Below are 409261 nucleotides of genomic sequence, written 5' to 3'. Positions count from 1 at the left end.
TTCCCCTGCTCTTTCTCTGTCTCGTTCCCGTAACCTGAACCCCAGTCAATAGCAACCTCTATCTGACGTCCCGATTAGTGCCACTTGGTCGATATTACGTAAGTTGTGAAGATGCAAAAGTAAGGAGTAGGATGAGCAACGACAACCCACAACTAAGGTCCAGATACATGACTTCAGTGTCCAGGTGAAAGGTGTCCCACACAAACAGCCCAGGAAAGTCCTGTGGCGTAGCTATCTTCATCTTTTCGCCGACCAAACGCCCAAGCTAGTTCTCGTGTTGCTTCAGCCTCACACGACCGTCTTCCCCCGACCACTAACTCGCAGGTGCCGAGTGGTCCTGGGGAAGGCCGCAGCAGCTGCTCAGAAGGGCAGGGCGTCGGGAGGTAAAGGAGAGCATTGCTGGTTTGATAGCTTGCTTCGCCCTTCCCTACTGCCAGCTGCTGTGGCCTCATCGCTGGGGAGTCCCGGTTGCTGGAGCCGGTGGGATACAGGAGGACCTGGCAAGCTGGCGCAGGTAATCAGGTAGACAGTCACGGAGAGTGTTTGTCTCTCTCCGTCTTGAGTCAAACGGAAGGGTTGGTGGAGAGAAAGAGACGGTTTGCTGTTTGGAAACCAGATTTTTCTTGGACGTTGCCACCCCTTCCCCCCGCTACTACCAGTTGTCGGAGTCGACTTGAGGGGAAGGTAAATTGGCTAGCTCTTTTCTCGCCCTCACACCACGACCGGATGAAGTTAGCTCTTCTCCGGTTTTCCCAAGCCAGTGGTGGCAGTGAAGGGTCGAGGGGACGAGCCTACATGGCTGGTGGAGGTAAGGGGGGTGGGGGGGGGGGAGCCTGGTGAATTGAAGATAGTCTGGGAGGTAAGGCAATTAATTCTGCAAAGTACGTGAGTGAGGTATTTGAGGCAGGGGCAAGAGGGTGTTGTTGTTTTGGCCTTGTGCTGCAGGTTGCTGAACTTGGGTGGCGGATTCCAGTGGTTAGTGAGGCAGAGTTACTGGAGCCGTCCTGTGCTTGGAGTTCTCATGAACTCTATAGCCGGCGGTTTCCGGTCCAGTGTTGCTCCGACGCAGCTTTGGTTTGGGCGGTGTTGTTGGTCGGCGACCTGAAGGCGATCTGTCGGTGAACGTTCCATCTTGACTGTGGTCATTCTGGCATTTTGGTTCCGGATGGTGGGATGGAAAGTGTGAGTTCATATACGAGAGGTGAACGTGATGGGGGATGATTCTGGCGTCTCATCTACGGCGAAAGCATGCTCCAGTCCGTTCATGTGTTCGACAATGTGAAGGGTCTGGTTTGCTTCCGAGGCACAATAACACGGCTGCCCAGCGGGCGACCGTCTCAGAGCTCAGGCGATGATCATACCGTAAATGTTTGAATCTCTTGTAATGGTCGAACAGTGAAAAAGTTCAAGTCCAAGCTGACGGATGGTTACGATTCTGACATGCTGGATAAGGTACGTCAGGCATATCGCCCTCCTAACAGTCTACCTTGACCCTCAGCAGCAACAACTTGTGGTAAGGTCCCTCGGTAGAGATGCTATCTTCATCGAGAAGTAAAAGTTCCGCAAAATAGACAACGTATTTCTTCATCCCTACTACTGTCGAGTCTTTCTTAGCGGCACATTATGGAACAATATGGCACGCCTCAAAGATGCCGGAGTGAGTGGCAATGCACTGAGAATGATCTAGCTTCTCTGGAGGCTGGCCAACTTGCCAGTTTTTGATGCTTGAGAGGTACCTTTGCCACAGCTGGTAGCCAAAGCTGAGCCACAGACAGCAGCACATCCCATGTAGTTGACCCTTGGTGGCTGGGGATATGGACGTGGTGTTGGTTGCGTAGGTAGGCGGCCGTGAAAGTACGATGTTCAATTTCCAAGTCGGTGTAAGCGTCTTGTTTCTTGCTTTCAAGCTTGGGTAAGGTCAGAGACCACAAAAGCGGTAAGGTAGATAAACTCGAATTGATAGGGTGACTGAATATATACAAAACAACATAATGGCCATCGTGTGCGTGTGTCTGAAGATCTGAGCCAAGCAAAGAACAACAGAAGGGTCGAACTCTAAAAGACATTTGAGCCCTCGGTGGTTGTTTGGCAGGGATGTTGCCGGTCGACCCTCGAACTCGGAGAGCCCACGAATGAAATTGACGTGGGAAAAGGTGCAATGACTGGACGTTTTCTGCCTCGACAATTCCCTGTTCCCAGGGGGCAGGTAGGTGGGATCCACGGTGGTAGCAGAATAGCTGAAAGTAGGTAGGTATACGCCAAACACCGCAGATGGGCGCCGGAGACAGGCGGCATGGCATTGTTGCCGTAGAAGGACGGAAAGGCGAACTATGCCTGAGGGTAGCAACGCTTCTTGTAAACACCAGGTACTTGCTTTTCACCATTAAATCGGTTCTTTTTGCCCTTCCACAACTAGTTCCCAGCCCACAGATCGTTGGTGGTAGTCGCGACGGGACCGAATGGACATGGGATAAAAGGCGGCTCACGCTGCTAACCAGACTGCGGATCGGGGATGGAATCAGGCTGATGATCCTGACGGAGGGAGGTATGGCGAGGTTTGGAAACCGGGCAGGTAGGTGATAGTTCCGTTGTTGACTAAGTCAGGGAAAATAGATGGGGAGAGTCTCTCAACCAGGCGTTGGTGAGTCTAGAAAAGACTAAATCTGAAGGATTCTGCTATATATATGGACGTGGGTGAAGAGGCGACCCGAAAGACAGAGCACTGGGCTAATCGTGCAACAGTTGTTCTCAGAGACCCCTTGCTGAAGATTCTGAAAGATATCGCTCCGTTTTCAGGCAGAGGAGGAATACCATCGAGGCAGTCGGGGCTAGGACATCGGCCAGAGGGTTTGCGTGTGGAATGTTGGCTCTCAACTGAAGGTAGGAGAGCCGGTCCCGGGAGGTGATATGGGGGGTTCCAGTCAGAATGTTTTACCTCTTTCCATTTCCGGGTTTTCAACCTTCCGATGTTGCGTTGTCCTTCTGCGGTCTAACTGAGAACAAACACCGGCAGCACCGAAGGCTCATGGAAGGTGTAGGGATATTAGACATGAGCTCGGACAGGGCTCCGGCACGTCGAGCATCTATTCCATTGTGAACCAGTTAGCTGATATGTCCACAGGTAGAGCGCAAATCATTAGGTTCTGGGCGGCGTACCATGCATTCGACAACTGCAAGAACCTCTTTGCTGCCGCATCTGAATATGTGATCGGGTCTCTGAGTGGCCCAGATGTGTTTGCCGTCCTCGTTTGAGACTCGGCGATGATGAGGTGTCGTCTTTGCGAGGTTCCAGTTGCCGGCTTGGGTGGTGAGTAAAAGACACCAAAGTAAAGACGAAAGGGAAGTTGATAAAGTAGGCAAATTTATATATAGAAACTAAAGGTGAGAATGACAAGGCATCTCATGAATTAGATTAGTAGCAAAATTCCCTGCTTTGTGACAATAAAAGACCTAAAGTTGCTGTCAGAGTGCTGTTCAGTATGTCGTTGCCAAAAGAATGAAGCCTAAATAAGTCGCAGCTCCCATTTGTTGCAGAAATCCATAGGTGTCCCCGAATAATGCGTAATGATGTGGTATATTGACAAGAAAAAAAGATGTACGAATTGTATTGGGGGGTTTCTCGGGTTTTGTGGGACAGCAACGCAGTGATCTTCCAGGTTCTTTGGCGGAGGAGATCCGGCTTTGATCAATGATGGCATCAAAGATTCTTGACGCCGATCTTTGAAGATCCGAAATGTCAAGACGATGAAGACGACGAGGTGACCAGACGGAAGCCGTCGGGTTTGGCGGTCTTGAGTAGAAAGACTGTCAACAACAAGTAGGTTAGCTAATCTGGCCACTTGAACCTTCAAGTTTGATGGAAAACCGTCGAGATCATTGTGCAGGACACATACCAGTCTTCACGTTCCTTCTTCTTCAGGGTAGTAAGCTGCGGGTTGAGACAGCACCAAGATGGAGGGAACAGCACCACGGAGTCCTCTGCTTCGTTGCTTTCCAGGTCAACAGCATGAAGGCTCCCGGCTCTCCAACCAAAAGCCCTGCAGTGTTAGGTATCGGGATCGTTTGGTCAAAGCACTAGCCTAGGTAGGTGAGGTAGAGTGACGTGCAATCTTTTTTAGAAAACTCCAAAGAATGAACAGACCAGACGCCCTGTATCTCTGCCCAAACTTCGGTTTTCCGGACATAAAGCCGCCGATTCCTGCCTCCGTCTCGTCCATAATCATAAGCCCATGGATCTAGAGCTGGTAAGAAGAAAATTGGTAGGTAGGTGCCCTTCGTAGATAAAGTATCTTGAAGGGAGGACATGATGGTGAAATATATATAAAAGACTAACCACGCAACTGATAGAAAAGACTGGAAGATGTGCTAACTGATGGAGAATTGACCCGACCTTGTATTCGACGAGAGGAGTTGATCTGTCTTGATCTTGGTTGAAAAGATGGCTCTGTCGCACAGTCTGTTGCTCTCCTAGGAATGGACGAGTGCTCATCGCCCCCACTTGAGATTCCTTCTACATGAAGATATGGTTGGCACAACGCCATGCCCAAAATGTACAGGGGCTGACATCGGGATGGTGGAATATCCTGGAAGACGGCAACCCCAAGTGAGGTACACCAGGGAGTCATGGTGCATCCTCATGGGTAGGTACCGCTCAGTTGACGTGCTGCTGATTGGCGTGAAATCGAAGAGTAGGTGGAAGGACTCGAGGAGAGGCAAAAGGTCCTGCAACGGCGCTCTCAACTGTGGTTTGTCTTCTGTTGTAGCCGAGGAAGAAAGCGGTCGAACGGTGCAAAGACGTGCTCGTGACCACTTACTGTGAGGTGGTTGATGAAGGAACTGGTTCGTTGACATCTGTCTTTCTGAGACAGAATCGTGGTGAAATGGATAGGTATATATAGGATGAGTAGACGGATATTCCAATGAGACCAAACTTCGATATTGGAAAGCATGAAGAAAATGTTGACGAGCAAGGACCAGAGTCACCACTGCTTTATACCTGCTCTCAGCTGTCAGCGCAGAATCTGCATCAAGCATACCCGAACCATTGCCCAAAGCAAAACCAAACTGATTTCCCCACAAAATCCGGACTGTCAAACACTGCAGAAGCAGTAACACTTCAAACCCATAAAAAGAGGTCTAGCAAAGCCCACTCTTGGTCGGTTTGGGCCTGCCTGCATTACCTTTGCTCCTTTCTCCTGTCAGTTTCCCTTCTCAATGTTGCTGAGCCAACATCAGGCAAAAACCCTTGCATCCAAACACCGAAAACGCAAGCCGCTTGAAAGAATGATCCAGAAACCAAAACACCAAACACCCACAACTCAGAACATCGAGACACACGCCATAATCATCAACATCAGGTTCATTCCCCCACATTTAACAATACAAAGTACAAGTACACACTAGTGATGCGGGCAGTAATACAGAAAACCTCCTCCCGCAATGCCATTGTTTTCCCCAACCTTGACCTTGAGAACTCTCCTTTCCTAATTCATCCGGTGCCTCGGCCCAATCTTCTCTCTCCCATCCATCCAAGGTCGCAACACTTCAGGGATCAAAACACTCTTCTCCGACTCATTCCACCCGTTCTCCAAAATCGCCGCCAAAACTCTCGGAACAGCAAGAGCAGTCCCGTTGACAGTCCAAGGATACACCAGCTTCCCCTCCTTGGTCTTGAGTCTAGTCGCCAACCTCCTAGTCTGGTAGTCGGTGCAAATACTGGCGCTCGTAACCTCTCCCCAGCCATCATTCCGCTCCCTTCTGGACGGGAAGAACGCCTCAATATCACACTTTCTCGTAGCCGACGCCCCCAAATCAGCAGTGGGCATCTCCAAGACCCGGCAGTGTAGCCCTAGCCCGCCCAAGATTTCCGTCTGGAGATCAATCATCTCGTCAAAGATCTCCTCCGTCTCGACCTGATCCGGCAGCGTCCAAGAAAACATCTCCACCTTTGTAAACTCGTGCACCCTGTAAAGCCCCTTCGTCTCACTCCCTCTAGCCCCCGCTTCCGCCCTGTAGCATCGTGAAACCGCTACCCTCTTCAATGGCAAATCAGCCTCGTCCAGCACAGTATCAGCCTTCATCCCGGCCAATGGAATCTCCGCCGTCCCAGCCAGCACCAACTCCGGCTTCCCCCTCGCCGCATCCTCCCTCGACTGAGCAATAGCGTAAATCTGCGTCTCCCCATTCGCGTCCCTCGGCTGAAACCCACAAGCAGCAGCAATATGCCCATACACCACGCTCGGAGGGGAGACCTGCCTCCACCCTGCCCGTGTAGCCGTAGCCAAAGCATAGCTGATCAAGGCCTGTTCCAAATCCGCCGCCTCATCCAAAAGGTAATACCACCCCCACCCAGAAGAAGACGCCGCCCCGGCAAAGTCCAAAAGTCCCAATTCCGCACCAACATGCACATGACTTCTCCACACTCTATCCGACAACGCCGGCTCAGGCTCGGGGTGATTGTTGATATAACTCATGACTTCCGGCTCCGTCCCGCGGGGCGTCTCATCACTCGTCAAATTCGGGATCGCCAGCGCCAATCTTTCCATCTCAGCCTGCAGTTTCCCCTCCGTCTCCTCAATCCCCGCCAAGCCAGCCTTTACTTTCCGCGCCTCCTCCAAAATCTCCTCCCGACTCATGTCACCAAACTCGTCAATAATCTCGCGGGGATCGTCACGGGAGGTGCCGCCCGAACCAGCCAACCGGCGGCGGAGAATATTTCCCCTTTCCCTGAGGGCGCGGCCGGCTTTTTGCTGAGCTTGCCATTCCGCAAACAAGGCATTGATCTTGTGGGGGTATTCGGCGAGGGATTTATAGTTTCTGTCGATGCAGTTTTGGGAGTAGAGGTCGGGGTTGAGGCGGATGTGCTTAATATCGAGGAGGGGTTTAGGGGCTGTGGTTGGGCGGAGGGAGGCGGCTGTGTTGAAAGCGGCGGTTTGGTCGGGGGCTTCTTGGGCGTGGAGCTGTCGGGCGCTGTGGGAGAATTGCGCTGTTGATAACCTGGGGGTGGTTCTTTCTGTGTAGGTGAGGACGGGGCGCTGGAAGCTGTTTCTGGTTGAGGTTCGGAGGAGACATGGGAGGCAGGTGAACGGCTTGGATGCCGCGACACCTGACAAGGATGGCCTCATGAGTGCAACGGTTGGTGAAGTTGTCAATGGCAGGGCGGGGAGGTTGTCTGATGTTGGCTTTCTGAGAGAGATCCAACCACGGAAAGCTGTGGTGGGGAAGGGATTCGATGGAGCTTGTGGTGGGTCATGAAAGCGACCTAAGTAACGCCAAGACCTTCCGTTGAAGCTAGGAGCTATGACCACCTCTTCTTTTGATGTCTTTGGTTCCTCGCTATCACTTGGAGCGGTGTTGGAACTCGGCGGTTTACATTTCATATCAACCTGACCATATTCTCTTTCTACTCATCAAATTCGGTGTTTCGTGTGAAAAGTAATCTCGGGGCTACAGAGCTGTCAGGAGGCAATGCTATCTTATATCCAGGGCGTTATCCATTATGAGAGACTCGCAAGTTCTCTTCAACCTCAAAACCATTCCTGCGTTTTCACCCACTCGTACCCGCCAGAGTCGGCATGGCGACGCACATGAAGCCAGACTCGTTGAAACAAGGATTGTTGTCACTAGGGTTGTTTGCTGACTCTCTTTGTCGTTGCGAAGAATACGGTTGGTCTCACCTGTGCCATCAACATCATCGCTTCTGGTCTCTTCGCCATTCGCGAAAGCAGCCGTAATATGTCCAAAAAGTCCAAATTCCGCATTCACTATTCCCACCCCAACAGTTACCAAGCCAAAGAAATTCAGCTTGATAATCCACGCATCACCTTTGTCGTCCGGGCCAGAAAAACCGTCACTGGCTCTGCATCTTCTCCTGTAAGCTTGGTATAATATTCTCAATAAAATCGTAAGAGGTATCCAAGTAAAGTAAAGCTAGAACAGTATATACAAATGACTTGGACCCAGCGCCGAATAAAGACCCTATCGCTAATATCCAAAGCCTTCCCCCACATATATCACTGCTTCGTCATCTACCTGATAGTCATGCTCAACTGCCATCAGTTTATGGACGTAATCTTGGCACCCCCATCTCCTCCTGGCTGATGGCCAACGCCGCTCCTGTTGATGCCGGCACCGTCCCAACCGCCGGACTCCAATTCAGGGAGCACGGGGTGGTTGCCCCCCTCCAAGTCATCCCTCACGAAGAGACTACGCTCTGCATTCGAGATACCAGCAACAACAGCCACGACACCAACCAAAGTTGCATCATCGATCCAAGCACCAGCACCCTCATCCCCGTTCTGGAGCGCCCCAGATATAGGGTTGCGTTTCAGGAACTTCCAGAGAATGGGGCCTAGACTGCAGATGACGGATAGGAACCGGTTTCTTTTTGTCTCTATCAGAGAGACAGTAAAAGGAGCATCCAACCGCAAGAACTGAAAGAAATGTTGGGCCAGCCACGCGAAGGACCACCTTGACCAGTTGTGCTTTTTGGGGATCATGGAGCTGGTCGAGCTGAAGGGAGAGTACGGACGAGATGAATGCGACCATGGCAGAACTACCGAAGAAACCTTGCTGGCGTGTAGCAATTGCTTGTTCTTGCTGTGAAGGGGCTGAGGGTAAAAGGCTAAAGAGCACGAAGGTAGGAGAAGTTTGGGCATGGCGTTCAGGTGTAGTGTTGCGGTGCTCGTGATTCGTGCTACCCATGGGCACTCTCTAATGCTGCGAGATTTTGTGGTCGCCATATGGAGAGGTTGCCTTGAGTTGTGCTCCCAGGTATGGCTGTCTCATTGATTGGAGGTGAGCTCGCAGCAGAGGATTTGTGAACGAAACGTTTATGGTCATTCGTCTGCTCCCATATGCCGTTGCGAATGGTTGTGTCGTGCTGCCGCCGGTTTCCGAGAGAGTCGAAACCCGGCGGTTGAAGGCCGGATGGAGCAGTCCCTTTCACTATCAGACCCTGTGTCCCCGTGGAAGATAACCCATTCTCGGCTTTCCCACCCTGCACATGGAAATTTGATCTCCCCAACCCGTGGGAGTTGGGAATATTGTCGTATGGGACGATCGTCATGCCACGGTGAGAGGGGCCCGTTGCCGGGTAGGAGAGTGATGCACCTCCGGAAACCGCGAGACCACCTAACTTGTACAAGACGGATAGGCTTTTGGGGTCGAAAAGCTTGTTAAGTTGGCCTGGAGCAAACGTAAATTGATTGTCGCTGACCGGGAGGTCGGTGCTAACCGGGAAGTCGGGCATGTTGGCCTCGTCTGATTTCTCAACATCATCCGAGAGCTTAAGGTAACCCGCGATACTACACACATGTTAGGCCTGTTTATCGGGTGTAAATTTGGGTTTGAAATCTGGGGTTTACCTTTCAAAATTCAACTCGGAAGCTGACAGGTAGTCTCGTCGGCCATATTCCCTGGGGGCCTCCTTCGACTTATTCTGGGAGGTCATCGGTTGCCAGTATTTGGGCAAGATGGTGTACAACCCGAAGAAAGTGAAAGAGTATTCAGGTGGGGAGAGGGTAGATGTTGCTGAAGACTAGGGGAATTGAGGTACAGCAGAACAGATTGAACTCGAACAATTCCGCGAGCATTCACAGTAGAACAGAAGCGGTCAACTCTCAGAGACCCCTCTTTGCAATGCAGACGAGGCTGTCAGAAAATGGAATGCCGCATCAATGTGCGGGGATCATCTAGGAACCTGCTCTCAAACCTCTTTCTAACCTTCTCTATCTGTGTGTGGTGTTCAACATCAATCGGTTGCTTTAGTTTCGCTTCCCGCCGCTCTCCACGCAACAGGCATTGCGTTCAGAAAATAAAACACCAGCCAACATATTCTTGGACCAGCTGGCACGACTTCAACCATTTTGGGATCCATATTACCCTTTGCGCCAAACTTCACAGGGCAGCTATCATAGAACGAGCTAAATCAGAGGCCACAGTGCCTTTTGATTTGCATATCTATTGCTTCATTCGCTGGAAAGTGAGTTTTCTAATTCTGCCGTGTAGGATATCACTTGAAGACGATTTCCCAACACACACAACCTCCCGCCGCCCGTTCTTAAACGACAACAACCAACCTGCAAGCGAAGAACCCCGAGATATTATCGCGGATATGTCTAGCAACAATGCTGGGGAAGCGATGGACATGAATGTTGCGTTGCCGCATGGGATTTCTTCGCATCCATTCAACAACCGTCAGCACAAGGGCGCTACTCCTGTTGACTCTTGTTTCTGTGACTCTGCAGTTCCCAGCATGAAAGGAAAGCTTTCACCTTGGAGACATTGCCCAAGGGCGCCGTTCCATAGCGACATTCCCATTACTTTTTCTAGCTGTCGGGCAGAATGCATCAATCTCGATCCGAGATGCACCACCACAGCACAGGTATCGTCGAGGCATCGCATGAGTCTTATATCTCAGCGGGTCTTGGACGCCCTCGGACTCATCAGCAGCATGCCCCTGATGTTAGTCGGCCTGAAGTTCGCGTCCAAGTTGCAAAGGGGAGCAGACACAGCTCGGCTTCTTCTCGTCATGTCCATCATATTAGCAAATATGTGGCATCTCAGGTGGCGACATCAGCAAAGGCTTCGGAACGGAGCAACCCACCCACACCATGGGAGATGCGTAATTCGCACACGTGAAGGGACATTCCTCCCGGTTGATCGCCAGGAACAGAACCGCTCTTTGATCAAGCTTGAACCCAGTATCTCTGCCCTCATCACCGACTGGAGCACAATGTTCGCAGGAGAACTTTCGGCTTTCGTGATAGTCAACTTTCATCCATCAACAGGTTGGTATATTAAAGCCTTGCATGATTGCCTATCGACTAACAACCTGACAGGGCAAGCTCTGGGATCCAGTCCATATCACGAGTGGCTTACCCAGTCTGTAGTATCAGGCTATCTGCCTCCGAATCTCCAACATCCAAGCTCACAAGCCTGCATCTTCGCCGTCTTGGTCTACTCATTCACAAAAGTTTATCATCTCGTACAAAAGCCTCGGTGCTGGGCAGACTTCGGCCTGATAGCAATCATCTGCTCGGTATTGACGGGCGTCTGGCTCGGCAAGCACGCCATGGCTGATGCTCTTGTACTGGGAGCCTTCCTGAGCTTGCTGTGCGCCAAGCTGCTCGAGTTAGTCACTGTTCGCCGGCATTCTGAAACAACGGTTGATTATGATGAGGAGGAGAAAGTTTTGGATTAAACTGGAACAAAACAGACGAGACTAGAATCTATGATACAGTCTAGCCCACACGGCTCAGGAATCTGATGGCGTGGGGTGACAGATAGTAGGATAGGTACTTGTTGTTGAGGTCTGGATTCCTTGTTTATGACAGGAGAGCTGAGTATTGATACAATCAGGCCCAGGAGAAGTTGAAAGAAGGTAAAAAAAAAAAAAAAAAAAAAAAATCAAATATCATCTTTAATAAACAAATTCTTGCTGGGCTACATACATGACCGCGAATTCTGACAAGTAAATACCATTTTCACAAAGGCAGATCTGCACAAGCTTGTGATCATGATAAGCAAACCTCATTATTATTCTAAGCATCGCGAGGAGCACGAGGATGACATCCAACACACACACCCCACAAGAGGCTTTGGGATCAAGCAAGATATGGTAATATGCCTTTCGATATTTGTTTCACCAATATTCATACTTTTCTATTACTCTCTGTTTTACTCCACCAACCCCTTTAAACAATGACAAAATGTGTTCCGCTTCTACCACCACATTCCGATCAAACGAAGAAAAGGGAAAAAACCGCTATCCTTCGTCCAGAACCAGCCAAGTTTGGCATCTTCATCCGAGGAGTGGATCCCGTCCCAGCCTATGCTCAGTCAATCGTTTCCGGGTGTTGTAACTGGTACTCGTGTTTACTGGAACTGCATGTCTATTTTAAGCCTATGATCAGTGAAACGAAGCGCCAAGAGGGGAGCCAAACTCTCCGTACCGGCCACTGGCGACACATTTGGCAATATATCACATTACCTCTCGCGCTCGTGGGAATCCAAGTGCACTGGAAGCGAGATTTTTTGCACCAGGCCCGTTTTTGTCCATTGGCCTTGTCGATACATTCACATGTCCGGGCTCCCAGTCCAGGCTGGGCGTTCCACTCTTCTCTCTGCTCACTGCACGATGTGGGCGGGTGACAAGTATCATAGAATATTTCACCATCGTATTCCGACGCGCGGGCGGGCAGGGGGATAGTATTGCATTTGACGTCCTTTTTTGCGCAAAATAATTTTTCATGATCATCCAGGGAACATTCACATGTCTTGTGCCGATCTGCGGGATTCTGACCTTGCTGCGTATTGGTATCAGTGGCCGCCGAGTTATTTGTCTGGGTCGGCTGCCCCCATGGTGCAGGCTGAGTTGCAGAGACCAAGCGATTGCGAGACGCACCGTAACCGTAGGGGTCCCAAGGAGGCGGAAGTATGGGCCGCACAGGATTGATATAATAGTCGGCGAAATTTGGTGAAGAACTCGGATGCATCATGATGTCGTTCGGATCTACCGCCAGATTCGGGTAGCAAGTACTCCAATCGGAGTATTGATCCCCGCTGCCGTGATCCAGGCACCACGGGATACCCTTGGAATCGATCCCATCCACTTTGATTTTCTGATCCATGCGTCACTCAAAGACTGGCGCCGGAAAAGGATATGGGCACAGGAGAAGCTTACCTGGCAGTAGCGACAGTTGCTCCAACTATTTACCTCTGGGGGAGGAATGCAATCACACCATTGACTTTCTCCAGTCGAGCTTTGGATTAGCGATGCACGGGCACGCCAATTCATGTTTGCGGCGGTTGAATATCGACTATTGAAGTGCTGATGGATGGTGCTGTTGTTGGTGATTTGTTAGTGAACTGGTTACATATCCGGCCATCTTGCAAAAGACGACTCAACCAGCTGCCTTCCCGTCCAACTTTGCTTTGAGCATGCCACCTGTAACTTTCTGGCTCAGATGGAAGGAATCACCAGTGTAACCGGGCAGTCCCGCCAGTAGTTCCATCAGACCTTGCCGGAAGCTCACTTGAGCACAGTGTGTCCTCCTGTCAAGATCACCTTCCATACCCTTCCCCAAAGCAACAACCTCATCCCCGGGGACTTCAACCCCCCGAACCCCACAACAGCAGCGTCATATGGTTGTGGTAATCTTTGGCGTGGCTGAATGGAGGCGTAACTAAAACATGGTCGTCTGAGTGTGCTCAACTGGCTATGCAGAACACGAGCAGATGGCGTAAACGCCTATCCCGCAAGGCCATATAGCATATAACACCAACTCACCATAACCAGCCCAGCAAACAACCAGCCCAACAGAGCGAGCGGGTGGGTAGGCAGGTGGCACATGGAACCTTCCCATCCACCTCAAACACCACACATCGGCCAACCTACACCCCCATCGTTCCCCCCTCCCTAAGAAAAAAAGCATATCTCCCATCCCCAAGCCATCTCAACCAAGCACAAGCCGCACAGATGTAATCACTACTTCTGGCACCCGATTTGCAACACACAGAAAAGAGAACTTGAACCGTGATCAAAATGCAGTAATAATCAGATAAGGTACTCCGCTGTTAAATCTCAGCCGCCGCGAGCTACTAAGAAAACATGTCAAGAAAATAAGCAGAATATATCAGTCAACAGGTATCATAGAAACCGCCCCTTTCTAGTTTCCCCTCCTCAGGTCTTTTTGTTACCCTCATGATTCCATAAAATCACCGCTGCCGCCCACACACACACACACAACCCGCCATAAACCCCAACCCACTGTCTAAGATGACTTTCCCCAAGAAGAAAACACGCATGTTAAACACAACCACTGAATTCAACCCCAACCCAAAAGTCGAAACATCATCTAACTCCTAGGCGCCAACAACCCCCCCTGCCTCTCCCCCACAACCCTCCGATCCAACCTCTTCACCACCGCCCCCAGCACCGTCTTCAAAATCCCCTCGGCACTCAACACCCTCCCCCCCCCATCCGCCCAGCTGCCCCTCTGATCAAAGCTCACAGTATCAACCATATCCCTCACCCCCCTCAACCCATCATCCAACTCCCTCAGCGCCCTCCCCGCCTCCCCATCATCCCCAACCTGAAAAAACTGTATCCCGACCTGGTGACTCGGCGCCTCAACTTCGTCCAGCTTCCTCGCCAGGTTGACAATCACCCCCTCCGGGTCATCGCTCGCCGCCCCGTCCGTAATTACAATCACATTCACCGGCTTAATCCCCGTGTTATCCGGGTCCACACCCCTCTTCACCATCTCCACATATCTCTTGACATACGGACCGAGAATGTCCCTGATTCTTGAACCGGTGGGTGTCCATCCTGTGGGGTGCACGTCGCTAAACAGCTGGTTGATCGACTGCGCTGTTTTCCTCCCTATAAACCCCGTGGAGGGGTGCGCGGGGTTTTTGGAGTTGAGGAAGTAGACATCTACCCCGTCGCTGTCGTGGGCGGTGCAAATAGGTGCGATGGCTTGCAGGGCTGATTTGGTCTCTTTCCACCTGTTTTGGGAGGACATTGAGCCTGAGTCGTCAATCAGAAAAATGGTGTCGAACATGGAGAGGAAGGCATAAGGGTCTTCCGGGGTGGAGAGGATGGACGTTGCCGAGGGGGAGGGGGAGGGGGTCCGGTGTTGGGGGTTGGTGGTGGGTTTGTTGATGGAGATTGATGGGTTGGGCTGGGGGGGCTGGGCCGTGTAGGGGGGTGGTGCTTCTGACAACGGGGCTCCGGCTGCCATGTCGTTCGCCGTCACTGTCGCCGCGCTGGTGAAGAAGGGGTTGCACATCTTGTTTGGGTTTGGTGAGGGTGAGCGGGAGGATCTCTTGACTATGTCTTTGAGAGAGCCGAAGAAGCTTCTTTTGGTGTCACTGGTGTTGGACCTGATAGAAGAGGCTGCTGAGGATGCTCGAGAGCGGCCGCGGGGTTCTGGTTGTAAAGAGGCCATTTCTACTCCAAAGTTTGAACCTGAAAAGGATATTGCTGGCAGAAGACTGGCAAGTGGGGTGTTTTCTGCTCAATGATGAAAGCAGGTGGTGTTTATCTGTCTGTTGCTCTGCAGGCAGTTGCGGTCAGCTGTTAGTTTCAGGGTCTTTGTGAAGACTTCGGATGAAATTGCCAGATAACCCATCTTGTGATAGATACATGGAGTTCTAACCAACTATAAGTAAACCCCGCATCTGGATCACAAGTGGGTTCAGGTGTGAGCATTTGGAATTTCCCCTCGTTGGATGCCTTGCCTATTGATGCTTTGAACATTACCATTGGCCCGAGGCTGTACCCCAAGGGGTAGACAGGCGCAGCAGACCCCAGCCTCAATTTGTGGGGCCGGCAGGGGCTGTATATAAGTGTTAAGATTTGGGTTGTGACCTGCACCAAAACCTTAACAACTTCACAAGCGTGACCACAACTGCGGCGCAGTCAATTCGGCCTTATGCGGCAAATGTATTTCATGCTGAACTTAAGGGATGGCACCTATGCATGTCATTGATGGTTCCGGTGTGCCGGGTTAGCCACTAGTCCTGAGGCTCTTAGGTAGGTTATTATCATGTCTTGTCCATATCGGTGGCTAATGGAAGGCGATGCGCCCAATTCCAATTGGGGGCGCATTTTATCACTTTGCCATCGACATACACCAGGTTCAATGGTCCCGATACTGACACTCAGGCAGAATAAGCCGCCTCTGCGTTGAACTTGCAACACCTCAATACCACAACATCAACTGCCTGATACCTATCTTGAACCTGATGACAAGCTCGCCTCATCTGACTCACTCGACAACTCATAACAAAGAAGGCGGACATCACACTCACCCATCACAAGGAACCACAAGATACTACCAAGTACATACTAAACACTGCTATGAAAAGCCTCTACCGCCTGCCCATAAAAGCGCAGACCAACTCATCTATCCATCTCTATCCATCTCCCCCATTTATCCATCTGTCCCATCCATCCAATCACCCGAAAAGAAAGCCAGGAAACCAACCCCAACTCCCTCCCTTCACCCTCCCTTAAGTGGATCGATGTATGTGTGGATGAATAATGTGTAGTGATCCTTTCTCTCCATCTTGTGGAATCGAAATTGGTCGCCAGTGAAATCGCCTTCTCTTGCGAATTTGCAAGGTGCAAGGGAAAAAATGTTGCACAGGAGTTGCAGGTTCTGGTTGTTGAGTGAGGAATGCTGTGGCTGAGCCTCGAACCCTCTTCTTGAACAAGAACTTGCTGGTATGCATGCTGAGAAAAAGGAAAACTTGTGGATAAAAATGTTGCGAGTATGTTGTCGGCGGAAAAGCATCTTTTTCCACACTTGTTGGGCGGTGAGTTTTTTTTGGTGCCTCGTCCAAACGGACAGGGCGTTTTGGAGTTTGCCAATGCAAAGGACAATACCAAAGGGTATTGCCCAAGGGGAGCAAGGCAGACCTTGGGCTCTCGAAAAAAAGCCACCTGAGATGCTGAAGGGATGCCGAAAATAAAAGGGAAATCAGAGGTTGATGGTCTGTGATCAAGCGCTGCCAGTGCAAAGATTGAACGAAATGGCGCATGAACTGCTGGAACCAAAAGTGATAGATACACATGGTGGAAACAATAGTGATGAGATCAACCTAGGGCATGACCAAAACTTTGGCCTTCACAATCTGCGAGGCCCGGATGGTAAGATTCTCATCGCTGCGCATCGTGACGATGGGCGTGATCGAGAGCTTGACCCTGTAGTTTCGGAGAGCCATATCCCCCGGCTTCAGAAGAGTCTCAACCGCCATATGGACGTCGTCTGAATATTTGGCACCCGTGTCGTTGAAGACGTAGTGGAACGTGCGCTTCGCCTTGAGCAGCTTAGACGACAACTCCCAGGCGGCCTGCGTGACGGTAAATAAGTCGTGCAAGATGGCCTCTTGGTTGGCCTTGGCCAGCTTGATGAAAGGCGCGATCATCTTCCTCAGAATCTGGTTGTGCTCGATGACTTTGCGATTCTTGAAGTTTGGTCCTTGCTTGTTTGCCTCAATTTCGGCGACAAGCTCGGCCAAACGTTTGCTGGCCGCATCGCGCTCTGAGAGCTTCTTGCTGCACTCCAAGACTTGACCAAGGCTCTCCATCTCTTCATCAACAGCCTTGCTGAATCCAGTCCAGCCGTCGGTGGTGAAGATCAGGTTGACAATGTGCTGCAGCATGAGGCGAAGTAGGTAGTAGGGGCGCGTAGTGGTCTCGCACAAGAGAGACAAGGCATAGCCTTGGCCTTCCTCTGGCCTCCCGGGGTTGATGACCGTGCACATGTAGTTGTACAAGCTCGGTATCTTCGTCTGGATGCTGGCGTGAACAATCTGGGGATTGACCTGAAGACGCTTGAAGTGCGAGTTGCAGAATCCAAGCATCAGGCTATAGAAATCCTCAAATTCTCTGGCCCATGTCGTTTCATCAGTCTGCTTGAACGCGGCAGGACTCTCCAGGTCCGAGAAGGTAGCATACGGTGAAGCAGGATTGCGTTCAGACGGACTGCCAGATAAATCGGCCCTGATGACTGAAGCCCGCGGAGTGGAGCGACGCCAGTTATCGGCAGTAGTGGCCTTATTGTTCAGGATTCTGTTTGCAGAAGCTGTGCTGCCAGATGTAATCTGCTTGAGATGAGAGTTCTGCAAAGACTGGGGTCCGTTAGATATCGTGGAGGTCCCGCCATGCGGAGTCCGAATCAGCTGCGAGTCCTTGGGAGACAAGCCAGACGGCAGTTGGCTGTAGGACTGGAAAGATCGGAGGCCTTGATCATGATGCGGACCATGCCGGGGGCCCGGACGGAGGCTCACTTGGGAGACATGGTGTGACAATGGGCGAGACTGGCCCATTCCAAGCATCGACGACTGCTTGATGATGTTTCGGGCAGCATCGCGCTCCTTTTCGTCGGTGTGAACCTGCATCCAGAGATTGCGTTTGCCTTCAACCTGCTCACGCAGGTAACCGTTCTCCATGTCTAGCTTTTCGAGCTTCTCGCGGAGAAACTGGATCATCTCCGAGTCTCTGGCATTCTTACTCTTGTAGGTCGCAACAACCTGGTCAAGAGTAAGGCGCTCCTCCTCCAGCTCCTTGACCCTCTGCTGGGCCATCTGGACTTCCAACCTGTTGTCGGTCAAGACTTGCTTTAGCTCTTCCTTGGCGAACTTGTACTCCTCGACGATGCTCTCGTGCTCTTTCTTGAACCGCTGAAGGTCCTCTTGAGTCTTGCGGCCTTCATCTCCACACGACTCAGCAAGGGCAATAAGTCGAAGAAGCTCCAAGCCGACCTTGTCACCCTCATCCATCATCTGAGAAACGGAGTTGATGAGGCCCTGGATGTCGTAGTCTAATTGCTTCAAAAACTCGTCAGAGATACCCGCAGTATCTTGCAACATGTGCAGGCCTTCACGAAGTCCCCATATGCGGCGCAAGACCAAACGACACTGCTTTCGCATTTCCTAGCAGGAGGTTAGTGCCAAGCCACAGAACTGAAGGGGGAGCAAATAAACAAACCTTGTGATCATGATGGATCTCGTCATCCTCGAAATTCTTCGACACCTTGGCAGCAGCCCCGCGGAAGATCTGGCTCGTGGTCTTGACGACCTGTTGGGGCGGAGCCAAAGAAAGTCGATCGAACTGATCGACGATGGGAGCATCAGTGGTGGCGACGCTCTTCTTGGGTCTGCCATTGTAGACCAAGGATTCACGACTGGAGGAACCCCCGGCCAAGGTCGACGAAGGTGTCGTTAACACCTTGGTGGCGGGGGTTGGGTTGCCGTTCTTCTCGGCATGCTCAACCTTTTCGGCGAGCTTCTTCTCCGCTGCCTTCTTCTTGGCCATCTCTGAGCCGATGGGCGAGGGCTTGGTGGGTTGGGGGGAGGGGGAGGGGGGGTAGAGCGGCGCACCGCCGCCGTGGGAGTGGCTGAAGCCGGGGTGACCGCCGGCTTCCGACTCGGAGTCGGAGTTCATATAAGCCATATCCATGGCTTTGGTCTTTCTCTGGAGGCGGAAAAGCAGTCTGTGGTGGGAGCGCATCGATATTTCGAGAATTGTGGTGGGTGAAAAAAAAAAAAAAGGCAGAGGGAACAGGAAAGTTCGCAGGGCCCCAAGTAGTGTAGGAGAAAATTCCGCAAGATTCCAAAGTCGCAAAGCTCAGCCTAAATATAGGGTGTCTGCAGACGGGGATGGGTGGCAGAACAGCAGCTGCTAACCCGGCTTACTTTGGGTTTGTGTGCGAGAACTGGGCGAGGGTTAGCACTTGGTCTTTCACCCACAGTGGCGACCTGAGGTTTCGCTCCCCAAATTGAACGATTGCAAGCCCTTTGTGTGATGAGGGCTTGGTTGAGCTCACCCTCAGATGGGACTTCTCAGCGCGGTAGTGCGGTCCTGATACTGGCTATTGATGCTGATTAGTCGGCTGTTGATATTGCTTGGTCGTCGATGATAAGCTGATAGGGGGCTAGGCGTCAAGGTCCTGGTGTCTGTCCAGGGGTATGTCCCTCGGTGTACGTCTTTGGTGTCTGGTTCCAGGAGTCTGTCTCCAGATATTTCTCTTGCGTGGCTCTCTATCGATGTCTGTGTGTGCAGGTTCTGCTTTGATGTTGCAGTGTAAAGCGATTTAAGGTCAGCAAACAGCCGATTTGTTTGTTGTGGTGTAGAATGTATGTTGTATCCCTAACTTCAGAAGCCAAGCAGGAATCCAACGACCTAACGATGATGGTAGTAAGATGAGAGCCAAGGGAAGAGTCCAAGATCAAGTGTAGATAATTTTAGGGTGAAAATCTGTCAGAGGAGCCAAGTCTGGGGCAGGATATTGTGGGCACAGATCATAACACCGTGGACAGTGTCTTCACCCCCTCAAGCACGGTATCAGCACGGTTCTGACCAACCACCGTCTCGGAAACGGCAAGTCAAGTGAATTTCTGGCCCTTATCGGCGAGGCCTTTGAGCCGTTCTATCTTATGATCAGCCTAAACTTTGAAAGCCATCGGGCAAGATACGCAAGGTACCTTTAGATCGCAGGAATGAGACAACTCTATGTCCACTTCCAAGCAAAAGCCTATCGTAAGTCGGGCTAGGATAAACCAACACTATCGCCCACTCTTGCTTTTGGAATTGGAGTTGATAGATAATAAAGGTGAACCATAAAGAGCCTGTATGACAGATAGCCTGTTGTCTGTACATCTTTACGCAAAGCCAAGTGCAACGCATGCTTTGTCGTGGTATATCCCATCAATGGGCATTCCACGTTGCCTCGAACTGGGCTTAGTTGTCAGAACGAAACATGCCCACTGCCAGGATGTGCATGCATCAACGGAATGGTAACTGGGACACCTCTACAAGATCTGGTATTCCACCAAGACTTTCTATCATACAGGACAGGAGAAAGACACGGGCAAAGCCTGCGTATATGAATTTGACAATTCAATATCCTGTAAAGGACGCTAGAAAGAATCGGATCCAAAATGATGACAGACACGCTTTCAACTCAGAGCTCTAAGCTATATCAAGGAAGCACCAGCAGAGCAGTAGCAACACTGTAGCCAGCTTTTACGGTCGTGAAGTTTGGGACTGTTGATTAAGCATGGCAAGACCAGCAAGACCAATGGGATGCAGGGAACAAGGACTGAATCGAGGCATCGATAAGAATTGACACCCAGTTGTCTAAGCCCACATGAATGAGGGAGCGGCCGACGGCTTTGTGATATGTTGAGAATCTATGGTTCAACAAATAATTCAATGATTGGATTGCTTACCAGGTATCGCAAATAGACAAGATGTCTTGGTAGCCCATTGACGGATGCCTTTGTCTTTGCCGGCTCATGCAAGGTCGTCTGGAGTGGAGAGCTTCTGGCCAATGACAGCCAACCAGTTAAGGGAAGGTTATAATCATGTGACTTCGCGACCGGGTCTAATTAATGCAGACGCGTTTGTAACGCACGTCCCCCACTCCCCCGATTTTGGGGGCCTATTTTGGGGCCCTGGCAACAACGCCATTGTCAACAACAGCTTCAATTCCCAACACCCTAACCCGCCACGAATTGCACCCCGACCACATCCACCCCCCCACAGCGACATCGGCACGTATAATCTCAACCTAAACCTCACCCATGTTGCATCGCAAGATCATCATTACCCGGCGCCACCCAAAATGACCAATGGTTGGGTACAGGGCAACCAGGAGTGTAGGTTTCTCCAGCCCGACCACTTTGGCGATCAGGACATCTATTGCGAAGCCACCCATGAGCCCGAAGATGTCTTGTACATTGGCTCCGACGACGACGAGTACGAAAGCCCGGCCGACCGGCGACAACGAATAGAGGCACAAGGACGCCGCTATCTCCAAGGGAAGCGCCTTCACATGATCTCAGCCTCACTTTCTGGCCCCTTCACGAAGGCTTCTGGATGGATCAACCCCTGGCGCTCAAAATCAGTCGTGCGCAAATCTTCAAAGAGGAAGCGCCCAACCACTGCAAAGAAACCTGCGACTAAACCTCAACCGCCGCCTGTCCCTTACGAGTCCTCTGAATTGTCGAGCGCCCGAAGCAACATTGTACAGCTTGACGATGCGCCAACGCAAGATGCCGACGATGAAAGCCTTATTAAGGTGCAGGACTGGAGAGATCGGGTTCTTGCCGAGATACCTGTCAATGCGACACCTACCAATTATTATCCGTCTCAAACCGAGCCCGTCAGCACGCCCTCGAAAGTGCCCACGCCGGAGATCCTTAACGATGACGCATCCAGTGAGCTGTCGCCTCCGCCCGAGTCCCCCTTGATTGTCACACCTATACGCCAAAAGAAGACCGTTGGGTTGAAGGATTCGATTGTCCGAGAGGAGGAGTTGCCACCGCAACCAGAGCTTCACACACCAGGGGCAGGGCTGGCAATGCTTTTACCGGTCATTGATCTTTCGCCACACGCCATCAAACTATTCGAGGAGACTTACTTATCTCGGGAATCAAGCAAAGCTTCTCCGTTCAGGCAGCCGCTCCAAGGGAGCCCTCTCAAAAACTGTACGCCAGCTCCAACATTACTTGTCCAACCGCCCCTCGAGGAGCCTTCCACAACCAGGACACCCACCGATGTTGGTTCAGCGGTGACAACAACAACTGAAAGACTGCCTGGCAGCACTCAAACAGATGGCAGCTTTCGGTTTCGCAAGACGCGCCAGAAGCAACGAGATCTACCGCTTCGCAAGCGCAGTAGACTTTCCAGCGTCTTACCGAGTAATGATGACTCGAGTGAAAAGCGAAATCAACCAAACTACGCATCATCGGAGATTCGAACGGTGGAACCTGGAACAATTGACATTGCACGGGAGGACGAAAATCCATCGGGGCCTACATCACCAACTTCTTCTAACAATGCCGGAGTGGTTAACCTGCCAGAGCCTGAGCCTCGAATCGCCACTCAAGAAGTTCAACTTGAGACCCATGTCGAACGCTCAAAGCAATGCGCAGCGGACAGTCCTCCTAGTAGGGCTTCGCAAATCGACGGTGTTACCCTGGTCCCTCTATCTTTTGACGAGGAAGACCGCGAGGATGTCAGCATGGGCAATGTTACGTGTGAGAAGAAGAATGCGTCGGTGCCACAGGATATCGCGGCCAGTCTTGGTTTTCCCAAACGGCTGTTGTGGCCCAAACCTGGCACTAACGCCACGAACCAGAGTTCACAGTTAACTGTACCCCTTGACTCAGCACCCGCGCCAACGCTCCTTAGGGCGAAGGAGCCTAAGGTGCCTGAACCTGAGCAGGCTGCAGCGGCGGAACATGTTGCAGAGATGTCGGTGGCAGCCAATGCTGGTATGTTGGCAGACGATACAATTGATGATGATATTGTCAAGAGTGGTCCTGAAGAAAATGAAGAAGATGAAGAGACAGCGGAGGCTAGCGAGACTGAGGAGGTTACAGTTCTGAGCATGGCGTTGAAGCCTGAACCAGAAGAATATGCACCACAACCGCCTAGACAACCAATAATGTTGGTGTCGGCGTCACTTGATCCAGAAGTCTTTGAACCCAATATTCCAGATCCAGGAGTACCAGAACCCCAAGTCTCTGAACCGGCGGTGTTGGCACCGACACCAGCACCACAGCCGAAGCCAGCGCTAGAATCGGAAGTAGTCTCTGCACCAGCGCCAGATCCCATACCCGAACCAAGGACCATCACTTCCCCTGGCTCCTTGGTCCCCGCAGTCAACGGCCTGATGGCAGAAATTGCCCATCGGGCTTCACAGGGACTCAACGCCATCCGAAGGGTTTTGGACCCAGGTGCAGAATTGAGCGGAGCTACAGACAGCGCTGCTATAACGTTGGGCGCTGAGGCTGTCACCGTTCAGGAAGAGCCAATCCACACAGCGCCTTGTTCCAGCCTATCTGACGAAACTGCATCGTCACCTTCATCTGGCATTGCAACCCCAGAAATGGCACTGGATCACGCTAAGGAAAACTCGGGGAAAGCCAGAGACGAACCAAATTCACCAGCTACAGTTGCAAAAGAGGCGCCCGGGATTGATGCTGCGAGTGAGGTAGAAGAAATGGACATGGACACTGAAACGGTGGCCAAACCCGAGGTGGCACAGGAAGTGACGGAGACTGCTTATGAAAGGGAGCCTGCTTTCATCTCATCACATCGGTCTTCTTCTCCGGTATCGGTTGAGCAAAGCCCCTGGGCAACTGATACAGTATCACTACCACTGGCTATCAATATTGAGACGCCAGTTCCCGGCAGAATCGCTGCCCTCACAGTTCCGGATTCTTGTCAACTACCAGTATCTCAAAGTCCTTGGGCGAGAGGCGATTCTCAGCTCCAGGTAATAATTCCACCAGCTCCCGAAATCCGCTCTTTTGTTCCATTCTCTTCTCCTGCCAACAGCGCCGTCCTACAAAGACCCGAGACACCACCACCTCAAATTTTTCCTTCAGATACCAACATCTCCCAAGCGTCAATAGCACAGCTATCAACTCCCGAATCCAACAAACCCGCCCAGCGAACCCCTGAGAATACCAACAGTTTCGGCCTCTCTATCAAGTCCTTCAGGGATTTCATGACCCCCTCCCCTCAACCAGCCAAAAGAAGGAAGATATCCGGGATGTCCTCAGCGAGGAACAACACAGGTCCTATAAGCAGCACCCAACTCCTTTTTCAAGCCGCCACCGCCAACCCCTGGTCTGCAGGTCTGCTGTCTAGCAGCCGGAGACCGACACCTAATACAGTAAAACCCAAGTCCTTGCTCCGACAAACACTGTCAACCACCACCACCCCGTCGATGTCACGAAAAAGGAAACGCGTCACCTTTGCGCCTTTACCGGGCGAAACTCCCCCTGCATTAGACCTAGCATCATCCCCCTGCTTCTCAGCTGAATACCCCTCCACCACTCCCTCCGGCACACCCATCACCCCAATAGTCTCTTCCCCCCACCCCAAAACGCGACCCTCCTCCCCACCACCATCAACCTTGTCATCTGACCTCCCGACAGCGGAAACGGTGAAATTTTCCAAGCACTTTGCAAAGGTGGCTACCAAACGCCTCGGCCACACGACCTTTGCCAACCCGGTGGCTAAACTTCGAGACACGCAGAAGAGGTTGTTGCCGAGTGAGAGCCAGCAGGGGTGTGACAGTCCGAGGGTGGAGGCCATGGCGGAGAGGTTTGTTTTTTTTGCGGACTCACACAACAACTCGGGGAGAACTGCTGGGTTTGAAGGGGAGGAGGAGGAGGAGGAGGAGGAGGAGGAGGAGGAGGAGGAGGTGTTGCTGCAGTCACAGCTTGATTCCCAGCTTGGGATAGTCATTGAAGATGAGGAGGAAGTAGTGGAAGGGGAGTCACAGGATGTGGTGAATGATGTGCTGCAGAATCTGGATGATTTCCTTGGTGTGGGAGGGGGTTTGTGGGATGTTGATTCTGCGGTGAGGGATATGGCAAGGGAACAGAGGCACGAACAAGAAGGAAGAAGGATGCAGGAGGAGGAGGAGATGAGGAGGTTGGAGATGGGGTTGGGAGGGAGTGTTTGGGAATAAGACCCAATTTTGGATTTTGGACAGGAAGAGAGAGAGGTATTCATAAGCGTGGGAGGGGGAGTTGCTTTGCTGAGAGGAAATAGATACCTCCCGTAGGAAGTTTATGTTATTTGAAAGTATCTTAGTTACCATCTTGTGCAATTGGTTCAACGGCATGTGAAATTTGAGACCTTTGTCAATATCCCACGATGATTATACGGAGAGTTATTTTCATTTTTTTTTGGATCAAAGAGGAGTTATATAAAAAGCCCAGCCAAAAAAAGCAAAAAAAAAATCCCCGGTGTGTCTATCTACCCTTTTTTTGCTCGCTTGCTTTGCCTTTGCCATTTTTCCACTCCCCTTTTCCTCCGTGTGCATCAACGCCTGCCAAAAGATCCGCCATTGGTATCTTCCCATTCATATCATACACTCATATGTTTCCCCCCGCCCTCTTTCTATCTTTCTCTTTCCCATTATTCCATCCCCTTACTTCCTCTCAACCTCGACCTTCCTCCCCGCAAATGCCGCATCAAAAGCAGGGATCAACGTCTGCGCAAGCCAGAACGAAAACACCAGCTTGGGACCGGTCATGAGCAGCTTTGGCACGAGACCCTTAAAGAAGGCGCCGGCGCCCTCGTTCTTGGCCATGTTAGTCAGGATGCGGAAGCCAGACTCGGGGTTGTCAAAGTTGCGGTTCTGGATGCGGGTCTTGATGACATCGAGGGGGGCCGAAACGACAAGAGACGCAGAAGCGCCGGCGATGGAGGCGATGAAGTTCTGGAACCACGACGCCTTGTTGTAGTCGTTGAGGCCAAAGAGAAATTCCTTCGCAAAGGCGGAACCACCAAAGAGCTATGTGACACCTCGTTAGTCATGTTCCATCAGGAGGGGGAAAAGAGAACAGAATGCTTACAGCAAACGACCCAGGGGCGTTTCTCGCAGCAGTCCACCCCCACCCTCTGTAAAGCCCAAAACCCTCATCCTTCACAATCTTGAGCACACCCCTCCCCCTGAACGCCTCAGGGTTGGTCTGCCTCTTGATCTTGAGCACATCCAACGGCAGGAGCACAATCTCGCCAATACCAATCAAGCTACCAGCAGTCGAGTGCATAATCGCCTTGCCAGTCTTCTTGCCAAACGCGTTCTCAAAATCCTTGCCATAATGCGCACCAAGGTAATCCCTCGCCACGGGCTGACCACCGTACTTGTACACACGCTGAAGAACCTTGTACCCAGCAGCATACCCCAGCCCAGGGAAAAGGGAGACGAACTTGCGGCCGGCGGAGGCGTTGGCCTTGTCCTTGAAGATGACGGTGTTGAGCTTGGCGACGGACGAGACCTTTTCTTTTGGGTCAGCAATCATTCTCAACACGATGGGTAAGAAAGACGGAAAAAGTACCTTGCCCTCGTTGGACATCAATCTCTTCGCGATTGTGTCAACCTAATTCGTATAATGATCCCTCTTGTTAGCCCACCACCCTCAATAACCCCACCATCAATCCTCGAGAATCGCGAACTCATAATAAACGCACAGGATGGAAGATAGCCAACTCGGCAATACCGGCAGATCCTAATTCACAAATCAATTGATCAGTTTACTACTCCCATAACCTCTCTCTTGCAGTCAAACATACCGGAACCCAACAACCTCGCCAGGTTGGACTCCCTCTCTCTGCCACCAGCCGCAATGGGAGACATGTTGATTTAGGTGTGGGGTGGTGGATGGAGGGGTATAGAAATTATTGTATAACTGCTGTAGAAAGAAGCAAGCAGCGGCAGCAATGGCAGAAGAAAAAGCAGACAACCGGCCGGAGATCTATTGACAACGAACTACTAGAGGGAAAAAAAGAAGTAGCTCTCCGAAGTGTATCCGCGATGACGGCGCTCCGATAGGTTTTCGTCCCGTTTCTTGAAAAATTTCTGGCGGGTCCCGGCTCTGGTCCCCAGCGACTCGCGAGTCCCTGGCGCATCGACCCATGTGCCTTGCGTTAGCTCCGACAGCGGTGCCCGGATTCGTCTTGTCCCATCTTATCGTTATCTTATCGGCAATTCCCGCTTCACTTGTCCTCGAGTCAAGTATATATACAAATGTTTTATTATGTCTATTATAACAAGACTCGCAGCTCTATAATTGGCTGTGTGTAAACAGACATGTCCTGCCAATGCCAGTATCCTTTCCAGGAATTTTACCCCTTGCGCCGCCCATGTAAATGAGTTAGAACCTGGTATCGCACAAAGCTCCATCGAATGATATGTGTTGCTCTTCCATCCCTCGATTAGTAGTCCCGCAGCACGGCGACCAGGTCGTCCACACGCTGAATCTGACCAAGTAACATCCGCTCGAGCTTCAAAAACTGAGTGAGCTTCTCCTTATGGATCTTGCGCAATTTGTCGTCCTCTTGACCCTTGACGTCGCTTCGCTTGATCAGGGACAAGACGTGCTGGTCCTTCTCCCGAAGCGTATCGAGCACTTGGAGGGAGTGGATCATCGTCTTGTACGAAACGTCGAGAATTCGCTCAAGCGCCATGGTGCCGTCGAAATACCAGAGGAAGAATGACTTCTTCACGTCTGCCTTGGCCTCCCTGGGCACTTCTTGCGTCTGAACGAAACCGTACTTGTGCATCTCTGCCAGCTTTTTCGACATGTCGGCTTTTCGCATGAGAGCTACGCTCATAATCGCCTTCTCGTCCAGCTTGCCCTTGGCCCGCAGCATGCGCACTAGTCGAACACCCTCGCGGCCTACCGTATTCTCAATGGTCGCATCGATTTCGGCCTGTCGCAAGGCTGCCATCAACGGTACAAAGTCGACCGTCCATTCTTCCGCTCCACAATGCCGCAAAAAGCCCTGCGTGCTTTCTGATAGAAGCAACAAGTGTTGCCGGAGCTGAGTTCGGCGGTCCACCCGTTTGGCCGTCCCATTGACGCAGTTCGTCACATGGGTCCCATTCACGCCGTTAACACCATTTGTCGCAGGCTTGACATCCTCCCCTTCATCATCATCATCGGAGCTAGCATTGGCGTCAGCTTCGGCTTGGACGTCAATGAAGAACTTCTTCCTCGGCGGCAGTTCTGCAATCTTCTCGGCGGCTGTGACCGAGATCTTGTCGGCATCCACTTGGCCGAGCCCCACAGAAAGATCAAGGCTGGTTTTCAGAACGTCCAGAAGCTGTGATGTCGTGACCACAACAGGCGCAGGTTTCTCTTCATCCCTCTCATAATGATCGGTGATTGGGTCGTCGCGGCAGCGAGAGATGTCCTTGCTAAGAAGGTTCAAAAGCGAGGCATACACCCAAGAAGTCGTCTGTCCAAAGGCCTCCTCAGCATAGTGCATGAGGCGACGATTCCGTAGCTCCACAAGGCACTTTTCGTAGTTGATACACATCACTTGTTGTGGCTAAAACAAAGTCAGCAACACTCCTTGGTCACCAACCTAACCACGACAGTCACTCACATCGATACCAAGGTCCATCTCTCCATCAGGCGTACCATTGGCCGAAGCGGCACCGTCGAACAACTTGCGTCGCTTTGCAGACAAACCATTCTGCTCCAGTTTCCGCTTCAGGGATCTCGATTCGCTTCGGTTTTTGCGCAACGCCTCAGCCACCTTGTCCTTGTACTCGGCTTTGGCCTTGTTTCCTTTGACTTCGCCGCCAGGGTATGTCTTTTGGATGTCGGACTCGATGGTCGCCAACAGGTCTTCGGGACTCTCGAAGCTTGTCTTGTGAACCCCAATAAGTAGCTCGGCCTCAACCAGCTTGTAGATGATCTTGTTCAGGTCGGCGATGCTGCTGATCAAGGGGTCCGATTTGCTGGATTGGGGGGTTGGCTTGGGCTTGGGTTCGCCGTTCACTTCATGCGACTCTACGCCATTGCCGAATGGATCCTCCTCTGCCTTGAGCTTCTCCTTGATTCTGTTCATCCTGTCGATTCGATTCTGGTACGCATCCACAAGATCGCCGACTCGTGTTAAGCCTGTCAGAATGATGGTTTGCATCACATCCTTGGCAGCCGCTCCATGGGTCTCCTCGACCATCTGAAGGATTTTCCCCGTACGCGCGAGGTTGTAGGCATGTTCAACATTGGCCTCGTAGAAATAGTGGGGCGACCCGACATCGAGATGGTAGTGCAGCAAATTATGCTGCAAAAGCAGGGCGAGACCGTGACGGAGCTGGCGCGCGTTCATGCCGGTGTCACCAGCGAGCTGTTGGATCGTGCTTCTGCCTCGCATGAGAAGCGATGCGTAGATCCTCGAGGGCAGCTCGCCATAGATCTCGTCGATGGTCAGAGTGCAAAACTCTGCGAGAGGCGCGGTCTGACAATGACATTGTTAGTTCATGGAGGTCGACCCTTTGAGGTTTGAATGACATCGGGGGGCTGTACTCACCACCAACATGATGGCGGGATGGTGCGCGCGATGTATCGTATATATTAGGATGAAATGTTGGTGATTAGTTTGTAATGGCTTCTAGAGATCCTCTCACTATCTCTAGAGCTGGCCACAGATACTACCGGAAAGTCATTGAAGGCCCTCGACCTCGAACAAGGTGCAGCGTGGAAGGGAAAATGGCTTGGGTGGTGGGGGACTCGGGCTTGATGGAGAAAGTTCAATGACAATTTTTGAGCAGCTGCCAACCGCACGCAGAGTCACGACCGAACGGCAAATTTGGCGCGGCCTTCGCGGGGCAGCTCCAGTTTCTGAAACGGGCCAATCACAGCCTGCGCTTCCTTGCTTACAACGCTGAGCTCAGGTGCAGAGGCTGCTAAAGAGACTGGGTTCGAGAAATGGTGTAATGCATGCAAATGTTGGCTTGTGACGGCCAGAGGGGGTGGACAGATGAACAGAGCAGTAGAATAGAGACTGAATATCGAAAATTCCCAGTAATACCTTTTTCAAGCGTTTTCCACCCTCGGGGCAACGTTTAATTTCATATCATCCAAACCCCACGACGTCAACATCGCAGGCCCAAACGGACCCCTCAGGGAAGGCTGCACTGTGGGTTTATGCCCCAAAAGTACACAGCGACCGGGTGCCACGGTCTCGGCACAGCCAATTTTTCCGTCATACCGGGAGACGCCCAGGGAATTTTCGGAACTAGCTGTTGGTATCACAGCTCCCTTCACGAAGCTGCGGCGAACCTCTATCAGTGTCAATTGACGACAACCCCTCCCTCCCAACCATGATCTGCAGATCGGCTCTGTCGAGAGGCAGCAAGCTGGCCCTCGGGCGCCAGGGAGCCCGCGGTTTCGCTGCTGCTGCCTCACCCAAGGCCTCGTACGAGCCCACTACCATCGCCGGCGTCAAGGTTGCTTCCCGAGACGACAATGGCCCGACCACCCGCCTCGCCGTCGTCGCAAAGGCCGGCACCCGATACGAGCCCCTCCCCGGACTGACGGTTGGACTGGAGGAGTTTGCCTACAAGGCAGGTTGGCCCCTTTTTTTTGGTTTTTTTGGACGAGACAAGTGGTGTGGTGGTGGCCATGGGGCGCGATTCAGCAAGGCAGGGACATCGATGAGCTAATTTGTATTGGGCCTCCAGAACACCAACAAGCGCTCTGCTCTCCGCATCACCCGTGAGGCCGAGCTCCTCGGCGGTCAATTGACTGCTTACCACACCCGCGAGGCCCTTGTGCTGCAAGCCAGCTTCCTCCGCGAGGACCTCCCCTACTTCACCGAGCTCCTTGCCGAGGTCGTCTCGCAGACGCGGTACACCAGTGCGTTATAATATAGACTTTTTGGTTGGACTAGGGAACAACTTTGTTGACACGGTTGAACAGCTCACGAGTTCCACGAGGAGGTTAAGGATATCATTCACCAGAAGCAGGCCAAGGTGGACGCCTCCGCCCTTGCCCTCGATGCCGCCCACGCCGTCGCTTTCCACTCTGGCCTCGGTGCCCCTCTCTATCCCACCCCAAGCACACCCATCGACTCCTACCTGAACGAGCAGGCCGTTGCCGACTTCGCCGCCGCTGTCTACTCCAAGTCCAACATCGCCGTTGTCTCCGACGGTGCCAGCGAGCACGGCCTCCAGAAGTGGATCGAGCCCTTCTTCAAGACCGTCCCGGCCCAGGGCTCCGGCTCCCTCAACAACGTCGCCTCCAAGTACCACGGTGGTGAGCAGCGCATCTCCGCCGTCGGCCAGAACTCGGTTGTTATCGCTTTCCCCGGTGCCTCCCTCGGTGCCAGCAGCCCCGAGACTGCCGTCCTTGCCGGTCTCCTCGGCGGCGAGTCCACCATCAAGTGGTCTCCCGGCTTCTCCCTCCTGTCCCAGGCTGCCGCCCCCGGTGCCCAGGCCAAGGCCACCAACTACGCCTACTCTGATGCTGGTCTCCTCGCCATCCAGATCAACGGCCAGTCCGCGGCCGTCAAGAAGACTGCCGAGGCTGCCGTCAAGGCGCTCAAGGGCGTTGCTGAGAGCGGTGTCTCCCAGGAGGTTTTGGTCAAGGCTATTGCCAAGGCCAAGTTCACTCTCCTTTCCGGCAGCGAGGTTGGCGGTGTTGGCATCGTCCACGCCGGTGCCAACCTGATCCACGGCGGCTCTCCCCTCAAGGTTGCCGAGACTCTCAAGGCTTTCGAGTCTGTTACCGGTGACAAGCTCAAGGCTGTAGGTTTTCCTCTCATAAATCTGGTTTTGGATGTATTGCTAACTCTTTTCACAGGCTGCCAAAGCTCTCCTCGAGGGCAAGGCTTCGGTGGCGTCGGTTGGTGACCTCCACGTGCTCCCCTTCGCTGAGGACCTCGGCCTTCAGGTATAAACGGGAACGGCGGTGTTGCAGAAATTTGACATCCGGGGATCACGAAAACGGAACTGGAAAAGAGAATCTGTATAACAGTCCTTCGGTGTTTGCCGTTTGGTAGACTTGCGGCATTGGTACCCTTTTGTGCATATAGTGACCACTAGACTTAAAACCCGCTTTCCTACCTTGTTCTCTGACCTACGAATCAAGCTGGGGAGGCTGGGGAAGAGTATACATTGGAGTGAGGGTGGTGAGGTTAGAGAGATGTGTGATTGAGAAAGAGAAGCCCTGTACTGTTAACATACCCGCCTGAGAGATGGGAGAGAAAGAAAAGAAAGGAGGGGCACTTGAGAGGGGTGGTTGAAATTTGGTTTAAAACTGAAGCTTCCGTGAATATGTTTCTTTTGTATATGACTTGTGAACATGGTATATACGATGCCTCCCTTTTACGACAGACAACTCATACATTGTGCTGTGTGGTTGTAGTGATGAGATGATGTAAAAGGCCATCACGTGACCCGGAGCTCGGGTAGGGGAGGGGCGGGCGGCGGAGCTTCTCGGTTTGCACCCGACGAACCAGCTTGGTTGATTGCTTGTTGGAGCTTTTCAGGTCCATTAATCCGCTCGCCTGTACCTTCTCGACAACCCATTCCGCATCCACGCCGACCGACTGATTACTTTACTTTCTCGACGTCTCAACGTAACAAATCGCCAAAATGACCTTTGCGTGGAAAGCCGCTGGCCTTACGTGAGTCGTTTTTTTTTTTGTGATCAATTGGGGAGGGACGGTGGGGGAGGGAGCTGGAGGGGGGAATGTGGACGACAACGACCGAGATTGAGGGATTGGAGATGGAATTGGATTGGGAAAGGGAGATGGGGAACACATTTGTGCTGACTGGGGCAACAAATAGCTACAACCGCTACCTGGCCGTTGCCTCCCGGGTTGTGCGCCGCAGCTTGAAGGAGGAGAAGAGACTTGCTGCTGAGCGCAGAGGTGTTTCTGAGATTAGGTTTGCGAAGTGGTCGGTGAGTACACACACACATCTTGAGGAGTTGAAACGAGAGGGGTTGGATAGCTGATTGGTACTGGGGGGGGAGGACAGAACGGAAAGCAGGGCGAGCTTAAGAACCTTGAGCAGGCTAACGCTGCGGCTGCTGTTGAGAGTGCTGCTCAGGGTGGCCAGTAAATTCCCGACATTGATAATGGCTTGAAAGGAGTCGGTGTAGGGGGGTTGGAATCGCCGAATGGGATGGAGCGCAACACTCGACACACTACGGCAATGGTATAGACGGGGTTTGGGGAGGTGCTGTGTGCGGTTCTTTTGGGAGCGAGAGATGGGAAGCACTGCGCTGCCCGACCGGTTGGAGCCTTGTATCATAGTTGGGTGAAGGGGGGAATGCAAAAATACCTGGACCTATGAAGCTATCAAGGTGGTGGATGGAAGGTTTATGTCACTGTTGTTGTTTGGTGTGATGTTACAAGCACCAATCCCATAAAGCTCATTCTTCAGCAGACTACAAGAGAATTTCTTAGATTATATGTACTCTGCAATTCAGAGGGTATCGTTCCATTACCTATGTCAAACTTGTATGGAAGTCTGGGCATCCGCAGCAGATAGCAAACCCAGTTCCATGGGAGAGAGGGGTGGTCAAGCGCCCCAAGCATATCCACCCACTCACCCGCCTTTTAGCACACCACCACCACCACAGCTCACTCACTCACCTCATACTGCACCATTACTCCCAACAGTCAGGGTAGACGCAAACTGCAAGTTATACGCCATTAACGACGCAAGACCTAACTAACTAAAAATCCGTTGCCTTTTTATCATTTTTCAGGGCCTTGTCTTTTTTTTTTTTTCTCCATGTAAAGGAAGGCTACAATTTTCACTGGATCAACTTACAGCAAGCAGTCAGGCAGAGAGGCCCCAGTCATACTTCTCTGTGCCTTCTTTGCATTCCATCCATCCCATCCAGAGGATTTATTTCCCACCTTCACTTTAACGCTTGACAACAACCCACGCAATGAGCAACACATCAGACTCTGAACCGGAGAATCTTACCAGAAGTAGGTATATGTCTGTCCGTTTTTCTCCTTTAATCTGGTAAAGCGGATTTACTGATGGACAATGGGTAGAACTAGACGACTTATCCCTCAACCCCACCACCACCAGCACGACAACAACCCCACCAAACAACACCCCCCAGCAACAACCTTTTCACCATCACCACGCAGCAGCAGGAGGAGGGTTGTTTGGGTTTGGGGATTTTGGAGCGCAGCAGGGTCAGGGATATCAGCCTTACGAGGAGGAGCTACTACCACCGCCACCACCACCACCACCGGACTTTATCATGGGGGGTGGTGATCAGCAAGGGATCGTGGCGTTTGACGTGACGTCGAAGTTTAGAGCTGCTGCTGGGGGTGAGTTTTCCTTTTATGAATGAAATATCACGAGAAGGAGTGCTGACAGTGACAGCGTTGGAACTGGGCGAATTAGTCAAGGATGGGTTTTTCAGTTTGTTTGAGAGTGTGGGCGCTTTAGAGGTGCGTTCTTGAGCAGGGGAGACAAGTGTGGGGGGGAGGGCTAACAAAAAAATAAATAGATCATGGACCCAAAGATGGACAGCGGCTGTCTTGCTCCCGGGGAGAGCCTGGATGAGGATTATGATGTGACGAAGGTGTTGAGTCCGGGGGAGGTGATTGGGATTATTGACCAGATGTTTTGTCTTGAGATGGCTTGGTATCAGGGGTATCCTCTTTCGCAGACGTTGTTGACGAATGTGTATATTGATCGGATGCTGGAGCCGGAGCCGATGGTTTTGGGGGATGCGGATTTTATTAGGGGGAAAGCAGTGGGGGAGGGTGAGACGATGCATGTTGTGCTGAGGGCTTATTGTTTGGGGGTAGTGAAGTGTTGTTGGTATATTAATGATCGGATCAAGTTTGAGCATTATTATGAGGTGAGTTTTATTTTTTTTGGGGGGGTTGAGAATGTGGGAGATAGGGAATGGGCGGGTGGCTGACAATTGTGGACAGGAAGAGGATTTCGTCACCAATACTTACCATCGCTCACTCTTGGATTCGTTTGAATTGGACGAGATCAACGAGGAGCTCATGGCTGCGCGGAGGTTGGTGCATAGCGTTCGGCATACGATTGGCGATCAGCTTGCGCAAGCGTTGGGGTTCAGGCTGGAACTACGGACGGCCTTCTTGAGGGCGATAGAGCTGTCTGTGCTGAGGAGTAACCCTGATTCGTTGAGCCTGCCATGGACGCAGATGGAGGCTGTGTGGGAAATGATTTACAAGTCCAGACATCTGGGGACACCGGTACCGGAGGCGTTCAGCACAAAGATTCAGAGGAGATTGGCGAGTACGATGCCGCCGAGGCCGATAGTAAAGCTGAGCACGGAGGAGACGTACAAGCACTTCAAGAAGTTGTTTGCGGACGGGATTGATGTGTTGAATGTGCTGAATTATCACGATTCGCAAAGTTTATTGGTGAGTTTACCCCTTTTGACCCCTTCAACCTACTTGGATATTGACGCCAGCAGAACTTTGTCATGACGTTCCAATCCCAAAAACCCCAACCCCTCGTCTACATCCGCACTTTGCTCCAGTCCTTTTTGTTCAAAGATATGATCATTCTCGGCAAGCTCTCCATCCGCCACGTCATCGACGATGACTTGAGTCTGGTCGTCCTCCCGGCAAGCAAACTCCTCGACCCAGCCAACGACCTCGTCGAAGCCCCCCACCACTGGCGATACGCCCTCGCCCACCAAATGGAAACCTTCCGCCAGCGCGCCGCCCAATCCTACCTCGACATCTTCCGTGCCTTTTGCCAGAACCGCTGCCGAATCAGACGAACGCTCTGCCACTCGATCCAAGACTGGGAAACGGTCCAGCTGGACGCTGAGCAGATTGATCAGCTGCTGCAGCACCAAATCGAGGAGACGCCGCTGGTGTACCCGCCTACGGGAGATGAGGGCGGGGGGGTAGGACCGACGTATTCCCTCCCCTTGTCGAGCTGGGCGTATCTGTACAAGTTGCGACTGATGGAGTGGATTGTGCAGCTGGGGTTCGAGCTGGAGATTTATGCGCCCGACGAGCTGGGGGGAATGTACTGGTACCTATCCGAGCTGGCTAGATCCCGAGCGAGGTTGGTGGATCGGATCAGCTTTTTTACCAAGCACAGGGAGGCTGGGCAGCAGGCTGCTAGCCCGTCGGCGGGGCAGGAGGCGGCGTTTAATAAGTCGAGGCAGTATTTGTATCAGACTAGTTTGGATGCGGCTATCACCTGGGAGATGGCGGATGCGTTGTCGAACTTGTATGCTGCGTTGGGGAGGTTGGGGTTGGTGGTGGCGCCGCCGAGGCCGTACAGTACTGATGAGATGAGGTATGATGTGCGGATGAAGCCTTTTGCGGCGATTGGGATGCCGGAGCTGCCCAGTTGGGAGGTGTACAGGGCTGCGACGGATAGGCGGCAGGTGGAGACGGGGAGGTTACTGGATGATGCGAGTCTGAGCTTGGAGCAGGCGAGTAGGGGGCTGGAGGTTATGGAGAGGCTGAGCGAGAAGGATAGTTTTAGCGTGGGGTGTTTTGAGAGGTGGGTTGGGGGGGTGAAGGGGCAGACTGTGGCGGTTGATAGGGCTGCGGTGGTGGTGGAGGTTTTGAAGAGGAGACTGGAGGAGAGGGGGGAGGATAAAAAGGGGGACAAGGAGTTGGGACTCAAGGTTGAGATTGGCAAGGCGGTGGAGGGGGGGCATGAGTGGTGGGTTGTTCCTACGATAGAGGAAATTGATGAGGCTTGATGCAAGACAGACTTGGGCGGGAACGAAATGATCAAAAGGTTTCGAACGGCGTCTCTTTTCTTGCACTAATGGTAGCGTTACACGTAGTCTTCAAATATATGTACAAATCCCTCGCCTCTCAACAAGGCGCTGTCAACAGCCCCTCTTGCAGGTGTCATCCGCAGATGGTGATATCTGTTCCAAAATGGTTTTGCAACCAAGTATTCTGTCCATGTATGTCAATTCGTTATCGATTTCATATGCCAAAGGCTCTCTGTCCAGTCTCGAATTTAGGCAAGAGCCTTTCTCGCCATGGAGCCTCTGAGGCGAACGGAGTACTCGTAGAGCACATCCTTGAGCGCGAACAAGCAGGCAGCAGTGATGACGCTCTGGCTCACCTTGGGACCGATGCCTAATTTTCACGGTTAGCCGCCGTTATAACGTGTTCCATATGATCCTCATGGCATATAACTCACCCTTGTAAAGCCCAGCATACCCCTCCTCCCTCACCACCCTCTTCAACGCCTCAGTAACACCCTCCTTCTTGCCCCCCTCGACGTGCATCTGGCTCTTGACGGTGATGTAAGGGTACGTAACCGTAGTAGCAAACAACTTGCCCAACGCGCCCAGCACAAACGCAACCCCGGGAGTAATCCTCCTCTTCTTCTCCACCGCATTCTTCATCTGTTCAAACAGCGTGTACTGCAAAATGGGGTTGATAACCAACACCAAAGCGGGCACCACCCCGCTAAACAACGCCTGCGGCCCCTCCTTCTTCAACAACGCCAACAACGTCCCGATGGTGCTCGGCTTCTTGTTCCGCGCCTTTTGCGCCTCGAGGTCATCTTTCTTTTCCCCATCTTCGGTGGCGGCAGCCTTGCGGGTGGTCATGCGCGTGTTGACGACCCAGATGGGGTTCGTCAGAATAACGGTGGCGGAGCCGGCGATGGCGCCGGCGATCATGGACTCGACGGTGGTGAGCTTCTTGGAGGCGCGACCCGACTTTTCCGCGGCGGCTTCGAAGAAGGCGCGGGTCCATTCGTACCAGTAGTAGTAGACAAAGTTTGTGACGGAGATGCCGAAGAGGGCGGAGGAGAGGCCCGAGTAGAGGCCCGATACGCCTTCGCGGGCGACGATTTTTTGGACGGCGGCGAGGAAGGCGGTTTCAGAGCCGGGGCGCTTGGATTCGACTTGGGCGCGGGTGGAGAGAGTTATTAGGGGGTAACTATTTTTTTGGGAGAGGAGGGGGGAAGAGGTTAGTGATGGGATGGGGAGAGGTGGGACGGAGAACATACGTCAGGGCCATGGAGAGGATGCCACCTCCGGCGCCGGCGAGGGCGTGGGCGACATTGTCGTTTTGCGGGAGGACGGGCTTGGATTGGGCGGACATGGTGGTGGTGGTGAGGGTGGTGAGGGTGCGTGAGGGTATCAAAAGGGAAAAGAGAGAGAGGTCGCGATGCTATGCGCGATGGTGTAGCTTGGGTATGCAAAAGAGAACAAAGAGAAGCAATCACAGGCGGCGCGAAGGGTGGCAGATGGATGGGCAGGTTTGGTTTATAAGACAAACAGTCAGTTTTACTAGTGAAGGCATTCATTCCTGTTCCCTCGTGGTCAGGTATGAATAGTGTAGTGGCTGCCGAGGTCCGATCAAATGCGGGACGCTAACAAGTGTCGAGCTGGGGTAATGCGCGGCGGCTTAACCCGGACGATGGCGACGTCACTGCCGCTCCCATGCCGGCCCGGGGGAGAGGGAATCATGTGAAAGCTTGAGAGCCCGGGTTCTTTTTTCCTTTTTATACCCGATTCGGCATTTGGAAAAGAGAGGCGCCTGACGGGTTGTTTGATGACATTCTCATGCAGAATTCTGTCTTCAATGATCATGGACAAACATTGCACTCTTACCTATCTATCTTCACTCTCCAGCCTCACTGGCGCTTCATTCAACCCCTCTCGACCAGACGCAAACTACCGAGTCATCATTTGCGCGCTCTCAATCCACAGACCCAAAATTAATATCCCTCTCAAAGGCGCAAGCTTCCAGTCTCACTCTGCTCCCAAACCTGAGCTGCCACAGCTTACCACCACCCGTACTTCGTACCTTACCTGGTGTTGTTGATATGCATGCTTCATCTCACACAACTGCCGGGAGAAACGGCCCCCCCAATGGCAGCTGCATGTGACGACTGTGTGTGTGTGTGTGTGTTCAACAGAGAAAACCACAGTGCCCCTCACAGTGTTTCTTGCTCAATTCCCCAGCCTTGGCAATTCTATTTTCAGACCCGTTGCGCTCGACGCCAATCCCAATGGGGGGTTGTGGTGGGACGGGTGGGCTGAAGGTGCTTGCCCCTGTCCGTTTGAACCACGACGCCATCAATCTCCATCAAGAACACCTCTCACTCTCACTTTCCTCGACAGAGCCCTCGTGAGTGAGCAAGAGCTGTGACTTGTGGCGAGTAAGCTCATTAATTCCCATTTTTGATTTTTTTTTGTGCCATTTATTCTCTTGATCTGCCTCCATCTCAGATATCCATCTTGTCGTTTGGTTTCATCCCAAGGCGCAGATGAGGCTGTTGTTTTGATTTGATTAGCCCCTCCAACTCTGCAGCAGTCTGGAGGCTCAGTACAACAGCTGCTGCATTGGAGTACGTCGCATCGAGAATGCGCCGCGAAGAAGGCCTGTCAAGTTGATATTGTGGACGCATCCCTACAATCTCAGCCATGAACTGAGAGGTTTGGACACATACATCATGGATCATACAATGGCAACGACCGAAGACTCGACCGAGTCCCCCGCAGACATCCTGCCCCCTTCAGAAGAGGCATCACCATCGGCAACTTCAACTCTGTCTCCCTCAGCAACACGCCCTCCATTGCCAGGTAGACAGGTCAACGCAGCTAATATCGAGGATGCTTATGTCGATTTTATTCTTCACTGCAACCCCTGTGTGCCACCTGGGACAGACACGACCGCTCTCCGGGAAGCGTTTCGCGCCCTCCCCAAAAGCGGCGGCAAGAGCTTCAGCGCATCTCTTTTGTTTGATCTCATCAAACAGTTCGACACCAAACAGCTCAAGACATGGGCCGAGTTGGCTATCAAGCTGGGGGTTGACCCGCCGGGTGAGGGCGAGAGCGGCCAGAAGATTCAGCAGTACGCCGCCAGACTAAAACGATGGATGAAGTCGATGCATGTGGATGCCTTCTTTGAGTATCTCATGGAGAGAGGGTCGCCCTACTGGACCGAGATACCGGACGAGAATGTCCCGATTGCAGAGCTGGACAGGGAAGGGGTCTTGGCCGAGGATGACATGGCGTTACGGGCCTTGTTGCCACACATCAAGCCCAAGAGGGGCCGGAGGAGACCTGGGGAGGATGACCTGGGAAAGTCACCCTCACAGCGACCATCACCTCGGGTGGATGAAGGCGAGAATGGCGGTGCCTGGATGGCGGAGCCTCTTACCGGCGCGCGAAGAGAAAGCGTCTTTGTGTTTCCCCCTCCCCCAGACCCAACGAGGCTCAACCCATCCGGCGCCACGTTTGCCCACGATCTTGTCCAAACACCGTTGACAGCGACACCAATGACGGCGTACCCTCACTCTGCCATCACACCGTCGTCCAGAGCTTCGTTTTGGGCAGACGAGCCACAATCTGCCATCACACCTTCTTCGAGAAGAAATGCTCACAGACGCCATGGAGCCAAAGTTGTCTCATCAGCGTGGAGGAGGGGCGGGGCTAACGGCACCGGGAAAGTCAGGGGTCGTCCTCCAAACAGTCGTCCTGTGAATATGGAGGGGCCGTTTTCCGCCTTTCCAGCTACCCCGGGCGGCTTCAAGTCAGCCTCTCCCAATCCAGAAGAAGGCGGCAGCGCATCAAATGGAAATGGCGGTGTGCTGCTCCCGCGAACGTCAATCAAAAACTGGGGTGTGCCGACTGCGTCTCCTCTCACAACAACACTGCCAGTGGTGGCGATGCCGAGTCCGATTCAGGCATCACCAGTCCACCCGTCACCGGTAGAGTCGGTGCACTCGAGGCCGGCAAAAAGAAGCAGGCTGTCACTGCAGGTTCCAGAGAGGGTAGGGGGTGAGGTGCGGCTTGCCACACCACCACCAGCACCAGTAGTCATGATTAATGGGCAGACTACTACCGAGTCTTCATCACAAGCACAACTGCAGCAAATACAACAACAACAACAACAACAACAACAACAACAACAACAACCGCAGTTGCTACCACAAGCCGTTCATGTGGCGAGTTACCCGACAACTGCCAACAACCAACCGCCGATAGCAGCACCCAATCCCACCCAGTATGACCCCGCGGACAGAACAAACATGACTGAAGTCGAAGGCCTCTTCATGACGGACCTGATGAACGCGGAATGGTTCGACGCCAACGGCAACAAAATCCCCGCCTGCTCCGGGGATGAGGCCTGGGCTTTTACCCAGGCTGTCCTCGACCGGCTTCGGACCACGGCATCGAGTCATTTGGACTTTTTGATCAATCTCAGTGCGTTGGCTGGGGGGGGGTATTTGATGCCGAGGAAAAGCTTAAAGGTGGTAAAGTTGGCGGAACTGGAGGATCGCACGAGGTACAAGACTCATTGGCAGCTTAGGTATGGGAGCGTGGTGGGGGATTTCAGTATGGAGGAGGAGGTCATGCATGCGGCTTGGAAAAGGAAGAAGAAGGATGGGACAGGAGGGGGAGGGGGGGCGGTGGATTGGGAGCAAAAGTACAGGGATTTGATGGTGGCGTTTAGAAGGAAGGAGGAGGAGAGTGTGGGGTTCAGGAAGAGGATGTTGGATTTGGCTAGGGAGATGGAATGAATGATACCCATTGTATTTGTTAGGTTTGAACTGAATGGAAAGTTGATGTTGTTGTGAAGAAAGTAGTAAACCCTAACCCTGTGCTTCTTTAGGGGGCAATGCCAAGTTTGTGGATGTGTACACTGTGTGGGGTTTGCGTGGAAACCCCTGTTGGTTAATTAAATCAACGTCGCGCCCGCGTTTTCTTGGATTTTCTTATCGATACCTTGCCCAAGAACCTCCTGAATTGGTGACGACGACGACGACGACTACTACTGCAAACGAACTGTTGGCCAGGTTGGGCGGATACGGATTATCTCAGCGCAATGCACTGAATCTTTTCTGTCACCTTTGCTACTCACCTCTCTTGTGCCTTTCAATGTGTATCCTTCTTCTAGTTGGTTGACCAACCTTTCCTTCCGCTCGTTTGCGCCTCTGCCTGCCACCAACTGTACCCAGCCTACGACGGGCTTGGCTCGACAACAACACTTTTGCTTCCAAAACCTCGAATGAATTAAACACTTTCGGAATCATGCCTCGACAACTTGTCTTGTTTGGGCGGCCGGTGCCCAGGTTGGGATCGAGACGTGTATCGCTGATATTTGTCTGCCTGGGGCTGTTTGCGCTGCTCAGCCTGCTCTTCAGCTTCCCCAGGGACCAGGTGGCGGCAACCGTACCGACGGACTCGAAACCGAAGGCGGGGGGGCACAAATTCGGGATACCCAAATCGTTGAAAAGTCCGTGGTTGAAGAAGCTGAACCCGTTTAAGCCGCCGTCGCACAAGCCGGAGAGGCAAAAGAATGACACCGATGGGGAGTCGTCGTGGTATTCGGATTGGAGGTGGCTTACCATGCCGTTCAGCAGCTCGATTACCCTTGACGAGGACAGGACTGTGCTGCCAGTGCTGGGAAAGAGAACCCCGATTTATTGCTACTATGACACGAGCGTGGAGAAGGGGAAAGGGGATAGGGAGGTGGAGAGCCAGTTGCTTCTTGCGTGGAGGAGGGCTTGGTGGGCGAAGGGGTTTCAGCCTACTATTTTGAGCCCGGCGGAGGCGATGAATAACCCTCTGTATGAGGAGTTGCAGAAGGTGGAGGGGATGACGGAGGGGTTGAGGACGGATTTGATGAGGTGGTTGGCGTGGGATAATATGGGGGGGGGCCTGCTGGCGAGTTATCTGTTGTTTCCCATGGGGGGGCATGATGATGCTCTGCTTGGGTATTTGAGGAGGGGGGAGTTTCCGACGCTGACGAGGTGGGAGGGGTTGGATGATGGGTTGTTTGTTGGGCCGAAGGGGGAGGTGGAGAAGGCGATTAGGCTTGCGATGGGGAGTCCGCATGTTGGGGTGGTGAAGGGGCTGTTGGGGACGGTTCAGGAGAAGAGTGATGATCCGTTTAGTGTTGATACTAATCCGAAGGCGTTGGCGTTTTATTCGGCGAGGAATATCGAGACAAAGTACTCCAAGATTGGGGAGGAGATTACTGCTGCGAGGGTCGCCGGGATGAAGAAGCTCAACCGGCTTATCAACGCCCACCTTCACCTCGCGTGGCAGAATACGTATTTCAAAGGCATCTCGGTCGTCAAACCGCTACCTCACCACACGACCCATCTGATCAAACCGGCGTACAAACTCGCCCGGCGGCTCTCTCATTGTCCCGAGTCGCCGTTGCCGAGCACATGCCCCCCGAACATGAAGAAATGCACACCGTGCGACGACACCAAGCCCCTCGGCGTCACCACCCCGGCTCACTACGTCAATGACAGTGGCATCTTCACCATTGGCACCGTCCCCCACCCGCTGACGATGCTCACTCTCTCCTCGCTCAACTCGGACCTGACAATCCCTTTTATCAGGCGGCACACGGATCGCGACCCCTGGATTTACGACCTCACGAATGGCATCTCTCCCAAGGGCATCCCGGCCTCTGCGCGCGTGCTCAAATTCAAGGAGATTGTCGCCTCGGAACCGACGTCTGCTTCTTCGCTTTGGTTACAGGCGGAAAACATGGCCGCGTTGAGTGATAGTGACCTGGACTGGATTTTTGGGTTTGAGATTGCCAGTGAGGCTTCGTATCCTAATGAGGAAGGGGGGGATAACAATGGGCTGCCGCCGATGCATGACGCGAAATTCGGGGCGGTGCCGGAGGAGAGGGAGTTGGAGATGGAACGGACGCTGCTGGAGAAGGTGAAGAAGGTGGTGCTGGAGAAGAAGGAGAGGTTGAGCGGGGAGGGGAAGGTGATCAAGGAGGCGGTGGAGGCGTGGAATCTGGCGGACGGGGAGGCGTGGAGGTTTGTGAGGGCTTGGGTTGGACGGGGGCAGGTGGAGAGGAGGAGGTGGGAGGGGGAGGAGAGGAGGTTTGTTGGGGGGATGGGGAGTGAGAAGAGGAGGGATGGGTGATTGAGAATAAGGGGGGGAATGACGTTGAAAAGGGCTTTTTTTTTTGTTTTGGTGTTGGGGATGGATGTACATTGAAGATGACGGTTGGGGTAGATAGGCATAGGTTTAGAAGATGGATTACAGATTGCCTTTACCAATGTCTAGTGTGTTCTGGTGGATTGCTTGACCGGGTCGCTCCTTTTGTTCACATCGATATTTCCCATCTTCCTGTCTTGTATGATGGGTCTATTGACGTTGTTGCTCACAGCCTATCTGTTGAATAAGTGGTGTAAACATGGGAGTCGGTCGGTTTTGGGAGTCAGCACGGAAAAATGCGAGATGTGTAAAGTTGAACAGCATATCAACTGACGCATTGGTACTATTTTAAAGGCCTTGTTGGTTTGATTTTGTATGTCTTTGGCAAGAATACGAAGAATGTCTAACCTCGGTGGTTACGGATATGTGAACAGTTCAGATGGGGCTAGTGGGTCGAGGCGATCTCGGCGTGTTGGTCTGACTTTCCTTCTCGACATCTACAAAACAAGAACCCTTGATCATGTCGATCTCCCGCATACTCTGGAAGTGATAATCTATAGTAGCATTGGGTTGAGTTGGGCTGAGACTGGTCCGGAGTATTGCTCCATAAGGTGGAAAACAACCAGGAGCTGAGGATGACGGCAACAGGCTGACATGAATGGACATTGTCCATATCCCATACCTTAACGCTGCGAAGCACTCACACATGGCTCAGCAACGACGTCCCGTTGGTTTTCCTCAATGTCCCTGAATATACGAGACATCACCAAGGAAAACCTCAACCGGCGGTCAACCGCCCCCCCCCCTTGACACCAAAAAACATCCCCGTCCACCCACCCAGTCGATCCATCTCAAACATACAGCATCTAGCCATGCAAGCGCAAGCATGTCTCATCTTGCACAACATGGCACCCGATAAAACGCCACGATACGATTGACAGGCTGGTGGGCGTGTGGTGGTGGTGGTGGTGGTGTGGTGCGCACATGGGCCATCCGGCACATCTCGTTGGACAATTCCAATTCTGAGACCCAAGCCTCAGGGACGAAAGGGTCCGTTCGGTTATTGCTCCAATGAGACGAGATAAGACATTCTGAAAATGTCTTGCCTGTCGTGTTACTTGGGCTTTTTCGGTAGAAAGGACTTCCTGGAATTCCTGTTTTGTCTGCGGTGGAACGCGGTGTATCCTCGGGGGGTGTTTTTTTTCTTTCAAAGAAACGAAGCCTGTCCTGGAGGCAGGGCAAAGCCAAGATCATCAAGAGTTCCGGATGGCCGATGGGGTTTTGCTCTGCATATAGGAGTAAGAGGGGTGGAGTGTATGACTACTAAGAGCCTCAGTGACTACCTGCCGTTGGTGATTATCCCCCTCCCTCATTGACCAGATATCGACGGGGTTTGGTTCACTTGAAGTCCTTTGGATGATTTCCCGAGGCCTTACCATGGAAACATGGCACCACATACTGGCGTAAACATGAAGTGAAACATATATCTTGGCAAGATCTCGATGGCAGGATCAATCGGGTCCAAACAGGTTGATCGGAGGCTTTCGACGGAGGTTCGGACTGGGGCTTGGGCTGACGGCAAAAGCGGACACTGTGCCGCCGCGCATCAACGGTAGATTGTAGATGCAACAGAGAATACTGGGATCTATGGGCTTGTCTTGCGGCCGGTGGAGAGCACGTTTCCCACGTTGCTGCTTGATTGGCCGTTTCCGACATTTGGGCTGCGAGGCTTTTGTAGGGACGAGATGGCCGGGCAAAGTTGCAAGGCGCACGTCCATCCACAGAGCCGGAGCACGACGGGACGTGATAGGCACTGGGTATATCTAACGGATGATGGTCGTTCTGTCAGGCGATTAGCGATATGAGACTTATGTTATTATCTCCGTGTATCGGCTCGGCTGGGTGTAAGGTGCTGTGGGTTGCTGTGGGAGGGTAGCACAGGATGATAAGTGATATGCGAGGTCGGTGATTGTGAGGCCGCCCGGGCCGTGAGGTTCAGCATTATCTGAGGGGATCTGCGAGTTGCTGAAGTCTTGGTCCCAGATTCGATTGCGTAACAGCTGCCAATGAATTGCAATGTTTTGAACAGTGTTGCAAAGTCGTGACTAGGAAGCGGTGTAGTAGAGGGCAGAGTGTGTGTAAGTGATTGGATGGTGAAGAGGGGTTGCAAGGAAACAGCTGTCGGTATCTCTACACGTGTGTTTATTGTAGAAGAATGAGCCCCAGCCAGATGCACCGCTGCGATGGGTTCCGGACTGCCTTGTGAGCAACTGCTAGGTAGGCTAGATGCGGGCCAAGCAGGCACCGCGTGGGTTGCGGACCCGAAGAGCTGCATGAGGCCATTCTCGAAGGAGCAAGAAGCTTTGGACGTTTGGGGGGGGTGCTACAACGACGTCAGAGAAAGAGACCATTCTCAGGAAGTACCTACACCGACTCCGCAAAGTAACCCTGGAGGTGTTATAAATGATGGAGGAATGGAGGATAGGCATCCCAGGCGAATACAAATATCCTATAACAAAGAGCGTCCTGAAAACGTGCTGTGGTGGTGCTGGCTGCTGGCTGCTGGCTGGGTGCTGCCGAGTTCGGGCCTTCAGGGCGATGCCTGCTATGGAGATGGGCCCAGGGCGCTAGCGGTGGAATAGGATCCGCCACAGACAAATAGCCACTTTTCCCGCCTTTGCGTCAGAGGCCTGCACAGGATACATCATTTGAAAGTTCTCTCTTTTTTTATTCTGTCCAAAATACATGCCGCCAGGTACCTTCTGCACTCCCCAACAGCCGTTTGCGACTTTGCCTGGTTCCCAGCACACAGTGCCAGCGTTTTACTGTCCGCACTCCACTACCAATTGACCAGGCAGGGGATCAGCTCAGCCCAGCCCAGCCCAGCGGAGTAGCGTAAGGTCTCCCGAAAACCACCAAACCTTTCCCGTCCCTGACCACACAGAGAAATCAACCACGACCTGGACGGACAGACCATTCTTCCCTCCCACCTTTTTTTTCCCCTTCCCCCACCACCACCGCCAGATGTTCACCTCATGTCCAACTCGCCCTGTCCACCCGAAAATGCCGCACCCGCTGCTCTGGTGAGCCCCGAAAGGGCTACCGGTACCTGTTCTTCTTCCTCTTCTTCATCACCACCAGCTCCTCCTCCCCCTCCTCCCCCACCGCCCGCCATCCCTCCTGCTCCCCCTCTCCCTCCCGCCTTGTCGTCTGCGCCTCACCCCGGCCCCGACTCTATTAATACCGACGCACCCCCTCCTCCACCTGCACCCGGTCCGGCCCCCGGTCCTCCCGCAACACAAGAAGAAGCAACATCCTCGACGGTACCACCACCACCAGCGACACCAGCAGCGCAGCACGGCACCACCCATGCAGATCAGATTAAATATGCCCGGGGTCCTGCCGTTCTACAGAGACCACAGGGCCCCTCCCTGCTGACCCAAGCCCTCGCGACAGCCCGTGGCATCCCTCGACATTCCTCATCTTCCCATATAGATTCCTCCACCGCTGCCAGCCAGTCCGCTGTCGACTCCTCACACCATCCTCCCTCGAACCGTGACGTCAAACCTCGAGATCCCCGTCATGGCCCGTCGCATCACGGAGAAGGTGATGTTCTAGCGCAGCGAGTCTCTCCCCGAAAGCCGACCATGCCTTCATTGACCTCTGTGGCCACCACGGTGGCGCCACCTGCTTTTGGCAGGCTGGACATTGATCTTGGCGAGGTCAACTCAATGCTCAACGGCCACCGCGAGTTTCTGGCCAAGACCAAAGATCGAGAGGGGGACTTCAAGAATCGCCTTGGCAATCGAGCCAACACCTTTGCTGCCGATACACCTAGCGGCCATGCCCTCTTCACCGACTCACCTACCGCCATGTACGATGGACATGCCGACGAGAACACTGCAATCGAAGAGCGGCCCGTCCTCAGGACTTGGAAGACGGAGCACAGGGTGTCTTTGGGGCCCGAGAAGGCCTGGTCTATCGGAACGGGAGAGATTGACAGTGACGGGGACAGCGGTCAGGTTGAAAAGTCTATTACCCAGGCCTTGGCCGGACACGAGCCGAATGCGCGCAGTCGGAAAGCCAGTCACAGCCTGCGATTCTTTAAAGAAGGTCTCCCGGAAGAGAAAGTGAAACGGAAAGAGACCCGGCCTTCCACCCATCGAGAGAAGACAGGGGATATCGCCCATGAAGGTGAAGGACTACTCAAAGAAGGCGATGTCAATAAAACCAAGACTCGTGATCTTGATGACAAGACTCCCACGGCAAAAGGGCCACCGCGGGCCAAGACGACCCCGGCCGGACTGCGCACGCCTGACGCAGTTGACACAATCGAAGAAGCCCCGGAAGATTATTTTATTTCCAAGCACATGGAAACCTCACTTCACGCCAGCCCTATGAAGCCAGCAAAGTCGCCTTGCAAGCTTGCTGCCCATGACCAACAACATGTGGAGCCAACTGAGCCATGCTCTGGCGGGTTGGAACTGCGACGGGAGTCGGATGCCAGCACCGGAGGCGGGGATAGTGCGGTTGATGAGGGCGATGAGTCGGGAGAGGAAAAGATCTCGTCGGCAGTGTTCGTCCCGCATCAAGCGCCCCCTGAACAGCCAACAGAGCACGCCCCAGTGCCTGGTGCGCCCCCTAGGAGTGTGCCGGCACGAACCCAGTCTCGACATGACGATTTTCATCCGTGGCTTGTCAAAGCTGACGAGCCAGAGTTTGACGAACATGGGGAGCCAATAGACAGAAAACTCAAGTCTGAACCTACCCAAAGCTCTAGTGTAGCACCTGAACTAGACATCACTCAACCTGCCGGCCCGGCGGCTGCTATTGAAAGCAGAGATGTATCTGCCAAGCCGTCCCGTCCAGTCTCCCAGTATCATGAAGAAGCCGTCCATGACCATCAGCTGGAGCCCACGCAGCCACTAGAGGCCATTGAGCTGATTCCATACAAGCATCAAGTTGGCGGCCATACCACTCTGTGGAGGTTCTCCAAGCGAGCTGTCTGTAAGCAGCTGAACAACAGAGAAAATGAGTTTTACGAAAAGATTGAGCACTACCATCGCGATCTTCTTGCCTTCCTCCCGAGGTATGTCTATTCTGTCCAAGGCATCCAGGATTTTTGCTAACAAATGGGTTTAGATATATTGGGGTGTTGAATGTCACATTTCAGAAACAGTCTCGTCGCAAGTCAACCATGAAAAGAGATGATCATGCAGTGGACCGTCATCACCCAGATGACGACTCGAAGGCGAACGGGACAAGCCGGACTTCTCACGAAGCTGACCCCCCCACTGATCGCCCCAGAATGATCAGTCAATCACTGCAGAACAACCAAGGCCAGATTCCTACAGTTACGTTTGTTGACAATCAGCATATTCTGCCTCGAAGTCTCCTCCAGCCCTCGTTGCCGAGTCCGCCAAGCCTGGGCGGAAGATTTAGGAGTTCGTCGGCATCAACACTTCCGCACAGCGAGACAGCGCCGCAAGATGTACCCGTGACACCCACCAAGACTGCGCTGACGCGCCCCAGTCTTTCTGACCGGCATGCCAACAGCTGGGGCGCCACCACGGTGAACAAAAGACTCCGGAATGAGGTCTTCAATGATGCCTTCCTCAAGCAGCCGATTGCGATTCATCGGCACCGCAAGGGACACCAGCGTCCAATGCCGAGGCGTACCCTTCAGCAGTCACTTCGCCCGACCGGATCAGATCCGAGTCTGGCAGAGTCTCACGAGAAGAGGGCCCAGGCAGCCAGAGAGGCTGCTGAGCGTACACTGAGTGCAAGCTCCTTGGCGCAGACACAGAGTGATCTCGGTTACATTGACACATTCTGCGACGCAGAGGGCGAGGAGGACGAGGGTGCACCCAAGGATGTCACGGGAACTAGTGCTCCAGAGCCTGAAATCTTCGGAGGATCGTCGCCCGCAGCTCTTAAGAAGAAGCGCCGGTACTCTGGGACGGGCCTGCGTCGAAAGCCGGACGATGTCCGCGACGACCGTGGCAACCTGAAGTATTTCGAAGAGGCGGACGAGGTTGTCTACAAGGGTAGCCGTGACGAGATTGTGCCCCACCCCAAGACTCCCGTGAAAGCGAATGCTCCCACCCCCCCAGCAGAACAACCAGTTGAGGCGACCATCAATGGGGGTGGCGAAGTTCAGCATCCCAATGCCTTTGTCTCGGCCATCACCTCGGCTGCCACTTCAGCGCTCCCCAGTCCAACTTCCGAGTTCAAGAAGATTCCCCGGCCTATCAACCCCAAGGAGGCTCAAACGCAGAGCGACTCCCGCGTTGAGTACTTTTTGCTCCTGGAGGACTTGACGGCAGGCATGAAGAGGCCTTGCATCATGGATCTGAAGATGGGCACACGGCAGTATGGCGTGGATGCGAACCCCAAGAAGCAGCAATCGCAGAAAGGCAAGTGTGCCAAGACCACATCTCGCGAACTGGGCGTCAGGGTCTGCGGGCTTCAGGTGTGGGACGTTCAGACGCAGAGCTATGTTTTTAGGGACAAGTACTACGGCCGGACTCTGAAGAAGGGAGGAGAGTTCCAGGGTGCACTGACACGGTTTTTGTATGACGGTGTTGACCCGGCCAGTATTCTTCGACATATTCCCACTGTTCTCCGGAAGCTGGATGAGCTGGAGGTGATCGTGGGCAGGTTGAAGGGGTACCGGTTCTACGCGGCGAGTCTGCTCATGTTTTACGACGGTGACACTTCGGCGGACGCCAGCAACGGCTACGAAACCGCAGCCATCGACGACTCAACAACTGATTTCGCGACGGACACGGAGGAGGCCCCGAGGAGACAGAAGAAGAGCAAGCGGGATATCGACTTCAAGATTGCCGACTTTGCCAACTGCATCACGCCGTATGATCCGATGGAGGACAAGGCCTGCCCACCGAGGCACCCCGGAGAGCCAGACAGAGGGTTCATGCGGGGTTTGCACAGCTTGAGGATGTACTTCCTCAAGATTCAGCGAGACACGAGGGCCCAGATGGGGTTGGTGTCGTCAGGAAATGGGGAAGCGATGGGATATCCGGAGGATTACGATGATGAGGGGTCCGTTAGTGAGTGAGAGCGAAGTGACGTGGGGGAAGAATAACAAAGCCCGTACATGGCGGAGTATACCACAACCTGTTTTGAGTTGTACGTTTTAAGAGTGGCAAGGGAAGGCCTTTTCATTATGGCAAGGTAAATCAAGGCAGGGAAGAGGGGAGGGAGTATACGGCGTTGTATGTTACCATACCCTGCATTGTTTGGCGTTTTTATTTCTATTTTTGTCTCTCTGTAACTGAAATTCTCAACTTGGATTTTTTTTTTATAATAATGTTCACAGCGCAAGAATATTGTGATGGCGCTGGGTTTCTTTGAGGTGGTGGTCTTGAGAAATGTGTTTGATTGTGATGATATTTCTGTTTATTTACTGATCCGGCTGGGTTTGGTGTCTGTCTTTTGTTCTGTCTGGTTTGATGAATTATGCGACGGCCGGTTTTTGCTTTCGCAGGTAGAGAGATGTAGTAGTGTAGACCAAAAAAAAAAGAAAAAAAAAAGATACAACACCTATAGTAAATCATTCGCTGATGTCCTTTGTTAAAAACACTCCCTTCTCTCTCTCTCTCTCTCTCTCTCTCTCTCTCTCTCTCTCTCTCTCTCTCTCTCTCCCCATCCCTCACAACTTGGCCTTCTGCTTGATAGACCCCAACTTCCCCTCGGCCCCGTCCTTCCGCTTATCCTCCCCCTCAATCATCAACCTGTCCTTCTCCTCCTCTTTATCGTACCCCGCCTGCGTCAAAAACCCAACCGACTCCCTGTACATCTCGGCCTTTAGCAACCCATAAATCCCCGTCTTGGCCTTGTTGGTCAGCTTCCTCTCCTTTATCAACTCCAGCGCCTGATCCAACCCGCCCGTTCTATCCACCAACCCTGCCTTGACCCCCTCTTCCCCGGAGAAACGTTTCGCCTCAAGAACCAAATCCCTATAGGTCGCAGGAGGGAGCTTAAGTCTGAAGATAGAGGACATGGCAGCCTTGAGCGGAACCCCAAACTCCAACTCATTCACACACGCGAACCCTTTGGCGGGATTCATGACCCGATAGTCGTTGTGCATAGCCAGCATTAGCCCTCCAGCGAAGGCGTGGCCCGGGAGGAGGGCGATGGTGGGCATGGGGTAGGTGAGGTACCGGTTGAAAAGTCTGTACAGCACCCCGGGCAGGAACCCTTCTGTTCCAAGCGCGTGCTCGAGGTCGAGGCCGTTGGAGAAGAACTTGGGGAGGCCGGAAGTTGTGATGACGACGCCGGGGGTGTAACCACCGAATTCGATCAGGTCCAACGCGTCAAGGATGGCGGTGCAGGAAGCGGTGGTGAGGCGGTTGTCTGGGGGGGAGGTGATGGTTAACAGGTACACTGCCGGGGCGGGGAGGGTGACGGTGACGGTCCCGCCGGGGTGTTGGTTTAGAGGGGGGATGGGGATTGCGAAGAGGGTTTTGCCTGGGGTGGCCATTTTATCGGTTGGTTATGGTGGTGGTTGATGAGAATGAGGGTGAGAATGAGAATAGAAAGTCAAAAAGTGAAACTGAGAGACTGAGAAAACAAAAGTATTAGTGATAAAACGCATCAGGATACCATGTTCCGCCGGTGTCCTCTTGTTCAACCAAGTTGCTTACCTCGGCTTGATTTGCACACACCAGACACACCACCTACTATCGCACAAATATCACAAGTTTGAAAAGCTTCCACAATGCAACATTAAAAAAAAACGAAAGAACGAAACTCGAGTCGGTCCCCGCGAATCCCGGTCTTCCGTTTTCCATTCCCATCCCTCACTCCAAAAAACAAGCCGGATCCGATCACGCGGAACCGGCTGGCTGGGCTGGCTGGCTTGGTGGCGGCAACGCGGCCGAGACGCATGTGATCCGCACCCTGACTAAGACAACCATCAAGGTCCGCAACTACATCAATGGCAATCATTTATCCGCTATCGGAAAATGCATCATCAATACAAATCCTATCAATTAGCGATACCCTCTCTCATCCTGGCCATAACAATATTATCATTGAATAAAAAACGCGCCCCCATAACCCCCCCCCCGAATGATCCGTCCACCCAAAACACCACCAATGTTGTATAACTGGATTTGAAACCCACATGGATTAGGAGCACCGACAAAAAACAAAAGAAAGTCTAGTAGGTATCCCATCAAAACCGCTCCCAACTGCTACTACTTCGTCCCCATCCACCTCCTCCAGTGTATCCCTGCCGCCCATCATAACTCCCCCGCCCCTACACGGCTGAGTATCCCCCCCTGCTGCCACTGCTTTGTATCGTGTTAAGAACTCTCCGCATCCAGTCCTTGAGCAGGTACGGGACATCCCTGAGCGTGTCACCATGGGGAAGCAAATCCCACCCCCGAGCGCCATACCGGTTGTAGTTGAGCCACGAGCCAAAGATGAGGTACGTTGCGATGCCGAGAAAAACCCTGTTCAATCCCACGTTAGCAAACCCATTCATTACGACCCCCCAAATGGAGCAAAAGATACTCACAAAACCACAAACCAAGTAAAAAAACCCCAATGCGCACTCTCCCCCCCACCTTTCTCCGGCTCCTTCCCCTTCTCCGGCTCATCCCCCACAGCCTTGTCACAAACAAACTTGGTATACCACGTCAAAGCCAACGTATCAACCTCCCCATCACTCTTATACCCCTCCCAAACCAGCGCCGCCCCCTCCTTCCTGAGCTGATGCTCCGGCGTGCTGAACCCATCATCCCCCTCATCTTCCGCCCTCCTCCTCTTGTTCACCCTCTGATACTCAACCAACTTCTTACTATCCCACTCCTCCTCATCCCCTTTGAGACGCGAACACCTAAACTCCACCACCGTCTGCTGCTGTCTCCCAAGATACTTCCCCCCCTTGAGGGCAATCCTCAGCCCCTCCTTTTTCTCATCCTCATCACCATTCCCCTTTGCCTCCTCAGCAGGTAACCTCTTAGCCTCCCACTCAAACCCACCATCCTTCTTCTCCACCACAATAGGCACAAAGTGATCCACCGTCGCCTTGTCCGCTTTCGGGTCCCACTTGTGCTTGATCGCGCATACTAATTCTCAGTCAGCCCTCGTCCGTTTTAGCAGACGTCGTGTAAAACTCACCCCTCGTCCCCTCAGGACACCTCTCCCCTTCCCCCCCAGTCTTTGATTTCAACCCCCCACACAAATCAATCGTGTACGTCGTGTTGTGGTAACTCGGCGCAAGAAACTCGCTCGTGACGACCGTGTGCGGCCCCGAAAGCTCCTTGAAGTTGTAGGTGTGCCCGTCGACGGGAAGCTTCTCGCAGTTGAACTTTGCGGCGGCGGGGGCGGGGGATGCTGTTATCATCACTGCCATCGAGGACGACAGCAGCAGGAGCCATGATGTTGATCTCATCTTTTTGTGTGTGTGTGTTGATGCGATCGTTGTGTTCCGGCTCGGTTGGTTGGTTGGTCGCAACGGCAGCTAGAAGAAAGATACGAAAATAGCAAAAAGCCTTAGTGCTGATAAATAACTTGAAGAAAAAAAGGCCTGGTGAGTGAGAGGAGAAGTGGGCGTAAAATAGGGAAATGATGTTCGCAACAGCAAGAAGCTTTCTTGTTGAAGCTAAAATAAAAAAGCGAACAACAGTAGATCCACGCCTCTCTTTCTGCAGCTGCTGCTCACAACGACGGGAAGAGAGAGAGAGAGGCACCAGCACTATTCCGTCATAGCACACACCCCGAAACGCGACGCCTTATGGTCCGTGCGTCTTGAACCCAAACCAACCGCACATTAATCAGCCACTCACTCGTGACCTGTCACGTGTAACCTTTAACCTCACCCCAATTAAGTCACGACACTGGAAACTCACAAATCACATCTACCACAGGCATTAGATTCATCTTGTAAATACATACTATGCCCCAAATTGACACACAACCCCTTCCTTCCCTACCTTATCCCTTTCCCCACCCCCTTTCCCATTTCCAATCCAACAGTACAAAATACACAAGTAGTAGTAGTAGTGGTAGTAGTAGTAGTAGGAGTAGTGGGAGTAGTAGTACCAGCAGCAATGAACATTTCTGACAACCCCATTCCCATCGCCCTCATCACCATCCGCTGACAACCAAACCAAACCAACTAACCCCCTTCCTTCTTCGCTTTTTTCATTCATCGCTCTTTAGTTACTAAAAAAAAAGGGGGGGGTGAAGGGGTAAACAACAAACCAAAAATGCCCTAATTGATAAACCCAGGGTATATAGTCTTAGCCGTTTCCCCAAAATATGGGAAGCCTGGCTGTGAAAAAAAAAATAAGAAGCAACGGAATGATAAAAGAAACGATAAAAAAGCCAGAGAGCCAGATTCCTAGCTTTCTGGAACCAACCAACCACACCGTGTAAACACCGCTTGCCTTGTCCCCGCAAAACTCCAAATGAAAAACAACCACCCCCCCCCTCTTTTTGAGTATGATTTGATATAAGTATGTTCCCCATACCTGAGACCCCCTTAACAGCAACATCCCCCCATATTCACAGCCCGTTACATCCCCTGCTGCATCATTCCCTGCATTGCCGCCGCCTGAGCCCGCTGTGCCTGCATCTGCATGTTCCTCTGCGCATACGTTCTCGTCACAAGACCAACCGCCTGCTGTTGACACTGCGCCTTGAATTGTGCCAACTCTTCCTGTGGAATTGCTTGCGCATTTCCACCATAACGTTGAGCGAGCTCGGGCAGTCTCTTGGTAAATAGAGCGTTCGAGTGGTTGGTAATCTGGCTCTGAACCTGGGGTTGCTGAAGCAGAGCGTGCATTTGCATCTGCTGGGGCGTTGGCTGCTGCTGCTGCTGCTGCTGTTGCTGTTGCTGGGCCCTCTGCTGGGCCTGCAATTGTTGTTGCTGCTGGATCTGTTGCTGTAACTGAATTTGTTGCATTTGAGCCACCTGCTGTGGCGTCATGCCGTTCATCGCCATCATGTTAGGGTTCTGTTGTTGGGCTGCCGCCATTGACTGAGCCATGAGCATCTGGCGCTGTTGGGGTGTCATCTGCATTCCTGCTTGTTGCTGCATGTTGTTCAACTGCTGCGCATAGTTGGCTGCGAGAGCCTGGTTGCCCTGTGTCATCATTTGCCCACGCTGCTGCTGTTGCTGAAGCATAAGCTGCCGCTGTAGCATCGCCTGTTGTTGCTGGAACTGCATTTGATTCAAAGGCACGGCACCCCCGCTTTGCATCCCCATTTGCTGCCGCTGTTGCATCATTCGCTGCTGAGCCGCAATCTGCTGAGCTGTGGACTGGATGTTGACATTTGGCATACCCGCCATGCCTTGGGCGTTCATCAACATCGCTTGTCCCATGGCCTGAGGAGTCAAGACACCGGGTGGTGGGCTTGCTTGGGACATCCTTGGCGTCGGCACCGCCATGGGTCGCGTCATTGGTGTTGCTTGGGCCATATTGGGAGTTGCAGAATGCATCCTAGGGGTACCAGCAGCATGGCTCTGCTGGCTTCCACGTGCCGACATGCTGGGAGCCATGGGAGCAGCCATTGGGTGGTTTTGCACCACAGATGAAGGTCGGGGTGGGCTTGCAGCTTGGCCCATGCTGGAGTTGGAATGCTGCATGGGAACACCTTGAACCATGGGCGACGATGCCGCTTGGGGAGTATTCTGGCGGATGATAGGGGACGAGGCTTGTGGCTGTGAGACTTGGGCAAAACGCGCCTGGGCCTGGGGTGCCATGCTGACGGGCATGCCGTTGCCCATGCCGCCGGCCATCGGACTGTGCTGAGCATTGGGAGTGCCCATATTTTGCATTCCCTGGTTCTGCTGCGCCTGTTGTTGAGCCGCCTGCTGCGCCTGGGCTTGTTGAGCTTGCTGCTGAGCCAGAGCCTGGGCTTGCTGAGCCCTGGCTTGTTGTTGAGCCTGTTGTTGAGCCTGTTGTTGAGCCTGCTGCTGAGCCTGAGCCAGCTGCTGAGCTGCTTGAGCCGCTTGTTGAGCCTGGGCTTGGGCTTGGGCTTGTTGCATTCGCCTCTGTGCCTCTTGTTTTTGCAGCATTGCCGCCTGCTCTTTTCTTCTCCTCTCCTCGGCTTGTTGCGCCTGTTGGGCTTGCTGCGCTTGTTGAGCGTGCAAAACAGCAGCTTGTTGCTCCTGCTGCTGCTTAGCCAGCTGGAGCTTGCGTTCGTTTTCGGCCTGCTTGAGCTTTTCTGCCTCCTTCTTGGCCGCATGTTCCTTCTGGATGTTCTCAATGACCTTGAAGCGTTCAAATCTAGGCTCCCACGTGGAAGCTGCCGCTTGGCCATCCCCATCTGCACCGCTGCCCCCCGTTTGAGCACCACCCAGTTTGGAAGACGCACGCTCATCGAGAATGAGCATGTAGCGCTCTTGCTGAGCCGCTGCTGCTTCGTCGGCCGCCATCTCCGCCACGGTTCTTTTGCGAGTCTTGGGCTCTGGTGGTTTGTGCGAGTGGTCGGGGTGCGCGAGCTGCTCGAGCTTGGCTATTGTTTCCTCGGCATTCTTTGTAGGCTCGAGGTCCAAGGGCGCCGTTGTTGCCAAGAGAATCTGCGATTCGGCAACGTAGATGTTGCTCGAGTCCAGTTCCATTTTCTCTCGTTTCTGTTTCTTGGCCGGAGGGGGCATGCTACCAGCCATAGGGGTATGAGGCACAGCTCCGTGAGGTGTCGGAGGAACAGCTCCATCAGCGCGTGACTCTGAAGCTCCTCGGGGGGTGCTGGCCTTAATCATAAGATCTGTATGCAAACTATGCTGTGTTGGGTGCAGCACAACCGTGATGATCTTGGGCTTTACTGGTCCTTTACTCTTCTGATCTATGGGCGCGCTCGGGGCCGGCATGTTTTCCTTATCTTTTTCCTCGGCCGTTTTTCGTTTGCTGTCCGAGTCGCTGGCCGGCACAGCCGCCCCGCTCGCCTTGAGGTTCTCTTCTGGGTAAGGGACATACGAGGATGGCGTGAGACACTGGTTGTAGTTGTGAATCGAGAAGGGCGTCGGCATCGACTTGGAGTTCGAGGGAGCAGAGGTCGGCCGAGCAACGTCTTTGACCTGCTGGGTGGCTGTCTTGTGATCATGTACCTGCACAATTAAGCATCCTTCATAGAAAGGAACCCCCGCCTCGGTCAGGTAGCCCAGCAGCTCGTTGGGGACAGTGCGTTCCCGAACGTGGTCGAGGAAGATCTTCATGGGCGATTTGTATGGAAACATGCCCTCTTGTTGATCAAATCGCCAATGCGTTTGAAATAGATGCACGATGAGGGAGGGCGGGTTCCCGGCGTATTTTTTCAAAATGTACTCATCAGTTACCACTGCAGTTCGAGTTAGCATATACGGCAACATCAACGAGCGCATGCAGCGCGCTATGCATACCGTATGGTGGTGGTTCCGTCAGGGTAGGGGATATCGCAGAGTCCGGGACGAGGCTGGCCGATCTAAGGCCTGCACTCCTCTGGCCCCTACCCAGTATTTGTGCTGAGGCTTCTCGCCGTGCCCGGTTTGGGGGTCGGGCTGATGATGGGGTGGTGCCGTTAGCGGTTGGGGGAATCGAGGGTTGGCGGACGGCCGAGGGGGCTCGCTTGGCTGATATGGATGGTGACGGCGAGGAGCGTGACGTGATCACGGCGCCGCTTGTTTGTATGCCCGGAGGTATGGGGCGTTTCGCCTTGGTCGCGACCGACACTGCCGAAGCAGCGGCGACAGTGGGCGCCATTTGGATGGGTGAGCTGCTGCCCGCAGGCAGCGGCGTGAGGGAGGGAGGCCCGTCGCTTAGAGGTTACTCCCCTGCTCGAATCGCATCGGGAGGGCTGGCGAGAGAGAAAAAAATATGTTAGAGCGCCGAGGACGGTCGAGTGTCGATGGGAGCAATTGAGACTGATGCTTGAATCGATGGGGCGGGCGCGATAGCGATGGCCGATGGGGTTGGAAGTGGGCGGTGGTGGTGGACGATGATGATGCGCCCCGGTCCAGGGTCAGGTCGCGGCCAGCGGAGCGTGATTCGGCTCTGGAATGAGTTCCAGGTCAGGTCCAGTGTTTTTCGCTGTTGGGGCGGGCGTCAATGGCGGTCGTTTGACACGGTTTGCAGTAGAGTTTTCGACGTCGACAATGCGTCGTGATACCGGTTCTTCCAGCGACTCGGCGGCCGACTGCATGTACTGATATTCTTGCGATGCCGAAACTTGATGTTCGTCGTTCTGGCGGATGCGCCTGGGGTCGATCAGTGCACGATGGCCTGTCTCTTTGTGGGGTGTTTTCTTTGGCGAATCAATCCCTGTTTGGACGGGTGGTGGCTTCAACGCTGCTTGGCACTGAGCCGCATCACGTGACCCCAGCAAAATGCAGTATCCTTCCATCTTTTGTTTTATAGATACTAGCACTACTACTACTACTACTACTAGATAGGCTGTGACACCAGCATCTTATGTAAATCGTGCTTACAGAGGTATATATGACACGCTTGCTCACGCAACATGTCTACAAGAAATCAAAAAATCCAATCCATCATCATCAACTCAGAGCAGTCATGTCCATCACTCGGGCCTGTTTTTACTCCTTACCCAGCACTCTGCGAGCCCAGTCGTCTTGCACCTTTTGGGCATCGACCACGATGACACCGCGTCCTCTGCCCACCCGGTCTTCCCGATGCCACCAGATCTCTTCCGCTTTTTCGGGCTTCTCCGCCTCTGACTCGCTATCAGCAAGACCTCCGTGGCCGCTTTCCGCTCCCACTACCAGAATAATGTCATGACGGAGCCAGGTCTGAAGGTTGGTGACAATGCTGCCATTCTCGCCGCCGAGAGACTCCTGGAGGTAGATGATCTCGGGCTGAATGTGGCGCAAAATGTGCGAGTGGCCATTAAGGGTGGTAAAGGTCAGAATCATGCTGTCTTTTTCAACAAGCGCTTGAGCCTGGGCATAAATAGCGTTGTAGGCCGGATCAGATGTGGATGGGCCAATTCTATACGCAAGTTAGTTACAGAACCCGTGGAATTCTCCACCGGATAGTTGAAACGTACGCAGGGCTCTTGGCCTCATCGCCGGGAGTCTGGGCTTGAGCGGGGTCGATGTTGGAGAAAGACGAGCTCAAAGAAGGCGGGGGACGGTTGCTAGGCGATTCGCGTGTGGTCTCCTTGAGATTGGGGGCATAGATGAGAACATAGAGCTTGTGCTTGGAGGTGTCAATTGACCGAGGAATGTGAGACAAAATAGACTATTGCAGATTAGCATGGATATTCTCTCGGGAGCTTAAGGGTGCACCGAAAGGGGGGCACGCACAGCATGTTCGTGATACCCATCCGCATCCACATCGTCGATATGATTATCAGCCGAGATAACAATGGCAACCTTCTTACGGCGCTTGTGGGTATCCTTGGCCTGTGAGGTTGATGGGACAACCCTTTCCTTTTTGGCCTCGATCTCCTCGGACCAGGTCTCGTGGTCTGCATATGCGGTCTTGTCCTCTTCCCTGATGGCAGCCAAAGCACTTCCAACAGCTGCGCCAGCCGCACTCAGCCCTCCAGTAACAGTCCTCCTCGCGGTATCGAAGAATTGTGAAGGACTCGGCGTCCGGCGCAATGCAGCCCAGCCCAGGGTGGACGATTCCACCTGCGAGGCTGCAGCAGCGACACCAGGACCGCCCGAGCGAGTCTGGGTCCCGCCAGCAGCACCATCCCGGGACGCGCCGTAGGCGGGGTTGTCACCATATTCGCCTTCATCGTAGTCGAGATCCTGGTAGGCGGAACCGGTCTCTGTTTCCTCCTGATCTTCCTCCTTCCGCTGGCTCCAAACCCAGGCGACAACGCCCACTGTCGCAACCGTGACGGTCACGGCGAGCGGGACCCAATGGTTCCAGACGCCGCGGCGGCGGGACGACTCATAGGGCGGCGACATTGGTGATGTTACGATCGATCATCTCGTTCCGGGCGGGTTGCGGCTTGCTCTCGTCGGTTTACTCGGGGAGGTCGTCAAGAGATGTTGAAAACTATGTGGCTGGTGATGGGGAGGGACACTATAGTCTAAGCAGGTGGTAGCATGTGGACATGGACATGGACATGTGGAGATGGCGCGGTCAATGAGAAGGCTGGGGAGGGATGGCACGGTTTGTTGATGCCGGCGCCCCCAGCGCGGTTGCGGCCCCAGCTTCCTCTTGTTGCACACCAAAGCCGAGCTCCAATTTTCGGATAGACCAAACCGAGGCAGGTGGTTGGCCCGGAGAGAAATAACAAAGGAGAGCTGAAGCTGACGCCAAGAAACACGGTGTGGTCCGTGTTCTTGTCAGAATACGTCACTTTTCAACAGCCCAAGTTTGACAAAAGCATCAGTCTGGCCTCAGGAACTAGGACAATCACAACTGCTAACATTGTCGACTGCATTCTGCGATCTCAAAGAGGTTGTCTAGTACTCTAGCCTAGAGCCCAATATCATTCCTCAATCTACACGTATCCAATATGCAATGCCGAAGCCACAAACCCTAACCCTGTTATGTCAAGGAGGGGCATTCACACATGAATGGAGGGGTCTTTTGAGGGCAAACCTTCCTTTGCGGCTGGCTTCTGGTGACTCAGATTCTCACTTACAGTAACAAAAGCCAGAGGAAACGTCAGCTCCATCAACCCAGCCACTGATTCAGATTTCCAGTTGGACAGAGGTCTAGACTTACCATACAGGGCAGCCCGTCACAAAAAATCAAACCCACCTCAGATTTCCTTGAGCAATCACCTTCATCAAACAGTTACTCGTCTAAGAGACTTGCTGCCATGCCCCACGCAGTCACTATCGCGACCCCTGGGTTGCAGGCCCTCATCTTGTGCGGCCCAGGAAGCTCATTCCCAACGTTCACAGCAAACCCTGATGAGAACCCAAAGGCTCTGCTTCCCATTGCCAATCGGCCTATGGTCTGGTACCCGCTTGAATTTTGTTACCGAGCTGGCATCACAAGTGAGACCTCACAACCAATCTCAACACCTTATTGTTCTTTCATAACTAACATGTATTGCAGACATCACACTCATCTGCCCCCCATCAGCCAAGGAAGCCATTGACAGTGCGCTCAAGACAAATCCATTCTTGACTGGCTTGCCACTCCCACGCCCTGATCTCCTTGCACCAGAGGACTTGGATCAAAACACGGGCACTGCCGAGATTCTTAGACTTCCAGAGCTACAGTCACTCGTAACTTCCGACTTCTTGGTCCTCCCTTGCGATCTGGTATGCGAGTTGGGTCCAGAGAAGCTCTTGCAAGCATGGATGGTCAAGTCTGCCAACTTAGGAGATGTGCTGGGCGACTCTCGCACATCCCAGGGAAAGCACAGCGGCGGTCTGTCCGTCTACTACCAAACAAAATCAGAGACACCCATCAAGGGTGAGGAAACCGAGTTTATTGCGACAGTACCACTGCCCTCATCCTCAGTGCTACCCGCGAGCGGCTCTCTCTTCCCTCACCTGTCCAAGCTGGTATGCTCGATGCCCACAGATACTCTAAAGGATACCCTGGAGGACAAGAAGGGCTTCCCTTCCCGCCACGACCTCGTCGAACAGCACCCCAAGATCAAAATGCATACCACCCACCGCGACGCCCATATTTACATCTTCCCTCAATGGGTGATGAAGTTCGTTAAGGAAAATGACCGACTCGAAACCATTGGCGAAGATGTCATCGGCTGGTGGGCCAAAGCCAGCTGGCAAAAGGGCTTGTCTTCCAAGCTTGGATTTGACGAGTTTCTCGCCCTACCAGTGGAAGATTCGTCTTCCCAACACGGCGGCACCAACAGTCCCCGTGGTGAAACCACCACCACCAACACCACCAGTCTCGAGACTGCCACTCAAAAGCTCAGCCTGAACTCCACCCCAGCTGAGGAACCTAACCAGGTGGTCACCTTCAAGACCCCCAAGGTGGAAGAACCTAACCCCATGGAGTCTGCTTCCAAATCGGTAGAGGTACCACCATTGCTCGCCTACATCCACCCTACCTCTACCGGCACCCCAGCCAAACCAACACCCATCATCCGCCGTGTCGACACGGCCCAACTGCTACTGCAAATCTCCCTCCAACTGGCCAAGCTGCCTTCCCTAGAGGAGATCCACGACACCACTAACCCACCCAGTCCCTACTGCCACGCCCGCAAGGTCGCCTACCCAGAAGGTGTCAAGCCCAGAACCACCATCTCCAAGTCCGACTCTCTCGTCGCCGACAACGTGACCGTGTCAGAGAAGACTTCCATCAAGGAGTCCGTCATTGGTGCCAACTGCCAGATCGGCGAGGGCGCCAAGCTGCAGGGTTGCCTGCTGATGGATGGTGTGGTGGTTGGGAAGAACTGCAAGTTGACCAAGTGCATCATGGGGAGGAGGGCCGAGTTGGGCGAGGGGTGCTCGCTGACTGGTTGTGAGGTGCAGGAGAATCTGCTGGTGGAAGCCAAGACGGAGGCGAAGGAGGAGAAGTTTATGAGCTCGAGCGGGCTGGAGGCTACGAAGGAGGAGCTGGATGATGCTTATGATGAGGGGGATGATGATGAGGAGGGGAGTGTTGGTGGGGAGGGGAGCGGAAGTGATGAGGAGTAGGTTGTTGCTCAAGGGCAAAGGAAGAATGGGGGTCTCTGAAGGATATATTGACATGGTTTTAAAAGAATCCAATTGTCTCTCAGTTGCCTGATATGCTGTGAGAAGTGAATCGCAGGCTCGCTCGTCGGTATATAAAGGCTACCTATATATATATGGATGAGGTACCGACATGTGTTAGATTCGTGGGGTGTAAATACTATTCTTGTCAACAGTCCTGTCATGCTTTCCTACCTTGCTACTCTATTTAGGTAGACACGGAACCTTTTGAGGTCAACTGGTGGAGCAAAGCAATCTCACATGTTTTCCTTTTCACCCCAACTTTCGTTATTTTATCCTATCCTTTTCTCAAGCCAAATTTCGGTGTTACATCTTTCTCGGATAATAGGTGCCCTCGATTATTCCGCCACACTCACAAAGGCAACTTTTGTAGTCGTATTATGATGCTGTAACTATTTACATTACTATGCACGTAGATTGCTCTGTAAGCTGGTAATAACAGCTAAGGGTTGGCCATTTTTAAAATAGGAAACAGGCCTCTTCGCTACCTCAGGTATCTTTTAAAACCGATGAACTTATCCTCCAAGACCTATTACCTATCTTTCAAAGACACTATCAACCATCTTTCCATCTTTACAAGGGTTTCAATCATCTCTACCATATACAATACAACATGCTATCTCCGTCAAGTTCCTTTACATTCACCAGTTATTTCATCCTCAGCATATATCACCCCCTTACCTCCCGCTCGCAAACAAAAACGAGCACCAAATCCAATAGGGCTAATAAAAGACCAAGCTTGGCTGCCTGGCATGAGGTGAAATTAGAATCGATTCTTCTCGTAGAGTTTGCTCAGCTGTGATGAAACCACTGCCTACCTACCCCCAAGTTCGGCGAGTGAGTGGTTCTCGTATGATTTGATGTCACGGTTGAGAAGATGTTTGTCTATCTAGGTAGGAGTAACATGCTGTAGCTGCTGCTTTGGTGATAGTGGCGGGCGGGCGGTGGTGATGGCCCGTTTCATTGTTTTGGGAATTAATCATCAGTGTAGTGAGGTAGTCTACCATGTGCTGATACTTTGTAGGGAGGTCAGCTGGGAGATGTTTGTCGCTGATGTTGGATGGTGACGAGATCACGAGAGGGGGTTAGGTACATAAAAGTTGTCACCGTTAGGAATAGTCACAACATGGGCATCCGAGAGGGGGTTGTCTTGTGTAGAGTAACATGGGCTGAAGAAGTTGGCAACTACAACTACATGAAGTCATCCCCACCCATGCCCCCCCCCTGTCTTCCCCTCCTCATGTAGTAGGCAGGTTCGTTTCCTGTCAAACATGTGTCTTCTCCCTCCCTCTCACTCCTTGCTTCGAACAACCCTACAGCAGACCAACCCCTGATATGGGCCTCTGAAGGAAGAGATGCAAGAAGGGGTTTTCGATATCACGTACAAACATCACGAACCCCTCCTTCACCTGTCGGCAAGTTCCCCGAATCTGGTGATTGCTTCAAGAGCCGACTGACCCCAGGGCAGGTTGCGGTGGTCCATGTGGCAAGACGACCGGTGATGACGAGGGTAATGAGATGCGCAGAAACAAGGTAGACTGACATACCCTGTATCCTGACCTCTCTCCCCTGTGTGTGATAAACACCCTTGCCCCCTACTAGCTCACCATTTCATCTGACCTACATGATTCACCCTCCCAGAATAGTAGTCGGCGAACTCTTTCTTTTTGAGAGAGAGAGAAATGAGACTCTCTCGGCTGGTATTCCATCCGCCGAAAAGAACAAACCAAACAACAGGTCCCCTGCAGTAGTATGTTTGTTACCTTTTTCCCCCACAGCTGCCGTAGTACCCCATAGACCCCTGGGCTGATCTGATCCACCCTCCAAAGACAACAAGTGGTGTGGTGAATGTCCATCACCGTTCCTGAGGGTGTAGACCACCTGTCCAATCAAAGCCAGGGAACCACACCTTCTCATGTCTGATGGGGTAACAAAAACACAAGTGGAAGCCAGCCGGCTGGCTTAGCTAAGTATGCACCTCCCGCACGCCGTCCAGGAGAGGAGACGCAATGAGACACGGCAACTGTGCCGAGCAACAATATCTCGGGCATATACACCGGACTTGATAGCGCTACCAAGAGAATCGAAGCGGATCTTGTCTCGAACCACCAATGGCCCCTCTTGTTTGCCCAGAGACCGTTGTGATATGGCGGTCGTGGCAGAGGGTCGATGCAGTTCACTGGAGGAAGAAGCATGCGCGATCAAGGTGATATCAAGCGTTGTGCCTCTTGAATGAGGCCCCTTCAGCCTCTCGGATAGACAAGCCACCGACACTGTGGGCTGTGCAACTTGCTCTACAACGCCCCCCCAAGCAATCAATGCCATTGTGTTGACGATTTGGGGAAGGGAAAAGACATCCCCCTGACACCCTCCCTCCATCGACGATGTCCTGCAGGTACAAGAGCCCTCTTGCAGGGAGATCAATGTCCACTCTCATTAATCTGGCCCGAACACTTGCTGGCTGTGAAGAGAACCCGCAAGGTTGTTCGTAGCAGAGACGAGACGCCCTACAGCTCTGTGCCGTTGCGGAAACTCTTCGCAAGGGATGAAATATGTAAGCGTCCGGCCTCGACCGTCAGGGGTAAACAAGCCACGGAGACTGGGGGAGAGACATAGGCAGGTGGTAGAGAGAGACAAAAAGACAGAGGCCAGAGGACGAGGAAGAAAGCTGGGGTGGCTGAACCTCGATTGTTTGCTCGCTGTCACTTGCGGAGTTAACAATTGACTTGCCAGGTACTTCCCCGGCCACAACTACTGGTCAGTTTTCTTGTTAGTTGATCTGAGCAATCAAATCAGCAAATACAAAGCAAACGGTCGTCACAACCAAAAATTCCGGTACCCTACTGCAAGACAGGGCACACTAATCCATCCAAACTCAGCTAGGTAGGTGGGCTTGGTTAGCAATGCTGATCAGATCTCGAACATGAACGCCTCGAACCAATCCCAATACGGTTCGACCTCATCAGAAACTTCGGGAATCTTCGTATCAATCTGATGTGTGTGTGTTGGGGAGGTGTTGCAGCTGGGCGAGGACGACCAGGACGGATTGCTTCTTCTTCATCATATGTACACGCGTTACAGATACGATCAGAGGTCACAATGCAGAGAGATCGGTGGGCGTGCCTGTCATGCCTTAGTCAGGGTACAGCTGGGCCACAGGGAGAAGCAATGGGAGGATGGGCTGCGGTGAGAAGTCTCAGAAGAGTTGATGAGGGCGAGACAGGATCAGACAATGGAATCGTTCCGTTCGACGACGAGAAGACCGGTCGACCAGGTGGGTGGGTGAGTGGGTCAGGAGAGAGGCGGTTGTCGTTGACGCCGTGTGACGGCTGTTTGTGAGCATGAGGCTTGAAAAAGACCAAATGTTTGCTCGCATGGAGGTCATGGGCTAGATAGGACAGAAAGAGGCGCTTTACTTTCCATTCTGCTTATTCAGCCCGGTCGGAGAAGTGCCCTTTCGCCCTTGGCAAGCACGATCAAAGCGGATGGCAGCACATCATGGACAGTGTCAATATAGAGTTTATCTGAGGGATAAATTCAGGGTCTGAGATGCCCCACACAACCACCCACGCTATGCCACTTTGAAGCCTCACAAGGCCCTGGCACGCTGACCCTTGCCGTCCTTGTTGTGTGGCTTGCCCAAGCCCAGATCCGCCGTTGTCATTGGCTCGCGTCAGGGCTGCACTCTCAACTTCCCCAGCACCATCCCCGGCATCGTGGGAGCTCGAACTTGTTGGAGGGTATCCTTTTTTTTGGGGGGGGGCGCGGGGGGAGGGATGGGGGGAAGAAGGCTACCTTGGTTCCTAGATCGTTGGGTCCCGCCGAGACTTGCCAACCACTACGACTATGCTCTGTCACCTGTAGGGAATGCCGGCTCCTCATGTTACCCAATCCGATTGGGTTGTCCAGCCTACCTGACTTATTTTCTTCTTCGTCTCTTTCGACCCGGACCCAAGTTTGCTTCTTGCTTACCTAGTATTTACCTTACCTTGCCGATAAGTTGATGTTTGCATCTCAGCTAATCCGGGACAGGGGGTACTCAACCTCGCCCTACCGAACAAAGGTCTAGGAACAATTTACCTGTTCATCGACCCTTTCGATCTTCACTCTCCGCAGTGTCAAACCTCCGCAGACCACAGAAGGACGCACGTTGCCTCCCAATTCTCATGGAAGTGGAGGGCCCTGCGGCAACGACTGTTGATCGTCCACACACCTCGATACTCGATTGTCTCACCTGTGCTCGGCCTCTTGATGAGGGAAGCCCACCATTCCTGCCCGTGTGCTATCGCCATTCCAGCCCGGCGAAGGCCAGGAGCCTGGGACCCCGACCCTAATTGCCTGCCCACCTACCTATGCAAACCCTCGCCCAAGATCTCCCCTGATCTCCCTACCACATTGGTTTTTCCCGATGCTTGAGTTGCAGGCCAAGATGTTTTTGTAGCTTCACAGAGTTATCAGGTGTTCTAGGTAACCGGCCAGTAGCTGCAAAGCTGTATGTATGTACGCTAACCGCTCCCCCCAACTATTCCTCTTTGGTCGCCCTGGATTATACCACCCTGTTTGGCTTCAGAAATCTAGCTTATCTCTTGCAGCAAGGCCACTTGTCGGCCATCTTGTCTCGCTGTGCAGACGCTGTTGGCGATCACTCCATCCCTCATGGGCAGTGGGACATTTCTCCGCACGGACGGGCGAGTCCCTCAAGGTACATTTCTCAGGTACTCTGATGGCGAGCAGGAGATCTACGACATTTTCCTCTTGGCCATTTGGGAGTCGCACAGGAATGTACCACACGCGAGTCTCCTTTCCCTTGCCCCTTATATTGGTCAAGCTATTCCTACTTTGACAGATGGGTTGTCCATCGGTTGTCCAAGGGGTCCCACCCGTCTTTGCTGAACATCCTCGCTCTTGTTCCTGTATATCTATCCAGCAGCCCTCATTCCTCTGCTTCAGGGCGAGAGAGGTCTATTTGGTCTTCAACCCCTTTGGTCCTCTTCGCTTCTTCCCTTTACCCGTTGCTGCCAATCCCCTCTTCCTACGCGCCGGTGAAGGCAAATATGGAGTTCCACACAGGGCATCCGCTGTATGCTGTCCCTCTCGGGTTGGAGGACGACGACATGTTTAGCCCTAGCGGATCCAGCTTTTCCCTTTCGTCCTCCAGCTACGGCCCTCACACACCGACCTCTGGCCGGTCCACTCCTCCACGACACTCGTTTGACTATGCCTCCTCGTTCAGCTCGTCGATCGACGGCCACTCCATTGAGCTCACTCCTCCGTCTTCAGCATCCAACTCGTACTTTCCATTCGCCTTCAAGGGTGATGGCATATCCGACTTTAGCCAGCCAGGCTTCCCCCTTACTCCTTCGCGTGGCAGCCAGCTGAGCTTCGGAAGCTTTTCCCACAACGGATATGGCGGTGTTCAACTATCCCCTTCTCAACACGTCGAGTACTACTGCGGTGACAACCTCTTCCAGCCACCACACGCGATGGTGAGTCCCCAGCAGCAGCTGCCTTCGAGCAACGGGCTGGAGAACTGGCGCTGGCCACAGGACAGCCACAGTCCGATCAGCTTTGGGGAGCACACGCCAAAGAGGCCGAGCTTGATGGTTCGGCACCCGCCGCTCAAGTTTGAGGACGAGGGGGAGGATATCGACATGAGGAATAAGTATCTGAAGGACAGCCTGTCTGTTGAGCCCTCGGCTGTGGGGTTGTTGCCGTCGCCTATTCATAGGATCAAGGATAATCCCCCGCCGCCTCCTAGGCAGAGACACGGGAGGATCAGGGCGCAGAGGGGGGGCAAGAGTGTGGATGATGTCGAGCGAAAGGCTACGTTTCGGTGCATTGTGCCTGGGTGTTATTATGGGCCCTATAGGAGGAATGAGCATCTGAAGAGGCATCTCAAGAAGTAAGCCCGCCCAACCCCCCAAGTTACTATCTGATACAATTTCTAACACATCACAACAGCGAACACGGCATCGGGGGGGAGAAAGAAGGCTGGGTGTGCGAGTTTTGCCCGCCGGAGAAGAGCAAAGACGGGCAGCCCAAGAGGTTTAACAGGCGGGACAACTGGAAGCAGCACATCAGGCTGCACGCGAAGAGCAAGAGTAAGAACAGTCGGACCGAGTACAACCCGGAGGCGATTGAGGTTTTTAACCGGGAGCAGGCGAGGATTAATAGCTCGAAGAAGTTCAAGAGTAGGGTGATGGGGAAGGGGTTGGGTGGTAATAAGATGAGGGGGGAGAGTATGGACTCGGTGGATTCTGATCTTTGAAACAACAACAACAACAACAACAACAACAACAACAAGGGCAAAAAAAGCATTGGGTGGGAGGGCAGTGGTGGTGTATATGTATCACATTTTTGTGCGCGTTCCTTTTTTTCATTTTTTTTCCATTCTTGTTGTTTATTCTTGGGTATTTGGAGTTTTTGGATATGGCTGGGGGGGTTGGGGGCGTCGTCGTTGGCAACAAATGTGTAACGGAAAACCGACTTTGGGCGGTGATGGGGTGGGTGGAAGGAACCATATGAGGAGTATCTCTTTTCGTTTGGTCATGTAACAACTACCTGATATTCTACGGATGATGACGATGATGTGTGGATGGATGGGTGTGTGGAAACAGGGGAAGGCAAAAGAAAAAAAAGTATTGTGGTGGTTCAGCTTCACTCACAATGGGAGGGGGGAAGGGATAATGTATGATGCTATTAGCTAGCTAGTGAAGCTAAAAAAGAAATTAATATAATTCACATAGCATACACATCTCTCTCTCTCTCACTTCACTGCGATGAAACTGTTGTTTGAAAACTGACTTTGATGCACTCGGAAGCATTTTGATACCACTTTGGGTGTGGTCTGCTTCTCAATAAAGGCGAGACTACACACCGACTTGAACCCTGACAAGAAAGGCGTTGAACTCGTGTCTGTTTGTGACTGACCGACAGGAAGCAACCAGCAGCAAGAGGAGAAAATTTATTTGAGCCAACGACTTCTTGTGTTTCTTGTGTGTCTTGGATCTGGCATGGGGCGAGGCGTCTCGGTTTTTTTTTTCTTTTTTTTTTTTTTGTTTCTGAGACAAAGGACAGTATATTTTGACTTCAAACAATTGTGTTGCTACTGTGCTCCTGCCTCCGATTTAAAGTCCGAAGACTCACTTGGAGACTGACGAACAAGACTATGGAGAATGTTAAACTGACAGGTCACATATTCGTCTGTTAGTGATACTAGCTTTGAGAGAGTTGGCAGTCAGGGAATTTTTATATGGGAAATCCACTAGTTGAAAGCCTCCTACGCAACTGTGTTGTTGTTGTTGTTGTTGTTGTCAGATCATGGGTGCATACTAATAGATCATGACTTCTTTTGTGGTTGTAATATAAGATTAATTACATTGCTCGCCCAGACAACGATGAAACTTGCGCTAAAGCTGTGGTCAGTATCCAATAGGAAAAGGATTGAGTTGCTTGTGTCTATCATTGCAACGCCATGCTTTTTTCTTTTTCTTTTTTCTGGCACACCCTTTCCATCACCGACAGGAACTCTGGAAGCTAAGGAGGTGTTTTTCCTGCTGGGAAGGATAGGTGACATTGTAACGGTTTGTGTTGTGTGACTGACTGACTGAGTGTGACAATATATCTTCCGGGAAGAAGAACAGTGATAGAAAAAGGGTTGGTGTGTGTGCGTTTTGGAAAAAAGGTGGTGTGATGGCGATGATCTCGACGTTTTGGGAGAGTGTCAAAGAGGATCTACCATGCAGCTCAGGTTGAGGAGACGCTAGGTGAGGATTATAGAACCTCCTGTCGCCTTTCGGCGGTACCTTAGGTGAGGAGGTTACACAGGAGAATGAATATGGGAATTGGAAATTGGCATGTTTCGTTTCTTCTTGGATTGATGGGGTAGAATTGGTGCTGAGACACATATGCTGCTCTGCCTTGGCAGGTGCATACAGCCTCATGCACCTCGGCGCCGTTATCTGTCTTTCTTTTGGAGATTTTCTCGTTGTTTTGGGCGGGATAGATGAGGATCTTGACTTTTGGGAGTACTGTAGAGGAAATCACATACCTCGGTGAGCAGGTTCGGTAAGAGAGATAGATTGGGAAATATCATGATAATTCAGCGACATAGCGCCAGAAGGTGTTCATCAGCCGGGGGCTCACAGGGCTACCTGGATGCTGGCACCTCATGTGTGCCTCTAGTATTTAATCTGAACTCAGGAGGGGAGGTGGACTTACCTCCGTCAGCCACGCTCCTGGGCACTCGGAGTGTCATGTCACAGATCGTGTGCCTAAAACGGCCTCACACATAAGCTTTTCTTCTCACAGGCTCCTGTCCAATCAAGCCGAGGTTGCAAACTGTAGAGTTGATACACACATGAAAAGGCATTGAGATGGCACACACGGAGGGTTAAGTCCGGGAAAGTGGTTGAGAGGCAAAGATCAGACTTAAACCCTGGTTTGGTTTGAGATTGCTTTTTCTCGTCACAAACAGAAAATCGCAAGGGACGGGGTAATTGTCGATGGGAATTCAGGGTGGGATTCTGAATCGATATTGGAAGATGAAGATCGATGAATGTGCTTCCTACACGTGTGAATGTGCTGTAAGTCGTGAATCAGACCCTGATGGAGGCTATGGAGATCCTTGTGAAAATCCTTGGATGAACGGGGGCTCAGGGTTCTGGGGTTGTCGAAGCCCTGTAACCCCAGGGTTACAACGGGCCGCCATCTCAAGTTAGCGCTATCCCATTGCTTACGAAATCGCCTGGCTGCCCTGGACCTCTCGGGTTCCGTTCCCGGGCGTGCCCCTCACCACTTGCTCGGTGACCTCCAGCTTGGCTTGTCAACTGGAATGATCTCTCACATCAACTAACCTCATTCAAGCCTCTCAATGCATACCAACTCACACAGTACGATGGGCCACCAGACCCAACCCTCAGCCAGCCCACTTCTTGCGCGTGCCGCCGATCTCGCCTGTTGAGAGGAGGTTGACTTGCAAAAGAGACCGACCCGGTCCCGGTGTCCTCCAACACCCACTGCCATCCACGATCCCCTGCTTGAGAGCTAGTGATGGACAGCATCACCCGCATGGCAGCAAACACAGACCTGCCATCCTACCAGGAGGCTACCCGGCGTCTGGACTGGGTCGAGCTTATCGCACCCTACGTGCCTATCCGAGAATATGCGCGTCTCTGCCTCGTCAACAGGCGTTTCTATCGCCATCTAGCGCCGCGTCTTTGGAATGACCCTTTGGTAACAGCCTCCACCTCCGCCGGCAGGCCTGTCAACCGAGACATTGGTCCGTGAACTCCGCTCTGCTGCCGTTTTTGCCGTCTGTCTGCTGTTGACAACCGCCGTGGCAGATATCGAGTGGTTCTACCGCTTCATTGAGCATATGCGATGTGTCCGCCAGGCCACCCGTCTCCTCGTAACTTGTCTAGACCTCCGCCGGGTAGAAGCCGGAACCTCTGAGCTTTCGCTGTATTCGCTGAGCAGATCGCTATCGGCCTATCTACGGGCTATGCCGGTCACATTCCCTCAACTTCGTTGCATTCTGCTGAATAAGCACTGGGACGTGGAGGCAGATGACCTGGCGGTGGCGACTACTCCCGATACGGACCATGATGCCAGCAATGCAGAGGGGCCATTGATGCTCAGCATACCGCAATGCCAAGTCAAGATACCGACCGCCTTCTTTTCGTCGCCTTATCTGCACCATCTTGTGTACCTGGATGTGTCCAACATGGCCGGCTCTCTCAGGAAGCCGCTGGAGCAACAGAGATTCGGCCCGGAGAGGCATCCTCACCTCCGTGTCCTCAAGGTAGGTGCAAGGGAGATGGGCGACTCAACGGCCGCTCTGCTGGTGAGAACATTCAAACAGCAGCTTTGGAGCTTGGACCTCAGCCAAAATCAACTAACAGATGCTGTGCTCAATGACTTGCATATTTTCGCCTTTCCTGCCGAAAGCTTGCGGACCGACAGTCATTATGATGTTGAAGGTAGACTGGAGATCATCCCCGGCAAGGGCACGCCTCTCTTTGGTCAGTTTTGCCTGATTAGAGAGTCTCACCGGAGTGCCACCTTTAGCCATGACGACCGCTATCTGGTTGATGCCCCTAACTACACTCGCCTTGTTGAATACACTCCTCAGGAGGGTGTCCGTACACGTCTGAACGGCCGAACCAAAGTACAGGATGATTCGGAGGACGAGATTAGAAGATCATTTTCAGGCACTCCTGGAGATTCTTCACCAAGACGGGAAAGCCTCCACGACCTGGATGTCTGTCAAAGTCATAATGGCATTACTCACTTGTATCTCGGCGGTAACAGCATAGCCGCCAACGGCTTGGTTAGGCTGATTATGGCATCCCCTGGGCAACTACAGCATCTCGATTGCGATAGCATGGTCTACGAAATTCACGAGGCTGCGAGGCCGGACTGGCTGCCGTCCAGCATCCGTGTCTCAGGTCTGCTCGGAGCAGCGCACGCCTTCCGCCCCGTGCTTTCGTCAAACCTACAGGTCTTGCGCATCCACCACTCCCTCGTTACACAGCTCTTGTCTCTGAAAGGCCATGATGGAGGTGGGCTGTCAACCATGGAAAACCTGTGGCTAGCCGAAACGTTCCTGCTTCCACGGGCCGAGATGGCGTACCCGCAAGCGTTCCGGCCAGATATGAATCCCCGGCTACGGCTCCTGACCTTGACACATATCCCGAGGTGGTCGACCGGCCCCCTGATTGACAGGCTGATAGAGCTCCTGAAGCTCGCCTCGATGCAAGAGCGGGCAATTCAAGACATGACCAGGACTCTGGGCAAGAGCCGCCGTGGCCCTGTCACTGTGGTCGGTTTGAGGCATATCCGACTGGAGTTTGATCATGATGTTAAGGAGGAATTGCTTGAGGATGGTGAAGAAGATGGAGAAGAGAAGAATGAAAAGCAATACGTCGCTAAAGAAACAACGGCGGCCAAGGAATTTAGTTTCTTTGACGATTCTCGATTTTATGACTTTTCAATCGATTCTTCTTCTCCTGCTGAGGTTTCTTCGTCAAACATAGACACAACAAACACAGACACCACGCTTCTCACGTCAGTGGTGGTGGGTCCAGCAGCCGACGATCACAGGGCTGTTCCAAATCAAACCATGTCATATCAGAGTCAGACCCAGAGACATTCTCCCTCCACCCTCTCACATCTTCCCCGCACCGGCGACAGGTCCGAGCCCATTGTGAATGGGGGCAACGAGGGACAGTCGGGCCGACTGACGATTGGACCACAACAACGCAGCAGTAGCAGCAGCAGAGGCAACTGGAATGGAACGGAATATACCGTCCCCATCTGGACAGGTCCACCACCTCCTTTTTACGATTCAACTGAAGACACTCCACAACACGAGCATCAAGAAGTTTCCCCTGCAGTCGAGGCATACATGCGCAACATCCTCGACAGGCGTCTGTGTGCTGATGCGGTGCCTGCCAGCCCGTGTCATGTCCTGGCGGGTGTTCCAGAAGGTGAGTTCATCTGGGGCGCTGCATGGCAGGCGATTGTTACGAGGGGAGACACTACTGCGGCAGGAAAAAGAAGGCCGAAGAAAAGGGAGCTGATGAATGGGATGAAGGATGTGATAGGGGAGATCAAAGCGTATAGAAGGAAAACAAGGGAGAGGTATGAAGCGGAGTTGAAGAGGGCTAGGCTGAATGGGGATGGGGTGAGATTGGGGGAGCCACATTTTTATTATGGGGGGAGATTGGAGGTTGTGAGGGCTGGAAGGGAGGGGGGGATGTTGGGGTGGAGGTGATGGTTTGTTCGGTGCATGGAAGGAAAACGGGTTGAAGGCAGAATTGGTGTCAGATGATGTGCATTGAAAGGCTTCGGTAGCCAGGTGGTTTTCTATTGACCCTCCTTTTCGTGTGTGGCAGGTTTCATGTGATGGGCTTGGGATCACTATCACCTTAGACACCACACCACTTGAGCATGGAAGGAAACACGACATGGTTGAGATTTTTTGGGGAGGGGAGAAATAGGTCGCAGACCAGGACCGGAATACCTCACCAAATATCGATAGATCGTGGCGAATGGAACAAGATGGGGTAGGAACACCAATAGGGCTACGCATCACAGAAATTGCGGTGATAAGCTTTTTCGTAGGTATTGGTTTGTCTCTGAATGGTGAATTGTTCAAGAATTAAATACGAGAGATAGACAAACATGAAGCGATTTACTGACTGATTGGACACGATGTGAGCAGTAGAGAGATGCGGAAAGAAAATGAAGATGCACTGGTCCTGTAGTCTCCGTGCCAAATGTTACACAAGACAAGACCATAGTGAACATCATTTAGGACATAACTTAGTCTCCTTTGAATGACTATGTTCAACCAGTTCCATTGCGTATCACTCACTACCCCCCTTTTTACCCCTAAATACGACTCGCATGCTTTTGTAGAACTACACAACAACCCGTAAAGTCAACCGTCTATGCGCACTCAAGTTTGCCATTGTAGGTCATGACTTTTGACAGGCCCTGAAATAAGGTATCTATAAGATTGGTTGGTACATCCTCGGCACGCCCCCGATTTATATTCTCTGCCGGCAAGACAAGATTCCACCTGACCTGAGCCGGTCATCTCCAGAGTGCTCCCTCCCTCAAGTAAGCATACTGTAGTAACACACCTGCTAATGTTTCCAAAATCACACAAGTCAAAGATACCAGGTGGCTGAGTATATGTTCGGTTCTGACTAGTTCAGGGGGGCTCAGATTTCTCGGTCTGTCTATGTGTTGAGAAAATCATGAGCATCGCCAAGGGTATAGCTTCTATTATCAAGGCGTGTGGATGTGTGAGACAAAGTTCTTGTGGAACCCCTAGTCATTACTACCTGGTCTATTCTGAGAGGCTACACACCTCATGGAGGATAGATGTATTATCTGAGTAAGTTGAACCATCCCCTAACCATCTTTCTAGGTAGCAGTGCGTTTCACCTGGTCAAACAGAGTCAGCCAGAACCAAGATCAGAAAGGTTCTTCCCCCAAGACGTATAAGGATAAGTAGACGCAGCTGAACAATTGTCTCTCAAGTAGAGACGATAATAACACACAATACCTCGGTACTGTTCCCAGTCACCATCACTGCAAAAAAACCTGGCTACAGAACCAAATACATAATCTTCTTGTGCTACGGAAGATCTATTCCTTGATCTAATAGTAAGCTGCCCTTGGGATTAAATACTCCTCGGCCGATAAACATCATTAGACGGCGAGCATCTATCAACTAATTGGGCATATAGCCACTGAAACCATCAAGTATGGCATAAAACAGATACTCCATCCTTCTCCTCCTCTCGAATGCTGCTGTTGTTCCACACAATAGTACTACACTAATAACCCCTGAATAACACTTCCATCGTCTCCTCATCCATGCCTATCAATAACATTGTTGAATACTTGTTACGAACGAAAATCAATCCGACCGTCTTCCGGAGACTCATTCAAGGTCATCAACCTTTTGAACTGATCCTCCAAAGAGCTCGCGCTAGGGGGAAGGTTCTCAGCCCACTTCTGAAGACCAGGAGAGACGATACCGCTGTTGTCTGGAGAAACCTCGCGAAAGCCGGACCGGTCCTTAGTAATCGAAGGGCTTAGGGAAGCCGCTGCGTGACCCGAATAGTGAAGAGGCAGAACTGCCTGTGCCGTAGTCGATGAAACCGCGCTGATCGTCGGACCCTTCTTCAAAACGGTCTGCCAGAGTCTCGCGCTGCATCATTGTGTCAGTGTGTCCATAGACGCGATATTGGGGGCTGGAAAAGAAATGGGCATATGGGTCAGGCAGAGAGCCATATGAGGAGGAGGGGCCGGGGACGGGGCCATACCCAGATCTCTCCGAGCGCCGGTCAGTCGACCCAATAGAGCCTGCATCCGCGCTATTCTCACGGTTCCGCAAGATTGTCCCCGTCTCTGGAACATCAATAGAATCACCCACTGGCACGGCTTCAAGACCACTGCTGTCGACCTGAGTCTCAAAAGAGACGTTGCGCGTGAGCCTGCCCATGGCATATCCATCCTCGCTTGCCCCTACTGGCTTGGAAATCGAATCATGAACCGGAGTCATGGGGCGAAAGGGATCTTGGTCAGACTTGGTCTGCCGATAGGCGTGCTCGGCATCGGAACGGGCGGTGGGGTTGCGATGGGCCGTGACCGGGCTGCTGGGTTCCTGGACGGGAGAAGGGGGGTAGAAGTGCTTTCCGTCATACTTGGGAAGCCCTTTCATGGCAGACTTGGGTGCTTTTCCCCAATACAGGTAGCGGGCGCGAACCTCATCCTCGTTCAGAGGGCGAGTGTAAATGTAGTCGTGATCAGTAGCCTTGCGGGGATCTAAACCCTTGGGAAGAGTCCCAAGTAGATATGGCACTCCAAAGCTCGACCTGGAATAGCCACTGCTGCCACCGCCTCTGTCAACACCCTTGCCCTTGGCAGATCTGGAGGTACCAAAAGCCTCTGCCGAGCCGCCCTGTCCCGAAACGCTGGCAGAACTCGAGCTTCCCTCGGCGCGGTCAGACTGATGCGACAGCGACGGATTGAAAGGCCGGCTGACACCCCGGCTTGGTATGTTCTGAATACCAGGGCCATATTTCCAAACTCCTTCCGACTTGAGTCGCTCATTGGACTCGTTCGCGATCTCGTGCAATGTTCTGCCGCCGGGTTCAAAAGCGGGAGCCAGGACGGCTTCACTGGGTATTCCTGTCTGTCTGGAAGGTTCGCCATAGGACCGGTTCGCAGCAATGGGGCGCTGAAAGACTGCATTGCCACCATCGCCGATATTTATATTGATACCCTGACGGCCGCTTGCGGCCCTTCGTCGAACAGCATCTTCCGACTCATGCTGGCTTTGCTGGACTCCCGTGTCGCCAGAGACGCTTCCCTCGGCTTTCTGCTGAGCAAGATCGTTTCGGCCAACTTCTGGCTTCTTGTGGTCCAGGGTCTCAGCCTCAGCCTCAAGCTGCTGCTTGAGAACCGCCTCAAAGTGAGCAATGTGGTCTCGGTACTGCTGGGCCTTCATCTCCATCTCCCTCTCATCGATCTGATGACGATTATACTGCAATTGATCCTCGTGGTACTTGAGGGCGTGCTTGAAACCGGCGATCTGCTTTCTCGTAATCTCGCTGCGCCTAATCGACGATGGGGGAGGAGCCATATTTGGCGCCGCAAAGTTCAAGTTGGCTGGTATGATGGGATGAGCGCCTCCGTGGATCTGATGCGGGCCGTGGCTGGGCGGTGAAAACGAAGATCCGGCCATCATCTGGCTTCCCCCATGGGGCAAGGCAGGATGCATCATGGGGGCCTGCAACTGAGACGGAGCGCCTTGAGGAACGCTGACCATCTGCATAGGCATCATGGGACCACCCATGGGGTTGGCAAGCGATGTAGACATGTTCCCAACGGGGTAGATGATCTGACCGTTGTAGAAGTAGGGCTTCGTGTAGTCAAACCACTCTGGAGGCGATATCTTTGGCTTGTCCTGCTTGTCGCCCGGTAGGTGACTGGTGCTCTGGGAATCGAAGGCCTTGAGGTCGGCATTGTCCTTGGAAGTCGAGGCGCTTCCTGAGGCTGCAGGAGCCATAGCAGCCGGCGTGACCGGGGGTTGAGCAAATTGAAAGCCTTGGGGCATGTGCGAACTGAATGCCATCGGAACAAAGGACATGGGAGGTTGCATCGGCTGAAAGCCAGGAGGATAGCCAGGAAGAAACTGCGGCACGATAGGAATCGGCTGCCCCATGGGAAGCTGGTTAGTCGGCAATTTCCCTTGGGCGTTCTTGTCGCTCAAGCCCATGTTTTCGATGGTGGCGGCGTGATCAGTCGCTCGCTTGTTTGTCGGAGAGGGCGGCCCTCGAGTATTGGGGACGATACGGCCACCAGCTGTAACACGGACGTGGGTGGGAGACACGACAGCCTTGTAGAAGCGCTTGAAACCCTCGCTCCTCTGGGCAATGTCACCAGCAGGTGCCGGAATAGGCTCGGGGATGTTGGCATCCGAGTCACTTCGACCGTGGATTCTCCACTCAGTTGGGCGCTGCTGGTCGTGGGCTGTTTCCCGAGCAACTGTGGAGGCAGAATTGGGGGCAGTCATGGGAGCAACCATGGGCGGGGCCATGGGAGCTCCCAAGGGAGTGGCAGTTCGGGCGTTCTCACGAGCAGACTGTACAGGAAGTGCAGGCTGGGGCACTGTCTGGCGGAGAGGCTCTCTCATGGGAAAAAAGTTAGACTCATGGCCCGATCCTCGAGCTGAGCCACGAGTAGCATCGCGCAATGCTCGGCGACTGATGTTGCCTTTGAAAAGGAGCTCATCAGAGGCGGTGGATGAGTCGTCTCGATTCTTGCCAGTCGTAGGCTTGTAGCCTGACGATGACTCGCTTCCAGACTCGCGGACCACGTCGGCTGTACATACTTTAGCTAGGGGCTCAAGACATGTATATCCAAGGTCAACATACCAAGCTCGGGATTGTTGGCCAGAGCCGACATGCGAGCAGGCACCGGCACCGGGACGCCCCGGATGGCCATAAGCTCGTCGATCGTGTACCTGTGAGCCGGCATGTCGATGTTGAGGACTGCGAAAAGCGAGTACGAGCGACGGTTGTCTTCTGATGTCCAATGGAACAGAGTTGGGTGTCCGCTGACTGTATATCGTGTCTCAAGATGCAAACTGACAAAGGCGACCAGAGTCGTGACCAAAACAAAAGGGCTGTCTTCCTCGGTCAGTTTTTGGTTTTCCAACTGGGAAACCAAGAATACGGGCAACATGTCTCGAGCGACTCTCGAGACCCAGCAGGCCCCCTCGCCAACAATGTCAATAAACCGGCACTTGCGTCTCTCGGCATACAAATGGTGGTTAAGAGCATGGGACCACGGTTTAGGAACAGCAAAATCATGATACTGCAGCCGCGTCATCTGCCTGATGAAGTTGCCTGTCCTGCCCGTCATCACGGTCTGGTAGGGTTGTGTGTTGAACACCCGATTCATTGGAGCGTTCAAGAGGAACAGAGGTGGAGCAAAATGCCCATGAAGAGGAAGATGGCTCCAACAATGGATGCGATCAACCAGTTGAGGGAGGGGTGTTGGTGAAGGGAGATGTGAAGGAGGGCAACGGAGAAGAGAAAACGGGGTGAAAGAGCAGAGTACGGAGATGGAAGGGCACCTCTGCCGGAGGAAGGGCCGACTTCCATGTGACTGGGGCCGGGGCCGGGGCCGGTGATGATGTCGTCGTCGTTTCCGGGGACAACCAAAACATCGCAAGGATGGTGGAGTGAAAAGGACCTCTGATAGAAACAAACTTTTCCACTTACCAAGTTCTAGCACAAGATGCGAAAAGCACTAGAAGCGGTAGATTGTTGACCTCAGTGAGCCCCTATGTTCCAACAGTCGTTTCGCGAGAGAGTGTCGGTCGCTGTTTTCAACACAATTGTATCGAGTCTGGGTGTTTTATTCGGGCAAGCGCCGAAGAGGCCAGGAAAGGCAGACCGGGTGTCGTCCGGCGGGTTCCGGGTTGAGTTTCGTGATTGATTGTGGGAAATGGCTTCGAACGCCAACAGGTGGTTATGGGCGCCGAGAAGTAGTTGTTGATGCGGACCAAAAAGCAAAATCGGTCAATGAAGGAAACACAGCGTCTTGCTAAGGCTGCAAACAGCAACAGTAGCAGCAGACAGTAACGAAGATGAATGACTGCGGGTGGTAGAAGAGGGAGAAGCAGAAGCTGGATGATGATGGCAATGGGGAAAAAAGAGGGAGAACCTAAATGCCAGGTTGGGGTCATCGTCTCCAGACAATTCAGGTACCCTTTGGAGTGCCCTCTCGTGCTTTCCTTCTCCTGACAAAAGACCGGAGCACGGAGCATGGTCCCCTTCAGGGGCACATGGGGAAAGGACGACATTGCCTGGTCATCCAAGAATGCAGGAACGTGTGGTGAACGGCAACCGAACGGCCGATCTTGATGGAGGCTGCCATGCTCAGAAAGAACGACTTGGAGATGGGACGGGTATTATTGTGGGTAAGTTCCTTCTCTTGGATGCCACGCGGTCCCGACAGTCCGGTCAGGTTCCTCTGCAACCGCTGCCTGGAAGAATCTAGGTGGAAGGAGGGATAAAGACAACTGAGAAAGAGAAGAAAGAATTATGAATACTATTTGTTCTGCACTGCACCGCACTTGCGGGGTAATGTCTACCTAAAATAAGTACTGTGACAGCGGCTACCCCCCTGGGATAAACCAGAAATAAAGACACAAGAATGGCAATGGGTGTTTGAGGGTGTAAGGCGAGATGGTGATGGCCATCACCTAATTCACACCCCAAACCCCCAATGTCCAGGAGTTATTAGCAGCAGACCCCCTGATAAGGCCGCCTGGCCCAAAGCTCTGTCTGGCTGACTTCTGATCAACCTCGCTGGGCTTGCTCGCTCCTGCGGCACCATACTGCAACCAAGCCTCGCGTTCTATAGTAGAAATAGGCGCCGCCTTAAGGTGCGCTATCAGGCTTGCTCCGCTCCACGCCCCGACAGACTCAATGGCCCTCATCTTCCCCTGCACCCTTGGTCTCTTATCCTGTCCTCGCGCGAGTTGCTCTTCGACAGGACAGGCTTCGTGGGCAGTATTGGCTGCATCGTGCCAGACCCCATCCTGCTCTTGACCACCGACGGCTTCCGGCGGGCTGGTGACACCAGTAGGACCACTAACTGCTGGCCGACTGCCCCTCTTGCCCTGCAGCTTTGGATTAGCCCGCATCTGGTCTGCTCCCTTTCCTTGGACACCATCCCATCCTCTCTCCTCTATCAGCTTGGAAACTTCGCCAAAAATACGGCCACGTAGTCCCAAAACGCTAGCACAGCCACCCGTGAAAATGATGCGAGACATGCAAAGTGCCCGAACATCCAGGGGTAGCTGCAGAAGACTGCGGTAGACAAGCAGAGGCAAAGGTAGCTCATGATCGTCAAAGCTGCTCTCTGAGTACTGGGAGTCAAAGAAGGCATTCTCGCTGGGTTCTGCAAGGGCTGCCCAGGGAAGCTCTATCGTGGTCGGTGATCGACATGATTGCAGTGGAATTCTGGCCGTCTTTGAGGCCTCAGTTGGGGACTCGGCTTCCGTAGAGTCTGATTCATCTTGTTCGTGGAGGGTGGGCAGACCTTGCTTTGATTTGTGAGCTTTGGGAGAAGATAGATGCGGCTTGCACCAAACCATCCGAGTAGCAATGTCGTTGCATTCCTCAAAGCTCAGGTCGTAATCTTGGGTATCTTCGGAGGTTGTGCCCTCCTTCTTTTTCTGATTTTCGGGGAGGTGTCTGGCGAGAAGTTTGTGTGTCTGTTCCACAAGCAATCTCCCCCCACGAACACTACGCTTGGTGTTGACTTCGCGAAACTCGTAAACACTGGTAACAACTGTCTCCCTCCAACCGAGATCAACAATCAGAGCAGAACGAACCCCAGCACCGACTGTCAGTGCAACGGGGGACGAAAACAGCGATATGGTGGGCGGCTGAAACCGTGTAAAGAGGCTGTCTAGTACTGCCGATAACATGGGAAGAGGAAGGCTAGAGGGCAGCACGCACGCCATTCTCCGTGGCCGAGAATCGATCAGCATGTATCTGTTTCCAGGTTAGCTGTAGCACTATTGTAAGCAGAGTTATGGCCAAGTAACTTACTTTGTAAGAGCTTCTCTGAGCGCCCTCTCCACCTTGTCTCCAATGAGACCTAGATCGACCTCCCGCACATCATACTCCCAAAGCTCGTGATCCCTGGTCCACCACTTCTCGCCCGTCACTTTTTTCGTCTTCCAGTCCACATTGGTTTTGGACTCGGAGGACCAGTCCCGGAAGTCTCCCACCCGGCGGAGCTGTGATGGGGTGAACCAGACCGTGCCCCTCGGACAGGCATCCCCGGCGAACCCTATTTGCAGTTTGCGGGAGCCAAGCTCGAGAATGAGGATATCTTCATCTGCTCTCAAACTGGACGGGGAACCAAAGCTGGAGGTGGGAACAGGACGGCTGCTGGAAGAGGGGGTTGACGGATTGGTGTTGCCGCTGGTGTGTGGGGAGCGGATGTTGGCGACTGAGCGGTGGGGGAGAGGTGTTGTTCCCGCTCCAGAGCCGGAACCCAGGCCAGACATGATGACTTGTTTTTCTTGATGTTCTCGTGAAATTAAATAGAAAAAGTCGTCAATTCGTGTAGTTGGATGGCTCTCAAAGGCCAGCAAGTCAATTTCTGTTCATGACATTCCGAACATGATGATGCAAAAGCCAACGTCGCCGCTTTCTCGACCGTTTGACTGTTGAGTTCACCAGCAGTGACGTCTCGGTAGTTGCATAACAGCATCCAAGTCCCCCATGATGTGCATATATCCGAGCCACTTCCACCCCACCAAGCTCCAACTGTCAGCTTAACGGTTCACCCATGGCAACGCTTGGCAGCCTTGGCAATCTAATCCTGAAGAGGCAACCAGTCAACAAAGCGCATCATCCTTTTTTCGTCCGTTTCTTCCAGGCAGCAGAGCCTCATGGCGCACCTCCGTCCTGCCACCGCGACCGACTTCTTTTTTCGCCTGACGAATCAGGTTCGGCCTTGGGGAGCGCCAACGAGAATGGCTTTTGGCATATTCTTCTCTTGAGGACTGAGCTCATTTTTGGTGCCCTTCCCCCCGTAAAATCGCCACCACCCAGCAGTTGAAAGGTTGAAGAGTTGGCACAATGGGTATCAAAGGGTACATGCAAACAGATTCAAAACTTCCCGTCCAGATTTGTGTACTAATATTCGCTCCTGGCAGAATATACAAAGAAATCGGCCCCGGCGAGCGCATCTCCATGACCAAGCTCGCCTTGACGACTCTCGAGAAAGCCGAAAACCCACGTCCGTTCCGACTCGCAATCGATATTTCTATATGGCAGTTCCAGAACCAAGCTGCCCGCGGCGGCTCCAACCCCGCCATTCGAACGCTATTCTTTCGACTTGTTCGGCTCCTATCTCTAGCGATTCAACCACTCTTTGTGTTTGATGGTCCGAACAAACCAGCGTTCAAGCGCAACAAACGCGCCGGCGGCCCGCGAGGCGCGGGACACATGGTAGCCACCTCCATGGCGAAAAGGATGATCAAACTCTTTGGGTTTGCCATACACGATGCGCCAGGCGAAGCCGAGGCTGAATGTGCGTTCCTCCAGCGAGAGGGAGTGGTGGATGCCGTGCTGAGCGAAGATGTCGACACCATCATGTTTGGCTGCGGAAAGACACTTCGAAGTTGGACTGCGGAAGGGAAGGGGAACGTACCGACACACATCACACTTTACAACGCGGAGGAAATTGCCAAGGGTGAGAGTGGACTGGATCGGGAGGGTATGGTCCTGGTTGCGCTGATGAGTGGCGGGGACTATCTTCCTGAAGGTGTGCCAGGATGCGGCATAAAAGTCGCCTGTGAGGCAGCCAGAGCTGGATTTGGCAAACAGTTATGCGGCATCAAGAAGGCAGACTGGAAGGAGGGGGTTCAAGCGTGGCGAGAAAGGTTACGCCATGAATGGGACACCAACGAGAGCGGATATTTTCGCACAAAACATAAAGGACTGGCGATTCCCGAGGACTTTCCGGATTTGGAGATTCTTAGGTATTATACCCACCCGGTAGTCTCGACGCACGCCACGGTCGACAAACTGAAGACAAATTTCCCTAATAAGATGACGTCTCCAGTTGATGTTATTGGTCTCAGGGAGTTTGTGGGTGAGACGTTCGACTGGCAGTATCGAGGAGGGGCTGTGAATCTGGTTCGCAAACTCGCACATGGGCTGTTGGTCCAATCTCTTCTGCAGCGATCGTCAGAAGGCAAGGATTATGGCGATGATACTGATCTTATGGCGGAGGAGGAAGGCGCACTGATCACGGGCATCAAGTCCAGGCGTGCTCACCATAGCACGGATGAGACGCCAGAGGTGAGAGTCTGTTTTGTGCCAAATGATATCGTCAAGCTCGATCTTGCGAATGAGCCAATAGAAGAGGTTGAGGAGCACGGGCGAGGTGGGTTAGCGCTGAACAGCGATGACGAGTTCGGCGAGGAAGATGGGGAAGAGGAGGAAGGGCTTAAGAAGACGGCGAAAAAGCCATACGACCCCGAAGGCCCAGATTTGGCATGGATCCCCGAAACGCTATTGAAACTCGGCGTCCCTTTGACTGTCGAGGACTGGGAGACGAAGAAGCGAAAGAAGACCACGAAGCCGGCCACGAAGAAGCCGGCCACGAAGAAGCCGGCTAAAGCAAAGGGTGGCATGCAACCCGGGGCGCTCGAGAAGTTCTTCACCGTTAGCAAGCCAGTTACTGTTGCCGTTGAAAAGGCTGTGCCCGCTACTGATGACCCCGTTCCGTCGACCCAAGCGGCGCCGCCTCAGTCAACGATGCCACCAGCAGCAGCCCCAAAGCCCCTAGGCAGACAACGCAGAAAAGCACCCACCAAAAAACAATCAGCCAAGCCAGCAGCCGAGGTCAACCCCTGGACGTTGTCAGGTTCTCAAGCCAGCCCTACGATCACCAGAACTTCAAGCTCCTCACAATCAAGGCCCCAACCACCGTCGTCTTCCAATTACGAACCAATTCTCATTTCATCTTCACCTGTGGCGCTCTCGTCCCGTCGTACTTCACCAATCCAAACAACACCCATCCGGCCAAAGCGACAATCTCCAGACCTGTCCCGGTCCCCTATTCGACCTCAAATGTCAGACGTTGTCGCAACACCGCCAACTATCAGCGCAACAAGGCCATTTAAGAGAACAAAAAGCGGCACAGGGGCAGCTATACCGATTAAAGTCTCCTCGACACAGAACCAACCCAAGTCCAAACAGCAAGCGCCGCCAGCCCAAAAGTCCATCAAAAGCTTTGGGAGAACCACCAAAAACACCACCGCTGCTGCCACAAACAGCAAACCAGCCTATTCAATTCCTATTGAATTTTTATCATCGGATGAGGATAGCCACGATGACGACGACTCTGACGATGATGAGCTCCCGTCACTCTCCAAACTCAACGCACCCAAGTCATCGCTACCAGCACCACCGCAGTCGCCGTCGGGAGGGAAGGCTGGGTTGAGACAATCTACCGCTCCACCGAGGATACCGTCTCATACCAGGGATGCGTACGATGATGTTTTGATGTCTTCTCCGAAACCGCGCTCCAGGCCGCCGGCGCTGTCGAGGACGGCGTCGCTTCCTGCTCCGTCGCTTGTGGTGGCGAGTACTACTACTGTGAAGACGGGGAACTTTCTCGGGAGGGGTAGTTATAGTCGTGGTGGTAAGCGAGCGACTTGTAGCTTTGATGTTGATAACTTGTTTGGGGAGAGTGATGATGATGGGATTGGGGGGGTTGGGGTTGGGGGGAGGATAGTGGAGGAGGAGGAGGAGGAGGAGGTTGAGTGTGTTGATTTGACGGGGGATGATTAGGAAAGGGAATCGAAAAAACAGATGAATATGGCTAGGATTTTAGAAGTTTGTTTTGTTTTTTGTATTATATTTGTTGTGTATGGATACTTTGAGGAGCTGGGTACATTAGCGAGCGAGTATGCGCATTTCGTAGGAGTTTTTGGTGATTGGGGTTGGGACTGGGGCTGGTAGGAGGGCGGTTTATGATGGTTATGATGATCGGTAATGAAAAGCATCTTACTGATATGCACGGTATAAGCCTGATGAGCATGATATTGATGATGCATGATATGTGTGAAGTGTTAGGGAAGGTGACTTCGTTATTCTCAGACTTGTATTGTCTGATAGTCTCTTCATTATCTCTTGAGACTCTGATCATTAGTTATGGCCTCACAAACATATTCAACCACTTTCAGGTCGGCTGACATTGGATTGTTGATGGGTATAGCCGTGTCTTATCATCGCCATCATCGCTCCTTCTCTCGCCTTGCTCCTGCCTTCGTGTGCCTTTGCCCCCAGGTTCCTACCTCAACTGACGCCTTCCCTAGATGGATTCTTGCCTTGCTGGCTCCTTCCCTCTCCTGAATTCTTTCTTTTCTCATCGCTCATTCTCATCATGATTTCTTCTCGCTAGGTAGCAAGATAACGCATCACCACATTCTCTATTCAACACCTCATCCCACACAATTCCACTCGCCAGGAAGGTCCATTTTATATCTCCAATTGCCCACCAAATCGACCGGTAAAGTGACTGTTATTTCCCTTACAGAAATCACCTGGCATGGCAGTTCTCACCTGACCTACCCTGTTTATATGAGAATCCGACTTTGCTACACACTACCAGAATCCAATCCACCACCAATATTTATTCATCTGTATCATCTCCTATCTCCGATTCCAGCAGTACGGAATCACGCTCCCCGTCCCTTGATCCGTCAGGTAGCCATATAAAGGGTCCATTACACAACATATCCCTCCCCAATTCCACTCTCTTACCGTACAACCCCCCTATCCAGTGGCAAGAATGCAAATCTTTCACTTTCCCACTTTCCCCCCCTCATGTATGTCAGATGGGATATCTGATATATGTGTGCTTCACGGCGCGGACTCGGCCCCTTTGTTGAGAATCCGGCGGATAGGGCGGTTATTGCACGGCATATGACCCTTGCCTTTTTGATGTTGGTCGCAAGAGTGCGAGACCGTACCAGATAATCCCATATACTCTACCTACTGTATGTCAGATCTGCACCCTCCTCTCAACGGTGATGAACATAGGGAGATATGTCAGATAGACGAAGCGGCGCAGCTCAAACGATCGACAGTATCACGCAGCATAATCTCTGAAACATCAACAGCCAAACCCAAGAAAGGGAATGACCCATCTTGCAAGTCAAATGCAACGCTCTCCGGGGGGCACGGGGACAGGTCCGGTCCGGCTCCGGACAGCTTACCACCGATATGTCGTGCACCCGCCGGCCATCATCCATCTTCAGCAATCTATCACCCTTACTTGAGTGATGTCTGGTGGTCATGCGGCAAACCCCTATTATGCAAGTTTATGGGTCGTCTGTCAAGGTGCAGTAGTGCCCGCCCGCCCATCGCGACGTCTCTGAGAAAGGAAAACGGTGGCTGTGTCTATCCAATCTCCAACACTTGCACCAAACAAGTGCCGGTTCATCCGGGTGCAGCCATACCATCCAGATACCAACAGCCACCATTACGTACACATTCTTGCGCACACCACGCCTCCTTACTTTGGGTTGCGATAACTGCTGTGGCTGGCTACCTCCCTGCTTGATAAACGGGAGGGTGCGAGGCCAGCCAGCCCCTGAGGAGGTGTTAGTCAACCCCTACCTTACCTCTACACCCTCTTGTTTGGTGTGGTAACCTCCGAGAACTCGTTGTCTCAGACGCTCTCGTCCAATAACCTTGCTTATATTCCCCTCGGCATGTCGGTTTTATCCCTGGCCGACAAAAACTTTGAGGAATTGCCAAAATCGTCATCTTGACGAATATATCAGCTCATAAAACACCAGCACACACACAGCCAAGCCCCCTTTGACACGCACTGTGTTGAAGTTGACCACCACCACCCAATCTCGACTTTGCGAGTATCGAGACAAAACCTGTAGCTAGCAAGAGTGGCCGTGTTGTTTCCCCTCCTTTTGGAGATATTCGCACACTGGGCTGAAGATAGGTGTGGAAGGGCTTGGATACCACATATTTCTCCGCACTTCCGCCAAGAACACATCCTCTGACGCCTGCATACATATATCTCGTAACGAACCAACCACCACCACCATTCGTATTATTGATACTGAAATTGGAGAAGACACACGCGCACACACACACACACACACACACACACACACACACATCCTGTCAATATCCGCCAAGTCCAACAATTGAGGGTGTGAAAGATCTTTTCGATCTGCCCTATCATCGGCCGTGTCTTTAGTCAAAGCAAGCAGGAAACAATTGTTGGTAGCCTTGCATCGACTTTGTCGTTTTCCCGGAGAAGACTCGGAGATACAACAACCTGTCCATGCACGGGCTGGAACCGTCTCCAAGATTCTCATAAGACTTTGAAAGGGGGTTGTGTCGATCACCAGACCATTTACATGGACAAAGGAATGGATTTCCCCGCATTTCGGAGAACTTAATGTTTGTGATGAAGGATACCATGCTATTGGTAAAATAGCGTGGCTTGACGGGATGACGTTTTGATCGATGTTCATGGCTTTTGATGTGAAAGAGTTCGGAAGAGGGTACTCCTCTAGTCTGGGGCACGGTCCATGGTTCAGAGGAGAGCTACTAAAGGCTATGACTCTGGTATCGGACCATGATGGGTAGATAATAGCACCAGTGCTAAGGAAACAACCCACTGGGATGTTAGACTCTGAGACAGTAAGATCACGACAATATCCCTAGATATTGATTGTTTCTCTTAACCTGCGCCCTTGTAGAACGGTACGATACAGCACCCCAACACCACGTCCGGGATAGCGTCATGATATATCAGAGAAAGTCAATAGGTCAATCCAAGGAACCTCCGTCAATGGTAAAAACGGGAAATGAGAATCCCGACCAGACGACCACTCACCTGCATTCCACGCTAGAGATCATGCTGCTGTGACGAACCAAAGTCCCAAAGAACCATCGAAAACGTAAGGAATAGAACAGGACAGCCGGAATAGGAAAAGCTGTGGCTTCCTTCCCGCCTTCCCAGCTCCTCGGTGCTGGAAGGAGTGAGGGAATGAGAAGCGAAGGACCGTCCCCAAAAACCTGCCAGAAAGCGTTCTTTTGTCTGTGATATCTTTTGCTGTGATAGAACTGGGTTCCCTTCGTAGGTGATGCCGCAGAAAAATATCGCCGATGGTAACTGTCTCACCGAGACATCAGTGTGATAAGGTACGAAAAGAACCGGTGGTCAATGCGAGCCTCGCGGCGGCCCCTGAGTCCATCACATGCTTGTCTGAGTCAGTCGAAACCGTTGAGATGATGGTGTGAAGTTTATTTGGCCTCTCAAGCGTGAATACCATCACGGCGTCTTGCACATGAGATTCTGCCCATGCAAGCCCGTGGCGCAGTGGAGCAAGATATCGCAATTTGCGGATGACGTGCAGAAGGGAGGTATTTGCAACCCTCGTATCAGACACCACCTCAACTCATCACTTGGATGAGGATGATGCCATGCCATTCTTCGACGGTTGATATTGGACTTCAGACACAAACCAATCAAGGTCTGGAGATCAAACTGGCGATGGGTTATCGCCTTGGAATCTGTCTTGGTGCGCACAGGCGACTGCTCCGGGGGGTTACATCGCTATGGGGCAGACAACGCAAATCACCAATCACTTGATGGATGGACGTGACGGAGTTCTTGTTTGGGAAACGGCTCAAAGCCAAGATCCTCCCAGTGCCACCATCAAATCGGCGTTACTCCTGGTGGTGTGTTGCAAAGAAAGTCAGGCCATTTTGGCGGCTTTTTTTTAACTGATGGCCATCAACTTTGAAGGCCAAGTTGAGAGCCCAGCTGAAGGGCAGGAAAAATGGACGGCCAATATTTCTTGAACCGCTCGCCTGCCGGGCATTCCAGTGGCGGCTAAGCAGGTATCCGTCTTCGGACATTCAAGGCAAAACACGGCCCAAGATTGCTGAAGGACCTGGTATAACGAGGAAAAGGGCCCTTGGGGACCGGGAATATGGCGGGCTCCATGTTAGTGAAATGTTTGTACCCGTTTCACTCGAAGGCTTGCTAGAACGAGGCGGAACTCGTGGTCCCGGCGTTCGTCCGTCGTCAAGGAGAAAGTCGGAACACCAGAATCGACCTGTCACTTTTTTTTTGATGTCAACGCTTGGCCTGTGAGACCACACTCAGTATTTCTATGCATGTCAGCCAGTGCCATGATTGGCCAGCCTGGCTGGACTTCAAAGAGGCCAGAGATGTCCTGAACACCATCATTAGTATGATCTAATGCGAGAGCAAGGCGCCGAGCGCTGCTGAGGTGGCTCGCAACATCGATAAGAGATGCCTACCACAACTTCATGACCTGCCGTTGAGCTGATGTCTTTACTGAGCAGGTTGTTGGGAGACCAAGGATGTGAGGCCTGTGAAGCTTGTGCAACCTTGAACGGCCTCTGTCTAGCGTTGGTTCTTGGCGATGATAGGGCCAGAAGGGCAATTCCGGGGTAGAGCGGCGATCCACCTGGCCGCAAGGGATGGTGATGGCGTGCACGGTTGTGCGTTTCCCTGACGCCGCTCTCGTCACCCCCAGATAGGGCCGCTGATAGGCCCAGAGGGCATGATGTCTCGACGGATGGCTTTCACCCTGGACCACGCCGTCGGGTTTTCGCGGCATGCTGCCCTCGTTGACGAGGATTGCGTTGATGAATCTGTGCTCTGGATCACATGGTCAGCCTGGCTGGACTGGACTTTCTAGAGGGAAGCTTGACATATGCGGGGGTTGTGATAGAACAGAAAGAAGCTGGTGTGGTGTCCTTGGGCAGCAACAGAGCAACCGCCGGGGAGATTCCAGCCACTCAGCTCTGCAGCAGATGCCCAGAGACGCAGCCGGGTCTGGACCTGCACCAGGACTGCTTCACTTTTTTCATCCTTTCCTGAGTTGGCCATCCGAGAAGCGTCATGGTAGCACGTTCTTAGCCTGGAAGCAGCAGTCCTTTTCCCTGCCTAGGCGAGATGACGATAGTGAAGAGAATTTGGGTGGCATGGCATCGTCGCCAATTTCATTCAGAGAGAAGGGCCTGAAGCTGCAGACAGACTAGTAGAGATACAAGACAAAGACAAGACAAGGCCCGTCCGTCGGAATTTGGAGAAGCGGCAAGGGTGAGACAGGAGAGAAGCTGCAGTTCCGCTCCTCGCGCCGCTTTAGGCAATCCGAAGTTGGCTACACTTATAACATACCACAAGAAGGCCAGACGTTCAGAAGAGAAAAGAGACGGCGGGAGAGAGAAAGAGAGAGCGGGAGTGCAAAGTCGGAGGTCGGGAGGCACTCGCACTTACACATGAGTTCGTGAGCTATAATTTTACAATAATGTAGTCTAAACTCTAATCCACAATGGCCGGCACTCATCAACGCGAGTGTTCCTACTGTGCAGCACTCGGGTGGATTTACTCCTGAGTCAATGGTCCCTAGAAGCCAATGCTTCTGATAGGTAGATTAGAGCGGCATTGTGTTTTCGAGAGAATATTCGCGCTTCGGGATTATCAAGTGCCAGCGTCATTGAAAATATAAAGTTTTTCTACCATGTCAGACAAGAACTACCCCGCCCTCTTTGATGATGCCGCAGCATGAGCCACACGTCCAAAAAAATGAAGTGACGCCTGGACTGACAAGTGATGAATGTGCTCGAACTGACACTATCGCGCTGTCATAGTCGCCACTGGCGACGAGAGGTACTCACCCAACCTACCCCGAACGCTCCGTAGAGGGCCACGTATTGTGCAGTCAGCGATATCTACATCCAAGAGAATCAATCAGGGGCACATTTCCTGCTCAACCACCCATCCCCGTCCCTGCCCTGCCTTGTCGATGCCCCAGTCCCCAGTCCCAGTCCCAGAGCGGACAGAGCCGTCCGGCATCAGGAAAAGAAGAAAGCCGTGCAACGATGGCCTCAGAAAGCAACAACGTTTTGCTTTTCCCTGTCTTAGGAGCAGGTCCCACCAATCATCGGCCAGACAACTGCGATAAGAGGCCCCTCTTTTTGCTGCCACGATTGTCTTGAACGACTCCCCCATTGCAGGCTTGGCGATTTGGCTGCTACGTCAAGATCTTGCCCAATAGCAGCCCACCAGCCCCCTGCACGAGGCGTTGAGTCGGACCACAGATGCTTCTTCTCTTCTCACCAGTGTCACTCTCTCCAACTCACAGTCCCGTCAGTCAGTCAGTGTGTGAGTGTCTGTCTCACAAGGGGTCGGTGATCACTTTAGTCTGTTATCAGATCGCCGTAGTTACACTCAGGAGAACATACAAAATGCTGTGCTTTGGCCCGCGTGTTGCTCCGTGAAGTCTTTCCCCCTTCACACACACTTCATCCATCAGTGCTCCGCTTTGCGGCAACCTGGAACCACGCTTCTCGCTTCCCGGCTTCAGTCAGTCCTCTGTGCCGTCGATCGGCGAGATGTCGGTGCAGGAATCCGATAACCTGCCTCTCTTTGACTCCCCATCGGCGTCCTCCAACATTGGATGACGGTCGACCGACTCTGGGCGGAATCGCGTGTTGGAGAAGCAGACTTGAGCTTTTGTTGGGACGAGCCGCAAGTTCCTTTCTACTACCAAGGTACTACCTACATCATCCACCATCCGACCGAGGGGAACGAGGCCTGGAGACTTGGAGACTTCTTGTCCAAAGACTTCAACAAAGGCTGGCCGACGCCGCAGCGCTGCAGACGGTGTCCAAAAGTAGGCGGATGCACTGTGCAGCATAACCATCCCCTGCCACTCTCCCCTGCTCTGCCTGTGCCGACCCAGCGCCCGCCCGCCAAATTCTGTGTGGTGCAAGGTGCGCTCTGCGCTTTGCCTCTCCCCACCGTGCGACACCACCCAGCCCACCCTACCCACCTTTTCTTTCACCACCGCATCCATCTCTCCATCCTCGGTCCTCCTCCCGCCTCTTCGTTACTCGCTCCCCCAGTTCGCACCGGTCGACGACCTCAATTCTTGAACTCTTCTTCTTGTTTGTTGTTCTTGTCATTTTAGGCTTTGGCCACTGCCCGCTCCCTCCACCCATCCCCCTGTTCCCCCCGTCCGTCGCCCCGTTCCCTGCCACCCACCATGGCTGCTTAATTGCAAAAGCCAATTGCCCGTCCACCGCCATAGCGATCCACTCGTCCCGTCTGACACCGCTGTTCAGCATGAAGGTTCCCCCAAAGAATGACGTCCAGCCAGTTTTCCGCCATGGAACCTCAGCAGCCACACCGTCCCCATCACCGCCCGTCGTATCCCCAACTTCACAACTTATTCCATCCCCTGCCGCCGAACATCCCACACCGGACTGCCAGTAGCACTCCCGTATCGTCGCCGGGACTCTTCAGTCCAAATCAGCCCCGCCCCAACATGTCACTCCCGCAGTCTCAGGTCGGCTCCGAGAGCACAACACCGGGCGGTCTGAATAGCCCCTATCTGCACCCGCTGCAGTCCCATAAAGTTCGAGAGTGAGTTGTCATCCGATCCTCCTCCGTAATGCTTCGCTGGCCGGGCCGGAGTCACTCCAATGACTCCCTCCCCTTGTGCCGAACCACCCTCGGCAAGCTACTAACACCAATCCACTTCTAGAACCCACAAGGCGAATGTCGAACACGATGAAACAACGGGCCGAAAGTATGTCAACAACTACGAAATCATTGAGGAGCTTGGCCGTGGCATGCACGGCAAGGTCAAGCTGGCGAGGAACATCGAGACACAGGACTATGTCGCCATCAAGATCATCCCACGCTTTTCCAAGAAGAGGCGGCTAGGAAAGGTCACCGCCATGTCGACTCAGGACAAGAGCAAGAAGGAAATCGCCATCCTCAAAAAGATTCGGCACCCGAATGTCGTCGCCCTGCTCGAAATCATTGACGATCCCGTACTGAAGAAGATTTACATGGTCTTGGAGCACGTCGAACTCGGCGAGGTCGTATGGAGGAAGAAGGGTCTACCGCATATCTGCGCATTCGAGCGCCGGCGCGTCGAGCGAGAGCAGCGCGGCGAGAAACCCACGCCTGAGGAGGAGCATTACGAACACATCTTGGAACAACGTCAGGCGTTGAAGAATGCGAAGCGGGCGAGACAGCACTCTCGATCACAAGCCAACCCAGCCGATTACTGGAGCCTCGAGTATGGTGTTGACGAAGACGACATGGAATATTTCCCACAATCACTCGGCAAGGACATGCCAGAAGGCTATGCTGGCCACGTGCCATCAAGCCCGGACTCCTTTGGTGGATCAAAATTGACGTCTCGAGCTCCTTCGGGAACTAGACTCGCTAGTCTGAACGTAGCATCTCGCACCGGAACCCCCGAGCCCTTCGACTTGGAAACGGCGTCGATGATTTGCAACGAGGACGATCTCGAGACACCGGGGGCGATCCGCTCCAACCCCATGTCAGCAACGGTACTCGACGGGACCATGTATGGCGCCTATCCAGACGATCCAGCCTTCCGTGGGCGATCACCGAGCATGGCCGATTCCATCATTTCGCACATGTCTTCGATTGACTATAACAGAGTACATGATCCCTACGTGGACGATTATTCCTACGTACCGTGCTTCACCATTGAGCAAGCGAGAAACACCTTCCGCGACACCGTTCTAGGCTTGGAGTATCTTCACTACGAGGGTGTCGTGCACCGAGACATCAAGCCGGCGAATCTGCTGTGGACCAAGGACCACCGTGTCAAGATTTCCGACTTTGGCGTTTCATACTTTGGCCGACCTGTCCGCGATGGTGAACCAGACGATGCGGTATCCGAGTCCGAAGCCCACGATTTCGACGACGACCTCGAGCTTGCCAAGACGGTGGGCACACCCGCCTTCTTTGCGCCCGAGCTTTGCTACACAGATGCGTATGACGACAAGCCGGGAGCTCCGCAGCCCAAGGTGACGGAGCAGATTGATGTGTGGTCACTGGGTGTCACACTCTACTGCCTCATCTATGCTCGCATTCCATTCCTGGCCGAAGACGAATGGCAAATGTTCCGAAAGATTGCCACGGAAGAGGTCTACATTCCCGCTCGGCGACTCGCCCCAGTTGACCCAGCTACCAAGCCCGATGAGAGATCGCTATATACGAGAATCAACAGACCGCCATACCGTGATGACGATGTACTTCAATATGAGGAGGTGGATCGGGAGCTTGTCGACTTGCTTAGGAAGATGCTCACCAAGAATCCCGAGAAGAGAATTCGCCTTCGTGATGTGAAACGGCATCCATGGGTGCTTCACGGCATTCCCAATATCCTGGCGTGGCTCGATGATACCGATCCGTCTCGACGCACATCTGGACGCAAAATTCAGGTTGACGAGAAGGAAGTAGCTCGTGCCGTGGTCCCCCTGACTTTGCTCGAGCGCGCCAGATCGGCTGTCAAGAGGGCTGTCGGAAAGGTGATGCATCGTCAAGACCGAGCGGAGAGCGTCTCTTCACGCAGGCGGGCTACGAGCAGCGCCGCAAGCTCTGCGGGCGACAGCCCAATCACACCCCATCTGCGAGAAGGACGTCGCAAAAGCATTCGTCCAGATGATTATTTCACCAACTCGACACCACAGACTCAGCCCCAGAGCGAGCACCCCTTAACGCAAAGCGTGGTGGCCAGTCCGCTTAACAGCCCCCCCACGGAGCCGCATCGCGAACCTACGCCCCGCCAGGTACTCGAGCTCGTGACTAATAACCTCACTGCTCGCGATGAACGGTGGCTTGCGTCGGCCTCGGCCTCACCTTACAGATCACTACCTCGTCATGGTCCCTCTCGATCTGTCAACAACGCCTTCCTCAGCCTTACCCCCGGGCCCGGTGAGATACGGACAATGCCGCCAACCCCCTTGTTTGATCCTGCGACCGAGGATCCCAGCAGCGCCTTGCGCAAAGCCCGGGACATCCGTCCCATTACCGACGATCTGGGCCGGGCAAGATCTGTGGATCGGGGGCTTTTCGCTAGCACCGATAAGCGCGCCGAACCAAAGGTCTCGTTGAGCACGGCTATGGCCCCAGGAAACATGACTTGCACACAGAAGCCGCTCACCTCCCGCTCGGTTGAGGTTGCCAGAGACCTGGACCGTGAACGTGTTGCTCAGTCTCCCATTCTGAGCGCGCTGGGAGGCTATCACTATCCCCAGCCAAAGTCGGACCCAAACATTCAGAGACAGCGGTGCGCCGTAGAGCTTGACGAGAGGCCGCAGACGGCCCACCGCGTGGAAGACCTGCCCGAGGTAAAGACACCACAGCAACGCCAGCGACGGGTTTCCCTGTTGGAGCCGTCTCCAAGGACACAGTTCCCGTTGTGCCAGCCTACTCCTCCCATAGCCGAAGTCGACCCCGCCCTCATCCCTTGTCCTCCATCGCCCGAGGACGATGTGTTCCACCCCGAGCCCCTTTCACGAGGAGAGACCGTGGTGACGATGAAATCATCTAGTTCGGCTTCCATTGGCGCCTTGACGACACCTCTCACAAGCCCCAGCGAGGCGGCGAGCCCAGTCTATGGAATCAACTCGCAGCCTGCCAAGGATGCTACAGAGCACATGCTTGCCTTCCAGTCGGATCCTTCCTTGCCGGCTCTTCTTAGCAGCACCAGCTCTGTTTCGGCCGACCTGGAGGGCGAATTCCTCGGCAACCCCGGGGTTGTTGGTGGACACACGGTGATTGACACAACCGACACAATCACACCGCCAGCCTTTTCGAAAGAGCCAGCCTTGGGATTCCCTCTCGAGGACCAAACCCGGAAGGATATCGTTAACCTCAGACTAGACGAGAGAGCCCGGCCAGCCAGCGCCATGGAGACCAGCCGAGGCCGTCAAGTATCGCGGAATCACCACGCTGACCACCATCAAGATGATGACAGTGACAGTGATGAGGGACTGGTCATGGCCAAATCGAAGAAGCGCCACCCGCCTCGGGAGAATCAGTCGGTGGGCCGGTTAATCGTAACCACCCGCCGGAGAGACACCAACGCCAGTATTGGCAGCACCGAAACTGCCAAGAAGATCATTGTCGATGACGAGTGAGCCGGTCACTACAAGCGGGCGTGTTGCAAGATACATGGATTGTTTCAAGGGAAATTGCGGTCGAGTTTTTCTTTTTTCGAATCTGTTTTTTCTCTTGTCTACGCGTTGTTCAATCATGGCATTTACACGGGGCCCCGTGGGTGTTTTTACTAGACCTGTTGCAGACAGACTGCCAGCATTTTTTTGCAAAGAATTTCTTATTTTGGGAAGGAAATGGGGGGTGTGGGCGTTTTACAAGCAGTTTCTTTGATGAGAAAGTTTGCATTGATTGGGATGAACGAAGTGAATGAGAGGGATGGGTGATGATGATGGACGATGGGCCACACAGATGATTGGGGGATGAGTGAGAGGGGTGCTCTCCCTGGTTTTCAATCATAGCAGGGTTTTTTATTCTCTTGCATCGGGGACAAATGGACAAACACAAATGGGTGGTGGGACAAGCACACAACAACAATTGCACATTGGGCGTTTTTTTCTTTCTCTTCTTTCAAGGGCAGAAACAAAATGACAAGCACAACGATCAGAATCAATCAAGATATTGAGAGTGTTTTTATCCTTGATTACTGAAACCCGCTCAGTTTTGTTACAATACCTGGTTTTTTTCGGCTTTTTTTTTTCGATTCAAGTGTATATTTTTACAACCCTTGCCCTGTATGGTCTGTGAAGGGAAAGGGGGGCGAGATTATTTTTATATAGTGGTTGTTGTTGTTGTTGTTGTTGTTGTTGAAAGAAGAAGATAAATATTGATATTCACAGTTGTGGTTGTTTGGGTGCTTTGTTACTAGATTCTATCTTTTCTGGAGGTGGTGTTTTACTCATTCATGCATTGGATTTGGAAAGGGGACAGGGGTATGGATCATGGGTAGATGGATTGGGGGATGTTGAATTCACGCCTTTTGTGGTTTCATGCTCTTGATTGACTATTGGCTGTTGATGATGGGTATGGTGATATGCACGCCACGTATTCATGTGTTGCTTACTGTCTTTATCGCGATACACGCGGCAGGAATAACACATAGATAGTAACCGGTAGGAGAAACCCCGGACCGAAACGGAGGCATAGTAGAGGATTGACGATGACTGACTCCCCCTGACCCAATGTGCTGGCTGGCTCCATAGGAGGAGCCCCTGCGTGCATGGGGCTAGGGTTAGACGACTGCTATACATACTATTCCTCATGAGAAGGGTGTCACGCACAGTGTGCGACAAACTGAAGGGCGGGTTGGGCCCCAATCAGGCAAACCGGCTGGCTGGGCTAGGCTGGGCTGGGCTGCTGGGTGAGACGGGAGAGGAAGCCGGATGGGTTTACGGTGCCTGAGTGGCGATGTTGGCTTGTAGAAGAGGCGGTTTTTAGTTGCGTGACATTCGGAAGCCGGCTGCCCGGCCGGGAGAGAGAGAGGCTCTCGGTCGTCGGGAGTGGGGATTCGGGAATGGGGGTCGGGACATAGCTAGCGGGAACGGGAGGGAGCGGTGAGATCTGAGGCAGGTGTTCTGGATCCCTCTCTTTCCTTGCCCATATCCACTTTGGGGGTTGGAAAATGCGTACAGAGTGGTAGTCTCGTGATCGAACAGGTGTGAGAAATGGTGGCATGTGACAGTCACACTGACAACGACAAGGTAAAAGGTGAGGCTTGTGGAGGGGGGAGGTATTATCTATTGCATCTTATCAGAGATAATGATAAGATCCTTGCCAAGGAAGGAAAAGCTTAGGTAAACGTTGAACCCCCACCCCCGCTTGTTCTTTCAGGAAGTGCAATTTGCCTGCCGGGAGGACCTGGGTAAGTTGGCTGGCTGTGCGACGTCAGCGGGACTCGCTGGTTCATTAAGACAGCCTTGTCGCAACTTTTGTTGTCGCAAAAGAGAGTTGTCAACGGCAAGACTAGCAGGCGGCTATGGCGAAGGGAACGAAAGATGAAACAAGGGATGGGAAAGTGGGAGAGAAAAAGCAGAAAACGATTGTCTTTCTACATCCAGACCTCGGGATAGGCGGCGCCGAGAGGTTGGTTGTCGATGCGGCGGTTGGGCTGCAGAAGAGAGGGTGCAAGGTGGTGATTTTTACTAGCCATTGCGATCCAGGGCATTGTTTTGATGAGGCTAGGGATGGTTCGTTCCTCTTACGTCTATCTACCGGACTGAGATGATGCTAATAACGGTTATGTGTAAACAGGAACCCTCGACGTCCGCGTAAGAGGCAACACCGTCATCCCCCCTTCCATCCTCGGCCGCTTCTCCATCCTCTGCGCCATCCTCCGCCAGGTCCACCTCATCTTGTCTATTACTCTCTTCACCTCGGAACTCTCCAAGATAAACCCTTCGGGCTTCTTCATCGACCAGCTCTCCGCCTGCGTACCCCTCCTCTCCCTCTTGCGGCCACAGACACCGATATTCTTCTACTGCCACTTCCCCGATTTGCTCCTCGTCCAAAACCGAAACTCGTCGCTGTTCAAGAGACTGTATCGGATCCCGTTTGATGCGTTGGAGCAATGGTCCATGGGCTTTGCGACCTCGACGGCGGTCAACTCGAATTTCACAAAGTCGGTCGTTGCGAAGACTTGGCCGGGTTATCCAGCCGATCAGCTTAAAATAGTCTACCCCTGCATCAACACCTCCCTCCCCTCCTCCTCCTCCCCCGACGAAGAAACCCAACCGATTAAATGGGGGCAGTCGGAGAAGTCGATCATTTTGAGTATCAACCGCTTCGAACGCAAGAAAAACATCGCCCTTGCCATCCAAGCGTTCGCCCTCCTCCCCGCTCCCGCCCGACAGAAATCAAAGCTTGTCATTGCCGGGGGTTATGACGCGAGGGTACACGAGAACGTCTCTTACCATGCTGATCTAGTCAGCCTGTGCGAGACTCTGGGGTTGAAGTCTGCCACTGTCAAAACGGTGGTCAGCGCGCTGAACTCGAGCATAGAGGATGTGGATGTCTTGTTTCTGCTGTCGGTGCCGAATGCGCTGAAGGAGATTCTGTTAAAGAGTGCAAAGTTGCTGGTTTATACGCCGAGGGAGGAGCACTTTGGGATTGTGCCGCTGGAGGCTATGCTGAGGGGGGTGCCGGTTTTGGCGGCGGATAGCGGGGGGCCGTTGGAGACTGTTGTTGAGGGGAGGACAGGGTGGTTGAGGGCTGGGGAGCCCGAGTTGTGGAGGGAGGTTATGGGGCGCGTTGTTGAGCGGATGGGGGAGGGGGAGCTGAGGGAGATGGGGGAGGAGGGGAAGAAAAGGGTGAGGGAGAATTTTGCGGAGACGGAAATGGCGAGGCAGTTGGAGGGTGTGTTCGAGGAGATGGAGGGGGCGGATGCAAAAGGGGCGGGGGCTTTGGGATTGGTGTTGGTGGTGATGGCGGGAATTACGGGGGCGATAGGGGTGGGGGTTGGGTTGTGGTTGGTTAGGACACCAGCGGTGAAGTTGTGAATAATAAATGGAGGGATGTACGATAGGGGGAGATGTGTATCAACTTCAGGCCATATGCGGCAACAAAGAGTACCCGTCTATTTGACTCTAATTAAGGACCGTGTTCTACCTAAAGGCCCAGTTTGCTTTGTTATCCTAACCTCTTCCCTGTTTTGCTTCTCCCCAGTATCATCATCATCCCCCCCGTCTGCAAACCCTTACTTATAGTTGGGGTGGCTAACCAACTTCTTAAACTTGTTCACCACCCTCTCGATCCCATCACACCCCATCTTCAGCACGTCCATCTTGGGCCCGTACGAAAACCGCACAAAATGATGACACGGGCTGTCAAACAAATCCCTCCTCCTCGCCGGGTTCAAGTCAAAGAAGATCCCCGGAACAACAATCACCTTCTCCTCGAGACACGCCTGGAAAAAGTTCAGCCCGTCCGAGATCGGGCCGGGCAGCCCCTCGAGGTTCAGCCAGATGTAGAACGTGGAATCAGGCACGTGGCGGATAGTAAATCCCATCCCGCGGAGGCGCTCGACGACATAGTCACGCTTCTCCTTGAAGTGTTGCTGAAGAGCCTGCATCTCCTTCTTGACGAGAGACGGCTCGAGCATGGGGATGGCGGCCTCCTGGAAGGGGACGTTGGTGCCGCCGTCGAGGTAGGAACCGCAGGAGCCGATGGCTTTGATGAATTCCTTTGGGCCGAGGATCCAAGCGACACGCCAGCCTGGGAGGCGGAACCGCTTGGTCAGGCCGTCGATGATGAGCACGTCGTCTTCGTCGACGTCGATTACGTTCTCGGCGGCGGAGATGGAGGTTCCGTCGCAGTTGGAAGTGTAGTTGTACCCAGAGTAGAACTCGTCGCTGACGAGGGTGGCGCGTTCACGGCAAATGTCTTGGATTTCGGCGAGCTCCGGGTTGGCGACGACGAGGCCGGTTGGATTGCGGGGGTTGGAGGTGATGATGACGGAGGTGCCGCGGGCGATCTCCTCGGCGATCTTGTCGGGGTGGATGTGGTAGCCGTCTTCCTCGGACAAGGGAACGGGAATGGCGGCGAAGTTCTTGAAGAGGGAGAGCATTTCGTTGTAGGCGGTGTAGTCGGGGATGAAGAAGCCGACGTAGGCGTTGTTCAGAACGGCGGCAATCCGAATGAGACCAGCACGGCCGCCGGGGACGATGGCGACGTTCTCCCAGGTGTATTGGCTGGTTTTGCCCTGGCGGTGCATCGCGTTGTAGAGGTTGGCTACGGCTTCACGGAGAGGCTTGATTCCGGCAGTTGGGCCGTATTCACGGCTGCCTAGGCTGATGTCAATGGTCTTGGGCCGGGGGAAGCAGCCTTCAATGTCATCTTCCACTTCAGGGGCACCCTCTGTTGGGTTTATTAGTGACGCTTCAAGAAGAACATCAAGGGGGTTACATACGGCCTAGGTTTGCCCATTTGTCAGGCTCATCGAGGAAGCCATGCTCGGCTGCTCGCTCGGTACACCAAACAACACCGGTAGAAGCCCTGGTGGCATCCAGACCGGCATGAGGAAGATGGCCCTCATGAGCAGCACGAAACTGCCTGTGGACCTTGGAACTGGCCTCTACGGACTGCATCAGTAACTGTCGCCAAGACTTGGGGGCAAGACAAATGGTGTTTGCATACCGTTGATACCAGGCTCGGTATTGGAGAAACGGCGGGCAGGTCTAGGAACGCCCGTGTTCCTATTGATAGAGAACTTTCGGTTCCCAAAACCTAAAGGGTTAGACATGATGGTGTTGTCGTTCTTGTCTACGACCCAGGGGATAGTGGGTTTTGAGAAGTGTGGTGTAGCAAGTCCCCAGAAGGAAAAGAGCGGAAGTTTTTCTATTATATGGCGCCCCGCATGTGTCCAGCTGAGCTCAGCTGAACTACCCAACTGATTGCGTTGGTAACTAGGATAGATAGTTTACCCAGCGGTGAAATGAACAATCAGACGGAAACTTTTGCACAAACGACAATCGGCGTGGTAGCTCAAGCCTCGAAGAGGGAGCACCAACGGGGCGGCAAGTGTGGCAATGTCAAACGACTACAGCGAAGACATTGTTTCACCGCCAGATTTTGCCAGTTAAAACACACGACATATATCTCAAGGCCCCTCGTGGCACGAAACGAGGTTGAGGAACGTGCTTCACCGCAACATGCTTGGTCTACAAGCACAGCTCATGCAGCTTGTCGGAGAGCGTGTCGATTTGAGTGGCCAGGGCGATCCGAGCCGCTGCGCCCCTCGCACATCATATACATATTCCCCTTAACCTATTGTTCCTATCGTTGTATAAGCTGTCGATCATGCTGTGACACCGGAGAGCCAGTAAGAGAGGCATTTCACAAACGTCGATCAAGAGAGTTACGGGGTCCGAGTATGAGTTAATTATTATGGAATTCTAGAATGTTTCAGTGAGCACAACTTACAACGCTCAGTCATCGAAATGTCTGTAATTCTCCCGGGCTTGTAGAGAAACAGCTGACCAAGAGTTGACGTGGACGAACACAAAGTCAAAAGTGTGGATCATCAACATCGAAGCTCTCATCAACCCCACCATCAAGGCTGGGAGTGGGTCGATCAAGCGGGGTCCAAAACCAAGCATCAGCACGGGTCACATGGTTGCTGGTCCCTGCCAAGATTTTGACATGCTCTTCATTACCCAAGCCCAGCTTCTCTCCAACATACACAAACATCAAAGGACAAGGTTTACAAACTCTTTACGATTCTGCATTCGGAACTATTCTTCTCTCCCATCTATGCTCAAGACTCCACAACCTGCCAATCCCCCTGGATATCTCCGTTGTCATTTAACCAAGCCGTGCAACTCTCTTCCTCGTTCGTAGTGTTGCCATCACAATCTCTCAAGGTTCCGCTGGTGCAAATGTACACGGGCGTGAAGCCAGCCGTCCCGCTCACTCCAGCAGGAACCAACAGCGGGTAAGTGATCTCCTGCGTCTCAGTCGTGGCGAATTCGAACCCGACCGAAGCCGACACAATTCCAAGCGGGTCACCGACAGACACAGAGAAAGTCGTGCGGACTTCAACTGAGCGAGAATGCCTCACCTCAATGGTCCGGTCTTCGTTCGAGGGGGCGATGGTGCTACCAACAAGTTCCGTCTCAAAAGTCTTGTAGTAAGGCTGTCCACTCGGGGTATAGGAGTCTTGCTCATACCCTTCGCAGCGGCGGTTCATCTTCTTGGCCCGGGCAGCAAGGGATTCGGGGGGGTATCCGACCTCCTTGGGAGGGATGATGGTGCCGTTTTTGAACTGCAAGTACAGCCCACCGTTACCCGAGCTTCGAGCAGAGATCCCGAAGGGGAGTGAAGAATCGCGCCGGGTGTGGCCGCCAATCATGATGTTCCTCTTCTTGTCATAGGGGATTCCGAGAGGGTTGCACTCGTCGAAGCCGCAGCAGTACTGGACCATGAAGGTCTCCTCCATCTCAATGGGAGCGCGGTCACAGCCGGGATCATTGCGCCATTTCTTGAGATTGCCGCAGCCGACGCTGGCTAGGGAGGCAGGAGAGCGGATGAGAATTGCGCCGGGGCCGTCATCACCACAAGGAGCGTCGACATAGTTGCCAAAGACCTCGTAGAGAAGGTTGCCGCCTGAGCCTTCGTTGAAGCCTTGACCTCCAAAGACGACATCGGTGTCATAGATGACACATTCGGGGACTGCATTCAGGAGGTCAGCTTTCCGGTCTTCAGAGGGAAGGACATGAGAAGCACAACTTACCACGCGACTCTCCCGAAATGACTGAGGATGGGCAGTCGGAGCAATCCTCGTCTTTGCACCAGTTGATAACCTGTGCCGAGGCAACGCCCAAGGCGGCGGAGAGAAGGACGGCGTTCTTCATGATGGGATAGGGGCTCTGAATGTTCAGAAGGCTTGAGATGGATGGAAGTGTGATGGTCTGGAGATGGAAATGGTCCTGGTGAAAGTGAAGATCTCTTGATCTTTATACCAACTTTACGGCGAGCTGCTCTCTCCTTTTGTCCATCTCCTCTTCTTACACTTTGATGTTCTCCTCGACTATCATCTTCGGGTGACGCGGATTTCGATGCCGAAAACTCCAATCTTTTGATGCTGATGACATCACAAAGTTCCTGGCCAGTCATTGTTGTGACCGACAAGTATCTTCGAGTATCCTAACATGTCCGTCTCGGACGAAGACATTGGCGGTTCTTGAGACATCGTGGCTCAATGGAGGAGGACGCACAAGTGTATGGGTTCATTCTAGGGAATGAACTTGTTGATCCTCAACTTTTGAGGATCTACAGATCGGTGATGCAAGGTCAGTGGCCCTTGAATCGTCGAGGCTACAGTGTGTCCACGTCCTCTTTTGCCCATCCTGCAGGCAGATATGGTGTTGGCGGCTGAAGCTGCGGCGTATAAGGCTTGGTATACGAGAGCCAAGAGTTGTTCTCTTTACCAATAGAGCTTGTTGGGACTTAACAACAAGTCTGATGGCATGCTGAACCGGTTTTTTTCGACATATCAGCCCATATTCCCTATGCTAGGCATAACCAGATGCAGGAACGGTCAACTTAGAGTCAAAGGGAAGAAGTTTGTCCAAGGCTTCAACTTAGGCTGGCGGATTTACCAGCTGAAAAATCAACACTGTAGATCCCAACACTTACTCCTTACTATTGGTCCCAACAACCATCCTCCTCCTGCTCAGCAAATCCCCCAGATGTCAATCAATGACTTATCACCTCCCCATAACCTGCCACCCACAAGACTGGTTACGCCTAACTGACACTCGCCTAGCAAATTCTCCGATCGATCATCGGAAAGATTCACCGCTGCAGGTTTGCCAACTGAATCTTTCCAGGTTCGGGCACTCTGGTAGTCATTCAGCCCACGCATTAGTTTTCTGCAACAGTGAACCAACAGCCGTTGAGCCTCCATGCGCCGGTGCAACGGCGACGGTCAACCAACAGGCAAACGTGCCGTAGTGCCGTTCTTTCCGGGAAGCTGTTTTGCCTCAGTGGCGCAGTCCAGCTACAGCCTTACTTCTGTTGTAATCCCTTCTCGACACTCGTGGCGGATATGCAGGCGCTTTACTAGAACCAGCCAGCGGTGTAAAAGCTTTGAATACCACGACGATCAAAACTTGATTTTCCCAGCAATAAATAGAGGAATCGTCGGTAGGAGGATTCAACCCCGCACTCGAGGAGGCTCCTTTGGGTTCATTGTCAGGGGTACAGTGGGTTGTTTTTGGAGGACACAAGATCTTTGTTTGCGGGGAGGTGGGAGGGGGGTGAAGAAGGGGGTGAAGAAGGTGAGAGTGACGTGAGTTGTTGATGTAGAGGTTTGATTGACGAGGTAGAGGGAAGTATCACCGGGAAATTTGACTGTAGATGTTGTAAAGTTGCGGACGAGGCTTGTGACCGGGTTGGGAGTTGTGATTGAGAAGGGAGGGAAATCATGGCCGGAAAGCCTTGGTGTGATACCTAGACTCTGGGTCTCAACAATCAAAGAGAGATGGCCGAAACGGAACTATAAGACTATCGACCGCCTCTCTCCCTCATCAAAGATTCGGACCTTGTCATTATACTCCCTCCAGACCATCTATCCCCTTCACCTACAGTCATCATAACTTCAACAAACAACAAAAATGAAACCCATCACCCTCCTCCCCGTCCTCCTCCCCCTCACCCACGCCACCCCTTCCTTCCCCCCTCCAGCAAGCCCCAACCCCAGCTGGCACTCCCTCACGACCCGCCAAGCAACCGAAATCCCCCCCAACTCCCTCTACCTGATCGAGTGGTGGCCCGACGGCTGCGGCAACGGCAACGGGCAGTCACTCTCCGGAGGGGAAACCACCCTCGCCGCCTGCGTCAACGTCAACTCCCTCTGGGACGAGGCGCCCCCCGACAACGCCGCCGTCCGGTTTCTCTTCCCGGAAGACGACCCGCGCACGTTCAAGTGGAGACTTTTTGTAACGCAGGACTGCTCTGAGCAGATTGAGCTTGGGGAGGGGAACAGCGGGATCTGCATCAATGTTCCTAATGTGCAGAAGGTTGGGGCTGTGATTGTTTTTACGGAGGGGTAGAGGAGGGAATTGGGAGGAGATGTTTGGGTTGGTGTAGGGGGTTGGGATTGGAATGTCACTGTTTTGAATATTGGGGGGTTAAATTTAACGTGACGGGTCTGGAAGAAGTGTTGTGTAAATGAGATTGAACTATTGTCCTAAACATTTACCTATCGCGGGAGAGTTGAAAATAAGTTCAAGTGGAAAGAAAGTAAGGTATCTCTGAGCTGGCCTGAATAACTCCATAGCAAACACAGAAACATTCAACCCGACCCATCAGCACAAACTCCCCTATCCCTCCCATATTTTCACCAGCTTTCTCCCTCAGCCTTATGCACCCTTCCCGCCCGTCCCGTTCACGCATATAAAATCTCCGAGTAAAGCTAGCGAACAGGCACCTGAATTCAGAGAGGCTACCTCCCCTTTTGGCAGCTGATGAACCTCAATCGTCGATGCGATATGTTCGTTGCTCGTGGCTCACCGAGATACCAGCAACACTATACTCACGCCGCAAAAACATACGGCAACACACCGTCATAGACATCGCCTCTTGTCTTACATCCAGGGTTGGGTTCCCTAGCTGATTCGTCCACTCGGATCTCAAACCTTGGCTTCCCGGTTACACAGCTACAACGTCGCAACGGCCCAAACGGACATAACATTCACGTCTGTCTCAGTGATGCCCGCCAAGCTTGGGTGGTCGGCAGTGCTCGAGGTTGAGAATGTTTGGGTCTGCACTGTCTGTTGGTGCTTTGATTCCCAGCAATATACATAAAGGTCAAAGCCGTTGAAAATCTTGGCTTGGCTGACGTCGTTTCGAGCAGAAGGATTCCTAGGCCATCATCACTGCTCACTTTCAACCACACCAACATTCGCCGTGTTACTCGATCAGAAGAAGAACACAAACCGAATGATTCGACAGTAGGCAATGACCCTAAAGAGAAGGTTGCACTTTTCCCTCAACTGTGACCTCCACAGACGGTGAACCCTGCCACTCTGTTTGTAACAAGCTTGTCAAACCTTTGGTCGAATGATGCATTGCCGCTCGCACTGCCTGAATATCGACTTGGCTGACGACTGAGAGCCCTGTGTGCCTTTGTCGAAGTTTGACTGAGGCTCTGTTGAGGATAAAAGAGCCCTCCATCCAGCTGGGTCCATCCCAGGGTAGCTTATCAACATGCACCTCAAATCAGGAGACGCTGCAGTGAAGATGCATTCTTTCTCCAAAGCAACGGCACTAGCCGCCGCCAGTCTCGTGACGCTTGCATCTGCCCAAACCCGTCTTGAGATCGCAGAACAGGCTCTCCAAAACCCAAACGCGACTCGAAACATCACCTTCAACCCGTACCCCGATGTCATTCCGCTTGCTGATCTCGAATGGACATGGCGTAGGTTTACGACGTTGTCTCCATTAAAGTGGTATACTAACAAGCGTTGCTCGTAACAGGGGTCAACATAAGTGACAGCCTGACCGACCCATTCAACAACAGGTCCGATGACTTCACCGTCCGCACCTCGTACGACTTGACATGGGGAGGTGCTCCTCGAAACAGCACTCTTGCGGAAGCCCTTCCCGAACTGGGAAATAATTCATTCTGCACCGTTCAGTTCCTGCTGACAGACCGTGGCTGGCCAGCCAACATCACCAACCTCTGGACTGACAAAGATACGGATGACACTTCCTGTGTTCCGATTTTAGGCCCGGACTGTGTCAACTCCATCATCAGAAGCACAGGCTTGAACAACGGTGGACCTTGCCAGAACCCTGGTGGGACCTGGACAGATGCACCAGAGTGTGCTTCATCTCTCGGGTACATGGCCGATTCAAGACTGCTACCTGGTCGAATGTTTGTGGATCTCAGCAAGGCAAGATCCGGGTCAATGTTTTTCTCCCTGCAGAGCGAGGAGTACTCTGATCTCGACAACAAGACCATATACGGGAACTATCACAATGCCATCCACATGATGCTTGTCAACGCACCGGTGCAGTTGGTAAGATCTCTCAACGGCGGCTTTCCCACTGATGCCCCGAAGAGACTCCTGTGCATGAGAGTCAACACCTCGCAAAGGGAAGTTGTCGATGACGAGGACGGCAATGATGGCGGTAATGGTGGAGATGGTGGTGATGGCGGTGATGGAGGAAATGACAATGAAGAAGGAAACGAAGGTGGTAATGGAGGTGGTGGTGATGGAGGGAATTCTGCTGGCCGAGATGCCGCCAACTGGTGGATTATGACTGGGGCTTTGTTGATCACCGTTGTAATTGGGGCTGCTTTGTAAAAGCAAGAGAGATGATGTATGTTCTGTGTTTAGTCTCGAGCATTCGATGAAACTGAGTCTCTGTGCAATACACTTTACCACTCTCTGCTTCGCTGTTGGTGCTGCTGCTGGATCGTGAGACTTGTTGAAACCATGAGCGAACTCGCGCGCGGCATGATCCGATTGGCCGCAATGATCATATGCATAAAATGTGGTCTGAAAGCTTCGCGAGATGCCTGTGGAATACTTAGGTATTGCTGAATTGAAGACACAATTGTAAGTAAGAAGAGGGCTTGTTTTTTTGGGGAAGTAATGAGTTGAATCTCAAAAGCAAAGACCTTCTGGAGGGATATAAAAAAGATAAAATAGAAAAATCACAAAAGCAAACGCTGAAAGCCAAATGCGCTGTGTGGTGAGTGGTTAGGAATCGAACCTAAGTCCTTCGCTCGAAAAGCAGAATGTAATCCCGCTATACTACGCACGCCACGAATGTGGGCGCCCGGAATTCAAATCAAATAGTGTGGCCTGGTCTTGTGTTCGGTCTTGGTTCGTTTTGAGTGTGGTGATGAAAGTGGCGTTACTCAACCAGACTTGTGTGAACCTAAAACTGGTGGATGTCAACCCTTGAATATCAAGAACAGCTGCCGATACCATCGGGTAGAGTCACTGGATTATCCCTTTCTGAGCGCCTTGCCGTCGGATATTTCGAATGACGAAACTCATGCAGACTTGTCGACATCTGCTACTATATCATCGGAACGTTGCGACCGATGGGGCCGCGTGAAGGAGCCGTTACATTCCGTGTCGGTCCCCAACAGACAAGAACCAAGCAACGGGTCAGACTGAGGGGCATTCGGGCATATTGAACTCGCATCATGCCGAACGTATTCAATAGTGACTGTAAATTGTCTCGTGGGGGCTTCAGACCGGTCGAAGGATATGTATGTGTGGGCTGAACGTGGCCAATTGAATACAGAGGGTCGGCTCGGTGTGCTAGGATCGGTTCGCGTAGTCGCGTTGGTGGGAAGACGTTTGTTTGAGTTGAGCCTGAAACCTTGAGGGGAAGTATACCGTCTCTGTAGTTTCTTGAATAGGGTACTGTAAACGGCGATGGCTTTTCTTCGAGATTCTCGCCAACAAGATCAAAGACACAAGGTGAGTGACTGGCCAGAGGCCTAACGTTCCGTGGGTCAAAGTGAAGAGCCGAGGCTTGTTACTCCAGGTATCCAACACCACGAGTTAGACTATCACCCCCTGTGATGAGCACAGGTCAGCAAAGCGTGCGTGGGGGATGTCGTGAGCAGTTCCGCGGAGCAGATCACTGCACTCTGCAATGGCAATGTTCCCGTCTGACACGGGATACCTTCGAGACACTGGTACATCCAACTCGAAAGGCTGGACATGTGTAACAAGACGAAAGAAGGGTCGCTTACCCCCACGTTGATCCTTCGTCTGCAGGCAAGCTGAAGTGCTTCTGCAAACTTTTCCTAGCCACAGGACTCGCCGGTGGTCTGGCCAAGGGGAGAGTGAGGGAGGCCGGGTGCTTGTCCCGCTCTCTTCCTGTTTTCTTTTACCCCATAGCGAAGCTAGACCCTGATCTTGTTGCCCAACATGCTGCTGTGGTTGGTTCAGAGCTGTGGGGAAGTCATGTCGGGGTTGATTCGTGCTGCGAGGCTGCCACACCACGTTCTCGATCACGCGTCGCAAGCCGCCAGCGAAGTCTCGTCTCGGTCAATCAAGAAGATAAAAGAAAGAGGAAGGTTTCAGCGGTCACCTAACCGGTCAAGACTTTCAGGAAGGAGCCTGTCAGAGTGGGAAGTGCATTTCGGGAAGCGACGATGCCCACTGGATTTCCAGAGACACCTGGTTACCGTCGGAAGCGGGAAGGAGCAAAGAATCCAGGCCCATTAAAAGAAGACCTGGAGTCATCCAGCTAGCATATTGCGTGATCAAGTCCCTGTGCGAACCATGAGCACCACCGATGACAACCAGCAGCAGGGACAACCACGCATATCGCTCCAATTTAGCAGTGTAACCTGCCTTAGCTGCGGGTCACACACCTGTAAATACCGCCATCAGGATATATTGTGAGAGTTTTAAATGGGCTTTCTGAAAAAATCAACCAACACTGTTGATGTCGCCATTTTTGTTAGACTCACGGGTTCAAAGGGTCTTTCTTGGCAAACATTTAGAGATAGTGCACAGACCACATCCAAGGTGAACAGCTAGCCTCACCTCAGCTACACCGTAGGTAAAATTGGGGACTGTTCTAGACGTTTCCAGTCTCCATCAAGCATCATGATTCAGTGAAAACACCAGCACATACAAGAATATCTCCATCGACAAACCTCACCTGTACGGTAAATCATCCGAAGCCATTCCCAAACCTTAAAACGCCCCAAGCATCAAAAGAGAACCAAGCAACACATCTGCAACGGGACATCCTGTCAGATCGATCACAATCATCACATCATTCTTCCCTTCTCACAACCCTCCTCATTCTCACTCCCCTTCTCACCTATCCGAGAAGAGAGTGAGCTGCCCACTCACCCCAACCCACTGATGCGTCTCCGCCCCCAACTCTTCGCCCAACTACTACTACCCAGAAGAGCACATTCCCATCGGACACTCTTGCCATCTTCTTCATCAACGGCCTCAACTCAGCTACCCCACCATCACAACCACCTACTGCACCACCACCACCACCGCAGAACAATGTCCAGCACCACCACCACTAGCCCCGCCCCATCCGCAACAAGCACGCCACCCAACCCCGGGCGCTCACCATCATTCCATCAACCTTCAACAACACCAGCCGCATCTGCTGCCACACCCACAGCAGCAGCCGTTAGACCCGCCTATGTGCAAGAACAAGAAGAAACCCCATCAACAACAACAATAACAACAACAGCAACCACTACCCATCAGGACGAGGACCCCACCGCAAATGTCGCAAGCCCAAAACAACAACCACTTCCCGCCCTCCCCGCCCCCGGCACCGAGGAGACCGAAACCCCAGGCAAAACAACCACCGTCGTCGTAAACGGGGCCCCCATCTCCCTCGACGCCCTCGGACCAATGGTCGTCAACAGGGACGGCACCCTGGCCCGCATCGCCAACTGGCAGGAGATGTCCTCGTTCGAGAGGGAAAACACGCTTCGGGTCCTGGGAAAGAGGAACCAGTTGCGTTTGGCCACTCTACGTGGTGGTGATGAAAACAACACAGCAGAAAAGAAAGAGTAGTAGAATAGTGTTCAACAATCAATGTGATCATGATATTTTGTTATGACTTTTGTATATTTATATTCCTCTTGTCGCTATATATGCGCTACCCGACCATCCCATTCATCAACTTCGTAAAAGTATTCATATAACTCTTGTATCCATGTGAAATACAAGACATCATACGACCACCAGTGTTCTGTAACTGCCTTGTGGTACAAAGTGATGATGAGATCTGTAGCTTGCAAGCTTCGTAAAAACACCAAAAGCAAACAGTACTAAACAAAATCACCCCTCCGTTCTTTTCCCTCCAGCCTTTCAGCTGAAATCCCACCCACTCCCTACTCTTCCCCACCCCCCAAATAATTGCCTTATTCCCTTCCCGCTTTCCCTTAAAGCTCCAGAACACCGGAAACCCAAGGTAAATGGACCAGGTATAATGAAAAAAGCAAGTCGTAAAATCAGACAAGACCAAAACAAGAAACAAAAACAAAAAAAGACCGAATAAGTCGAGATGAAACGCCTTCGATGATTTGAATGATGATGATGATGATATGGTATATCCGCAGCAAAAAGGGCCTCTCCAATCCCCCACCGTTAAACCCCTCGCTGATGAAATGACTCGAAACCGGAAGAGCCCAGATAAGAAAACCAGATTATGATATTCTTGTCACCAAAGAATACCTCAATCCTTCCTCTTGGCGGGCGACTTGTCCGAGTCGTCAACGGCGGTGGCGGAGCTGGCAGCGCTGATGCTGTCCTTGATACCCGAAGACGACGATCCTTTCTTGGCTTCCCTGGCCGCAAACTCCTTGAAGAACTTCTCGAGAATGTCCTGCTTGTCGCCGTGTTTCTCCGTCACGAGCGACTTGAGCCACTTGTTCTCCGTCTCGAGGGCAGAGATGCGTCCCTCCAGCATGGTAACCTTCTCCGTCATCTCCTTGGCCGATTTTTCGAGGGCCTGCTCCCTCTGCTTCTTCTTGATGCGGAAGCGTGCGCTGGCGGCCGTGTTGCGTCTCCTCTTGTCCTCCTCAGCGGCCATGCGCGACGCGTCTTCGAAGCTCAGGATGCGGTTCGGGGGACTAAGCTGTTCAGTGGCCTTGCGCTTCTCGCCCCCGATAACGGGAGCTGCTACAGTGTGAACATACCCTGGCTGGTGCTGCTGGGGGACTGGCGGGGCATAGGAGGATTGGGGGGTGGGCTGGATGGGCTGCAGGTTGCCTAGGTTGTCTGGGAAGGCCGGGACCGTGGGCGAGGTGTAGTTGCTGCCAAAATCACCGAAGCTGTAGTCGCCTGGAGACATGGTGCCATGGTCAGCGAGTGAAAAACAATATCGATACAAGGCGTAGCCAATTGCACAAGTACAAGACAAAAGAACAGGCTAGAGTGACGGACAGCGCCGCCGACGGGAAGGGCGGAGATCCAGGGATATTGAGCCAAACGGCGGAGCGGTCCCAAACGGGCCACTGATGCCCCAGTGTCGATGGTGCAATCCCCCAAAAGTCACGAGAAATGGCATCATCGCGAGCATCGACGATCATTTGTCAGCCCCATATAGGCAGGCCCAAGCATCGCCCAGGGACTTCGTGCTTCCCAACCGCATGCACCTCGAAGCCGGTCCATGGTGCAGCCTTCCAATCACAAGCCGCCCGCAAACATGGGGGCACACTCGCCATGAGCGAGAGAGTGGGGTGCGAAGCACTTGCTCGATCTGCGGTAAGACGAACCGCTCTCTGTGGCCCTGTCACCGCCCCGAGACTGCAGCCTTTTCCATCTTCCCGTGCTTTCCGGTTGCGACATAGCCAGGTGATGTATTCAGCACTTGCTGAGCGGGTTGGCTGTTGAAGGGGTCTTGTAGAAGGCAGGAGGAAACTGAAACAACCAGGCAAAACAACTCAAAGTCCCCCACCACCAAATACCGTAGCACCATGACCAACCCCTGCTAATATCAAGGTTGAAACCAACAAAGAAGCATATAAAAGTGAAAGAAAAAAACCAAAATTGACGGAGTAAAGCCACACTAACCTGGGATGGAAAAATCAGAAAAGCCAAAGTCACCCATGATAGAGTCGGCCGACGTCAACTCCTCGGTTGGTGATGTTTGTAATGTGTCGGGCTTGACAGGTGGCGCTTGGTAGTCGGTGTTCTGGCCAGTCTCAAAGTCGAAGAACTGAGTGTTGGTAAAGAGCGCAAGGTCCTTGGCGAGGTCTTCATCCGTGATGAGCGTCTCCTCTACCACGCCGCCATCTTGGTTCAATTCACGGAGATATTGGGTCACATTGACACCTCTCCGCGCGCTGGAGTAGGCCATGGCGATGTTTAATTCCTCTCTCTTGTCAAACGTCGAATAAAAGCTCCAGCACGCGCGCTCGCGGGGGTGATTGCCTGAGGGGCGTTTAAGAGTCTTTGGTCGTCGAGTGGAATTGGTGATTGCGAAATCCGTTCCTTTGAGATTTAGACAATTGCGAATATGTCGGCAGGTGGGCGGTGGGCGGGAGACAAAGGGTCGGTCGAGGGGAGGTGAATGAGGCGGGGCGTCCTTTGGTGGCCGGAGAACAAATCGGCACTCGCTTCGGCTTCAGTTCCTAAAAGGAAGCGAGCGTTGTACGGGCGAGTAAGCGTCTTTGGCTGAAACAAAGAGCTAGACGGGTCGGTGGATGTAGGGCAGTGAGAGCTAGCTGGGAGACGGGGCCCTCTGCTGGAGATGATGGCCTCAAGTTGGCAGCCAGTGTGTTGCTGAAGTGGAAGAGTAATGGAGACTGGACATGAGAACAGTTCAAGAAATCGGCGCCCGGGCCAGTGGGAAGACAGTCGGAAGACAGCGCTCAACGTGGATTTGGTGGGATAACCCTGGTGCGCTTCCCGCTATACCCACGGTCCGATGGTCGCTATTAGTCAGAGGCACATTGACTCCCACGCTCTCGGTAGCCGAGACCCAAATTGCCCGAGTGCCCCTCTCTTCAGACGGACAGGACTCCAATCACTGCTAAGAACCACGCGCTTGCAGACAATTTTTTGCATTTCCATCACGAACCTGCGTTAGCAATTCCGCTCCTACGAAACCTTCAGTCTCTTCAGTCTCAGGGCCTTCTTTGTGCCATTGACCCTATCACGACAGGTACAGGAACGTGTTTTCCCGCCCTTTCTTTGTCTGTTGCCTGAGTCGACGGTTAATCATTCATCATCAATGACCGTGCCAAGAGCACAATGCCTGTTGATCTCCATCCATTTCCACTTGAAGAGAAGGGGCAGAATCGGAGCAGGCCGGGGCTCATCTTTAAACGGTTGTCCAGCCTGGTGGGGACAGTTTGCCACGCTCTCACTCGGCAATCGAGCCCTGGATCTCAGCAGATGCTGACAAAAGCTCACAACTGAATATTTCAGAGGGAAACGATCCGGAATTCCAGGAAGGGTAAAACGCACGTGAAGGAGGGTTCCCACTTACTTGGCTCCCACCTGTCTCCGCGCGCTCCGATACTCGGCACCCCGATACGTGGCTCGGCAACGTCAGCGGCTCGATATAGACGCTTGCCCCTTCCTATCGTCTAAAATCTTTTAATGGTAGCTGTTCTTTTGGTCGGATTTTTTTTTCAGAATACACTGTGTACTACCGTTCATCTAGAACCATCAAAAGAAGAGGAAACGCTGATGAGACATGTCAAAATCCAAGATATTGAGGCGTGCGGGGTGCGTGGGCGCTGTGCCGTTGTGATTTGCGGGGTGAAGCTCACCTAGGTAAGAGCACGGGCCACACACTGCGGTCCAGACCACCATGTGACGCGAGAACGCGCTCCAACTGCCAACACGTTCTGCAAAACGGCGTGGGGGCTCTGGACCAGCTCAGCTCTGTAAATCAATTCCGGGTTTCTCGGCCTGCACCCCCCCGAAGCTCGCCGGAAACACGGTGCGAGCGGATCCATTGTTGACGTTCGCCGGAACGGACCCTCTCCGGAACACCCCGGCTACGGCAACCCATTCTGTTTGCTTTCACGGAGCTCCATTTGTTTCTTAATCTCCAGCATCATCATTCATAAGCCCGAAGATGTCCCGAATATCAGTCCCTACCACAGCGCCTCTGCCCTCCTCTCTACGCGTCAACCCTTCCAGCACAACAGTCACCAAAATTCTTAGCCGGCTCTCACGCGCTTCTCTCATCTCTGTTGCCTTGGACTGGCTAGACGAGGACAACCTATCTCTAGCCACCCCCTACCTCCGTCCAGACCAGGACGACGATGAAGAAGAAGATGACGGCGACTTCTACCCCCCTGCCTCATCCCCGGAGGAGCTCCGGGAAGAGTACCTCTCCCTCCAGAATCGTAAAGGCTCCAAAAGAGATGTCCTAGACAGAATCACCACAGGCGACTGGCGCCACGGGGTATCGCTCTACCAGCTCGCCATCGCAGACCTGCAATACCTCTACGACCACCCAACCTCCCAGAAATGGTCAGCCTATAACATAGTCCCGCTGAAAGCACCAACAGAGGACGACGACGGCGAGGTGCAGCCGCTGGAAGCCGACAAAACATCACTAACCATACCAAGGTTTCACCCTTCGTTGTTTCTCAAATCGCTCCAGGCTCAAATCCTGCCTGATATCAAAGCACACTACAACCTCGACCGTCACAAGACGCTTCCCTTACTGATACTGAGGATCTTTGTCATTGACTCCCCCTACAACACCCCTTTGTCCCTATCCTCCAATGGCAACATGGACACTGGCTCCAAGACGATACTCATCGCTTTCCCGGATGGCTCACCAAACATTTTTATTTCTAAACCCACCTCTACCGGCCCGGCAGGGGCGTCAGAATCGAAATCCCTTAGGGCACTGCTGGTGGAGGGGATACCAAAGGCGCTGTCACTGCCGAGGCAGAGGGTCACGCTGCAGAGTACTTCTTTGACGACAAGAAATCTGGAGGGGTTGCTCGATCGAAGGGGCGCGACGAGAGGCAATGCGGCAGGTGGTGGGTGGAGTATCTATGCGGATGAGAAGGTCAAAGAGTCCCCGTTGAGTACTGTTTTGCCTAGCCCACCGTTGAGCCATGCAGCAGAGGAGGAAGAACAAGGGAATGGTGATAAGAAGAGGAGGGAGAGACCGACGGTGGAAGAGAGGGTGAATAAACGGGCCAAGCTGGTCGCGCAAGCTCGGTTTGGGGATACGGCACGGGTAGGAGATGGGAAGGGGGTGGAGAGGGTGGATTTGGTTATGGAGGATCCTTTCGAGATTGGGGGTGATGATGCTGATAGGATGGATATTGAAGGGGAGGATGACGGGGAGGAAGCATTCAGGCCGAATGTGAGGTTGACGTTTCATGGCAGCCATGTCTTTGCGGGAATACGACAGTTGGTTGAATGCGGGGTCATAGATGGGGAAAAGATGCCGGGGTGGATGACGGGTGAGGAGGGTGTCACCATAGGGGCTGTGAGAAATGGCAGGATAAGAGGGCATAAGGGCTCTGGACTGTAGTGTTTTGAATATTCTGTTGTATACTATGAGTGAGCATTTGTATGGAGTTTGGGTGTATGGTAGCCGGCGGGTGTCAGCACAGAAAATAATACCCCTGGAATTCTGGAGAAACAATGAAATCTTTCTACGCTTTCTATCGGCTTGTAGCTGTCATAATCAACTCAAAAAGGACCAAACACCTTGGCAGTGTTCTCCCATGCAGCTTCACACACCTCTTCCACACCCACCCCCTTGATCCCAGCCACAATCCTCGCAATCCGCTCAATGGTGCACGGCTCATTCCTCCCCTTGACCATCGCCCCCTCCTCCCACTTCTCCTTCTTGACAACCTTGAACCGATCAGGCACTTCGCTTTCCTTCTTCTGATTCTTCTTCCCCTGCGGCTGCTGTTGCTGCTTAGGCTTCTTGGGTTGTCGCTGTCTCTTCTTCTCCCCTTCCCCGCCAGCCTTGCCCCCCTCTACACCACTCTCCAACTCAGCAGCCTTCTTCTCCAGCTCCTCCTGCGCTTTTCTTTCTGCCTCGATCTTTTCCTGCTTTTGCCTCTCCTCCTCCTCTAGCCTCTTCTTCTCCTCCTGCTCCTTTCTTCTAGCTTCCTCAAACTGAACCAGATACTTCCACCCCTCATGCGTAGGCCTAACCTCACACCACGGACCATCCGTCTCAAGCATCATTTTGCTCAGGTCGATTTGCTTGACCACCTTGCAGTTCTCGACGGTCTTGAAACTGCACCCGTTGATGCCAACGTACAATCCCAGATCCATCAGCTCTTTTGCCTCTTCTATTGTTCCAGTAAATGAGTGGACTACACCACCCTTTTGCAGCTTTTCAAGCCTAGGGCCAAACGCATCTTTGAGCAGACGAACAAAGTCCCCGTGTGCGGCGCGGGAGTGGAGAAAGAGCGGTAACTGAGGGGAGAGCGACGCCGCGAGTCTGAGCTGGGCGGCGAAGGAGTGGAGTTGTACTTCCTTTGAGCAGTAGTGGAGTCTGTCGTAGTCGAGGCCGAACTCGCCAAAGGCTATGAGGCTGTTTTTCGGAGCGGTAGTGATCAGCTCTTTGAGGTCGGAGATGATGACTTCTGAGCGGGCGTGGTCGACGCCTTCGCCATCGAGGATGGGTTTTGTTGGGTCGGGTCCGCAGGCGGGGGTGTGCTGGTCGGCGGATTCGTCCTCGGATTGGGACTCGTCGTGGTGTTTGTGGTGGGAAGGGGAGAAGATGGAGGAGGAGCAGGGGTGGATTCCGGCTGTGGTGAAGACCACGTTCGGGAATTTGGAGGCTATTTTGAGGGCGTCACGGGAGGATTTGAAGGAGGAGCCGGTTACGAGGAGCTTGGTGCAGCCTACTTCTTTGGCTCTGTCGATGACACCCTGGAGGTCATCGGGGTGTCTTGATTTGCCATGGTAACGGCCGCGGAAGATGGGATCAGCGAGGTTGATGCCAATCTGATGAGGCGGAAATGGTTTATTAGTGGCTAGTCAATGAGATTAAATGATAAACTACCCACATCGATGTATCGCGGCTGGTATGTTGTGAGAGAGGCACCATTGGCCTCGGTTGAGTTGGACTCGGCCATTTTTGATCTGAGTGCAGGTGTTGCTGAGAAGTGATGTGCTGTTGCTCCGCTCGAGAGCAGAGCTCTTGTGAATATCCGTGTTGTTGATGAAAAACTCTTCAGTATCATACTCTCTCCAAGACTTATATCTCGAGAATCGATTTGACTCCGAGCTGGTCCTCAAGAGTCAGGCATGTCCTCATACGTCGTCCTCACTGTGAGAAGAGGTTGAGTGAGCCTTGGCGGCCGTTTGAATGTTGACAGGGGTCACGCTGGCTAGTCCTAAAACGAGATGGACCCTTGGAAACGTGGCTTACTTAAGCCAATCGATGAGACTGGGGTTTGAATGTTTTTGGGCTTCAATGCCATCAAGAAGAACAAGCAGGTTCAACGCAGGGAAACACACGGAAAATAATATACCGATACTGAGATTAATAATGAGGCTTGTCACCTGCCGAAATCTACATGCAGGGAGCCCTGAAATCCCGATCTCCCCAGGCAGCGAGACCTCGATGGTGGGGCAGATCGGATGGCCCCTGCGTCTGTTTAATGGGCAGCGGGGCACAGCGACGCGCCGGGCACCAAAATTCTGGTGTCCAACGCGTCCGACGCGATCCACATCCCGCCTCTCCTCTTAAAAGAAGATCGCGCAAAAGCAGCAAAGGCCCTTCCCTTCTCTCTTTTTGCATCCTCCACCCCCAACCGCCAAACCCACGAATAACTCCAAGGACTGTCTGGCACCAGCCTTGTTTTCTTTTTCGACAAAGCATCTTTGCCAGCAGCCGTGATTTATTGAGGGACTAGCTATACGGCACCCTCACTTTTGCCATTCTCTATACCCACCAAATTTGGCCGCCTTTGTTCTCTACACAACCGACGCCATGTACGTCAAGAAGCGTGGTATGTCAACCCTCGAACTCCTACTAAGCCATTGGTGATGCTGATTTCAAGCAGATGGGCGCCAGGAGCGCGTTCAGTTCGACAAGATCACAGCCCGTGTTTCAAGGCTTTGCTATGGGCTTGACATGGACCATGTTGATCCTGTTGCCATCACTCAGAAAGTCATTTCCGGGGTGTACGGAGGCGTTACAACAGCTCAGCTCGACGATTTGGTAAGCTAATCTCACCTTGACCTTATCTTAACACTCGACCCTAACAACTCTTTTCCCAGGCCGCCGAGACTGCCGCTTACATGACCGTCACCCACCCCGACTATGCCATTCTCGCCGCCCGTATCGCGGTTTCCAACCTTCACAAGCAGACCAAGAAGCAATGGTCGTCAGTCGTCAGCGATTTGTACCACTACGTCAACCCAAAGAATGGCCGCCCTTCGCCCATGATTGCCAAGGAGACATACGAGTGCGTCATGAGGCACAAGGACGACCTTGACTCAGCCATTGTCTACGACCGTGACTTCAACTACCAATACTTCGGCTTCAAGACACTGGAGCGCTCATACCTTCTCAAGCTCAACGGCAAGATTGTTGAGCGGCCACAGCACATGATCATGCGTGTGGCTGTCGGCATCTGGGGAGATGACATTGAGCGTGTCATTGAGACCTATACCTACATGTCCAGCAAGTTCTTCACGCACGCCTCGCCAACTCTCTTCAATGCCGGTACCCCCCAGGCTCAACTATCGTCATGCTTCTTGGTCGACATGAAGGATGACAGCATTGACGGCATTTACGATACCCTCAAGACTTGCGCTATGATCTCCAAGATGGCTGGTGGTATTGGTCTCAACATCCACCGCATTCGTGCCACTGGTTCGTACATTGCCGGCACCAACGGCACCTCCAACGGCATTGTCCCCATGCTTCGCGTCTTCAACAACACCGCTCGCTACGTCGATCAAGGTGGCAACAAGCGCCCCGGCGCCTTCGCTATCTACCTCGAGCCTTGGCACGCCGATGTGTTTGAGTTCCTCGACCTCCGCAAGAACCACGGTAAGGAGGAAATTCGCGCTCGCGATCTCTTCCTTGCCTTGTGGATCCCTGACCTGTTCATGAAGCGTGTTGAAAAGAACGGAGAGTGGACCCTCATGTGCCCCAACGAGTGCCCCGGCCTTGCCGACTGCTACGGCGAGGAGTTTGAGGCTCTGTATGAGAAGTACGAGAAGGAGGGCCGTGGCCGCAAGACGATCAAGGCCCAGAAGTTGTGGTATGCCATCCTCGAGGCCCAAACCGAGACTGGCAACCCCTTCATGCTGTACAAGGACGCTTGCAATCGCAAGAGCAACCAACAGAACCTTGGTGTGATTCGCAGCTCCAACCTGTGCACTGAGATTGTTGAGTACTCGGCCCCCGATGAGGTTGCCGTCTGCAATCTTGCCTCGCTCGCCCTTCCTCAGTTCGTTGACTATAACGAAGCCAAGTTCGACTTCAAGAAGCTCCACGAGGTCACCCAGATCGTCGTCCGCAACCTCAACAAGATCATCGATGTCAACCACTACCCCGTCAAGGAGGCTTACAACAGCAACATGCGCCACAGACCCATTGGTCTTGGCGTTCAGGGTCTTGCTGATGCTTTCCTCGCTCTACGCATGCCTTTCGAGTCAGCTGAGGCTCGCGAGTTGAACAAGCAGATCTTTGAGACCATCTACCACGCTGCTTTGACCATGTCGTGCCAGCTTGCCAAGGAGCAGGGCACCTACTCCACCTACGAGGGCTCTCCCGTCTCCAAGGGCATCCTTCAGTATGACATGTGGAATGTGAAGCCCAGCGACCTGTGGGACTGGGATGAGCTCAAGGCCGAGATCAAGAAGAGCGGCGTCCGCAACTCGCTGTTGGTTGCCCCCATGCCGACGGCCTCCACCTCCCAGATTCTGGGCAACAACGAGTGCTTCGAGCCCTATACTTCCAACATCTACCAGCGCCGTGTGCTTGCCGGCGAGTTCCAAGTCGTCAACCCCTGGCTTCTAAAGGACCTCGTCGATATGGGTCTCTGGTCTGACAACATGAAGAACCGCATCATTGCGGAGGGTGGCTCCATCCAAAACATTCCCAACATCCCGGCCGACATCAAGGCCTTGTACAAGACCGTCTGGGAAATCTCTCAGCGTACCATCGTCCAGATGGCTGCCGACCGTGGAGCCTTCATCGATCAGTCCCAGTCGCTCAACATCCACATGCGTGATCCCACCATGGGCAAGATCACCAGCATGCACTTCACTGGCTGGAAGTTGGGTCTCAAAACTGGCATGTACTACCTCCGTACCCAGGCTGCTGCGCAGCCCATCCAGTTCACCGTCGATCAGGAGGCCCTCCTGGTGCAGGATAGTGCCGTTGCCAAGACATCATCCGGGCTTAAGAAGCGCGCTCCTCCCGGCAGCTACATGTCGTCCCCTAGCGCGGTCCCCCGGCCCATGGCCTTTGTGAAGGATACCCCCAGTGGTCTCAGCAACGGCGCTCCCACCACTCCTCCTCCTATCAAGACCCCCACCGCTGGTGAGGTCAAGTCACGTCCTCTGGCATCGCCAGCGAAGCCTCCTCCGTTCAAGGCGGACGTTCCGGAAGGTGACAGCCCCAAGGCTCTCCCCACCGAGCCGGCTGAGAAGCCCAAGGAGGAGTCGCTCGACGCTCCGGCTGCCGAGATCAAAGAGGCGGAGGACAATGACGACGAAAGCAAGGAGCGTGAGGTGGACATTTATTCCGAGGCAGTGCTTGCTTGTAAGTTGAATTCTCTCCGTCATCTCCGAGCTTGACAACAGATGCTAACCGTGACGTTACAGGCAGCATTGAAAACCCCGAGGCCTGTGTGATGTGCAGCGGTTAATCTTTTTCTCCTTTTCTTTTCTTCTCAGCGAGGTTTAGATTATATGTGTATACATGAGCGAGAGTAAAGCAAGCATGGCGGGAATGCTGTGTGACGACGGACAGAGTAGATGAATTGCACAGAAACGGGAGGTTGGGGGGCATACATGGACCGGTCATATGAGGGATGAAGGATTGTAATATTTGGGAGCTTTTTTCCCTGGTTTTTTTTTTTTTTTTTGTATGATGTCTTTTTGTTGTACCTGGTTTACACAAAGGATAGTAAAGAGTGCGGGGCAAAATGTTGTTGTGTGTGTGTGTGTGTGTGTGTGTGTGTGTGTGTGTGTGTGTGCGGTTGGCTTCGCCCGTCCTGTTATTTGCTTTTTTCTTTATTTATTGCATGGGATAACGGAGCATTGCACACACCATCTATACCCAGGCACAACACAACAAATATTACACTACACTTACAGCGCTGAGGGAACAATCAAAAGGAGAGAGGGGTTTTGATAGCAGTACGGAGTATGCCTGGACAAATGTAATGGGTGCTGCATCATCACTTTTTCTTGCATTGCTTCATGATTGACGAATGCCCCTTTTTACGCGCCGTTGACATCCGCATCATCATATTTGGGTTTCCGAGTTCCGGGTTACACTTTGTTCACGGGTAGGTGATTAACAAAACTTGGGGGATTTCATCGAATCTGTCTTATTGGACGGGTTGAGCAGCCAGTCCAATTATATCTCTCTTTTTCTTCGTGTCATTATCGGCAGAGTCTTCCGCTTTGCCACTCATTTCAGGCTGGATGAATCAAAATCTGTGAACACAATGGGTGTGTGAGGGTTGTAGCCGCCCGGAGGACCGACACTCTTCTGTACTAGTGCTACGGTCTAAACACGAGGAGATTACTCTAGGAGTTGTGGTCGCTTGGGATGAAATTTGTGTCTCAACAGTGGTGGTGGTGGTGGTACAGAAGGGGCAAATTACGAATGAGGGAGCCAAAAGGTGGTGGTGGTGGTGGATGATGGTGGGTATGAATATATGCATTGCTGCTGCTGCACAGATTGATATGCTGTGGTTGTTGCAGCTCACCGGGTCGGTCAACAGTCGGTCAATGTCTAACCTGACCTGACCTGAGTTTGACCTTTTGGCTCACCTGATGAAGAAGCTGCGACACTGCAGCGCATGCATACATACATCGTGACAGAGGGAAAGATCATCACCGCAGCAACACCCCGCAAATGTTCATCGCGGGGGTTCTAATCGTCCTTTCAGTCGGATCCCATCACCAAAGACACAAATCAGGTGACAAGAACGTGATATCTCCCTTCTAACCTCACCGTTCTCTAGTATCAGCATAGCTTATTGACCGCCACACTCGGTCTCCATCCAGGAGAAGCACTTATATCAATCTGCCAGCACTCCATGCCAGCAGTAGTAGCGGCGCATCAAAACCAAATTCACCCCATGATCGTGCAAAATAATCGTGAAGCTAACTCCTTATCGGGGATACCCCCCCCCCCCAAAACCGAGCCCGGCCTAGGGATCACGACGTAGTCTCCTGTTGGTCACGGGCCTAGCCGCATCAAGTAAAAGATCCTACTAACATCGAAAAACGGTCAAAAAACACCAAAATCAACCGCATTTTCATGCAGAACCATCTGACGACTATTTCAAACCACCTCCCACCGCAGCAGTCAATCACCTACAACCACCCACAACCACCACTGCTCCACTCGACCCGGCCTGCGCAGTGGACAAAGGCTTCAAGACCAGTGGCCATTGAATTGGCTGTTGAATTGGCTGGTGGTTTGAACTGGGTGGTGTGGATGGTGGTGCCGTCTGAGTTGCAACCTCGCCCATGCAAAACCGCCTGCACATTTCAACACTTTCTTCAGCCGCAATGCATACGAAAGCATTGCTTACAGTAAATTACCAGGCTTTTTGCCTTCATTTTGCACCTATTTTGCTTCGATTTGACCAGGTTTTGGTCTTGCAATGTGTGTGGTTGTGTATGTGAGTTGCCAGCTGTGTTTTTTGATGTTTTTTTGACCAAAATGCTAAAATAGGTTAGGCCGGTGACCCACAGGAGACTACGCCGTGATCCCTAGCCGGGCTCCCTCCTACCACCTTTTAACACTATACTAGCGTACCTAGCTATCATGCAGGTGCAGAAAGAAAAAAAAAAAGACTGCAGGTCCAAAAGTAGGGTCATCACCTTATCCATACACTAGCTCCGTCTGTGCTACTAGTCTATCATCTCATCTCCTTCAGGCACAGATAGGCGTTGCGCATTCAGGTACAGCACACCACACCCGGGCGAGATCTGTGCAAGAAAGGGAAATTGCAACCTGCGGGTGGGTGTGATCCAAAATGCAAAAGAATTTGTCTAGAACAGATGGGAGCATGGAAGAGGACTGACTGGTTGGGCAAACCTCACTCCTTAATATAAAAATGGCTCTCGCGTTGTGGTTCAATGTGTCCCAGGTTGGAAATGAAAAGAGATGTTGGACAGTGTATACATGTCAAACCTACCACGTGTGTCTGTCTGTTCCTCAGCTTCTTGCTTGATTGTGAGATGAGACGTAACCCTTTTCTTCCCCAGCTTGTTTCTCTCTCTGCCGTGTGTGTGTCGCCCAACCAGGTCTGAGAGGAGTAGGCATGTCTCAGCTTCGGCACTGCGTTGACAACAATGGTGCCTGGGAGAGAGAGGGCGAGGGAGAGGCTTTCCTTTCCCAACCTTCACTCTCTCCTTCATCCTGTTGTCCTGATCATGACGCTGCGGAAAACCGGCAACTGGTGATAATCCTGATTACCTCATTCCCACCCCATCCAAGACCACGGAAAGGAGTGAAACAAGATGTCAAAGTGGTAAACGAATGGAACATGCACCAAGAATCGTTCCCTTGCCAAGATTTTTTTTGGGCGTCTTGGGTTGTTCACCTTCCAGCCAACCAATGACAGAATATGGCGGGGTTGGCGATAAAAGAGAGAAAAAAAGAAAACAACAGAACCTCCCCCAATTACAGAACAAAGCTTGTTTTTGTTTGGTGGTTGATCGGGGGCTACGAATCATCGGCGAGGAAGAAAAGATCGGGAGAGGGAGTGATGCAGGCTCTGCAAGCTGACGTCGAAAGCCAAGGCTGGGCAGGCCAGAGGAAAAGAAAAAGACAGGGGTGAAGGCATTCGCCTATCGGTGAGCCGCGGGCCAGCGACGAGTCGGGTGGAGGTGGAGAGGAGATCGGTGTGTCCACCGCCCAACCTCACTTTTCTTCAACATCATGACAGAGACTGCTGAGGGTTGGCCGTCGGTCGACCTTGCATTAAAATGGGGACAGAGTAGGCTTGTGACAGAGGCGAGAGAGGAGGGGAGGCATAAGGTAGTGGCAGGCACTATGGAAAATTCGATGCATAAATCCCGGAACAAGTGCATAAAAGACAAAATAGGAACAAAAAATAATAATAATAAACAAGGTCGATGACATCGTCTGTCTGTCTGCTGGCTGCCCTGTGCTTGGGAGCTTGGCTGCGACCCTCCACCTTGATTTCCAGCTTCCGCCCCGATCCCCTCCACGCTATCGCAGCTCTTTCCCAGCTGCTCTGGGGTCGGGATGCAGATGGACAGGGGGGTCATCCCTGCTCCCAGCTCGACTGCATCGCCTGATTGGCCAATAGGAAGCTGCCAGCGACCTTGCCTGCCCACACGTGCAGCCACGACCGCGATCTGGATGAACCTCGTCTTCAAGGTTTTCCTATCCCAAGGAAACAAAAGCGAGATAACCAAAATAAAACTCCTCAGCAACGGGGGACCCGTGGAGGGTCTCGACTCTGGGCTATCGTGGTTATGAAAAAAGAACTAATACCAGAGTATGGTGATTGTGCATAATTCGGCGGAGTCTTCCTAATAACTCACATCAGAGAGAGTGAGAGAAGGAAACACCAGCGGGCACCCGAGGCATCATGGGGGCAAACAGATTGGTTCGTGAGAGGGCAGGGTGGCCGCGGTGTGTGTAGCCATGTGGGATGCGTCCTTCTCTTGCATATCGGGCCGTGATGTGGCAGGCAAGAGCCCCAATCCCGTCATGACACAGATTGGCGATGGCTGGTGGTTCCATCCCAGAGACTAAGCAAGTGCCGTGGAGAAGACAAACCCTGGTAAATTTGAGGGCTGGTGAGGTGTGTGGGCTTGGGTACTTTCCCGAGTGACGGAGGACGACCGGCGGGACGGTTCCAGGTTGCTCTGCAAGGGCACCTGGCCTGGAGGGCTCCTGCCTTGCAACAATATAAGTTCTGCCGCTTGACGCACCACTCACCTTCCGTCTGCTTCCAACTTCCAAGCTCGTACAAGTCCCACCTGTCCTGGTCTGCCCTTCAAAACCACGACTCTTCGTCCTCTCTTCTCTCTCCTCGACCTTTTCCCTCAACAACAACAACAACAATCTTACAGAGCATCGACTTTTTTTGCGACTCTCCTAGCCAACCACCCCTTAAGCATCATTCTACATTGTCAGTACCTTCCCCCCCTTCTCTCACCTTCACTTGGAATCCCAATTCTGACTTGACTCTTCTTCGTCTGCAGTATTCCTAGGATCACATCCCCACCCACATCGCCAAAATGAAGTCCATCGCTACTTTCGTCCTTGCTTTCGGCGCTGCCTCCGTTGTGGCCCAGAACCAGTGGCCCGAGGGCTTCCCCGAATGCGGTGTAAGTGTTCTTTGTCCCAGCACTCGATGTCGTCACGTCACTAACCTCCATGTACAGAAAACCTGTATCAGCAACATGCAAGGCAAGGCTGGTAGCGAGTTCTCCAACTGCGCTGCCGGTGATGCTGCGTGCCTCTGCGGAGCCGCCAACTTCCGCTGGGGCATCAACGACTGCGCCGACCAGGCTTGCGGTAACTCGGCTGTTGCCCAAGTTGTCAAGGATTACGGCGTCGCCTATTGCAGCTCTGTCAATGCCCCTACCGCCATCCCCCCTACTGTCTCGAATGTCCCTACTACCTCGGCTGATGCCTCCGCCACCACCACCCAGGGCTCAGAGAGCGCCACTACCACCGAGTCCAGTGATGATGCCACTCCCACTCCCGTCTCGACCCAGACTTGGACTTCGACCCTGACCTCTGATGGCGTCGAGGCTACTGCCACTGGCACCACTACCATTCTGGGCATCTCTAATGTTCCCGGTGCTACCTCGGTTCCCGAGACCACCCTCACCACCGATCTTCTCACCACCGTCACCGAGGACTCCACTACCTTCACCTCCACCGTTGGCCAGACCACCCTCACCACCAGCCTCACTGGCTCTGCCCTCAGCAGCGCTCTTAGTAGCCAGGCTGACGAGGCCACTCAGTCTTCCGATGCTAGCACCAGCACCAGCAGCGCCTGGGGTGCTCAAGTCACTGCTCCTCCTGCCCTCGGCTTCCTTGCCGCCGCTGGTATCGCTGCCGCTCTTCTCTAAGTTGTTGCACCATCAACGACGTTTTTTCTTTGATGGACAACGACATGGCCCAAAAAGGAAGATACGAGACACGATATCCCAATCTTAATGACTGGTGGCCGGCTTGGTTGCGAATGGAACTCATGAGTAGTTAGACAAGAGCCCCAGTCCTCACTGGGTCTTGATGGCTGATTTTTTCTTTTCTCATTTGGTGTGGTGTTGACGGTGGTGGTTCGGCAGGTGCTGTTTTTTGCTTGCTGGACATTGATTCTCTTGTACATATTGTAGGATTTGGGACGTTTATTTGCGGATATGATACCCCCACGACGGGTCGACATTAGTGATTTTACGCATGGCATGCATCTGAAGGGTTTAATGAGGCTACCCATGTAATAGATAGATAGTGATATGGGTGGGAATTTACGAAATATTCTTAATTTGGTTCTGATTTCTCTGTGAATTGTGTCTCCTTCATGCTCGATCCAACAGCTCTCGAGTCTCCAGTCAAGATTGACGAAACTAATGACATCATCGCCACATTTTCTGTCTTGTGATGGTCTCCTCTTCAACAGCAACGGCAACCCATGACGAATGCGATAGTGTCGCTTCTTGATTGTTGTATCAGACCACGAGTAGCATGGAGAAGATGGTTGTGAAAATAAGGTTCGTCAACGTGCCATCGGGTGACTGGAATGGCAGCGAGGCTCTGCTGATGGCGTACTGACGGTAACGAGCCACAGGCACAGTTTTCTAGCCACACCCTCACCACCGCTTTACAACGGAGGGGGATGAGCATGTTTTATGGAAGCAGGTGAGCAGTTTAAGCAGGCCAGGACTCCTACCCTCGATGGGCCCTTTTATGGGGTTTAAAGTCCGTCGACGTGTGGTCTTTTGCAAGATTCCAAGCGGATCATGTTCGCCGTTGTGGCAATTAGGGAGCTCCACATAAGTGCCACGGGTTGACCGGCTCATTTCTATTCTCAACCCAATGGGAGGTAGCTAACTCGAAACCAGCAAGGCAGGAGGACAACTAACGGGTTCGACACGTAACAACTGGCGAATTCGGGAGGCAGAGGCACCTGCTGGTTCATCGCAACTTTCCTGTCCACCGGTCAGGGTCATGCTCGAGCCATTTTCCGTCAGCTGCCTGGCCATGGTGTAGTGATTTGGAGCCTTGCCGGTTGGGTCGTGCGTCGTTCGGAAATGTGACCGCTGTGCGGTCAGGTGTATATACCATGGGTATTTGCTGGTACTTTCAAGGCTTATTGTGTCCCTTCGACCATGTCAAGCACCAGTGCGAACCACACAAACTCGCACAAATTTTGACCGAAACGTACTCGACGGAGGCCAAGGCCCAAGTTTCGTTCACGAACGCTACATTTTCGGCAAACGAGAGGAGCCCAACGGTAGGAGAGAGCCCGCCAGTATGGGAAAGCGCGGGGAGCAGTACTACGGCAGAGAGAAGGAGTACGGTAGAGAGAAGCACCACGAGTAGGATAAGCACCGCGAGAGGGAGAAACACCACGGCAGGGAGATGTGGTACAACAAGGAGAAGCATCGCGAGAGTGAAAAGCCCAACGGCAAAGAGAAAGCTGGGCCTTCCAGCACCGAGGATCCGTATGCCCTCCTAGCATGTTTCAACACGGCCTTTCTCATCGACGACTCCGGTTCTATGATGGGCTCACGCTGGAAAGAAGTCCACAATGTCCTCAAAGAACTCGCACCGATCTGCACAGCTTATGATTCCAGTGGTGTAGACCTTTACTTTCTGAATGCAAGGCATTGGGATCGTAGAAAGCATTGGGATTATCGGCCCAAAGACTACCGTGGTATCAAGGATGGCCATCGAATCCTAGAGATTATCAATACCGAGATTCAGCCCCAGTCCGGCACTCCTTACCGGCGCTCGCATCAGTGACAGTCTCGAGCCTTATGTTCAACATCTAGAAGCCTTGTACAACTCCTCGCCATCTTCCGGCGACCCGGGGTCAAGCCACTCAACTTGATCGTTGTTACCCACGGCTGCCTAAATGAGGGCCCCAACCCTAAGGGAATCATCAGAAACCTTGCCAGCCGGTTAGACCGAATCGATGCCCCTCCTCACCAGCTGGGGATTCAGTTCTTTCAAGTGGGGTCAGACAGGCATGCCAGGAGAGCACTGAGAGACCTGGACGACGGACTAAATGGTGTTAGGGATATGGTCGATGCGGTTCTTTCGACAGGCGTAGCTGGCTTTTTGGGGCTAAGAAGTTGACCGCTGTGGGGATCCTAAAGACCCTCAGGGGCTCTGTCAACAGAAAGCTTGACCGAGCGAAGCCGTAGGGATTGTACGGATGGGGTTGACTTGACAAGAAAAGATGCCAATAAACGTAGAAATGGGGACAGATAATGGGAATGGTGCAATGCGGTCGCTGTTCATGGCGGATAGGAAGATTGAGGTAAGAGATTCTGTAAACGATGACGGCCCATTGTTAAATACCTTGATCGAGCGGGGAACATGTTGAGCATGAAGACGGAAAGAATCATGGAATGTCGGGACGAAAATGGCAAGTGTACTTCATGTTTGCCTGCTGTCCCCGTGGGCAGCTCCTGTTCCTCGAGGCATGAACAGGGGAGACATCTCCCCAGAGAGAGGACCTGGAGACAGGTGTCCGGAGGCAGAAATCACCACAACAGTTCCAGAAATGCGTAAAACCACAAAACCAGTCATAATCATTATGAAATCAACACCAACCAACACTAACCAACACCGACCCCCAATCCTCAGCCATACAACACCAAACAACCCCTTAACCCGCCCAAAAGCCAATGCTAACATACACCGTTGTAGTGTAAACAAACAGACCCCATTCATAAACATCATTAGTCCCCTCTTTGCTGTTGATCATTCATTCCCTTTTCCAAGTTACACAATCCCAAAAACACCGTCACAGCCTCATCATCTCCTTGTACAGTTACAGCCAGCCCGCCCTCGAAAGAGAAAAGAAAAACTCCAAAAAGATAAAATATTAAAACAACCACCACCACCTGCCCTTCTCACCTCGGAGTGGATCGAAAAGAAAAGAAAAAGAAAAAAACAGATTAAGCAAAACTATCTTCAGCCTCCCTCCCTCCCCCCCTTGACGTGCCATCCGGATTCCCCTTCTCCCTCTTCTTCTCCCCAGCACCACCCTGCTTCTCCCCCTCCTCAACCAACCCCCCTTCCAACAACTTCCTCCAAGCCCCATCCCCCTCCTCCTTCTCCCCACCCCCAACCTCCAACCCATCCAGCTTCCTCACACTCGGCACCCTCTCCGAAACCATAAACTCCCACAACCTCCTCCTCATAGCCGTATTCGAATCCAACCGCCCCCTGTACTCCCTATCCCTCTGCCGATCCTGCTCCGGCAGCACAAACCTCCCCCCCTCATCCTTCTCCCCTTCCTTTCCCCCCTTCACAGCAACCACTAAATGATTATTATCGCGCTGCTGCAACGGCGCATAAAACCCCAACGTCACCAAATTATCCCTCACATCACACTCCCTCAACCACCTAAACCCACCCAGCACCTCCACCAGCTTGGCCGCATCCCCCAGCCGATTCCCGCTCACAAACAACCTCTTCAGCCGGGGGATATACCTCAACGGCCTAATCTCGCTCAGCGCGTTCATGTTCAGGTTCAACACCCTCAAATTCGGCATCAACATCCCAAAATCCTTTGGCAACCACTCCAGCCCGCAATTCGCCACCTCCAACAGCTGCAGATTCAAAAAATCAACCTGCGGCTCAAACGTGTGGAGCGGGTTGCCCGAGAGGAATAACTTGCGGACTTCATACACGCGAGACAGCAAAAAGGGGAGGTCGAGCGGGGTGCTGGACCGCTGCTCGCGAAGAGACAGCGAGTCAATCCTTCTCGCGCGGGAGAACCCACTGATGCGAACGAGAAAGTTCTTGTCTGCGTGGAGGAGGCGGAGGTGAGGCATCCTGGCGACGGAGAGGGAGGTGAGCTGGTTGTTGTTGAGATACAGATAACGAAGGGAGTGCATCGGGGTGTCGGATCCAGCAGAAAACGACTCGAGCTGGTTGCCTTCCAGATCAAGAGACGACAGAGCCGGGAGAGCGTCGAGGTTGTTGACAGTCTTGATCCTGTTCCCCTTCAAATCAAGATCCGTCAGTTGCGACAGGGTAGCCCCTTCGAAATCAACCTCCTCAATCTGATTCCCCCTCGCGCGAAGACTCTGAAGTCCACGATGATACTTGATCCCATCCAAACTCGTCAACTGATTATTGTCAGCCTTGATGCTCCGCAGGTGAACAAGCGTCCTCAGCGGCGTCAAGCTCGTCAACGCATTGTTCGAAACGTCAACATATTGCAGATTCATCAAATGCCCCCATGCCGTCAACCCCGAGAGCTGATTGTTGGCCATCCTCAAATGCAGCACCGTAATCGGGATCCCGCTCAGGTTCCGGATGGCATTGTTGGAGACATCCAGGCTCTCAAGTTGCCCACAAAAGTCGTCCAGCGAGTGCAAACTGTCAAGCTGCTTGTCGCGCAGCTCGAGCTCGCGCATGTCTTCCCAGTAAGGCTCAAACGGTTCCACCTCGGCAATCTTGTCCACCAGCTGGCGGGTGCTCATCGAGACGTGGCGTTTGGAAGGGCTGCCAGTCACTAAACGGTGGTCATTAACCACATAGCTCGCCTCGAGTGGCAACGTCTCCTCCGGACGATGAATGGTAAACTCCGACATGGGGCTGAGCGAAAACGTCCCAACATACTGGCTGATAATCGGCGTATTGTTCATGTCGGGAATCGGACACGTCGACGGCCGAGCAGGAGTGACGACAATACTGACACTGTCGTGCCGTTCATTACCCTCATGAGCAACAACGCTGTTCTCCGGCACGATGCTGAGCTCCATCCCAGACGCACCGTTAGAACCGCTCTGGGCCTGGGCCTGGGCCTGCGCAGATTCCTCCTCGTGCTCATCAATCCTCGACACCGGCCTCGCCATAAGGGTCTGGCCCCGGAACGAAAGGTGCCTCGGCGGACCCCTCGAAGTGCTTCTCGACCTTGACGTCCGCCTCCTGGGAGTCGCCTGGATAGAAACGGTTTTCCTACCCCGTTTCAGCTGATCCAGAGCAACATCCTTGGCAATATCTTCAGCAACCTGCTCAATAACCCCGGATTCTTCCCACTCAAACTCATCCTCACCACCCGACAAATCCTGGATAACCTCTGCAATGGGCGAAGAGAAGCTAATCGTCAACCTCCTACGCTCCTTGAGAGCAGCCAAGTCCTCACTCAAATTAATCTTTGCCTCCCCTTTCGTCGGCGTCTTGAGATTCGCAAGATTTGTCTGGAGAGAGATAGTCGACCTCGGCCCGCGACTCGGTGTCTCCCCATTACCCATGCTCAGCCTCAAGGCCGCAGTGGCAGTCGCAATACTAGCACCACTCAGACCACTGACATCCGCCGAAGGGCCCCTCTTTGGGCTCTCTGGCGTCGTAGACCCTTGGTTGAACATTGTATCTGAACCGCTCTCCTTCCTGCCCGTCGCCAGCGCCAGGTTCTGCATCTCCATCGTGATATCAACCGACAAATCTGGTATCCCAGCAAAAGGATCATCCTCGCTCGCCTCCGAGGGCAAAAAGTTTGACCTCGCCGAATTAGCCCTTGACCTCCTTCCCTGAAGAATCACAGGCGGCGGTGCCGACGTTGGTGATGGTCTCTTTTTGATCCACACATTCCGTTGCCTATCTAACACCATATTCCCCACCCTGTCCGGAATTAAATGCAGGACACTCTCCGGCGCAATTGTCTTCCTCGCCTCCGATCCCCTTGAAGAACCTCTTGACGACTGAGTGGCATAGGTAGAATTCGTCCCAACAGACCCAGGATTGCTGGTCCCGTACGAAGCCGGCCCCTCATCCGTAAAAACATCACCCTCCTGCCACTCGGGATTCCTCGAGATTCTCAAATTCGGCGGGTCGCTAATAACCCCCCTGTCATCATTATCAAACAGCGACGTCCTCGTCATCCCAGCATTAGCACTCCCATACGAAGCCTTGATCTGACTCGCCCTCTCCTCCATCTCCTCCCTCTCCCTCGCCGCCCGTAACGCCTCCAAGCTCAAATCCCTCGACCTCACCGAGCTAGCAATAACATCCCCCATCTCGCTCCCCTCCTCATACTTCTTCAACCTCTCCGCCAGTTCCGGATCCTCCTGCTTCGTCGGCCTCCTCGACAACGGCGGCCTCCCCTCCCGGCTCGGCGGTCGCGAAAAAGGCTCCTTGCTCGAAGCATAAGAACTCTCCCCGTCCATAACCGCCTGCGCATTCTCCCCCTCCGACTCCTCCAAGCTCGCCAGCCCGCTCGCCAACCCGGCCTTGCTCCGAATCATGGCCATAATCTTGTTCGCCTCATTGATAAAATCCTCCGTCCTAATCGATGGCTTCCTGTTTGTCGGCGGCTGCGCCACTGAAGTAGGTGGAGGTCCCCCCGCAGTACCCGGACGCGTGTTCCTGCTCGACCTCATCGGTGATCTCGTCGTCGCAGGGTCAATCTCGAGCAGCGGCGCGCGCTGCTGTGTCGAAGACCGTTGGTTCGGCGTCGGTGTCCTAGGCCGTCCCAACTCCTCCCCCGCCTTGCTAATCATCTCCACCTCCTCCGCCATCCTTTCTCCTTCCTCCTGTTGCTCCTCCTCCTCCTCCTCCTCCTCCTCCTCCTCCTCCGATAACTGCAGCTGTTTCTGCTCCTGACTAGCCGCCCGCGCCTCCCTCCTCTGCTGATGCCTCAGTATCGCCTCCTGCATCTGTTGATGACTCATTTGCACCGCGTCAACTCCCGCGGTAGAATCTGCAGCAGAAGAATCGTCGTCATCATAGGTCCCATAAGAAACATCAGACTTGTGCAGCGTCCTCCTCCGCTTGGGCGTCGGATCCTTCGATGGCGACGTCCTAGGACGTTTAATTTCCGACAACAGTCCCCCCCCTGTCCCTGTAGTACTAACGTCTCTTCTCCGCCTGGGAGTGGAGATCCTGCTATCACCACCACCAAAAGGAAACGAAGTCCTCTTACTCCTCTTGTATCTCCTACTCCCGCCACTGTACAACTCCCCCGCGCCCGAAAAAACACTCCGTCGCGTAGTAGCAGTAGTAGTAGTAGTAGAATAAGCGGAATTCACCGTCGTCGTCGCCGACTTTTGCCTTCTTCTCCTCGAAATCCTCAACAAATCATCCTCAATCTCCCAAGGCGAGCTCTCATCATCGTGGATAGTAAAGTCGCCAAAAATGGGCGGACGCGACGACGCGCGGTGGTGGGTGGAGCCATTGTTGTCTTGATCATCCTCGTCAAGACCAGGGCTAGCAGGACCCCTGTTCTCCTTGTCCGCCTCTAGTCCGGATGCGTCCACCCCCCCAACGTGCGAAAACTCGTCTTGGAACTCGTACCCGTCCAGCTCCCCCTCGCCAAACCTGCTGACCCTGCTCTGGTCCTGCGCAATCGCAAAAGAATTGTCACTCGCCGATGGCTCCGCCTGAAACTGGCTCAGTCTCCTCAGCAGCGTCTGGTTGGTAAACGTGTCATACGGCTGAAACAGCTTCAACGGACTCGCAGTGCTAGGTGGCGGCACAGGAAGTAACCTCTGCGCCTTTTGCGGGCTTGGGTTAGGAGCAGAAGGATACTGAGGACTGTCAGCCGGGATTTCAGCCGATTCATCCCACGGCTCTACCCTCACGGTAGGGAATTGCTTCGGCGTGCTGGCCTGGAGCGACTCCTCCGGGCAGAATTCCGAAGCGTCATGCCCCGAACTCAGCCGATGATGCCGAAAAGACCCCTCCGCCGACCGGCCACCGCGCTGGAAGTTGATGTACCCGCCCTGTCTCTCAAACTCCCTCGTGCTAGTAGTACCATTCTTTGACTTCCAATTCCCGTCTGACTGGCCATCCGCCTCGTCCTCCTCATCCGTACCCCCCGTGAGAAAGCGTTGGTTCTGTCTCAACTTCTCCAACCGCTTCCGCAGCTCCTCAGGCGGTAATTCCGCAGGCCCAAACACCGTCTTCCCATTGCTAGCCTGGCGCCGCTCTATCAGGATCGGGCTAAAATCCTCATTCCTCACGTCGCTCCTGCCGCTGACCTTCCTCGAGTCCACCACCAACGAGTTCTGGTTCGAAACATCCGTCTGCGCAGTCGTCGTGGCCTGCTGCGTGCAGCTATCAGGTAACATGCTATTCTCCGAATCCCTACTCTGATCGAACGAGTCCTCCATTCGCCTCTGCCTCGCAGTAGTAGGTATTTGTGATCTACTCCCCGCTGCTCCAGGGTGTTCCGGCAACTCCTGGACAGACTCCTCCGCCTGTGTCTCAACAGTCGACGACAATAAATCCCGCTGATACACCGGCGGACTAGACGGCAGCGTAAACCGCGAAGACCTCGGCTCAAACGACTCCTCCCTGCTGGCATTCCCCGTCGTAGGCGGCTTGAAAATATTCTCCAGCCCCTTCCCCGCAGAAGTAAACAAATCCGCCTGCTCCCCATACGACAAATCCCCATACACCAGCCGTCTCTTCCACTCCGGAGTCGACCCCCGCCTGTTGTTGACCGACGCTACCGACTTGTGCTGAACCACCGACCCGACCGTCGAGAGGGAATTCGAACGACCAGAGGAGAAGGAGGAGCGGCTGTCGGCCGTGCTCCGCCCGTTACTAGACTTGAGCTCTTGCGACAGCTTCGACGAGGTGCGGCGGGGACTGTGGTTAACACTTCGCTCGCCGAGGATGTTGCTGCTGTTCGCGGCGTTGTCGAGGTTCTTCCTGCTCAGTCGGGGGATTCGGCTCGGCGTCGTCGTCGTCGACTCTTTGGCTTTCCGTTGCGCGTCGGGGGAAGGTGCGGAGGAATGGGGGTCGGCCACGGACGCGTCCGATCCCGGTTGCGACACCCAATCCTCCGAGAGGGAGTCCAACCAGGCGTGCCCCATGGCTGACGGGGATGGGGAAATGGGGATTGGGATGGGCGTGGGTTGGGATGAAGGTTGTTTTTGTTTGTGCGTATGGTTTTTGTCCTAGAATGATCATGAAGGCGTCGGGTCCCTGGAGATCAGATGGGAGAGAAAAAGTCGTGTGGGAATCTCCAAGAGCTCAGCGTGTAAATGGCGGGGTATTCTGAAATAGCATTCGGCCGTCTTGAAAAGTGTTGGTAATATTGCGCCGTTTGCGATTAATCATGCGGCGGTGACAATGTCGCGGAAAAAGATGGTGATTCTCGAATTGGGATTCTTTGCTGTAAAGGTATTTATGGGAATACCTGTGTAGTATCGAGTATGAATGCGCGACGTTGTGCCTTGGGAACATGCAAGACGTGACAGGCCAAAGTGATCTCATCCTGGCAATTCCCCTTCCTGCATCCGACATCTCTCAAACCCAAATGATCGCGTTTTTAGGTAAACACTGCTGCAGCTTCTGATTGGCTGCCCTTACGGCTTTTGCGCGTTGCTGTAGCAGCCGTGTGACATGGGGGGCGGGGAGTCCGCGGGGCAAGGACCAAGCTTTTGGGAGATCGAGCGCGCTTTTCCAGAACAGGTTTAACGTGGTCTGCATAACATTTTTGATGGAATTGTCTGGACTTTGGGAGATATGGAATCATCATGTATTCCGAATTTTACTACCTGAATTAGAATAACTCAAGAGACAAACAATATACTCAAGTGCATATTCTGCTTAGCTGAGTTCTGTATCTGCCTAGGTACTGTACAATATCAGCAACGCCGTTGCGCCATACACAAGACTTTTTTATGATGAAAACAAGACCCGAGCTCCTTGTCAGACAGGGAACCGAGGGGTGGTTACAGAAACAGATGTAGTAGGTAGTGTAGTCGAAAGAAGGGTCCGTTCTGTGACGAAATATCAGTGTGGTTATCGACAAGCTCTCTCTACCCGAACAAGGGGCAATGGCGGCGGTATTAAACTGGGGTTGTCGAAAAGGTGATATTGTCTGGAGAAAAGGTGAGATGATGGGACATGCAATCAATGCAGTAAGCCCGGGCAGTACGTGTGGTCTATTCTTGACTCGTTAGGGAAAGCTATAAAAGGACAAGAAGTGGGTAAACATACCGAGGAGGGTTCCTAAGCACGCAACAAATATGCCGTATTAGTGACTTAGATGGCCTTGACGCGAGAGAACAAACTGCTGTAGACCGCGTCTACAACAGGCGCAGCCGTGATCATTCTTCCGTCAAAGTACCGGCCGTTCAGACCCTTGATCGCATTCTCCCCGCCCTGGACCTTGTCAAATTTCAAGTAGATGTCGCCGGGAGAGTTGGGATCGAGGGAAATGTGGACAACGTGCCCATACTTCTCCTCAGCCTCCTGACGAACCTCTTCCTCCAGCTCCTTGGCCCAGTCCTCGCCTTCTTGCCTGCTGGGTGTTAGTAGGTAGTCTCTGACGGCTGGAAATGAAAGAATAACATACTCGGCAGGATCAAACATGTTACGGAGAACCACACAGCGGCTAGCCATGTTGACGTTGATGCCGAGATTGGGCTTGATCTCAGTCTTGGGCTTGGCGACCTGTCGATCACTGGGGGCGCTGATAGGCTCGTCAGTTCGGGCCAGCTTCCTCATGAGGGCATCGCGGCTGTAGTTGTTAAAGTTGACTCCGGCAACGTCGGTGTCGTCCAAGGCACTTGCGCCCGTGCCCTTCTCGTTGTCCCTAGCACCAGCACGGTCAAAATTCGATGTCGGGGGGCCTCGGCCACCGGCACCAGAAAACGAGGATCCCTGGAACTGTTGGTTCTGGCCCTGGAATCTCTGCAGCAGGTTGGCGGTTGATTCGGGGGTAAACTTATCGTTTCCAAGTCCCACGCGAATCGGACGACCAGCAAGGTCAAACCCGTTCATCTTCTCGAGCGCCTCGCGGGCCTGAGTAGCATCGCGGAATCTGCCCGAGGTTAGCTACCTGTACAGGCTTCAGACACCATCATATAAGACAGGTACGTACTGAACAAATCCATAGCCTCGACTCCTTCCAGTGTCGTCTTTCTGCAACTGGACGAATTCGAGTTCGCCAAAGGGCTCGAATACATTCTGCAAATCCTGCTCGGTGATGCTGAAGTGGATATTGCCAACATAGAGACGATGGAAAGGGATGGAGTTGGGGTGGTTGCCGGTGGCATCCGGGTTGCGGACTTGTCGGTTCTTCTCAGCTTCGGTGAGCTGCACGATGACGGGAATACCTAGGAGCTTTTGACCTGTAAGCTGCAACGCGGCCTGAACGGAATCTTCGTTCTTAAACTCGACATAACCAACTCTAATGACAACCAGCGTATTAGCAATTTGGTCAACCATGGGGGATATGTCAGGGTGAGCAAAACTTACCCCTTCGAGCGGTTGCTCACACGGTCCTTCACAATCTGTGCTTCAGCAACGGGGCCAACCTTCTCGAAAAACTCCTTCAATTCCTTGGTGCGGAGACGGGCAGCGAGCTGTTGAACAAAAACGGTGCGACGATCGCGCTCGTCCTCGGTGAGGGGAGGGGGCGAGTCGCGGGGAGTGCTGGTCCGGCCACCGCGCCTGTCATCATCACGATGGCGACGACGGTCATCGTCTCTGGGGCGATCGCGGTCGCGGCGGTCGTCTCCATGAGGTCGGTAGTAGCGGTTGGGGGAGCGGGAGCGGGAGCGGCCACCACGGCGGCTTCCGCGATAGTAGTCGCCATCTCTGTGACGACGTGAGTCTCGGCGGTTCGAATCACGGCTTCGGCTACGGCGCCTACTCTTATGGCTGCCAGCGTCGCTTCTGGGAGTGTCTCTGCCGCTGGACGAAGCGCGATGGCGGCCGGCACTACGGTCACGATCTCTGCGCTTCCTATCGCGGGGTTCCCTATCTTTGCCGCCATCGCGGTCCCGATCGTTTTCTCGGCGTTCGCTGTGGCTGCCGTCCTGCGGGGAGTCGCCATTGGCCGTGGATTTGGTGTTCTGCTGCTCCTTGATGGTGGAGGCAGTCGAGTCGAGCAGTGCCTCTACGTCAAGGCCCGACATGTTGGCTGAGGAGGGAAATGGTCAGGCAATCAAGCTGTGAAATATTTTTCTCGGTTCTGGATGTCAAACCACACAGGAGGTCTCTCGGATCTGGGTACAAAAACGCTTGCAAATGAGACACTCAACCAAGTGAATTGGTTGCTTGTGATGGAGGTCGGTTGGTTGGAACTGGCAAATTGTAACCGAGTTGGCTGACCAGAAGTGATTTGAGGGGCCAGAATTGGATAACCCGTCACGTGCAATTCACTGTGTCCACATGTTGTCTGTGGAGCGAGTCTATGCCATCTGATAAGGAGCGATAAGAGCCTGAAAATTCACTTGGTTGGAGCAGAGCGCATGTTGTACAAGCGGCAATTATTAGGGTATGCTACAATTAATGTGACACCAATTAAGTGACTTCTGTCTACCATGAGCAGCGAAGCCTAATCCCACCGCCGACCTCCAATCCCTAGTCGTGAACCCCCCGTCCCCCGATGAACCACCCAGACATGAATTATACCCAAAGCCTCCCTTCCCGGTGACTCCTTCCGCTATTAATGCATCACGGCCTGGCAGAGTTGTTATAGAACTGTATGCTCTGCCAGGCCTTGCTATTACAAAATATATGGTTGTTTACAAATGTATGTACAGCACAATCCAACTGGGTATGCCCATTTCCTTTGTGCGTGTCTGTCATGCCTCATCTTCCTCATCTGTCATTCAGCCATGTAAAAAAGCCCTTGCAAAGGGTCTCAGTTGCTCTTCTTGCCGGGCTTGGCGCCCCTGAGCTCGGTGCCAAAGACCTTGTCCCAGAAGGGGCTGGTGACGCCGAAGCCGTTCTCGTAGTCAAGGAAGTGGTGCTCCAAGTGCAACTTCTTCAGCTGCTTGTACCAGAGAGGAAGGTTCTGGTGGTGCAGGAAGTAGTGCGTCAAGTCGTAGCAGATGTACCCGAAGATGCCACCGCAATAGACCGCAGTAGCCACGTTCCAATCCCAGTAGAAGATGGTGTGTGCCAACTTCCAGAAGGGAGTAGCAAGCACGGCGAAAAGTGCCGGGGGCATGACCAGCCGGTACTTGTCCATGGGCAGGTAGTGGTGAATGCCATGGAGGGTAAAATGCAGGGTGATGCCGACACGATTGTCGGGCAGCCATCTGGACAATCATGTCAGTTGAATGTTTTCAAAGGCAGTGTGGAAGAAAACTTACTCATCAAGATGAAACAAGAATCTGTGCAGAGTGTACTCGGCGATGGACCAGAAACCCAGGCCTCCAATGAAACAGGCCACCTCTCCCACAGCAGTCAGCCCGCTGCTGGCAAGGTAGAGGCCATAAGTAACAGGCGGAAGCCAGAACACAGGAATCAACCACCAAGGCGTCTTGCTCAGAGGCTCAAGGAAGTTGCCAAAGAGTGGCGCAGAAGCACCGCCCTTGTAGTGGCGTGGTCTATGGACCTGGTCGAGGTAAAACTCCTTGCTGAAGCCACCGAACCACACTTGGGGAAAAAGTGGTCTGCTCAGGTCCAAGAACTTGTGTGTCTTGTAGTCACTGGTAATGTCGGTATCCTTGCTAAGATCCTCCTCACAGGACATACCCGTTCGGGGATGCACATAGGTGCCGTTGGCCTGTCCATTCGCCTTTGCCTTGCCGTTTGCGCTCGCGCCGTTGGAGGCATCCTCCAGAAACCCAACCAGAGAGTCGTCGAGAACCTCGTATGCCGCCTCGGAGTGCGCATGTGACGCCTCGTCTTTGAGGATATCGGTGATGTCCTTGCCAGCGTAGTCGAGGACCAGGTCACCGCCTCCCGGGTGGGCGTCGACAAAGTCAGTCACATCGTAGACATTCTTCCCGACCGTTACGTAGCACGACTTTTTGGTATTGTGCGACTCGACCTCGGCGAGGGTAAAGGTCGGTAGTGTTCGACCGGGCATGTTGGCGGTGAGGTTGTGGTGTTTTTTTTGTGTGGTTGTTGTTGTTATTCTCTAGTAACTGAAAAAAGAGACCGGGGTAACGACGAGGTTCGGGCTTCTCGGGGCCGCTAGAACACGACTCTATGGGGTCTTCGCTCGGCGACAACGGCGAGGCTAGAGTATCGAGCGACACCGGCTTTGGGAAAGAATGGGCAAAGCCAAAAACGATGAAGTGAAGCAAACAAAGATGTCGAGGTTTGGGAATTAGACAGAGGAAAGATCACAGGGGACAAAAAGGTCATGCAAAGGAACAGATAATGCAAGGGGCCCAGCGCTGTCGTTCGTCGCGGATTGGTGGATGACTTTTTTTTTTCAGTTCAGGGGTCACACTAATCAAAAGACACGAATGGCAGTCGAATGCACACGCGCTGCTGCCAACTCCCATCAGCCATCGGATGACAGTGGCGTTACAACCGGTACTGTAATGCCGCCAAGCAGCCCTGAAGGCTGGGGGAAACCGGCTGATCCGGGGTCTTCGGGTCCTTTCAAGTCCGCTGAGAGCACATGTTGAAGCATTAAAAAAGACCCAAACTCTAGTCCCGGGATCAGTCGACTGTCGAGTCACTGTCGAGAACTGATGGAAGGCTGGATGGGGGAACCACCCACGGTGCGAAACAGACCGCTGTAGGGGGACCGTTGCGTGTAACTGTATAAGGCTGTGCCCCGTTAGCAAAATATGCAGCTACCCAAGTCTTCCAACCAGTTCGTTCAGTTATCTGGATATGACGGCACGTTCAATCTCTTGGCACGAACTCGAACTCGGCTAAGATGGCGGGGCATATGTGTGGTAGGAACAAGCAGCTGAAGGGTGTTTTCTGACCGTGATTGTTTTGCAAGACAGATGGAAATATGGGATTCCTGGGTATGATGAGTATGGCAAGATGGGTTTAATTTAAGTAGTGTACCAAATAAAGAGCCAACGGTCTGCAACGGCGTTAGCCTATCTGACGGTTCTTCTGTGCGGCGGTTGGCGACAAGGTGAGGATGTGACCAACGCCGTTTGGTTTGTTCGTTCGCTCTCGCTCTGAATCCTCGAATCTGACGTAAAGAATCCATGGCGGAGCTCTTTACTTGCTGCTTGGCAATTTTCCTACCAAGTTCAGCTCAGTCTCCTAACCCCAAGAGGCCGCCAGGTGTGCTATACCAACCATCTCTTCCTCTGATACTCTGAGGGTAATATATACCGAGTGTTTGAAGGCTCCAACCAGGTCAGTGGGTTCTATTTCAAGCCCAATCACGCCGTTTGGTGTGTGACGCAAAGGCGCAAGACCGGCTGGTTTTTCACCAGCTGCGGGCGCATTCGCAAAGTGCAACAGAAAAACAAGCGCCAAAATCAGCTGAGCTCCAAACAACAGAAAACTGACAACCCACAGAATCTGGATACTATCTCGATTTGGTGAACAATGGCGGGACTCAGGATAGGCTGGGGCAGCGCTCTGCTGGTCCTTGCTGTCATTCTTATCGTTCTTCCCGGTCAGGCCGCCGCGTTTGGTGCTGGGAACATTCCCTCTATTGCCCAAGTTGAGGGGCATAACTGGAGACATGGAGGTACGTGAAGCTGTGTCTGTCGAAGCGTGATCATGACTGACCGTCACAACAGATATCGAGGACACACTCAAGGACATCGCTTTCTTGTATGGCAAAAAATGGACCACCATGATGGTTGGCCGTGTCTACTTTGGCAACTGGCTGAGAGACTATTCGCAAGCTGTTGATGTTGGCAGTTTGAAGGGCGTCAATGCCGCTACCATCAGAATTATTGTTTGGGTCCTCTCCTTCATGGCCAACGGCTATGCCACCGAGGAATTCGAGGTCACCGAAGAGCGCCTGGGATGCTATCGTCCTGAGGAGCATATTGACAACCCCAAGGACTACGCCGACAACCAGGATGCTCGCAAATATGACACCAGACTCCGAGGGCCTGTTGATCCCCGCGAGCTCGAAATCGATCCCCGTACTGGCATGAAGAACTACATCGCCAACGAGAGCGGCGGATGGGCCACCAGCGCTGGTTATCTGAGATGGAGCTTTGCCCGCGCCATCCACTTTGGCCGTCTCTACACAAGTGGTACCACCCACAAGGGAAGGGAGTCTGATCTCTGCGAGGCCCTCAGATGTCTGGGCCAGGCTCTCCACTGCATGGAAGACTTCAGCGCTCACAGCAACTACTGTGAGCTTGCCCTCATCGAGCTCGGTTATCACAATGTGTTTGCCCATTGCGGTTCTTCTACCCAGATCAACCTTAACGGCAAAAGAGTCTACCCTTTGGTAACCGGCACTTTTGGAGCCGTGGACTTTTTGCACTCTGTGCTTGGGTAAGCTTCCCGCCTCCCTCAACAAATGTAACTGGTTACTAACAACGTCTCACAGCGAGGCCACCGACCACTTCACCCAATCCGAAGTCGACGAGATCGACATCGCCCTCAAAGCCGCCGAGCAAAACAGCGACAGCCCCTCCGGCCAGCGCGGCTTCTTGGGCTCCAGCTCCTCCGGTCCCGACTTCATCTCCCTCGTCAGCCAGCTCCCCAGCGTGGGTGATGGCTTCGCCTCCCAGGCCAGAAGCCTCAGGGCCGCCTCGGCCGCCCAAGAGCAGCAAAACATGCAGCAGCTCACCCGCGACAACGTCAACCAAGTCCCCGGCATGAGCCCCAACTTTGACCCCGTTAAGGTCTCGGGACAGATCTACCCCATCCTCGAGTTCCGCGACAAGATCGTCCGCTCCATCAACAATATGATCTCCAAGATCCCCGGGCTGGAGTCTCTTTTGGAGAAAATCAGCGAGACGCTGACGGCGTTCATCCTGGGGCTCCTCGCTCCGTTCATCAGACCCATCATCCAGCAGGTCTCCAAGGTCTTGAAGGACGGGTCGACCGGTCTTATCGAGTCGAGCGCCAACGCCCAGCTAGAGCCGTGGAATAACCCCCGCTGCAACGACCCCACCCACTCGATGCTGTCAAAAGACCACTTTACCAACGTGCTCAACTCGTGCGCTGGGCGTGTTTCCGTCACAATAGTTCAATATGTCGTTCCGTAAGCCCCCCCGGTCCTCCCCCTTTTTTCTCTTACATTAACCTTTGTCCCATTAGCCGGATCCTCTACGCCTTTGAAAACCCCGGCGTCCCCGTCGACGAAGTTTTGAACGACATCCTCCGCGCCTTCCACCACCCAGCCGCCCGCGACGAACGGGTTGAGATTCATCGCAACATGTTTGAGACTGTGCGCAAGTGGACGCAGGAGACGAAGCACAGGCACGAGCTCAACTCCCTTTTGTCTTCTGAATCGGTCAAGAATCACCATAACCACATCCTCGCGAGCAATTCCAGCAGTGGTTCCCGTAGTGTCTCAGCCCCTAGCCACGGAGGTAACGGTTGTGATCATGGTCACGGCCGTCCGGCGGGGTCGTTGTGGGAGCAGGTTAAGAAGCAGCAGGCTGATGCACGGTATTCGCCTCGGCCGGGGTCATCTGGTGGTGGGTATGGGCAGAGGCCGGGGTCGAGTGGGTATGGGAGTGGTGGTGGGGGGTCTTATGGCAGGCCTAGTCCTCAGCCGGGGTATAGCGGTGGTGGTGGGCAGGGGGCATATCCGCCTCAGCAACAGCCGCAGTATGGTGGTGGTGGTTATGGTGGTTACCAGCAGCCGCCGCCGCCGCATCATCATGGGCAGTATGGAGGTGGTTATCCTGGACAGCATCCGCCGCCGCCGCCTCAAGGAGGGGGGTATCCGGGGCAGCAGCCGCCTCAGTGGGGGGGTTATCAACGGTATTAAAGGGGTTGATGATTGATGATGATATGGCTGTGTTAACGGTGGAAATGGGGGGGCAAAGATACCAGGGGAGGCAAATGTTTCAATGATGTTAGCAAATAATGATGGAGAATAGTTGCATCAATCCATCTGTTTTTTTGTGTTTCTTGTAAGAGGGGAGTTTCCTGTATGTGTTTTAAAGTAGAATGAAATGAACTGCCATGTCATGAACAACGCCCTCTGTTTTAGTTCTTTCTCTTACCCTTCTTCGTGACTTAGGTATATTGATGAGAATTTCGTTTGGGACCCCCCTCTAGCCACCTAACTCCCTAACCCTGAAAAGAAAATCTAAAAATTTAACAATTTGTTCCGACTTCCAAAGTGGTTTCGATGTTACTCGCATCGCTTTCCCGAAAGCCCAACATATATAGTCTAAATATTCCTTTTCATTTTAACAGAAAAGAAAAATGAAACAAAAATGTGATTTACACTTATTTTTAAGCTATTCTACATTAAATCTGGTTTTCTTATTTTATTTTACAAAAAAGTAGTAAATATTATATATCTTTGATGTAGCTTAACGTATGGCGTGATGTTGGAAGCATGGAAATGGGAAGGGGGGTCGTAAACAACATTCTCATATTCATCCATCTTGGTCGGCGACCGCGTTTGCTAGAGGTTTTGATCACCGTTTCGTCTCTCACATCTAGCCAGAGTCCGCCTTCGTTGTAATAGCCATGCGACATCACCCCTTCCATATATCCATATGTCATGTTGAACAATAGACCCTTAACACCTACAAACACACCAAAAAGTTCACCGAGTTCAACAAAATCACCCACAACATAAACAACACAACCCAAGTCACCTAATTCCGCTATAACAAGTGCTATCAACACACTGACCAAGAAAACATGAAAACGCCCGGGTATTCAATCACAAAAACATGTAAATACCTCATGACCCCCAACCAAACTCCTCCATAAAAAGCTCAAGCTCCTTCTCGACATCATCCTGCCCACCCTTTCCCTGGCCTGGCCTTGCTATCACGGTTGGATCCTTTTCCCAAAGTCCCCCTCCTGAGTTGTGGCAGCCATAGGCGTCTAGCGTTGCTGTGGCCTCGACGGCGGCCTAGAAAGCAGCACATTCACACTCTCCCTCGCATTAGCCGTATTCCACACGCTATCCCTGCCGCCCTTCCGCCACTCATCACCATGTATGCTCTCCCCGTTGCCCCTCGCCGATTCACCAAGGATAATGTCCAAGTCCCTCTTCTGTGACGACAGCCAAGTCCGGACAAATCCAACCGGGTCGTTGGCCATGGACGTGAAAAAGGTGTGTCGAGCTTTGGACTCATGAAGCGCCTGGCAAACGGTTGCCAGCTGGTCGTCGAGGCGCGCGATTTCCTTCAACATACCGGCGTGCTGTGGGTTGTGCAAGAAGGAAAGGTACCTGACGCGCATGGGGTCATCCACAGCAACCGTGACGTCGTAAATAGTAGGCGTGGGGTTCTTGTGGAATTCCTCGTCGACGCGGATGGTGTAAGGAAGTTTGATAGGGGGCAACGGGCGCAAATGGGGTGTGATGTAGTCGGGGAGATGACCAATCATGCCCATGTCGCGGCCAACAATCTTTTTGAGATACTCGTCACATCGGAAGTTGCGAGTCTCTTCGTCGTCCTGCAGGCCGAAAAGCTTAATGTATTCGTAGACGGCCAAGGTTGCTTCTTTGAGGGTGGCATCTGTTTCATCAATGATGTCGGCCAGTTCCGGGCTCACAGCAAACCGCTCAGGTTCTTCGTGTCTGAATAAGTTGATGGTGATATTGAGGTTCTCATCCCCAGGCCTCTTGAATGCGAATTCGTCAAAGTCGGCAATCGCGGGGAGATTCTGTGCTCCCGAGGGCGTCTTGTCTGGCTTCTTCCACTCGACAATAGTCTCATTTCCGTGGGCTCCAGGTTTCGGGCGGTCAGGCTCAACCGTCAGAGCTTTAAAGAAGTGCGCAAATCTCGTCCGCTGGCCGGGCTTAGCGGGAGCAGGCTTTTGCTGCGGCTTGTCGTCGGTGTCCATCTTCTCGCCATCGGCTTCCTTGCCGGCGTCGTCCTCGTCATTGCTCTTGTCCTTATCCAAATCGAGCGGGTCGTCGAGCAATCGGGCCTCGATAGTAACGCGATAGGTGGCTTCGGAAGTGGAAGAAAATTCAAAGTTGTCCATGCTGGATGCACTCGCCTGCCAGTACTGATCCTCGACCGTGTTGTTGATCCAGATGCGCAGTTTCCGCTGGTGCTATAATTTACAGCAAGTCAGATATGATGTCTTGTACTAAGTAAACCAGCCAAACCTACCTTGGTGTTGCGGGACAGTGAATCCATGATGTCCAACTTCTTGCGCGTCATGGTAGCATCAAGCCGGCGTTCAAAGTCACGCAACTGCCTATAGGCCACTGCCAGGTCAGGGCCACCCACGAGCAGCTCGTCGATGCCATCTGGGAGGTTCTTGTCGGTGGGCTTGCGGCTTCTGATCTTGGCGCGCTGGTTGGCCTGTTGAGCTTGGTAATGCTGCTGATTGATTTGCGCCGCCGTCATGGGCACCTGGGGATGAGGGCCGGCCGACATCATGGGGCCTGTATATGGAAGCGAGGGGTTAGATCTTGAAGCTAATGGTAGTTTGTGATGATGCTGGTCGCAGAATTGAGCGTGTGTGTGCGAATAACAGTGTGGAACGTGTATGGGAGGGCTGCGGCTGTTGGGCTGGAGAAGCGATGATGGACGTGAGGTAGAGGAAGAAACCTAAATGTCAAGCTCCACCATGCCAATGGCCGGGCACTATCGAGAGCCAGGGCCAACCCAAGCAGGCTCAAGGCAAAAAGCGGAGCGGGTTGGGGATGGAGGGGCCGGGGGTGGTCAGGAGTCATGTCCGACATGACCTGTGAGGTGGCTTCAGTGGTGATGGGAAAAGAATGGGATGGACCATCATGGAGGCGATCTCTGATGAAGGCCCTGCCCTATCCATAGCGATGGAAGTCACTACTTACCAATGCCGCCTCGGCGGTGCGATGCTCCTGACCTTGGAGGTGCATGAGGGCCGGGATGCCCACCGTGGCTGCCATGGCCGTGGTGTGGTGTTCCGTGAGGAGGGTGGCCGTGGGGCGTGGCGTAGGGACGGAATTGGGGTTGGGACTGCATTGTGGTCGATTGGCGCTTCCCCAGTCTGGAGTGTAATGGCGCTATCATCCGACAGCGATGGTCGATTGCACGTTGCGTTGAATGGCGGATGCAGGCGCGTCAATCGCGTCGTTGCTCTTTCTCCAAGTCTGGTGGAGTTTGTGGTGTGGAAAAGTCGCTGGCGTTCCTGCCGACTGCTGGCTTGGCTGGGCTAGGGGGTTCCACTATGTCTTGGCACAGATTACAGCAAAGCTGGTCTGAGCGCTACAAAATATGACAGCTCTCTGCTGCCCGTCCTTTTGAACATACCTCATTAGCTTGTACATACTCGATACGAATAAACATTCAGCCTCTCCTCTAAATTCCGAAACAATTTTCCTGTCAATCCCCTACAATTCCTTGCCAAAAAGTACACTGACAGGCGACAGGGTGATGCTCCAAGCTAACCCTGCGCCACGCTACCAAAAATGCCTATTAAAGGTGTGTAGTACGAGTAGTAGTAGTAATAATAATGTAATGCCCTCCTTGTGTCTTTTTCTCCGTCCCATTCCTTGGGAAGGCTGATCCCATGTCGAAACTCGTCCCCTTTAGTTCACATCCCGTTGCTGTGCCTTGTGCTTTGCTCGTGGTGTCCTGTTTTGTCGTGAAGGCAATTGAAACTAGAAAGCTGCCCCTAGTCCATTCTTTGACTGACGCTTGCTGAACCGGTTGCGCTTCACATGTGTCGGATCTTCCAAGCTGCCTTGGCTCTTGCTGAGCTGGTTGCGCCCGGATCTGTCGCTGATGCTGTATCCCTCGGGGAAGGTGGCTCTACCACCCATTGTGCTCGCTGGGCTCGACATGGAGGACGACATGTCACCAAATCCATTCTCGCCGCTTAGGTTCTGCGAGAGGGCAAGGTCCTTTGCCCGCTGAAGCGAGTCAATCCAATCGTCTACCGAAAATTTGGACCCGTCAGTCTGGGACGACTTTGGCTCCTCGAATTGATAATGGATACCGTTCTGATTCTGTTGTTAGCACACAAACATTTTTTTTCCAAAAAAAGGATAATATCATCAGCTTACCGTATCGACACACCAAACCATTTGCCCTTTGGCGTCCAACTGACTTCTCCACGCACAGTCTGGTGCCAGAAGCGAGATCTCCTGTTTCGACCGTTTCTCTTCACCACCAGCCGGGCAGAGCACGATGCGTCCGCTCGACGTGATCATGACAAGCCGTTGACGTTTCTTGGTGGTGCTGCCACCAAAGAAGCGAGACAGCTTCTTGTGACCATCCCCCTCGCCTCTCCCGTGAGGGCTGTTTGGAATTGGGGAGGATATCACCATCAGGTCGCCTAATTTCAATATCCGTTCGTTATTTCTAGTCAGAACTGGCGACCATTCGATATCAAGCTGCGTTGGCGGTGGCAACTCGGTAATAATCCTGGCTGGTCTCTGGCCATTCGATTGCCCTTGAGGACTTCGCGACTGAGCTGGTTGTGGCTTCTTGGGACTCCCGCCCATCCCGCCATTAAGTTGAATAATGTTGGGTTCGTGAGCAGGCGGTACATATGGCCTCAAACGCGGGGCTTTCATCCTCCACAGCTCCTTGCCAAACTGCTGTCCATCAAAGAACTCGTGGTTCTTGATGTGTTCCACCGTGAGACGTCGGTTGGGATCAAGGACCAAGCATCTCTCTACCAGATCGCGCGCGGCGGGTGGGAATCCGGGGGGAAACTCGTAGTCCAAGGCGACGATCCTTTGAAACGTCAAATACTCGGTAGCGCCCTTGAAGGGCGGTCGGCCCACAAGAAGCTGGTAGATGATGCACCCGAACGCCCACAAGTCACTGGGCTTCCCTGCAGACTTATCTGTCAAGAGCTCGGGACTCACATACTCTGCCGTGCCCACAAAAGAGGTGGCCTTTTGCCCATCAGATATGCCACCTTGGTTAGAGTCTTCTGGAGGCCTGGGTTCGCGGGGGTCTGGTAAGAGCTTGGCGGTGCCGAAGTCGGTAATTTTCACATGCATCTGGTCATCGAGTAGCACATTTTCGGGTTTGAGGTCGCGGTGGATGACGCCTCTCGAATGCATGTAAGCAATGGCATCCAGAATCTGCGCGCCGTAAAACCTCGTGCACTCCACGTCGAACGTCCCCGTCTTCTTGAGGACACCCAACAACTCTCCCCCATTGCACAAGTCCAAAACATAGTAGAGCGACGCCTCGTCCTGAAACGTATAGTAAAGCCGAACGATACCCGGATGATCCGTCAGTCGGTTGAGCGTGTTCTTTTCAATGTTGACGTATTTGATCTTCTTCTCCTTGATGATGTGTTTCTTCTCCAGCACCTTGATGGCGTACTCTCGCAGGGTTTGGCGATCGGTGGCGAAATAGACGGTGCTGTAGGACCCCTCACCAAGTATTCTGCCAAACGAGAAGTCTCTAACTCCTTTCTTGACAGACTTGATCACTGTCCTTCCCTCGGCGTCAACCTCCCGTCTGAGACTGACGGCGGCGCCTTTGTCTTTCCATTCTTCACTGCTGGCTATTGGCGGCATGTCCTGCACATAACTCCCGGGTGGCGCGTGGGGAATACCCGCGATGGGGGCGTATGTGGTGCCCATGCCCTGGGAGCTCCTCCTAGGGGGCATCATACCGTTCCCAGGCTGGCTGGGACTTGGAGCCGGGCGTTGGGAACGACTTGGCTCGCGTGATGGGATATAAGTTGGGTTGTGCTGGTCAGATCTGGGCTCGTTCCCCGGGTCGGCATAGGGTGTTGCTTGCTGGTCAGGTCCATGCCCAGGCCCAGCCTCAGGTGACACAGCTGGACCTCCGATAACACCTGGACCCGGCGAGCGTCCTCCATTGGAAGACTGATAGTTTGCATATCTTTCCGCCAGGAATGGGTCGCTCGAGGCAGCCGAGTTGCCTAGGCCTCTGGCCGCGTTCAAGTTATTCTGCGCGGTCTTGAGAATGGCGGCGGCAGACTCGTACGTGTGCGGCGGTCGGGAGGGCGAGTTCCTGGCTGTCGATTGATAGTCGAGGGTGTCGTGCGGAGTGCGAGGAGGTGTAGGCTCTGCGGTGTCCGGAGTTAGGGGGCTCGGCATCGGTAACTGTTGCTGTTGATGGTGTTGCTGTGGTTGTTGCTGCTGGTAGCTGTATTCTTGCTGTTGCTGGGGCTCGGGGGAATCATGGGGGTCGTTCGATGCGTCCCGTGAGGGGTTTGGGGAATCATCGGGATTGGCAATCCGTAGACCGCCCAGGGCCCGAGACAAACTCAGATCACCATTCATCTTCGTGTGTGGGATGGTGTCCCCGATGGACACAGAGGCGACGTCACCGGAACGGAAGAGAATAAGGAGCGGGCGGGCGGCGGTGGGGGTTGGTGGTGGTGGTGAGCGAGCGACGACGTAGGATTGCTGGCGGCGGCGGGCATGCGGTCGGGGTTCGAAGCAGCAATTGGTAACGCAAGTGTGCCGCAAGGCGGCGAATAAAAACTAGATTTTGTAATCTCGACAACGCGGCCCTGTTTGGCCGTGGATTATCTGCGTGTCTCGTTTGTATCGAGATGGAGCGACGGAGACGCCTCGCGCCTCTTTGCTGGGCTGGCTGGGCTGCTTGGCTGGGCGTGATCTGATGGACCTAACTTCCGCTGCCAAATCCAAGATCCCGGCCCGTCAAATTACCGATTCTTGGGCATTCAACGCGCTGGCCGTTGGCTCTTGCAGTTCCCGGAGAACGGGCACCGAGGCGGGGATTTGCTCCGATGAGGAAAACGGCGTTGATCTGGGAAGTCCGGCTGATTGTTGGTACCGGTGCGAGTTCTTGAAGCGCAATTCTCAGGGCCGAGGGCGGTGACGATGTCTGCTGAAAATGAGGCGCTCCTCGATGGCTGGCCCGGTGGACTCGGCCTCAGCAGCCGGGGCCACTTGTATGAATTGGCAAGGGCGTTCAGGTACCTAACGGTGCGTGGGTGCCCCTTTTATGGCTCTGACTAAGATGCGATACTTTGATGCCTATCTTGAGAGCACTAAGAAGATGCCTTGCAGGTTCCAGCCATATCGTAAACTTGATGCATTTCATTGAAAATCGGTGTTCTTTCATACCGTAGCCAGGAAATACGGCTTCAACGCGTCTGAGAGTCACATTAGTCAAGAGCAAAGTGGTAGCGCTTGTATCTCATGCTAGTGTGACCATATAGTTCGACATTTTTGGTGTCTGAAGCTTGGATGTTCGCTACACCAGACCAACGTGCATTCGTCACCAGTCGACGTGGCTAGCAAACTGTTGGCTCTAAGGCTAAAAGCTTCTTTTCAGAAATTTCAGAATAAATCATACAGGGTAAAGGTAGGCACAAGATCTCAAGGTTGTTATATCGGTACTATGTGGACACTTGCTCCAAGATTGAGACCAAAGGGTTCTTCAACTCAGCAGCTGTGTGTGTTGACCTCTTGCCATATGCAAGACTATACAGCCATACCTTAAGCGGTTTTTTCTTTTACCTCTCGAATGTAAACATCTATGTCTGTATCTGGGGTTGGACGCGTTTTCCTCCAATGTATGTACCCGTCAACTTCCAGCATTGCATGTCTGTAGGACTGCTCCTTCCTATCGCCTCTGATCTCAAAGCAGCTACCGTTGTGAAGTGCTTGTCAGCTCTGACTTCCTTGAACCAAAACTTGTCATGCTTTCCCTTCCACCAACCTTTTCCGCTGCTTTAACAGTACCCAGTCCAGTCTCAAATTCATAGGAATCCGGGATCTTATCTGTATGCTGTCCCCAAACCCGTCCGAGGAATCCAGTGTCTTCGAATCAGCCCTACAATGCTGCGTCTCCAGCCCACTATTCTTTCACTGACCATGGTCGAGGTCGAGGAGCTTGATCAACGTCTGAAAGAGAAGAGACACCACCGCCAGTTCCTCAACTATCTTACAAAGCCAGGGGATGCATCCGCGATACCAGAATTTGTTCCAAGCGTTCCCCCGGCCTCTTCTGCTAAAGCGCGCGGCAAACAACCACAGATTGACCAAAACATACGGTTCTTGCCCCCCGGTAACAGACCAGAATCTAGACGTTCCACAGACACGGAGCCATCCAGTTCAGTTCTTGCTCAGCAGAACCAAGGGGCCACCTTCACACTGCCGGACCGCACCAGAACAGTTGAAGGCCAACCTAGGCCTAATATAAAGGCTGATCACCCGCTAGAACTTGATGGGCAGCCGCCTTCTCCGTCCCAACAGCCAGTACTATCGACTCCTAGACATAATCAAGTGGCAGAGTACCACTCAGTCGACACTTACCCATCCCTTCCAACAGGTTCACCCGGCCAATCATCAGCTTCAACTCCGGGTATCCATACCGACCGTGTACCTCCAGTTGACAGAGAGCGGACGCTAGAACGAGGACCGGCATACCCGTCCCGTCCAGCAACATATAGACGGCTGGTAGAGCCAACAGTCTGGCCTTCGTCCCCCATCACCCATGATTTTGAGCGTCTAGCGATTGTTCAAAGGGCTGTCAGAGTATAGCATACTCTTGTCTCATCATACTTTTCGACCATGCTGATCACCTGTTCTAGACCCTAGCGCAGTTAGATGATGCGGACAGAAGACACAACAACCCCCGTGCTTCAATGAGTCCCTCTCGCCGATCAAGCACAACGGTTCCTCGCCATCGGATCCGACCTCGGGACAGCGTCCCTGGTGAACCCACGACGCCACGCCGTCAATTGTCTCCTCCGCCTTTTGAGATCTACGACGATTCTGTGCCGCCCTCGGCCCAACCTCAAACGCCCCAGAATTTGCCGGAAGCACAGCACCAGAGCCGATTGCGGGGCTCTTACACAGTCCCAACCCGCCGTGGCACGTCTCCAGGATTTGACTCGCTTTCAAGGCTCAGCCGACGAAGACGTGAGCGAGAAGAAAGAATTCCAAGCCCGCCTGGATTACAGACGCCGGGCATGATGGGGTTGTACGGTGGTCTTGAAAATGCTGATGACGTGAGTTTGTTTGAGCGGGCCATTCGGCGGAGCATGGAGCATATGGATGGCAGTCCAGGGCCAAGCAGGTAGCATGCTTCTCTTACCTGTGATAACCGGAAAGGAGGAGCGAGCGGAGAGGGCGGTTGGAAGGCAACTTGGGATTATTCGTACTCGCTGTCCTCGTACTTGTCTAGTTGAGCTTTATGTTTCTAGCCAAGACCAACCCAGCATGTTTGATATCGGTTGTATGATTATTACCATAGAAACACTCGCTTTGACCTCGCACTCTGATCTTTGACCTTGCTGCGCCAGCACTGAGCAGCAGCCTCTGCGTTTTTGCTTGCTTCACCACGGCTAATAGTTCAGAGACAGACCAATACTTCCCGTTCATAAAGTGCATAAATTGATGCTGCATCCAGACACAGCCAGTGGCTGGGCACTGCAGGGTAAGCAGACAGGATCGAGACGACGGCGGATGGTCACAACGATTGCGAGCTCATTGGTAGCACGTGACAAGAGGCGTGGGTGTAATGGGGAAGGGTTGGCACTAGCTATCAGGGTCTGTTACACGAGCAGTGATTGGTGTCTTGGCCCATTGGAGTGTGAACAGAGTCAGGACTTGGGGCGTGTATCTTAAGGCGAGGAGTTGGGGGTCCGGGCGGTGCTCGGGACTGACCAGAAAAGCGCCGAATCTGCCGGGCTCATCAGGCGAGAAGCAGCATGGATCACCGAGAGCGGGGACAGTCAGCGGGGGCGGAACGACCAAGGGGGCAACAGCCGATCTAACCACATTCGGGCCAGCTATCTTCCGCCGCCGCCCGCTTTCTGCAAACAATTTTGACCCAATCAGAAGAGCCTCAGTGGGCCAGACCCGCTCTTTGGGGGCTGGCCAATGGGATGTTACAAAGCCCTTTCTCTTGTGGCGCATCCACCCACCTGCAAGCTCCAATGCCTTTTTGTCTGCCTCGCAGGTCGAAGCATGTCTCACGCTGCCCTCTTCTGCTTCTTCTTCCCCCAGATCTTACCTTGCGCCCTGCTTCCTTTCCTCCTTCTCTTTTCTCTCTTCCACCCCAACCTTCCCATCACACATATATTTGTTACCTCCTCCCTTCTTTCTTCCCATCTTTGACTTGACCACTTCTCGACCCTTCCTGATCCACGCCAACCACGCCGTCGTCTCCCACTTACACACGGCTCCCACATTCTCGTCACCGTCGCGTGCCTGGCTTCCACCTTGCCGGCTCTTACCCGCGTACCCTTTCCACCACTTCACCTCCGTTTCCAACGTCCTCAGCGCCTCACCTGCGGTCAATTCCATTACTATTTTCTGGGTTGGGATATTCTGACCTCCACTCCTCCTGGCCAATTGTCTTGTACACCCCGGCCAATCTCATCGTCGCTACCTTGACCTACCTCCCTCAAACTTTTCACCACCTTTCCCCTGACAGCCACTCCTAACATCACAGCACCAGCACCTACACCTGAGGCGCGCTTGATCTGACCAGTGTCACTTCATTCGCATCTAACTCACATTTCTTACATTTCTCACACTCATCCTCTAGTGATCCAACAGATACCCAAGATGCCGTCTTTCGATCGCGTCTACGGTTCATCGCCGGTTCTCGCCATGTCACCACAGGCAGTTCACCAGGGCTCGCTCGGCAAGCCTTTTGTCCAACAACACCAAGCCGTGTCTCTCAACAATGCCTATTTCGCTCGCAGCCCTTCGTCAGTCGCCGGTCGCAAAAGATCCAGGGACGAGGCTGCTGTCAATCTTGACCCCCCCGAGAAGGTGGTTGACGCTCCTGTTATCAAAACCCCAGAAGAGGAGTACGTCTACGGCCCTGGCATGACTCTCATCAAGAAGAGTTCTGACTACGTCGCGGATGCCAGCAGTCAATCTGGCACTTGGGTAGAGGAACAGGTCGCCAAAGAAGAAGCGCGCAAGATGGAAGCTGCGGTCCTTGCTCAGCAGCAACTGTCTCAGTCCAGACCCTCTCTCAGAAGTCACAAATCTCAGCGCCTCGAAGTGAGCCGGGACGACAGTTCGCCTAGCAGACGGGCCAGCCCTACCCGTGCGGCCTCCAGCCCCTTGCTGGGTTCGTCCGACTCTCTTGGGCAGCCCATCGTCGATGACTTCACTCTTCATCTTGGCATTGGATGGAGTCGGATCAGCGATGACGAACATATTCAAGCTGCTGCTCGAGGGTGGGCTCGCTTCATTGACAATCATTACCCTGTCACCAACGCCAAGATTCTTCTCCAGAGCCGCGGCCTCCAATCATACTTGGTTGAAGCATCCGAAGGTTACTTTTTATTCGCCGAAAACCTTCGTCAGGGGCGTCTTGTCAGCACCACAGCTGATCGCGCCCTTCAAAACCTCAAGACCTCACCCCCTACCTTTGACGGGCCAGCCACCATGGAAGCCTCTGAATCACCCAGGCCTCTGCAGCCCACCGCCTTTTTTGCGACACACATCAGCCCCGTCACCTCGATTGAGATTGACATGAACTAAACACATATTTGCGACTCACCGTCTTCTGTTGGCTTTGGTGTTGGCGGGATGGGATTCTTTTGAGCGCAGCTTCTGCTGAAGTGTTGCGTGGGCGGCATGGCGTTGAATCTGGCAGGCGTCGATGCGATTTCTTCGACCATATTCGTCTCATATTTCCAAGGGGTTCTGGGGTTCAAAAGGTAACAGGGGATTTCAGGGCAATTTCACTTCAGCCATGTGTTTTTAACCAATCAGGTGTATTACTAGCAAGCAATTCGAATTGCCATCAAACTACTACTATGATTTGAAGTTTTGTGAACGTGAATTAGGCTGCAGGCTCATACCGGGCCCGCTCAAGTCATGTCTTGATGAGATCAGAGGGTTTGTGTGAAGTTATGTCAGTGAGCATGTCAGGTGGTGATTGAGTTTTAGGTGTGCGGTGCCATCCCTTCGTTTGCTAAAGCATGCGGGCATCTGGCCGACAGCTGATGGCAATTGATGGCCCTCCGCCCCGAACAGGACAGATTCTTGGGTAGAAAAGGCCAACACCAAAGACAAACTATCGAGATGACAGAGGTGGATTCTGGACACAACCTCGTCTCTGCTTATCTTTGTCCTACCGAACCACTTCAGCTCCGTCCCGAACACTCGAGGTGCCGGAATCGGGAGTCAGGTGAGTGAGCCCAGCAGGTTTGGTCTCACGCTACTGACCAACTTTACCATGCACCGCAACGGGAATATGGAAACGGTGGCATCTGGGGACACAAACTCGACTAAGCAGGGAGCAGGCATCCAATCGAGTCCAACCTCCCGAGAAAGGCCACAAACATACCAATGTGCTGCGAACGGCGGTGGACTTGGTAAATAATAGAACGCGGACAGGGCGCGTCCTGCATGATAGCTATGCGGACATTGCCTATCCGGTCCCTACCTACCTGGGTGTCGACGTGAGGTAAACAACAACAGAAGCCTGTCGTTGATTTTCCTTTGTTTCATCTACTCCTTCCTGTCTTTTATTTCTTCTATGGTTTTTCCCATATGATTATCCTGGACCAATCCCTTCTGCAACAACAGACCAAGGGCAGCCAACCTAGGTCAGGTCGACCGTCACCTCACCACCAATCGCTTGCTTGCCTTGGGGGTTGGCAGAAGACCTAGAGCTGGCTGTCCACTCACCCATTCCCCTGGTGGTGGCGAAACCCGGAGGTCTGCGAAAGAGCAGCTCTTGTTTTCCCTCTCAAGTTTTCGTTCGCCGTCGACAACCGGGACGGGACTGGTCTGCCCTGGTGGGCTGGGAAAGCAGAGCAAGAAACACCGCCTCGCAACCTTGCCGTTGCCTCACTCCGCTGCCTCGACCTGCCGAGTCCACAGAGTCACAAGCCCAGGGAGATACCACCTGGGCACATCCCCTGTCTCTTTTTTTTCCTCTCACGCAATCATCAGCAAGGGGTAGGATTGCCTGCTTTTTCACCTCCTTCTCCCCTCTTTCTATCGTTTGTTTTGTTTTTTTTGGCTTTGCCTTGCAGCGTTGACCTGGAGCGCGCGCGCACCAAACAACCTGGAAGACTGCCCGCTCTACCTTGCCTGCAGCTTCGACCCCTCTTAGTGCGACCTCTCTCCAAGTTTGCCGGCCAGGTGCCAGCTGTCAGAGGAGCTCACGCCAATAACAGTGACATCGTTAGACGGAGGCAGCCAGGGGAGCAAGATCAGAAGGATACTAATCGGGAGAGCATTTTGTTATCGTCGCACGAGGTATAACAGCAGACCGAGCAAAGCGGAAGAGGGGGGAAGCAACAGACACCCGGGATTTTGGCACACCACCGCCAGCATTCATGGTGTCGCCTCACGGCGACGGGCCCACGGTCCTGGCACTGCGGGGGACCTCATCCGCCGTGGAGGCAAGCGACCGAAGGAGAGAGACCGGCGCCCCCCGCGCGGCAGCTTCACATGTCTCGTCGCGCTCGAGACGCTACAATCGGTCTCATGCTGGTGGCACCTCGTTCGTTCCGCAGAATGAGTTCCCCGTCTTCAGTCACAGCGGCGATGTCGAAATCCTGGTGCGTGTCGCATCCGGCCACGAGAATCGATACCTCCTTCACCGACATACCCTGACCCGATGCTCTGGGTTTTTCGAGATCAGCACCAGTAATGAATGGTCGCGAGCGCAAACAGTCCCCGAAAATACTCCGCCGTCGCTACCAGCACCTCCCACTGCCGGCGCAATCGAGGGAGTCAAGCCGGCAGGAGCGTCGCAGCAGCTGACAAGGATAGAGGATCAAGGGATTTTGGGGAGCCATGATGGAGGTGCGGTTGGGAAACCATCGTCTGCATCGCTGACGCTGGTGAAGAAGAGATGGAGATATGAACTAGACTTTGGGTCAGGGGGTGACGATATTCCCATGCTGGTGCAAAAGGAGGAGCGAGGCCCGCCCCCGACGACCAATTCGCTTTTTGGCGGACCACCACCCTCACACTCCTCCAGCCGACATCACAGCAGTAAATCAACATCGCACTCTTTCTTTCGATCTGTCGCCAACCTCAGTCTGTCGTCATCCGGCAACCACGCGCCATCCCTCCCACCACCAACACCAGCCGAAGAAGACCTCCTGCGCGACTACGACAACCTGTTCAGGATCATGTACAACTACGCCCCCACCCTCGACCCGATCAACATAGCAGACGCCTACATCCAATGCAAATCATTGCTCAACCTTGCCGACCAATACGACGCCCTCGCCGTCGTCGGCCCGCGGGTCGACCACCACATGCTCCAGTTCCAATCCCGCCTCTGGAAGCAAATAGCAAAATACCCCATCTCCTACCTCCGGCTAGGCTACCTCGCCAGGTCAAAAGTCATCTTTCAAGAAGCGTTGGTCCACGTTGTCGGTCAATGGCCCGCAGGCGAGCGCTCCATTAGGGCTGCCTTCCCGGAGACGGTAATAGACATAATAGAAGACAAGGTCGACGAGCTAGAGGAGACGGTGTCCCGAATCGAGGCGAGGTTGTTCCGACTCACTCTGACGAATCGATCTTCGGGGGAGAGGGTTTCACCAGGGACGAATTATCTCGACTGGCTGGCGGTTAGTCTGTTTCGCACCTGGCTGGCGGATAACACCACCCCTCCGTCGCCTCCTCCCCCGCCACCACCAGAACGGACGGGAAGGTCCTCCCGCACGGCACTTACAAATGGAAATTCGGGGAGCAGCGGCCGCCATAGGAATAACTCTTCTTCTTCGTCGTCATCCTCGGCGGCGGGCGCTCTTGTTCCTGCGAGCTCGAACGGCAACAGCAATTCTGCCCAGAGGAACGTCCACTTTCACCCTCCCCCTCCGTCTGTACCCCCGTTGGCTACCTTGGGGAGGACGTATAGAATACTGGGATCGACCCAAAACGAAAAAGGGTACCTGACGCATGACGAGTGTAAGAGGTTTCTGAAGCTGACGCCGGACCTGTACTCGAGAGATAATTTGAGAAGGTTCGAGAAGCGGATTGATGAGCTGAAGGCTATGGCGAGGGAGGTGGTGAGGCCGCTGATGGGGAGCGGGCTTGAGCTCGAGTTGCAGGGGGTGGGCAGGTGGGTTATTTGACTTGTACGCGTGTTGGGGAGAGGGATCTGCCTTGGGTGGGAGGGGGGAATGGTGAGGTATGATTAGGGGGCGGGGGAGGGAGGGAGGGGAACAAGAGCCTGGTGCTTTTGGAGGGAGATTGGGGGGGGGGGCGGTTTATGTGGAATGACCTAGGATGAAGATTGGGATGGGAAATTTGGGATGTTTCTCTTTGTTTCTTTATTTGTTTGTTTAAATGTTGAGGATACCCTTTTTTTTGGTTTGTCTTTTTGTAAATGGAGTAATACCTGTTACTGGCTTGAAAGTATGATTGATGTTGTATGGAGGTTGGTTGTCTCTCTCTTTAATTTGAGATTATATCATTTGAGAAGTATAAACAAGCAAAGGCCGTTTTGACGTTAGAGATTGTTCATGGTTTTTTTTTTTTGCACTAAAGTGAGATACATACCATGTTTTCGGTGTTGATCATACCTCCAGACTACCCGGGCTTTATGTTACACGGCGTGTGCTTCAAGAGACGGACGGAAGAGCATCATTAAGGTGGCTCAAACAGAGAACATGATCCATCTCTACAAGCCTTTACGCGTAAAGTAGTCTGCCTGTTGGAGTGCCGTTCGTCGACTTCAGGTGATATCTAGCGACATCACCACATGCTACTACACCGCCTTGCCTCCAGAAAAGAACACAACCACCCACCCAGCCAACCACCCACCCAGCCAACCACCCACCCAGCCAACCACCCAATGAGCTCACGAAACAAGGTCGACATCAACCATCAAGGCCATCACAAGATCAACCAGCAAAACTTGCAACAACTCTTTCAATTCTTCTTCTACCTTGGCAATAAAATGTCCCTCACCATCAAACCCCCTCTCTCATCGATATAATCTCTCCGAGGAAGTCTGCAGGCGAGAGCACCATGGCCCTTTCGAGAGGGTCAAGTGCCGATTTGTTCTTCGCCAATTGTTTACCTCGAAAGCCGTGAGAAAATACCGTGCTAACGAGGAGATAATATGGCGGTCATCATCACATCTCATCATCTTTTTACTCTACACATACTCACCGTCATCGAGACATTCCGATCCAACATGATCATCAGTCTTGCTTACGACTCCTAAAAAGTTAGTACCAACGAAATCGAGGCAGTATACAACAAGCCTTTCCAGTCAAAAGGCAAAAAGAATATGCAAAGAGACAAGAGATGTGGCTTCGGGATAAACCTCCCATGGAACAATAATCACTTGAAAACAGTGAAAATTGGCCATTGAGAACAAAAAACTGTCTCGATTCGTTGATTCTGTCTCTCTCTCCCTCAAAACCCTGTTGAGGTGATGGTGTCTTCTAGATCCGTCCCTGTGATTTTCCCTGTCCCAAGATATCCGTAATTTCGCAAGCAACCGATTTGACGCCAGAGTACCGACCGAGATTGTTGAGAGAAAGGGGGGTATCGAATCTCGACCAGCCGAACCGAGAAAATTTTCGTCGTTTAATTTTTTGCATTCAAGGTCTCATGTTGTCACCACTTAAGCAGTGGCAGCGGCCTTGGGCTTGGAAGACTCACGGCCGGCCTTGATGCGCTCAAGGATGGCCTCACGGTCCTTGTCGAGCTTGAGCTTGGTGATGACCACGTTGGAGGGGTGGATGCCGAGGGGGACGGCGGCACCGGTGGCCTTCTCGCGGACGACGCGCTCGACGTGGATGACGTACTTGAGGCGGTAGACGGAGGTGACCTTGCCCTCCTTGTCCTTCTGGGAGCCACGAACGATGGTGACCTCGTCGTCCTTGCGGATGGGGATGGAGCGGACCTGTTGAGATTGTCAATTACCCGATCATTTTTGAGAAGCGAAAGTCACAGGAACATACGTTATACTTCTCACGGAGCTCCTTGGAGAGGGGAGCGCTCATGATGTCGCGACGAACGCTGGAAGGCGCGGAGAAGTGAGCCTTGCGAGACTTGCGTCTCGAGGACGAAACGTCTGCAATCAATTGTTAATATCGCATCGTTTGATGGGTAATTGATGAAGATGGCACTGACTGGTAGAGACCTTGGCCATTGTGACGGATCGTTGGGCGACTTGGACAAGGAGTTCGGTTGCTGAATTGATCACCGTGATCTTGACGGAGGAGAAAATAAAGAGGCGAGGTGTTATGGGTTTTGGTCAAAAATTTGGCGAGCCCTGTGTGCGGGCTTGCTGACCGCCTATCTGAATAGGATTGGTCGATGGCAGAATTGGGAGCTGGGGCCAGCTGCCAAGAGGAGTGGGGCATTTCGGGTTTAACCTCCAGCACTCAGCAGGCTGGCAGGTCAATGAGAAGGGCAACGAAAGGTGCTGGACACTCGAGGTCGAAACGATTGAAAGACCGCTAAACCAACAGTCATGGACCCTCCCCGAGTTTGGCCTTTCCAAGCCAGCCGCTACTATTCTCAGCTCGCAATTTCCCATACGCGGTGCACTTTGGTATGATCTTGAATTGTACTTTACACCACCCCCTCTCCCCCTTCAACCCGCCAGACAATATACCACCCAACTAGATATTCTACACCCTACACTTATACCCTTCCTACATATGTCAAAACCCCTCCTTCCATATCCAGATTCAACTCCATTGTATACCATAAAAAACCCTACGTTTAGACCAACCAACACCGCCCCTACCACCACCCTTCCCCAGCTTCAAACCCATAAACCTTACGCCTCGCTCGCCATGCCATTTGTTATAGTGTGAGTCTCCCGTTGTAGTCGACCAAAAAAAATGCCGCCAATCCATGCCATGCAAACCCAAAAATAAACACATATTTAAAAAGAAAAAAAGAAAAAAAAAAGACTTTCCACCGAAAGAGAAAGAAAAAAACCTTTGCTTTTTGAGAGCCCTGGGGTATATCCAAAACCAAACCACGCAGCCAGCTTTTCAAAGCAACAAAAACAAACTGTATAAACAAGACGCCAGAAACAGACACCCAGTCCCGTCTTGTATAACACACACAGCGACTCGTACATCGTATCTATACCAGAGAGGCGCCACAGAGGAATGACTACTGATCCTCAGCACTAGCCTCACTGATATCCGCAAACTCGACCCTCGTCCTCAACGTGCTCCCCCTGAACGGCGGCTGGCCCAGCCTCGACCTGATGATCCCTGGAGTACTTCCCAAGCTACCGTTCGCGCCGTACTCACTCCTCAATCCCCGCTCCAAGGGGCTGGGGAGGATAGCAGACGGGGTAGTCGTGGGTCGATAACCCAACGGCCGCAAAGTGCTAGTCCTTCTCGTGGGAGTGCTCATGAACCAAGGATCATTGGTCTCAGCATCAGGCAAGAAGCTAGTCTCGTCAAATTCGAGCATTGGGCCAAGACTTCTGGAGCGAGTGGAGAAGCGAGCAGAGGGTAGTGGGTTGCGGCCGAGTTGGGAGACGGTTGGAACACGGGGTGTTTCTGGGTAGGTAGGGCGGGAGAAGCGAGAACGGTCGGGGAGGGTGCTGGTGTTGACGGTGACCAGCTGGCTTGCTGTGAAGCCGCCTGGGCCGAGGGTATCATCTCCGGACCCGTGGGTCCGAATCCTGTTGCTGCGGCGGGACATGATGCTGGCTCTCGGATCAAGCTGTGTCATTTCCGGATTGGCCTCCTGCTGCCACTCGTCCAAGATCTGGCTGCACCAACGCTTGTCGTTTCTTTCCTTGACCGTGAGAGCCATGCGGTTCCGGCTTGTCTGCTGCAGAGCCTCAAACTCCCAAGCCTGCCAGTACTGACCAAGAGTCTTGTCCTCGTCATAGTTGATGGCATACTCAGCGTTTGCTTGGGCTTCGTGCAGCTCCTCTATCCAGTTGTTGCAATGGATTTCCAATTCGGCGTCCACGGCCACATCCTGCATATCTCCGGCTGTCCTTGCAACTTCGAGCCAGTGATTGAGTTGCCCGTTGATATCCTCACTCCCATAGTGAATATTGGTATCATAAGCATATCTGCCAGTGTCCACATGATCACCAGCAAAGTGAAACCACCACTCCAAGCAGGAACTCGCAAGTTTGACTTTGTAATCGCGCCGAAACTGCCGCAGCGAGCTCATCAACCTCTCCCTTCGCTTCTTCTCCGTAATGACCGGCCACTTGTCCAGTGTTCCAATAACACGGAAACGCTTGACCATGCTGTCCGCCTGTCTCGCAGCACGACGGTCCCTCTCCAGAATTGCCCAGTGGTAATCCAGCCACATATCCACAATCGGCCTGCAAGTGCGAAAGATATTCACCACATCTGCATTCCGTCGATGCTTCCAGGCTACCCCCACATCCAGCGCCATCAACCACTCATCCACCACATCACCCCACACATAATAGTTATCCATGCTGATGGCCTTTCGTTCGTCAACCGCTCGTTCGTTCTGCGACCTAAAAGCAGCAGCCTGCACCTGCTTGAGCGTTCCCTCCATCGCCAACTCGTCCGTGTAACGTCTCCAGAACCCGAGCCGTTCCTCGTTCGCCCAATGCGACAGCACGTCGAGTATCGTGTACTGGTCATCGCGCTCGGTAAACATCCTGAGCTTCGCCACGTTCTCCCACCGGGTGAGAAATTCTCTGAGCAGAATCGCGTCAGCATCTTCGGTATCCTGAAGAGCCCCTTGAAAAGCCGAATACCACGTATCCAAAACGTGATACCTTGTGTCTTCCTCGTCGGCATCTTGATACCATCTCAGAAGTTTATTGAGCCTTGCCTGCTCCTGCCAGTACGCCATGGTCCTGCAGCATTCCTGTCTCAGTCCCTCGACGGTGGCTTCCATGACCGTGTCCTGGAGGTAGAGGGTTTCTTCGTGCCAGATGCCGGTTGCCTCGTCGAGCACAAGTCTCTCGTCCACGTCAATGGCTAGCTCGTGCTGATCCATAGCATCATTCGCCCTGTCGAGCCAGATGGTCAGGCTGAACTTGAAGATCCGAACCGACCAGAGTGTGTCCGCAAGATGCATCTTTTGAGTTTCCTGCATGATGCCCAGACATTCCTTGATGAGGGCATGCTGGTCCGTCTTGATCGCCACTCTATGGCGAACCTCGGAAAGCAGGGTAGTCTGGCTCCATTTCTGCAGCGCATGCATCAGGATAAAGTTGGTAACCTTGGCCTCGTCCTCGATGAGCTGCTGGCGCCAGGCTTCAAAAGCTTTCTTGCGCACCAGATGTCTTCGGGCTACCGCGGTCCGGTCGCGTTCATCCAGCGCAAAGTCGTGCCAGAACGTGATCGTGGTACGAACAGTGTAGATCTCGTATACCCTTGTCGCGCGTTTTTCCATGCGCTCGGTGTACTCCCGGTGCTCGACAAACGCCTGGATATTGGCCTGTTCCTCCAGGAGGGCCCAGTATTCTTCCTTCCAAACCTCAATGACCTCATTCTTGAGGTCGCGGTCCTCGACATCCTCGGCAACGGCCAAGAGCTCACGATTCGTATCCTGGGCGATTTGGAAGTAGTATTCCCACGTCTTGAAGGCATCCTTGACGAGTGCCTCGTCCTCGGCCATCTTGAGCTGCGCCAATTTCGCCTCCAGGGCCTGGATATCCACGGCGGAACGATCTCCATGGGACAATGCGGAAGATTCCTGCTGTCGGGGCCGGTCGTCGTCCTGGGTCGGAGCGGTCGAGTCGCTCACACGTCGTGCTCCGTTGATGATGTCGTCGGAGCGAGGCGAGTCGTACACCGGCTCAGTATCCGCAATGGTGGAAAGGGATGCGGGCCTTCCTTTGTTGACACCGTTTCCGGCAGTGGTCGCATGTGGCCGGGCACTTCCCAAACCACGCGGGAGATTGACAACCTCCTTGATCGGGACATCCGCGCGAAAATGCGCTGGAATGTGCGGCCCGCTTTGTTTGGGTCGCTGATTCTCTACCGCATTTTCAGTCGCGTCCTCCAACTCGTCATTGCCCGCTTGTTCGTTTTCCCGGCGCCAATTCGTAATGCGCCGCAGGGCTTCCCTGTTCCTCGTGGCTTCCCTCGTGGCCGAGCTCCAGTTCTTGATGTTTTCCTTTGTCGTTGCTTTGAGTACCGGCCGTGGGTCGGCGTGGACCACTCTTCCGTCCCTTCCCAAGCGGCTGAACGGGCGCGTTGATTCGTCGTCCGAATGGTCACGCCCTGGTTCGTCCAAGAACGATACCGAGTGAGATCTCGGTCGCGATCGTGCGCGAATAGGTAGTTCATAAGTCCCTTCATCCGACACAACGGTTCTATCGCTTCGACGGGAGACAGAACTATGCCTTCGCCGCCTCTGCTGCGGCAACTGTTGCCGGCGAGGGGTGGTGCCAAGCTCGAGTTCGACCGTGGTTTCTTCCTCGGTGAGTGGAAAAGATCGAAGTGAGTCAGGTCTGGTGGGTGGACTGCTCGGAACAAACTCAAGTTTGATACCCATTCCTTCTAAGACGGTTCTAAACTTGTGGCTGAGCGTCTCCCCCGATCGCTGCCCCCCAATCTTAAAGATGAGGCGCGAGATGTGGGAGGGAGGGTCATCTGGATCGTAGCCATGGTTGGGGAGGATCTCCTCTGCCGCGCGGAAGAGGGCTTCTGTAGGTAGTTTGTCTCGTTCTGGTAGGGTAGGGAAGATGGACTCTCCCAATGCGACGATCTCGTGGATAAGCTCAATGTCTGGAGCGCGAGGTCAAGGTTAGCTTCAGTGAGCGCGGCGCAAAAGCTTCAAGAAGAACCAACCTTCATCTGAATACGGCTCGTGGAGCTGACTGCTATTGCTGTTGACAAACGTGTTGGAAGAAGAAGGAAGCGGAGGTCCAGCCCTGCCGTCTCGGAGGGGCAGAGAGGAGTGAGGCGGCATGGGAGAGGGCGCCACCTCCAAGGCATGATAGACTTTGACGTGGGCTGATACAATTCGAAAATGTGTTGTCTTGTTCGTAAATTACAAGCAAAAGCGTACAGCAATAGTTGGTGCTAAACAAGGCGTGTGTCTTGGCCGACAAAAAAAAAACAATGAATCGCAGCAAATGCACAAGCCGGGCTCGGCCTTGATTTGGAGTCGCGAAAGCACCGGCGGCACAGCAACGGCAGTGACAAAAAAGGCGCCCAATGGATGCGTGGAGAAGGAAAAAAAGGAGGTGCAATGGATGGTCGGCCGGCAGGGGACCGGGGGGGGCGCGTGTCGAAGTCGCGGATGGTGAAGCCTCAAAAGTCGTGTAAAGCGACGGGCGTGACATAAGGTAGGTAATCCAGATGGCTAGGCCTCGATGGCCAGCAATGATTGGACAGGAAGGGTCGGGAGCTTTGTTTGGCGCGCTAGGGCAGAATCCAGCAAACGGCGGGCCAGTGCGCGCCTTCGAGATGCCAAGACCTTCGACAAGAAGCAAGTCAAACGTCATGCAAGACGGGATAGGGGAACCCGAACCCTCGTGAACCACTCATTCTCTCAAGTCCTCGAGTCGACAGTTCAAGCAGTTTCAGACAGGCCCTCGACACCCATCTCGATTTAATAGCTGTTCCGGCTCAAGCTTTAAATTGGGCAGCAAACGCAAACATGACCCAAAAGACTCGTCCCATCCAACGGTTCGCTCAAGCTGTGTCAAAATGCACTGCTGAGGTGAGGCAACCACGGAGCAAACATCTTGAAACTCGGGACACAAACTAACAATGGAAGCAGGCTACCGTATATGGTCAATGTGTGGTTGCCGACTACAATTCCGTACACAAGAACCAATGTGCCAAAGAATTTATGGCGTTGAAGAATTGTTACCTGGTGTGTGCCCCTTGTTAACCCCTTTTTAGTTACCCAGCTGTTGCTCCAAAACAATACAAGCCAACGTTCTGACAATAACCATCATTTAGGCTGCCGCAAAACAGGGTAAATAGAAAATAAAAATAAAACCAAAATTTCGCAGCATTGATACACTATTCGTCTAACGTTGTTTCATTTTGCTACACGCCTAAGCTACTGGATATCATGAAACCTTTTCGTTTAGAGCTTGAGGAGACGCAGCAAGAAAGTAGCCTTTTGTACTTCTTGCTCTTCCTCAGCAATGATGCCCTCCTCCTTCTTCTCGGGGATCTGGCCCTCAATGTGGGTGACCTCATGCTTGTCAATCGGCCTCCGCAGAGCCTTGGTAATAGTCTCATTGTGGGACTCAAACACCTTCTCCAAGCCAGTGTTCTCAGGATCGCTGAGCACTCTGTACTCCATCTTGATGTCATCGGTGACCTGAAGACCAGCCTTCTTGCGCAGCCTCTGGACTCTGTTGATGATCTCACGAGCAAGACCCTCCTCGGCAAGGCCGGGGTAGATCTCGACATCGAGAATGGTAAGGACATCGTTGTCGGTGTTGGTCTCCAAGTTCTTGGAAGACTCATCCTCCTTCAACCCACGCTTGACAACCAGGTCACCAGCCTCGAGGGTGATGCCGTCCACCACCAACTTACCAGTCTGAGTGTAGGCATACGCCTCCTCGCTGGTGACACTTGGCAGCGCCTTCTTGACCTTGCCCATGTCCTTCTTGAGCTTCTTGCCAAGTACGGGCCAGTCAGCCGTGACGCTGTACTGCACACCATACTGTGCCTCATCCGAGGTTAGCACAATGTCGCGGATGTTGAGCTCCTCAGTGATGTAATCCTGGAGCGACCGCACGTCTTCCAGATACTGTGGGTCGTGATGGATGACAATGAGCGTCTTAAGGGGCTGCTTGAGACCGATAGTACGTCTCTCGCGGGAGTATCTGCCCAGCTCGATAACTTTCTGCATGCGCTGCACTCTGCGCTCAACATCAGGGTTGAAAAGTTCTTGCCTGACTTCGGGGAAGGGAAGGAAATGAACACTGCGGGGGTCCTGGCCCTGGAGCTTCTCAGGGATGGAAGGAAGGAGCTTCAGGTAGATGGTATCAGTGAGGAAGGGAGTGAAGGGTGCCAAGCCACGGCACAGCGTGAAAAGAACCTCAAAGAGGGTGTTGAGAGCGTGGAGGGTGTCCTCAAGACCGTTCTCACCCTTCAACCGCTTCCGGTTGAAACGGATGTACCAGTTGGTGGTGTTGTCAATCAACTCAAGAAGCTTGGGCACGACAGTATACAGACGGTAGGCTATAAAACAGGTTAACACGGGCCTCAGATTCCAGGTGACACAATTTTACCTACCAGCCATCTCCTCGTTGACAAACTTGAGCAGACTCTGGCAACTTGCCAAAATCCACTTGTCCATAACATTGGTGTTGGACGACTCCATGCTGGGGTCGAACTTGTAGTCAATATTATCAACCTTCTTGAGGAGCGCAACTTGGCCCTCGAAGAACTTGTAACTGTTCCAGAAGGGAAGAAGCACCTTGGCCACGACCTCCTTGACACCAGACTCCTTGAAGCGAAGAGGCTCGGCTCTCACTACAGGCGAGTTGATGAGGTACAGACGGAGGGCATCAGAACCATACTTGGACATGACGACGGTGGGATCTGGGTAGTTCTTCAGGCGCTTGGACATCTTCTTGCCATCCTCAGCGAGCACAATGCCGTTGACAACACAGTTCTTGAAAGGGGAGATGCCAAAGAGGTGGGTGCCAAGAACGAGAAGAGTGTAGAACCAGCCTCTGGTCTGATCAAGACCCTCGGCAATGAAGTCACCAGGAAAGCTCTTCTCAAACTCCTCCTTGTTCTCAAAGGGATAGTGCTTGCTGGCATAAGGCATGCTGCCAGACTCAAACCAACAGTCAAAGACCTCCTCAACGCGCTTGAGGGTGCCCTTGCCCTGCTTGCTGGGAATGGTGATGTGGTCAATCTTGTGACGGTGGAGATCTGCGATCTCACCCTCATAGCCACTCAGCTCCTTCAGCTCCTCAATGCTGCCAATGCAGACACGCTCCTCTCCGTCATCGCTGATCCACAAGGGGATGGGAGTACCCCAATATCTGTTGCGGGACACGTTCCAGTCCCGTGCATTTGCGATCCAGCTCGCGAAACGCTTCTCTTTGACAAACGAGGGAACCCAGTGCGAGCCCTCGATGTTCTCGAGCATCTGAGGAATGATCTTGGGGATGCGGATGAACCAAGAAGGCACAGCCTTGTAGATCAGAGGGGTATCGGAACGATAACACATGGGGTACGAATGCTTATACTGAGACTCAACAATGAGCCTGCCAGTGCCCTTCAAGTACTTGATAATCTCCTTGTCGGCCTTCTTCACGTGGAGGCCGGCAAAATCGGAAACCTTGCTGGTGAAAACACCCGAGTCATCAACGGGGTCGGGAGGAGGGCGCTTCTCAGTCACAATGCCAGCCTCAACGGCTACGTTGTAATCGTCCTCACCGAAAGCCGGGGCCTGGTGAACGATACCGGTACCACTTTCAGCCGTAACGTAAGTGGCGTTGAGGAGCTTGAAGGCGACATCCTTGTATTCCTCATAGAAGTAGTCGAATGGGGGCAGGTACTTCCAGCCGAGCATGTCCTTGCCCTTGTACTTGGCGAGGACCTTGAACTTGGCCTTCTTGGGGTCCTTGTAGAGCGTCGAGAGCAGCTTCTCGAGGATGATGAAGTTCTTGCCCGTCTTTTCGTCGGCAATCTTGACGTATTCGAAGTCGGGATGCGCCGCCAGACCAGTGTGAGATGGCAGGGTCCAGGGGGTGGTTGTCCAGGCGAGGAAGTTGGTCTCGGGCTCGTCGACGAGGGGGAAGGCGACGACAACGGCGGGATCGGTGACATCCTGGTAGTTCTGGTTTGCCTCAAAGTTGCTCAGAGCAGTGGTGAGTGCGGTCGAGTAGGGCATCACACGGTAGCCCTGGTATACCTCTCCCTTATCGAACAGCTGCTTGAACACCCACCACTCGGACTCCATGAAAGTAGGATCCATGGTCTTGTAGTCGTTGTCAAAGTCGATCCAGCGACCTAACCTCTCAATGGTGTGCCTCCACTCTTCGGAATATCTCATGACAATTCCTCTGCACTCCTCGTTGTACTTCTCCAGACCCATCTCCATCACAGCGGCCTTGCCGGAAATACCGAGCTTCTTGTCGATCTCATGTTCGATGGGAAGACCGTGAGTATCCCAACCAAAGCGGCGCTCGACATAGAAACCCTTCATGGACCAATACCTTGGGATAATGTCCTTGATGGTGGAGGCCAGGAGATGGCCATAGTGAGGCAGACCCGTCGCGAATGGGGGGCCATCGTAGAAAGTGTAGTTGGGGTTGCCAGCAGAGAGCTCGACCTAGGCTATGTATAAGCACACGCACCACCACAGCAGCAGCAGCGAGGTGTAGAGGTTGGCGCCCTGGTCGCGCCAGGCGGTGTGCGCACCTGTCTCTCAAAGGCCTTGATCTCGCGCCATCTTTGGATAGTGGCCTCCTCCTCCTTCGGGAAATCGATGGACATCTTGAAACCAATGCGCTCGCAGAAATCGCCCTAGTAACGAGGGAGGTGTTAAAGGTCAGTCCTGTGATCCTGCTGGCAATACGAAAAACAGAGAAGGAAGAGGGAAAAGGCTATAGGCATAAGTGAAAAGCGGGTCTGACTCACTTGGGATACAGGCGGTGCAGACGTACCGGTAACTGCTTGGAGGGCAATAAATTTCGAAGTTAAAGTGTGACTCGAAATTCAAAGACGATTGCACTGGCCTTTGCCCCAGAACAACTTTTGGAGGGGTTGACTGCGGGGTCTGGCAGCAGCCTTGCAGCGCCCCGCAAAAATCAACCCAATCGACTGTTAGAGCATAACTCTACGACACACCAAGATCACAGCGCATCTCAGCCTCACACCCACCATCCAGTAAGTAGCCCCCTAACACCGACCAGGGTTATGATAGGCCTGTGATCCATCCATCTTAGCGCCCGTGCTGACCCTGTCACTGCTCTCCCCTCCCTGTCGGTGCCCGTGGCAGCGGCAGGAACAACAACATCCTGGGCCTGTGACGGATTGAGTTGCCATCACAACAATTGCCCCTTTTCCAGCTGGCCTTTTGTGTTTGAGGCCAGATTGGGCTTTGCCAGACTTCATTCTGAAGAGCAAAAATGCACTCTGCGTGAGCGGGCATTTGTACAACTCTTCTGTGGCTAAACCGGGGATCCAATACCGCTTGTCGATAAGATCAACCACCTGGGCCCCCAAGGTGCCCGCCAAGGCTTGCTTCCCGTCTCCGAGACTGTACATACATACATCATTCTCGACTTGTCTCTGACTCCTACGACGACCCTGTACCCGATTCTGACTGTCGAACTTGCGCTTCGCTGCGCCGGCGGATTCCAGCAACATGTCTTTTCTGTTTGGGCGGACGCGCACAAGGACCAATGCGACCGACCTGCCCAAGCAGGCGAGGGAGCATATCTCCAAGTTGGAGGGACCGCAAGGAGGGCCAAAGGTAAACATTGATGATTCTACAATGCGCCCAACAGATCTAACCAGCCCAACACAGGCAGATGAGCTAGCAAAGGTTCTATCGCAAATCAAAATGGTTCTCCAAGGCACTCCCGGTATGTTTTGCTCTTCTCAACGCTTCCCCGCACACATAAACTAACATCTAATGTCCCCAGAAGCCGAACCCTCCCCCGAACATATCTACCAATTGATCACCGGTATGATCGAAGAAGATGTCCTCTACCTCCTCGCCGCCAACCTCCACCGTCTCCCCTTCGAATCTCGAAAAGACACCCAAGTCATCTTCTCCTACATCTTCCGGTTCCGCACCCCCGCCGGCGTTCAGAAACCCGAACCCTTGGCCCTGGCCTGGGTGGTAGAAAAGAGACCGCAAGTACTGGTCGAGCTATGCAAGTCGTACGATCACAAGGAGAGCGCTACGCCGGCTGGGACAATACTGCGCGAGGTTCTCAAAAATGAGGCCGCCGCTGCGGTGATACTGTACGACGACGGCGACGAGATGGGGTCCAGCTCGAGGGGCTTGGGCGCTATCAACCCCGAAAGGCCACAAACTGGCAACGGGGTTTTCTGGAAGTTTTTTGAGTGGATAGATAAGAGCTCTTTTGAGGTGGCGGCGGATGCTTTTACCACGTTTAGAGTGTGTCCCCTTTTACCCCTTTATTTTCTGTATCCCTTTACTAATCCCCCCTACCAAAAAGGAACTCCTCACGAAACACAAAGAACTCGTCCCAAAATACCTCGCCGTCAACTTTGACCTCTTTTTCTCTCGGTACAACTCGGTCCTGGTTCAATCCAACAGCTACGTCACTAAGCGGCAATCGATCAAACTGCTCGGCGAGATATTGCTCGACCGATCAAACTACAACGTCATGACCGCCTACGTCGACAGGGGGGAGCACCTGAAGATCTGCATGAACTTGCTCAGAGACGACCGGAAAATGGTGCAGTATGAGGGGTTCCACGTTTTCAAAGTCTTTGTGGCGAACCCGCACAAGAGCGTGCCGGTGCAGAAGATATTGCTGATGAACAGGGAGAAGTTGCTGCACTTTTTGAGTCATTTTCTAGAGGACAGGACGGATGATGAGCAGTTTATTGACGAGAGGGAGTTTTTGATCAAGCAGATTAGGAACATGCCGAGTCAGCCTGTTCAGCCGCAACATCGGTAGGGCCGAGGTGGTGGTGGTGAGGAGGGGCGGCAGCACTATCAGCAGCAGTATCGGGAGTATCAGGAGCAGCGGGGGAGGTGTCTGCAGCAGCAGTGTGAGCAGCAGGAGAGGCGCCAGCAGCAGCAGCAGCAGCAGCAGCAGAGGCGGGTTTAAAGGTGTCTAGGTTGGTTGGGATTGTTTGGGATGGATGGATTGACATTGGTGGAAATCAAATTGGGTTGTTGTTGTTTGGTTGGTTTTGTTTGTGTAGTGATGGATCGATGGGCCCCGGTTAGGGTGGGCTGGTTGTTCGGTTGGGTTGGGTTTTTAGGTGTTGGGTTTTTGCATCATGTGAGAAGATGGGAGGAGTTTTTTTAGGGAGTGTGTGAAAAAGAAATAAACGGTAATATAATTACCTCGAGAGTAAGGGAGAGAAAGAGATAAAGTACTACTGGGACAGACAGATACAACAATCATTGTGGTCTTACTGTAGGGGGGAGGTTTGGAGAAAAGGGTAACTTGTGTAGTTTGCATTGTCAGATAAGAGGAGACGATGGGGCCTGGTACCTGGTAGAGATACTGTAGATAGTTTTCAACTATAACGTTCCCAATATGACCACTGAATGGACGTGGGTGCCACACTCTCCATATTATCAGAGACCTACCAGCCATGTCACTGCTCAGTAGAAGAAAACGAAAGTTTTATGAACAATAATGCTCTTCTCAGCAATATAAGTACACTAACAATTGGAAGTCAATACTTTAGACTAGTCTCGCTCTTCTCCGAACCCCCAGTGTCATCCTCAGTTATGACCCTGCATCTCAAACACATGTCCTTGTCCCAAACCTAATATTAGAAAGCAAAGCTTTGCCTTGAAGACCATTTCCCAAACGCAAGGTCGATGTCCGCTAGTAATTTGCCTCAGTACCGCCTCTTCAGCAAAACTCCCGGTCCGAAGCAAATAGGTCCCTCTTCTCGATGAGAAACCGGAGAACCAATCGAACCAAACCCAACGCCGAACAAGATGCCATGATACCTCACCCATCTTCATTGCCGAATTATACCCCCCCCCCAAGGCAAAAAGATAAAAAAAACATCGCGATATCCTCGTAGACCACTCCTCCAGCCCTGCCACTCACTCCGAGTGCGGCTCAGCAAAATCCCCCACAACCAATCCAGAGAAGGCCACTCGGGCCCCTTATCCTTCCTCGTCTCTCCACTAAGCTCACACGGCTCACCACCAGGGACACAAATCATCGCATCCTCAAACGCCATCACCCCAGCCTTCGTCGTATAAAACTGAACAGCTCCCACCTGGGCCTTGTGTTCCACCACATTGGAGAAAGTATTTTTGATCCGACAGGCAAATAAAGAGTGTGAACCTCAGCAGAAGAACTCGACTGCGATGAAACCTTGCGATGCTTGGAAGCGGCATCCACAGAGGACGCCTTGCGCTTATGAGTGAGTGCAGCCTCGTCGTCATCGTCGTCGTCATCATCACCAGTACTGGCAACCTCCTTGTCCCTGGAAAGAGAAAACTCATTCTCGTCATCTTCGCCATCTTCCAGGTGCATGATATCAGAGAGAACAAGACCCTCTCGCTCAATCCGCTCCTGCTTAAGGACGTACTGCCGGATCTTCTTCTCCGTCAGGGCAAATCTCATCACACCGCTCTACCGGTTCAGCTCAAGAGAGCCAGCCAGCATGTCTTCCCCGTCGTCGGTGGCAAGCTTGATGGTCAGGCTGCCTGGGTGAATCTTAACCCCCACGACAACGTAGTTGACACTGTACTCGCTTATCAGAGAAGAGAGGAGTGGATTACTGGTGGTTGTCGTAAAGGGGAACTAGGCACTAGCCCTTTGGGTGATGAAGCCGGGGACCGCTCGTTAGCTGACGAAGCCGGGGACCGCGTGTTGGGTCTTTCAGGCAACGGTAAAGTGCGCAAGCCGCTTTTGGGGGGTTTTCTCGACGGTCCCGTTGCCTTGGGTGATACCTCTTTTCCTGAAAACGGTATGCATTGAAGGTAGCTGGGGCGGAGCGTGGGATGGAGAGGGCGATGAAGAGTAGTACGGAGAAGGGGAAGGTTCTTAATCCTCGTCTTAGTCCGAATCATTCTCATCTTGCAAAATGAATTTAGCCAAAGGAATTTTGGCATCCTCTTTAGCATTCTTTTGGCTGTCGATGGCATCATCACCGGCTTCACTTCCCTTAGCCTGAGTGTTCGTGGCCACCTCAACAGCCCCCAGAAACCCAGAACTATTCTTCTTGGGGCGCCCACGGCCCCTTTTCTTGACATCTTCAGTAGCAATAGCCGTAAGGGTAGAGCTAGTGTCAGTCTCAGAGTGTTTGAAAGGTTGCAAACGGCTGACTGTGCCCTGGGCACTCTTGACGGGGGTGTCGGATTTTCTGGGACGCCCTCGGCCACGCTTGATAGGCATATGCTCGACTTCGTCAAACAACTGCTCGTTCGAGTCAACCTCTTCTGTCTCCACGGTCTGGGTCTTCTTGGGACGGCCGCGACCGCGACTAGTGATGCTATATGGCTTTCCATCAGGGAATCCAGTGGAGAGACCAAGAAGCTCGGCGCGCAATTCATCTTTGGCCGTAGTTATCGTGGCTGCCGTGACTGGGACCTTCTGGGACTTGCCACTCGCAACTTCCTCAGGAGAAGCCTCTGGCACTGGCTTCTTGGGGCGACCACGTGGCCGGGGAGCTGTTGCGGGTTGCTTGAACGGCGTGATTTCCTCGGGCTCATCGTCGTTGTCAAGTTGAGCCTCTTGCTGCAATTTGGCAGCTTCTCGGGCTTGCTTGGACCAATGGTGTACCTTCTTCTTCGGGCGGCCACGGGAACGAGGTGTGGGAACAGGTTCCTGGGGTTCGGCAAGTTCTCGTTCAGACTCAGGAGCTTCTTCCTCAAGATCAACAGGGTCGGCTTTCTTTTTGGGCCTGCCACGGCCGCGAGGTGTTACACTGGGTGTAAAGGTAGCTGCAGCGTGGTTTTCACCGAAAGCTATGACCTTTTTGGGACGGCCACGAGGTCGCGGAGTAGGTTGTCCCACGTCCTCATTGCTGGTGGTCGCGGTACTAGAGCGACCAGGGGTGCGTGCCTGTGAAAGGTATGAATTATTGTGTTACTCAGGAGTGTGAGGATACTTACCATTGTCGATACCCAGCTTAGAGTCGCAATTGTCGATATTGGTCCTGAAATCCTTGGTTGTCGGCCTTCTGCAGAGAATTGTAGACTGGCCAGTGTTACGTTGTGGGAGTGAGTGAGTGAGTGAGTGTGGGAGTGTGGGAGTGTGGGAGTGTGGAAGTCGTGTGAGAGTGTTGGGGGATGGTGAAAGGGAGAGAGAGTGGGGGTGAGCCAAAGAAATCGAGTACAAAGACTGGGTCTTGCATGGATGCGTGAAAGCAGAGAATTTGATCCAAGTAGGTCGACATTGCCGTCGCGAGTTTATTAACTTGGCCAAGGCAAGAGCTCCAAATTCATAAGGCAAGTACAATGGGCTCCCAACGCAGGTAGGTGAATCCACAAACAACCTTGAGCATGCTCCCATTTTTTGACAACCAAATTCGCTGAACTGAGTATCTGAATTCAACAAATCTAAGTTTATTGTGAAAAAGTGACCAGTAAACCACCGGCCGTCAACATTCCTCCTCACGACGAGCCGGACCTGCGCCCTAAGCTCCAACATCGCAAAATCGACATCACCAACATACCATCCATGCACTATGCCTGATAAATATCAGTATGGCACTCTGTCAATTATCGGTAAGAGTCACCGGCAAGAGTCATGGCCGCCCAGTCCCATACGATAAGGTTGAAAATGAGCAATAGATCATGGTAAAGGTTACAGGGCTGGCGTCCGGCGGTCTCGTTGTGTAAAGTATGTTATATCCTACCAGGCATCTCCGATGTTTCACGTGCTGTAAGCATCACCCTCAAGTAAAGACACCCTCCCGGTGTCAGTCACAGAACAAAGCCATACTCATCATAGGAGACACCTTGCTCACCTGTTGAATGCACGTTCGATTTGCGTGGGAGGATAAGGTGTGTTCGGGATATGACGGTGGAGAAGATGGATTTTTAGAGGGATTTCCGCAGGGAAGGGGAAGTGTTTCAACAAGTGGAAGTGGAAAGAAGGTGGGAGAGACGGAGAGAACTATTTTCATGATGCAGATGAACACGTTCTGGACAAAAGATCTGGTGGCGCAAGTCAGCAAATATAACTCTCAACTTACATCTTTTAAATAGAACATGGGCCTTTCAGTTGTCCCTTGCAACGATTCTATTACTTTTACACACTATTGATCATCTTTTAACATATCTTAACTATTTTTTGAGCATGGCTCAGTATAATGTATGCTTATAGACCATCTTGAGATGTGTTGTTGAGAGCGGGTCTTCTGTTGGTGGAGATTCTCCACAGTTTTAGCCTATCGCATTCTTAACAAGATAAAGTTCAAATCAGCGAGAAAAAGCATGGCTCTGTTAGAACAAGATAAAGCAAGTCATCTATGGAACTCCAGCGAAATGCCCCTCACCTAACCCATCCCATGAATGACATCTGAAAGGCGTTCACTTCACCCAAGATCTCACAAACCAATCCCATATTCGATTATTTGTATTACCAACCAAAATACCAATCGCATAATGAGCGAGACTGCCGAAATGAAAGTAGACCCAGCCAGAGCCAGCGCCCTCATCTCGCAATTACAGGGCGTCAAAGATAAAATCGCCGCCGTTGCCAAGGGGCGTCCTGTGAGTCTTTGTCTTTTCACCTTCAAATCTCAGATTACAAATATCTAACACCAACCCCCAGGTACGACTCGTAGCAGTCTCCAAACTCAAACCCGCAAACGACATCCTCGCCCTCCATGAAGCCCCTGAGACAAAACACCTCCACTTTGGGGAGAACTACTCGCAAGAACTGACCCAAAAAGCCGAGCTCCTCCCCAGGACGATTCAATGGCACTTCATCGGCGGTCTTCAATCAAAACACACCAAAAACCTCGCCAAAACCCCCAACCTCTTTTGCGTCTCCAGCATCGACACCCTCAAAAAGGCTGAGCTCCTTGACAAGTACCGCGGTGATCAAATTGCTGCAGCGACCAACCCGGATATGTTCGGCAAGATCAAAGTTCATGTGCAGGTCAACACTTCGGGGGAAGAGTCCAAGTCGGGATGTGCACCAGGGCAGGAGACAGTGGAGCTGTGCAAGAAGATCGAGAATGAGTGCCCTAATTTGGAGTTATTGGGGTTGATGACTATTGGGGCAATTGCACGGAGTAGGGAGACGACACCGGAGAATGAGAATGAGGATTTTCAGGTGTTGAGGGAGCAGAGGGATTTGGTGAGGAAGGAGCTTGGGTTGGGGGAAGAGAGACTGCTGGAGTTGAGTATGGGGATGAGTGAGGACTTTGAGGGGGCGATTGCGATGGGGAGTGATGAGGTGAGGGTGGGGAGTACGATTTTTGGGGTGAGGGGGCCGAAGAGTGAGGCTGTTGTTGTTGTTGCTTAGGGGGGAGGTGTATGAGATGGCATGATATAGCGAGTACATACTTACACCAACATGGGATGAGTGTTGCGGCCCTTATTGGATGGTGAAGTTCACACGTTAGGACTCAGGGGTACAGCTTGGATGGGATGATTCTTCTGTATTGGGGCAACGGAAGACCGGCGACGTCGAAAAGAGCAGGAGGCCGGCCATGTTGCAAAAAGGGGAAGCTTTCCCGAGCTCAGTGAGCATATTCATCAGAGGAACATGATAATGTGGGAAGCTGCGAGGCTGCATGGCGTTCAGGGGTTGCACCCAGCAAGACATCCCTCTCGTCCTCGAAGACGCCTGCGCATGACAGATGGTGATGATAGTGTAGATACCAAGCACCCAAGCAGGTATGTTTTGACCCTCGCCACCAGAATACCTACCTGCCTAGTAGCGGTGCCTGCATCTCGTGGTATCATAATCCGACTGATGCCGCGGCGCGAAGTCATGTTGGAGATGACTTCTACCGGGTAAAATAATTTGATGAACCTTGAGCGCATGGCTTGGCATCCTGGTACCAGATTTTAAAGTCGCACTCGTAGCATTTTAGGCGAAGATGTAGCCCCGTTGGACTCAACAGTCTCTTCTCAGTCCTTTTTTCGACTGAAGCCCACATGCTGTGGTTGTAGTCCACGCTTCTTAGGTTGTAGTTCCCGATATCATCGACGAGCGGCTGTTACGACGTAAAGGATGCTATTTTTGTCTTGAGTTTTATGCGAACCTATGATACTATCATGCTTCTCATCGTTTTGGAAGATGTATAAAGCAGACGGATTGTCGTTTTGGATTGATTAATTCTTGGTCTCAGCAGCAGTATCATCTTCTCAGTCTTGCAATCACCTACCCTCTACCAGTCATCATGAAGGTCACCACCGGTCTTGCTCTTCTGAGCGCTCTTGCCACCTCCACGGCTCAAATCCTCGTCCCTCCAGGACCCGTCAAGGGCCCCAATACTCTTGTCTTCAAGCAGATTGGCGGCATCCCCAACAATGAGTGCTTGACCTTCACTAACAGCGTATGCTCTTCCCATGAACCTACTTTGAAAACCAGCACACTGACAAGTTTATGCAACAGGGCGAGATCGTCCAAGCCGCCTGCGCCTGGACACACGCCGACAGACAAGTCACTCCCGGCAAGATCTTGGGGACCGACGTCCTCATTGTCCAGCGGGGCTTTGCTGCCCCCTTTCGTGGTGACCTTGTCGGCAAGACAGCCTGCGTTGCCTTCAACGAGACCACCTTCCGCGCCGAGGACTGCTCGAGGAACGACCTGCTGTTTGTCAGATTCGATGTTGGCAACGGCCGGATTCAGGCCAATGGCGCGCCCGTTTGCTTGAGCGGGTATGATAGCAAGGCTTTCGTCAAAATTGATATCGGCCTCCAGAGGTGCTCGCAGTTCACCGTCACTGCTGTTGCGCCTACCAGGCCATAAAAGGGGCACACGCACTGGGGAGGAGGAGGAGGAGAGTCTTTATGATGTTGTAATTAGCGTAATCTTGGTTGGGGGAGGATTTGAGATAGATTCATTTTGAGATGGAGCCTTGATACAACGGCCAGGGGTAGCGCTTGTATGAACATCAACAGATTAATTATCGCGTGAAATATTTATAAGAACCAAGTTGGCAGAGACCCAATGTTGCCTTGCGGAGGGGTTGCTCGAGTGATTGAGTCGCACACACACCGTATTTTCGACCCCACTCTCATGCTTGGGATGCAACGGGAACACACGCATATTATATGTATGCTGAAGTGTAGCTGCAGTAGTTTGTTGAACTGATGCCAGGTACTCGAGATCATTCGAACTCTGCACTAAAAGATGGAGACGGTCTCCCGGAAATTCATTCAAGACAGTGCTGCTGCACCATGACGGCACATCACCGACGATGGGAAACAAAACAACAGGGTTCAAGCTTTGGTCACAGGCTCTGGCGGTTATCGATAACGGCTAGAAGGCAGCTGGCCAGTGCTTCCTGCAGCTGGAAGCAAGGATGGCCCCCGGTCGCGGTTAACACGTTGCCGGGGGAACCCACTCAAATCAACAACAGGAAAGGGCTATTGGTCGTAATTGGTGGGCACGGCGCCAGCTCAGGCGCCCATGTCGCTCCATGCCCGCTCCATGTTGACGGCCCCTCCTCTTGGACTACACAATTGACAGGCCTTATCAAGACCTTGTTATACCCACTCGGAAGAGGAGCACCATTTCCAGCCTTCTGCTTGCTTCACCACCTTTACTTTTTTCACGATACCCATTTTTGTTGTCGTGCTTTGGCCGGCGTCTGGTATCCCCTCGTCGACGAAGTTTTATACAAAGCGACTTCTGTTTGCCATTTGCCGTTCGTTGCTCGACTGTTTGCTTGTATCGAGTCACGTCGCATTCCACCCTCACCAGAGCATTCCAGTAGCGCTCGCCCTTAACTTACCCACGATACCCACGATATTTACATATAATCAACACAATCAACGCAATGGCGCCCGTCGAGAGGGACACCCCTCGCGACCTAAGACACCAACATTCCGCCTCTCTTTCGGATCACGGCCGAGCCTTGGTTCCCATGTATGTTACTTACTCACCACACTCACACATCATCCATCTTCTTTTGCCTCACATCCCACTTCTGGCAATCCACAATGACCATGCTATGATATCCTCTCCCACAATGCCATGTCGCATCTTCGGCAATCGCTAATGAAGAACAGGTGGGACAGCTCTGACCCCGAGAGGGCTCCTCCCCCACTTCCTCTCAACCCCCAGTCCCCCATCGTGTCGAGGACAGGAACTAGTAGTGCCATCCAGTCCGCCCATGCTGCCCTGGCTGAGAAGGCCCGGGAGAATGCCGCACTGGTGCCCCACGTACCCAAGCATCAGCGCCTCGAAGTCTCACCAGAACGCCCATTGCCCATCCCAGGCATGGCTCCCGCCCCCCTAGGCGCCAACACCCACCGCCGAATGAACTCTCTCCAGCCCACCTCGGTCAAGGATATGAGCATGATGATCGAGGCCGGCAGTTCCCCGGCGAGAGAACTTCCCGTACAAAGGTCCCCCGAGAAGAACACCCGGCCCGTTACCCCTTCGAGAAACGCAAGGAACTCCTGGATAGAACCCAAGGACGAGAAGGACTACTTCGGCCACAGCGGCGATGACAGGTCAACATTGAAACCGGGTCCTAGTTTGACACCCATCATCCGTCCGACTGCCCGCCGGGCTACTCACCAGAGTATTCTGGGAGAAAACACCCCCCCTCCGTCAGCTACCATGCTCGCGCTGCAGAATATGAGCACCCAGTCTAACACTCACCTTCCTAGCACCAACACCAATCTCTACAGCTCCCCGATGGGTCCCAACCCCCCCCCTCCCAGCATGGAGCCCGAGAAACCGCAACCGCCTCCGCCCCAACCGCAGGCGCACGCACAACCCTTAGGAGATATCACCAACAATTCGCATGCCATGGTCCAGGTAGCCAAGGTACCCGAGTCCCTGGATCTTCTTTCTAACCAGATTCTTACCCTCACCGATATTGCGACAACGCTCCAAAAGGAAATGTCTCTTCTTAGTCGACGTTCCCGTGACAATGCCACCGATCTTCTCAGCCTCAAGGAAGCGACCAATGCCCGCGACGAGGATATCCGCAAGAGTCTCCGAGACCTCATTACCGAGAGCAAAGCCAGAGCGGCCAACCGCGACCTCTATGGTGGTCCCCTGTTACTGGAAGGTCGTCATCACACCACCTCTCCCACTCAACTCAGTAAATCCGTCCGGCCATTTTCTCTTCCGCGTATTCCGTCCCCTAACAGCTTTGCAGCTTCCTTTGATCGCGAATCCATGTTGAGCACCCCATCCCTGGTCGGTTCGGAAACCGGAACAAACTCGACGACTGTCACCCTGGTAGAGAAGATCATACGGGATATGGCTACCAAGGAGGGACAGGAGAACCTGGGCCACAAACTCTCGGACCTTTCCGGTAAACTCTCTGGAATGGCCACTGCTGACAAAATCGAGGAACTTGCCAGGTTTATCAAGGAGAATCAACAACAGGCTGTCATTGCTGCCGCTGCGGGCGGTGCTGGTGGCGGCGGCGGCGGCGGGAACAAGAATCGCAGCTGGGATGTTGGGGAAGATGACGACGATGATAGCCCTAGTAACTCGAGCCGACTTTTGCAGGGCGGTGGAGACGTGAATGAGGAGGTTTACAAGGCTATCAAAACTGTCAAAGATAGCTTGGCCAACGCTGGCGGGCTTACTGCCGAGGTCAAGGCATTGGTTGTCAAGCTCCGGGGCGAGGTGCTACATATGGGACGCGACCTCGGGCAAAAGTTTGAAGAATTGCTCGCTGAGGGCGTGCCTAGCAACGGTGGGGGAGACGGCAACAAGGCGGACATGCAGCGCATTATCGAGCAAGGCCTGGCCCAAATGTCGGAGCAGATGAATAAGATCCTCAGGGATTACCGCTATACCGGCGGTAGTGGAGGTGATGTTTCGACAGAGGCCCATGCGCTGACCGGTCCGCGCGAGGCTCATCAGTTTGACTCGCAGGAGCTCTACAACGCTATGCGCGCCGCCCTCAAGGATACCCACCCAAGGACTCCCGACTTGAGGAGAGAGGACGTCATGCAGGCTGTAAAGGATGCTTGGGAGAAGTACAAACCCGAGATCGAGATTCAGCAAATTGGGCTGGAGAGGGAGGAGGTTCTCGAGTGTCTGGCGCAGGGCTTGGCTGACTTCAAGCGACCGATGGGCGCGACAAGGGACGAGGTCTTCTCTGCTGTGGCGGAGGGATTGAGAAACTATCAGCCACCCAAGGTCGAGATGTTGCGGAAGCAGGACATTCTCGAGGTAGTTACGGAGTGCCTTGGAGAATGGGAGGTTCCACAGCCACCCAAGACTGGTGACGAGGTCACGCGGGAGGATGTGCTTGATGCCGTTAGAGAAGGACTTCTTGCTATGCCGCCACCGCCTGAACCAAAGGGGGCTAGCAGGGACGATGTTATCGATGCTGTCGCCGATGCCTTGGACGCCTTTGATTTCAGCAAAACAGTTTCTAAGGCGCTTGTCACACAGCCGTTCACAAAGGGAGATGTAGCTGAGGCCGTGAGCCAGGCTTTGAAGGGACTGGATTTGTCTGATGACATGTTGGATGCTGTACAGGAAGGTCTGAGGGGACAGGAGGAAAAGGTACGACAGGCGGTTGAGCAAGGATTCAAGGGCTTTGATATTGAGGCTCTGGCGGCCATGATTCCCCGACCGGACTTGTCGCGCGTTGATGTTGCGGACGCAGTCAAGGAAGGACTTGAATTCCTCGACCTAAGCAGAGACGATGTTGCCGATGCAGTCAAGGATGGTTTGGAAAAGATGGACTTGACCAACACGCTCTCCAAGTCTGTAGCAGAGACCGTCAAGAAAGTGCTGGAGGACCACAACTTTGGCAGCTCTTCTCATTCGGCCAACAATGAGAGGGCGCTGGTGCCCAGAAGCGCTAGTATGGGCTCTCATATTCCTATGCCATCGCCCCCATCTTTTTCTGGTTCCGAGATCCCGATGAATGCCTCTCCTGGCTCATCAGTTTCGAAATCTGACATTGAAGAGGCCGTCAAGTCCGCCCTCGACTCACTCGACTTTTCGCTTGATTTGTCAGATGCTGTCAAGACTACACTCGATGGCTTTGACTTTGCGGCCGCTGCTGGTTCCAGCTCAGGTGCAACCAAGTCTGAGTTGTCCAAGGCTGATGTTGTCGACGCTGTCAAGGAAGGTATTCGGGCTTTGGATCTTTCCACTGAGATCGCGGCCGATGTGATTGATATCGTCAAAAAGGAGCTTGAGCAAGGAGATTCAGCCAAGAGCCAAGACCCCGAGGCTATGGTCGCGGCTGTTAAGCGTGGCCTTCAAGAGGTTGATCTGACGACTGAGATTGCTGCCGACTTGATGGAGTCTGTTCGTAAGGAGTTTCAGACTCTGTCATCTGGATCCGCAGTTATTTCTGCCAATGCCACTAGCCCAGCTGCTAGTAATGAAGAGGTTCTCGCCAAATTGCAGGAGATTAGGGACGCCATGGTTGCCGAGTTCAAGGCTGCTACTGAAGAGTCCAAGAAGAGCACCGTTGACAGTGACGGTCTTGAGAAGCTCAGGTCCGAGATTGAATCTTACGTTGAGCGCGTCAAGGGCGAATCATCATCTTCCGAGGACAAGGAAGAGTTCATGCAGGACTTGCTCAAAACTCTTGATGGCTTCCGCGACGAGGTTGGTGAGCTGGTGCTCAAGTCGACTGACAGTTCCAAGACCATGCTCAAGGAGGAGCTCGAGTCTCTCCGGGAGGTTGTCAACTCTAGCATGGTGCCTGTCACCCCACAGGCTGGCATGTACACCCAGGAAGTTCTCATGGCTATTCAGGAGGGGCTTTCAAGCCTGAGGGCTGAGGTTTCTTCACGGCCGATTGCCGGGCTGACTGAGATTCTCGACGCGCTTCAGGAAGGCCTGGGCGATATCCGAGTCAGCATTAACAACCTCCGCGACAAGCCTGCCGACCTCACCGCCAATGACGAAATTCTGGAAGCTCTGAAAGCTGGCCTCGATAGCGTTAGAGCCGATATCGATGACATGAGGAAGAGCACCAGCAACGAGCTAGCTTTGGTGAAGAAGGCCCAGGACAACGACGAGGAAGAGATCAAGGTCAGAGCTATCATCCCTGTTGAGAAAACCGTCCAGAAGGATGATATCAAAAATCTTGAGACCTTGCTTACCCAGCTGGGCAAAAAGGTTGAGGTGATGCAGGCTACCTCTGTTCCTGATCCCGATGCCATGTCCAAGGAAGACGCCCGCCGCATGCAGGATACGATCCGCCAGGTACAGGAGTCAGTTGCCAAGTTGCCGAGTCAAGTCCCACTTGCTTCGATGGAGGATGCACTCAAGAAGATCCAGGCGACGGTGATTGAGATGTCAACCCGCGATCCGCCCCCCCGCAAGCCAAAGGAACCAAGAGTACCGAGCGAGAATGATGAGCCCGCCCTTAGGGAGGATGTTGAGGCCATCGAGACCATTCTTCGCAATACCAAGGCTCGTCTGGACGATCTCATTGACGGCGAGCAGGGCGTGCGCAAGGATCATATTGATGCTTTGGAGGCACTCATTCTGGAGACCAGAGAATCCCTTGCCGGCCTGGTCAGTCATGTTGACACCCTATCCAAGAAGGATAACATCGACGCGTTGGAGACGCTCATCCTCGAGACTAGAGAGAGCGTGGGTGGCGTGGCTAGCCAGTTGGAGATTGTTTCTCAGAAGGAAGACATTCTCAAGGTCGAGTCACTGGTCAACCAGGTCGTTGCTGCTTTCGACGAGATGAAAGAGCGCCATGAGAAGGCTTTGGACGACCCCGAGCGAATCACCAAGACCGACGTCGAGGCTGTCGAGGCGGTTTGTCTTGATACCAAGGTGCTCATTGAGAATATCATGAAGGTTGATTTGGCTTCGCTGCCGACAAAGGAGAACATGGACAACCTCGAGCTTCAGCTTGGGGAGCTGAAGGAGTGCATAGATTTCCATGCTCTGGATGCCCAGAAAGCAACGGAGGATAGGCAGGCGGAGATTGTCGGTGTCGGTGAGCGGGTTGGGGAGGTCAAGGCTATTTTGGAGGACTTCCATGGCGTGTTGAGGGGCAAGCTGGAGGAGGGGGCAAAGGGGGTGGACTCGATTCATCTTTTGCTTGATGGCTTCAGCACTACTATCAAGGAGGCTATTACCAAGAACGACACTGTTGGCGACGACTTGAAGGTTATGCTTGATGCTCTCAAGACTGATGTCGAGGAGTCCAAGGCTAGTTTTTCGACTGCCAACTTGGAGACCAACGAGAAGGTTCAAGCGGCCAGCAACACTGTCATTGCCAAATTGGATGAGCGGATTGCTGATCTGATGGGCAAGTATGACGAGTTCCAGCTTCTTCATGAGGAACGGGCTGCCAAGGGTGAGAAGCGAGATGCCGACATGGAGGCGGCAGTTGTTGGCAACAAGGCTATTGCTGAAGAGCTTAAACAGTTGGTTGATACTCTTGGGTCTGCTGTCACCGACTCGATGGAGAGGATGGAGGAGGCTTCCAAGACTGTGTTTGAGCGGGTTGAGGCGCTTGTTACCAAGTCTGATGAAGGCCAGCTTGAGGCCAAAACTGAACATTCCCTCACTCGTGAGATAGTTCAAGAGGCCATCACCAAGGTCGGCAGTGTCAATGACCAGGTTGCCGAGTACCAGCCCAAGATTCTTCAGACCCTTGAAGACTTCGTCTCGACGGTTGGTCAGCATTATGAGCAGCTCCACACCAAGGCCCAGGCTATCCAGGAGCGCGTTGAGATTCCTGTCGAAAAGTACGATGACACTGTTGTCAATGAGAAGCTTGATGTTCTTGTCGGCCATACTGAGGTTGCCGACAAGGCGTTCGGGCGGCTGGACACTCTTGATGAGGTTCACTCTCAGGTCAAGGCCACTGCTGCTGAGCTCGCCATCTTCATTGCTGCTCAGACTCAACGCATCGCCGATGAGCATGAGGACAAGGAGAAGACACTTCAGGAGACCATCGTTGCCTTGGAGCGCAAGCTTGAGGAGAAGCAGCAGGTTGAGGCTCAGATTTCCAATCTTCGCGAGGAACAGGAGCGCCTCAAGCAGTATATCTCTGTCACTCTTCCTCAAGAGCAGGAGCAGATTACCATTGCCTTCATGTCCAACCTTCAGAGCGAAGAGGCCCGACTCAAGGAGACGATCACGTCCCTCAAAGAGGAGCAAGAGCTCCTGAAGGAGACTTTCTTGTCTAATTTGAAGGAGGAGCAAACCCGGATCAAGGAAGCCAACGTCGCCCTAAAGGCTGAACAAGACCAGCTCAAGGAGTCTTTTATCGCCAACCTCAAGGAAGAGCAAGCACGCATCATGGAGACCAATGTTGCCTTGAAGGAGGAGCAGGATAAGCTCAAGGAGACTTTCTTGGCCAACCTTCGTGAAGAGGAGGGCAGGCTTAAGGAGTTGAACGATGCCCTCCGGGAAGAGCAGCAGACCATCCGTGACACCTATCTCGCCAATCTCAGAGAGGAAGAGTCGCTTCTCAAAGAGATCAATGCCGGCCTTCGCGCTGACCAGGAGGCTCTCCGTGGGAGCTTCATCAAGAGCTTCCAGGAGGAAGAGCTCAGACTTCGCGAGGTCAATGAGCAGCTCCGCGCCGATAACGACAAGCTCCAGGTCACCTTTAAGGAGGAGAATGATTTGCTCAAGGCTGCTCTGAAGGAAGAGTATGAGCAGGCCAAGGCCCAACTCAAGGAGGAGCATGAACAACTCAAGGCCCAGCTGAAGGCTGAGCAAGAGGCTCTCAAGGCCACCTTTAAGGCTGAGCAAGAAGAGCTTCGTGCTTCCATGAAGGAGGACAATGATCGTCTCAAGATTGAGTTGCTCTCCAACCTCATGGAAGAAGAGACCAGAGTCAAGGAATCCAATGCCGCCCTCCGCGTTGAGCACGACAATCTCAAGACTGCCTTCTTGGCCGAGCTCAAGGAGGAAGAGGAGCGTATCAAGACCAGCCTGGCTGATTTGCGCCTTGACCAAGAGGATCTCAACTCGCGCAAGAACAACCTCTGCTCTGAGCTGTCTACTCTCGAGGCTGCCTGCAAGTTCCGCCGTGAGGAGGTTGAAGATCTCACCACCCAGTCCGAGCACATGGAGCGCAAGGTGCTGGAGGGTGTCATGGATCTTTCCAAGGTGTTGCTCATGAAGAAGACTGCCAGCGGCCTGCCCGAGAAGAAGGGACCCGGTGGCGGCAACAGGGAGTTTTCGTCTACATTGAGCAGAAAGAGGGTTGTTAGTGGACAGCAACCGCTTGATACTGCCGGTCCGAACAAGGCTAGGGGCACCTCGGCTGCGATCAGTATCGCGCTTGCTCAGTCTGGTCTCAGTCCTGAGGCTAAGAGGAACTTTAGCTTGACGCAGATCAGCAATAACATCCCTGCCGGCGGCATCAAGAGAAGCCAGAGCGTTAGGAACCCTGCTGGCGGTGCTGCGAACAGGGGCCTTAGGAAAGAGAGCTGGACTCCGATGGCGGCTACGCCTAAGAGCAGGGCTGCGAGTGGGAACAAGGCTGGGAAGGGGTATGGGGATTTGATGGGGGATCGAGAGGTGGAGGGGGAGGATAAGGAGAATGTCCCGGTTGTCAAGGAGGATGAGGAGGAGCAGGTTGAGATTCCTCAAGAGACTGAGGAGATCAAGGTTGATGAGATTCGGGTTGATGAATCGGAGGATGAGGCTGAGTCGGTGGCTGGTGATGAGGCTACTCCTGTTGAGGGGGCTGCTGCTCCTGCTGTTGAGGAGGAGGAGAGCAGTGAGTCTGAGGATGATAACGACGAGGAAGAGGTTGAGCAAAAGGATGGGACTGCTCTTGCCGCTGCCAAGGCCGCTGCTTCTTCCCGTGCTTCTTCGCCCGAGCTGGAGGAGGCGTCTTCTTCGTCGGACTCTGAATCCGAGGATGAGGAGGAGGTCATCGACCAGCCAAAGACTGAAGCCGCCACAACTGAAACCAAGACTGCTGACGACGCGGCCTCGGAGTTTACTGACGATGATATTGAGCATGTCGAAGCTGAGTCGGAGTCTGAGTCGGAGTCTGAGAATGAAAAGGAAGCTGAAGAGCCGACGTTGACTGGAGACAAGTTGAGAAAGGTCAGCAGTGGCACGACGGTTGTTACTCCTTGTGGTGGTGATGATGATTTCAGTAGTAGTGAGGAGTCGGATTTTGATGATGGGGCTAGTGACTGGACTAATCCGCCTGCTGCTTTGGGGACAGAGACGAATATTACTGCGCTGGAGAGCGAGGTTGGGACGCCGGTTGAGGAGAAGAGGAAGGGGGCTTGAGTGGTATGGAAGAAAGAGGGGCGGGGGAGGGGGGTTGTTTGAATGATATCAATTTTCTGAATGTTGGTTTAGCAGGCGGGCAAGGTGTGGGGTTCATTTTTTTTTTTCCTTGAGGGCTGTTTTTTATATTTTTTATTGGGAAACAAATATGGGAGTTAATGGAGGGGGGGCGGGGCTTGTTATGTATATTTTGTTTTATGTTACTTTTGTTTGTATTAATGATGGAAGAGTAGTAGCAATGAGAGATCGGAATAATGGGTTGTACATCATGTTTATGTTGTTTTTGGGGTGGCCTGTTGAGTAAATCTTGAAAAGGGGAAATTGAATCAGTATACGAATAAGGGTGAAGACTGTGTATGTGCGATGTGATAGTAGGCCACCTTCGGGCATGCACATATTGATTTATTGTTCAATATCGTGATCTTATCCTTTGCAGAATGAACAAGACCCAATATAATCAATCACCTTTTGCGCACTTTTTTCTTTCCCTCTGTGTTCATGATGCCTAAGGTCAACAACATATATGTTTGTCTGTATATGTTTGCGGTAAAATGCTTGGTTTCTTACTCGACAGAAGCGATGGGGAAAAAAAAGGGGCAAAAGGGGTTTGTGTGACCTAACAGTGTCACGTAAGAGGATGAGAAAAGGATAGGGGCAAATACAAAAGTAAAGTCAACTTCGTTGATAGTTAGGATGTTTGAACTGCCCACAGCCAGAATCGAACTGACGACCTCATCATTACTAGTGATGCGCTCTACCACTGAGCCATGCGGGCTTATATAATTGGTTGACGATAAACTAGGTGGAGTGTGGGAACATCACGGTGGATAGCGATGGACTCTTCGTAGGAGATAGGGGTGGTGAGGGTGTCAAGACAGGGTTTGAATCGAGAGTATTGTACGGGCTGTTGTGAGACACGAGGATAAATATGTAAACTATATCTTTGAAAACTACAAAAAGTTGAACCAAAATCTCCGGCGATACCATAATCACTTTTTGACCCACACCTAGCCATCCATACGCCATACCTAACAGTTGACGATGTTCATAGATCAACCCATAGAACCCTCATCTTACACACCAGTCAACACCCGATACACGCAACCTACATCGGCCCAAACTGGTTCAGCAAACTCCAAACGCTATCATTCCCAAAATCACCCTCAAACTGCTGCCAGTTCACCCCCCCTTGCTGTCCCTGACCTTGAACCCCCTGCTGCTGCTGGACTTGCTCCCTCCCCCCAACAACAGTAGTCAGCCCCCCCAGCCCAGGGACAGTAGTTCTCGTGTCCCAACTTAGGCCGTTCCCATTTGTGTCCCCTACGCCGACTAAATCATTAAAGATCAAATCATGTGTGGGGTATATAGGTTGAAGGGAAGCCCAGTTAAAGTCACTTGGCAGCGTCCAGTCTACTTGCCCACCGGGGTAAAAGTTGCGGTCTGTTGTTGGTGTGACAGAGGTGCTGCTTCCCGGTTGGGAGAAATCCAAGGGCCCGAGGGGGACCTGAAGAGGGTTGGGGGAGATGGCGCTACCGGCGCCAGTGGAAGATGAGGAACGGGAGGCGCGGCGCGGGGTGTGGGTTTCCCAGTGGTGGCCGCCGCCACTGGAAGCAGCGGCGTTGGTGCCGGTGGAGGAAGAGGACTGGGACAAAGGGTTGGCTTTGGAGGTGACTGTTGTGGTGGTTGAAGGGCTGGTGCCGGATGAGGCCGATTGTGACTTGTTGGCGACGGAATCGAGAGAGCGTCGGAGGCGAAGACGGACAGCGTGGAGGACACCCAGGGCTGCTTTGGCGAGAGCGTTGCGCTCAGACATTGCCTCGAAGCGCTCGACTGCCCACTGGAAGTGTTGAAGGGCGGACTGGACGAGCTCTGGGTGTTCACGGGGGAAGAGGATGTAAATTGCTGCCATGAGGACGATGGCGTCAAAGGTGCCAAAGAAGAGGGCGAATCTGGGTTGGGTTAGAAATGGCAACAGGAGTCGGGGTAATAAGGGGTGACCTACGTCTTGTACAAAGCCGGCCTCAGCGCCATGAAGTGCAACCTCTGCGCATTCAACATCCCCAAACTCGCCTTGAGCGCCTCCGTCCGACTCTTTGGCCTGGTAAAAATATACGGCCTGTGCAACGCCATTAGCTCAAAAGACGACAGCTGCGGCAAAATAACCCTCGCCAACGGCAACCAGTAACAATCCTCCCTATCATCAAACCTCGTGTCCGGATTCTCCAACCTGAAAAAAGGCGGCGTCTTCTTCTCAATCGAAACAACCTCCTCATGAAGCTTATCCACCCTCCCAAAATCCCTCGGGCACGGCCCTTCCTTCTCCAGCTCCAGAATCTCCCTCATCGGCACCATAAGATGATACGCCCACACCGCCCTCGTCAACGGCGTAGGCGGCTCATTCTCCCCCCGCTCCACAATCGGCATCAACTCCCCCGATGGGCTGGCACCCGGCGAGTCCCCCTTCACATCAACCGGCAAGCTCGGCGGCACGGCCGTCAGGTTGATCGTCGTCGGCCGACCCAGCACGCCAGCCATGTGCACATCCCAAACCACAAGCGTCATCCATATCTTTCTCCGTCTTTGCACCTCCCACTGCACCTCCAACACCTCCTGCAACGTCGCCCCAGAAGGAGGCCTCGGATCCAAACTATCCCTGTGCAGCCCAATCTCCTGCGCATCTCTAATCGCACTCCCAATCGCATGCCAGCTTTCCGTCACCAAGCCGACATATTTGAGGAAACTCGCCCTGGCAAACCCAGCCAAGACTGTCGTGAGCGTCATTGATCTCTTGCCCAGCACTTGCAAAACTTGCAGCCCAGAGTCAGAATAATCATTCGCCAAATCCTCAAAAGTCATATTCAACCCTGCATACAACAGCCCCTCGAACTCCCTGTCATCTGACGAAAGGGTCAAGAGAGCAATAGCAATAATATTGAACAGCAACCCCGGAAAAGGCCTCAGTGATAGCGGGATTTGGGACGGCCCGCCTTGACTGAGGATGGAAAAGGGGAGGGTGTACCATTGCGCGAGCAAGCTGTCGAACAAAGTCCTGTCGAGGGCGTAATACTGCCAGTTGAACTCCCGAAAGTAAATATCAACTAGCTTCTCGATGTGGACCCTCGCAGGGAGTTGCCGGATCAAGGATTTGTACTTCTCTCTTGTCAACCCGTCTGAGATGGAGGGTGTAGTTTGGTCAATCGAGGTAGGTTGCCCGGGGGGGGGAGGCAGGTTCTCGTTGCCAGTGGTGGACTCTTCGATTTTACGGAGGAAACCGAGCGTGCCGGCGCCAGAGTAGCCAAAGGTTTCAGACGCGACTTTGGTGACGGGTTTACCCCCGTTGGTGGCGATGTGCTCGGAGAGATCGCTGCCGGTGTGGTGAGTTGTCGTTGATGAAGAGGACGTGATGGGGGATTTGCCCATGTCAGGGGAGGTGGCTGTGGTTGTTGAGCCGGAGCCTGAACCCGAGTTGGAGGCCCCTCCACCACCGTCTGCGCCATCGGCGGCGCCATTCGTAGGGGCAACTAGCTGTTGGCGTCTCTGCTGTTGTCTTGCTGTCGGCGCACCGGTTTCGTAGTGGCATGCGCTATGTTTGTTTCGTGAGATGCAGTTCGTGCAAGGGAGCTGTCGGTCACACTGTCCATTCACTCATTAGCCTTTGTCCAACAGCGACATCAGAACTGAGACACACCTTTTGCTTGCGCCTATGACATTCGGTACAAGAGATCACGATCCTCCTCCGTTTCCTCGGCGGTGGCCGGGCCGGCGCATTGTCTTCGGCGGCGGCGGTGTCATTGTTCAGTCCGGCATCAGGGTACTCGGACGAGGCACCGTTGGCGGTAGCAGGCCATGCTCCCGCATTGCCGGGACTCGAAGTGGACATCAGATCGACTCGGGGAGTGCGCTGCTGAAAGAGATCCACCGGAAACGGGGCGGGAAACGGGGAACGGCAGCGGTGCGCAACGAGGTCCCAAGCACTGGAGCGCGCGGACTCAGGTCCGGGGAAGTGGAGTATCGACTCGGACTAGTTCGCCGGGCCCCAAGACGGACTCGCTCGTCGCAACGCAAAGAGAGATGAGCTCAGATTGTGGTAAAACGTCAATTAAAATTCCAGGGGTTCAGCACGCGGGCTAGGCGCATAACGTGGTCGATAACTCGATGACCGTCGATCGCTATGGTTGTTGGCGGTTGGATTGGATGGGATGCAGGTAGGTAACCGTCAAAGGAATGACATGACGCCGGTCCCCCTCCATCAATCAATGGACAAGAAGGTCCCAAAAGTGGGGGGGACAATCAGATCCGTCCGATGTCATTCGCCAAGGCTCACCTAAGACTTGCTCGCCCGCCTTGCCGGTAGGACCGCTAACTCCGGGCCCTGGTTCAGCGTCTGTCTTCAGGCAAGGGCCGTCGGTGGCCTGTCAGACAAACCAGATACACGAATCCCTCCGATTGGCGCGTTGATGGACAAAAGTATGCTGTGTGAATCAGCGGGCGACTGGCGGACGAATCCGCATGCAAGTCATCCGGTATGTATTGTTCCGGGGACCCGACTAATACATACATGAATCCAGACCGTCCTTGTAGTTTGCGCACACTTCATTAGATCATGCTTTAACACGCTCACTCATGCCAAATCTAAATGTCGCCAAACGCCCCTCCATCAATCGCCTTCCTATGTATCCATCCATTCCATCCCGACCCTAACCCGCCCTCTCTCCTACTCGCAGAAACCTGCTGTACCCTGTCCCAGGCAGCAAATCAAAATCCGGATGTTCCCATCACCACATATATGCCGCTTTTCAAGCCATGTATAGCCTTTCCCATCCATTTCCCCAGCGCCAAGTTCATATTCAGCTCATTTAACTCAGACGAGCCAGGTACGCCTTCCACGCTTTCCTTCTGTAGCGCTCAGCCTCTGTCGGGGGGTCCGCGGCCTGGATGATGCCGCGTCCCACAATGACGATGTCAGTGCCGAGGAGGGTGATGAGCTTGGCCGGGGTGTTGTACTGCTGGCCCAAGCCGTCGCCCTCGACATGTCCGTTCTCCTCCTCGCCCGGTGGTGGTAGCTTGCAGCCAGGAGTCATGTGGATAAAGTTGTCATCTGGAGCAGAGTTGAGGGCTTCTTGCGCTACATAACCCATGACGAAGTCCTTGTGCTCGCGAGCGGCCTCGACACAGGCCTGGGTGTAGTCCTTGGTCATCAGGCAGCCCTTGGACGACATTTGCGCCAGTAAGAGCAGTCCGCGGTCCATTGGCGGTTCCTCGATGCCGGGGAAGACGAGCTCATCGCCATGCTCGTTGGTCTTGGCCAATCTCGGTGAGTCAGCAGGCTCAAAGGACTGGGTGACTGTGGTGATGGAGACGATACTTCCTTTTCGCCCGTCAGAGTCCCTGTCGCTCCCGCCATTGTTTTGCTCTTCCCCATCATCAAACTGGCCAGCAACTGGTGTGCCAACAGAGACGGACGTCTTGACCTCGTAGTGAATGCGTGCCTTCCAGTTGGCCGCCGCTTCCGCCATGGCGCGGACCATGTCCTTGCCAGCGTCGATGTTGGCGTTGGTAATGTGTGCCCATTCTATTATGCGGGCAGTGCCGGCTGTGTACTGCATCTGGACTGTCTTTCCAATGTCGACAAATTTTCTGTCCTCAAAGATGAGGAAGCCGTGTTTTCTGGCGAGGGCGGCGAGCTTGACGCCAGTGCCGGTCTGCGGGTTGTAGTCCCATCCCGAGATCAAATCGTAGTGAGTCTTGAGAACGACGATGGACGGGCCGACCCTATCGGCAAGCGCGAGGAGTTCCCGAGCCGTTGTGACATCGGCGCTGAGACAGAGGTTGGAGGCCTTGAGGTCCATCAACCGAAAGAGGTACCGGGAGAGTGGGTGAGTGGCCGTCTTGGCCCGCTCAGAGTAAGGCTGGAGCAGAGTGGGATGACGGTCTAACATGGTTGCGATGTGCGAGGGTCGTCTTTGGGGGTGAGTTTGTGTTGTGGGCGTGTCTAAGGAAAGTGGTATTTCGGCAGGCGGGATTTGATAGAATAAAAACCTGTCCTACCCCACACGAAGATCTAGGCGGCGTGCGGTTTTGGGCGGTACTGCGGTAGTGGTGCTATCGGCGACTAAGGGACGGCGCCACGACAAGGAGAAGCGGTCGTGTGTTGTTGGGTATTGTGGCGTTGATAGTTCAGTTGGTGAAGAAAAGCCGTTGGTCGGTTCGTGGCGACTGACAGAGGGGGGAGCTGCGTGTCTATAAGACCAGTCTCCCGGGGGTCGAGAAGGGGATAGGTCAAGGATGACCAGGTACAGTCAACACGAAGCTGGGGGGCGTTGGGTTTTATCGAACGATGCAGAGAACAGGCACGAGCTCGTCAGGCGAGGAGGGGGCTTCGAGACTGGCAAGTCCCCTAGAGACTAGCGGTTTGCGGGCCCAGGACGGTGGATGCGAAGTTTGACAACCCCGCAGGGGCAAGGTCAAGGTCGGCAAGGCGAGGTAGCACTCTCAAGTGGCCGGAGAAACCAGGAAGTACGGGAGGCGGGGAAGTGTTGGATGAGTCCCGGCCAGCTGAGCTGAGATGGAATAGGGGATCGGCTCTTGGGGTCCAAATTCGAGATTTTCGAGGAGTGGGAAAAAACAAGGTGTGGTGGGTGCTTCTTATAATAGGTGGTACATACAAACAACAGTACCTACACAGCTGCTGACTGTCATCTCAGGTCTGGGTGCACTGCTTGCCGCTTGGCACTAAGGCGGAAGCGAATAGGTTGGGGGGGTATCCGGCACCCGGCGGATGCAATGTAAAAGACGTCCTGTCCTCCTGAGAGTACCATTTGCCTACGGTAATGTGATGAATCTGGTGATGCATGTGGTGTGAAATTGTGCCCCCTCCCCCCAGTGCCTCCGCAAAAGGTCAACCGTCCATTTTGGGGCTGGGAAGACCCTGGCCCGGCGCAAGGACCCCTTGCTGGCCCTTGTTGGCTCGACTCTCGTCTCGATGTGCCGTGGGTCAGGAACGCACAGACTTTCTCCCAATCAAGCCTCGAAAGCCGCCGTCAAAGAATTCAACTCCCGCAAGTGCGTCTCCACGCCAGACCAGACCACTCGTAGGCTGTCTTGATACCTCGTATTAGCTACGAGGTATGAATGTTCAGCTCCCTCCCTCCCTCCAGCGCTGTCAGCCCTGCTGATCACCATTGAGACATGATATGGGGGAATCAGATAGGCATGTAGATATATGTCGGTCGGGATGATTTGCTGCACCTGAATGTCTATCCTGTCTCTTTTCGCCGTGTCTCACGACCAACGACAGGTCACACACGCGTTCGAAGCTTTCTTTTTGGGCACCGTATTGAGACATTGTGCAACAACTGATTGGCGAGATTCCCGACTGTCCGGACCCCTTGTCCGTCCGCCGTCGGGCCGTGCCTATTCGTAGTGAGCTTTGGTATATCAGTTCGCCCCAGCTCTGAACGAGAGGACGACATCGCTGACGGGCAGCAGATTGCAGCACGGGAACCACGAAGCCATAAGCCAGAGCTGGCCTTGACCGGCGGTTATGCTGCCGACGTCGGCGTGTAGCTGTGTCCTGTATGTAGGTTGGTACTTGGTTGCTGTGTTGGCAGTTCCAACAGGAGCCCGGACAGCCAAGTCAGCTCGTAGCAACCTGGAAAGTCGCAATGAAGCTGCAATGTGATGGGGCGGAAGCACAGAGGAAGATCCGCAACAGTTTCAACTCGCCAGCCTAGCTGTCGACCTACCTAGCTGGGATTGCTTCCCGTCTCGCTGCAGAACGCAAGATAGATAGACAGGAAGCTGGAAACTCCCGTCAACCCCCTCCGGGCTGCGTGTCCGGCCGCAGTTCTGATTTGTCTGGAAGTGCCCGGAGTAACATCCGGCTGCCCCTCGTCGACGGCGCTATCCTTCTTCGCCTTTCCCCTTCCACCGCTTCCCACTTCTGCAACCTTGTCGACCATCCATCCCTATTCAGCCAGAGATGCGGCGCTCGACAAGGGCATTCGACAATGCAAGCACAGACCCTATCAGCCGAATGAGACGTCCACAGCCCACACTCCCATCAGCTTGATCGCCGCGTGATAAATTCGCTTCGGAAAGATTTTGAAAAAGCCTCAGTAAAGTTCATGATTTCTTACGGATATGATCGCTTTTACACGGAGTAGTCTCTCCACGCGGACGTTGCTGGTTCCATGCTTTCCACCGTCCCCATCTCGGACTCGGAGGATGACGGGATGTACATAAGAACGGTGCCGGGCAATCCGGTCGTTTAGAAGCGGCAGATCTACCTTTGACGTTGGCGAACGGCTGCGAGGGACAAGTGACCGGGCTGGCGGATGCTAAGAGATGTCGGTCTCAGATTCAGTCGGCTCAGACCCGAACCCTGGGGACCGGTGTGTCTTTGAATTGTCATGGCTTTGATGGTCAGGATGGCTTAACAATTACGACAGTCGGCTTGGCGTTGGACATGTGGGGTAGATGGAAGCTCTTATCGACCTTCTTATCGCATCTTGGCAGTCTGGGTCCCAAAATTTGGGCCAAGCGATTTCATGGCAGAAGCAATCGAATGAATCCACTCCCTGGCTGCATCTGGTGTTATCTGCCAAAACTCCGTCATCAACTGCCCGAAACCCCGGCGACTTCAATCTCGGTCTTTGCTCGAAGCCGGTCTCCTTTCCAAGAGAAAACACCACGGGTTTTCTTACGTTCATTCATACCCTATATTTTTGTAATCAACCCTCTGGAGAAGCCAATCCCCCCAGAGCCGCATTGGCAACCCGCGATAACAAATCGACCGCGCCCTTGCTTCAGACCCAACTGGAACCCTCATATCGAGAGCCCCACGATTACCCCTTTTCGCGCAATTCGGAAGAGCCGGCATCGCCCTCAAGTCGCCGCATGATATTCGCACAACTCTTCTCTCATCGACGATAGACTATCAGACAAGAAAGATGGCAGGTGTTACAACGAGGAGACAGGCCGCGACCGCGCAACAAGAAAAGAATGCCACCACCGTCAACGGCAATGCTGCCCCTGTCATGGAACAGGAGAACGCTCCACGAGATATCCTCGATGACCTCGACGATGACGAGCCCGCCGAGAACATTTTCCTTTTCTATCCCAACCTGATCGGATACGCCAGAATCATCCTCGCTGTTGCGTCGCTCTACTACATGCCCATTCATCCAAGAACCTGCACACTGCTATACTCCATCAGTTGTCTGCTCGACGCATTAGATGGAATTGCCGCCAGAGCGTACAATCAAAGTACGCGCTTCGGCGCCGTGCTTGATATGGGTAAGCACTTACTCTCTATAGTTACAAAACGTGCGACAAGATGCTAACATGCTCATGCAGTTACGGATCGGTGCACCACTTCCTGCCTTCTGACTTTCCTCGCTTCTGCCTTTCCCCGGTGGGCCATCCTCTTCCAGCTCCTGATCTCTCTTGATCTTGCCAGCCACTGTGAGCCATGCTTCTCCCCGGTGCTAGATTAGGAGCGCAATGCTAACTTTCGACTTCAGACATGCACATGTACGCCACCCTTGCCCTTGGCGGCAGCAACACCTCCCACAAGAACGTCGACAAGTCCCGTTCCTTCCTCCTGAACCTCTACTACACCAACAAGGTACTTGCCTTTCCAGCTTACTTTTACGAGGAACTGCGTCACTAACATTTTATCCTCCTTAACCAGAACGTCCTCTTCATCGCCTGCTTCCTGAACGAGGCTTTCTTCGTCGGCTTGTACCTCCTCTCCTTCAGCTCCCCGCTCCTCTCGCCCTCTCTTCTTGAAACCGTTCCTCCCTCGACCGCCGCCGCCATTCACCAGGGCGCCCAGGTCAACTCTAGCATTCTCAGCATGATCTTCGCCAATCCCTACAGCGCCGGTGCGCTCGAGATGGCGAGGGCGAACAAGATGGACAGTTTCTGGCCTTGGGTTATCACTGGTGTGAGCTTCCCCGTCATGGCCTTCAAGCAGGTCGTGAACGTGATCCAGCTGGTCAAGGCGAGCAGGTGGCTCGCTGAGGGTGACATTGAGGCCAGGAGGGAGGCTAGAAGGATTGCCAAGAGGAGGCAGGAGTAAGGCATATTCTCGGCTTCTACGAGAATTTGTGGGAGTGGTGCTGTAAGATATGGCTGTTGGGGTTGGATGAACCGTCTGCCCACGACAAGCCAGAAAGATGCTGTTGTACGTTAATGGTTGGTTGGAACATGGCCGGAGGGGAGCATGGCATGGTTGGTGTGAGAGCGGACTGTTCGGATCAGTTTAGTTGTCGGTTTGCATTGTTTGCATATTGGGATTGGAAGTTTTCCCTTCAGGGCGGCGTTTGGGCTGGTGTGATTGGCTGGTTGATTGGTGGGTTGGTTGGTGGGTTGGTTGGTTGGGCGTGATATGTGGTCATGGTACAACAGGGAGTGTGTGCAAAAGGGACCATCACTAGAAGGGAGGGTTGTCAGCATGTTCTCTTGGTATCCCGTTAAATACGGTATACGTGCACGTTGTATCTCACTTTGTTGGGGGGGAAGAGGGGGGAGCTTTCGGTTTTTTTCTTCCTTTTCTTGGTTTTTTTTTCTTTTTGCCGAAAGTTCTTGACACGGTTTCTTTTTTGTTTGGGTTGTACATAACTTTTTATTTTATTTTCATAAGGTTAATATCTCTTTTGACATTATTTTGTTTGGATTTGGTTGTGAAATCGGGATGCTGAGTTGGTGTGGGGATGGTTTATGCGGTGCTTATGCTCAGGGGTTCAGGGGTATTTGGGGGTGACCAAGTCAATACCACCACATATGTTACGGAATACTACTGTATTAATCAATCCCCAACAGTGAAAAATGTGTACACTCTGCCGGTTCGTCGACTTTGTTCTCCCAGAACCACCCTTCGCTGCTTCCGCCCAGGCGCCCGGCGTACCATTCTGCCCATGCCCAGCCCTGGCCACTCTCGGAAGTAGTGGTTGGGTTGTGTCCGTGAGAACCGGTCATGAGTTGCTGCCTCTCATCGTCATATTGTGGGATCCAGGAGTGACATTTGGCGCCTAGTTTGACGAGGTCGTCCGCCGTGAGGAGCCAGGTTTGGGTAAAGGCTGAGAAGTCAGGGTTGTTGGTGTCGGGTTGTTTGAAGAAGGAGCTTTCTTCGTCTAGGCGGGCTTTGATCTGGGATGTGTCTTTTGTTTTGGATGAGAGAAGGAGGTAGAGGGGTGTTCGGTAGGCTAGTGTGTTGGCTGATGATGCAGCGAGGAGGATGGAGAGGAGGATGGAGAGAGGTGTGTTAGTTGTGAGGAGGGGGGTGGTGAGTTTGAGGAGGAGGCTGGGTGAGAGGGTTAGCTGTTTTTGATGTTGTAGGATTGGGGATTAGGAGAGATTCTGGTGGGGAGAGGAGAAAGGATAGGGTGAATACCTGGAAACTAGGTAAAAGTTTGATCGTAGGAGTTGGATCCAGGCTTCGTGGAGGGTTTGGTGGAGGATGTTGCGCAGGGGGACGAGCTGCATTTGGAGTTGGTCGTGGGTGGCGGTGAGGGTGATGAACTTGTTTGGGGTGGGTAGTGCTTTGGCTGTGGGAGTTGGAAGGGTCAGTTAGTTTGGCCCGTTGGATGAGAGAGGTAACTCGGTGTCGTGTACTTATGTCTGTACTGCCGTTGCTGCCGTTCATATGACCTCCTGGCGCATGATTGTGAGCAATTGCCTCTCTTGTGGCAAGATAACTGGCGAGGAAGTCGATGGTGTTGCGACGGAAGGCATTGATCTCAATCTCGAGATCCTCATCGCTCGGCCGTCCTGAGAGGTATTCATGGTCATGGCTGTGTGCGAGATTCGCACTTTGAATGAGTGAATTGTTTGCCATTTGATCGCTGGGTGCAGTCCGCCTATGCCAGAAAGCGATCGGTAAACATGTTGGGTATGTGAAGGTCATTTAAGTTCGAAATGTGGTTGGTAACTGAGCAGCAAACAGAGGGGAACCTTAGAAAGCTGGTTGTTTCAGCTTGTTGAGCTCAACCAGCTTGTTCAACGACTGGGCAGTCATATCCCGCACGTCACACGAGAAAAGAAGCATTCTTGACAGGGGTGACGTCCAATCTTCATCAAAAGACATGGCATGAGACTTGTTGAATGCATAAATATTGATCCTTATCAGACATACAGGCATATCCCAATGTATAGAACCGGTCATGAACGGGTTGCAGCAGAGGTGGCCCGCCCCCTTCTGCACAATGCCCTCCAAGTTCGTTTGCAAACCTTCTTCAGGCTACTACTACTCAAACTCCGGTGTCCTTCGGCCTTTTCCATTCCTGCTTTTCCTCGATACAAATAATGGCAACGTATCATCAGTGGTTGTTATTGACGGCACTTTCCATCACACTTGGTTCTCGGGGGCAGCAGGACTCCGATCCCCAAGATGTCAGAGACGACAAAGCTGTACCTTCTGGTTCTGCATTCGAATGTCGATGCCACCAAGGATAAAGTCAACCGAGGATTAGCATCTGTATTCCGCGCAGCCTCAGCAGCTGACCATGATTTGTGGAAAGCAGATCTGAACTATCTGCAATCCAATGATAGTCACTGCTCTACACAAGTGAGCGGCCATTCGTATTCCGCCACAGCATGAGACTTCACGTTTGAGGACTGACATGCTCCTAGATTGTCTTGGAACGTATGAGCCCCCTGGGCCCCGACCAAAGTGTCGAAGATGATATCCAACGACTATGCGACAGTCTCTTCAGCTCAGGCGATGCTTTGTCTTTACTAAGACTGCTGGAGAAGCACAATGTCCAGTTCTTACCCGACCTTCCTCCGGGAAAATCAATAGAGGGCGTTAAGGGAAACAATTTTCAGATCTTTCTCCGTCAGTTCTTAACTCACAAGGCAGAGAACTCGGCAAAGGTGTTGCCGACAGACCTTTAATGCCAGAACCTGCAGACAGAGAATCGCCATGAGTGGGCTTATGGATTGTAAGATTCACCCTTTGTATTCCACTTTTTCTTTTTGGAATCAAGACAAACTTAGCACGTGTATTCGCGTATTAGCAAAAAGGTCGTCATGAGCATAGATGTTTCGTCTTTAGACCCTAGCATCGTATTGAAATGGGCCAGTGAAATGCAAAATTTTCAGAGCATAATAGCATCGATAGGAACGGCCAGCAACTTTCTTCAAGCAGCTGCATTTTACAGCCCTCTCAGTGGTCTGGGTGCTGCAGCAATGTGTATGTAATCCCCTAAGATCCAATGGATCTTCTGGTTTTCCCGTGAATAGTTTCTTTCTGGTGCTTTTATACTGAAAGTTTTAAACAGATCGAGCCTAAACAGCTCAGTTGCACCGAACTGCATAAAAGGATCAATGAATCAGCCCAGAAGCTGAAGAAAATGCAATATGAGGTGAATCAAGTCTTTCGACAAGTGCGATGCAGGGAAGACCAAGGTAATTACCTACCTACCTGATATGGCCGTCGCCTGTTTTTTTTTCTTTTGCCAGAATCTTTGCAGGAACGGACCTGACTGTCTAATAGGAACAAAGAAAGAGGCAGCGAGCCAGATAGTAAAACTTCAAACCGCAATCGATACCCTCGGAAACTCACTGAAAGAGGTGGAAAACTTGTACACACTTGCAAGAGTGGAGAGAAACTCGAAGAGATGGTCCAAGTGGTCGTGGATTCCCACAGCTGTGGTTGTGGGAGCCGTCACAGGGGCTGGTGGCTGGTACCTTGTTGGTCACACTGTGTGGTGGGCAACCGCAACAACCACAGTCAAAGTGACTACCAGTGTTGCTAGGGTGTCGTAGGTAGTACAGGTGTGGGAGTCTCTTCGTGTAAGGCGTGGCATCGAAATGACGACGGAAACAAGGAAAAACAAGGCAAGCCAGAAATGCCCTGAGCTTCCCATTCCTGTCTGCTACCACTCATATTGCCTCGTACTTTGTGTGCGATACGTACTAACCTTAATTTCTTCCCACTGTCTACAGCCCAACAGCAACTTGCAAAGATCAAGAAGATCCTCCATCAGACCAGCCTCTGGCTCCACCTCGCCATGTATGAACAGCAAATCAAGAACAACGGGGGCGAGGCAGCACTCACGGGGGAAGACCGAAAAAAACGGACTCAGTTCCGTGAACGGATGAAAAACGTCTTCAACATTGAAAACCCTTTGAAGAATGCAGACAATCCAGACTACCTTGGGCAGATTCTAGGGAATGAAAAAATCGTGACGAAAGATCTGCAGGAGCTTGTCAACATAATCGAGAAGCGAATACTTCCAGGTTGGTTTACCTGATAGTGTTCACGTTAACGGGGACTTGCCTGGTGCGGTAGGTTGTTCAAGTTGGCATGAGATTGGGCGGAAGAAATATGCAATTACCTGAAGCAACAGACCGTTGGATGGAATTGGCGGCATACACGAAGGCTCTCTTGTTTACGGGATGATGATGATTTATGATCAAGTTTTCTTCCTGCTTGCTTATACTATCAACCTTGACAATAGTGATCGGCAAGCTTCCAAGATATCCACAAACAGGCCTGTGTGATTCTTGCGCCGAGATTTGTACCAAAAGCTTCTTGTCCGGTAGATATAGGTAAAGATGGGTTTGAACAGGATATTCAGTAACCTCGAGACATAATTTTCAATGTGGTTATTGCTGTTATCATTTACCTATTGGTACTGCGTCCAGAGTTGCCACCAGTGTTACCATTTCTGCCGTCTTTCAATCGACGACTCCCTTGGTCTTCAAGCTTATCGTGACAAGCCCTGTCACCAGAGGCATTCTAAACTGACTATTATGTTCATGTGAAGATGTAAAATGTGGGTTGATGAGGGGCAATAACAGTACTGGTGTGGGAGTGGAAGCAGCTGAGTCTCGTTAAAATATAGCTCGCCTAGAAAAGAGGGTGATTGAGTATCTTGTGAAAGCAAGTACAATCATAGTGAACTCTCAGCCTATTCATGAACCACTAAAGTTTCACAAAAAAGATTCGGCGAACATGCCTTCTTGGTATAATCCCTCCGATTGATAGCTACTCAGAACTGCCGAATAACCTCAGGAAAAGTCCAATTTTCTGGCATCCCCAAACCAAATGGAAGCAAGCTATCGGACTATGAGGCAACATGGCATAAAAAACAGCCCTTATGATACAAATCAAGTCCCGAATCCACTCGTGTGCCATCAAGTATCATATGGATGGCCCCATCAAACTCGTAATCCGTCTCCCCTGAGCTTGGCACGAGTCTCGTTTCTACGCAGCTTATGCACACGCCGATCATTCACCAATGTCGAACCGGACGGCATGTCCCTCAGCTTGACATCCCCAGCTCCGTCTTGTTGACCGTCAATGCGGACCTTCTTGTCCTCTCCGTCATTAACCCCCTCGGCAAAGCCATACCACGCGATCGTCATCACGCCCAGTATACCTGTCAGGCAGCTAAAGACCAGGGCGGCGATGCCTGTACCGGTAAACCTATTTTGTAGCCAAGAAATGTTATCATCATGGTCATCCCAGAAAGCGCAGTTATCCTCCCTCCCACATCAGATCATCACCATCATCATCGGTGTCTGTCTCTTACTATTCCAACATGAAATAGCCATTCGACTCGTCCTCAGACTTTGTATCAGATGAAGGTCACTCTGCTGAAGTAACGTACCCGTCAGGCAACCGATTGGGCGGTGCATTCTCCCCATCTAGGTTCAAAAAATCCTCAGAGTTTCCGGCAGCATTTCCTCCTGTGGGCACTCCCATCTTCTTGCAGACATCAAGATGATCGGGAGGAATGGTGAGGGACTGTTGAATTTCGAGAGGCGCTTCAACAAAGGTTGCCATGAGTCCAGATTGCACATGCCACTCTATGTGGCAATGGAAAAGCCATACACCTATTCTCAATTGTTAGAAACCATACAATGAACGAGGGCAAAGAGGGAAAAAAAAACCTGGGTTGTCGGCTTTGAAGCGTAGAACCAAGTTCCCATTAGGGTGTACGAAAACAGTATCCCTTCTCATGGGCACACGCGCGAAGTCTGATAATGTGATGCCTGAATCTTGAAATGTTCCTGCATCGTCTTCAGAGCGCCAGACCACCTGAAAATCGTGGCCGTGGAGGTGGAATGGGTGGATTCCTGGATCGAGGTTGTTCAGCACGATCTCCACAATGTCATCCTTTTGGAGAACAGTGCTATGAGTGTAGGTGCCGTAAACCACCGGGTTGGTTGCTAAATCTTGAGAACTCATGACGGTGTAAAGGGTGGGAACCTTGGGAGGAACATATGTTATGTTGTTGAAGAATGCACTGGACAATGGTCAGAATATGAAACTGGAAGTGTTAGAAATGCATAGCACCTACTAGTTGGCTCCGTCACCAAGATTGTCCATCATCACATCCAACTGCACAACTTGATTTGGTTCACCAAAGAGAGGCTGATCATCTAATGGTGTTAAATCAAAGTCATCAACAGGATTGAAAGAACCGTCCAGCTTGGCCGCATCTGGCCAGTTGTTGTCTTCGTCGTAGATCAGCCACCCGGTTATATTGGGGTTGAAAGACTTTGGTGGACTGTCAAATAGATTCTGACTGGTCAGCTAAGAAAGGACATGAATGGAAACGGGAAACTTACCAGATCCATGTTGCCAACGAATGGAAAGTTTGCCGAGCCGTCTGCCTTGGTGGTGATGAGGAAGCTGTAACGTTGACCAGGAGTTACGTATATCATGTTTGCTTCCACCGGGTGGGTATAAATACCATCAATCATGATGATGGTCATGTTGTGCCCCTCGAACCAGAGGTAGACACTGGCAAAAGCGCCCATGTTGATCACATCAAAACGATATGTCGTCTTAGGACTGACCATGATGCTTGCATCGATTTCGTCGTTGAATAAACCCAAATCCGGTACGGGCTCTGCTCCTGTTGGGTTGGCCTTGCTCATGAACCGGGCGATAAGGTCTGGCATCTTGTCTAGGTACCAGTCTGAGACGGTAAGAAGCCGAGTCTCGCTGTACTTGTCTGCAAAAGGGTCATCCGGGTCGTGAATGATAAGGGGCCCTCGCAAGCCATCTGGATACTGCCCATGGACATGTGAGTGATACCAGTAGATGCCGGGCTCGTTAACAGTGAAGTTGTATGTGAAGCTTGAGCCAGGTGGGATCGTGCACTGAGACACATGAACCGGACCGTCCATGTGTGTCTCATTCCGTAGATAGAGACCGTGAAAGTGAAGAGACGTAGGCTCAGTCTCCAGCAGGTTGAGAAGATGGACAATGACGCGGTCCCCAACTGTGGCTTCCATCACAGGCAAAGGCCATTTACCATTGATGCCAATGACTGGCTTGGTCGAATTCTCATCGGCATCAGGATCGTCAGGGCTGGCCACCACCCAAGAGACATTGAACTTGTAGATGTGGGTCTTGTCGCTGTACGTGTGCCAAAGAGCAGAGTCGTCGACACCGCTGTCGATATCGTGAGCGGCATCAGGTTGCTGCGCATGGCCAGAAAGACAAAAACCGAACAAAAGCAGGAATATCCAAAGCAAAGAGTTTGGAGATCCAGAGATGCCGCGATTCATATTGAATTCTTGTTTTCAACAGTGGAGAGTTCTTTGAGGTCAGAGAAAGGATTAGGGAGATATCGAAGAAGGCCACACATGGAAGCCGGGAATGCGCGGGAGGTTGTTGATGGATCAGAAAAGACGTAGCCCAGTATCCGATACCCGATAGCTATCCGATAGAAGCTGGACAGTCGGAGTAAAGCACTTGATACCCGACCCCGCCATCAAAGAGTCGGGCACCCATGTTTATGACGGTGTTGAGGCAGGAACGAGTGGTCGGTTCGCAACCTGCGACTGCTGTCCAAGTCACCACATGGGTAGGGTGGGACAAGCATCATAATCGGTGTCTCAGAATGCGAGGGATTTAAATCACCACCAGGAAGATTTCCAATGCTTTAGCTGTCTGCATAAGTGTCTTTGTATATTGACCTTTCAGAATGAGGCTACATAAGTAGCCCCTTGTCAATCACCCCTTTGAGATCGACAGTCCACAAAGCTTAACTGTGCTTGGCTTCCTTGGCCCCTTGGCAAAGCCCCTCCTTTTTGTCTCGTGTCTATGTACACCGGTGGTTGGACCGTGATCAACTGGCTCATGATATATCATGTCTGTACTTTTTCACACGAGTACCCCAGGTCAGGCAGCCGTGTGTTGATGTGCTCAAAAGTCGACTTGAGAACCTTGATGGCCTCGGAGGAGTCTCACGTGGCAGTTTTTCCCCGAGTACACCGAGTCCCCTGAGATCAAACGCAGGAAAGAACAACTTATCAACGCGTCTTCATACCCCGCGTTTGTGCCACCGCCTTCGATAATGTGACTGCCTTCTAGTCCAGATGGTCTGATATTATGGCCCAACTCACCACATCCACTTTCTCGTCTTTGTCTGTTCCTCCCATTCCTTTCCATTATTGTGTGATCAGAAAATCTCGATCTGATAGCCCACCGAGACCGACCTTCTCTCCAACTATCTTGGCATACTTGTTGGCCCTCAGTGTACCTCAGACACTTCGGCTTTGAAGCAAAGAGTCGCAAAGATGGTCGCTCTCTTCTCGATACCCATCTTCCTCGTCACTTTCCGGGAGGCCCTCGAGACAGCCATCATCGTCTCGATTCTCCTGGCCTTCATCAAGAAAACCCTCTACCGATCCCATCGCGCAATCTACAGGCAGCTCGTCCGTCAAGTCTGGCTCGGCACCACGGCCGGCCTGGTCATCACTCTCATCATCTCTGGTGCCCTCATCGGAGTGTTTTACTCCCTCGGTGTCGACCAATGGGGTGCCCGTGAGCTTACTTATGAAGGCGCCTTCTCTCTCATCGCCTCTCTCATCATCACTGCCGTCGGTTTCGCCTTATTGAGAATCGGCAAGATGCAAGACAAGTGGAAAGCCAAGATCGAGCAGTCGCTAGGCGAGCAGGCAAGGCAAAGACGAACCAAGAGAGGCACTGTCATGATGTGGTTGGAAAAGTATAGCATGTTCATGCTGCCCTTTGTTACCGTGCTCAGGGAGGGGATTGAGGCGGTGGTTTTCATTGCGGGAGTTAGCTTCTCTGCACCTGTTACGTCGGTGCCGATTGCTGTGATTGTTGGACTGATGGTTGGTGCAGGAGTTGGCTTGGCCATGTACAAGTAAGTCTTTGACAGGATCGGATGAAAGAAGGCGCAGGTTTCTCACATGGCGAACAATAGGGGTGGTTCACATACCAAAATGAAGCTGTTCCTCGTCATCTCGACTTGTTTTCTTTACCTGGTCGCAGCCGGTCTCTTCTCAAGGGCTGTCTGGGCCTTTGAACAGCAAATTTGGCAAGACATGGTGGGCGGTGGTGATATTGCCGAGCTGGGCTCAGGTCCGGGAACTTATGATATTGACAAGTCCGTTTGGCACGTCGATGTAGGTTCTCTCCTCCGATCTCAAGTTGCAAGGCGCTAATAATCATCGCAGTGTTGCAGCCCCTTTGTGAACGGTGGATCAGGTTGGGGATTCCTCAACGCTGTTCTAGGATGGAATAACTCGGCGACGTACGGCTCGGTCATATCATACAATGTCTACTGGATTGTAGTCATTACCATCTTCATGATCCTGAGGTACAAGGAGGTAAAGGGACACTGGCCTTTCTCCAAGAAGCCACCACCGACAGAGGAGCACATTGGACGCAGGGAGGAGAGCATCAAGATAGCCATTGGGCCTGGCAGTGACATTCTCTGCGTGGAGGGAAATGCGGCTCCGTATGTGAAGATTGAAGACAATATTTCAAGGATGGTTTGAGGCTTCGCTGGAGATTTCTGAAGGCTTTGATGATTGTCTGGGCCTCACTGAGAGAGTTGATGGAGGCTAGGGTAATGGCCGACATTTGTATCATAGGTATTGCCGCTGTATGGTAGTTTAGTCAATTTGAAACACATTCAAATGGATGATATCAATAAGGCGTGTTCTTTGTTTATAAATGGCATTTTCGACTCTCGTATAAGCCACAGCAGCGCGTGTGAACCGAGCCACAAGGCGTGAGCAAGCCAGGAATTTATCATGAGCAAGCCAAAACCATCACAACCAAGCCAAAAGTATACCACAAGCAAGCCAGAAATATATCACAAGCCAGAAATAACGCGAATAAGTGTAAAGTAATACCGTGAGTAAACCAGGGAGTTTGCCCGCAGCTCTCAAGACATCATTTGGGAAAAGACTTCTCCCCAAGCTTCCATTTTCCAAAGCTGATTCCTTCTGTCTCCCCTTCATTTTCTCCGGCTGTCCAATCCCACTCATCGGCTGTGAATACTTCTCTTGCTAACTTCTCTGCCGCAAATGCACCCCCGTATCTTAGCCTCTGATCAGAGCTCATCGAGCTGGTATATTTCAAGACCCTTTCCTCCCCATCTTCCGCCCCGTGCCTCCTTTCCCAGGAAGCTTCCACTCTATCCTTCGCCCACTCTACCCGATTGATACCCACCCCGCCACCTCCCAGCCTGGCCTCGACAAATTCCAATATCCTGCCCATCCTACCCCTCAGATCGCAATGCCTGTGGTTGTCATCGATTCGATACGCCGGGCATTGCTTAAGAGTCTTGATTATGTGCAAGACGTCAGACATGATGTAGTCATTCGGCGGGCCAGAAGCATGGAATTTGTCGTACGACTTTGGGGCAAAATCGACAAAGGAGAGGAGGTTGCGGTTGGTGAGAAATTTGATAGCTACCCCTAATTGGAAAGAGTCGCAGCTGGGAGAGGAGGTGTAGCCTAGCTTGCACTGGGGGCGAGACTGCGAGGGGGAGATGTAGAGGGAGAGGAAGTGTGATGGGACGGAGGAGACGGTGTTGAGGATGCAGTCCCGGCGGAGCTGGAGTTCTTGTTCGAGACCGGAGGGGAGATCCCACCATGCTGCTGTGTAGGCGTGTTCGGACTTTTCGTCTTCTTCGTCGAAGAGGGTGCACCATCGTCTTGAGCCGTACATGACTAGCTCGCGGGTGGAGGGTTGGAGGACTAATGGGCGGTCAAGAAGCCAGGAGACGAGGATCTTTTGGCGGAGGAGCTCTTCGGAGGACTTGGAGAGGGCTGGGCCGGTTCGGTTTTGGTTTTGGGTGGTGATGGGGGGGAATTTGAACTTGATTGCGGCTAGCCATTTGGATACTAAGGGGGTGCAGTCGAAGCGATCTGCTAGGACGGCAATGATGGCCAGGTAGCGGACGGCGAGGGGCTTGGTGGTGATGGGGACTCGATGAAGGATCCTCATCAGGTCACCGAAGGCCAAGCTGAGGTTGGCGGTACGGGAGGCTTCGTCATCTTCATTGATTTCGACGATTGGCAGCTCGGAAAGGTCTGCTTCGGAGGGTTTTACGTTTGATAGGGACAGCTTTTGGAGGGCATTTGCAACTGCCTTGGCTTCCACAAACCGTGTGTCCCCTAGCAAACGGTTGAAGTACCCTGAATTGGCTTTTAGAACAGATATTTGCACCCTGTAGCCTTGCTTCACTGTGGGCTTGAGAGCCGTTGGTGACTCCTTTGACTTTTTGGCTGCCGTGAGTGTTTCTTTCGACGTGTTGAAGGTGACACGAAGGACAAGGTCACCCTCAGGAGCTATGTCGACCACAGCCAGATCGCCAAGATATTTTCCCGGAGGCGGACCGGCCGGGTTGACTTGTTCCGGAGCGGAGCCGTCCATGACCGGGACCGGGGCTGAGAAAAGATCAGACTCAGGGCCGGGACGGGATTAGGCTTCCGTGGTGAATGTTTGAGGAGGCTTTTCCAGGTTTGCCCCTGGCCGGCTCTGAAAAAAAAATCTTATAGGGCGGTTGGCCGGTGGATGGCGTTAGGGGCGATCTGATGTGATAGCCAACCACGTCGTGGATCAAATAACTAGCACTGGAAAACACTGAACCAGGCCTCAAAAATATTTAATAGGCTTCAAAACATAGCTAAGGGGCCTTAATAGATAACTGGCAGGCCTTAGAAGATCGTTAATAGGCCTCTTGATTATTTTTTAGGCCTTTTAGCTATCACCTGAGGCGTGACAATTATCTTTTGACGCCTGTTTTTATTTTTAAAAGGCGAAGCTCGATGATGATTATACGTTTTACCGACTTGCAGTACCACTTATTTTGTCCACGATGTGCTTGCTAACCACGATGTTGCGTTTTCAGAATCCGCTATTTGTAACGGCAGTCCACAAGGGCCGAATATCGCGATCCATATCCGTAGCTCGAAAATCTTCAGCCTGACAAGTGGCTCCAGATGAGGGTTAGGCCGAAGCGGTCCGTCATGGGATACGGGTTGTTTGAGAATTACCTATAAAAGTAATGCTGGTTGAGACCAACAAATGCCAGTGTGTATCGCTTTAGGTCGAGTGTAAGAATACCATATCGAGAAAAAGAACATCACGGTTCATCTGTCATTGAGAGCGAGGGTTGAGGGTGAGTTCAAAGGTGCCAAGAGCACCCGCTAAAATGACGTTGACAAAGCCCCCACCAGAGGACCCCCGGGGCCCCAGAGAGCATGCCGCTCCCCTGCGTTTCTGTCAAAAGTGCATGTTCATTCCCTGCAAACAGCAATATCCAAGCATCTTTCCGTCCCTTTTTATCTATCACCAGACATCTATCACAGACTCTCCGTTATCCGATCTCGATTCCCGGTGGAAAACATCAGCCGAGCCAGCCCCAGACTGTGGAAGGCAAACCCTGAACGCCAAGTCCCTACAAGTCAACCAAAGACAGCCAATTGCCGCAGCGCACGAAGAGCACGCCTCTTGGCCCCAACATATTCCCCGAACTCGTCAAGTGCCTGCTCGGCCTGCACCTCGCCCTCGCACTACGTCAGCCACCTCTTTCCGGTTCCATGGCCACATTTTGCACGATATCGAGTCTCTACCTATTTGCTGGCCGTGAACTTACATTAGCTGGTCTTTTATAAGACTGCAATTGGCTCTGTCTGCTTGGCGATGCTCCCATTGCCTTGTCGTCGGGCTCTGGGACAGCTTACGGTGAGGAGTGTCCGGACAGCTTCGTCCCGACTCCCACCACCCACTCCTACCCTCCTCGACGCCTTCATGAGCTACATCGCAACCTTTTTTCATCACCACGGACGAGCTCAAATGCGGAACCTTACCGTCTCGCACACTCGCGCCTTGCGACTCGCAGGCGCCAACCGTCACCTCCGAACACCAACTCGAGCTACCATCCTGGCACACCGCGATGCGACACAGCCTTGCGGCAGCTGGCGAGCCCAGAGCACTGTCGCCGCCAACCCAGTTCTACGACGGGGCTTTCACAACTACTTCATAACTCACCTTCCCTCGTCCTCGCTTCATCCAGACTCGCGATCCTCTGTCGGCCCCGGCCACAAGCTTCCTCGATCTGCCTCGACACCACACACGCCAGAACCTGGGTCATCACCAGCCTTGAACCCACCAAATATGCCCGGTCGCGACTTGACGGTAGTCCGTATCCCTCTCCGAAGCGCCAAGCATCACTTTGGTACATCTGTCTCGCGCGGACAGCGGCCATACAACGAAGATACCAACCAAGCTGGGACAATAACGTTGCCAGCTTTCTCAAGGCGTGTACCAACCAGTGTGGTGCGCCAGCCAAGACACACAGGCGAAAGCATCAATGCTTACAGCGCCCTGGGGGATCCTCAAATATTCTACTTCGGCGTATTTGACGGGCACGGAGGGTCCGAGTGTAGCGAGTTTCTGCGAGACGAATTGCATGGGTATATAGAGGAGGCGGCGGCGGAATTTGAGCTGGAAAGCAGCTTGAAGGGTGATAAGGATCGCAGGTACTCCCTGTCAGACCCAGGGTATTCCTTATCAGAACCAGATGTCTCGCGCAACCAGGAAGAACCGAGGGAACACAATGCTGAGGATGGTTCTGAGCTTCCAGCAGGTCTCAGCAAGACCGTGAAGTTGGAGCAAGAGCTTCTCAATGAGTACCGGCGCACCATTGGAGGCTACTTTCGCCGATTTCATCCGAGCCACTTCACGGCTTCCACCGTCTCGTCCACCTCCTCCTTTGCCGAAGAACCTATGTCATCAACAACTCCTAGCAATGTGCCCGCAACCCTCGAATCCGTTCTGACCTATGCCTTTCTCAGGGCTGACCTCGATTTCGTCACGGCGCAAGCGCGCAAGCCAGATCCAGAAGACGTGATTGTAGAAGACCTGCCTCTTAACAAGGACGAGATCCTGGGCGTCCCGCACCTTCCCCCATCGGGCCATAGCATCGGCGGGCGGGAGCGCTTCAAGGGAGGCTCTACCGCTTCGGTAGCTCTCATCTCCACTCCTACTCCGGCTCCTTTCTGGCATCCCAATGCGCACTCAACGCTGGTTGTAGCCCATGTGGGAGACACGCGTGTCTTGCTGTGCGAGACCAAGACCGGCAAACCTCTGGCTTTGACCACCGATCATCGGCCATCGTCGCCAGTTGAGACGAGACGGATGAGTCGATATGCCAGCAGTATGATTACCGATTCTTTTGGAGAGGAGAGAATCGGCGGGCTGGCCAATAGCAGATCATTTGGGGACATGCAGAGCAAAAGGATCGGTGTTTCTGCTGAGCCAGATATCACCAGGGTGGAGATGGGCCCGGCAGAGTACTCGTTTTTGGTGCTCATGTCTGACGGTGTGAGCGGAAGCTTGTCGGATCAGGAAATTGTGGATGTGATTAAAGAGGCCAAGACTCCGGAAGATGGTGCTAGGCATGTGATTGAGTATGCGACGGAGGTGTCGAGTGACGGCGACAACGCGACTTGTCAAGTTATCAGATTGGGAGGCTGGGAGAGGAGAAGCGAGGGCGGCCTGGGGAGCCTGGGTACGAAGGAGATGAGGGACATGAGAAGGGATGAGGCGTTGGACCCAAGAAGACGGAGGAGTTGAGACTTGAGAGGAGTACACTGCGTTTTTAGGCATATTCTTTTTGTTTTATATTTTTGCGAGGCTAAGGCGGAATGCGCGGCGTTAAGGATGATAGAGGAGATATCGTCATGTTAGAATACGAATAATTTTGGTTATATTTATATCGAGCTCAATTTGGACCATGCTCCTTGATCGCGTTGACATGGTTCGGGGTTGGGGTTGGGTATAATATGTACTTCGATTTGGGATGAGAACCTGCTGTCAGTATCTAGTTGCTCTGCCACTTCTGATAAGGACATCTATACTGCCTTCCTTAGGACCTATCATCTTCATGTCTCTTTCCTCATTGCCCCTAAACACTACATTTGCAAAATCAAAAAGAAGGAGCCGTGTAAGTTGACGTCACACTCCAGGGGTGCATCCAGGAAGGCTTGGCGGTGGCTGTTACAGGAGCGGCGCTGCCTGCCGAAGCTTTGCCGACACGCGGCGGCTGGGCCAGCTCCAACGTCTCTGGTTGTTGGTTGCAGCAGCAACATCATCAGCTCCTCCAACCTGCAACTCCAATTCCCAGCACCTCGCTGTACAAGCACATCCCCATCCATCTTGTCGCCAGCCATCGCCAATCGGCTCACACGTCGCGATGGCGCCGACAAAGGACACCCCCTTCCGCTCAGCGGACATGAGCATGGTCCAACTCTACATTTCCAACGAAATAGGCCGTGAAGTTGTCAACGCCCTGGGCGAACTTGGCCTCGTCCAGTTCCGCGACGTAAGCTCCACCACCATCATCCGGCCAGCCGCCTTTTCGGGAGCTTTCAACTAACACCAGATTGCCAACCAGCTCAACGGCGACCTAAGTGCTTTCCAGAGAGCTTATACCAAAGATATCAGACGCCTCGACAATGTTGAACGTCAGCTTCGTATGTTTTCCCCCTGCACCACCCCAAACATCCGACACCTCGCTGACCGCAGTTAAACAGGCTACTTCCATTCTCAGATGGACAAGGCCGGCATCCCTCTCCGCAAACTTGACCTGGATGTTGAGACCCTCGCCCCTCCGACCACCACCGAGATTGATGAGCTGGCCGAACGATGCCAGGGCCTCGAGCAGCGTGTTTCGGCCCTGAACGAAAGTTACGAGACATTGAAGAAGCGCGAGGTCGAGCTCACCGAGTGGCGCTGGGTCCTGCGTGAGGCTGGCGGCTTCTTTGACCGTGCCCACGGCAGCGTAGAAGAGATTCGCGCCTCGATCGACAACGACGACGCCCCGCTCCTGCAGGATATCGAACACAACGGCGCTGCCGATGTGGAGCGGTCCTTCTCCGGCATGAACATTGGCTTTGTAGCTGGTGTCATTGCCAGAGACCGTGTTGCCGCCTTTGAGCGTATTCTCTGGAGAACTCTCCGTGGTAACCTTTACATGAACCAGGCCGAGATCCCCGAGCCTCTCATCGACCCTTCCACCAACGAGCCCGTCGCCAAGAATGTTTTTGTCATCTTTGCTCACGGCAAGGAGATCCTCGCCAAGATTCGCAAGATCTCAGAGTCAATGGGCGCTGAGATATACAATGTTGATGAGAACAGTGACTTGCGTCGGGACCAGGTGCATGAGGTCAATGCTAGACTTAACGATGTCCAGAACGTTCTCCGCAACACCCAGCAGACTCTCGAGGCAGAGCTCACTCAGATTTCTCGCGCCCTTTCTGCTTGGGTGGTACTGATCGGCAAAGAAAAGGCTGTCTACAACACGCTCAACCTCTTCTCCTACGATGGTGCTCGCCGCACTCTCATCGCCGAGGGCTGGTGCCCCAAGCACGATCTACCCTTGATCAGGTCGACCCTCCAGGATGTGACAAATCGCGCTGGTCTGTCAGTCCCAACCATCATCAACGAGATTCGCACCAACAAGAAGCCTCCTACTTATCTCAAGACCAACAAGTTTACCGAAGCATTCCAAACCATCGTCAACGCCTATGGTACCGCCACTTATCAAGAAGTCAACCCTGCCATTCCCGTTATTGTCACCTTCCCCTTCCTGTTCGCCGTCATGTTTGGTGATTTCGGTCACGCCATCATCATGCTCTGCGCTTCGCTGGCCATGATCTACTGGGAGAAGCCGCTCAAGAAGGTCACCTTCGAGCTCTTCGCCATGGTCTATTACGGACGCTACATCGCTCTTGTCATGGCTGTCTTTTCGGTCTACACCGGCCTCATCTACAATGATGTCTTCTCCAAGTCCATGACACTGTTTAGCAGTCAGTGGGAGTGGGATGTTCCTGAAGGCTGGACTGAGGGTGATACACTTGTCGGCAAGCTGAAGGACCCCAACTACCGCTACCCCTTTGGTCTTGACTGGAGATGGCATGGCACTGAGAACGACCTCCTCTTCAGCAACAGTTACAAGATGAAGATGAGTATCATTCTTGGCTGGGCTCACATGACGTACTCTCTTTGCTTTTCGTACATCAACGCCAGGCACTTCAAGAAACCTATTGATATTTGGGGCAACTTTGTACCTGGCATGATCTTCTTCCAGGCCATTTTTGGGTATTTGGTGGTTTGCATCATCTACAAGTGGAGCGTGGACTGGTTCGCCATTGGACAGCAGCCCCCTGGATTGCTCAACATGCTCATCTACATGTTCCTCCAGCCCGGTTTCATCGACATTCCTCTGTACAGCGGTCAGGCGGCTATCCAAAAGTTCTTGCTGTTCTTCGCCGTCCTTCAGGTGCCGATTCTCTTGTTCCTCAAGCCCTTTTATCTGCGCTGGGAGCACAACCGCGCCCGGGCCAAGGGTTATCGCGGGATCGGCGAACGATCAAGAGTTAGTGCTCTGGACGAGGATGATGAGGGCCATGGAGCAAACGGTCGTCCCAGTGGAGAAAGTGACGAGGGCGTTGGTATGATCGCGCAGGGTGTCGACCACGAAGATGACGAGCACGAGGAGTTTGAGTTTGGCGAGGTGATGATTCACCAGGTCATCCACACTATTGGTATGTTTCCTTGCCATATGTGATCCTTGTTCGCTATGCTAACAGGCCCGTTTTACAGAATTCTGCCTCAACTGCGTTTCCCACACGGCTTCCTACCTTCGTCTCTGGGCCTTGTCTCTTGCTCATCAACAGCTGTCGGCTGTGTTGTGGAGCATGACCATGGGGCCCGCACTGAAGAACGGCAAGGGCATTGGCGGCGCCATCTTCCTTGTGGTGATCTTTGCAGCCTTCTTCTGCCTCAGCTGTATCATCTTGATTATCATGGAGGGTGTGTCGGCCATGTTGCACTCGTTGCGTCTTGCGTGGGTCGAGTCTTTCAGCAAGTTTGCCGAGTTTGGTGGTTGGCCGTTTGCCCCCTTCAGTTTTGGGACGTTGCTAGAAGAGAATGAGGAGTTGAAGGAATATCTGGGTTAGAGTGTTTTTTTCCTTTTGTTTTGGGACTCTTTCTCTCTGTATAGTTAGGGTTGATGATGGATGAGATGGACGGACGGATTGTAACTGTATTAGGCAGGCGGGCGCTGATGTGCATACTACAACGAGTTTTTTTGTTAGCCTGTTTGAGTTGTGCATTGCTTTTCTTGTGTTTGACAAGAAATTGAAGTCTTGGACCGCCGAGGGCGGATTCATCTCTCTTCTCTTGGGCGTTGGGCGTGGTCACGAGCAATATGCTGATGAGTTAGTTGGTTGCCCGGCCCGCCTCACTTCGCGATCATCACCGAGATTCAGGTGGTCATGACAACACCGATGGGTGTTGTGGGCGTAAGACGTCTAAGGTACATTGGCCTTGAAGATATGAGAGATATTCCCTCCTCGCGGGGATTGGCCAATGAGATCCTCGAGCCTAGCCACCCTCGCCAGACAGAAGAAGTGACCAAGGCGACGATCGAGGATGAACTATTTCAAATCACGATGTTCGGGGCGTTTTTGGTGGTGTGTAGGATCCCGTTCCTCCCGTGTCCGGCGCACCACCATTTATTACATTTTATGATGCTGTAATGATCGGCTCCCCCACGAATTCTTCGATACCGACAGCCCCGATGCCGATGATCGGTTGTGTGACGGGACCTGCATCCAAACCTACTTCTCCCACACACACACCGGGCTGCGGACTGTGTGAAAGCCACCTCCGCGTTTGTTGGTTGAGGGGGATATAGAAACCGGGCGTAGGTATCGATCCAAATCAGGAGTCATGATCCAAAGGGAGAAGGCGGAAAGGCAGGAACAGGCAATGAGCGTTTTTGGGTGTTGGGGAACTGTTAGGGCCACCCCTCCCTGAGGGAAAGCTGAAAACGAGGCTGTTGATGGGGGGAAACCTCTGATCATTGAATGATTGTAAATATCTCACATTGAACGCAGGATATCACCCGCATGTTGGTCGATGCCCGATCAATATGCGGTTTTTTTCAAGGTATCCCAATTGGTAAGATCCAGGGGTTGGTTGGTTTCGGTACCCTTCCAGAAACCTTCTCCCACAGACAGCTCGTCTCCTAATTCCCCAACCCACCATCCATCCGATAGTATCTGCAGTTTCGCATGAATCAAACGACAAATAATTTTGTTTTTTATGAAAACCTACACATCTCATCTGAAAGTGCACATTGTACTTCATACCCGCACTGACACCACCACCCAAAACCCACAGACCCGGCCACCACCACCACCACCGAGCACCGACGACTTGTTACCTCACCACCCCCTTTGTTTCACAATCTTCACTCCCCCATACACCTAACCCAACCCACTTGACCACCATCCCAAAACATGGCGGAGTGAGTTTCCGCCACCCCATTCTCGAAACAAAAAAGTCTCCACGCGCATCATTACAATCTTTTCCTTCCCCCCCCCCCGGTTTCTAGAAGCCTTCCATTCTTCTTCTCCTCACTGACGCCTCACCGCCCCTTCTGACAGTGACATTCGTCTGTGTTTCGCCCCCCAGGTTTACCAAGCAACCAAACTGTCATATCCGGGGGATTGTCTCTTCTAAAAGGAGTGGTGTGGTCTTGAACTCATATGCAAAGATGGTGAAAAGTTGTTCGGCGGTCCAGATTGGGGAAAAAGACTGCTTGCTGCTAGCTGTCTTACCTCTGTGCTTGCTTGCTTGCTCACCATTTGGGTTGGGGTTGCTGCTAACCTTGGTGGTTGCGATGTAATCAACTGTGTCTGTGTCTGTGTGATCGGTCTGTGAAAGTCAAACCCGTTAATCTCAGTGTCATGTCAAAGATCTGTGTCTCGCTGGCACCCAAGTGTACAAAAATCCCAGTGAGTGGTAAACAACGTCTAATTTCTCTTTCTTTATTTTTCCTTCTTTCTCTTTATCCCCTTGGGCTATGCTCTCTGCTATGCGAAATGACCTGCAATCGGCGATATGCTACCCCCCCAAACACCTCCCTTTTTTCTTCTTTCCTTCCTCCCAACTCCAGAGTAACACACACACCCACACGTGCAACACACGCAACGCAACACAAACAAGTAGAACAACAACAACAACGGTATCTTTGCTTCCCATTCCCTTGCCCTTCCCACCTCCCCCCCAAAAAACACAAAACATATCCTCCCAACCCACTACCACACACACCAACAACAGTCTCGAAAGAGTGATGGGGATCAACAAAAAAGAACTCTTTGCTTTTGTCACCAACCACCAACCACATTCCCCTCGACTTGTAGCAGACTGCCAAATCCAAGACAACAAAGCAAAAAAAACAGAAAAGTCAAAACAAACAACAACAAAAAACTCCAATGCTGTGTATGTGAAAAAAAATAAAAAAAAATATATATAGAGAAAACGCCGGTATCTTTAACTCTCGGTCTCCACGACAATGTCAAGCAGACATGCGCAGAAAAAAATTAAAACCTTGAGAAAAGAAATGCAAATTAAACTTCGATAAGATAGAGGGGGTATACCGATTTTTTTCCACAAGAGAAACAACAGAAGAAAAAACAACAGAGCGAGGGAGAGAGTGATGAGATGTAAATGGAAAACCCAAAAGTAAAAAAAAAAAGGTGTCGAAAACGATGGAGCAGGATTTGTTGTGGGCAATCCATTAAAAAATGTAATAGTAGAGTTTGTCGAACAAGCACCACTCGGGAAATCTTTAGGCGGCTTCTCACGCTGCCTCAAAAACTGGGACAGCAGCGGCATCAATCATCTCTTCCTCAATCGAGTCTTCGTACGCCAGCAGGGCCCAAACCCTCCAATGAAGAACACCAAGATGCGCCAGGCGGACGGCCATGTCGTCGATGCCAGCTTCCTCGCGGGGATCGCGGGGGGCCCTCTCGCCAAACAAGCCATTGTTGCGATCGCGCAATGATTCGCTGGGACGGTTGGCTCCCATGATGCGACCGCCAGTGGCGACAGAGAAGAGCGAGACAGCAGACATGTGCTTGAACTCGTTGACCCGCTTGGCCAGTTCGGCGAGCAATCGTTGCTGGAACTGCGCTGCAACCTCCTGGAAGAGTTCCTCCTCGATATTTGTCACGGCATTCCGGATCTGGTCCTCGAATCCGGGAAGGGATGGTGGCGCATTGACGTAGCGCAAGATCTGGAGGGCAACCGAGTCGGCAAGACCTCTCCACTTCTCTCTGGAGGTGTTGGCGGGGGGTGCCGTATGAAGAAGCGCAAGAAGCGAGTTGTACAGGTCAAGAGCCTTGGTCCGGGACTCGGCAAAGTCCATGCTTGGGTGAGCGCACAACTCGCCCGAGTTGCGAGGCGACGAGAAGGTAGATCCCCGGTCGCTAAAGACAAAACTCGAAGGCCGAGAAGACACAAAGACGAACTCGCCCGATGACCGATTGCTCAGAGCCCCTTCCTCGCGGACATATGATGGTACCCTGGTGGACAGATGAGTGATCTTGGAAAGACGGTCCAAATCCTCGAACTTGCGCATGCAAATCTCCAAACAGATGCTGTCGTACATGTCGGAGCGTAGCTTGAGAAGGCGGTCTTCATCAAAGACAAATGTGCACGGCGTGGTCTCTGACCGGGTGGTAGGAAGGACGAGTCGGGAAAGAGCATCGAAAAAGACGGACATGTTGCCAAAGGCTTGCGCATGAGGCATGGGCGAGTGCTGATATATCCGTTCGGCGTTGCTCTGAGCAGCCTTGTACCATTCCCTGGCCGGTAATACGCTGAGCTTTCTGGACTGGATCTTCTTCATAAAGAAGCGCTGCTCAAAGTGCACAGTGTCCTCGATCAACACCGGACGCAGGCATCGTATCTGGTGGTTGGCAACATCCAACTTCATGGCCTCCAAGACACTCAGCAAACTCCTCATACCCTTTACAAGCTCGGCTGGATCGTTGTTGCGGTTCCCGTTGCTGAGCTCCTGGTACATCTCATCCACCCATTCGTCGCGCATCGGAGCACAGTGCAGCTTCAAAACAGCCGATAGCCACGATGCTAGGGCCTCGAGATCCGCAACGCCACGGTTGAACTGCTGCATCAGGAGATCCACATTCAGCCCTTCGTTCAGGAGTTCCCGATCCCGCTGCGGTACCAATGTCTCGATGATGTCCCGAACCGCAGTGAGGAGTGCCGGGAGGCACCATTTCCCATCAGCATACCTGCTCATGAAGGTTTCCCGATCCATCACAAACAGAATCAGCTGGTCCAGCAGCGCATTCCAAAACTGATTGGCCTTCTCCTGTTTTCTCCTCCCTTTTTCACCGTCCAAGTTGGGGCGGAAATGGAGCTCGGGATCATAGTTGATATCATGCCTGAGCTTGGGATTGTGTATTATCTTGGTGACATCGAGTTCGCTTAACGTGCTCTTGGTTACTGGTGGCTCGAGCGGGCGTGCGGGTTGTGGTGAGGAGCGACGGGTGGGTGGCGGTCTCCGGTTGGGGCCTTCGGTTAGATATTCGGCATTGACCTTCTCGTTGGAGTTGGTTGAGCAAGAGGACGGGTTTCTAGACAGTCCAGGCGAAGGACGACCGACTACTGGTGTGGCAAGTGACCCATTGGCGTTGATATCTTGTGTCCCACGGGGCAGATCCTGAGCAGGAGGGACTTCCCTCAGTGATGGCTGGACTTCAGGCTCGGCTGGCGGCGCACGGGTTTCCGAGGGGGCGTCTGGCATGGACTCCTCGCCCGTGGCCGAATCGTTTCTCCTATGGGTAGGCATGTGGCTTTCGAGTCCTCCTCCGGCACGTTGTTCGCCCATTTTCCAACTGTTGACAGCCACGACCTTATGTATCTGTGGGCTGGGTGAATTTGTCGTAAAATTCCGATCAGATCAAGCCCCTTTTCAAGGAGCAATGACAACGTGGGGCAGAGGCTGCAGCTTTTATATATCTATTAACTTGGGAGCGGGTCAGCATGAATCCAACGGTGTCGACGCAATGAAGTGGGAAAAGAAATGGGGAAAAGGTGCAGGGAGCGTGGAGAGCAGGCAAACAAAGCAGTGGGCAACACAGTCTCCATGGAAGACGAGGTCTCGTGAGATCGGGAGCGTGCATGAAGCAATGTAGCCACGGCCGCGCTGTTGGTCGGAACAGGAGAGGACCCTCGACAGAGCACTGTAGCAGCGGGATACGGTTGTGTACAGGTCCAAGTCCTTGATTGTACGAAGGTGAAGCGGAACCAAAAGGGGGGAGGGAAAAGTGTCGGCTAACCTGCAAGTTTCCTAGTTTCTCAAGTGGTCTTCCTGGACAGCGATGGGAGAAGCCGATTCGACCTCGTCGTGATCCAGGGGTTGTTCCCTCTTCCTTTCTCTATATTCCTTGCACTCGGTTCTAATTCCACACGCAAGCTTGCGCTCTATGAATCTACTATGTCGAGGTGTCGCAGCACAGCACAGCACAGCCAGTGGGCCACACAGAAGGAGGTGATTGTGAGGCGGTGGGCGGTTGTTGGTGTTGGGTCAGACTGCTTTGCTGGGCGGTGTCGGAGTTGTATCAGTTTCGGGGATTCTCAGTGCTGCAACAGCATGCACCACGACAATGAAATGTCTGTCTATATGTGCCTGTGGTGTAGCTGGTGGGGTGAATGGCGAGCGGCCGGAAGAGGCAGACAAGTGGAGGGGGGAAGACGACGGAAGAAGTAATAAATATAATGAGAAGAAGGAGCGAGAGAGGAAACAAACGGGTGAGTGAGATGGGGCCGTGGGAGCAGCGGCCGTGATATTAATGAGATTAGTACACGAGAGAGGGAAAAGCGAGAGAAAGCGAGCCAAAGTGAGCGTGACAGCGCGTCCTTTTTGTTGGAGGGATGGCAAAAAAAAAAAGATCACAAAAAAATAAGGGAGAGGGAGAAACAGTGAGTGAAAGAGTGACACGAAGATGGAGCATGGAGCATGGAGCGAGCGAGTGGATGGATGGATTGCGGAAAGACGAGAAATGGAGGAACTTGAACCCACACACCATACCGCCCACTCCCACTGTCCCAAAACAGAGGGTGCCGCAACGGAGTATCCAGGCGTGCTAGCTGCATCCTGGCATTCAAAGCACATTTTGGTGTGATAATCACACGCCCCCCTGGTTCCTTGGCGTGGACTCTCTGGTCTGTGCCTTCCCGGCCGAGGAGGAGGCGGATGGTATTTCCCATGGGCAGCAGCGGGCAGCAGTGGGCATCGGCAGCAGGCACCGCCCTCGATGGCTTGCGACCTGCGATGCTTCATCATGAAGAGTCAGTCACAGTCGGAACATGTGTCGTCAGGCCCAGCAATGAGCGACATGCCAGCCTCAAGGTTACCACCAGCCTCCAACCTCGGGAGCCGGATCTGAATTTTTTTTTAAGGTGTGGTCGTCGAGATCTGCAACGATGGGGCCGGCGATAACGAGGCAAGCAAAAACGGAACCTACTGAACCCATTTCACAACCTCCCGCTCGTTGAAGTCGGTCTTCTGGAACATCTCCAAGGTTTGGTTCTGCTTCTTTCCAACGGTCACTGGGCCGAGCCTCACGATTCATTCCTTTCATCTTCTTGGGTTCTGCCCTACGTCCATTATCCTTCAACCCTGCCGTTGGCCCGTGTTTTCTTGTAAGTGATTATCATTATCGCCGGTGGATTACGAACCAAGGATGGACATTCTGCCGTACCCTCTGTGCTGACCAGAGGTTGAAGTCACGGGCACCGAAATCGCCTGTTCCGGTGTTATCAACCTGTCACCTTGGACGGTATGGTAGGTATGTAAGGTCAGTGCCCCATCCTCCAAGCATTTTTGGAACAAAAGGGGCCGTCGGCCATCATCAATCCTGCCATCCGCTGCCCATCACCCGTCACACATCACACAGGGCAGCACACACTCTCTCTCACACACAGCCCTTGGGCGGGCCGCAATTGGCGCCGGTCTCGAATTAATCCTGCCCAGAATCAATGCAGCTTCATAAACATGGCGTCAGCCCTTTGGGGGCTCTATCTATCATCATAGCTCCCGCCACGACCCTGCTCGCCCATCTCATACTACAAGGAGCCAAGCTATGGGATTAGCATCGTCCACGGCACTCGGAGGCTTTTTCGGAGCGAAGCGGCCCACTAGATGGCCAACTTGCAGCTCTTGTGGGTGGTGGTAACATAAGCCTGGCGCCAACTGTGGACGGCCCAGCACAGACGAACATGACACCAGCCTCGCTGCCGGGTGAGGTTGGTACGCCGGGCCTGGCGCTGATATCTTTACTTTTTTTCTTATACCGTGCGGAAATAACCATGGAACGCTGCAGTCATACTTTTAACCATTGAATAATAAGACCGGAACATGGAATGATCTGGATTTTCCATTACGAAGCATTCCATCCCCGAAGCCAAGGGGGTTGTGGCTCGATCAAAGAGAGATCGACAGTCTTTTTTTTTTTTTTGTCTTTCGAGCGATTCAACCCACGATGGCCATCCCTTGGCTTGGACGATGCCCGTTCTTTTTGGTCAATCTCGTATTGCATGTGCCGTTCGGTATGCCCGTGGACAACGACATAATAAAAGGGCAAGACATGCTGTGGTTCTGGAAAGACGAGCCATCAGATCTCGCAGAAGCTTGGAAGCCTTTTGGGGGCGTCAACATGGACAGGCAAGAAAATTTCTGCCATCTGCATCCTCCTGCGTCTTGCTTGCTTTCGTTCTGCAGGAGGCGGGCGGCGAAAGCATCTCGATATGCAGCCAGACAACCAGACTGACTCATCTTTGGATACCCAAGAGAAAAAGAAAGGAAGAGACGAGAAATGGGACCGGACCGTACCACACGCGGTTTCCGAGGATCACACGTGATGCTTTCCCTCCATATCCATTTACAAAAGCAGGGCAGTTCCACGATGAATTCCAAAAGCAGATGTTGATGTGCTGACTCCCTGCTGATGGGTCAGCACACACAGGCCAGGGCATCTGAGACACCGCCTTCTCCATCGAGCATGGCGCCGCATCCCCAATAACCACCACCAAGCGACCCGCACGACTGGATCATCCCGCGCTGCTTTCCAGCCACACTTCAACTCAAAGGGCCCCAGCATCTTCGACATCAGATCAAACCTGGCAGTGCTTTCTTTTCTTGGTGCGATGTGTGTATTTCCGCGAATGGGACGGACAATGCCCGCTTGGAATTCCCCTTTGCTGCATTAGTTTGGCTGCCTCTTGCATTAGCAGATGTCAGCTCAAATGAGTCTTTTCCACTGCTTAGAGCACTCGATATTATCCAGCAATCGATATCAGCCGCAGAGCTGAAATCTCGAACCGCTTTGGGGCACACCTTCGGGGACCTCTGAGGGTGAAGAAGAAACGACATCCACCAAGAAGACCCCTTTCACCATCCTCCTTACACCTCCTGGCTGCCATTCAATGGACATGATGATCTGTTCTCTCTTTCTTGTACGCGATGGGCCCCGATAAGTAGGTTGTTTCTGTTGCCTCGCTTGTGGCCTCTTCCAGAGACTGGAGGGCTGGTCTTCTGGTGGTCGGTCGGTCGTGGTCTGGTAATGAAGGTCAAATTCTCACATTGTACACGCCCCTCCCCCCCCACCCCCCGGTCTCGATACCACAGCGCCGGGATAGCCCAGCTTCGGGCTTCGAGATTGCCAGATGTGGGCGGATCCCCCTAAATATCCCAGAACCACGGCCACATGGCGAACCCGCAGTTTGGCAAATCTTCCCAAGCCTTGACGAGGCCGGTTCTGCCGATTTCATCATCTGCGGACCGGTCTTGGGTTACGGATGGAGAGATTGGGAGTCCGGGGGTGTTCACCAGGGGGGGCCTACCTGCATGTTCAAATTGCCCATTTGGCCATGCAGAACCTCACCAGAACGGCGCCAGCTGCGATCGTCAGTAGCCAGATGACCAAGGCCCACCACCGCCATCGTCGTCCACGCGCGGACACGGGTCACGGGATTGTCTAGTGATAAGAAGAGAATGCAACCTTTTTTGGCCACCACCGGCAACGATCCACGATCTGCTTTCTCACCAAGAAAGCACGCTGCGCAACAACTCAGCTCGCGATGCAACTCCAGCGCAGCTCGGCATGAAACTAAACAGACGGCCTCTGACGCGATAAGCTGAGGCCCAGGCTCGACAGTGGTGAGTGGCGGCAACGCTCGGTCGTTCATCGCCGGCCAGCGACATTGTCAATACACACACACTAAAAAGCAACAACAAGAACAAATCACTATACTTGATGCTTGCTGCGCCTAGCTATCTGGTGCCACCACACTTTGATGCGGGCTGCCTTTTTGGAGCCAGACCTTTTTGCCCTAATGTGTAAAGTTGCGTCTTTCCTGACCGTCGGTGGACATTCTTGTTACCAGAGTCACACCCCAAGGGCTTTCCTGCGGATGCAACGATGCGAAGTGTGTTGTCAGAAAGATGGAGCCTGAAGCAAGGCAAAACAGGAATCTGATCAAACAAGACGTTGTTGTCTCGGTGTCAACTCTCTTCTGGCCAACGTTGTTGGAGATCGGCCACGAGTCATAGCCATCCGAATAGCAATGATAGCTAACGCTTTTTTTATTTTTTTTCGAGGCGGCTGAAAGATTTGATAGGACCGGATGGCTTTTTACTACAAGTGACAATAAGCCCAACAATGCGGCCCGAGGTAGATCTGCTTCCGGATTTGTTCGATCAATTACACCCCTCGCCATCGAATATATGCCTTCTGTCTACCTAAGACACCACCGTGGGTGTGTTTGATCACAGAAATGATCGAGCGGGGTTGGGGCCAAACGTCTAGACAAGTCCAATCACCTACCCATCCGGTGGAACTTGGATGTTCTAGACACAAGAATTGGGGAGAAAGAAAAGTACATACCAATTCTGATACCAAAGGAAACCAGACCTCGAATCCAACACAAGACATTGCAATACAACTTCACACAAAGCCAAGCCGGCAACTGTTATGCCATTCATTCAGCTTTTACTGGAAACACTTGTTTTCTGCTTACGCACAGATTTTTGCTTCAGGCTTTTACCATGTTTTTTTTGGTCAAGTTTGAGGCGAGCTTGTTGGGTTCAACCTGTCCATGTGAGGTGAAGTGTTTGGCGAGGGTCAAAACTCACCCCCCCCTTCTCCCCACCCCCGGGCCGATCCACCACCACTCACCCCCCACCCATCCACACACACACACCTCGGACCCTTTTGGCCCTAATCTTTGCATCTGGGGTTCTCTTTCTCAAACCGCCTTATTGGGATCAGTGCACGGCTGCGGAACAGTTCAACCATGCACAAATACATGATAACCATGGAGAGGCACAAATATTCATGATCTTACCATTCTCATTCCTTATTCTGCCCTCGAATTTACGGACCCCGCATGACTATCCCCGGCCCCGCAATCCGGACATGCCGCCGGGGGCGGAGTCGGGGGGATCGGTGGACACCGCAACGGCAGCGACACTTTTTTTCTTTCTTTTCGTTGTTCTCATGTCAGACCAAGGTCAGACGCGCCGGGAGGTCATCCGCGCAGAACTACAAGGTTTCATGTTAGGGAAGGTTGTTATGCAACTGAACTGTGAACCGTATGGGGAAAGGGATTACCTAGTGTAATACATGGGGTGTGGAAGTTGAAACGAGACAACACCACTACCTACGTCTCTTCACCTTTGGTAGACCTGAATGCTGGGGCGACAACTACAGGTATTCTCGTTTAGAGAACCAGACAAATTCTTGACGCGGGATAGGTAGGTAACCTGCTTTGGTATTGCCTGCGGCGTTTCTGGGTGGGGCGTGTTGCTTTTCCTTGTTCCTGCGATGCATATAGCCGCTGCGTCTGCTCAGAGTTGAGCTTGCAGCCAAGGTAGTTGGTTGTATCTATCTTTCGGGAGACGGCAGTTTAGCAGTCGATATCTCTGAATAGTCCCGGGGGGTTATCAAGGCTGACTAGGTACCTTACCAGAGCGGGGAAGGAGGGGGTGATCAAGATGGGTGCTCGCATGAGGAAGTTGATATCGAGCTCAAAGTTCCCTTACTCTGGTAAAAGTGATCGATATGGGTACTTGCAGGGTGGCTACGACATGGCTCTGGGGGTGGGGGCGGGTTTCCTATGTTCACGGGCTACCGCTGTGTTGGTAGCGACTGTTGGTGCGCGGACTACATGATCGAGGGTTGCGGGTTGAATGATGGCATCTGCTCGGTGAAAGGGTGGTGACTTACCGGTGAGGAGCAAACTACTACGCAAGCTGCATTGCGTTGCTGCTGGTAGGCAGGACGGAACGGAGAGAAGGGTGAAGACGCTGCGAGGATCTTTCGGTGAAGAGAAAGGTCATATCAAAATGATGGTGTAGAGGCCTGGATGTGATGAGATCTTCCAAGGCTGAGGCCAAATGTCGAGGCCACCCAAGCCAGATAGATGGTGGTAGGAGATGCTAACCACCAGCACCACGAGCTCAATCACATGCAGAAATGAGTCCCGAATTTTGCAGTTCAGAAACAATTCTATACAGTTTGCTCAATTCCCAGTCTTCAGCCCCCAATGTTTGCCATGATACTTCGAACCGAGCACACCTCCCAACCTGATGCCGAGTTCTCGCAAGACTGTTCACTATTTAACCCGTGGACCTACCATCCCGACCACCCGTCACATCACCACGGCCCAAGTCACAACCTCGGACTCGTCCCTCGACCCAATCATCAGGCCGATTCCAAGTTTTCATCTGAAAAAAAATCCCCAAAGCCTATGGCCGCAAACTTGGTCTCCTACCGTGTTTCCTTCGAGAATCTCAACGGGCCATATTCCTGGCCGCCACTTTTTGGGAGAATTCTCCGGATGGATCCCGAGAAGGTGGCCAAGCGGCCGACGGGCATTGGCCGCTCTGTCTAACAAGATAATTTTTGTCCCTGCACAGGAAACAAACAACATATGTGGCTTTTTGCTTTGAGAAGCTCGGAAAGGCCAGCAAAACGGATTGGCGATCATTGGTCTGGGGAAGATGATGGAGAGGCCTCGCTTATGTACACTCCCCTCCATTTCTATCATATGAGTTTAGATGGCCGGTGTTGGTGAGGCCCATCTCATTTTCCTATCTGACATTGTCGTTATGTCCTATCCAGTTCCAGAAGGCCACCTAAGACGCATACCGTTGAAGGAAGCCAACCCACAACTATCGTGAAGAAACAAGAAACAAATATCCTAGAGCCGGCATAAACGTGAAAGAGTCTGGGAATTGGTTGTTGAGAAATGTTAAATTAGTTTTCACTTTTGATGATCTTGTCCTCATCATCATGCCTGCGCAAGGCAAACAACCGGTCTCCCCACCGCATATCCACCACTGTTTCATTACTGCTTGGTTTAAGTGTTGTGTAAGAAGAAACCAAAACCCAACGCCGTGACATCGCCAAACAAAAGGCAATTAATATACCTAAACAACCAATCTGTTTTCCTCCCATCAAAGCTAGTTTAAGAGCTGAGGAAGATGGAGCCCTGTTCCTCATTAGCACACGCCATAACTGTAAAAGAGCACGATTTTGACTCACAGCCATGAAGAGACACCACAAACTCATGTACGGGCTCAGTCTCTCACCGATCCTGGCTGACTTCCAAAAGACACCCATAAGGCCGGTCTTGTTTCTGTCGAGGATGGCGGGGAAGATTTGGTGGACGTGGGCGCATGTGCTTTGTCGTGAGTTAGTATGAGAATCCTGTAGGACGGTGAAAGTGAGGGGTGAAAGTACCAGATCAGGAGGAGGATTACAAGGAGGAGTGACTGGAGGTTGAAAAGGGCGGACTGTTCACCATCATTAGCTTTTACTCCTATGTCGCAACAAGACATGGAATGAAATATACCATTTTGTCGGTTGTGATCTTATCGATTATCTTCAGATTTTTATGGTTTGATACAGTATTGGGGCGATTTGATATTGCGAGATGGTATGTGTGAAGTACGCTGTGAGTTGCCTGCCAGAAATAAAAGATGTCATCACCTCTGAATTGAAGCCAAAGTGGCCCCGGTGTGGTGTCCTGACAAGCTCGGGGCACCTGTCTGGACCCACTTTTAAACAGGGCGAAGGTGGAGCCCCCTGGCAGGGATGTGCGGCTGGAAGTTCTGGAATCGTTCGTTTGGGAGCTCCACACGACGACTTTTTGCGGGGACTTTGATGGACGATGCTTCCTTCTTCCATCATCATCAACAGCTGTAACTTTTGACGAAGCTGTTCAGATTACCCCATCGCTGATATCGACCGCCCGAAGAGGATAAACTTGTCAATGATTGCCGACAAAGATTCTGAACCAAAAGACAATCGCGCGTTCGAAATCCATCCATCAACAACGCCACAAGCTCACAACACAAACGCGAACTACAACCCATTCCAACCTTCCCAATAATCACCACCCACCCACCCATCCTCGCAAGCCGCGAGCAACTCCCCCCAACAACCCCAAAATGGAACCCCGCGCCCGCGCCGGCAAAAATGTCGGCAAGATGAACTTTGGCCACAACGAGCTCGCCCAGCTCCTCTACTCCCACGGCGACGCCCGCCTCCCCCTCAACGAGACGGTCCGCCTCCTCGACGAGGTCCTCACCGACTTCATCCAGGGCGTCTCTTTCGAGGCCACCCGCGCCGCCCACCACGCCGGCCGCCAAAAGGTCAAGTTTGAAGACTTTGAGTTCGCCATGCGCCGCAACCCGAGGTTCATGGGCAAGATCCAGGAGGTGTTTGAGAAGAAGAAGGAGATTGAGGCCGCGAGGAAGAATTTTAATATCGAGGATCAGTGGATGAAGGATGCCGAGAGGGAGGAGAAGGAGAAGGCCGATCGGGAGAAGGAGAAGGCTGGTGGGGAAGGGGGAGAGAAGGCCAAGGGGAAGAGGGGACGGCCGCGGAAGGATAGGGGGGCAAGTGCGGGGAGTGGGAGCCAGAGTCAGAGTCAGAGTGTCCAGCCGGATGGGTCGGGGTCGCAGTCGCAGAGTCAGCAGGTGGATAGGATGGATATTGGGGAGGAGGACTTGGAGGATGGGTTGGATGATGATTTGGAGGGGGATGCTGATGTTGTTAGCGCCATCAGGCGGAGATAGGTTTTGAAGATGTGGGATTTGCTGTTCTTTTTTCTTTCTTTTTTTCACGGGAAGGAAGATATATCATAGCGATGGAGTTTTGGGTATTGTTTTACGGCATGATCAACAGAATAATACAGGACAATGGCGTTTTAGCTGCGTATGTACACGAGCCGTCAGGGGACCTTGATATGAATGGGATTATAAGAGGGCATATGATTCAAGTGTGTTCAAATGTCATTAGATGTCTATTAAGCTGCGTTCAAAGCCTGCGAACATACCACCCCCATTGTATCTATTGGATTATCCAGGCTTATCTGTACGCCTATTCCCTCCATTCCTCCCCCTTGGACATTTTTTTCTTCTTCTCCCCGTTCTCCTCGTTCACCACACCATCGCCGTCCTTGGAAGCCACCACAATCTTAAAATCCCCCCTCCCCCACGTCTGGAACCTGCTCAGCGGCATCCCATCCAGCAACCCACTCGTCCGCTCCCACGGAACGCCAAAAAGCCCCGAGTTGATCTTGCACATCCTGACTTGGGGAATAAAAGGACAGTCCTCCTGGTTGAACTTGACGTCGTTGAGCTTGGACAAGAAATTGAGCATGGCTGACTCGGTGTGCTTGAGGATCTCATCCGGGGGGTCCCGCTTGACGCCGACGTTCTTGCTGGTGAAGAGACAGGCGACGTAGTGGATGTCTTTTTCGTGGGGGGACCGGCGCTGGGGGTTGGATTCACTTTTGGAACCATCGTCGTCGTTCTGCCTGGCCCAGTTGAATCTCTGTTCTTGGGGGTGTATGGAGCGTTTTGGGACTTGGATCCAGTTGGTGGTTTCTTCTTCTGGGGGTTCTTTGCTGGCGTTGCTTGTTTTGCCATCGGTGTCTTGTACCCCGGCGTTGCCCACCTCATTCTCGTCAACTTCAGCTCTATCTTCGTCTTTGACCTCAGGGGCATCTTTGGCTTCGTCGTCACCCTCCACACTACCAGCTTCGACCTCATCATCCCGAACATGCCAATATTTGTCGGACTGAGGGGCAATGAGAAGAGCCGTCCCGACGAGCTCATCCGGGGCAAACTCTTGACAATGCTTCCTGTAAATCTCAAAGGCAGCTGGGTAAGACTTCTTGAAAGCGAGAGCAATACCGCCTCCCCACTTGCCAATCGTATTACAGGCGTGAATGAGGACACTGTTGGGCGGGGCATCAAACAAATCACCCTGCTCGTAGGTGAGGACAAGTTTTCTAGTCTTTGGTTCAGAGCGAGTTTTTCCAGGAAGTGAGTGAACTGTCGAGGTACTTGATGCCCTGGTTCGGGTGTAGTGCTGTTTCTTCTTGTTAGACTGATGAAAACCTCCTCCTGTGTTGACCTTTTGACGTTGAGGTTGGGGTGGTGGTTTGGTGTTTCTCACTTCCCAGTTTTGTTCCTCTTGGGAGAATAAGTTGAGGTCTGCCAATGACGGCTTGTCCTCCCAGGATGATTCGGCCAGGGATGGTGCCGTTGTGGTCGACTGGGGCTCAGTGGCAGAGTCCAGGATAGAACCTTGGATCTTTTGCCGCTTCAATCGGGCTGGTGGACCATAGAAATCGGTGATGCGATGGTTCACTGATTTAGCGGAGGTACCAACGATGGCACCAATGCGTCTCTTGGAGGCCATGATTGTGCGTGTGGAGGTCGGTCTTATATGAAGATAGATGAGTCGTGAGGAGGTACTTGGAGTTTGCCTTGGCGTTGCCTTCCAAGAATGATACAACAGCAGTTTTGCAAAACAAAAATGACAGGTGATGCAGACAATCGACGCGTCTATAAATGAGAGTTCTTGCTGATTTGTAACCATTGTCTATCTGGGATCTGGGATCTGGGAAAGCACGAGCCAAGCCTGTCTATGAATTCCTTTGCCGATCACTCCTTTCATTTCTTCATTTCTTCAACACCGACACTGCAACTCTCAGCCAGCCAATACAATAACTCTCCGACGAGAGACATTCCTAGCGAAGAGGCTTCCAAAGATAATCTGATGCTCTTCAGAGACGGTCAAAGTGGCTGTGGATACTTCGTACTGTCGATGGACCTTGAAGCCAAAATTCGAGTGGATAAGCACTCATATGACGCCGACCCCCACATACCTACCCCTCCTAACCAAACACCTTCTATCCTTGGGTTTAGCACCGTTCGAATGACGCAGAGATGAAGCACGCAAAAACCGACGTTCAATGTCACCCGCCGCGATATCGGGCGGGTAGAGCCATAGTATGGTCGACCCCTGGCATCCGACGAACGGTTCCCGTATCCGATGGCTGTCACTGCCTGCCAGCCTGGATCACAGCATGGCGTCTGTTTGTGTTGACCATTCACAGTCGCGGTTCCGTCGCCCAAGCAGTCAGTCAGGCTTAAGGTGTGCCTAGCACTCCGCCCGGTCCGGGGATAACAGCCCCCGGGCATGCTATTCTCTCCGCTTTTGAGGTGCTTAGGTAGGTTTGGCTTTTTCTCGTTGAACCATAAACTTCTTTTCCTCTTTCTACATCTTGTTAACGGGCAAGATGAGTAATCCTCTTGTGGTTTTTGTCCAAATACACTTATATTTTCCGCAATTATGTCCCGTTATCTAAACGTACCTAGCAAGCAGTCTGAGCAGAGCGATGATGACGATGTCATTGACAACCTTCCTATGGAGGTGGTGGCCACTGGCAAGGTTAGGACTTCATCGCCGTACTTGACAACAAACATACAAGGTCTTCGATCACGGTCTGTCAGTCCAAACCCGCAACGAGGAGCCTTATCGTCCTCACCTTCACGCCGTGCTCCAGCTGCAGCCTCGCCAAGGTCCCCTACTCTTTCTCGAGAGAAGCAAAAACAAAGTGCGTTCTCGAGGTCATGTCTTGCATTCTGGGAGAAGAATAAGGGACCGATATTGGTGGTCTTTGCACAGTTGTTTGGTGCTCTCATGAACGTTTCGGCAAGGCTACTCGAGTTGGAAGGAGATGGAATGCACCCTCTCCAGATTCTCTTTGTGCGGATGAGTGTCACCTCGATACTCTCTTGCATATACATGTACTGGAAGAACATCCCCGATTTCCCCATGGGTCCCAGGAATATCAGACCTCTGTTGCTTCTTAGAGGGTTCAGCGGATTCGTATGTGGAGATTATCCCCTTTAACTACGAGCTCTGATACTAACAAGCCCGCAGTTTGGTATCTATGGCATGTGGTATTCCATGATGTACCTTCCCCTGGCCGAGGCAACAGTCATCACCTTCCTCGCCCCCTGTGTAGCAGGCTACATATGCCACCTGCTGCTCACGGACCCGTTCACTCGCAAAGAACAGATCGCCTCGTTCATAGCCCTCGGAGGAGTTGTCCTCATCGCCAGACCCACTTCGCTCTTCTCATCTTCCACTGATTCACCTCCGCCATTGTCAGGGGAAGGTTCTCACCATCCACCTGGAGACAATGCAACACCTACCCAACGTCTTTTCGCCATCTTGGTTGCCTTAGTCGGCGTCCTTGGAGCAGCGGGGGCATACAGTACCATTCGCTGGATAGGCAAACGGACTCACCCGCTAATCACGGTCAACTATTTCTCTGTTTTTAGCACCATCGTCAGCACCACTGCTTTACTTGTCTGCCCACTGCTGGATATCGGACAGCCAGCCATCAGATTTGGGTTTCCGTCGTCAGGTTATCAGTGGTTTCTGTTGGGAAGCTTAGGTATATGCGGCTTCGGTTTGCAGTTTCTGTTGACGGCAGGGCTCGCAGGAGAAAAGAGCAACAGGGCGACGGCAATGGTGTACACTCACATGCTGTTTGCTGCTGGGTTTGACAGGTCGGTGTTTGGACACACAATGGGGCTGTGGAGTGTGATGGGGTGTGCCTTGATCTTGGGAGGGGCAATGTGGGCGGCTCTGGGCAAGAAGAAGGTGGAAGGGGCGGGGTCCAAGGAGCAGGATATGGAAGGGGGCGGTGACAATAGTAGAGAAGAAGGGGTGCCGATGTTGAATGGAGAGGACACAAGCTCTGGGGACGAGGAGGGATCTATTGAAATGGATAGGCTGAGAAGTATATGAGAGATGAATATGAAAGTGGCGGCATAGGTCAGGACTAAAGGGGGTAGTGGTACTGATGCGGGAACCCTAACCCTAAAACACTCACTGGTAAGTGTCACGAGAGATACGGCAAATAGACAAGTCAACACTTGGAATCATGGTGTGGAATATGTTGAATAACTACAAAATAACCACTATATGCACTCATCTAATAGCAATTCCACCAAAGAGTCACCGACTCTGCTGATGCTTTGCTCAACTCTCAGTCATTTATTTATACGCCAGTGCACAGACCACCTGGTTTGGCTTTTGGCTGGCAGTGATCAGTCGCGTTTCCTGGAAATTTGAGAGCTTCCAGAGCTCGCGTCCGCCTTTCTCTCCCAAGTTCGCAGCCTTTCCACCGTCATCAAACAGACGCCTTTTGAAACGAACAACTTCGAATTGGCGACATCTGATACAAATCATCTCTTCGAAAGACAAAGACACAAACACCAGCATCGAATATGGTTCAAATCAGCGAAGTCCGCGGCAACAGCCGTGACCATCGCACAGCGGCGCACACCCACATCAAGGGCCTAGGTCTCAACTCGGCGGGTATCGCTGAGAAGCAGGCTGCTGGCTTTGTTGGACAAAACTCGGCGCGCGAGGTACTTATCTCTGTTTCTGACTTGATGTTTCAAGCAACGGGCATTAATCATGACATACATACAGGCATGCGGCGTTGTCGTCGACCTCATCCGAGCGCACAAGATGGCCGGCCGTGGCGTCCTCCTCGCCGGCGGTCCAGGCACAGGCAAGACAGCCCTCGCCCTCGCCATCAGCCAAGAGCTCGGCACCAAGATTCCCTTTTGCCCCATCACCGGCAGCGAAATCTACTCGACCGAAGTGAAGAAGACCGAAGTCTTGATGGAGAACTTTCGGCGGGCAATCGGGCTCAAGGTCCGCGAGACCAAGGATGTGTACGAGGGCGAGGTCACAGAACTCACACCAGAAGAGGCGGAAAACCCCTTGGGCGGATACGGCAAAACTATTAGTACTCTGCTCATCGGGCTCAAGAGCGCGCGAGGACAAAAAAAGTTGAGACTGGACCCCAGCATCTACGAGGCTATTCAGAAGGAGAGAGTTACTGTGGGTGATGTGATTTACATCGAGACGAATACCGGTGCGTGCAAGAGGGTGGGGAGGTCGGATGCGTATGCGACTGAATTCGATCTGGAGGCGGAGGAGTATGTGCCCATCCCCAAGGGTGAGGTACACAAGAAGAAGGAGATCGTGCAGGACGTGAGCCTGCACGATTTGGATGTGGCCAACGCTAGACCGCAGGGGGGCCAGGACATTATGAGCATGATGGGCCAGCTTATGAAGCCAAAGATGACGGAGATTACGGATAAGCTGAGGGGCGAGATCAACAAGGTGGTGAGCAAGTATATCAACCAGGGTGTGGCGGAGCTGGTGCCGGGTGTGCTGTTCATAGATGAGGTAGGGTTTCTCTCAGGAAAAGGAACTACTGGTAAGATTTGGCTGACCTTTCTCACAGGCGCACATGCTCGATGTTGAGTGCTTTACCTACCTCAACAAAGCGTTGGAGTCCCCTATTTCCCCAATTGTGGTCCTGGCTTCGAACCGGGGTGTCACCACCATTCGTGGGGCTGACGACCTGGTAGCTGCCCATGGTATCCCCCCTGACTTTTTGTCTCGCCTCCTCATCATTCCAACCCATCCGTATGAGCCCGAGGAGATCAAGAGAATCGTACGGATTCGGTCAACCACCGAGGGCGTGCAGCTCACAGATGCCGCTGTCGACAAGATTGCGGAGCATGGTGTGCGTATCAGTCTTCGTTACTGCCTCCAACTATTGGCTCCAGCCAGGTACGTTGTCTCGGGTGTTTGCTGTTGGTCCAGAAAACTAACAAAGGTGGTGTGACAGTATTCTTGCTCGGGTCAATGGCCGCTCTCAAATTGATGTTCAGGATGTTGCAGAGTGCGAGGACTTGTTCCTTGATGCCAGACGTAGCGCCCAGGTGCTGGCCAGCGAGTCGGGCCGGGGTTTCATTTCATAAACTCGGTTCTCAGCACACATCGAAGTTCTATATCGTCGGTTTCGGAGCGGTGGGGTGATTCAGGGGTAGCGGCCAAGCAAGCTTAGAGCACGGCGGATAGGTACTGGTCACATCTCTGATTTTAGCACGTATGATAGATGAGGATACCGGTTTGGTTGGGAAAACTGCGTTGCAGGTCGGAGTTGGCGCGTAATCACTTTTTTTCTGCTTTTGTTATGATATCTCTTTGGGAGGAAGGGAACATTTGCGACGGGAGCTGGCTGGCGGACTGCGCTTGAGAAAGACAGGATGATATAAACAGCAACCCAACGACAACAACTACTATCATATTTTTTCTTTCTTTCTTTGTGACCGTCTTCCCCACACTCTGGCCAACAATCGGGACCCCTCTTGGGCTGGAATTTGAAGCGAACAAGAGGATGTCAGAAGAGGGGCCAGACCTGTTTCGGTTCCCCATGGTCTTTGTCCAGCGTGCTCATTCCTCAACGGCATGCTCCCACATTCCTTGTGCCTTTGGCATTGTCATGGCAGAGAGAGGCTGGATCAAGACGATTTCTGGCCTGAAATGGGCCACTGCGAACGGAATGTCTGCAAACGCGGGGACAAAGAAAAAGTCTGGTGCAGCCAACGTTGGAGCTGCGGCGCATACTGGCTCCCGAGACATCGACAACCACAACCACAACCACAGCTACGCGCCTCTGGACTGCCCACTCTTTTCCATCTGTTGTCACTAGGCCGATCACGCTGTCGTTCGTAATAATGTCATTTTAGACTAGCACCCACCGTCAGCCACGGAGCAATAATCTCTGGGGCACCCAATGATACGGTCATCCATTATCTGTCTCTTTCTCCCGTTGTTGGCCATTTGGAGAGAGGTCTCTGGCATTGTCTGGGGATGGTGAAATTAACGGGGAAGACAGATCACAAAGGATACAATCCCGGCATATACTCCTATTGATTGGTCGTTTGTTTTTCCCATTCTCTCCTGGCGGGAAGTCACTCAGACAGATAACACTTGCAGAGACGGAGAGAGGCCTTTGCCTCCTCTTGACACCGCTCATACGCAGACGCACGGCAACTGGCCAACCACAACGGAACCTCTTGGGTGTAGATGGAGTTTCCCTGTTTGGCAGTGTCTTTCTGGTCCGGATTCTTTTACGACGCCATCTCCTGTCCTCATTCCAAGACATACATACAGAAAGACAGGCAGGCCAGTCATACACCTCGTCAGACCCGGCCCTGCCCTGTCCTGTCCAGCCCAGCCCAGCTCACCTCAGGCTTCGTCTCCCAGCTGGAGGTGGAGAGACAGGTCAAACGCCATATCCAGGAGTAGGGGTGCCCGGTGAGGAGAGAGAGGAGAGGTGGGAGATTGTGCGTCCCGATAGACTGGATCAATCTGCGGACTAGTCTTTCTGGCTGTAGGCACCTCCACTCCCTACCAGTCTTCCCCTCTAATCCGTTTGTTGTCTTACTCAACACAAAGCTTTTTCTGGTCTTTTCCTTCTTTGCCTCTTTTCTTCTCAGAGAGCTCGAGACGCTAATCAGCCCGATGGGAAAAGGGGGAGGAAAAATGACAGAAGTAATACCTTCGTCCTCACAGCAGCAGCAGCAGCAGCAACCACATCAGCAGCAGCAGACTGGCCCTTTAACCCGCTCAGCCATGTCTGCTGCGAGGTTGGCAGGAGGGGGAAGCACACCGTCCACATCTTCGTCCATAAGAACGGCCGTCGGAGGCGGAGAGTCAGCATCAATACCGGCTGCAAGGGCCACATCGACAAGACAAGACACTCACATTGTGACCTCAGCTCCTCTTTTACCCTCTGGTCCTGCCCATTCTACTCGTGGCTCTTCTTCTTTTTCTTCCTCTTCGCACGGGCATATCTTTCAGCTCGGCAACGGGCCAATAACTAGAAAGCGAGCGGCGTCCATTAACACGGAGGAAGCCAACAACCGTTCACGGATCGAGAGCTTGACCCTTCAGACACCTGCAAGCAATCCTAGTTCTTTTCAGGGTGACCGTGTTCCAGAGGACAACGGTTCTGGGCAGGATCTTGTCTGTCTTTGCGCACCTCCACCGAAGATTCCAAGACCAAGAAACGGTATGTTTTTATTTTTTTGTGCCTTTGCTGTAAGTTGATCGCTGATTTCGGGCTGTGGTCAGCTTTTATACTCTATCGCCAAGCCCATCAAGCGACGATTGTTCAACAAAATCCTGGTCTCGCCAACCCGGATATTTCCAAGATCATTGGCGAGAACTGGAAGGCTGAGCCAGAAGAGTCCAAAAACAGGTGGAAAGAGTTGGCAGAGGCGGAAAAGCTGCGGCATCAGACACAATTTCCAGGCTATCGATACCAGCCGAGAAGAGGAAACAAGAGTGGTGCTCCATCAGGTAGAACAACTGCGCCAGGACAAGATCCACACAAGTGTCCAAACTGTGGAGGAAGATACATTGCCACTCCTAGAACACCATCTACGCCATTCATGACTCCCACGGCGGCGAAACAGCCCCCTTTTCCAGGCGGAGGAGGCCATCCCCCACCTCCGGGCTACCCTCGCCACCAGCAACCTCCACCAACGCCTGCTTCGGCAAGAGGAGCCGCTCGACCTCAATGGGGACCACAAGGAAGTGGTGCCAACCTGTACGATATTCGTGAACACTACGAAGATGCTTATTCTCCGTCGGAAGCCAAGCGTAGGAGGTACAATGCAGCAGGAAGCTACCAAAACTACCATTCCCTACCATCACCCCCTCCTCCACTACCTCATTCATACCCCGGGCCTCCCAGGGGGTCTGTGTCTCGAGCTTCGATGAGCATGAGCAGTTCGCCCACACCGGGTTACGGGCCTCCGCAACTGCCGGGTCCATCTTCCATGCTTGCTCGTGTCAGCCCAGGACCGAGCTCCCTGTCAGGAGGTAGCATCACGGGGAGTATGGCTCCTCCACCCGTTCCCAGAGCCCCAAGTTTGTCGTTGTCCATGTCATCTCCGTACGGCCCTCCTTCACAACAATACCCGCCACCGCCACCACAACATCAAACATACCTACACCAATCCCAACAACAACGCACGGGCTCGTTGTCGTCTGTTCTCTCCGGCGGTGCTTCCCAACCTCCGACTGGTGGTGAGTTTGACGAGTCCCTCCGCCTGCCTCCCCTCCATCTGTCGACTTCAACGAGTAATCCTTCTACTTCTCGAATTCCAACCTCCCCAGACAATGAGTCCGAAATTGGAAGTGCCTACCCTTCCAGCACCAAAACCGCATTCTCTTCTTCCCACCCACCTTCTGCCTTTTCTGGTACCCAAAGCAACCCCCGTCAAGACTCCAAGGAGGAGGAAGCCGCCCGACGCAGCGTGGAAGCGATGGTAATGTCCATTTCCTACATCAACAAGCTCCGAGTTCTGGAACGAATTTCTCCTCCTTTGGGTTCAGATCCCCAGGGAACTCGGAAGAAGAGGCGAGGCCCTATAATTGCTGTGGAAGGGGTTGATCTGTCTTTGATGAAGCTTGTAGGCGGTGTCATCGAGCGTGCCCTGCGCCAGGAAAGAGGCGAGAACTGGGATATCATGACATGGAACGCCGCCGATGACGAATCGTCCGACGACGGGACAACAAAAGAGCGAACCGGTAGCTTCTCCAGCAGGGAAAGCAACGCCAGCAGCTCCAAGGTCGTCCTCGGCTCCAGAGCCGGCAGCACGACGCCGGTTCCGTTCCGCCAACCACCCGACTCTAGCCCGTTCGAGACGTACCTCCGCACCATCACAAAGTGGCACGCCAAATCGAACGAGATTGTCTCGTTTGTCACTTCCCCGAAGGGCTCCTCCCCGTCGGTGAGCCACCCCTCGTCGGATACCGAGTCGATGACGCCCACCCCTCGACACCGGCATCCTCTGCCTGGTCATGCGTCATCCTCAAAGGTGCCCATCGCGCTTCTTCCTAGCGGGTTTAGCTTGACGCTGTCGGATAAGTTTGCTTGTCAGACACCCATTAGTGATTCATATGCGCCGGTGGATCACTGGCAGTGGATGGCTACGCTTTGGAGGGGCGTTGCTGGGGCGGATTTGGTGGTTTATGTTAAGGGGATTTATCAGCAGCAGCAGCAGCAGCAGTCGTCGAATTTGTCGCCGAAGGAGCAGCAGCAACAGGGGGGAGGTGTGGAGATCAAGGCTGGGGGGTTGATTGCGGTCAAGATTCCTGTTTTGATGTCTCAGGAGGGGGGGAGCAGTAGTCAGGGGGAGCAGCAGCAGGTTGTGGTTGATGAGAAGATTGAGAGGAGGCTTGGGTTTGAGGTTGTGGAGTGGGTTAGGGGAGGGAGTTGGCTGGGACAAGGAGGGCAGCAGCAGCAGGGGGAGGCGATGGAGTTTTAGGATCGGTTCATTTTAGATAGATTGGATTGAATGTTAGAAAAGTTAGAGGTGACGGTTGAGGCTGACAGACCTGTCCTGGGGTGAGAGTAGGGAATAAACCTATCATAATAGTGTCTATTGTCTATATGTTGTGCCTGAGGCCTGGCCTTTGATACTCAGTCACAAGGGAGCTTGGGCCAGCGAAGTGAGCTAAGCAGTAGATTGTTTTTGTTCCAAAGCTGCGACTCTCTACAATTCCTTTCTCTCTCTCCTTTCGCTCTAAAGGTTGCTCGAAAGGTCGCTTAAAAAATTACTTTATCTTGCTTGAACCTTCAAACCAATCAAGCAAATACGAACAATACAATTGACGGCTTCTGGCTCCCCGGCTTCAAGCTCACCCTCCGGTGGGCAAGATCCCCCCCCTCAGACCCGTCTCGGGTCCCCAATATTAAAAACAACAAAGGCAAGACCAACAAAAAGAAGAGCGAACAGAAAGAAGAGAAGTCTCGCAAATTCAGCGCCGGCCGGGCCCCTACCCCAAACCCGCTGGCCGCATTCATCTCTACCGGGGATCGAGACATCCAGGATATGCTCAATCAAGCCTCCTGTGTTACTGCGGACCCGCCTACCTTTCTATAGACGGGTTGCTACGTTTCCACACGCTTCTTTTTCGCTCGTAGGCGATGCTGATTTGTTTGCAGACGGTGCTGGTTTCGTTTTCAAGCAGTATCAGTCTTCTTTCCAGGCGGTGCTGATTTGGAAAACGGCCCAAGCTGGGACGACCGCTGGCTTGAACATGGGAAGCACCTACTTCCTATAACAACTTGATACAGATGATGGTTAACGGGCATATTCAAAACAGAAATGAGTCAGAACAGAGACCCATCACACCCAGTTCTTCAGCCCAAGCTGCTGCGGCCACTGCTGTAGCGGCAGGGCCCGGTGCTGACCCGGCCCATAGCCGCCAGCTGTGTTGACTGAGACGGTCAGAGATTGGTAACACCCGGGTGGTTGAGGAAGGGTATGCCCTTGTGAAGGGTACTGAACTGCAGGGAGAAGGAAGACAGCTTTACCAAGACATCTGTAGGTCTTTGGCTCCATGAGTATCACTATCATCACTTTTCAGTGGTTAACCAAGGCTTTCGGCTCGATTCACCGATAACCAAAACTAAAACGAAGACCAGACTTCGGACAGCTCCGGCGCCGAGCCGGATAGCAGTGGTGCCCCTACTCCGGCTCTTCTAGAGATGGGCATTGTAGAGTTGGCAGGAGAGTTCCTGACCAACATGACAAGAACGTCTGAGATGCAAACTGCCGCGAATCATATATCGATCAGACAACACGAAGAATTGACGGCTTTGGTGGTACAGACTGGAAATAAGACCCACGTGCGGTTCGATAGAGCGGAAGAGGCCAACAAGGGCAGACTCCAACAGGTAACTTCACTTCACTGTCATGGCAGCATGAGTACGGGAATTGACAATTGGAAAATTGTAGCCTATCAACTTTTTATAACGCTCATCTGTTGGAGGAGAGAGCAAAGCGAATGAGGCGAACACATAGGCCGTGTGAAATTTCTGAAGTTGTCTAGTGTGAGATCCTACGGTGGAAGTCTTAGGAATATTGTAATAGGTAGAATGACAGTAGGCGAGGAGGGGGGGTTACAGCATGATTACCATGGCAGCCTGCTTCCAGATTCTTTAAAATTCCGGGCATGATCTTCCAAAGACTACTAGCTGGCATTTCAGCTGTCCCACAACAGACATCTATGTGGACATGGACTTGTGAACTAAACATGTTTATAACAGCTCAACAGTCCCAGGAACCCAAATCAGCAGCCTGGTAAGAATGAATATACCAGTCAGACAGTCACCAGTCTTTTTTTCAAGTCCCGGCCCTAGGAAAACGCAAGAGTAAGGGTGCCCCTTCCGACGAGTCTGTAGGGAATTGACTTGGTAGAAACATGATGAGGAAAGGGATACTGGGCTCTGGTCTAAATGTGAAACTTGCATGATCACCTAACTCGACAAAGAAACACACGAGGACCCAACAACATCAATCTAGGAGTTTAGGTAACACCGAAAGGCCTTATAGCATGAGGCTAAGGCTGAATAAGATGGTCTATATACCTTTATATATAATCCAAAAGCTTGGAAAGAAATCTGAAGGCCTCGAGAGTATCTAAACACGTTCAAGCAGAATCCAAAGGCCTGAAACCATCATCCAAAGGCCTTAAAGGATAGTTTATATGCCTTTAAAGATAGTCAAGATGCCTTGAATTATTAGACAAAGGTCTTAAAAGAAAATCCGGATACCTGAAAAGATAGTCAACATACCTTGAAATATGTCTTATATACCTTTTAAAATATCTGATGGTCTTTAATGTTATTCTACATGTCTCTGCGAATACATTAGAGGCCTGCTCACTATCTTTTATTGTCGAAAAATATATATCGTATGCCATTTGAGGTTGTATAAAGGCGCATTTAGACAGTAAGATAAGCCTCCTAACCATGGTGGCAGGCCTTTGCATTAAAATAAAAGGCTTCTCAACTATCTCAACAGACCTGTTTACTTTGGTTTTACACCTCAAAAAAACATCTCGAGGCATATGAAGGATGTTCGAAGCCCTCATATCACCGGTAAATGCTCGTTGGGCTTGCTTTGATGGCACTGAATTGCAAGACATATCACAAAGCATTCACAAAGGGGAACTAAGACATAACAACGAAATATTCCTTTGTTCATTACAAGGAAATGTGGGAATCATTAAAATACAAGCCATGCAGCCTCCTAAAACTTTTCCCCCGTTTATCATGATCATGACGGAAAAGCAAACCAGATCTAGGTGTTAACCCGAACCAGACCACATCCCAATGACGCGGCTCCAATCTAGCGCATGAGAAAAAAGCAGAAACTCCGAAATCCTTCCATGAAGTGATCAACTGATTTAGTCAACCTCCTCGACGGTGGGGCCGTCATCGTGGGTGGCACCAGGGCCACCGGCACCACCGGGGAAACCGCCAGGAGCACCGCCGGGCATGCCACCAGGGGGAGCACCGCCAGCACCGTAGAACTTCATCATGATGGGGTTGGCAACACCCTCCAACTCCTTCTGGCGATCCTCGTACTCCTCCTTGGTAGCCTGCTGAGACTCATCGAGCCAAGCGACGATCTTGTCAATCTCGGTCTTGAGAGTCTCCTTGTCGGAGGCGTCAAGCTTCTCATCGACCTTGGGGTCGGAGAGAGTGTTGCGCAGGGAATAGGCATACGACTCAAGGCCGTTCTTGGCAGCGACACGGGCACCCTCAGCCTCATCCTCCTCTTTGAACTTCTCGGCCTCAGCAAGCATACGCTCAATGTCCTCCTTGGAGAGACGACCCTTGTCGTTGGTGATGACAATCTGGTTGGTCTTGCCAGTGCCCTTCTCAAGGGCAGAGACGTTCATGATTCCGTTGGCATCAAGATCGAAGGTAACCTCAATCTGGGGAATACCACGGGGAGCGGGGGGAATGCCAGTAAGCTCAAACTTGCCGAGCAAGTTGTTGTCCTTGGTGCGCTGGCGCTCACCCTCGTAGACCTGGATAAGCACACCAGGCTGGTTGTCGGAGAAGGTAGAGAAGACCTCAGACTTCTTGGTGGGAATGGTGGTGTTGCGGGGAATGAGCTTGGTCATCATACCACCAGCGGTCTCGATACCGAGGGACAGAGGGGCAACATCGAGAAGCAAGATCTCGTTGGTGGACTTGGAGGAAGTGTCACCGGAGAGAATGGCGGCCTGGACGGCGGCACCATAGGCAACAGCCTCATCGGGGTTGATGGACTTGTTGGGCTCCTTGCCATTGAAGTAGTCGGTGATAAGCTTCTGGATGCGGGGAATACGGGTGGAGCCACCGACGAGGACGATCTCGTGAACCTGGGACTTGTCGATCTTGGCATCGGTAAGGACGCGGTCGACGGGCTGGAGAGTAGAGCGGAAAAGATCCTGGCACAATTCCTCGAAGCGGGCACGGGTGATGGAGGTGTAGAAATCGATACCCTCGTAGAGAGAGTCGATCTCAATGGAAGTCTGTGCGCTGGAGGAGAGGGTACGCTTGGCACGCTCGCAGGCCGTGCGGAGACGGCGCAGGGCACGGGGGTTGCCGGAAAGATCCCTTAAAAAGAAAAAGTCAGCAAGATGAAAACATCACCAAATCAAAAACGGGCTTCACGTACTTCTTGTGCTTGCGCTTGAACTCAGAGCAGAAATGATTTACAAGTCTGTTGTCGAAGTCCTCACCTAATTCTTAGTTAGTATATGCATGTTATTGACTCAAGACGATGTGACTTACCTCCCAAATGGGTGTCACCAGCAGTGGACTTGACCTCAAAGATACCCTCCTCAATGGTGAGGAGAGAGACATCGAAGGTACCACCGCCCAAGTCGAAGATGAGGACGTTGCGCTCGCCCTCAATCTTCTTGTCAAGACCATAGGCAATGGCAGCGGCAGTGGGCTCGTTGATGATACGAAGGACGTTGAGGCCAGCAATGAGACCAGCGTCCTTGGTAGCCTGACGCTGAGAGTCGTTGAAGTAGGCGGGGACGGTGACGACGGCATTGTTGACGGTGCCACCGAGGTAGGCCTCAGCGGTCTCACGCATCTTGGTGAGGACCATGGAAGAGATCTCCTCAGGGGTGAAGACCTTGGTCTCGCCCTTGAACTCGACCTGGATGACGGGCTTGCCGCCACGCTCAACGATCTTGAAGGGGAAGTGCTTCATGTCGGCCTGGACCTCAGGGTCGGTGAACTTGCGACCAATGAGACGCTTGGCGTCGAAGACTGTGTTGATGGGGTTCATGGCGACCTGGTTCTTGGCGGCATCTCCAATAAGACGCTCGGTATCGGTAAAGGCAACGAAAGAGGGTGTAGTTCTGTTACCCTGGTCGTTGGCAATGATTTCGCACCTGTGAGGGGTGGTTAGCAGGCTGTCGGGACTAACAAGGCTGATGCCGTGCAACCGTCCAATCGATCGATGGCGAGGCTGGCAGGGAAGTCGAAGAACACCCCTCTCAGCCTGGCCACGACCGAACAGAGCGACTGCAAACAGCGACTCGACGATGTCGATGAAGGGAGGGCAAGAACCTACCGATCCTCACGGAAGACACCGACGCAAGAGTACGTCGTACCCAAGTCGATACCGACAGCGGGAGCCATCTTGACTGCTGTGTGATTTGCTTTCTACAACGGGTTTTGGTATGGGTGTGGGGTATTGAAGAGTAGTAGATTCGTCGTAGTATTCCCGAAATCTGGTGGGAAGAAAAAGCAGCGTAGAAGAGAAGTAAAGTTTTTTTGAGTTTGTGTGATGAAGAATGGGAAAGAGCAAGAGGACGAGGGGCACAAAAGGCAGGTTTAAAAGCCCCGCGTCACTTTGCAGACGAAGCTCACGGAACTCTGTGGAAATCGCCAGAAGGCCTAAGTGGGGTTCCAGGAGCTGCACGAAAGGAGCTCAATCGATTGGACTAGAAACGCCCACACGCTTCATGGAACAACCCAGCGCCTCCTTTGAGAGCCCGTTGAGTGCCAAACCCAGCCTCGCCGTGCTCGATACTCAGTTCCATCGGCTGCCTGCCCGACGGGAGGTTTGGCTATTCCCAGATCTCTTTCTTCGCTGCTTTTCCATGCCACATGCCGACCCCTGGCTGTTTACCCCATAGACACACCTGGAAATGTCTTCTCCAGGAAAGAAACTGCGGAGTAGCTCCATGGATGAACAAAACAGTGGGCTTTGACCGTCTGTACACCCTCAAGCTGAGGTTTTGCGTAATGGGGAACTGACGCATCCAACACACCAATGCCACAGCTACATGCCAAGCACTAGATTTCGCCTCATGTCAAACTCTGCTGTGTGATCAACATTCTCTGAGAGGTTCCAGAAAACTGCTTGAATTGTCCCGAGGTCGATGGAAGCTGTTTTTCCTAATAGACTGCTCATACCATTAATGCATCACCACAGGCCATAGAACCGCAGTCACCTTTACACCTGCCGCATGGTTGGACCGAGAGATGCCCAACATACATAGCAACAGTCTCAGTGCGATCACGATGCTTTGCATCATTCCATTCGGGCATGTTGCTGACCGCCAGTCATAACCAACAGATGCACAATACTACTCTCAAGGTGTTCCCGATCTTGGGCACTGCCAAGCTCTCAAGCGAGGTACAGTACATAAGGTACACACATCTCGAACCTCTAAGTGGGATGTCCAAGCTGACGGGGCAAAACATGCAACCACCAAAAAAAATCAGCAACGAAACTCCATCAGAATATCACGAAGGCAACGGCAGAGACCACCTGTTTTCTTGTGGCCTCGACAACACAAATCTTTTCCTTTTTGTTATCACCATCTGTACCGACATTGGGGCTTTATAAGGCCAGCGGGACAGTGGCATCGGAATATCAGACCACTGACTGTCCAATGAAGCTCGGTTCTCTCTTCCGTCATCTGTCCGTCCCAGTGGACTCACAATGACGAGATGGAGCTATCTCCCTTTGCATTCCAGCTTCAAGTCAGCTTGATACACGACTCGATAGAAATGATAGCAGCTATTCTGAAGGGGAAATTCCGTCGTTCGTCAGTTGGGCAGAATGGATGGCGGTCAGATAGTAATAAGACCCATGAGCCAGACACATCAGATTTGGAATGACTGTTAGTACGATACCTCACTGGAGACCACTACTCTTCTTTGCCCATTGAAAATATAGGAGGGATTCGTCTCCCAGAGAAGAGGGGCGTTGAAGGTCAGAAAAGACTTGCTTGTCACTGAGCATTCAACAAGCGAGACCAAGGTCTTCACCTTGAGGAGATCTCCATGGTCCTCACCAAGATGCGTGAGACCGCTGAGGCCTACCTCGGTGGCACCGTCAACAATGCCGTCGTCACCGTCCCCGCCTACTTTGAGGTTTCCTGCCAACAGTCATGCAATCCACCCCATTAACTTGCCACCCCTTTTTCTCCCTCTTCTCCATTCCGCCCTGGCGCCTAATGCGGCGTTGAATACACAATTGTCAACAGGCCGGGTATCTGCCTCATCTAACAATTGTCATATGACTAACTGTCTACCTTTTCAATCTGACAGTTGGCTGATGTCGATACCTCTTTTCTCATTTTCGAGATGATTATGTCATGGTCCGATAAGCTGATAAGGAGCTACCCCTCTGTCCCTCACTACAGCAGTAATCAAACTGGCGGGGGAGCTTTGAGGTTTAGACTGAGCGTGAGGGAGTTTTGACGGTTTCAAACCACCACCTTGTCAACAAAAAGAAGATCTCTTCTAAAATCGAACTTGCTACTGTGCAGAACGTAGAGCTGCTTCTGAATCCTAAGTCACCGACCCTTCAACAACGTCAACATGTTGATCAAAGAGAGCCATGCCGACGTGCAAACGACTGCCAACGGCAAGACAACATCGATGAGTTGGTGAGCTCTTACAGCCAATATTATAGCAGGTAGCTAATTGAGGTGGAAGGAATATTTCTATTTCATCCTACCATTCCTGGATACCCAAATGCGTGAGCCCGAACCCACCTTTACCTCACCCTTGCAATAAGGGGTCTCTTGTATCACGGTCTTACCAAGTAATCAACGTGTAGTCGCTTCCCAGGAGTTGTTCTCTTCAGTGAGATCTATCAGGGTCAGTGACACCATCCCTCATGCTCTCCATAAAGAAGCCCAACGAAGTTGACGTCGTCACAGTCACCGGCCCTGTTGCTCGCTTCGCCAGACAAATCGCTGGCCAGGGCTACATCATCGCTGCTCCCAGCAGCTACCACGACTTTACTGGCCCTGAGCCTCTTGCCTATGACGTCTCCGGAACGGATCAAGGGAACGAGTGGAAGATCACAAAGGTCGGTGATTTGCTCTTCTGCATGGATACTCCCTGTCATAGCTTCGACTAAAGCTCAAGCCTCTGCTGGGAGGCCAAAGCTCCCAGCTGAAGCTCTGATGGTGTCATTCATTGGAGTAGCTTCAGGGTGCGCGGGTTGACAGGGTGTCCATGTCGTATTGGAGCCCAACTGGCTGGGGCTTTGGGTGTAGCCAGCACCACCATCAAAGTCTTGAAATAATGACGCTCACCAGTAATGTATCAAACAGACCCTTGAATCCTACGATGAAGACGTCACCCAGACTGTCTCCTACCTCTTGTCACTCCCAACATGCACTGGCCGTCTAGGCGCAACAGGCATGTGCTTGGGAGGGCATCTGGCTCTCCGGGCAGCTGTACGATACCCCCCCTCACCACCCCCTCTACCACTGTCTTCTAACACAACCTTCTTCCGCCTCCAGCTTCACCCCAAGATCTCTTCCACAGTATGCTACTTCGCCACCGATGTCCACGCCCGTACCTTAGGCCCCAACTCCGGCGCCAATACCTCCTCCACTGCCCCTCCGGACTCCAACCACACACTCGACCTCCTCTCCCGTATTACCGGTGAGGTCTCCATGATATTTGGCATCAAAGACACCCACGTTCCCGACGCCGGTCGTGATCTCATTCGCCAAAAGCTTCGCGAGGCCGGGGTAGTCTTTAGCTTCCATGAGTTCGCCTGGGCGCAGCACGCGTTTATCCGGGACGAGCTCAGCAAGGGAAGATATGACCCTGCCATCACCAAGGTCTGCTTCGAGGTGTTGTTGGAGCAGTTTGGGCGGGTGCTGAAGACGGAGCTGGGGGATGGTGATGGGAAGAAGCAGGAGGTGGAGCATGTCTGTTGAAGAAGTGCATACTCAGCTGTTAGCTATAGACTGACAGATTCGTGCCTTGAATGATGCTCATCCCGGACAGGTAGCCAGTTGTCAGAAATGGCCGGTGTACCATTCCAACATCTCTCTCATGTTGGTGGGGGCCCTCTCCGGTCTTCCCAGAGGGCTCTGCTAATCTTTGAAAGACGGTATGCACGGCACGTTGTTACCAATGATAAACACTCTAAATTAGAGTCGGCGCATGTTGACTATGTAAGCGACTCCTCTTGAAATGCTGAGTAGGCCATGAAGGATATCGAGTAGGCCTTCAAAGACGATCCATGGGCATGAAATGACAACTAGTAATGCTTGAAAAACTATTGATACACCTCAAACAAGTTTTTAAAAAGCAAAGAGGCTTAAAAAGATAGTCAAGATTTCGTTAACGGGCCCAAAAGGTATCAGAAGACCTGAAAAATATTTAACAGGGACTGAACCCAGGTCTTAGTTTACTTGTCAAGTGTTCTCATCTGTCGGGAGAAGAGTTGGTGGCAACTGTAAAACTGTTATACCCCTCCCATCTCCTATTTCCAAGGCGTCACGAGAGAGCTAGGCATAGTGCACAACAGATATCACATCAAATCATGCTGCCAGAGACGTGACAGGCCCTGACGACTAACTCTAACCCCACTTCTTCAACATTGTTCAACTTCACACTTCAAACACCTCACACGCTCTTCAAAATATCTATTCACTTTAACCATACATAGTAAGCAATCTCTGCTACCAAAGTACTACAAACCAGCAAAACGACTTGTCCTCTAACCTCTACACACTCCAATCCTTGCGGTCCGGCCAGAATGCAATGTACATCTATGTATGCGAGTGATGACAAAAAAGGGAAAATGCAAACCCAATGCCGTGCATGCATGCATATATTGGCGGGGTATTGCCGCTCTGGCTCACCCTTTTTTATTTCCCCCAACCTTCCCCAGAGAGAAAAAAGAATTGTTGCTGAACAACCGAAAAACTATTTTTTTTTTGGCTGAAGCGAGTAATATGTTCGGCGTGTCCCGTCTCATACTCATCCATCATTACAACCACCCAAAGAAAAAACGCCGTCACCGTTGCTTTACTGAACCCCGACCCTGCCGAGTGTCCCAAGACTTGTTTTTTATCAACCAATCCCTACTTTCCGATATTTACTGTGTGGTGGTCCCGTTGTCATTATTGCTAGTGTCCGCCTTGCTGGTGCTTTGGTCGTTCTCCTTTTGACTACTTGTTTCCTCGTGAATCGTGGTGGTAGTCGTGCCTACAGGATACAGCACAGGTGTCCCCGGCAGCCCCACCTAGTATCTAGCTGACGACGGACCAGGCGCACTTGGAGGGGGAGGAGGTCCACCACTGGATTGTCCTCCGCTAAGGGGCCTTCCATCACCTGTCGGAGCCTGGGGGCGGTTGCTGACGCTGGCACCTCTTGGCCTAGCACCAGCTGGACTTTGCCCAGGGCGTTGTGGTGCTTGAACGGTCAGATTCGCGGATTGTTGCGAAGGGGAATATGGCTGAGAAACGCCTTGCTGTTGTCCAGTCTGAGAGTTGTAGGCGGTCCAGGTGGTGTATGAAGAGCCGGAAGGAGCATCTACGCCCGCTTGTCTCTCCACATCAAAGGACGGGCCACCACGGGTACTTGCTGTGGGGGCCCTGGTGAGCTGGACCCCAGGCGTGCTGGCGTCGCCGAGAGTCATGGGCACTGTCTCGCCCGCCCTGCGACGCCCACGCTGAGATTCGCGGGTACCAAGAAGGAGCTCGGATCGTGAACTAGGTCCGTTAGAGGTGCTAGGGCGGACGGTAGAAGCGTCCCGGCCACTAAGGGTCTCTTCGTAGCCCCAGTCATCAAGAGCGTCCACAGCGGGATTAGTCATGTTGAAATGGTCGGCTGCCTTTTGCTCACTAGCATTCTCAGCTTGCTTCTCTGGATCCGCGTAATTCATTCTCTTCGCTTCCTTCTCCTTATCGGCCTGGGCACGAGCAGAGATGGCATACTCGTCCGTCACAGCGACGCTGTATGCTGGGTTCTTGGGACCACCCAGAGCCTCACCACCGCCGCCAGGAGCATAGATTGGTACCTTCTTGAGCGCCAAAGTGAGGGCGCACATAAACTTGGAGCGACGGGTAGCGCGGACGGTGTCGTTGTGCCAGTTGGATTTGTGTTTGATCGCAACCTTAAGCGTCAACTTGTCAAGGTCACCAATTCCACCAACGCCGATGCCGATATCAGGCTGGAAATCGCGGCTGTTCTCGGGCGAGCGCACAAACTTCTCCATCTCGGCACGCAGCAGTTCAATGTCCTCGAATGATGTGTCAAATGAGACATTGACATCAATCACTTCCTTCATGGCCTTGCTTCTGGTGACGTTCTCAACCCACAGATTGTTGAGGGCGATGTTGGGCACCTGGACGACTTGCATCTTGTCGATACGGGTGAAGACGGTGTAGAGCAGCGAGATCTTCTCGACAATGAGCTGCTGCTTCTCAGGTCCCTGGATGTCGACACGGTCGCCGACGTCGTAAGGGTGCTTGACGAACAGGAAAATGCAGGAACCCAAGAATTCCTGTGTTGTGACAGCGAAGACAAACGACAGAGACAGCAGCGTGGTCCCAGCGGTGGTGAGAGTGGCAATGAAGCTGCTTTGGAAGACAGCCACTACATCTGCAGTTAGCACCAGCCACCAAGCGTACCGATTCCACCAAGCACTTACAAAAGATGATAATCACAATGATCAGAACAACGAAGAGCAGGACCTTATCGAACACCGTCAATGCTTGGCTGATATCCTTCATGCTGTTGGCGATTGCCTTTCTTTCCTTTCCGATCTCGACAACCTTCCGGACCATTTCGTCGAGGCTGATGTCACCATTCTCATCGGCGTCAATAGCGTGGAAGCATTCCTCGGCTTCCTCTCGATGAGCAGGTCCCATAACCTCGACAATGTCGTCCATGGACAACGAGTCCTTTCCTTCCACCACAAACGACATCCAGATGCGGCGAGCCATGGCCTCGGAGCTTCGGACCTTCTCGAGAGCCTCGACGACAATGGAGTGTGCTGAGTTGGGGTTGAAGACTTGCTTTCCGGTGATTTCGGAGGCAATATTTCCAAAGACAGACGTGATCTTGTCGCCAAATCGCCCGACTTCTCCAACGAGCTTCATGGGCGCAGCAGCAACGCCTTTCCCATTCGGCCTGCCACCGGTGAGGATAACATCGATACTATCATTAATGATATAGTCCTCGTCGGCAAACTCCTGACAGTACATGGGGAAGAGCGTGCGTGAAGCTTCATACATGAGGCCGAGGATGTAGATTTCGCGCTTGGAGTCCTTGATGCGGTTGGCGAACGACCTCTGGTGGTAAGAGATACTGATGAGCTGAACAATGGCCTTCTCTGCAAGAAGGACGGCCGAAGCAAGGAACAGTGACAGCAAGATCCTCTGAACGATGTCTGTCCACTTGACCCCGTTGTTTCTGTCCGAAAGCATGAACTTGAAGGTGAGCCACGAAGCCAGTCCCCATAAGAAGAGCGAGAGCGGGATTTCAAGAGCGCGCAAAACGGTAGCGTATTTCCTGGTGCCCGAGCTGATCACTCCACAGAAGAACATAAAGACGACTGGGATGACATGGGCAACCAGCTTTGCCACCCAGATGCTCAGCCATGCTATCTCAAGCCAGATGAAGAACCAGAGCAGGTTCTGACCCTCGAGTTCGGTAGAGGTATTGCCAGTGAACGGAATGATTAAGAGGGGAATGGCGAGGATTATAGCGACAGGAACGATGTAGACGAGGTAGCGCGTGACGACAGAGAAGCTGACGATCTTGTTATAGAACCGACCCATTGCATTGAGAGAGGCCTCTTCGCTGAGGTTGCTCGATCCCGTGCGCATGAGGTCCTTCTTGATTCGTCGTCTACCGGCCGGAGTGCCCACGGCCTCGTTGAAGAGCACATTCTTCTCGCTGATGGGCTCCATGTCGGCTCTGCGTGCGCCCGTCGTCGAGCTCGCGTTGCTGCGAATTTGGCGGAGTGGTATGTCCTGCATATCTGAAGCGCTGGGTTGGTTTGATAGAGGCGCAAAGCCATGCTGCCGTGGGGAGAGCGGTGACCTTAATGACATGTTGCAGTCAGAATTCCAAGCCGTGGCAGACTTGGACCTGTGTGATGGACAGCGAGGGTTGGGTCGCGAGGAATGTGGGGTTGTGTTGAGGTGTTAGTACGACACAACGAAGCCGATCTCGAACCCGCAATGGTTCCAGGGGACAAAGAGACGCGAATGGAAATGGGATTGTCAGGATTGCCGTGAGGGGATAGGAATGCGTAAAAGCAGTCCACCGATGACATCAACTGGTGGATATTCTTAAGACAACGAACAACATCAAACGAAGGTATTAGGAGAAGAGCGAGCGGCTGGAATTCCACACCCAGGTTGATATCTGCCTAGGGACGGGCGGGAGGAGGGCATGAGCGAGTAAATGAGTGACAAGCGAGCCTAACGTAGGAGGAGAGATGAGTGAGTGGAGGATAGGATGGGATCGAGGTTGTTGAAATCAAGTCCACTGCTGGGAGAAAATTGTTCCAAGAGAAAACACGCCAAGACCAGGGCACAAAAGAAGGGTCCTCTCCCCACTGCCAATTGGACCTTCCTTGGTGCATCAAATGTCAATGGAAGTGCTTGGTTCGCCTGCGTCTCAAGACGACATGGCGTTGGTGGGTTGTGGTGAACACGCGCAGTGATGGACCCGGAACTGACGAAACACAGCGGGAAGTGCAGAGCTAGCGCAGGGGGAAATGCAGGGCATCAGCCACTGAGGGAAGGCCAAGGATGCGACCCACGGTGCTGTAACGCCTTCCACCCCGTTTCATCTTGGCAGCATCCCTGTGCCTGCGGGCCGCCACTGGTCCCAGCCAATTGGCCATTGGATGGATTTTTGACCTAAATTTATTCTCACTGTGCCGACGAGAAAAATCGAGATGCAATTGTCAAAGAAAATCCATCTCTGCCTCACAAGAAAACCCTACACTCTCCATCCAAGGACCCACGGGATGCCATCATCCCCCGATCACCAACACCGAGATCGAGAAGCCAGATCGTCTCGTCACAGCGTGATTCCGTCATCCGCCAAGCTGTAACACTGCCGGACAGTAAAAAAGAGACTTCTCGACTTCTTGACTTCGGACGACCCCTCGGCCAATCAAGTCATCATATTCCTGCCGGATGCACATAGCTATAGATACCTTATGTATACCGCGGCACAGGCAGTGTGGGATGTGGAAGCTGACCCTTTGTCCAGATCGACGATCATGCTACACAGTGCCAGAGAACATCACAGTCCAAGAAACAAAACGCCTCGTACACACCGATGTGGAGTGAAGCGGATATATCCCTTTACGAAGGCTAGTGGAATTATGATCAGCATTGCTCCCAGTCGCAATGTGTCACTACCGTCATCAGTCATTCCTATCAATTGCCCTTCTCCTGACAAGTGCGTTAGTGGTCTTTCTATGTTGTAGGACAACAAATAGCTACGGCCGATATTAGGGGCCACGGCTCTCTGCCGCCACACAACCACCGCACACAGCCCGGTCTGCTCACAGGCCAACTTTCCCGTGCCTCTGACCCGAGACATATCATACATATACAAGAAGCTTCGTGGGATGGCAACGCCTGCTGGTGGAGGAATCGAAAGCTGGAAGCACCGCGAAACTGCATTGCCTGAAACGCCTCTACGTCGTAAAATGTGGAAGTAGCAACAACTGTCTAAAATTTCAACTAACAGAGCATGGGTGCTGCTCTTGCCGCCTGCCGCCTCGATTGCTCGTCGAGGCACCTCCACCCTGTACGGGACCAGGTCGACATAGGTAGATTGTCCAAATGCTATGATATATCTTGAGTCGAACTCCCTAGCTTCCAAGAGAGTTTTGGCTAACCACTGACGTGTTTTAGGGTAGCCATTTCCAGTTGTCATCATTGCCAACGTCTTCATTTTGCCGAGTTGCCTGCCACCGAGGTGGTAACGAGGCTTGATATTGCAAGCCACACAATGGTGATCCGCCCTCGCCAGCACATCGACAAGGCAAGGCTGGAAGAAAGCCAAAAAGAAACTGGTGACAGCGCAATGGTGAGTTGCTCACACAACAAGTGTGAGCACAAAAGAAAACGTTGGTTGCCCACAGCCAGAATCGAACTGACGACCTCATCATTACTAGTGATGCGCTCTACCACTGAGCCATGCGGGCTTGGTGCTTGGTTGATGGAGATATTACCTCCAAAAATGGGTATGTAAACGATTTAGAGAGTTCGGTTTCTCAAGAACACGACCTAGATACCTGCACAAAAACAACTCCTCAAACAATCCCATAAACAATTCTTGTACCGGTGCCAGTGCGCCCTTTCCCCCTGGCTAGATACTGCCAAGTTGTTTAACTTCAATCGCGACCAAACTATCCCGCCACGACCACACGTATCGAAGCTCTTGCCCAGAGAGTTGCGCCACCACTCTGGCTGGCGTGGATACTCACCATGAACAAACATCTTGTGACGGAAGCGGCTGTGTGGAGGACATATGTTCGAAGCTTCCAGCTGTGTCAAGCAACTCAAAATCGCTCTGAGAAGGTGCAATGTTGTCACCCAAGTAGTCAGTGTTCCCCTAAAAAAAAAAAAATCATTTGTCGATATTGCTATTTTGCAGTCATTCGTTCCTCCAGAATTGCACACGGCGCCAAGTCAATTTTCTTAGCAGCTATATTACATACACATCATCACCATGAGCGCAAACGAAGTGCACGGGATTCCCGCGTTTGCCACGCTGTCGGAATGGAGGCAGTTCTCAACCGGTATGACACGGGAAAAATGCTGGAACTTGGCCTGTCTTGAGCTTCAGGTAACGGAAATGTCCTTCCTGTGTTGAATCCTAGATCTACCCCCGAATAATCTCGTTACCGAAAGGCCCAAACGCCACTGACATTCACTCACCCGATTTGTTCGATAGTCTCTTCTACCGGTAACACCTGAGGTCGGTCGATTTGACTACCGAGACGCCCAGGTTTTGTTCTATATGCACCAAAACATGGTGGAGACCAACAACTATGTAATCCTTAAACACTGCGGTTGGATGGCGAGCCCGCAGACCGACAACCTCGAGTACTTTCTGGTCGTGCTTCTCAAGTTGGAAAAGGCCTACGAGTCATACCAGGACGAAGAGCTGTTCGCTCAAACGCTAACACTTGCAAGGGAAATGTGGAGGTTGCGGCAACTCGGCGACGACTCCTTGATAAACACTCGCAAAGTTTTGACAGTGGAACCTGGGAACTCGGTAGGTATGTACCGGCCGGATCTCAGCCCTTCTGGACCCAACGATTTCGAAATCAAGGTGCTCGAAAAGAAAATTGTTTTTTTGGGGGGTTCTCATCATGAAGACAAGCGCACACGTCTGGAGAGTGTTCGTTGGAGATGGCCCGCATAAGCCAGGCCGAGACCAGAGATGGAAAGACTTGCTCCGCGACTGCGGGCACCGTGTTCATAAACGTCACATTTACCTTGCGGCAATGGGTGTTCTGGAATATTTCAGCAGTGAGCTTCGGCCCATGATGCCCATTCCGAACGCCAAACCCCCCACTGCCCTGCCTAAGTCTGCCCAGCCTGTTGATGGGGCAGACCCGGCGGGAGTAGGAAATCCCAAAAAGAGGGCGGCGCCAAATCACGTGAGTGGGATATTTGAGACGGGATGTATGGGAGCATCATATGGGATTCCTGGCCAAGGGGGTAAGACACGATATGCGAACAATTGCCCGTCATTTTGGTGACAGCAGGCTAACCTGAGGGTGGATTGGTCCGAAGAAGGGAACTATGGGTATCAAGAAGGGAGCTATGGGTATCAAGAAGGGAACAGAGGGCATCAAGGGTATTAAGGAGGGTACCAAGGTTGCAAACAGGGGATAACAGGTTGCAAGCAGGGGATAACAGGTTTCAAGCAGGAAATAACGGTTTGCAAGTAGGGGACGACGGATTGCAAGTGGGGGACGACGGGTTGCAAGCAGGGGACGACGATGGGCTCAAATAAACTGAAGAGAGGTACGAAGAGGGGTGTTGTTAGACATGGATCAATGAAGGGTGAGGAACTAGGTGGTCTGTGGAAACAAACAGCGAAGGGGGCATTGACCCGGGTTTTGTTAAACGTTGCTCTGGGAGCTAGTTAAAGGTATGCATCCGGTACCATTGGTAAAAATAGCAGCGATATACTATCTGTTCTCTTGCAACAGCCAACGCTTTGTGGCCGTTAAGTGTCACCTTTGACAAAAAAGGGGGTTCAACAACGGCTCAATCACCCCAGCAACCACTCCCATCACCCCATCTTAGGGTTAGGGTTGCGTCGCCTCAACTGTCTCGCAATCAACCCCGCAGCCCGATTCGCGTCCGTCACGTCACACACACCCTCGCTGCTTTTATCCAAGCTATCTGTCACATTTCAGTGCTGTTTCGATTAAACGACCTTGCTGCCCCTCACTGTGAACCACCCACTGCGACCACCTCTCGAGCTTTAACAAGCACCTACAAGCCAAGCAAAAGCCCAGCCCAAAATGTCCCAACGGCAACGCTCCCACTCTGTCTCTGGACCAACAGCGGCAGCAGGAGAAGGGGGAACAAGGGAAAAGACATATTTTGAGTTTCAGAGGGAGGAGCTCATATCAGAGATTGCCATGGTTCGTTCTCTCTCTCTGGTTCTCTAATATGAATATTTTAGTGCAACTAACCTAACTGTTGTGATAACAGAGCTTCGAGCACATCCTAGCCAACATCAACAAGCTGAACCGCTCGCTCGAGGCCGTCATCGCCGTGGGAAATGAATTCAGCTCTGTGGAAGCGTTATGGAGCACGTTTGAGAATGTGATGGCCAAGGAGGAGGAGGAGGAGGGCGATGGGCAAGAAGGGCACGACGAAGGGCACGACGAAGCAGAGGAAGAGGGAGGTGATGAGATGGAGGGGGTGGAACATGAGGGGGATTCGAGATATGAGGAAGAGCAAAGTAGGGTATGAGTCGAATATGGGCAGGCAGTAGGGAAAAGGCCTTGGCGTTTTGACGGAGTTATTGGCATTCTAAATGATACCCCCTTTTTATTCGCAAAATACATACCAGCCATGGACGACGCACACCAGGGTCAGGGCAAAGGTGTGAACACATAAAAACATCGATTCTTCTCTCCTCTACTTCTGCCCCCCCTAATCCATGCCTGTGCTATACATTCCCAAATATCCATCTCTCGTTTCTCTCCTTCGGGGTATCTAAAAGAAAAGCTCACACTCCATCTTTGTAATCAACCTCTTCTAATCAAAAACTAAAAGAAGAGAAAGGGGGGACGCTTTGAGGAGGGTAGGTGAGGTTTCTCTCTTTCAAAATACTCCGATCAATCCAACAACACGCACACAACAGTCGACCGCAAAACTTGAATATACCATCAGATAATTTCCTTGCTTTATCCGTAGCCTCTGGCACCTGATCCTTGTTGCCTTCCTACCCTTCCTTATCCCAGCCGTCCGTCTCTCCCATGCACCGTCATCACCAAGTCGTCCCTTTGCCCTGCCCTCTGTCCCAACTCCCTCTTCACCTTCCACCACCCCCAACAAACCATCTCAAATAACAAAACAAGCAGCCACACAAGAAAAATAGACAGTTCACCTGCTCGTTATTTTGCCTGCCATGCCATGTCTGACAACCAGCCAGCGCTAGCCAGAGTCAGTTGTATGAGAGAAAAAAAAGAACAGAAAAGGATGAACACAACAGTAAAAGAAAAAGGTGGTGGTGGTGAAGTAATGAAAAATAGACAGAAAAAAAAAGAGAAAAAGAAAACCAACCCTCAACGCAAAAAGTCGTTGTTCGCATCAGATCATGCAGTTAGTCAGGTCATCATTAACCCTCTCCACGCCCCATCTCTTCTGTCTCCTGAAATTTTGTTCGATCACATAATCAAACATTTGCTCTTCCTCTTCTTCGCCAGCCCGACTCCCGGGATATTTTGACCGCTCACAGTCCCACTCCTCCCCCTCTTCTTTCCACTAGACGAGTCCCCGACGCTGCCTCCTCCGTTGACGGCCTCGGCTTCGAGCGTTTTCCTGTCGTTGGCCACCACGGTAAGGATCGCCCTCTCAAAGATCTCCTCCACGCCCGTCATTTCTTTTGAGCTGCATTCCATGTACTGGGCGCCCATCTTGGCGGCAACCGCCTCTCCTTGCTGGGTAGTGACGGGGATCAGGCCTTGGGTTTTCAGCATGTCGATGCATGTCTTTTTGTAGCGGAGATCCGACTTGAGACCAACAAGGATGAGTGGGGTGTAAGGGCAAAAGTGAAGGACCTCTGGATACCACTATTTCGTAAAGTGTCAATTGGGCACTAAAAAAGGCGAGACTGCAAACCAAAAAGAAAAGAAAAGACTGACCTTGTCCATGACATTTTCTAGCGAATTTGGGCAGTCGATGGCGAAGCAGACAAAAATGAGATCGGTTTCTGGATATGACAGGGGCCGAAGGCGGTCGTATTCTTCCTGCCCGGCCGTATCCCACAGAGCGAGCTCTACCGTCTTACCAGTCGGGGGATGGGTTGGGTAGGTGATGTAGTTCTCAAAGACGGTCGGGACATATTTCTTTTGTTTTGTTCTCGTGTTAGCATTCGGCGCGCGCCTGGTCTGCAGGACACCCGTGGGGCGAAATTACCTCTGGAAAATACCCCTGGCTGTAACTAATCAACAGACAAGTCTTGCCGCAACCACCATCGCCAACGACAACAATTTTCTTGGAGTAGGCGGGGCCTTCGTTTGTCATTGCGGTCGCTGCTGATTCTCTGCCCGATGATGTCGAGATGCTGTTGAAGGTGCTCACTGTCCCGTCACTCGATCTGGTGCCACGCGTGTCTCGTCTCTCGGATGTTGGTCGGCGCGAGGCGCTACTGTCATGTCGCTCGTGGGCGTAGTGTGAGTTGCGGTGTTGGTACGACGACGCCATTTGTTTGCGTCTGTTGCACTGTGTTTTGGGGGGGGTTGAGTTGGGATGGGAGACGACTAGCGGCGGAAACAGGCCAACAAGAGGTATCCGCTCAATTCAAGGAGTCGGTAAAATACCTAGGTATCAAGGTATTATAGGACGAAATTAATTTGTTCCCCACCCCGCCCGTAAGCTGTCTGTAGCTGTACCTAGCTGCTGCTGCTACTCCTGCTGCTCTGGAAATACCGCGCTCGTAAAAGAATTGGTTATTGGGGTCGTCTCTGGTGTAAAACTTCGTCTGACGATGCTCTTCGCGATGGTGATGGTGATGGTGAGGGGGAAAAACAGGGACAACTCGGAGAGGGATGGGATCAGTGAGTGCAGGGTGTCAGCAAGCAACAAGCAAGCTGGACAGTCGCTGCAGGAACTGGGAAACAAGCTGCAGGTGCAGCTTGGAGAGGTCGATGTAAACAGTCGGCGGGGCAACGGTTCCTTGCGGTCGGGTAATGACACAAACGCGGGGCCAAGATTGGTTGAAGGGGCCCACTGGAGATGCTGGTCAGCGCCTTGTCGGTGACGGACCACTAAAAACAGGCTTCTTCTTCAACCTGAAAGTTGGATGCTGATGATGACTTGCAGTTGTGGCGGCAGCGCTGTGGGTGAGGTGTGTAAGAGGGGAAAAAGAGGACGGGATGGGAAAAGATGAATCTGGAGAAAACTCCTCACTGTCTCATGATTTTCTCCCGCTTTTCTTGGGCTGTCTGGCACAGCACGGCATCCCATCACACCCCAGCCCTATGATTACAGCGCAGCACATCTACTGGACCACCACCAACAGTGGTGCCAGGTTGCAAGCTGCCGAGACCGTCCGACCAGTGGGGTTTTCAGCTGCCTTGGTTGTGAACGTGGCTGGTGGACAGTGCCTGTTCTCGGGTTATCGTCGGCTTGGCGCCAGCAAACCACATTGCAGTCATTTTCTTTCTGCACCTCCTCTTTGAAAATTCTCTCTTCACCACCGTCAGAAACCAGCCACCTCTATTTCTTTGTTTTCCCTATTTCCATATTTCCCGGGTCCGTGTCACCTGGCTACGACACATAATAATACACTACCCTTTATCAGCGCCGCCTCTTTCTTGTCGGGTCCGGTGCCACCGAGAAATCTCTTTCTTGAACCGTCGCTGCCGCTGCTGCGGCTCTCCAACCTCCTCCCTTCACGCAGCAGCCTACTGCTAACTGGCTTGGCATACACAATGTCCGACAGCAAGTACATCACGCTCATCTCATACGATGGCTTCGAGTTTGTTGTCCTGCGGGAGGCTGCTCTGGTTAGTGAAACCATAGGAGCCATGCTGAGAGGGCCTTTCAGAGAGGCGCAAACTGGTCGCTGTGAGTTTGGCGAGATTCGGTAAGCTTTCCTTCTCTCTTCCCTGTTTCCACAAGTCATGGCCATATCACATGATGATACTGCATGCTTTATTATATCAACGACGGACCAGGATACTTTCGCCGTTGCGGGAGCCATCCTGGACTGCATGAGGCTACTCTACACTTGATCTGATTGTTCACTACGCTACCACACACCGCACACACCGCCTGGACACACAAGTCTCCTTCTTTTCCCGAAAGAAGGGGATGTGCTAACTCTCAAACAAAGAGGTCCTGTTCTGGAAAAGGTTGTCGAGTACTTCCACTACCATTATGCGAACCGCAACCAGACCGATGTCCCAGATATGGACATTCCTGTGGACATCTGCCTCGAGCTCCTGATGGCTGCCGACTTCCTTGGATTGGATTCCAAGCCCCAGATGAGAGATATCTCTTGAGGGTGACCGGCTTTTCACGGATCTGCATTCAGGGACGGAACTGCATTGAGCACGGCGTTGAGGTTATGATTTTGGCGCATTTGCAACAAGGTGCCCTCCACCCCAGTAACTGGTACAACAGGACATACAACCATGAGAAGCACCAGTCAGAAAACAAGCAAGGCATCTTGCTTTTTATCATCTCCTTTCCAGCGTTCTATTGCGTCTTGTGGCCATTCAGAGGCTACACCCATCTTAGCATATCGTCTTACCCTTTTTCACTCATGGGTCATACGTCTAAATTCGATGGAAGAGCGACATATCCTCAACGATCTGCTTGGCTTTGGCTTTTCACCGGGCTGAGCTTTGTAAAGCGAGGAGACATTTCGTTCCAAATTACTTGATACACCTTAATACACAATACATTTGATGAGAATAACCCCGTGGTATCAGTCCAACGCCACCTGAACAAATAAGGAGAGGTGACCTTGCTCTTTATAAAAACCATGTGAACACCATTACAGCTGCTCACAAAAGGCCAGCAGCTTTTGAGCTCCAATCTCCCAAGTAACATCATTCTGGAGGTGATGCGCGGCCCCGGGTACATAGCAGCATCTTACCCCTTGACCAACAGTGTCCCTTCCCCCATCTCCAAGGAGCTTCTTGACGCCGTCTTTATCGTCTCCCTCGATCTTCTTCTGGGCAACGAGGCCGGTATAGCTCTCCCGGTAGGTGTTTGCAAGCTTCTCCATGACCGAAATCGTCATGATCTTATCAATCTCACCGCCCAGTACCATGATTCCCTGTCCTTTATTTGCCCCCCAGCTTGTGATTCGAGGCAGCAGATTCTCGGGTTTGACGAACCGACTCATCATACCCAAAGGCCACAGGAAGCTCTCATACCTGCTGGCTCGTTGTTGGAACTTCATCAGATAAGAACCCGGAAGCTGCTCGCCGAAGAAGACTCTGCGTGTCAGAACAGGGTGGGAGAGCGGCGAATTTGGGTGCCACCCATGGAAGATCATCCGGAAGCTGAACCAGGGATCAAGACGCCACCAGTTGATGTAGACTCCCAGGCTGGTACTGCTGTTAGTATATAACGGAAGACATGCATGATAACAAGGTGGAAATAACTTACGAACCAAACCCGGGTACAGCTCCCGCGAGTACTAGTCCTTTTACTTTGACATGGTCAAACTCTGGTGCTGAGAGGATGTACTGTCCCAGCCCGCCCCCGCTCGAGTGGCCTATATACACCACCTCCCTTCCGTCATGCCGCTTCTGCACCCACTTGATGGCTGCCACCACATCGTCGGCCAGCATGCGTTTTGTGGTGAAGTAGACCATTCGGAGGTAGGAAGGGTGCCAGCTGCTGCCATGGCCGCGCATAGAGACAGCATAGCAGGGAATGCCGCGCGAGGCAAAGAAGGAGAGGTACTCTAGCCAGACCCAGGCGCCGCCCATCCCACCGTGGACGAAGAATAGCGGGGTGTCTCCATGGCGAGCCTGTTTGGAAGGTTTACCGTGGAGGACTTCGATCTGTCCCCCCGGCGTGTCAACGAAGAAGCGCTCAATGCCCTGGGGTAGAGAAGGGAGGGAAGAGGGGATTAGGGTTGGGCGACGGAAGTGGAGGAAGCGATAGGTGAAGGTATCGAACATGTTTGGTCTTGACAATGCTGCTGTGTTGATGTAAACGATTAGCTATCAAAGCTTCAAATGATGAGATTGGGAGAGCGAGAAACAACTAGCTACCTTTGTTTTACCTAATATATAGCCATGATAACTCTACCTCTCGGGACCGCTTTCAGCTCCGGGTTAAGCCGGTGTCGACTGGCGGGTGATGTAGGGTGGCGCAAAGACAGGAACAGGAATTGAGTGCGAGTGACACGAAACCTCGTAAAGACATTTGGTCGGGATTTATCCTATTCGGGACATTTGGAAGATGCATTTTGGTGCAGGAGTTTACCAAAAATGAATCCCTTGAAGGTATTGGTGCTAGCGAGGTAGAGAGAGATATGGGTCTGTTCAGAGAGGCGCTCGACCGCCATTAGAGCAACGTAGACGCTCCACCAAAAATTCAGCAGGTACTGTGGTTGTTCATTCATTCATTCATTCCCCAACACCAATGAACCGTCAACTTGCTCTTCCCGCTGCACATTGGGCGCCAAGGCAGTCGTTATTTCCATTTGGTGTCACTCGATTGCAGATTCGTCTCAAGTCTTCAAAGTGTAAATCCAAACAGAAGAAAAGCAAGATGAGCGACAAGTCGCTTCGCGTGGCCATTGAAGGCTGTGTAAGTTCTCTGCTTTTTCGATGCCAAGAAACTCGAGAGCTCTCAGCTAACAAGCCTAGGGTCATGGCACCCTCAACGCAATCTACTCTACCATCGCGGCCTCATGTAAAGAGCGCAACTGGGATGGCGTCGATATCCTTATCATCGGCGGTGACTTTCAGGCCGTCCGCAACGCCGATGACCTGACGGTCATGTCCATCCCGGCCAAGTATCGCGAACTGGGCGACTTCCCTGACTATTACAGTGGGAAAAGAAAGGCCCCCTATCTAACCATCTTTGTTGCTGGCAACCACGAAGCAGCATCTCATCTGGCAGAGCTGCATTATGGCGGCTGGGTCGCCCCAAATATCTACTATATGGGCGCCGCCAACATTCTTCGACTGGGACCCATTCGAATCGCTGGCATGAGTGGCATCTGGAAGGGCCACGACTATCGCAAACCCCATCATGAGCGTCTCCCCTTCAACCAGAGCGATACCAAGTCTTTCTATCATGTTCGCGAGATCGACGTTCGAAAACTGCTGCAGGTGCGAACACAGGTGGATATTGGCATCAGCCACGACTGGCCGCGAGGGATCGAGAAGCATGGTGACACCAACCGGCTCTGGAAGATGAAGCCCGATTTTCAGAGGGAGTCACACAATGGGTCGTTGGGAAACCCGGCTGCGGATTATGTCCTGAACCGCCTCCGGCCACCGTACTGGTTCTCTGCTCACTTGCATTGCAAGTATTCTGCCATTAAAAAGTTCATTCCTCCTACCGCAGAGCCTCAACCATCTGCATCAGCAACACTTCCGGAATCAGCCACGGTCCCGCCAGCTGTCCCTGCGCATAACCCGGATGAGATCGACCTCGACCTCGAAGAGGAAGAAACTCCAGCCGCTCCCGCACAGAACCCCGATGAAATCGACCTTGACCTCGACGAGGAAGAAACCCCTGCTGGTCCATCCACCAGCTCAGCCCCTATTACCACCACCTCATCCAAGCCCCAATCTGAAGAGCAACAAACCGACGCCCTCCGCTCCCTGCTCCCATCCACCTTTTCCAAACCTACCACCCAAATCCAAACCACCCCCGGCCAACCCGTCCCCCAAACAATAACCAACACCACAACCCGCTTCCTGGCTCTAGACAAGTGCCTCCCCGGCCGAGCCTTCCTCCAACTAATGGAGATCCCCTCCCCCACCACCATCACCCGCCCAGTGAAGCTAGCCTACGACAAGGAATGGCTCTCCATCCTCCGGGCCTTCCACCCGCCGATCAAATCCACTTTTGGCATCCGCGGTGCCCCGGTCCCGGAGGACAAAGGGGAGGAGTACTACCTTGGTTTGATCAGGGAGAATGAGGAGTGGGTGGAGGAGAATTTGGTGAAGAAGGGGAAGATGGAGGTTCCGGAGGATTTTGAGGTGACGGCGCCGGTGATGGAGGGGGGTTGGGAACGGGGACGGGAGGTTCAGCCTAGGGAGTATACTAATCCGCAGATGGCAAGGTTTTGTGAGCTGTTGGGGGTGGAGAATTATTGGGATGCGAGTGAGGAGGAGAGGGAGGGGAGGAGGGTGAAGGGGCCTGATGAGGGTGAGTTTGGTGGGGGGTTTAGGGGTGGTGGTGGTGGTGGTGGTGGTGGTGGAGGGGGGTATAGAGGGCGGGGAGGAGGTGGTGGTGGGTATAGGGGAAGAGGAGGTGGAGGCGGTGGTGGGTATAGAGGAGGTGGAAGGGGTGGCGGTGGTGGTTATCGAGGCAGAGGGGGCGGTCAGTTTTAGGGTTGTCTGTGTATGATTCCGACCGCATGACGGTTCATGTGGACGAGTGGTGTAGGAGCTTCTGGCCGAAAATGGCTCTTCGATGACAAGTTACCAATTTGCTCTCTGGACAGCAGTGCTCATATCACTATCATATCATCGTCCGAATGGCCAGGCAAATCAGAATCAGATCAATACTCGTCAACGAAGCAAAAAGAACTTGGTTATTGACTGCACCCATGAGGAGGCGAGTATTGCTCCCAACCAAGGACTCTGCCATCTATAAAACAATTTTGAAGCATACCACAAAAATGATATCGAATCGTTGTCGACGGGAGTTGAGCCCGACGTGGGGGTCGAACCCACAACCTTGAGATCTCGGAGTAATCTGTACATAAGAGTCTCACGCTCTACCGATTGAGCTAGCCGGGCAAGGCTACACCCATTATTTGATGGTTGTGGTGACATTCCGTGGGTTTATGAGTAGGGTTTGTGGTAGTGTGGAGTGTGTGGAGGATGGTGTAAGTTGGGATGAGGCTGGTTGATATTGCCTCCTCAATGACTCGAAACTCAGCTTGTCCCTGTTATTCTAAGGTATCTCAAAATCTGAGTTCTAGGTTGGGTGAGAGGATGAACTGCCCATAGATAGGTATTTTGCTAGTTATGTGCTGTTCTCAAACATATGTATAGAACTCTCGGCAAGGTACCAATCCGAACTGAGATCTGTGGATTTGGACTTAAATATTCTGCTTAATAAGTCAGTTTCTGTTATCGTTCACACCCTCTAACGTCGAGGACAAGATAGTAGGCCGCTGCAGTGCTGCTTGAGACAGGGACCTTAAAATATGAACGATAGGCCTTGAAAGATTCCCCAAGAGGCTTGAAGATGGCCTAGAGGCGCCAACCAGTGGTACATAGGTAGGTTTGGTCTACTATAGTCAGAACCTTCATGTTCATCCCTAGTCTCTACAGGTCAGACATGACATGCCTGCTCATTTCTGACTTCTGTTTTCACTGTCAAACTGCTCAAGCCCCCGATAACTTGCCGAACGAAATGCACACTGTGATCTTGTACACAATACTTCTGCACAGACACAAGTTCTCGTGAAGAGAATGTTGAGCTGATGAGACCTCACTAAACTGAGCTCCGTTCGTATCGTATTGCCTCAGACAGCTGAACCTCCTTGTCATAAGACAATCTTGTCCCTGTCTATTCCCCGCCACTGCCGAAACTGATGCCCGATCCCACCCACACCTGATCCTTCTGTGGTGTGGTGTGCGTTGTTCTTCTATGTGTGCTACCTACACCCCTTAATGGCACTCACACCCTCCATGCCACACTTGTTGTCGCTCCTCGCCCTAATTCTAGCTGCCTCAAATGATTCCAGCTACCATCCACTCGGGACAGAGCTAGAACTTCTCGAAGGCCACTATCATCGTTAGGCCCCTTGACTCTCTCCTTGTCTATTCCCCATCCGGGTTTCACCGCACCGTTTTGACATCTCGAGCCCCCGGGAAAGAAGACAATCGAAGATCCCACCGAGAAAGTTGACCGGAGATCGTGATAGATCCCAACCTAGGTCCGATTCGTGTTTCTCCGTTGTTGAGAAACCCATCCTTTCCCTTTCAGAGTTTTCAGAGCTAGTTAATCTCGATGTCTCAACATACCCACCCCCATCCGGAGCTCTGATAAGGTGCTTACTACTTAAAACCAAGATAGGATCAAGGGACTCCGAGACACAACGCCAGCTTGAGACGGCTCCCAATCCAAGACCGACCAGAGCCGCCGCTTGCACTAAAAAACGTGGGCAAGTGGGAAAGTGGACGGGCGAGATCCGGTTGGTCTCTTCGTGCCCCCGGGAAACACCTCTCAGACTACCGGTGGCGTATGGCGGCGTCAAGCACGTGGGACTAGCGATGATTAACGCCGTTCAAGGGGACTGTCTTGGGGGAGGGTGATGTCTTCCAAAACGGCGGGTGGTTCCCGTAATTGTGCTGGGAATGGGCTCCGTTTCGAGGGAGAAAAGAGTGACTTTGAGGGCAAGTGCCTCATTTAACTCCCCTGCGTCACTATTTGCCTTTTGTTCATGGGTCAAGACCAAAAATCCAAAGCTGTTTTTTTGGTGGCGGGAGGCTTTAGTTGGAATTTGCTTTTTCAAACTTCCCGTGTCTTTGGTTGCCTCTGTGTCATTCGCTGCCGCCAAGTCTCGAAATAAGAAAACGTCAGCCTTTTTTGCATTTGCGTCAGGGGGCCAGGTGACATATCAAAGTTGGATGGCATGAGGTCTCCTGTTTTCCAAAAGCAGCATCCAGCTGCGAAAGAGTTTTCAAAACCGATGAGACATATCAGGTTGGTTGAGCTTGCTTGTCACCTTGTCAAAGCAATGACAGTGATGGGAAAAGTTCAGCTTCAAGCCACAAGGCTCGACCATCACACAGCAACAGAAGACCCAAGGGGTCGGGACCAAAGTGATGCTGCTGCAGACGAATGTAATGCCCAGACACCAAGCACCGGCAAATGGGAAGCGATGGCGCTGACTGGGAAGGCTTCTGTGTGTGTCCACAGTTTCCAGAAGGAATGGACCCCAATACCAATGTGCCACTTCAAGGGGAATCCCAGTTGGGGATTTGAGAATGGCTGACGCCTAATCAGGAACCAAGCCTCGAGAGGAAAGGCTCGTTGGACCGATCACCGTCAAGAAGCGACGCCGTCCTAGGATTGGCGATTGTCAAGTGGGGACCATCTCCTGTCTCAGAGCGCCGCCTGCGGGCTCGACGCCCCAAGCGAGAGCGACCCATCACGAGCCATCCTACCGGGAATCCCTCCGCGGTCTGGGCCGGGGGCGCGAATGGACGACCCGTCGGCCCATGGCAACCAGTCGGCGGCATCACCGTTCCTAGGCCCGGCGATGGACTGTCGCTCCGGATGCCCCATTGATGGGCATTAGTGCAAATGAAAACACGGGCCGAGAGTCTGTCTTGTCCAACGAAAGGGAATCGAAGAGAAGGACGAGGAAACAAAGAAGAAAGTGAGGTTACAGATCAAATGATACACAATCACAGCTCACCCCACCAACGTGCCATTAGCAACTTGGCTCAATGCGGTGAAACTTTCCAGCCAGATAGTCGTGTGTATCTCATATCAGTGAATGCGGTGTTTGGGCGTGGTGGAGCAGGCAACCGTCGAGACGAGTGAGCAGACAACCCCCACGCACTTCTCCTGTATGTCAGACGGAAACGACGGGATGTTGGCGGTTGGTGGTGATGACGATGATCATGATGATGATAGGAGATGGGATGAACCGCCGCAACGGACGGTAGCTTGTCGGTGAGCCAAAAGGCAAAACGCTAGAGTGAACGGTGGGCGGGATCTAAAAGGGAATACCCGGTGCGACCTGTTCATGATGGTGGTCATCATTCTCAGTTGGGTGACTTGCGTCTTACGAAAGGGACCATCGACTGCTGCGCACATGGCGGCGTAGTCGACCACCAGCGCATAGGCGATGTTGGAAGACGTAGTGTAACAATACGATCCGGCGCTAGCTCGGAGCCGTGTTGTGGCGGTGCCGCAGTGAAGGAAAAAGAACCGAGAGTTTTAAATATACAACCGACTCATCTGCGGACAGAGATTCCCAACTCATTGGATGACAGCATACACGTGCCTGTTCAAATTGAATATATGAAGGGTTGTCACGAGTGGGTCATTCCAGGAGATTGGTGGGAGAACTTGCCGGGAGCATGCCAGTGTCCACGGGCTGCCAGAAGTGGATCATCCCTCGAATTGCAAGCCACAAATTGGACAACCCCACCCAAATGTTTCCCTCAAGTGGCTCACTCAGCATCAAAAGCAACCCCCAGACGCCACAAATTCCAACAAACCAAAGTCTCAAGCCAAAGACGTCAACCACAAGCGAGCATTTTCCAGACGGCATGCTATCAGTGATTGGCTTTCATATCTTTGCATGAGCTGGCTGTGTCCATGAAAGAGAGAGGCAAGTGGGGGGCAGTTCTCTCTCTCTAAAACCCAGCATCTTGGAGCACCCCACCCCCGGCGGCCTTTCCCGGTGCATCGTGCAGCAAAGGAGACTGCACGAGGCCGTCCCAGGTCCGCAGTCCCGGGTCCGAAACTGGACGTTGTACGTTTTCACCCCTGCAATTCACAACCTTCTCTGATCCATCTCCAACAGCTGCGGATATGGACTCCACGCAAGACGCAGGGTCAGCCTGCAAGAGAGAACATGAGAAACTCGACAGACATATGCCGTCATCTTCATTTCTCACCTACCCCTTATTATTGTATGCTTGTGCCCATTGATATCATCCACTTTTGGAACACCAACTCTGCTTCTGCACTACAACCACCCATAGACAAAGTCCCCAACCGACACAGCAACATGGGAAACGTGGTTTGGGATTTTTATGGTCCCGTGGCCGAAGGGGGCAGCGGTAGAAGCCTGCCTGGTGTGTAACCCACCATCCACTAGAAAGCAACCCAATACCTGTCTTTCTGACTGTGCTGTGCCGTCAATACATATTCCCATAGTATGTTCCCACCAAGTGTAGCACAACCCACTCTTCTTTCTCCCCACCGGCAGTGGGCTTGCATTTCTCATCCTCCATAGAACATTCTACTGCCCACCATTACACTTAATCTGGGGGTTTGCTTTGCCGTACAATCACACACACTAGATGCTTTTTGTCATCATCTGTACGGTATGTGTGTGTATGTGTGTGTCCATCCATCACACAGTAAAGTTCCCTTTTAAGCTACGGTAAATGTACACACTACAGTTTGTTGGTCACCATGCATGAGAAACAAGCCAAATAAAAATGGGTGATGGGACATACATTACATGCAGATGTAACGTACCTTGCCTTGCCTTGCCTTGCCTTGCCTTGGCTACACTAAACCTTACGCATTCCTGATGCACCTACCGAGCCACCCTGCTGGGACGAAACTTACTTACCTACATACAGAGACTATGGTCCATTCGGAAGCTTCGGACTTTGTCACCGGTCAGCAGCAGCAAGCAGCACAGTAAGAAACCGTCCTTCACCCCCCCCGCGCCCCAAAAAACACCCAAAAGTTCGTTTCGGGCCATTTACGACCGATCCAATCCTGTTGCCCGGCCCGAAACATTTTTAGACTACTGGCTTTGTATTCATGCAGCAGCACAAACAAGAAGACCGTTGGTACCTGAGCGAGGGAACACATATTATGACGTCGGCAGTTGCGAGAGTGATGTTCAACGGTGAGTCCGAGCAGTCGGGTCGGGTGTGCGCGGTGGTTGGGCCGGGACCGCTCTCGGTTCTCGGAGAGGTGGGGAACGGACGGGTTAGTTTGTTCATTGGTTTACAGAGTTTGTGTAGTGGTTCTATTCATACCTACCTTACCTACCTGCTCGGTATGACTCCCCATGCGATGCACAAAGAACCTGCATTGCCTCATTTACACAGGACGGAGTGTGCCTGAGGATATAATCTCTCTCATCAGTCAGAATGTCGACGAGGTTCGATTCCGGATTTAATACTACATATACGCAGTACACCCGAGTAATCCCGCCAGCCCACATCACACCCCGCGGGCACCCCGCGGGACTCCCGGCGGCCCAGTGGGGGAGGGGGGGACGTTTCAGAATTCCGCGTCGTTCGGTGTGAGAAAAGCTGTGTAGGGCTGAGTAGCTGGCTTGAGGAGGAGTGGGGGTGCGATCTGGGTGATGGAGGTTGTTGTCATCGACGTGTTGATTGCCCGGTTGAGCAGGTAACACAGCCAAAGGGGGAATGAGTGGAAATGACTCTCCTGTTTCCTCGGAGGTGCTGTTGTGGTTGCTCAATCATGACGACTACCGCCACGCGATGCTTCTTCTCAGCTACCTCCCGCCTGCTTGTTTCACATTGCCATGATAGGAGCCAAAAAGTAAGAGGTTGAATCCGTATTATTTTCTCAGATCCTGGTGCCCAGTCGGACAGAGCTGGGCTGACTGTGAAGCCATCGTGTAATATACATGTCTAAAGTAAATAAAAAGGAAAAAAACCATGGGGGGTATCTTTGCGAACCGGACCCAGCCCAGAACCCTTCGTGGCCGAAGTTGAAAAAAAGTAAAACTCCTCCGCTTGTGTACAGGTAGTGATAACAGGGTAAAAGGAAATGTGTGTCGTCGAGTGTAGACGCTTGTCCCCGTGAGGAAGACAAAGACGTCGAAAGAAAAGAAAAAAATACAGATAAAAAAAAACAAATGCAAAGAGTCTATATGCGAATCAGTTTTTTTCCGGCCGTTCCTTATTCCCATCCCAAAAACCAGCCAAAAAATCCTTGACCCTTTTAAACTCTTGCCGCAAGCACCTCTTGTGCCTGCTTTATCCCGATTTCCCATACCGTGACTCCTCAGGAAAAGAAAAAAAGGGACAAAGGGAAAAAGGGAAAACAAACTCTCCAGAAATGCGACCGCAGAACCGTTGATGTGCCCGTGATGGCATATTAGGGCGGATCGGTGTCGATTATGAGTGGAGAGTAAGGAAACCGCCCGTAAAAATCAATAAGCCGATCCATCTATATATCTGAACGCCGCGCAGCCGACAAGAAACAAAAAGATCCGGAATGAAGCCTCCCGTTTTTCTCTTCCCTTACTTGCTGCTGGGAAGCAAGTGGCACCGAGCCGATAAATGTATCATGTGTAAGAAATGGTAATTAAAAAGTGACGTAGAGGAATGCGAGACCGCCGATTAGGTAAAGAGTAAGGGGTGGGAAAGGTGGTAAAAGTTGTGGTACAGACGCGATTAAAGTCGATATCGTGGGATAAAAATGTCGCTCCTCCTCAGGATGGATCGAAATGGAATGGATGTGGGTGGTGATTCGAGAGATGGGTGTCGCCTCTGCATCTGCATGGAAAATCGATTGGTTGCAGCTGATCTCCCGGTCGATATGAGAGGTCTTTACCGGGGCTTGGGAGGAGGCGGCTTTGGCACTCCGGTGGTGTCATAGGCACCGCGGCCGAAGTTGGCGTGGGGTTCTGACTCTCTGACAATCATTGCGAATGTGTGTGAAGCGAAAATGGACTTGAAGCTGACATGGCGCCATGTTAGCACATTTCCTTTCTTCTGTGCCGCACCGCAGGCGATATATATAGACCAAGGGAAATGGCGTTGCACGGCCAAGCGTCGCAACCCATGGGAAAATTTAATTTCCTGAAAAGAGGCAAGTGACTCACAGTGTAGAAGTCCTCGACGGGCGAAGGACTGGTGAAGCGGTTGAAGCGATGATGATGCAAGGGAGTGTTGTCCAGTCAGGTCAGGGGATGCTGATGGCGGTTTATGTATGGTGCTGTCGGCTGTCGCGGTTGGTTTTCCGAGCGAGGCGCAGTATGTGACAGTCCAGAGGCAAGCTCGTCGGGTTCTTTCTCTGTGGTTCCTCGAATTACTTGGTTCTCAAGTCGGCCAGTCGAAGGATGTGAAGTTGTATTATTAAGTCGAGGCTGTCGGTGATGAAATGGTAACAAAGAGACCGGAGCCAGGGGCAGGAACAACAAGGAGCCTGTGCCAGAAGGAAGAGGGTGAGGTGTGTGATGATGGGAATCCAAGAAAATGTTCGGAATGGGGAAGGGGGGCCCTTTGGTCTTATAATGAGGATGGGATCGCTGGGACACAAGGGAATGATGAGAGCAGCCTATTTTTCCCTGGGTGCCCTGCCCTTGCTCCCCCCAGGCCTGGCGTTGGCGTTGAATTGCACACCTCCCTCCCTGACACCCCAAAGGTACCGAGTGACCTTGTAGCCAATGTACCCATCCCTGCTACCCCTGCTACCCCTGCTACCCCTGCTACCCCTGGGCAGCTCCGTTTCGACCCAAAGCAACGTGCGTGGAGAGTCACCGTTCCAGAACTGACACCGTTGTCCCCCTTTTTGGGACCGGGATGTACCATCTCAGAATCCCAGCGGACAGGCTCGGCGGATTTCTTTGAGGCCAGGGGTATCGTGGTTTGGGCCCACAGCAGCTCGAGAGCGTGAGAGCTCAGCGTGAGGACACACGTACCATGTACCGCTGGCAGCTGGGAAAACGGCATCCTGTGAGTGTGCGACACTGTGGGCACCAAGGTGACCATCAGAACATAGCGTCGAGCCATCTCTCCCGACGCCGACCACAGCGACGATGACAAGACATCATCGTTTTGTTTGTAGTCGCAACTTGTCAGTTTTTGTAATATTCTCGGCCCGGATCTACCTAGGTAGGGTACAGATCCGCACAAGCAACGGGCAAACGACAAGCTGGGACAGCGCTGCAATCCAGGAACCAGACCAGCAGGAGGTGCAGCTGCATTTGCAGGCGGGTGCACATCCACACAGCTGCCCCCATCAGGATAGACATGCGATGAAAGGGGAAACGAGTGTCGATAGCCCGAGTGAGATTGGGGATACACAAGCCACATGCGTTCCCAATCCGTATTGTAGTCGGCCCCATAACCACGAGCTACACCCGTACTTCTGGACAAATGTGCAATACTTAGTCCCCTCCTTGGTTGTTGTCGCTCTAAATCCATGCAGAGAGTACCTTAGTGTAGCTACCTAGGCATGGAACGTCGTGTGGTCGGGTGCGCTGCGTACGAAACCCCGAGGCAGTGCCTGCAAAGCTGATTCCGACCGAGTTGTACCTGCCCTGGATGGACGGGATGGATGACATATGTTGGACGGGAGGATAGGAAGGAGCGTGGGAGCTTTAGTTGGTAGAGAGAAACAGTGGCTGGCAACAACGGGCTGCGACTTCCGTTCCAGGCGTTGCAAATGTCTCCGTGCAATTTCAAACGGAGAGAAAAAACTTTTTTTTGTGTAGTTGCTTTCTTTGCGCCCTTTGAGCAATCAGATTCACACCTGCCTTATTTTTCTCATATTTTTATTTTTTTAACTTTTTGTGTGTGTCTTGATTTCGCCGTCCGTTTGCTTTGACCATGGTCTGTCATGTCATCACAACACACTCTCACAGCCCAGACAACATCCTCCAAACAGGAACAACATGTCTCCAAAAAGGCCTCGATTCGTTTGCCCACATCTCCCCCCATCTCTCTCCAACGGCACTTCTACGGAGTAGACTGGACCCTCCAAATCTCCAACTCGCTGCTCCAAAAAGCCCGCATCGAGATAAGCGCCAGCAAAGCTTCATAGACCACACACCACACCATACCACACCACACTACACCACCTAAGAGGACGTCCACGGGTGGATCGCCGAAAAGCATGGCGCGCAAAACAAGTCGGGTGCGCTCCCATCTCGGAACCAGTGAGGTACCGTGATACTCGAGACACATTCCCCGGAAGATCCATCCATGCATCTGTGCACCGCATAATAGGCTCTTTTCCCACCTGCTGGTCGTCGTGGCACTGCATCAGATATATATTCCTATTATTAGGCCCACACCTGATAGCGAAGCTGCTCACAGCCCATCGTGTTGGCTAACTGGGGGTCCACGTCTGCCGTTGTACATGGCACTCTTGGCCTATCGACCAAGCAGATCGGTAGGCCCGGGTAGCTCGAGTCCTCGACCATCACCATTCGGCCGACAGACGCAAAGCAGCAGGAACTGAGTTCGATGTGGCTGTCCCCAGCTAAGAGCCCCAGATGGGAAAGACGCCCAACGTTGCGGGGTATGCTGTCATCATCGTGCATGGCACGAACAGCTCACCTTGTCTGCGAGTCGAGACCAGTCGCCTGCATGCCATGAGTCCGGGGCAGGCCCTCTGTCCAGTGCTATCGGGAACGTCTTGATGGAGAGCCTCGCGTGGATGATAGGCAAGCTGTCTAGGTGGCCTCGCATGCTGCTGCATCCGCTGCTGGTTGCTGCCCAGTCGGTTGAACTTTAGGTGCATCTCTCCACTCCGCTGCTTCTTCAACGCCGTCTGCCCCAGGGCCGGATCCGAGCCAAGGTCAAAATGATCGGAAGATGGCATGCAAGACCGATACCTGCCCCGGATATGATGCAGCACATACCTTACCTACCTACTACAAAGGCTGATGACTCAGCTCAGGGCTTAGAGCTCAAGGCAGCCATGCCATCTGGTCGTCCGCCACGGCCGTTGAGTGTTTCTAAGCACAAGCATTTTTCGGTGCGGTCCGCTGTAGTTTTACGGCGCTGGGTGCTGTATCTGTCAGGTATTGTTGGTATGTACAGATGGGGGCGGGGCTAGGTGGAGGGGCTATGGGAATGTAACACCGGAACAGCCTCCGTTTCCTTCCTCACGGTGTGCTACCCGGCCACGGGGTTGTCTTCCATCGTAGTCAAAACGACTCGCCATGCGGAAATACTTTTCACTGATGTCCCTCTCGCCTCGAGTTTGAATTTTTGCGTCAGACACCACCAACGGCTCGCGATGGGCGCGCAAGAGGGTTTCAACACATGAAGCACGCCAACTGCCGGTGATTGAGCGGTGAGCTAAAGAAGAAAGACAGCCGGCATGCGCTCACGATGCTGGCCCTATGCCCCAAGGTGAGGAGCCGGAAGAAACACCGGGGACAGATCAAGCGTCCAAAACGATGCGGTGATGCCCAATCCACCGCCCCATCGCATGCAAGACCACAAAAGAAGGAGCTGGGTCGCATATCCGGTGCTCTCTCGACAGCGCGCGCGCCGTTACAGCATGTCGGATGCTTCACTGCGTAGAATGGAGACTTGGTAAATATTTGCAAAATTGATGTATCTGATTTTTGTCTTAGACCATCAAAGTACCACCCACATCCTCTACGCACGCAGTTGCGGAGGTTACCTACCCTACTTACTTGCACAACAGCATCGCCCGGGAGGCGGGTGGCCTTTTCCCCCGTGCTCAGCGCGTGTTATTGTCCCCTATTTTTCTCTCCGCCGGAACACGGGAACTTGAGGCGTCCAAACAAGCAGCAAGGACGAGGGCAGCTGAATATCTTGTCCAACCTGTTCTCGGGCAGATATCAGCGGGCACGTAGCTTTCGTCTGCTGTGCAACGACGGACGGCGAGGAGCACAACCAAATTAGTCGGAACCATCAAGTATCACGACCTCGACCCACGAAACGCCCGTCCGCCTGTCCGTGTGCGGGATGGATAGACTCAACTGATATATATATTGGATTCACTCCGAGTCCTGGACACGGCTGGCCGAGACAGCAGATCAGGTGAGCACAAAAGCAATGAAGCGAGGCGTCATCATCATGGAGTCTGAGATGGGTGGGACAGAGTTGGACAAAGTTGGACACCACTAACAAAGTCTCGGGCCAGGTCTGTCGGCAGCATAGTGGCTTACTCGGGGACGCAAAAACTATGCTCCGATGCATGCAGGACGGTTTGGCATCCCATATATTCCAGCACAGTAGTTGTGCCCAGCATTCCAGGTTGCAGCGTGGGAGAAAACGGGCCATCCAATGGTGCCTGCTGGGAAAGGGAAAGCTGAGGATCGACCCAACTGATCGATCCGTCTTGGCCCAGCAGTGCCGGCCGCTTCCACCAGCCATCTCCTGCAGCAGAAACCTTCTGGAAGCCTTCCACCGCTGCCAATCTCACCTCCCGTTCTGGGAGCCCCAGCGCCAGCCGGCCCACGTTTCTGCCACGAGAGCGCCGAGGGCCGAGGTGGGGGCCTCCTCCGCAGGTTATGAAACAGAGGCCAGCCTCGTTGTTCACTTTGACCACGACGAGGTGGTGGTCTCGGCTCGCTGTCATCCAGCGTAATGGATATGAGATGTTGCAATCAAACACGAACGGGCACACACCGAGGTGAACCCTGCGGAGATACATCCTGTCCCTCACACTCGATGCAAGGGCAAGGGAGCACATTGTGTCGCCAGCCGTCGTATTTTCTGCAATTATTCACCACCCATCACTATTTCTGGGGACACGGTGCAGTCTGCTGGAAATAGTTGCTGCCGTGCGAGGCTCGAATTACGTACCGACCTCGCCTCCCCGCGTTCTTGAACCCGCAACTCGATTCACAGCCTGATGCCATGTCACGGTGTCCCGGGTAGGTATGAACGATACAAGACGATTTTTTTTTTCACTCGCTGTACAATCGACATGGGAAGTTGTAAGACCATCAGCCTTGGGGTTTCTACCTACACTACTACCATTTTCGCCGAATGATAGGTAACTGTCACCTACCTTACTGCAGGATGACGCGGCAGTTTGGCTGCCCGATGCCATGTCGACCGTTTTGCCCCATTCCAATCAGCAATGCGAACCAGGTGTTTGGGCAGCCTTGTCATCATGCACCCCCCTCAACAAAGGGGTACGCCTTTGTCGATACCGAACTTATCAGAGGCGACCCAGACAAAGGAAACATACCATGGCAAGGCGCAGGGCAAGCTCACACGTGTTGTGGACCCCATCGGCAGGCACTCCTGTGGCCAGGTCTTGTCGGAGAAGAAAGTGGTGAGCTGAGGCAGGTGGAGGGTTCTTGGCAAGGTACCCATGATGTGGTTTGAGGTTTTGGCCCCCGCTCGCCCCCTTTCTGGTGAGACGATGGGATCAAAGTATTGGATACTTTGCTCCCGCCTGAGTCTCGGGTGCCTCCGTTGCTGATACGGTACCTTGCAGGAAGCTGTTGCCACACGTGAGCGGCCGACAGGACGGAGTTTATCCAGGGGTCTGGTTCTGTGCCTGCATTAGCTCACCAGCAGACCCCAGAACACCACGCAGGGCAGAGAGGGAGCTGCAGCAACTCCTCCAACTCCCACTCGGTCGGTCCCGTCTTTAGCTTGCTGCTGCTGCATATGACAAGTCCTTTTTTTTTCTTTTTCTTTTTTTTTCTTTTTTTGGAATATTGGCCTTCTTCAGCAGCGACATACATATGTGCAACTCGTGAGTCGGGGCTGGCTCTGGCTATGTTGGACAGCTGGTGCGGCGCATCGGGACAAGCGGCCACACGGAAGGCTCAGATCGACCATGTACCGTCATGCAGGCGCGTGATGGGAAGATTGGCGGTTGAGGGAAGATTTCCATTCACGCACAGGCGTCCACTCACGGTGCTGGGCATTGCATTTGTGCCTCATCATGTGACGGCCGAACGTGTGTTCCGCCAGCCAAGGATCGTCAGGTTGACAGCTCGATGTTTCTCGTCTGCATCGAGCAGCCCAGGGTTGCTGCCTGCACCCATTTGCGGCCGGAACGTGTCAAGTGAAGCTCTGCCTCTACGGTTTTGAGACAGTTTTGATCCCACATTTCAGATGGCGCATATGAGCCCAACCTCGCTGCGATTTCAAGATTGGCGAAGAACAGCACTGGACGAGAACTGGTCCGTTTTTGTGGCCATCTGTCAGCATCCCTGGATTGACCTCCGTTACGAGGCAGCAATGGCCCCATCAGCACAAAACGGACCAGGTGGCCTGTCGAGCTGTCTGTTGCCCAGCACTCAGATCCAAATTTCCAGAAGACCCAACGGAACATCAACAGCGATGAGGCTAAGCCCATTTCTGCAAAGCCTGCCACAGGGCCCGGGTCACCCGGGTCGCCAAACTCCACTGCGCATATCGTTTTTCTGCACGTCGCAATGACGCAGAAGGAAGAGCGAGCAGACGATACGGTGCGGGCTATCCGTATTCTCGGGCGATGCTGTCATCTGCGTCTGCATGCCCTGGTGATATCAGTGCACGCTCTGGCCGCGAACCGGGCCGCTGCCCGGTGTTGGGCGTGTTGTTGTAGTGTACTCCGTATGCGATGCAGGAACGGGGAAGCAATCCGGACGGGCGGGTCCTCGTGGCGCATGCGCGGGCCGGACCAGGTCTCGAAGAAATGACACGGACGCTCAAATTTCTGCAAGCACTTGGAAAAAGCGCACGCGCCCCTATCATCACCAGTGAACTCTTCTGGAAGCATTTTGGGAGCCTTGCAGACATGGGTCCTGGGATCATCTGGATCACCTGGATCACCTGGATCACCTGGATCACCTGGATCACCTGGATCACCACCATCAACAAAGCCATTTCATTCAATCAACCATCGCCAATGATCGCGCACAGGCTTACAGGGCAACCATTCACCAATTCCAGCAAAATGGTTAGCAGCAAGAGTCGCTTCCCCCTGGTCGGCTCTTGTGTTGCATCGAGCGGCGGTCATCATCATGACTTTGACTTCCAACCATCCAAACGGGGATATCATTTGTTTGGGACCGGCCGGGGAAGCTTTCCGCCTGTGCCATTCTTGGTAATTTCGTTTTTTTTTTTTTGGTTTTTTTTGGGGCTTTCCCCCCCCCTTCTCTGGTTCTGTTCCCTTTTCGTTATCTTGCTCCGTTTGCTGTCATCGGTCGCTCCTGGGACGAACAGCCGGCTGGGCATGTGCTCGGCATGGAAGCTAACCACGTTTTGGGAGGCGCGTTTCAAGTTGCTCTGTGAACGCGATCTGCACTGCGAAATCGCGTCCCGCCCGTTGATACCACCATCTCTCAAAGGCCCGAATGCTCGGTATTTCCTGAGGCTTGGTGTGGGAGGGAGAGTTATCGTTCTGAAGCACGAGATAATGGAAAGAAGCAATGGTTGCCTCTGGATCATTACCCTGGGGGGTTACGATGCGAGAAGCAAGGCGGATGCGATGCGATGCGATGTGGGTGGTGCGTATCCAAATGCAACCACTCAAAAGAAATCTGGGGGATATGCGACGGGGAAAGACGGCTCGTGAAATTTGGGCTTGAATATTTGTCCTGTTCATCACCGGCCGGCCCTGACATGTTGGCGAGCTGGTAGCGAGAGCGATGTTTTTACGACACACACCCATCATCGCCCGTAACCACCACTGCCGCTCCTGCATTATTTCTTCACTCTATGGCCTCATCATCCTGTCCAAGGCACAGGTAGATTTACCGTCATGGCGGCCACCTTCCTCATGCCCCTTTGCCTTTGAAACCTCTTTTTCTCCCGCTCCTCCCACATTCATGGAACATGATATTTCGCTAATCTAGGCGGATGGACTGTCAAGCAGGTGACTTTTTTGGCTTGCCTGCCCTGGGAACACGTCTCCGATACCACACGCGTGGGAAGACGCTAACCAATAGAGTCCCATGCTGCCGATATTTCTTTCTCACCAAACCCCAGATCCCAAGAGAGAAAGATGGGGGGACGCCGGTGGTATGATACCTACCCAATTCCAAAGCTCAGGCCGTCTCTGTCCCCTGATTTCTTCAACAACAGCCTGCTTGATTCGGGATGTGAACCTGTTCTGTACACTCTTTCTCCGTATTAACCCCAGAACAGCCAAAAAAAAAAAAAAAAAAAAAAACTTCAACTCGGCGCTCACGGGTTTGTCTACCGAACAGGCAGTTGTTAAAAATGTTCCAGCCTGCTTTCTCCAAGTGAATTCCACACCTTCGTCTCACCACCAGCAGCCCACTGCGTGTCCACCACGGGCTTCCCGTGCAAAACTCCACAGAGACCTAAACAAGATCCCTGCCTGTCGGGACTTTGTTGTTTGACCGTTTTATTTTATTTTTTGGGGGCTACGTGGTTGATGGCGGGTGTCATTCATCCCAAAGAGGTGTCAACCCCGGAGCTATAATACCCTGCCTGATAGCACCCAGACGGGTCGACCACGCCCAGGGCTAGAAGGTGTGAACCAACAGGAAAGAATGAAAAATTTTCCAAACAACAGCCCTGTTTTGCCTGAGTAACCAGCCAGTCGGTTGACAAGGCTGGTTCGTGGTGGTGTACGGTCAGACCTCTCCTCTCACCTTCGGTGAGCAGGAGGTTATGCTCAACGATAACTTTTTTCTTGGATGAGTTATTACTCAGAGGATTGGTTCCCTCCGAATTTTGTGTTCACCTTGCTCCTTTCACTTTGTACCGGTCGTCATGGGGACCGTTCTCGGCTGCTCGTGCCGAAGGAGTTGAAACGGGATGGGCTGGTGAGGGGGTGAAAAACGAGTTTATCACTCAGGGAGGAAGTAACTTGCTGAATTAGAAGCGAAAGCGACCGTGACATTTGACTGGTAGGTTTGACACCTGTTAGTTTGTCACGGGACTTGGAAGGCTCACGATGTCGCTGCGAAGTGCCGGTGGGTTATATGGAGACACTGGTGATGGCATCGCGAGGCTAGAGGGTCTACACCATGAGTGATAAGGAGGAATGAATAGATGGTGATGTGTTTCGTTTGTGACGGGATCGTGACGGCTTGGTGAGCAACGGTGTATTCTCGTCACTGGGCAAAGGGTTGGGTGGGAGGTCGGTCGTTTATGATGCCCGGGTTCCTCGCATGATGTCTTTCCAGGGCTGAGAACTGGGCAATTCGGCACATCATACTCTGCCACATCGAACTTTTTGACGAGAAGGAACTTACCTAGACCCGGGTGACAGGAGAGTGTTGGCTGGCCGTTGAAATGACTTCTACTGCACCGAAGGTATTGAGATGCCTCATCCATAAGTAGACCTTTGGGCAAGACAGCCATGCTCCTCAGATGCCCTGATACCCAGAGCTTCACTCGTGGTTCAACGTATAGAAATCCAAATTCGACATATAACTGGAACTGCCTCAGGTCATGATAGGTTTGCGAGCCATATAAATCTAAGCAGTACATGCATATACTTCCTCGAGTAAAAGATAAATAGGCAAGCTTGAGAACAAAGACCCAAAGTAGGTGAGAAGACTTCGAAGCCTGGAGCTTAATGGAAGGAAAAGAGGTATGGCTTTGAGGATATATTGGTAGCTTGTGTCTTTCACGCATTCTGCCTATAGCACAATAGCTTGTACAGTTACAAACAGAGTTCAAACTGCAATCCCTTGGCAAGTCATTAAGACAAATACAAGATAGAATCATCCTCTCTGGTGTTAATAATCATTTTAATAGAGCCAGATCCAGGCCATAGTGGGCAGAGCCTGGGACTGACAAAGCTCACGTTTTAAGAATAAACTCATCTTTAACTTGGGTAAAATGTTGAGTGGGCAAGCTGTTAGGTTGACCCAGATCATCTTGGCTCAAACTGCATACATGGGGGAATATCCTCAGGCTCGCACATGTTCAAGCACATGGTCACAGTATATCCCAAAAGCTCATAGCTCAAGTTCAACTCCAAGCTCAAGCTTCCCACAGGACCAACCTTTCGAACCCAGGCTTCCTCACAAACCCAAGGGTTGCCAGCTTGTTTCCAATCCCAAGCTCGAGTCAGTGGTGCTACTCGCCCCCAGGGAACACCTCTTATCAACCTCCACAAGACACAAAACCCTACACTACACATAAACCCACTCTGGGACATGCCATACATAGAACAATGGGTATAACCTTGCCCGGCTAGCTCAATCAGTAGAGCGTTAGACTCTTATGTACAGAGCACTCCGATATCTCAAGGTTGTGGGTTCGACCCCCACTTCCGGCTCAATTCCCGTCGATGCGATTCGATCTCTTTTTCTCATTAGGCCAGTCATGATGTCTTTTTGTTGTTTAGGTTTTGTGGGCTTGGTGGCCACCTGGCTGGCGTTGTGTTCGGGTTTTCTCTATGACATATAGCAGGGTTGAGGTTGTCGGTCTTATCTTTTGTTAGATGTGCATTTTTCAGCTAGATAAAGGTAGCTAGTGGTTGGAACCTAAGAGGTGTAAAATGAGTGGTTAAGGTGTCTAAGAAGAAGAATACACTAGTATATAAGATTTATTATTGTAGCTGAACTTCAGGCATGTATGCATACAACCCTCTCGCTTGATGAGCTCTAGGTTGGGGGAATGATATCCGTGCCTTTTCTCATGATATCTGACTGGAAACACCATCGCGGGTGGGTACAAGCTGCAAATTGAGGTACAAGCTGCACCCCTAAACATGTAACAACCCTAAAAAGCATCAGTGGTTTAGTGGTAAAATCCGTCGTTGCCATCGATGGGCCCCGTGTTCGATTCAGGGCTGATTCCTAAGAAAAGACTTCTCTTTTGCCCAGATTCTCAGTCTATTTGACTGGCGATACATTTTTTGCCAAGTTCTTTTGTCGTTTAGATGTTTCCATGGCAATCTACGAGATGCTATAGAACAGCATTCTTTCCTTGCAGCATGTCTACCCGACTGATAATGAATACTTGTGGCAGGGAACGTTAAATAACATCCCGTGGGCGGATGTTCGCACGTGCTGTTCCCGAGCGACCAGGAACATTGTCCTAGATGCTCTGGTTCCTTCCGCAGAATGTTGAGGACCTAGACAGCAGGGGCTGGTTGCTCAAGGACGGGAAAGTGCGACAGTGCTTTCGACGATCGAGAGGAAGGAACCTACCTACACAGTACCTGACTTGTGTGGGTACATGAACGCTGGTTCTTTCCAAACCCGGCATCTCACTATTGCATATGGCGGGGAGGTCAACACGCACCCTCTTCAGCCTTTAGAACTGCGAGCTGTGGGCATCTTGCCTAGGCTTTGTGCCCATATATCTCCAAGAAACATGGCCACCACCTGTTCCGCGAAGCGTCAACCGCCCCCAAGTTCCCCTTTGCTTCTAAAACGAAAACGAACCAAGCTAGAGCCTGAGCCTCCGAGGTTGGGAGAGGAATCCAACATTTGGCCGGCACATAATGGCTTGGCCTCTTCATCTCCCCCGAGGTCAGCGCTCTTGACGGTACGCTGATAGTCAGGCTTGCTGATTGTATGGGGACGGGATCATAGGAAGCGGGAAAAGTCTGAAATATCTGACTCTGAGGGAGACCCTCTTGATTTGTCCGGAGAAGATGGCTCTCAGAACACAGCTAGGAAGCGTGATCCTCAAGAAATTCTCTCTGATATCCTCCCATCGACAGAGATCTCGCCCACGAGGTCAAGCCCTCTGGAAAAACATCACGCTTGGCAGCAAGGTACAAGTGAGATAGAGGATCTTATCGAGGACGACGTTGGTGAGGAGAGTTATTCTACCTGGGACGAGGATGCAATACATACCGAAGACCGGGCTAACGACGACGATGAGAAACGCGAGGACTGCAGAGATGAAGACAAGGAGGATTGCAGGAGCCGACTCAGTACACCAGATGTGGTTTCTTGAGAACCTGGGAAATATGGCCTATTCATTCTTGTCGTTGTAAGTCTAATGTGGTTTTCCAGGCCTACAATATCTAAGTAGTTTGGCTAATCGAGGTATAGACGAGGGTCTGTAACGGTCAAGCTATGTTCGTAAAGAAAGAAAGAATACCCCCTATGTTGCTCACGAACTAGACAGGTAATGTTTCTAGTAGTAGTCATATCAAAAGATAAGGCGGTGAAGTCTTGCTTTATGGTGAGTGGAATACACTACTCTCCTAATTCAGGTTGATATTAGGCATATTTCCATCCATTAACACCCTGCACTAATGGTGAGAGTGAGATGCCATCAACAGCAAGATGAAGAGCAACAAAAGTCAAAAGAAAAATACCAAAAATAACATGGTCATAAGTGTCGTTTCGACGGGAATTGAGCCCGACGTGGGGGTCGAACCCACAACCTTGAGATTTCGGAGTACTCCTTAAGAGTCTCACGCTCTACCGATTGAGCTAGCCGGGCAGCGGCTAACGATCAACCATGCTTCGTTGTTAGATTTAGTGGTGGGAGAAGGGTTAATGTGAGGGAAGAGATTTTTCTTGTTGTGTGTGGGTGGGTGCGGGTTTCTGGGAGGTGTGTGTAGGCACTTGCTGGGCAATACCTTGAAAAGTTGAACCAGGGATCCGGAGCCAAGGGAGCATTTTTCAGGGTTGGCGCTGTTTTTGAAAGCACGAAAACCAGTAAGGTTTGAGGGAAAGGATGCCGTGAGCTTCAAATGTCTCTTGTCTTAGGGCTTGGTATGCTCAAAAGTGATTTGAAAAAGCGAAGTAAAGGTTGTAAACTATTGATTAACATAAAGTCTGTTTAAGCCCCGAGTCCTCCCCGCAGAGCTCCGGCTTCCATTCAGAAACCGGCAGTGGGAGCCCCGGGGTGGGGCCGTAAGCTCACCGTCGGACCAGTGCGGGGCAGGGCGCAGCTTGCCTGAACCCGCCTCCCTGCCTCGTCAACGCAAGCTGCATGCGCAACGTCAAGCTGTCCAGCAATCCAGTTCCACACGGAGCTATCAACCAACACTATTTCTCAACATCACCACTTCCAACCGACAGTGCCACGATCTCAATTTCACCATATCCAAAACCGCACAAATCGTATAACCACAGAGAAATAGCCCAACAATGTCTATTATCCAACAACACACCGAGTCCTCGCTCACCGATGCCTGGCGCACCATCAACATCGATGCCCTCGACCCCGACTCCTCCCAGAACTTCCCTCTCTCCACCCTCCACCCTCCCCAGCCCGAATTCTCCGACCAAGACGTCCGCAACCTCCAGTCTCAGATCCGCCAGCTTCTCCAAGCGGGCGATGCCGAGGGCGCGCTGCGGTCGGCTCTGGAGAATCCAATCTACAATGCTCCCGATCTGGCCAAGGAAACGCATCTGCAGACCGTCATCGAGGTGCTGCAAAGGATCAAGGTGAACGAGATGACGCCTCTTTTGCAAAAGATCTACAATGATGATAGGGGTAGCGAGAGCTTGGACGTGTTGATGAAGTACTTGTCAGTTATTGTTGGCGCAAAAAAAGGGGGCGAGGCATACGCTGACATGATGTGAATAGGTACAAGGGTATGGCGGCCACGTCGAGCGGTATCTCCAGCCAGCACACCGGCAACAGCCCGAGAACACCAACCAAGTTGATGACGCCCCAGGCAACGGGGTTCAGTCAGATTGGCAACAGGTCCGGGATAACATCTGGAGACTCCACCGGCGCCGCCATGAGCGTCTTGCTTAGTTGGCATGAGAAGGTGGTGGATGTGGCCGGGCTGGGGTGCATTGGGAGAGTCATGACTGATTTCCGGAGGGTATAAGACATTTGCATTGTACATACGAATTCCAGGAAGCAGGCGGATAGAATAGTGTGGGGGAATATTTTTACAAGACGTTTTCATGAGCGACAGGCCAAAATACAATGACATTGACGACGATGTTGAGTCGTCATCTATTTTGTCCCCAACACATCCCTTAGATTGATCTCTCCACTGCCCCTCGGCAACGGCTTTGGTTGATCCCCTCCTTCTTTCCACCCAATCATGTGAATCACCCTGAATGTCGCCGGTAGCCTCACAGTCCCGTCCTCAACCTTGCTTCCATGAAGTTCCCTATATATCCCCTCCGCTGCAAGCAGAACATCCTTTCCAATCGCACCCACCTCCCTCCCCAACACCGCATTGCCCTCTCCCATGGCCTGGAGGTCCTCCATCAATGCAAAAGTATCAGGGTATTCCACCACAATGTCCTCCACATCCACCGTCAACATCTTGAACCCTGCCTTCCCCAGCAACCCCCCGACATCCTTGACATCCGCCAACGGCGACACATGAACGCCAATCCCGCCCCTCCTTTCCTGCTCCGCCAGCTGCAACGAAGTCCTCAGCTCAAAAAGCGTATCACCCCCCAGCATGGCCCCAATAAACGGGGCATCCGGCTTGAGAATCCGGTTGATCTGCCCCAGCACACCAGGGAGATCATTGATCCAGTGCATGGACAAGCTTGACAGCACCATGTCAAACGTGTTGTCCTCCCACGGCAAGGGGCCTTCCTCGTACGGCAAGACAACACGCTCCATGTTGATCTCCTTGTTGAACTCGAGCTCCGCGTCCCGGAAGAGAGCCTTTTGGCTCGAGTCGGCAGCGACGAGCTTGCCGATTTTGGTGGCCAGGGGTGGGATGTCCGCGTCGGGCTGGGAGGGGTCAGGGTTGGGGTTTGTGAGCGCGCGGGCGAGGGAGTTGGTGTAGGCTCCGAAATCGAGGGTCAAGGAAAAGGTTCGTTTTACGTCCTGGGGGTGGGTGGGTAGGTGGTTAGTAAATAAATGAAACATGAAGTGAGATTTAAGGTGTCGTGAGGGTAGGGAATACCAAGAGCCGTTCGGCCACGCGCATGGCGACTTCATCTTTCAGATAGTCGGCCTGTCGGCTGGCTTCAGCGTTGGAGGCGGCGCGCTCGCGCTGGAGCCATTTTGTGCGGTTGTTGAACACCTGGAAGGAGGTGGGGATGCCAGAGGTCTGGAAGGCGTAGGGTCTTTTTTGGTGTGGGATTTTTGGGACTAGGCGGGATGACAGTGGCCTGCGAAGGGCTGTTGGGGAAAAAGGGGTCAGCCGCATTCTTTCTGGGTGAATGCGCAATGGCTATGGCCTCGCATCTTGAGGAAGCAAAAAGTGAGGTTTGCAATCCGAGGACTGACATTGGAGGCGCCAAAACGTCATGGACGGCGGTTAATTGTGGGAAGCTACCTTCTTTAGGCTTGGCGTGTGACGGACAATAACCGGCATCCATTCTCTATGTATGTAGTTCCTTTAGACTATAGGTCAAATAGATATTCACAACTACGATCGTATAATATGTCCTCCATATAAGGGATCCAATGCTTTAAATATTTATACATGTGTCAAGATAAACCAAGAAATGAACCTCCAACTCCTCGCTCGCATGCCAGTTACTACCAACAATCATGATTTCAGTCAGGCACGGCCTGGACTAGCCTGTCTTTTCCCAGATACTAATCGACCAATCGCCACCACACACTTCTTTCCTCCCCCTATTGTTGCCTGGGCACTTGACGCTGCAATCCCACTCGTTTGCTTTGGCACTAGGAGTGCGCTCCTCTATTCTGTTGCCACAGTAGCAATCGATGCCAATCTCAGTGCCGAAGTATTTGAAGCCCGCGCAGATGCGAGAGCACATAAGGTTCGTCATGGAGCTGTTCCCCTTTGCCGGCTGGTCAATCAGCAGGCGCTGGGTATCGTCGTAATAGCAGCCAACATAGCGGTAGCCATCAACAACGACATTGGTCGAGAAAGATACCGGCGCACTGCTTGTTTGTGATGGCGGCGGTGTTTCGGTACCGGTGTTGGTATTGTCGTCGATGGGTGCAATCTGGTCGTTCCCGCCACTTGTGCTCCCTCCGGCTATCGCGGCGACATTACTGGCGAGTGCTGGGTACGATGTCTCGAGCGAGGAGATCTTGCTTCCAAGTAAACCTCCAACCAAAGCTAGCGCCACAATGACAAGGAACAGTAGTCCCGTGGTGACGAAGAAGAGAATGCTCAGTCGAACACCGCATATCCTCTTTTCCTTGGGCTCGACGGGGTCCTCAGCGCCGAGAATGGTGTGGGACTGCGGGTACTGATTTTGGTAGTATGGCTGCTGCTGTTCGTATGACTTGAAATATGCTTGGGTTTGGTGTTGGTGGACCTCAGGAGCATCCCCCCCTGGAAGAATAGCTACGGGATACTGCAAGGTGGTGTTAGGTAGGCACTGTCGAGTTGGTAATATATGGCAACGGTACTGACACTTCTAGGATCCTGCTCCATGATGGCGAGTGACTGGTGAAGCCCCAACTTGTAATCTACGGAGAGAAAGGAAGGAGGATCGGTGGAGAAGGGAAGGAAAGGATAAAAAGCCTGAAGGAACTTGTGCTATCTTCTATCCCGACGCGGCCGCTGTGGACCTTTAGCAAGATGATTTTTGGCATGATCAATCAAGAAAAGAACCGAACAGGCCAATCAGCATCGGGTCCTGAGATGTGGTTGGGTAGGTAGCATTACCGCCGCAACTGTGCCTCTCTCCTGCATTGTCGGTTGGACCATGCCAGATTAGAGACTCGCGTCTTCTAACTAACAAGCATAGTGTGCAGTAGTGGTTTCGATTAAGCGCCCTCAGCCGCGCCAGCGCGCATGATGAGGACCTGTCAGGTCAGCTTTATCATTTATGATGGCAATGCCGAACGGAACAGTAGGTAGACTGTGGACTTGTAGTAGAGAGTGCAAAAGATACTATTGATTCGTAATATGATCCCTTGGTGGCGGTCGTTTTACTCTCTCTCTCTAGACACTGAGCCAGGCTCGAGGGTACCAGGTATCAAGTTTGTGCCATTGCGGTCTTATTGAGCCTCGACCGAGCGGACCTATGCGCGGGGAAGATAAGTAATGTAGAAATGTAAGAATAAGGACCAGATGAAAGGAGTGTACAACGATGCCCAGTTCGTTGACAAATCTGTCCGTCTGGGACAGTTTCACCTCATCTGGGGAAGTGAATTGGTCTGTGTTGGTTTGCTCACGTGCTGTATCACCTGACTGTACACTTGGCCATCGACCCAGTCTTGAGCGCGCCGTCCACATCTCGCGTTCGAGCATGGACAGGGATCAGAGCAGCTACGCCAATGCGACAATGCTCCATCTTTTTCCAGACCCTCCAATTCCACAGCAACCCCCCTGAGCCGACCCGATTGCATCCCGACGACTACCTTGAGGCGACGCATTGTGAGCCAGCCACTGTCGCCAGCATCGTCGACCATCGGAATTTTAACGATATACACGATATCGTTGTCAACACCACACGTATCAGTTCTCGTACACCTAGCCTTGGGCATTTGGGGCTCTGAGATGCAGCCGGCCGATTCCCATTAGCTTTCGATCGATTCGAAGCGCGTTCGAACTCGACCAGCCAGAAACCACACTGTTGCTGCTTCCCTGCTCCGCTATCTTTGAAATCCAGCCTCCGAACCCTCGACTTTCTCTGTCGATTTCGCTTATACTTGAGCCCTTCGTCTAGACTAGTCGCGTGACGGGAATATTGAAAGCTGGGAGGATTACCAGGCCTTGACGGCATTACCACACTACACTGCATTTTGTTGCAGACATTACGCCCAGCTTAGCTTGCATCATACAAGAGCAGAACAGAGTTGAGGATATCACAAAATGGCGTCTTCAGGCCCCACGGGCTTTCTGGGCCGATCCAGCAGCAGCAATGCCAATATGCGAGGACTAGTGCAGTTCATTGCCGACTTGCGCAATGCGCGTGCTCGAGAATTGGAAGAGAAGAGAATCAACAAGGAACTGGCCAATATCAGGCAAAAGTTCAAAGGTTTGCGACCCCTCTTTCCGATCACATGTATTCTATAAGCCCACACTGACATGGCTGGCAGATGGTAATCTGAGCGGGTATCACAAAAAGAAATATGTTTGCAAGCTTCTGTACATCTACATTCTGGGCTGGAACGTCGATTTTGGACACCTCGAGGCAGTCAATCTCATCTCGGCAACAAAGTACTCGGAGAAGCAGATTGGGTATTTGGCAATGACCTTGTTCTTGCACGAGCAGCACGAGCTATTACACCTGGTGGTGAACAGTATTCGGAAAGATCTGATGGACCACAACGAACTGTTCAACTGCCTTGCACTGCACGCCATTGCAAACGTGGGTGGTCGGGAGATGGGCGAGGCCCTTAGCGGAGAGGTACACAGGTTACTGATCTCACCGTACGTATCAGGCAGGGGGTTGTACTCCTGCGCACATCTACGTCTCGTTATTATCTCGCTAACATGTACGTAGCACCTCGAAATCTTTTGTCAAAAAGAAGGCGGCGCTTACCCTGCTCCGCTTGTACCGAAAAAATCCTGGCATCGTCCAGCCTCAATGGGCAGAGAGGATAATACATCTTATGGATGACCCGGATTTTGGCGTGGCATTATCCGTTACCTCACTGGTCATGGCTTTGGCCCAGGACGACCTCGAGCAGTACAAGGGCGCATATGCCAAGGCCGCTGCCCGCCTGAAACGGATCCTTATCGACGGGGAGTACGCCTCAGACTATCTGTACTACAAGGTGCCTTGTCCCTGGCTCCAGATCAAGCTCTTGCGACTCCTGCAGTATTTCCCACCTTCCGAGGACAGTCACGTTCGGGAGATGATCCGGCAGTCCCTTCAAAGGATATTGGACCTCGCCTTGGAAACAAACAAAAATGTACAGCAAAACAATGCGCAAAATGCTGTTCTCTTCGAAGCCATCAACCTCATCATCCACCTCGATACTGAACACGCTCTCATGAAGCAGATATCTCAGAGACTGGGGCGATTTATCCAGTCGAGGGAGACAAATGTTCGGTATCTAGGTCTTGAGGCTATGACGCACTTGGCCGCTCGATCTGATACCACACTTGGTCCCATCAAGCAACACCAGGAGGTGATTTTGGGATCGCTCAAGGACAGAGACATCAGCGTTCGACGAAAGGGCCTTGATCTCCTGTATAGCATGTGCGATCACACAAATGCACGACCAATCGTGGGCGAGCTTCTTCACTACCTTCAAAACGCCGATTTTGCAATTCGAGAAGAGATGGTGCTAAAAATCGCCATTTTGACGGAAAAGTATGCCACCGATGTCCAGTGGTATGTAGACATCTCCCTGCGTCTTATCGCCATGGCAGGAGATCATGTCAGTGATGAGGTATGGCAGCGTGTCATCCAAATTATCACCAACAACGAGGAGCTGCAAGTATATGCTGCCCAAAACATTCTTCAATACTGCAAACAAGATCACTGTCACGAGACATTGGTCAAGATTGGGGCCTACATCCTCGGAGAGTTTGGTCATTTGATTGCTGAAGAGAAGGGCTGCAGTCCGATCGAGCAGTTTATTGCATTGCAGAGCAAGCTCCCCGCCTGCGCACCAGGGACTCGTGGCATGATTCTGTCGTGTTTTGTAAAATACGTGAATCTGTTCCCCGAGATCAAGCCACAGCTCGTCAACGTCTTCAACGTCTACAGCCACACGCTTGACCCTGAACTGCAGCAAAGAGCTTGCGAATATTTGACACTGGCAAGTATGGCGACCGACGATCTTCTCCGCACTGTTTGTGATGAGATGCCACCGTTCCCAGAGCGCGAGTCGGCCTTGCTTTCCAGGCTACACCGGAAGCATGCGAACACAAGCGATAAGAGGACGTGGATCGTGGGAGGAAAGGACGCCAACTCGGACGCTGCTGAGCTCACGCTGGCCAAGAATGGAAGTCTTAGAAGGACGTTCACCAATGCCGGTACCAAGCTAAACGGGGGTGCGGCCGGCGATCTCTTAGGTCTTGACATGAACAATATTGGCCCGGCAGAGGCAAAGTCAATACCCAATCTCGCCAGTGCCGCTCACTTGTCACCCAACTGGGAGAAGGGCTTCAACCGGCTTCTTCTCAAACCAGATGGCGTTCTTTACGAGGATGGCCAGCTCCAGGTTGGCGTGCGGTCCGAGTACCGCGGTCAGATGGCTTGCCTGATTTTGTACTTTACAAACAAGACTCCGGCTCTTGTTGGATCGTTCACCACGACGCTTGATTTGGACACGTCAGAAAAGACCAATCTGACATGGGACGTCAAGGGCCTTCCCGACACGACGATTGCACGGGGTGCTCAGGCCCAGCAGGTCATTATGTTTGAAGCTAAGAAGGTTTTCGAAAAGAGCCCAACAATCCGGATCAGCTACCTGGCCGGTGCGTTGCAGGCTCTTACCCTCAAGCTTCCTGTCACTCTCCACAAGTTCATGGATCCTGCCGAACTGACTGCTGAGGATTTCTTCAAGAGGTGGAAGCAAATCGGCGGGGCCCCTCGTGAGGCACAACAGGTGTTTGGGTTGACAACTGCTGCCAAGGACCAGCAAAGGGAACTTACCGACGGCTTCATTCGAGATGTCATCAAGGGTTTCAGGTGGGGGGTGCTGAACAATGTCGACCCTAATACCAAGAATTTTGTGGGTGCCAGCGTTGTGCACACGAGCGAGGGTGGGAAGATTGGCTGCCTGCTCAGACTGGAGCCCAACTACGGAACACAGGTATGTTTTCTCTTGTCTCGGCCTGATACATCCACCAAGGGCTGGAACACGGTGCTAACAGATACACGACAGATGATTCGCCTTACGATCAGGGCTACTGATGACAGCGTACCGCCTGTGATTCTGAAGCTTATGGAGGGCAGGCTTGCGCAGGGCCTGTCAACGGTGCAGGAGAGACACGGGCCACCGCAAACCGTGAGTGACATCTCAGATTCATTTAGGAATATAATGGTTCGTTGAACGAGGAGAGGGGGGTTTGGGTGGTGATGGGGAGTATTGGGTTGGGTGATTCGTGGGGCAGACCAGATCACGTATACTTCTCATGCATAGCAAGCAAGGCACATACCCATTTACACGCCTGCCGTTTTGGTTTTGGTTTTTATTGAGTGCAAGGAGGACAATTTGGGGTTCTAGTTAATGTATATATATCCGAGAAAGTTGGTAAATGCTGATGGTCATGATCGTATCTACTTGTGTGTTGGGGGCAGGAACCTTGATGGCTGGCTCGTTCTCTGCGGCTTCCCAAGGGACAGCTGATCACCTTCCCAAACCTGGGCGGGCAGACAGTGGCAGATGCCCAAAAAAGCAAGCACAGGGGGCTGAATGGAAGGCAAGCATGGCCCCACTGCCCCGCAATGACGATCGGCTGGCCCGAGCTCCTTCATCTTATCGCAGCCATGGGAAAGCCAAAGGCAGCAGCTCCCCTGCCACTCCCACATCGGACCAGGCCAGACGTTTGTCCAACAAGCTTCGAACCACGCCTTCTTTTCACCTCTGCTCTCAACATGCTTAGAACACACTGGCCATATTAACTGAGTCTCTTAGCTACGTAGCCATACGAGTACACTATCGGCATTCGCTAGCACACAACAGCTCCAACCAACGTCCACCGCAACCCCCTTTCTCGAGACCCCAAGTCCCCCGTTGAACACCGCTCGCCCATCATGTCGGGCGGCGCCCTGAACTTCGTCACGTTCAACCAGGACCACAGCTGTCTGGCTGTCGGTACCTCCAAGGGCTTCCGCATCTACCATACAGACCCCTTTTCCAAGATCTTCAACAGCGATGACGGGAATGTCTCCATAATCGAGATGCTCTTCTCGACCTCGCTCGTTGCTCTGGTTCTTTCACCCCGCCATTTGGTGATCCAGAACACTAAGCGGGCCTCGGTCATTTGCGAACTCACCTTCCCCAACGCCATCCTTGCCGTGCGGCTAAATCGAAAACGGCTGGCCGTGGTGTTGGAAGAGGAGATCTATCTTTACGACATTTCCAACATGACACTTTTGCAAACAATAAACACCTCGCCGAATCCAAACGCTATTTGCGCCCTGTCTCCCTCGTCTGAGAGATGCTACATAGCCTATCCGCTTCCCAAACAGCGAGACGACACAGGCGAGAGACGGCCATCGCATGCCCCCCCCCTGTCCAGTTATGTTCCGACTACCAGCGGCGAGGTACTCATATATGATACGGTGAAGCAGGTCTCTATCAATCTAATCGAGGCTCACCGGTCGCCACTGTGCTGCATCGCGCTGAATAACGACGGCACTCTCCTTGCGACGGCGTCAGAAAAGAGCACCATTATCCGCGTGTTTGCGATTCCCAGTGGTCAGAGGCTGTATCAGTTTCGGAGGGGTACCACTCCTTCGACCATATACAGCATGTCTTTCAACCTCAGCTCAACCATCCTCTGTGTTTCGTCCGTCTCCAACACTGTCCACATCTACAAATTGACCAACAATTCTCAAGAAGACGCCGAAGCAACATCACCTAGGCGTAACCGCTTTGCCCGGTCTGCCAGTATTAACAGTGCCGACTATGTTCCCAACAGCGACGACGACTCTCGGCGAAGCAGTGGGGCGGAAGAGTATGGCAGTACCGCGAGCCAGCCCAGCAGCGAAGGAAGCAAAGCTCTGCGGAACAGCGGCATGTTTGGCAATATGATCAGACGGTCATCTCAAATTGTCGGGCGTGGCGTGGTCGGAGCAGTGGGGGCTTATCTACCAGCCGCTGTGTCTGAGATGTTCGAACCCGAGCGTGATTTCGCAAGCATCAAGATTCCTAAACCAACCAGCACGGTACTGCAAGGAGCACCAGCTGGCGGGGGCGGACCCATCCGCAGTGTTGTGGCCATGAGTAGCAGTTCGCCTCAGGTCATGGTAGTGACAAGCGATGGTATCTTCTATGTGTACAACATTGACCTGGAAAAGGGAGGGGAGGGGTACTTGGTGAAGCAGTTCTCGTATGTTTTTCCTCTTCAATCACATCCCACTGACCTCTAACTTTCCAAATAGTGTTGTCGAGGCGGATGATAAGCTGGACGCCTCATATAACGCATAGGAAGTTACCGAGAACACCGAGGCCATTGCCGGCAAGCACGAGTCATTCGAAAAGGTGAGACGGAAGGCAAAGCTGAAGAAAACTCTGGAAAGAGTGGTCCCAGAGAGTATGACGGGCGCTGCACACAGTTTAGCCGACATGATGCCAGATGTTACGGTCAAGGGTGTAAAAGAGACGGTGGAAAGGGCAGTGAAGAAGGCGGCGGGCTTGCAGAGAAAAGGAGGGCCCAGCGATGATGTTATGGGATTTTTGTATCCCGATTACGATCCCCAACATGATTATGTAATAAACACCTCGGAGGACAAGGAACTCGTAGTTCCGGCGTTGAACAATTCTGGCAAGGATGTTACAGGTTATATGGTGAAGGATCACATTGCAAAGCTCATGCAGGCTTTGGAAACACCGTTGGCACCAGGTGATCCTTCACTTCCTGGGATGCCTCTTGGCTCGACGAATCCCCGCCCCGACGAAGACGAAGAGCCTCTTCAAGTTGAAGAGGACTTTTTTGGTGGTACTAGTGGTAGCAGTGGAGATGAAGGAGAGGGAAAAGGAAAAGGCCGTGCAAGAGAGGTCTTACCAAGAGCACGGCGCACGGGGGATAAAGGGAATAAAGATGACGATTGGTACATTGCCGAAGACGAAGTGAAGATAAAGCATTTAGCTCAGATGGCAAGTTGATCGAGGCGCCGGTCAAGACAAAGAAGGGGGAACTGGGTGGTGAGCGTGATTTTATTTCAGGTCGTGACTGGTAATTTTGCTGAGTGGTTTGAGTAACTTGACTGGGAACATGTGCATAGCGTTTGGAGTTTATGGATATCTGAATAGCGTAATCGAACCTCTTTAATGCTTGCCTCCATAAACTCCCTGAACTTCTTTTGAATACCCATGTCCGTCTCTATGAAGCCGTTCAGCGACGGCCAACAGGAGGGATAGAGAGAGGCCTAAGAGGCATCATTCAACCGGGCAAGATTTGCCCTCTTGACCAGTGGAGGGTGTTGCCACAGGATGAAGGCAAGATATTAAAGTCTGAGCTGAATAAACATTGATAAGCAGAATAAATATGTCATCTGGAAACAACACGTCTGCCCGAGGCCAGATTTCATGTCGGGTACCCTATTCAATCCTACATGGTCCAAAGCAAATCATTTCCAATTTGCAAACTCAAACGCTCTGCTTTCTTGCCTGTTGCCCAAACGAGATTGCAATATTCATAACAAAAGGCTGCAGAACTAGAAAAAAAAAGCCGTCATCGTGTGTTGCTGTTGCCGTTGTCGTGTTGCATCCAGTCGTCATGAGAGAACCCAAAAAGTAAAGATAACTTGCACAAGAATGGCAAAAAATAACCGACGTCGAGTCCACCCGTCCGTGAACTAACGTTGCCTGTGAGCAAAGCCTCTGAGAAAAGCCTCAGTCCATACCAGAAACGCTCCGAAATCAACCAAGGCACCGAAAGAAATATAGCACAATAGATCGTGTCCAGCCGAACCCAAAGACAGAACCCGAGACATAATCCAACAACGTACCCAGAAACACCTACACCCAAACTTAATCGACACATTTGCACAATTCAAGAGGTTGTCCCCAGCCTCGACTTCCAAACCAAAAAAAACCCAGGGTATCGTCTCCTCCTCCGGTGATCACCTTTTCCCCCATTTTTGGGGGGGTTTACTTTTCCCTCTCTCCAATTTTAAGTTCAAATATCCAAACCGTTCCCATCATATGGATTCACCACCACTCCCGCAAACCAGGCGGGAGAATTGTGCTCGGGTGTTCCTTCTTGTGTTTTTCTACCGAGCATAAGGTCGATTCATCAAGGCAATCTCTCTCGCAATCTCGGGCCACTCCAGCTCCCTCTTGAAGCCCTCCCCTTGGTTCTGCTCCTCCCACTTGAGCAGCTCGTAGCCGAACCGCAGGTGAGGCTGGATGATGACGTTGAGCCTCCTCGCCCTGACGAAGCAGTACGCCCGAGGGAAGCTCATCCGGAGGGATCTCATAACCTCCGCGATGCAGATTGTTGCCGAGCGGGAGACGCCCACGCGGCAGTGGACGAGCGTAGCGGTGCCGTTTCGGCGTCCTCGTTCTGTGGCGGGGTTGGTTAGTTTGATTTTTGGCGATGGAAAAAAACAACCAAATGGGAACTTACCAATAAACTCTAGACACCGTTCAAACTCGTCTGTTAGGGGGTCTATTCCGTTGTCTTGCACCCCTTGAACCACACACGTGTTCTCCTCCCCCCATTGCTCGAGCTCACCGTCACGCCACATGGCCAGCTCACCGACTGAGAGGATCTGACCGATGCCGAGGGACTTGAGCAAGTCCGGGTTGTTAGCGTGGCCGAGGTTTCCTAGGTACATGTAATCTAGGATCCTGGAGGGAAAGGAGCCGTCGAACCCAGCGAACCACTTTGGTTCGTTGCGAATGAGACTCGTGATATCACTCAAGGTACGGTTCTGGAGGGTAAACAGGGGGGATTCCTGCAACAGGCGGCGAGCGATGGCGGTGAGGAGGGCTACGTCAGAGGGGTAGGCGAAGAAGTTGCGCTGCTGGGTTGTGTGAAGGGCTAGCCAGGCTTCCGGGATCGGAAGGAAGGTGGCAAAGGAATAATACGCGAGCCCGAGCATGGTTGACTCGGTGTACCCGTCTGCGCAGTGAATCAGGATTCTCCTGGGCTTGTTGGGTGTGGATGGGGCAGAGGTGAGCATGTCGATATCACCATCGGAATCTTCATGATCGAACTTGGAACTGGCTGAGAAGGCAGAAGGGAGGGTGCCGTGGGCAAGATGCCAGATCCATTTGCACGTATCGAGGATGCCGTCTGCTTCGGCGTGCGACCAGGTGGGAGCTAGTATACTGCCCGAAGATGGAAACTCCAGGAAGGTCTGGGTGGCTTCCGAAAGATGTTGGTCCGGTTCATTGGTACCCTCGGCGATGGTTTGCAAGGCTCCGGGATTGAGACGACCCAGATCGTTGCACTCGATCAGAACGTCATAACAGAGCTCCTCGTCAGACCCCTGATCTGGGGTTGGGCCCAGCCAGACGTTGTGTGATATCTCAGACGCACGGGTCATCTCATACATCTCCCTCCGTTCTTGATGGAAGAAGTCGAGAACTTGACCCGTGAGCTGGCCGGACGAGTTGACGGCCACAATCTCGGGATATAGTTCCTCAAACTCGCCAAAGGGGCTGACACAGACAAATGTGTTGTAATGGGGAATAGGATTCCGATGGGCTTCTTGTTTCTCACGCCATCGTTGCTGTGCACCAGCTATATCGAATCCTAACTTGCGAACAGAGAGCTCATCATCGCCATAGACGATGATATCAGAGGTCATGGCTGCCTTGGCAGCTTGAATCTGAAAGTTGCGTACAGAGAAGCCCTCCCGGGGATCTGCCTCAAGAAACTCGGCCGTGGCATTTCCGAGCTGAAGAAACTCGTGAGGCGCGATAGCCCCCTTGAGACGGGAGACGTTGAGATCGCCATCGGCTTTGACGATGGTGATGCCACGCAGACAAACAGGCGTCTTCCTCAGAGAACGCTTGCGGGCGATGAAGAAAGCAAGCTGGATCTGATTGTTGGGATGAAGCCCGTGTAACCAAGGGAAGACCTGTGAGGGGTCGGGCAGCGGTTGACGAGCCAGATAATCCAGAGCCGCTGCCACTCCGGCAGCATCGATCTTGTAGAGGCATGAACGACCCGAGTCGAGCCGCACATAATCTGTGGGTGGGAATAAGAGGGACTGGTGGAGCGCATCGGCTTCCTTACCGGGGGACGGTGGTGGGGTTGTGGGCTCCTGTTGCGGGACGGGGCCGGGGGGACACACGGGGATGTGCTTGTTCGGCACGGGGGCCGGGCATTGTGATGTATCGAGCGTGATGGTCGATGTTAAAGAGCCTATGCTGGATGAGTTGCGGTGGGGTGCAATCGGCCGAGAAAGGGCAATTGTCGCCATCATAGCTCTGGCTCTTTTCTGTCCTTGAGGGACACGAGACCGTCTTGAAGCCGTCTTGAGCTTCTCAACAAACGAATCGGGGAATTTGGGTTGGCTGGCACAAACACCCACAGCAGCGATAGGCTAATCAGATGAATGCAAGACGTCCTGTTGAAGTTGACGCCCCAATGCTCGCGGTGGAAGCAGATTCAAATGAAGGATGGAGATGGCAAAGACGAGGGGGGGTGGAGGGGAAGAGCAGCCTTATCGGTGATCCCTGTTTTAAAAGGGCAATGGAATTGTGTCGTCTGCCAATGAATCACAGTCTCGCTGCAGGTGCTGAGCGGCAGATAAGACACCCGTGGGACGGCAATGGCGTCAGTTGGCAACCCAGGAATGGCGACTGGCTGCGGGTAATGATAAAGCGCAGTAGGTAGGTAGTAGATAGTAGGAACTAGGTCACTGGGGAAATTGGGGACGAAGAAAAGCTCTAGACCAGCTTTAAGATGATCGGCCGGCGAAGAAAAAGAAAGCAGGAGGAGAGGGGGAGCGACACGGGCGTCGATGTGGTTGAGGGGTTACAGACAGAATGACGGGGCGGGATGGGATGGAGGATGCTAGGACAGCGTTTGCTCTTCCGTGGGACAACTTTAACACTGGTTGCACAATGTACTCTATCCACCACTTGCTCGGCCTTTGCTACGGGGCTCAATTGACGTCTGTTTGATCGAGATGATCTTGAAGATCGGCCTCCCCAGGTCTCCCCGTTGCTAAATACACTAACCAGATAAGAGCCTGTCAAGAAAGAACAGGCCTCGCCCAAAGCCATGAGCTCGGCCGGGGCTAACAAGCTGAGGTCCCTTCCTGTCGGAACGGCTCACTGCCCATGAAAATGCTCTTGGCGACAGGCGGGAATCCAACGGTGGAACGACATTATCTCAAAAGGTTGACTGTCTCGAAACACCCAGCAGCACCCAGCACGAGGGGACGAGATCCACAGCATCTGTCGATTTTGCGGAGAAGCAACCCCCCATCCATGAGAGAGAGGCGGGGACATCTGCCAGAAGGCGGGGCAGATGTTAAGATAATCTAGAATTTGATTGGTTGCTGCATGACGGTATTCGGCCAGACAGACCCCACTCCCCGCCCTCGAGTGCAGCAAGGGTCTAACCAATTGCTGCCACGACGGCCCCACCCACTATGAGATGTCCACTATGCAACGCGCCTGTGGTGCGGCATCTACCGGCGATTTTTGTATTTCAAGTGACCACTTAAACATACAGGCAACCCTTCAGCGAATGCAGCCGACCATCACGACACACGTTAGCGTTAGAAATCAACCAATTTCAGCTACAGCTGCCAATCCTTCTGCATGCTCAAGCGCTAGGTGACAACCTACCTACCTAGACGAGGCCACCCACAGGCATCATACTCCGTAGCCTGAGCCTAAAAACCGGGAACTGTCCCTTACTGCGTAGGGGATTTATTATCGTCATGAACTGCACAGCCATCGAGGGCCTTTCAGTGCAGTCTGATGCTCAGTGTTGGAACCCAAATCATGTTCCAGGCCGGGGGTACTGACCAGCGGCCCCCCGGTCAGGGCGGTTGATCCGTCGACACATTTCCGGGTTATGACGCCGTTACAGCCAGTCAGCTGCCCGTTCTACCAGCCCGCAAGGCACTTCATACTCCCCCGGCCACGCCGCTAGAGCGTTCATTGCCAGTCACACAGGTGATTAGCTGAGTTGAGAGTTCGTCATGGATATCAGGTTTCAGCAGTCGTAGACCAGATGAGAATACATCGGATGGACCATCCCAACTCCCAGCTCGACACACTGCGAGTAAGGGATGGTTTTGAGGCGGTTTCTAAACTTATAAGAAACATTGGATACCTATGCAGCAAAATGCAGCCATTGACTTTTGACAGGTGCGCTTACCAGAGCTGGCGGGAGCCATGGATGCTGTCTGCGGAATCTGAAGCAATGCCCCGCATCACGCAGACCGCTGCGGGGCAAAATTTTGCTGGCGACTTTTTGCCCCTCTTTCCGATGCTCGGCGTTCGAGCCAAAGTGTCTCTATTGACTGCTGTGACTCGACCCTTTCTTTCCAACTGCTTGTTGTATACAGTTGACTTGTAGCTGTGTGTGTGTCCTGCCCACTACCCGGCAACCAACCGTCATCTTCGTCATTTCTAAAAGCGCCCCCCCTATCGCCGTCCCAGCATGTCCAACGGTGTCGTTGCCAATGGCGCTTCTGCCGACCAGACTCACACTGCGTCGCAGCGCTACCTGAGCACCCGTGGTGAAGACAGCGGCGTATGTCTCCCATTGCTCTTGTTTTTTTTGTTGTGGCAGAATCAAGAATTCACGTTAGCTCTCCCGTGTCAGACGCTGACCATGTCGTCCCCCTCAGTTCTCCTTTGAAGAGGTCGTCCTCAAGGGCCTTGCCTCCGACGGTGGTCTATACATTCCCGAAGCCATTCCCTCCGCCGAGAACTGGGAATCCTGGAAGGATCTTTCCTTTACCGACCTCGCCTTCAACATCATCTCCCTTTTCGTCTCCCCCTCCGAAATCCCCTCGGAGGACCTCAAGGATATTATCAACAGGAGTTACGCAACCTTTCGTGCCGACGAAGTCACACCACTGGTGAACCTCCAAGGTGATGTTCATCTTCTCGAGCTTTTCCACGGCCCAACCTTTGCTTTCAAGGATGTGGCCCTCCAGTTCCTCGGAAACCTCTTCGAGTATTTCTTGGTGCGCAGAAACGAGGGAAAGACCGGCCGTGACAGATACCACTTGACCGTGGTGGGTGCCACGAGCGGTGATACTGGCTCGGCTGCCATTTACGGTCTCAGGGGGAAGAAGGACGTCTCGGTTTTCATGCTCCACCCCAAGGGGCGCGTGAGCCCCGTCCAGGAGCAGCAGATGACCACGGTGCTGGACGCCAATGTTCATAATCTGGCTGTCACTGGCAACTTTGACAACTGCCAGGTGAGCTGTGATGTGTTCCCGTCTATAGTTCAAATACTTACAGACTGAAAACAGGACATCGTCAAGGCTCTTTTTGCCGACCCTGAGATCAACTCGACCCACAAGCTCGGCGCCGTCAACAGCATCAACTGGGCTCGTATTCTCGCCCAAACTGTCTACTACTTTCACGCCTATTTCTCCCTCCTCCGCCAGCAACCATCTACCTTCAAGCTCGGCGACAAGGTCCGCTTCGCTGTTCCTTCCGGAAACTTTGGCGACATTCTCGCTGGTTACTTCGCCCTTCGTATGGGTCTCCCCGTCGACAAGCTCGTTATTGCCACCAACGAGAACGATATTCTCGACCGCTTTTTCAAGACTGGTCGTTACGAGAAGAAGCCCACCTACGGCTCCAAGGCCGAAGGCGGTCTTGAGCAGGACGGTGTCAAGGCCCACGAGGATGGCGTGAAGGAAACTCTTTCTCCCGCCATGGATATCCTGGTGTCTTCCAACTTTGAGCGCCTGCTATGGTTCTTGGCGTATCAGTTTGCCTCCAGCGCTGGGATGGACGATGAGTGGAACAAGAAGCAGGCTGGTCAGGAAGTTTCTTCCTGGCTGTCTGACCTCAAGAACAAGGGTGGTTTCGGGCCGGTATACAAGGACGTTCTTGAAGCTGCGCGCAAGAACTTTGAGAGTGAAAGGGTCAGCGACCCGGAGACACTCGACACCATCAAGGCCCTCTACAAGGAAGTTGGCTATGTTCTTGACCCCCACACGGCAGTCGGCGTGGAGGCTGCGAGAAGGACACAAAAGCGCGCTCTTGCGGAAGAAGGTGCCGCAAAGCACATCATCTCTCTCTCAACAGCCCATCCGGCCAAGTTTGCCGGCGCGGTTGAGCTGGCGCTCAAGGAGGAGCCAGAGTTTAACTTCCAGGAGAATGTCCTCCCACCTGAATTCGTTGGGCTGGACAAGAAGGAGAAGAGAGTCAGTGATGTGGCGAACGATTGGAAGGCTGTACGAGATGTCGTCAGGCAACAAGTGGAGGAGGAGTTCAAGGCCCTGGGTTACTAAGATGTGGATTTTGTATGTGGTTTGAATGAGTGGAATTCAAGGGGAGCTTTTTGGTTTTTCTTCTTGTGTATATGACGAGGGCAGTCACAGATCAGGGGGTGATTGTCTGGCTTTATTCCCCGTGTCTGGTTCAGATGTTCAGGACGAACGTTGAGCATAGCAGATTTGAAAGCATGCATGGCGAGTGGGTAGAATTATGGGATCAAAATTACATATAGATTCTGATACGAGATCCTAATATGAAAGATCAAGGGGACTGCAAAGTGATGAAGAATGATTAATGACTGCGGAGACCAGACACTAAAAGATTCATCACGTCTGCAGCAAAGGGTAAAGACATCACTGAAAGTAGTACCCTTCCGTCCATCTTTATTCCCTAAATTGAAACTGATAACTTTGCTCGCCTTGACGAAATGGTATAATGTTAGCCCTTCCCCTTTGATTTCTACATACAGCTGCTTCCAAACATCAAGCATAATCCAAGAATAAAAAAGCAAGCATAGCCAATTGTACAGCCTGGTGCCCAGTGTCTGTCTCTTTCTCGCCCTTTCTTCATACCCAGAATCGATAATGCTCCTCAAATCCCGCCACCAACAAGAAGATTAATACAACTAGTTTTATACAAGAACCCCTGATTGTGTAATTTCCAACATCGATCCCCTCCATTTATATCATGTAGGCTGCCCACCCTGTCATCCAGTAGTAGCCTAGCCAAAATTGATTTCCCTTGTTTTTTTATTGTGTTTTCCCCCAAGATAGAAGGTTTTCCATTCCATCTATTTCTCAGTCAAGTCGGTCACAAACTCGCTCACGTCGTCCACCACATCCGTCACAAACTCGCCCACGGACTCGGCCGCGGACTTCATCACGCCTTTGCCAACCAACTCGACTGCTGGTTGTCACCTGGGACTGAGAAGCCCCCCGCGACTCCCGACGCTGGCGGTGGTGCCCCGTTTTAGTGCCCTGAGCTCGTCCTCGAGTTTGCGACGTCTAAATTGCTCCTCCTGTTTTTGTTGGTTAGTATTGGATTTCTCAACTGAAGTAAGGGAAAAGGGGATGAAAGCATACCCGTAACTCTTCCTGGAACTTCCTCCTCTCCTCCTTCATAGTAGCCCGGAACTGCTCACTCAACATGGTAGCCCCGGCTCTTCCAGCTCCGGCACCCGCTCCGGTACCTGGCACAGGCGAGTTGGGTGGCCTCAACCGCTCCTTATCCAACTCCTCCTTTACCTTGTCCAGCCTATCCCTCAACACCTTGACCTCTTGCTCCAACCTCGCCTTCACAGCCACAGCATCGTCCAACTGGCTCTCCAAATCCAGCTTCTCCTTTTCAGAATTGATGCTCTCTTTGGTGATGTCCTCCAGATCACGCAAGGCAGCTTCCAACTCAGACCGCAGCTTGACCACCTGGGCGTTGAGCTCAGCTGTCTCGGCAGTGTTGGAAAACTTGGCCGCCTCCGCCGCCCGCTGCTTACGCGAACCGTAGGCACCGTCGAGCTCGGCCTTGGCAATGGTCATCTCCGTCTTAAGTTCAATCACCATCATGTTCATCGCCTCGAGCTCCTCGTCCTTCTGCTTCAGGTCGGCCTGCAGCTTCTCAACCTCTTTGCCCGCGTTGGCAGAGGCTTCGCTTGCGGCAGCCAGTTCGGACTTGAGAGCAGCCACCTCACCCTCCGCAGCAACACGGGACTCGTTGGCTTGGATAAGCTGGTTCTGAACAGACGACATATTGGACTCCACGGTGGCGAGACGTGCCTGAATGGCACTGTACTCTGATTCGAGAGCAGACACCTGGGCGTTACGCTCCTTGAGCTGTTCCTGAACAACCTTGACCGAGGAGGCAGAGGCCGTTTCGTTGGCGGCGCTGGCTTTCTGCATGGAGTCGAGGTCGACAAGGACCTTTTGGAGCTTTTCTTGGGCTTCTTGGGCGGCACGCTCGCTATCATCGAGGAGCATGTGGGTCTTCTCCAACTCCTCCTTCTTGGCTTGAAGCTCCTGGTCTTTTTCAGATTCGCTGCGGTTGTTGAGCTCACGCTGTTGCTTGATCTGCCGTTGAAGGATGTACTTTTGCTCTCGGAGACCAGTCGCTTGCGCATAGAGCCATTGAACCTTGGCAGAGAATGCCGGCAGGGAGTACGGTTCGTTCGTGTCACCTTCAAACTCGTTGCTTGACAAATCCTCGTCATCGTCTGGGGTGCCTTGGCCCAGGGCACGGGCTTGTCTGCGTGCTGCCTTTTGCTGAGCAATCTCGGCATAACCAGTCTGGATGATCTCCCACAGACCCATGAGCACAGCATCGACTTGCTCGAGATTACGCTTGCTAGTCGAGCCGGCCATCGAGGCCTCAACAACTCTCCCAATCTCAGAACTGACCTTGTCGACCGAGTCCTCCAAGTAGTTGAGCTGGACATTGAGATCTCCCTCGGGCGGTGGTGCCTGGTCAACATTGGTCTGCTGGAGAATGAACAAGACTTGGCGGTTCAAATTCTGCAGACGGACCTCAGTTTGCCCAAACGAGGATTCGACCTTGGAAAGAGTTGTTGCCAACGCGGCGGCCTCGGAGGATGCTGCGGCCGCTTCAGCTGCCACCTTGTCGGTTTTGGTCAAGTTAGCAGCCTGTTGCTGCTGCTCAGTGATCGCCGTGTTGAGACCATTTTCCAGATAGTCGAGCTGCGCCTCGAGGTTATCAGCGTCCGGACGACCAAATTCTTCATTCTTGGCCGGGTTGAATGCGACGATCAGATCACGGAGCTTGTCGTTCAAGTCCTCGAGCCTAGATTCCGTCATCGAGATGGCTCTCTGTTGCTCCGAAGTTTGCGCCTGCAACGCGTCCATTTGGGCCCCCATCTGCTGCTCAATCGCTTTCATTCGTGAATCAGCCTCTTGCAGCCTCGACCCGCTCTCGTCCTTGGAGCGCATTGTTTCGTCCTTCATGCGAGAGTTCTCTTCCATGACCCTGGCATGTTCCTCCCTGAGTTGCTCCTCCATCTCCTCCAGTCTTGTCTTTTCCGCCTCGGCGCGGGCATAATCTTGGCTCAGCTGCTCCTCGGATCGTTTGAGCTGCGCATTCTCCTCTTTCATGCGCGCAATCTCCTCTTTGTAGCGCTCCACCTCCTCACGTAGTTCCCGCAGCTGGGCATTTTGCTCGCGGATAGGGGACTTGATAGGAATCTCCAGTATGTTCTTACGCGCACGGGTGGCTGGCGGCCCATCCGTTTCGAGCGACAGGTACAAGTCCTCATCTTTGTTGTTGAAATCGAGCTGCTCGTTGGGGATCTCCATGCTGTTTCTCGTGTTGGTGTAGGTATAGAGACTCTCGGGGCTTCCTGGCATGCCGTTCATCGGCTGACCAAGCAGCTGCGGCTGTCCGGACTTCTTCGAGGACGCCCTATGGGTTAGCTGCAGGACGCCGGCAGTGTGTTGGAGCAGACGCCGCTGAGGCTCCATCAAGCCTTTTTCTAGGTGAAACAGCTCTGAAGCCAGTTCCTCACAACGGCGTTCACTGGTGGCCTTTTCCATCTCTGCTTCTTTGGCCGAGTCACTCATACGGTTACCCAACAGACTCTTTCTTTTGCCGCCAGGCGAGTAGAGTTTGGCCATTGAAACTGCTGCATCGCGGTATTTGGACTGTATAGCCAGGTTCGCCCTCGCATGTTCGACGCGCATTCCCAGTGACTGAATCTGTTTCTTGAGGCCGTCAACTTCCTCTTGCGAGAGGATTTCATAGCTTTTACTGTCCGATAACGCCGTTTCGGTCAAGAGATGCACCTGAATCGAGTCATTAAGATCAACGAGAGGCGATGTTTGCGGTTGGTTTGTGTTTAGCTGTATGTAATCCATAATTAGCCAACAATGTTCACGCCTGAAAAGGGGAGGAGGTCATACTGGGCTAATTCTCGCCTTGTCACCCTCTACTCCCCCGAGAATCTCATTCCTGTAGCCGTCGACTAGTGCCTTTGCCGTCGGTGCGACGTCTGACAACGATGGTGGTTGTACGGCAGGTGCAGGCATGCGTCCGTAGCCATCTTCCCCTCTTCCTCCTACTCCTCCGCCACCAGACCCGCCTCTCCTAGTTTCGGCGCCGTTCATTATGTGCGTTTGTGTAAACTTGTATTAAGATCGTCGTGTTCGTAGTCGTGGGTAATTCAAAGGCTAATCGTTCCAAAAAGAGACATTATACAAAACAAATCCAAGTCCTCCGCTCGTTTACCACTGTGGCCCGGGGATCATGGAGTTTGCGACTGCGAACGAGGAGCAGGAGGTAGTGGCTGAGGATCGTCAGGGGAATCGCGTCGAGAGTGAAATGCGAGGAATCGTATTTTCAAAAGGAGAGCGAGGCAGTATCCAGAAAAGAAGGATTACCAATGCAACGAAATGACGCGAAGTGGAGCTTTTCGAGTGTCCTTAAGTTAACGTGGTAGGTAAGGAAATTCCAGATTGTCTGTGACTTTCTATGAGGACCGGGGAGGTGGTGATGGTGATGAGGATTCCAGGTTCCAAAAAAAAAAAAAAATCAAAAAAAAAACCGGCAAACACAGGCGGTAAGCCTGGCGGCGGTGGCTGAGATGTTTCCTTCACAAAAGAGCAGCTGTATCAGAGGAAAGTCGTGACGACGGGATGCAACTCAGGATGCGAAAGGGGAAGGGAGATGTTGGCCGGTGCTGCAGGCGCAACTCGTCAATCCAGAGGACTGGGAGGCCCAATATCTGGCCAATCAGCCGCCTTCGTGCCTGGCCCGCCGTTCTTGCCAGATGCTTGGCACCCCACGGCACCTCTTGCAGGGATTCCCGACATGTGTCGCTGTGGATGGAAATGCACATGTAAGTGGTTGCGCCAGGAAAGCAATGTTTAATTCTTCTCGTACACGACTAGATTTTAAAATGCACCGCGGACTTCGTCGATGAGCTGCTGGCCCATCGTCCTCCGTCTGTTGTTGCCTTCAGTTGGGCCAGCTTGTTGTTGCTGGATACCAGAAGCTGTGCCAGTTGAGGCCCCTTCACTTTCCAGCCGCCTTCTCATATTCTCAAACTCAGCATTGGTCTTCTGACCTCTCATACCAACAACCCAACCAGGAACCCGCCAGCGAGTCAAAACCCCAGGTAGGGCCTCATTGCGCCAGGCGTATCCAACGAGCCAGCCCACCACGGCACCAAGAAGGGAGCCCGGGAACTGGGACATGGCCAGCTGCCCTGCCATCATGTATCTGGTTGACTTGTCTGAGAAGGTCAGCGTTGCCGAGTCCTGGCCAGTTGGTGGCCCCGTAGCCAGTGCCACCTTGTACTTGTACATGTGTGGGATCATGGCATGGTATTGAGCCAGAATCGCAAATATGATCGGTGTTGGACCGGCAGGTAGGAAATCTAGCACGCCAAAACTCAGTGGCCTGAGGAATGCCGTCAGTATAAGCGGTGGCACCATCGAGGTGAAGAGTGCGGTGACGAGGATGAATGACTAGATACCAAGCATGTCAGCGCCATTTCTGCAGTGTCCCGGCCCAGAAAGAGCACTCACGGCATATTTTCTTGAGCCCCACCGCTGCTCAATAGTTCTCATATTGTATAGAGCCATTGCCCCAAACAGGACCTCGGATGAGTTGAGATAGCATAGCTGGTACGCCAGGACCCGCCATAACTGGTGATATCGTAGAATATGGGTGCCGATGGAGATATAGAAATAGTGTTTTATGTCGAAAAGGCTGGCTGCTATCGATGCGCCAACCAATCCCACCACCAATGTGCGCGTTACCGGCGCGTTTGTGAATGACATTGCGCGTTCGCTCTCTTAGAGGCGCCACCTGGACATTTTTTTGGAATGCGGACGGATTGGGACGTAGGTGGGGTGACAGTCAGGCCAAGCCAGACAGTCCGGCGGTCGCTGTTAAAGCCAACTGAGGTGTCGCGTATCCCAGGGTGATCTTAAAGCAGGCTGTGAATTCGTCGCCGGAATAGACCTCAAGGAGGATGGTGTCGTAGAAGGTGGTTTGGTGGTGGAAGTTGCGGGCAGTTGCACATTGAGGTCAGGCAGGTTATACTGAAAGCTGGCCCCTGTCGGCCGTTTTGCAGCGTGTTCATTCGAGGACCCACTTTCAGCTGTGAGAGGATGCCGCGCCTTGGGATTCGTAACTTCCAAGAATCTGGGTCCAACGTAACCATACTTTAACCCTTGGGTGGCCTGCCACTCTCACTCATTCTCACTCCCTTCCCCAATCTTGCAACAGGCACTGCGACCATGGCAGCTTACTGACCGACAACTCTTTTCAGAGAATCTACCATCTTTTCACCCCAAATACCGCATCGTTAAAACTCAGCAATCACAATACATATTTTGGACTGCAACGCACCTCGGCATCATGTCTGACCTCTACCTCTCCCGTATCCGTAACTGGTTCCTCAGTTCGCCGCCAGCAGAATGGGCCATCAACCGCCTTAGAGACACTTTGATAGGATCATTGAGCCAAGGACCTATCCCAGGCCATGTCGCTTTCGAAATGGACGGCAACCGAAGATATGCCAGAAGTCACAAGATCGAGACAGTAGAAGGCCATCACCTCGGCTTCGAGGCTCTGGCCCGGGTTCTGGAGATTTGCTACAAGTGTGGTGTCAAGGTGGTCACCGTCTATGCTTTTAGTCTGGAAAACTTCCACCGGCCCAAGTATGAGGTCGACGGCCTGATGCAACTGGCCAAGGTGAAGCTCGAGCAACTCATTCAGCATGGGGAGCTGTTGGACAGATACGGTGCTAGTGTCAAGGTATTGGGGCGTCTTGATCTGATCCCCCCAGATGTTCTCGAAGTGGTGGAAAGAGCGGTCGCTGTTACCAGTCACAACACAACGTAAGCAATGTCACCTCCTACACATGTAAATTGAAATATTAATACATGCCACAGATGTGTTCTCAACATTTGCTTCCCCTACACTTCGCGGGAAGAAATGACAACAGCCATCAGGACGACTGTAGAAGAATATTCAACCACCCCTCGGCCACACAGCACCCCATTTTCGCAGAGCAGAATTACGCAAAAGATCTTGTCCAAACAGGGTGACAAACCAGAGATTCTGGAGTCTATTGAAGAGACCCCCTCTCAGTCGGACGACCACGACCAGGATGATGCCGTGTCGACGGCTACCACCCTTCGTTCCGATCCATCTACGCAAAAGTCGGAGGGCTCGGAAAACGTAGCCATCTATCCAAACGCGGAGACAATCACGCCCGAGACCATCGATAAGCATCTCTACACTGCCGGGTGCCCCCCGCTTGACATATTCGTGCGAACCAGCGGCGTGGAGAGACTGAGTGACTTCATGCTCTGGCAGTGCCACCAGGACACGCATATTTTCTTCCTCAAGTGCTTCTGGCCTGAATTTGATCTCTGGCACTTCCTGCCTGTGCTGGTAGAATGGCAGCACAGACAAAAGCAAAAGCAACGTGACGAGAAGCCTAGGCGGGTGAAACAGGCTTGATTGTTTTCCTACTATGGCTTTTTGTTTTGCAGTTTTCGGCAGGTCATCCTAAGTTCAGGGAGGGAAAGGGTGAATAGGGCGTAGGGTTCGGTAGATAGAGATACCTCAGCGTATGCGCTTGGTTTAGAAAGTGGCATCGTGTTTTTTATCTTTTTATTTTGTTTTAATTAAGCACTGAAGACATACCCAAACATGCATTGGTTGTTGTTGGTGGTGATTGTGTTGACAAAGTGGTAGTGTGGTTGTAGTATAAGGGTTAGGGTGTCGGCCGGCCCGGTTTTTGGTGTTCTTATCTTATCGGTCGCATGCACCTCTCCAAAGGTGACCAAAATCCAGGGCTCCCGGCCAGGAAACCGTCCCTCCGCTAACCGCTCCCAGCTTCCCTCTGGACCTCTCTTTCAGCGGCCCTACCAATCTTTTTTTCCCAACACTCACTGCCACGATCCCGGAATCTGCAGCAACACCATCGACGGGCGCCATGAAGACGGCCAAACCTCCTGTGTCTGAGAACGGCGGCAGTAGTCGCAGAGCGCAGCCCCTCCGTCAGACGCGCATGGTCAATCGCGGCAACTCCTCGTCGTCGCTCATCGCAAATGCTCCAGCACAGCCCATCGACATTTTCCCCGGCCTCAACCACTTTACCGATGCCATCAGCGCCCTTCCCAAGGAGATAGTCCGTCACTTCACCCTTTTGAAAGAGGTCGACGCCAAAATCTTCAACAACGAGGACAAGCTCTTCGATAACATCCGCCGTGCTCTCGACACCCCGCCTCCGGTCGACCCATTCCCGTCCTCCAATGATGCGCACAATAATCACATTCCCACGTCGGCGCCCATGAGCGCTCAGAACAGCAGCAGCGGAGTGCCACCCTATGCGTCCGCCTCCACGATACCTTCTGCCACTAGCCCTCTCAATCCCGCGAGCGAGGCGCGCCGTCGGATATTCAAAGAAACAAACCTCAAGGTTCAAGAGATGATGGTGGCTTTGGAGGAGAAAAACCACGTTCTTTTGACTGCCAATGATGCCCTCGAAAAGCAAATGAAACGAATTGAATCCGTGTGGCCAAATCTCGAGAGCGAATTCAGCGAGGAGGCCAAATGGGGCAGCGCTAACCATTGGGCCTACGACGATGTTCGAAAAGCACAACAGCAGGCCAAGTCCAATGACAAGGCTGAGCGATCACGCCGGGAAGGGGCTGCTGCTCTGTCAGCTGCTGCCCAACATGTGAACGCTGAGGAGGCGGCGGCTCGGAGCAACGACCGAAAACAAGCAGTCGCCGCCAAGAAGAACGCGAAGGGACAAGCAGGTGAAGGCGATGCGGACAAGACGAGTGAGCCAGCCAAGAAGACACAGGGGCCCAAATCTCGCAAAGCGCCTGCGGAGGCGGCGACTCCTGTCGGCCTCGGTATCACCACGGGCGCGCCGGCTGGCTCTGCTCCGGCCAAAAGACGCAAAGTTGAGACTGCTAAGGCAAACGGGGGAGCTCCTATGGAGCGCGCCATGAGCTCGGTGTTTGGTAATAGCACCGTGAAGCCAAAGACGACCAGCCCCCGAGAGACTCCCGTGCCTGAAAGCGGTCCTAAGAAGCGCAAGGCGCTCCCAACATCGAGTGGGCAGGCAAAGAAAAGGTGCGCTCGCCCATTCGACCTCCGATCCGTGTCTCTTGTTTCCTAGCTGACCCTTGATTGTAGCAGAACGAATAATGCTGCCGCTATGTCCCCGTCCATGGCCTCGTCGCCTGTCATCGCAGCATTCCCTGATACAATGAAAGGCAGCCGAGCCTCACCGATCCCGACAGCCATTGTTCCTCCCAGGCCAGCGTCTTCTCGTGCCCGTCAGAACTCTACACAACTAAATCCCGAAGTTGTGAGGCAAAGAGCTGCTTCGGTAGCGTCCAAGCCAAATGGAAATGCTCGGGATACGCCAAATCTCAGCCAGTTTGGCGAAGGACCCAAAATAGACATGGAAACAAAAGTACAGAAGGAGACACCCATACCTGCTCCTACCCCCAAGTTGGAGCCGCTAAGGACAGAGACCGAGATTCCGCCACCAGTACTGGAACCCCTGCACAACGGCAATAACAGAAAAGAAGCCATCACAAAGGCACCGGTAATAGCAGCGGCCACAGTAGCACCCTCCGAAGAGAAGCCTGAACTAAAGAAAGAAAAGGAGAAGGAAGTGGTAGCTTCGCCCGCCATTCAGCCGACCCCTATAAGTACTGTCAAGACCAAGAGCGGGCGCGCAAGCAAGCCTTCCACCCCGTCTCTAGGCACCTTTGCCGAGGCAACCTCGATAGTCTCTGCAGCCCTAACAGAAAAGCAGACGGCGGCGTCCCGCTCCCGACCATCTAGAAATACCTCGGAAGCAGCGAGCGCAACAGATAAGGACAAGAACAACGGGAGCAGCATATCCGCGAGCACAACGACGACCTCCAAGCGGAGCCATAAGAAGGGTGCTTCCATCTCTGCTGCAGCGGCAGCTCTTGCCCAGGCATCATCCGGTCCCAATTCTGCCAAGGCTTCATCCAACGGCAGCAGTATCACAAGTGAAGACAACATCAAAGGCAGCAGGGGAACTGCTCAACATCAGCAACCTCCGCAGAGTACTCAAGAAGACGATGATGAGGACGAACCAGATGGGGACGAGCCAAGGTACTGCAAGTGCAACGGCGTTAGTTATGGCGAAATGGTGGGCTGTGACGGGGTGGGCTGCCCGAGAGAGTGGTTTCATCTAGAGTGCGTGGGGTTGAAAATTGCACCCAAAGCCAATGGTATGTTTGACTTGCAATTTCTGGACAGGGTTGAATCAAAGCTAACTTGGACGAACAGCAAAATGGTATTGCGACGAATGCAAGGAGCGGTTGAAGAAGAGATAATCTTTTAGCTGATACACCTGAAACTTAAGACGGCGGTAGATATAGTGCGGCGGCAAATGCATTGTATGATATGGTAATTTGGCATGGCGAAAAGAACAAGTGGGAATGTCCAAGTGGGACAGGGGTGGGTTGGTAGGATAACTTGTGGTTTCTTTTCTTTCTACGACGGATATATAAGCGAACCTAATCGCGAGCGGCGTTTGAGGAGTTGACTCACTTCCTATATTATTTTGGAAGATGGGGTTATAGAGCATGAGGATCGAATGCATCGAAGTTCCTGTGAACATAACCATCTTTCGTGTCTTTGTCTCGGGATTTATACAGGAAACTAATCTTTTGCTCAGCATGTGTCTACATACTTTGCTAAGATTCGCTACCTACAGTAAAGGACCAATGTTTAAAGTGAAGCCGTACACCAGAAACATGCTTGGTTACGAACCGGATATTAAACAAACCATGAATCAAGTTACATTGTGAGGAGGAACCAGGCCGTATACCTCCAACCACGCGAGTTTCCGACCTGGCTACTGATGATGTCCATGTCTCAATGCCCGAGCTGTGATAATTACGATCTCTTCAGTGCGACCTACCCCGTTGCCATCTCCAAGCTGGGATCACGATCTACTATCATGGCTCTCACAAGTTATTATTTGTCCGAGTTACCAGAACTTCATAATTCACACTATAATCAATATTATGGCAGAAACTGAAAGTACAAAGTCGTTTAGGGCAGGGCTAGGTGGGAATAGTCCGCTCCCACCAAGATGATCCGGATGTACCGGTAGGATGACAGGTTTGTTGCCTGATTGTTTATTCGGAATAAAGTAGGCTGCTGTTTCGTCTGGTGCGTTGACATTCTGGTCCCCGAGAGCGGTGATAGGGCTCGCTGTTGAGGACTCAGTGTTCAATGGGGTCTGTGGAATTGAGTCTCATCCTATGAAACATCACCCGGCATCGCATATTCAGTGTTAGAATACTCTTGTTTACCGATATCAGCCGAATCATGTTCACCAGGAGCGCCTCTGCCATCAGGCAGTAGCACACGGCTGATAGCGAATTAGTGAATCAATAGGGTTATCCTCCACCCATTGATAAGACATATCGTGCGCTCCAATAAACATGCATAAGACCAGAGCTATGCGAGTTAATATATCGGCTGCAGTTCTCTCAGCCGCGTGGAAGGCCAAGTCAAATGCCCCCTCTTCATGGTGATGCTGGTTGATTTGGTGAAGGTTACACAGATAAGATACTTATCTGGCGATGACGTCAGATGTATGGAAAAGAGGGCTTGAAAACGCGGCTCTAATTTGTCGGTAGTTTGAGGCCCATGTGGTTTGCACGGATATGCATGCTGTATGGACACATCAAGACATGTAGGTACCGTAGAGGGTGTATTGGTTGATCCTCGAAAACGAGAGGGATGCTTTCACCCAATGTTTCCAACTGTGATCCCACCGCGTATACGACCTGCCTCGGCGAGAACATTCCGATAGGTAATCTTGACGAGTAAAACACAGTCCACACACGAAGCCTGATGCTCTCCTTTTTTTCTGATCTCAGTGGTAGTGATGTGCAACACTCGGTAATCAAAAGCCTGGTCTCATTTGGAGCTGGCCTTTGGGAAGAGATGTCGTTTGGCCAAGTCGGATATTGCCGTGCTATATTTTCTTCAGTTGAGATTGGCGGTCTGGCCCTCGCATTCGCACTGCCGGAGAGGTTCTCACTACCAAAACAGGCGCAGACAATCCCTACAGTCGATATTATGTGTGGAATCTGGTGGATAATGACAGAGATCAGGTGAGGCCGTCTGATACGACGTCTCCCCCCATGAGGGCGCTAGTGGAGGTCAGGGCCCATTCAGGGGCCGAAAAAGCTGGGGAAGCGGGTGCGGCGGGCTGGAACGTGAACCGGGCGGGTCACTTTAATGGGCATAGAACTGGCGGCTCTCAGCATCACATCTCTATCGTCAGCCTCCGAGGAGATGCCCTTTCCGACGGTTGTTTAGTATGTGACACAGCATGCGTGATCTCGGGTTGAAACGCATGCCCTTCATGTCGCCAGCCGCGCTGGAATGACAACGTTTCGAGGCCGAGCCCTGTGCCACCCACGTTGTTGAAGTGTCACCTACCGCCCCGGGCAAGAGATCCGGATCCGATGCCCGAGAGGTACGTTCTATCTGCAGATAGGTCAAACAAATCTGTGGGGTAAAAGAGAAGCTAAGGTACATCGAGCAGCAAGATGTCCAGGGACAACAACAAGGGTTGATTGAACGGAAAGAAAAATTCTCTTACAACAACAACCTGGAATCAGCATCGCTAGCGCAGAAACGGCTGCACGCGGCTCCGGCCCCGGGGATCGTTGGGCAGACGACCTGCCGCGACAGGACAGCAGATCAAGCACCACGTGAACAAAACGAGCCTCCTTTCAGGCGAGTTGGACATAACTTGGCTCCTTGGCAGGTTGGGCTGGCCAGATGTGTCTTGGCCCTGCAAAGTGCTGTGCTGGCGATGGTGCTGACAGTCATGAGACGCTATGGGTTTTGGTTGATAGATTGGTTCCAACAAAGCACCCAGGAACCGGGACGGCAGGCTAGCTGGAGCTCGAGGGCGGCAAAGGGCAAAAAAAGCAGCAGAGCCATTGACCGATGCAGTCATAGGATCTGATGTGATCAGCAGGCGAAGGAAGCGTTTGACTTTTGAGCTGTCTCTCGGCGCTGATTCGGCGTCTGATCTGGCACGCCTGGCATGTCTGATTGTTAACCTTCGCCGGGCCCGGATATCTCGAGCACCTTGAGGTTGTGTGGTTGTGCTATGGTGTTTGTGGGTGAGGTGAGGGAGGGGCAATGCCCCACGTCACCGACCAATGATTAGGTAAGAAATTGCATTTTCAACCTATGGGAGGCCACGGTTTTGCACAAGGCAACGTCACGCCAGATCAGCCGACTGTACAAAGACCAACATGGAGATTGATGCCATAACAAGAGGAACTGCTCTAATAATCGGCCGAATAAAACACCACGGGAGCAGAGGGGAAGGTTGCAAAGCGAGGACCAGTGCAACCAGTGCTCTTTGGGCAAGCAGGAAAAATTCCTGCAGTGTTGGAAGGGTTTGGTGGAGAAGTTCAAACCATTACGTACCGGCAAGCTCTGTCAACCGCTGGCTGCGCCGGTTGGCCACCTCTCGACCACCACCTTCTCAAGGCTCGCCGATGATGTTATGCCATGTCAGAGAAACTCGGGCATTCGTGTGAGCAGAGAATCAGCGGTTCGGGCTGTTATGAGGCACGGCTTGGCGCAATTTTCGTCAACTGCTGGCCGTCTCGCGCCTTGCTTGGTGTTTCTTTGTTTTGGAGAGGGAGGGTTGCGGTTGGAATTTATATCATTTGTACCGTTTGTACAGCAGCTCTGGGGTGTTTGGTTGGCTCGCCAGGGGACAATATGCATAAATCTTGGTTACTGGTCACTAGCCGTTCGCAAACTGACGACAGACAAGAAAAGAAAGATGAACACCAGTGTAGGCTGCCCGATTCTAGCAGCAGCTTCCAGCTTCCACATGTCTGCTGCAGACAGCGGGGCGAAGTCTTGATTGACAGCAGGGTCCTGTCGCCGAGTTCGCGGTGCGAGGTGAAGTGTACATAAAAAATGCGGCAACCGCCCAGACGGAGCGCCGATGGCCGATGCGATGTCCAGGTGACAAAGGCTCTGGCCATTCTCGCTAGTTTCCATGAGTAATAAAGACTTTTCCAGAGTGTTGGAGCCGCGCTCCGAGCTTGTTTTCTCGGCCTGCATCGGTTCCCGCCTTAACGTCCCCTATTTAATTCAAATCCGCCATGTGCTTGTGCGCAACTGTCTTGCATCTGCCGTAACTGATACTACACCTCCTACTCATACCTTGCAACATTACACATTATATCCAATTGTTGACTTTGCCGTTGTGCAACTGCCCTCGAACTGCAGGCCCCATCCCTCCGCTGAGCTTTGCTGCTCCATCAAACTCTCCGTTTCATCAACCGTCGTCATCGAGTGATCTTGGTCGCAGACTCGACTCATCGAAAACAAGCTACACCGCTCGTGCCTGATCTGTTCAGTCAGAAATTGGGGCGAACCTGCTTTGCTTACCTGCAACAAAATAACACGAGGCTAAGGACAGAACCGCACTGTCGGAACCTCGACAGACGCACGTCTTTTCCATTCCGACCTTTCTCGCCCTCCCTGCATCATTCACTGAGTGCAGAGAGACAGACAGCATTTTATAGTCAGAAATAGCAGGGCTGACCACGAATTGCGGATCCCGAATCTGAAAAAAAAAACCACACCAAGCTCGCAACCTTCCCCGCATCACTGCATCCATCGCAGACTTCCTCTTACCTAAGAAGCCATTGCCTTGACTAATAGAAAGCCCCCTCGTTCCTTTTGGACAGTCTTGTGAGACCACGGCCCGCCCTCAACAGATCAAGCAGCTGTCAACGGTGCCTGAACACCCTGCCCTGTTGCTCTGACCATCCATCGGATCGAATCAATCTCTCTGGAACGGCCCTGTCGCCATCTCTTTCTTGCATCGCACACCTGACCTGCCGGCGCTGCAATTTCTCCCCGGACCCCAGCCAAGCCCGTCCCAACACATCCCTCACCCTGTCGCCGCTGTCTTTCCCCATGGCGGTCTCCAAGCCGAGACCAGCCCATTTGCACGTCTCCCCCCTGGGAACACCTTCGAGGGACTGCTCCCCGGACTACTTAACCATGACCCGGGATCGGCCTGCCACCCCGGACCGGGCATCCCGCTCTTCTTTCTCGTCCATCCGGGAAAACGAAAGCACCTTACCCCAGTGCTTTTCCAAAACAAAGATTTCATCCTATCTCGACCCTGAGGCCATCGACGACTTGCTCTCTCCTCCCAGCCCGACAGGATCGACTTCTAGCACCGAGTCTCAGGAACTGAAGATGATCCAAACTCAGACTCACACCCACACTCACACTCAACCTCACACTCAAACCCCCACCAAGTTCCTGCCGCCCGTCACGAACCCCAACAGCCGGCTCCTTGGATATTGGACTCCTGCCGATTCCTTCAGAGGCTGGAAGGAGATTCAGGTCAAGGGAAAACTTGCCAGTAAGAGCTTCGGAGACCTCCAAATCCTTCATCAGGTCTTCAAGGACACGCCCAAGCCCACCAAGCGTGGGGGTGCCAACAGACCCGGCGATGCTCCTCTCGAGAGACTCCCGACTGAGATTTTGAGTACGTTGTCCCCCCCCCCACTACTGCCTATCCAAAATAGCCATGCTGACATGATCCAGCCTCCATCATCAACCTTCTTGCCCTTGATGTCCCCCCCAATGGGGTCTCGAGGCGCAATGTCGATCTCATGTCGTTGTTGCTGACCTCGCGGACGCTTCACATCGCGACCTTAACCACTCTCTACAGCAAGATCACGATTCCCCACTCGCGAATTTTCCAAAAGTTCCTCGCCCACATTTCGGAGCACTCCACCCTGGGCACAATTGTGCGGCGGCTTGATTTTTGCCACTTCAACCCTGCGCAGCTCTTCTCCACAGCGGCCGAACGCTCACAAGCGCGCAACCTTACCTCAGAAACCCTCCTCCGATGCCTCGACCTCACCCCCAACCTGCAAGAGTTTCTTGCGCAGGAATACCTCGACGATGATTTGAACGCCGATGTATTGCGGAAGCTCTTCCTTGGCTTGCCAAGGCTGCAGGCGGTGGATTTCTGCGGTTGCACGTCGACCAAGTTCAAGGAGGCTTTCACATCGATAGTGTCGCCCGACTGGCCCCCTGTGCTTTCGATCCGTCGTCTCTCACTGCACAAGTGCCTCACCCTGCCCTCGGTCGTGCTCGAGACCATTCTCCCAAGGCTAAACCACCTTACGCACCTCGATGTTGCGGGTACGCGTATAACAGACGCTGCCCTTGCTGCGATCCCGGTGACTGCCCGCATTACACACCTCAATCTGGCCAAGTGCACGCTTTTGAGTGCCAGGGGCGTCATTGACTTCCTGACCAACCACCCTGCCGCCAAGGAGCTCGAGTTCTTGAGCTTGGCCACCGATGCCAGAAGCCACCAGCTTTTCGACGCCGAGAGCCTCAACGAATTGCTTCCTGTTCTTCCCAGGACCCTCAAGTCTCTCAGCTTAAAGGGCAGCAAGATGGAGCCCTCCCATGTTGAGCTTCTCCGGCCGCTGACCAAGCATCTCGAGGAGCTTGCCATAGGCCGCTCTCTCACTTTGGCGGACGTTAACCGCCTTTTCGTTCCTGACGAGAACACCGAGGATGATGTGCAGATGCAGCTGGACTGGGTCCCTCATACTCTCAAGTATTTGGACCTGTCTGACTTCTGGGGCCAGGAGCTCGATCTGGTCTATCTTTTTAGCAGCGGCTGCGCCATTCTCAAGAACTTTTCTGAGCCATTGGAAGTTATCGAGGTTGCCGAAGATGTGTTCAAGAGGGTGAAGAAGTCGGCCGCGGCGGTGGAGCGTGCTGGCTGGAAGATGTCAGAGTGTGGCAGCCGAGGATGGCTGGTGAGACAGCCGCTGAATGACGCGACGACTGGCAAGCCTATTGTCAGGGACGATGGGCGTCGGTCGTGGAAGATGGGAGCTGATTCCTGGGGCATGAGAAAGATCCCAGTTGCGAGGTCTGAGGTTGGCGGAATGTATGGGAGCTTTATGTTTGGGCGCAAGCTTTGAAAGCCTCTCCCTTCAATCGGGATTTTCAAATTCCTCTTTTTCTTTTCTGCGGAGTGGGCTCGGCTTTAGCATGGTTGTTTGGGTTTGTTGAATGAAAAAGGCAAATTCAGGGCAAGCGAGCGACTGGTGTTTCGGATATGATTTAGCTTTTCTTGGTGTTGGATATCGCTTCTCGTTTGTTTTGGGGGTACTGGTTTGTTGCTTTTTGCATCGCATGGGGAGTTAAATGGGGAAAATGACGGTGGGACTGTATCACGGCGTACGATTGAGAGGACAACAAAAAAAGTCAAAAAAGGGCGCATTGGTACGACCAATACAAAGAAGAGTTGGAGGAGAGAACAACTTCAAAAAGTATATATGTCCTTTTAATTGTATTAACTAACCCGACTGTGTATGAAGTATGAGAAAGAAGTATAAGAATCCCGATCAATCTCATGGGTTTGCTGCCGAGTGAAACAGTGCCAGTGCTCTCTTTCAGGAGTGAGAGAAAAGCCAGTGGCATTACTGCATGATATACATACGTACCACAATGGCTTGCCCCGTTCATCTGTAGAGATAAGAGAGGTCAGAGGGCGAGGGATATTACTGGATTCAAGCTGTAATCTGTTTTCCGATGCACGAGGTCAGAAGACAACCCCCACGTTTTTATGTTTTGAGGCTGCAGGATCGAGACCACCCGCTTACACACCCCCACCCTTTTCCATTCCCAGGACGGGAAAAATGCCTGCTGGCCATACACTCAGACTCGCACTCATCCATGCACCATCAAGGCAGCCGACAAGGTAGGTAGATACGTAGATACGTGTTCCAGAGGCTTGTTGACCCAACCCCTGGTAATATGTAGGAATTGGGGAGCCACAGGACGTGGAAAATAAGCTTTTCTTCGTATGTTTTCTGGGCCGCTTCAGGGGTCGTGTGGTGACATCTTCATTCCAGGTTGGGTTGCATATCTCACACCTGTAGCATATTCTCTTCTAAGGATGGTTATCATCATATTTTGTAGCGCAGAGGTCTGCCAACAACGCCAATAAACACTCTCCAATTAGTACACAACCTCAACCCATTCCAGGCAGTCATCGTTTTAACCATTGAGAAAACCGATAATCCTAAATAACGCCTTCTGTTGCACCAACCCGTCATATTTTGTGTGACGTTTACCCCCACAGAGGCGCAGTAACCTCAACGGCCCTCTCCACCACGGCCCTCACCCGATCTCCAAACACCTTGTTGCCACACTCAATCTCCAGCCCCTCCAGCCAAACCTTGGCCTCCATCTTGTCCACCCTGATGTTGATCCCTGGCACGGGAATGCCCAGTTTGTGCAGCCTCGCCAGCTCGGCCTCTTTTCTCTGGGCCAGCTGCGTAGCTCCATGCTCCTCGTCCTCGGAGACGTCCATGCTGGCGTCTGCTTCTTCGTCGTCACCCTCGGAAGATTTGATCTTTGCCTGGGGAGGGGGAACAGGGGACAGTTTGGGCTCGGCGATGGGGGAGACGTTGTCTGCCCCGAACTGGGCCTCGAGGAAGAGCATGAGGCGCTCGAGGCGTTCAGTAGCGGAGAGGTTAGAGTGCAGGTTCCGAACGGGGAGATTGAACGAGTGAGAGTGGAAATGTGGGTTTTTGGAGGCAGAGCCTGGTTTTCACGTTAGTATAGATAATCAAGAAAAGGGGCGCGAACTAAACACTTACGTTTTACTGCTGCTGGGGAGGATTCGATGGCTAGCAAGACGGCCATTACCGCATCTGCGATACCATCGTTGAGCATGTTTCCTTCCCACTCAATTTCGACCTCGCCGTTGGACCGGTGGCGAACCGTGATTACGCCCATGACGAGATAGGCAGCGAGTACTTCGTCCACGGACAGCTCCTCGTCGGCCACATCCTGTCCAGAGCCCTTCATTTCGTGGTCTTCTCCATTTGAAGACAACTTCTTGGAGATTGGGAGCTCTTCAATGGTACCAAATGTTCCTTCCAGGCCCCACTTGATCAGGTCGACGCCCGCGGCACTGAGCCTCATGCGCTGCTTGCAAGAGATGGTTGTGGTGGTAAGACCAGCGAATTCGCGGAGATCTTCAGGCGCCATCAATGACATCTTGAAGTCGTTCTGGACGAGAACACCGGTGATGAGCTGGGGCTCCTCGGGGGAGCTCAGAGGCTGTAGGATCGACGCAAGCTTGCCGACAACCTTGGCAGTCTTGTCGGTCTTGAATGGAATGCGGAGCTCCTCGCAGTTCTTGGGGCTGAAAACCTTGACCTTGCTTGTCTTGTTCGCGTTTAGAGAGAGCAGTTTGGATTTCAGACGCATCATATTGTGAACCTCGCCGTGGACAAGAATCTGATTGTCATGTTAGGAAAACTCGTCAAATGGAAAAATGCAAAAGGAACTGACCACTACAGGTGCCGCAACCTCCTCAATAAACTCTCTGTTCTCGGTGCCGTCGACATGGGCGGCAAAAGAGTACTCCTGGACGGTGCAACGCCTCGGAATCAAAACCTTCTCGGCGTCTCTTCCAGGGCCTCGCCTGCCTCCACCGGTATTCCGCGACATGACGGCTTGAATGTGTTCGGGCTCCTGCATGATCTGCTTGGCCATCGTGCCCTCCACGCTATAACCGGTGATGATAACACCGTTCTTCTCGCTGGGAGCCCACCGCTCAAGAAGCTCCCTGCTGACACCGTTCTGCAGCATACCGGGACTGGCAAGCATCACGCACCCGCCCACATCCTCAAACCTATCAATGCTCTTGAGCGAGCGGATGAACTTGAAATCCCACGGCCCACCCTTACCGGCACCATCACCAGACGCCTCAGCCTCAGCCATGCGCTCCCGGAACAGACGCTTGATGTTGTCGTTCATCGCACCAACATATGTTTGGTACACCAGCATACACTTCCTGGCGAGGTTGCTGGCGTAGTAGATTGGGTACTTTTGATACTCGGCATGCTTGCCCCAGTATTCATCTAGAATAAGAAGAAGCTCCTGGGCTCTGCCGAGGGCAAAAACGGGCATCAGAACACGGCCACCCCTGTTGAGAATGCCTGTGATGGACTTCATGAGGGCCTGTTCTCTCTCCAAACGTGGGACGTGGGAGGCAATGCCGTATGTTGACTCGGTGATCAAGACATCGATCTTCACGCCCTTTGGCACTTGGGCTGATACCAAGTGACGATCTTGCTCGCGGGAGTAATCGCCGGTGAAGAAGATGTTTAAACCTGCAATCTCAATAAGAAACATGGCTGCGCCGAGCACATGGCCGGCTGGGTATGGCGTCACCCGAATGCCCGAGATGGTGTGCGTTGTATGATAGTCGATGGCTTCGATCTGGGGAAATGTGTTCAAGTGGTCTTGTTCTGTGTAGACCAGCTGCGTTGTTGGGTTGGACGATGTGTTGCCGACTCTGACGCTGTCTTGGATCAACCACTTGTAGATAGCCTTAGTGGGATGTGTCATGAACACACGACCGCGGAAGTTTGTCTTTGCCAAGACATAGGGTAATGAGGCAGCATGATCGATATGGAAACTATTTCTGTCAGTCAGGGTGTGTGTTCTCATGATGATTTCGGAGAAGCTTCACAGGGGACGGTGGCATGAGACGATGAAGGCAGGGGGTGGTAATGGCGACAAGATCTTGTATTTGATATATGAATACATATGGAGATGATGATGTTGCTGATGGACGGTACATGATGCTGAAAAGAGTGACAGAGTGACAGTGACACGGCGACTCATTACAAGTCTACCTCCACCCATTGTTGTCCCAAGCCAACACCATACTACTCTTGCTTCGCCAAGGGGGCTATTAGACTCGGAGAGGGCAACTTACTGGCTGATGAGAAGCACATCTACAGTGCTCAGGTCAAAGTCGTCAAAGAACGGAAGGGCTGCAAGCCCATCATAGGCGGGATGTTGGCCGGCATCAAGCTAGATGACAAACAAAACATTAGCAGCTAAGACAGGGTAAGAAGAGCGCTGACCTCATCTCAGCACATACCATGACTGTCTTTCCCTTGTATTGAATGATATGACATGAACGGCCAACTTCATTGCCTCCTCCAAGACAGAGAAACATCAGCTCGTCACTGGGGTCAACAGGCTCCTCGGTTACAGGAGCCGAGGCCATGGCGGCAGCTTTGCGCTTGGAGGCCATTGCGGGAGGTGATAAGTGTACGTGATCGAATATCTTGTTAGTTGTTTCAGGAACCCACGTCTCTTGTAAAACTGCTTGCAAGAATTATATCGAGAGCAGGGAGGTGGATGTGTTGCAGCAACTTTGTGAAAAAATTGGCAGCAATACAAGAGGCAATATTCCCGCAAAGTCGAAGTGTATAGGTATTGCTGCGAAGATGGCCACTGGCCTATTCAAAGTTGCTGGTGATCAGGTGTTTGTTGTCGTTGAATAAGACCAAAGATAAAAGGTTGAATAGTGTAAGATCTGCCGGCGCGACGCGGCTCAGTGAGGCAGCTGCCAGCTGCTCTACCAAAAGGCGGTAGGGTGGCCCAAGCTTAAGGTGAAGCAGGTGCACGGCCTGGTGGGGCCACGGTCTGGCACTTTATCTGGGTAGTAACCACGTGACCTGGCTGGACGCGACAGGCTCGGAGGTGAGGCGTTAGCTCTGCTTTCAAATCTTGACATCCTCCCAGGCGATTCACGACGACAACAGCCCGCGCCGCTTGCCCATCGATTGCGCAACTCCCAAATCCAGCGGACCACGATCAGGAATCATCAGAGAACCGATTGATTGACTTTTGCACATTGCAGAGCGAGTGTCGGATGGGTACCGGGCAGGGTGCTTTGGCCGGCTACGCAGGTGCGCCTGCTCGGGTCTGAAGGAGCTTCTACTTTCTACCAAAGATCGAGGCACTCTCTCGACCCTCCGCTTTTCCCACCGCACCTAGAGAGCAGTCCCGCCTTTTTTCTGCCCTCTCTCTATACAGGCGACCAACCCTCATTTAGTTTCCCACAATCGCGATAGCTTCTGCTCCCGACCGTGAAGTTATCCGAATTGTTGGGTACATCGAACGCGACTTCGACTTTTTCTTGTCAGAACTTCCGACAGTCAACCGCTTCGACCACACTTCCAAGCTCACCAGGCAAAGTCGAATTATCGATTTCGCTCTTTCCAAAGATGGCGCAACCACAACCCCAGGCACCCCAGGTGTCTCACCCTCCTCAGGTCTCGCCTCACATGCAGCAAATGCAGCAAATGCAGATGCCGCAACAGCAGCAGCAAAGACCGCCGCAGCAACAACATTACTCTCCTCCCCAGCAGTCGGCTTCGCCTGCCAACACTCCACAGCCTCAGTACTCGATTCCGCCGAATAAGAGACCCCGAACATCGGTCGAGACCCCGTCGCAACCACAGTCACAATTCGGTACGCCGACGTATGCTATGAGTCCACAGGCAGCCGTTGCATCTCCGAACACTGTTACATCTCCGAACTACACCAATATGCCCACTCAGGTTCCCAATGCGCCGTCGTATGCCTCTCAGTATGGTGTGAATGGACATTCTGCCGCTTCCCCGGCTCAACAACCAGGCTTGACATTGCCTGAAGCCCGACCCTCGATGACTGCCACCCCAACACCGACAACCCCTCTTACCCCGAGTCTCCCCCACACTCCGCAGCCTCAACAACATCAGGCTCCGCAATATCAGCAACAGCAGCACCAAGTTCCGCAGGCCCAGCAGCTTGGGCAGGTGCAGCCAACCCAACAGCAGCATGGACAGGCGCACCCGCAACAACAGGTGCCGGCTCCGCAGTATCAGCAGGGCCAGCAGTACCAACAGCCGATGCAGCCTCAACATGCGCAGTCGGTTCAGCAACCAATACAGCCCCAACCCGTCCAGCAAGCTCCACAGCAACAGTATACCCATGCCACAATGACACCGATTGGTCCCCCTCTCTCCACTCCGGGTGCCATGTTGCCTCCATCGAAGCCGGTTACTACGAAGGAATACGAATATGACGTGAGCGATGCTCTCGCTGGAACAGGCGTGGATTTGAGGGCCGAGGAACAATACCTAGCGGAGCTGTATGGTGGTTCGTTTGCTCAGGAGGCAAGAACCGGCCTGCCAGCCAACGCGCCAGGCAACAAGGGCTCATTTTATGGTGCTGGTTCAGCGAATCAACCAGCTGAGGCCACCGGACTCAGTCAGGAGCAGTTTGAAGCCGAGGCTGCCAAGCGAGCCTGGGACGAGGCGGCCCAAAGATTGGCTGTTACCCGAAGCAATGAGCTCAGGAACCCTTTCTTGATCGTCCCTAACCTGCATTATCGCGCGGACAAAATTGCCAAGGAGCATGGGCTCACACTCAATCTGGAGCTCAAGAACCAGCAGCAAACCATGGGTAAAATGCGGACTCCCCAAGAGTTTCCTCAGCCTAAGGTGACAGTGACATCCAGACACGGCCCTGATGGCATGGTTGTCTCTACAAAGGGGTGTTTTATCCCTCATGATGCTTATTTGGTCGATCAACTTGCACTCTTGTCGATCGCCACAAAGCACCGTCTGAGAGAGCTCCTCGAGGAAGCCAATGGCATCGCCAATATTCGGCAGACAACTTCTCATGGCGAGATCCCCCAAGAGTGGGCTGATGTTGCCGTACCTTTACGAACCGGTCTTGATTCCCTTCCCGCCGACACGGCCAACGGCAACCCCCGCAAGCGTATGAAAAACATGATTTGGCGTGTGCAGTATACCCTGCTAACCTATCCCTGCAGGCTCCTTTGAAGCAATCAGTACCGCCCCAGTGCCATCCAAGGGTGCCAAGGTGCTCAAGGACCTCAACGCTGCTGTGAGACAGAATGCCACGTCTGAGCGAGATCTGGAAGAAGCTCGGCTTCGCAAGCGGCAAAAGCGGTTAAACCCAGATGCAGCCCAGACCGGATCTCGCGCAGGTTCCATCGTTCCTGGTACACCTGGTTCAGTCGCACCCGACGGCGAGGCCGCCAAAGCGCCTTCCAAGAAAGAACTAAAGAAGGGTGCGGCAGCCGCCAGACTATCCGAGGCATCCAGCACTGCCAATGCGAACCAGACCCTGAGCGCTTTGATGGGCAGTTTTGGGAAGAAAAAGAAGAAGGAATACAGCTGGATGACGTCTGGTAGTGGCCCAAGCACACCCCGAGCGACCAGTGGCCAAGAACCAGGCACCCCTGGTTCAGCAGCTGGCAGTAAAGCACAGCCGGAGAAGGCCACACTGACCCAAGATGGCAAGGCTCCCCGTCTGGGCACCTGGCGGGAGGACAAGGAGAAAGGCAAAAGTATCCAGCTTCGAGACTGGGTTACAGTCTTGGAGATGGATGGTCGCGACATCAAGGCTGTCCAGGAGGCCTATGTCAAACTGGATTCCTCGACGCCCCGATAGAGATACGAGACCACGACATATCGTACCCTCGACGGACTGTGTTCAAGCGATACTCAGGGATGAGTAGCGAGAAAGAAAGGGGAAAGATACTTTACCTTTGCGAATGCCATCCGTTATGAGTCGTTGATTTTATTTTCAATTCATGTATGGGAACTTGGAGTAGGGAGCGAGGAGCCGGGAAAACAAAAGCTTTATTTCGTTTCACTCATACAAGACGATAAAATGGTGGGATCCTTCCTCTTTCTTACACCCCCTCCACCCCGCTGGCGTTTACCTTTTCTTTTCACCCTACAATTTGTTTATCGTTTATTGTAATTTGTCCTTTTCGGCACTTATATCACACTAGCCAGGCGTTCTTCACACACGGACCAGGGAGGGTGGGTTTGTATATTTCTTGTTGTTGCGGTCAGGCAAGACAAGGGTAGAGATTCTCGGGCGGGCAGAGGATGGATGATAGGATGGGTTTGGTCGGGGAGAGAGCAAGGTATCATGCCCGCGGCCTATTCCCCACAGATGAAGCTCGGAAAGGGAGCTAGCACAGCAGAAGAATTCAAAAGCTGATGCAAATCGTTCATGTATGACTCCAGCTTGAAGTGGTGATGACGTTATTTTTCATATCAACATGACTATAATTTTCCTGTGCTTGTGCGGGAATTCAAGGGAAGTTTCTGTTCCATATTCGTTTTAGCACGCCTTAATATTTTTCCAAGTTTGAAAACCACGACCACTACTGTACAAAAGCAATTCTTTGGTTGAGATGCTGATGTGAAGGCTGAAGCAATAACCCTAACCCTGTTTCGATCAGCAACAACAACCCCAACCCAGCTTTCCAGGCACGACAGTATGCCAAGAGCTCCCCACATTAGGCTGTGGAGCTCAGGAGCGCTTGGCCCCATCGCGTCGACGGCATTGACGTGCATTCAACACGGTCCTGTTTGACCACACAAAACATTTGACAGCAAACGACAACGGCCACCATTTTACGCTCCCCACCAAAGGCATGACATGAAGATTACCGGTGATCCCAGGTCATCATGTCCGATTTAGCGGTTGGGCAGAAAATACAGCTGAGCGACGGCCGCACTGGAACTATTCGATATGTTGGCCAAACACACTTCGCCGTGGGCGAATGGGTTGGTGTCGAGCTCGACGATGGATCCGGAAAGAATGATGGCATGGTTCAGGGAGAGCGCTATTTCGAATGTGCCATGGGATATGGCATGTTCGTAAGGCCCGTCACAGTCACCGTCACGGCTCCTGCTCCTGTTCCATCACAGCCACCCAAGCCAGCTGGCGCCAAAAAAGGATCTCGCCCAAGCAGCCTGTTCTCCAACAGCTCCAACAAGGGGGCCTCGTCCTCTACCAGTGATCCGAGTCTGGGAAAACGAATGAGCTTGAATGCACCCAGCCCGAGTCCAGTACCTAGAAGGGGCAGTGTGAGGGTGGGTTCTGCTCTGTTTATCAAGCGTCAGGGGCCTGGAAAGCTAATTCGGTCCGTGTAGAGTCCCACGAAATCACCCACGAAGCAGCTTAATCGCTCCCCAACCAGCACGGCACCATCGCGAACCGTCACACCCTCCAATGCCAATGTCAAACCCGGCGCCTTGGCCGTCAGACCTCGACCTGCTTCTGCCACCAGCAGGCCCTCTATGGCCCCGCCGCCCGTGCCCAGACAAACCCGCCAGGTCTCGACAGCTTCTTCAACCCCAAGACAGAGTAGTGCTCCTCCGCGCACACTCAGCACCAGAGGTGGACTTGCCACCGGAGTCGGATCGAGACCGGCATCAACTCGTGTTCCTGGCGCGAGGCAGAGCTCCGCCTCGTCCGTTTCGAGCGTCAACAAGACTTCCCGCGCCGAATCCCGCAAAAGCAGTGATGACGAGATATTATCCCCTCAACCCACCAGCCCCGTCCAAGTCCGAACGGCAGCGCTGGAGAAGCTCGCCACGACGTCCCTACCACCGGCAGGTGGAGGGGCAGCAAAATCACCCATTGCCACTGCTTCTGTATCGCCACGAAATGCGCCCAGCACAGCCGCTGCGCAGAAGGAGATTGAAGATCTCAAGGCCAAACTGCGCGTGCTGGAGAAGAAACGGATCGAAGACAGAGAAAAGCTGAACAACTTGGAGAAAATCAAGGGGGAGAGGGATAAGTTTGAGAGAATTATTCAGACGTTACAGATCAAATACCAGCCTCAGCAGCAAGAGATTGCGGATTTGAGGAAACAGCTCAAGGAGGCAGAAACAAGGTTTTATGCAGTCGAGGAGATGCAGGAGAGCCATGAAAGCGCGCTTGAGCTGGCAACGCTGGATCGGGAGATGGCGGAGGAGACGGCCGAGGTGCTCAAGGTGGAACTGGAAGCACTGAAGCAGAAAAGCGAAGAGCTGGAGCTCGAGGTGGAGATTCTCCGGGAGGAAAACGCCGAATTCACAAAGGGGATGTCGACCGAGGAACGGGCGAGCACCGGGTGGTTGCAAATGGAGAGAAACAATGAACGGCTCAAGGAGGCACTGATCAGGCTGAGGGATCTTTCGCAGGAGCAAGAGGAGGAACTCAAGGATCAAATCAAGGGGCTGGAGGAGGATCTGAGGGAGTTTGAGACGATGAAGGAGCAATTCGCCGCGACGAAGGAAAAGTTGGCCCAGGCCGAGGTGGCGGTGGAGGATCTGAGGGAGCAGCTGAACAATGCGTTAGGAGCAGAGGACCTGATCGAGAAGATTACTGAGGAAAATATGAATCAAGCAGAGGAGATCAAGGAGTTGCGGGCCGTCATTGATGACCTGGAGAGTTTGAAGGAGATCAACGACGAGCTGGAGATCAATCATGTACAGAATGAAAAGGAGATGCAGGAGGAGCTGGACTTGAAGGATGTCATTATTTCTGAGCAAATGAGGCAGGCCAACGTACAGCGGGAGTCGATGGAGGATATGGAGTATACACTTTCGCGGTTCAGGGAACTGGTCACGAGCTTGCAAAGTGATTTGGAGGATATGAGGGCCTCCCATGCGGTGACGGAGAACGAGTCCGAGCAGCTTAACAATCGCTCTAGGGCTATGATGGACTTGAACATGAAGCTGCAAATTTCGGCGGCCAAGGCTCAGGTGAAGACAATTGACCTTGAGCTGAGGAGGATGGAGGCCCAAGAGGCGGAGCAGCACCTCGAGATTGTCAAGTTGTTTTTGCCCGACAGCTATCAGTTGGATAGGGATTCTGTTCTGGCCCTGTTGCGCTTCAAGAGACTGGCGTTCAAGGCCAACTTGCTGAATGGCTTCATCAAGGAGCGTGTGAATGGCCAGGCGCACCCCGGACACGAAGACGACGTATTTGAGGGTTGCGGTGCCATCGACAAGCTCACATGGGTGTCTGCCATGTGCGATCGTTTTGTCAATTCCATCAGCCACTGCTCTCTGGAGCAGTTCGCCAAGTACGAAGGTGCGTTGTACGAACTGGAGCCTGTCGAGAGAGCTCTTAATGGTTGGATCGACGGCTTGAGGCGTGACGACTTGAAGGAGAAGCAGTGCTCTGCCGAGCTCCAGCGGACAATTGCTCTCATGACGCATCTGGGCGAGGTGCACATCTCCAACGACCTGGAGAGCTTCGCCGATGATATTCACATGAAGGCGCTTCTCATGCAAAGCCATCTGGAATCTGCTGCGGCCACCTTCACGACCATGCGTGCCATGGTTCAGCGGGTCGTACCACCAAGCGACGAGGAGAACGAGCTGGAGCAATATTTCGCAAAGAAGGCCGAGGGCGTCATCACACAGACGCGCGGCGCCAAGGTCATTGCAGGCAAGACAGTTCGCTCTCTCGAGGAGCTCAAGACCAGGCATCTATCCCTTACGCCGGATACCATGGAAGCTTTTGAGCAGTGCGAGGCGGCCACCCAAGAGCTTTCCGAGATGGCCCGCAGAATTGGTTTGGACCTTCATCAGCTCGTGCTCGAGGAGGGCAGGACAGAACCGTACACCTACGTGGAGATCCAAAACTGCATCTCGCAGACTTCCATCAACTCATTCGGCACTAACGAAACCGATTTGTTCTCTACCTACCTCAACAAGCTCCGCCAGACCACCTCTCAAATCTCGGATCTGGCCGCTCTCTCCACCGACCTGGCCCAAACTCAAGAATTCGAGCGCAGCCAGCCTCCATGGCTCCTGCGCGCACAGGAAATCAAGGCCATCAAGAAGATCCCAGTGGATGCCGAGGAAGAACTTCGACGTCTCAAGGACGACATCAACGATGCGCGCCGTGCCATCGCCATTCGGGAAGAAAACTTATCGACAGCCCAGGTCAAGATTGAAACGCTTGAATCCCGCATGCGTGATGCGAACGCCAAAGCCAAGCGCGTCACCGAGCTCGAGTCCCACCTCGAGACTGCCAAATCCGAAGCCGCGGCTCTAGCGGACAACATCAAGAAGCAAGATCGCGAGCTCAAGGCTCTGGAATCGGAACGTGACAAGTGGAAGCAGATCGCATCCAACAGTCGCGTTATTTCTACGGCTGGCGGTGAAGAGGGGGCCAAGGCTAACCAAGAAAGAGCGGTGGCGACGGCAAGGGAGATGGACGCGCTCAGAAATGAGATTCTGGGCTTGCAGTCGGCAGTGAGGTACCTCCGGGAGGACAACAGGAGGGCAAGAGTCAAAGAGCAGGCTAACTACGACTGGCTGGCCGAGCCACTTCTCAAGAAGGCAGTTCCGGCGGAGAAGCAGAGGAGGAACATGGTCAAGGCAGAGAGCAAGGCCGTTCTCGGTGAACTGGTCAAGATGGTGACCGAGGCGAAGGTCTATGACTTGAGCATGCTGGACAAGAAGGTTGTTGCGCAGGGCGGGTGGAAGCCGGCGAAGAGCACACCGCAGTTTTGGGCTGCTAAACAAGAGGAAGATTGGGTTGTTTGGAAGGGTTGGGAAGGGGCCGTGATCAAGAATGCGAGGTTGCTGAACGCGGTGGAGCACAATCGAGAAGAGGTCAAGGAGAAGAAGGGGGTCGTCAGCGCGGCTGCGAAACTGCAGATTAGACTTCCTGGTGGGAAAAAACATCATTATGGAGGAGAGGTGCAAGTATTTGGCTCGAGAGAGTGGGAAGGGCTGCAGGGAAGGATGGTGACAGCTGGAGTGTAAAAGTAATCAACGGTGGAGTGCACGTATGCTTTTCGAGATATATACCCTGTAAACGTGAAGCGTTATTGTTGTTTGTTCACTTTTGCTTCAGGAGGATGAACCGGTCCATGTAAAAGGTAATTGGGCGGGGTGCTGGATCTTCTGATCGTAGTACAGGAAGTCCATACCCCAAGTTGGTATCATAATAATTCTAAACCTAGACACATTTCATCCCGGCATTCCTTCTGTATCGTCTTTCCCGACTCTCGGGTGTTCTCACATGATGAATTTAATCATTTCTTTCCCTTCTTTGCCTTCCCACCAGCGCTCGAACTCGGCCCGGGTGAAGAACCACCTCCAAGACCACCCAGACCACCCATTCCGCCCATGCCGCCCATACCCATCGACTGAGCAGCCTGCATCAGGCTAGCCATATCCATCCCACCGGGTCCTCCTCCTCCACCGCCCAACATACCCGGCAGTCCTCCCGCGCCACCAGTACCACCCATCTGGCTCATCATATCCTTCAAAAAATTCTCGCTGACTCCGCCACCAGTCATGGCGGGGCTGTAGTGAGGCAACAGTTCTGACATCTTCCAGCCTCTGGGCACAGCAGGTCTGGGCCATTGCTCCCCAGGCTTGAGTTCGGGAGGAGGCGGCGCGCCGCGGATGTGGACTCTCAGCGCAGGGGAGGCATCGGTGATGGGATGGCTCTTTAGGTGCTGAGCCACGAGCAGGAACAAGTGATGCTTGTTCTTGACGCGGGTCTGGTTCGCGAGGGAAACCTTGACCCTGCCCGGGTTGGCCCAATCCTTGGGGTGGAGCTTGCCTGCTTCGAAAACGGTGGGGATGTTGAGGTTCGCGCAGGCGGCCAGGATCTCGGTGGCTAGCGGGTTGGGGACGGCGACGGCGGCGGAGACGCGGCGGCCTTGGGCGCGGGTGTGCAGGCTGGAGAAGTAAATTGGGTACAGGCAGAGGTAGGATGCGTACGGGGTTGCGTCGGTTGTTGTTTGCATCTGGGGGTAGGCGGGGGGCTGTTGTGGCTGGCGGAATTGGGGTGGGGGTTGTTGCTGAGGAGGGGGGGTTGGTCTGGAAGGGGCTGCTTGACGGGTGCGGATGATGTCTGATTCGACAAAGTCGTCGATGTCGTCTTCGGAGGGGTCCGACATTTGAACGTCATCTTCCGAGTCGGATACCTCTTCTACGCGGGGGTGGGACATCTTAGTGGTTTTGTTGGTGGCAGCGATGACGGTGGTGAGGAAGGTGGTGATTTTGCGAGGGCGATGGGGAGGATGTGGAACAACTTGGAGCTTGTCGTTCATAGTGGGTTTTCGCTTGGAGGCTGTAATTAAGGTGTGGTCTGAGCTTCTCGTGGGGCGAGTGATGGGCGGGGTCCATCTGGTGGTGCTCAAGGCCTCTTGACTATCTTTTAAGAACTCTTGACTATCTTCTATTATCCATCTTTTGAAGTCTCTCAACTATATTTCGAGGCCTGGTTCAAGTGTTTTGCAGTCCCAGTTATTTTGTCCACGACGTGTCCACTACACACCAGCTGCAATGCAAACAGGTATTTTCGGTTTCAAAGAGTGTAGTAATTATTCTCATGGAAATGTTCACACAGAACCAAAGTACACGTCTAGAGGCCCCCTATCCACACACATCCTTGCAATTTGCTTTATAAAAAACTCAATCAAGCGCCCACGAGTGCACGTGAACCTAACCACGTAGGTCCCAGAAAGCAAGTGGCAAAAAACAGCTGTGGTCACACCACTTCAAACAGCCATACTACCACCAGACTTGATTTCTGTTGAATTCTATCTGGAACATAGACTCCTCACGGCCTTGGAGTATTGGACAGTTTTTTGTTGATTTTTCCGAGCAAGAGAAAGGCGGTTATCTTGCCGTTAAGTGAGTAGTGTTGGTGTTCGATTTGCCCCTTGTTTTTTGGGACCCATGTGCTAACCTAGCGATCGTGGCTCCCCTTGTGATGAGCCTTAATCTTCGTTCCAGGGGGGTGATCCTCCTTGTCGAACTTGCAATAAGGATGTGTGCAGGCGCCGTTGATAACGCTTGGGCAGTGATGGCCATATATGCAATCGTCCACGTCGCACTCTTGGCCCCCGGAGCACGGGTTCAGCCTTGTCAGGAACGCAATGGCCACCAACTCCTCTTTGGTGGGCTTGTAATTGTGTTCAAAGTTGCATGAATTGCCCTTGGAACAGGGGCCGCGGAGGTAATGATTATTGCACAGCTTGTTGCTGTCTTTCCTCTTCTTGAGGTTGTCCAGCACAGACTGCGAGACCTGAAGAGGGGGATCAAGACCACGAGGTCCTATCGGCATAGTCGTCAGTATACGTGTATAAGCCAGAAAGATATATCATACCTGGGTTCCAAGGAACTGGCTTTGGCTTGTTTGGGGTTTTGTGAGAGGCCCGGGAAGACGGCTGCTGCTGCAAAGCCGCCTTGGTATGGGCAGGCAATTTGATCACCGGTGGAGGCGGTGGAGGGGTGGCACTCTTGATGGCTTTAGCATAAGTTGTGGCTGCCGGAGTTGACGTTGAAGCCGCCGATGCCGAAGATGGTGTCTGTGGCTCGGAGCTGCCTATACTATCGATACTTGCGACACTGTTACTGGTCGTGGCTGTGGTTCTGACGACAGGAGGCGTCGGTACAGTAACGGGGAAGGCGGGGACAGCAGAGATGGCGGGGACAGCCGGCACGACCGGTTTCATCTCGATAGTTGGTGTGGCAGGCTTGTTGTGTTCAACAACCGGGGTGGCAGGAACAGGCGTGAAAGGTGAGCCGAACGACTCAGAGCTAGCCGACTCTGACACCCTATCAACAAGCTTTTCAGACCGAAACAGGATGTTGTTCAAATTCAGTATATTTGCGCCGATGGCCCTCAGCTCACGCACCACTATTGTAACTTGGTTAGTATAAGAGCACAGTTTACTCGCTGCTGCTCACTCAATGGCCAACATACCAGGTACGCCTTCCAAGATGGTGATCTGGTGCTGAACACTATCCTCTTGGAACAATTCGTCGAGAAACGGGGCATACCCTGCATCGTGTGATATGCCCAGTATAACTTGCTTGCAGTTGTGGTTCCTGAGATGCCATTTTGTCATTTCCTTGATCTTGTTATCGGCTCTTTCTTTGCCGTGGCCGACATCGACAAAGTCAAAAGTGGCCTTGGCCTGTGTGAAGCCGAGCGTGAAATCTTTGAGGTTGCTTTCATTCTCCAGACAGCCATCTCGGCGCATCGCCTTGCTAAGACCGGCGAGATTGAGGTAGACCTGTGCGAGAACTCCAATTTCATTGCCGTGAGGGCCACATTGGCCCAAAATTGCTGATCTCAAGGCGTAAGCAGCCTTTTTGCCCCCAGCAAGACCCTGTTGGATCAGCTCCGGTTTGAAAATGAGCCCGTCCCCGTCTATCAATACGACGACATAGGAGTTGGAATTTTTTATTTGTTCGTTGGTCAAGATCGACGTTTCAAGTTGCGTTTCGAGGGCGTGAATGCGTTGCTGTAGCTCACGCCTGGATCGAGTAGCATCTTCGTAGTCCAAGTTTCGTTCATGCACTCTCTGGGCCAGTTCCGTATTTTCAGCTCGGAGGGTTGACTCTATCGACTCGGCATAGACCAAGAGATCCTGTGAGGAGGGTATCAGCAGCCACGTTTAAGAGCCTAATGATTGCTCTGGTGTTGAATCACCCTCCCCACAATATAAGATGGGTTAATCTACTTTTGCTGTGCCCATTATTTGACGGGGAGGGTGTGTATACATATACATACCTTGATCAAATTGATATGTGAGTCTTGGTAAGTGGCGAGATCCTGATACCGGTGGAGGAAGGCGACGAGGCTCGGTCTTGGCTCCATGGCGCCTATCCTCTTTTCTGGGTATTGCTGTTTGCTTTAATGTTGCTCTTTATCGATGTAAATTCCCTCTTCCATTGGACGAGCGGAAGTGGTGATCTTTTGGATACCGCGCGGGCGATGGGGGGGCCGTGTGTCCGAAGTTTAATTGCGGCCTAGGTCCGGATATAATTTAGCAAGCTAGAGCCTCACCTAGCTGGACTTGACACGGATGTCGAGTCCTGGATTTTGATTGACGAGCCGAGTCAATAAGAAATGATGGCTCTCGCGAGATGTGAGAGATGCCAGATTGATATGTGGCGGGTGACGGGAGACTGGAAGCAAGAGGAGCAGGCAGAGCTTTGCCGCACGGGCGCTTCAATTCACTGGCTTCTGGGGGGACTGTTCACTGTCGCGCCTGCAATTGGGAGCCGCAGGAGCAGATGGCGGGATGAATACTGACACGGGCCGGCGACAGAAGGGACAATGAATCCCTTGGGTGATGGAGATGCGATGAAGTTGCGTCTGGGCTGTGTCTGTGTGTGGCTTCAGCGACGGGCGTCTTGTGATTCCTGAGGCTCCTGCTGCCATTCGTCGGATTTACCGTCGCCTGCGGCCTATAAACCGGGAGTGCTCCTTCTGGACCGCATGGCTCCGATGTCACCTGTGTCACTTCAGGGAAAGAGCCCAGCCCAGTCTCCATGCTTTATTCAAAATTGCAATGTGGATGGAGTTTTTAAACGTGTACTTTGGTTCTGTGTGAACATTTTCATGAGAATAATTACTACATTGCAGCTTGTGTGTGGTGGGGTATAAGACACGGAACCACCATTCAAGTTTTCTTCTCGTAAAACTCGCGAATCTTCCTCCGAGTCTCCTGATCCTCTCTTTCAAAGGCAGCATCGTCTTTGATGGGGGGGTCGAAGGATTTGTTGAACGTTGTTCCCGGCTCTACCATCTTATCTCTGCTTTCCCAGATGTCCTCGGAGCTTGGTTGGCCTCGACCATACTTGGCTGCCTCCTTCTTCCGGAAATGATCTTTGATGGCTTCAGCGCGAAGCTTTGGATCCCAAGACTTGGTGCGCATGCAAAACCAAAAGTCGTCCCAGAGCTCGGTGCACTGTCTTACACCACCGTACCGGTAAACAGAGTTGACCTGGGAGCCGGGGGTGTGGCAATGCCAGGCATAGTCAAAAGCATCCTGACACGACATGGTTGTTGGAAGAAGAGCCTCGGACATGGCGATAGAGGCTTCAGAGCGCTTGTCTTTGGGCGGTAGGGGAGGGGTCTCAGGCGCTGGCGCTGAAAGCCAACTGGGTACCCACGATGATTTGGCGGCGTCTGAATCTGTTGAAGACGGAGGGGAAGCGGCGTGAGAGGAAGAAGGGTTGGCTGCCGCTTGGATTTCGCGGAGAAACTTGGAGACCTCCTCATCTGTTGATGACTTCCTTTCGCTGGCTGGAGGTTGTGGTTGCTGAGTTGCAGAGTGGTGAGAGACTTCGAAAGCCTTTGGTGAGGGGGACGGCGAGGTCCAGAACCAACCCATGATGGTTCTTGTTGAAGGTCCTAAAGATGGATGCAGTGTAGTGCAGGAGATGAAGCCTGGTGCAACCTGAATCAGAGGTTAGTGAGGGCTCATTTGAAGAGGACGTCAAGTGAGGGGTACACGGAACATGAGGAGGGGACGGGAAGATGGTACCTGATATCAGTCTCGTGATTCGCAACCTTCCAGTCACTTCAGCGTCTCTCAAACGCCAAAGACGGGATGGCAAGCGGACAAGCCTTTTTGGAAAGCTGCCAATCAGAAGCCCAGCGCATCTTGCTGCGGGGCATTGCTTGGCGCCGAGGCTTGAGGGGACGATCAGCGACCCCATCAATGACCTCACTGACAGGGGCGGCGTTCCAAACCATCGCATGTGGAACCAAGCTGTCAGCCAGCCAGTCACCTTGGGCTTAAATTCGTCGCATCCCGAAAGCACTACTCTTGCATCACAACGGCTGCGGCCTTTTGCCTTATTGGTTCCAGTACGACGAGTATGTATTCTCTCGGCCAAATCACCTGCCAACGGGTTGCTGACGGTTTGGAGCAGTCAAATGATCGTGGAAACCTGCGACCTGAGCTGTATTGAACTATACAGAGAGGGCCTTCTCTATACCTAGCCTCGTCCATGGCCATGCGCGGCCGAAGGTTGCCTGCTTTTGCAGCAACCCACACCGCCAGGCAACGCCTTCTCCCCGCTCTAGGACAACATACAAAACTTGCCCGAAGATGGCAGAGCACGGTTGGCACAGGCAAGACCGGCCATATCGAAGCCAAAGCAGATGAGTCAATATTATTTGTCGACAGTTAGTACAATCCTCCGGTTTCCCTCGCCTCTCACCCGGCATTAGATACTGACAGCTCGCAGACCTATTTCCACTGAAACTAAGCTCATTGCTACTCTGGAGGCCATGGAAGGCTCAAAACGATGTCCCGGAGTTGCTCAAGAAATTTGACAAGACTTCCTTGGGCGTGTTCGACCCTGTCAGTCTGGTGAAGCGGGCAATTCCAGACTCCCTTTCTGTAAACATCACTGAAGTCATCCCCAGAACAAAAGAAGGGGGCGCCTATGTCAAGTTCACCCATCCCGGTGATACATCCGCCTCGGAAATTCAGGCAAAACTCTCACAAGCGCTGGAACAGAATCCCATCAAGCCATGGTTTAGTCCCCTTCGAGGTATCTCAACAGGTCTTGTTCTAGGCCGACCGTGGCTGGAGGATCTTTATAGACTTCCCAAAAGCCGTTTGCGTGTTGAGTTCGTACCGGCAAAAGACTCCGAACAGCCTGATGAGCTTTCCCAGGAGGCACTATACAGTGTCTTTCGTCGGTACGGATGGATTGCCGACATTACCTCGCAACCGCCCGATTCGAAAGTTCTACCCAAATTCGCCTACGTAGACTTTGTGCTTGTCAAGGATGCCATCATGGCGCGAAACTGTCTGCACGGCTTTGTTCTGCAGGAAGAGGGAAGCAAAGCTGCCACAAAGCTGAGGCTGTCATATGAACAGCGAGTCAAACCACATAACATCTGGAAATGGATCAGCAGTCATCCGCGCATCGTTATCCCCATCCTTGCCGCCTTTCTCGCTACCTTTACTGTCATCGTGTTTGATCCTATTCGCGAGTTCTTTGTCAAAGTATGTATTGCCAACAAACCCCTCCGCAAAATTGCCTCGTTACTAACATCATCACAGCACCATGTTCAGCGATCTCTTGAGTTTACCAATAGTAAGCTCTACAAGTGGCTTAAACGGCAGACATCGGACATCCTCTCCCTTGGTAAGAAGCACGGTAGCGATGCTGGCCTGAATGCTTTGTTCAACCACCGAAAAGACCTGATTGATTCAATCAAGAGCAGCCTCCTTGAATCGGTCGACACATTTGTTGTCATTCAGGGTCCCCGGGGATCAGGAGGCAAGGAGTTAGTTATGGATCAAGTGCTCGAAGGACGTAAGGACGTCTTGGTGTTGGATTGCAAGCCGGTGATGGAGGCCAGGGGCGAGGCTGGCACCATTAGAAAGCTCGCTTTTCAGGTTGGATACCGCCCGGTATTCTCGTGGGCGAACAATCTCAGCAGCCTGGTCGACCTTGCTATCCAAAGCACCACTGGAGTCAAGGCTGGGTTCTCTGAGAACCTCGAAGCCCAAGTAGTCAAAATTCTTCAAACAACCGCATCGGCCCTCAAAGAAGTCTCACTCGCTGGAAGAAAAAAGGACGACCAGGATGCCAACCTTTCGGACGACGCCTATCTTGAGGCCCATCCGGAGCGGCGTGCGGTTGTGGTCATTGACAACTTCCTCCACAAGAGCGAGGAGAAGGGCATCATATATGACAAGGTCTCTGACTGGGCGGCAGCCTTGGTCCAGTCCAATGTGGCTCACGTCATCTTCCTCACTACTGACACCTCCTACTCGAAACCTCTGTCCCGGGCTCTTCCTGATCGTGTCTTTCACCAAGTTACCCTGGGGGATCTCTCGCCCCAGGTAGCCAAACAGTTTGTCGTTTCTCAGCTCGAGGCAAATGCGCGCTCTGATGAGAAGGCGAAGGAGGACGAAAAGGGGGGAGACGGCTCACCGCTGAAAACCGATAGCCAAGGACGTCAGGATCTTCAGGAATTGGATGAGTGCATTGAAGCCCTCGGCGGCCGCCTCACAGACCTCCAGGTCCTTGCTCGCAGACTCAAAGTCGGTCAGAGCCCCAAGAAGGCTGTCTCTGACATCATTGAGCAGAGTGCTTCCGAGATTCTCCGCATGTTCCTGTTGACTGGCAACAAGACTGCTGGGGAAGGCGTCGACAAGGAGAGGAAATGGTCTGTTGAGCAAGCGTGGTACCTCATCAAGGAGATCGCCAAGAACGACTCTCTCCGCTACAACGAGGTCCTGCTCGCCAACACGTTTGCCTCTTCTACGACCTCCAGCGCTACCAACCCCGAAGCTGCTCTAGAGGCGCTGGCCAATGCGGAGTTGATCACTGTGAAATCCCACCACGGGCGGCCAGCCACCATCCGCGCGGGCAAACCCGTCTACCAAGCCGCTTTTGCAAAACTTCTCGAAGATAAGGTCGTGAAATCGAGGATGGATTTGGCGCTGCTGACTGAACTGTCCAAAATTGAGGCCAAGAACATTGACAAGGCAGAGCAAGAATTGACTGTGCTTGCAGGCCTTCCCAACGCACCAGCGCAGGCCTCGGATAGAGTGAATTACTTGCTAGGCAAGCTGCAGACTAGCCAGAGAAAGATCGAAGGGTTTGACAAGGAGATGGGAGCACTGAAGAAGGTCTTGGCCGAGGAGGCATAACTGTGACCTGAATGCTACAGGCGATGGGACAGGGACGAAATTCAGCTCAATACTTTTACAATGGGACGAAGATCATGCGTGTGTATAGCCTTGCTTTTGTATAATTAAAGACCTTGGACATGAAGCAGCATAACTCATTAACCCTTGAATTGCACGTGTTCAATATTTGTTCAGCTACTTGTCCAAGAAGGCATCAAAGTACGGTATATAACAGGCTCTGAGATTCGACTACTGTCCACACCCAGAGTGTATGCCCTGCTCAAGTAAAAGTCTGTCACGATTTGCTATTCTACTCATCTATGTCCACAACCCTTCAGCCCCTTTAGCTTTGGGCTTCGAGGCAATAGCAATCTGAAAGATGAACCTCACTACCCCTATCTCTCCATTTTCTGGCTGCCTTTCCAACCAGCCAACACATCTATCCTTCTATAACCGCCTGTCTAATGTTGAGTATGTTTGAAGTCGGCGCCCTGTTGCTGAACAGACGTAAAGAATGCGGCCAATCACGGGATCTTAGATGATAGCCAAGTACAATACAACCGAAGCTTATCAAGAAAAACCAAGATACATGTGTATTCTGTGAAGGTAAGTTGTTGAGCATGCAAAATATAGTTTGACATCCAGAAGATCATCACAGCATAGGAATTGTAATTAAATTTACCAAGACTTCATCTGCAACAAGTCCAGGCCTCGTGGCGCAACGGTAGCGCGTTCGACTCCAGATCGAAAGGTTATCCGTTCAAATCGGGTCGGGGTCATCTTTTTCATGCAGACAGTCATCTGTCTAGCTATGCTTTTTGCTTTTGCTTTTACAACAAAAGCTGGCTGGCCGTTGGGTCTGGTATTGGAGCGCAATCGTGTCAGGGTTAGTAGAGGCCTTGTTGGTCTGTTTTTGGTCGCAAGTCTGACAGCCTAGCTCCCAGGGGGCAACATGATAAAGTATTGTTGAGCAATTCTGAAAATGATCTATCTCGGTATCACTGGTGCAACAACTGGATGCTTGTTGCTACTGTTATCGCAAAGTACTGGAGAACCCAAAGCCGGAAAGGGATAGAAAATCCAAGAGAGAGAGGGCGCCGTAACAAGTAGCGCCTGATATTGGTATCTTATGAACATAACCACAACAATCAACCTTTCCAAGACATCGACCCTATGCAGTACCCGAAAACCAACAAAACCAACAAGAGTTCGTTTTACTCCTGCTCTTCTATTCTTCCCCACCACCCTCCTCTTCCTCTTCGTCTCCCTGATCCTCCCCATCGGTATGAACATTAGGCATTACACTCGCCTCCTGCTCTGATGATACCTCGGTGCCCTGAGAAAAGAACAGCCTCGTAGGCTTGTCATAGTCGTTTTCAATGGTATACTCGTTGTCTGAGTTGCACTGTTAGCCTCTCTCAATTGCCTGGAGCGACGGATAAGAGGAAAAGACCTACACCTTGGTACGATAAAGATACCTCCTTTGCTAATCCGGAAGTTGGTCTCCTGCACTGTAACCAAACATTTGCCCGCATGAACAAAGAATATCATAAACACCTTTCTGGAATTCTTGAGCCTCTTGATGGCACCGGGAGGGAGATCGACCACGCCGGCACCAATGAACCCTTCAGAAAAGACTTTTGCGTACCGGAACTCGCCCCCGACAACCTCGGTCGTTTTGATGGCGTGACCGCTGATGGCAAGCTGTTTATCCATGACGCTGACCAAGTCGTTGGGTGCTGGGGGCTGGAACTCGTACTGTGGCTGCCAAACGACCACCTCACCCGTAACAGTTCCCGGCTCCATCTCCCAGGGTTCAGCTGGCTCACTGTCCATGATCTGCTCGGTGAACGAGGATCTCCTCCTCCTTCCTGGTCTTGCGCCGCCCTTGGGCTTGGGTCCTCGCCGGCCCGGTTTCCTGAACTCTGGCTCTGGCTCATCCACGCGGACGACTTCCTTAATTTTGGGAAGGACAAATTTCGAAGGCTTGGACCGGCTGGCAAAGTTGTCATTGATGTCATCATTTTCGTAGTGGACTTGCTCGTTGCGCCAGAAGGCGAGGGGTTTAAACGAATTGCGGCCGGAGCGGGTGCGAAACATGGAGTCAGTCTCGCCTGGGATCTCGCGGCGATTGATGAGGAGACCGCGAGATTTGGGAAGTGGGGGACGACGAGAAACGGCCACGACAGACACATCCCCGGGGTCTGCAATGGAAGACTTCCGTTTTCGTCCAGCGGTCTTTTTGGGCTTATCGGCGGGTGCTGCCGTCGCTTTCTCATTTTTGGTTGCCTTCTTCCTGGATGGTCCGGCATCGGTCCGCTTCTTTTTGGACTGGGGTTCTTGGGAGGGCTCGGCCGTTGCTTCTTCCTCCTCCTCCTCCTCTTCGGGAACAGCTTGTCGCTTCCGTCCACCACCTGCAGCTGGCGCTGGTGCTAGCTCGGGTGCCTTGTTGCTTGCCTTGCTCGCTGGACGACCGCGTTTCCCTGGAGCTGCTGGCTTCGAGGGTGGTCTGGTTGGCTGTTGGATCTCTTCCTCCTCCTCCTCCTCCTCCTCCTCCTCCTCCCCGCCCCCAGACCCCTCCTCTGGCTCCTGTTCGACCGAGGCCTTTTCTGCCGACTTCTTCGTCTGCTTAACAGGCTTAGAAATGACCGGTGCTGCCTTGGCTCGCGCTGACTCCTGCGATTTTGCTGGTCGACCAGCCTTCTTATGTTGCGCAGCAGAAAGCCTCATGGTATCATCACCAACCATGGACCCCTCATCCGAGCTATCTTCCTCCTCTGGTTCCACCGACGCGGCATTGTTGTCGTCATCCCCGTTGAGTATAGCAATAGATTCTTCCACAAAGTTGTTGACGTCGTCCACCTCGCTTCCAGCCTCGGATTCCTCATCATGGGACAGCGACAGCGACCGCGCATTACCTTGAGTTCTGCCGGGAAAGGCGCCGCCCCTTGAACCCATTACAGGCTGCGACAATGAATGCGGTCCTCCTTTTACCACACTGTTGAAATCTAAGCGCCTCTTCGCCGCGCCTTGACTCAGCGTCGGCTGACTGCTGCTCTGATGTCTCGATTCTGCTGGCGATGAGCTCGACCGTGCGGCTTCGGTATTACGGGCAACCAGTTTGTTACGCTGCGCCGGTGAATTCAGAAATCCCTTGGCCGGCGATCGGTTCTGCGAGGACGCGGGAAACCTACTCGCCTGTCCGTTAAGCAGCGCCGCGGGCCCCAATCCCAGGTCTACCCTCAGTCAGTCACTATCATGGGCGCAGGTGCACCGAGGCGACAAGAAAAGGCGCAACAAACATACTTGTAGTCAGCTCCATCGGCGCTTCCCCGCTGTCGCCATCGTCCGATTCCTCCTCTTCGTCTTCATCGTCAGGCTTCTTTGGTGATGAGAACAGATTCTCGATGGGTTCCATGCCATGTTCGTCGCGCACCCCCGAGTCGGGGAGCATGACACCGGTTTTCCTGTCAGAACGCCATAGTTTAGCAACGTAGTTCCGAACAGCGGCAAACATTGCGCTTGGTCGCGTCATGAGCAATTCAGTCGCGTCAACCCCATCCCCATCTTCGCGTGGATTGTGTGCACTGCAGAGTGGGCTTACCTTCCCACCACACCCAGCTCATAGATATGCTCTGCTTGGTGGGTGGTTGTGCGGCGCGCCGCCATTGACGGCCGTGGCGGCATCCCGGCGACCTTATTCTTGTTCTCGTCCTCGTCCTCGGGGAAGCTTTAGAGTTTGCTGGCCTGCAAGCCTGAAGCGCGGTGGCGGCAACGGTGGGCGCAAGCAGGACAGTATGTATATATGGGAGGTAGAAACAGCGCGAGATGCCCCTAGAAAGAACAAAGCAACTGGGTTTGGCGGGGTTGGTGATGGTTCTGACAAAGAGCGACCGAAGGTGAGGGAGGTGTTGTTTACCTTGGCAGCATTTTTGTGCCAGGGGTTCCAGGTCGGTTCCACACTTAAAAGAGCGCGCGCTGTGTCCGGCGCTCTATGATTGTGCAGCGTTGTAATGCAGCAGTTGTTTTCTCCCTTTTGCCTGCCGACAGAGGGCAAAAGCTCTGGGATTTTGGGGAGGGGGCACCACTGTCCAGAAGCACTTTGAGGGCCTGTCTCCCATTGGCTGAGCAGCCCCACGACGCGGTCTGAGACGCGTCGAACTCAGGCTTTCTCGGCATGTGCAGGTTCAACTGGGGACAGCATTCCAACTGTCACTCCCACAACTCAGTTTAATCTTGCAACAATCTTCCAATCCCAACTCAGGCTCAAGCTTCATACTGCGAACCGAGCAAGTAACAACCAGGAACATCTCCCGCCAGAGCCCTCGCAATGGAAGAGCCAACGCCAGCCGAGATCGAAAACCAAACTCCCTCCAACATCTTCATCCCACCTTCCGTGATTCCTTCCTCCCTCCTCTCCGGCCGATCCTACACTCACTTTTCCCCTGTTCCCCCATCACTCCTCGCCTCAGCCGAACAATCCGTCCCCGTTTGCCTCGGCGTCGATGAAGCCGGCCGTGGTCCCGTCCTCGGGCCAATGGTCTACGGCATCTTCTACCTCCCTCTCCCACTCTCCGACCCCCTCCTCCGCCAAACCCACCACTTTGACGATTCCAAAGTCCTCACCCCGCAAGTCCGCTCCTCCCTCATGCAAACGCTCTCCACCGCTGGATCCGATCTTCACCAGTCCTGCGGTTGGGCAACCACACTTCTCTCAGCAGGCGATATTTCCGCCGGCATGATGCGCCCTTCCAATGCCGGCGGGTCCTACAACCTCAACGCGCAAGCCATGGACGCAACCGTACAACTGATCCAGGGGATCTACGACAGGGGGGTCAACATTCAGGAGATCTACGTCGACACAATCGGGCAGCCCGCTGCCTACCAGAAGAAGCTAGAGAGGATATTCCCAACGGCCAAGATCACAGTGGCCAAGAAGGCAGATAGCCTGTACCCTTGTGTCAGCGCCGCCAGTGTATGCGCCAAAGTAACGAGAGACGCCGCCTTAGAGGTTTTGTGGAAGACTAGGGGCAGACCGCCCGCCAGGGAGGAAGAGAAGGACAAGAACGAGGAGGACACGGATATGGAATGGGGTTCGGGTTACCCGTCAGACCAGAGATGCGTTACTTGGCTACGCGGCAACATGCACCCTGTGTTTGGCTGGGGTCCAGAGTGCCGATTTAGTTGGGGAACTGCGAAGGATATGCTCGAGGGTCCCAAGGGAGTCAAGGTAGACTGGCCGGCGGATGATGACGGTGGCACTCACCGCCTCGCGGATTTCTCTGTTAAGGACCAGGAAGAAGGCGACGAGCTGGGCACATGGTTTGGGACACCAGCTGGGCTGGAGGCGTTTTGAGATTATAAGGATCAAGGTTGGAAATACACTGGGAACAGGGCAAACCGGAGTTCAAAGGAGTTTTGAGTACTTTATACATAGAGATCTTGTCGCGGACCATAAGCATGAAATCATGACCAGCTGACCCTACCGCATCCGCTTCTACCCACAACGCTTCTTAGACGACAACAAGACTGCATATAACAAACAACCAGAACAACCAAGCTATGTAGGTAACCTTCATGGTCCCGATCCCCCAACCAATTGCTCCGTCCGCTGAACCATCTCTAAATGTCATCATCGTCTGAAATATCCTGTGCCTTCTTACCCCGGCTATCCAGCCGGTCCAGGCTAATATCGGCACCCATCTGCCGTGCGGGAACAGCAAGCGCCTGTCTAGCTGTCTCGTTGTTCACCAAGAAGTCGCGCAGCCTGTCCTTGCCAATGTCAACAGCCTGGTTGAAGGCAGCGTTGCTCATCTGCATCATGGGCCCAAGAAGGTTGAGCGAGTAGGCGATATAGGTACCGCCGCCCATGACAAGAATAAGCATGATGAGGAAAGGGTTTCGCAGAACTGTGAATTGTCAGACATCTGTTGAAATGACACTGGCGAGAGAAGAGTAACGCACCCATGAGAATCTCATTCCACCCAAGAATCAGCAAAATAACATAGAAGTACAAGGGCACCTGGGTGATCCCGCCAATGGCACTTCGCTTGGCTTCAACATAGACTCCATCGGCCATTTTCTTGAACCTCACCACCAGGTCTTGCCGCTTACTTTCACCGAGAACGGTCGTCTCCTCTTCGAGACTTTTGCCTTCCTCCTCGTCGATGCCGCCAATGGGCAAGAGGTCTTCTTCGTCTTCGGGCTCAACACCAGCAGGCTGGACCCCGATGAAAGCTGGAAGGTCTGGTGGCGCATACGTCTCCGACAGTCTAAACCGCGACAGCAGAGGAACGAGGCCCAAGGTTGACTCGCGTGCCTTGGTATAAATCCCTTCAATGTCATCTGTCGGGCGCCAAATTCTCGGGACGCCATCTTCGTCGTACCGGAACTTGTCCTCGAAATTTTCGCGGAGTTTCATGAGGATGTTACTTTCCATCACCTCTTCTTCGATCTTCTCCCTCAGGGCGACCCAACTCTTGCGCCGCAGTCGCCAAAGACCGACCTCGACCTCCTCCGAACTGGCCTCGAAGCTCTTGGCTCTCTCGGCAAATCTCGTCTCAGCCTCCTTGACAATACCAATGAAGGCATTCCAGACCCGGTCCCAAAGGTCCTTTTCTGTGGCTGGCTTCTCGCCACCCTCAGGAGAAACCGAACCCCCCCGTCCAGACCCTAGCTTGTTGAATTCCAAGCCAATGGCATCGCCCAAGCGAGATCTGACCCAGCGCTCGACCCTTATGGCCAAACGACGCATCTCCTCCTTGCGCAACCGCGCGCTGACCTCATCGAGCTCCTTCTCAAAGAGTTTATACTGGGGCTTGAAGTTCGACCAGGCCACTCCCGGAATCGACAGGCTCTTGGCCTCTGTCTTGAAGATTTGCAGCGTCTTGGCCTTTTGCTTCGCCACAATCTCAGCGAACTCATACGATCCGCCCGCCTTTTGCCCTGCCTTGACCGCGCCTGACACGGCTTCACTAAAGGCAGCCACGCCAGCCTTATGAGCAGCTGTCAGCTGAGCCTGGTACAGAGCTTTGAGCCTAGTATCTATCTTGCTCTCGAGCTCGCCCCGCTTCATCGTGTATACACCTTTGTGATAACGGCTGGCCTGTGTCTCGAAGGCCTTGATGCACTTCTCGCGGGCTCCGGCGCCTTGAGCTCCGAGATCCGCCAGTACCGCTGCAGGCTTGCCGAGACGGATTGCTTCCACTTGCTGCTCCTCCAGAGGCGTGATAACAGTATCGAAGCCGACCAGTACCTCGCGGGCGATCTCGTCACACCTAAACTGCGCAAGAAGCTCTTGCTGTGTTGGCAAATCGAGATCCTTGTTGTTAACAATCTGATCCCAGACGCCTCCAGCATAAACTGACAGGCCATCGGCGGGTATTCTCCTGTGATATTCTGGCAGGAAAACGCCTCCGACGAATTCTTGGTCCTTGGTCGAGCGATGGCCAGTGGTAAATCGAGCGCCGAGTCTGTCTACTTCGGCGAGGAACTTTTCAGGTTGGTAAATCTTGTGTGGTAGGGCGGAAAAGGCAAAGTCAAAATAGTCTTCAATCTTGGAATCTTCGAGGCCATGTGGTTTGGAGATGGAAGACCATATCTTTGACAAGTCCGTAATCAGGGTCGTGCGCAGATTCTCGAGGGGGGTGTTGCCGACGAAATCACGGATAACGAAGAATAGGAGGGACCGTGTTTGGGACCTGGTTGCCACGTGTTAGCCGATTCCTCGGGGATGCAGAGAGGGGGCCAGATAATAACGCACTGTTTATCCTTCAAAAACAGCTGCAAGTTGACCTCGAAAACGGTCTTGAGCAGGCCCATGTTTGCGCCTTGGTACAAGCCAACTTGATGCTCCCAGATGTTGACAATCAAAACCTCGCTGGTGGCCAGGGCGAACAGGGCGCTCTTGCGCTCAAAGTCTTGGTCCTCACCACGCTCGCGACCGTCAGTGCCCTCAACATCCATGACGAGGATGTTGTCGGCCATGGGCGAACCGTTTGCGCTATCCCTTTTGTTCTTGGACAGCCATATTCCCTTGGTCGTCTGGCGTCGCTCCGTCTCGGACATGACACTGAACTGGGTGCCAAATAGGTGGTTGAGCAGGGTCGACTTGCCCGTTGATTGCGATCCGAAGACGGAGATCAGGTGGTAGTTGAAGCCAGACTCGGCGACGTGGGTTTCGGTAAGGTAATCATTGAGGTTTGTGCTACATTAGCAATTGAAATGTCAGTGTATGCAATGAAAACTAGCTGCTGCATGCAATCGAGGGCCAGGGTGTCACCAACTTGAAAGACTTGTCTTCGTCGATAACCTGGATGCCATGGTCGTATTGCTTGGCCGTCGGCCCATTGCCGATGGCCGCAAAGTGGCCGTTCATGATGGACGTGTCGGTTGTGACGTAGCTCGAGAAGCAGAAAAGAATACAGGCAAAAAGAATCAAAAGCGCAGCAGGTGTCAGAGGAGATCAATGGTGATTCTCTAGCATACGGGGCGAGGGTGGCTTATTGTTTGGCCATGGTGCGTTTGACGGTGCGGTGTGAAGACAGAGCAAAAATGTTGAAGGGATGCGCAGCAAAAGGTGGCCAAGCGCTGGAGAGCTTGCTGTGACGCCAATCCGCCTTGAGTATGCGCTGGAAGTTTGGAATCCACTAACCCAACTGATTACCGGATTAACCAGGCGACCGAACAGCGTCGCCCGCCCCCTAAGTGGTGGGGGCTTGACGCACTGGCCAGCTGGCCGATATAGGGACGGGGAATTGTCGTCGGATGACGGACGTCTTGCAGTTACACGGCATTTCACATGCCTGCGGCAGCTGCCATAGATAGGTAAGCCATATTTTTTGTGTCACGCGTGTCATCGAGACGGTCCACGTGTAAACGAAACACCTCCAGGGCTGCCTTTGCCAACACATGGGTTCGTCGGCAACGGGACGGGAGTCACCTTCAAACTCAAAGAGAGGTATGCCAGAAAGCTTTGTGGTATATGATCTATGTTGTCCGCTCCAGGCCTCCCTATATACGTAGATGGCACTTATGTGAAGTAATTGCTTTCTTCTTTCATGTGGTCTGCCGTGGATCAGGTTGGCGTAATGCTGCCCAGGTGCTTCAGGACTGTGCTGGAGATTGGAGTTCGTCAAGAGCTAGGGCTAAATTTCTGTCAGTCAGAATCTTGTGTCTCTTACTTGGCGCTACCACTTGCCTGTCTGGCTGTTCGCTGCTCGCCTGCGAGCGAGTATCAACGCTCTCATTGCCGACAAGCAAGGCACCATCACTGTGACGCCAGCTTCGATGTTCGTCCAGATAATGACGTCAAGGTACTCCCAGCTGAAGTTTGCCGCTCCATCGACTCTGAGGACATACACCATACGAACAACTGAGCAGACAATCGTAAAGATGCCAAGACTAAACATGATGAGTGAGTTTGCCTTCTGTCGGCGGGTCTGAAATGCCAACCGCAAGATCGCAGGGATAGGCATCGCCAACAGGACCGATTCCTGCAGAAGGTTTATCACGCTGCCTACGACGACAAACACCTGTAAGTTGATGCAGTTCGGGTGGCGATTTCGTGGGGTATCAACTTCCCAGTTGGTGCTCAAAGGAACACATTGAACTATTGTGTTATGAGGAGAGCGAGGTTGACGACAAGGGTCAAACCCAACACCGCGTGTGTTGCTGTCTGGAACCACGGTTTTGAGAAGATACGGCGGAAGAAAAGAAGTATCGAAATCTTCGACAGCGATACCGTTACAATATTAAAGGACTCGACCACATATAGAAGCTACCTCGCTCGTGAGTATATGACCATATTCCGGCCCATGAAACCTCAAGCTCACTCGGGAAGGCGTATCTTGAGACCCAGAATCCTGTCCTCTCTCTTCAGATGCCACAAGTCGCATCCAAACACCAAGGCACTGCTGGTGTAACTAGTCGCTGACATCACCAAATACGCCAGCTACGTAAGAAGCCATGGTCAGCAGTGTTGATCCCCAAGCTCTGAATGTAAGAAAAGGCAGGACTGAACCCACTCCACACATCATCATCACAATATCATCGACCTCGAGCGTTCCTTTGCCTAGCTTCCACCGGCCAAATGTCCGTACAACCACCAACAGAAGCGCAGCCGTTGTAAGCAACAGAGGCAAAAACAGATCCCTCTTCGACTTCGGGCTTCCTCGCCACACATGTTATCGCCAATCGCGAGGGGTAGTGCCACAAGCAACAGCCCGGCGATCATTATCCCGGCACTTGCAGATTGGCTCAAGGAGGCCCCTGGCATTCTCATCTGGGAGAGGGCAAAGGCACTCAACCCCCCGGTCGTCCTCTTATGGTAGCTACTCCCAACTTGTGCCGAGAATGTGGCCTAGAGGTGAAAATCAAGTTGTTAGTGGTCTGTTGGTTCGTTTGACACAGTTGGAAACGGGACTTACCAAACAATTTGGAGCCGGTTATTGATACCTGTTGTCAACAACAGGCAATAAATCGTGTTTCTGTTGCGGTACCTTGTCAAAGCAGAAGTGATAGTCGCCAGTGCGCAAATATTGCTCCCAAATACCAATAGAATCTTGCTAGAGGGGATGGAGACGGCTCGGAAAGTGATGGAGGTCACTGTGTTAGTGAGGGAAAATAGTCCAACTCGAATTCACCTGTATATACATCACAGCACAGTAACTGTGCACGTACCAATGAATAAACCAGATTTCTTATCGTGGCCAGTCAGCTGCTTGAAGTTTCATTGTTGAAAATTATGCCCCACAATGAGAAGAGAAGATCTAATTAAGAGTCTGACCTAGTCGTCCAAAATCACTAATAGGTATTCAGTCATCCCATCACAAAGCAACTAGCAAAAATGACTGTAACAAATAACATCAATACTCCACCGCTCCTCAACTATTAGCTGACCCCAAGTCCCCAACGGAGCTGGCGTCTTAAAAGGTGATGTTAAGCTTGGGCCGTTTTGCAACCTGTCCTGGGGATAGTTCAAGCAAGATACACCACCGACGTCGTTGTCGCTCGTCTAGTTTACAGTAGCTGCTGCTGTTGATGGCTCAGGAGAACGCGCCCTTGTTTTGAGAATGAGCCATATGAAAAGCTGGGGTATATTTTCGGACCTGTATTGTGGGGTAGTCAGATTGAGCCTTCTTTCGGGGAGGTCAGAGAAAACTCATGTTACTTGCCAGTCAGGGAGTTGTCGTGGGCAATATCTTCTTCCGGTTCCCCCTGTCTTTCAGAAGGAATGGCGTCCTGGCACTACTTCTCTGGGGAACCCTCTTCGACAGTGCAACTACCGGCCACAGAATCGGTGGTTATGTTGTGGGTTGCTTGTTATTGTTGCTGGATGCCTACAGGATTTGCGAACCGGACGTGGACCACAGTGAGGATTACGGGAACCATTTCAGGAAGAATGTATAGGTTCTGTACTTGAAGCCCAGACAGTCAGACTGGCCCGGCAGCAGGTTACAACTGCCGTGCAACGCTGCAAGGCAGGGCAGGAGCAGTCCTGTTCAGGGGCGGCGAACCGGATGAAAGTTAGCACACTTATTTCACAGTGTCGGCCCACGTTGGCGCACGGTCAGTCCTTTGGTACCTCAGGTCAAATCGTTCCCCGCCCTTTTCGGGCATGAGTTCCCTCTACCCGTAAACTCAGAAAGGTATCTCCATGCCAGATCTGACAGACAAGTGTGGCCCCTGAGGCCATAGCGACATCCTAATCTGTTGGATCAAGTTCGTTGTTCTTCAAACCTAACTTGTGTTGAGCCTGAGGGGTTGGCAGAGCACTGACGTCATCCAGACCGATACGTTGTGTCTATCGACAACATCACCAACCCGTTGTCCAATTCATCATACTCCGCCAAAGATGTTATCCAGTGTCGATCCAGCCCTTCTATCCGCTCTTGGGCTGGAACCTACTTCCACCAAGCTGCTTTCCTATGGAGGCTCCGGCTTCTCTTCCACATACAAGCTCGTCTCAACCAAGGAGGGCCATGAGCTCCAGTACTTTGTCAAAACCGGCACAGGTCCTGACGCCGAGGTCATGTTTCGCGGAGAATTTGCCTCGTTGAATGCAATTCACAATGCCGTTCCCTTGTTTTGTCCAAAGGCATATGCCCACGGTCCTCTCCACTCGGCCTCTGCTTCCTCTTCGTCCCCTCAACTTGGCGGTGGCGCCAGCGCAGGAGTAAAATACTTCCTTGTAACAGACTTCATTGATCTTACGTCCTCAGTTTCGGGTGGAACCGGCCTTTCCTTTGCCGCCAAACTCGCAACGTTACATACCACCCCCGCCCCAATTCCAAAGGGGCATTCCAAACCAATGTTCGGGTTTCCAGTGTCTACCTGCTGCGGATCTACACTTCAGGATAACAGTTATCGGGAAACCTGGGCCGATTTCTATGCAGACTGCCGTCTGCGGGCCATACTCAAAGAGTGTATCAAGCAGAACGGCGCGGACAGAGAGCTTTCCGATATGGTGGAGAAAACAGCTAGCAAGGTTGTGCCACGACTCCTGGGAGAGGGGCATCTTAAGGATGTAATTCCTGTCGTTGTGCACGGGGATCTGTGGAGTGGGAATCATGGACGAGGTCGGATTTCTACACAAAAGGGGTCTGAAGAGGTTGTTTTTGATCCGTCTTCCTGTTACGCACACTCGGAGTACGAGCTGGGCATCATGAAGATGTTTGGGGGCTTTGGTGCTGGAGGATTTTGGAAAGAATACCACTCACTTGTTCCTAAATCGGAGCCAGCAGAGGAGTATGATGATCGAGTGGCATTATATGAACTGTGAGTAGCTCACCTCTTTCCTGCTTTGTGATGTTTGCTAACCATGACCTGTCAAGGTATCACCATTTAAATCATTTTGCTTTGTTTGGAGGAGCGTATAGGGGTGGTGTTATGTCCATCATGAGAAAACTTCTGTCCAAGTATGGCTGAAAATATGCTTACCAATGCTGGCTCAGTTGTAAGCACTGAGGTTTTGGTGGCGGCCCGTTGTCGTGGGTTTACCCATAGACCTTTGGTTGCTGTCCTCAATTGTACTGGATCAGACAAACACATGGACTCGACAATTTGGTGCGGCGCTGCCCGCTATACGGACCTGGAGGTTACTTGATGCAGAGATGTGAGCAACGCCACAATAGGTACGCAGATACGCTCTTGATCTCGAGGGCGTGTTCCCCATGTATTTTTTTTTCGTATTGTCCACAAGATGTTGGTGTACGTCTGGCGTATACGTGAGACTGGGCACTGACTAAGGAACGTGGAAGCGTATTCGCGTCAGCGTAATAGGAAGCTCCGCCCCCAAATAGGTTTCCAATACGCCCTTGAGCAGTGCCCCGTCAGGGACGATGTAGAAGCTATCTCTAATCATTTTTGACTACTAAGACTTTCGATATTTGGAATTATCTCACATCTTGCAAGGATTGCGGTGTCCAAGAACTGCGGAGAAATGTTTTCCTCCAAGCATTTAAACCAGCTTCGTCCGCTCCTTATGAGCTCAGCATTCTCTCTACACCGCGCCATCCATCTCAAAAAGCAAACACCATACCACCAAAACACATACATCTTCATCATCCCATCACACAACTGCAAAGATGTTCTCCCCTACCATTGCCAGCATGCTTGTCAGCATTTCAACCATGGCGTCGTTAGGCATTGCGGCACCTTCGAACCTTGCTCAACGGTCACCGTCCCAATTGAGCATCACGGCGCAGCTGCAAATCGCGGATAGGTAAGTGCTGAAAGAGTGCTGTTCTAGCATTAGGTGCGGACTAGATGACTGATGGTATCATATGCAGCGGTGTCGACCGAGCTGCCCTCCTCCCTCAGGACAAGGACTACGTCTACGACTTTAGTCAAAACCCCGGGCGTTTTGCCGATCGCAAAACATTCCCTGCTCTTGTAGGCACTGGGGGTAGTCTGGCTGTCGGCATGCTTCCTCGTAAGTTCACAAACTCGGCAATTCTGTCGTACTTTATGTGAAACAGGCGCTGACATTCTATCGTAGCTTGCGGCATGTCTTTTCTGCACATTCACCCTCGCTCCACCGAATTGTTCGCCGTTATTGACGGACGTGTTCTCACCGAAGCGGTCCTTGAGGCCGGCGTCGTCGATGCAGACGGCAAGCCGAGGATCATTCGCACCGACCTTGGCCCAAACATGATGACTGTGTTCCCTGGTGGAGCCTTTCATACACAGTTGAACCCCGAATGCACCAATGCAAGCATCGTCGCTGCTTTCCCGTCCGAAGACCCCGGGATTGGTTTGATCTTGCCGCAGACTTTTGCCCTAGATGACGAGTGGCTGGAGACTCAATTTGGTGATGTCTCTACCGACGAAATTGCCCAACTCAGGGCTTCCCTTCCTACTGGGTTGTTTTTGCAGGCAGAGGATTGCAAAAAGAAATGCGGAATTCAAACCGAGTAAGATTGGGTTTGAGGAGGTCTATGGGGGAACCTATATCTTATCTGGACCTAGTCCTACATTTCTTTTTTTTTGCATTAGACTGACGGCTCACCTTTGTTTTGACGGCTGATCTCTTTCCCGCCAGCACACATTCACTCGATCTCAACACTTCACTTCGCTTCTTCGCACGCTTTTTTCCAGCGTTCTCATGCAGGAACTCCTGGCACACTTGATAGAATCCAATAGATAACAGTTTATCGAAAATCAATCTTACCTCTTTATAAACCCATGTGGATACACCTATCGCAAACAAACCCACGAAGCAGAACATGGACATGAATAGTAATCCCCGTTATCAGTACCCGTCGTTTTCAAAGCAAAAGCCATCAATGCCTCTTACCCACATAGCTAGCTAAGTGTGGATAGAAAAGTTCATGAAGGTCAAATCTTGGGCTGCCGAGCTAACACGCAAGAGATATGTAGACCTGGATGAACCACGCATATACCCTACAGCGCCAGATAGAATACTGGAGAAGATACACAGGCCTCTTACCAGGCTCCATAGGGATCACAAGGTCTATCAGGCCTAAACAACATCACTAGGCTCTAGGATAAAAAGTTTGCATACCCCAAATACTTGGACTTGCAGTTTAAATCAATCAACCCATCATATATTGTTGTCTGTACCTATCTATGAACCGTGAATTATTCTATTAAAAGTTAGGGCAGTAGCAAAATTTCCACTCCCCCTGCTTTCGACTTTATATAATCAGATATGACCCTCTGTCCCAACCTCCGTGATCACCTGTTTCTTCAACTCAGCGTAAATTCTATACATGCTCGCCGGCCACCAAGTATTGTTCTCCTGTAAGGACCCAAGCCCCTTATTACCTATAATTGTTACAATTCTACCTAGCTCCCAAACCCCTATCCCGCCAATCCACCAAACCCCATCCAACAGCATTACCAAGACCAGCCAACTATGAGAAAAGATTCGTTAGTATAATGATATCTTGGTCGCTCCAGCGGGAGTACTTGAAGCATATGGACAAAGAAAACAAGAGGCTTTGGTACTCACTGTGCAAAAATGTCGACAGCAAGCCCCTCAGAAGCTACTACATCTTCGACCGCACGGCAGTCAGAAAGGTGCTCCACTGACGTCTGAACTAGAGTTAAATACTCGGCTGGAACCCTGTTGACAAAAGCGGTGATTGTGCGTCTGAAGGGCCTCGTTGGGGTGGCCATGGTGACACGAGCAAGATAGTTGCGCAGCCAGGGCGAGACATAAGATAATCGGCTCCTAGGGGGTGGCGGCGCGGGCGATGAATAGCTGCTTGATGGTGACAGCTTCGAATGGATGGCGTTTGTGTTGGTGTGGAGAACTTCGTCCGCAATGGCCTCGAAGGCCCGCAATGCCACAAAAGAAAATGCGATGCCGGGATCGGTTGGCATTTCAGCCCGTTTGACTTCGGCCCTCATCCGTAAGCCTTTGATGGCGGCTTGGAAGGTGGCCGCTAGGATGGGGAGGAAAAGGTCGCTAGTAGGCTTCACGGGGCCGTCCTCGGGCGAAGTAACACGGATTATAGGATCGGGTGATAGTTGGTAAAGAGGACTGGCTGGAGGGAAACTTTCTCCAAAGTTTGTGTCTGAGCAAGGCTCGCACGGCTCGTCAATGTCATTCAGCATGCCATTGTAAGCGAGGTGGGCCGCGCGGATGAGGGATACCCATTGTAGTTGTGTTGGAACAAAGCCGGTTGGGATATCAGGCATGGTTCCCGCCCACTGAATTCGGACAGAGTGATTTGCCAGAATGTACAAGACCATCAACGGCGCGTTGGCGAGAGTGGCATCGTAACATTCTCGATGGAGGTTAGAGATATCATTTTGAGTTCGTCGTAATGACTCCCTATGCCGATCCTCTGCGATCAGTAACAATGCGTGGGCCTCATCTCTGTGCCTTTCGTCTACCGTGGGCTGTGATATGATGTCGTGACACTTGCATATCGCCGCCAATGCGAGAATCGAGTTCATGAGAGCTCGAGAGCGAAAGGCAAGATTTGGAAATCCTTCCTGGAGAGCGTAAAGGTCGTCGTTGTCGTAAGCTATTGCCTGGGAAGTGTGGGTGAGGTAGTGTCGGAGCAATTCGAGCTGCTCTGCGTTCAAGGAGCCTGTTCCATGGATGGAAAGAACCGAGGGTGAGCGGGACAGCGCAGGGGAGACTGGAAGCCAATCCTCCCTTTGCGGTTGGCGCGACTGATATTGGCATTTCAGATCTCGGTCAGCACATCTGGTGCAGCATGGCCTGCGCTCATCACACTAACAGATGATGAATTTAATGTTTTAGTATGGCCCCAAATGTCAAATAATGGCATGGTGAATGCATGGCGGTAACTCCTTACCTTTTTCCGACGCTGTTTACATGGCAAACAACCATTTCGTGACTTTTTGTGAGGCCGTCGTGTTCTATATTCTGTCTCCATGATAGTTTGAGAGCAAAAGATGAGTCTGAGCGGTACCTTCCTGACGTCTTGAACATGGGAAGTGTTTACAGAAGTAGAGTTGTGGGGGCAGGATCTGACTAATACCATCTGGCTCAGCCCACACCCGATGATGCCACTGATACCGATTTGCAGCTAAGGTAGGTATTTGGAATGGGAATAACAAGGTTCATGTTACCGAAGTGCACCGATTGGCCTATGCTTTTGTAGCGGCGGTGTCAGCATTCTGTTGGAAGCTGTCTTCCAATGATACAGCATGTCATCTTCCTCCAAACAAGGAACGACCCCGAGCACAGCCACCACAGAGTGCAAACCCAGTCTTGGCTTGTGTTGATTTTGAGTGCCACCCCGTGAGTACTGGACGGCTGAGCCAAGGTTGGGGTATGTCAAGGAGATATAACACCCGAGGGAGATGCAGATTGGAGACAAGTAATGGGACGATCTACTCTTATCACTCGTATAATTGCATGTAGGGATGTATGGCATGGGGCCTTATCGGTTATCGTTGATCAATGCAACAGGCTAGTAGGTAGGAGTAATAAACAGAGGCCCATGTTTGGCTTTGAGTTCTGCTGACATTGCTTTTTCACAATCGGTATAACCAGAATAGAAAGCACGGCAAGATAGGCAAGGTACGCATATGAAAGTGAATAAAACGCAACTGGCACAGAAGACCGACAATGGCTACCTAGTGTTGCGACCACCTATTGAGTGAGAAGGTGTAAGGATACGTCTAGATAGGTAGGAGAGATATTATAGAGACCGGGATTAGAATCTCGTACTCAAATTTCGTTGCTATAGTCCAGCATCTCTCTCTTTGATGCACCCATATTCTTAGGTATCCCGAAACAAAGGAAAGGAGTAGCTGGGAAATAACATGGCTCTTCCACCATCAGGTTGGCATCACAAGAAGCCATTGGGTACCCCAAGATGAATCAACCCGGAGCGATGAGATGTGTTTAGCGAATGAGGTAGGTATGTTGAGACACTGTTTACCAGAGCTGTTGTACTAGGTCTCTACCCTCGGTACACACTGGTCTGGTTCATGATTGGGGTTATCTTTTCTTGTCTGGTATCTTCTATCACGAGGTGTTGGCTCAGGCCGGAAGAGTGAGGTTCCTGTTCCAAATTTGCAGCCCACATAACCCTCCACTGCTCCCGTCTACACAGGTTTTGGCAGAGATATGCATGACTGAAGTCTTTAAGTGTCACAATTTAGCCTCAATGCCACCTTCCACACCGCATTCAAGTGCCGGGGTTGCCTTTAGCTAGGCTTTCTTCAAAAAGCATGACCTTGCAGATGTCTGCTACACAAGACCAAATAGCGACATCCTAATTCAAGCCAACGTATTCTTCCGATTGGTCAGATATGCTTGGTTTATGACGGCGAGGAGTTAATGTATCGCGGGATTTAGCTACAGCCATGGTGTTGGGATCTCCAGGCATCTCTAAGTTTTCCTGCAAGTAATTTGCTGCCTGACAGGCATACTCAGGGTCAACAGTGTAGCGTACGTAACGATTTAAAGTTGCACCAGATCTACTTTGGCCAGAAACGACTTCCATCAACAATATAAAGCCAGTACCGGTTCACGGTTGACTGTTCAACTTGCATGGACATATAATTTCTGTATCTACCTGCCCTACCTAGGTATCTAAAATCTTACAACCCAAAAACACCAAAGACTATCGCCATGTCATCATCGTTGAAGGATTCCGACCTCTCCTCGTTGACGTCTGACACCTCCCTCCTCAAAGACAAAGCCTCCAGCAAGGAGTCAAAGAAAGACACTTTTTTTGGGCGTCTGACTGGCTCAAGTAAATCGACAAAGCCTGCCGCGTCTGAAAAAACCGACCGGGTCGAAAAGATCCACAAGGCCTATCCCAATATGACCGTCAACTCTCGGCTTTCCTAACCTGGGAAGCTGAAGACAACGCCTCCCTGGTTTCCTTGGGGCTCCTTTCGTAACGCCACATACACGCCACAAGTCCGATATTTGGCAAGATATATGCATATGGTCTGGATAAGCAAAATGTTAGTTCAGAGCCTGGCGGGGGGTATAGGTTCATGATAATAGCTTGGTGTGGTGGAATAAGTATAATTTATTGCCCACATTGCAAAAACACGGTCCAACTTTTTATGCACGTTCCCCAAGTGAATTATCAATATTTCAAAACTGTGCTCGAGCTGATTTCCAGGTTATCTCGCCTGGGTCATTAATGTTTTCTACTCGTACGCACCTTGTCTGTCAGTGATAGCCAGATGGCTGTCACCCGTGTTATCCTTGATCTGGCAACTTCCCTTTATTGTCCCTGTTTGGTCGTACTATATTACTACCCCCGAGACATAAGGAATGGTCGTCCTGTCGAGAACCAGATCGGTGATTATAGCTGTCTCGAGCTGTAGTCGATTCTTGGTTCTTTCCAGAGAGGCAACAACCAAAAACTGTCGGGTCAAGGAAGCCCAGTTAGGGTCGAGGGGATTCAAGGAAGGGCGGCCTTGAACCCACCCATGGAAAGGGAGGAACAGAAAAGCCGATTTCACCAAAGCTATTAGGTGGACCAGGCAGCGGGCCCGGAACTGGCATTGCTATGGGCTGGGATGATTGTGAGATTTCACTTTCTATAGCGGAACCTGAATTCTTCGATGGTGATTCGGCTGATCCATCTTCTATGGTGGAAAGGGTCGACGACGAATTTCTTCCGTGTCGTAAATGAACAAGCCGCATAACCCCCAGCCCCGCCAGGAATCCAGCTACGGCGTATCCAAGAATAATGATCGCGACGATATCGTTGCTTTTCATTTTCGTTGACTGCAGGAAATTGACTATCACCTCATATCAGTTGCTGTGATGATGACAAGGACTCAGTGGCTAACCTAGTAGGCAGGTCTCAAAACCGACAATTGGCTTTTGTGAGGACAGTGCCGCGTAGGTCACTGGACAATATCAGAGACAGGATGGTGAAGATGGGTCGTTCTCTGGTTGGCAGTTTCAACTTGAACGGCTTGAATGTAAACAAACAACGGGTATGACGAGAGCGTCTTGAAAAAAAAAAAAACAATACAGGCAGTGCGACCATACGAGAGACGAAGAAACGTGATACTATTGATTAATGTCTCACTTTGACCATTTTGATGGTGGTACAGTATCTTTTCTGAAGTCATGTATCACAGGTAATCACGCTTTTCAGTGGAACCCATCTGGTGCGATTCTATTCCGTGACGACGACTTGCTGCGCAGCTGGCCTCATTCCGGAATGAAAAGGAGTACTCTCAGATTTATTCGCACAGGGCGAGTCGAATGTTTCTGAAAGTACCGTCGGCGAGTTTTGAGGGGTAGGCATGTTAACTTCTGGGTGCATACCTTGCTTACCATTAATTGAACCAAGGCAGCAATGGCGAGGGCCTCAGTTTGGCACGCCATCTTGACAATGCATCTAAAAACCTATCATGTAGTGTGTCTAGGTATATCACGTCATCAGCACAGAGTAAGTATTGGTACCTATCTTTCTACAATCAGCTGCGCACCATGGTCGCGTCGCCCCAAAGGCTTCTTAGCAATGATAGGCCTCCAAACTTGAAAAGCAGTGTTGGGAAAGAGCGGTATTCGTAACTTATTCGTAATTTATTCGGTTCAACATACCTCGCTATTTTGGGACAACCACAGTCGCGTCCAGACACAATGCATCCGGGCGAAGCCAATGGCGCACCAGTTGTTGGCTGTATTGCACCCAGTCAATCTCGCTCCCCCACCGCCGTGACGAATGCACGATGACAGGTAACAACCGGAGACTTTATACTGCATAGTGTAGTCGTCCCACACAAGGCAATCAGATAATGCATTACTGAGACCGAAGGTGAGATGCCTTTGGCCCCCAAGGCAGATATGGACATATACATAGACGAGCCCCGAAAGATCCAGGAATTTCACCGCCACGAATACCCCATAATGAATCAGTCTTGAGGCCCCGTGGCCTTTGACAGTTCCTGCCTTCCCAGGATTGCTGCCCACGCCAATGGATACCTACTCAGGCAGAAGCCGCGGTTAACCCCGGAATGTTCTGGAACAATCTGACCCACATCCCCATCCTCGAGACATGATGTAAGGCGCTACCTTAAAACGCCCGTGCCATGGAGGCCAAGGTACGGCGAAGTATGTAAGCTGATATGCAGCCCTATGGACTGCCGGGAGATGACGGAGTAGCCCGCCCCAGGCAAAATTACCCAACTTCTCATCAACATGTGTACGGCATTGTCCCGAATATTCATTTGCCCAGCCACCCGACTCTACGGCTATGTCTGGCAATTATGCCGGATAGGAAGTTGAAGGATGGCCCGTTTTTACCTTGTGTCTCGCAAACTTGACCGTCAAAGTATAGTCCAGTTTTACCTTTGTCTGCGAGTGGGCAGTGTTTAGCACCTGAGGTCGGATTAAAGTCGTAAATGCAGCCACAACTCCTTTGCAAAGCTCCTGAAACATTCACAGCCCGTGTGCCATGAGAAATGTGCCCAGATTGGGTGTTTATTTTGTGTGTACTACTGAGTGGAAATTAGATGTGGTGCTGGAGCATATACCAGATAATGACAATTTGGGCCTCCCTGGTGGACCCCCGGGGTGGTCGCTTACCATGAATTATACCAAGTACCAGTTTCCCGGGATAGTTTTATCCTAGCTCGCCACCAACGCCCCCTTCACAGCTACGACAACCCCAGGAAAAAACCTTCTGGAAAAAGACATGTAGGTGGTGGCTTGTTTATGCTTTTCATTCGTCAGATTTGGCGCGAGGGACCGCCCCCAATGTCAAACCAACTTTACCAGCTTGAGGCCGAGAAATCCAACTGCACAACTCCGCTACATCCATGCCTTATACTTGAACGCAGCTGCGATAACCATGTGCTGCTCAAAAAACACAAGGAATGACCCGCCAGTTTGAGATGAAGATGGGAAGGACTGCTAATCGTCGTTTGATCTGTGTATCTCCACCAGGCAGGCCGAATGGATGCCTGAAGATGGGATGGAAGCCATGATCTTTGGCCGCGAAGGAGATGTATACTCTTTATTCTTAGGATTGCTCATCATTGAGCGCCTGATTGCCCACTCTTAGAATGCCGGCCGGCGTGGTGATCAAGGTGTTTGATTTTGCTGCGGTCACGGCATACGGCAAGCCTCAGAACCTGGGGTAACACCCAGCTCGGACTCAAAGTCCCACTCGGACACAGACACGGAGATTGGCATTCCTAAGACGCGCTGACTACCTTGGATTTGGGGGCCAAATTTCGAAATGTCTCATGGGACATCAGAACTAGCGTCTCCGCCAGACATGACGGGCGGTTTATAGGGTGTTGCCTGTGTTGCAGCAACTGCGTCTGTTGAACTTGCTGATCCCTCCAAGTCACCTTCCTCTTCGCAAGCCACCAGAGTCCATGGGTTGATGTTCGGTCACACCAGCCTTCTCAGTGGACTTTCTGACTCAGCAACCAAAGCTAGACTTTTAAGCCCCCAAAGAAAATTGTTAGAGTCACCGACAGTCTGATATTAAGTGGTATGCGGTTGGCTCGCCAGCCCACTTCGTGACACTTGTCGTCCCCACATCTGTGCTCCCCGGCAGTGTGCTCAATGTATTGGCAATGATCACCGCGCCAATGGCATTCCGGTTACGGGTGCGACCTCCCAAGTTCTGATCAACTCAGGAAAGCTCCTCAATTCAAATTCAGACTTGCCGTCTCTCCTGGATGCTCCAGTCTGGATGAAGAGCCAGGAGGTTGCAGGTGGCCGCATGATATGCAAAGCTATAGATGCGTTCCGTTATCAACCAACAATATTAACCTGCTCCAATCCAAATGTGGTGACCCGATCAGAAGATTAACCGTAAACCAGCCAACAAAGATCTTCCCTCCCCCCCCCCCAAAACAACAACAACGGTTGGGCCGCTACACCTTAGTCCTGCTGCACTAAAGCAGCCTCCCACATGTTGGCACTTCTCAGCAAGTCCTTGCCGAATTGCCGCTGAATATTCGTCATTTTGTCGACAATATGGCTTGTCGCAAGAGACTTCGGCCCCCATATTATCAAGGCGATCGAAGCAGCCCGCTCGAGCCAGGAAATGCACTGCTTCAAGTCCCCCTGCCGCTGGTAAATCTCAGCAATGTCTTCCATGGTGTGTGCTGCGATGCCGTCTTGGTACAGCGATGATTCTGTCTGCTCCCCGAGCCCCGAAGGACATGTGACGACAGACATGCAGTGCTGAATTGCCAAGTCCCACTCTTCCGTCGCCATGTAAAGATGGGCGAGCTCGTTTTCCGTGGCGCGAGCCTGGTCCGACTCCGGTCCATATACTTGACGGCATGACTTGAGCAGTTCCACAATGATATCCCGAGCGGCGTCAAACTCTCCATTTCGACGCAAGAGCGTGGCCAGGGAATCCGTAAGTTTGATCGTGACAGCCCTAGACCGCCCAAGACGTGTGTTGAAAATATCGAGCATGCACTGAAGACCCCTGCGGGACACTTCTTGGCAGTTTTCATCACGTTGCAGCTCCTGGCAGATCAACGTGATGGGGTGATTTGCTGAGAGGCTTTCTTCGGCCTGTATGGAAAGAAACTGTAGGAGGATGGTCCGAAGCTCAGGGCGGGCGCTCAGGTTGGCAGGTGAGAGGGTCGCAAACAGATTCTTGAGAAAATCAAAGGGCTGAGATGTCATGGCATCTGCTGCGATAACGCCAGCTTCTGACAAGGCAGGCCACGCGCGGTTCGCAGGCAAAGAGTCAGCGCCATCCAAGGATGCTGCCGATAGCTTGATCAAATAAATGGCGTTCTTGATGGTCGCCCAGTACTTGGTGGACTCGAGAGTCGAACGGGCTCCCAGGTAATCATCAGGTAGGACGCCCTCGGGAATGTTCTGAAGCTGCCAGTCATAGTAGTCTCTTAGGCTGAGGGTAATGATTTTCAGGGACCGCGTCCTTGCGTCCAGTGCCAGAGATGGAGGTGGTGATCTCGCAAGCGTCTGAATCTGAGCCTTGTAGGTAGCCAGACTCGGCCCGGGAGAGCCAGTGTTGGACCGGGCGTCGGGGTTGGCCAGGGTGTGATCGTCTGACGCGGTCAAAGTCGACCTGGGAGTCCCATACGTGGTTTCCGGCGGAGATGTGGCCTGTGGAGAGGATCCTTCGTTGATGGGGTTGACAATACTGGGTATGCTCAAGTCATGAACCATGCTCCGGTCCGTCAAGAGGTCAGAGATGTGAATGCTCCCTCTGGCAGAGGGCGTGGGTGATGGGCTGGGAGCAGCATGCGGTGAGAGGGGGCTGAGAGGGGACGGAGGGGGTTGCCTTGCGGCTGTTCTGACTCCTTGTTGGACAGATTTGGCGCATCGTATTGTTCGGCGGACGTCAACTTGACTCATGAGATCATTCTCACCAATCCGGCTGCCGTCTGATACCGACGTGGAAGCAGGAGAGCCACGGCGCTGAGCTCTCGGCCCATCCTCGCTGTTGCCGTTCTTGAACACATTCCATTCCCGGAACCGCTTGTCATACATGCGCTTGCTGTCGCCAGTGTCAGTAAGCCTTATGAGCGTCATGGCTAGGTAGGGGGAGAGAAAAGAGCCAGGGCGTGTGGTAGCAAGACAGTCAAACTCGACGACGACATGGACCGGGAGACACGATCATGAGAGAAGAGAGCCTAGGTAGCGTGGGAGCCATTGATAGTTAAGAAGGCCGGGGAGAGAAGAGGCCGATATGCTGCACGGTGCGGAGGGCCGAGTCACTTGACTAGCCAACTCGAAGGGGAAAGCAGACTGTGCATCCTGACGGGGCCCGGGCAGCTGGATCAAGATAGTCTCTGGTCGGCGGCGGGAGCCAGCATCGCGGGAGCGAGGCCAAGAGACAGAGCTTGCCATGCGCGGTCCTGGCTCGATGAGACACAAGACATAGCACGGTCACACGGGTGGAGATGGAGGAGCGTCCTGGTAAATAACCTTGACGATGACGGAGCAAGAAAACACGAGAAACACACCTTGCAACGAAGCCATAGTGCCTCTTCATCAGCTCGCTTACTCGCTTCAGTGGATACTGCTTGTAGAGACCGACGATAGTTTCGCGATGTTTGGCCCATTCCTTGGCCGACGGGCCCTGCAGCGTGCGGGATTTCCTTTCTGGGCTTGCGGGAGCTGTCGACGGAGTGGGAGCCGAGGAGAAAGAGCCCGGCAGGCCCGACCAGACGGGCGCTTCTGCACGGTTCTCGGAGGGGAGCATGGTCATGGTGAAGCCGTTGGTCTCCGGAAGGGAAAACTGCGAGGAGCGACTGCAAGTGGAGTGTGGGAATGCATGGGAGAATATGACTAAAGCTACGAACCCCCGACCTAATCCTTGGCAGTCCGCTGATAAAGCTGGGGCGGCGCATTGCGGCACAGCACGAATGGCGACAGAAAGAACCTTGCATTTCTTGTGACTGGTGCCACCAATCACTCGTCACCGCTATGCTGTCCGCTGAGGCTGATCCCACTGGCCTCCAACGACCTGGCAAGGATCATTTGGGGGCCCAACAACCCACGACCGATGTGAAGTTATCAAGATAGTCAACAAGCCGTCTCCATGTCTCGGTAAGAGCCTGAGGAAGAGAAGCAAGGTTCTTGCAGAACTGGATCCGATATAGACTGGGGACTTATCCTCCTTCCGGGTCCAGTTGAAGGGTGCATCTCCCGGGGGATAGGAACCAAATCACTGGTGGTGATACACACCTCACGCATTACACACATACATATTCGTGACAGAAAATCAATATATGCGTATATATGTCCCATGATTAACACCCACCCTTGCCATTCAACACGCGGACCGTCCTACAAACCCTCGTATCGGGTAAATGTTGTGGAAAGCATCTCTCCGTCTTATCATGCCCACACCTGCTTGCTCGATATTTCGAAGTCGGCTCCGTGGGTATACCGTACCTCCCAAGTGCAAATCCCAATCAATCACCCCAAACCGTCCCTGAAAATGCGCAATGCCTACCCAAACGCCGTGTGTGCTCGTGAGAGCATCCATCTAAGAAGTGTAACCCAACAAACAAGGTCGAAACCCAACAGGAAGAATAAAGAAAGAAAATGCCAACCAACCCTGCCGCCAATGCCGCCCGAAAACTTGAACGGTCCACCCATCATGTAGATGTGCTCGAACCTCGACGCAGTTACGGTGACCCATGCTGCGGCCATTCTGCAGAAAAGGGACACACTAGTCCAGTAGGTCCTGGCCTTCACGATGGTTCTTGATGGCATCCATGATGGCGGTGGACAAAGCTATTGGTCTAAAAGGCATTTCCGGCGTTAGCTTGATGGGTCTGTCATGCCAGACACGGCAGCTGCAAATCGTATAGATGCAGACGTGAGGGCGGATGCGCTTACACTTGAAATGATAACCAAACCAGTGGTACTATCATTGATTTTGACTCGGCAACCCTCGTGCTCAAGATGCTGGCCATGCCAACTCCGGCGCCCGACAGGAATATATTAAGCACACAAGCAAAGACCGTGACGATTTGCTTGCGCCAATGTTGTTGGCCCTCGGTCAATGTCACTCTGTGTATCTCCATGGAGAGTAGCAGCCCAAAGGCGGCAATGTTGATAGTCAACCCAAGGGCACCCTGTAAATCTTGTAAGCAACCCTCGACTCTTTAGACATGCAGGTGGAGTCAAACTGACCAGGAATATGCAGCTCATCAGTAAAGTGCGACCTGCCACGTCAAATGCCCCCCAGCCCCCGATGCCATCCACCATAGTGAGCGGGCAGGGGTTTGAGTTGGCACTTGAAATCGTCAGGCTAGTCCGCTCTAATGGACGGGTGTTTTGTCCCAGATTGTAGACGTAGGCAACTGATCCCGCACAAACAAGCCCGAGGTGGACTAGAATGCTAAGCAGGTGTATGAGCTTCCACCGGAAGTTACTGGTGTGTTGCATTGTGGTAAGTAGGTGGGCTGGGATGCCAGCCTATCGTCGTGATGTGAATACAAGGATGACAGACTGTGACAGGAAAGAAGATGACGGGGTTGCAGGTTTCAGGCTTTCAGCCAGATGCGGTATGAGAACGTATGCGGGTGTGCGAGTGTATGAGTGTGCGAGTGTGAGTGTGCGAGTGTGAGTATGCGAGTGTGTATGGTTGTGGGTGTGTGTGTCGTGAGGAAGTTGTTGCGAGCATATGACCCGTGATGTAGACAGGGGGAACTGGGCGAGCAATATAGCTAGAGCCGTGATATCTTGAGATCCACTTCCTGGGCTGAGTGTATGCCTTGTGGAGGCCAGAAACAGACATAACAGAGTTCCATAACGGTGTCTTGGGTACCCCTGTGACTACGTAAACCTGAGGTCAGTCATAGAGCTAGTCCAAGGCCGGCATGCACATACATTATGTGTGTGTGAGATCCAGGCTTCCATGCCCTCATCTCAGATAAAAACATCCCTCACATAAACAGCCACCTCCTGTTGGCCGGGCGCCACACCCTACTCTGTCCTATTTCCTGCCAGTCCAGTCTACGGTTGCACGACGAGCCACATTCGGTACTTGTGCCGTCTCTGAAGCAGTTTGCGCCATGTGGCCAGGGGTCGTCGGCTGTTGCTGCTGCTGGGACCTGGGGTTTCATGTCCAGACAAAAGGAGAGAGAGACGGTGGGCGTACAATGATTGCTGACGGGATGAAGCGTGGAAGTCGCCCTATCGGATCGACTGGAGCGGCGTCATGATGAGTGAGTGCATCTATCCATCCCTCCATCCATCCATCCATCCCCCCATGATCGGATCCCGGGGCCGGATGCGCATCATGAACGAGCCCACCATACGTGTTTTGGCTGCTGTCGGCCACAAAAATGATCGAATATAGTTCCAACTCAGGGGGTGTATTACTCACTAACTTTTGGACCCCACACCGAGTCTTATTAGTCGCGACGGAATACGCATGAGATGTCGAATTTGGGGTTGGCCGGATGGCAGTGCCCGAGTGATTCTCGCTTGTTGGACCTCGCAGGTGTCATCGGCTGCCCTCTTGGGAAGAGAGCGCGCTGCCATTGGCTGCCAAGCTCCCTTCAAGCTTTCCCAGATCAAGGCAAGCACCATACTGGTGAGCAAGGGCACTTCGCACTCGGGCTATCCATTATCCATGCTGGTGATAGCTTCTACGTCCACAGTTCTGACTGCTTGAACAGGTCGAGGGTGCGGTGAATCTGATTGCTCTCGACTGCGCATTCTGCCCCAAGGAGCCGCAAGATACTCCGAGCCCGTCTGCCTGAGATTAGCTACGCTGTTAGCTAGCAACGCAAGCAATGGAATGGAAGCAACCTGGAATCCAAACAATCTGGTCCGGATGTTCGTCCCTGAAGTACGAATCAGAGCCTCAATTCCGAACTCGAGTTACCTTTGGTAGTCCAAGTCGAAACTGTACGATGGTCCACAAAAAACCCGTTAGGTTAGCCGGGTGCGCAGCCTGGAAGACGAGGCACATTTGGATGGCGGCACTTGACCAACCAGACGCGGACCCCGTACATAAATGCGCTTCTTTTCTTTTTCACGAGATTAACGTCCTCACCGATGTCATCGAAAGCCTCTATTCTTTTAGGTTGCAGTAGCATGACACTGCCTGCCTGCCTGCCTGCCCTTCATCCCCACCCTGCCTGAGGAACAGCGGGGCCTCTAGCGGGCGAGACAGCGCCGTTTGCCTGCCCCGCCAACCCCCAAGGCTCTCTTTAGGGCCTCGAGCACACTCGAGATTCCCAAGCAGCATTACAGAGTAGGCTTCAAAACTGGCCGGTGTGGGGTATCGCTCATTTACCACGAGTGAGTGTTTCGGCTTCCATCAACTGCGCCTTCCATCTCCCGCTGCCCTTCCATCTAATTTCGTCCCATGTTCCTGTCTTCCCTTGCCGCTTCTGTTACACTGATCCCCTCGGGCCGAATGACCTCTGATGAGCACATCATCTTGCTACAAACAAACAACCTGGAACCGTTGCATATCAACTACCTACGAATATCATGTGGTCTGCAGCGGGACTGGTGATGAATGATTATTTGTCTTTTTTTTAATAACTCTACAGATATATATAACCCTCTTCCAACCTCCAGAGCGCTACGCCAGAACCCAACCGCGGGGTTGCCGACGTCCCTATAAGGTATCGACAGCATAACGATCTTACATCATTCGGTAGTTGCTTGCACAACGCTTTTCGGCATTGGACAATGTGCGACAAAATCCCAAATGGGCCCCATCGCAATCATCATCAATTCCTGCACCTCTGAGTCGTTTGTTTTCATTGCCCCGAACGGCAGGCGAAATCCCCACTTGGACTGACGCGAGAGAATGTCTCTTTCATTTCGGCCGTGGCAGTGGCTCTAAATCCGTGGTCTTTGCCAATACGTACTCGGCTCAGTACTACCACCTCACTACTCTACCAACGCTTCGACCGTGCCGCAAGGCATACTTGATGCCAAGATCCGGTCTCCGGATGACTCTCCAGTGCCGCGAGCCCTGACGAGGGTGCTTCGCAACGTCCCGGGAAGCCGTTGAGCCACCACGACCACCACCACGGCCACGGAGCCGCTTCGCTTCGCTTCGGTCTAGCAACCGCTTCCCACAACCTTCAATACCCTCCACAAGAGCTCATTTGCGGTCACGCGCACGCTGATAGGCGGTTGGCTTGTCACACGTTGGAAATCCGCATCAGCCCTATGCAGTCCCTCCCCAGTCCCTTCCCAGGCAACAAGAAGGGCCTGGCCTTCCACAAGTCCCATCATCTCTAACCATGCCATCCTTAGCTGCTTGGCTCGGTTTGTGCGTCATCGCCTACCCCCGCCACCCCTGAAAGGGTCTACCAACAGCGCCCAGCGGCACGAACCTTTTGGCCGCAAACCAGCCTTGGCATCGAACAAGGACAAGCCTCAAATCCTCAGGGCATGTCATTCACCCCTGTAACTTCGTAGTGTCTTCGAGTTAGAAGGCTTGATATTATCTACTTATATCCACCTCTAGACATTGTTGCTACTGTTCGTCCCATCTCCGTGTTAATTATCTACTACCATCGTCCATCTTTACTGACAATGTTGTCACCAATATTAGCCTTCGAGAGCCGTGTGCATCTCTTGAGCCGTTTAGTGCTGGAGACGTTTGGCCAGCCAACAGCAAGTCACAACGACCTGGGCCAAATCAAGACAAATGAATACTGCCAACGACAGTGCAATGGCTGTGGTGAGGTCTGCGACCTGATCCGGTGGGGCGAGGTGCAACGGAGGCAAGACAGCTCTTTCGAAGGTTGTTCGTCGCCACGCCTGCTTCACCACAGTTTCCTAGACCTCGACTATTGCGCCAGAGTATCTGGTTGCGACACTTGCCGCACTTTCCGCCGGGCGTTTCTCTTGGAGCAGATCACGGGTCGAGACGTCGAGGCTTTAACAAATCCTGACCTCCAATCACCCGTGTATGCTGTTTTAAGCATTGAGTCTTCCGGTGACAGACTACTGCTCACGTCCACGCCCCCTCAAAAGCCATCCTTCTCTGCCACGGTTTCTCTTAATCACGAGCCCCGCCATCTAGCCAACGATCCAACCAAAAGGGGTGCTAGTCTCAACACCAACTTTCAAGGGCTTCGACGGGTCATACAGGACTGCCACTGCAACCACGAATGCTCATCAAGATACCGTTGGTCACGCCGGAATCCGACGTGGCTTCTTGAGATCAAAGACAGCGATCACGTTCGCCTAGTCAGAGGCCCCGAGAATCTGGTGGATTATGTGGTACTTAGCTACTCGTGGGGTGATCCGACCGAGATGCCCGCGGCTGAGTGGGCCAGAATTAAAGGAGCTGGTACCAAGACCAAGGATGGCGTCCCTGTCCCGGAGAGATTAAACACCTTTCCATCATGGCATCTGCCAGAAACCATGCAGGACGCGATTTGCATTACCAAGAACCTCGGGTATAGCTACCTTTGGATCGACAATGTATGTATTCCCAAAGGGACGAACTGGGACACGGAGGCATCCCTGATGCACGAAGTGTATGGAAATGCGGCCTTCACCCTCGTCGCCTCATCCAGCTCCAAGGCGACCGACCGTATGATCAAAGACCGGCTGGCTTGGTCACATCGCAGCAAAGCGGTCAAACTGCGCGGCAAGTGGCTCCACAATACACAAATGCCGTTGGACAAGATCAGGCTCGAGTCGCCAGTGGCAAGGAGATCATGGACGTTGCAGGAAGAACGATTATCACCACGAATTTTGTACTGGACCGAACAGCGGTGGTATTGGTCCTGTCCGGAAAGTCAAGTGGCAGAGCTTGAAGAGCTGGGACATGTTACTCCCATCAATAATAACATGGTGCGGAGGTCTCCTCAGCTGTTTCTCGAACTTTGCCGTACAGGAGATATTGAAAAGCTTCACGAGGAATGGCTTGACATCGTCGAGGCATATACGCCGCGAGATTTGGTGGAGCCTAGAGATCGGTTCCTGGCCATTGCCGGGCTCGCGGTTCGCTTTTACAGTGCCAAAGCCGAGGCAGGCGGTTCGTTCATCAGTGATGAATATTTGGCAGGTTTATGGAAGGACAACTTTGCCCGGCATCTTGCCTGGTCTGTCACCAAGGGGGCGAATTCACAACAAAATCTGCAACACATTGCACCCTCGTGGTCATGGGCTTCGCTCCCCCTCCGGATAGAAACTAATACGAAGCACGCCTTTAAACCCTCGGATCACTTCAAGTTCATCTCAGTCGTGGAAGAAAAGATTCATCCAGCCAATGGGATGCCTATGGCAAGCCCCGACAGCTTGTCCCGTGGACGGGCAATGGAAGAGCGCGGCAGGGGAGTCAAAGTTGTGGATGTGAAAGGCCGATTCCGCCGCTTCGTGTCAGCGAATGCGAAGCAAGTATCCTGGGATGCCATTGAGTGGAGGCGGGCTAAAAGCGTAGGCTTCAACTTTGCAGCATTTCCCGGCCAGGACCTCTTTGCTCGGCAGGACTCCGATGGCCGGATCGTAACAAAAGACGCACATAGCGGAGAGATCGTTGGCCAGTTGGACTACTGCGTGCCCGATGAAGTCCCAAGGTCTCTCTTTGCCCCATACGTACCTTGCGGCGGTGAAAAGGACATCATGTGCCTAGAGCTGGGAGAGTCGGCCATGCTCTTGTTGATCAAGAACCCCGCCTGTGGTCAACAAGAGATCTACCGGCGCGTTGGTGTGGCTATTGGATACCAGAACCGTAAAGGATTTTTTTACGGATGTGAAACAAGAACGGTCCGGCTCGCTTAGACAGGTTGCCAAGGTGGCTTTGGGCTTTTCTTTTCGGTGTTTTCATGGAGTTGATGGCGTGGGTGGTCAAAGATATCAAAACAGGGAGCAGCAATGCTGTGTTGATTTTGCATTAAAGCGGGGTGTTGAGGCGACTTTCGGGCTTTGTATTGCACGGCATCATTTTACCCCCTGTGTGTTCCCAGAGTACACACGCTCTTTTCGAAGCTGGTCTTGGAGCTACATATTATTTTTGAGTATAAATGAATGGACAAAATGGAGAAACTATAATCCGAAGAGTCAGATGTTCTAAACGCAACTTAAAAAGTGCTGGGAGCAAGTCTCTTGTTTTATATGACAGGGTGCGTGGCAAACTTTTTTACTTTAGACAGGTGACAAGGGATTACCCTTTGTGCTGGTCTTGCCAGAAGCCCAATGTTTGAGTAGTGTAATAGGGATGGTACATACACTTGAAAATTCTCCAGCATGACTACCTAGGTAGGTTATAAGTAGGTACTTAGGTAATCAACCACCCCACACTATCATCTTCCACGCACATCGATTGGCAACCCTATCTACGCCGCCAATATGCGTGGTTGCAGCATCCCAATCTTCATCATCCAACCCTCCATCTCCGGCTGGACGTCCAGACCATAGCCCATCTAATCCCAAGAACAAAACCAGGTGATGCGAGGTCTTTAACCTAGTTCTACAACTTGCACCACAACTTGGAGAGTGATAAATACTGGTGACGCCTATTGTTTAAAAAGCCCTGGTAATGCATGTTGCCAGATCTGCTCTATAATATCAACCTTATTGGTCTCCGCTGAACTCTTTTGGTTTCGCGACTTGGTGTCTGTGGAGGGACCTTGTGAAATCTTGTTGACTGGACGGTATACCATCACTGATCAGTTTTAGCAATCATAGTCTCATCTTGCATTTTCATGGAAAAACATTCTTTACCTCGGCCAGGCTTCACAGCCTTGCGCACGTGGCTGGGTTTCTTCTCTGAGCCAGCGCGGATTGGCCAGGGCGGTCGGCCATTCTGGAGTCGTAACCCACCCGGGATTGATTGAGACACCCCCATTCTGGTTATCATTTGGGGCGCCACGGCGAGTCCTCGTGAGCCCGGAACCATCCACCCTAGACTGGCAGCCCAGAGCTTGTACTGAGTGAGGACCGCTGTGGCAGGGTTATGAGCAATTTCAAGGACAATGGCACGAAACTGCTTATCGCTGAGACACGCAGCTAGTCCATTGATATCATGAACTTGGCTCTGGGTCGGGTGGGAGCCATCATCTTTTGTGAGGTCAATCGTGAGATCGCCGGTCAGATCTGCCACAGGCTTGGGTAGCCGCTTCTCCATGCTCTCAACGCTTAAATCTATCACATCTCTGGGAGCCACAAGGTGTTTATCTATCAAGGAGGTCAGTAGATGTCACAGTTAACAGGAGTAATGTCAAGACGAAACATGCCTAGATCGGGTACGGGCACCCCTTGTGGCTTAAAATCTTTGGCGGCTGTGAAGCACATCAGGAGCTCACAGCCTGGCGCCAGCTTATACCAACCAGCTTCCCTGAGCATCTTGGCAATGACAATCTCCAAAACATCCAGTCTATGGGCCAGGTTGATGATAATAGCTCGGCACTGCTCAATCGTTAGTGCAGCGACATGCTTTTTCACACTCAAGCCTCGGTTCCGATTATCCGATCTAGCCGACATATGTCTTTCTGCCCAAGGTGAGGGAGCATAACAAAGAGGAAAGTATAGGGTTTCGTTTAGGTACGGAAGTCGACGTTTGTTAATTGAAAACTAATGGAAAAGGGTTGAGTGAATTAACAAAGTCGCTGGACAAGACATTTGTCGGGGTGCGATGTGAAATTTGTCCAACAAAGAAGTTTACAGGAAGAGGGAGCAAGACGGCGAAAGTCGTGCCATCACGGCAACCAGGCTGCCGTGACCGCCCTACGCTATCTCTAGCAGGTAACTGTGGTATCCCGGGGTCGTGCGATAGTCAATGGGAGAACAACAGTACGCCGTCAAGCGGATACTGAGCGCTGCCAACAGCAACCGAGAGACCCTTGAAATGTTCCAGGCACTAGCAGTGACAAAGTCGGGGTATATGTCAACGCGGCCTGGCAACACATCCACTTTGGCGTAGTCTCCACCCTTGGACAGGCCGATGTCGTCCTCATAGACCCAGCACAAGGTCTGAAAGCAGAACTGTCTTGGAACTGAGGCTTGCCAGCTAATGATTTCGCGATCTAGGGCCTCTACTTTCTGGATGAGCCGGTAAATTTGCTCCAGGGACTGAGGGGATCTGGCTTGCCCTACTAGCAAGTGGTTCGATTCTGTTCGGAGGTCTGTATATTTGAGTGCGAGATGCTGAGATGTGGCAAGCAGCGTGTTGTTTTCAACACCACTTGACATCCACCAGTTTGTACCAAAGGGAATCGGCATGCCCGAGGACAGTGTCCGTGAGACCTAGTCCTCTGTTAGTTCCACGCTTCGGTGACTTGTCGATTCAATTGGGCTTTACCAGCTGGTGCCGAACTGCTGAGAACAGCAGGGCCCCTATTTTTGTTCGGCAGATGTCATCGCGGCCTCGCGACTTAATGATGTTGACGGCGCCATCGATATGCGAGCGCCACGCTAGCATGCGACTTTCTCTGTTGGCAGTGATACTCTACTCATGTTAGCATAGATCTATGTCTTCCCAATAGTCTTGAGCCGTCCGGAGTCTGCTGATGGCGTACCTCATATAAAGACAACAGGAGCACCGTAGCTAACGTGGCGTGGGCGGTGGCTTTGGTGGGGTGGCCGAGGGCTTTATAAGTCCCCCCGAGCGCAAGTGTATGCTCTTTGAGAGATAGCTGAGCAAGGTCAATACTGTCGGATCGGTTGTGATGGCTGAGAAGTGCGAATGCGCAGGCGTTGAAGGCGTAGCGCAGGGAACTCTCGGCTGGTTCTGATTCAATGAGTGGAATAAGATACTCCATGAACCCGTGCGGGGTACTCTCAGTCAGGGGCACGAGGATAAAGTTGGAGGCAAAGTAGCACGATGCTCGCTGTGCAAGAGGTACTGTTAACACCGGGGATGGGCTCGCGCTATCCAAGCCCCATGACTGAGGTTCTTCCTGCACAAAGACAAGAGCGCGAGCGCTGTATTCGGCAGCGTCGGCGAGCGGTGGAGGCGGTGATGTGCTTTGTGCGTTGCGCAAACGATGAACGGTGGATTTGGTCTGGTCTCGGTGGACGATCTCGAACTCGGGCCGGTAACCACCACACTCTCTTCGGGACTTCTCACAGCGTTTGCATGTAGGCTTTTCCTCGTCACACTGGAGATTGAGGGTTGCATCGGCAGTTGGTCAGCACTGGACTTGTGGCAGACAAGTAGGTATATTCACGGTACCAAGATCCATTATTTACCTTTATACGACGTTGTCGACATGTGCGGCACCCTCTCGAGGGCTTCCCACCATAGACCATTTCGATTCCTATGCAAGACCGACATGTAATGGGAAATCGAAAGTAACTGTGTCAAAATACCGATGGCTAAGTCCAAAAATATCATCCGAGACCAGACGTGATGCTGGGATTCCACGCCGGATTGGTAATGGTGGAACTTCTGCGGGGTTCTTCAGCGGCGAGCAAGACGAGGGGACGCTGCCAAGGGAATAGTTCCCTCTACCTCTTCGGTTGAAGTCCCACCAATCTCAGGCATGATCCCGACTGGCGCAGGCCGTCGGCAAGCCCAACCGAAATGTTTGACTGTCTGGTCTGAGGTTGCCAGGGGTTCTTTTTTTTTGGCCACATGCAAGAGGGGCCAGCCCCTTTCAAGTCAGCGTTACAATAGGATCACCACTGACAGTTACAAATCTCAGTCGACTGCATGCGCTGTTCAAAATATCAATTCCTCATTTTTGTTAGAATCGTGTCAACTAACCAGTTTGCCGCTGAGAATAAGGCCCTTACTTTCCAATTCTTCCTCGACACCATCCCCTTGTTCTCCTCCAGCTCCGCATTCCCGGGGTTTTCACACCTCTTAGACCAAGCACTTGCGATCCACGTTGATACTGCCGTGCCTACACAGCAACCACTGGAAGGATTCTCGTGTCCATAGCTCTGCGGTCAAATATTTTGAAGTCCAGCACATCTTTGAACTGGTCCCGAACTTTTTCAAGTTGTGTCTGGGCCTGTTGCATCCTCTCGGGTGACGATTCCACCAGAGTCCGCACATTGAGCATCCAGTACGGGGCGTAGGGCTCTCGAGCCAAGAGATTCATGACTTTGTCAGAAGGCAAGAAGTCCTCAGCGATCCAGGTCCGGATCAGGGCAAACTCAGTAAAGTAATCTCTCTGCCACCAGTGGTATGATTCTTCAAAAATGTTGGACACTCGCCTGCAGATATGAACAGTTAGTTAAAAGAAACCGACAGGGTTGAAGGCTTGAACATGCGTAAACTTGTTGTCGGCCAGTATTTTTTCCAGTCCGAGATCAATGATTTCAATTGTTCTTCGCTGCGTCATGTAAGGAGGTAATCGTTGGCTGGGAGGATCGGGAAGCTCCGTCCACCGGAGAAGACGAGGTCTGTCAGCAGGAATGTTCACTGCTTCTCTGCTTGTGAAAAGTCATTGTGTTAGCAGTGCTTTGAGAGCATGTGCGTTCTTGAAAAAATACCCACCCCTTCTTGGCACCCTCGACTTCACTGTCAGTGAGGCGTGTGCGCACTTGGATGGTGCAGGGTTGCTTGGTCAGGATCTGATGCAGTTCGTTCCAGTGTGAAGCATTTGTGTGTCGCTCTTTCTGGAGTTCTTTGATAGTCGAGATGCCTTTCACTGCTGGGCTGGGCTCAAAGTGTTGAACACGCGTGAATTGATGTCGCTCATGCATCTCGGTAAAGCCGCCAAGTAGAGCCAGTATCTTCGGAACTTCATGTTCTTTGATGACAGACGAGAGGAGTAGCTCGTGCATGATGATTTAGAGGTGAGGTCGTAGGCCACAGCTCGAACCGAGTAAGAAGGGTTTGAGAATAAGTTTGTCAGCCAACTCGATCAAAGGTTCCGTGAGAATTTAGAAAATATTGCCCTCGGAATTGGAATAAGGGTTTGTTTATAAATAGGGCCTGCAGGTGAATATGAAGCAGGAAGGAAATCAGTGGGCGCTACTGTAGCCAAGTAGCAAATTGTGGCTGGAGTGAGGAAGCTACCCCACCTAACCAGGCGTCTTGTGGTAACCCTACCCTGGTCAGTATTCTGGGTCTCTGCACCATTCCGACACCTCTCTGATCAGAGGAATGGGTTTTGGTCGATTCTCTAGACTAAAGAAAGTAGACCCTTGAAAGGAATGTACGTAGGTACTTTGGGAGCTTAACTGCTTACCGAAGCAAATTGGTGCTGTCAATACCAACCCCCAGATTCAGGTGACCGATGGACGCCTTTGTTGCCTGGAGGCTCTTGCATTCTCCCCACTTAAATTCATCCAGTACTCTCCTATTCACCACCAACCAACCCATTTCGGTCTGTGACGACTTTCCGAACACAACAATCTCAGGGATCCCTTTGACAACTAGAAGACGCGTCAGTATCTGATCTTGCCTCCTGTCCACAGACCTGAAACCACTGCAATGCCACCTTCGCAGCTCGCAGCCCTACCCATCGCAGCCAATGCTTTTGCAACCCTCTTTGTTGGCTTTGGAATCAATGCGATACTGCGTCCCGAACATGCACTCACTTTCTTCGAGTGGACCCTTCCCGCCAACATTGCCGACGCCGAGACAGTCAGCAGCTTGACAGCCGTCTACGGAGTCCGCGACATCTTCATGGGCCTTGCTCTCTACTCAGCTGCCATCTGGGGCACTAAGAAATCTTTGGGCTGGACTTTGATTGCGGCGAGCGCCGTTGCCTTTGCTGATGGCTGTATTTGCTACACCCACGGGCAGGGACATGGAAATCATTGGGGATATGCACCGTTACTCACGATAGTTGGCACGCTGCTGACTGGTCTATTTGACTGAGAGGGTTGCTCATAGTGCCTGGTGGATGATGGAGTGGCTGATTTGATATGTACCAAGTTCATCAGCTGGTTGAAACACAGGCTCTTTGCCCCTTGACATATTGCCCCTGGACATAAACTTCAACAATATTCCTGTCATCCCCAGTCATGATGAACTTTTCAAACACCGTCTCCAGTGTGTCGTCCTCTTCCACCATGGTCATGATTCCTTGGTCGGCTCCTTTAGTGCCAATGATCAGTCCATCAAAATCCTTTCCGGCCTCGAAACTTCCAATCTTGTTTTCGAGGCAGCAGACTGCAGCTCCTCCGAGGGTTGCCAGGTAAAAGACCTCGGCGATGCTTAGTCCCTTGTCCTTACCTTCAGACATCACCTCTCTTGCGTTACTGGCGATCATAGCCTGCCGCATAGCATCCAACATGCTACTGGAAAACCCGCCACCGCTATCCGTGCCAAGCCCAACCTTGATCTTTTTATCCAAGAGCTCCCTTACTGGGGCTGCCATAAACCCCCCTCCCACTGTCATGTTTGCTATCGGGCAGTGCGCCACTCCACAGCCCAGCTTTTCAATTATTTCTAGTTCGTGCTCATCCATATAGCAGCAGTGCGCCAGTATCGTTCTCTTCCCTAGCAGCCCAAACTCCTGGTATAGATCTGCCTCGCTCCCACCAAACTGCGGGAACAGCCGCTGAGTCTCCTCCATCTCCTGCTTAGCCTCATTGAAGTGCGTTTGCACTGCCAGATCCTCGTTCTCGCTCCGAATGTCCCCCAGCCCTTTGAGTGTTTCTTCGTCACAAGAGATGGCAAATCGAGGTGTGATTACATACTTTACCAACCTCCCTGCTGGATCTATGACTCTGACATGTGATATGCACTCTCTGGTCTCCCTCAGCGAGTCCCTCGCACTTTTTTCCACGTAAAAGTCGGGCGAGTTGCGCGTCATGTTGCACTTTCCCACGTAGGCCCTCTGCGTCTTTTGCAAGCAGATGTCAGCCAGTATCTTCGTCGCCTCAGCGTGTACAGAACCGAAGTAGCTCGCAGTGGTGATGCCTTGTCTCAAGGACCCCTCCACGCAGGCAGTGTAGATCTTGCGGGCATAGACCGGATCGGAAAACTTGGCCTCGTTGGGGAAAGTGATCTTGGAGAGCCAGTCGAGGATGTGCATTCCCTGGCCTAGTCCTCGCTGAGCATACTGAGGGGCGTGGTTGTGGGTGTCGACAAAACCAGGTATGAGGAATTCGCCCGGGTTGAGGTACGTGGTGTTGGTTCGGTCGAGACAAAAAGGAAGGTGGTCGAGGGCTTGGTCTAGTTGTTCTGCCAAACCATCCGGCTCGAGTTTAACTAGTTTGTTGATCTTGCCTTGAGGATCAATAATCAGCAGGGCCAAGGGAGTAATCTCGAGCTTCGAGACCGAGAGAGAATGGATGACGGGCCCGACAAAAGCTCTTGCATGTCCCAGCGCGGCGGCCATGTCGTCTGCAGCAACTTGATTCTGTCACCAACTGGAAAGCGGAGAGCATGAAGTGGTCAGGAGAGAATGGGCGGATGTGAGATACTTGATGAGACTGAGTCGTGTGGTGAAGCGGGGTAAGACACCCAGAATTGCAGGTTGCCTGACGTGGCAAGAGCAAGTGCCCACACGTTGGGCACAAATCTGTTATTCTCAAGAGACGTCACGGGCGCCAAGCAGTGATCAGTAAAAGTAGGTACGAAGTGATCTGCCTGTTAACCCACGGACTACCTGGGTATCTACATACAGTTTCTACCCAATCTATATTCGCCATTACACATAAATGTAGCAAAAGGGCCCACCTCCAATTCCAATCGTACTCATCACATCGCGAATTTCCAATACCCCCGCTGCAGGCCCAACTACACCCAAGTCGAGCAAATCATTCAGTGTACCGTTCCTCGAGGGCGGAAAGTTGTTAAGCGTGATGGTACCCCCAATAGCATTCGTCCTGGTCTCAGGGTGGAGATTCTGCCAGATCCACCACACACGATTGATCTGAGCATGATGCAGATAAAACGCCGGTCCACCGGGGCTGGCAAAGAGATCACCGCCCGGATCCCCGCCGATGGCGAAATGGCCTCCGGTGTGAACCCCGTAGAAACCGGTGGCAAAGTCACCTTGCATGCGGTTCTGGAAAGACAAAATGTCAGTGTAGTTGCTGATGAGGTCGTAGCTCTCAAAGTCAGTCGTCCAGTTGGAGCTGACCCATGATGAGATATCACGGCGGAGGCAGCGCGGGTTGTAGGCAAACAGGGACGATGCGGGAACGACGCCAGGTGCCGCGAGGGTTGGTGCAATTGGACCGAGGTTCACTGACATGTTGGCAAAAGGACCAGTGGTAACGCAACCGCCGCCAGAGCCAGGTGGAATGCAATTGAGTCCCGTGGGCAAGCCATCGGTGCAATTGTGAGGGACGTACTCGCCGTTCCCGCTCATCGAGGTGGAGGACCCGTCAAAAACAGGCGAGTTGAGAGGGTTGTGGGCATAGTTGCCCCAGTTCCAGTAGGGGTGGTAGCCGTCGTAATTGCATTCGCTTCGCAAGGCCTGCTCGAATGCATAGGTAAAATACCGGTGCCATGATAGGAAGTTCGCAGTGCCATGGATGGAAAAGGTTTGGTTGATGTGAACGGCCACGAAGTCATCAAAGCGTGTCTTGGCCCCGGAACCTCAAGGGGATCAAGGAGGGACGGGTGTTCCATGAGACATCTGACTGCGTTGGTGTACGCTTGCCTGTTTGCCGCAGAAAGTGATCCCCTGGCTCTTGATATCAGTGACTGATCACACTGCGGATCGTAATGGGGTACTCACCATTCACGTCTAATAGCGACATTCTCTAAGGTACAGGTTGTGGTATCACGATTCTGGGCAGCGTGGAGGGTGAGCTTGCCGAGAGCTGCCGCAGCGAGGATATCTGTTTGAAGGGTCGGGCTGACCACGTAGCCTCCCAACGCCGCCGACGTGCCGGCTACGGAGAGAATACTGGCCAGTCCAAAAGACTTCAATGTCACGTGCATGATGAAGGCGGGCCAGTGAAGGACAGTGATGTGAGAGAGTTGGCACACGAAAAACTGACATCTCGGGAATGTTTTATACCGGCAACCAAGACCCCGGGACTCCCAGGAACCATGGTTGACCATCAGTTGGAAGCCAATGAGGGTCCATAAGGGCAGAGCCTTGGTATCTAAGGAGACTTCAGTGGTACCGACAAGACTTAGCTGGCCAACCACAGACTAGTTGACCATGTTTGACGATGGAGTCACGTATCCAAGCACGATAGACTGGCGAGTGTACATTAGCCTCATGCTGTTAGTTGTTGGTGGTGTAACTCGAGAAAAGTCTTCCATGACATGTCCGAGTAAGCGGAGGAAGGCCATGAACTCACGAAGCTGCTTGAGGGTTAGCGTCTCGTTCGGGGTTGAGGGTGGATGCAGGTGCGACTGCATTGCAACCTAACGGCAGGCAGCGTATTGAGCCTTGGGGCCTTTTGAAAGGCGGTGGTGTTGATAATACCAGGAATATTTGTATGTGTTTCGACCGAGAGCGGAAGAATAACCATGGCGCACTAGGATGCAGTGGCTCAAGTTTTGTTTTCTTTGGATATGTGTCAACATGGTAATGGTATAAGGTGTGTCTCGGCAGTTGAGGACATTTTCGTTCTCACCTGCCCAACCTTGGCATTTGCTGGGACAGGGCACCCGTAAATAGATGCATGATGCATGATGCTTGATTCCAGTAGCCACCTACCCGAGTCCAGGTATTTTTGTGCCTGTCGGTGTGTCGGTGTGTCGGTGTGGTTGCAGGGCAGCTGTCACCCAAAGTGTACACACAGCAACATGGAATTCTCTTGCTGTTTATTATCCAGCCAACTATACTGATGAAGTGCTTATGGCAAGTGCCGCCACCTTTTCTTTGACAACGAAAGTCCGGGCAAGAATAGAGATCTGTGTAGCTAAAAAGACCTGACGTAGTCGCAATTGCAGACGATAGTCTACCAAGTAAGCCATAACGCCGGTAGTTTTCGAACTCCAGGCCTTCACATACCGTACCTCTAAAAGTATATGCGAGGAGACTATTTCAGAGATTCTAGCCTCGGTGCCTTATCATTTCGGCTGGCACATGAAGCATAAAGATGGTTTCAACACAAGCTCAGGTATTTCCGGCTTCGCTTGTGGTGACGAAGGTCCCCTTAAAGCGCTCCCTGCCTTCCTCGTCCTGTGGCCATTAACCTGTGTCAAAAACCACGACAGCACAACCGAGGAACAGCGGTTGTGGGCCAAGGGAAGATTAAAGGTGATCACAGAAAATATTGGGCTAAAATATGCTCAAATTGTCAACGACGTAAGTACGCTGCCGTCTTAGGTCTTGCAGTGTACTGGTCTGACCACAAGCGCCACATTTAGGTCGAGCTTCGCTTCCCCTCTATGCTTATTGGCCGTGATGGACTGCCAGTCAGCCCAAATCCATTTGCTGGGCCAGGACTTCCCCTCAGACCGGTGGAAGTACCCCCGACCCCGGAGAGCATGACATCCACGGAAAGCCCCACTCCGAGTTGAAAGATCAATTATCAATAAAGGTCTTTCTACAAGCAAACTTACTACCGGCGGAGAGAGAAACGTCTGGTAGAGGAGAGACATGCTCCTCTTTCTCAAGCTCTCGTGTAGCTGCTGGGGCAGGTTCACACGGCTACCATTTGGTCGAGGGTCACGAACATGCTTCAACATGGCGCTGTATTAGTACACGCCTTGCAATTCCAAACCACAGCAAACTGGAAACGAGCTTGCCCATAAAACCACATAACCAGGGTCGGTCACTACAAAGTGCCCTCTCTGGCCGCGCAAAAGAGCCCACAATTTCGGCTAGACACTTTGGTGAAAGTCAACTTTCACCCCAGGCGTACCGACGTAGTGGCATCTGTAACTGAACAAATCGATTTAGCGGTTGCCAACTGCTAACTAACCATTGCCCTGGAAATGGAGTATATCTATGGGTCAGCTTATCAGCATCACAACATTGCAAACAGCATGGTTTAGCCTGACGGAAGCCTTTCATACCGAACACCATGTAGCTTTGTGATCAGGAGGTGTTCCTAATTCAATTACTAACAGCAACGCCCAGTGGTAACCGCAACTTCTGAAAGCTTCTGTAACTGGTTCTCTAGACCAGGTTAATCACACTGAACATCTCATATTCCAGTGTTTGACCAGTCAAAAAACAACAACCAAATCTCTCACCTATGTGCAGTTCATACTTGTTCTCTCATGCTCACTTTCTCTCTTCCCTCTTTGACGCTCTTGCCACTACTCATCTCACTTCCCCACGTGCCAAGTCTGGTGCTCAGCTGTCTAGGGGCCAAAACTGCGTCAACAAGACTGTCAAACACTCGAGTGACTTTGTTTTCATCTTGCGATCCTCCATCAGATCCGGCCGGCCAGCCGTCCACCAACGTCCACCCAGCTCTTTCGAAGCGTTGGCGGACATATTCTGACATGTTGGCAAATCTCACCTCCACAGAAGCACCGCCGTACATTCTAACCTCTTTAACCATGGCCTTCATGTGCGTACAGGCAGTGACATCAACATGGTTGGTTCGCCCAAAATCGAGGACTAGCAAGCCGATCGGAGGCAAATGTGTGCCATCGGTAATGCCCGCTTGTCTCCTCAACTTGGCAATTCTCTTCTCCCCGGTCACTGACCACTGTCGTTTCTGCTCCATGCCACAACTGCCATTGAAGATTGGGGCATGCATTGTCTTCACAGTGTCGATGATGGCATGTTTGGCGTGGTACGCATTTGGAAAGAAGAGGCTATCAGTGAATGCAAAAACGTGGACATCCGGAGGCAGGTTGACATGCGAGGGGATATCGCCATGAGGAACCGAAAGGGGAAGCGGAAGTTCAGAGCGGGTCGAGCTTTGGGCATCTGGCAGGGACCGGACAGTTGCGAAAACTTGTCGGAGCAGGACATATACGATGTTGAACCCCACAGCTGATGCAATGCCCAACTCAGTTGAAACAAACAGAGACACCCAAAATGCAATCATGGAAGAGATGAAGTCGGCGAGTGATGTCTTCCAGTACTCGTAGAAGACTCTGGGTGATGACATCAGCGGCCAAACTGCGGTGATGATGATAGCGGCCAAGGTTGCTTTGGGGATCCAATAGAGGGTTCCAACGAGTTTGAAGATGGACACAAGCACAACAGCCGTGGTCACGAACCCTGACAAGGGAGATTTGACGTTGCAGGCAGAGTTGACGGCCGTTCGGGACATGGCGCCACCGACACCCATTGCGCGGAAAAAAGAGTTGAAGACGTTGGTGACGCCGTAGTATGTCAGCTCCTGGCTCTGGTCTGTGACGTAGTTGTTCCTAACCGCGAAGGCGCGGGCAATCGCCGTATGCTCCACTGCGGAGCCGACGAAGACGGCGATGCTGCGAGACGCAACTTTGGACAACAGGGCGGCACTGGGCACCTTGGGTGGTTCTTGTCCATCTGCTTGAACCTTGGCAACATCAAACAGGTAGTTCTCGGAAGCTCCACGAGAATGATTGACAGCATATCCGACGCCAGTGAAAATGACCAGTGCAATGAAAGCCCGGGTGATGGATAGGAACCAGATGATTCTGTTCTTTTCCCCCCATCTCTTGCCGGCCTGGTCAAGCACTGTGAGGAGGAGTATACCCGTGAATCCAATGGCACATGCATAGCCGTTGGCCTGGGGCAACTGCTGGAAGATGTCTCGAATTTGCGTGGCAGTGCCGTCGCCGACGTTGGGTTCGCCCAGAAGAGAGTCCATCTGGTTAAGAATGATCGTGATCGCGACCGCTGATATGAACCCGCTCAAGACGGGAAGGGAGATGAACTCCAAGAGGAAGCCAAGCTTGAGAAATCCAATTGCCATACCATATATGCCCATCATCATGGCAACTGCCGATGCGATCTCCACCGGCGACCACTCCTCACCGTGAAGAGCCTCGATGATTTCTGCCGTGAGGAGACTGATGAGGGAGGTAGGACCGGTCGAGAGATCTACAGTGCCGGAGGTCAGAAACCAAATCACCCTCACATGGTAAGCCGTTTCACTTACCCTTTGTGGTTCCCATAAAGGCATAGATGGCCGATGGAGCCCAGCTAGACATGAGGCCATACTGAACAGGAATGGTGGCGATCTTAGCGTAGGAAAGTCCTTGAGGAATCAACATGAGCCCGATGGTTAAGCCAGCAATGATATCGTTGATGATCCATCGATAGTTGTACCGAGGTAACCATCCGATGATGGGAAATTTGTCCAGGACATATTCAACACTGGCCTGGGGAAAGGCACGAGCTCCTCTTGCTGCAAGGTGGCCGACCCGGTTCCAAGTAAAGTCGGTCCGCAAGGCATTCTTTGCAGAGTCAATGTACTCCATAATGGTTGAGAAATGAACAAGCTTTTAAGTTAGAGAAGAATGTCAATGCTTCGTGGGAAGTGTGTAAGAACCGGGGGGGGCATCTCAGGAGGTAGGGGTTTGACAGATATATCTGGGGTGCTCTTGCCCCCACCAAGGCAGTGCAGATGAACGGAGAGTTCGTTCTTTAACCACTAGCCCTTTCGTACAATGCCGTACGTATCTTCTAGAAGTAACCTCTGCACACAAGCAAGAACAGGAGTCTCTTTCATCTCGCCATTGTGGGAAGAGGTGGGATTCGGAATCCTCATCTCGGCCTTCGGGATGTCAGTACGTCTTTCCAAAAGTCTGTTACTACTCTTAGCAGAGATGTTTGGAAATGGCAGTGCAATAGCTGTGAGGGTGTAAGGCAAGAGGTTTTGAATGGCCAAACTGAGGTACTACCGGGGTAACCAATGCAAGGTAGTTGCCATTGCCTCCTGTGCCTGTGTATCACGACATGTTGTTGTCATCGCGCAGATAACGTTCGTTCAACAGTGGAGCCATCTGCAAGGAAGGCTGACATGAGTAAGGACCTGTGCACCTTGCTGAGAGTACATGAAAGCTACCGCGAGTCAAGCTTATCAACCGGTGGGAGGTGTTCTGGACTAGGTAGCTTAGCAAAAGCCTGCATAATTTTAAAACAGTTGACAAAAAGAGGGGATTCGGTTATTTCTACACATTGTAACAGGGCTTTGATAATGTGACTTGCGTATGTCCTGCAGCTCGCTGTCATAGCTATATCGGGAAGGTCTCGGCTTAGCATGTGTACATTGTTGTGTAGCATTGATTTGTAGATCCGGTCGTGCGTAGAGGTTAGATGGTTGGTGGGAAGCATTGATAGGGAAAAGAATACACTAAAAAGACTATAGGGTTTATAGTAATGAAGTAGATAGATTAATCGGTTATAAAAGCGAGGAAAAAAAAAAAACCTCCAAAAAAACTCCCCCCTAAAAAACCCCCCCAAAAAACACAAAAAAAACCTAAAACCTTAACGCAAAATAGAAAATGTGAAAGCGTTACTCACTATTTTGAAGACAGCTTCAACATACTAACGGCAAAGCAAGATAATTCTAAATAAATAATATTAAAAAAGCTTCAATACTAGAGTGTTATAACGAGCCCTTATTTAGAACCTTATAAGGAGATACTAGTCGAAGGCGCTTTTAAACAATATTCGTTCAGTATAGCTAAATAGGGTACAATAATAGCTTGTCTCAATTATAATAATGAAAATACTAACCAATATAATTTATATTATATATCACGGAACTATCTAATACCTATCAGTTCTTATACATATATATAAACTCTAAAGCTCTAGATTGATTATAGCTAAGCTGCTTTAATTACTGTGACGAACTTTTATTCGGAATATCTTAAAAGGATATTAGGTAAAGGCATTTCTAAATAATCCTGGTTCGCTACAGCTAAATAATATACAATAAATAGCTTTTTTTAACCCATTATAGTCTAGATACTAACAATTATAACTTAAAATATATATTGCGGAACCATCTTTCTACACTAATCAGTTCCTCCGTATATATAGATTAGTGGATTACTGTGGATTACGATATCAAGAGTGATCGTAGATTACTCTTATTACCTTAGGATTATTTAGATTACCGCGGTTCTAGCGCTACCCGGCGCTCTACTTCCTACTAATTTCCGTAGTAATTGACCGACACTTCCTATACACCGTATTCGTTTAACTTACCTATTAATTTAATTATAATATAATGCCTCTTTTTTTTTTTAAAATCGACGCTTCGGCGATTACGTTTTTAGAATAATTAATATCTTCTTTTCCGCTTAATCTTCGTTAATAAATTTCCCTTCTTTACTTTTTTTCTTAAAATCCTAATTATATCTAACTGTATATCTAAAACTTTTAACCTAAAACCTTCCCCGTATAACGTATATTATAAGCGAGTCGTACATATAAGCGAGTCGTACATATAAGCGAGTCGTACATATAAGCGAGTCGTACATATAAGCGAGTCGTACATATAAGCGAGTCGTACATTCTCCACCACGACGCGTCCTCCTTACACCTAACATCAATTTTTTCCACAACCCAACATGCCTCCTACTTCAAAGGAAGCCAGGATACTCTTAGCCCTTAAGGCTCTCCAAAAGGACAAAAAATTAAGCCTCCGAGCTGCAGCTAAGCTCTACAACGTACCAGCTATAACTCTCTCTAACCGACGCGCCGGCCGGCCTGCACGACGCGATATAAGACCCAATTCGAAGAAGCTTATTTAATCCGAAGAGGATACTATTATTTAATACATTATGAAGCTATATACGCGAGCTTTTTTACTAAAATTACGTGGTGTAGAAGATATAGCTAATTAACTTCTACGCGTACGCGACGTGCCCCCTGTTAGTAAACTCTAAATATTATAAATTAATTTATTAAAGGTACGATAATTTTAATATATTAAGTAGCCCTCTTATAAATAGAGGTTTCTTCGCTCCGTAAAGCGAATAAGGCATCAAGTAAGCGCCGGAGAGCTAAAAAAAAACACATGTACGGCTCGGAGGATCACTTACTGTGCAAGATGCACAGGATCTACTGGACCAGAAGGCCGTGGGTGGGGAGGCAGTGGAATAAATACAGCCGGATGGTGGTAGTGCAGGGGTGGCTCGTACGAAGGTTCAGTGCTGTGGTGTGTGCGGCAAGCCTGGCCATAACGCGCGCACTTGCCAGGAGGCTTGGGAATCATCTGATTCGGCCGTTTCTGATGTAATTGTAGTTGCTTCCTAATGTTGTTGCGGTATAATTGAGGATAGTTGTTGTAGGGTGGTGGAGACTGTACGACTCGCTTATATATACGACTCCCTTATAATATACGTTATATCTTTTATTACTATTCTTTAGGGTATAAAACTATACTATATTCCTATTACTTTTCGAAAAGCTTAATATATAAAATAGTTTCTTCGTTACAGTAAATATTTTTACCGTAAACGTATTTATAGTCATATAAATATTCCAGTTTCGGTATATATATTTTTTACCCTATATTCTTTTCTTCTTATCTTTCTAACGTATGCATATAATTAATTATATAATAGCCGAAACTAAACGATTAACTTACGAGGAGGAGTTCGCCGAAAAGCATTTCTAATATATTTGATATAAAGCCTAAGAGACTTAACGCGCGGTTTGAAAAACTTTAATAGCCCTTACACGTTTTCGTCGCTAATACCGTTACCTTTCGTTATATAGTACCGAAATAATACAGCGTAACCTTACTTTACTAAATAAGTTCGAAGTAATTAATCGTCGAGAGTCGGAAATTACAGCTGCGTAAGCCTCGGGTACTTTCGACTCGATTAACTCAGATACTACATTGAATAGTATTCCTTTAACCAATCTTCTCTTTTCCTTTCCCCGATTAACTCTTTTTAATCCTCCCTTCTCCCACTATAATTAGCTACATACCTATCCCGAGTTATTTATTAACCTTATAATATAGTATATACTATACCGGCCACTATATCAAAGACACCGGTTCGATTTCCGTTAAAATTTTAATACGTTATGATTTTTAACTTTTTAAGTATCCTAACGTAATTTTTTTTACTTGTGTCAACCCAACCTTACCTGGTTTAAATATTACGAGTAACATTCTTTTAATTTATTTAGGTAATTAAAGTTTACTTATAATTTCTATAATCATCGATAACGAAGTATTACAATTAACTAATCCAATACTTTATTTTATCTTTATTAAACAGTAAATCTAACATTTTTTCTATATCGTACTCTTTTTCCTCATCCTTCGCTACTTCTTATACAATAACTTTATTTATTAATGGTACGGGTTTTAAAAATAAAATATAAAAAGTATATTACCATGAATATATTATATTAAGTGGTTTTAATTCGAATACTATCTTTAATATGTTCCTTTTAACCTTAAATATACCCACTCTTTTATAGTGTAGTTTCCTACTAAATTCTTAATACGTAAATTGTATATAAAAGAAAATATTACATCCCTCTCTTTAAAGCGAGGTCCTTCGAACATTTCAACATTGTTTTATTTCTATACCCTTTTCTTTGTAAACTTTAATTTCTTTCAACTTATTACAAAGTATATACTATGAATAATAGTTCTACAAAATTGTTTTACCTCAAATTAGTATAGTTTTATAAGTATTATTTTCAGATTTAATTAAACCGTTCCGTTTAACAATCTATCTAAACGTAGTAGGCCGAAAATACTTTACCTACTACCCATAACTTTCTTATTAACGCCTTTTAAAACCATAATGTAAATTTAATATCACGGTCCATAATAAACCGCCTTAACAACATACATATATTACTATAATATACTATAGTACTATAACCGCTAATTACTTTACCGACTAAGTTTCTTTATAAGGTAAAAGTAGATTCATTTAATAAACTTATCATTTACCGTTAATATATAAATATACTTAACGCCGGTTATATATTTTCTTTAACTTTTGAGCCCTTATTTTTCGTGCGTATAGTATAACTGAATAATTTTCTTACGTTATCTTTAAATTCTTAACTAATCAAAGTACTACTTGATCTTTCCTATAGTTTTTTTATAATATTACTTTATGATAATGTTATTTCACTTCTTTGAAAACATACTAAAAGTAACTCATTTATGATATACTATATAATACTCTATTTACGGTTAAATAAATATCCAAAAATGTTCTTAGCTTTTCTTTGAAGATAATAGTAATTTCTTAAATATATTTTTATAATAATCGGTTCGCCGGTTAAAGATATTTACCTTATCGATTTTGGAACCTTTCTTAAAGTTAATGTAAAAATTGAACTCCGAAAGAACTTTGAGTGTCGTATTTATCGTACGTTCAGAATCTTGATCGTAATAAAGTATCGTAAACTTTATATTATATATAGACTTATATTTCTTCATTAATATTATTAAAATATAGTTTTTATTTCTTAAATATTGTAATAATAATACAAAGTGTTTTATCGTAAATCAAGTAATTAAAACATACTTTCTTTATTCTTTTCGAAAAGAAAGTTACCGGATATAGCCTTCTATTGTTATTTCGTTAATATAACTATTTACCGATCGTATATTTCAATATACTAACTTCAACTTCGAACGGTTAATTAAAGTTTAATAATTTGAATACCGAGTCCTTTAAAATAGTTTCCTTTAACTCCTAAAAGCCTGACTTTTCTTCCTACCCCTACCGAAACTCCATGTTCTTGTTAATTAAACAGTTAAGTAACTATAGAATTCTTACATACCCCCAAATAAAATATGCGATTAAAATTTATGAATCTTGAAAGTTCCATAGTACATTTTCATATTTACGGTATATATTAGTTTCTAATTACCGTAATTTTCTTAGATTCCATCCGACCCCACTTACACATATCAAATATCTTAAAGATATTCTTTTTTATATATATCGCTTATACTTTTCTGAAATATACAAATAAACAGAAACGTTATTAAAATAATATATTAGTACTTTTTTAAGATATTTTCCAATCGTATAGTTAACGAGATATTAAAATGTCGCGGGTATATTAATTAACCCGAGTAGTATAACGAAATGCTCAAATTAATTATAGCGTGTACGAAATACTATTTTTTATTTATACCTTGCTTTAATCTATATTTAAGCGTACTTGATATGTATATTTACATATACAAAGTATTAGAACTTAATTCATTAACTTTATAATGTAAATGTTAATTATAATGGGTAATTATTCGTTTCTGTTTGGTTATTTAACTAACGGTAATTTTTATACAATGATAAATTACTATTCTTTTCTGGTATGAAAAAGAGTATTTTATTGGCGACATAAACTCCCTAATATATTGTCTTTTTAAAGTTTCGTGTAAATACTTTCGTAATGCCTTACTTTACTTATCGTTGGTATAATAAACTTTAAACAACCGTAATTTAGCTCTTTCTTTTAATTTAACTATATGATACGATTTTATTAATTAATATCTTAAATGTTTTTTTTTATTAATTCAATATATTATATTTAGTAATAAAAATTATACTATTTATCCGATAAACTTAAATTGAATTAAATACTTTGATTATTATATAGTATTCTATATAAAAAGTAAATACCGGTTATTAATCTTTAATAGTTAGGAAAGTTTTTATTTAGTTAAAGTTAAACGTTATTATTAATAAAATAATATTATTATACTGTATATATCTTCATACTTCTTTTACTTCCTCTACTTATTTAATATTAATTACTTTAGGTCATTAGAATAACGTACGGCCGTTAAATCGAGGACTTAATATATATTTATATCAATTAAATGAATAAAGTCCGAGTTCCTTCATACTTTCCGTGAAACCTTCTTTACTTTTATATTTAAAAGAATAATATAACGTAATTTTGTCAGTATTAGCTTTATACTATGTAATTTAAAAAATATATTTTTTACATTATATATAAAGTTTTATATATTAGTATTTCCAACCGTAAACATAAATACGGTTTTACTTAAGTATTTTATATACTATGAAACTTTCAAAAACTTAATTTATAATGAACGTTTATTAATTTATATTATTCATTATTAAAATAATTTCCTAACTCTAATATTAAGTATTGTAAACTAGTTTCCTATAAGTGTAATAACTATAATATACTAGGTAGCTTTCTTTTAGTTAGTGGTATTTTCGCTCCCCAAAGCGAACGAAGTACTAAACAAACGCCGGAAAGCGAAAAAAACACGCGTATAGCTCGGAGGATTTCCTACTATGCAAGATACACAGGATCTATTGAACTAGAAGGCCCTGGCTAGGGAAATAGTGGAAGAAATACAGCCGGATAGCAGTAATGCAGGGGGGCCTCGTACGAAGGTTCGGTGCTATATTATGTGCAGCAAGCCTGGCTATAACGCGCGCACTTGCCAGGAGGCTAGGGAATTATCTGATTTATCCGTTTCTAATATAATTGTAGTTACTTTTTAATATTGCTGCGGTATAACTGAAGATAATTTGTTAAGGTGTGGTGGGAAGTGGATTACTCGCTTATATGGGTCACTCGCTTATAATATACATTATTATAATTTATTTTAATAATGTATTATATACTACTGTATAATAAATATAATTCAAGTACTTTTTAATATTCCGGACATTTAAAATAAAATTATATTTCATTTTCTAAATAAAATGTATATAATATAAATAAGAATGTTTATTTTAATTACTTCGCGATCCCAATACTAACGACCTTCTTGTTTTTTTAATAGTCTTTTCACTTTTTATATCTGAACTTCTAAAGCTGAAATATTTCTTTTCTATACGTAATTATTCTATATTATTAGTATTATCTCTTTCATATCGTTTCTTAAATAGGTCTTCTTACTATATAGGGTTATTATTTTTAATAATCTCCATAATGATTTCTATCGTCATTTATATTAAGTTATTGTTATTGTCTCTAGATTTAAAGATCCTTATTTCTATATTGCTCTTCACCTTTTTACTGTTTTCCGTAGTTTTGAACACTTTACTTTTTTTTATTCGGCATATTAATGAAAGTTAGCTTTAAAGGTTAATACTTCGCCTTCCTAATACTTGGTCATTACGACCTCTATAACCCTCGGTTCTTTCCATATAATAATTACTATAACCTCCTTCTTTTAATTAACTTGTTTAAATGTTTTATAATATTTTTTAGTGTACCTTACTTTACTGTAATTCAAATCACTAAAGTTACCTTTACTTTAGCTCCGGCTTTACGGCCTCTGTTACTATATAACATCTACTTTTATCGGTTTTATATACATCGTACCAGAGTAATTAATATTAAAATATCACGGTTTATATTTATTATTAGAACGATTATTACTGTAATAAACCCTATTATTTTTTTCTTTAAATAATATTAAAATTACCGATTATCGATTTGTATAACTATAGCGGTATACTTATTAATAGTAATATACTTTAATTCCCTCTGTCTCACGGTTTTGGGAAACAGTGGGGCACACTGAACCAATCAGAGCTGGACCGAGCGATCGAGCGGGCTCACGGTTCAGTTGGACGGAACGGACTAATAAGATGGGGACCGGGGACAGCGGCGGGGCTCACGGTCCACGGTCCAGTATCGGCCAATCAGGAGTGGACCGAGGACCGTCTATAAGTCAGCGATCCACGGTCCTAAGGTCTATATATACGGAGGAACTGGCTGGTCTAGATAGACAGCTCCGCAGTATGCAATACAAATTATAATCGTTAGTATTTTAATTATTGTGATTAAGATAAGCCATCGTTGTGCACTGTTTAGTTGTACCAAACTAGGATTATTTGGAACTGCTTTTAATCAGTATCCTTTTTAGAGGTTCTAGATAAAGGTTCGTCACATTATATAACTCGTCTTTTTACTTCTTTTTAAAGCCGTTATAAGAACACTATATTAACCCCTTATCATGAATAATATAATATAGGCTGTCAATTATGAATAGACCCCCGGTATCTGTTATTAAATATCTTTAGCGTTAAATTTATGAACCTTTTTTTAACGTGCTTTATTTTATTATACTTCCTAAATATTTTTTGAAAGTCAGTTTCGAAAACATAATCGCTTTTAAATTATTAAGCCGTAACTTTCTCCTAATTTTCAGGTTTCTCTTTAGAGTAATCGTCAAAAAATGTACTAAATTATATAAAAGTCCCATCTTTAAACTTAACAACCGCGAAAATTAATTTTGACGTTTCGTCTATAAATTGATTTAAACATAACGAAAATAGATTTTAAATTATATTAAAAACCCTGTAAACTTGACTTTCCCTCTTTATAGTACTCCGATACTAGAAACCTTACTATCGACTATTCGAGGAGGAGGAAAGAGGGTTTTCCGCGCGGCCTACTATCTCCTGTAGCCTACCGGTAGCGGACATTTCTACTAGACCTTCTTTTACTACTCCTTCCTTAACTTTCTCTTTCTTAGACCCTTTTTTAAGCCTCGATTAGCCTTCCGACCTTTCTTTCGATCCTAGTGCGGCTAGTCCTTCTTTCTTAATGATATAGGATACTGCCGGTAACGCGCTTTCCCCCTCTTAAAGTAGTTAAGACGCGTGGCGCTATTTATATTCGGGTCCCCTTATATTTTTTTACCTTATAGTGTAGTGCGTAGTACGTTAATTATTATATCGAAAGTATAGGTTTAACTTCCGTCGAGGTTCTTTTAATATTTAAGTTTATAGATACTCCTCCGTGAACTTAAGTATAAATCTTTTTTTTACCCCATTAGTAGTACGTCTTTAATTCTTTTTTACAGTGGTAGAAGCGTATAGTATTAGTTAGGCCTAGATTCCTTTATACCTTGTAACCTTAGAGTATAGCGTATAGTACTTTAACTATTTTATCGGAAGTATGGGTTCGATTCGTATTAATGTTCTTTAATATTTAAATCTATAAATTTTACTTTCATGAGTTTGAATATTAATTGTTCTGTTTATTTTAATATAAAGTAGTTTAAATATATCCGATAATTTTTTATTTCAATAATTAAGATTTACTTTTAATTCCTATCAATTATATATAACCGAATATATTTTTGAATTCTTTTAGTATTTTAATTAGCTTTTATTGAATCGTTAATTTACTATCCTTTCTGTATTGTACTTTTCTTTTTTATCCTCCGCTATTTCCTATATATTAATTTCATTAGCTAATAATACGAGTTTTAAAAATGAAATGTAAAAGGTATACAACCGTAAACGTATTAAATTAAGTATGCTCCAGTTCAAATACCATTTTTAGTATTTTCCTCTTCACTTTAAAGAGGCCTACTCTCCGATAGTCTAGCTTTTTACAAAATCTTTTATTATATAAATTACATATAGAAAGGAATATTATATTTCCCCCTTTAAGGCGAGGTTCCTTAACCCTTTTACTATCATAGTACTTCCATATTTTTTCCTTTATAAACTTTAGTATACATTCAAACTTACCGTAAAGTATATATAGTTGATCTATCTTAACCCTAGCCTTAGATACCTTAACGTTAGGGCTTTGACCGTGAATTTATTTCGCAATGAAAATTCGTAAAGAAAGGTAAAACTTTTATAATTTCCGTTAGTAATATACTATATATTAATAGTACCATAAATAGTATTTTTCTTTACTTCTTTGACTTAGAATTAATATAATTTCGTAGATACTATTTTATAATTTAAGTAAACCGTTCCGTTTAACTATTTACTTAAAAGTAATGAACTAAAGACGCTTTATTTACTATGCCCAACCTGATTATTAACGGTTTTTAAAACTTCGATCCAAATTTAGTATCGCGGTCCGTAATAAGCTTTTTAGTTATATATATATCACTATAATTTATCATATATTATCTTTATTAATTACTATACAAAGTAAATTCTTTTATATAGTAAAATATATCTACTTAATACGCTTATTAACTACCGTTAATATATTACTACACGTAATACCGGCTATCGTATTTTTAAATTCTAATAATTTAATAATAAAATCTATTATAACTAAACTCTATAAGCGTTTTACTACCGGTAGTAGCTCTAAAAATCTATGACGATTATACGTTATATCCTTTATTCTTCTGTAAGTATAGTATAAATAAGTAGTTTCTTTAATATTGCCTTTAATCCTTAATTAATTAAGATGTTATATAATTTTTTCTGTTGTTTTTAGGATACATATATATTTTCCGAGCTTTAATTTATAAATTTCTATTATTAATACCGTTTTATCTATTAGCTTCAAGTACGTTCGATTTTTATACTATAGTCTTTCCTAACTATCCTTTTAAATACTTGATAGCTTTAACTTTTCGTACTAATATTATTTTATAATATTACTACTTAAACTCCCTTAATATTTATAAGAAGTAGCTCGCTCGTAACATATTACGTAATACTTTATCCACCGCTATAGTAGATACTTAAAAGTACTTTTTAGTATTTCTTTAAATAGTAGTATAACTCCCTAGGTATATTGTTATAGTAGTCGGTACGCTAATTAACTATATTTACTTTAGTATTCTGTAAGCCCTCTTTGTAGTTAATTTAGACGTTAAACTCTAAAAGAAACTCTAACTATTACATTGACCGCGTATTAAAGATCTTCATAGTCATGAAGTATCGTAGGTTTTTATAATTTATATAACCTGTATTCTATAATTAATATTATTAACGTATAACTTCTATTTCTCAAACTCAATAATAATAATAAACATCTTTTTATTATAAATTAAACAGTTTCAACGTACCCCTTTAGTTTATTCAGAAAAGGATTACCGGGTATAAATTACTATTGTCGTCTCGCTGTCTTAATTATTTACTAATTATATAGTTTAATATATTAGTCTTAACCTCGAATAGTCAACTTAGGTCCAGCAATTGAAATATTAGATCCTTTAAAATACCCTCTTTTAGCTTCTAAAGGGACTACTCCTTTTCTTACTGCTACCGGACTTTTTTGGTTTTCTTAATTAAATAAGTAAGTAGTCGCGTAATCCATACATACCCTTAAATAAATATCCGATAAAAGTTTATAAACCGTAGAAATTCTTTAACATATATTTAAAAGTATAGTATACCCTGATCCTTAATTACCGTAATTTCCCTGAATTTTATGTAAACTTTATTTAAAAATATTAGAAATACTAGATATACCGTAATTTAGTAGTGATATAAATTCCTTAATATATCCTTTTTTTAAATTCTTATTTAAATGATTTCGTACTTCCTTACTTTATTTATCGTTAAAATAATAGACCTTAAGAAATTATAGCTTAGCTCCTTTTTTTAATTTAATGTTATAATTCTACGGTCCCTACTTTAGAAACCCCCCTAAATATTTAGCTATAAAGGCTAAGTATCCTCGATGTTCTACTAGTATTACCTCTTTTTTCTACCTTTTCTTTACCTTTTTTTAATTATTATAATGAGTGTATTTATTAATGTCCGATAATTTTATTAACTTCGTTAACCTTATTTTTTCGATTTTATTATTTATATTCATAAAATATATTAATACTACCTAACCTCCTTACGGTAGTACCGTAGAGCGTACTTTTCCTATACTTTATCATATATATATTTTTAATCTTTTATCGTTAATTAAATATCTTTAAAATTGTTTTAATCATTAGTAATTACTATTCCTTTAATCAATATTTAAATAGTCTTTATACTATATTTACCTTAGGATTGTATTCTTTCAAGTTCCTATATTTATGATATCGAATATAATTAAGGATATTTTTCCTTCGACTATAACATCTAGGGCTAGCATTTCCTTACAGACCTTTTACGTAAGAGATAACCCTTATATAATAACTTATTCCTTCTTACTCTTTTATAGTATCCGGGCTTATTATACGAACTATAGCGAAATTAGGTTTATTTCTATACCCCTATCCACTAATACTTTTACTTAAAGATTCTTTTAATACGTAGTAATTCAAAGATATTTATTTTCTGTATTTTCTTTTGATATAGTAGCGACCTTGCTAAGAAATATTGTCGTTATTTTATACTTTTGCTTTATACCGATACTTTTAAAAATACTATTTATACTCCGTTAAGATTCAACGGCCCACGCGAAGGGCCCCGAATCGTTTTTTAAGTAATTATATCGTATAAAAGTAATTCTTACTTCGGGTTATTTAATAATATAAAGTCTTTTAATTATACTCGCCTACTTTCTTTTTACTTTCCGTTTCTTAGTTCTTTAATATTTTCTTATATATATATCTAATAATGGTTTTTTTACTTAATCATTAATTTAAATACCTTTATTTAATCATATTATTCTACTTTTTTTCATAAATATATGGTATAGTTTGAATTTAAATCTTATGTTAATACCTCATTTTCCTAAAAGCGTATATTATCGTTCATATTGTTACTGTCTACGTATTCGATATAGTATCTCGCGTATTTCAATATAACTATGTTACCTAATAACTATCCTTTCGTTTAACTGGATCCTAAACTTTTCATAAAAAATAATTATTTAAATCCTTCTAAGCTATCTCCTACTGAAATATAAACCTTTAACTAGCTGTAGCTTGCCCTCTTTACTTACCTTACATATCGGCTAATAGCCGTATAATAATTTACTTTAATAATACTTGATATATTTGTATATAATATACTAGAATTAAAGTACTTTCCGATATTCCGGATACTTAGAATAAAGTTATATTATATTTTTTCAATAAGGTATATATGATATAAGTCTTAATATATCTTTTAGTAACTTTGTAATTCTAATACTAATAACCTTTTTACTTTTGTAAAAAAAACTGTTAACTTTTATATATCAACTTTATAAACTATAATACTTTCAATAAAATAATAATTTTATATTTAGTATAATACCTCTTTAATATCCTTTTTTAATAGGTTTTTCCTATTGTATAAGGCTATTCTCTTTAACGACCTCTATACTAATCTTCATATTGATTTATATTAATTAACCCTATAATACTTATATTTAAGAAAAAATTTATACTTTACTTTTAACTTTTTTATTACTTCCCGTAATTTTTAGAACTTTACTTCCTTTTACTTAATATATTAATTAAAGCTTTCCTCGAATCTTACCGGTTCGCCTTACTAATACTTCATAACTATAACTTCTATAAGCCTCGATCCTCTTAATATAATAATTACTATAATCTCGTTTTTTTTAATTATCTTATTTACATACTTTATAATTCTTTTTAAAGTATTTTACTTTACTATAGTTAAAATATTTAAAGTTATTTCTGGTTTAGCCCTAGCTTTATAGCCTCGATTATTGTATAGTATTAACGTTTACTAGTTTAATTATGTAATGCAGGAGTAACTAATATTAAAGTATTTTCTTTTATATTTATTATCAGGATGATTATTATTAAAGTATTTATCATTATTATAATAACTCCTATTATTGCTCTTCTTTTCTGTACGATATTAAAATTACCCATCGTCGATCCATATAGCTATAGTAATATATTTATCGATAGTATTAGGCCTCAACTTTTCATATAGTTTATCTTTTATCTTTTCCTTAAGGCGGTTATGAACCAGTTATATTAACCCTGTATCGTTAATAATATTACGTAAGTTATCGATTTTGAATAAAGTTACGTAATTAATTATTAAGTATATTCAATATAGGTTTAGACCTTTTCCTATACGTACTTTACTTCGCTATATTTCCTGAACCTTTTTAAATTTAATTGTAAAAATATAATAGTTTTTAAAATATTTTATAATAATCTTTTTTATTTCTCCGTCTCCTCCTCGTAATAATTATTAAAAATGGGCTCGAATTATTAAAAGTTCTATTTTTAAGTTTAATAATCGCGAAAATTGTTTTCGATAATTGGTTAGTAAATTAAATTAGGTATTAATGAAAATAGGTTTCAAGTTACATTAAGAACCTTTTAGGCTTTACCTTTCTTTTTTTCTAGCGTTCCGGTACCGGGAACTTAGGTATTACCCTAGGTACGCTCGATATGATAATAATCTACTCCCGAATTTACTAAGCCTTATCTTCAAATTCCTTAAAGTACTGTATAACTTATTTTATAATGGGTTAAGTATTTACTATTAGTAAAAAGTCCTTCGCTACTTAGGTTAAGTAGAATACCTCCTATTTAAACGTTCTTAGGTCCGGCTATAGTAGTAAAAAAACGTTTTCAATTCATTTATAATACAGTTAAAGTAAGTTTGTAACGCATAACAAACCCCTATTTAAACCTCTAAAGATACTAATTAAAGGCACTTCTAAATAATCCTAGTTCAGTATAGCTAAATAGTATATAATAATAGCATATTTCAATTACAATAATAAATATTAACGATTGTAAAATAAATGTATTATATATTGCGGAACTATCTATCGATATTAGCAAGTTTCTCCGTATATATAACCTCGGGCCCTGAGGTGCTCGCCTGCTATAGCCCGATCACTCCTAGCACATTGCATCCTGCAGAGTGCTCGTCGTGCTATGCCTTCGATCATCCCGAGCATCTTGCATCCTGCAGAGTGCTCGTGCTTCTTGGCGCCATAGCACTTCTGGCCAGCCCTGATTGGCTGACTCCTGACTTTCCTAATGATAGCTGGGACGTCCTGCGCCCCACATACTGCGCGACGTGCCGTTAGGTTAACTGTGACATTTAAGTACAATATAATACCATTTCCCTAGGTTAACATGACGCAAATTAAATCTTAAAAATGGCTAACGTTATTTTTTCTAGTTAATATTCTACTTACTATAACTTCTCTTTTTTTTTTAATTGGCGCTATTATACCTAATTGTATCTAAAAACGTATTTATATAAGCGCCGAACGCCGCTGCGATTATACTTTTTTTCTCGAGAAGTTTAGTTTCATAATACTTCAAGATTATAAAAAAATAACCTTTAAAATATCGCTTTTTCTCGATATAACGACTACTTACGGTATATTAACGTTAGCTCCTTAAAGAAAAATAACGAGAGTTTACCGCTCGGCCAACTCCCCTGTAAACCCCTCTCGTAGCGAAATCCTCCAGTATAGCTCCTTGCAAATTCTCCTTTTCGGACTCTACTATAGGCTTCGACTAGCCTTTTAACCGTTTTTGGGGTTCTAGGGTAACTAGTTTTTTTTCCCTAGCCGATTAAAGTTCCGCCGGTAAAACTTTTGTTACTTTTTAAAGTAGTTGAAATATATAGTAGGTTTTTATAAATTATCCGTAACCGTATAGCCTAATTAATCAACTGAATATTTCAATTAACCCTCGTTGATCCGTAGATTCAATACTTTTTCTATATGGTAATTTTCTTCTTCGTCTTCCGCTACTTTATAGGTATTAGCTTTACTCATTAATAATACGGCTTTTTAAAGTAAAATATTAAAGGTACATAGCCGTCACAATATTATATATTCAATAGTTCTAGCTCGTATATTATTTCCGATATTTTCTTTTTAAGCTTAAATGAATCTATTCTCCCATAGTCTAGACTTTTATTAGAGGTTTCAATATATAAATTACTTATAGAAAATGATATATATCTCCTATCCTAAAGCGAGGTCCTTCGAGCTTTTTAAAATTATAATATTATATATCTTTTCTCATATAAGCTTAACAATTTTTTATTTGATCGTAAAGTATATATTACTTATCTACTTTAACTGCGGCCTTAGGTACCTCTGTATTATGTCTTTAGCGTAGTTTTACAATATTTTTATAGTTTATAAAGAAAAGTATAAACTTCATCGTTTACATTAATAATATGTTATATGCTAACTATATTATAGATCATTATTTCATTTAGTTAATTTATTGGAAATAAGTATAGTTCCGTAAGTACTCTTTTATAGTCTAATAAAACAGTGCAATTACCCGTCCATTTAAAAGTAGTAAGACATTGATGTTTCACTTTTTACCCCAAATATTTTTGTTAATGATTTTTAAAACTTATATATAAATTAATAGTACGGTTCATGATGAACCGACGATATACATACGTATATATATATATATATAAACATAATATTTTATAATACTATATTCGCTAAATATTTTACCATTTAGGTTTCTTTAAAAGATAAAATATACCTGTTTAATAAGCTTAATAATTACTATTGATATATTATTATCATGGTCACTAGTTACTATGCCTTTAAACCTTAATAATACATCAATATTATTTACTATAATTCAACTGCATAACTGTTTAGCTTCTAATAATAACTTTAAAAACGGTAAAACTTATACTTCATAACTTTTGATTTTTTTATGATGTGCGTGATAAGCGAGCGCAACAGATAAGCGAGCGCAACACTTTCCACGCGTTATACCACCTCCGCCTTAAATACTTATTTCCTCCACAATTTAATATAATATCGCCGTTAAATAAAGCACGATTGGATCTAGCTTTCCAGGCTCTTTAAAATAATAAAAGCTAAACTTACGAGCTACAGCTAAGATCTATAACGTTAACTATGTAACTCTTCCACCGACGCGCCGGCCGGTCTATACAATGCGATATTCTACTCAACTTACGTATGTTTACAAATCTAGAGGAACAAACAATTATTTAATATATAATTAAGCTATTTATACGTAAATTCTTACCTTCGGTAAGTGGCGTGGATAAGTATAGTTAGCTAATTACTATAGATATACAACGCGCCTTTTATTAATAAACGTTAGGCCTATAATTTCGTCAAACGTTAGTTATAGCTTCATATACGTTTTATATATAAATATAATTATTAAAGGGCTAAGTAGAAAGATTTAAAGATTATTATTGAATAATTCATACTTATACGGAATACTAAAGCTAAGTATAGTATTCTTAATAGTAATATTTATAACTTCGGCGAAATTAAGTTTATAATAATTATTATTTACGCGGATAAAATAGTTATAACCTCGAATAGCTTTAATAAAGCAATATTTATTTAGTTTAATAACCGCAAATGAATAACGGTAATTTAGGAAGTTAATAACTTTAATTAAATTGTT

The 409261-nt window shown here is 51.6% G+C and overlaps 122 protein-coding genes and 8 non-coding genes across 130 annotated transcripts; 63 read left to right on the top strand and 67 right to left on the bottom strand.

Moving 5' to 3' along the window:
* Window positions 1-3674: 3674 nt before the first annotated feature.
* QC761_0089390 (uncharacterized protein) lies at window positions 3675-4625 on the bottom strand (the record flags this gene model as incomplete). Its single annotated transcript, XM_062872945.1, has 2 exons — window positions 3675-3804; window positions 4454-4625. The coding sequence occupies 2 exons, from the start codon at window positions 4623-4625 to the stop codon at window positions 3737-3739; spliced, it is 240 nt and encodes a 79-aa protein (XP_062729164.1). The 3' UTR covers window positions 3675-3736.
* An 858-nt stretch (window positions 4626-5483) lies between these two features.
* On the bottom strand, window positions 5484-7379 carry DIA4 (Serine--tRNA ligase, mitochondrial; the record flags this gene model as incomplete). The annotated part of the gene is made up of 1 exon (XM_062880931.1): window positions 5484-7379. The coding sequence occupies one exon, from the start codon at window positions 7377-7379 to the stop codon at window positions 5484-5486; it is 1896 nt and encodes a 631-aa protein (XP_062729163.1).
* Window positions 7380-8054: 675 nt separating this feature from the next.
* On the bottom strand, window positions 8055-9451 carry PMC1_3 (plasma membrane calcium; the record flags this gene model as incomplete). Its single annotated transcript, XM_062880930.1, has 3 exons — window positions 8055-8623; window positions 8710-9305; window positions 9366-9451. 3 exons carry the CDS (start codon window positions 9449-9451, stop codon window positions 8055-8057), a joined length of 1251 nt encoding a protein of 416 aa, XP_062729162.1.
* An 804-nt stretch (window positions 9452-10255) lies between these two features.
* Window positions 10256-11203, top strand: QC761_604784 (uncharacterized protein; the record flags this gene model as incomplete). The annotated part of the gene is made up of 1 exon (XM_062880929.1): window positions 10256-11203. The coding sequence occupies one exon, from the start codon at window positions 10256-10258 to the stop codon at window positions 11201-11203; it is 948 nt and encodes a 315-aa protein (XP_062729161.1).
* A 413-nt stretch (window positions 11204-11616) lies between these two features.
* On the bottom strand, window positions 11617-12632 carry QC761_604782 (uncharacterized protein; the record flags this gene model as incomplete). The annotated part of the gene is made up of 2 exons (XM_062880928.1): window positions 11617-11894; window positions 11970-12632. 2 exons carry the CDS (start codon window positions 12630-12632, stop codon window positions 11838-11840), a joined length of 720 nt encoding a protein of 239 aa, XP_062729160.1. The 3' UTR covers window positions 11617-11837.
* A 1227-nt stretch (window positions 12633-13859) lies between these two features.
* QC761_604780 (uncharacterized protein) lies at window positions 13860-14954 on the bottom strand (the record flags this gene model as incomplete). Its single annotated transcript, XM_062880927.1, has 1 exon — window positions 13860-14954. The coding sequence occupies one exon, from the start codon at window positions 14952-14954 to the stop codon at window positions 13860-13862; it is 1095 nt and encodes a 364-aa protein (XP_062729159.1).
* A 1082-nt stretch (window positions 14955-16036) lies between these two features.
* On the bottom strand, window positions 16037-20815 carry QC761_604770 (uncharacterized protein). Its single transcript, XM_062880926.1, has 5 exons — window positions 20746-20815; window positions 19999-20686; window positions 19341-19943; window positions 18503-19229; window positions 16037-18447 (listed from the first exon to the last, which is right to left on the bottom strand). Exons 4-5 carry the CDS (start codon window positions 19022-19024, stop codon window positions 16612-16614), a joined length of 2358 nt encoding a protein of 785 aa, XP_062729158.1. The 5' UTR covers window positions 19025-19229; window positions 19341-19943; window positions 19999-20686; window positions 20746-20815; the 3' UTR covers window positions 16037-16611.
* Window positions 20816-21140: 325 nt separating this feature from the next.
* Window positions 21141-25007, top strand: QC761_604760 (uncharacterized protein; the record flags this gene model as incomplete). The annotated part of the gene is made up of 1 exon (XM_062880925.1): window positions 21141-25007. One exon carries the CDS (start codon window positions 21141-21143, stop codon window positions 25005-25007), a length of 3867 nt encoding a protein of 1288 aa, XP_062729157.1.
* Window positions 25008-25199: 192 nt separating this feature from the next.
* YHM1 (high copy suppressor of abf2) lies at window positions 25200-26921 on the bottom strand. Its single transcript, XM_062880924.1, has 5 exons — window positions 26621-26921; window positions 26519-26556; window positions 26386-26427; window positions 25900-26325; window positions 25200-25838 (listed from the first exon to the last, which is right to left on the bottom strand). The coding sequence occupies exons 1-5, from the start codon at window positions 26682-26684 to the stop codon at window positions 25473-25475; spliced, it is 936 nt and encodes a 311-aa protein (XP_062729156.1). The 5' UTR covers window positions 26685-26921; the 3' UTR covers window positions 25200-25472.
* Window positions 26922-27063: 142 nt separating this feature from the next.
* On the bottom strand, window positions 27064-29855 carry RPC82 (RNA polymerase III subunit C82). The gene is made up of 3 exons (XM_062880923.1): window positions 29372-29855; window positions 28439-29299; window positions 27064-28381 (listed from the first exon to the last, which is right to left on the bottom strand). Exons 1-3 carry the CDS (start codon window positions 29378-29380, stop codon window positions 27263-27265), a joined length of 1989 nt encoding a protein of 662 aa, XP_062729155.1. The 5' UTR covers window positions 29381-29855; the 3' UTR covers window positions 27064-27262.
* A 309-nt stretch (window positions 29856-30164) lies between these two features.
* On the top strand, window positions 30165-31740 carry QCR2 (ubiquinol-cytochrome c reductase core subunit 1; the record flags this gene model as incomplete). The annotated part of the gene is made up of 4 exons (XM_062880922.1): window positions 30165-30431; window positions 30525-30699; window positions 30763-31589; window positions 31645-31740. 4 exons carry the CDS (start codon window positions 30165-30167, stop codon window positions 31738-31740), a joined length of 1365 nt encoding a protein of 454 aa, XP_062729154.1.
* Window positions 31741-32290: 550 nt separating this feature from the next.
* Window positions 32291-33342, top strand: QC761_604720 (uncharacterized protein). The gene is made up of 3 exons (XM_062880921.1): window positions 32291-32470; window positions 32634-32748; window positions 32826-33342. The coding sequence occupies exons 1-3, from the start codon at window positions 32439-32441 to the stop codon at window positions 32907-32909; spliced, it is 231 nt and encodes a 76-aa protein (XP_062729153.1). The 5' UTR covers window positions 32291-32438; the 3' UTR covers window positions 32910-33342.
* An 81-nt stretch (window positions 33343-33423) lies between these two features.
* On the top strand, window positions 33424-36531 carry MAK10 (N-alpha-acetyltransferase, non-catalitic subunit; the record flags this gene model as incomplete). The annotated part of the gene is made up of 6 exons (XM_062880920.1): window positions 33424-33790; window positions 33860-34144; window positions 34194-34267; window positions 34327-34683; window positions 34760-35221; window positions 35272-36531. The coding sequence occupies exons 1-6, from the start codon at window positions 33748-33750 to the stop codon at window positions 36529-36531; spliced, it is 2481 nt and encodes an 826-aa protein (XP_062729152.1). The 5' UTR covers window positions 33424-33747.
* Window positions 36532-36547: 16 nt separating this feature from the next.
* QC761_604690 (uncharacterized protein) lies at window positions 36548-38349 on the bottom strand. Its single transcript, XM_062880919.1, has 3 exons — window positions 37806-38349; window positions 36987-37735; window positions 36548-36922 (listed from the first exon to the last, which is right to left on the bottom strand). Exons 1-3 carry the CDS (start codon window positions 37898-37900, stop codon window positions 36801-36803), a joined length of 966 nt encoding a protein of 321 aa, XP_062729151.1. The 5' UTR covers window positions 37901-38349; the 3' UTR covers window positions 36548-36800.
* A 908-nt stretch (window positions 38350-39257) lies between these two features.
* QC761_604680 (uncharacterized protein) lies at window positions 39258-41330 on the top strand (the record flags this gene model as incomplete). Its single annotated transcript, XM_062880918.1, has 1 exon — window positions 39258-41330. One exon carries the CDS (start codon window positions 39258-39260, stop codon window positions 41328-41330), a length of 2073 nt encoding a protein of 690 aa, XP_062729150.1.
* A 511-nt stretch (window positions 41331-41841) lies between these two features.
* On the top strand, window positions 41842-43707 carry QC761_604670 (uncharacterized protein; the record flags this gene model as incomplete). The annotated part of the gene is made up of 1 exon (XM_062880917.1): window positions 41842-43707. The coding sequence occupies one exon, from the start codon at window positions 41842-41844 to the stop codon at window positions 43705-43707; it is 1866 nt and encodes a 621-aa protein (XP_062729149.1).
* A 2680-nt stretch (window positions 43708-46387) lies between these two features.
* On the top strand, window positions 46388-51317 carry KCS1 (inositol polyphosphate kinase kcs1). The gene is made up of 2 exons (XM_062880916.1): window positions 46388-48811; window positions 48865-51317. The coding sequence occupies exons 1-2, from the start codon at window positions 46758-46760 to the stop codon at window positions 50798-50800; spliced, it is 3990 nt and encodes a 1329-aa protein (XP_062729148.1). The 5' UTR covers window positions 46388-46757; the 3' UTR covers window positions 50801-51317.
* Window positions 51318-51394: 77 nt separating this feature from the next.
* Window positions 51395-52225, bottom strand: QC761_604650 (uncharacterized protein; the record flags this gene model as incomplete). Its single annotated transcript, XM_062880915.1, has 1 exon — window positions 51395-52225. The coding sequence occupies one exon, from the start codon at window positions 52223-52225 to the stop codon at window positions 51395-51397; it is 831 nt and encodes a 276-aa protein (XP_062729147.1).
* Window positions 52226-52803: 578 nt separating this feature from the next.
* ATG27 (type II membrane protein) lies at window positions 52804-54435 on the bottom strand. The gene is made up of 3 exons (XM_062880914.1): window positions 53872-54435; window positions 53267-53819; window positions 52804-53201 (listed from the first exon to the last, which is right to left on the bottom strand). Exons 1-3 carry the CDS (start codon window positions 54143-54145, stop codon window positions 53006-53008), a joined length of 1023 nt encoding a protein of 340 aa, XP_062729146.1. The 5' UTR covers window positions 54146-54435; the 3' UTR covers window positions 52804-53005.
* A 307-nt stretch (window positions 54436-54742) lies between these two features.
* On the bottom strand, window positions 54743-58982 carry QC761_604630 (uncharacterized protein). The gene is made up of 2 exons (XM_062880913.1): window positions 58100-58982; window positions 54743-58038 (listed from the first exon to the last, which is right to left on the bottom strand). Exons 1-2 carry the CDS (start codon window positions 58437-58439, stop codon window positions 55271-55273), a joined length of 3108 nt encoding a protein of 1035 aa, XP_062729145.1. The 5' UTR covers window positions 58440-58982; the 3' UTR covers window positions 54743-55270.
* A 30-nt stretch (window positions 58983-59012) lies between these two features.
* Window positions 59013-61092, bottom strand: QC761_604620 (uncharacterized protein). The gene is made up of 3 exons (XM_062880912.1): window positions 60002-61092; window positions 59743-59936; window positions 59013-59684 (listed from the first exon to the last, which is right to left on the bottom strand). Exons 1-3 carry the CDS (start codon window positions 60614-60616, stop codon window positions 59273-59275), a joined length of 1221 nt encoding a protein of 406 aa, XP_062729144.1. The 5' UTR covers window positions 60617-61092; the 3' UTR covers window positions 59013-59272.
* On the top strand, window positions 60051-63595 carry GCD1 (Translation initiation factor eIF-2B subunit gamma). Its single transcript, XM_062880911.1, has 2 exons — window positions 60051-61663; window positions 61725-63595. Exons 1-2 carry the CDS (start codon window positions 61483-61485, stop codon window positions 63281-63283), a joined length of 1740 nt encoding a protein of 579 aa, XP_062729143.1. The 5' UTR covers window positions 60051-61482; the 3' UTR covers window positions 63284-63595.
* A 3528-nt stretch (window positions 63596-67123) lies between these two features.
* On the top strand, window positions 67124-70092 carry QC761_604600 (uncharacterized protein). Its single transcript, XM_062880910.1, has 2 exons — window positions 67124-69242; window positions 69302-70092. The coding sequence occupies exons 1-2, from the start codon at window positions 68395-68397 to the stop codon at window positions 69606-69608; spliced, it is 1155 nt and encodes a 384-aa protein (XP_062729142.1). The 5' UTR covers window positions 67124-68394; the 3' UTR covers window positions 69609-70092.
* A 2043-nt stretch (window positions 70093-72135) lies between these two features.
* On the top strand, window positions 72136-75583 carry QC761_604580 (uncharacterized protein). The gene is made up of 2 exons (XM_062880909.1): window positions 72136-72620; window positions 72685-75583. Exons 1-2 carry the CDS (start codon window positions 72392-72394, stop codon window positions 75114-75116), a joined length of 2661 nt encoding a protein of 886 aa, XP_062729141.1. The 5' UTR covers window positions 72136-72391; the 3' UTR covers window positions 75117-75583.
* An 874-nt stretch (window positions 75584-76457) lies between these two features.
* On the bottom strand, window positions 76458-81236 carry QC761_604570 (uncharacterized protein; the record flags this gene model as incomplete). The annotated part of the gene is made up of 4 exons (XM_062880908.1): window positions 76458-77069; window positions 77185-79747; window positions 79801-80051; window positions 81142-81236. The coding sequence occupies 4 exons, from the start codon at window positions 81234-81236 to the stop codon at window positions 76763-76765; spliced, it is 3216 nt and encodes a 1071-aa protein (XP_062729140.1). The 3' UTR covers window positions 76458-76762.
* A 136-nt stretch (window positions 81237-81372) lies between these two features.
* QC761_604560 (uncharacterized protein) lies at window positions 81373-83666 on the bottom strand. Its single transcript, XM_062880907.1, has 2 exons — window positions 82996-83666; window positions 81373-82938 (listed from the first exon to the last, which is right to left on the bottom strand). Exons 1-2 carry the CDS (start codon window positions 83457-83459, stop codon window positions 81639-81641), a joined length of 1764 nt encoding a protein of 587 aa, XP_062729139.1. The 5' UTR covers window positions 83460-83666; the 3' UTR covers window positions 81373-81638.
* Window positions 83667-83840: 174 nt separating this feature from the next.
* Window positions 83841-86760, top strand: QC761_604550 (uncharacterized protein; the record flags this gene model as incomplete). The annotated part of the gene is made up of 2 exons (XM_062880906.1): window positions 83841-84050; window positions 84114-86760. The coding sequence occupies exons 1-2, from the start codon at window positions 84037-84039 to the stop codon at window positions 86758-86760; spliced, it is 2661 nt and encodes an 886-aa protein (XP_062729138.1). The 5' UTR covers window positions 83841-84036.
* Window positions 86761-92912: 6152 nt separating this feature from the next.
* On the top strand, window positions 92913-99680 carry QC761_604540 (uncharacterized protein). Its single transcript, XM_062880905.1, has 2 exons — window positions 92913-94414; window positions 94536-99680. Exons 1-2 carry the CDS (start codon window positions 94134-94136, stop codon window positions 97957-97959), a joined length of 3705 nt encoding a protein of 1234 aa, XP_062729137.1. The 5' UTR covers window positions 92913-94133; the 3' UTR covers window positions 97960-99680.
* Window positions 99681-99744: 64 nt separating this feature from the next.
* On the top strand, window positions 99745-101370 carry ALG2 (Alpha-1,3-mannosyltransferase-like protein; the record flags this gene model as incomplete). Its single annotated transcript, XM_062880904.1, has 2 exons — window positions 99745-100062; window positions 100127-101370. Exons 1-2 carry the CDS (start codon window positions 99852-99854, stop codon window positions 101368-101370), a joined length of 1455 nt encoding a protein of 484 aa, XP_062729136.1. The 5' UTR covers window positions 99745-99851.
* A 102-nt stretch (window positions 101371-101472) lies between these two features.
* On the bottom strand, window positions 101473-103721 carry QC761_604520 (uncharacterized protein). Its single transcript, XM_062880903.1, has 3 exons — window positions 103007-103721; window positions 102780-102944; window positions 101473-102727 (listed from the first exon to the last, which is right to left on the bottom strand). Exons 1-3 carry the CDS (start codon window positions 103110-103112, stop codon window positions 101568-101570), a joined length of 1431 nt encoding a protein of 476 aa, XP_062729135.1. The 5' UTR covers window positions 103113-103721; the 3' UTR covers window positions 101473-101567.
* A 405-nt stretch (window positions 103722-104126) lies between these two features.
* On the bottom strand, window positions 104127-104807 carry QC761_604510 (uncharacterized protein; the record flags this gene model as incomplete). The annotated part of the gene is made up of 1 exon (XM_062880902.1): window positions 104127-104807. The coding sequence occupies one exon, from the start codon at window positions 104805-104807 to the stop codon at window positions 104127-104129; it is 681 nt and encodes a 226-aa protein (XP_062729134.1).
* Window positions 104808-106986: 2179 nt separating this feature from the next.
* On the top strand, window positions 106987-107424 carry QC761_604507 (uncharacterized protein; the record flags this gene model as incomplete). Its single annotated transcript, XM_062880901.1, has 1 exon — window positions 106987-107424. The coding sequence occupies one exon, from the start codon at window positions 106987-106989 to the stop codon at window positions 107422-107424; it is 438 nt and encodes a 145-aa protein (XP_062729133.1).
* A 288-nt stretch (window positions 107425-107712) lies between these two features.
* On the bottom strand, window positions 107713-118158 carry CYS3_2 (cystathionine gamma-lyase cys3). Its single transcript, XM_062880898.1, has 5 exons — window positions 116330-118158; window positions 114910-116042; window positions 114033-114177; window positions 111096-113966; window positions 107713-110916 (listed from the first exon to the last, which is right to left on the bottom strand). Exons 2-4 carry the CDS (start codon window positions 115193-115195, stop codon window positions 113570-113572), a joined length of 828 nt encoding a protein of 275 aa, XP_062729130.1. The 5' UTR covers window positions 115196-116042; window positions 116330-118158; the 3' UTR covers window positions 107713-110916; window positions 111096-113569.
* On the top strand, window positions 108249-109770 carry QC761_604505 (uncharacterized protein). Its single transcript, XM_062880900.1, has 2 exons — window positions 108249-108791; window positions 108851-109770. The coding sequence occupies exons 1-2, from the start codon at window positions 108581-108583 to the stop codon at window positions 109681-109683; spliced, it is 1044 nt and encodes a 347-aa protein (XP_062729132.1). The 5' UTR covers window positions 108249-108580; the 3' UTR covers window positions 109684-109770.
* On the bottom strand, window positions 110076-110146 carry QC761_0089060. The gene has a single exon. It is a non-coding gene; the product is annotated as a tRNA-Glu (tRNA).
* QC761_604500 (uncharacterized protein) lies at window positions 112225-112905 on the top strand (the record flags this gene model as incomplete). The annotated part of the gene is made up of 1 exon (XM_062880899.1): window positions 112225-112905. One exon carries the CDS (start codon window positions 112225-112227, stop codon window positions 112903-112905), a length of 681 nt encoding a protein of 226 aa, XP_062729131.1.
* CHL4 (chromosome loss-related protein) lies at window positions 116927-118351 on the top strand (the record flags this gene model as incomplete). The annotated part of the gene is made up of 1 exon (XM_062880897.1): window positions 116927-118351. The coding sequence occupies one exon, from the start codon at window positions 116927-116929 to the stop codon at window positions 118349-118351; it is 1425 nt and encodes a 474-aa protein (XP_062729129.1).
* Window positions 118352-118430: 79 nt separating this feature from the next.
* Window positions 118431-120317, bottom strand: QC761_604470 (uncharacterized protein). Its single transcript, XM_062880896.1, has 2 exons — window positions 119853-120317; window positions 118431-119790 (listed from the first exon to the last, which is right to left on the bottom strand). Exons 1-2 carry the CDS (start codon window positions 120027-120029, stop codon window positions 118513-118515), a joined length of 1455 nt encoding a protein of 484 aa, XP_062729128.1. The 5' UTR covers window positions 120030-120317; the 3' UTR covers window positions 118431-118512.
* RNR1 (ribonucleotide-diphosphate reductase subunit rnr1) lies at window positions 120316-124226 on the top strand. The gene is given in 5 exon segments (XM_062880895.1): window positions 120316-120800; window positions 120855-121012; window positions 121072-123571; window positions 123634-123964; window positions 123977-124226. 4 exon segments carry the CDS (start codon window positions 120782-120784, stop codon window positions 123675-123677), a joined length of 2721 nt encoding a protein of 906 aa, XP_062729127.1. The 5' UTR covers window positions 120316-120781; the 3' UTR covers window positions 123678-123964; window positions 123977-124226.
* A 3424-nt stretch (window positions 124227-127650) lies between these two features.
* On the top strand, window positions 127651-129559 carry QC761_604450 (uncharacterized protein). The gene is made up of 3 exons (XM_062880894.1): window positions 127651-128162; window positions 128236-128361; window positions 128419-129559. Exons 2-3 carry the CDS (start codon window positions 128272-128274, stop codon window positions 129112-129114), a joined length of 786 nt encoding a protein of 261 aa, XP_062729126.1. The 5' UTR covers window positions 127651-128162; window positions 128236-128271; the 3' UTR covers window positions 129115-129559.
* A 960-nt stretch (window positions 129560-130519) lies between these two features.
* QC761_604440 (uncharacterized protein) lies at window positions 130520-131011 on the top strand (the record flags this gene model as incomplete). The annotated part of the gene is made up of 2 exons (XM_062880893.1): window positions 130520-130560; window positions 130624-131011. 2 exons carry the CDS (start codon window positions 130520-130522, stop codon window positions 131009-131011), a joined length of 429 nt encoding a protein of 142 aa, XP_062729125.1.
* Window positions 131012-132174: 1163 nt separating this feature from the next.
* On the bottom strand, window positions 132175-138048 carry NUD1 (the record flags this gene model as incomplete). Its single annotated transcript, XM_062880892.1, has 1 exon — window positions 132175-138048. One exon carries the CDS (start codon window positions 138046-138048, stop codon window positions 132175-132177), a length of 5874 nt encoding a protein of 1957 aa, XP_062729124.1.
* A 648-nt stretch (window positions 138049-138696) lies between these two features.
* Window positions 138697-141105, bottom strand: rsd1 (Phosphatidylinositol-3-phosphatase SAC1; the record flags this gene model as incomplete). Its single annotated transcript, XM_062880891.1, has 5 exons — window positions 138697-139125; window positions 139181-139484; window positions 139539-140006; window positions 140067-140375; window positions 140444-141105. 4 exons carry the CDS (start codon window positions 141103-141105, stop codon window positions 139226-139228), a joined length of 1698 nt encoding a protein of 565 aa, XP_062729123.1. The 3' UTR covers window positions 138697-139125; window positions 139181-139225.
* Window positions 141106-141836: 731 nt separating this feature from the next.
* On the bottom strand, window positions 141837-143903 carry SCS7 (fatty acid alpha-hydroxylase; the record flags this gene model as incomplete). The annotated part of the gene is made up of 2 exons (XM_062880890.1): window positions 142291-143903; window positions 141837-142236 (listed from the first exon to the last, which is right to left on the bottom strand). The coding sequence occupies exons 1-2, from the start codon at window positions 143010-143012 to the stop codon at window positions 141837-141839; spliced, it is 1122 nt and encodes a 373-aa protein (XP_062729122.1). The 5' UTR covers window positions 143013-143903.
* HCH (Glycine-rich signal peptide) lies at window positions 143833-147048 on the top strand. The gene is made up of 5 exons (XM_062880889.1): window positions 143833-144259; window positions 144425-144599; window positions 144652-145366; window positions 145422-146081; window positions 146138-147048. The coding sequence occupies exons 2-5, from the start codon at window positions 144455-144457 to the stop codon at window positions 146814-146816; spliced, it is 2199 nt and encodes a 732-aa protein (XP_062729121.1). The 5' UTR covers window positions 143833-144259; window positions 144425-144454; the 3' UTR covers window positions 146817-147048.
* A 357-nt stretch (window positions 147049-147405) lies between these two features.
* ssr3 (SWI/SNF and RSC complex subunit Ssr3) lies at window positions 147406-150024 on the bottom strand (the record flags this gene model as incomplete). The annotated part of the gene is made up of 3 exons (XM_062880888.1): window positions 147406-149077; window positions 149137-149414; window positions 149826-150024. The coding sequence occupies 3 exons, from the start codon at window positions 150022-150024 to the stop codon at window positions 147896-147898; spliced, it is 1659 nt and encodes a 552-aa protein (XP_062729120.1). The 3' UTR covers window positions 147406-147895.
* A 590-nt stretch (window positions 150025-150614) lies between these two features.
* PKH1 (serine/threonine protein kinase) lies at window positions 150615-154049 on the bottom strand (the record flags this gene model as incomplete). The annotated part of the gene is given in 3 exon segments (XM_062880887.1): window positions 150615-150956; window positions 151020-153546; window positions 153560-154049. The coding sequence occupies 2 exon segments, from the start codon at window positions 153228-153230 to the stop codon at window positions 150615-150617; spliced, it is 2553 nt and encodes an 850-aa protein (XP_062729119.1). The 5' UTR covers window positions 153231-153546; window positions 153560-154049.
* A 151-nt stretch (window positions 154050-154200) lies between these two features.
* Window positions 154201-156310, top strand: QC761_604360 (uncharacterized protein). The gene is made up of 2 exons (XM_062880886.1): window positions 154201-155459; window positions 155516-156310. The coding sequence occupies exons 1-2, from the start codon at window positions 154761-154763 to the stop codon at window positions 156005-156007; spliced, it is 1191 nt and encodes a 396-aa protein (XP_062729118.1). The 5' UTR covers window positions 154201-154760; the 3' UTR covers window positions 156008-156310.
* A 1189-nt stretch (window positions 156311-157499) lies between these two features.
* Window positions 157500-158432, top strand: QC761_604350 (uncharacterized protein; the record flags this gene model as incomplete). The annotated part of the gene is made up of 1 exon (XM_062880885.1): window positions 157500-158432. One exon carries the CDS (start codon window positions 157500-157502, stop codon window positions 158430-158432), a length of 933 nt encoding a protein of 310 aa, XP_062729117.1.
* A 1811-nt stretch (window positions 158433-160243) lies between these two features.
* Window positions 160244-161998, top strand: QC761_604340 (uncharacterized protein; the record flags this gene model as incomplete). The annotated part of the gene is made up of 1 exon (XM_062880884.1): window positions 160244-161998. The coding sequence occupies one exon, from the start codon at window positions 160244-160246 to the stop codon at window positions 161996-161998; it is 1755 nt and encodes a 584-aa protein (XP_062729116.1).
* A 784-nt stretch (window positions 161999-162782) lies between these two features.
* RPL26A (60S ribosomal protein L26A) lies at window positions 162783-164149 on the bottom strand. The gene is made up of 4 exons (XM_062880883.1): window positions 164013-164149; window positions 163841-163953; window positions 163041-163782; window positions 162783-162974 (listed from the first exon to the last, which is right to left on the bottom strand). Exons 1-3 carry the CDS (start codon window positions 164029-164031, stop codon window positions 163501-163503), a joined length of 414 nt encoding a protein of 137 aa, XP_062729115.1. The 5' UTR covers window positions 164032-164149; the 3' UTR covers window positions 162783-162974; window positions 163041-163500.
* A 549-nt stretch (window positions 164150-164698) lies between these two features.
* On the bottom strand, window positions 164699-169225 carry QC761_604320 (uncharacterized protein). Its single transcript, XM_062880882.1, has 2 exons — window positions 168653-169225; window positions 164699-168589 (listed from the first exon to the last, which is right to left on the bottom strand). The coding sequence occupies exons 1-2, from the start codon at window positions 168771-168773 to the stop codon at window positions 165012-165014; spliced, it is 3699 nt and encodes a 1232-aa protein (XP_062729114.1). The 5' UTR covers window positions 168774-169225; the 3' UTR covers window positions 164699-165011.
* Window positions 169117-169905, top strand: QC761_604315 (uncharacterized protein). The gene is made up of 3 exons (XM_062880881.1): window positions 169117-169529; window positions 169590-169685; window positions 169775-169905. The coding sequence occupies exons 1-3, from the start codon at window positions 169467-169469 to the stop codon at window positions 169796-169798; spliced, it is 183 nt and encodes a 60-aa protein (XP_062729113.1). The 5' UTR covers window positions 169117-169466; the 3' UTR covers window positions 169799-169905.
* Window positions 169841-173448, bottom strand: ILS1 (isoleucine--tRNA ligase). Its single transcript, XM_062880880.1, has 3 exons — window positions 173213-173448; window positions 171068-173123; window positions 169841-171013 (listed from the first exon to the last, which is right to left on the bottom strand). Exons 1-3 carry the CDS (start codon window positions 173285-173287, stop codon window positions 169905-169907), a joined length of 3240 nt encoding a protein of 1079 aa, XP_062729112.1. The 5' UTR covers window positions 173288-173448; the 3' UTR covers window positions 169841-169904.
* A 355-nt stretch (window positions 173449-173803) lies between these two features.
* On the top strand, window positions 173804-176054 carry HYM1 (Hym1p). Its single transcript, XM_062880879.1, has 3 exons — window positions 173804-174381; window positions 174442-174923; window positions 174985-176054. The coding sequence occupies exons 1-3, from the start codon at window positions 174162-174164 to the stop codon at window positions 175450-175452; spliced, it is 1170 nt and encodes a 389-aa protein (XP_062729111.1). The 5' UTR covers window positions 173804-174161; the 3' UTR covers window positions 175453-176054.
* Window positions 176055-177531: 1477 nt separating this feature from the next.
* Window positions 177532-178592, bottom strand: QC761_604290 (uncharacterized protein; the record flags this gene model as incomplete). The annotated part of the gene is made up of 2 exons (XM_062880878.1): window positions 177532-178539; window positions 178590-178592. 2 exons carry the CDS (start codon window positions 178590-178592, stop codon window positions 177532-177534), a joined length of 1011 nt encoding a protein of 336 aa, XP_062729110.1.
* A 1402-nt stretch (window positions 178593-179994) lies between these two features.
* On the top strand, window positions 179995-181384 carry QC761_604280 (uncharacterized protein). The gene is made up of 2 exons (XM_062880877.1): window positions 179995-180194; window positions 180256-181384. Exons 1-2 carry the CDS (start codon window positions 180087-180089, stop codon window positions 180952-180954), a joined length of 807 nt encoding a protein of 268 aa, XP_062729109.1. The 5' UTR covers window positions 179995-180086; the 3' UTR covers window positions 180955-181384.
* Window positions 181385-181510: 126 nt separating this feature from the next.
* Window positions 181511-182631, top strand: QC761_604270 (uncharacterized protein). Its single transcript, XM_062880876.1, has 2 exons — window positions 181511-181993; window positions 182053-182631. Exons 1-2 carry the CDS (start codon window positions 181838-181840, stop codon window positions 182407-182409), a joined length of 513 nt encoding a protein of 170 aa, XP_062729108.1. The 5' UTR covers window positions 181511-181837; the 3' UTR covers window positions 182410-182631.
* Window positions 182632-183058: 427 nt separating this feature from the next.
* QC761_604260 (uncharacterized protein) lies at window positions 183059-191856 on the top strand. Its single transcript, XM_062880875.1, has 2 exons — window positions 183059-183531; window positions 183675-191856. Exons 1-2 carry the CDS (start codon window positions 183443-183445, stop codon window positions 191836-191838), a joined length of 8253 nt encoding a protein of 2750 aa, XP_062729107.1. The 5' UTR covers window positions 183059-183442; the 3' UTR covers window positions 191839-191856.
* A 685-nt stretch (window positions 191857-192541) lies between these two features.
* QC761_0088800 lies at window positions 192542-192613 on the bottom strand. Its single transcript has one exon. It is a non-coding gene; the product is annotated as a tRNA-Thr (tRNA).
* Window positions 192614-192692: 79 nt separating this feature from the next.
* QC761_604250 (uncharacterized protein) lies at window positions 192693-195718 on the bottom strand (the record flags this gene model as incomplete). Its single annotated transcript, XM_062880874.1, has 3 exons — window positions 192693-193787; window positions 193841-195471; window positions 195527-195718. 3 exons carry the CDS (start codon window positions 195716-195718, stop codon window positions 192944-192946), a joined length of 2667 nt encoding a protein of 888 aa, XP_062729106.1. The 3' UTR covers window positions 192693-192943.
* Window positions 195719-196694: 976 nt separating this feature from the next.
* URA3 (orotidine 5'-phosphate decarboxylase) lies at window positions 196695-197777 on the bottom strand (the record flags this gene model as incomplete). The annotated part of the gene is made up of 1 exon (XM_062880873.1): window positions 196695-197777. The coding sequence occupies one exon, from the start codon at window positions 197775-197777 to the stop codon at window positions 196695-196697; it is 1083 nt and encodes a 360-aa protein (XP_062729105.1).
* Window positions 197778-199378: 1601 nt separating this feature from the next.
* pis1 (phosphatidylinositol synthase 1 (CDP-alcohol phosphatidyltransferase1)) lies at window positions 199379-202172 on the top strand. The gene is made up of 4 exons (XM_062880872.1): window positions 199379-201135; window positions 201196-201303; window positions 201363-201466; window positions 201533-202172. The coding sequence occupies exons 1-4, from the start codon at window positions 200790-200792 to the stop codon at window positions 201920-201922; spliced, it is 948 nt and encodes a 315-aa protein (XP_062729104.1). The 5' UTR covers window positions 199379-200789; the 3' UTR covers window positions 201923-202172.
* A 475-nt stretch (window positions 202173-202647) lies between these two features.
* QC761_0088760 (uncharacterized protein) lies at window positions 202648-203932 on the bottom strand (the record flags this gene model as incomplete). Its single annotated transcript, XM_062872944.1, has 3 exons — window positions 203458-203932; window positions 203237-203390; window positions 202648-203146 (listed from the first exon to the last, which is right to left on the bottom strand). Exons 1-3 carry the CDS (start codon window positions 203747-203749, stop codon window positions 202648-202650), a joined length of 945 nt encoding a protein of 314 aa, XP_062729103.1. The 5' UTR covers window positions 203750-203932.
* A 64-nt stretch (window positions 203933-203996) lies between these two features.
* QC761_0088750 (uncharacterized protein) lies at window positions 203997-206099 on the top strand (the record flags this gene model as incomplete). Its single annotated transcript, XM_062872943.1, has 3 exons — window positions 203997-204409; window positions 204475-204679; window positions 205792-206099. Exons 1-3 carry the CDS (start codon window positions 204233-204235, stop codon window positions 206097-206099), a joined length of 690 nt encoding a protein of 229 aa, XP_062729102.1. The 5' UTR covers window positions 203997-204232.
* Window positions 206100-206794: 695 nt separating this feature from the next.
* FET3 (Canonical ferroxidase FET3-like protein) lies at window positions 206795-209738 on the bottom strand. Its single transcript, XM_062880871.1, has 5 exons — window positions 208426-209738; window positions 208155-208354; window positions 207745-208100; window positions 207462-207687; window positions 206795-207277 (listed from the first exon to the last, which is right to left on the bottom strand). Exons 1-5 carry the CDS (start codon window positions 209371-209373, stop codon window positions 207010-207012), a joined length of 1998 nt encoding a protein of 665 aa, XP_062729101.1. The 5' UTR covers window positions 209374-209738; the 3' UTR covers window positions 206795-207009.
* A 399-nt stretch (window positions 209739-210137) lies between these two features.
* Window positions 210138-211779, top strand: FTR1 (high-affinity iron permease). The gene is made up of 3 exons (XM_062880870.1): window positions 210138-210980; window positions 211041-211242; window positions 211294-211779. Exons 1-3 carry the CDS (start codon window positions 210388-210390, stop codon window positions 211615-211617), a joined length of 1119 nt encoding a protein of 372 aa, XP_062729100.1. The 5' UTR covers window positions 210138-210387; the 3' UTR covers window positions 211618-211779.
* A 238-nt stretch (window positions 211780-212017) lies between these two features.
* Window positions 212018-213505, bottom strand: QC761_604200 (uncharacterized protein; the record flags this gene model as incomplete). Its single annotated transcript, XM_062880869.1, has 1 exon — window positions 212018-213505. One exon carries the CDS (start codon window positions 213503-213505, stop codon window positions 212018-212020), a length of 1488 nt encoding a protein of 495 aa, XP_062729099.1.
* A 1272-nt stretch (window positions 213506-214777) lies between these two features.
* Window positions 214778-216712, top strand: PTC6 (Protein phosphatase 2C 6; the record flags this gene model as incomplete). The annotated part of the gene is made up of 1 exon (XM_062880868.1): window positions 214778-216712. One exon carries the CDS (start codon window positions 214778-214780, stop codon window positions 216710-216712), a length of 1935 nt encoding a protein of 644 aa, XP_062729098.1.
* Window positions 216713-216902: 190 nt separating this feature from the next.
* Window positions 216903-220340, top strand: VPH1 (H(+)-transporting V0 sector ATPase subunit a). Its single transcript, XM_062880867.1, has 4 exons — window positions 216903-217460; window positions 217533-217611; window positions 217672-219684; window positions 219743-220340. Exons 1-4 carry the CDS (start codon window positions 217332-217334, stop codon window positions 220096-220098), a joined length of 2577 nt encoding a protein of 858 aa, XP_062729097.1. The 5' UTR covers window positions 216903-217331; the 3' UTR covers window positions 220099-220340.
* A 2451-nt stretch (window positions 220341-222791) lies between these two features.
* SOK1 (Protein SOSEKI 1) lies at window positions 222792-224846 on the bottom strand (the record flags this gene model as incomplete). The annotated part of the gene is made up of 1 exon (XM_062880866.1): window positions 222792-224846. The coding sequence occupies one exon, from the start codon at window positions 224844-224846 to the stop codon at window positions 222792-222794; it is 2055 nt and encodes a 684-aa protein (XP_062729096.1).
* Window positions 224847-231975: 7129 nt separating this feature from the next.
* On the bottom strand, window positions 231976-233311 carry QC761_604160 (uncharacterized protein). The gene is made up of 4 exons (XM_062880865.1): window positions 232877-233311; window positions 232765-232817; window positions 232567-232705; window positions 231976-232513 (listed from the first exon to the last, which is right to left on the bottom strand). The coding sequence occupies exons 1-4, from the start codon at window positions 232877-232879 to the stop codon at window positions 232490-232492; spliced, it is 219 nt and encodes a 72-aa protein (XP_062729095.1). The 5' UTR covers window positions 232880-233311; the 3' UTR covers window positions 231976-232489.
* Window positions 233312-233474: 163 nt separating this feature from the next.
* On the top strand, window positions 233475-234104 carry QC761_604150 (uncharacterized protein; the record flags this gene model as incomplete). Its single annotated transcript, XM_062880864.1, has 1 exon — window positions 233475-234104. The coding sequence occupies one exon, from the start codon at window positions 233475-233477 to the stop codon at window positions 234102-234104; it is 630 nt and encodes a 209-aa protein (XP_062729094.1).
* A 304-nt stretch (window positions 234105-234408) lies between these two features.
* On the bottom strand, window positions 234409-235852 carry POA1 (ADP-ribose 1''-phosphate phosphatase; the record flags this gene model as incomplete). The annotated part of the gene is made up of 2 exons (XM_062880863.1): window positions 235492-235852; window positions 234409-235404 (listed from the first exon to the last, which is right to left on the bottom strand). Exons 1-2 carry the CDS (start codon window positions 235735-235737, stop codon window positions 234409-234411), a joined length of 1242 nt encoding a protein of 413 aa, XP_062729093.1. The 5' UTR covers window positions 235738-235852.
* A 96-nt stretch (window positions 235853-235948) lies between these two features.
* On the top strand, window positions 235949-238143 carry QC761_604130 (uncharacterized protein; the record flags this gene model as incomplete). Its single annotated transcript, XM_062880862.1, has 2 exons — window positions 235949-237213; window positions 237268-238143. Exons 1-2 carry the CDS (start codon window positions 236674-236676, stop codon window positions 238141-238143), a joined length of 1416 nt encoding a protein of 471 aa, XP_062729092.1. The 5' UTR covers window positions 235949-236673.
* A 482-nt stretch (window positions 238144-238625) lies between these two features.
* RVB1 (RuvB ATP-dependent DNA helicase pontin) lies at window positions 238626-240182 on the top strand (the record flags this gene model as incomplete). Its single annotated transcript, XM_062880861.1, has 4 exons — window positions 238626-238769; window positions 238834-239601; window positions 239660-239991; window positions 240050-240182. The coding sequence occupies 4 exons, from the start codon at window positions 238626-238628 to the stop codon at window positions 240180-240182; spliced, it is 1377 nt and encodes a 458-aa protein (XP_062729091.1).
* Window positions 240183-241752: 1570 nt separating this feature from the next.
* Window positions 241753-244736, top strand: RFG1 (slightly ste11-like protein; the record flags this gene model as incomplete). The annotated part of the gene is made up of 2 exons (XM_062880860.1): window positions 241753-242281; window positions 242344-244736. The coding sequence occupies 2 exons, from the start codon at window positions 241753-241755 to the stop codon at window positions 244545-244547; spliced, it is 2733 nt and encodes a 910-aa protein (XP_062729090.1). The 3' UTR covers window positions 244548-244736.
* Window positions 244737-247476: 2740 nt separating this feature from the next.
* Window positions 247477-250217, bottom strand: SSA2 (Hsp70 chaperone; the record flags this gene model as incomplete). Its single annotated transcript, XM_062880859.1, has 4 exons — window positions 249654-250217; window positions 248858-249471; window positions 248738-248805; window positions 247477-248679 (listed from the first exon to the last, which is right to left on the bottom strand). The coding sequence occupies exons 1-4, from the start codon at window positions 249719-249721 to the stop codon at window positions 247477-247479; spliced, it is 1953 nt and encodes a 650-aa protein (XP_062729089.1). The 5' UTR covers window positions 249722-250217.
* A 1362-nt stretch (window positions 250218-251579) lies between these two features.
* Window positions 251580-253455, top strand: QC761_604090 (uncharacterized protein). Its single transcript, XM_062880858.1, has 6 exons — window positions 251580-251981; window positions 252035-252077; window positions 252159-252199; window positions 252262-252413; window positions 252661-252786; window positions 252853-253455. The coding sequence occupies exons 1-6, from the start codon at window positions 251918-251920 to the stop codon at window positions 253276-253278; spliced, it is 852 nt and encodes a 283-aa protein (XP_062729088.1). The 5' UTR covers window positions 251580-251917; the 3' UTR covers window positions 253279-253455.
* Window positions 253456-253901: 446 nt separating this feature from the next.
* Window positions 253902-258121, bottom strand: QC761_604080 (uncharacterized protein). The gene is made up of 2 exons (XM_062880857.1): window positions 256005-258121; window positions 253902-255949 (listed from the first exon to the last, which is right to left on the bottom strand). The coding sequence occupies exons 1-2, from the start codon at window positions 257410-257412 to the stop codon at window positions 254595-254597; spliced, it is 2763 nt and encodes a 920-aa protein (XP_062729087.1). The 5' UTR covers window positions 257413-258121; the 3' UTR covers window positions 253902-254594.
* A 1339-nt stretch (window positions 258122-259460) lies between these two features.
* QC761_0088590 lies at window positions 259461-259532 on the bottom strand. The gene has a single exon. It is a non-coding gene; the product is annotated as a tRNA-Thr (tRNA).
* Window positions 259533-260059: 527 nt separating this feature from the next.
* Window positions 260060-260758, top strand: QC761_604065 (uncharacterized protein; the record flags this gene model as incomplete). The annotated part of the gene is made up of 2 exons (XM_062880856.1): window positions 260060-260176; window positions 260285-260758. 2 exons carry the CDS (start codon window positions 260060-260062, stop codon window positions 260756-260758), a joined length of 591 nt encoding a protein of 196 aa, XP_062729086.1.
* An 892-nt stretch (window positions 260759-261650) lies between these two features.
* Window positions 261651-262965, top strand: DAD1 (Dolichyl-diphosphooligosaccharide-protein glycosyltransferase subunit dad1). The gene is made up of 2 exons (XM_062880855.1): window positions 261651-261995; window positions 262066-262965. Exons 1-2 carry the CDS (start codon window positions 261873-261875, stop codon window positions 262327-262329), a joined length of 387 nt encoding a protein of 128 aa, XP_062729085.1. The 5' UTR covers window positions 261651-261872; the 3' UTR covers window positions 262330-262965.
* rho4 lies at window positions 262490-265008 on the bottom strand. The gene is made up of 3 exons (XM_062880854.1): window positions 264001-265008; window positions 263727-263930; window positions 262490-263654 (listed from the first exon to the last, which is right to left on the bottom strand). Exons 1-3 carry the CDS (start codon window positions 264286-264288, stop codon window positions 263250-263252), a joined length of 897 nt encoding a protein of 298 aa, XP_062729084.1. The 5' UTR covers window positions 264289-265008; the 3' UTR covers window positions 262490-263249.
* ELC1 (elongin C) lies at window positions 264012-266555 on the top strand. Its single transcript, XM_062880853.1, has 2 exons — window positions 264012-265672; window positions 265922-266555. The coding sequence occupies exons 1-2, from the start codon at window positions 265518-265520 to the stop codon at window positions 266088-266090; spliced, it is 324 nt and encodes a 107-aa protein (XP_062729083.1). The 5' UTR covers window positions 264012-265517; the 3' UTR covers window positions 266091-266555.
* QC761_604030 (uncharacterized protein) lies at window positions 266115-268110 on the bottom strand. Its single transcript, XM_062880852.1, has 2 exons — window positions 267208-268110; window positions 266115-267146 (listed from the first exon to the last, which is right to left on the bottom strand). The coding sequence occupies exons 1-2, from the start codon at window positions 267726-267728 to the stop codon at window positions 266588-266590; spliced, it is 1080 nt and encodes a 359-aa protein (XP_062729082.1). The 5' UTR covers window positions 267729-268110; the 3' UTR covers window positions 266115-266587.
* A 10-nt stretch (window positions 268111-268120) lies between these two features.
* On the top strand, window positions 268121-270122 carry DBR1 (lariat debranching enzyme; the record flags this gene model as incomplete). The annotated part of the gene is made up of 2 exons (XM_062880851.1): window positions 268121-268362; window positions 268422-270122. The coding sequence occupies exons 1-2, from the start codon at window positions 268195-268197 to the stop codon at window positions 270120-270122; spliced, it is 1869 nt and encodes a 622-aa protein (XP_062729081.1). The 5' UTR covers window positions 268121-268194.
* A 320-nt stretch (window positions 270123-270442) lies between these two features.
* Window positions 270443-270533, bottom strand: QC761_0088520. The gene has a single exon. It is a non-coding gene; the product is annotated as a tRNA-Lys (tRNA).
* Window positions 270534-279693: 9160 nt separating this feature from the next.
* On the bottom strand, window positions 279694-280035 carry QC761_0088510 (uncharacterized protein; the record flags this gene model as incomplete). The annotated part of the gene is made up of 1 exon (XM_062872942.1): window positions 279694-280035. The coding sequence occupies one exon, from the start codon at window positions 280033-280035 to the stop codon at window positions 279694-279696; it is 342 nt and encodes a 113-aa protein (XP_062729080.1).
* A 7277-nt stretch (window positions 280036-287312) lies between these two features.
* QC761_0088500 lies at window positions 287313-287403 on the bottom strand. The gene has a single exon. It is a non-coding gene; the product is annotated as a tRNA-Lys (tRNA).
* A 453-nt stretch (window positions 287404-287856) lies between these two features.
* QC761_0088490 lies at window positions 287857-287927 on the bottom strand. The gene has a single exon. It is a non-coding gene; the product is annotated as a tRNA-Gly (tRNA).
* A 478-nt stretch (window positions 287928-288405) lies between these two features.
* On the top strand, window positions 288406-289214 carry QC761_0088480 (uncharacterized protein). Its single transcript, XM_062872941.1, has 2 exons — window positions 288406-288604; window positions 288668-289214. The coding sequence occupies exons 1-2, from the start codon at window positions 288447-288449 to the stop codon at window positions 289035-289037; spliced, it is 528 nt and encodes a 175-aa protein (XP_062729079.1). The 5' UTR covers window positions 288406-288446; the 3' UTR covers window positions 289038-289214.
* A 231-nt stretch (window positions 289215-289445) lies between these two features.
* Window positions 289446-289532, bottom strand: QC761_0088470. The gene has a single exon. It is a non-coding gene; the product is annotated as a tRNA-Lys (tRNA).
* A 229-nt stretch (window positions 289533-289761) lies between these two features.
* Window positions 289762-290993, top strand: ARC15 (arp2/3 complex subunit). The gene is made up of 2 exons (XM_062880850.1): window positions 289762-290568; window positions 290628-290993. Exons 1-2 carry the CDS (start codon window positions 290186-290188, stop codon window positions 290875-290877), a joined length of 633 nt encoding a protein of 210 aa, XP_062729078.1. The 5' UTR covers window positions 289762-290185; the 3' UTR covers window positions 290878-290993.
* Window positions 290994-291008: 15 nt separating this feature from the next.
* Window positions 291009-294039, bottom strand: QC761_0088450 (uncharacterized protein; the record flags this gene model as incomplete). Its single annotated transcript, XM_062872940.1, has 4 exons — window positions 293359-294039; window positions 292567-293299; window positions 291925-292142; window positions 291009-291845 (listed from the first exon to the last, which is right to left on the bottom strand). Exons 1-4 carry the CDS (start codon window positions 293377-293379, stop codon window positions 291009-291011), a joined length of 1809 nt encoding a protein of 602 aa, XP_062729077.1. The 5' UTR covers window positions 293380-294039.
* Window positions 294040-294206: 167 nt separating this feature from the next.
* QC761_603980 (uncharacterized protein) lies at window positions 294207-297905 on the top strand (the record flags this gene model as incomplete). The annotated part of the gene is made up of 4 exons (XM_062880849.1): window positions 294207-294931; window positions 294993-295326; window positions 295400-297665; window positions 297738-297905. The coding sequence occupies exons 1-4, from the start codon at window positions 294766-294768 to the stop codon at window positions 297903-297905; spliced, it is 2934 nt and encodes a 977-aa protein (XP_062729076.1). The 5' UTR covers window positions 294207-294765.
* A 217-nt stretch (window positions 297906-298122) lies between these two features.
* ATG18 (autophagy protein) lies at window positions 298123-300866 on the top strand (the record flags this gene model as incomplete). Its single annotated transcript, XM_062880848.1, has 3 exons — window positions 298123-298399; window positions 298539-299910; window positions 299963-300866. The coding sequence occupies 3 exons, from the start codon at window positions 298123-298125 to the stop codon at window positions 300006-300008; spliced, it is 1695 nt and encodes a 564-aa protein (XP_062729075.1). The 3' UTR covers window positions 300009-300866.
* A 114-nt stretch (window positions 300867-300980) lies between these two features.
* Window positions 300981-304541, bottom strand: PPS1 (tyrosine/serine/threonine protein phosphatase pps1). Its single transcript, XM_062880847.1, has 2 exons — window positions 302152-304541; window positions 300981-302088 (listed from the first exon to the last, which is right to left on the bottom strand). Exons 1-2 carry the CDS (start codon window positions 303959-303961, stop codon window positions 301796-301798), a joined length of 2103 nt encoding a protein of 700 aa, XP_062729074.1. The 5' UTR covers window positions 303962-304541; the 3' UTR covers window positions 300981-301795.
* Window positions 304542-305157: 616 nt separating this feature from the next.
* Window positions 305158-308322, top strand: QC761_603950 (uncharacterized protein). The gene is made up of 3 exons (XM_062880846.1): window positions 305158-306252; window positions 306350-306928; window positions 306983-308322. Exons 1-3 carry the CDS (start codon window positions 306160-306162, stop codon window positions 307973-307975), a joined length of 1665 nt encoding a protein of 554 aa, XP_062729073.1. The 5' UTR covers window positions 305158-306159; the 3' UTR covers window positions 307976-308322.
* QC761_603940 (uncharacterized protein) lies at window positions 308313-312064 on the bottom strand (the record flags this gene model as incomplete). The annotated part of the gene is made up of 3 exons (XM_062880845.1): window positions 308313-308979; window positions 309044-311800; window positions 311861-312064. 3 exons carry the CDS (start codon window positions 312062-312064, stop codon window positions 308875-308877), a joined length of 3066 nt encoding a protein of 1021 aa, XP_062729072.1. The 3' UTR covers window positions 308313-308874.
* Window positions 312065-312850: 786 nt separating this feature from the next.
* On the bottom strand, window positions 312851-314028 carry QC761_603930 (uncharacterized protein; the record flags this gene model as incomplete). The annotated part of the gene is made up of 2 exons (XM_062880844.1): window positions 313487-314028; window positions 312851-313426 (listed from the first exon to the last, which is right to left on the bottom strand). Exons 1-2 carry the CDS (start codon window positions 313739-313741, stop codon window positions 312851-312853), a joined length of 831 nt encoding a protein of 276 aa, XP_062729071.1. The 5' UTR covers window positions 313742-314028.
* On the top strand, window positions 313961-315434 carry RER2 (cis-prenyltransferase; the record flags this gene model as incomplete). Its single annotated transcript, XM_062880843.1, has 2 exons — window positions 313961-314806; window positions 314861-315434. Exons 1-2 carry the CDS (start codon window positions 314325-314327, stop codon window positions 315432-315434), a joined length of 1056 nt encoding a protein of 351 aa, XP_062729070.1. The 5' UTR covers window positions 313961-314324.
* A 478-nt stretch (window positions 315435-315912) lies between these two features.
* QC761_603910 (uncharacterized protein) lies at window positions 315913-318814 on the top strand (the record flags this gene model as incomplete). The annotated part of the gene is made up of 3 exons (XM_062880842.1): window positions 315913-317063; window positions 317130-318205; window positions 318264-318814. 3 exons carry the CDS (start codon window positions 315913-315915, stop codon window positions 318308-318310), a joined length of 2274 nt encoding a protein of 757 aa, XP_062729069.1. The 3' UTR covers window positions 318311-318814.
* A 2530-nt stretch (window positions 318815-321344) lies between these two features.
* Window positions 321345-325460, top strand: QC761_603900 (uncharacterized protein). Its single transcript, XM_062880841.1, has 2 exons — window positions 321345-323544; window positions 323604-325460. Exons 1-2 carry the CDS (start codon window positions 322962-322964, stop codon window positions 325007-325009), a joined length of 1989 nt encoding a protein of 662 aa, XP_062729068.1. The 5' UTR covers window positions 321345-322961; the 3' UTR covers window positions 325010-325460.
* A 440-nt stretch (window positions 325461-325900) lies between these two features.
* YSH1 (endoribonuclease ysh1) lies at window positions 325901-329518 on the bottom strand. Its single transcript, XM_062880840.1, has 5 exons — window positions 328999-329518; window positions 328831-328928; window positions 327396-328533; window positions 326696-327341; window positions 325901-326639 (listed from the first exon to the last, which is right to left on the bottom strand). The coding sequence occupies exons 1-5, from the start codon at window positions 329152-329154 to the stop codon at window positions 326164-326166; spliced, it is 2514 nt and encodes an 837-aa protein (XP_062729067.1). The 5' UTR covers window positions 329155-329518; the 3' UTR covers window positions 325901-326163.
* Window positions 329519-329601: 83 nt separating this feature from the next.
* QC761_603880 (uncharacterized protein) lies at window positions 329602-332960 on the top strand. The gene is made up of 2 exons (XM_062880839.1): window positions 329602-331673; window positions 331729-332960. Exons 1-2 carry the CDS (start codon window positions 330134-330136, stop codon window positions 332370-332372), a joined length of 2184 nt encoding a protein of 727 aa, XP_062729066.1. The 5' UTR covers window positions 329602-330133; the 3' UTR covers window positions 332373-332960.
* Window positions 332961-333214: 254 nt separating this feature from the next.
* On the top strand, window positions 333215-337628 carry RO3 (Dynactin, 150 kDa isoform). The gene is made up of 2 exons (XM_062880838.1): window positions 333215-333814; window positions 333875-337628. Exons 1-2 carry the CDS (start codon window positions 333407-333409, stop codon window positions 337490-337492), a joined length of 4026 nt encoding a protein of 1341 aa, XP_062729065.1. The 5' UTR covers window positions 333215-333406; the 3' UTR covers window positions 337493-337628.
* Window positions 337629-337764: 136 nt separating this feature from the next.
* SEC65 (signal recognition particle subunit) lies at window positions 337765-338793 on the bottom strand (the record flags this gene model as incomplete). Its single annotated transcript, XM_062880837.1, has 1 exon — window positions 337765-338793. The coding sequence occupies one exon, from the start codon at window positions 338791-338793 to the stop codon at window positions 337765-337767; it is 1029 nt and encodes a 342-aa protein (XP_062729064.1).
* Window positions 338794-339031: 238 nt separating this feature from the next.
* On the bottom strand, window positions 339032-341354 carry QC761_603850 (uncharacterized protein; the record flags this gene model as incomplete). Its single annotated transcript, XM_062880836.1, has 4 exons — window positions 339032-339802; window positions 339855-340388; window positions 340455-341148; window positions 341268-341354. 4 exons carry the CDS (start codon window positions 341352-341354, stop codon window positions 339435-339437), a joined length of 1683 nt encoding a protein of 560 aa, XP_062729063.1. The 3' UTR covers window positions 339032-339434.
* Window positions 341355-342059: 705 nt separating this feature from the next.
* Window positions 342060-343459, top strand: QC761_0088290 (uncharacterized protein; the record flags this gene model as incomplete). Its single annotated transcript, XM_062872939.1, has 2 exons — window positions 342060-343364; window positions 343421-343459. The coding sequence occupies exons 1-2, from the start codon at window positions 343023-343025 to the stop codon at window positions 343457-343459; spliced, it is 381 nt and encodes a 126-aa protein (XP_062729061.1). The 5' UTR covers window positions 342060-343022.
* QC761_603840 (uncharacterized protein) lies at window positions 342163-342876 on the bottom strand (the record flags this gene model as incomplete). The annotated part of the gene is made up of 1 exon (XM_062880835.1): window positions 342163-342876. The coding sequence occupies one exon, from the start codon at window positions 342874-342876 to the stop codon at window positions 342163-342165; it is 714 nt and encodes a 237-aa protein (XP_062729062.1).
* Window positions 343460-343498: 39 nt separating the features above from the next.
* On the top strand, window positions 343499-346410 carry YME2 (mitochondrial escape protein 2; the record flags this gene model as incomplete). Its single annotated transcript, XM_062880834.1, has 3 exons — window positions 343499-343676; window positions 343739-344508; window positions 344566-346410. 3 exons carry the CDS (start codon window positions 343499-343501, stop codon window positions 346165-346167), a joined length of 2550 nt encoding a protein of 849 aa, XP_062729060.1. The 3' UTR covers window positions 346168-346410.
* A 443-nt stretch (window positions 346411-346853) lies between these two features.
* On the bottom strand, window positions 346854-346925 carry QC761_0088270. Its single transcript has one exon. It is a non-coding gene; the product is annotated as a tRNA-Trp (tRNA).
* A 169-nt stretch (window positions 346926-347094) lies between these two features.
* On the bottom strand, window positions 347095-350179 carry MIF2 (mitotic fidelity of chromosome transmission-related protein). The gene is made up of 4 exons (XM_062880833.1): window positions 349751-350179; window positions 349453-349613; window positions 347604-349382; window positions 347095-347541 (listed from the first exon to the last, which is right to left on the bottom strand). The coding sequence occupies exons 1-4, from the start codon at window positions 349831-349833 to the stop codon at window positions 347375-347377; spliced, it is 2190 nt and encodes a 729-aa protein (XP_062729059.1). The 5' UTR covers window positions 349834-350179; the 3' UTR covers window positions 347095-347374.
* Window positions 350180-350476: 297 nt separating this feature from the next.
* Window positions 350477-351502, top strand: QC761_603810 (uncharacterized protein; the record flags this gene model as incomplete). The annotated part of the gene is made up of 1 exon (XM_062880832.1): window positions 350477-351502. One exon carries the CDS (start codon window positions 350477-350479, stop codon window positions 351500-351502), a length of 1026 nt encoding a protein of 341 aa, XP_062729058.1.
* On the bottom strand, window positions 351487-355017 carry SEY1 (Dynamin-like GTPase that mediates homotypic ER fusion). Its single transcript, XM_062880831.1, has 4 exons — window positions 354432-355017; window positions 353909-354352; window positions 352111-353846; window positions 351487-352055 (listed from the first exon to the last, which is right to left on the bottom strand). The coding sequence occupies exons 1-4, from the start codon at window positions 354521-354523 to the stop codon at window positions 351769-351771; spliced, it is 2559 nt and encodes an 852-aa protein (XP_062729057.1). The 5' UTR covers window positions 354524-355017; the 3' UTR covers window positions 351487-351768.
* Window positions 354947-356143, top strand: QC761_0088230 (uncharacterized protein; the record flags this gene model as incomplete). The annotated part of the gene is made up of 5 exons (XM_062872938.1): window positions 354947-354972; window positions 355039-355105; window positions 355312-355561; window positions 355696-355935; window positions 356124-356143. 5 exons carry the CDS (start codon window positions 354947-354949, stop codon window positions 356141-356143), a joined length of 603 nt encoding a protein of 200 aa, XP_062729056.1.
* Window positions 356144-357748: 1605 nt separating this feature from the next.
* QC761_603790 (uncharacterized protein) lies at window positions 357749-359073 on the top strand (the record flags this gene model as incomplete). Its single annotated transcript, XM_062880830.1, has 2 exons — window positions 357749-358923; window positions 358980-359073. The coding sequence occupies exons 1-2, from the start codon at window positions 358001-358003 to the stop codon at window positions 359071-359073; spliced, it is 1017 nt and encodes a 338-aa protein (XP_062729055.1). The 5' UTR covers window positions 357749-358000.
* Window positions 359074-359732: 659 nt separating this feature from the next.
* Window positions 359733-360785, top strand: QC761_603780 (uncharacterized protein; the record flags this gene model as incomplete). The annotated part of the gene is made up of 3 exons (XM_062880829.1): window positions 359733-359869; window positions 359937-360079; window positions 360146-360785. The coding sequence occupies 3 exons, from the start codon at window positions 359733-359735 to the stop codon at window positions 360562-360564; spliced, it is 699 nt and encodes a 232-aa protein (XP_062729054.1). The 3' UTR covers window positions 360565-360785.
* Window positions 360786-361192: 407 nt separating this feature from the next.
* On the bottom strand, window positions 361193-363333 carry QC761_603770 (uncharacterized protein). The gene is made up of 3 exons (XM_062880828.1): window positions 362943-363333; window positions 361622-362859; window positions 361193-361523 (listed from the first exon to the last, which is right to left on the bottom strand). The coding sequence occupies exons 1-3, from the start codon at window positions 363129-363131 to the stop codon at window positions 361313-361315; spliced, it is 1638 nt and encodes a 545-aa protein (XP_062729053.1). The 5' UTR covers window positions 363132-363333; the 3' UTR covers window positions 361193-361312.
* A 5402-nt stretch (window positions 363334-368735) lies between these two features.
* On the bottom strand, window positions 368736-371538 carry QC761_603760 (uncharacterized protein). The gene is made up of 2 exons (XM_062880827.1): window positions 371050-371538; window positions 368736-370580 (listed from the first exon to the last, which is right to left on the bottom strand). The coding sequence occupies exons 1-2, from the start codon at window positions 371292-371294 to the stop codon at window positions 368978-368980; spliced, it is 1848 nt and encodes a 615-aa protein (XP_062729052.1). The 5' UTR covers window positions 371295-371538; the 3' UTR covers window positions 368736-368977.
* Window positions 371539-372263: 725 nt separating this feature from the next.
* On the bottom strand, window positions 372264-372985 carry QC761_603750 (uncharacterized protein; the record flags this gene model as incomplete). Its single annotated transcript, XM_062880826.1, has 3 exons — window positions 372264-372336; window positions 372434-372672; window positions 372731-372985. 3 exons carry the CDS (start codon window positions 372983-372985, stop codon window positions 372264-372266), a joined length of 567 nt encoding a protein of 188 aa, XP_062729051.1.
* Window positions 372986-374460: 1475 nt separating this feature from the next.
* QC761_0088170 (uncharacterized protein) lies at window positions 374461-375182 on the top strand (the record flags this gene model as incomplete). Its single annotated transcript, XM_062872937.1, has 3 exons — window positions 374461-374556; window positions 374712-374851; window positions 375137-375182. 3 exons carry the CDS (start codon window positions 374461-374463, stop codon window positions 375180-375182), a joined length of 282 nt encoding a protein of 93 aa, XP_062729050.1.
* Window positions 375183-375813: 631 nt separating this feature from the next.
* On the top strand, window positions 375814-378645 carry QC761_603740 (uncharacterized protein; the record flags this gene model as incomplete). The annotated part of the gene is made up of 2 exons (XM_062880825.1): window positions 375814-375838; window positions 376128-378645. The coding sequence occupies 2 exons, from the start codon at window positions 375814-375816 to the stop codon at window positions 378308-378310; spliced, it is 2208 nt and encodes a 735-aa protein (XP_062729049.1). The 3' UTR covers window positions 378311-378645.
* Window positions 378646-380254: 1609 nt separating this feature from the next.
* Window positions 380255-381778, bottom strand: QC761_603700 (uncharacterized protein; the record flags this gene model as incomplete). The annotated part of the gene is made up of 4 exons (XM_062880820.1): window positions 380255-380773; window positions 380829-380975; window positions 381046-381627; window positions 381719-381778. 4 exons carry the CDS (start codon window positions 381776-381778, stop codon window positions 380255-380257), a joined length of 1308 nt encoding a protein of 435 aa, XP_062729048.1.
* Window positions 381779-382374: 596 nt separating this feature from the next.
* On the bottom strand, window positions 382375-383263 carry QC761_603705 (uncharacterized protein; the record flags this gene model as incomplete). Its single annotated transcript, XM_062880821.1, has 3 exons — window positions 382375-382690; window positions 382748-382906; window positions 382974-383263. The coding sequence occupies 3 exons, from the start codon at window positions 383261-383263 to the stop codon at window positions 382375-382377; spliced, it is 765 nt and encodes a 254-aa protein (XP_062729047.1).
* Window positions 383264-383915: 652 nt separating this feature from the next.
* QC761_603710 (uncharacterized protein) lies at window positions 383916-384305 on the top strand (the record flags this gene model as incomplete). Its single annotated transcript, XM_062880822.1, has 1 exon — window positions 383916-384305. One exon carries the CDS (start codon window positions 383916-383918, stop codon window positions 384303-384305), a length of 390 nt encoding a protein of 129 aa, XP_062729046.1.
* Window positions 384306-384366: 61 nt separating this feature from the next.
* Window positions 384367-385773, bottom strand: QC761_603720 (uncharacterized protein; the record flags this gene model as incomplete). Its single annotated transcript, XM_062880823.1, has 1 exon — window positions 384367-385773. One exon carries the CDS (start codon window positions 385771-385773, stop codon window positions 384367-384369), a length of 1407 nt encoding a protein of 468 aa, XP_062729045.1.
* Window positions 385774-386085: 312 nt separating this feature from the next.
* QC761_603730 (uncharacterized protein) lies at window positions 386086-387968 on the bottom strand (the record flags this gene model as incomplete). Its single annotated transcript, XM_062880824.1, is given in 4 exon segments — window positions 386086-386967; window positions 386982-387069; window positions 387124-387496; window positions 387698-387968. The coding sequence occupies 4 exon segments, from the start codon at window positions 387756-387758 to the stop codon at window positions 386086-386088; spliced, it is 1404 nt and encodes a 467-aa protein (XP_062729044.1). The 5' UTR covers window positions 387759-387968.
* A 1056-nt stretch (window positions 387969-389024) lies between these two features.
* On the bottom strand, window positions 389025-392377 carry QC761_603690 (uncharacterized protein). The gene is made up of 2 exons (XM_062880819.1): window positions 391400-392377; window positions 389025-391341 (listed from the first exon to the last, which is right to left on the bottom strand). Exons 1-2 carry the CDS (start codon window positions 391719-391721, stop codon window positions 389558-389560), a joined length of 2106 nt encoding a protein of 701 aa, XP_062729043.1. The 5' UTR covers window positions 391722-392377; the 3' UTR covers window positions 389025-389557.
* Window positions 392378-409261: the final 16884 nt, after the last annotated feature.

Source organism: Podospora bellae-mahoneyi, chromosome 6, assembly GCF_035222275.1.
Source record: "Podospora bellae-mahoneyi strain CBS 112042 chromosome 6, whole genome shotgun sequence".
NCBI lineage: Eukaryota > Fungi > Ascomycota > Sordariomycetes > Sordariales > Podosporaceae > Podospora > Podospora bellae-mahoneyi.
The sequence above is the reverse complement of the archived record's forward strand: the minus strand, read 5'-3'. Positions and strand labels throughout refer to the sequence as shown.

Bases quoted from the DNA above. Each gene is read 5' to 3' on its own strand.
- QC761_604580 (XM_062880909.1), top strand. From the start codon at position 72,392: ATGGACAGCATCACCCGCATGGCAGCAAACACAGACCTGCCATCCTAC. The intron at 72,621-72,684 runs GTCCGTGAACTC...CCGCCGTGGCAG, and splicing joins GCCTGTCAACCGAGACATTG to ATATCGAGTGGTTCTACCGC.
- QC761_604315 (XM_062880881.1), top strand. From the start codon at position 169,467: ATGACCCAAAAGACTCGTCCCATCCAACGGTTCGCTCAAGCTGTGTCA. The intron at 169,530-169,589 runs GTGAGGCAACCA...CAATGGAAGCAG, and splicing joins TGTCAAAATGCACTGCTGAG to GCTACCGTATATGGTCAATG. The intron at 169,686-169,774 runs GTGTGTGCCCCT...ACCATCATTTAG, and splicing joins CGTTGAAGAATTGTTACCTG to GCTGCCGCAAAACAGGGTAA.
- ILS1 (XM_062880880.1), bottom strand. From the start codon at position 173,287: ATGTCCATCGATTTCCCGAAGGAGGAGGAGGCCACTATCCAAAGATGG. The intron at 173,124-173,212 runs GTGCGCACACCG...TACATAGCCTAG, and splicing joins TCAAGGCCTTTGAGAGACAG to GTCGAGCTCTCTGCTGGCAA. The intron at 171,014-171,067 runs GTAGGTAAAATT...CCTGTTTTATAG, and splicing joins TGTCAACGAGGAGATGGCTG to CCTACCGTCTGTATACTGTC.
- QC761_604720 (XM_062880921.1), top strand. From the start codon at position 32,439: ATGACCTTTGCGTGGAAAGCCGCTGGCCTTAC. The intron at 32,471-32,633 runs GTGAGTCGTTTT...GGCAACAAATAG, and splicing joins TGGAAAGCCGCTGGCCTTAC to CTACAACCGCTACCTGGCCG. The intron at 32,749-32,825 runs GTGAGTACACAC...GGGGGAGGACAG, and splicing joins TTAGGTTTGCGAAGTGGTCG to AACGGAAAGCAGGGCGAGCT.
- QC761_604320 (XM_062880882.1), bottom strand. From the start codon at position 168,773: ATGCCGCCTCACTCCTCTCTGCCCCTCCGAGACGGCAGGGCTGGACCT. The intron at 168,590-168,652 runs GTTGGTTCTTCT...CTCGCGCTCCAG, and splicing joins CGAGCCGTATTCAGATGAAG to ACATTGAGCTTATCCACGAG.
- SEY1 (XM_062880831.1), bottom strand. From the start codon at position 354,523: ATGAACGGCCACTTTGCGGCCATCGGCAATGGGCCGACGGCCAAGCAA. The intron at 353,847-353,908 runs GTGCGTTATTAT...CGTGGCAACCAG, and splicing joins CTGTTTTTGAAGGATAAACA to GTCCCAAACACGGTCCCTCC. The intron at 352,056-352,110 runs GTGCGTTACTCT...GACAATTCACAG, and splicing joins GTGGAATGAGATTCTCATGG to TTCTGCGAAACCCTTTCCTC.
- QC761_603950 (XM_062880846.1), top strand. From the start codon at position 306,160: ATGTCCAACGGTGTCGTTGCCAATGGCGCTTCTGCCGACCAGACTCAC. The intron at 306,253-306,349 runs GTATGTCTCCCA...CGTCCCCCTCAG, and splicing joins CCCGTGGTGAAGACAGCGGC to TTCTCCTTTGAAGAGGTCGT. The intron at 306,929-306,982 runs GTGAGCTGTGAT...GACTGAAAACAG, and splicing joins GCAACTTTGACAACTGCCAG to GACATCGTCAAGGCTCTTTT.
- QC761_604360 (XM_062880886.1), top strand. From the start codon at position 154,761: ATGCTGCGTCTCCAGCCCACTATTCTTTCACTGACCATGGTCGAGGTC. The intron at 155,460-155,515 runs GTATAGCATACT...CACCTGTTCTAG, and splicing joins TTGTTCAAAGGGCTGTCAGA to ACCCTAGCGCAGTTAGATGA.
- FET3 (XM_062880871.1), bottom strand. From the start codon at position 209,373: ATGAATCGCGGCATCTCTGGATCTCCAAACTCTTTGCTTTGGATATTC. The intron at 208,355-208,425 runs GTAAGTTTCCCG...AGTCCACCAAAG, and splicing joins TCGTTGGCAACATGGATCTG to TCTTTCAACCCCAATATAAC. The intron at 207,278-207,461 runs GTACGTTACTTC...GCTACAAAATAG, and splicing joins CCCAATCGGTTGCCTGACGG to GTTTACCGGTACAGGCATCG.
- DAD1 (XM_062880855.1), top strand. From the start codon at position 261,873: ATGTCCCAACGGCAACGCTCCCACTCTGTCTCTGGACCAACAGCGGCA. The intron at 261,996-262,065 runs GTTCGTTCTCTC...TTGTGATAACAG, and splicing joins TCATATCAGAGATTGCCATG to AGCTTCGAGCACATCCTAGC.
- PPS1 (XM_062880847.1), bottom strand. From the start codon at position 303,961: ATGATGGCGACAATTGCCCTTTCTCGGCCGATTGCACCCCACCGCAAC. The intron at 302,089-302,151 runs GTAAGTTCCCAT...ACCCCGCCACAG, and splicing joins ACGGTGTCTAGAGTTTATTG to AACGAGGACGCCGAAACGGC.
- QC761_604270 (XM_062880876.1), top strand. From the start codon at position 181,838: ATGAAGGTCACCACCGGTCTTGCTCTTCTGAGCGCTCTTGCCACCTCC. The intron at 181,994-182,052 runs GTATGCTCTTCC...TTTATGCAACAG, and splicing joins GCTTGACCTTCACTAACAGC to GGCGAGATCGTCCAAGCCGC.
- QC761_603760 (XM_062880827.1), bottom strand. From the start codon at position 371,294: ATGACCATGCTCCCCTCCGAGAACCGTGCAGAAGCGCCCGTCTGGTCG. The intron at 370,581-371,049 runs GTGTGTTTCTCG...CACTGGCGACAG, and splicing joins CACTATGGCTTCGTTGCAAG to CAAGCGCATGTATGACAAGC.
- YSH1 (XM_062880840.1), bottom strand. From the start codon at position 329,154: ATGGCCTCCAAGCGCAAAGCTGCCGCCATGGCCTCGGCTCCTGTAACC. The intron at 328,534-328,830 runs GTAAGTTGCCCT...CCTGACTGACAG, and splicing joins GATGTGCTTCTCATCAGCCA to AAATAGTTTCCATATCGATC. The intron at 327,342-327,395 runs GTCAGTTCCTTT...CATGACAATCAG, and splicing joins AGGTTGCGGCACCTGTAGTG to ATTCTTGTCCACGGCGAGGT.
- QC761_604080 (XM_062880857.1), bottom strand. From the start codon at position 257,412: ATGTCATTAAGGTCACCGCTCTCCCCACGGCAGCATGGCTTTGCGCCT. The intron at 255,950-256,004 runs GTAAGTGCTTGG...CTGCAGATGTAG, and splicing joins CATTGTGATTATCATCTTTT to TGGCTGTCTTCCAAAGCAGC.
- QC761_604030 (XM_062880852.1), bottom strand. From the start codon at position 267,728: ATGTTCGATACCTTCACCTATCGCTTCCTCCACTTCCGTCGCCCAACC. The intron at 267,147-267,207 runs GTAAGTTATTTC...CAGCAGTACCAG, and splicing joins GCTGTACCCGGGTTTGGTTC to CCTGGGAGTCTACATCAACT.
- QC761_603900 (XM_062880841.1), top strand. From the start codon at position 322,962: ATGGCGGTCTCCAAGCCGAGACCAGCCCATTTGCACGTCTCCCCCCTG. The intron at 323,545-323,603 runs GTACGTTGTCCC...GACATGATCCAG, and splicing joins ACTCCCGACTGAGATTTTGA to CCTCCATCATCAACCTTCTT.
- QC761_604540 (XM_062880905.1), top strand. From the start codon at position 94,134: ATGACGTCCAGCCAGTTTTCCGCCATGGAACCTCAGCAGCCACACCGT. The intron at 94,415-94,535 runs GTGAGTTGTCAT...ATCCACTTCTAG, and splicing joins CAGTCCCATAAAGTTCGAGA to AACCCACAAGGCGAATGTCG.
- RO3 (XM_062880838.1), top strand. From the start codon at position 333,407: ATGTCCGATTTAGCGGTTGGGCAGAAAATACAGCTGAGCGACGGCCGC. The intron at 333,815-333,874 runs GTGGGTTCTGCT...CGGTCCGTGTAG, and splicing joins CTAGAAGGGGCAGTGTGAGG to AGTCCCACGAAATCACCCAC.
- QC761_604690 (XM_062880919.1), bottom strand. From the start codon at position 37,900: ATGTCCGCCCAATCCAAGCCCGTCCTCCCGCAAAACGACAATGTCGCC. The intron at 37,736-37,805 runs GTATGTTCTCCG...CCAAAAAAATAG, and splicing joins ATCCTCTCCATGGCCCTGAC to TTACCCCCTAATAACTCTCT. The intron at 36,923-36,986 runs GTGAGTTATATG...CGTGAAAATTAG, and splicing joins GTATGCTGGGCTTTACAAGG to GCATCGGTCCCAAGGTGAGC.
- RNR1 (XM_062880895.1), top strand. The intron at 121,013-121,071 runs GTAAGCTAATCT...CTCTTTTCCCAG, and splicing joins CAGCTCAGCTCGACGATTTG to GCCGCCGAGACTGCCGCTTA. The intron at 123,572-123,633 runs GTAAGTTGAATT...GTGACGTTACAG, and splicing joins TTCCGAGGCAGTGCTTGCTT to GCAGCATTGAAAACCCCGAG.
- HCH (XM_062880889.1), top strand. From the start codon at position 144,455: ATGGCGGGACTCAGGATAGGCTGGGGCAGCGCTCTGCTGGTCCTTGCT. The intron at 144,600-144,651 runs GTACGTGAAGCT...CCGTCACAACAG, and splicing joins GCATAACTGGAGACATGGAG to ATATCGAGGACACACTCAAG. The intron at 146,082-146,137 runs GTAAGCCCCCCC...TTGTCCCATTAG, and splicing joins ATAGTTCAATATGTCGTTCC to CCGGATCCTCTACGCCTTTG.
- QC761_603770 (XM_062880828.1), bottom strand. From the start codon at position 363,131: ATGGTATTAGTCAGATCCTGCCCCCACAACTCTACTTCTGTAAACACT. The intron at 362,860-362,942 runs GTAAGGAGTTAC...ATCATCTGTTAG, and splicing joins GTAAACAGCGTCGGAAAAAG to TGTGATGAGCGCAGGCCATG. The intron at 361,524-361,621 runs GTGAGTACCAAA...CTTTTCTCATAG, and splicing joins GCTGTCGACATTTTTGCACA to TTGGCTGGTCTTGGTAATGC.
- QC761_604470 (XM_062880896.1), bottom strand. From the start codon at position 120,029: ATGATACTGAAGAGTTTTTCATCAACAACACGGATATTCACAAGAGCT. The intron at 119,791-119,852 runs GTGGGTAGTTTA...CCGCCTCATCAG, and splicing joins ACCAGCCGCGATACATCGAT to ATTGGCATCAACCTCGCTGA.
- QC761_0088480 (XM_062872941.1), top strand. From the start codon at position 288,447: ATGGCCACCACCTGTTCCGCGAAGCGTCAACCGCCCCCAAGTTCCCCT. The intron at 288,605-288,667 runs GTCAGCGCTCTT...ACGGGATCATAG, and splicing joins GCCTCTTCATCTCCCCCGAG to GAAGCGGGAAAAGTCTGAAA.
- ATG27 (XM_062880914.1), bottom strand. From the start codon at position 54,145: ATGAGATCAACATCATGGCTCCTGCTGCTGTCGTCCTCGATGGCAGTG. The intron at 53,820-53,871 runs GTGAGTTTTACA...ACTGAGAATTAG, and splicing joins GTGTCCTGAGGGGACGAGGG to TATGCGCGATCAAGCACAAG. The intron at 53,202-53,266 runs GTGAGTATCTTT...GGGATTGAACAG, and splicing joins TTTACTTGGTTTGTGGTTTT to GGTTTTTCTCGGCATCGCAA.
- RPL26A (XM_062880883.1), bottom strand. The intron at 163,783-163,840 runs GTATGTTCCTGT...CAATCTCAACAG, and splicing joins AGCTCCGTGAGAAGTATAAC to GTCCGCTCCATCCCCATCCG.
- QC761_604090 (XM_062880858.1), top strand. From the start codon at position 251,918: ATGTTGATCAAAGAGAGCCATGCCGACGTGCAAACGACTGCCAACGGC. The intron at 252,200-252,261 runs GTCAGTGACACC...ACGTCGTCACAG, and splicing joins CTTCAGTGAGATCTATCAGG to TCACCGGCCCTGTTGCTCGC. The intron at 252,787-252,852 runs GTACGATACCCC...TTCCGCCTCCAG, and splicing joins ATCTGGCTCTCCGGGCAGCT to CTTCACCCCAAGATCTCTTC.
- QC761_603880 (XM_062880839.1), top strand. From the start codon at position 330,134: ATGGCGCAACCACAACCCCAGGCACCCCAGGTGTCTCACCCTCCTCAG. The intron at 331,674-331,728 runs GTATGAAAAACA...CTATCCCTGCAG, and splicing joins CAACGGCAACCCCCGCAAGC to GCTCCTTTGAAGCAATCAGT.
- QC761_604770 (XM_062880926.1), bottom strand. From the start codon at position 19,024: ATGCGCTCCCACCACAGACTGCTTTTCCGCCTCCAGAGAAAGACCAAA. The intron at 18,448-18,502 runs GTTTGTTTATTT...ACCTCCTGCTAG, and splicing joins AGATCCATCATGATCACAAG to GAAATGCGAAAGCAGTGTCG.
- YHM1 (XM_062880924.1), bottom strand. From the start codon at position 26,684: ATGTCTCCCATTGCGGCTGGTGGCAGAGAGAGGGAGTCCAACCTGGCG. The intron at 26,557-26,620 runs GTATGTTTGACT...TTTGTGAATTAG, and splicing joins GGCGAGGTTGTTGGGTTCCG to GATCTGCCGGTATTGCCGAG. The intron at 25,839-25,899 runs GTAAGCATTCTG...GGTGTCACATAG, and splicing joins ACGCCCCTGGGTCGTTTGCT to CTCTTTGGTGGTTCCGCCTT.
- ELC1 (XM_062880853.1), top strand. From the start codon at position 265,518: ATGTCCGACAGCAAGTACATCACGCTCATCTCATACGATGGCTTCGAG. The intron at 265,673-265,921 runs GTAAGCTTTCCT...TCTCAAACAAAG, and splicing joins TGTGAGTTTGGCGAGATTCG to AGGTCCTGTTCTGGAAAAGG.
- HYM1 (XM_062880879.1), top strand. From the start codon at position 174,162: ATGTCTTTTCTGTTTGGGCGGACGCGCACAAGGACCAATGCGACCGAC. The intron at 174,382-174,441 runs GTATGTTTTGCT...TAATGTCCCCAG, and splicing joins GGTTCTCCAAGGCACTCCCG to AAGCCGAACCCTCCCCCGAA. The intron at 174,924-174,984 runs GTGTGTCCCCTT...CCTACCAAAAAG, and splicing joins ATGCTTTTACCACGTTTAGA to GAACTCCTCACGAAACACAA.
- QC761_604600 (XM_062880910.1), top strand. From the start codon at position 68,395: ATGGAGTTCCACACAGGGCATCCGCTGTATGCTGTCCCTCTCGGGTTG. The intron at 69,243-69,301 runs GTAAGCCCGCCC...ACATCACAACAG, and splicing joins CTGAAGAGGCATCTCAAGAA to CGAACACGGCATCGGGGGGG.
- QC761_604450 (XM_062880894.1), top strand. From the start codon at position 128,272: ATGAAGTCCATCGCTACTTTCGTCCTTGCTTTCGGCGCTGCCTCCGTT. The intron at 128,362-128,418 runs GTAAGTGTTCTT...CTCCATGTACAG, and splicing joins AGGGCTTCCCCGAATGCGGT to AAAACCTGTATCAGCAACAT.
- QC761_604505 (XM_062880900.1), top strand. From the start codon at position 108,581: ATGCACCTCAAATCAGGAGACGCTGCAGTGAAGATGCATTCTTTCTCC. The intron at 108,792-108,850 runs GTAGGTTTACGA...TGCTCGTAACAG, and splicing joins TGATCTCGAATGGACATGGC to GGGTCAACATAAGTGACAGC.
- QC761_604630 (XM_062880913.1), bottom strand. From the start codon at position 58,439: ATGGCGCCCACTGTCGCCGCTGCTTCGGCAGTGTCGGTCGCGACCAAG. The intron at 58,039-58,099 runs GTATGCATAGCG...CTCGAACTGCAG, and splicing joins GACGGAACCACCACCATACG to TGGTAACTGATGAGTACATT.
- KCS1 (XM_062880916.1), top strand. From the start codon at position 46,758: ATGTCCAACTCGCCCTGTCCACCCGAAAATGCCGCACCCGCTGCTCTG. The intron at 48,812-48,864 runs GTATGTCTATTC...AAATGGGTTTAG, and splicing joins CTTCTTGCCTTCCTCCCGAG to ATATATTGGGGTGTTGAATG.
- VPH1 (XM_062880867.1), top strand. From the start codon at position 217,332: ATGGCGCCGACAAAGGACACCCCCTTCCGCTCAGCGGACATGAGCATG. The intron at 217,461-217,532 runs GTAAGCTCCACC...ATTGCCAACCAG, and splicing joins GCCTCGTCCAGTTCCGCGAC to CTCAACGGCGACCTAAGTGC. The intron at 219,685-219,742 runs GTATGTTTCCTT...CCCGTTTTACAG, and splicing joins CCAGGTCATCCACACTATTG to AATTCTGCCTCAACTGCGTT.
- ARC15 (XM_062880850.1), top strand. From the start codon at position 290,186: ATGTCTATTATCCAACAACACACCGAGTCCTCGCTCACCGATGCCTGG. The intron at 290,569-290,627 runs GTCAGTTATTGT...TGATGTGAATAG, and splicing joins GACGTGTTGATGAAGTACTT to GTACAAGGGTATGGCGGCCA.
- QC761_604620 (XM_062880912.1), bottom strand. From the start codon at position 60,616: ATGTCGCCGCCCTATGAGTCGTCCCGCCGCCGCGGCGTCTGGAACCAT. The intron at 59,937-60,001 runs GTGCGTGCCCCC...AATCTGCAATAG, and splicing joins ATGGGTATCACGAACATGCT to TCTATTTTGTCTCACATTCC. The intron at 59,685-59,742 runs GTACGTTTCAAC...ACTTGCGTATAG, and splicing joins GATGAGGCCAAGAGCCCTGC to AATTGGCCCATCCACATCTG.
- rho4 (XM_062880854.1), bottom strand. From the start codon at position 264,288: ATGGCGTCGTCGTACCAACACCGCAACTCACACTACGCCCACGAGCGA. The intron at 263,931-264,000 runs GTAATTTCGCCC...ACAAAACAAAAG, and splicing joins GCCAGGGGTATTTTCCAGAG to AAATATGTCCCGACCGTCTT. The intron at 263,655-263,726 runs GTCAGTCTTTTC...TTTACGAAATAG, and splicing joins TAGAAAATGTCATGGACAAG to TGGTATCCAGAGGTCCTTCA.
- GCD1 (XM_062880911.1), top strand. From the start codon at position 61,483: ATGCCCCACGCAGTCACTATCGCGACCCCTGGGTTGCAGGCCCTCATC. The intron at 61,664-61,724 runs GTGAGACCTCAC...CATGTATTGCAG, and splicing joins TTACCGAGCTGGCATCACAA to ACATCACACTCATCTGCCCC.
- QC761_604560 (XM_062880907.1), bottom strand. From the start codon at position 83,459: ATGTCTGGCCTGGGTTCCGGCTCTGGAGCGGGAACAACACCTCTCCCC. The intron at 82,939-82,995 runs GTAAGTTACTTG...ACCTGGAAACAG, and splicing joins CTCAGAGAAGCTCTTACAAA to ATACATGCTGATCGATTCTC.
- QC761_604260 (XM_062880875.1), top strand. From the start codon at position 183,443: ATGGCGCCCGTCGAGAGGGACACCCCTCGCGACCTAAGACACCAACAT. The intron at 183,532-183,674 runs GTATGTTACTTA...AATGAAGAACAG, and splicing joins GGCCGAGCCTTGGTTCCCAT to GTGGGACAGCTCTGACCCCG.
- FTR1 (XM_062880870.1), top strand. From the start codon at position 210,388: ATGGTCGCTCTCTTCTCGATACCCATCTTCCTCGTCACTTTCCGGGAG. The intron at 210,981-211,040 runs GTAAGTCTTTGA...GGCGAACAATAG, and splicing joins GTTGGCTTGGCCATGTACAA to GGGTGGTTCACATACCAAAA. The intron at 211,243-211,293 runs GTAGGTTCTCTC...TAATCATCGCAG, and splicing joins AGTCCGTTTGGCACGTCGAT to TGTTGCAGCCCCTTTGTGAA.
- CYS3_2 (XM_062880898.1), bottom strand. From the start codon at position 115,195: ATGGCCTACTCCAGCGCGCGGAGAGGTGTCAATGTGACCCAATATCTC. The intron at 114,178-114,909 runs GTTAGTGTGGCT...CCATGTCTCCAG, and splicing joins TTCTGATTTTTCCATCCCAG to GCGACTACAGCTTCGGTGAT. The intron at 113,967-114,032 runs GTATGTTCACAC...TGAACAGCTTAG, and splicing joins CCCCAGCAGCACCAGCCAGG to TCCCCCGAACCGCATCCTGA.
- QC761_604280 (XM_062880877.1), top strand. From the start codon at position 180,087: ATGAGCGAGACTGCCGAAATGAAAGTAGACCCAGCCAGAGCCAGCGCC. The intron at 180,195-180,255 runs GTGAGTCTTTGT...ACCAACCCCCAG, and splicing joins CCGTTGCCAAGGGGCGTCCT to GTACGACTCGTAGCAGTCTC.
- pis1 (XM_062880872.1), top strand. From the start codon at position 200,790: ATGGCAGGTGTTACAACGAGGAGACAGGCCGCGACCGCGCAACAAGAA. The intron at 201,136-201,195 runs GTAAGCACTTAC...ATGCTCATGCAG, and splicing joins CGGCGCCGTGCTTGATATGG to TTACGGATCGGTGCACCACT. The intron at 201,467-201,532 runs GTACTTGCCTTT...CTCCTTAACCAG, and splicing joins ACCTCTACTACACCAACAAG to AACGTCCTCTTCATCGCCTG.
- QC761_603690 (XM_062880819.1), bottom strand. From the start codon at position 391,721: ATGGAGTACATTGACTCTGCAAAGAATGCCTTGCGGACCGACTTTACT. The intron at 391,342-391,399 runs GTAAGTGAAACG...CCGGCACTGTAG, and splicing joins CTTTATGGGAACCACAAAGG to ATCTCTCGACCGGTCCTACC.
- QC761_604160 (XM_062880865.1), bottom strand. The intron at 232,706-232,764 runs GTACTTTCACCC...CTCACGACAAAG, and splicing joins GTAATCCTCCTCCTGATCTG to CACATGCGCCCACGTCCACC. The intron at 232,514-232,566 runs GTGAGTCAAAAT...AATGAGGAACAG, and splicing joins TGTGGTGTCTCTTCATGGCT to GGCTCCATCTTCCTCAGCTC.
- QC761_604520 (XM_062880903.1), bottom strand. From the start codon at position 103,112: ATGTCTAACCCTTTAGGTTTTGGGAACCGAAAGTTCTCTATCAATAGG. The intron at 102,945-103,006 runs GTATGCAAACAC...TGCAGTCCGTAG, and splicing joins TACCGAGCCTGGTATCAACG to AGGCCAGTTCCAAGGTCCAC. The intron at 102,728-102,779 runs GTATGTAACCCC...TAAACCCAACAG, and splicing joins CAAATGGGCAAACCTAGGCC to AGGGTGCCCCTGAAGTGGAA.
- RPC82 (XM_062880923.1), bottom strand. The intron at 28,382-28,438 runs GTGAGTGACTGT...ACTTTGTTTTAG, and splicing joins AGATGGACCTTGGTATCGAT to CCACAACAAGTGATGTGTAT.
- MIF2 (XM_062880833.1), bottom strand. From the start codon at position 349,833: ATGCCGCCACGGCCGTCAATGGCGGCGCGCCGCACAACCACCCACCAA. The intron at 349,614-349,750 runs GTAAGCCCACTC...GCGTTCTGACAG, and splicing joins GAGCTGGGTGTGGTGGGAAG to GAAAACCGGTGTCATGCTCC. The intron at 349,383-349,452 runs GTATGTTTGTTG...GACTGAGGGTAG, and splicing joins GCCGATGGAGCTGACTACAA to ACCTGGGATTGGGGCCCGCG.